General features: G+C 44.2%; 6 protein-coding genes, 1 non-coding gene and 1 pseudogene across 64 annotated transcripts; 4 read left to right on the plus strand and 4 right to left on the minus strand.

The window, feature by feature from the left end:
• Window positions 1–260: 260 nt before the first annotated feature.
• On the minus strand, window positions 261–374,046 carry MYO5B (myosin VB). The gene is made up of 39 exons (XM_058277683.2): window positions 373,790–374,046; window positions 232,763–232,873; window positions 216,598–216,769; window positions 214,504–214,648; window positions 168,074–168,230; window positions 156,503–156,646; window positions 154,964–155,045; window positions 149,018–149,125; window positions 145,423–145,532; window positions 139,261–139,526; window positions 127,551–127,632; window positions 126,857–126,997; window positions 118,484–118,606; window positions 117,586–117,669; window positions 104,685–104,840; window positions 103,947–104,044; window positions 95,321–95,407; window positions 81,364–81,475; window positions 76,008–76,219; window positions 73,286–73,442; window positions 70,830–71,069; window positions 62,337–62,570; window positions 51,271–51,355; window positions 49,875–50,023; window positions 48,648–48,767; window positions 46,120–46,260; window positions 43,445–43,510; window positions 37,493–37,732; window positions 36,543–36,643; window positions 26,391–26,589; window positions 23,309–23,402; window positions 20,656–20,799; window positions 18,281–18,432; window positions 14,657–14,746; window positions 11,789–11,939; window positions 10,070–10,355; window positions 9,104–9,278; window positions 8,116–8,196; window positions 261–4,146 (listed from the first exon to the last, which is right to left on the minus strand). Exons 1-39 carry the CDS (start codon window positions 373,814–373,816, stop codon window positions 3,994–3,996), a joined length of 5,475 nt encoding a protein of 1,824 aa, XP_058133666.1. The 5' UTR covers window positions 373,817–374,046; the 3' UTR covers window positions 261–3,993.
• Window positions 298,066–298,200, plus strand: LOC111764841 (small nucleolar RNA SNORA16B/SNORA16A family). Its single transcript, XR_002797348.1, has one exon. It is a non-coding gene; the product is annotated as a small nucleolar RNA SNORA16B/SNORA16A family (small nucleolar RNA).
• Window positions 374,047–376,799: 2,753 nt separating the features above from the next.
• LOC101430805 (zinc finger protein 296 pseudogene) lies at window positions 376,800–378,775 on the plus strand (annotated as a pseudogene).
• A 34,667-nt stretch (window positions 378,776–413,442) lies between these two features.
• Window positions 413,443–490,873, minus strand: CFAP53 (cilia and flagella associated protein 53). 4 transcript variants are annotated; one of them, XM_004461369.5, is made up of 8 exons: window positions 490,672–490,873; window positions 486,849–487,078; window positions 474,205–474,378; window positions 436,672–436,975; window positions 433,273–433,491; window positions 420,342–420,558; window positions 418,124–418,226; window positions 413,443–416,069 (listed from the first exon to the last, which is right to left on the minus strand). In XM_004461369.5, the coding sequence occupies exons 1-8, from the start codon at window positions 490,738–490,740 to the stop codon at window positions 415,841–415,843; spliced, it is 1,545 nt and encodes a 514-aa protein (XP_004461426.1). In that variant the 5' UTR covers window positions 490,741–490,873; the 3' UTR covers window positions 413,443–415,840. The 4 variants fall into 4 exon arrangements, with proteins under 4 accessions (XP_004461426.1, XP_023445410.1, XP_004461427.1 ...); XM_023589642.3 differs by having other exon boundaries at window positions 436,924–436,975; window positions 490,672–490,852; XM_004461370.5 differs by lacking the exon at window positions 474,205–474,378 and having other exon boundaries at window positions 490,672–490,852.
• LOC111764836 (ERV-BabFcenv provirus ancestral Env polyprotein-like) lies at window positions 446,208–463,825 on the plus strand. 3 transcript variants are annotated; one of them, XR_011645969.1, is made up of 3 exons: window positions 446,208–446,297; window positions 455,129–461,227; window positions 462,852–463,825. XR_011645969.1 is itself a non-coding variant. In XM_058277733.1 (3 exons), exon 3 carries the CDS (start codon window positions 461,282–461,284, stop codon window positions 462,740–462,742), a length of 1,461 nt encoding a protein of 486 aa, XP_058133716.1. In that variant the 5' UTR covers window positions 446,208–446,297; window positions 455,129–455,410; window positions 461,078–461,281; the 3' UTR covers window positions 462,743–463,825. The 3 variants fall into 3 exon arrangements, 1 of the variants encoding a protein (XP_058133716.1); XR_011645968.1 differs by having other exon boundaries at window positions 462,856–463,825; XM_058277733.1 differs by having other exon boundaries at window positions 455,129–455,410; window positions 461,078–463,825.
• A 1,143-nt stretch (window positions 490,874–492,016) lies between the features above and the next one.
• Window positions 492,017–513,526, minus strand: MBD1 (methyl-CpG binding domain protein 1). Of its 50 annotated transcripts, none has more exons than XR_011645989.1 (19): window positions 512,635–513,129; window positions 511,134–511,268; window positions 501,242–501,356; window positions 500,978–501,144; window positions 500,812–500,894; window positions 500,539–500,579; window positions 499,903–500,049; window positions 499,645–499,773; window positions 499,386–499,460; window positions 499,151–499,267; window positions 498,999–499,067; window positions 498,184–498,351; window positions 497,557–497,850; window positions 497,316–497,408; window positions 496,832–496,966; window positions 496,684–496,745; window positions 495,434–495,505; window positions 493,609–493,899; window positions 492,017–492,136 (listed from the first exon to the last, which is right to left on the minus strand). XR_011645989.1 is itself a non-coding variant. In XM_058277705.2 (17 exons), the coding sequence occupies exons 2-17, from the start codon at window positions 511,241–511,243 to the stop codon at window positions 495,466–495,468; spliced, it is 1,845 nt and encodes a 614-aa protein (XP_058133688.1). In that variant the 5' UTR covers window positions 511,244–511,268; window positions 513,017–513,129; the 3' UTR covers window positions 492,017–495,465. The 50 variants fall into 50 exon arrangements, 21 of the variants coding, with proteins under 21 accessions (XP_058133688.1, XP_058133678.1, XP_058133681.1 ...); XR_011645985.1 differs by having other exon boundaries at window positions 497,316–497,453; XR_011645984.1 differs by having other exon boundaries at window positions 493,609–493,906; window positions 497,316–497,453.
• Window positions 513,527–513,993: 467 nt separating this feature from the next.
• On the minus strand, window positions 513,994–519,838 carry CXXC1 (CXXC finger protein 1). Of its 3 annotated transcripts, none has more exons than XM_058277728.2 (15): window positions 519,485–519,838; window positions 518,638–518,756; window positions 518,446–518,546; window positions 517,889–518,124; window positions 517,621–517,797; window positions 517,193–517,219; window positions 516,870–517,115; window positions 516,599–516,706; window positions 516,267–516,451; window positions 515,807–516,014; window positions 515,616–515,726; window positions 515,425–515,474; window positions 515,175–515,271; window positions 514,513–514,665; window positions 513,994–514,430 (listed from the first exon to the last, which is right to left on the minus strand). In XM_058277728.2, the coding sequence occupies exons 1-15, from the start codon at window positions 519,485–519,487 to the stop codon at window positions 514,284–514,286; spliced, it is 1,968 nt and encodes a 655-aa protein (XP_058133711.1). In that variant the 5' UTR covers window positions 519,488–519,838; the 3' UTR covers window positions 513,994–514,283. The 3 variants fall into 3 exon arrangements, with proteins under 3 accessions (XP_058133711.1, XP_058133710.1, XP_058133714.1); XM_058277727.2 differs by having other exon boundaries at window positions 516,587–516,706; window positions 519,485–519,603; XM_058277731.2 differs by having other exon boundaries at window positions 516,587–516,706; window positions 517,889–518,144; window positions 519,485–519,602.
• A 33,058-nt stretch (window positions 519,839–552,896) lies between these two features.
• Window positions 552,897–569,047, plus strand: SKA1 (spindle and kinetochore associated complex subunit 1). Of its 2 annotated transcripts, XM_058277734.1 has the most exons (8): window positions 552,897–553,122; window positions 553,268–553,349; window positions 553,838–553,936; window positions 557,168–557,292; window positions 559,224–559,321; window positions 562,190–562,327; window positions 566,674–566,843; window positions 567,909–569,047. In XM_058277734.1, the coding sequence occupies exons 3-8, from the start codon at window positions 553,849–553,851 to the stop codon at window positions 568,055–568,057; spliced, it is 768 nt and encodes a 255-aa protein (XP_058133717.1). In that variant the 5' UTR covers window positions 552,897–553,122; window positions 553,268–553,349; window positions 553,838–553,848; the 3' UTR covers window positions 568,058–569,047. The 2 variants fall into 2 exon arrangements, with proteins under 2 accessions (XP_058133717.1, XP_004461450.2); XM_004461393.4 differs by lacking the exon at window positions 553,268–553,349.
• Window positions 569,048–576,716: the final 7,669 nt, after the last annotated feature.

Genomic DNA, 576,716 nt, shown 5'->3' on the forward strand with positions numbered 1-576,716 from the left:
CAATGAAACCCTCTGGGGAATGGAATTGGAGGGGAGGAGGTGATGTGGTTTTATGTACTAGGTGTGGGGTATTTACTTTTATTTCTGTATTTTGTTTGAAGTTTTTACAAGTATGTATTTTTGTAATAAATTTTTTAAAAAGTCATGATGCATGATTGAATACCCGTCCCAGAATGAAGTTTCCCAAGAAACCATTAATAGTAAACTTTCAGCCAAAGTATAGCTATAGTTTCAAATTTCAGTTAGATTTGGCACACCACTTTATTCAAAAGTATTTATTTCCACAAATTTTTATCCACAGCTGAATATTACAGTAATTATTATAAGCATTTTTCTATAAACAAAGGTATAGTTTACAGGTTTAAAATGGAAAAATATTTTTATCAGTAGTATTTCTTCTACAATTTTAGGTTCACCCCTGAATATGTGAACTCCTTCAGTTGGTGGCAAAATGTTGTATGCAAATCTGGATTATTCTGATATGTCAACTTTAGAAAGTACCTTAATTTTCTCATTGATAACTTTTACCAGTATTAGAATTTTTTTTTTAAAACCATATTTACTAATGACCTTTATATGAAAAACAAGTCATGTTTTATTGTCACTGGCATTCAAATAATTTCCTACACCTCCCACATTCTCTAATTATGGCACCAATGTGTACAAAAAGTGAATTATGGCTATTTGGCTCATGCAATAAATTAGAGATACTGACTGTAGAGAAAGATTTTATGAGGAAAAACTACAGGGTCCTGCCCCACACTGTCACATGTTAGTAACCATTTAGTCATGTGGGCTTACACAAGTGCTTTAATTTATGATAACCTTGGTACTTTAGGATTAGGTTAAATGTATGTAAACAGTTTACTGTATGCAAAAGAAATGGATCTTAATTTATTAGCATAATCAGTTCATTCAATTCATCATAAATATTTGATGAATTGATGGTAGCAACATTTTTTTTTTTTACTGTCCAAGCTTCTGGTTTTGTGTTTTACAAAAGCCTTAAAATTTAGTACTAGGAAATTCAAAGGGAGCAATTCCCATTGACATGCCCCCAGGGAAAAGGAAAAAAAAAGCCTACCTACCTTTGGGTCTAATTTGCTTCCCAAGTCAGCCTACAGGTTCCTTAACGCTAACCTCAGCTGTGAGGGCACAGGGAGAGCCATGTAGGGAACGGGCTTGTCAGCTTACACAGCTACTAACTGACGTGTGTGGAGCTCATTCCTGGAGGCCAGCAGACAGGCCCCATATAATGCTGCAAACTCAAACTGAGCTATAAATATTTGATTCTTAAGTAATCTTTAAAATGCTTATTTCAAAATACAAAACACCATGATGTTATATTGATGGTTAAGGTTCTTCCCACAGCAAAACTTATTTCAGAGAAAGGATTAAGTCTGTTACCTTAGTAAAAGTTGAAGGCACAAAGTGGGAAAAGTGTCAACTATATTTTAAATATTAACAAGTGAAGATAGGTATCTATCGTCACTTGCAGAGTTCAACCTTTATATTGAATTGAATTACTTAAATTAAAATCACTACTGACTTCATGAAGTTGGAAAATGTTTGTGTTGAATTGACCTTAAAAATGCAGAGAATAAAAATGCTAACGAAAGATTAAAGTTTTCCTAAAGATGCTTCTTTCAGCCTCTGACTGTTAAATAGGACAGACCTAAATGTTAAGTAACTGATTACTATATTTCTCTGTTAGTGGTCTATAAAAGCCTGTTTACTTTTTAAGTTATATAAATTAAGTTCAGCTCCAGTGAAAAGGAACAAAACCTGCTGTTTCTTAGGCTAAATAGAACACTACTCGTAAGGTCTCTCCCCCACCCCTCAATCATTCTTATTGCCAAGCTTTATATTCTGTGCATCTGTGGCACCTATAGTGATTAACCAGTGACAGCAGAAGACAGTGACCCAAAAAGATACTGTAAGACAAAATGTAAGGACAGTAAGCTATTGTATTTGCTTACTGTGTTTGTGGAGTCATCATTTATCAAAACCTCTTAACACTTGAACAAGGCCTTTTTGGTTATCTTGATGATTAAGGACAGTCCTTACGTAAGAGACTCAGTTTTAAACTAAAGTGCATCAAATAGCAAAGCATAACCTAGACAACTTAGAAGAGGTAGCCACAGACCCAATTGTTCTAGACTGGCCTTCCAAACAAGTCAGTGTGAGGGTCAAGGGTGCTATCGTGGTGGTTATGTAACTGTAACTGAGAAGGAAGTCACTGATCTTTGCAGACGCCCCCGCTAGAAGCCAGAGAGGGGCATTTACCGTGAAGACAGAAGGGAGAATGCTGATGGCACCTGATTTGCACACAATGAGCAGCCAGTAGCAATCAGGTACTCTGCCTTGCTCTAGCCTTGGGGCTAAGGAAAATGCCTGAGGAAGTCGAGATACAAGTCGAGTACAGAACAGCGCTTAGGGCCTGGGGTAGCTTAGGGCCTGGGGTATGTTGTGTTTGCAAGGGCCTTCTCAGTTGGGTGGCTGAGGAAAAGAAGGTGTTGGCAGAGGGGCCTTCTACTTGCAATACATGGAAGAATCTTATCTTGATGTGATGTAAAGTCTGCTTTTATGTGACCTTTAAACACCATCTATTCCCGTCATGGGGATATTATACTATTATCTACTAGAAATATGGGAACAAACAGTAAAAAAAGGGTATATAGAATATGAATGGTTTTCTAATTAAATGCTTCCTTTGGAAGTGTCCAGAAGAAAAAAAAAAACACCCAAAGAAACTCTAAAAAGAAACAAATGTCTAAGTGTTACGTTGTGATTTTATTACTGAGTATTCTTTTTCTGAAATCCTTATCTTGCAGCAGAGGTATTTACAATGATTTTTACATGAAAAAATTGAAAAAATGTTGAAAATAGCCTGAAAAGGGAAAAATTTTTTAAATAAAAATAAAACCTTTGAATAATCTCATAGTCACTGTACTGTTTATTTTTAAAGTTTTAAATAGGCAATTGATTCTTAAGATGCAGTCTGCCTTTCTTTCCTATTGCAGTGACCTGGAATTACTAGTGCGCAGGGGATGATCTTATTGGAAGTTGAATGGCATTGAGAGATTATTGGTTTCCATACTGACCTGTTTGGCTTTTATATCTGTAAATAAAACTAGACCTGTTCTTTTCTAACATTTAGTTTATACAGATTTTTGTGAAAGTTTTGTTGGACTTGGTAAGTCCATGGACTAGCACTGGAAACAAAGGTCTTTCCATTTTGTTTACAAAAGAAAGTTTAGCACAGCAGCATTTTTAGCATAACTCCTCCATAAACCCAAGAATAATGATAAGCAAAAGGGTTTGAGCATTTTAGGGACCAGGTCTTCTCACTTTGCTTCAGAAACTAGTACTCAAAATGTTTGGTCTAAAAGTCTAATACCAAATTTATACCATTGTCTCTGCATCACCATGTATTAAAAAAACAACTTCAGGAACCATCTCAAAATGCCCATGCCTGGAGATTTATCCTCAAAGCATCTTACCATAAACTTATCCGCACCTATGATTTGCGCACCTCAGGAAATGTCAGTGCATGCTCTCACTGTTATTAGTACCACTATTTGTTAAAAGCTCTCTGAAGACAACTTACACGACTTGTGTGTTTTTCATATTATTTTGTTTATTCTCCAATTATATGCAAACGTCCAGACTAGGCAGCTTCCATTTTATAGAAATGGAAACTTTCATATGGCCATGGGGATGGGTTTAGTGGCTGTGGATTATGCTGGGTATTTTAGATGGAAATCAAACTTTTAAAAAAATCCCCTATTTTAAGTGTTTTTATTATGAGCAGTAGGTATAAAAAATAATGACATAGTTGTGTCTTATTCTGTATAGTTCAGCACTCTGCACTGGCCTCAATCTTTGATTTCATCTACTTTTACCAGATTCAAACATGTCCTTGAATTCACTTTCCTGTAGCTGTCTTCTTGCTCTCGCTGGGAAATGAGCCATGGTTGGAAATGTCTATCTTCAGACTTCAATGAGGAACTCCAAATTGAGACATGCTGGGATGTGGATTGAGTCCATGGTCAGAGAAGACGGATTAAATGGAAACAAAACAGGAAACATGTGCTTCGAGTCTAACAGCAGCTGCTGAGGGTCATTCCGCTCTTGTAGCTGTGCCTGTGGGAAGATTCAGAGCATGCCAAATACTTATTATGCCTAAAACAGCCAGTTTAAGTGATGTTGCAGACGTAAATTGGCAACATATCATGAAAAGATTGCTGCTAGGACAATGGGGACCAGGAAACCATGATTTCCCTACTCCTGAAGATACTTAGTGGGGAGAGAAGTGATGGGTTAGGGTTTTTGTAGGTCAGATGACTGTATGCTTTCTCCTAATCCTAGCACTCTTCAAAAAATCCTGCCTCTAAAGGAGAACAGAGAAACAAATTCCAGGTGCATATCACGTGGAAAGGCACCCAGTGATGTGGTTAAGGGCTTGCGCACCACCTTGGACAAGTCACTGAACCTTTCTATGCCTCAGTTTCCTCACTGTTAAACTGGGATGGGGCGAGTGCTCCCCTCATAAAGTTGTGATCAAATTAACACATGTAAAGTACTCAGAACAGTCTCTGGCACATGGTAAGTGCTATGTTTGCTATTATTACTAATATCTTTATCATCTCTGTCCCTCCTGCCTGTGCACCGACCAGTAACCCTTGAATCATGAATTCAGGTGGGAGAGATACTTTTTTTTAAAGTACTGGGGACTGGGGTTTGAACCTGGGACTCTGTTGGTTTTTTCTTTTTCTTTTAGGAGGCACCAGAAACCAAATCCAGGACCTCCCATGTAGGAAGCAGGTGCTCAACTGCTTGAACCACATCTGCTCCCTATACTTTTAACAAGGCCCATTCAGATTATGGTTAACTGTGAGGGTACTGCCAAGAGGGAAAAAAAAAATCCTCATTTTGCAAGGGCACAGGTCAACCCATACTAGCCTGAGGTGTGAAAAGTTTTTGTTTTCCCTAGTTGGGAAAGACACCACTATTGATTCAAACAATGTGATATTTGATATGTTGCAACTTCATAGTGTTTTCATCATTTCTCTATTTTGGAGATGAGAAGACCAAGGGACAGTGGTTGGTGCGATGGCTGAGTTTAACATTCACAGCACCTCCATTTTTTTTTTAAGCCTTGAAGCAGGGGTTGAGGTCAGTAAATATGTGGTAGCATTTGAACAGTTCTGGGAAATAGGATTTTAGAATGATAGCAGTGTTTGTGTTGGATTGTGAGATCGTTCTACAGGAGCAGTAAGAACCTTGAGTTGCCCTCCTTTTCATCAGTTACCCTGATAACGAAATGGAAAGCACTGCTTAAATTTCCAGGTTTCAATCAGGAAATATCCCTGTGGTTGGCACTTTGAAAGATGGACCACAACTGCAAAGTAAAGTGTAACAGTTTGAAAAAGCAGCTTGAAATAATAGGGAAAGAAGTTTAAAAGAGACAAGGATGTTTAGGGAGGAATAAGCAGTAAGCCTTGCTAATTGAAGATACCATATGCTAGCCCTGGTGTGACCATGAAAGAGTATCTTTGGGATCTCTGAAAGTGCACACAGATCACTCTGAGCCTTGCCTATGACATAGCCTATGACATAGCCTAGGAAAACATACACAAAATGTGAAGTGACAGGAGGCTCTGAAAAACATTTCTATAGCAACGTCCTTCTATTTCTGCACATTAGTCAGTTTATCAGTAGGCTCTACTAAGGGTTTGAAGAATTTGTAAAGGATTTGGGAGAGTATAAAAAATGAGAACCCACCCCCCCTGCCCAGTTAAATATTACCTATGTTATCACAATTCAGCCGCAAAGGTGTATATATATTTCATTATTTGAAACTTATAAGGCAGTCATTTCACAGGATTCCCTTGTGAATTCTCTGGTAGGACTAAACCATCTCCCCCCAAATTTACATTTTTAAAGGTCAGCACATACACTGCCTTCACTGTCCACTGACAGATTTGTCAGGCACTGAAAGTGGTTAATGAGGAAGATTCAGAATCTGACTCTACATATTTTCAGAGATAATACCAACTCTTAGCCTCCATTACATTTTCCTAAGTCTTAAATTAATTAAACCTGCAGTCTGGCTTGTCACATACTCTTTGATCTTTGTCCTAAATTCTCTTGTAAACAGTGCTGCTGCCAACTTACAAGCAGGTATAGCTCTCTTTCTGTTTGTCCCGGTGTTATTTAAAACCAAATAAGACTTACCAAACTTGCACTTTGGTTTGTGTAAATTGCCATCTTTCCATAAAAATCAGATGGTACAAAGTCAGCTTTCCAAGTGGCTTCGCTTCTGTCATCTCACTCTTCCTCTGCTGTTAGCAGCTGACTATGCGGGCATTCTGACTGGGTCCTTTCAGTCAGCCCCCTCCCTTCTGACATATTTGTGCGAGTCTCTGCCTGCTCCTTTCTGTGGTGTGTATCTTTAATAACCCACTGCATTTTCCCCAGGGCCCCAGGGAACAACCTTTAGTTTGACTTGGCATTACTTCCTTAACCTTCGGCCTCTATTCTTTCCTTATAAACCATGCTAAAATTAAAACCTATTTTTTGCCATAACACTTTTCAGACCTGGTGTGCTCTGACTTTTTTGTAAATTTCAGGCTTTCTACCTTGAAATACCTTTATAAGGAGCTCTGAATAAAATTCCCAGAGTATTTCAAAGGGAATAACTTCCTATCCAAAAGCCCCATGTTTTCTGAAGATTCTTCACTGTCTCTGCTAAACCTTCATTTGGGTTCCCTTTTCCTGACTCTTCCTCCTCTGATCACTTTCCCCTATTTCTTTTGATCTTTGTCTCTGGTTAGCACCACTACACGGGCTAAAGGGGTTGTAAAAGTTTGAGAAAGTAATATGTCTCCTGAAGGGGTACCTCGCATATTACAACGGGAGAAATGTTCACTGTTTTTCTAAGTAATCTCTATGTGATTTCATCATTGAGATGCTAAAGATTAGGCATCAGCGAAAATCACCCAAGGCTCCACTTTAGGAAGCTCATCTTGAAGTAAAAACATAAAATTTAAAAGGTACATTAAAAAGTTAAATTCCTATACTTTTAAGAAAAGACAGATGTAAAACTTTTTTCTAATCTTCTTCCTTTCAAGCATATTCCTAAAGACAAATATGTCTTAGAGACAAGATTGGAGAGCTCCGATTGTTTTCTTAAAAGAATATTTCTTAGTTCCATTTGTAGTTAGGATTGATATTACACTTATTCTGTTAATTCCACAGTGCTATAGTTTAGTAACATGCTAGTGGTAAATGCAGTGATACACGGAGCATTCTACAATCTGAGAGGTAGAGATGATCCAAGTTCAGTCTTCTGTGCATGTACATAACAAGTTACTCACAGATGACACACTTCATATTTCCCTAAAGAGGAAGCCTACATAAGATGTTCTAGCATATATAATGTAAGCGTTATTTTAATAATAGAGAAGCAAGGTTAAAAATCTAAACTTTTAATTTCCCTTATCAGTTCTAGACCAGGTCTTTAACTTTTTAAATTATTAAAACAGTTGTAGGTTTACAGAAAAATCATGAAGTACTAAGTTTCAAATACCTCCCCTCCCCTCAGTTTTCCCTATTAACATTTGCATTAGTGTGGTACCTTTGTTATAATTGATGAAACATTATTATAATTATACTGTTGACTATAGTTTATTCTTTGTATTGCACTATTCTATGATTTTTATTTTTCGGGTAACATACAATTAAAATTTCCCATTTTATTCACTTTCAATTTAGTGGTTATAATTACATTCACAAAGTCATACCTCCATCACCATCTTCCACTGCCAAACCTTTTCTATTCCCCAAACAAACTCCATACCAATTAAGTATTAACTCCTCATTCCCTACTTCCACTGAGTCTCTGGTGTTCTAGTTTTTGACTTTATCAATTTGCATATACTGCTTATTTCCTACTAGTGATTTCATACAATATTTGTCCTTTTGCATCTGGCTTATCTCACTCAACATAAATGCCTTCAAAGGTTCATTTATTGTTGTAGCATACATCAGAACTTCATTCCTTTTAATGATGAAATAATATTCCATATTGGTTAATATCTTAAAACTCACCTGTATTGTTCGTATAAAGGCCACTGTTACCCGTTCTTCAAATTCATTCAGGGGAGTATAAAGGTTTAAAATTTTGACAATCTGTTAGAATAAAAACAGAATCTTAATACATACTAAATGAACATTAGACAACTTTTGAGCTTTAAAGAATATAAGACATTGGCACAAGGTTACAAGCCTTTTTAGAGAGGACCCACTGCTGACACTAGACTAAATTAAATAAATAAGAACCCGTAAGTTTTGTCTCACTGCCCTTTTACTGCTCTGTATCTCCTACACATTCACCCCACTCCCTCCTCACCCGTGATAGGTGGCTTATAAGATAATCGGGAGTTTTTTCTTCCTTGTGCTGGTCTCCGTGGCCCATTTTCAGAGACACACTTGCCATGGAAGGCAAGGCTTCCCTGCATTTGGACAGGATTTTACCATTAATCTCTCTACACCTGAATTACAGTATCAATACAATTTTGGGAGACTGGGGAGGGGGCTGGGAAGGAAAGGAACATTTAAACTCCTCTAGGTTCCTTATGGCTGTATTTTAAACAATGTAGGGGATTCTAAGTAAAAATATGACCATAACAGAAATTATAGATATAAAGGAAGCAATTTTTAATGCCAAATGCCTGATGTTACCAATTCCTGAAAAAGTTTTAATTTATAGAAAAGAAACATTCCAGAATTGTGTTTTTTAAAAAATTCATATCGTGGTTTAGTGTTTTGTGTGTTTACTACCTTAACTTCCTAAGTGAATAAGTAGGTTCAGAGTTACTGAAAAACAGTAGCTGTGGCATCTTGTTTCACTGACTGAAGTGGTCTTGGGTCACCCAGGGACATCCCATCAGGAGAAACTTCAAAATTGTATCATTAGGGGTATTTAAAGGCTGGTAGTGCAAAGTCATAACAAATAACTGCTGGCAAGAACAGATCTGGAACGGAAGCTAGGACTGCTCTGAGCGCCGTGGTTGACAGAGACGCAGGACGGGCAGACCTGCTGGGTGCTGAGGGAGGTGCACAGTGAGCAGATGGCCTCTGCATCTTCAGGGGTCTTCTTCTTCAACTGCAGGAGCTGGGCTGCTTGGATCAGAGGCTCCATCGTCTGAACTGCTCCGCTCTGGTGGAGGTTCCGTCCCCTAAGCCACTCCTCAAGCTGACTAATATTGTACCTTCAACACAAGCAAAATGGAATCTGTGTTAAGCTGGTTTCCCTAATTCACTTGCGTGAGGACACCTGCTGCATTTTGTGATGAATAAATAACCATTGTTATTCTTCTCACTTGAGCTATCTCATGTGGGTAAAGGCTTGAAAGTACCGGGTACTCAGTAACTATTTGTTGAATGAAGGATGAATGAAGGAAAGAATGGATGCTTAATGGGAGGGGAAAGAGGCATTCAATATATTGAATTAAAACATTTTATACTTAATAATCACAAATTTATCTATGTGAGCCTTAATGCCTCTTGGCTCATTGATTTTTCTCTTTGATCTAACCACATTGGATTTACAATCTTTAAATCAGATTGTGTAAACTTCTCTAACATTCAACTAATTTGCTTACCAAGTTACCATCTCAGTGTTTAATTTTAGCAACAAATAAAAAGGTGACAAAAGAAAAAGGGAAAAAAGTGACAGAAGGGACATGTAATTCGAGTAGTTGAGCACCTGCTTCCCATGTACAAGGTCCCGGGTTTGATCTCTGGTATCTCCTAAAAACAAAACAAATGAAAAAGCCAACTGTCGCTGGGGAGTGGATGTAGCTCAGTGGTCGAGCATCTGCTTCCTATGTATGAGGTCCTGGGTTCAATCCCCAGTGCCTTTAAAAAAAAAAAAAGTGACAGATTTGATTCACATACTAATAAACCAGATTGGGATTTCATTTTTAGAGACAAATGTCTTGTTTTCTGCCTCTGGCTTATGTAAGTGGTGGCCTGCTCCATCCAGGTACTGCTCTCTTACCTGAGCTGCATGCCCGTGCTCCAGGAGCAGACATCCTTCCGCAGCAGCAGGTTGTTGAGAGTCACCGCGTTGATCACGTAGAAGAGCTGTTTGAACACCTGCTGGATGATCTCAGGGTCCAGGCCCTGGTCACACATGACAGCATGGAAGGAATTCATCTGGCGGACGATGGCCTCCAGGCAGTACGAGTTATCCCCGTCCACCATGCTGGAGGAGCGCTTCCGGTAGCCCGTAGGCTTCACGCCAGACAGGCCCTGGATACTCTCGTTCTCCAACATGGCAGAAACTGAAAGAAAAGCATGATTAGAGAAGATGGGATTTTCCCCACAAACAAGACTTGTTTTGGACTCGGGCAATCATATCGTACTCAGGGTCTTAGGAAGGATACCATCCAGAGGTGGCCAATCCTGACATGTTCAGGAACTTACATTTGGCACAGAATTTCTAATGTGTTGGTCTCTATATGGAAGAAAATAGCTATGGACCAAATTTTCACTCGAATTTACTGATGACTGGACAAAGATAATGGACATGTGCCAGTTTGATTCTGCATGCCTTCTGCACTGAGAGCCCAAAGTTTGAGAACTGAGGAATCTGGGTGCAGTGCCAGCCCAGCCTCCGACCATGTAAACCTTAGATTAGCTGGTCTGTCACACAGAGCAGCGCCTAACTACGTGCCAGTGCTTTATGATCAGTATCTCTTTAATTTTCCAATAACCCTATGAGGTTCCATTGATTTTACCCATTTTACAGATGATAAAATTGAGTCACAAAAAAGGTTAAATAACTTGCCCAAAGTCACACTGTTATGAAGTGTCAGAGACAGAATTTGAACCCATGTCTGTTCAACTCAAGATCTGATATTATTTAACCATTATGTAATTCTGAGTCATGAAGTCTTGAGCTTGATAAGTCAGTTCTGCATGTCTGGTGAGAATAAACTGGTGTTTTATAAGAAGATTCCAAGGCAGGAAGAAGGATTTAGAATGAACCACACCGCAAGGGATCTATTTCTGGAATGGCCTGAAGGGCATTCTGTGCTACTTGGATTTTACTCATTAACTGGGGAAAGCAATACACATAGACTCCAGGGAACATTTTCTTACCATTCTTCATAGAGCACAGTCAGTGATGCATGTACACATAACAGCTAATTTTTAATCTTTCTTTTAACTTAAAATCTAACTGCTCTTACTTTTCAATTTCTGATCTCATGTTAAATGCACAAGTACACTGCTTTGTATAAAGTGAATGTCCAAAAAATATTGAGTGAGTGTTTGCTGCTGTGTTCTTTCACATGGACACATTTAGTCCTTTCTTTTTTCATGAGTGAAAGTACATAATGGTCAAGGGGATTACATTTTTCCACTGTATATGCAGTTATACCTTTGGATTTTATATTTTTTACCTATTAAAAATTATTTTGTTTTAGGAAAAAATAATCTAATACTGAAAAAGAGATAAAGGAAAAAATGATCTATACTCTCACTCCCCCAATTTCACGAACGTTTCTGGGATGGTGTTGAAAGTTCCCACTCTTCTTGAGCACAGTGCACCAACCTCCTCCTTGCCTTCACTGGGGAAGGTCCTGCTGGGCCTTTCTGGAGACCATGCCTACTATACCCAGTTCCCTAAGGGTAGGCTGCACTTATCACATTTTCCCTAGACCTCTTTTCAGAACCCCCAATGAGAGATGGGGATCTCCAGTGGCCAGCTTACCTATCATAGGCTGCAACACTCCCTCGGCGATTTTGATGAGCTGCTGGTAGATCTGAATGGAAAGGTCGCTCAGCACTTGGCGGTATTCAGTGAGGTCAAAGTTCTTAAGACAGTGCTCGTTCTGCTTCATGCTGTTCTGAGTCATGAATCCCTGCAGAGGGAGAGGTAGGCATGACTGAGGGGCTGTGGTTTCCAGGCTCAGCAGGACTTCTGGGGTTCTGGTCATTCAAGCAATTTTCTAGTGTCCTCCCCTGGCTATAAGGGTGTTCTACAAAATCCTGTCAGAAATTTGAGGCCTCAATAATGGCCCTTGAACTTGAAGGCAAGGTTACATGATAGAGAAGTCAGAACTATATAATTAAAAAGGCCTAAATCCTTCCGTCCAAATCCCTGAGGTGAAGTGATTTCCCTAAAAAATCAAAACTCAGGTTGGAAGCTGGTCCAGGGAAAGAAGGATCTCTGCTTTCTGATTCTTCATCCAATGCTCTTCCCAATACACCCTAAAACATTATATAATGTTAGCTTCCCTAAGCTACCCTAAAACATTATACAAAGTCTCCAAAGGAGTAGAGCCCTGGGCGAGATTATATGTCTTCATAGTGAGAAATCACTGGGTATGAGAATTCATAGATGAAATGATTTCAGGGAAGTGAACTTGGCCCAGTGGTTAGGGCATCTGCCTACCACATGGGAGGTCTGTGGTTCAAACCCCGGGCCTCCTTGACCCGTGTGCAGCTGGCCCATGCACAGTGCTGATGCGTGAAAGGGGTGCCCTGCCACGCAGGGGTGTCCCCCGCGTAGGGGAGCCCCATGCGCAAGGAGTGTGCCCCGTAAGGAGAGCTGCCCAGCGCGAAAGAAAGTGCAGCCTGCCCAGGAATGGTGCCGCCCACACGGAGAGCTGACACAACAAGATTACGCAAGAAAAAGAAACATAGATTCCTGTGCCGCTGACAACAGAAGTGGACAAAGAAGAAAGACGCAACAAATAGACACAGAGAACAGACAACCGGGGTGGGGTGGGGGGAAATAAATAAATCTTAAAAAAAGAAAAAAAGAAAAAAAAGAAATGATTCCACAGTATAGCACTGTGCCCCTCAGTGTTCTGTATTAACAAGATGGAATAACATGAAAATTAAAAGAACTACTAATATCAAAAGGTCTCATGCGACCAATGTCCCTCTACAGTTAGGCCAAGGGAAAGCAAAAGCAGCCAAAAAGATCAATGTTTTTAAAATGCTACCAGCCCCAAAAAGGCCTCTTGTACTGTGTCAAGATTCAAAGCTTTTATTAAAAAAAAAAAAAAAAAAAAAGAGGCAGGAGGAAGAAGGGATGACTGATATCTAAAAAAACAGAGAGATTCTCCCTCATTCTTCAGACTACAAAGATCTGCTTATACTTTGGGGTTCAAGTTTTGACCCTGGAAACATAAGCACGTATAACAGACGGATGAACTGAGTTCTTGGTCCTGCCTTAACCTTATATGACATTCCATCTAGAATAGATATACCACTGGATAAAGTGATGACTCTCCAGAAAATAACATTAAATGTAGTTCTATGCTTAAATACTGTATACTACATTGGAGTTATATAAGTGAGGGCATCTGGTTTGAAGTGAAGGACATTTCTTCCAATAATACAGTAGAAACCATTCCCAACAGTTAACCCATCCTTGTTGGAAATTACATAACAAAAGCAGGTGATCAAACTTAAGGTCTGATTCTAGGGAGAGCTATACAATAACATTCCCAAGATGTTAGACAGCTGGATGGCCTATTCTATTATCCCAGGGAGAAGAATCTGTCAAAACTTGTTCTGGCACAAAAGATGAAAGAAAGACAGGCTTTAAAAATTGTTGCATTCTTTTGATTCACACTTTGTCTTGACCTTGGGAAGGGTAGATAGTGAAATATGTGAAAGGATGGAGAAAAAGGAGAGTCAAGGAGACCTGTGGAGACCAAGGAAAAGGCAGTGTCTGGGAGAAGCTAGATTTCTCACCAGAGAGACTGGAGTAAAAAATGCCATATGGATGTTACTAGGTCATTGCGTTCAATGCAGAGCATGGGAGAAGTTCTTGCAGGAGCCAAAGCTGGGCCCTAGAGGTCCAGAAAAGAACATGAAATGTTGGGGTCATTTGGGCCTCAGGTTAAGGAATCGTATTTGGTTAGAAGCATGAAGATGGGTCTCAAGGTCAGTTTGTACAAGTATGGTTCTGATGATGGTATGCCTCTTTTCTTGGGACCATCTTTGTCTGTCTGAAAATGGATAGGCTAATTGGTGGCTTAGGAGTCAGCCTCCCACACAAGACTACTGGGCTTTCTTCTGGCAGTCACTGGAATGGCGCTTGGCTCTTCTAGCACTGCTGCAGAAACTCACGGGCACAAAGGTGGTCTGGGAGGCTCCAGGAGCGGCTCTCAGGCAAGGGGAAGGGTCTCCCCACAAAGCCTACTTATTTGACTCAGGGGTTCATTTCAGGGCCCTCAGGATCTGCTTCCAGAAACGGGGCATAGAGATATGGCACGCCCACAGGCTGAGGTCTCAGAGGGTCCTCTGAAGCCCTCACACACCTCTCCTTAGGATATATAGAGCACCGCAGAGCCATGTGGACGAATGCCTTCTGTGTGGCCTCCATGATGGCAATCAGCCTTTTATCACAATGTCTCTCCTCCTTTTGGAGTTACTAATGAAAATACTCACATTCTTACTCTTTCGATCTCGGGGGAAAACTCCTTTGAGCTAAGATCTGACGTGCTCTGAAGTGGATCACATTGTAGTGCCCAAGGAAATGAAGACCTAACTGCTGAAGAATTTGGGGTATTTTAATAGTTCTCAAGTGCACTTAGGAAATTGGGCTGATCTTACCACTCACCTCATCCCCACTGTACTGCTTCAAACAATGAAGGAGGCGGCAGGTATTGGATAACCAGAATGACGTCATCTCGAAGTCATCATTGTGCTTCTGTGAAAATAAATTCCCAGCTGTAAGTGGCTAAATGTTTACTTAGGACCCCTCTTTATGTTTCCTACACTTTCCCAACATGCCCCTACCAGGCCTCATGATAGGCAGGGTACTCGCCAATCTCAGAGACGAGGCCCATTGCCAAGAGGTGGTGTGACTGTTCCCCCGCTACCGGGGATGGTACACAGAGCCTCCCTCCTGGTTCCCTGGTCACTGGCACACACATGCGCCCATACACAGCCTTCCACAGCTGAAGAACACAAAGCCAAGTGACACAAACAGGGCTCAACATCAGCAGTCCTGGGCTCTAGTCTAACCACCTATGTTGACTGGCCCTGGCTTTTCTGTACTATCAAGCTTAGCACATTCAAGAGATGGAAAGAAGAGCACAATGTGGTGGCTAAAGCATGGTAGGGAGACTGAGCTGACAGGGCCAGATAACATAGCACACTGAATTATGGAAAGGAGTTTGAATTTTTAAATTGCAATGTGAAGCCAGAGTTGTTTTTGTTTTTTCTTTTAACTGGGATGTAAGTAACATACTATTCACCCTTTAAATTCACCCTTTAAAGTATAAAATTCCGTGGTTTTTAGCATAGTCATGACATTGTACAACTATCACCACTACCTAATTCCAGAACATTTTTATACTCCAGAAAGAAACCCTTCCCATTAGCAGTCACTGCATTCCTTCCCTGGCCTGGCAACCTCCAATCTATTTTCTGCTTCTATGGGTTTTCCTATACTAGACATTTCACATAAATGGAATTATAAAAAATGTGACCCTCTGGGTCTATCTTTTCATTTAGCATAATATTTCAAGGGTTCATCCATACTGTAAGCATGGGTCAATACTTTATTCCTTTTCAAGACCAAATATTATTCCATTGTATGGATATACCACATTTTGTTTATTCTTTCATCCACTGATGGGCACCTGGATTGTTTCCGCCTTCTGACTGCTGCAAATATTGCTGCTACGAACATCCATATACAAGATTTTGTGTGAACACATTTCCAATTGTCTTGGGTATATACCTAGGGACAAAATTGCTGGGTCATATGATAACTGTTTAACTTTTTTGAGGAAATGCCAGACTGTCTTCCGAGGTGGCTGCACCATTTTACAATCCCACCTGCAATGTACTGAGGGTTCCAATTCCTCCACTTCCTCACTTACACTTGTTACTATCTTTTGATTATAGCCATCCTAAGTGGATGTGAAGAGACATTTTGTTTTGATTTGCATTTCCCTAAGGTCTAATGACTCTGAACATCTTTTCCAGTGCCCACTGGCCATTTTTGTATCTTCTTTGGAGAAATATCTATTCAAATCCTTTGCCCATTTTTAAAATTGGGCCATCTTTTTATCGTTGAGCTGTAAGTGGTCTTTATATATTCTGGAAACAAGTCCCTTATCAGACATATGATTAGCACATATCTGCTTCCCTTCTGTGGGTTGCCTTTTTGCTTTCTTGATGGTTTTCTTTGAAGCACAGTTTTTAATTTTGAGGAAGTACAATTAATTTTTTTCTTTGGTTGGCTTGTGCTTTTAGTGTTATAGCTAAGAAAATTATTGCCGAGTCTAAGGTAACAAGGACTTGCACATATGTTTTCTCTTAAGGGCTTTATAGTTTTAGCTCTTTGGCATCTTTGAAGCCTTTTGAATTTGGCATCTTTGATGACTTGAATTTTTGTAAGTGAGATGAACCAGGGATCTAACTTCACTCTGTTATATGTGGCTACCCAGTTATCCCAGTATCATTTGTTGAAGACTATTCTTTCCCCACTTATTTATTCTGGTACCTGGTAAAAAATCAACTGAGGCTTTATTTCTGGATTCTCAATTCTATCCCATTTATCTATACGTCTATCCTTATGCCAGTAATCACACTGTTTCAGTTACTGGAGCTTTGTATTAAGTATTGAAACCTGAGAACTGTGAGGCCTCTAACTTTGTTCTTTTTTGAGATACCTTTGGCTATTCTGGATCCCATGAATTTTCATATGAATTTTAGGATTAGCCTGTCAATTCCTGGAAAAAAAAAAGCCAGCTGGAATTTGATACGGATTGCACTGAATGGAGGGTTTTAAATAAGGGAACTGTGTAATCTGATTTAGGCATTCACGGGCCTCTCTGGGCAGAAGTGAGGGGAACTATTTCAGGAGGCTGTTGCAGTACCAGGATGGAATGGGGCCTGTACCAGGATGGAAACAGTGGCCATAGTAAGGAATGGTACAATTTGGGATATATTTTGAAGTTAAAATGATAGTTCTTGCTGGTGGACTAGATAATGGGTATAGGGTAAAAGAGTAACAAAGGATAATTCTTAAGATTTGGACCAAACAATTGGGTAGAGTATGGTGTACAATTAAATAAGATGGCAAAAGAGGGGAGAGGAGCAGGATTTGGGTGTGGGTGTTCAGCTTGGGTTGTCTCTTAGACCTTTAGGCAGAAGGCAGTTGGAGCTCAAAACTTTGAGTCACCTGCATGTAGATGAAGACTGTTTAGAGCAGTCAATGGATAAAACTGCCTTTGGAGCCCATGGCAGGCAAGGCAGTGGAGCTACCAACATAAAATTGGCAAAAATACTGAAGTTAAAGTTTAGCTCTGGAATTCTCTCAGAGGAGGAAAATGGAAGTAGGAGGCTGTGGCTCAGTGGACCCCAGAACTGATCTGGCCTCGGGTCTTTAGAGAATGGCTTCCATCCTGCCAGTGGCAGTACGTGGGAGAACCGAGGAAGACGTCTCTACGAGCAGTAGCACTGGGGGCGCAGGCCTGCAAGGAGGTTAAATCCCTCTCACTGAGGGCTCATCTCCCTCAAAAATCCCCCCTCCCACCGATAGGCCCTAGCCTCTCTTAGATAGGTCTCGTCTCTCCACAGGCAAGCCTGCTACTGCAGTGGCTCAACAGCCACTGCACGCGAGAAGAGGCTGTGTCTTCAGGTGGCGTTCCTGAACCGCCTCAACACTGCCCTGGCCCAGGGCCTGCGACACCTTGGAGTAGATGAGCATCATTACCCCAGCAGCGAGTACTCAGCCTCAGGAAAGTCTGGCCAAGGGCAAGAGTTCAGGCTGTAGCCCTGAACCTCTCTCCAGGACAGCCAGCCCGCCCTTTGCCAAGGCAGATGTCTTCCCAGCATCTCTGGCAGTGGGACTTGACCCAGGTGCTGTCCAGCAATCAGTACCCCTTGAGCACCTGGGGATAGGACCAAGCCAGCTGGGACTCCCCCTACCCTCCCACCCTCCCCCAAGCATCTGTGAGCACGAGGGGTTCCCAGGAGCTAGAGCAGGGAGATGGCTGGTAGAGTAGACTAGATTCTGGACTCCCTGCCATATCTGAGTAGCCTTCTCCTGGGACTGCCCCAGGTGGCCCAGCTCCATGGGTGAGCTGCCTCTGTGCTGTATCATTTGCCTTCAGAGATGCAGCTTTAGAGAACTTACTAGTGCAAACCCCAGGCGTGGAGAAGCAAGGGTCAATGCTGACTTCACTGGGTCCACCACAAACCACCACTACCAGCCTGGGACACCTACCTTCAGGACTTTCTTAATGCCGTTGATAGTGGAGGTCAGCAAGGAGTGCACCTTGAGGTCGTCGTTGACGTAATCCGCATGCCTGATGCACATGTAGAGGAGGTAGGCGGGAAGGCAGGGCACCGTGCCCAACAGCATCTGCGGCTTCAGGTCTAGCGCCAACAGCAACACCGAAAAGCAAGAATTAGACTCGGGGAGCATGCTTGGGGCTGTAAGGATCTAGTTAGAAATAGAAAGCTTCACAATCACTTCCCACAGTTCCTCTAAGAATAGGCCTCTCACAGGATTGGGGATTGGGGGTTGGGCCTGAGAGGAGTGGGGGAGCCACTGCCCTGGGGTTCACAAACTCCTTTTGACCCCCACTACTAGCAGCTCCAGAAACCGTGGTTAGGAAACCAAAGCAAGCAAGCAAAACATGTTCCTACTTGCTTGGACTATTATGTTAAAGTGGGCTCCTAACACTTCATCCTTAGAACATGGAAGAGCAGAGCCCACAGCTGGGAGCTTCTTGCTCCAGTTTATACACAGGTCCAAGAGGGGCCCTGCGGCCAGAGTGGGCCAAAGACAGGACCCAGCTGCCCGACCAGGGCATGGACTCTGAGTCTTCCCACCACCACTACTGCCTCCTGGGGGCCCAGGGGGTTTTTCAGTAGCAAGAGTGCGAGGGCTGGTCCCAGGGGAATTTGGTACATGTTTCCTAAGACAGTGCGAGTCTGCCAATGGCTGGACTGACCTCTGGCCCATTTGGCCACCAGTTCTGGAACTATTTACCTGGCAGCACTTGCCCAGATACCATCACAGCCAAAAAAATCCAGCAGCCTGCTGGCTGGCCACAGCCACTCTCTCCATCCAGTGCCGCCACTTGGCAGGTCTCTCGCCAGCCTCTTTCTTGGTCTGTGTTAGCTTGGCTAGAGTCAGGGACAGCTACTACCCGAGCCAATTACTTCCTCTAACTGGTCTCTTTTGGACCAAGCTCCTGCCCACTCCCCAGGAGGAGATGGGCTTATGATTCTCCCTATCAATTGCAGACTCACACTAAACTCCTCGGCTCTTCCCTGCCCAAACCCCCGAGGGCCAGAGAGAAGCTTTCAGACTGCTTTCCATTCCAGAGTAAGCCAGGGGAGGCCACAAACCAGGTTTAAAGCAATGGGTGGTGGAGGAGCCCAGACAAGTGGGAGGAGACCCAGAGCAAGTGAGAGATGACAAGTGAGAATGGGGGTTTTGGAATGGGGGAACAGGGCCACGGGCATGAACCCAGGCATTCAGACTGCTGTCCCAGCTCTGAATTCCCAGCCCTTGCCCTTCACTCTCATTATCGGGCCATCAGCTCTTGAGCCACCCCCAGGCTTGGGATGGCAACGAGGGGAGGCCACCCCTCTACCTGCAGGTAGGCCAGGGGAAGGGGCAACACCCGCATTACCTACCAGCATTGTCTTGGGGTGGGGCTCAGCATGTCTAGTTGAGACTTGGATTACATCGTCCCCTCAAACATCTTTCTAGTTAAATGCGGACTACAAGCCATAATACTCTGGGGACATGGTTAACATTTGGACATTTTATAATCTCAACAGATTGGCCAGTTGCCACTAACTGAAATATCAATAACACTTATCCAGAAAAAAATGCATTTTAAGACTCCGACTTCCAACCTACAGCTTCAAGCCCGACCCACTGAGAATGCAAATAGCTTGTCCTGCGCTTTGGAATGTTCTGTTGTGTTTTGAGTCTCCTTTCCCACAGGCTTGTTTGGTCTTCCCTGCTAGATGTATTCTCTGTCGTCCACGGCCACCGACCAGCGCGCTCAGAGGCGGTCAGTGAAGTGCTGGCCTGTGCTGGGAGGAGTCTTCGGCAGGCTACTGGGGTGTGGCCTTGGCTGGGCCCGCCCTGAGCTTAAGGAGGTGCTGTGAGGACTCTGGGAGGCGATGGGGGTGATGTGCTTCCAAAAGCTGAAGCACTCTGCTGCCCACAGAGTTCACACGAGGAAAGGGAGTCTGTGGTGACAGCTGGGGGAGAAGAGCTTAGGCTGGCGGGGGTCACACTGGTGGCCCTCCTCCCAGCTCGTCACTGCAGGCCGAACAAAGAGGCCTCCCTTTCCTGGCTGTGTATTAGTCTACACTGGATCCAGATGACAAAAGACCACATTTGTCCTTGGAAGAGCGGTGGGTCATTATCAGAAGCAGCAGCTTGAGACGACGGGTATGGGGTTGTGTGGGGGATGGAGGGCAGAGGGATACGGGGGTGTCAGCTTGGGCTCACGGGAGTAGAGGAAGGGTGGGGGCGGGGTTGGAGGTGGGGGTTAGGTTGGGGAAGGGACTGGCAGTGGGGCGAAGGAGTGAGGGCAGGGTGGGAGCTGGGGTGCCGCGGGGGGCCCTGACCTGTAACCAGGTTCCGAACGAGCAGGGCCTCGTCTTCCTTGTGGTACTCCAGCATGCCCTGGAAGTCCTTCTCCTTCCGCTGGACTGTGACCTGCCTGGTGAGCTCATGGCGCCTCCGCTCACTCTGGGCCAAGGCCTGGGCGGCTGAGCAGGAAGGAGACAACAGAGAGCATGAGCTGATGGCCCGTGGGGAGGGCACATGTCCAGGGACTGGAGCCTCAGCTCCCGAGCTGCCTGCGCCTTCCACTGTCTGTCCCGGCAGCCCGAGCTCCATTCCCGAGCAGGGTGACCCGAGCAGGGTCGGGACCAGAGAAAGCGGCAGAGTACAACCTACCCTGCTGGGCAGCTGTTTACTTCTCCTACCAAGTTCAGGAACAGGGGACGTTCCCTTTCTGGGAGGATGATGCGGGCCCCGGCAGGACCACCCTGCTAGGGCCCCTGTGCGGCCCAGCCCAGGAGAGGATGCCCAGGTCAGTCTGTGACGGGACAGAGGAGGAGGTACCTGGGTGTAGTAAGAAACTGTCCTGGGCCCTGAACATGGATCAGGTGGTGAGCCTTGCTAAAGACATCTTTGCAACTACCTACGGAGGAGAGCGTGCGGGTGGCCGGGGGGACAGAGGCCAGGCACAGAGCCATCACACCAACCCAAGCATGTCCCCAGGACCTGGGGCGGCCCGAGAATCTGCCCCCGTGCACCCCTAGCGTGAGGCCGCCTGTGGTGCCCGGCAGAAGATCATGCTCTGTGTCAGGATCCCCGTGTCAGGGTGCTGGCTTCACAGGTCTCCAGCCCAGCCCTCTGTGGGACACCTGCAGATGCTGGGAAGGGCTCTGTCCTGCCAGGGGTTGAGCTGGTGGCCTCGGGGCAGGCAGGGTCGGGCGGGGTGGCCTGCAGTTCAGATTCGCACAGTGGGGTTCAGTTCTCCTCTCTCCCTCCACAGCAACACTCCACTGACAACTCTGGTGGACAGCTCGGAAACGCTCACCCGTCAACCGTGACCCCATGGTTGCAGGAAGGGGTGTGGGCTGGGCCAAGGGGGCTTTGTGAGTGAGAGATGTTAGACTCACAGAGCTCAAACCCTCCCTACAAGGCCTCTCGGGGACCAGGTGCCCAGAAAGCCTCACGGTGCGTGGCAGGGCCGCTCACTCCCTAGAGAGAGGCAAGAGCACGGCTAACCGGCCTACAGTGGAGAGGCCTGTGGGCAGCCACAGATTTATCTCCGAGCATGTCTGGGTGCCTATTGTACACAGGGCGCTGTCCACAGCAAAGGAGCAGGTACAAAACTTCTTTGTCATCCAGCGTCATCCCTGGTCAGCCCAGCCAGAGACGCATTGACACGCTCATGTGCAAACGACAGTGCCGTGCAGCTCAGCCCAGGAGCCGGGCAAGGCGTGTGGTCCGTGGGTGGTGGTGGTGGTTGGCAGAAGACTAAATGCTGGACGGCAAGATCCCCCACAAAGGAGAGGAGTGAAGGGCAGGCGGGACCTTCGCGGCCCAGTGGGAAGGGGCTGACCCATCAACCCACCAGGCACCACTTCACGGAAGGCTCTGGACGAATGGGAGAGGGGCAGGAGGGACCAACCAGAGGTGGGTGCTCTGCGCACAGCGCCTGGCTCGGGGTGGGAGGGGAAGCGAGTTTGAGGAGGAATGCAGGACTAGAGCTGGGACATCAAGGCAGAGTTCATCCTGCAGGCAGTGAGTTGGTGACTGAAGCCATAGAGTGCTCAGGAATATCAAGCTGCCAACGCCCAGGGGCAGGGAACTGGGAAGCTACTGCAGTTGCGGGGCACAGGGAGAGGGGTGAGTGCAGAGAAGCATTGGAGGACGGGGAGCTACAAAGCCGGGGCAGCCAGGAAAACGAGCACTCGAATACAGAAAGAGAAATCCAAAGACGGAGGGGCATGTGGGCAGGCAGGGGAGCCGGTGTGCAATGAAAAGGTTATGCCACATGCGAGCCTGTGCCTGGTGCCGGGCTGTGGGACTTGCGCTTGTGGCGTCAGTACAGTGTAAGAAGGGACCTGCGCCCTGGGGTGTGGCCCCAGAGCAGAGGGCGGGAGGCTGAGGGGGGTATGTAGGTGATGAGGGGATCCAAGGAGAGGGGTGATGTTGCCACGAGGGGCAGGAGGCAAAGGGAGAGAAGACAGTGTTCTGGGTGTTTCTGAAAGAGCATTTTGAATTTCTGCCTGACGTCTCTGCGCTGGATTCCAGGCTGGAGGTTTAACAAAGAACTGGCCTCTCTGCCTGACCACCCACACAGAACGGAGTGGGGCTCCGGCGATTTGGGTGTTTTATGTAATATTCTTCACCCCAACTCAAAGCCCAACTCAAAGCCCAACTCAAAGCCCAACTCAAAGCCCGCTGAAGGCAGGGACCACAGGGTTACCTTCTGCGTCCCTCAGTCCTCCCACCTGCACAGCCTTGTTCACAGAAGGGACCAAAACACCTGCTGACTTCAAGTGTCTTTAGTCCAGATTCTGGCAAACTGAGGCTGTTTAAACCCTGAGGGTCTGAACCACTTTATCACACACTGGACTGGGTGTAGCCACGGGGAAATCAGTGCAGTGGAGTTTCCAGCAAGAGGCCGGCAGTTCCCTCCCCTCAGGCGCGGCCGAGCACACACCTGCTTCACAGAACACACCCGATCGCACACAATACCTTCTAGGTCCTGCACTTTCTTCATGTAAATCTTCAGTTGCTTTTTGAGCTTCCTCTCATTCTTTTCCATCTTCTCTACCAGTTCTTTAAGGTCCTGCAGGCAGAAGGAAGCAGTGTGAAAGCAGACCCGGGCCCAGCCCTGGACAGCAGGGGGTAAGTCCTCGGGAGGCGGGGAAGGGGCCCAGGGCGGCCGGCGGGCAGCCACCTGGAGAGCAGCCGCTCAGTGGCCTGGCTGCCCAGGAGCCCTGCCCCAGGACGCCAGGGCTGAGTCAGAGTTCATCCTCCCAATAAGGACAGGGCCAACTCCTCCCTGCGCAGGTTTCCTGGTGCCCCGCGAATCCCAAGGCTCCCCATGCCGTGCCTCCGCAGGTTGCCAGGACAACCCCCCAGGAGACACCTGCCCGCCTGGGTTGGGCAGCACCCTTAGGAGGGAAGGACAGGTGGAAGTGCAAGAATGAATGGGGGCCTCTTTGCTGGAACAGCCCGCAGAACAGCAAGATTACCTGAGGCTCAGAAGCAAAACGGGCAGGGCCACGGCCCCTCTGGTGCTGCCCAATCCCAAGCAACTGGAGCCCTGGAAGGAAATCAGCCCACTGGGCCCCAGGGCGCAAGCTGCAGGGGGGAGATTTGCTGCCATCATAGCCAGCCTGTTCCAGCTGGGCATGTGGCCCTCTGGCCCAGGAGGCAGGGAGGAGGGGGAGGATAAGAAGAGTTCCTGCTCCGTGACCATTACAGCCGAGTCTCTCTGACTACGGAGTGATGCAGAAGATGGAAATAAACATTTCCATCCTGGGACTAAGAAAACGTCTTGGGTGACAATTTTTCAGGGTTGGCCTACAGACAAAAGTCAGCCAGAAGCTCAATCCCAGAGCTATAGCCATGACGAGCTACAAACCAAGTTCTAGATATTGTTAAGGACTTGATTTATTTAACTTAATGAAGAAGTAAACGTAAAAAGGGTTATCAAGTTGAGCACTCTCTAAAAACCTGGCTCAGACAAGAGGCAGCATAGAGCAACACTGAGATCACAGACCTACAGGTCAACACTGAGCCTGAAGTCAGTTCACAGAGAGGACCTAGGAGTCATGAGCAAGTTTAGATGGGATTCTTTGGGGGCATAAAGTCTCTGGAGAACCTTCAGCACTACTCAGAATCGAACTCACCCCCTGGCCTATATTCCTAGCTGGGCCAAAGTAGTAGTTATTGTCCACTGATGCGAACTGCCCACAGCTCCCCCAGCCACCTTCCCAGCTCCAGAAGTGGCTGGCTTCTGCTGCACCTCCCTCACCACCTCTACCTTGTTCTTGCTTAACTCTTTCCAGGAGCACTGATTACTCAACCATGGCTCTTACTCTTGCAAACAATGAGCTGATGCTTGGAAGTGAATGGCTTGGCCAACCTGGTGAACGAGGGAGCCAGGGGCTGCTTCAGAGCCAGGATCCAGACCTGTCCGCACCACATCACCAAATCCAGAGGACAGGACTGCTGCTTGTGACTCTTCCACCACTGGTTTTGAAAACTTTCACTATGCCCTGGGAGGTTGGGCAATTAATGGTGCAACTCCCATTTGCAGCTAATAAACCAGCAGATGCTGCAACAAGGAAAGCTGACTCTGGAAGCCAGGACTTGGCCCCTGCTGGCTTGTTTCCAGAATTTCTGTTGGACTGAGGGTTCAGACTCCTCAGCAACTTTGCAGCGGGGAGCCTGACACCGACTGAATGGTGGCCCTGCACTGCGCAACCCCTGTATCTCATTTGCCAGCTCTTTCAGCCCATGCTCCTCCCCAATCTCTGTATTCCTTATGTGCTCCTTAGCAGGTTAGGGGGAGTTGCATAAAGCAGTGGGCCTCGAATGCTGCATATTGGAATCAGCTGGGGAGCTTTAAAAAAAATAACTGACACCTGGCCCCACTCCCAGAGATGGATTTAATTGGCTGGGTGCAACCTGGGCATTGGGAGTTTTACAAGTGTCCCAGTGGGGCTGAGTCACCCTCCACCTGCCCTCTCTTCTGCCCAGGGCCTTTACCCACACTTCTCTCCACCCCTCATCCCTGCCCTGCCCAGATCTTGCAGCTCACATGCCCTTCAGGTCTGTCTCAGCTCAAGCCTCTCCTGCAGTTCTCTTTCTGTATTTCTTATTGTTAATCCCATGTAGAATCACGTCTTTAAATGCACCACCTCCTTTCTTTTTCCTATGTGACAGGCCCGTCGCCTGGCTTCCTGCTGTGTTCTGTGAGCCTGGGACTGAAGGGGTTGCTCTTCCCGCCAACAGACGGTCCTCTCAGGAAGCTCCGGGTGCACCCCCTCCCTTCCCCTCAGCTCTCAAAAAGAGAAGTCTTCTGGGGGCTCCCCAAGTGATAAGTTATTAAGGTTTCTAGCCTCCCTCTTCCCCCAATAAGAGAAGATTTGTATGTGGGGAAACAAACAACCCTAAGCTCTCTGGGGACAGAGACTCCCTGGCATCTCTCTGGCACCTTCCCGGGCTCCTTGGTGGATGGTCTGCAAGGACGGCCACCGACGACCCCTCCCATCCTTGGATATGCTGCTGCTCCGACCAGGGGGTGGAGTCTTCCCCTCCAAATCCACGACTGTTTGGACCAACAGAGTTTGGCAGCAGTGACGGTGTGCTAGTGGTGGCGCTCGGCCTCACAGGGTCTCGGGCTCCTGCTTTCATCCTGTGGAAGCCGGCAGCCTTGTAAAGCAGCTCTGGCTGGACCAACGCACGACGAGAGGCAGGTGGGGAGTGCGTGCGAGAACGCGCTGCCAGCCAGCCCTGTCAAGGTGCCTCAGCCCACACCGCCGGCAGCAGAGCCAAGCAGTCCCCACTGTGCCCGGCCAGAACTCCTGAGCCACATCACTGGGGGTACTGTGTCAAGCCACTAAGTTTTGGAGTGGTTTATTATGTTGCAACAAGTAACAACCACCTCCACAAACCTTTGCTGACTGGTGTGTTTCTAGAATCTCTGTTCCCATGACAGAACCAAGGACACAAACATTGTCCACTTGGCTAAAGACCACTCCTGGTCCCATTTTCTCCCAAACATGGCTTCCCAGAGCTGGGTCCACTAGGCCCGATTACTCACCAGATTCTCATTGGTTAGCCGGGATATCTCCTGCTGGACGCCAAATTCCACCTGGGCTTCTGGAGAGAGCAGCAACGTCTGGCAGAAGGTCTGCTGCTGTTTGTCCAGCTCCTCCTTCAGGGCCTCCACCTGGGCCTTGAGGTTCTCCACCGCCTCCTCGTGCTCGCGGCTCTGGGCCTGCAGCTGCGCCTCCAGCAACCTGCGTGGGAAAGGAGGGCCCGGGTGACCCTGCGGCTCTGGTCAGTGCCCCCAGGGAGGGGCTGCAGGAAGAAACACAAAAGGGGAACAGCCAAGCATGCAGCAACAGCAGCAACTGCAGGTCCCCAAAGGGGGAAGGACGAAGCGGGGAAACAGGTGCTCCAGGGATGAGCAGGCAAGCAGGCCAGTCCGTCCTCCTCTCGGAGAATGGGGTCCCAAGGCCAAAATCGCACACCTGGTCTTAGGCCTGTCCCTTGATTGACTTCACTCCCTGTTCTTCGTTCCTTGAGCACATTCTGTTGCTTTGGGATTGAGAGACTATTTCCACATCAAAATGTCATCAGCAGAAATAAACTTCTTTTAGCATCTTTTAAATAAAAGCATCTAGGAGGAGGTTGTTGTCATGGGAGGAGTGGGGTGAGGGGGGTAGGGGGAATATAAAGGGACCATATATTTTTGAATGTAACAAAAAAAATAAAGACAAAGAAATTTTTAAAAAATAAATAAATAAATGAAAGCATCTAGTATCTTCCCCAAAGCCCACAAGAATCTGGTGGACTGGGTTAATTATAATATTTGTGTATTTTCCCTTTAGAAAGCACCCCTCCTTTTTTATCTATCTTCATGAGTACTACCCTCACTTTCTCTCTGATCTCATATACACCCCTGTGGCCCCCTCCCACCAAACAAACTATTTGCAGGTCTTCAAAGGAAGGTTTACGTTTAACTGGGATGACAAGCAGCAGAGAGACCTGGCCCGAGACCAGAGGGCACCAGTGAACCAGGCAATTCTGGGACGGCATTTATTCCATCACAACAGGAGGCAAGAAACGAATGAAATTCCTAAGTGGCCTCATCCTCAGGAAGCTGAATACTGATATGACTACAATGCTATCTTCTTGGGCTTAATTACTTTCACAGATCTCATTCAGTACAGTTATCATATGAAAGAAAGATAGGGGAGTACTGAATGCAGACACAATCAAAAGCTTCCAGGCAAGGTCCTCATATGGAAAATTCACCCCATCCCCTTCCTGGGATGCAGATAAAGATTAGGACCAGAGCTAGCCTGGAAGTTAGGAAGCTGATGTGCCCAAGAGACATCTACTAGAGCCCCTGGCTGCCCTGGAGGCAAGGAGGGGTACAACCACCCTGTTTTTGTGGTTCTGCTGGATTGGGAGGTAAGACTGGCCACCAGAGGAGGAGCAGCGAAAGCCTCCTGTGAACTCTTAGATGGAAGCAACCATGTTTTACATGGCTCAGTCAGCTCTGCAGCAGCACAGGGGCAATGCTCGGCGGCCAGTGGCTGCTCATAAAATTACACAGAATGAATGACCAAAGGAATGACTGATTCTTCTATTACCAGAGGAAAAGAATAAGTTGAGGATGGTGGAGGATAACTTGATAATTAAATCACTATTTTAGATGACATATAACATTTAAAAAACATCCACTATTAATCATAGTATACTAAAAATAATCACAAGTTAAATAAATTTAACGGGAGAGTGTTGTGGTCTAGCTACATTACGCCCAAGGATCCACTTCCCTGTGATGATAGTTCACTGGTCATGTCTCTCTAGTTTTCTTAGAAGAACGTAGTTGAAAGCACATGGTGACTTCGCCTAGCATTCTGTGTAAAGTACAAAACTTCCAACCTAAGCATCAGGCTAGATCACTTCATCTTGCTGGTAAGAAAACTAAGGCCATGAGAGGTTCAAGGTCACAGCCAGTGGCAGAGCTACTCTTAGAAGCCAGGTGTCTTGATGCATAGGTCCAGGCTTTCTTTTTTGTTCTCTCATAAAGAGCAAGAATCACCTGGTTTCATATGTGGGTTCTTCAGTAAAACAAACTTCTGGATGGGACTTGAATGTGGTCTTACGGAATAATGCCTATCATGCTGGAAGTGGCAGCTAGAATTTACTCCATGCTTACCACCTGCCAGGCATGTACAAAGTGCTTCACCTGCATTAGCCTTACTCTTTATATGTCCTAGGAGGCAGTCCTATTATCCACATTTACCAGTGAGGAAACTGAGCAGCCTCCCTCCACCTCCTTGCAGGTGGTGGAGCCAACATTTGAATGCAGAGAGGCTCCAGGGCCTCTAGCCTGGCTACCAAGGCATGCTGCCTCATGTGTCAGCTGTCCTTGACTTTCTTTTGCCAAAAAAAGATATTCCTGTTGCTATGATGGGACCCCACTATATAACCAGCAGGTAGAACTTTGGAGCTGGTAGAGGGAGAGAACCACTGGAGAGACAAGGGTAAGGAGTATGCAGTTGCCAGGGTTCTGCTCCAGTTCTGCCATCCTTGAGCTGCATGAGCCTGGGCATGGCATTCAATCCATCTCTCTGACCTACAGTTTCCTATTCTGGAAAATAAGCCTGATAACATTCATCCTGTCTTTTGTTGGCAGGTGCCAATGAGGGAGGGGACAGTGGGTCAAACTATGCCACTGCCCCAGAAGCCACATGCTAGAAGGGATAACAAGGTCATGTCATGCTATTTTTGTGCTGGTCTAATTTGCTTTGCTAAACTGTCTAGCCCTGCTCATTCCTGAAGGTCAATGGGTTACAAGTTCAGGCTTTGGTATTAAATGGACTGGGTGCAAGTTCCTTAAAGTCTCCAATTTTCAGTGTCCTCACCCCCATGAGGTTGCTGGGAGGATCAGAGATGCCGACGTGTGCATAGCACTTAGCACAGGACTCGCTAGCTGTTATTAGCTCTAGGGAATCACTGAGGCTGGACCAGCCCATGTGTGGGGCAGGGCTGAGGGGCCCTGGTATTTGGGGCCCACTGCACAAATCAAGTCGACATCCTTGGCTGATCTTGCAGTCAGAAGGGCCAGCAGACTGTCTGGAGGCCCCGTAGAGAATGGAAGAAACACGGGCCCAGGAGTCCCCAGAACTAAATTCCCTTCTCAGCCTTGTCCTAAGTAGCGTGTGCCTGCTGCCACAGGAACTCCTTTCATCTCTTCTTCATCTACACAATGAGTGGGCTGGACTAGGTGATTGCTAAGGTTCAATGGAAACATCAAGTACTATCACTTGGTCCAAACAAGCAACCTCATCTAGAGCCTGGACACAGAGTGACATGGGGCTACCCGAGGGCCAGGGGTGTCCCATGCCCTAGCACCCACTCTGGCTGCAAAACAAGGGTAGACATGAGCAGGCAAAACAGACAAAGCAGCCACGGGAAGGAGGGAATGGTTTTGACCTGGCCACTTGCTTTAGGCCTTGGTAGGCCAAGCCGAGTTCTCCATCTTCATTCAAATATCCCCAATCCTCAGACTTGCTAGAAATAAAGGGCAGAGAAACAGGGCATCCAGTGTGTGGAGGAAAACAACTCCAGGAAAGCGAGGCACCTCTAGCCACGACTCGGAAATGGAAAGAGGGAAAGTGCAGGGAGCCCCACCCCTTCCCTTCCTTCCTCTTCCGTCACCAGCCCTTTTGGGCACCTGCAAATGTTTTCTCCCTCCCGAATCTCCCAGGTTTGCTGCTGTCCTGGAAGTGGGTCAGTGTGTTCCCAGGTGGGAAAATATGCTGCCAAGGAGAGCGCCAAGGGTTGCGCTTGTTCTGATACCTCCAGCCGACGGCAGCCAGGGGTTGAGTAAAAGCAGTTACGAGCTCTCACACCCTGTGCTCTACGTTTATCAGAATAATTTAGAAAGGAGAGAGAAAAGTCAGGAGAGATGCAAAAAGGGCAAGGAGGAGAGAGTCCATGTGGTGGAAGCAGCCGGTGGTAAGCGTGAACTGTGCAGGGAGGTAGAGGTAGGCTGCCCACGTCACTGTAACCCACGGAGCAGGTGAGGCGCCTGGGGAAGGCTTGCTCACCAGGTAAGGAAGGAGACTGTAACTACTTTATCTGCTTTTCGCGCAGGTTTCCTTCCTTTCACTTCTTAAGGACACAAAAGTATTAACCAGCTCCTCTTGTGGAGTCCTTCATAAAGAAATAGCTAATAAAAATGAAGTGAGGAGCTGGAGTGCCTCACTCCTGTTTACTCAGGAAAGCAAGCAGAACACAGGTTCTGCCACCTCTGAGTTGCTAAGTGCCTGCCTGACAATGACAAGAGCTGCTCCCGGAGGTCGGGCGCATGTCCTGTGCTCCTTCACGACCCGCCTCCCCACCTGGCACAGGCTGGGTATAGAAGGGATCCTCAAGCCTTGACCAGGGGCTGATCTGTCCTCCCTTCCCTCCCCCCTCCTAACGTGCCTCTGTTCCTGGAGAACCTCCTCTTGCTGCCTTCTAGCTTTCCCAGCAGGAACTGCATCCAAACTACGGGACACAGGAACCAGTAACCCCTTCCCAATGCCCTGGTGGACAACAAGCCGTCCCCAGGAGTGTTTGGGGCCGTGGTCAGCCACCGGGCTGCCCGTCAGGTCTTGGGTGAGACCCGTTACCTCTCCCTCTAGCTCGGCCTCAGTCCTGGTCGCTCCCAGGGGCTGCCCATCAATAGCAGGCCCTTTCCCCGAGAGCTGAGCCGACAGAGGAGACAACAGTGGTGAGTTGCCTTCTGGGGGCCAAGCTATGGCTTCTGTCCCCTGGGTCACGCCGTGCTGTCACAGCTTGCCCTCCCCCTCCGGCTGGGCAGTGAGGGGAACCCCCTCCTTCACAGGACTCCTGCCCCCACTTCCCTGACACCGCCCGCCGGGCCAGAGCCCTGGCCCAGGCCTGCATCCCCAGATGCTGCTCTGGCGGTCGGCTCTGCCACCTCCTCCCGGGTTGGCACTCGGCGGCCCTGTGTGTTCCACTTGTTCCTGCAAATCCACACCCAACGTGGGCAGTGTCGAGGGAGCTGATGCCTCTCCCTTCTCGGGTATTAATTCGTGTTTAACTAGGACCTTTCAGTAGCTGGTGCTTTAACCCAGAGCGGCTCACTGGGAGGCTCTCCAGGCACAGTGGCAGCGATCTTTGGGAAGGGCCAGAAGCAGAGGGCAAGGCTGAGAGGGCACGCAGGGATCCTTTACTCCACCCGACCTGCTTTCCATGTGTGGAGACGCGGGGACCACCGCCTGTCCCTGGCTGACACCCAGGCTAGGACAGGATCTCCCCACCTCATGATGGCCGGCATGCAGGTCCCAGCAAGGGCGGCTGGGCCCCCGTTGTAGAGCCGTCCTGCAGCCCCATGACTGCCCAGGTGCGCCCTCTGCTCTCCAGGAGGGGCTGTGCTGCTGAGACCACCAGGCAGTTAGCAGCACTGCCCGGGCCACCAGCCTCACACTCCCAGGAAAGGTAACCCTACCGTTACAGACAAGGGTCAAAGCACTGAACTGCTAGTGCAGCCACCCGCAGTGCTCAGGGCATCAGGCAATCAGGCACCTGAATCCACTCAAAACCCACCACCCCCAGGTCCAGTCCTTCATTCCAGATGAAGGAGAACCACACACCCCAGGAGACTGCCCCCAGGCCCGGCCATTACGTCATCACGGCAAAGGCCAGGGAAGGTGCGCCACCTGGTGGTACAAGGCGGAAAACCCAAACAGCAGCTCAGAGGAAATTTGTTTTTTAAATTTCAAGTGCTTGATATCAACTAACAAAGTAATATTCATGGAGAACCTCCTGTAAACACACCACTGTGCTGAGCCTCATTCCCAAAGAAAGCCGCTAACACAGAGATGAACAAACAGCAGGTCGATCCTCCTGAGGTAGGGAAAGGTGGAAGAGAGAACTCAGGAGAGGACCATGACCAAAGGGAAATAACCCTCAACCGCAGTGGGAAATCACAGACCAAGGCCTAATGCTGGAAGATACCAGATGACAAGAGGCCCACCCATCACCTGACCACCACCTGCTTCACCGGCCCCTCCCCTGGACAGTTCCCACTGCTAGGAAAAAGTTGTAGTTGTCAAGTCTCTCTTTTGGCTAAAGCAGACCAATAAGAATGCTGGAACTTATACATTCTAATGTACACGGAGAGGGGAGGAGCGGGGAGCGCAGGCTTAATAAAACAGTACCCTCAGCCCCCAGCAGGCACGGCTTGTGCAACTCATCCGAGCACGCCTGCACTCAGGGCTGGAGTGTGTACGTTCACATTCCATTAAGTTCTCCCGCTACTATTTGACTAGTCCTTGAATTCTTTCTTCCGCCTGTGCCAAGAGCCTTCCTACCTAGGCTGAGGTCTTTCTCTAAGACCTCCCAGGGCCTATCCACCATCACTTCAGTGAGCCACCAGGCTCAGAAAAGCAGCTGGGCATCCCCCCAAAGCTGGGCGCCGTGGATGTGCGGCCCTGGCCAACCACTCACGCTCCCCAAACCTCTGTCTCCTCATCTGCAAAATGAAAGCGCTTGGCTCAGTTACCGCAAACGTTCTTTTTAGATCAGGGGTTCTTAACCAGCGGTCCACAGACCAAAGATTTCAGGGGGTCCATGAGCTTGGATTGAAAAAATCAACTTTATTTCCTCTGACCTCTGATTGAAATTTAGCATTTCCTTCACTCATGAATATATGCATTACTTGTATTCATTTACCTGGCAAAGGGGTCTGTGGAACAAAAAAGGTTAAGAACCCATTTTAGGTCTTTAATTATGTAACTTTATTTTTATTTTCCCTCCCTGGAGAACTTGGAAAATAGGACCCAAGGGCCCTTCCTCTGTGATGCCTGAGGCCCCGCCTCTCTGTGAACTGGAGAAGACAAGGCTCCCGCCAGCTTGGAGAGGGGCTAAAAAGACCACTTTGGGGTCCATGGATATTCTCATTTCCTGAGTTCACACTTATACTTCCTACCCATGTTTCCAGGATACTTCCTGGGATCTCTGAGAAATGGGGGCAGGACCCCAAATGCCGTAAACGAGAAACATTTGAAGATACAGTTCTAGCCACACAAGGGCAAATTATTTGGGGATAAATATGCAGACAGAAATTGTGCCGATGGCTCAGGACCAAAGAATTTGGGGAAACATAAGGAAGAGATCATCTCCTAGAGGAAAGCTGAGTGCTTCTAGCGAGGAGCTGGGCAGAAGCGGGTTCTTCCCCGTCCTTGCTGATGCCCCATCCTTCTTTGCCATTCTGAACAAGACATCCTGCAGTAGCTGGGATTCAAGTTCAGATGAGCTGCAAACCCCAGGGAAATCTTAAGGAGACTGCACACACACCTTTTAAACCAGGTGCCCAGGTTCTGGGCAGGCCCACTAGGGCATGAGTCATGATCCCAGCTGTGCCTGCCTGGGTGGCTACAACAAAACTTCTCTTAATGCTCAGGGCCTCCTCTTGGAGTCTGGGGCCCGTTGGGTGGACAGGGGCTCAAGGAAGTTTCCTGGGCTCTAAGGAAAGGTCCAAGAATGTACCAGAAGCCTTGCTCTGGAGTCCTACAGTCTTGGCAAGGCTTGGATGGAGGTGGCCAGTGGTCAAAGGAGCACTGTTCTTGGAGACAGGGCCACACTTACTCTTGGCCCTCCCTAGCCCTGCAGCCTTGAGTGCATGCAGGACTGAGGCCTCCTGCCAGCAGCAGCTACCTCTGTGCTCCCAGCCCATCCCTCTGCAGTTCCATCCCCAACAGACACGGTTCCAGACAGCCCTGAGAGGAGGACTCAGAGGATGGCACTTCCTCTGCCCTAATCTGCCACGAGGTCCAGGTGGGGTGGGAGAGGTGGCAGCCTGAAGACAAGGAGGACTGAGAACGCCCAGCCTGTTTTCAGCAGCCCATCTCTCGGGCAGGGCCTAGCCCTCCCTCCACCTCACTTCCCATGTATACAATGGTAATGACAAGGCTGGTTCCTGTTGGCACTCTGGAAGCAGAAGTACTAGGCAGCTTCCTAGAGCCAAGCCCAGGGCAGGCCCTCCATCCTGGCTTCTGCCCCACATTAAAAAACAAGGGAAAAGACACAGCTGTCAAGATCCAAATGGAACTCTACGATCTCAAAGTTAGCAAGTGAAAAAAATTCTTAGCTTGGGGACCTTGGACCCTAAGGGGGGCTATGACTGGGTATCAGGGGATTGGAACACCACCCCCACCCCTGAAATCTAAGCAAAGTGCAGTGTATGAATTTTTCTAGGGAGAGGATAAACAAATTTTAATGGGTCCCAACCCCTTTCCCACCAAAATCACATGCATCCAGATAGTTTATACTTAAACTGTTAAAATCTATTACAGGGCAATAGTAGCAAAGGAAAAGCAATTCTCCTTCTATCCCTAAAAAGCCCGTTGTCACTGAGGCGGCCCCTGCTGTCACAGGAAGCCTTAGAGACTGGGCTCCAGGCAACCAAGTCCCCCGTGGCCTTCTCTGTAGGGTATCCTCCCTCACAGCTGCTGTCCTTGGTTTCCTTTAAAATGGAAGACAAGCCCACCCTGGGGGCATCTGTGACCCCCTGAGGGCTGCAGGCCAGGCACCGCAACCCTTCTGGAAGCAGCGGCTCCTCTCCCGTACTTAACTTGGTTCCACGGGCTATTAGTTCGCTATTGTACACCAGGCTTGCAGGGAACGGGATTATTATAGGACACAATAAAAGCTATTTCTATTTTATCACCATCACTATTGCTGCTGCGAGGGAAGACAAATGCAGCCCCTGGGAAAACCTGTACTCGGGATTGGCTCCCTGACAGCCCGCTGGGTGAAGAGAATGAGCTGGCGAGAGATGGCTCTGAAGATCGGCAGATACGCACAGAACCAAGCACACCGCAGTTTCTGTTCTCTCTTTTTAACGTCACCTGTGCTCTTTTTTCTTATCTGTCTCATTTCTTATCTTTACCCAGGATAATTTAAACAACTAATCTTGGCTCCAGTTCTACTGAGACATTCACCTTTATTTTCTTCTCTCCTTCCTTTAAGGAAAATAATTCTCTCTCTTGAAATAAATTTAGTTTTCTCCTTACGGGCTGGAAACAACCCAGGCCTGGGAGTCAGGCTGCCTGGGTTCTACTTGACTCGGTGCCAGGCCAGCTGCCGGGAATGAGCAGCTCCATCAACCGTGCCTCTGCGGGAAGAGGGGCTGGACTAGGCAACCTGGAAACTAGAGGTTACGACGTCTCCAGGGGTGCTGGGCCGTCACTGCAAACACCTTCAGGTTGTGCTCACAGTGTCACCTATGACATTTTTTGGAAATGCTTGCTTTTTTCAGCAATTTTGAATAATGCTTAGTTGAGGTGAGAGAGAAAGGAAGCCCAAGAAAAGGCCAGCTGCCTTTTCCCAGGTGCCCAAGAAGGCAAAGGTGAGGACAACTGCGAGGACATGCGCTGAGTCCCTTAATACTTCCTGCATGCTCACCTGGGCTTTACACGGACTAACTCAACCTTTTCTCTAACCACTAACCACCACACGTACACTGCTCTCATCAGCAGTTGAGGAAACTGAGGCATGAGGAGATTATGCCCCAGGGCACAAAGGAAGTGGACCCCAGGTTCCATGTTCTCACCCTCTGCTGTACTACCTTGGGGGGTCTCCGTTCTCTCCTCCACTCCCTGGGCCCAGCTGCCTGCCTCAGACCATCACTCTTTTCTGCCTTGACTCCTGGTTAACTCCTCCTTGAGGAGGGATGAGAGGTGGTTATTTATAATCCAGGGCAGTCTCATTTTAGCCAGTATCGTGGTGGTGATATTCTCCCATTCCGTCTGTGACTAGGTTGGGTTCCCTCTCTTAAACGGTCCTTGAGGGGGGCGGTACTGCCGTCGTGTGATGCCCACCAGCTGGGGCGAGGAAAGACGCACTGCAGCCCACAGCGGCAGTAGGTCTCCTCTCCCCACTGAGCCAGGACTCGGCTTCTCTCTCAAGAGAAAAGCCACTTTCAGCCAGTCTCTCCCTGCCCTTCGCCTCCTATCACACCTCCCAAGAAGTTCCGTTTTCCTAACACTTTTCAGAGCACCTGGCTTCCCAAGGGCCTGCAGCTGACTGAATCGGCTCCATCTCTTGAGTCTCCTATAACCGATAACGCCCTGATGCTGAAACAGGGTTTGTGCCTGAGGAACCGTCACACGCCAAGCCCGCCAGGGCCCCGCCCCATCGCCTGAGCAGTGGGACTCACCTGTTTGTCTGGCAGACCCCATGATAGGCCTCGATGGCATCCTCCTGGTCGACGTGCTTTTCACTGTTAGGCCAACTCATTCTAGCATTAATGTTCGGCTCCTAGATGCCCCAAATTAAAAAAATAAGTAACTGTGCTTATACAAACAATTGCCACAGAATGACTTTACACAAAAGGTACAAAAACAAACATTTGGGAAAAGACAGAGGTCCTGGGAAGACCTATGAGAACTACAGTTAAAGCCAGTGGATGTGACTTTAAAGCTCACATCAGAAGACACAGAATGACAAGGCCTGGCTGTGAAAGTCAGTGAGGGTGAAGCAGTGGGGAAGAAGATGGAAAAGGCAGTGTTCCTGGACGGAGAGGGCACCCCAAGTCCAGAGACACTAACATCAGGCTCAGCTGTGAATCCTTCACACTCATGACTGCCTACTTATCCACCCCCCATGCCAACCAGCCTCTTCCAGCCCACGGCATGACCAGGTGGCCTCTGCTCCTCTCTCTTGCTCCACAATCTGTCTCAGAAGGCGAGGACATTAGGAACAAACTCTGAGCTGGCCTCACCACCCTGGGAGGGCTGAGAAGGGGAAAGACTCTCTCCACCTCAGAAATAAAGTAAATAGCAAACGGCAAGGCATGAGGTGAAAAGAGAACTGCTCAGGCTGTGATCCGTTTCTCTCTGAAATTATCTATCCAATGCGGGCCCTCATTCTTTTTGTTCAGTCAGTAACTTCAGAAGATTCTAGAAATTTCCAGCTAAATCTCCCACAAAAGGTCATGCTGTGAGGGCAGTCAGGCTCTTGGCTCTCCCTTCAGAGGGGACCCCAGAACAAGAGATTCTGCTCTTTCAGGCTTAAGACACTCATGAGTAACAACCTGCAAGCCCAACAGCAAATCTATTACCCAGCATTACCCCTAACAAGCCCAACCACCGGTGGCCATCTTGTTACCGTGTTCCTGCCAGCAAGCCTGCGTGGGTCAGCATTCACAATCTGGGTCCGGAGGATAAGCACTTCCTCCTTGCGAACCTCAAGCTCCTCGTTGGCCAGCTTGAGCTGGTTCAGCAGGAGGCTATAGCTGTCTGGGGAGCTGTGGGTAGAGTTGTTCTGTGTGGCTTGGTCGGCTATGGCTTTCCTCAGCTCGTTCAGGTCATTCTTGAGCTTCTTGTTCTCTGACTCCAGCTCCTGCCTCTGTAAAACAGCCCAAGTGACACATTCCATTAACCCCTGAGCCAGGGCACTCTTCCCCCCATGGACCTCCTCCTCGACTTTCCTGCTGGAAGCTGAGTACAACCTTCTCATTTTAACAACCAAAGAAGAGGAGGGGATCAGATGGGCAATTGGTCAAAGTTGGAGCCTGGTTTGAACCCACAGCCACAAGTTATTGGTGTGCGGTACCTGACTGGATGCCTCTATAGTACCGTTCCCCAAAGTTGGGAGACACTGATTCAGCAGTGTTGGTGTTTCCAAGCTTATTTGGCTGTGAAGCCCTTCTTTCTGGAAATGCTGGGTTAACAATTTAAAATAACAAAGGATACCTAGACCCTTAATGTGTTCCTGTACTTTGTATCTCTCTAAGAGGGGATATGGATTGCAGGATTTCCTAAACTCATTTGTCTATAGTTCTACCCCACCCTCCTTTTGGTCAAGAAGCATCGCATGGATTAATATTCTAAGGAAGATGCCAGGAACACAGTTTTGTTGTTTGGTAACATAGAAAGCCACCACTATCAATGTCAGTGGAGGGAAACACACCTGCATAAAGCATGAAAGTCACTGAAACTCAATTTTGGAATGTATTTTAAACTTTTTGGGTAACATATTTGATTTTATGGTGAGATGACATCTGATAATCACAAAAATTGTTGCTAGGGCCCTGCTATAAGGGGAATTCAAAATTTCCTAGAAAACCCAATACATGGGTAATTAGGCATTGGTTGCATATTCATTAGAGCCATAAGATGAGAGGAGAAGACCATTGAATATTATCTCCCTCTCAAATGAGGAAGATGAAGCCAGAGAAGGGAAGGCTCACAGTGCGTTTCAAGGCTGAGCCAGGACGAGAGCCCAGGACCCCCAATTCCTGGTTGAGGGTCTCTCCCCACTTCCCCATCTAAGTGGTAGCTTCTGGGAGATTTAGAACCACACAATGACAGACACACATAAGCTCAAGCTGCAGAAACGAAGAAGGTAGGGTGATGTATACTTGATGAGTCTTAATTATTAAGATCAGGAGTTGCGGAACCACTGGAGGCCTGGGTGCTTTTCCTTCTGCCAGCAGGGGCAGCCTCAGGAGAGCCAGCACCACATGGTAGAAGAGCACTGGGCTTGGAGGCAGGAGTCCTGGCTCCTTGTCCCAGCTCAAGTGTGCTCTGTACACTCCCTGGAACCTTAGCTACTTCAGGCGTGGTTTAAGGGAGTGAGACCAGATAGGGGCTACAGATTTCACCAGCTCCGACTCTAGCCATAACTGGGCTCGGTAAATGTTGTAGGCTGGGTGTCTCTGATGACAACAATCCCAGGTCCCCACTCAGCAAAGAGATCCTGCCCCAAGAAAAAGAGGGACAGGACAGGGTGACAGAGCACCCAGGCTGTTTTTTCACAAAGATTTCCACTCAGGACATATCTGTGAAATTTCTACTCATTCCATCCTCTAGCCATCTCCTGGACAATTGCTACTCTATACTCCATCTCACCCTTCTATCCCCCTTCCTTTCCTGTTCACCATGACTTACTACCATTTCCACATCACTCTTCCTGGTCACACAGTGTGAAAAAAGGAAAGAGCTTTTTGATGTACCCACATGTCATCCTATTCCACTGGAGAAGAGTAGAGTTCCATTCCTGCCCTGCACCACCACTGACTGCTTACTTTCCACCAAGCTCTGTGCTCGGTGCTGTGGGCATAATACCCATTTAGAACCAAATAATTATGCTGCCACTTGGAACATGCCATGCCATGCCATGCCATGCCATGCCATGAGGGAATCCAGCTGCTTGGGGGAACCCAGAAGAAGACCTTCCACCGAGTCTTGGGGGAAAGGGAAGGCTCCTGGAGGAGGTGACGGGTGACGTCTAACCTGAGCGCTACAGGATTTGAAGCAGTTGGCAGGGGAGGCCTCCAGGAACAAAGGCCCCAGAAAAAAAGAGCACAAGCATGACTTGCTCAGGAAATGCAGGTATGCAGAATACAGGAGGTGAGCAGGGGGAGGGAGTCCAGCCAAAGAGGAGCTGTCAGATCACAAGGGGCTGTGAAAACCTGGGGAAGGGTGCTGGACTTTACCCCAAGAAGAAGGAGGATGCCATTTAAGGATTAAGAAGGCAGAGGCCTGGTCCCTGCAGGGATGTCCCCAGGGGCGGTGGCGAGTCCAGGCATCGGGTTGGAGGCCGTTTTTGTATGTTGGAAGAGACAAGAGCAACCTGGTCTGGGCTGTAGCAGTGAGGACAGAGACGTGGAGGCGCACGGGAGGTTTCGGAGCTGGAATTGCGAGGACCTGGCGATGGGATGTGGGAGGTGAGAGGAAAGGAAGAGCCGGGATGCTTGGCCATGGGGGATGCTGTCTGTTTCTACTGAGACAGGGAGGCTCAGGAGGGGTGCGGCGATGTGTTCGGCTGTGCACACGCTGTGTACCCCCGGCACAGTCAGGTCGGGGGGCCGGTGAGCAGCCAGAAACACGTGTCCAGGACTCGGGAGAAAGGGCTGAGCTGGGGCAGGGCAGTCTATGGCTGGCGAAGCTCTGTGAGATGGTGTGAACAGGGTGGAGGATGAGAGCAGCCAGGGAGAGCGCACAGAGGGACAGCAGCGCAGGCTGCGGCGCTGCTGACCCTGCTCTCCAGACTCTGTGGCCTGGGTCTGGGTCTCTCTTGAGCCCCAGAATTTCAACCGGCTCAATCAGCAGAGCACTGGACAGGGCAGCTGATGTACAGACACTGTTTAATAAAATAGAGGATCACTGCAAAGTAGAGCTATTTCACATTGGAAGAGTGTTACTGGAGGTTGAACAACTGCAAATGAGGGATAAATTCTATATATGATCAAGAGAATACTACGCTTTTATTCTTTGTAGTATTTTAAAGCAATAAAACTGATTTCTGTTCTACAAAATAAGATTTGTAGAACCTGCTCCATCTCACAAATCTAGCTGTAATAAACAGTAATCAATAGTTTATACTTTCTTAAAACTCTGGAGAATTTTAATGGAATAATTATAAATGGTCTAGGTCTCAAAAAAAAAATAGCCTAGTTTCATCACAGTATTATTTATAAGAAAACATAAGAAATAAAATGTTTAGCATTAGGAAATGGTTAATAAAACTGTTATAATTATGGCAAGCTATTAACCATCCAATAAAATCATATTTATAAAATAAAATTATGTATATATATGAATGTTTATATATTTTTATATATGTGTAAAATCATCTCAGCTATATAAAAATATGCCTAAAATATGTGTTGAAAAAGCTTTGGAAAGAAATATGCAAATAATATCAGGGCTGCCTTGAAGTGGTAGGAATTGTAGGAATACGGATTTTGAAAAACTCAGTTTTCCTATATTTTAAAAATTTTCTAAGTGGGACTGAATTTACATTAATGCATTTACAAATAAAATGAAAAACTTGTCTATAAAAAAGGCATACTAAGGGGAAAATTTTTTTAAATCCCCCAAAGACCTCAACTGGGCCTTTTCTGACTCATGCCCCCACCGGGCAGCGAGTGGATGGTCAGTGGAGGTGAGAAGTCCTAAGTGCCAACGCAGCTCCGCTCTCAGGGCTGGGAGCGCCCAGCTGGCAACAACAAGGGCGCCTGGTGGCCTCCCAGCCTGTCCCTCAGTGCACGCTGAGATTCTCCCTCACTGGCTCCCTGGCGCTGCCCTGCCTCTTCCCATCGCCACGCTGCTCCTCCTCTGCCTTCTTGCCCCTGGCCCCAGTTTCTGGCCCTCAAGGGGGTCGCATTTTCCTCCCCAGCCACACTGCTGTAGGCCTCCTGGGACAATGCTCTGCCAGGCGTGGCTGGTCCCAGGACCTCCCACCTGATTCACCCAGGGGGCACATCTCAGCCTACAAGCAGCACCCAAACAACCGAAATCCTCCCCAGGCTGGTGCTACTTTACACATTCCAGAAGGATGAGTGGAAATTGCTAAAACTTCTGGTTGGGGCACTCCGGAGTTTAAGCAAAATCATTCATCAAGGGGTCAGCTCAGTGCAGCCTAATTGTACTGCCGGGCACAGCAAGTGTTTCAAATCCAATTTGATAAGAATCAAGTTGGAAAAGACAGCGGAGTAGCAAGATGTGTTGACTCATCATCTGTCTAATTTTACCTGCTCATGTGAGTCTACACTTTTGGACTCAAGTACTCCTCCCATCTTTTTGTAGCCCTCAGGGCATTCAGTGGGACACAGCATGGGGTGCAGTGTGGAATGGTTAGATCTGTGGGGAGTTCAGAATGAGTATTTACTGAGCTTCCTCTGTGCCAGGCCCATGCTAGGCAGCGAGAGGGGGCCTGTGAGAGCCAAGAGATGGGGACATCTTCCTCATGAGGGAGCTGAGTGGGAGGAGGAGGAGGAGGAGGAGGTGCTTCTGAGCTGACAGGAAGCCAGGAGCCCTGGAGGCAGAGTGTCCCAGTGACAGAACGCTATTTCTCAGACCTGAAGGGGCAGAACCATCTGGAGGACCTGTCAAAAAACACACCACTGATTCAGTAGATCTGGGCTGGGGTTTGAGGATTTGCATTTCCAGCAAGTGCCCAGTGACGGGTAATGCAGCTGGGCCTGGCTGGGACCACTCTTGGAGAACCACTGGGTAGATTACCTTTTTACTGGCTGGGACTGAGGGCCAGTGGGGCTAATTAGCTTCACAGGCCCCTTTTCTCCCCCTGGGCTAAGCCTCCCTTAGGCCCGTATAACATGGAGAGACTCTCACTCTTTAGAGAGTTTTAAATCTTTTAAATATCACATGAGCAAAACAGATCCATTCAATAATTCAAGAAAGAAAACTCTATGAAGTGTCCCCTTCTTATATCATTTGTGTGGCCCAAGTTGTTTAAAAAGCCATGGGAGGGAAGTGGATGTGGCTCAACCAACTGGGCTCTCGTCTACCATATGGGAGGCCCTGGGTTCGCTTCCCAGGGCCTCCTTGTGAAGGCAAGCTGGCCCGTGCCCACGGAGAGCTGATGGCCCACGCCTGTGGAGAGCTGGCACAGCAAGATGATGCAAAAAGGGAGACAAGCAGACACAGAAGAACGTGCAGCGAATGGATATAGAGAGCAAGCATACAGTGAGCAAGCAGCAAGGGGGGGATAAATAAATAAAATAAAATTTTAAAATCTTGAAAAAAAAAAAAGCCATGGGGATGATTCTGGGCTGTTCTCCTGGGCAATGCAGCTGTTAGAATTATTTGCGCTCCTGTTAGTGGGGTCAGATTGGCTGACCCTGAAGATCAGATAAACTCCCACTCTACCAAGTCTCTGGGAATGAGAACAGGGAGTAGGCTGCTTGGATGCCCCATGTGTGTACACTCCTCCCTGCGTGCCCTTGAACCTGAGGCCATCCCTCCTTCCACCCCTCCATCTCCTACTGGGCCAGAGTTGGATGCACTGGGATACCTTAGCCCTATGTTTGGCCATACAAGGGTTGATTTTTTTTCAAAGTTATTTTATTCCACTGGCTACATTTTAACTGAAATTGTATTGGGTAAGTAAGGCATGTATTGTCATTCTTCATAGTAAATACAAGTTTTCCTTCATTTCAAAGATGAGGAAACCACAAAATGGAAAGGGAGGGTTTTTTGCTTTGGATCTAGCTACTAGCAGACCAGAGCTCAGGCTTTCCTGAGCCCCACCTTCACCATTTGGCCCCCACAGGATGAGAGTTCAAGGAGGTTTGTCCTCCAAGAGTCTTACCTTCAGACTATTGTAGGCCAGATCTGCATCCTGGTCCAAATCCAGGTCATTCTTTGGTTGTTCCACCTGCACCGATAAAGAGATAAAAAGGTGAGCATTGCTACACAGCAGACATCCCACAAAAGGGTTAAAACGTGCTCATACGGCCTTCACACAGATGCCTCTGCATACCCTTCACACACTCACTTCCTTTCCACCTTCCAAATGCACCTCAATACTTACGGCCAGCCTCATAGGCACTCACAGGTTGACTATGAACTACACTGTCAGAGTTCCTTACTAATGAAGTCTGTGAGCTACTCTTAAGGCTCCTGGAGGTGTGTGCACATGTTTCTTCTGTTTTCCCAGCAAAACTCTAAGCATCATGGGGGAAGCACCTGCTTCTTTCGTGTCATTCTACAAGTAGTATTATAGTTGACCTACAACATAAATGTTGTTTGATGTCAGAACTCAAAAGCTAGCGCATGTATGTGAACGGTGAGTGCAATACTAGCTCATTAGACTTGTCTGAGGCAACAATTCCTAGAGTTCTTTGGCAGCTATAGGACTCAAGTTGCCAAGGAGAAGGGTAGAAACAGCTTTGTAAATGGTTAATTGCTTGGGATGATCTTGAGCAAAAGGTGATAAATCCTGAATATGATGGGTGTTTTAGAGCTAAAAACTGCATGGTACTTAATTCAATTATCTACAGTGTCCAAGGTAAGGCCACCACCAGCTATTGATGGATTAGGCGTACCCCAGGCTAGGCTAGGAGACAGGCACTGGACCTGAGCATCTCTTTGCAGCCCCTTCCAGCAAGGACTCTAGAATTTATTGCTTTGTTTCCAGCTCTGCAACCTGGTGGAAAAATTTTACCTCCCACCATCACCTGCGGTCCTGCGGTGCCAGGGATGTGATTTTTCTGCTCCCCTGCTCCCATCTCTACACATTGTCTCCTTTTGCAACACCTGTCTTCCTTTCCAGGCAAATGTGATACAGATTCTGCTCTGGATTCCTCTGGGGACCAAGCACAGATCCAAGGACACAACCTCTAAAAGTTCAGTTTCCAGGTGCTGGGGAGGAATTCCATACATTCCCTTGCCTTTCTTACTAAACTATCAGGAACAAGGTCATTCTCCTTAAAGAGAACCTCAACACATATCACAGAGCTACTGTCCAATACTACTTTCCTAAGTCTCACTCAGTGATTACCTTTTAAGGAATGAAATATCCTTTGTTAACGGGTACTGAGACAAACTGTCATCCTGAAACCAAATTTCCCAAACCAAATGGAATCTCTGCAATGGGAAACCTGGAGAATGAACTTTAGGTTTGGCTGGGAACCGGCATCGTCTATGCAGCTGTTCATGTATTTGATTTGCAATTGCCTGCTGTGGCGGCTTCTGTGCTAATGGAATGAGTCACTTATAAACCCAATCCTTTCACTGCATTCTGAATCTAATCCACCTGAGAGATTTAAATCGATCAGTAGGATTTACTCCCCATATGTGGATCAGAGGAAAACCCAAGAATTTACTAGCTATATAGATCAGTCACATCATTTGATTAGAAAGATGGCAGATGTTGCAAAAGGAGACTGTGTAGAGGTGGGAGCAGGGGTGGGGCTGAGGGTGCAGGGAGGGTGTCAAAACCCACAGGCTCAAGAAAGACAAAAGGCCTCTGATAAACCCATGAGGTCACTTACTGAGAGATCCACGTCAGAACTGGCCTTGTGACCCATTTAAACCAAGCCTTATGGAGACTGACTGCAGTGGATTTGTAGGTCTGTGTACCTCAAAAGAAGTCAAAAGGGTTCTTGTCCCCTGATACTGCTGTATTCAATGGGCTCTCTAGTCCTACAGCACTAATCTGTTTGTACCTAACTTTGCATTTATTTAAGCACCACCAATGTTATTTTAAATTTATAACAGGCATTGTCTGGTCCTCTTGAACTAGATTATAAATTCCTTGCTAGCTGGGGATGTCTCCTAAATTCTAATCTCCTCTCATTTGTAACACTTTGAGTACCTCCTATGAGCCTGGCACTAGCACCATGCTGAGAACACAGAGGTGACCAACAAGTCCTGGGGGTAGAGTAACTTCTGAGGGCACTCAGCTTTCAAGCAACATCCTTCAAGACCCAAGATACTGGAAGTAAACTGGATTGGATGAGGGTGGCATCATGGGGAGAAAGGGTGAGTGACTGGAAACCTGATCTGCCCCTGACCTCATGAGGCTAAACTCAAGACCTTGCCAGATGGCAGGCATGATAAGGCCAAAGATTTTCTCTGCTCAAATTCGACCTGTGCCTGTATTTCTACTGGAATTGCATGCCTTCATTCTCTTGGCTGAGTTCCTCTTTGCAGGCACCCCTGTACAGGAAACTATACTCTCCCCCCACCCCCATGAATGGGGGATGATGCCACAATCTCCAACTCCTCACCTGCCCCAGTGGAAATCCTTTGCCTAAGAGCACCTGCGAAGCTTCCTCCTGTTCCACTGGGGTAATGTGGGGCACTTGCAAAGATGACTATAAGACTCCAACACAAGATGGAAGGGATTCTCTGAAACCCAGCACCAGCGTCACCCCACATGGTCACACCCTGCCACATGAGGCCTGGTGGGACCAAGCTGGGTTCTTCTCTGATCCCGGCACCACAGCACGCTGCTCTGCAGGCCTGCGCCCCTTTACACACCTGAGCCTTCTGGCTGTCCAGCTGCTCTCGCTTCTCCAGCTGCACCTGCAGCTTCTTCCTTTCCTGCTCAAGCTCCCGCACTCTCTTTTGCAGCTTCAGGAAGACTGTCAAGTCCATGGCTGCCTTCTCCATGCCGATTTCCTTCAAAGGGAGATGAAAAGCCAGGAAAAGGTTTCACCAGCGTGGTCACCTCAGGGAACATACAGCACCCTCCCTGCCCACCTCTGCACCAGCCGTTTCTCTCTCCTCCCAAATATCATCCATGCCTCAAATACAAAGCCGAGGCCAATCAGCTATCATTTCTCATATTAAAGATGAAGCTCCAGGTTCAATTTCTGTCTCGATAATATCTGAATCTCAGCCACTTATTTCCTCCAGTGCAAACCATTTAAAATGACCGATCATTTATTCCAAGAACAAATGTGTAAAGACAGTCATTTTATTTGGAAGTTAAAAGAGCACACTTCTGGAGAATGGTGCCACACCAAACAAATTGTAAAACTGAGGACCATGTTTCCTGATGAAGAATCAATGTGGTTACTAATCACTGTAAATGTGCATCTTTGAGACAAAATCAACACTTTCCCTGTCATGAAACTCATTTATCCAACAGATCTTGGAGCATCCATTTCCCAGATTTTACCCCTTCAGATTCATGCCTAGGTTTGCTGTCCAGGGTGTTGTAATGAGTGGATAAATATATATAGGCATGTGTGCATCTGTAAGAGCATATGCATGTGTGCACCCGTGGCAATATAATTTTGGTCAACCAGTACTTAATGAGTGCTGTGTGTCTAGCAAGCAAAGTACTAGCTGCTCTGGCAAGAACCAGTCTTGGCTTCCTTGAAGGACATAAATCTATGGAAGGAAGTGCTTATGTTTGCATGTGACCAGCCACACACACAGACATCTGGATGGTGAGGCTGGAACTCAGCTGACTGAGGCCTCCAGGGGCCTAGACTTAAGCAGATGCACAGCAAAGCCAAGGGCCTTAAGTCAGCATTTATTATATGCTTATAAAGCACACACGGCAAATAGCAAACCACCTAGAACTGTACAACTGATAAGAGACCTTTTATCCTGAGGGCTTCCTTTTCTATGCATCTACCCTCAACTCCGTCACTCTCTCTCTTACTGTCCTTTATTTTTCTTTATTGCACTTGGCAGTACCTGTAATTATATTACAGATTTTTTATTGCCTGACTCTCATCAGACAAGCTTGTGATGGCAGGGACCTTCTGATTTGGTCATCACTGATTCCTCGGTACCCACACCAGCATCTGGCATAAAGCACATGCTCGAAACTTGTGTTTTTATAACTGTCTCTCCTTCACTTCTCCACGTGCTGGTTGTATGCACTTATGATTTTCTTCTCAAAAGCCACAGGAAGGGAAACGGACTTGGCCCAGTGGTTAGGGCGTCCGTCTACCACATGGGAGGTCCGTGGTTCAAACCCCGGGCCTCCTTGACCCGTGTGGAGCTGGCCCATGCGCAGTGCTGATGCACGCAAGGAGTGCCCTGCCATGAAGGGGTGTGCCACGCAGGGGTGTCCCCCACGTAGGGGAGCCCCACATGCAAGGAGTGCACCCGTAAGGAGAGCCACCCAGCGCGAAAGAAAGTGCAGCCTGCCCAGGAATGGCGCCGCCCACACTTCCCGTGCCGCTGACGACAACAGAAACGGACAAAGAAACTACACGCAGCAAATAGACACAGAGAACAGACAACCGGGGGAGGGGGGGAATTAAAAATAAATAAATAAATCTTAAAAAAAAAAAAGAAAAGCCACAGGAAAAATTGCATGGCTATTTGGATGAACCAGCTATGCACCTTTGACAAAACTATACACTGATCATAAAGTACATCAAATGCAATGAATGTGCCACACTGATGAAAGAGGATGATGTGGGAGGAGTGGGGTGAGGGGGGTGGGGAGTATATGGGAACCTCTTATATATTTTTAATGTAACATTTAAAAAAAAATAAAGAGGTCGTTGGAAAAAAATAAAACGCAATTTAAGATGGCAAAAAAAAGTGCACTGGGTGGTACATTATTTAGTGACTCTAAGGGGCTATTACTGACAGAGGTATAGTCACCCAGCATACTTTCATTCCAGCTATTTGTTGTTGCTCTCTGAATTTTATCCAGTTTCTAAGTTAGCGCAGAACATTTTCTTGTATATTTACTATTACTACATGCACAGTGATATTAAAGGGGGATGATAAGTTCTATCTATTTAAATGACTTAGTTGTTCCTTTCCTCTCTGCATCAGTTTCTCCATTTGGCAAGGAGAACCAGCGATCTACTGCCCTCTCTCCTTTCTGAATGTGGAGAAGGTGAACAATAATGCATTGCTTTGCATAGTAAATGTTACTCCAGAACACTGTCTATAAACCCACTGCAGTCTGCGCAATCCTGCCATCAGGAATTAGCCCTGGGCAGAACATTCAGCCCCTACTGGGCAGCTATGCACAGGAAAGAAACACTGCTCTGGAGCGTAGGCAAGGGCAGAGAGCAGGCATTACTTACCTCCACCTGCTGGAGGGCATCCTCAGCGTCTCCAATCTCAGATGTGGAGATAGAGGGATAATTGGAGTCAGATTCTAAGCTACTTTGGTTTGATGGGTTCCGCCTGTGGCCTGGGGTTTGCTGTTCAAGGAGAAAAATGTGAAAACTCATAAGAAACTAATGTTCAAAACTCCTCTTGCTTCAAAACCAGTAGTCCTTCTGCCTCGTTGATCAATAAGCATAGGTATCATTTCTTGGGATGAGAGCCGAATAGTTATACCCACAAAACATTTCAGCTACAGTCTTTTGAGCCATCCATCCCATTAACGAATAAGTGACAATAGAGAACACAGCCCCATCTAAGGATCAGTGCCTTCATTTCTTCATGAAATGAAAATCCAAAACCCTTAGAAGGCCTCATTCTCTGAAAAGTCCTGGTGAAATAACCTTAAACTTCTGGTCTTCCTCTCCAAGCACCCAACGGCAGCCTTGTCATTGGCCTGCTTCTGGAAAAGCACCTGCCCCTAGTGACCTTCTCCCTTTAGCCTGCACGACACAAATTGTATTAGGATAGTCCCACACTAGAAATAGAGTTTACTATTTATACGGTTCATTTAAAAATACTTGAGTTTTGCATCTGATTTGGCTTTGAGAATAAAAACTGAGCTTGCAGGAACATTTTAAATTTCTATAGATATGTTCCTATTCAGCTTCCCTTCCTGGTTTCTATGTAATTAACGTATTCAATCTTGTTGAAGGAATGTTTAGATGGGGTAAAAAAGGAAGACTGAAATCCTGGTCTGGCATGAAAACCATTTCGATGTACCCGGTATTTCTTCAGAGATTAGGAGAAACGTTCAGGGCCACGGGCCCCCTGCAGAACACACTAGTGAAGCCAAGAGCTCTACTCCCAACGCCATTATTGCTTCAATACGGGGATGCTCCCAAAATAGGGAGCAAGAAAGATAAATACACGTGGGTGGGATTTTCCTTAAACATATAACCAAGAGCTTTACAAGATCTCAAAGTCAAAAAAGGAGCTGTCCTTGGGAATGAATCGTGCAGCCCAGATACCTCCTTAATACTACCTCTGCTGGAGAATGGCGAGAAAGAAGCTGGAAAGCAACACTCTCCACACACTGACTGACTGCTGCTGTGTCAGAAAGCAGAGGCGCCTGAGAACAGGGCGATGAAGCAGGGTGGGGCCGGGTGCCTGGCTCGGTGGGGCAGCAGAACGGCCTTACTTGCCTTCATGATGGCCATCTCATCCCGAAGGTTGTCGTATCTCTGCTCCAACCGGGAATACTCCTTCACGAGGTTCTGGTACCGGGAACGCTCCTCCTCCAGATCTTTCTTCATCAGGAGATTTTCCTTGACAGAGTTCTGGGCAAATTCATCTGGAAAGCAAGCATATTAAGCCGCAGTTTGGCTTTCTGAATGGATTCCCCTCACTTGTATTGACTCATGCTGTCTGATTAATCTCTTGTTGAAAGGCTGCCCCCACAAGCTCATAACGCTGGCACTTGATGAATCTATTAACTCACCCCAGGGCGAAGGGGAAGCTCATTACCCTGGCTTAAGGCTTCAGAGAGGGGGAGAAGGAGCAGCCCTGCCCTAGGGAGGTGGGGACAGAGAAGCCCAGGGCATGTATGAGAGCTCCCTCGTTCAGCATGCCAGCCTCTCTCTCTTCTGGCACTTGTCACAGCAACGGCTGGCAGCACCCATGGAAGAACCAGAGTTTTGTTCCACAGTTTCTTCCCTATACCTGATGTTTCAGATTCTTGGAATGCAGAGAGATTAAAGGAGATTTAAGAGATGGTAAGACCAAAAGTTTAGGTGGGGGAGGAAGGGAAGGCAAATAGGAAGGGTGGGTTTTTCCTCCACCCAAACTTATTTGTAGAAGGGAACAGGTTTTTTAAAAAGGGGAATGAATAAACACTGTGTCTTTTCTACAGGAATTAGTACTGGAGGGGCCTAGGAAGTCTAGTTCAATTCTTTGTAATAAGGGGCAAGGAGCCCCAGGAAGAGAGATTGGGAGTAATTTGCTTCAGGCCACACTGAGTGGGGATGAGAATGTGGCTCTGAGGTCTCACTGTTCTTCCCGCAGCCCAGGCCACCCAGGAGCTGGCGAGCGTGTGAGACAGGTCCAGCTGGGATCTGCTCCTGACCATCTCTTCAGCAAACTCAAGGGGTAGAAGAAACCATGCTGGCACTGTGAGCACTCAAGACAAACGGAAGAGTGACAGCTCCTGAGCGCTTACTATGCGGTACCTCTCTCTCCTCACAGGAGCCCTGAGATCTAGACCTCTATCTGTCCATTTGGCAGATGCAGAAAGAGAGGACGGCAGCCATTAAGTGTCTTGCTCAAGGCCACATAGTAGCATGTAGTGGAGCCATGCTTTGAACCCCCCGAATCCAAACCTCATGAATTATACTGTCCATTACGTGTGCATCTCACCTTACTAAACTCTTGAAACAAAAATTCTTCAGGATCTTAAAAATCACCATTTTATTTTTCATCTCTCTCCTATTAAAGCCCTTCCTCTACTGTAGCATTTTGCCTCTAACTGCTTGCTGGGAATCTTTTGGGGACATCTGGGGGGGGAAAGAAATTAAAACAGAACAAAAGCACTTTGGCACATACCTCTAGACTGGCACAGGATTTGGTGGTTAAGTTGTTCTTTCTCATCTTTCAAGAGAGCATTTTCTTGCTCCAGGTCTGCAACTCGCTGAAAGAGAGAACAGGGGAAAATGTTCCCCCTTGTGATCATGGCCACAGGAAAGGCTCCTTTTGTGGGGTTTGAATTTCAGATGGTTCTGTTTAAGTGCTCTTTATATTTCAGAAACTCAGCCAAAGCTTCTTTGATTTTGAAGACAAATTTTATCCTAAAAGAAAAACCCCATTAAGACAAGAGAGGCAAGTGCACCATTGTTTCTGGTCTTCCAATGTCCATTAAAACCTCAAGAGAAGTCTACACCAGTCTCACATGCCTTGTTGAGAAAGTGACAGGTTTTGCGTCCTTGAATTTGGCTACCTGTCTTGGTAACCCTGAACTCTGAATCTTCAGGAAGTCAGAAGCCAACACTGAGCACATTAATGCTGGCTATACTGCGTGCCCTTCCTCTGACTTGCTAGATGACAGCTCATTCCAGATTCTGGCAAAAGGAAGGAAACTGGCTATCAACAGTCAACTGTCCAGTCTAGTGTTTAGCTTCTGATGATACCACTGAAGGAAACATGAGGTGAATATTACTGAAAAGAAAATGGCAAAAGAGGAAAAAAGAAAAGAAAAAAAGACAAAGAAGGGATTACTAATTAAAGAAAAATCCTGATCTGTTCAAAGAGGAAGAATTAAAACAGCATAAGATTCTGAAAAATGAAAATATTTTTCCTATTTACTATTAGAGCAAATATTTGCATGGATTTAAAAAATGTAACTTCTCAGAGTCATATTCTAAGAGAATTAGAAATTATTAGTTCCTATAAAGGAGAATGGGAAAGAGGTACGGGAAAGACCTAAATGTAAAAGCTAAAACTATAAAACAATGAAAACACAGTTCTGAGTCTTTAAAGACCTTTGTGTCTTAAATATAACACCAAAAGCAAAGCAACCAAAGAAAAAATAGGTAATCTGAACTTCATCAAAAATTAAATACTTTTGTGCTTCAAAGGACACCATTGAGAAAGTGAAAAGGCAACCAAAGGAATGGGAGAAAATATTTGCTAATCACATACGTGATCAGGGACTTGTATCCAGGCTATATAAGGAAAACTTGCAACTCAACAATAAACCATAAATAACTCAATTTAAAAATAAGCAAAGGACTTGGATAGACATTTCTCCAAAGAAGATATATACATATCCAAGGGGCACAAGAAAAGATGCCCAACATTATTAATCATTAGGGAAACACAATTCAAAATCACAGCAAGGTTCTACTTCCTATCCACTAGGATAGCTGTAATGAAAAACCACAGACAAATAAGTGTTAGGAAGGTTATGGAACAATTGGAACCCTCATATACTGCTGCTGGGAATATGAAATGCTCCAGCCACTTTGGAAAACATTTGGCATTTCTTCAAAAGATTACACAGAGTTACCATATGACCCAGTAGTTCAACTCCTAGATACACATTTGGGAGAAATGAAAACCTATATCCACAAAAAAATCATACATAGATGTTTATAGCTGCATTATTCATAATAGCCAATGGACAATTCAAGTGTCCATCAACTAATGAATAAAATATGTCCTATCCCTAAATGAACTATTATTCAGCAATACAAAGGAATGAAGTACGGATCCATATACTACAAAACAGATGCATCTTGAAAACATTATAATACAAAACCACACATAGAAGGCCACATTTATATGAAATGTCCAGAATTGGCACTTCTATAGAAACAGAAAGTAGCTTAATGGTTGCGTAGGGGTTTGGTGGGGTGGGGGGAATAGAAGATTTACTTCTAATGGGTGAGGAAAGTATTCTGAAATTAGATGATGTTAATGGCTGCACAGCTCTGGGTAGCAGGCTGATTTACTAAGCTAAGTGCAAAAGGTAAAGAGTGAGAGGCTCCCAGTTTTGGCTTGAGTGACGAGCTTTGCACAGACAGCTGGGAGATGGTCCTGCACAGGAAAGGCCTCGCTCTCTGCCTCAAGTCTTCTCGTTGGCCATTTAAGAACCACTCTTAAGTTGGAAGGACTTTTCCCAACTTCTGGAGGAGGAGTCTCAGAAACAATATCTTCAGAATAACACAGCACATCTAACCACCATCATGGGCACAGAATCAGCGAGTCGACAGTGACCTACTGGGGTGCTGCCTAGGAGATGACAGCCTGGAATTGGGGAGGAGGGATGACCACAGATCCCTCAGGACCCACCTGCTCTCCCATCAGAGAAAGACCGTCCTAGCTGTGCTGGAACCCTCTGGCAGTGAAACCAAGAAAGGAGACCCCAGGGATGCTGGCTGAAGGGCAGAAGCCCTGTCCAGTGTCAGTGCCCTCCAGGTATGTTTCAGTGCTGCCTTCCTTCCTCCTGGCTTTACAGTAAGCTCGAGGCACCAAGAGGTGAGTAAAGAGAAGAGCTCCCCCATCCTTAGAATCACACAGAAAGGGTCCAGAGGCAACGTGAAAGGGCTGCATGGAGGAGTGAGGTCACAGGCCTCCCCTGCTCAGGGGTCAGGGGCCTCGGTGCCTCTGCACAGGTGCTGTATAGAGAAAAAGAGAGATACAAACGTAACTTTTTTTTTTCTTTAGGTATCGGGGCGGGGGATCGAACCCGGTATATCGACCTCATATGTGGGAAGCAGGCATACAAAAGCTTGCAGTACATCGCTCCCCCAAACATAACCTATTAAATACTGTCATGGGGCTTGCACAAAGCTCCAGGCACTTTGCTAGCACTCTGTGAATGTCACCAAACTCACTGATTTTTTTCAATTTCCTTTAAGATGTGGCTCAAAACTACCTTTCAGGAATCTTTCCTTTCTCGGTCTCCGGACATGCTACTCCTTTCCAGCCTCCCAATTAAGTCCGTTTGGTCACAAGTTTGCCTGTGGCTGTACACTGTTGAGTGTTACACCAGTGAGGCCCATGGGTGTTTTCAAAAGCCTTCCAGGTAATTTGGACATGACTCTAGATTAAGAGTCACTGGTCTTATGTCTATATTCAGCAGAACTTCTCCCTGCATCCCAAGGACATTGTAAGCCCGTCCCAGGGCAGGGACTCACTGGAAAGTCAGGGAGAGGGGGACATGCTCTGCTTCCACACAGGATATCAGATGAGCTAAGGCTGGTCAGAAGGTGGAGGCGTGTAGCTAATTAGACCAAACTGCTCTTCTTCACCAACAACTTATTGTCTACTATAATGAATGCTACTGTTGTTGTGTCTATTTAAGATGAAAAATGAAACATGATTTGGTGGTGAGGATAAGGTATGGAAGAGAAAGCAATGACAGAGAGAGGGAAGATGGTTCTTCATTAGAGGCTCCCACTCATGGAGCCCAGTTCTAGCCCCTGGGAGGACACGGGGCAAGGTGGCTGTTCACCCAGTAGACATCTGACATGCTGCTGGGCCAGGAGCTGGGGGATGCAAAGCAAATCCCCCATTTGGTAGCTGCCCTCAGGGAGTGCCCGGCCTCATCGGGGTGACAGGTGCTACAGTAAAACCCACAGGGCTGCGGTTGTGACCTCCGGGGTGCAGGGTTTCTCAAGCGCACAGCGTACCACTGCCGGGGAGCCAGAGCAGTCTTGGTTGGGGAGGGGACACTGTGGGATGTTTAGCAGCATCTCTGGCCTCGACCCACTGGGATCCAACAGTACCTCGCCTTTCCCCAGTTGTGACACCCCACACGCCTTCAGACATTGCCAGGTGCCAGGACCCTGAGGCGGAGTTTCACAGCCAGCCCCAGGAGGAGGTATTCTTGGCAGAAAGAACAGCTGGGGTAAAAGTACAGAAGCACGAGGGCATGGTGCGGGCGTGTGAAGACTCTGATGCCACTGGAACGTACGGTTCGGGCAGGGAGACCAAGACAAGGCTGGGTGGGTAGACGGCGTGAAGTCAGCCACTGAATGGCTCCTCTCCTGCTGTCCTCCGAATAAAGCCTGAACTCCCTGGCGCGTTCCCAAACCCCACCAGGGAGGGGCCCAGCCTCCCTCCCCGGTCTCCTCCTGCCCCAACTTACCCCATTCATTCTGCTAACCTCTGCTTCCCCACTCTTTACTGGTGCATTTCCTCCGTTATTTAGTTCTTAACTGTCACTCTTCCAGGAAGCCTTCCTAGCCCGCCAGCGTGGGTGGGTGCTGTCCTCAGTGCTGTGCTCTTATAATGCCCCAAGGATCTTGTGAGAGACCCTGTCACTGTTCTCCCTCACCTGCCTGCGCCTGCCTGGACCAGGGGCTCTGCGAGGGCAGGGAGCAGGTTGTCAGGCTGTGCTCAATGTTGTTGAAAGGTCTTGTAGACTGAGTCCAGGATCCTGAACTTTCCTCAGTAGAAAATAAAAATTCCTTTAGTTTTTTTTTTTTTTTCCTTAAGTAGTATGTATATTGCTGAGTAAAACATCTAAAGTACTTGAACTTGTAGTCAATCCCATTTTGGGAGGTATACTTATGTTTTTCAATGCAACATAGGGAACACACTCTTCACAAGCATCTAATCTGCTATTAACTTGGAGGCAGCTCCCCACCCAATGGATTCAAGAGTACCTTTTAAAGTAGCCTGCTAACAAAGATGATCAAGATGGCATTCCCTTTTCCTCGTGTAAAAAGAAAAGTCCAACTGGAAACTGCCAAGGGAAGAGACCACATGGTGCACACCTCTTTGAAATGAAGTCAACAGCAGCATCATGAAGTTAGACCTGGCGCTGCCACTAGGAGGGAGAGGTCCAGTCCTGGCTTGGCCAGGAGCCGGGGATGTGGTGGGGGCAAGTCCTGGAACCTCTGAATTAACTGATAACAGGAGCTTTTGAGCAGGCTAGTAAGTAACCTGACCCGTATCATGGAAGTAGGACAGTGCTTCCCCTCAATCACCCCCCAAAAGGGACATGCCTTCTGCCAATTTATGTCATTATCCCGGGTTGGATCTGAAATCTCCCTTCCTAAGCACACAGCCTAAGATCATGGAACTTCTCTGCAACAACCTGTTATCTAAACTCTGAGCCAAGACCACAGTTTTGGAGAGCCATGGTCAACAGTGTGTATACCCACGAAGGTGTCAATTTGTTTGAGCCTCATTTCCTCCCTCCATCTCCCTTCAAGACTTTGATTCATACTTCAAGCCTCCAATGAACTCAGCTTTGTTATCCTAAGCCATACATCAAAGTGGCAGTAGAGGAGATTTGTTTTTCCTCCGCACTTCAACAATTCTGGAGGTGGGCCCAATTTCTGCTCTTTAGTGAACAGCAGGAAGGGACCAATTCCACACTCGGCTCCACAGATCCCAGGGAAGTCAGAAAAGGCTTCCCAAATGGCACTTCTCCAGGTATTGGTCACCTCCAAGTTCTCGAAGCCAGCCAGTACACGGAGAGCTTGCTGACAGATGCTGCAGGTGACAACCTTCTATAGCCAAACAGCCTCCCTTTTGCAAGCTATCAGGGATGCAGCGTGCAGAGAGAAGCTTCAGCAACACAGAACCAGGCAGGTATGGTGTACTTCTCTGAGCTTGATAAATAACACCTTCCCTAGTTTTCAGGACTCATTAACTACTGTTTGGCTGTGTTTTTTTTTTTTTTGGTCTTTTAACTGTTGCAGGCAGGCAACATGACTTACGCATGCTCCTGACTTGTACAAGGAAGGCTGTTTGGGTCAACTCATCAGAGACAACACTGGGGGCCATTCCTGCAACTACCAGGCTAATAAAGTAAAACAGTCCCTTTAGGATACATCAAAAGAGAGACAAGGGGAGGGTCAAGGAGAAGTGCAGCAGAAACGAGGAACTGAGGTGGCGCAATTGACAGGGAACCTCTCTTCACATTAGAGGTCACCAGGATCGAATCCCGGTGAATCCTAGAGGAGAAAAAATGAGAAAAGAAGACAACACAGACAGCAGAAACAGCAGGGGGAGAGGAGAGGAAGGGGGAAAATAAATAAATAAATATTCAAAAAAAAAAAGACTATGCTTCCCATCACTCAAAGACAAGCCCTGGAAGAGAGGCACGGCAGATTCCAGACGGCGGGCCCAAGCGTCGTGGACACTACCGTTTTCACTCAGTGTCCACTGTTTCAAAGCCAAGGGCCTGGGAACCAGGAAGGATTCAAATAGAGCAAGTTACTATTCATGACCTCAAGGAAGTGACAGCTGTGCTGCACAAACAATAAGCAACGTTGACTGAGCTTTTACTATGTCCCAGGCACTGTTACAAATTTACTTAATACCCCTGAGGTAGGATCCATCATTACTAGCTTTTAAGGAAACTAAGGCACAGAAGATTAGGGAACTCACGAAAGGTCATACAGCCAGGAAGGTGAAAAGCTGGGCGCTGCCCTGAGCGGTCTGGGTCCAGGCCATGCCCCAGACCCCTGTGCATCCTGCCTCCCAGCAATCCCGTGAAGCACGGAGAGGCCAGTGGCTTAGAGGAGGCCTCCGCTGACTGGCTCTAAAGCAAGAATTCGGAGCAGGAGGGAAGCAGCGTGCGCTGCAGGGAGCAAGGAAGATGGGATGGATGAAGAGGGATCTGAACTGAAGCTCAGGAGGAGGGGAGGAGCTGAGGATGCTGAAGAGAGGGGAGGAAACTTCAGGCTTGAATGAGAAGCTGAAAGGAAGAAGCTGGAAGTAAATTCACATTGAGAGGAGACTGTTGGGAAAAGACCCCCTTTGGAGCTGAGGGTTTGGACAGAAACAGCACCAGCTAAAGACAACTTGGCAAGAGCGGTGAGAACGACCCAGCAAAGGGGATGCAGCCTGTTCTGCGTAGAGAATTACATCCCACTTCCTGCCTTTCAAGGCTGTGCATCTACCCATCAGTAGAAATTTACAAGCATGGCCCTTGGCAGGGACAATACTTCTAATTCTGCAAAATCCTGTGAAGACTTACTTGCCTATTCTCTGAAAGAGTTTTCTTCCAAGCAAGCCCATTACTATTTAACTAGAAGGTGAGATGTTAAAGCAGAGAAGTCAAAAGTCAACACTTTCTGGATATTAAGGCAGCTCTGAAACAATGACTAAAGCGCATATCCCTAATAGTGACCCAGCAGGCGTATTTTCATCTAATTTAAGCTCACAGGTCTAAAGCGCTAAAGGCAGAGCTGTGCACCTCTCTGGAAATGTCATGGACTAAGGCTTCCCAGAGGTCAGAAGGTCCTTCCTGATCTGACCCCACTGCCTCTCTGACGCCACCCTCCACGGGTTTCCTTGCTCACTCCCTTAGCCCTCCGGCCTCCTGGTTGGTCCCCAAACCCGCCCAGCCCTCTCCCACCTCAGGGCCTGTGCACCTGCTGTTACATTTGTAACTTGTTCTTCAGAAACCCTCATGGCACCCCCCTAACCTCACTCATGTGTCATAATCGAAACCCACACCTCCGCCCCCGCACAGGTCAAGCTCTATCCCCTTGACCCTGATTTTTCTTTATAGCACATAATGTATATAATACGTCTTTGATTCCTGTCTGTACCCTTTTCCTTTAGCCTCCAAATGTAAGCTCCATAAGAACGAGATGAGCTTTTGCCCCAGGGTGTAGAACAGTGCCCAATACACAACAGGCACTTAGTATCTGCCAAGTGAAGGACCGTGAACTTCTGCATCTCTGCACTGAGACAATGTCCTTCTGCAGATTTGGGCAGCGCTCTCCTTTCCAATAACCAACCTCCTTAAGAATCATGGATCCTGGAGCCTCTGAGGGCACAACCCTGAATCTTGCCTGGCAAGAGAAGTTCTTCAGAGAGAAGGCTCAAAACATTTAACTGTGAGAGGTTCCTCAAGGTCAGGTCTATTTCGCTCTGGAAGTATCTCAAATCCAAAACCTTTCTATTGGAACTACCCAAGGCAACCAACTAGTGGCTGGTGGTTCCATACCCGAAGACATAATATAAGGCACAGCCCCCCACCCCCCACCCCCATCTGAACGCTCAGGGCCTGGGGACCTGCTATGTAACCCCTCAAGCACAAGGGCCCCTTTCCCAGAGCCGGGCACCTGGCTGTGGCTACTCCTTATCCATGGCTTGCCCTCAGCCAGGCCTTGCTCCTGATCCCACCAAGCAACTCCCAGAGCAGATTATGGATGGCAAGCTGGTTACCTCTGTGCCAAGGAGCCACCTCTCTTTCTTCAGGGACATCAAGCACAGCCATACAAAAGCACGGAGCTGCACAAAGCAGCCAGCACAGGGACCACTCATAACTTTAAAAGAGCAGAACATACACATCCAGGCTAAAAGGGAAGGAAGTTAAAGGCCTAGGTATGGATCACTCTGGGGAGAGGCCAAAACAACGGATGCCGTTAGTAGAAAAGGCTGTCACCCAATTTACCTGGTGAGAGGGTGGGGGTAGGGGTGCTGCCCAGGGCTCTGTAGATGTGGAGGGGACTTTCTGCCCCCAGGGAAGCCTGTTCTTAACACAGGCTAAAGCAGGGTGGCCACATGACCTGCCAATTAACATCAAGGGTGCAGAGCTCAAAGTCTTCCAAGGTTGCCAGTTCCGATACATCTGCTTCCTTTGCTGACAGAAATTAATCCATTACTTAAACATCTACCCGCAGTCAGCTCCCACTCTGCACTTCCCTTGCATCAATCTCACTCAATGCAAAGGTGCCCAGGCAAGTCCCAGAGGAGACCAATTGTCTGATTATTCAGCATTTATTAAGACTGGAAATGGTGCCTTTGATAAATAATAAACCTTGACCAGACAGAGGAGACAAAAGAACAAATCCCCCCCTCCTACTCCCAAAGAAAAGGTTTTAGAGATCCTGGAGCAGGAGGAGATTTTGCTTGTACTTTTTCTCTTCCTGGAAAGAGGTGAACATTCCACTCAGGTCTGCAGGCTACAAGGATGCCTGTTTATTCTTAAGTGTTACTGACTTGGTATTTGCTTACGTTTGGAGTCCAGGAAGGTGCTTTTTCTGCTCTGCCTGCACTCCTATTGTCCCCTTCTTGATGTCCAAGCTCTCCCAGGTCAACACACTCGGAAATAGCAACTTTTTTTTTTTTTTTTCAGGGAGAAGGGGATGGAATCCGCTTCTCTACTTCACTCTGTCATACTGTAAACACTTTTTTTTTTAAAGATTTTTTTCTTTATTTTTCTCCCTTCCCTTCCTTCTGCCCTGTTGTTTTTGCTGTCTGTGTTATCTTCTCTTTTTACTTTCTCTCCTCTAGGATTCACCTGGGTTCGATCCTGGAGACCTCTGATGGGGAGAGAGGTTCTCTGTCAATTGCACCACCTCAGTTCCTGGTTTCTGCTGCGCCTCACACCTCGAATCTCTTAAAGTCCTTTCAGTCCCCAGGTTACAGCATTTCATGGGATGTAGGGAAGGGTGGCTGGGGAGATGAGGAGCCAAGCACTCTCCATGAGGGCAGAGACAGGAGACCCAGGCTGTGTAGCTATGCTTTGTTACCTGGCTGACCAGGTGTCTCATCTGGACGGAAGATGCACAGATAGGGAACTTTTTCTTTTTTCCACCTGTGTCACCAATTTCAAAGTTCAAGAGCTTCCAGTTTTACCCTTGGCCTTTTCTTTCTGCCTTGGGATTCTACCTCATCATTTGTTCACATGGAAGGGTTACCATCTATCTGCCTGTCCATCTGTCTATCCATCTGCTCCCAAGAGTAAACAGACCACAGGTATGAATTCTACATTTATAGGTTGCAGCTTGTAGCTGCCTTTTAACAGGAGATAATGAAGTCAGTCTCAGGCAGGGTGTTGGGTGGGTAACCTGGCAGGTACATCTGGGCAGAGGGTCTTGTGGTGCTTCAAAGTCACACACTAGGTGGGGGGTCTCTTTTACGCCAGGCTGCCTGCATGGGGAATCCCATGTCTTACTTTCTTCTTCACATATTCCCACCTAGCTCCACCTCTGACTCTGGGAAATCCCTGGAACATGGGTGAAAACAAGGCTGAAGGTGATGACATTCTGCCTAGGGCAGGAAAATGATGCATTCAAGCTGAACACAAGCTGGTCTTACAGGCTGCTCATCTAAAATGGGAGCCTGTATGCTTCGCAGCTGTTGGAGGGCTCAGGCCAGGAGAAGAAAATGGGGTAGTAGAAAACAAAAGGAACTACATAGCAGGGCTGAAGTGGTTCTTTTTTTTCCAGAAGCCATCAAATCCAATCTCATGGAGTTGGTCAGTTGCAACTCTAGAAAGGGCCACAGAGGTGCTCTAGACCAACCCCTTCCCCCCAGTGAAGGAAGGAAGACCACTGCATGTGGTAGTGGTAGGCCAAGGATGGGGATCTGGGTATCCCAAGATCTAGACCAGGGCCGGAATTTAACCTGCCCTGATTTCTATGCACTGAACATTATGAATATGGAGTCCCTCCCTCAGATTCCCAACCCAATGGGACTCTCTAACGCAAGACAGGGACTAGAAAGAGGGCAGCATGCTAGTTCCCTGCTGGGCTTTGGATACCTGTAGAGATGGGGGAGGGAGCAGCCATGCCCCCAGTCCATGAAAGGCCCTCCAGTAGCACTCGGGGACTTTCCTGGTCTTTGTATCCTGATGTTGGAGGTAAGAGTGGAGGCAAATCCCAGGAAGTTCTATTTTATGGGGTAGAGAGTAGGTGAGCCAGGCTGAAACTATCAGTACTCAAACTTTAGGAACATTCCCCAAAGTACAATGGTTTATTATGGGTAAGACTAGTCCAGATGTCTAGAGTTGCCCCGAATCCCTGAGGGCAATGACAGGAACAGTTCTAACGTCCCTCTTGCTACCAGAGTAACCAACAGGGATTCGAGTCATAGAGGAGCCTTGGGACTAATTCTAGACTACATGGAAGATGCTCAAAGGCTGACAGCCACAGTGTATCCCTCTACAGGAGTGCCAGCTCTCCAAATGACTGTTCTCCAGGAACAGTCAGCACTCAGTGGAAGAATGGACGCATGCTGTTCCCCCAAAGCAGGGCCATAATCCAGTCTGAACACAGAGGGACAGAACAGCCTGTGGGCAGGAGCTCCAGTAGAGCCCACGGCAATTTTAGAGCTTAAAGAAGGAAGAGCATCACAGGGGTGCTCTGTGTTTGCAGGCCCCTGCCAAGCAGACACCCCTTTGGCCTTGCACTTACCTTTCTCAGTTCATCTTTCTCCCTGGTGTGGGCATCCTCCAGGACCTTGCGCTCTGAGTGGGCCCTCTGCAGCTCCGTCTGCAGGCTCTCAACAACCTCCTGCAGCCTCGGGCTGGCGTCCCCACCTTGGCTCTGCTGGTAGTGCGCCAGCTCCTTCCTCAGCTTCTCCACCTCCACGGTGTGCATGGAGGTGATCGCGGTCAACTGCTCTGACACTGTCTTGAGCTCTTTGTTCTGTGGAGGGCATCAGCAAATAGGCAGAGGGGAGAAAGAGGCAGAGAGAGAGAGGGGTCATTTGACCAGGAAAAGGCATGAAGGTGATATTAAAAAAGAGAAAGGCGCTACCAAGGTGGAATTAAATCTCACAATCATTACATGCTTGAGTGCTTTCCTGGCATCTCCCTAACAAACTCTTCTGTGAACCGAGCAGGAATACAAGAAAACAAAATACACCAATACCGATGTTACTAAAATAGTCCAAGGAGCGTTTGTGAGCAGGTGCGGCACTGGAAGCTGACGGCAGTTAGCTTTCCATGGGGGATGCGCAGCTCTCAGTTTTGAGCCGGGAACTACAGCGTCCTGGGCCTGCTGCTGCTGCCTCTCGGGTTCTTTCGCAGTGAGCCTTCCTACCCGGGGAATCACTGGCACACACGGCTGCAACCTAATCGCCGGCTCTGAGACAAAGGACCCCTTCAGCATCCCCTCTGCCAAGGAGGCCCTTCAGGGGGCTTAGGAATCGCTCTCACCACCTGTCAGCAGGGGCTTTCCCTGCAAGACTCTGACCCCAGAAACCAGCGCTCTGAGTAGAGGCGTCCAGTCCCTGCCCCACAGGCTGGCCACCCAATCACATTTCCACTCAACCAAAGTTGTAGGTGTGATGTGTCACTCACGTGGAGTCAGGTAAGGAGGGGACTGGGAAGCGGGCCATACGGTAAGAGTCCTGCATAAAATGCTGGGAACCTACAGCCAGTGCCAAGCACTAAACCGTAAATTAGGGGCAGAAACTGGCACCACAGAAATCGAGAGAATATCAGCTAAAAGTGGTCAGTAGGGAAAACTGGAGAGGAAGAAGTAGGGTTCTCCAAATAAGCAAGCAACAAATAGTCACTGATTATTCTTCACTGTTATTCTCTGCAGGGGCTCCAAGTAGAACAAGCTATTGGCTAAAATACCGGGGTGTCAAGAATCAATTATTAATTCACATCAAAAATTAAACTCCCTATTTCTGTAGGCCTACAACTGCTCTAACACACACAAAAATAAATGATTAAAAAAATTAAACTTCATGGGAAGAAATGCGGGAAAGCAAAAGAAAAGCTGCTGGATACAAGACAATGCCTGGCACACTGTGGGGTCTTCAGGCTGTGACCCATGTGTCAGGGTGCAAAGTGCACTCCTGCACTGACACGGAAGATAAAGACACTCCCTCACGCCATGGGAATGTCCATTACAATCTCCCTGCCATATGTCCGGTCTGGCTATGCGCCTTCCTCTAACCAATCACAAATAAGAAATCCAATTAAACAGTATCTGTTTTAAAAACCCAGTACCTGTCTGGACCACCCACTCTGGTCTGGTTCTCCAGTGGAGGCTGAAGAGTGTCTGCACCAGGGGGAGAGGGGATTCAGAGAGGGAATGTATGCTGGAGCAGCCGCGAGCTGCCCCCTGACCTCATGTCTGCTCAGGAGAGAGGGGAGAGGACTGGACTGGGGGGTCCCTAGGTCAGGATGGTGTGGAGGATGGGGAGAGCTACAAAATAAAGGGTTGCACAGCCATCTGCTTGGCAGATCCTCAAGGAGAACTCTGCTCTGCCGACAGGTAGCTGATGGCGTCCAGCTCTGGACACACCCTGATGTAAAGGAGAATTTGTCGGGAGGGGGGGGGCAGGGGTTAAGTGTGTTCAAATCCAGGTCTTTCACTGATTAAGTTATGCAACCTCTATGCACCCCACTTTCCTTGTGTGTAAGTGGGGATAAAAGTAACTCCTCACTCACAGGGTTGTTACCAGGATGCAGAGAGACAGTGCTCAGCTGGGTGACTGGTACACAGTAAGTGATCAAGAAATGCAGCTACTTCATTGTTTGGAGTCCTCTAAGGAGTCCCTTGGAGAGTTGCTCTGAATTTTTTACTGGCTGCCTGTGGTCTGGGTGGGAAGATTTTCAGCAGCAGAGCACGGGCAGCTCTGTATCTCAACAACATTGGCATCCAAAAATAACCACTGGGAACTGACACAGGACTTTTCATGCTCTGGCTGTGCTTCTGGGATGTCAGAAAGGAAGACCCCGAGAGTGGCTCAGCAGTCTCCAGCCCCATCCTCACGCCTGGAGGTGTCTATGGCCAGACCCCAGGACCTTCCCTGTGCTGTCAGGCAAGCCCCCCACAGCTGCCTTGGACAGCATCACCTGGAGACGGGCCAGTCCTGTCCTGGCACCAGGGGGCCAGCCAACCCACTGTGGGTGGAGAGGGCTGGGGCTTTCTAGGGGCTTCTGTCCTCCTTGGGTTCCTCGGAGTCCTGAGAGGACACTCATTCTGCTCTGGGCTCAGCCGACTGCTGAAGGCACAGGCCTGTCTTCAACTGGCTGCCAGGAGCCTGGCTGGGAAGATAAGCCTCGGGCTCTATGCTACTTGTTACTTTCTCGAAAGGTCATTTTTTCCCCTCAAAGGTTTGATTAGTCAAGGTATTTTTTATGCATGAAATGCTACCCCTGCCTGAAAGAGACGGCACCTACCTCTTCTTCCAGGCAGGGATCGCAGGGCCTCAGCTGGCTCAGAAGCACTTTTGTGTAAAGCAGAAAAAGGCACCATCTCTTGGAAGATGAACTCCAGAGTTGCCCTTCTGGGTAGACAAAGCCCCAGGGGTGACGGCTTGGAGCAGACAGCGCCCTTTCCTCAGGCAGCACTTCGCCTCGGGGCAGGTGGGCAGAGCGTGGCTGGATTCCAGCCCCCTTCTTCCTGCAGCCAGGTGCCCTTGTGCAGGGAGCAGCCTGCACAGGCCCAGGGCTGTTTCCAGTCTAAGGGCTACAGACCCCAGTGGGGGAAGGAGGGGCCAGCAAACCCCTGCAGGACTGTCTGTCCCTGAAAATCAACACATTCTTCTGGGATGGATGATTCATATCCCCATTCCACAGAGGAGCAAAGGGAGGCACAGAAAGGCCAACAAGCTGAGACTTTCAACAGGCTACTTTTCAAAAGTGTATGATGCTCTTGTGAATCAGAAAATATGAAGAAACCTAACATATTTACTGAGTGCCTACTAGGTGTACTGACTCATTTATTTTAAGTCTTACTAAATTAATAGCTTTCTATCACATTTTCTCAGATAAAATATATTTAAGTACAATCTTATAAGGTCTAAGAAATTTGACCTTCATTATAAAAAACTGTAGGCTCCACTGGCCTAGTTACTCTACCTATTGAGCTTGAATAAAGTCCGGTGGCAGAGAGTAGAATCCATGGGCGACATCATTTTGACCCCTTGCAAGAATTATTAAAAAGAAAAATTTTTTTTACACAGAGAAGTTGTAGGTTTACAGAAAAATCATGTAGAAAATACAGCGTTTCCATATATCACCTTACCAATGATTAGCACTTTGCATTAGTGTGGTACCTTTGTTACAATCGATGAAAGAATATTATCGTTATATTATTAACTATAGTCCGTTGTTTACATCAGGGATTATTTTTCCCCATAAACCACCTAAATATTTACTTGATAGGACCACAAGAAACTGTCACTGTTTCTATCGCTAGAGGGTATTGCAGAGAATCATTACATCACAGATTATGAAAGCCAAAGGAAAGGAAAACCTAATCAGCACCAGGGACAGCTCCGGCCCTCCTAAACTAGCTTGCTTCTCCCTCAAGTACTCCAAGAGGAAAGTGACCTTGTTTCCTTATTTTGTTGTTTGTTTGCTTGGGAACTCAGTGCCAGATTTGTGTTTTGTCTATCACGGTATACTAGATTTTGCAATATGAATTTGGGTGCTAACCGTACCCTGGTTTATCTTTCACTTTTCTTCTTCCCTGAGCTCTGGTATTGGGGATACTTTTATAAAAGCTCTCCCAGGCGATCTGCAATACAGTACATACAGCCTAGAGTTGGGAGCCACATGTTAGCTAAATCTTGCCATCAGAATTTTTGAGCTAGGAGGTGCCTTAGAGATCTGACAATCCCTTGTGAAGAATCTCAGGTAAGAGATAAGGCCACACTGCCAAGCCAACAGTGCCAACTGTGAGTAAAACTGAGGCAGAAGCCAGGCCTCAGTCCAGCCTGGACTTTGTCCACTACCCCATGCTCTGACAAATACCCTGGGTGCCTTCACCTGTAGCAGCCCTGGCTCATGTGTACTCTCTCCTTCTGGCTTAACAACCTTATGACTCAGGAGAGCAGCTGTGCAAGTTCTCTCCACGTATTATGGGAAGAAAAGAATGCCATTCACTTTCCAAAAGGCTGGCACCCACTGCTAGACTCTAAGAAACAAGCATCTCTAAAGAGCTGGGACGCAGGCTACACAGATGTCCCTCTTATGACAGAGCACCAAGCACGTTCTCTGACACCGGGTCACACACTTCACTGGGAAAGCCGAGCCAAAACCAGTCTAAGAGCCTTCCCCTGGACTGAGGAATTCCCTTTGTACATCCCAAGAACCTGCCCAGGGGCACAGATCCTACAATTTGGTCTGAGGTAGCAGAATGCTCTGGAACCGACTACCAAGTTTCAATCCTAGTCATGCCTCTCTGTGCTTCAGTGGCCTCATCTTTAAAATAGGAGTATTAATACTCATCTCAGAGTTGTGAGGAGGATTAAATGAGCGAGTATATGTGGAAGGCACACAGAACAGCGGCTGGCCCATAGGCAGGATGGGAAGGGGTGTGAGAAAGTGCTTCTGAGCACCCTCTGCACGAAAGGTACCCCCGCCCAGAGTGGGCAACACCTGCCACAACTCACAGATGTTTGCCAAGCAGGAAGCTTAAGGCAAAAAGTTGTTTCTAAGAACCAGCTTCTCTTGTCAATTGATGTTCGAGCATGTGCACTGTAAAATACCAGATTTCCTTTTTAACCTGTCAAGTCAACTTCAGATATCAGCAATGCCAATGCAGGGCCTCTCTGGCTGGAGTCTCAGGGCTGAGGAGGCTGCACCAGCATGCAGGGCTCCTGACGGGCAGCAGTGGGGCAATGCCGGCTTTTTCCTCTATCACGCTTTCCTGGGATGGTTAATTGGCAAGATGTGACTCTGTGGACATCTTTATTGGCCAAACAGCTACAGCCCCAGAAAAGGCGGTGGTGGCGGTGATAAAAAGAAAAGCCTTTAGGGAAGCGGGGCTTGGCCCAGTGGTTAGGGCGTCCGTCTACCACATGGGAGGTCCACAGTTCAAACCCCGGGCCTCCTTGACCTGTGTGGAGCTGGCCCATGCACAGTGCTGATGCGCACAAGGAGTGCTGTGCCACGCAGGGTGCCCCCTGCATGGGGGAGCCCCCTGTGCAAGGAGTGTGTCCATAGGGAGAGCTGCCCAGTATGAAAGTGCAGCCTGCCCAGTAATGGCACTGCCCACATGGAGAGCTGACACAACAAGATGACGCAACAAAAAGAAACACAGATTCCCGTGCCACTGACAACAACAGAAGCGGATAAAGAACATGTAGCAAAATAGACACAGAGAACAGACAAACTGGGGCGGGGGGAGAAGGGGAGAGAAATAAATAAATAAATCACTCTTAAAAAAAAAAAAAAAAAAGTCTTCAGACACTTTGTGTTTGTGGTTTTCAAATGGCCAGTCCCACAGACCAGAACTTTCCCCCTCCACTCCTCTGTCCCTCTGGTGGCTGTGCCTTCCTCCCTGACCCGGCACACCCCTGTGGGCAGGAGCCAGGGGTCCTCCCACTGTGCCTGGGCTTTCTGCTTTGCTTCTCCATTAGAGCCAAGCCAAAGAAGACACCCTGTGGACTCACACAAGAACCTAACTACCCAGTGAATCGGTCTCTTCTCTGAGAGCCCTGTCTTTTCCAAGAGCAGGGAAACATGTATATCCCACTGATACCTGTGCACCTTTATCAGACACCTGGTTTAAGTGTATTATCTTCTTTTTTTTTTTTTTTTTTTTTAAAGATTTTATTTTTATTTAATTTCCCCCCCTCCCCTGGTTGTCTGTTCTTGGTGTCTATTTGCTGCGTCTTGTTTCTTTTGTCCGCTTCTGTTGTCGTCAGCGGCACGGGAAGTATGGGTGGCGCCATTCCTGGGCAGGCTGCTCTTTCTTTTCACGCTGGGCGGCTTTCCTCACGGGCGCACTCCTTGCGCATGGGGCTCCCCCCACGCGGGGGACACCCTTGCGTGGCACGGCACTCCTTGCGCGCATCAGCGCTGCACATGGCCAGCTCCACACGGGTCAAGGAGGCCCGGGGTTTGAACCGCGGACCTCCCATATGGTAGACGGACGCCCTAACCACTGGGCCAAAGTCCGTTTCCCAAGTGTATTATCTTCTTGCCCTACTGGGGTCATGAGGAGCTTAAAAAGTCTGGCAGAGAATAGATACAATAAAACCAAGCAGACTACAAGGCAGTGCCTGATGGTCCCAACTCATCTATCTTCACAACCCCAAACCATCACACACTTTTTCTGCTTCCTGACCCTCTGTCCTTTCCTTTTCCAAGAGGCACCTGAAACCCCCAAGGACACGGCAGAAGCCTGAGCCCATGGCGATCTCAATACTCCTGCCTGAGCAGAGGAACAGTGAGCCAGCTCTCAGCTCAGCAAACCCAACTTAGCAGCCCTGGCACCCAAGAAATGACAGACTTTTGTAATGTTTAGGGGCTAAAAGACTGGCATCACCCTCACTATGGCTGTGGGATCAGACAGACCTGGGTTGGAATCCTGGTTCTAGCACTTTCTAATTCTGTGGCCTTACAAGGTACTTGATATTCTTGGTGCACAATTTTCTCATCTGTAAAATGGTCTGGAGGATCCATAGGAAAGCTACATAAAACACATCACAGGCCTGGCACATGGTGGGTACCCAGAAAATTACTAGAGTCTCCTCTGCTGTTGTCCGGGGCAGGGGTGGGGAGGGGGATAAGATGGAACCTTATAATACAGAGGAAAGGGGGTGTCAGTCACTGAGCCTAACAAAGCACCTGGAACAAGCAGGCATCGAACAATGGTCTTCTGCAGGGGGAGGAGGGAAGGAGCCTGGCTGCCTGGGCCACCAAGAAATAGGTGCTGGGTGGGTGCTCAAGCCGGCCTGGTCCTTCCGACCTGAAGGAGGGAGTCGAGCATCCTGTGCTTGTCTTGAACTCCTCGCAGTACCCTGCACAGCACCCCACGCCCCGCAGGGACTCAAGCAGGGAGCTGCTACTCATTGATGGCTGGCACAGGTAGGGGGCCAGAGCAGAGAAACGGAGGAAAAAGCGTCAGCGTGGTAAGGGGGCGACTACCACCCCAAGCTTCTGGCCGCACGCCTGAGGCCCTCCACCCGGGTTACAGCATGCACTCTCCACACAGCCCTCCAGGGCAGGTGTTCTCAGCCCCAACTTCAGGACGAGAAAACAGGCTCAGAGCAGCCAAGTCTGTCACTTAATTTCTAAGCAGCAGAACTGAACTTGAACGGAGTTCTCTCTGAATCCAAAGCAAGCGCTCTTTCCACCACGCAACAGAGAGGCAGAAGAGCAGAGCGGCGAAGGGCACAGGCTCTGGCGGCAGATGGCCGGGGCTCAGGTCTTGGCCCACCCCTGTTACCCGTGTCACTTTAGGAAGTCACATTCTCTCTCGGTTTCCTCATCTGTGAGAGGAGGAGGAGGACCTCTACCTTATGGGGCGATTGTGAGGATTCAACGAGTTAATATGAAGAAAGCACCGCGACAGCGCCTGACCCGGCGAACCCTCCACTGGCGCTAGCTCTTGCTGTTGCTACATCCTGCTGCCTCTGCCAGGGCAGGTAAGCACGGCTTTTGGTCTGTGTATTTGTCTTCTAGTGCTACCATAACAACTCACCACAAAGGCAGGGGCTGAACACGACACAAACCTGTTACCTTAGAGTACTGGAGGTCAGAAATCTACAAAGGGTCGGCGGGGCTGGGCTCCTTCGGGAGGCGCTCGGAGAGAACCCGTGCCGTTGCCTTTTCCAGCTCCTAAAGGACGCCTCCTCTGCTCGTGCCCCCCCACTCCAACCTGCCAGCCCACATCTTTCTCTGCCTCTGATCTCACGTAAGGATCTTTGTTATTAGGTACACTGGGCCCGTCACGTTCTCGAGGTTGCTCTTGCCATGTGAGATAACATAGCCACAAGCCTGGGGCTTAGAAGTGGATGGAGCTGGGGGCCGTCATCCTGCCCCCCACAGTCAGTCACTGCTTTTGCCAAGTGGGATGATACCCTGAAGACATCCATGCCTGCCTGGGTCTCGGGCACGGGCAGCTCCCAGAGGAAGCCATGGGCCTCTCTCGCACGTCCCTGGGGTCCCCCCCATCCCCCGCCACCCAGTGGGGGATTTGGAAGCTGACCTGGTCGTCAATCTTCCGCTGCAGCTGGACCACCTTGTTTTCCATGCCCACGTTGAGGCGCTTCAGGTGCTCTGCTGAGCGGGCCTCGATCTTGAGGGCCTTCAGCTCCTGCTTGGCCTTGAGCCTCCGGAAGGCGCACTGGATGACGATGGCTGCGTCCCGCTGCAGCCGGAAGTGCCGGCGTGCCATCCAGGCCCGCAGGTGCTTCTGGATGATGGTGGCCTTGTGCTCCATGAGGACCTGGGGGCGGACAAGCACACGGCTTCCTGGGTTTGCGGGGCGCGGTGGGGAGCAAGGGAAGCTTACACGGCTGCCTAGAGGTGAGTGTCATGGGCGGCTCAGTTTTAGGAGATAAAAGGAGCACATTCCCCACTCAGATTTAAAGCTTTGATGCTTGCTTTATGAAAAAATTTTAGGTAGGTTCTGCAGCCTGTCTACCCACAGAGAATCAGCTGTCATCAAACTCTTATTTTTAGTTTATTTTTAAAATTTTCATTAGGAAACCATAATCTAAAAACCCCACAGCTGGAGGGGCCTAATGATTACCCAGTTGCTATCTCCACACACAATAGACTAGGACCCCGCCCTGTTGACAGTAAGGAGAAAAGTTCCAGAAAAGGGTCCACAATGGGTTAAGGGGAGAGCCCACACCTGGCTTTTATTATAATTCACTGTTTTTAACACCAAGTAGCTGGCCTCCAACTTAAAACCACTCCGGAAATTAAAGCATCATCAGTGTTCTCACACTAATATCCTGCAGAATAAATGTTTGTGGAACAAACAAATAAGCAAATACGCTGAGAGATCACTATGCCCAGCATCACAGCTGCGACAGAGCTGGTACGCAAACCTCGTGCCTGCTTTCTGCATGTGCTGTACCGTGCTGCCTGCTGCCCAGACGTCACCTGCCCTTCCACGGGGACATTACACAGATGTCACCGTTCCCAAGAACATTCACAGAACACTATCCCACCGGCTTGGGCTTTTCCACATTGTATCAGGGTATGCTACACCTGCTGCCCGACGTGCGACTGTCTTTCAGTTGAGTGCTTCTCTTTCATCGTTTGGAAAATACTTTATATGATCATAGAAAAGACAGATGTTTATTTTCAGAAAAAAAAGTTTTAGACATTTCCTTCCAATCTATCTTTCATCTTAGCCCTGAGCTCCAGTGGTGCGTACGGTTTGGTGGAACAGCCACGTCCCGATTTAGGGGCTCCCGGCCAAGTGTAGAGCAAGGATGCTGGCCTCAGCTGGCCTCAGTCCCAGCTCCTGAGAGGTAAATGCTAAGCCCGGGCATTTCCTCAGTGACAGGAGCCTCTGCTACGCCCGGTGCTCCCCCACCTGTCAGCTCATGCTAATGAGATGATTCAGGGAGGGGCAGCCACACCAGAAGGAACAGCCCTGTGATTTGGGGGTGTTGGGGGTGGGGGCTGAGCAGGTCCATCCACCCGGCCTCTGAGGGTGGTAGAGGAGACTGAGGTCAACCTTGTGGGTGCTGATGCAGTCCATCATACCCCCACACTGAAACCCCAGAACAAAACAAAAGCCCCTGGAGTGCTCACTTGCACTCTCTCTCTCTCTCTCTCTCTCTCTCTCTCTCTCACATACACAAAGCCCGTGAGCTCCCCTGGTTGGCAATTCACCTTAGTGTACCAGGGAGGGGGATGCAGCCTGACTCCATGTGCTCAGGACATGGAAGGGTCACATGTGGGGAAAACTCAGACCTTGCTCCATGTACCTCTTCGCCTGGCTCATTCTGATTTGTGTCCTTTGCTATACTATAAATGTAACTATTAGTTGAGTGCTTTCTTGAGTTCTGTGAATCATTCCAGCAAATTACTGCACCTGGGATGGTAGTAGGAACCCCCAGATCTGTAGTCATTGGTCAGCAGTAAGGGTGGCCCTGAGAATCCCCAAGCTGGAGGCTGGTACCTGCGTGAGGGTGGTCGTGCGGGGACTGTGCTCTGAACCTGTGGGATCTGGCCGAAGCCCATGTAGTGTCAGAACTGCACTGCCCCAAGTAGCTGAGCTCCCCTGGAATAATGATGAGCAAATAGCCTAGGGTGACTGAGTTGGGGTCCTTTCTCCTGACTTTACCTGGCTGGGATCCAGGTTCCTAACCACTACACGAAGAGGCCAGACCAGGTGGAGTCTAACATCGCATGCAGCAGCTCTTTAGTCTGAAAGAGCCCAGCACAAGCCACCGGGCTCTGTCGTGGGCTCACCACACGCCCTCAGCTTCTCTGAGCCACCTCTTCCTACTGAGCTGAGCAAAGGGTATCACAACATGCATCCTTCCCACCACACAGTTCTTTTGGAGAGGATGCAGTAATATCCAAGACGTGATGGTACTTGGACAAAAGCACACCCCACGGAGGTTTGTGGGGATGATCCATTTGTTGCTGCCCTTTGGGGGGAGGTGGTGGAGCGCCAGAGTGCTGCTAACCACATACCTGGCGGTAAACTCTCCGCACGAACATGCCCTGAGTGAAGGCTTGGATGACAACAGTGGCCCTGCGGACCCTCTGGTAGGCCAGGCGGGCCCTCCGCATCCGGTACTGCTTCTGGAGTGTCACAGCCGCCCTGGTCCTCCGCAGATGCTCAGCCAGCCTGAAAGCAAGAGGATGGGCGGAATCAGGGAGCGAGCTCTGGCCACACTGACCACAGAACCTGGCCTCTGAGCCTTTTGTGACTGTAAGACAGACAGACACACACATACCCTGCAAGTGCTGGCCACACTGACCACAGAACCTGGCCTCTGAGCCTTTTGTGACTGTAAGACAGACAGACAGACACACACACACACACCCCGCAAGTGCTGGCCACACTGACCACAGAACCTGGCCTCTGAGCCTTTTGTGACTGTAAGACAGACATGCGCACGTACACACACACACACACACACACACCCCACCCCACCCCCCACCCCCCACCCCCCGCGAGCTCTGGCCACACTGACCACAGAACCTGGCCTCTGAGGCTTTTGTGACTGTAAGACAGACAGACAGATACGCGCGCACGCACACACACACACACCCGCGAGCTCTGGCCACACTGACCACAGAACCTGGTCTCTGAGGCTTTTGTGACTGTAAGACAGACAGACAGATACGCGCGCACGCACACACACACACACACACCCTGCGAGCTCTGGCCACACTGACCACAGAACCTGGCCTCTGAGGCTTTTGTGACTGTAAGACAGATAGACAGACACACGCACGCACACACACACACACACACCCGCGAGCTCTGGCCACACTGACCACAGAACCTGGCCTCTGAGGCTTTTGTGACTGTAAGACAGACAGACAGACACGCGCACGCACACACACACACACACCCTGCGAGCTCTGGCCACACTGACCACAGAACCTGGCCTCTGAGCCTTTTGTGACTGTAAGACAGAAGACAGACACACACACAAATCCCCGCCCCCCTCCTGAGGTTCTACCTGGAGAACCCCGGGCCAAGCAAACCCTCGTCACCCTCACCCACCAGCACTTGGAGCTCGGAACAGCAGCAACAGCTTCTCCTTGTTGCCTGAAACGTCTTTTCATGGGCTTAAAACTCAATGCGTGACCCCCCTGTGATCCCTGCCCAAGCCCTCCCACCTTCATGCCTCTCACTGCAACCTGGTTCTCAAAGCCATCAACACACGTGTCTCTCTGTGCCTCTGTGCCTAGCCAGGTTTGGAGATGTCAGGGCTGCCATCGTCCTTCTATCCCCTATGCCTACCGTAGGGCCTGGCGTCCAGGTGCTGAGCAGGTATGGCTGACGGAATGAAACCCCCTGCCTCGGGCCCACACCACTCCGTTCCTGTTTCCTCATCACCCCAGCCCTTTCTGCCTGGGATGCACTGAATGTGGACATCCTCTGTCCTCTGCTTCATTTCTGTATCTTTCACCCCCAAATGAGACAGAAAATTAGTTTTCCCTTTCTTTACCCTTCCTCAGGGCCTTGTTGGGTGCCTGGCTCATCACAAGTGCCCAGGTAAAAATGGAATGCTAAGAACTAGAAGGGACTCTAGAATGATCTAGTGCAGCCCCAGAGAAGGAGTGGCCCGTCCAGCTGATTACTACATGGCCTGCTTGCTAAAGGCACCCGCTTCCCTACTTTAGGTACTTTGTTTTTATGTGGATTCTGCATACCCACTAGGACATAAAGAACATAAAGACCCTGCAGGGAGAAGGCAGACACACTGCTTTCTACCCTCACCCTCATGGCGCCTAGGGCAGAGCCCTGTACTGTGGGACACTCAATGAGGATTTGACTAGTTGGCACAGGAGGTCAATAACTCCTTAGTGGTGATAACTACTGACAATCTTCTCATTTCTCTAGCTACTGTCCTACAGCTGGGGTCTCAACAGTTAGCAGGTAACTAATGACACTCAACATCTCTGACGTGAGCCAAGCAGGAACAATCTTTTAATTTTTATACAAAGGATGCCTGCTCTGGGATTGTAACTCCCCTGTTTTTTATATTCAAGCAGAGATGCCTGAGCAGCCACCTGTGAAACTTTGGCTCCCAAGTGCAAGACTTTATGGCAATCACTGTCACTTCCCCAAGGGAATTCCTGTTCAGAAAGGTCCCTGATCCTGAACCAGGTCTCAGTCCAAAACCTGCCAGGTAAAGGCCTGTGGCTGGAGCCTTCTTGGAGGCTGGGTCCTCCTGCCCTGACTCAGGGGAGGCAGCTCATCCTGCTGGAGCACTTCATCCACCCAATGCTGTCAGTGAGGAAGGCAAAGTTCAAAATAAGACACGGGGGTTTCTTCTGCCTGGGGCTGGGCTGGGCACCATGCAGAAGAAAGGGAGGCCCTACGATCTTTCCTCTAATTCCCCACATCCCAAGGTTTTAAATTGGTGGCATCAGTAGTGAGGCTGAGTGTGAGTCAACTGTGTAAGCAAAGCTTACTTTCTCTTTTTCTAAAAGAAGAGTTTTTACTTTGGGGGTTTAGGCACAGGGAAAAAGCTGAGGCAAAACCAGCCAGCCCTAGGTTAGTGGTGAAACGGGGGCAGACTGGGGGAACCAGGACACCTGGGACCTATACCTACCCCTGACAAGGTGACAAGGGCATTTAGGGATGGGCCCAGCTGCTGCGAGAAAGCCAGAATGCAGACAGGGATTTAACGGAAACTGCTCTAATTACAGACGACGAGAGGCCAAGGCTCACCTGCGGGCCAGGTGTCCTCGGCAGTATCTCTGCAGAGTTAGGGTGGCCTTCTTCAGCCTGCGGTATTTCACCTTCTGCAGCCAGCCCCGCACGGTTTTCTGGATCATGATGGTGGCTGCCCGGAACTTGTCGGCCCGCAGCTTCTCCAGGTATGCCACCTGGCCGGCCCGGAAGAAGATCTTGGTGCGGCCAAACTGGAACTTATCGGGATCCTTGATGAGGCAGGAAGGGGGCTGGTCTGTCATCAGTGGAGCAGTGAGGTAGTGTGTCCCCCCAGACCCACCCCCAGCTCATCCAATGCACAACACTCTTGCCAAATTTCACAAGGCCACTCCTCTTCAGAAACACACTCGCTCAACAGTCATTTAACAGATGGGGGCCCTGCTGCTGGACAGGCACTGGATTCAGCAGCCAACGAGACGCCTGCCCTCAAGGAACCGACATGGTAAGGGCCGACAGACAAGCCAACAAAAAACAATATTACGTAGATAATATTCTGAAGAAAAGAGAACTGGGCGCTAAAGGTGGGATGGGCTGTCACACAGATGCTCAAGACAGGCATCTGTGGCAGTGCTGTCTGAGCAAAGACCCGAACGAAGCAAAGGCAGCCTCAGAAGTCTGGAGGAAGAGGCTCCAGGCAGGGTGCAGAGCAGCTGCCGACGCCCGGCAGGGGCAACAAGCTGGGTGTGTGTGAGGAGAAAGAGAGGCCAGGAGGGCTACGAGGGGAGAAGAGGAGCCCGGCACCAAGAGCCTTGCGGGCTGAGCGTGGAACTGCAATGGGGGAGGCAGTGGTGAACAAGGGAATGACGTGATCTGGTTTATTTATTTATTTTTTAAAGATTTATTTATTTATTTAATCCCCGCCCCCCCCCCCCCCCCCCCCCGGTTGTCTGTTCTCTGTGTCTATTTGCTGCGTCGTTTCTTTGTCCGCTTCTGTTGTCAGCGGCACGGGAAGTGTGGGTGGTGCCATTCCTGGGAGGCTGCACCTTCCTTCACACTGGGCGGCTCTCCTTATGGGGCGCAATCCTTGCGCGTGGGGCTCCCCTACTCAGGGGACACCCTGCGTGGCACGGCACTCCTTGCACGCATCAGAACTGTGCATGGGCCAGCTCCACACGGGTCAAGGAGGCCCGGGGTTTGAACCGTGGACCTCCCATGTGGTAGACGGACGCCCTAACCAGTGGGCCAAGTCCGTTTCCCAATCTGGTTTATATTTAACAAAAGATTATCCTCAAATGGCCATACAGTTGTGTGCGTAATTTCAGATTATAAATAATCCCCCAAATACATTTTATTTGGCTTGAGACTATAGTAGGAGAATGTTTTGGAGGCACAGTTCCTTTCTTAATTCCATCTGTTTAGGTTAAAATTAGTTGCCCTTCCCTGAGCTCACCCTTGGGAGTGAACAATGACCACCCAGGAGGGTGTACCTGGGCAAGCCTGGGATAGAACACTGGGGTGCTAACATGTGGGTAGCTGAGAGCTCTCTGTAAATAAACTTTAATCTAATTTTGCTCACTGGGACAAACCACAATAAGAAAGGAAGTCTTGAGTCAAGGTCTCAGGAAAACATATACACACAGACTATGTTTCACGTTGGTAAGTAGCTCTAGAATATTCTTCCTGGAGTGAGCCCCACATGGGTAACAGGGGAGCAGGAGCCCCAATCCACACACCACATGGGGGGGGGGCTACGCCTCTGTGGCTGAGCTGGGGACCCAGCTTCTAGCTAGAGTGTCATCAAGTCTCCTCCTCGTTCTTGTTTCGCGAACGTGCTGCCCGTTCCTCATTCGTGCCTCTGCTCAAGAGGCAGGTACTCAGTAGGCCCTCAGCATGTGCTGAAAGGAACAGGGGGTGGACTGGGTTCCGGGGAGCTGGGAGGCAGCGGAGACCCTGCCTTTACCCTGCCCTGCCCTGCCCTGATGGTCAGGGAACAAACCTGGTGGCTTCAGTAGAGCCTGGGTCAAAAGGGTGCCAGAGTGCACACAGCAAGGGGGTGATCTGCTCTTCAAAGCCACCTATTTTACAAACAAGGATCTCTCTGAAGGCCCCACCTACCGAAGCAGGACCCTGCAGGCCTGATTCCTGCCTTCTCCTGAGCCCACGTTTCTGAACAGTGCCTCTCCTACTCCAGGTCTGCTTCTAACCCCTAGAACAGCACTGGCTCTCCTACTCACTTGTCCATCAGAGGTCATCTCTGATAACCTTTCAGCAAGAGTCACCAACTCAGGAAGCTGAAAGGAATCTTACCAAGGCATTTTAAGCCACTCCTTTGATTTTATAGATGATAAAACCAAAACCCAGAATGGTGAGGTGACTCCATCAAAGCCACCTTGAAAATATCAAGGACTAGAACCCAAGAGCCAAGGCTCGAAACTCACAGGCCAGAGGCCTCTTCCTATGCCACACCACGGCTCCTTTCGTCACCCTGTCTCTTGTCCCACTTCTCACCTTCTCTTCCTCCTTATGCTCCGCGGGCTTCCAGCAGATGCCCCTAGCACAGTCTAGCTGTGCTGACCCACACGGTGTCTTATCATCACGCTAGCTGATGAGCCGCCCTGGAGGGCAGGGCCCACGCGTTAGGCTCCTTTATAACCTCACACTGACCACTCCAGGTTAGAGCATGTAGAAGGAACTCCATATACAAGTGGAGTTAAAGTACAAACACATTTAGGGTACGGATGAAGGGACATTCCTTAAATCCTCGCAGGAGGAGAGTCCACAAGAATCCGTGTAGCTCCCCAATCCAGTCACAATGGTTTATTAACCCTCACTAATGGCCGAATGACGCGTCCCTCAGCATCATTATTTGTTTCCCAATAAATGTGGCCATAAAGGGCCTGCTGCCTGGCCTATCCCTCACCTTTCCTAGTGCTTCTCTTCTAATCATTCCGTTCTAAAATGCACACAGCCCTTTCAGGATAACACACGGCTCTGCTGAGTAGCAACTTCTCACCACGAAGTCCCAGGTCACTTTGCAAGAGCAGATACAGCCCAAGAACAAGGGAAGGAGGAGAGAAAATACAAGGTCTACAGGGTCGTTCCGAAGCACATACTCCCTATTTAGTCTCCAGGAAGGATGACATCAACCAGATGAGGTCAGTGGGCATTGTGGTTTAGAGGGTGGGGGTATGTGCATGGGTTCGCCTGGGCAAACTTGGACAATCTACATCAATCTTCTGCCTCAATTTCTCCATCTGTCAAGTGGAGATGATGGTTGTATCTACCTCACAAGGTGACTGAGGAGGAGATGAGACAAGGTGTTTCTAAGAAACACTTAGAAAAGTGCCCGACTCCTACTGGGTACTATATGACAGTCACCTGTGCAACCACCTGCACAATCTCAAAGTTCCTAAGACAACCAGAAATTGTGCTAGGAACACAACAATAGGATCCTTGCCATTAGGCATTCATAGTCTGGTGGAATGACAAATGATCCCTCAATTACAATGCAACACACAATAATGGCAGAGCACAGCTGAGTACTACCCACCCACAGAAGATGGAGTAACTCCACCTGGAGGCCAGAACAGGCTTCACAGAAATCATTGTAGCACTTTAGGAGGAGGAGAACCTGGCCAGGCAGGTAAAGGAGGGTATACAAATTCTGGGCAGAGAAAACAGCAGATAGTCCTAAGATTTTCCTTTAGGCAATTCTTCTGCTCATTCATTCCACAAATGTTTAATGGGTACATTCCACGAGGTAGGCTCAGTGCTCAGAAATGGGGGGAGGGGTCAGTGCAGAAACATGGTCCTCTGCAACCTCACCAGGGAGGAAGCCAGTCAGGACACACAGAGGCGGAGCCACGGCAGCACGCAGCAGGGTCTAAGAGCCGCACAGGGGCTAGAGGCACGTGCTAAAGCGGGAAGCCGGAGGGCAGAGGCGGCATTCAAGCTCGCACTGAGAAGCAGGTAGGCTCCTCGTCAGCAGAGAGAGGAGGCAGCCCTGGCAGGCCAAGTCCAGAGGCCTGAGCGCATCAAGGAGGCGCCCTGGGCAGTGGCACTTGGTCTGGAGCAGGGTCCTACTGTGTGGGAGGCAAAGGTTCTGTTGGTAACCTCGGAGAAACCCAGGGGAGAAGAAAAAATGAACTTATGACTTTTGCGAAGGAGGAGGCCCCCTAGAACAGTGGGCTACCTGCAAGCTTTGACTGTACCCTAAAAGGCCAGCTCCTCTGCCAGCAAGGAGAAAGAGCCCTGCTTCCCCATGCTAACAGGAATCAGGTGACCTTGAATAGATTTTCTCACCTGTGAAATGTTAAAATGTAGACACTGATAGATACAGCACATCAAAAACCTCAACTAGCCAGAGTTCAACCAATAGCTACCCCCAATTAACCAGACTGCCAACCTCTACTCTCTACATGAGAGAGAAGCGGCAAGGAAAGCCAATACCGGGACTCCAAAAAGGCAACCTCAAAACTATATATATAGGGAGGTATACGGGAATCCCCTGTATTTTCTATATAACATTTATGTAATCTAAAGCTTCTTTAAAAATAAAAAAATGAAAAACTACATATACATTTACATTCTACACTGTGCATAGCTACAAATTTGAGTAGTTAAAATGATGCTCAACTGACTGTGTCACAATTAGGAAAAACACCTCAAATCCTGATCATTTCTCAATTAACTATTCCATGTGAATAGATTTTCCAAGAAAATAATACTTGAAAAATTAAAATTTACCTAATTCTATCATTTTCCTAAAGGGAAGATTTTAAAAATATAATTTAACCTTTTGTTGATAGCATTAAATATTATATTCTGCTGTAATCCCTGAATACTCTGGAAACTATTGAAACTTTCAAAGATTTGTCCCTCACAGAAACTCCCCAATGGCTCCGCTTTTACAGTCCTCTGGTCGCAACTGTCAAGTATCACTTCAGGTTGTTTCGATGAGAACACGAATTCAATTGCCTTATTTAAACCAATTACCTGGGCTAAGGCCTGAGGATGGCTATTCAATGAGTGAAGATACAACACAGGCATCTGCTTTCCCCTCTGCCCACTTCCAAGTCTGAGCAGGGGCCTCAGATCAGAGCCCCCACCAGCAGGTGGCAGGTGTGCTGAGCTAAGGACCCCCCAGCCCCCTCTGTAAAGCCAGAGATCCCGGCCAGCTGCCTTAGGCAGGAGCACCTCACCAGGAGCCCCAGGGGGCCGTGCAAGTAATTGCATTTTCTGTTTAAAGTACTGACAGGCCAGGGGGCTTTTCTTGCAGTCACCAGGTAGGAAAACAGAATAGGAGGATGAAAGACATTGGGTCAAACGCCTATGGTTGCCCTCCCCACCGGCCCCGTTCTTGAGGCATTCTAGTTAGGCCTTTCCGGGAGCCCAGGGCTGCCCAGCAGCTCACCTTGATGAGGTTCTCCAGGACAGACTTGCAGATGGCCTTTTTGTCCGTGTTGGCCAGCTCTCTCTTTTTGACGAGCACCCGGTACCGGTTGAAGAAGTCATGGTAGGCCCACCTGCAGGGAAGCAGAGACACCTCAGGAGGCACATCCCACCTCTTGGCTCCAGGCAGGTCCATGGGGCCAACACTTCTGCCACAGTCGCTCCCAGAGCCTCTCTCAAAGGCCCCTGAGGAATTTCAGTGTGTGGTTGATCTGCAGAGTTGTGGCTGGAGGGCGGAGGAAAAGGCTGTTTCTGGAGGCCCCTCTTGGAGGAGGAAGCTCAGGCCGGATTTTCTGCTGCAAACCCCATGAGCTCAAAAAGGAGGGCAACTTAACCGGAAGAGACCTTTGCTTTCAAATACTGGCTTTCTTACCACACACATTTTTTAATTCAGAGAAGTATGCCTTAGGAAATAAAAAGTAGCCTCGTCCCTCTCTCTCCAGAGATGACACGTTCACCTTTCAGTACAGTTTACAAGCTACCAAACGTTTTTCTTCCCAAAGGAGATTTTGCTTCCCCCCCCTCCCCCCCCGGTCCATGGAGGAAAATGTATACCTACTGTAAAGAAATAGTCAGGAAATTCACATAAAGAGATTAAGGAACACTGCACTTATTCTACCACCCCTATAAGTAAGTGCTGTTAGGCATATTTTAGAAGGGAAGTTTTAAGAGGGCCCTAAGTTTATCTGTTGGCCTCTGAAGACATCTCTACCTTCACGAATGTAGCTCTTTCTATAAGCTATCTGCTATTGTCTAGACAGTGTCTGCGCCCTCTTTTTAAAGCTGCCTCAATTCAAGCACGCATGTTCTCCCCCCACTGAACACTCAATTCTTATTTAGCTCAGTTTTTAGAGACGGCTCACAACTTCATGTAATTGTATTTTGGGGTTTAGCACAACCCCTTCTTTGACTTGGGATTTTCTAAGTAAATTCCTTGGAAGGTAAATTCAGCCCAGCCCCGTGTAACCTGTGTCTTCAATGGAGGTGCCCACCTCAGGGCCTCTCCTCTGGTGACCAGCCCCAACTTGCGCCTTCAGAAGGCATCAAGGGAGGCTATGCACACCTGGGTTCAGGTGTGCAGGCTATCGGCATCGCTCATCTGGAAAAGTACTGAGGTGCCGGCTGGAGATCATGTGTCTGCCATGTCCCAGCACGTGAGGCCTTGTTGAGGGACTGTCCATTGACTCAGATAAAATAATTTGTTCTAAGCTATCAGTGGAGAGGGACAGATGGGATCCCTTTGCCTGGAGCAAGTTCTCCTTTCAGGGGGGTCCTTTTGAGATTTTATCCAAAGGAACAAGTGTTGTGGGCGGTTCAGATACCAATGGTGGACAGATGGGACGCACTGTCCTTGGAAAGGGCGTTCCTGCGGAGATCCTCTCCTTGTGCCCACAACCCTAATACAGTGTGGTCCTTAGGGCTCTGGGGGGCCTTGCCCCCAGTCACTCCTCTCAGCTCCTGGGATGAGAAGGAAAAGGGAGACTGAGCTCCTTGCCATCTGCCTCCCTGTCACTCCTTCATAAACACTCAAATTGGTTTAGTGAAAGATTAACATAGCTATGGGTGTCGGGAGGGGATGGGTAGAAGTGAGAATAAAGCAGTTCCCCCCCTTATTTTCTTTATGCAGGAGAGGTGGTGGAGACTCTCCCTTACCTTTTTTTCCTTTTCTATACATAACAGCTTTACTGAGATATAATTCATGTACCATAAAATTCACCTTTTTTAAAGTGTACGATTCAATGGTTTTTAGCATAGTCACAGAATTGTGCAACCATCACCAATATCTAAATCCAGAACATTTCCACCACCCTAAAAAGAAGTCCTACACCTATCAGCAATCTCCATTTCTTCCTCCTCCCAGCCCCTGACAATCTACTCCTATACTTTGTCTCCATGCGCCCTACCTTTTAATCAGTTCTACCTGCCACAAATGTGCAATGACAGCTTCTGTTACTCTGCTCAGGACTCCCAGGTCTTTACACACTCCAGATCCACGGCGCTTCTCTTCAGGACGAAGGGCAGAGGGTCCCGCAGGGCTCCTCTCACCCTCCGCCCTTCTCTAACTACTCACTGAGCAGACACCCTCCTCAGCTGCCCCATTACGGAGTGACTGGGAACCAAACCCCCTGAATTACAGACTATCAGTAACAGGAGGCTTAGAAAACAGACATTTAAGGTTATTCGCCCAGCAAAATGCTGTTTTAATGATTTCAATCATATACAATAGATGTCGAGAAAACCCAATAATGGAGGACTGGGGAATAGAGTGCTAGAGTTGATAAGTCCCAAATCAAATGGACATTTTGTTTTTAATATATGCAAATGCTCCCCAGGTTGTTTCTTACCCAGCCCCTGAGGTCTGAATATAAACAGTTCTCTCGTGATACTTCCACGTAGGTAAAATGAGTTCAGACAGGAATCAAATGGAATAATGCACATAAAATGGCTTCAAGAAGTCTTAAGTCTCCTCATTTCCCATTCCTACTCATCACTCTTCACCGACCCTCCAGGCAGGCACAGCCTTTTCCCTGAAAGCGACTCGCCTTTTCTGTGTGACTTTCTGAGGATACCTTCCACAGGATGCATTATGGTTATCTGAATATTCACTTCTCCTACTTCTATGAGTTTGCAATTTCCTTATGGAAATAATTAAAGCAGCATTTAGCTGGGCTAAAAACTTCAAATGCATGCAATTTGAAGACCTCTTTCTGCTGAGTGACCCATAACTCAGGGAGGTTAGAAGCCCAAGGCCAGTATGAGAGAGCAGGGAGATGAGCCCAGAATGAACACGGGGCCCAGAGCATGAGGGCCTGGCTCAGACAGCCCCACGTGCACCTGCCTCATCTGGAAAGTGGAGGTAGCACCCGCACGCCCCCTACGTCACAGTGCTTTAGCAGCCAGTGAGTTCAGGCACATGGACCCGTCGTGAAAGCTACAAAGCTTCCCAAGGATCTAAGGAACTCTCCTCCCTTCCTGCCCAAAGCCCTCTCCCCTTTTCTCCCAGATGCTTCCTCAGACACACTTGACCCAAGGCAAGGGTGTGCTGGGAAACTAATGGGAAAGAAAGAGATGCTGGGTTCCAGATGAAGGCAGACCCTCTGTGAGAAGAACATCATCATTTTGCAACAGCGAGGGAAGGAGAGGAGAAGTTGGAGAAGAGATAAGGACTTTTTCGAATACTCAAAAGGGTAGGAGTATGGTTTGGTGGCTCCACCCCTTGCCAGCTATGGGGCCATGATCTGACTGCTTACCTTTCCTGGGCCTTTGTTGCCTGACCACCTGTCTGGTCCACCTCAAGCGATAATGTGATTTTTTCAACAAATGGTACAGGGTTAAGTGGAAAGCCACATGCAAAATAGGAAGTCATAGCCCCACTTCTCACCATAAATTAAGCCAAAATGCATCCAAGTTCTAAATGTAAGAGGGAAAATTATAAAACTCTTAGACAAAAACACTAGGGCAAATCTCTGTGACCTGGGATTATGCAAAGGTTTCTTAGATATGACATCAAAATAACACAAGCAACCAAAGAAAAAATAAACTGAACTTCTTCAAAATTACAACTCTTTTGCTTCAAAAGATATTATCAAGAAAGTGAAAAAGGAAGAAAATATTTACAAGTCATATATCTGATAGGGATCTAGTATCCAGAATATATAAAGAACTCCTACAACTCAGCAATAAAAAAGACAAATAGCACAATTTAAAAATGGGCAAAGGATTCCCTGTTGCTCAAATGTGGCCTCTCTCATAGTCAAACTCAGCACATAAACTCACCTTTCTCCCCCCAACCTCCTGGTGTGGGACATGTCCCAGGGATAAGCCTCCCTGGCACTGAGGGATTATTACCAAGCACCAACTAGTGATGCATTTGGAAAAAGACCTTGACCAAAAGGGGGAAATATTAAATACAAGTGAGTTTTCTATGGCTAAGAGATTTCAAAGTGAGTTGGGATATCATTCCAGAGGTTACGCTCAAGCACATCTCAGGAGGACCTCACTGCTGCAGTAAACAGTGCCTCAAGCAGAGGGGCTCCTGAGGACTCTAGAGGCATCTAGACATTACAGGCAGGGCAGACAACCCCAGGAATATGGCATCCGGTCAGTGAGCCTTACCTTGGACTATTTGATAACCTATACCCCCAATGTATCAAGTTAGACTCATTTATAGTTTTCCTACACATGGTTCTTACGCCCCTTTCATTTGAACCTATAATTAGCACTATACCTGTTAAATATGTGTCCCAAAGACGTAAATCTTCCAGCTGTTGGTATGCCAGTTGAGCCCTGAAATCTAGCAGAGTTGCAGCCACCTACTCTCTAGTTCATCAGACTTGTCCAGGACCACTAACAAAAGGATGATGGACAATGCTCATCCCAAGAAACAGAGAGTAGCTATAAATGCTCTCCTGCAAGGCAGGTCCCACATGGGATCTAAGCCCCTTCTCAACCAGAAGAATAGACATCGCCATCCCAATCAAAATCCTTAAGACTGAGGAACAAATAAGCTTAAGGGGAATGTAACTATGGACTAAAGAAGTCTTATTATTCTAGTAATAGAAGAACTTGTAACACTGATATAAAGGCAGTTCTGAGGTTATAAAGAGGTTCTGAGGGGAAGGAAAAGGGAAGAATAGGTATAACATGGGGCATTTTTGGGACATGGGAATTATTCTGCATGATATTTCAGTGACAGATAGAGGCAACTATACATTTTGTCAAAACCTATAAAATTGTATGGTGCAAAGTGTAAACCATAATGTAAACTACAGACCGTGGTTAGTAGCAATGCTTCAATATGTGTTCATCAATTTTAATAAATGTACCACACTAACAAAAGATGTTGTTAATGGGGAAAAGTGGGAGTTGAAGAGGTTGGGGTATATGGGAATCCCCCATATTTTTAATTTAACATTTATGTAATCTAAAGCTTCTTTAAAAATAAAAAAGTTTTAAAAATAGGCAAAGGGTTTGAATAGACATTTTCCAAAGAAGATACACTAATGGCCCATAAACACATGAAAAGATGCTCAACCTCATTAGCCATTAAGGAAATTAAAATCAAAACTAAAATGGGATATCTTTGAACCCACTGAGATGGCTGTAATAAAAAACAGACAATAACAAGGGTTGGTGAGAATGTGTATGTGTCTGGTAAGAAGATAAAATGTTGCAGCTGCTGTGGAAGACAATTTGGCAGTGCCTCAAAAAGTTAAATCCAGAATTACCATATGATCCAGCAATTCCATTTCTACTCAAAAGAGTACACATTCACACAAAAACTCGTACATGAGTGATCATAATAGCATTATCTGTAATAGCCAAAAAGTGGAAACAACCCAAATGCCCATCCCACTGACAAATGCTTAAACAAAATGTGGTATATCCTTTTGATGGAATATTATTCAGGCATAGAAAGTACTTACATATGGTACAACATGGATGAACCTTGAAAACTTTATGCTAAGTGAAAGAAGCCAGACACAAAAAGGCACATATTATATGATTCCATTAATATGAAATGTCTAGCATTGACAAATCCATAAAGACAAAATGTAGGTTAGTGGTTGCCATGAGCTAGAGGAAGCTGGGGTGGAAATGAGGAGTGACTGCTAATGGGTATGGATGGGGTTTCTTTTAAGGTTGATGAAAATGTTCTGGAATTAGGTTGTGGTGATACTTGCACCACTTTGTGAATATACTAAAAACCACTGAATTGTATACTTTAAAAGTGAGTTTATGGTTTGTGGATTACATGTCAATAAAAAAGAGACAATGTGATGAACAAAGAAGATGAAGTTTGTGGGTGGCCTTCATAAAGGATTATATGGGACACATCATCATTTTAGCTGATACTCGTGGAGGGGCGCCTGGCTCTAGCACTCACATCACCACTAGTACCCCATGTTTGCCTTCCCCCTTAATCTTCCATCTAGATCTTGGGCCTCCCAAGGGAACAAAGGCTCAGCCCTAGATGCACCCCCAGGTCTGAAGGTTGCTAAGCTTTGCTTGAGAGGGAGAGAAACTGTTCCTCCCCTTCGGCTCTGCATTGGAGCCAAGACACAGCCAGGACAGAGGCAAACCTAATCAGCCTTAACACTGCTTAGATATGACCAAGACTTGTGGTTTACCCAGTGACCAACACTTGCCTTCAGGGAAATGACTTTAAGGAAGGGTGCATTTGAAAATCACCTGGCAAACCTTGTCAAAATGCACATTTCGGGGTTCAGTTTCAGATTGATTTAAAAGGTCAGAGACAGAGTCTTTGCTTCTGAAACTGTGAGACTTCCACGTTTACAATGTGCAAGCCTGTATGAGTCTTTGGTCAGACTCTAGACCAAAGAAATGAGGTTGGAGCTCAGGCAAAAGGAGCCAGAATTAAAGGTTGTAAGATCCTGAGAATAATTTCATCTCAAAATAAGTTTTCCTACCCCGAGAGCCTCCTTGTTTCTCAAATGTGGCCTCTAAGCTGAACTCAGCATTACCTTCTCCCCAGTGTGGACATGACTCCTGGGGATGAGCCTATCTGGCACTGAGGGATTACTACCAAGCACCAACTAGAATGCAACTGGAATAAGGTGCTGACCAAAAGGGGGTAAGGGTAAAGACAAATGAGTTTATATGATCAAGAGACTTCAAAGTGAGTTGGGACGTCATTCCAGAGGTTATACTTATGTACATCTCAGCAGGATCTCACTGATTGCCAAAGTAAATATTTCCTAAAATAGTAGAGACATCCAAACAGGCAGGGCAGACAGCTCAGGAGTTTGGAGCCCTGTTTGTGGGTCCTACTGGGGAATTTATGCTCCCCAGTGTGACAGAGATGGACTCAGTCATGGTTTCCCTACACAAGGATCTTCTTTCTATTTGAACCTATAGTTAGTGCTAGGGTTGAAAGGTGTACATCCAAGAGACTTAAATCTTTGGGCTGTCCATGTGGCAGCCAGACCCTGAATATCAAAAGAGTTGTAACACCTACTCTCCAGTTCACTGGAATCACCCTGAACAACAAACAAGGAGATGATGATGGACAACAACCATCTCAATGAACAGAAAGAGCCTGCAACTGCAAGCAAGATAATCCCATCCATCTGCCCCCTCCCCCCCTCAATTAGAGGTAGAGTGGGCATCACCATCCCAGAATCCTCAGGAATGGGGAATGGATGATGGACTAGAGTAGACTTACTGGTATTCTAAGATAGACTTATTGTGATTCTAGCAATGAAAGAACTTTTATCACTGATGTGGAGGCAGCAGCCACTGGAGGTTCTGTGGGGAAAAACAGATGAAATATGGGGACGGGACATTTTTGGGACTTGGGAATTATCTTGAATGACACTGCAATGACAGATACAAGCCATTTTATCTTGTCAGAACTTACAAAATTGTGTGAGAGTGTAAACTACAATGTAAACTATTAATATAATCCATGCTTAGTGGCAATGCTCCAAAATGTTTTCATCAATTGTAATGAATGTAGCACATTAATGAAGGAGGTTGTTAATATGGGGAGATGTGGGAGGGGTTGGGACTGGGGCATATGGTAACCCCCTATATTTTTTATGTAACATTTATGTAATCTAAGTATCTTTTTAAAAAATTTAAAAGTATATTAAAAAATGAAAAAAGTTTACCATTATTCATTCTTTCTCTACAAAATTTTTAAAAAAGATTCCCCCCACTCCCCACCCCAATTGGCTCCCTCATCTGTTTGCTTGTTGTTTTTGCTCGTTGTTTGTTTTTTCTTTAGGAAGTACCAGGAATTGAACCTGGGACCTCCCATATGGGAGGCGGTTACTTGAGCTACATCTGCTCCCCCTGCAGACTTTTTAATAGCAATGCCATTAACTATGTGTGTTTAAGTTCCATTATGGGGAAACGGACTTGGCCCAGTGGTTAGGGCATCCGTCTACCACATGGGAGGTCCGCGGTTCAAACCCCGGGCCTCCTTGACCCGTGTGGAGCTGGCCCACGCGCAGTGCTGACACACACAAGGAGTGCCATGCCACGCAGGGGTGTCCCCTGCGTAGGAGAGCCCCACGCACAAGGAGTGCTCCCGTGAGGAGAGCCGCCCAGCGCGAAAGAAAGTGCAGCCTGCCCAGGAATGGCGCCACCCACACTTCCCATGCCGCTGACGACAACAGAAGCGGACAAAGAAACAAGACGCAGCAAATAGACACAGAGAACAGACAACCAGGGGAGAGGGGGGAATTAAATAAAATAAACAAATCTTTAAAAAAAAGTTCCATTATGACTGCACAGGAAGATGAATTGGGAGTTTCTAAAGACTGTCTAGTCCATAATCCTATGCTATTTATTCCATTTGGGGTAAGGGGAGAAGGGTTGGGGTTGAGGAAGGAGTGGAAATCTTTTCAGAAAGCACCACTCAGATTTTCTGAAGTGAGGTAGATGAGATGAAGTGAAGGAGAACTGAAGATTTATGAAGTTTTTTTCTTTAATACAAACACTGCACATTCAAATAATCCCAACACACACACTTTTTTGGGTTATATTGTATTTGCTTCACGAGTCTCATATGAGACAAGGCTGCTCTGAATCCCCAAAGAGGAAGACAGATGATGCACAGGCACAGCACATGCTGAGGGGGGAGGGAAGGGGAGCTGGGACCCAGGGGCCGGATGGACAAGCTTCTCTTCCAGACAGGGCATTTATCACAGAGTTTATGAATATTTAAATGAACCTATTTTTTAACCACTGTCGAGTGTGTCAAAGTGAATGACATTTTCATTTTAAATTAGACCCACAGACATATTTCTCAGGGAGGATAAAAACAGACAAATATAGAAGCTTGAGGACAGGAGAAGGAAGCACCAGAAAGCCACTGCTAGCCTCAAGTTCCAGATTCATCCTCTCTGGCTGGCTGGACTTCCGGAGCATTGGGCATGCATTGATTTTGGAACGGGGTAAGAGTTTTTCCCAGAGCATCGTTAGGTGGGATACAAGAATGCTACTCAAAATGCACAGGTGAGCGGGGCTGCCCTCTGCCTGGGCTCTTGGGGAACGGCGCCAGGCACTATTTCATCACAGGTCCCTGCTATCCTGGGAGAGGTCTTTTTCTCTTCCTTTGCTTTTTTTCCTCTCTGGTAAAAGTGATATTTGTCCTCTAGCTGCTTAATTAGGAGAAGCGTGGGAAATGGTATATAATCAAGAGTCCATGGGCTCTTTGGAAACAGCAGTGTGACGCTGTACAGATATGGGACAAGCTAATGTAAGTGAGACCACTTTGCTGGGTGGAGTCTCAGCAGCCAAGGAGGTGAATTCTCCTTTTGTTGATGACCCCCAATTTGCCCAGGTCACACTCAGGTCCCTCCAGTCCCACAAGGGTCCCCCAAAGTCAGGCCATCAGGAGGACTACTCAACTATACGCTCTGAGGCTAGCACACCTTACACTTCCTGTTTCTTTTCCTTACTAGTTAACATCTCACTGAGTACACAGTATCTGTAAAACCTCAAGCACGTCAACCTCATATACAGGAGACACATGCCAAGCTCCTGGATTTAACCAGTGAGGTCACTCCAAATGACTCCTGTAGCTGGAAGGTGCAGGAGGGTGGGCAGTGACACCGGGTCAGGAGATGACTGATTTGACAGCCTTGTGCACAGCTGGAGAGCTTCCTTCCCCACATTGCTCGTCTTCTAAAGACTCGCTACCCTCGGTGCCATGGCTTGCGCGAGGGCGAGACTAAAAGGAGATCAGGACCTCAGCAAAACAGCACAGATGGTTCACCTCCACCTCGATCCTGATGTAAGTACCATAAGTTCATGATGCCTCTTTCAAATGGCAGTTGGGGGAAGGAATCCTCTCTTTGACCCTTCAGCAAAATCTGCTAAGGCAAATAAATGTAAGGAGGATACAGAAAGCAGTGTTGTGGATCTCAGCCTACAAGTTTAAATCACAGCAGTAAAAGGCCCTGTCCATGATACTTGAAGTAGAGTCTTTTCCTCACTTCCCTCCATTTTCCACAATATTTGTAGTTATAAAAACAAATGGCACAGGGAGTGGGCGTTGCTCAGTGGTTGAGCACCTGTTTCCCACAAACAAGGTTCTGGGTTCAATCTTCGGTACCTCACTAAAGAAGGGGAAAAAGGCACAGACACACGTGTAATTGTCTTCTGGAAAGAAGTCTGAAACAATTAGGCAGGTAGGAAAAGACTCGCCAGCTATCTGGTAAGAGGCTAGCAAGTCGGTGGGCATCTCAACTCTGCTGGCAACTCTAATTCCAGCCAGGTGGAACAAGCAGTAGGAAAAGCTATTTTCCATACGGGCCTCAAGACTTGTAGGGAACACATTCTCTTAACTGCCAAGGAAGGGGTCAATTGGATGAGGCAAAAAAGCACACCTGAGCTCCCAAAGAGTAGCAGGCACAGGGGACAGAGGGGACAGAGAAGCTCTTTCCTGATCACTGGACAGGACAAGCAGTCATTGTCACTCAGCTGCCTGGACATCAAGCCACCCTCTGGCTGGCAGTGCCCTCCCACTGCCTCCCGGCCAATCTCAATCCTTCTCATCCTTCAAGGCCCAGCTCCAGTGTCACCTCCTTTGTGAAGCCATGGCTCCTACCACACTTGTCCTACAAGCTTGCATCTGATAAAATGTTGTTCTCTAACTGTTTGAAGCTTGAATAACTTCTCTGCTCTTGGACTATGAGTTCCCGGGGGGCAGGGACCATCACTTCCATGTCTAATTCCCTCACAGTACCTGGCACGGGCCTAGATGCTTGATGCAGGAGAAGACATGGAGTAGACAGACAAAGAGAAGGACATCATGAGGGCAAGATAACGTTCCCATTCTACACACAGCTCATGAGAAACTACTGAAGTATACAGCATTCTCTCCTTCGTCCTCCACTGCTAAGTTAATCTTGTAGTGCAGCTGCAAAATCAGTAGGAGCGTCACTGCCACTCTGACCTCACACAGCGAGGCTGAGAGCTAGCTTGACTGGCGGCTCAGAGGTGGCAGACAGGTATACTGACCTCTGCATGAAGCACGACCTGCAGTGACCCCCGAGACCCGTGGACTTCTAGCCTTTCCCTGAGGTTCTCCGAGAAGAGACATTCACACTGTCTGCAAGTCACTGGGCCTACTATTAAACAATTCCATCGGTTGGAAGTTCTCAGTGAAACAGGTGGCTCCTTACATAACTGAGATGGGTCCCTAAGGTTTCCCCGACTTAGAGCATGTCTTTGTTACACACACTTTCCTTGTTTCTTCTTCCCTGGCTTGCCACGGTCCCAACGTTTACGCCTCCCAGCCTGACAAGCCCACCACTAGCATCAACTATATATTAAATGCAATGGGCACCCTGGGGGTGTCTACTTACCTGGAATGTCCAGGGCAGCTACGGCAACAAGGACCTCCAATCCCTAAGTTCTTGCAGAGTGACCCTAAACATCTTAACACAGGGACATCTTTGCTTCTGTTTGATCTCAGAAACTTTTTAATATATATTTTACACTGATCTTTTCAATTGCTTAAAGAGTTTGGGGATTTTAGAATATTCTTCTGAAGTGACCAGACACAAAAACCATGCTAGAAATTTCTGGTATGGACATGTCCAAACCAGATAACTGCACGTATAGGAATGCTGCTTCTGGCTCATAACAGAATATTTAATATTTATTAATATCTTTAAATGTCCACATTTACTTAATGTTTTATTAAATGCCAAAGTGCCAGCACTGAGGACTTTAGATGCATTTTCATTTCTCACAACAATCTATGAAGTATTATTATTATACTAAGCAGTAAGGAAACTCAGGCCCAGAGCGACTAATTTACTTGCCTGAGGTCATCCAGCCAAAAAGTGTGGGAGAAGAGACTTGAATCTAGGCCCGACTCAAAAGCTGAAGCCCTTGGCCACCAGGCTTTTTTGGCTCTAGCCCCCACACCATCCTGCAGTGTTGACTTATCTACGAGCTAGAGAGGAGCGGGAGCAGTTCTACTCCCGGGTCTCAGAGCTGGGCCCAGCCTCAGGAGGCAGGCTCGGAGGACCCCAGCCCACTCCCTATCCTCTGAGAAGCCTTTGTCTGGTTGGCAAAGCCCCACTGATGTGAAAAGTTCCATGCTTGCCAATGACAAGGCAAGGGGCAGGGGATAGTGTGGTGCCTAGTACCAGCTCAACCACCAACCAGCTGGTGACGTTTAGCAGCTCATGTCCCTCTCTGGGTCTCATTTGTAAAAGTGCATGTTACATGGTTAACACATCCATACCTATAATATAAAACAAGTATAGTTCATGACATGATACCTTTTTCCCACAAAATGACCTCTTATATTTTCCACCCCAAGTTATTTCATTAAAAAACAATTTGCTGTTCACAACCCATTAAATTGATTTCCCGACCCTCTAATGGGTTGCAGTGTATACCAAAACCACACCAACCCAGCGAGAAACACTGGATTAAAGGTGGTGGCTTTCCAAACTTTCTTTTCCTTTTTAAAGCAGCAGATACTTTTAGATGAGCGAAACCTCTCTCGGAAGCCCAACAACAGAAGAGTCAGGAACAGGAGTGGAGTCAGGCTGTCCGTGGAACACGATTTAAAAACTAGTGGCTTAGCAGCTCCCTCAGGTCCTCTTCTCATTCTTACGCTGAGTGAAACTGTCTGACCTGAACCCCACGCTTGTGGCAGACACGGAAAGGCTATGTACTTAGTGTGACCACAGTAGTTTAAACTCAAAACTGTGCCCATGGCCTGAGCCCCATTCTCTCAGGCAAAAGGCCAGCATGGGACACGGCAGGACAGAGAAGGGAAAAGTGGCACAAAGCCTTCATCTAGGAAGGACAAGCCCAGCCCACAGCATTAAAGGCAGAGCTGTTAGCTGCTCATGTTCAGACCCGAAGGTCAAAAAATGAGATGGAGTCCCAGGCACGCCCTGTCTTTTCTCCCAGGGAGAGACGTGGTTGAAAAGAAAAAAGTATAGCCTTTGACAGATCATCCTGAATAATGACTGAATCTGCTGGGCTTTGAAAAGCGGCCTGAGTGCTGTAGATTATTGACGGTGCTTGCACTTTTCGGGTCAAATGCAAATTCCTAATTCCATCAGCAACTTCCTTCCCAGGCCTAACATTTGGGAACTGTTTGTGGTTTAGTTGTTTATAGGTAATTAACTGCTGCATATGAAATGATTCCTCAAGTGCTGCAGGAAAGGGCCAGGTGGAGAGATGGCAGGGAGGAGGGCAGGCCTGTGCTTCACCTCCTCCCGGCTGGCTCCCTCTCTCCTGACACATACAGGACTTCTTAGGACAGAAGCTCCCTGGGGGAAACACCATATGCTCTGGCCTGCCACTCTGCTCAGCTTCAAATCCAGGCAGAAGCTGCCTGGCCTGCTTGACACTGGTAGGCACGATGATTACACAAGAGCCAGTGGGCTCACCACACACACTGCACCTTTCAAGGCAAGTGTCCAGAGGGGCACTTCAGGCTTGGCGCAGAATCAAAAAACTCTGGAGTGGTTCAATGGCTTATCCACAATGTAAATCAGACCATGATAACTTTTTATGTTTTTTAACTCAAAGAAATTGTATTTTCTACCATAGATTTAATTCAATATTAAAAGGTAAAAGGGAAAGGCAGGAATTGAGATGACAAGAAATTCTCTTTGTAACTCTAGTTAGCTCATCACCCAGGCCGACGTAAATTTCAAAAAGCTGCCCAAGAGGATGTTCGTTTGTTTACTCCCATACTTTTCAGGCCAAACTGAAATTCTTATTTCCATCATAACTTCACTCATGGCCTTAGTGTTCCAGGACTTTTTTTGAGGCTCTACTTGTGGCTAACAGCACCTAGAGGGTTCCCAGCACCTAGAGGGTTCCCAGGAGGGTTTTTTTTGAGGCTCTACTTGTGGCTAACAGCACCTAGAGGGTTCCCAGGAGGGCAGGCCTGGTGGGCACATTACCTGGAGGGGTAGCCGGCCGCACTGATACGAATCGTCTCCAACACGCCGCAGGCTCTGAGCTGCTGCACTGCTCTCTTTGGATCAAAGCTGCAAAAGAATAGGACAAGGGAGGAGTTGCCACATTAGCAAATAAGAAACATTTCTTCTCGTAGCATATGAAGCAGTTCTACTGGGTACCCAGGTCATCCAGCTCAAGGTCCAGAGTTAAGCACAGATCAAAAGGCAATGCTTGAGGAGCATGAGACCATTTCAGCATCTTCAGTTCTGTGTTTGAGACTTTTGTGTACAAGATTCTTGCCTCTATTTTGCCTCACTGAATTCTATCTACTCTCCAATTCACATTCCTGCCTGCTCCCCAGATCCATCCCTTATTACTTCCATCTACACGGGCAGCTATATTAATTCAGGTCCAAAACATACACACTTGACACAAGCATTGTTCTAGCTCAGTGGTTAAAACGGTGAGTTTCTGGGCCAGGCACTCCTGAGTTTGAGTTGTGACATGACCACTTCCAGCTTTGTCACGAGGAGCAAATAACATTGTTTGGGTCTCAGTAGCCTCAACTGAAAAATGAGGATAATAAGGGAAGCGGATTTGGTTCACCTAGTAGTGTGTCTGCCTACCACATGGAGATCCAGGGTTCAAACCCAGAGCTTCCTGATCCATGTGGTGACCTGGCCCACGCACAGTGCTGATGGGCACAAGGAGTGCCCTGCCACACAGGGGTGTCCCCCACGTAGGGGAGCCCCAAGCACAAGGAGTGTACCCCATAAGGAGAGCCGCCCAGTGCAAAAAAAGTGCAACCTGCCCAGGAGCGGCGCTGCACACACACAGAACTGACGCAGTAAGACGATGCAATAAAAAAGGAGTAGTTTCCCAATGCCGCTGTCAAGAATACAAGCGGACACAGAAGAACACACAGCAAATGGACATCGTGAGCAGACAACTGGTGGGGGTGGGGGGAAGGGGAGAGAAATAAAATAAATCTTTAAAAAAGAAAATGGGGATAACAACAAAATCCATTTTAAAGTCAGCCTGAAAATTAAATGTAGTGACCCATGAATTAGAATAGTGCCTGGTACAAGATAAGGGCACAAGTATTGTTAGAGATTATGATAGCTCATCATTTATGGATGAAGGACTTCACCTTCATGTCTGAAGATACACGAGCCACACCTTCAACCGCATGTGTCCCATGGTACACAGCCTAGCCCTGAAACCCAGTATTAATATTTATTCAAACACATATTTGAGTATGAGGTTGTAGAATAAAAGGTCAGACAAGGTCCATGCTCTCTAATACCCAAGCTTGAAGAGAAGATGAAAACTGTATGCAAGTATACTGTAAGGCAGATGTCAGAACCTTGGAAAATGTGCCAAAAGAAACCAGAAGGGAAGGACATCGTGGTTGGCTAGGGTAACCAGGTAGGCTTCATGGAGAAAGAATGAGGTTGAAGTAGAATCAATCAATATTTATAACCTGCTAAGACTACTCTTATGAGAAGGGAAGAAGATGCTCCCTTTCCTCCTGCCGGTTCTGCAGCTCGACTAAGGTCAAGGGCCATGCAAGTTTTGCACCTTCCACTCCAAGCAGTAGTGGGGCAGGGAGGAGGAGCCCCCAGGTTCAGTGACAGCTATGGATCCTGAAAATTAATTAATATTGGCTTCCAACAAACTTTGTTGCCCTTCTGGATAAAAGAAGATGGAACCTTCCTTAGTTCCAGGAGATGCAACAGCCCAGTGGACGATCTCTTGCCATGCTTGTCTGTCATTCTCCCTGACAACCCAGGTGTTGTTTTCCAAGCAACCCAGCTTCTCAGGATTGGGGAACTCTGCAGGGCAGATCTGAGGTCTGCCACCCTGTGATTGACATCTCTCCACCAGAGGCTCCTCCTACGTCCTCTCATCTCTGTACATGACCTCCCCAAACCCCACTCTATGTCGTTCTCTGATGCCAAAAGGGATTTAGAAGCCCACTGGGGAAGGTGTTGCCAGCTGCTCCCTAGGATTGCCTGGCCCTGGGGGCAATTGATAGTGGAGAAGCAGAGGGCATTTTCCACATGATGAAGACTGCGAGCTGTACCACTTTCAGGCTCCAGCCACACTCTACATTCCACGTGGGCCTGGATCTTGCTGTCCAGGGAGACACCTAGTCTCTCCTCTAGGCCTGTGCTCACGCCTTTCCTCTGCCTGCCCAAACCCCAGCTTCTCCAGAAAGTCTTCCCTGCTTCCCCCAGCCCCACGTGATGGCAGCCTCGCTGATTGCTTAATTCCACACCCTTCTGAACTTCAGAAGTTAATTTCATCTTTTTAATGAGAGTAAAAGCTCCTTAATGAGAGGGTCTCACAAGGCAAAAGGAAAACACATGGCTGAGGCCCGACAGTGACTGTGCGCTGATCTGTTCACATAGCTAGGTTTTCTGTGTCTTCCACAGGACGTAGCACAGTTCTGGAATCAAAGAAGGAACTTAATCGTATGGAGTGGCAAGGACTTGTGGACACACACAATTCAGTTATGGAAACTCGCTGCGACATAAAGGGGTGCTTGTGGCCTTGGGTGATCCTCAGGAGCCTCTGGGAGGCAGGCTCTGCTGTTTACAAGCTCTGCTCCTCTCGCCTCCAAGGTGGTACCTTGGGCTCTGAGTTATGAATACAAAGCGGACATGCTTGAGCTTTGGAAAAGACTTCTGGTGGAGTGAGGGCCTCTCTCCCTAGGCACTCTGCACCCAACAGCAGCAGCTGTGCTCTTCAGGCCTGCTACCAGCTTCTTCCCTCTGCAGGGTCCAATTCAATGCCCTGAGCATGACAGGGGTGGGCAGCCACACAGCAAGCGTCGCCGCCCCTAGTCCTACGTGGGCAGCAGGTCCAGCCTGGGTCCCTGCTTCCTCCAGGACCTCTCCCTGCTCCTCAGTGGAAAATGAGCAGATGCTCCCTGAGAACCCCTTTCCACTCTTCCCCAGCCCACTCCTGTCTACCCTGTACCATGCCGTGTGGCCCCTGGGCATTCTAGCTCAGCACTGGTCCCATCTCGTGGCCCCGTGGCTTGCTGAGTGTACATTCTTCCACCCCATGCAACACGGTGTAAGCTCTCAGGGCAGGGAGTGCATTGAGCTTCTCTGGGAGCCACCACACCTAGTGTGGTCCCATGGAAGGCATTTAACAAATTGGTTTTGAACTTAGCTTTAAAATTCTTCCTTGCCTCACAATGACCCAACACAGTCACTACCTTCCTCATACATGCTTTTCCCTCCTGAGATGACACATCTTCCTCCACGGACTGGAGGAAAAGAGCAAGATTAAGGTGGAGAGAATGCAGTCTGACCTTAGCTTTCCCACTAATGGCCAGTGTCATGTTGGGTGAGAAAATCTCTCTATAATAACCCATTTTCCTCCTTTGCTATATGACAGCTGGGCATATCTGCCAACTATTTATCACCAGTTGGCTGTTAAGATCAAGTGATGCAAGAAAGGACTGCTATTAGAAAAAATTAAAAGATCCTCTACAAACAGAAGCTATTGCCTTATCCTTCCCTGTTTGCATATCCCCCAGTGGGGCATACAAAGCCCCAGCCTTTTGGTTTTTAAACCTTATCTCCTCAATAGTAAAGAAAACTCTGTCTTTCAAATAAATCCCTTAAATTCCCTGCATTCCTCATCAGGGGATCCAGAATGAAAGATCAGTCCTTCCCCCTACTAATTTTTTTTTTAAGATTTATTTTTTATTTATTTCTCTCCCCTCCCCTCCATTGTCTGTTCTGTGTCCATTCACCACGCGTTCTTCTGCATCTGCTTGCATTATCCGGCAGCACTGGGAAATTGTGTCTCTTTTTTGTTGTGCCATCTTGCTGCATTAGCCCTTTGTGTGCATGGCATCACTCCTGGGTGGGCTGCACTTTTTCCATGCAGGGCTGTTCGCCTTGCAGGGTGCACTCCTTGTGCATGGGGCACCCCTACATGGCACAGCACTCCTTGCGCACAACAGCACTGTGCGTGGGCCAGCTCACCGCACGAGTCAGGAGGTCCTGGGGATCAAACCCTGGACCCCCCACATAGTAGACGGATGCTCTATCAGTTGAGCCATGTCCGCTTCCCCCACCTACTAAATTTTAGAGGACCATAATGAAGACAACACCAAACTCTGGAAAGAAAAGTTACTAATGATATTTAGGATCAAACTGCTAAAATCCAGGTTTACAGTTTCCCCTCCCAATAAAATGTGCTGGTTCAGCAGAGCCAGGAGCTTGTGAGGTATACAGTGAGAATCCTGTGGTGTTAGACCTGGGCTCTGTCTCTGCAGTCTCATGCCATGTAATTGACTTCTCCACAGGCTGCATGCTCCTTATTGTTTTCTTCCGGCCCTGCAAGGATGCAGTTGTACTTGAAGACCCTGAAACTCCTCGGACTGCCCACTTCTGAGAACAGTGGGCTGGTCTTTGGGGAACCTGGCCATGTCTTTCAACAAGCAATCTCAGATTATTATAATTGTCCCCGAGCTGCCTCCCCCACCCCAGACCCTCTCCCCTCTTTAGCCTTCGTGCTCCCCCAGACTTTCTCAGGCCCACTAACAGTCACTTCTGCCATGCCATCATCAGGGATGTGTGACATCCTTAAGGATGGGGCATGTTTTGACAGTCCACCTGTCCTAGCCCAGTGCCTGCTGAGTAGATACGACAGATTGTCTGGATAAAAGAAGAAAGAACAGTGCTTTTATACCTGAGATGATATCAAAGCATTTAGTGTAGGACAGTGATTCTCAATCAGGGGTGGATTTACCTACCAGAGAACATTTGGCAACACCTGAAACACTTTTAGTGTCACAGTTAGGGGAAGCTACTGGCATCTAGAGGGAAGAGAACAGTGATGCTTAGACATCCACTACACAGAATTATCTAGTCAAAAATGTCAACAGAGCCAAGGGTGAGAAACCTTGTAGTAGGGGATGGGGAGACGGATATAGCAATTTCTTTCTAGAATGTTAATATTTTAATCATAAATTTTTATACATTTCACAGCTTATTCCCATTCATTATCTCCTTGGATTCTTTCACCAGGATAATTATTTTTAATGAAAGTAACCATGAAGAAATCAGGCTGAGCATAAAAGACTAGTTTGTGATCAGCCAACCAATCAGTAGCAGAACCTGGACTAGAATCCAGGTTTCCTGACACGGTTCAGTATTCTTCCCAGCTTCCCTCTTTACTGGGAGAAAGACAAAGAATAATTATGGTCCTAAAGGAAAAGGAAGGTCCTCAAAAAAAAACACAAAGGGATATTAGGATTAGAAAGCCTCTTTGCAAGTCCCTACCTTCTCCTCTCCTCTAAGAGGGGAGGCCCAGCAGAGTCTCTGATGCATGGTGATACCAGGTTCTAAGGAAGAACTGCCCAAGGTCACAGCATGGCAGTACCAAGTTCTAGGGAAGAACTGCTCAAGGTCACAGTGTAGTAGTACCAGGTTTTAAGGAAGAACTGCCCAAGGTCACTGCAAGGTGGTACCAGGTTCTAGGGAAGAACTGCCCAAGGTCACAGCGTGGTGATACCAGGTTCTAGGGAAGAACTGCCCAAGGTCACAGCGTGGCGGCACCAGGTTCTAGGGAAGAACTGCCCAAGGTCACTGCAAAGTGGTACCAGGTTCTAGGGAAGAACTGGTCAAGGTCACAGCTGGCTGGGGGGAGGAAGAGGTGCCCAGCCCCCATCTTTCCTCTCATGGGCCCCAGCACGCTGCTTTCTGCCCTTCACACATAATCTACATCTTTCACACATGCTGCTCTTCTAACAGCCTCTTTTCTTCTGAAGTCAGCCAGTAAACAGATGCCACGTGGGTGGAATTCCTAAGCATGTTTCAGAAATTTGGAGGAAGGGAAAAGAGAGAACAATCAGCATGGTTCAAAGAAAGCTGACTCAACAGTGTCTACCTAACCTTTCTAGTACAAAGTCTAAGTGAATGGAAGTCAAGTTTATTAAATGATGGGAACTGTAGAAGGCAGCTCAGGTATTCAGCCCGAGGGTCAGAGTTGCCAAAAAGAATTATTTCACAGAAAGAAACTGTGCTAGGACAAGGTATCAGAAGGACAGGAAGAATGTGCTTTAAAAATCTGAAAATATACCTCTACTAAGCATCCCATCCCTATCAGTGATGTACAGTAGGCCTATTTCTACCTGCCAAGCCTTTCAAGTTCATTCACCCACTGGTCCAGTCTGTGTGCCTGTGCATCCATCCTCTTGCCTATCCACTGAACTGAAAATCTACCCATATGCCCACTGGGTCTGTCGGCTCACTTAGTCAATAAGCATGTACTGGTATCTACCACATTCCATGGTGCATCGAACCTGAAACCTGAGCTTGGAACTGAAAACACAAAGACAAAAAAGAAACTCAGAGTTAAGAAGGGGCAAAAGACAAGAAATCAGCTACAGGAAAGTGTAACAAGCACTAAGAGATGTGCATGAGGTAAGAGAACCCGGGGGGCCACTCAGAGAAAGCCACCAAATTCTTGAGTTAGATGGGTGGGGAAGGGGAATTTGGGTTTTTTTTGTTTTGTTTTCATTTTTTTCATTTTCTTTTAAATGTTATATTCAAAAAATATGAGGTCCCCATATAACCCCCACCCCACCCATGCCACCCCTCCCACATCAACAAACTCTACCATCATTGTGGCACATCCACTGCACCTGGCGAATACATTCTGGAGAACTGCTGCAGCACATGTGGTCCACATTGTAGTCCACACTCTCCCCCAGTCCAGCCAGTGGGCCACCACAGGACACACAATGTCCAGCATCCATCCTTGCAGCACCACCCAGGACAACTCCAAATCCTGAAAATTTCCCCACACCCTATCTCTTCTTTCCTCTCCCGACCATCAGCAGCCACCGTGGCCACCCTCTCCACATCACTACTACAATTTCTTCCCTTACTAATCATAATATTTCCCCAGCAGAACACCAGTAAGTCCACTCTAATCCACACTCTATTCCTCCATCTTGTAGACCTGGGATGGCTATGTCCAGTCCCCCTCTACATCAAGAGGGGATTTAGAGGGAAGGGGGAATTTGAATCAAAGTGGTAGTAAGAAGCAACAAAGAAGGGAGACCAATGTAAGGTATTTTCAAGTAGACTCCACAGGACTCTAACAATGATTTGAGAAGGAAGGGAGAAGAAAGAATCAAGGCCCAGTAGGGTGGCTACTAGCTACTGTGGTGACTTGACTTGAAGTAAAATAAAATAAGTTAAAAGTTCCTGAATTGCAGTAGCCACACTTCAGATGTTCAATAGTCACATGTGACTAGTGGCTACCATGTCCATGTTGGACAACCTAGATTATAAATATCACAGAAAGTTCAGGAAACGGACTTTGGCCCAGTGGTTAGGGTGTCCGTCTACTACATGGGAGGTCCGCGGTTCAAACCCCGGGCCTCCTTGACCCGTGTGGAGCTGGCCATGCGCAGCATTGATGCGCGCTAAGGACTGCCGTGCCACGCAAGGGTGTCCCCCGCGTAGGGAAGCCCCACGCACAAGGAGTGCGCCTGTGAGGAGAGCCGCCCAGCGTGAAAAGAAAGAGCAGCCTGCCCAGGAATGGCGCCGCCCACACTTCCCGTGCCGCTGACAACAACAGAAGCGGACAAAGAAACAAGACGCAGCAAATAGACACCAAGAACAGACAACCAGGGGAGGGGGAGAAATTAAATAAATAAATAAATCTTTAAAAAAAAAAAAAAGAAAAGAAAGTTCTACTGGACAGTACTAGTCTAGAGAGATTCTTAGGTTTCTAATCTGGAAAATCAAGTTTGCTGGGTGGATGAGATGTCAGGAAATAGTTATGCCACTTACTAAAATAGAAACCAAATCAAAAGAAACCATTTCGGAGGACGTGTGGGGCATGAGGAGTCTGGCTTCAGACATGTTGCTGAAGCTGTAGTAAGCATTCAGAGACTGGTTTGGAATTTGGCAGAAACCAGAAACAGACAAAGGTAACAGGGTGTTATCATTACCTGGATTTGGATGAGTCAACCATGTGAGAGTGGAGTTTTGGAAGAAAAGTTCTAGGTAGTGACAGAGGCAGAAATTGGATCAGAGCATGCAAAGAAGTGCGGGGAAAGTGAGGAAGAAGTGGAGGTGGTGTGGACAACTCCAGAAGGTTGGCTGTTAAGGGGATGTGAGAAACAGGACCACTCTGCATGTCCTATCACTTGACACGTCATTTAAAGTCTAACGTCCCGACAAAATTAGACTTTCCTGACCAACTCCAGTGATATCTGCCTCTGAATTTAAGGGGTGCTGAGAGGCACTCATTTCTCCATTTAATGACACCCTTTTACGTCGTTCTGTGTCCAGGGTGCACATTCCCCAACGCCACTGCATGCTCCTTGGGTCTGGGGCACTGCATCTTCTCATTCTCTTGACCCCCACCCCGGACAGCACGCAGAAGGAATCTGGCAGAGGTCATCTAACCTGAATTCAGCACCAACCAGCTGGGCAGTGCAGACCCGACCGGTCATCATGCAGAAGGCTGAAGGTTCCCCCAGGCTGTGCCCACCCCATTCCAGCCGAACCTCTCAGGAAGCAGCAAGAGGCTCAGCTTGCAGGGCCCCAGCTGAGAGGACCTAATGCCCGCGGCGTCACTTACTGGAAGGGGAGCTTCTCGTCGTTGGGCTTGATGCAGCGCACGTAGTGGGGGGTGGTGGCGTTCAGGGTCTCCATGAGCAGGTGCAGGGAGGTGCGGAACTGGGCAGACAAAAGCCAGCACTTGGTTACACAAGGAAAAACCCAGAGTCCAGCTCTAACACCCCTACCTAGCTGTCTGACCAAAACCAAGGCCCCTCCATATTGTGGCCGTAGGGCTCCCTCAAGCCAAATGGGGAAGACCACCCTCTAATATGTCGCTCCCAGCGCTGTGGGTCAAATGAGATGAAAGGCGGGCAAGGGCTGTGAGATATGAGAGGTGATCACCAGGAACCAGAGGCCTGGACCTGAGCTTCGGGTGCCCAGGAGCCCTGAGGTGTGCAGACCCTCTCTTCTCGGGCACAGAAAACCACACTCCCCATAAGCTGAGGCTGCGTCATTTTTCGATTACCTGTTTTTTAAAATCACCTCTGTAACCTGAAGACTTCTCCACCTCCCTGCCTCTCTGCCCGATCCCAGCGGCCCCTTAAAGCGGTCCTACACAGGGACTACATTTATTGTTTGTGGTTGCTGTCACCCCCTTTCCACTCTCTCCTGTCAGTGTCATCTAGACAAGGATAGGAAGTTTCCTTTGCTCAAGGACACTGGGTGGCCGGGACTGCTGCGGCCTCTGACTCCGTGATCCTCCTCCACCTACAGAGAGGCCGGTCCATGGGCATGGCCCGTTAGGCCTGGGGCTGACCTGGTGGCCCACGGTTTTCTTGTGCTCCTTGTTGGGGGCTTTCACGGTGGGCCTGGCAGAGCGAACGCTGATCTTCGAAGATGACCCCTTCCCAGACGAGGTGGTGGCAGGAGCAAGATCCTTGTCATCTTGAAACAAGTCGGCCACTAGTGGGAACTAGAAACAACCACAGGATGAAAAATCAGAACAAGAGCTTTTGTACTTTATGGTGCTTACTCTCATTCAAAAGACTCTGAGAGATATCCAAGAGAAATGAAAACAGACGTCTGTACACAAACTTGAAAATGAATCTTCACAGCATCATTTTCAAGCTTGCTAGAAGATAGAAATAACCCAAATATCCATCAACTGATGAATGGATAAACAAAATGTGGTATAATTCAAAGAATGGAATATTATTCAGCCATAAAAAGGAAAGAAATCCTGATACATGTTACAACATGGATGAACCTCACAAACAATAAACCAAACAAAGGAAGGAAACCCAAAAGGCTGGTTCTGTTTATATGAAGCATCTAGAACAGGCAAATCCATAGAAACAGAGTTAGGACCGTGGTTACCAAGGGTTTAGAAGGGGGAAAGGGAAACTGACTGCTAATGGGTACAGTTACTTTTGAAGGTGATGAAATATTCTGGAATTATATAGTAGTGATTGTACAACTTTGTGATGATACAGAAAACCGCAGAATTATACATTTTAGAGGGATGGAGTTCATGGTATGTGAACTATATCTCAATTTTTAAAACTAGCTTTCCCAGACAATTTTACTTAATCTTCATCTACAAAATGAGCAAAACTTCTTCTCCTTGTGGTGTAGAAGCTAGCTATGTTCTTATAAAGTTATGTTTAAATACTATTTTTCAACTCTCATCATTGGGTCTTACAAAGTCATTTAACTTCCTTGAGCCTGGTTGCTTCATCAGTAAATCAGGGATAAGAATAACCTGTTACATGGGATTAAGAGGACTACCTGGGATAGCCCCTAGGGAAGTCAATTCTGGGTTAGAATAAACTAGTATATAAGGCCTTCACCTCGTGTTTGCCAGGGAAAGAACAAAAGGAGTATTCAGGCCCATTCAGTAATCCTGAGCACTTCCAACCTCAGCAGACAGGAGGCTAAAATGCTAGTGCCTTGGACATGAGTGTCTCCTCTTTGCAAACCCTTTTTTAGACCCCCATTAAAGTATGTGGGTCCCTGAGTCCTGGACTCCCTGGCCCGGCTCCCAAGGGCTTCACAACCTGACTGCACTCACTCCCTCTGTGTACTGAAGGAACCAAGGGGCCACTGCCCTGCCCCAGGAGCCACCCCTCACCATTCCCACCTCCACACTGTGGCTCGTCATGTTACCCTGACTCAAAACACCCCGGCCCCCACTTTCCCTTGGTCACCCCCGCCAGCCCTATAGCCCCATGACCCTGTCCTAGAGGGCTGCCCCCACTCACTCCTGTCTCCACAGGCTTGGTGGGTGGCACCCAGGGCCCCCCGAGGTCTGTGCTGGGCCCTGGGCCTCCTGCTGCTGGGAGGCTGAGGGCTGAGGGAGGCATGAGGGGCTCTTCCATGTGGCACTGAAGAATGCCTTGCGTAGAGCTAGCACTTGAACATTATCTAGTTCACTTTTATTAGGGGTTGTGTATGTGCAAAATCTGTCTAAACTGTAAAAGTATAGGTACTTAAGGAAAGTTTATTTTTGAGCTGAAAGGGAAACCTAGAAACATCAAATTGTATGGCTGGAAAAACCAGAGAGCTCAGCTCTCCCCTTCGTGTGGCAGGTAAGGAGGCAGGAGTAGTTCAGGGAGAAGGGACCTGCCAGGATCCTCTTTCAGCCTCTAAAACCCACAGCACCAAGCATGTGCCAGCCCTGGTTTGTCCAAGGCTGCAAGTTAATGGCTGAGGCAGGTAGAACCATGGCTTCTGGGCGCCCAGGCTAGAGGTGTGTCAGTGCACAGAGCTATCCTTGTCGTTTAAACCAGCCATATGAAGGACACAACCTTTATATTCGAGGTGTTTGCAACCAAGATTAAATACATAAAAGGGCACTCCTTGAAGCAGCTCTCTGGTTTACAGCATCCTCTGAAATTCACTAAAGGAGACACTGGCTAAGGCAAAGCAGGTACTCAAGATATAACATCCTCTTCCCAGAGGTTACAGGTTCTGAGGATCAGCTTATGCTCTGACACTGTTCTGCCTGTAACTTCCTAGACTTTTAACAATTTCAGCCCCCATCAGTCCAGTACTTCCTGAGGGGTATTCCTAAGTAGGACATCATCCCAATAGCTTGGGGGATATATATATATAGAGAGAGAGAGAGAAAGAGAGAGAACATCTTGGGTACAAAATTTACAAAGTAAATTCAAAGGCAAATACATTCTGCACTTTACAACACTTGGGTGTAAACAAAAAGTCCTAGAGGTGTATCAATAACAGGCAACACAGTACGAGCTTCTTCCCATTGCAATCTACAGAAGGCCAGACTCATCCCCTCCTATACACAGAGGTACCTGGCAGTAAGGTCATGATGGAACTGCAAGCGTGTGACGCCAAGACATCTGTACACTAGAATCCAGGCAAAGTGGCAAGATGGTGTTGGCAGCACAGTAAGCAGCAGGCCTCAGAACCTGGCCGTCAGATCCCCGTGAGACAGCTCACTCACAGGCTGTGTCTACAACTTAACTGGGCAATTAGCCTGAGTTTCGGGGTGATGCAGCTGGGGTCTAAGACATGGTGCCCAAAGGCTTCCTGCAACTAGCCCTCACCTGGGACCAGCAGAGGAATGGTGGCAACACCTCAGACATTTCCTCTGAGAGGACGCTTTGCTCCTGAGCAGCCCTCAGCCTGATGATCTCCGGCAGGCTGTGCTTATGAGGTAATTAATATGTGTGCACGCCGTAGATCAAAAGTGTTCATTTCCACCAAGTCTCAAGCCAAGTCCCGGGTGGGACTACCTCACAATCACAGTGCATCGGCTTGAGTGTGCCTCTCCTCACACACGAGGTCACCACGGCTGGCCTCAAAACTGTCTACCCTGGTGAAAGTTACAGCCTTACCGTCTATAGTAAATACTTTAAACTGAAAGGATACAAGCAAATGACTTCCTTCCACCTCACTCTTAGGTATAATCAGTTTACAATTTTCACGTGCTCAATTTTAGTCAAAAGTAAGTACACACCACACACCAGTACAGCGTTTACCACAGCATATTACCTGGGTGTGGGTGGGCGTGGGAGTGTGTGTGCACACGCATACGTGCACAAGCATGCACCCAGGTGCTGGAAAGCCCACTCTTCCCTTGTGCCCTTTATGTTTCACAGCTATATCGGTGATCAGAAGCACCTGGTGTCCACTTCTCTTTGTGAATTTCATTCAAATAAGGGTGGCAGTTCTTGAATTCCCTGGGCTTTAGATTGGGTCTAAAAGCATCTGCATGACTGTCTCTGGAGAGCAGCCTCGGCCAGCCTCACTGCTGGTTGTTCTATGCCTGCAAGAGCCTGAGGATATGGCATTAGCACCAGGAAAGGCCACCAAATTCCTGAGCAAAGCACACCCAAATCCCGGCCAGAGGGCCTTGAAGGGATAATCCTATTCATAACATGCAAAGTTCCTGCTAAGGACACTGACTGTATTGTCATCAGGCAGGTGGCTTAAAGGGTCACTCTAATGAATGGCCCCTGAGATCAAGGATTCACCCCAGTTTCACCTGCCACAAGGTGATGATTCGGTTCTTATTCCTGGCATCTTTGAAAATGAATCCTCTTCTCCCTCTCTTCATGCATGATATTTCAAAACCATAAATACTGTCTCTTTGGAGGGGAAAATAATTAGTAGGCTGTCAGGGGAATAAAGATTAAGACTTATGGATATGGTTTTTTAAAAATCTGTGACTAAAATTTGTGCACCAACATCATAATGATACTTTTATTAGATTCTCAATGTTGCATGCTGCCAAAAAAGAATAACTAAAAGGTTACCAGAAGTCAAGAAACTAGATTGACTGGTCCATTCATTTTGATTCATTCATTAAATTAACCAGTACATATTGACTGCCAAATGCAATAAATATTGTATTACGGTGGGGAACATAGAAGTGAACAAGTATTGCCCCCTATCATAAAGTCAAACTCCAAATAATCCCGAGACTTGGTTGAATCAGGGGTTCAAGGGTGGTTAGATAGCTCAGGAAAGGATGTTTGAACTGGTAGACATTTGATGAGTAGGAAAGCCTATTATGAGCAGTAACTGCCCATTCAAAGGTGCCGTGGTTCGAAGGAGCCCAGCACCTTCAGGGAACTAATGTGAAGCCAGCACAGCCACAGTGTACAGGGTGAGAGGGAAGGAAGAGGGGCCTTGGTTGAAGATTTGGGTATTTATCTTAAAAGCAATGTGATGCCATTTCGGGGTTTTAAAATAACAGGAGCTAACAGTTATTGAGCTCTTGGAATGTGTCAGGCTTGCAAGAACTCATTCGATTCTCCCAGCAACCATGTGGTGTGAATGTCATTACCACCTACATTCCACAGATGGGTAAACTGAGACTTAGGGCCCTAAGCAATTGCCCAAGATCACAGAGTTAATAAATGGCAAAGCCAGGAAATGGCCCTAGAGGTCCTAGACAATGTGATTCCAGAGCCCAAGGGACAATATTCCACAGTGTGGGGCAATGATCAGGATGAGCAGTGACTGGTGATCTTTCACTACACATGACTCTTCTGCAGTATAACAAACAGGCTGAAGCCCACAGCACATAAAGCCTAGAGGAGCTTAGAGAGAGACTGGATGAGCTTGCAACTTACCATCTCTCTTGGGAGTAACGTGGTGTAGTGGAAGGGGAACTGGGCTAGAGTCAGGAAACCTGAGTTTTAGATGCAACTTTACAACCAATTAGCTGCATGACCCATAGCAAACCTGGTGATCCTGCAGAAAGCTGTCATAACATGTATGAACTGAGAACATGCGGAAGGGTAGGAAGACAAGGGGCTTGAAAGGGGGAGGACACATCAGGCATGGAGGCTCCATGGACTGATGCCAGACAGCCAAGGCATATTGTGAGAAAGGGCAAAGCAGTTCCGACTGACTGAGAAATTTCCAGAGTGATATAATGGGAGACTAAGGCAGGTTCACACTGTAAAGAAGCCATTGAGACTCATTTATGTCCAAACAAAATACTGATTAAATTATTCCAATTCATAAACTTCCTGAAATGTACTAAGATGTTTGGGTAATGGGCAGAAGTTATCAAATTGCATAATTAGACTGTTTGAGAAATCTAATTTACAGAAATCATTGATAGTAGCTGTCTCTGAAAAATCTGTTAAGTTCTAAGATCAAGTATAGCTATCAAAATCACACAGGAAAGAATGACCTAAGGCCAGGCAACCCCACTTCTTGGAATACGGCCAAAAGAACTGAATGCAGGGACTCACAGCATGCCTGCCATCTTGCAGTGAGTGAAATAAGCCAGACACAAAAGGACAAGCACTGTAAGCGTTCACTTACATGAAATACCTAGAAGAAACAAATTTCAGAGACAGACAGTAGATTCCAGGTAACCAGGGGCTGGGGAGGGTGGAAGGCAAGGAAGAGTTCTTGCTTAATGGTACAGTTTCAGTTTGAGACGATGAAAAAGTTGGGGTAATAGATGTTGGCAGCACAATATTGTGGATATAATTAGTACCTCTGAATTGTACAACTGAAAGTGGCTAAAATGGGTAATTTTGAGTTTTACGTGTGTTACAATGAAAAGTTAAAAAAAAAAAGAACCACACAGAGCTTTCAAATCAGACTCACCAACATGAGTATGTTAACATTTCAGCCCTTCCCTCTTGCCTGGAACCAGAGAAGCTATGCTTTTTACTTACCTTACACATTATACACAAGTTCTATAACTTAAAAACAGAAAATGAAAACTTTCTTACCCAGCTTTTAACCTAAGCTAGCACTGTGCTGTAATTTGGGTAGCAAAGACCACCAAGGTTTACTCTGAAGAATTCGTATTTTATTTTAAAAGCTACTATTTAATTATAGGGCCCCACTATTGAGATTGCATTTGCAAGTGACAGGGATCACTGGTATTCAGAGGGAGGGAGGTGGGTTTACTAGGACATGAAGTCTAGAAAGGAGAGGTAGGCTCCTCCTGAGAATTTGCTTTATAAACTGGAAGAGCTACACAGAGATCCAGTTTGATCACAGGATGAAAGACCAAGAGGTGCCATGTTTTACCTTGGGCTGCAAGAGATAGCGGCAAGAAATATTAATTTACTGGACCCACCCCTTAAATAAGAGGGCTGCGCCAGACAGGGGCCTCCTTATCCCAGGAATGTCCCCCAAATCACTATGAAGAGAAAAGTGGTTACCAATTTCTTGCTTGATAAAGGACTCTTGAAAAAGAATGCACTTCCAAGGGAGAGGGAAAAAGTTGTTTTTTCTTTAAATGTCTAATTTGTAATGCTTTTAGAACTACTGGAAAGTCTGTTTATAAATTAACTGACCAGTAATAGAACTAGCACAACTCACTTCAGTTCAGCTGTAGGAAACAGCATCCACCTGAGTCTTCCCAAAACTCTGCTCCCTGCAAAACTTGAAAACACACTAACATCACGGTCAGACGAACCAAGCACTTCCTGATACTCAGTCATTTATTTGAAACGTGTCCATAGGTACTGGCTCGCTTCGGAATTCTCTGCTACTCAACTCTATATACAGACTCAAGAAGACTGAGGCAAATATATTCGAAAAGGGATTAAAATAAGTACGAAAACATTTTATATAGACTGACAGTTTTAAGAAAAATATGCACTGCTACATAATAGTTGTTACTTTGGAAGTCACACCTATCCGCATCTGTTTATAAGGATAGAAAACATACTTCCTTTAAAACTGATGAGACCAAAGTAAGACATGCTCTAAGAACAGTTTGATTGAGATCTCCTGTCTAGAATTTTATCTTTAAAAACTATAGCTGTAAACATGATGCAAAATATTTTCTTTTCAATTAATGCTTTTACATGGTCAATGCTACCCTTTGAAAAATATCTCCAACTTTTAGATAAGAAATATTTTAAAATTTAAAAGGTTTTTAAATGGGTTTAAGAGAAGTCTTAGCGCTTTCCCCCCTTTCTTTAGCACTTCACTTTTTAAGGAAGAAAAAAACCACAGACTTTCCTGTATTGGAAAAGTGATGGTGATGTTGTTTAAAAATTACCTCCTATATGACTAGTATATACGAAATATTGATAGATGCTTTCCAACTACCAGCACAAGCCAATTTTCAACAGAGAGCATTCCAAGTATATTTAAAAGCAACCTTTTAAGACATGCAAATTACATCTCAATAAAGCTTATACACAAAAAATTACAAATGAAAGTTAGAAATAAAAATAAATTTATAAAAAGCAGACTCATTTGCTGGAAACTGAATGTGCGTGTATCCTTTAAGGGACCTGTTACTGTGGAAACGATGGCTATGTGCACTTTGTAAGCTGATAAGTTGAAATCAGGTTGTAAGCAGAAAAGTGATGGGGAAGACAGCAGTTTGGCCTTGTCTGTGCCACTCTATTGTACTCCTGGACCTCAGGGACTGTCACGGCGCAGGACCAATATGGTCTAGTGATTTCATCTGCTGGGAGGGCACAGGGGATGGGGTCAGGCCTGCCCACCTAGCCCAGGAATGCTGGCCAGCACCGCCTGGCCACCTAGCACTTACTGGCTACAGACTCTACCCACAGCTCGTCCTCTGACTATACTTACTGGTGCCCTACAATGGGACATTTTTTTAGAGAAAAAAAATTCTTTTAAACTGCATTTTCAAGTTGATAAATAAATATATAATATTTATATAATAAACAAAAAGAAAGGAAGGGAAAAACCTACAGTCTTTAGAACGTAAAACATTATCAGGGAAGTGGATTTGGCTCAACTGATAGAGCGTCCACCTACCATATGGGAGGTCCAAGGTTCAAACCCAGGGCCTCCTGGCCTGTGTGGTGAGCTGGCCCACACACGGTGCTGATGCATGCAAGGAGTGTCGTGCCACGCAGGGGTGTCCCTGTGTAGGGGAGACCCATGCGCAAGGAGTGCGCCCTGCAAGGAGAGCCGCCCTGAGCGAAAAAAAGTGCAGCTTGCCCAGGAGTGGTGCCACACACATGGAGAGCTGACACAGCAAAAAGAGACAAAGATTCCCAGTGCGACCGACAAGAATGCAAGCAGACACAGAAGAACACACAGTGAATGGACACAAAGAGCAGACTGGGGAGGTGAGGGGAGAGGAAAAAAAAAAACTTAAAAAAATCTTTTTAAAAAATTCAGTCTGTCATGTTTTTAAGAGGTGCTTCTTTACTTGGTCTCTATTATAGCTCTCTAATAGCTGAGAAAGCAATTCGCTACATTATAACCTCTTATGCAGAGTAACTGGCTTTACTAATTATATTCTCATTAACATTGTTTTATTTCACTGCTCTCAGTGGGAGTTCTTCAAACACCTCTGGCTGGTAGAATATGTGGGAGTCCTCCATCCCAGAGTGCTTAATTACTCATAACGATTCATTAATTTCTTATCAGGGATGCCATACAAAAGTTAAAAAAAAAAAAAAAAAGCTATTATGCTTCTTAGAAAATAAAAATACCTGAAGGAAAATTATCAATTTATATACTGGATTTGAGAATTAGCTATGCTTCATGAGACTTAAAAACAATAAAATTTGGGGCATTAACTCCCATCTTTATTTTTCTAGATTTGACATGGAGTTAGACACATGGACCTCATAGGATTGCTGAGAAAAGTGAAAAGTTAAAACACAGACTCAGTAAATAATGATCTTAAAAAATGGAAAAAACAATGGACGCTGCCAGAAATGCTGGTTTAAATGATGTGAAGCACATTTAGAGTCGCTCTGATTTGCAGCTGTCTGTGGCGTTTTCACGCGGGTTGATACTGACCTAGTATCCATCCATCTTTGCTTGGTCTTCTGTGCTGCCTGAAATGGGCTGGAAAGGGTTTGGCATGAAGGGTTTCCAGCCCTCCCCTCCTGCCAGGGTTCGGCAGACCCAGAAGCCCTTCTTGGCTGACCTGAGTGCTGCGGGGCCACGCTCTCACCTTCTCATGGGGGGAGGCTGGCAAAAGGTCATTGGTTCTTTAGGAATAGGAGTTGGTGAGGGGAGGAAACGAACTGTAGTGAGGAGGGAAGACAAGATGGGAGCACGTTTCCCGTCAAGAGTAGCTCTCAGACCTATTGTATCCTCCAACTTAGCAATATCTATGCTTCCAGTGCACACTCTTTGATCCATCAAGACCACTCCTAAAAGTTTACCCTACGGATATAATTGTACAAGTAACCAAAGATACATATGTAAAGGACACACACTGCAGTATTATTTGAATTAGCAAAATACCAGCAGTTACACCACTAATGCAAAATATTACTAATACAGAAAACTGGATGTGGGGAGTAGGGGCATATGGGAATTTTATTTTCTGCATGACTTTTCTATAAGCCTTCAACTTCCTTAATTTAAAAAAATGCCAGCAGTTATTTAAAACAACATGGTAGAGAGAAATTCACATGGAAATGTCCATGGTAATGGTAAGTGAAAAATTACAGAATATGTATAATGTGATTCCATCTCAGTCTTAAAAAGATGCACCATTATGTTCGTACACGCAAAATGGGAATTCATGGACAGGTGGGTTAAGAAGTAGGAGGGAATACTTTTATATATTTCTATGCTATTTGAATTTTTATGATGTGCCTTGATTTCATTTCTAATAAAGACCAGATACCCTATGCAGAAAAGAGTGAGCATAGGAGACCTGAGACTGCTCTCCTTAAAGAGGCTTGCTAGCAAGCCTGGCCCGTGGCTGGTGTCTGAGAGCTTGGATTTTAGAAAGGTTCTCCCCATTCCCTGAGAAGAACAGCTCACTGCACCTAAACTGTGCACACGATATGGTTTATGCTGACTACTGCTTTCCTTCAGGAGTCTGGACATTTGGTACGTGCTTGAAAAAAGTTGCCTATGCAACTGGCCCCAAAATAAAAACCCTGGAAATCCACGTTCCAGAGAGCGTCCCTGATAGACAAGTCACACATGTCACAACTTGTTGGTGGGGGATTCTGCACATCCCTTGTGGACTCGCTGGGAGAGGGGCCTTGGAGGCCTGCCCCTGTTTCCTCCGGACTTCACCCCATGCCCCTGCTAACTTGGCTGGCTTTGCTCTGCATCCTTTGGCTGTAATAAGTCATGCCAATGGATGACTAAACCCGAGTCCTGTGAGTGTTTCTAGAAAACCACCCAAACTGGGGGTGCTGTTTGGGCATTCCCCTACATGCCCCCATGATTCTTTTCCATAAGCACCCTCTTCTTGACCTCAGCATTACACACATTTCTAATTAAACATTTACATAACTATCTTTTTTGCCAGACTGTAAGCTCCATGAGGGATAAGAACTACATGTATTATTTACCACTATCCATATCCAACAGCCGTTAAATAAAAATAAGTGAAAAAGGGAAGTGGCTGTGGCTCAATCAGCTGGGCTTCTGTTTACCATGTGAGAGGCCCTGGGTTTGCATCCTGGGACCTCCTTGTGAAGGCAGGCTTGCCCACAGATGCCACGGAGAGCTGACTCAGCAAGGTGACGCAACAACAACAACAACAACAACAACAACAAAAACCACAGAAGAGCGTGCAGCGAATGGACACAGAGAGCAGACAGCAAGCAAGCTGCAAGTGGGAGGGGGGAATAAAAAAATTTAAAAATAAGTGAAAAAGCTCAGTTACTAATAAACAATCTGTTTTATTGGCAATGCTCCTTTTTAGATTCTGGAACCCCTGAAAGACAAAAACCAATACTCCAGCCGAACCAAATTCTGTGTTTAATGGAAACACTCACCTCTCTCTCTTCCACTCACTTACACTCCTACTTAAGGGGAGAAATTTTAACAAGACCACAAAGTTTCCCAGCCCTCCCGAGGTCTCTGTGGTCCCTCTTCTCTGGTCAACATTCCAGACGGTATCTGGGAGATGCCTAAATGCTCCCCACGGCCACAGCAGACCCCCTTTCACTAAGGAGGAATGCCGACCCCAGGGGAGGCCTCATGGACAGAGGGTGCATGCCTTACCGAGGAGCTCTGGTGGGTTGCACCTTTGTATCTTAGCTCCGGGGAAGAACCAAGTAACCAACGAGCAGAGGGTATGGCCTGGGCTCTCAGCAGCTGCCAAGCAGAGGGCTGAGCAATCAGGACTTGGTTTTTGCTCTTCACTGTAGCTGTTTAAGGGAAAAAATCCAGCTTCCTGTGTGTTTTCATGGAACCTTGTATCCCATGGCCTCAGAGCTGCCAAACCAATGAGCAGCACTGTCAGGGATTGTGCCCCAGTGGCAGCTTCAAAGTACAGCAAGGAAGCACCAGTCCCTGTTAATTACTTCTCATCTCAGGCAAATGCTGAGCCTGTCAGAAGAGGAGACCACTGACTTCTTAGTATGCTAAGAACACCCGTGCTCAAGAGTGATATTCACATTTACCCAAAGCAAATTTGCCTCAGTGACAACCTCCTGAAGTTCCAGATATCCTGAAGACGACAGCTGCAGGGCTCTTCCCTGAGCAGCCGGCATGCTCCCGACTCAAACCTGCCCCAAACCCCTTGGCTCAGAGGCCACATAGCTTAACTTGGCTTTGGGTCCTTGGGTCCACTTTGCTGGGTGTATTTTCTCCATTTCATCATCTCACCCTATGGCATTCATCTAGAGCTTATCACAAAGAGAAATGAATCTGCCATTTCTACAGTGTTATCAGGCCCCTGCAGTAGTTGGTATCATGTGGCCTGGAAGACAGCCTCCTAAATATGGAAAGTCCTTTTCTGGGTTTCCTCTGAAGAGCTAAAGCCACAACAGCACCTGCAGCAGCGTGTGGGCCTTCAGGATCCAGGGCCCACGCTTCTCCCTGGCTGCAGGGCCCTCATCGCTCCTCCCGCTTTTCAATTGCTTCTGTGTGTGCTTATCTGTCCACTCACACCCCCGTGAGAAGGCCAGCAAGTGGAGGCTAGCATCTGTCTCAGTGATCATCCATCTTCACATGACACTGGGTGTTTGGGACAGTGCCTCAGAGGGGAGGTGCTTAATAAATATGTTTGGGTGAATTGGGTGCTTTGTTTTTTCTATCTATTGAATGGGCACAATATTTGCTATTTTTTGTTATGCTCAAGAGAAGGAAATATACCAAATGCAATGGATGTGTCATGATGATGGGGGAGAGTGTTGCTGTGGGGGGAGTGGTGGGGTGGGGGTGGTGGGGGTGAATGGGGACCTCATATTTTTTGAATGTAATATTTTTAAAAAATGAATAAAAATATATATATTTAAAAAAAAAAAAGAGAAGGAAATAACTGAAATTCTGGAAATAAAGTACAATTTCAAAGTAGGTTTAAGTCCCCCTTAAAGCACATATCTGTTCCATTTAAGTTTCTCCTTATTGGAAATTTGTAGACTGCTAAACAGAATTTAAATGCACTGATACTAGGATTTGAAGGGGTTTAAATAATTTTACATCTGTGAGCAGAAAAATGGAAGGCAAATGGCTCAGTGGACGCCAGGGATGTTTTCACCTTTACACTCACCATCGTCTCTGACTGCCAGCCCTTTTGCAGCCCCCCACTCCACCCCCACACACCTTCCATCAGCTGCTGTCTTTCCCAGCTGTTCCCCTCCCCGCCCCCCACATCCTGCCTTCTTCCCTGCATCAAGCCATTCTCAGTTTTTCCACGGAAATAACCAAGACACACACACACCCTTCACCCTCCCCTGCCTTCCCACACTGTAGAGCGTGCCCAACACCGGCCAGTCGCTGTCCACTCACGGTCCTGGCTCTGGCTGTGGACAGTGTTGCTCTCTTTCACACTTTCTGAGGCTCTTTACCTTGCTGGCCTTCAGGATGTTGATCTGCTCTTCATACACCGTGTCTCTGTTTTTCTCCAGAAAACCATCTGAATGGTACTGCACCTGGAGCCACCGCAAGGGAAAGAGAAACAGTTGTCAGGGCTCCAATCAGACCAGACTCCTTCACTAGTTTCCTGAATATCTAAATAGGTTCATCTAATCCATGCGTTGATTTCCGAGAAGAGTTGTGAGTAGTTGGGAAATCTACAGATGTCCCATTTCAGCAAACCTAGTATGTGATCAGGATTTACACTGAGAGAACTGAATACCCATTTGGTGGGAAAAAAGAGTTCCCAGAAGATGGCCTCTTAGAAGGCTTCCTTAGGGCCCTGAAGACAGCTTCTCAGCCACACCCCAGACCTATTAAATCAGAATCTGCACTTAACAAGACCTCAACTGATTCACATGCACATCAAAACTTGAGAAGCACTGGGCTACAGCATATCAAACAGAAATCCATTTAGAAAATTCTTTGTATACATAAGATATTGGGAAAGGAGCCACCCCAAGAAGAGAAATGCCTCCATGTAATAATCATAACATACTTTCTTTTCACTCCGTCCTTTTCTCAAGTTCCATGAGGGTAGAATCATAACTGTTTTATTTGCTGCTATATTTCCAGGAAAGAGTCCCTCAATAAATAGTTGTCAAATCTATGGTTGAGTAAACACAATTCCTTCGTGGAGTTGTGCCATGTAGTAACAGTTCGGCGAGCAGAGATGAAGTGGGGTGAGTAAGAAAGGACAGAAGGAGAACTTATCTAAGAGACTCTGACCACCAGAATTGGACAGGGACAGCTCCATCTCAGTCCAGAAGCCCTGGTGTCCGCTGAGTGTGCAGTGAATGGAGTGCCCAAGCCCATCCAGAGCAGACTCACCTTATCAGCAAAGTGGACAACAATGAAGGACGTGTTGGACATGCGGGGCTTCTGGAAGTGCTGGCTGCTGGAGTGCCGATCATAGAGCTTTTGAGCCCAGTTCTGGTCAGTTCCTTTGGGGACCTTCAGGAACACAAAACGGGGTAGAGGGCTTTGTGAAGGTGAAAAATAAAGCAAAGAGTGTGGCAGAGATGACCCTGGCCCCTAACTGGACTGTGGAAAGAATGATTCCACCACCATTATTCAGGGTCCTGCCATGGTATTCCTCCACCTGCCACACGTGGCAGATGAGAGTGGGCTGAGCCTCAAAGCCTCTGCTCTTTGGTAGATGGTGGAAATGTTGAGAGGATGGAGATGGAAGTCAAGACCATAAGAACAAAGTCACAACCCATGGAACAAATCCTAGGAAGATTCTTCTTCCCTCCAGGCAGGTCACTGACCTCATGGTGCCATGAACATGTCAAGACCACTTCCAGGGTCATTTCTGCCCACTTTGGTTAGACACATGCAGCAGGAAAGCACAGCCTTTCACTAAGGCCATCTAAATACCAATGTCCAGGGCTGGCTCAGGTCTGTGCTTTTCTCAGAAGCCTTGTTCACTGTGGTTTTGTGTATTGTCTTGTCACTACAAATCGTAGGCATGTTGGGTTCAAGGACTGTGACTTAGTACTTTGTCCTACTCCTCAAAAAGCGTACAATGTGGTTCTGGCCATGCACTGGATTCTAAATATCTAGGGACTGAGCTATATGTTAATCTCTGCCACTCCCCAAAATGAGATTTAGATTTAGAGCTTTCATTATAGTAAGAGTTCTGAAGGGAAGTTTCTTTCTGAATCTTTACAGATGGCTTCAAAAGAGCTTCCTTGAAAACCTCATATGGAGTCACGCAAATCACCATTTGGACCATCGAAGATGACATAACGGGCAGGTACTTGTTCCTCCATCCTCCTCGGCCACCACTCACCGCACACGCCTGCTGACAAGGACTGGTCCATTCCTCAGTCCTGGCTCACTGACTGGTTCACCCTGCATTAGTTTAGATTTGGCATTTGCACCAGGCAGGGCTGAAGGTGACCCTTGCACCAACCATTTAAGAGACGGCTTTACTATGCAAATTAATAAAATTTGTGCCAGAAGGAAATGTTTGTGCATGTGAGAACAAACTTCTCAAGCACTTGGTAAGCAAATGGATTTTTCTCAATATTCAGTTTGGTGTAACTAGTATTGAATACCCAGTGCCAAGCACTGCTGGAAATTCAAGGGAAAAAAAAAACCTTTTTTGAAGGCTATTAATTGTGTTGAGCAGAGGAGCTAGAATATATTTAATTCAGCATTTTTATACACTGTTTTCTATTTGTCTCTAAGCATCCTGTGTTTAGAAACACCAGGTGTGGGGAAGGAAGGGGTCAGCCTGGTGGGGCTGAGAGAAGGCAAGGGTGGAGGACAGGAACTAAGTGGCCCTCGAGGGGCTGGCAGAACTGGGGTGGACAAGACCATGATGAAAAACCCCACCAGGGCCACACACATTTGCCAGTAACAAAATCATGTTGTCTTGCAATAAAATTGGACTCCTGCTGGAAGACTCCCTAATTATATATCTTTCCTAATTAGGATTGGCATGAATTAATGATCACAGGAAACCAACAATCAAGGTCATGTGTATATACATTTCCTATAATAGTCTGTCTCTTCTTTCACTCCCCACCCCCAGAGACTAGAAATAAGGGCCAGCAGGAGCTCACAACAAATAAGACTCTCCGATAATTCTAACAGCTAATGCTCACAGCACTTATTATTTGTCATGCCGTTTTCTTACTCATTTTAGATTGATTCATTTAATCCTCACAATAATCCTATGGTCTAAGCACAATATTTATACTCATTTTACAGATAAGGAAACTGAGACAGAGATGAGTAACTTGCCCGAGGGCACCAAGCCGGGAAGCAGAGCTGGAGTTCAAACAGTGCAAGATGGTTCTTGAGCTCTTTGCTATTATGCTTTCCTGCCAACAACAGAGAGTTTTAAAGGCAGGTTTAGGCGGCAGGCTCTTAACTCTCCCCAAAATTTCCATACAAGTAGATTTAAAACAGGCATGGGAAAAAGAAAGCAAGTCCTATGTTTTGATAAAATCTGAATTGTGGTTATCAGTAGCGCTGGAATATGCAGCAAAATAAAACCCTTTTGAAAAAATTTGACATGTGGTTTCATATGGATTTCCTCCTCTCCAATGATGTGCAGAGGACATTGCCTAGAAGCCTGGCTTTTGGCCCTGTCCTCATCTAGGTGCTACTCAGAGGCCTGGTCCCTCTGACTGGCTGTGTGGCCACGTCACATCGAAAGTGAAGGTCCCATTTATATGAAGTGTCCAGAAGAGGCAAATCTAGACAGAGAAAGCAGCCTGGTGCTGGGCTGTTTACTGAGTTCCCATCCTCCACACTTGCCTCCTCTCAGGCCCACCAGGCTGACCCCTTCCTTCCCCACACCTGGTGTTTCTAAACACAGGATGCTTGGAGACAAATAGAAAACAGTAGATATAAAAATGCTGAATTAAATATATTCTAGCTCCTCTGCTCAACACAATTAATAGCCTCCTTCAAGGAAGGTTTTCTGCCCCCTTGTATTTTCAGCAGTGCTTGGCACTGGGTATTCAATACTAGTTACACCAAATTGAATATTGAGAAAAATCCATTTGCTTACCAAGTACTTGAGAAGTTTGTTCCCATGTGCACAAGCATTTCCTTCTGGCACTCAACTCGTGGTCTCATTCTCTCCAGGGCCTCTGTGGGCTTCCTGCTGCCTCCCCCACTGCTGACCTCCTGCCATCAACACCTCCGCATCCCCACCACTTTAAAGGGACCACCTGTCCCTCTCCTTTCCATCATCACGCCTGGCTGGACCAACCACCCAGCCTTCTTCATTCCCTCCCCTGGGTGGCTAGACAGACCAAACATCAACTCGTTCCCCTAAGCAACCCCGCAGGCATGGTACAACTTAGTATTGCTGCCAGAAGTTAAAACCTACGTTCACTAGGAGAATCACCTCTCTGGATTAAGGTGCTGTTCCCAGAGCTAAACTGGGAGTTGACCTCAACCAAGCCTTGTATCTAAATTTCTGGTCTTTGACCCCAGCAAGCAAATCTATGCCCTCCAAGACTTCTCTTCCAGTTCACAGCAGAGTCATTTCCACCCTCCTCTATTCTCTTCAAGTTTCTGACCCCGCTGCCTCTTGGCAGATGCCACATCGCCTCCTTCAAGGGGAAATAGAGGTGGCCATGCAGGAAATCTCAAATTCCTGCTCTAACACATCCAGAAACTCATCTATATCCACAACATCCTGCGCCCTCTTACCCTTCTCATCGGAAGCAGCGTCCCCCGCCTGGCTGGCATCCCAGTCATCCAGCCCCTGCTCCCCAGGGACCGTCCTTCCCTCCTCTGCCATCCTCGGCTGTCTACCCTCTCCTGTCTTCCCTCTGTCTTGCCTTCTCTTGCTGCACAGGCAAGCCTCCAGAAGGGGCAATTCAAGTTGGCCATCTCCAGGGCTGCACCCCCTATCAGCTCCTCAGGTAGTGACATTAGCCTTCTGTTCAAATCCCTTGACACTGCTCTAAAGGGCTCGCTGTCAAAGCCAACGGGCCCTGAGGCCCTCTCCCTGCTAACTTCCTTCTGGAACCCCTCTCCTCCTCTCTCCAAGTCCCCATCATCTCCTACCTGGACTGCGGCAAAGTTGCCTCACTGCCCTGCTTACTCCAGTCTCTCTCTCCAGCTTAGCTTCTACAGTCACCAGACAGAGCTGCTGAAAAGTAGTTTAAATCTGATCACATCTCTCCCCTGCTTCATATCCTTTGCCTGCTCCCCAGGACCTGCAAAGTCAAGTCCAAGTGCTTTCTCGGGCAAAACTTCTCCCATGGTTCCTGCTTTCCAACCTCATCTGCCACCAGAGTGGACACTACACAAATCAGGCTACTCATAATTCTCCGGATTTTGACACTCCCTTTGCCCAGAAGTTCCCTTCCTTCATCTCACTTCTCTGCTTAAACAGCCCTTTTGGGGGAAACTGTTCCCCATGACACTCCTCCCTGAGGCATTTCCTCCTCAGTCTTTCCATTCCTTTCTCGTTATTCTATTTCCCCAGCTGCTCTTGCCCCACCCCTTGAGGGGCGAGAAGACAATTTAAGGGCGGGGGGTCAGTTCACTAAGAATTGAACATGTGCCTTGTTGCATGAACAAACGAGTAAATGAGGGAAAATTTCATCTCTTCACTTGCGGGTTTGGTTTTAAACCTATAAACAGAAGCACTGGACAAGACAACCTTTGGGGCCACTTCTTAAGCATCATGTATTTCTCTAAATAGAAAGCAGTCTCTCACAAGATCATGCTGGGTGCAGGGAGGCAAACAAAGGGCAGGAGGCCTCCTGCTGTCCTAAGGCCGATTTTACTCTATTGCCTCAACAATGAGGTTTTAATTAGGAAACTCCTTACTTCAGGCACTGGCTCAGGCTGGGTTCCAGGAAACAAAAGAATCCTCCTCATCCAAGGCAGAACCTGCTCCTCTGCCTTTCCGCCTGCCTAGTCTGCCCCCAACACCACCTCTCCACCTGGGAAAGCATCTGCATTTCCATTCACTAGAATTGCTTCCATAGGTCAAAATATTATCTCCAGAAATTTCCTGCTGAAAGGGAAATATGTCATCTAGGAGGAAGCACGCACTGACCCGGATGTCCTATGGGCCCAGACTAGGACGGGACGAATGACCAAAGCGCAGGGTGGCAGGAAATGCCCAGTGTGAACATGGCTTGGAAGCAGACAGGGCAGTCATCACCAACCCCTTGACCGGCCTCGGAGCTCCTGGGGATGGGAAAGTTTTGAAGAGCAGCCGGGAACATAAGGTTTCCCACAGGCAAACACCCTCTCCCCCTGCCCTTCTGGATAACAGTGGCAGCCACCATGGGTGACTTGGTCTGGGTCTCTCTGTGACTGCAAAGGGGACTTTCTACTTGAAACGATCTTGAGTGGTTTAATATTCTGGTCTCCCTACCTCCCCTGCAGCCTCCGGCTGGCACCGCAGCCCGAATTACAGGCTCCGGGGAGGACTATTGCGAACCCCCGGGCTCAGTGTCTCAGCTGCTCTCAGCTCTGGGAGCCACCTTGTGTGCTGCCCTTTAAATCCACAGCCACTCATCTCCACATTTCTAATTTAAATCCTGGTTTCCCGGCCCTGCCTGCCACTGTGCATCTTCTCCAAGAAAAGTGATTTTTCCCAATGGCAGCTTTTGCACCACGCATGGATTTCTTCACTTGGCTTTGTGTCCTGTCACGTGCAGGTCACAGAACACAGTTCGGTACACCGTAATCACGTTCTGCCTCGTCCTGCAGAGTGTGCCTGAGGCTCAGGGAAGGAAAGGCACCTGTCGGAGGTAGCTCCCATGGTCCAGCAGGACTGTCCCGAGGGCCACCAGCTGCCCAGGTGCGTCCAGCTCCATGGGGATCCCTCACCTGCTGAAAGCTCAAGCCACAGGCCCCCTGTTTATCTCTGTCAGGTTTACTGGCGTATAATTGCATACAGTGAGATTTACCCTTTAGTGTACAGGTCGATGAGTTCTAACAAATGCACTGATGCATGGTTTAAAAACCTGCCTGCTACTAAAAGCTGTATCAGGTTATATTGAATCACCCTGAATTCCTAGACCAATTTAAATCTAAGAAAAAAACGTTTCCACATTGTGGGGTCTTACCTTAGTCCTTAACTTGGTGTTCATCTTGCCTGCTTTACTACACCCCTGACCTTGGCAGCAGGGGAGCCGAAATGTGTCCCATTTGCAGTCCTACCCCCAATTTCAACCACGTGAGCCCCCACCAGCTTGATGAAAAAGAAACGCAGGTTTTCCTTCAACCCTGCCTTCTAAGGAGAGCCCCGCATGGAATCCCGCCTGCTGCGCCTGGTCTGAAGTCTGAGTTGGTGTGCCCTGCTCTCGAGGCTGCTCCCTGTCACTCAGCTGCCCTTGGGCTGTGGCCTGCCTCTCCCCACCTGCTCAGAGACCCTGACCTCGGCACCTGGGCACCAGGCCCTGCCCACACACTACCACAGGCCTCCCCGGGCCCCTCGGCCCGCTCGCTGACACCCAGCCCCTCCAGCGCCCGAGCCAATTGCCCTTTCCCTTCGCTGTTCAGCTGGGAAATCCTTTCCTCCTCTCCTGAGGGGTCTCGCCTCACGATGAGATTTATAGTAAGTGCAGAATACCTTCCTGGTATTTGACTGGAACTGGATACAGTGTTAAAGTTAAATCACTTGATTTCATAAATCGGATGCAAGCAGGAAGAGCCACAGAGCACAAGGCAGAGGGCATCAATATATGAACAGTGACAGTATTAATTTCCTTTTGCCTCTGAAGTAAGCAGATTCCAGCAGATAGGCCCCAAGTGACAGGAACGCAGTAGGAAAGAGAACAGGAGTGCCTGAGGACACCTCCTGGGCTGGGGTATCCATGGCTGCAAAGCCTAGGGACTGCAGGAGGTGACTTTCACACTTGTTCAGTTGTTTGCAGCTGGCCTGAATCTGGCTGCTTCCCCCTGCAGCCGCTGCGCTGCCAAGCGCTCTCGTGCCACCCCTGCGGCTGCCTGCTCCCTGGTTGGCACTGCCCCGGGCCTCCCCTCGGGCTCACACCCCACCCTCGGGACAGGAGCCTAAGGTCTCTGCCTATCCGACTGTGCCCGTGGCTGGGGACACTGTTCCCACCACTCCGGTTTGACGTTCCTGGGATGTGTGCCCTTGGATGATGGCAATTCTCGGTTTCTCAAAGCACAAGCCACAACACATCCACGAGTGGCCCTGGGTTGCCTGCTAAAGGCTGTGTAAGTCATGGAAAACCAATCAGGCAGCTGCTCAGTTCCCAGCCTCCCTCATCCTGCAGCACTGAGCTGTTGTAATGAGGGGCTGTGTGTAATGGGAGAGGGGAGCCATGCTGCCCCGGGTATTGTGGCTTATGTCACAGTCAGGTCTCCATCACTGAGCCAGGCAGACCTGTGCATGACAAACGGGCCCCTGACAGTGGTGTACAACCTTCAGCTTTCCCATGAAGGGGGAGGGTGAAGGGCCAGGGACAGCTTCTCTCCAGGCTCAGCATCCCAGAGGCCTGCCTTGGGCACAAAGACATGGTGCTCTCTAGGGTGGGAGTGTGCAGCTGAAGGAGCCTCAAGAGATTGGGGGTGCTCCTTGAAGCATCAGAAGGGAGCTGCTGGCAGAGTCCCCAAAGCAAGGGGTTAGTTCGTTGTAAAGAGCATGAGGGCCCTACGGAGGGGAGAGGGAGGGCCTGGGCTGCAACTTCTGTCCTTTAGCTGGGACTGCTCAATCCAGGGGCAGCTGTTTTATTACCCCTCCCACAGCCTCTCAGGCTGGGCAAACCTGGGCAGACCCCTGTCACTCAGAGAAAACCCTGCTTGGCTTCTGACTCTGAGGATGAAGCCCATGTCCCTAAAGAAATGCCGAGAAACTTCAGGAGATAAAAATGTGCACACTTTAGATTCCTGTATATTTTCACTCTTTTACCATTTTATTAACCTTTCTTCATTTTCAAAGACAATAAAACCACGGCAGCCCTTCTGGAAGGGACACTTCTCCCCCTCACAGTCTATGAAGCCACGTTCAAGCCCTCACAAACAAGATGTGGGAGATCAGAAGGTCAAAGAAACTGGGTTCTTTCCTTTCAATCCCAACAATTATGTAGTTTCTAACATTTTTTGATGAGAGATTCTGTCACTGGAAGAGACTCTGAACATCATCCAATCCAACCTCCATCACTTCAGAGAGGAGGTAACCAGAGGCCAAAGAAGTTAGGTGATTGCTAAAATCCCAGTCCCCTCACTTCACAGACCCAAAGCTACCTGGTTCTCTCCACGCTGGCAAGTCAATACTTCCCATCACACCAGGTGGAGTCCACAAAAAGCCAGATGGGAGCAATCTATGGATCTCATGTGCCTGAGTCATGTAGTTGATGACTCACAAGACATCTGGGCATAGCAAAGATTATTCTGGTCCTTGGGCCCTCACTCTATGGGGGCACCTGCCTACATGTTGGGATTCTTCTCTTGGCACCTAGGACATTTGGGGGAGAACTTCGTATCAATCCATTCTACCCAGTTTCTGCCTAAATGGTGCAAGTTTACCCCCGTAGCAATGCCAGTCACATTTGATGTGTTACCTTCTAGTACACAGAATGGACACTGGGGCTTCTTCCAGCACACTAAAGGCTGCGGTGTGCCATCACGTGTGAGATTCTAGCTCTGTGATCTCACATGGTTCCTCACACTGCACAGCTGTCCTCTGCCTTACATCCTGAGCCCAGAATTGAACTAATCCAACAGTAGCATCAATTTTACCTTACATTCTTCATCCAGCAAGTCCAAGATACCCAGCTTAGCTTCTATGAGGTCAATGCAAGGTTGGTTATCATAAAAATCAATCAAGGTCCAAGGGATCGCCTCCTTCATATATTCTTCTTGCTCTAGTTTGAATACGTGCTGGGATAAGAAGTGAAAGGTCAAGGTTAGTGGTCTGCAGACACAATTTGCTATTTATCTTCCCTGAACTCTCAACCACTTGATACTGAGTTCTGGAAGGAGGTAGATACCCACTAGAAAAGGTCTGGGCACTAAGATATGATCAGGACTACAGAAAAGAAAAACGTGGTTAGGTGAGTCCTCATTCCTGTATGAACCCTTCCCTAGGACAGTCTAGTGATCACCTGTGTTCTCATATCCCAATCAACCACAAGAAGTCCCATATCTGGCTTGCTGGGTGCTTAAATACCTCAGAAGCTGGGCCTCATGCGTGGGAACCAAAGCCAAACAGAGACCCATTCACTGTAAACACAGCTGCCTCTGTTCAGACCTCCATCTGAGGTATAGCTAGTGCCTTCCTCAGCTGGGGTACCACCAGAAAACAAAGCGAAGGTAGGGTTAGAGCTAAGAGCCCACTGACCCTGGAAGGGTGAGAAGTGGCCTGGGCAGTGGCTCCCAGGAAGAGAGAAAGGCCTCCCACACTGACGCCCGCAGGTCTGAAAACCAAGCCTACCGAGTTGAACTGCTGCTGGAGCTTTTCATTTGCATAGTTGATACAAAACTGCTCAAAGCTGTTTACCTCAAATGTCTCAAACCTGCAGAATGGAAAGAGGAAAGGACAAAAGTAAGAAAGGTATCTTCATTTATTGAGGGCATCAACAGGACTTCAACAAGCTGCCGTCACCCTCCCCTCCCAGTCACCTCCGCCCTTAACTCCAGCATGGAATTCTCATTTTCTGCTCTCATTCTCAAAGAAACCACCATTGCAGCTATCAGCACTACAGTGAACCTTAAGAAATTAGGAAAGTCAGATATGCAGCTATTTTTATCAGAAAGAGGGAAGACAGTAGGAAAAGTTAGGAAAAATATGTGAAACAGGAAAGAGAAAGCCACCACTGATTCCTTCACTCATATTGAGCACCAGCTACATTTCGGTAGGTTTCCTTTTAGTGATTTTATATTTTTAAACAAAAATAGAATTCCATGTACCTTTCTACCTGTTTTTATCCTTTAACTTTCCATTGCAAATATTTGCCCATGTCATCGTTCTCCAAAGACTTCAGTTTGAATATCTGCCTCATCGACTATCCTATGGATGAGGGCTGCTGCTTATGGCCCTGGTACTGAACAAGATGCCCAAGTAGGGGCTGAAAATCAGCTGGTGCTCCCTTCAAAAGCCTTGGAGGAACCCATCCCACCGAGAACGACTGCCTTTTTCCAATTCACACAAAGGCTCCAACTGGGCCAGCAACGGCTCCTGTGCAAATATATCATAATTTAACCAATCCCCTCCTGAGGGCACTTTGGTTCATGCTCCTGTTTTTAGCTGCTATTAATGCTGTGGCAAATACTTTTGTATATAAATCTTTGAATTTATGATTCTCTCCTTAGGATGATGACCTAGAAGGAGAATTACCATGTCAAAAAAAAAAAGTTCCTTAACAGGTAGATGCAAATTAGCTTCCAGAAAAGTAGATTCAATTTGTATTATCATCTCCCCTGCCCCTGCCCCCATGTACGAAAGTGTCTTGTTCTAATAATGGTCAATACTGTGTCATTTAAATCTTTAATGAATTACAGTATACATACATAGTGCACCAATTTTCAGTGTATATTTTGATGAGTTTTCCAAATTTTATATAGTGTGGTACTCTACAGAACACTGCCATCACCCACAAAGTTCACTTGTGCTCTAGAAGTCAATCCTATCTTACCCTCACTGGGTATACCAATGTCATAGCAAGGCCCTTTGGTCAATACTGAGTATTAACTTTAAAAATTCTTTGCTTCATTAGTATAGGAAAAATGTTTTTTTTTTTTTTTTTTTTAAGGAGGCACAAGGAACTGAACCCAGGACCTCCCATGTGGTAGGTGGGTACCCAACTGCTTGAGTCACATCCACTTCCCTTTGTTTTAATTTTCATTTCTTTGAACATTAGTAGAGTTTAACATTTTGTGTTGTGTATGTATACCAGTCATCTGGACTCTGAATTGCCTGTAATCTTTGGTCAATTATTCATTGGTTTTTAACTTTAAAAATGGATTTATTAAAGCACCTTATACTCCTCAAATCAAATATTTGCAGTATGGTTAGATGACAGAGGATGTGGTGTGGGGGAAGATGGTGCAAGCAGGGAGGAGGGTGGAAAGAGGGATGAGGCAGAACACAGCATCAGGAAGCTGAGATCTTGCCCTATAGGACTTTAATGCTACAAACTAAGGAGTTTGGATTTCATCAGGTGACAATAGGCATGTTTGGAAGGATTTGAAATTAAGAAATGACAATCAGATTTGCATCCTAGAAACTCGCAGAAGGGTAGAGAAAAACCGATTTGAGGAAGGTATGCAAGACTGAAGGCAAGAAATCGACTTAGGTATACATCATTGGAGGACTAATCCAGGCAAGATCCAAGCAGGATTTGATATTAGCTTTTGGTGGGCCAGCAATGGAAAAGTTCTAAAGACATTAAGGAAGATGGAAATGGGAGGACTTAAAATGACCAACAGGGAGTGCAGATGAGATTCATTTGAACAACTGGATAGATGTGGTGTTTGCCCACCAAGCCAGGAACATTAACAGCACCAGCAGCTGTAACGACAAACAAGTAGGGCCCCCTTGTACACTGAGCAATGGCATCAGCTGAGAGGGTGAGAAAGGGCAGAAATCTAGAAGAGGCACACTTCTCTCCTTCACTCAGTCACATAACAGGCTGAATAAGCCGGCAGGGCCTTGTCAGTGAGGCTTGCAGAGCTTTCACTCACTGAACCTCCATAGCAACCCCAAGAGTTAGGGTTTACTATTAATTCCATTTTACAGTAGAAGAAACTGAGGTATGAGGAGATTATAAAAAGCCTGTCCAAGGTCAGCGAGTCAGTAGATAGAGCCAGGTTTTGAGTTCAGGGAGTCCAATTTCTTTTTTTTTTTTGGTCTTAATTTTTTTAATATTACATTAAAAAAATATTAGGTTCCCACCCCCTTCACCCCACTCCTCCCCCCATAGCAACAATCTCCTCCATCATCATGAGACATTCATTGCATTTGGTGAATACATCTCAGAGCACCACTGCACCTCATGGTCAATGGTCCACACCATAGCCCACACTCTCCCGAGTTCCACCCAGTGGGCCATGGGAGGACATACAATGTCAGGTAACTGTCCCTGGAGCATCACCCAGGACAACTCCAAGTCCCAAAAATGCTTCCACATCTCATCTCTTCCTCCCATTCCTCACACCCAGCAGCCACCATGGCCACTTTCTCCACACCAATGCCACATTTTCTTTACTAATCACAATGAACAGAATATCAGTAAGTCTACTCTAATCCATATTCTATTCCTCCATCCTGTGGACCTTGGAATGGTTGTGTCCACTTCACATCTATATCAAGAGGGGGCTTAGATGCCACATGGATGCTGGATGCAATCCTCCTGCTGTCAGTTGTAGGCACTCTTGGCTCCCTGGTGTGGTGGTTGACCTTCTTCAACTCCATGTTAGCTGAATGGGGTTAAGTCCAATAAACCAGAGTGTAGGAGCTGAAGTCTGTTGAGGCTCAGGGCCTGGCTATCATATGGTCAGTCCAGAGATTCAGATCCCCTGGGTATATATTAAACCCCAGCACCAACTACAATTCTGGTAAAAGTGACAGGAGAGGCTTGTGAAAAAAGATCACATCTGAGTCCAGCTCCATCACACAGAAACACAAACTCCAAAGAAGGGCCAACTGACATGGCACTGAACTCCATCTGCCATGACCATAGAACCTGTGGGTCTCTGTAGCCCTCAGAAGAACCAATACCTGGGGTTCTATCTACTTTATCTGTCTCTGGGACTCTGCTGAGGAGTGCATAAGGGCAACCCCTCTGATAAGCTCCCGGCTCTTTTTGGAGACTCATAGCTATATTAACTCATTTGTCCTTTCCATTTTCCCCTTGATTCAGGTCAAAAAGCACTTTTAACTCCTGGTATTATATGTAGACTGAGATATTCTGCTGGTCCAAGTTGAACCTTTTATTCAAGGTCATTTTCTAGTTACATCATCAGCTGGTACTTGGTAGTAATCCCTCAGTGCCAGGGAGGCTCATCCCCGGGAGTCATGTCCCACGCTGGGGGGGAAGGCAACGCATTTACATGCTGAGTTTGGCTTCGAGACTGGCCACATTTGAGCAACACAAAGGCTCTCAGGAGGTAACTCTTAGGCACCCTGCAGCTCTAGGCCTTGTTCTTATTTCAGTGTATGGGCTCACAAGCATAGTCATTAGTGTCAAGGGCTCATTGTTGGACCTTCATTCTTTTTTGGTCATAGCTGTTGCACTTGTGGGATTGTTGCTGTTCCTTTAGGGACTGTGATAGAACTCCCCCGGCTAGGAACTCAGCAAGAGAGTCCAATTTCTGAGACCACACTCAACTCAGCGAGGAGTAATGAGTTTCATCAAAAAAAAAAAGAAGAAGAGAAAGAGGGAAAGAGAACTTGGGGAAGGACTGTTTGTATACAAGAGGGATGACCTCCCAGAAGAAGAGGTATCTGAACACATGGAAAGTGGGAGAAGGGCTGGGAGGATAGGCTTCAGCTTTCTGCATAACCTTCCCGTCTCCACCCCTTTTCTACGATATGGACAATGGCATTTTCTCATCAAACCCATCCAAACAGATTGCACTCCCTCAATACCATCCCCAAGTAGACACTGAGCCATCCCTGGTGAGGAGGGATGGTGGCAGAGGATGGAGGGAGAGAAAGTACCCTATGCAGAAGGAACAGTACAAATGGATGTACCGGGTCAGTGCCCAGAAAAACATCAGACTTCTTGATCCCCTGTGTCTCTCCCCACCCCCAAAGTATAAGACAAGGAAAAGTGGGAAGTCATTTTGAGATCAAAGGAGCCAACTGCTTAGAGACCACATTAAAGCACAGTTTTTGGTCACACCCATGTGAGAGAAATAATTCTAGGTTAATAAAACAAGACCACAGATGCAGAGTCCAATCTGGGCAGAAGGGAGGCACAGAGGCTGCCAGTCATTAGCCTGGTGTGGGGCCTTCCTAGTCCAGGTGACAGCCCAAGGAGTGAGTCAAATCACCTAGACCTTCATTCTCTTTTTTCCCCCCAAGAAAGGTTGCTGAAAACTGCCCACTCGCAGATGAATTTAATTAATAAAAGCTCAAAGGAAGATAAAAGAGTCATGCTAGCATTTGGTCAGAAAATAGCACCTGGGTGTGCTAGGAGAGCTTGTCCTGGGCTCAATAGATAAAAAACTTAAATATCTCCCACTTATCATTTTTTAAAGGTTTACATTGGTAGCACTCCACAAAGAACATTCTCATTAGTTTGAGATGGCTTGAAATTAGCTCATAATTTCCCCATTTCTAAGATATTATCTGGTAACAATTCCTCTGCCATCTAGTGTAATTACTGTAATGCCAGAGGGCCAGAGATGAATGAGGGCCTGAGTAGCTTGGAAAATGCCTGCGATAACTGACTTCAGAGCCAGGGAGGTTAAGGCCCCTTCTCCCTTAAAATGAAATTATATTTGTAGTTATTCTTCTCATCAACGTTTAAAAGAGATGACTTTTAAAAATAAACACAGTGGATCAATTTATAGGTCACAACATTAAAATATCACAAAGAAATACACATACACACACATAACACACAAGAGGGAACTGGATTTCTCCTGTAAAAGCAATGCTGTGAATATTTAGATCAGAATCCTTGGGTGGAAAGAATGTCAAAGCATGGAAACACAAAGAGTTGATGCTGAAACTTAGCATGTGCCTCGTGGTGAATCACCTCTACTTCAATTTTTTTATCTTCAAAATGTAGTAAAAAACTATATAGTTTTTAAAATATTCTTCCTCAGTTTCAGAGTGTAGGGCCACAAATGCTTCCAATAATAAAATAATGTCTGTTGGAAAGTGAAACTGCAATAAAAAGTTCACCACTTTGAGTTAATTATTAACCTCCACGCACCCCTCACTCCTTAACTGGAGAGCACACAGAGAGGCAACGAGAGGCTCTGATGCCTGGGAAGCAGTACTTCCCCCTAAGCAGGTCAAAGCAACCGGAATCTCTTAGCTCAGCCTCATCTTTCTGTTAAAGATTTAGATTTGATATAGAGAAGGAATTCCAGGGAATGCTGATTATTAGAAGTTATACACTGAAAATAACTTGGGCAAATTTTCTCTGGATAAGCCTTTAAAAACAGGGCTCTCACATATTGGGGTCAGAAAAAATAAGCTAAGCTTCTCCCTTAAAACCCCTTCCATCCTGAAGCCATAGAATCTCACCAGGGCTCCTGTTAGAGGCCAACTCTCCTGGTTTCTTTATCAAATAGTCTTGGGATGCTGGCAGCACTTAGAACAGTGGACTTTAATTCCACTCAGCTGCTTCCCTTTGGGCCTAGACAAATTGCAGGACTCATCCTTCAGGAAAAGTACAGTCCTACACACTCCTCACACCCAAAGGCCAAGAACAGTGGTTCTTCTGGGGGACCTAAGCCCTTTCGCAGTTTGCAGTGTGTTCCAATTCCCGGCTCTTCATGCCTGGAACTCCAAGCAGGACAAGCAAATGCTGCCATCCAGTAATCCTCTCCCAACCCATCAGACCAACTGTCCCAAGAACGGTGCAGGCTGAAGAGTGAGACAAGGTCCCTCTGAGAGGGCTCTGGAAGGATAAGAGGAAACTGGTATCTGAGAAACTCCCCCAGGGGTACAGATTTTCTGTGTTACAGGCTTTTAACATGGCAGCTGCTGGCAAGGACAGGGAGAAAATGGCATTTCATCTGGGCCTTAAAAGCAGGCAGGGGTGCCTGGCGACAAGTACGACCCAAAAGGCTGCTGCAGAGCCATTCCAGAGGATGGAGGTAGGCTTGGGAGCACCCCAATACGAAGCTCCCAGGGAGGCTGGGAGAGTCCAGGGTGACCCCAAGGGCTTCATGCTTCCCCCACCCTTCCACCCCCACCCCAAGATGATGTTTCCAGGGATCTTCTGGGCTTCCCAGGGCTGGGCCTCTGTCCACTGGGTGGCAGGAAAAATACAATTGCTGCCTCTTCTTCCTCCCTTCACCATGAAGCCTTTCCACACTGGTCAGGCACAAGTTAAAGTGATCAGAGAGGAGCCAAACTGGGCTATAAAATCATCTATAAGTCTATGTGGGAGAGTGAAAGCAAGAAAATAAGTAGCTCAAACCAAAGAAAGAAAGAATTTCCAACAAAATGATCAAAGTCAACAATACTCCTAAGACGCTCATGTAAAATACATCATTAAAGAACACCAAATACAGTTGGATGCTAATTTAGTTATGAAGGACCATAAGTCACCGAAAGTAACCGGAGAGAATTATAAAATACAAGCAGATCGCATTTCCAGCTTTCTTCCGTCCTCCCTCCCTCCCACCTGGGGACTGAATGTTCTCTGCCATGCTCCAAAAGTATTCCAGGCCACCTCTCATCAGGAAGAATGGGCTGGCTATAGCCAAGGCACCTGCTACGTCAGCATTTTGGAAGGCAGAAATCAAGCACAGGAGTATTTTTCTCCCAAATTCAAGTCATTTATTTCTTGTTGCCTTGAGGAGGGGAGAGGAACAAGGGACTGAGGTTGGAATTAATCAAGCCTGTGGAGATGCTGGTTAATGCAACATGAAAAGGAAAACTTAGCCAAAAGCTGCTTGGCTCTCCCTATTAATTCCCATCCCTGCCTGGTAAGAAGTACCCCACAGGCAGCTTCACAAAGGCTTAGTTAAGAGCGCCAGCCGGGGTTAGCTGACTTGCTATGGTGTTGCATGATGTGTATTTTTTTTTTTTTTTGAGCTGAGACAGGGGAGTGAGACATACGGAAGCAATATTCAGACCAGGGAACTGAGTGTCTGGAAAAGTACAGGAAGGGGCAGCAAGAGCACCTGAGGGGCTCTCCATAGTTGGGCTGGAGGCAGCTGTGGCCCAGGCTAACTGAGGCAGGATTTCACAGAGCACCACAAAGAGAGATGTGTGTATATGAAGTTGCCTTGTGCTTGTTATCCAAGTGAGTGTGTATTCACTCTGGGTGCTGATTCCGTAGTAACATTTTCAATATGTATCTATAATTTTTAAGTTGGAGTGGCTCATCTACAGTTAAAAACTCTAGAATGATCTTGATTTTTTGGTGGGCCAGTAATGTCCTAGATAGGGGCTGCAGTCCATCTGGGGACAATTATCCCAGGTGGAAGAAATTGTATCTACTCTGGGGGGTGAGGGGAGGAAGAGTAATTCCACTCACAGGGGAGGCAGCTCCTTAGTGCATCCCTGCTTAATGCACAGGAGTCTGTGGCAGTTTGATATTATTTATAAATCCCCAAAAAGAGAAAGATTATATTTATAAACTGGTCTGTTCCTCTGGGTGTGATGACCTTTGACTGTATTAGATTGGGTGAAGGGTCTCTGATGAAGTATATCTGATAAAATCAATTTAGGGTTTCTGATCAGGGTATGTCAGTAAGGTGTAGCTCAAGTTAAGTCCCTGACCCCTTTGGCCTATACAAACAGACACTCACTCAAGAAGACACATGGAAGATGACATGGGAAGAGGAGAGAGCTCAGTCATTTTGTTCCTGCCACGTGACAGAAAGGAGAACTCAAACAGCTAAAGACCCTGGAAGAGAGATGAGTCATTTGCCTGATAGTTTGCAGCTGTAGAGAAACAAGCCCTATGCCAGCCTGTAGCTGAGAGAGAGGAAGGCTGAACCCTTGCAGAGATGGCCTGCCATCTTGCTTCAAGATGTGACAACTGACTTTGGTGAGAAAGAACCTCTTACAGTACGTTGAGTTGGACTTCCCATGGCCTTCGGACTATAAGCTTTTACCACAAATAAATACTCTTTATAAAAGCCAACAGATTTCTGATACTTTGCATCAGCACCCCTTTGGCTGACTAATATGGAGTCATTATATTCAAAACACGCCCTACCCATCCTTCCTATACTCTTCAGTCTCCACATGCCACTCTGATGACAAGTGATGAGGAGTGCGAAAATCAAACACAGAGGTCATTCCAAGGGCATCCTCTATCTGTTCCAAGGTATCCCCATACTCTGGCTGAGAATGAGTGAGACAACAGATACAGAGTCTTCTGCCTCCCTCTACAATGTATGGTGGCCAGGGATATGGACAGAAAACACAAAAAAACAAAATTAAAATATTTGACTTTTCAAATGCCTCAGAAGTTGAAGTGCTCTTTACAGGGAATCACTTCTCCTTATTATGAATAAAGCCTAAAGACTAGAGTTCATTTGAATGGGAGGGAAGTGGTTTGAGAGGGCAAGAGAGGGGACAACCCAGTGTGATATGCCCACTCCCAGATAACTGAGGGATAGCTACATTCATACAAACAAGACAGTCAGTGAGTTTCTGAAAGGATCCAAAATCCAAAGGATACCAAGGCAGATAAAATGCCACATGTGGAGAAAAGAAATGATGGTAAACTTCCACCAAATGCTTTTTGTTATTTTCTCCCAGATCAAGAAATGATGTCACTGACCTGATAATCAATAGCACCTCCAGACTCATGCCACCTGCTCTCCTGTGGTCAAATTTTCGGTTTTAATTTCCTAAGAGTTCATTATACAGCCCTGACCAAAAAAGAGGACTGGCCCAGTAGACGTTTACACATTAATTTCTTGGCAGACCAGAACTGCTGAGAGCATGCACATCTCCATGTAGGGAATGTTTATAAGTGCCTTCTTGGCATCCAATGGCCCAGACGGACTTGGCCAGTTTCTTCCCCAGGTAAACATGTAACTTGGTAAGTTGCATCTGACTTGCTATCTTTAACTGTGCCTACAGGGTGTCAAATGGGCATTGCATTGGGAATAGAGAGGAGTAACTGTGTGTGGGCATTTATTTCTCTCCAGGGGAATAGTTAATCACTTTTAAATATGACCACTTTATCCAACCTAGTCCTGCTCCCACTGGAAAGCTGTCCGATGTTCTCAAAGAAACCCATGGGCCATTCTGAAATGAGAGACACTCAGGTCAGGAGTTGGCAGGAGATGCATTCCTTGGCTCTCTACCCTATCCTCTGACAACTGTACCTTTCAATATATTTCTCCCCTTTGGACAGTCACAGAGCATGAGGAAAAAAATCAGTTCAATTATAAAAATTCAATAGCACATAGGAGCACAAAGTCCCATTGGCACCTGCAGAATCAGCAGCACCAGGAGCTCAATGTACAGAGACCTCCACTCAGTGAGCAAAGACTTTCACTGGGGATCCCTGGAAAGGGAGAAACTAGTCTATTTAAATTCAAGGCACTGCTAAGAAAAGATATGAATATAATACAAGAGACGCATGATTTTACACAGTGGTAATACTGAAGTCATAACATTTTTACAAGCCGTTAACAATAAGAGTTCACATGTTATTCTTCCCAAATCAAAACCTCAGTAAGATTTGGATTCTTACATAGATAAGGTAGTTAGGTCAGATGCTATAGCCTGGGTTTCTCTTGAGTACTTTGGGAAAGCCAATCACCTGAAAGTATGAAGAGCACCACCAAATTAATTACCCACAACTAGACAGTAAGTTCCCAGAGAGCACAGACTATCCTATGCTCTCCTAAAAGCAAGTAGAAGGACTGAGCACAAAGTAGGCACTTAACAGACCAAAAGGAGAAGTGTCTTGCAGGTCATTCAGCCAGAACACTGAAGAACCCTGGAGCACACACAGTTTCCAGCTTTCTAGGGTGATTCTCCATCGTTGGCTCCTCTCCAGCTATGAGGCTTCCTCCCCAACCTTGGCTTTTCCATATTCTACACCCTCTTTAAAAGATCCAGTTCAAATCTCACATCCTGTAGGAGACTGTCAGCTAACTGTGCAAACAAGCATGTTCTCTCCTGCCCTGGAACTTTTACAGCACTAAGTGCCTAGACCATCAAACTGATGCTTTTACAATCTCCTCAGTTGCCTCTTCTGTTACTTGTCCATATGACCAGACTCGTCAGCAGGTTTCTGAGACCTTTTTTTTCTCCTGAGACCTTTTTGATGCCAGACATCAGGTTTCATTCTCATTCATGACCTCCACTGCATGTGTGGTGTTTTGATTTGAAACCCAGTGATTAGCAAGGACACCAGAGCTGAAATTAAGACAGCATGTTTGTTCATAGGGAAGCGGCTGCTTCTACAAGGGACTTTTCTGCACTAAAGCCTCAGCAAAGGTGAGTCCCAGCTGAGTTCCAGCTCACTAAGCAGTTGTTTTCACTAGAGCTTCACTGTTCATATGACTCTGCACTTCTATAGGTCCAATTTCTATTTTAAGACAGAAACCATGACTTCTATAATTTAAAGATCCAGGAGGATTTCATCTATTATTAGCTTAAAGAGGGCAGGACATTGGTTTAAAAAAAAAGTGCAAGGGTGGTAGCAACCCAATTCATAAAAGTTGAAATGATTCTAGAATGATGTGGAAAGAATCTCAGAGAGACTCTGGCTCCAAACTTCAATTTGAGCTATGAAAACTAAAAACCAGAGAGGGGCTGTGATCTGCACGGTCATTCAGCTAGCTGGTGATGGCACCGAGATGAAAACTCACCCTCCTCGCTGCTACTTAAGTATGCTTCCCACCATGCTGCACTTCCTTTCCCTGCAAAAGATGCTGTTATTAAAACAGTCCCTTCAGTTAGGCTATTCTGGAAAGGAGAGAACCTCAAGAATGACCACACACAACACATTGTGTTTGTGTGTACATATGTGTGTACACAGAGCATTGTCCAAAATTATAGTATTAAAAGTAATTACCTTGACTGATGAGAAAGTCAGTGAGGTCTCACGGTAGACTAAAATTAAACAAGCCTGGAAGGTACAAAACCTGAATTTAAGTTCTATTTCTTACATACTTCCAGCATGATGTTGGACAAGCCATCTCTCTCTGGGCCTGTTTCCCAGTTGTAAAATGAATGCTGGCAGGGTTTCTCAATGGGGGACCTTCTGGTGTTTTGATGGGGTCCATTCTTTCTTGGGACTGTCCTCCATATTCTAGGACACTTAGTATCCTTGGCCTCTGGCCACTAGATGCCAGTAGTGATCCCAGTCATTGTGACAAATGCCTCCATGCATTTCAAACTCCTTGCAGGGGTGGTTCCACCCTGGCTGAGAACCCCTGGGAAGACCCCCAAGGCCCTTGCTGGCTTGAAAAGGCTGGCAGGAAGACAGTAACAACCTGGAGGAGTGCAGGACTGGAGGGTGGGGCAGCAGGCTTACCCATAGATGTCCAAGACCCCGATGAAGGAGTGCTGCTTGAGGGAGGTGTGCAGGGCCTTGTTGACATGCTCCACAATCCATCCGAAGAGCTGGGCATAGATGTGCTTGGCCAGGGCGTTGCGTGCATTGACCACCTGCTGTAGGGACATGGTCTTGACGTAGGTCTCCGACGTGGTGACCAGCTTGCGGTGGCACAGCCAGTGCTCCATCTGACTGTGCTCTACCCCCAGGAGTCGGCAGAAGTTGCTGAGGTGTTCATCCTGGGGCTAAGACACAGGGAAGAGACAAGATGAGGAGAAGAATGGAGGGCAAGCTCACCAATATGTTCCCATTCCCGAGCTCAAGGCCTCCCCAGAACTCTAAAACCCCACCCTCATCCCTAGATGCTGCACCAGCTTCTCACCTATACTTTCATACCTGCTTCTCACACACACTTTCAGACCTGGTAAGTGGAGATGGCAATTACAGCCCAAAGAGTGTTGCTCAAACTAATCATTATACCTGCTAATGAGAAAATTATCAGGGCTTTAAAAAAAGGGAAGCCAGGCCTCCACTTTTTCTGGTTCCTGTCCCCTCAACTGCCAAGGAGCTGCTCTATCATTCCTCAAATGAATGGAAAAGGAGAGGATTTCCAAAATAAAGGGAAGAGAATGAGAACTGACAGCTCACTAAAGGATAATCCATTAATAAGGAGCTAGAAGGCAGCAGATTCACACTGGAATACACAGTTTCCATCTGCAGAGCTCCATGTGCAGTGTTCAACCCACAGTCCAGAAAGTTGTATTCTTTTCTTAGAATTCTTCACTTACAAGTGTCATCTTGGACTAGAACCTAGGCTAACCAGCTTCATGCTCAGAAATGATCCATGGGCTCCTCTGGCTAGAAAGGACCTGCAAAGGTATTCAGTCTTCCCTCCCTTTGACTTCAGTTTCCCCTTCTGTTAAGGAATGGGGATGGCCGAGATCAATTAGTCTCCTTTGGGTGGGTTAAGATACCTAAGAATCACCTTATAGGAGAGGCTATTTCAAAGTATATGTGGCCCCAATGGGTGTGTCCAGATGTGCTGGGGTGAGACCAACCACTGGTTGACGTTCTTCCCAGCAGTGACATAAGGTCATCATAAGTTTCCAAGCAGGCCTTCTTTCATCTTAGCTCCAGTGACTCTCAGCAACACATAACTGAGTTTGATTTATTAATATTCTTAAGTCACTAGGTTCTTGGGGAAAAAGTTAAGGTGAAATGCCAGGACGAATGGCAAAAATATGGGGCAAATTTTAACCTGAGGTAAATCAACTAGAGCATATAATCAATAATACTGCACATGTCTAGTGTTGGAAAGAAACTGGGAATTCCTCCAGTTTAAGCCCCTTCTCTATGCAGGCAAGGATGCTGAGTGCCAGAGACGTGAAATGACCCACCAGCTCCACTGACCCCAGGGCTCCTTCTACCGCTACAGCCCAGTGTACCCAGCTGCCTCTTGGAGCTGCACTTGAGTCCTGTCCCTCAGTTACCCAAAGTACCCGCTATAACACATGGCCCTCTAGCCAGTGGCTGATCAGACTACCCACGGGTCTTGCCTTATTTCACCCACCAGAATGTGGAGGCCTCTTAGATCATTACTGCTGCCCACCCAGGGCACCTCAGAGAAAACCTGTCCACCCTCAGAGGTACTTTTCATCCGCTACTCATTCCGTGTCCAAATCCAACCGGGGAAGGTTGATAACCCAGGCAGGCGCTGCTGGAGAGCTTGTTAGTTCTGAGGCTGACGAGGAAGCTTTTACAACAATGATGCGCCTCCTCCTAATGGTCTTAAATTGCCTATGGGGCTATTTTCCACTGAGGCTGCCTTTTAAGACTTAAAGGAGGACTTGTTCAATGTAAATCAACACAAATGACCTTCCCCTCTTCATACTGTATCCCCAGAACATTTTTCTCCTACAGGTATTTAAAATCCATCTACTCAAACAAACACAATTAAGGCCAGCGCTTCTCCGCAATGCGGTATATGGAACAGTAGTTACAGCGACATTAATTCTTCAATGCTGGGATTCCACCAGGGCTAACACCAGGTTAAACAAAGCTGAACTGTTTTTTTAATGTTCCTTGTCAGCACCAAGAGATAGATATTTTATGCAGCATTTCCTGAACTTATTTGACCAAAGGACCCTTATTTTCCTAACAACTGTCCAGGCTTAAGGTTCCCAGGAAAACACTTCGGGAACTAATCCTAATCCAACCCGCCTTATTTTTCAGATGAGGACAATGAAGCTTCCATGAAGCACCATGACTTCTGGTCCAGAGCTCCTAACTCCAGCCCTGGGGACACTCAGCTGGGTTTGGGTGGGTGGCTGTGGGAGAGGCTGCTGGTCTTTGCACTCACTCAGCAGGGAAGGCTTCCATGGCCACTGCCCCTGGCCAGGGCTGCCTTGGGATCAGAAGCCACCAGTGGTAAGCCTCCTGCTCCCCAAGATGTAAAGCCACATGTGGTACAGTCAAGTGCCTGGACAGCTTGGCAGGCAACAGATTCAGAGGTAGCAAGAGTCCAACTTGTTAATCCACCCATTTCCAACAAATTCGGAATTGCTAGGCACAGCGCTGTAGCTGGATTCCCTGACATTTAAGTGGCCAGCTAGGAGAACACAACTGCCCCAGGCCTGCCCAGATGTTCCGTCTCCACCCTGGCACCTCCCACTGTGAGTGCAGTGGAGAAAGGACCACAAGCATCCTGGCCAGGGAGCTGTGGACAAGAGTTAGGGGGCATCCCAGGAACAGGTTTTCCACTCACTGAGTAGAAAATGGTCTGCTTCTCTATTACCCCCTTTGACTATTGATTAAAGGTGCTAACAAACTGACTTAACATGATGCAATTATATTTAAGCTTAATTAAATGATGCTAAATCCATCAAAAGTAGCCAGCATCATAGGAAGCAGATTAGTTTTATGGGACCATACTGCCAAATTCAAGAAACAAATTGCCTCTGGTGTCCAAGTAATGGCATGCTTTTCATCTCCAAGGTAATTCTGGCAGTCATGGAACACATTTTCATGCTTTAATTAAAAATTAAAACTACCAAGCAGAAGGCACACAGCTTATGGACAGCCTTTCCAGTAGGAGGCCCACACTAGGTACCCAAGAAATAAACCAAAATTCATTTTCAAGAGCAGGGTTTTCAGTAGCAGCCATTTAACAAAGCATTTCACAAGCGTACATTACGTGCCCAGCACTGAGCTAGGCCTCAAACAGTATGTGTGTGTGTGTGTGTGCACGCGCGCGCAAGAGCGAGAGAGTGAGAGAGAGCGAGAGAGTGAGACAGAAAGAGCGAGAGAGAGTGAGAGAAAGAGAGAGAGAGAGAGAAGAGAGATAGGGCAAGTGAAGGAAAGTCTCAGGTCCAGAGGACTTAGAGCCCAGGAAAGGAAGCAAGGCGGGCACTGGTGGAGGGAAGGACGCTGGCTGGATCCTGTCTTGGCTTTGCCATTAGCCATCACTGTGACCTTAGAGAAAGTGTTCCCTCTTCCCTGGGCCTTAGTCCCCACCCACCCCAAAATAAGTGAGAAGGTAAGGGATGATCTTAAGGTCCTTCTGGCTCTGACAACAACAACAATGGTAACACTCAAGGACTCAGTCCCTAGGGGCCCTTGCCACACAGTTTTCATTGGATTCTCCACACTGCAGATGAGGAAACAGGCTTAGCTTAAGTAACTTGCCCAGAGAGCAGCAGAACCAGGATTTGAACCCAGCAGCCTTGACTGGGAGTGCTCATTCCCAGTTACTTCTCACACAGCTGCTAAGACTAGCCTAGACCACCCATCTGGGTTCAAAAACTTTCAGTGACTTCCTGCTGTCAATAAGAGAAAGGACATGCTTCCCAATGTGGGGGGCAGCCCCTACCTTCAGGCACCCCCTTCCCTCCCTGCACAACCGCCTGCGTCTTCCACTCTCTCTTCCTGATATTCCTGCCTCATTAGGGTTCTCCACCAACTCTTGATGGGCAGGTACCCCATGAAAGGCCGGGGTAGAAGAGCACAACGGACACAGCTTGAGAGTTTAGCAGGTACCGGGAGGGAAACAGGTATTAATCAACTATCACTAATAAACATTCACGTTCCTTCATGCCTGAACACCCCCGCAGAGGCTGGGCTTGAAAATCAGCTATCAGCTCAGACAGACCCTTCCCTCGCGGGCACAAGCCTCTCACTTTTCACGCGGGCACTGGCCCTAGTTCTGTGCCTCACGATCAGCCCCTGTGAGCTCTCAGGTTACTAACCCACTGTCACTCTGCCGTGCATCACCCTTGAGGCCCAGAGAGCCTCCAGCATTCATCCATCCACCCACCCATCCATCCCCTTGCTGAGGGCCCACCAAAGGCTAGGCACTGTGCAAGGAGCTGCAGATGCAATAATGAGCAAACAACGTTTCTGCCCTCAAAGAGCTCAGAGTCTCAAGAGGGAGAAAGACCTGCAGCAAATAATCACACAGTAACGTAAAACGACAACTGTGAAAGTGCCGTGAAGGACAGGCGCACAGTGCTATAAGCATCTGTGACAGATGCTGTGACCAGGAGGAGGTGGCAGCCAAGAAAGGAGGTGGGGTCTTGGGTGAAGTGGAGGCTGAAGGAATATTTCTCATTTTTCCTGCATCTCATCAGCTGAAACCAGGAGTTTCTATTGCAATTTTTCCTAATCTCACCTGTCCCTGAATACCAAGCAAAGTATGGTTGCTGTAAGGAACCATGGGGCATTTACTGGGGTATGGGAAGGATGGGAAGTAGACCTTCTACACCTTTCTCACTAGGGGCCCTAAAGACTGGAGTTAGGGGAATGTGTTTGGTCTGCCTGGAGGCTCCTCCACCACCACCCCTGCCAAGCCACAGATCCTCTTCGCATACCTGGTCTCTCCTGTGGCATCATAGCTGCCAGCCCCTCTGTCCATCCCTCCCCAACACACACACACACACACACATGCACACCAACAGGCACAAATATATCAGATGCCAGAAAATGCCCAAGGCACCTAACACTGCCAGATCCAACCTTCTCTCCTTTCACACTGAGCCCAGGTGGGTGAGCTTCCCAGCCCTCAGATGGGGCCGGGGACCTTCCAAACTCAAACCCACACCCACTTCTCTTTCAGGGAAAATGTATGGAGTGGGGCAGGGAAGTGGGGAGGAAGGGAGAGGTGATACCAGCTTCAGTTCAGGTCTTCCTCTCCTAACTTCTTATTAACTTCTGATAATCCTTAATTCTAGACAAACAATAGGTTAATAAATGTCTGTTCAATTGAAACTGCCTCAGCTTGAGAGTGGCTCATATTCTACAACATTATGCATTATCTTCAGTCTTTTCCCAGCATCTGGTTAATTAAATTCTAAGGTCCTGGGGAGGAAGAATTATACTCTGTACTTCCCCAGGACCCAGCTATAAAAGGCACAAGAGACACATATAATAAGTAATAGTGGATTCATTTATTCAAGGTCGGAATATCGGTTTTAGCCTGGCCTGACACCATTACACATCAGGGAAGACAACAAGTGCTGTCCACAGTACTGATTTGGTACCTACTCAACTGTCCAACCATCCACTCGGACATTTGTTATCTACCACATATCAGGTACTACATTGGGCACCAGGAAAATAACAGTCATGGGCATTTATATACCACTTTTCAGTCTGCAGGACTTTCAGAAAGTTATGTTATTTATTATTCTGCCTTGTACTGTCAAAATCTTGCTAAGTGTAGGCATCTGCCTTCTCTTCCCAATCAGACCGTAAGCATTGCTGAGATAGCCACCAAGTAGGATGTCCCACACTCCCCTTCATTACCTTGCAGAGTGAACCTCAGTCCAGAGCCCAGGAAGTACCCAAAGGACTGATATTTTATAGCATTTCATGTACCTCAGGGTACTTGGAAATATCAACCCATCAAAAACAGTTTATCGAATAGCTATTAAATTCCCTGCCTTCCATGAGAAAATTTTGAATGCAGCTGATTTGAAAAGGATTCATTCTTTTAAAAAGTTGTGAATAAGTGAAGAGAAACTGTTACTGTTAAGAATAAATAAGATATGAGTGTCCTTAAGTGTAAAGACACATTTAAGTTGTGTAAAACTGGAAGAACATGGTAAATTGTATACATTTTATCTCTGGCACTAGTGTGCAACTTACTGATATATTGCAGGAATCACCATCGCGTTCTGCCAGAATTTCCACATTTCCAAGGTGCAATATAGAAGCAATTATCTTAAAAATGCTTATCTGATGGGATTCTCTCACTCCTAAAAAAAATAAAATGAATGAATGACACTCAATATCTATGGTAGACCTGAAAAGACATTTCACCCTTCTAAGGACATTTTAAAATTAAAAAAAAAAAAAAAAGGTTTGATTTTCCTTTCTGGGCCAATGATTTCTAAAATGATCCAGTCTCTACACCAAGTAATGACACTCACACTAACAGCTTGGAGGGCAAAGGGGCTCCCTGGACTAACAGAGAAACAGCCTCTGCTCTGATTGTCCTGCTAAAACCAGATGGGTCATGCTACTATTTTAACTTCTCAGAGAGCAAAGGAGAGGCAGCAATCATGCAGACTCATCTTGAACTTCATTTCAAACAAATACTTTATGGATCTTTTTATGGGTTTAATAAGAACAGTCATTTATCTGCAGTCGTTTTTCTCCCAATAAAATATCCCGCTAACATCTGTGACACACACCCAAAGTGCCAGCAGGGGAGGAAGAGGAGAATCTTCTCCTGGGCAAGTCATTATAGCAGCTGAAGGGCCAGGTGGCTCTTGGCCATTCCCAGCTGGGGAGATGTGGTTCATTATGCACATCTCCCCCAGCCAACGGTGGCAGCACATACCTATTGTCAAACTTATTTGCCCATGTCAATCAAAGGCAATGGGCAATCCTTATATTTAGTTTGAAGGCAATATTTCTTTTTAAATTACAAAATACTTCCGGCTTATTAAAATGGCAATAATATAATGAACACTAGTAAACCTATGCCTCGGCTTAACAAATAATACAATTATTCACCCAAATTCCTGCCCAGCTGAAGTTATTTATTTTATGGCAGTACTTTACTCAGGTTAAAAAAGAAGTCAATGACATCTACATAAATGGTGGATGAAAAGCTGTGTCACACTAGGATTAAAAATTTCCCCAGATAATCCATGATGTGGACAACCCAAGCATGAACTATACAAAATTGACTCTAGACTTTAACAATGTTAAATGACCACTGTCATGTAAACACCATGAAGACAGGGATTTATTAATACTATTTAGTTTTTATTAGGTAAAATTTTAAAAAATACAAAGTAAGAAAGCAACACAATGATTCCCCATCAAGCATGGATTTCTGCTTCATCATTATAGCCCCAGTGCCTAGAACTGTGCTTGGCACATAGTAGGTGCTCAAAACACAAATATATAAATGATAGAATGACTGAATCAATGACTGTCATGCAGACAGCAAGTTCTTGCAAATGTCTAAAAAAATATATATGCCATCTTTCAAAGACCTGACAAACGGCAGAATTTTACTCTGCTCAACCATCAAGTCTCCTCCAAACCTGTTCCCCAACTCTGAAGAATAAAAAAGATACGTGATGTTGGATAAGCCAGAGGTACCAGTTATCGATTTACTGTCTCTACGCTTCAAATCCACCCTTTTGTAGCCCTACTTTATGATACTAGAGCTGGACCCTGTAAACATGTCTCCTTTGCCAGCTGGTGAAACAGAGAGCTCCATCTAGAGAGGGCCCTGGAGTGGCCTTTCAAGGTGACAGCAGCAGGAAGTTAATTCCTTTCCTTCTTCCGGTCCTTGGTTACCATTCACTGAGGAAGCCTGGCAGCCTCACTGATGAGCTCTGGCCTGGCCACATCTGTGGGCAACTCAGGCTGCACATATAGACCAGCGCTGGCCCACACCTCTGGCAAGTTCCTTCACCACTAGCTGGCTTCCTGTTCTTGCGGCAGGCAGATCCTCCAAGACATGGTCTAAGTCTCAGCGAGGGTCAGGGCAGGACAGCTCTCTCCAACAGAAGTTCATATATTGACTTCACCTGTGACTTCTTTTTTTTTTTATTTGAACTACGTGGTTTGTTTTATTTTACTATATATATATATATTTTTTCTCTTTATTTTTTTAATGTTACATTAAAAAAATATGAGGTCCCCATATACCCTCCACCCCCCTCACCTCACTCCTCCGCCCATAACAACAACCTTCTACATCATCATGAGACATTCACTGCATTTGGTGAATACATCTCTGAGCACCACTGCACCTCATGGTCAATGGTCTTCTTGATCCTTCAGAGACCTCTTTCACCCCCCCCCCTTTTTTTTTTTTTTTAAAGATTTATTTATTTATTTAATTTCCCCCCCTCCCCTGGTTGTCTGTTCTTAGTGTCTATTTGCTGCGTCTTGTTTCTTTGTCCGCTTCTGTTGTCGTCAGCGGCACAGGAAGTGTGGGCGGCGCCATTCCTGGGCAGGCTGCACTTTCTTTTCACGCTGGGCGGCTTCCTCACGGGCGCACTCCTTGCGCGTGGGGCTCCCCCACGCGGGGGACACCCTGCGTGGCACGGCACTCCTTGCGCGCATCAGCACTGTGCATGGCCAGCTCCACACGGGTCAAGGAGGCCCGGGGTTTGAACCGCGGACCTCCCATATGGTAGACGGACGCCCTAACCACTGGGCCAAAGTCCGTTTCCCTTCACCCCCTTTTAATCACCTACTGCCACACTAGTTAAAAGCTGTTTTTATTAATTTTTCTCTGTTGGAATAACCTGTCTCCTGACTGATAAATACCAAGAGTGCAAAAGACATACCACATCTACCCACCAGTCATCCAGAGACATGAACAGCATTTGGATTTCAGCACACAAGTCCCAGTTTTCTCTGCATACAGATTAGAGGGACAAAACTTCCCTGATTCTCACAAAAGAACCTAAGAAATGCTTGTCTGAGTTAGTCCCATGGCTCGGAAACCAAATGTTATTCTGTCAGGGAAGGGACTGGGGGAAACACATGGGTATATCTTCTGAGCCACTTCTTGGGTTCAGGCTAGTTGCCCAAGCTTTCCTTCTGGTTATAGGCCTCACGAACTTATCACTTCAATTTCCCAGTTAAGAAAAGTTCACCATGCACTTGACCACTCGGGGTCTCTTCTCCCCCAAAACTGACAAGGAAGGGGGGCAATTTTTTCCAGTTTAATTTCCCTTTTGGCTCCTAAAGAAGAACTGAGAAACCAAATTTTCAGGATTCTACTGTTAAGCTCTATATGGAAAAGGAGTTAATACAAGTAATGACAGTATGTGTGACAAAGCCACCAGATTTTCCAGTCTACATCCAACTCTGATTCCACGACTGTGACACATGAGGCTTGGTCCCAGTGGAATGTTCCTTCTGCTGTGGCACACGGCCTCCAAACCCAGACCGCAGCAGGAGAAGACATGGGTATACTTGGTTTTCCTACACTGGCTCAGTGGTTGAATGGAGTGAAAGAAGTACTTTGCAGTGCCTGCAAGAATGAGTCTCAAACAATTTTTTTAAAGAAAAGTCCCCCAAAGCTCCAAACCTCAGGCTTTGGAACCTTAGGGATCGAAGAAAGGAGGAAGACACTCACCAAGGGCAAGAGGGCATTTGCCACTAGCTCATGAAGATTGTCAAGCCAAGTGGGACATGCCTTGCTTTCCCACTCTCCACGAAGTCACCTCTCCAAACCTATTTCCTCCACTCAGAAGTTCCTTACCGAGGAGTGTGAAGGCTTGTCGAGTCTTCTGAAAGTCCTCAGCATCATCTATACCCTCGATAAATGTGTCTCCTCCTTGTGATGTATAGAAAAAGTCCTCGGCACACGCTGCAGTAGGCAAGGAAGCAGGACTTAAGACAATGTCAGTGGCTGAAAGGGAAAGTCTATGGCCTATATATTACTAGACGGAAAGATAAAAAATGTAGCATGGGATTGTAGAACATATTGAAACCTCATGTGAAATATGAACATGGGTAATATTGCATGAATAAGACTGGTTTTACAAAATATAAACATAAACTAGAGGGACTGAAACAGTATAGCAGCTATGTACTACAGGGGAAAAGCAGAGTTTGAGAGGTGATGAGTTTGTCTGTTTTTTGTTTAAAGCAATCTTCAACCAGTGAGGATTTATCCTTCCTCAGTTTGCTCTCCCCAGACCACATTTTATTCCCAGTCAGAAGTGCAATCCTTTGAAATATTCTTTGTCCATAAAAGCAGAAGGGAGAGCAGACAGAATAATACAAGACAGAAAATAACACTATACTAATAGAATGTCTTGATTTACTTATACAAAACCAGTATACGAAAAACATGTTAACAGAAAAAAGTCATGGATGGCTTAATTTACATTAGGAGTCACCACAGACATGTTTTAAAATAGAATTGGATATACACAAGTAAAACATATACGCCCCCTAGAATCAGACTTCCATTATGTTAGATCATATTAGCCTGACAACCTCATTTGACAAATGAAGGACAATGATTTGCTCAAGGGGACAGGTTGTTCTGCTGATTTCACAAAGTTGGGGTACACTTGAATTACTAAGGCACATGCACAAATGCAGGCTGAGGTTATCACATATTTCCTCTTATCCCCCAGTTTAATCCCTCCTCAGCCAGCCTTTTGGTAACAGCCTTGGACACACCTGGTACAGAAGGGTCCAGTTTGTGTCTTAAAATTCATAACCAACCTTAGCAAAGGGCAAAATGCAGCAAGTCCTGGGTACTATCTGTGCAACAGAGCATATGGCAGAGTCCACTCTTAAGAGGGGCTGGGCTTTGGCTTGGAAGTCAGCGCTGAAGGCAACAATGGCAGATAAAAAAGTTACCCTTGAAAATCAAATACTGTACCCCCATCTGTCCAACTCTGTCCAGTACTTCATATTTCTAAGCATATAATGTTTGATGTTGATAAGATAGAAGATGGACATGGCTGGAATCCTCTTCTCCTGAAAACACCAGTTAAATTGTTCTCTGCTACCTGAGTGTGTGTGTGGTTGAATGCACGTAAGGTTAATGTGCCAAAGATGCAACTTGATTGCAGTTTCCATCCTCCTTCAACACCTTGACTCCAAATTTGGTTTCCTAAGAATTTAAGCCTTTTTCCTTTCTCCATCCTGACTGCCCCTGCCCTGGGTCCAACTTACAGCATCTGTCGCCCAAGGGCTGCTGTGACATACTCAGAACCAGTCTCCACATCTTTGCAGCTGGCCCTTCAAATCCACTGCCACTGTGCTGGCAACCGCTCACGCCACTCCTCTGCTTAAAGCCTGTCCAAGGTCCTGCTCCTGCCCTCCCCTGCCCTCAGGCAAAGGTCAGGCACCTTAAACAGCCTCCTCCTGCCACTCCAGACTCGAGGTTTGTTCCTTCCTTCCCCATCTCTAGGCTCCAGATACACCAGTTTCCTCTCTCTCATTCGTCAATTCTTCCGGCTGCCCATGCCTACCACTCCTTCACGTCCTCTCACTTCCCCACCTGTATCCTATGCCCCAAGGCATGCTGAATTGTGTCGGCACCATCCAGCCCTTAGGCACCCGTTCCCAGGCCAAACCAGGAAGTGGCAGAACTGAGCTCTAAGCTCCAGCCTGACCCTGCACAGCTGGAGCTCTAACAGCCAATGCCCGTGGGAAGGAATAGGCAGAGTATCAGTTGTATTTCATGACAGAGGCTTCCTCCACGAGTAACAAACTCTCAATAGCTGGAGGACAAGGCCTGGGACTGCGAGAGGAAGGGTCAGCCCTAGGCCACTTGCAGCAGAAGTGAATTTATATAAAGAAAACCATGGTTGTTGTGTAAGGTAACATATTTAACTTTTTTTTTTAAGATTTATTTTTTATTTCTCCCTCCTTCCTCCCTCCCTCCCCAGTTGTTTGCTCTGTGTCCATTTACTGTGTGTTCTTCTGTGTCCACTTGCATTCTTGTCAGTGGCACCGGGAATCTGTCTCTCTTTTTTGTCGTTGTTGTTGCATCATCTTGCTGTGTCAGCTCTCCGTGTGTACGGCCCCACTCCTGGGTAGGCTGTGCTTTTTTCACGCAGGGCAGCTCTCCTTGCAGGGTGCACTCCTTGCATACGGGGTTCCCCTACTTGGGGGATACCCCTGCGGGGCATGGCATTCCTTGTGTGCATCAGCACTGCGTGTGGGCCAGCTCACCATACGGGTCAGGAGGCCCTGGGTTTGAACCCTGGACCTCGCATGTGGTAGGTGGTTGCTCTATCAGTTGAGCCAAATCCACTTGCCTTAACAATCATATTTAATCATGCTTATTGCTCAATGCCAGAGTGCAAACAGTTTCAAAGGCTTAAAAAAGCACCGATTATTTTTTCTCCTTTATATTCCCCTGTCAAAGTACCTCATTTGGTGATTTTCACAGTGTCTCCATGAGGAAGGCTGAATACAGTATTTATTCCCGTTTTTCAAACAGGCAAGCTGAGAAATACAGGGCTTTTAAGGTGGTACCCTGGCTCACCCAGGGTTTGGCCAGGTCTGGGGCCCACTATTTACTGGATCACCCTATTGTGGAGGCGGTGGGTTACCGACAACATCCCAAGATTTGGCCACAAACAAAACCTAACCTGTTGTCAGAAGTGTCAACTTGAACATATGAGAAACAGTCACAGGTGACTCCAGAGGAGGAAATGACTTCTACCTGGGAGGGAATCAGCATTTATCAGAGACTGCACTGCCAGCAGCCAGCGCCACTACGGGACGTTCTGAGTTGGACCAGGCACTCCACCTTCCCTGCTTCTGGTTTCCAAGCTCAGGCCAGCTGGTTAGCTTCCGCAGGCTGAGGCTTTCGCTGCTGCGGCCACCTGGGCTGGGGAGCAGCATTCTCTACCAAACGATCTAAACTTCCTCAAAATGATGATCTCTCTTCCATCTGCTTTAAGGTCTGCAAAATCCTCAACTTCACTCACCAGACATGCCTTTTAATAAGACAGGTATCCGACTAGGGTGCAGTCCTCCTACACCTGCTTTGGCTGCCCATATCTCACCTCTCCTTTCAGGGGCCAGGAAGCCTTCTCTAACCACTCACTCCATCTCAAAGCAAGTTCTCTTGCCCTCCAATTTGGATCTCCCCCCATTACAAAGTATTCTCAAGGAGAAAACATCACTAAGTCTGCTACTAAGTGGTTCACGAAGCACAGCAGACTAGTGTGCAGACCACAGGAGGATGTCACTCCTGGATTGGAGCACTGTGCCCTCAGCCAAGGCTGGTGCTTCACCGGGAAGGCGATGCTTGGTCCTGTGTGAGGGCAGAGGGGCTGGTTACTAAACTATGAATATACTATGTAAGTGGAAAACAAAGGGAATGAGCCCTTTACACCTCTATGGCCGCATTACTAAACAAATTAGCATTTGAAATTTTTAAAAAACACTGATCGTGAGGCCATTTTGAACATGACAGGCTGCCAACAATGGGCCAAAGGAGGTGTGTGGATGACAAGATAAAAGTCTATTCCTTCCATTCTCAGACAAATGCATAAACCAGGGCCCCAAGGGGTCTTGCAGAGAATTATGTGCATTTGAACTGTATATTTAGGTGAAAAAGAGGGGAAAGATGTGAGGATACTGCGAACATTCACTTGGAGCCACTGGCGAGCCGTTCATTGGCTCGATGTTTCCAGCAACTCAATCGGAGTTAATGGTGGAACTAAACTCTAAGCCTCAGGGCTCACAGCCAACCCCCCAAAGGCCAAAGACAGCCTCATGCTGCAGCACAAGAGCCTGTGAACAGTCCTCAGCCCACCCCATGATGCTTTCGGAGGGCACATGTAGGCTAAAAAAAATGCAAGAAATGGATCAAATTAGGTAATTTTCAACTGCCACCCAGGGAGCCTGCACCTCAAAGATAAGTCGTTTTTCACCTCAATACACCCATGTAAGTGCAAAATAGCTGGGGGGATTTCTTCCCTATTACCTTAGAATTACATCTGGAACAAAATGGTCCTGACACAGACAGATGGGTAACAACAGCATTCGTTTATTTCCTATAGAACTCACCTTAGAAATCAAATTTCATCTCCTTTAGGTTGACCCTGAAAAACCCAGGTGGGTCCATGTCTCCTCTGGGAAAGGAAGCAGAGCCGCTTTACCTGGCCTGCCTTTCAGGCCAAAGCAGCGCCACAAGGCGCCAGCTTGGGGCAGGTCACCAACAAGCACTGGGCAGTACCTGCTCTGCTTAGCAGGGAACATCCCTTCCTCGTTCCCGAGGGGTTTACTGTGCCGCCAGGGAGAGCCAGCCTTGCAGTCACTGAACTAGAAGACAGCACACAACTACTGGGTCTCAGTGTAGATGTTCCTTCCTCTGGGACCCTCCTGACCCCTTCAGCGATGCTCCCCTCAGCACTGCCCCTCTCGCCCTGTCCTGTAACTGCCTGGAGTGGTCAAACGCAGGCCTGGCGCCAGGCCCTTAAGTAGGCTAGGGTTTGGGTCAGAGACAGCGGGGCTCAGAAGCCGCTCTCTCTCACAGCTGCACAAAGACCAGCCAATCTCTCTAGATACCCAGCCCTGGACACCACCTGCTGCTAATGAACTCCCCCCCACCTTTCAATAGATACCAGGATGCTGCTTGACCCCAGGCCTGCCCTCATCACACACTTCTAACAGGAGACAGCTCTGAGGACAGCAGCAGGTGTTGGTCAACATTGCATTACGAAGCGCCCACATACGGAAGAGGAACAGGCTCCAGGCTCCAGGCCCCAGGCCCCGAGGAGAGATGCAGTGTCCGTGTGGCACCCAGAGCTAAGGGTGGCTTACTATACTGGCTCTCAGCTCCACTGGCTCCCTATCAACAGCTTCTGGCAAGCTAAGCCTGCTAACACCCTCAGCAAACAGCTGAGCAAACACCCTCAGCAAACAGGGGAAACAAAGGGTGGTGCTGGCCCAGCCCATGCAAGGGCTGCCTTTTATCTGATGTGAACACCATACCAGGTGACTCTTCCCATTGGCCCCAGTGGAGAGATGCTTTTTGTTGTTCCATTTCCCTCACTTGAATGCTCAACTATGATGTGCTATTAGCTTCCTTGCAGGTTTAGCAGAGAGGAGACAGCATTGAGACAGGGCCAAAGCTCAAAGGCCCACAGTTTCACTACCTTAAGCCACCTATACCCTCTGTAGCAATGCCCATGCTTTATTGGTAGGCACTGATAATGCCCATCAATAAAGAGAGCAGAGAGAAGAAGGCAAAGGAAGAGGAAGGGGCAGGGGTGCTCCGGGAAGAGTCGGGCTAGAGCCAGGCATGCCAGCCCACATCTGCTTTATCCTCCACTTCATTCTCTTTTTTATTTTTGGTCACAATCCTGAAATATAACATGAAACATGGCCACAATTAAGTGAGAGACATTAAATAAATCTCTAGGATCTTAGGGTTAGGACATTTCTTATGGCACTTAAAGTAGAAACATCTTTCAAAATAATAATGCCTTCATGTTCTGCAAAACACTTTCCCACCCCTGCCTCATTCTCTCAAACATTTCCCGAGGCAGGCAGCCTGGTAGGATTAACCCGATTTCACCAGCTGGGCGGCCAAGGCTCAGAGAGAGTGAGGTGGTGCCCCCACGTTAGGGGCAGAGCGCCTTCTCACTCTCAGAGCTCCCAGCTGTGCCGCCCACCACAGCAGCAGCCCACACCCAAGGACAGGGGTCACCTGCTTGCTTACTTAGTGCGAGCTCTTTATATTCTGGAAGACTGGCAGCAGCACAGAGCTGGTAAAAAATGTGGTAATTTCTCTCATCATCCGCCTGGAGGAGGAAAAAAGTTAAGCAGTTTTAGAGCAGTGACCCGCAAGATGATTTCTCACCCACTTTAATGCCAGGCTGCTTCGGGTGGTGGAGGCAGGGCTCACCACCCTTCCCGACGTTCTCCTCTGCACCTCTGCCACCTAATTCCTACCTCCAGATTTTTCATTCACTATTATGGGTTCTTCTTACAACCTAAGGATTTTTACTTACCTGATGAAATAAACGTATGCACCCAAGGTATTTATTTCTCCTATGTAGGACACATCAGTGTATCCAACAAACAGGGGTGGGGGTGGTTGGGTGGGGGTGGGGGGTTGGTCAATCAACAAACACTTAGGCAGATTTCCTTGCTGCTTGGCTAATGCTCTGAAGTCTAATTTCCCTGCTGTGAGCTCCCTTTCTCCTTCGGGAGGCTGGAAGTAAGAGCTATGCTCTTGCCCAGGATGTCAGGCTGTATCAGTTGGGAAAGGCTCGGGACTGAGACAGGATATCTACTGGGACACTCACGGCTAGACGTGCCTTAAACTGGCTAAATGGTCTGGGGAGGAGGGAGTGCAGGTGACCTGAGCAAAGAGAAGAGGGCAAAGGAAGAAGGCGGCACTGGGGTGCTCAGGGAAGAGCCAGGCTAGAGCCAGGCATGGCAGCGTACATCCAACACAGCATGGTGCTGGGCCAACAATGAAACCTGCAAAGAGAACAGAGAACTTGGGCAACGAAGGAAAATGAGGAGGGGGAAAGGTGGTTACAAATTCATTAGATAAATAGGCACCAGCACAAAAACAGACATCACCGAGAAACACAACAGCCGAGGCGACTTTGATATCTCTTCAGAAGGCAGCCAAAATGTGAGGAAGAGAAAATCTTTTCAACCAAGGGAAAAATGAGTGCACGGCAGGCTCAAAGCAGAGCATCATTTCAGTTTGGTGATGAGGGGTCAAAAGAGCCAGCTCCTGGAGGAGGGCAGCTCTTGGGCTCATGGGCTGCACTGACCACAACCCAAGGCCAGGATGGGGGAGAGCGAGCAGCTCAGATGGAGGAGACAGGAGGTACGATAGATGGTGGACAGCAATCGAGGACGGAGGCCAGTGAGAAGAGGAACTCCATTTGTTTGAAAAGGAAACTAAGTAAGGGGTCATGCATGATTTTTTTTTTTAATAAGCTGCCAAATAAGGTGGCTCCTGGTGTCTAGCACAGAACTGGCACTTGATAGTACTCAATACGTCTGCTGATTGAATTTAAAAACAAAATCCCATTTAAAAGTAACAATACTGGATAAAGATTTGAGGCCTAAACCATTTGAATAAATATTTATCGAAGGAAGAAAAAGAAAACCAAAAGAAGGACATCCACATCCAGGCTGAAACGACAGGGTGCTCTCTGAGCACAAAGCAGGTAGGGAGCAATAAGTAAGCACACTGCTTATGGGGAACACACACCCACCAAGTCATACCGCTCACCTGAAAGACCACTCTGGACTTTTCTAACAGGTAGGTCCTCATGTTGGCCCCAATTATGTGGTATCTCTTGTCAAAGCCAATTTGAATGTACTTTCCAAAGCGACTGCTGTTATCATTGCGAGTCGTTTTAGCGTTCCCGATGGCCTGCACAGAACAAATGGAAAGGGAGGATTATCTTGAATTTGAGATGATTATGGCAGCACCATCGGTGATATCTTCGCCACCATTCTGTCTCTTCCTTACTTACAGAAGGTCTCTTTATTGGGGTGAAAATGGGTTAAACTTAAAAAAAATTTTTTAAAGCAGCTTCCTTTCCAACCCCCCTATTCCTAAGGATAGCCAATGAGAGTAACAAGCTGATGGGTGGGCTCTTCAGAGGGGCCTAGCCCAGTTGGAAGGTTCACTGTCTTAACTCCTGTCGCCTTCTTTCTTATTACCTGGAACGCACATCATGGCTACAGGCGCCACAGCAATCGTCTTAAGACCATGAGGGAACATAGAACATCACAGGGACTTCAGCTCTGACATCCTTAAGCCACTCAGCCAAGGCCAGTATCCCCCACCTCTGCGCTTCTTGTGAGAAAAATTAACTCTCATGTACTTGATCAGGTCTCCATGACCAAAGCCAATGTTATTCCCAACCAATCAATGATACTTCCTAGAAACAGACTACAGATCAACCCGTCCCCTCCACATCCTATCCCAAGGATAAATCTGGAAGCCGTCACCTTCTCGGAATCGTTTCTTATACAGCAGTAGGTGCAGAGTTCAGAACACCAGAAAATAATTTTAAAAATGAGTGGGTAAATGACTGGCCTTATTGGATGAATGTTCACATTTCATAAAATATATTGCTAATAGATTGGTAATGAATATATTAATAGCTTAACTCCCTATACGTATTTCGATTTTCAGGTGGGTAAAACACTTGAAAATATTCACTATATACCCTGCCCTGATTATGATAGCGTGAGATGCGTCAGGGCTATGGTCCCCCACAGAAACTTTGAACAACAAGCAAAAACTGGCAGAAACATCTTTCTCAAAGCTCCAGAAAAACAGTTATGTGACTGTAATGACAGCACAGAATCAAGAGAAAGGAGACTTAAAAGCTGTAGGATCTCCTGGGATCCTGGCTGGCCCTCCCCCACCCTCTCACCGCCAGCCTGTGCTTCCAGTGCAGGTTCCTGGTCCCAGTTCCAGAGTAGCAGTGTAATCCTTATGCACATACTGGTGACACATATGTATGGCCCAGTCTGGTGGTGGACGAAGGAGCTGAACATTGGTCACACGTCCTCATTGTCACAGCATTTGTCCTGCCTATAAAAGATGGTTCAAAGAGTTTTCCTCCAAATTATGGGAAAAACAGTCAAGTGGCTGCCTGGGGCATGGAGCTGCTGGTTGTAGGATGGACAGTGCAGTGCCTGTGCATAGGAGGAACACATTTCCTAGGGAAGAAGGGACTTACAATGTAAACTAGTGGAATTTCCAGGGCCTCATGTGCATGCCTAAGACAAGACAACCACTGAAGGGACAGGGAGGCCCGTATGCTTTGGCCTGGAGCTTTCCTCTGAACTCACTGTATGGATAACCCCTGAAGGACAGCACTCATACAGGTCAATCTGCAAGTTCTGGGAAAAGTATTTTGATGTTTTCTATTTTTTCCTTTTTTTTAAACATTAGCTCTTGGCATTCAAGAAAAGCTCTGTGACAACATTAGCTGGATACAAACCTAAGGAACAGACACCTGAGAGTCTAAGTTCCAGTGACAACATATTAAAATAACAAAATGTTCAGGTTTCAACTAAACACTGCAAAACATAGAAACAGGAGCAATAGCCCAAGCAAAGGAGAAAATGAAAGCATTAGAAACCATCACTGAGGAGGCCCAGACCTGGGATGTACCAAAGAATTAAAAAATGGTCCTAAATATGCTCAAGGGGCTAAAGGAAAATATGAAAAGGAAAGAAAAATAATAAACACAAAGAATATTAATAGAGAGGCAGAAATTATGAAAAGGACCCAATCAGAGATGAAGACCACAGTGACAGAAATTAAAATTTCCCTAGAGAGGTTCCACAGCAGATTGGAAATGGTAGAAGAAAGAATCAGAGAACCTGAAGATAAGATATTTGACATCATCCAGGCTGAGGAGCAGAAACAAGAAAGAATCAAGAAAAGTACTAAACAGAGCCTGAGAATATACACATTGTAGGAGTCCCAGAAGAGGACAGAAAGGCACAGAAAGAATAGTCAAAGAAATAATGGCTGAAAACTTCTCATATTTAGTGAAAGACATGAAAATACACACCCAATATGCACAACAAACTCCAAATAAGATGGGCCCAAATACATCCATGTCACAGCATATTAAAGTTACACTGTCAAATCAAAGACAGAATTCTAAAAGCCTCAAGAGAGAAGTAATGTGTTATGTACAGGGCAGCCTCAATAAGATTAAGTGCTGATTTCTCATTAGAAAACTATGGAGGCAAGGAAGGCAGTGAGAGGAAATATTTAAAGTGCTGAAAAGCAAAAAAACACCTGCCAACCAGAAACTGTTAAAGTGGCAAGACTATCTTTCAAAAGTGAGGGAGAGGGAAGCGGATATGGCTCAAGCAACTGGGCTCCCATCTACCATGTAGGAGGTCTAGGGTTCTATCCCTGGAGCCTCCTGGTAAAGGTAAACCGGCCTGCACGGCATGCTGGCTAACACAGAGAGCTGGCACAGCAAGATGACGCAACAAAAAGAGACACTGAGGAGAGACAATAAGAGGCGCAGCAGAACAGGGCACTGAGGTGGCACAAGAAATTTGAGAGATTGGTTCCTGGTGCTGCCTAAAGAGAAAACAAGCAGACAGAGAAGAACACACAGTGACTGGACACAGAAAGCAGACAGCGAATGCAAAAAAAATGGGTGGGGAGGGGGGATAAATAAATAAATCTTCAGGAAAAAAAATAAGGGAGAGATTAAGACATTCCTGGAAGGAAGTGGACATGGCTCAACTGGAAGAGCATCTGCCTACCATATAGGAGGTCCAGGGTTCAATACCCAGGGCCTCCTGGCCTGTGTGGTGCACTGGCCCACATGTAGTGCTGCTTCACATAAGCAGTGCCGTGCCATGCAGGGGTTCCCCCTGCATAGGGGTGCACCAGACGCAAGGAGTGCATCCTGCAAGGAAAGATGCCCCACGCAAAAGACACAGCCTGCCCAGGAGTGGCGCTGCCTACACAGACAGCTGACGCAGCAAGATGATGCAACAAAGAGAGACATGGATTTCTGGTACCACCTAACAAAAATGCTAATAAGCAGACACAGAAGAACACACAGCAAATGGACAGAGAGAGCAGACAATGGGGCGGGGGGAGAGAAATAAAAAATAAATCTTTAAAAAAAAAAAAAAAAGACATTCCCAGATAAACAAAAGAGGAAGGTCCCCATTACTACATGCCCACCCTACAAGAGATGCTAAAGGGAGTTCTGCCAGGTGAAAGGAAAAGACAACAGATCAAACTGTATGATGAAATAAAGATCTCCAATAAATGAAATGACAGGGGTAAATACAAATGCAAGTACTACTGTATTTTTGGTTTGTAATTCTACATTTTACTTGCTACAGGTTATAAAAGGTCAATATTGTATGAGAAATCAATAGTTTGTAGTCAATGTATAAACATGTCATCTGTGACAAGTAGTACGTGTTGGTTGGGGGACAGAGGGGCATAGGAACATAATTTGTGTATAGTATTGAAGTTAGTATCAAAGCAAACAAGATTGGTACAGATTTAGGATGCTGAATTTAAGCCCCATGATAACTACAAAGAAAATATCAGAGAATATGCAAGCTCATAGTGAAAGAAATTAAGAGTACAGGTTTCCAGGGGCAAGGCAGGGGAGTGGAGTTAATGAAAAATGGGTATAGGACTTCTGTTTGGGAAGATGGGAATGTTTTAGTAATGGAAGGTGGTAAAGGTACCACAACCACAGAGTGAATGTAATTAATCCCATTGAATGGTATGTTTGAGTGTGGATGAGCTGGGAAAGGTCATGTTGCATAGATGTTCCACAATTTAAAAAAAAAAAAAAAGAGCAACTAAAGAGACAATGACAAATGCCATACATGATCCAGGACAGGCTCTAACAAGGGACAAGAGAAGGCTTAAAAAGCCATTATTGGGACATATGAAAAAACTGGAATATAGATTTAAAGCTTCATATCAGTGTTAAACTTCTTGAACTTGATAACTACACTTACATACACCCAGGCATTCAGAGACTCACACCCCTGGAACCCATCATCATCTCGGCAGAGATTAAAAAATGGTCAGGGGAAACGGACTTGGCCCAGTGGTTAGGGCGTCTGCCTACCACATGGAAGGTCCATGGTTCAAACCCCGGGCCTCCTTGACCCATGTGGAGCTGGCCCACGCGCAGTGCTGATGCGCGCAAGGAGTGCCACCCCACGCAGGGGTGTCCCCCGCGTAGGGGAGCCCCACGCATAAGGAGTGCGCCTGTAAGGAGAGCCGCCCAGCGCAAAAGAAAGTGCAGCCTGCCCAGGAATGGCGCCGCCCACACTTCCCATGCTGCTGACGACAACAGAAGCGGACAAAGAAACAAGACGCAGCAAATAGACACAGAGAACAGACAACCAGGGGAGGGGAGCGGGGGGGGGGGGGGGATAAAATAAATAAATAAATCTTTAAAAAAAAAAGGTCAGGTCCTTCAAAGCACCCAGGACAGGGCACCATTCCTACTTCAGCGAGTCAATTCTGCTTAGAGGGCGGCAGGGTGGGCTGTATTCCCTAAAATCTGGGTAAAAGAAGTTACCATTTCCCAGGTCTCCATCATCAGCCAGGCCCTGGGCTGGACCCCTCATAATCTCATTTGAACCTTGATATATGTATCATTAACTTTCCTCATATGTGGGGACTCAGGCTCAGAAAGGTTAAGTAGTTTGTCCAGGAGCGTGTGGCTGTGAAGTAGCAACACCAAGATACAAATCCAGGTTTTCCAGGGCCCAAAGTCTGTATTCAATTCCCTGGGTTTCAGTGCTTCTCCATTCACTGTCTCCCAACTACTCTACTCACCCATCAGGAAGGAAACCAAAACTACCATACAGGAGGTAACTTCTCATGACTCAATAAATACCCACGTCAAATTAGAGGATAAAGCAAAAGTGACAATCCTCACCTTTATCTTTTTATTGGGGGGGGGGGCAGGGTTCTCAGAGGATGCTAGGGAAGCAACTTGCTTTGAGAACTAGTCAATAAGGAAGCAAACATTTATCCTAACTTTCCTGTATAAAGTGTATCTCAGGGTAACTAAATAGTTGGTGAGGGGAAATTTCTCTCCTTGGACATAATTCAGTTAATAAATACAGAGGGAATGATACTATGATATCACTATTTTGCAACTTCCAATGAATTAAGGGATCTAAGCATAATTAAGGGATTCTGGACATCAAAAAAAGAGACAGCCAGAGATCCTATTAAAAAAAAAAAAAAACCAAGCTTGAATCTAATTAAGCCTCCAAATTTTATTCTCATTTAAAGAAATACAGGGGTTAAAGGGACACATTAGCATCATATGGGTAAAATCAGCAAAGACCAATTTGTGGAAAATTCTAAAGCACAAAATCTAGTTTCTACAAATAAATTTCAATGTCAAATTTTTAAAAATAAGTTTCAAAAAGGAAGAGGGAATCTGTTAATTAAAAGCTTAAGAGATATCAATTAAAAGCAGTATATGGATCTTATTTAGATTCATATTTAAAAAATCAAACTGAACACATCCATAAAATTAACTTTAAGTTGTGATAATGGTATTTGGTTGTTTAGGGGAAAAAAATACTTTTTAGAGATACAAACCGAAATATTTACAGGTAAGTTATATGATGTTTTAGATTTGCTTCAAAATATTCCAGTGGGGAAAAGGGAAGTGAGGAGTATTTAGATGAAACAAGTATGGCTTTGAGTTGCTAAGAGATGGGAATGGGTATATAGAAGTATATGACACTGTTTTCTCCACAGCTGTATATGTTTGATGTTCTCTATAAGGGTTTGTTTGTTTTGTTTTGCTTTTTTAATGCTTCTCATTATTCCCTTTGCACACAGAGGTACTGGGGCTTCAGACTTGCACATAGGAACTCCACTGTTATCCCAATTGAAAATGGACTAAATACTACATTCAGACTGCTTGTCCACGAAAACCATTACCGAAAAAATTAAATTTCAACTTAAACACAATTTTTAGATTATGAAAATGAAACTAATAACTTTGAGGGAATTATTCAGGTAACATTCCCCAAATTCCCTACTCTTACACACAATGAGTCTTTCAGATGAATGTTTTTGACCAGTTTGCAGGAATTTTAAAGATGTTTACCTCAATTGAGGCATTTTTGTCCTACAAAGCTGCTGTATAATATTCAAGTTAATGGATATTAGAGAATTTTCAAAATTATAAAGTGGCAAATGTAAAGAACAGTATACAAAATGTAAATATAAAAAATGTCCAGTTTCCTCTGAAAGTTATTAAATGGTCTACCTAGATGATACAATCAAGTGCCAGCTCCCCACCTCTGCCACTAGCACAGCATAGAAATCGCCTCATTTCTCTGAACCTCATTTTCTGAATTTGTAAACTGAGAAGACCCTACCATGCCTGAGACCACTCCTTGAAACAGCTCAGGGAAACCTTGCCCAAGGTCAAAGACCACTGCCCAAAGATCTATCCTCCTTACCTCACCAAGCTGCTTTGAAAAGTGATATAATGGATCTAGATACGTATGTCAATAATATGTGAAAATACCCACAAAAGGAAGGGATTGTGTTATTACTACCAAACTCATAAACTCTCCTGCATGAGGTATTTCCAACATGTATGCATTACATAGAGGGGAGATTATAACATGTAGTTCTTCACCTTTTAAACCATTGCTGGATTTTGTTGGTTGCCATTGTCTGAGGAAATGTTTTATGCATGAGGAAAGTAAGTTTAGTTGTTAGAGATGATTAAAAGAAAGAAAATAGACCCTGAACTTCCCTTAGTCCATCCAGAAGCAGATATGGTGCTAGTCAAAATATTGAAAAATAGACAAATAATATGAACAGGTAATTCATATGGCCAATAAACATAAGTTACTCAATCTTGGTGGTAAGTACGGAAATGCACACTGAGATGAGAGCCTATCAGAATGGCCATAACCAAGAACTTTGATACTATGAAATGATAAAGATGTGAAGAAACAGGAACTTTTATACACTGCCAGTTCAAATGTAAACTGGAATCATTCTAAAGAATAATTTAGCATATCTAGTAAAACTGAACATGCACACATCTAACATTGTACAAATGGACATGCACAAAAAATGTCCAATGCATTTATTTAAAAGTACAATATAAATGTCCACGAGTAGGAAGAAGAGATAAGTAAGACATACATTCATACAATGGGATACTATAAAGCTGTTCAGATAAACTACAGCACGGTTCATGGATGCACTTTTTAAAAATACTGCATGAAAAGCAAGTTGCAGAATGGCTGGTAGAATATGATATCATTTGTATATGATACAATAGGACAACCGTCTTTGTTGTTTATGCATGTACAAATATGTAGGAAAACAAAAGTGGACTGGAATAAATAATTTCAAGATAATTGGGATTGTGCAATAATGAGGTATATACCAAGTAGTGTGGAAGCACAGAGAAAGGAACTATCAGCCATGCCCAGAAGAATGGGAAAGGCTTTAAGAAGTAAAAATTGAGGTGGATCTTAAAAGGGTAGGGGAAGGAACAGGGGTATGTTAAAGAATGGGCAAGTCTGGAATGGCTATAGAATGTTGGTACATGAGAGAAAACAAGAAGAGAGATCTGAAAGCGAAGTCCTTAGATTCTTACATATGCACAGATTCTTAGATTCTTATATTAATGGGTTTCTTGATTGTTTCCTTAAGGGCAGGGGAAACACCTCAAACTCTGAAAATTACATAGCTGATCTTAAGTTTTTTTGCCTTTGCTCACTGTAATCTTATCCCCTATCCACCTTCTGGCTCCCAGGATAAAGGGAAGGTCCCTATGATTCCTGGAATTGTATGCTTGCAGATTTCGGTCACCCCCAAGCAGCCGTGTAAGCCCTGTGGCCTGGACTTGGGCTCTAACAGGCTTCTGCTCTAACAGGCTCTTGATTAGCAGTGTTCTTTTAATCAGTGCAGGCTTGTGCACAAACTACTCCTGGGATGCTGACAAGCTCTTAAACAGACTGGGGTCAGAGAGCTCTGGCACTGACAATAAATCATCCCAATCCACTCCAGCCAATTCCAATCCATTCCTGAGTCGCCTTTAATTCCAACTACTGCCACTTAGTGCAGCCCATGGGGAAATCCGCCTCTGCAGATCACCCTCCATGCTCAGTCTCCCTGGGAGGTCTATAGCGGCTGGGCTGCAGAAATAATGAGATGATGACATGACCACAGTTGATTGCTTCATTGGGAGGTGCCATCCTTCCCCAGGATAGGGGCCATCAGGAATCAGTTGTCCCTTGATGAAGACCTGCCTTGCGTCCGTTATCATCCTCCAAGGAACCACAGTGCTGACTGGGCTCCTGGATGCAAGGGTTCAGTTAGACTCAACACCTCTGAGAAGTTGGGTTCTCAGACTTGCGTGGTACAAAAGCCTCTCTTCCCCTGTTTGGCAACACTTTCTAATTCCACCTAGAAGTTCTTCCAGGATACAGTTCTTCCATTCCATGTTCACAGGCAAAATTTCTCTCAAATATAATGCTTAACAGTTCAAGGGACAGTCCCTGTGATGGCAAAATTACACAGGTGACAGGAAGAGCCTTCAGGACTTACCCAGATAGTTTCCAAAATACTGATTTGCACAAGGCAGAAAATTAACGTTTTGAGCCCAAACCACTCTAGTACATTTACACGATTATAGGATTGGGCTGGTTGAGGTAGCTATTCCTTCTTTTTCAGACCTTAGCAAATGGACCATACGTATGCGTATTTGTGCATACGCATGCTGCTCACAGGCTTCTCCTTGGCAAGGTGGCCTGCCTCCCAGCAAACTACGAGCTACTCGGGCCATAAAGGACACTGCAAGCCCATCATCTAAGACCACAGCAATTTAAAAAGCATTTCCCCGTGTCTCCTATATGTCTGAATAATGCCGTGATCCATCTCTACTAAATCCTTGACTGATGAGTACTCCGTTCAGTCTCCAGAGATCAAACAGGTTCCTTCCCTTCTTTATTTTGCCTAGAATAACTACCTACTCTATTTCTGAAAGAAATGGTACCCTGTGTCTTTGACATCCTACTGCGTAAAGATGAAGTGAATTTTAAAACCCGGGGGCAGAGCGGAAGCTGAAAGCCTGGTTTTATTCAGTTTTGAGGTTAAAACAAGACAGTAATTGGAGAGCGCTGCCTCAAAGTAGATGATGGAGGGGAGGCTGAGGCCGTGGTCCAGGAACGACTTCTGAACAGAGGCCACCCCAGGCATGCGATCCAGGCTTAGCAGAAACACTGTGAGTGAACAGGTTACCAGAAAAATGTTCACAACATTTTTGGGAATTAAACAAAACATGTAAAACCATCTAACACATCTGCAGCCAAGAAGACAAGTGTGCAAAATGTTTAATGATACAGGGACAAGGCTTATGTTACAACATTAAGTGAAAAAAGCTGGAAGGAAATATACCAAAATGTTGAATGTTTATCAGCAGGCTGTGCGATTATGGGGGATTGTGTCCTTTCAATCATTCATATTTTCCTACTATTTTCCAGTGAGCCCTCTGCACCTTTTTCTTTTTTTTCCTTTTTTAAGATTTATTTATTTATTTTTATTTCTCTCCCCTCCTCCCCCAGTTGTCTGCTCTCTGTGTCCATTCGCTGTGTGTTCTTCTGTGACCGCTTCTATTCTTATCAGCGACACGGGAATCTGTGTTTCTTTTTGTTGTGTCAACTTGCTGTGTCAGCTCTCCATGTGTGCAGCGCCATTCCTGGGCAGGCTGCACTTTCTTTCGCGCTGCGGCTCTCCTTACGGGGCGCACTCCTGGTGCGTGGGGCTCCCCTGGGGGACACCCCTGCATGGCAGGGCACTCCTTGCGCGCATTAGCATGCACATGGGCCAGCTGCACACGGGTCAAGGAGGCCCGGGGTTTGAACCGCAGACCTCCCATGTGGTAGGCGGACGCTCTGCACCTTTTTCTTAGGTCAGGGACTCTCAAGTGTGGCACCTTAGATCAGCAGCATCAACAGCACCGGTAACTTGTTCTTGGGCTCCCCCCAGACCTTCTCATTTACTCTGGGGATAGAGTATACAACGTGCACTTTTAACAAGCTCTCCAGGTGATGCTGATGCATGCTCATGTTTGAGAAACACTATAGTATTTGAGAAACACTGTAAATACTTGAGAAACACTGTAGAAGTTTTTCCAAATATTTGAGAAACACTGTAAAAAGTTTTTCTTATTTGGTATAAATGCCTTCATTTATAGTGACCATTTCCCAATTCAAATTACAGCAGATAAAAAAATGTGCTTTTCTAAAATTCTTAAGTCAATAGGCAGTGTCCTTTTACTCAGATAACACAACTCTGTAGGCAGGAGGTTTTGCCTGGATAATTAACGAAATGATAAAACCAAGACTCAGAAACTACTCCTGCACTTAGCAAAGGAAGAGAGAGGGAGAGGGGACCTGGAAAGGTCCAGCTATGTTCCTGCTGCCCCCAGCTGCAAAATAATCTGAAAGACCAACTGCCTTGGTGACTCATGCCTGAGAAAACAGCTCAGGGCTGTTCAGCAAAACCTGATGCTATCTTGGCAGCCTGTGGCCTCAGCTGAATTTCTGTCCCTAAACATGATCTAATTTGTTAGACAGTATCCTGGCCCTGCACTTGCATCAGCTGCTCTGGGCCCCTGCAGCCCAGACCCCTCTTATGAAGCCCTGGCTACTACAGGAGGAACAAATATGCAGAGAGGACCTACCCTGGCCTGCCAGGTCAAGCCATCATGGGAACTTGCTTTCTGAGACTCAAAAGATGCTATTTTATCACATACCATTTGCCTCCACCCCCACCCCCCATGATAAATATCCAAATAGCTTTTGGAGAATACAACGAATATTCTAGTCTTCCCCACCCCTCCATGACAGCTGCCTTCCTGAGTCTCGGATGGCCCTCCAAGGTCTCGAATGGTGTTGGCACATGATGGCAGCAGGGAACGGGAACAGCAGCAGTGGTGGGGGTAGGTGGGGAAGGACCGTGACTCCAACATTCAAGAACCCGGTGGAGTCGAAACAGGTGGAGCACATGAGGAGGACACTCTACCCCAATCCTGGGGCCCTGAAGGACACAGCCAGGCCTGAATATTCTCAAGTCCACAGTTTTAGATGCACCTCTATAATTTTTTCCTTAACAGTGTCCAATGAGCTCTCAGGGAGAGTAACTATGTGCATTACTTCTAAGGATTCCTGGGATCAGTCATGGCAGGCTGGACATCCAGCAATCTTGCTGCCAGCAGGAGAGCCTCCAGCCAGCAGGGCAGGGACTTTTGGAAGGCATTACCTCCATGATGGGACTGGATGCCAGGACCTTCTCTTCGATGTTGGTTTCACTGGCTGAGCCACCAACTGTGGCGAAATAGCGCATGGCATACTTGGCTGACACCGTCTTCCCAGCTCCAGACTCCCCACTGACTATGATGGACTGGTTCTTCTCATCTCTGGAAGGGAAAAGGCTCTGGTCAGTTGTTGGCCATGGAAAGGCTCTGCTGTTTGTTGACAAGGACCTCAGCCTGATCGGGAATCTCTCTCCCTCTCTTAGCGATAAATTTGGAGGGAAAACATAAAACCATTCTGCCCTCCCTCACATACCCACAATTAAGACCTGGGTATGCAGGAGGAAAAGGAAGCCCTGGAATAGGGACTACGGACAGCACATAATCCTCTTCATGACCCAGAGGAAAGGAGATGCAGCCAGCTGGCCACCTCTCTGAGGGCACTGTCCCCATGTCACCCCTTCACCTCCTCTGAGAATTTACAAACACTTTCAGTTTGTAGTCTCATCTTTGCTTCTGTAACATGACCATCTTACACCAAAGTATAAACTGTATTTTTTCAAGAACAAGGATCTTTTCTCCTCCTCTTGTATTTAAGCCTAGCATGCCACCACAGTTCTGACCTGTTTTGTTCATACACATCTATCACAAATGGCAAGCTATTGACCACAAGGCTAATGTTGCCTAAAGCATCCTAGAAATTTGATAAAACCACTATAATTTGCAATAAGAGAGATGTGTGTTAGACTAAATAGAAGCAAGGAAAATATTCTATATCAGTCAGTCCAATGAAAACTCATCTATATTTACCCCTTTAAAACATACAGTAGGACAGTCAAGTAATGGGAAGGTCTCCAGGCAGAGTGAGGACAAGTGTTTAAGCCATAGTTTTGGGAAATGAATGGCTTATAAGGGCTATACCCAACCATCTACCTTCAGTTCACATACCCACTGCCAAGAAGACACATTTTTTGCTTCAAATTCCTAGTGCTTCTAACAATGCCTGGCACAGACTATATATTTCAATATACATGCTTGGGACTACAAGTGCCATAAAGATGAATTCATCTAACTCCCTTCTTTCCAAAATGAGGACATTGAGAGTATAAAGGTAGACTTAGAACTTAGGTCTCCTGGAACCAGCCCAATGTTCACATTCTTTACACCAGTTCCTGGAATAAAGAGTATAAACATTTTTTTTAATGTTTATTTAGATTTTTAAATTTTGAAATAATTTCAAACTTGCAGGAGAGGTATGAAAATAATACAAACCCCACACAGAGAACCCCAACATACACTCAACTCTCCAGATAACCAGATTCACCAATGTTAACATCTGGCCACATCTGCCATATAATTCTATCTATCAAGCCATCTATCAATCCATCATCCATTTATCCATCTGTCTACATATCAATCTATATAACTATTTTCTGAAGAGATACCACTGGGGAGGTCTGGCCTGTCTTGCTAATTACCAACACAAGTAGGTTGTGGCTTACAACACAGATGAATGAATGGCAAAGGGGGAAAGAGTAGGTGGTCTCCTCTTCTGACCTGGGCCAATAGCTAAGAAGCTGGGAACAGGGTTACAACAAAAGGGAAAGTGCCCAACTAGAGATGGAGTAGACAGAAAAAAGGTAACAGGGCTGCAGGTGGGAGCACCAAGGGGAGAGCCATGTGTGGTGGCTGGGCTAAAGAAACCAACCATCAGCTGTTCTACAAGGAGCTGTGAGAAAGGTCTCAGCTCACATAGATCATCATCAAAGGGGAAGGACCGGAGTCAATATAGGTGGCTAGAAGACACTGTTGAGAAGCTGAAGCTGAAGATACACATCTCTCAAATTTGCTATACAACCAATTCCTTGAAATCTTCTGTAGAAACCTACTACTATTCAAGGGATGGAATACGAAGTGACTATCTGAGATCCCTTGTAGTTTTAAGGTATTATTTTTGTCAACAGTGTGTTTCTCCTTGTTCTTGTGAAATGTTTACATTAAAAGGTGGCCTCTATGAGAAACAGATGCGGCACAAGCAATTGGGCTCCCGCCTACCACACAGGAGGTTCAGGGTTCAATGCCCAGGGCTTCCTTGTGAAGACAAAATGGCCCAAGTGGAGTGCTGCCCCATGCACAAGTGCTGCCCCACACAAGGAATGCTGCCCCTTGCAGAAGTGCAGGCCCATGTGGAGAGCTAGTGCAGCAAGATGACCCAACAAAAAGAGACACAAAGGAGAGACAATAAGAAACACAATAGACTAGGGAGCTAAGGTGGCTGGTGCAAGAAAATGATCGCCTCTCTCCCATTCTGGAAGATCCCAGGATCAGTTCCCAGAGCCACGTAATGAGAATACAAGCAGACACAGAAGAACACACAGCAAATGGACACAGGGAGCGGATAATAGAGGGAGGGAGGATAAATAAATAAATAAATAAATAAATTTTTTAAAGGCAGTCTCTAAAGAAGTTTTTGAGTGTCTCTATCTCCCATTCCAATCTATTCCTTATTTAAATGTTAGGTTACATCTGCAGGACCCTGGAGACAAGGACGGGTGTCAACAACGCCTCTTTTCACCAGCAACTCCTTCAAGAACTGCCCAGAAGCACAACCATCCCAGGTGACCAAGAACATTAAGGTGGCTCTGGACCGCTGAAATGGACACAGGTTTGATGCCATCTTTAAAACTCCCTGTATCTGCAACAAGGAGAACTGGATTGCAAGAGTCACACCCCAAGTCTGTGTGTTTAACCTAAATAGACGGCCCAGGATGTGTCTGCACCTTAGTCAGCAGAAGGCCAACGGGAATGGAGAGGTATGTGCTGCCCACAGTACTTAAGGATCCTGGGACACAAGTGGATGCCAGGTCAGAAAGAATCAGGTCTGCAGGAGGGAGTGCGGCCAGGCTTCCTGCAGCAGCATGGACACGCAGGAAGCTGGTCTGCAAGGAGACCCAGGCAACAGTACATTTGGCACAGACAACTAACGAGGCACAGACTGGTGACACTTGTCACTTTCTACCTGCAGAGTCAAGATGGGAATTGCCCTGCACATAACTGGGAAGTGACTGAAAAGTCACTCTCAGGAAAGAGAAGAACTCATACAAGGGGCAAAAGTTTGAGGGGAAAGAGGCTATTCTAAGGTTAAGTGGCCTAGGAAGTCAAAAGGGGGCTGGTTTACGTGACAAAAAAAAAGTGTCAGGAATTCAAAAGGAGAAAGAATCAAGGCAGGGAAAAAATACCTGGTGGGATATAGAGGCAAATTTTGGAATAATAATAGTGTATATATATGACCAAGATATCAGGGGGTATAAATATGCCCACATTAAAAAAAAAAAAAAAAAACTTGAGGCTCTTGGGCATGAAAAGTGTGGGAAACAGCTGTTGGTCCTAACTGCTCCCTAATTTGGTAGATATTAGACCTGATGCTGACATGTAGGTTAAAGTCAGATAAATTCACCTTCTCATAGATTAACAAGTACCTTTTAAGGTAAAATTTAGACCAATTTAAAATATTAAGAAAAACTGATGATTTTTATTTAGCTCCATTACCATGCTTTTGCACACACTCTCATCCCCAGCCCACTACAGGGCTAGGTGCACATTAGGTTTACTATTTGTAAAAGCCCATAACTTAACCTCAAGGGATAATGTGCAACAGTGCTCTCACCTTGTACTATACATATTAGCTTTCCCTCCAACTGACTGGAGAACTGGAATCAAGAGTGTGGGTGTCAAAAACAGACTTGAATTTTAACCTTGATTGCACCACATGTAATTTTACAGAAGGTACTTAACTTATTTCACCCTCACATTACTCCAGCTCGTTCTCTTATGAACTTGACCCCCAACTATGTCCATGTTCTTCTGAGTGGTCTACTTGATTTAGAAACTCTAGGTCTCCAATTCATCCTAACACTCCTGCCAGATTAAATTCCTAAAGCACAGCTCTAATCATCTTCTCCCGCCCCCTCCCCCCACACTTAAAAGCCTTAAGTAACTACTCAGTGTTTATCAAATAAAATCCAAACTCCTTACCCGAGCATCTGAAACCCTCTATAAGGCATATCCCTAACCCTAAAACCCCTAACAAGTAGGCAGCAAACAGTGGTACACTTAGACGACACTAGGCTTTTAGTCTAAGGATCTGGCCTAAGTCCTGGTTCTGCCATCAGCAGGCTCTCTGTAAGCCCCCTGGGCACACTACGCAGGACCCTCTCATCTCACAGATGTGCTTCAAGATTATTTGAGATGACGTCTACACGTGTGAGGCCATGATATTGCACTTCAGCCAAATTGGACCACTTGATCGTCCCTGAAGACTGCACGCTTTCCCACCACTGCTGTTTACGGCAGTATGGTGTTCCCTTCACCTGAGAGCACCTTCAGTGGGTACCCTTCTACTGAAGTCCTGCCCATGCCCAAGGTCTATTCCTTCCTGACTCCTTACTCCAGCATGGCAGCAGGATATTAGTTCTTCATCTTCTAAAGTTTCACACTACTTGCTTTATACCACTTGCAAGACATTGCCCATTTTACCCTCTATTCACATCAGTTCTAGTTCCAGGTTGGTCACTTGACTTGCTGTGTGACTTTGGGTTGCCTCTTTTTCTCTGGGCCTTCATCTCTAAAGTAAAGGGTTATGACTAAACTCCCCAGGTCTATTCTAGTCTGACTTTCTATGATTCCATGGCTAGGATACTAACAGGAAGTATGTCTGGTGAAACGGTCCTGCTTTCAAATTTTGGGTTTTTAGAGTTGGTTGTGGAAGACAAATTATAAGTATGGAATCCTACCCAGTGTCCTTCAGAAATAAAACTAATGCATGGCTCCATCCATTCAGTCTCATTACAGAGACTAGTTAGCTGGCAACTTGAGTCAGAATGCTTTTCAATAAAGCCTTTTCTCTTGAGTCCAGTCAAATTCCCTTTATTTAGAGAAAGTAAACCATGGGCAAGAAATTTAGTGCACAGGCTGTCTTTGGTTATGTACCACCCCAGAGAGGAAGACACCCTTGAAGGCAATAGCAGAGGATCTGTGGTAACAAACTCATCCATTCTCTAGCTTCCAGGCAGAGCACTGACAACCAACAGGTACAGAGACACATGCAGCCCCTCCCCAGTTCACACTGGCTCCCCGTCTTTGACACCTGGAGAGGAGTGATTTAACTGTGCTAAATCATCCTACTCCTCTGGCAAAAATTTCCCACCAAAGCACTAGAGTGGCTTTAAGCTCCCTGGCTGGGCAAGGTCACCCACACCCCCAGTTCTGGGTGGGACAGCCTGGTAAGGAGAAGGTACAGGTGGCTGCCAGGGTATGAGAGGTCACTGAACCAAAGAAGAGCTGCTCAGCCAGGAACACATTCCAGAAGCTTTGTTTTAAGAAATCCCACTGATGTATTGTCTTGTTTGTGTTTCCTACGGAGAATAGTTTATTACCTGTGGCCTCCCAATCAGCAATACGTACACAGAACCCATAAGGAAACACTGCTAAAGTAGTCTCAGAGATGGGAGATTCGGTCCAGAAAAGCTCCAGAGGATTGATTTACAGCACCCATCTTGGCTGTGACTGACAAGCCAGATGCCCCATCCTCGGACCTGTGTGGCCCTTGTGGCACCCTCCATCCTCTCATCCTCACACTTGGCAAAACTGTCCTGTTGAGCTTACCTCCAAAATATACTCCTCTCTCTTCTCGGTATCTCTTGGGCCAGGCCGCCATCTCTGACACACATTACAGCAGCAGCTCTCTAATCCCCACTCCTGCCCTCCTTTAATACATCGTTCTTATGTAACCCTCTAAAGACTGGTTCCTCTCTCTCCACTGCTCAGAATCCCTCTGGCAGCGAGACAGAGTCCAACCTGAACAGTCTTCCATCTCCTTGCAGTTGTCCACGGGGTTATGCCATGACCTTTCTGTATTATTATTATACCATTTCTTATACAGTAAAGCATCCGTTAATGGATCCCCCATTCCCCCTCCATACTTAATCTAGCCTTGGTATAAGAGATTAGGTAAGAATCTGGTGGCTTCAGCTCCCACTTCAGTTCACACATCCCTTCTGCTGAAACGTCACTTCAGAAGCTCTTCCCTGACCCCCTCCCTTCCCTTCACAGCATTGACTATACAACTTGCTAATATTTCACTTGTTTACTTAGAGTTCTCCTTCTACTCTTATCTCCCTCACTGGGATGTAAGTCCTTTGATGTCCCGATCTCAACTCACATCTGAATGAGTAGGCCAGAACCCAGACTGCATTATGAGGAGAGCCCTAGAAAGGCTGGACGTCCTAGAGCTGTGCAAGGCACAGCCTATAAAACCAAACATGGTGGTCCCAGGCGATGCTGAGTCTTCTCACAGCTCACCTATGGGAAACAGGCTGACTATGAGGGCTCCCTGAACCTAGGAGAGCTGTGACTTGAGGTCCCTGAGTAGGGAACTCACAGAGAAAGGATGAAGAGGTGGAAAAACATGGCTAAGGCCCAGAGACACAGCCCAAGCGGTAGATAGGTGGGAGGGGAAACTGGCTTGCTAAGGAATAGTGGGAAGGCACTTCATCTCTGAACACATCATTAAGCTCCTCTATCATTTCTTTCTCTAACGACACATAATCTGAAAATTTGGGCATGTCCGTAGAATACATTTTCTTCACTAATGGGATAATCTATTGCTTCTCACCTATGTCTCAGTCTCTAACTATATTTTCAACTCCATCATCACAAGGCAGGTCTACCAACGTAAAAATGACTATGCTAGAGAATGGAGATATAAAGAATTTTTATTAAGGATTTCTGTTCAAAGATATGTGTGTCAGGATCATGGACAGAGCTAATAATTAGGAGACATCCTAAGAAAATATAGTTACAATGTCTAAAACAGGAAGAATTAATACCTAGAATATACAAGAGCTTCTGTAAATAAACAGGAGAAAGGCAGAAACCCCAGGACCAAAAAAGGGCAAAGGATACAAGCAGGCATATAGAAGAGGAAAGCTAAAAGGCTAATAAGCATAGGAAGATATTCAAACTCTTTAGTAATAACAATGCAAATAGGAACAATGAGATCATATTCAACCACTGACAAAGACAAGAAAGCCTGACAAAACCAAGTGTAGGCAAGAACATGAAATTACAGGAGCCCTTTAGTACTGCTAGATAACATGTCACCTGCTGAAGCCATTCTGGAAAGCAACCAGGCCCTCTTTTATCAAATTCTGGCCACATATATCCTACGTCCTGACTTGTGCTCCTGAGTATTAATCCCAGGGACAAATGTCACACAAGTGCCTAAGAGAACATGTACTCTGGAAAGCATTTGAAAAGTAGGCCTTCTGAGTTTAAATTATTTCTCCTCTCATATGTAAATTTATTTCAGTAGGAATGTACAAAATTCATGACTGTGTTGTCTTTCATGGTGGGGAGTTGGGGGTAGCCTGGTCTCCATCATGGGGAGCATAGAGAGGTAAAATGTGAATGCATCCACAGATACAGCATACTGCAAGAACAAATTAGCATATAGCAACATGGACGTATCTTAAAAACAGTGCTGAGTGAAGAGGGAGCAGGATGAAACATAATACATTCACAAATTAATGTCTGCACACAAAACAGCAAATGCAAATACAAAGGTACCCACAAAAATAGATGCCCATGGTAAGGAAGTAGAAGAATGGGAGAGAGCAACTGGATAAAAGGAAATAAATGTGCAAATTAAAACAAGAGGAGCTTTCATGGATCAGCAATGATCGTGTCCTATGAACTGATATGATTCATAACCTCTACACCCTGTCCTCAGAGTCTAAAAAAGTTAAAAGGTCCATAAGATGAAACCTATATGTTACTTCATAAATCTTCCAACCACTAAACAGCACAATGCATAGTTTTGTGTACTGACTAAGTGACACTCCCAAAGAATTGATACCTCAGTTCTTCCAGCTGTGGTAAATGGAAACATTACCAAGCACATCTACTGAGGCCTAGGCAGAGAGCCTCAGAATGCTGGAGAATCCACGAACAGCAGACCTGTGGCTCGAAGTTCAGAGTTATAATCAATTCTCCCAAATGCACATTCCTTCAGTTATAATTACAAAGTTTATAATGTTGTGGGGGCAGAAAGGTCAGTGTTTTTGTTCAACTAATTAAGAAGAGATATTCCTTCCCTCTAGGTTGGTAATACTTATGGTTCACCCTCTGGAAATGGACAGAGCGTGGGTTCAGGTGACCCTCTACCAGGAATGCTATATTCCTGTCTTCTGCAGTAACCTGTCAAGCCAACTTGAGTCTGCTGAAGATCTGACAACAATATCAGTATGGGATGTCCTGAGGCATTCTTTCCTTCTCTGACTGTAGAGGGCATTTGAGTCCTCAGAATGACCCAGTAGAACAAAGAGGCTCTGGATTATGAAGCATGGAGAAAGATGCATAAGAGAATCTGAGCCTATACTATAAAACAACATGTACTACATAGAGAGATGCTCAAGAAGAGTGATCCTAAAAAGATGGTAGACTGACAGTCCCCAAAACATGAATATTTCTGTTCACATGGAGTGACTAGCAACATGGGGAAAGCAATAATGAGAGCACATAGGGTAGAACAAAAATGCTTACCACTATTCTAAAGGGTCATGCCTGTAAAGTTGGGTGAGATTGGAAAGCTCAGGAAAATATTCCTTCATTACTTGATGGACACATTCTGCGACTGACCAAGCATCTCAGCCCAAGGCCCAGCTACCAGTTATCACCATCTAAACAGAGAGGTCTAGGAAGAGTGGGAGTTTTGCAGATTCTTCTCTGCAGACCACAAATCCATTCATTCCTTCATTCAACAGATATTTACTGAACTTCTACCATGTTCTAGGTTTTGTTCCAGATGACAGAGATGGGCAATAAGAAAAAAAAAGATGCTGATTCTTATGTAGTTTGTAGTCTAGCAAATACAGACCAGCACGTATATAAATAAATAAGAGCATAAATCTACAAGGCCTGGTTGAGGAGAGGGGATATATCTTCCAGGTAGAGGGAACCAATAAATCAGCAGAGTGTCATTAAACCCATGGATGGCTCCATTCTGTATTGAAGGCATGATACTGGCAATTGCACTGAGATTGGAAGCAAGAAAATTCCCTCAATTGGATGTCAGGAAAACAACTCTGGTTCAGACACTGTGCCCTGCCCATCCTGGGATCTTGGGCTTTCCCTTGTTTTTTTTTCCAAGCCTATTTCCTCATTCCTAAAGCAAAGTGTAGAAGAAATGATCACTCACTGCTCTAATATCCTCAATGCTATATACACAAATAAGCCATAAAATTAATTGTACCTGGTTTTCTGGTCCCCTTCCCATGTTCCATTTACGGGAGATTGGGAACACACTATGGGTTCTGGGGTGGGTAGCAGAGTGAGGACAGGAAGACAAAGGCATGTAATCCATGCCTCGAAAAGCAGGAGATACAGCTGTGAGAGGGAGGGTAAGACGGTGACACCTAGTCTCCCCCAAAGCACAAGGTTCTTCGGCACAGACATTCCCACACTGGCTGGAAAGCTCAAGTATTCTCCACCTATGACACCCCAAGCTATTCCAGGAAGGATATGAGGTGCCCATTTAGGAACTAATGGGGTCAGCCACCAAATAGTAAAGGAGGTGCTCCATTATGTACTATATTCCAGGAGTAATGAACAGTGCTTCCAGTTTTCCATTCCAACTCCCACAAACACACAAACAATATTTATATATATATCACTGCAACAAGTTTATAAAAAAAAGGAAAAAAAAGAAATTTTGAGGTAAAAAATAACTGTGTATAAAAAGTAAACGTACTGACAAAATCAAATACCATTTTATACCCAGCTATAGACAAATTTAAGAAACCTGGCAATATCAAGTGTTAGCAAACACATGAAGCAACAGGACCCCTTGTCCACTGCTGGTGGCTGAGAAAATAGCTTATTGTTGGCATGACCATGCATAGTTGAACATCTAGCCAGCCTATGACCTAGCAATTCACTCCTGGTAAAGAACTGGGACCTAATCTGGAAGGACTCACACCCATGCGCACCAGAGACAAGTACAAAGTTCAAGTTTATTCAGAGCAGCTCTAATTGAAAACACTACAGATGTCCATGAATACCAGCACAATTAAGTAAGTTAGGGTAGGTTGTCACCATGGAATAGTATACAACAGTGAAAATGAATCAACTACAGCTACAGGCAACCACACAGACGAATCTTTGAACTAGCACTAAGAAAATGACAATGCTATATATGGCATGCTATTATTCTTATAAACACAAAGTAAATTAAACAGATTGTGTAATATGCAAGCATGCAAAACTAAAACCTGTCACAGTAAGGGAAATTAGGTTGTGGGAGGAGTTAGGTTTTTGCTAGAGGGGTCAGAGTTAGGTGGAAGTCAGGTGAAGGGGAGAATTAGAATGGGAGTACAAAATTAAGTTATTGCGGGGGAGTACGAATGGGGGACAAAGGCTAGGTTGGAGGTAGAATAAAGTAAGAAGGGGTTATAGAAAATTACATTGAGGTAGATTTGGGCTTGATACAGAGCCACTCAAGCACAGTTCTTCTAAAGCTAAAGGGCTTCTCCCCAAGGTTGGAGGAGCTATAAAAAATATTTCTGCTGTCTGGAGTGGCTGGGCCTGGAAGTGCCAAGCAAGAGGTTCTATAAACCCTCTTAAGACCAACAGCCAGGCCTGAAAGTGGACAGAAGAGATTGGGGGAGGGTGCTTGGGGGAAGGACCATACCAGTCCAAGCAGGGATTCCAGGTGTAAGGGAGGCAGCCAGGCACCCCTAAGCACCTCTGGCATCAAGCACAGGTAGCCCACACTGGCACACACCCCCTCCCCAGTTGGAGGTCAGGCACAACCCAGCACTCAAGTCAGGGCATTCAAGAAGGCTGCCATGAATATTCACTGGAAACTGCTTAATTGGTGTTTAGCAGTCAGAGTCCAAAGTGTCTACTCAGTAAGATGAAAATGAGCCTTCTGATAGTGTAGGAGATTAATGCTTAGTGCATTTAATATCTGAGTATCATTTTTCCCATTCAGCCTCACAGTGGCCCTCAGAGTGCTAAGTTCTATTTATAAACCTCCTAGGTATGGTATGATTTAGATAGCAGCAAAATAAATCTTCCCTTCCAGTTATTTGCTGTTCCTGGGAGAGAGGCTGTCTCCATCCCATATGTGATAGCATCACAGAATGTTAGAGCTGGAAAGAACCTCAGGGGTGACCGCCAAGCCCACCCCATTACTGGCAGAGAAGCAAACAGCCCAGAGTAGGTAGTGACTGCAAGCACTGGTTAAGGCATTCTTCACTGTGAGGGGGAAAGTGCCCATTTCCTCACCCTTAAAATATGGGGTAGACAATAATTGCTGCGATCTCCTGTATCCTGTGATTTCAACACCAATTCAACCACATCAACTGAATAAATCTGCTAATACACAAAATGCCACTTGAACTCAGAAACTTGTGGGTTTAGGTGAGGGTAAACAACCAAGGCAAATGTTTTCTGTGATTTTATACTTTACAGAATTGCATTAATGTTGTCATTAGCTGGCAGTGAAGTATGATATACACATATCTGTAGCCTACAGTACAAAAACATCACTATTCAAAAACATTTTTTCATTTGATCCTTGAAACTATATTCTGCAGTGAAGGAAAACATACAACTAAATCAAGTGAAATAACTTCCTTGGTCAGTTTTCCAGCAGGCATTTGATCCCAGGTGTATCTGTGAACTGAGTATAAAGGCCATCCTCTTTCTCTATGCCACGCTGTCTCCTTGCCATGCCATCCAGTAAGATGCCAGGTCTTTCATGATTTCCTTTCTAGATTTTGATCATTTGCTCATCTTTTATTTTTATTTTTTTAAAGATTTATTATTATTTTTTTTTATTTATTTAACTCCCGTCCCCTCCCCCCGTTGTCTGTTTTTTCTGTGTCTTTTTGCTGCGTCTTGTTTCTTTGTCCGCTTCTGTTGTCGTCAGCGGCATGGGAAATGTGTGCGGCGCCATTCCTCGGCAGGCTGCACTTTCTTTCGCGCTGGGCGGCTCTCCTTACGGTGCACTCCTTGCGCATGGGGCTCCCCTACGCAGGGGACACCCCTGTGTGGCAGGGCACTCCTTGCGCGCATCAGCACTGCGCATGGGCCAGCTCCACACGGGTCAAGGAGGCCCAGGGTTTGAACCGCGGACCTCCCATGTGGTAGACGGACGCCCTAACCACTGGGCCAAAGTCCGTTTCCCTTGCTCATCTTTTAAATTTAGGGCATCTATGAAGTCAGTTCAACATCTCCTTTCCCTTTTCCAGGTTGCCATCTAGGGCAACTTCCAGCTAAGCCTACATGTCCAAAACAGAGCTGGCCAGCTTCCCACCAATCTGCTCATCACCCTGGTCCCCAAGAGGATGGCCTGGCAACCCACCCAGCAAGGAGAGGGGCAGCCTAAACAGCCCTCGACTTACTCCAGCAGGCAAAACTGACTGTATTGCTTAATTTTTTCCTAATCCATCCCCCAAAGTCCAGTCCTTCCTTCCTTCCTTTCTCTCCTGGATCCCATAAAAGCATCATATTGTGTCCCTTACTCAGTCCATTGTTCTCATTACTGCTGGAGAGATATTTCCAAAACACTCATCAGAACTTGCCCAGGTCCTGCTGAACACCTTGGCATGAGGTGACAGTCACCCTCCTCAGCGTTCCAGGCTCTGCACAATGTGCTCCCAAAGACCTCTGGCAGAGGCACCAGGTAGTGCAAAAGGTGGGAAAACACAGGCAATGTTCAGGAAAGAGGGGGAAGTTCAAAGTACTCAGATCCAAAAGGGCAAGCCATGGGCTCTGGCAGCACATTGAGTGCTAAGAACCATCATTTATTCACCAGAGAATGGTTCTCCACCCTGGCTGCAGAGCTGCTGCAACTCTCTCTGCTGGATCCCATGCCAGACCAGCTGCATCTCCATCTCTGGGGGTGGGATGCAGACAGGTGTTTTTTCTTTTCTTTTTGGTTTCTAATCCTCAAATGATTCCAATGTTCTGCTAGCACATTATTTCTGCTAAGGTCAAGAACCTCTGCTATAGCCCTACCATCTTAATTAAATAGGTGACTACATAAACATGTTCAGCTGAGTGCAGCAATTCAAATATCTTGCAACTTATTCTGGTCATTATTAGCCTAATAGAATGTAACAATGAACTTAAAAACAAAGATTAGCTGAGACTACACAGAGTCCTTAATTTGTGGCTTTATTAACTGTTCTTTCTGGTTGCAGACAAGAGGAGTCTTTACATTTAATTCCAAAGTCCAGGTAATGGCTCATGATAAATAACCTAGGAACCAAACCAGAGTCTCCTCACTAAATGGATTTACATTGTTGTCACCCACACAGTTGCAATATTAGTATGGATAGCTCTTTTGGAAACACAGATGCACATGTATTAAAAAGGACATGCTCTTGGCCATACACCTATCAAGTGTAGTACTAACTATATACATTAGACTCACCCAGGACAACTAAAAAGGTGGTAATGATGGAAAACACCCATCCCCAGGAACAGAGAGAGACTACAACCTTAAGCAAGACAGTGCCATCCATCTGCCCCATGGGATCTAAGCCCCCTCTCAATTAGAGGCAGAGTGGGCATCACCATCCCAAAATCCTCAAGATTGGGAAATGAACAATGGACTAAAGCAGACTTACTATTATTTTACTATAGACTTATTGTTATTCTAGCAATGGAAGAACCTTTTATCACTGATGTGTAGGCAGTGGCCACTGGAGGCTCTGAGGGGTGAGAGAGGGAACGATAGGTATAATAGGGGGGCATTTTCTGGACTTTGGAGTTGTCCTGCATGATACTGTAATGACGGATACAGACCATTATATATTTTGTCATAACTTACAAAATTGCGTGGGACAGAGTGTAAAACTATAATGCAAACTATAATCCATGGTTAGTGGCAATGCTTTAACATATGTTCATCAATTGTAACAAATGTACCACACTAGTGAAGGATGTTGTTAATGTGGGAAAGAGTGAGAGGGGTAAGGAATGGGGCACTGGGAATCCCCTATATTTTTATGTTACATTTATATAACCTAATGTTTCTTTAAAATTGTTTATTTTTAAAAAGAGCTTTTAAAAAAAGGGCATGCTGTTGCCTGCTGATGCCCACAGTTGGGGAAAGAACCCATTCTCACATAATTTCCTACTTCAAGGCTTCTTAACCTGGAGCCTCCAGATCTCCAACAGGTCATCAGATCGAATTCAGGGGGATCCATACACCGAGATGAACTAAATTCTAACAACTTTAACATTTCATTCAATTAAGAACACAGCCTCCAAACCAAAGCAGGATTAGTGGAACCTGTACTGTTATAGCATATCACGTTACAGTTACCGTAGCTATCATTAAATAAGTACATACATCACTACTTCAAAATTTTGATGGTTATTAGATTTTCCATGAATGTATTAACCCTGCATATTTACTAAGCACAAATTCCTAAAACAGTCTGAAAACTTTTGGTATTACTGGTGTCCTTTGCAACTGTATATTTAAATGTTTTAAATGAAACTAAAAAGGTTAGGAACCCCCTCTACATCATCCAAAATATATCTTCACTTGATTGCAAAATGATGCCTCTTTATACAGCAGTAATAATGACTTTTAAGGAGGCCATACTTCCATTTCAACAGTCCTCCTGTATTTTTCAACGGCCATTAGGAATGCTGGCAGAGACCAATGTAGGAGACCCTCTGATATAAGGAAAGGTTCTTTCCACTGGAAAATGTCCCCAAGACCAGGGAAGGACATGGCTGGTCACTGATCATGGCTTTTGATAAATGACTCTGGATCCCTGAGGATCCAGCTCTGAGAGTGGCCATTGTTTCAGTCTGACCCAGACGAGCCATGACAGAGGAGATTCAGAGATGCTACACTTCTTCAGGGGACAATTAGTTGAAGGGCTATGTTTTCTGGGCAGGCCAGGAAAGTTCAGCTTTGAAGAGCCCTGGAAGAAGCTCTTGGTGCTCCTTCTGGGGCCTTCCCCGGGGCATGCTGGAGCTGGCCTGCACCCCCTACGTGGGCCCCTAGCTCTGTTTGGGCTGGTAAAGTTTGACTTGGAGAAGTCCTCTCAGGCTTGCTCTGCCTCCCGGAATTTTCCCTCTAGGTAAAAGCAGCTTGAGCCAATGAAAGGCCGGTAAGAAACTAGAGGGGGGCAATCTGGGGCAACAGCTTGCTGGTTTCAAACACTGGGGAGAGGGAAGTCTGCCTTCTGGGAAACAAAGGGGATGACCAAACTCCTGTAACAGGGGAACTCCAGAACAACTACCACGCAAAAGCCCAGGACAAGACACAGGCCAGAAAGACAGGGAAAACCCTGCAACTGCCTTCACCTTGGGCACATCTTCCTGATGGGAGGGTTGAAGCGGAAGAAAATCTGTCTTACAAAACTAAGAAAGACATCGCACGGAATAAATCCCAAAGTAAATATTTTTAAAATAATAACATGTATAGTGTCCAACAAGAGAACAAGACAAACACAGATACAGGAAATGATGGTCCATCCACAGGAAGAAGATAAAAATTCTCAACACACTAATGAAGATGAGAATGTGGACAAACAGAATAAAGCCTTTAAAAATATGAGCTTAAAAATGCTCAAGGAGATTAAGGACAATACAAAATACTAAAGGATATTAGGGAAAAAAATGAATTTGCAATATCAGAATCTCAATAAAGAGACAGAAATTTTAAAAAGGAACCAAGCAGAACCACTGGAGTTGAAGAGAGCAATAATTGAAATGAAAAACTCCCAGGAGAGTTTCAAGAGCAGATTGGAGAATGTACAACACTAATGAAGGATGTTGTTAATGTGGGAAAATGTGGGAGGTGTAGGGAGTAGGGCATATGGGAATCTCCTATATTTTTAATGTAACATTTATGTAATCTAAGTATCTTTAAAAATATATATATATATTTTTTTAAAAATTGATTAGCCATAGGTAGGAGGGTTTACATCTGAACTTTCAATTTGATTAAATTGGGCTGTATTTCTGTCCTTGTGCCATAACATGCTGTTTTTATTACTGTAGCTTGGTAATAAATTTTGAAATCAGAAGGAAAAAAAGAGCAGACTGGAGCTGTCAGAAAAAAGAATCAGTGGCCTTGAAGACAAGACACTTGAAAGGAGTCAGTCTGTGGAGCAGAAAGAAAAAATAATTATAAAAAGCAAAAATAGCTTAAGACACCTCTGGGTCATCATCAAGCACACCAATATGTGCACTATGAGAATCCCAGAAAGAGAAGGAAGGGGCAGAAGGACTATCCAAAGAAATAACGACAAAGAACTTCCCAAACTCAGCAAAATATGTGAATATGCACATCCAAGAAACCCAGAGAACCAAACAGGATAGATATGGGAAAAAATACACCCTGTCATATATTGATCACACTATCAAATGCAAAGGAGAAGGAGAGAATTCCGAACTCTGCAAGAGAAAAGCAACGTGTTATGTATAGGTAGTCCCAAATAGACTGAATACTACGTTTTCATCAGAAACCATGGAGGCAAAAAAGCAATGGGTGGTGAACAAAAACAACTGCCAGCCAAGAATGTTGTATCTGGAGAGACTTAATTTCAGAAATGAAAGATTAAGACATTCCCAGATAAGTATATGCTAAGGGAGTTTGTCATTACTAGATCTGTCCTACAAGTAATACTAAAGGGAGTTCTTCTGACTTAAACAAGACACTAGAGAGTGGTTCAGAGAGGCATAAAGAAATGAAGACCCATAGTAAAGGTAGCCATTTAGGTAATTATAAGGGTCAAAATTATTTTATTATATTGTTTGGTACATAACTCTTCTTACTTCTTACAGGTGCTAAAATGCAAGTGACTATGTACAAAGATATAAATGGTAACAAGCACAAAAAAAAAAAGATGGGGGGACAAAGAGTATGTATAGGATAAGTACACATGAATGCTACTGAATTTAAGTTGGTATCAAACAAATATGATTATATAAGTAGGATGTTAAATTTTAACCCCATGATAACCACAAAGAAAATACAAGAAAATTATATCCAGATTGAAAGGAGAAGCCGCTTAATATGGTACCAAAAAAATCAAATAAATAACAAAGAAGGCCTTAACAGAAGAACTGAGGGACAAAAATTGGCACAAGACATACAAAAGCTAAATGGCAAAATTGCAGAGGAAAGTCCTCCATTATCAGTGGTGACTTTTAATGAAAATGGAGTAAGCCCTCCGGTCAAAAGGCAGAGATTGGCAAAAGAGATAATAATGCATGACCCAACTATATGCTGTCTGCAAGGGAAATCACCTTAAATGCAAAGATATCAGTATGTTGAAAGTGAAAGGATGGGGAAAAATGTACCACGCAAGTAGTAATCAAAAGAGAATAGCTTCTCTAAGAACCAGCAAGATGGCGACAGAGTAAGGCGCTCCTAGAGTCAGCTCCTGCTACAGGGAAGTTAGCAAACACCCAGAGCTCTCTGGAGCTAGGTGAAGCACCTCTTTGGGGGGGCTCCAGGAGACAAGAAGAGCATCTTGCAACCTCCTCGAAGGAGTGGAAGGAGGAGCCTGCCCATCTGCAGACAAGACTCATAAGTAGAGCATTCCATGCTGCAGAGGCCAGTGCCCATCCTCCAGTGGAGGCACAAGCTGCCTCAGGAGCTGTTCTGTGGCTGGAATTGAAAGCTCCACTTACCTAAAATGAGGAAGGAAGAGACGATTGGGCACCAATTTCAGCTATTGATGAGAAAATTCAGCGGGCTACAGTATAATCCTGAGAACAGCTAAAGTTTGAGCCTGTCCAAGTCAGAAAGAGGTTGGGAACTGCCATTTTAACTCTATACCTGGCACGAGGGGAAGCAGGACGGGCTGAATATCACAGTGCTGGTGGGGACTGGCTTCTTTCCATCCAGATCATATTGCAGCTCTAGCTTATGGCCCCAGAGCTACTTCTAGCAGGGAGGAAGCTGCGGGGACCTGCGCCAGCCTCTCCGGAAATGACCCGCCAAGTCACAGAGGCTGGTGATTGTCCTGCTCTGGTGGCACAAGCGCCCCAGGAGCTGTTCTGTGATTGAAATTGGAAGCTCCATTTCCCAGAAACAGGGGAGGAGGAGATGTTTGGCTGCCGATTTCGGCTACCGATTGGTAGACTTGGCTGGCTAAGAGATAATCCAGGGAATCGCTGGGGTATGAACCAGCCCAAGTCAGAAAGAGGCCAGTGGCTGCCATTCTGACTCCGCCCCCAGCCTGAGGGGAAGCTGGGCTGACTGAAACTCTCAGTGTCCCCAGGAACCAGTTTCTTTCACAGAGATCAGCCTGCAGCCCACCTAGGTTTCAGCCACACCTCTGGCAGGGAGGAGGCCGAGGAGCCTTGCACCAGCCTATACAGGAGACTGCAAGGAACTTTAGCTAGCATAGACTGAAAACCAGAAGTCTACCAGGGCAACTGTAGTCATCTTGGACTCACACTGCATAGATTGCTGCCCACACCTGCAGCTCCATCCCTGCCCTAGGCAGGGGAGAAAGAGATGTGAAGCTTAATCAGTCTCTCTGAGCAACTACAGTCTAGGCCTGCATGTGGATTATTCCACATAGCTGTGACTCTGTCCCTACCCCTGGCTAAGGAGAAAGTTGGAAGAAGTTTCACTGGTCCCTGGTGCAATGAGGGCAGCTTAAGCCTCCACAGCTTACAGCACCAACTACATGCTTGGCTCCTACTGCACAACCAGCAAGGGAGAAAGGGCAGGAAGCCCTAAACTAAAGAGAAAAACTGCACCCAGAATACTCTGTAGTAAGCCAGATGTGAAGACACCAACAAAAAATTACAATCCACACCAAGAAACAGGAAGTTATGGCCCAGTTAAAGGAACAAGATAAGCCTCCAGATGACATAAAGGAGTTGAGACAACTAATTATAGATGTCCAAACAAATCTCCTTAATAAATTCAATGAGATAGCTAAAGAGATTAAGGATATTAAGAAGATATTGGATGAGCACAAAGAATAATTTGAAAGCATACACAGAAAAATAGCAGATCTTATGGGAATGAAAGGTGTAATCAAAGAAATTTTTAAAAATTGGAAACATATAATAGCAGATATAAGAAGGCAGAAGAAAGGATTGGTGAACTTGAAGAAATGGCCTCTGAAAGTGAACATACAAAAGAACAGATGAAAAATGGAAAAAACTGAACAAGGTCTCAGGGAACTAAACGACAGCAAAAGGCATGCAAACATATGTGTCATGGGTGTCCCAGAAGGAGGAGAGAAAGGAAAAGGGGCAGAAGGAATATTTAAAGAAATAATGGTAGAAAACTTCCCAACCTTACTGAAGGACAGAGATATCCCTGTCCAAGAAGTACAATGTACTCCCTTCCAAAAATATCCTAATAGACTAACTCCAAGACACATACTCAACAGAATGGCAAAGGCCAAGGACACAGAGAGAATTCTGAGAGCAGCAAAAGAAAAGCAATGCATAACATATAAGGGATATCCAATAAGATTAAGTGCTGATTTCTCACTAGAGACCATGGAAACAAAAAGACAGTCGTCTGATATATTTAAGATACTACAAGAGAAAAACTTCCAGCCAAGAATCTTATATCTAGCAAGACTATCTTTCAAAAATAAGGGTGAAATTAGAATATTCAGATTAATAGAAACTGTAAGAATTTCTAAGCCAGAGACCAGAATTTCAGGAAATACTAAAGGGTATGCTACAGCCTGAAAAGAAAAGACAAGAGAGAGAGGCCTGGAAGGGAGTCTAGAAATTAATATTATATCAATAAAAGTAACTGAAAGTGTCAAAAGAGTGGTGAAAATAAAATATGACAGATAAAACTCAAATAGTCAGGAATAAACTTAACCAATGATGTAAAGCACTTATATTCAGAAAACTGCAACTCAATGTTAAAAGAAATTAAAAAACCCTAACCCCTAAATAACTGGAAGAACATTCCATGCTCATGGATTGGAAGACTAAATATCATTAAGATGTCAATTCTACTCAAATTGATATACAGATTAAATGCAATCATGATAAAAATAACACCGGCATTAAAGAAAAAAATTGAAAACACAACTATAGACCTTTGTTAGCAGCAATGCTTCAATATTTATCAAGTGTAACCAACATACCACTATGATGTAACATGTTATTAATAGGAGAAAATGTGGAAGGAGGAGGGAGTGGGACATATGGGAATCTCCTAAATTTTTGATGAAACTTTCATGCAATCTGAAACTTCTCTATGAATTAAGTTTATTATATGGGGAAAAAGAAGACAGACTTCAAATCAGAAACCTAACCTTAAAACTGTAAGAACTAGAAAAAGAAGAGCAAACTAAACCCAAAACAAGCAAAAGGAAGGAAATAATGGTTAGAGCTGAGATAAATAAAATAGAAACAAAACAAAACAAAACAAAACAGAATCAAAACCAAAAGCTGGTTCTTTGAAAAGATCAATAAAATTTACAATCCTTTAGCTAGACTGCAAAGGAAAAAAGAAAGTCTACTGATAATGAAAATGAGAAATAAGGGGGGATTACTAACAACCATGCCAAAATAAAAACTGTCCAAGGATATTAATTGTATGTCAATAAATTTGATAACCTAGACAAATTCTGAGAAACACGCAAGCTACCTACATTGACCAAAGAAGAAATAGAGGATTTCAAAAAACCTATTACTAGTAAAGAAATTGAATCAGTCAATAAAATCCTCCCAAAAAAGTAAAGCACAGGACCAGATGGCTTCACAGGGTAATTCTACCAAACATTCCAAGAAGAATTAACTCCAATTCTGCTCAAACTCTTCCAAATAACTGAAGAAGAGGAAATACTCCCTAAATCATTCTATGAGGCCCACATTACTCTCATACCAAAGCCAGGTAAAGATACCACAGGAAAACTACAGACCAATAACTCTTATAAATATAGATGTAAAAATCCTCAACAAAATACTAGCAAACCAAATCCAACAATATATTAAAAGAATTATATACCGTGATCAAGAGGGATTTATCCCTAGTATGCAAGGCTGGTTCAACATAAGAAAATCAATTAATGTAACTAACCACATAAACAGAATGAAGGAAAAAACCAACTCGATTATCTCAAATGATGCTGAAAAGGCATTTGAGAAATCCAGCACCCCTTCTTGATAAAAACACTTAAAACACTAGAAATAGAAGGAAGCCTCTTTAACATGATACAAGGCATATATGGAAAACCCACAGCTAACACCCCACTTAATGGCGAAAGATTGAAAGCTTCCTAAAATCAGGAACAAGACAAGGATGCCCATCATCACCACTGTTATTCACCACTCTACTGGAAGGTCTTGCAAGAGAAATTAGGCAAGAGCAAGAAGAATCATCAAGCTGGAAAGAAGTAAAACTTTCCCTATTTCCAGATGACATGATCCTACATACAAAAAAAAAAAAGTCCTGAAAAATCCACAACAAAGCTCCTGGAGCTAATAAATGAGTTCAGCAAACTGGCAGGGTACAAGATCAACACCCAAAGAACAAGAGTGCTTCTATACATAAGCAATGAACCATCAGGAAAATAATCCATTTGCAATAGCAACTAAAAGAATCAAACACATAGGAATAAATCTAAGCAAGGCCGAAATTACGCAGAAAAGTACAAGCCATTGCTAAAAGAAATCAAAGACAACCTAAATAATTGGAAGGTGATTCCATGTTCATGAGTTGGAAGACTAAATATTATTAAGGTGTCAAATCCGGGAAACGGACTTGGCCCAGTGGTTAGGGCGTCCGTCTACCACATGAGAGGTCCGCGGTTCAAACCCCGGGCCTCCTTGACCCATTTGGAGCTGGCCCATGCGCAGCGCTGATGCGCGCAAGGAGTGCCCTGCCACACAGGAGTGTCCCCCGCGTAGGGGAGCCCCACGCGCAAGGAGTGCGCCCCATAAGGAGAGCCACCCAGCGCGAAAGAAAGTGCAGCCTGCCCAGGAATGGCACCGCCCACACTTCCCATGCCGCTGACGACAACAGAAGCGAACAAAAGAAACAAGACACAGTAAATAGACACAGAGAACAGACAACGGGGGGGGGGGAGGGATTAAGTAAATAAATCTTTAAAAAAAAAAAAAAAAGGTGTCAAATCCTACCCACCCAAAGCAAATTATAGATTCAATGCAATCCCAATCAAAATTACAACCTTCTTTACAAAAGTAGAAAAGTCAATCATCAAATTTATATGGACAGATGAGGGGTCCCAAATAGGTAAGACAATCTTGAAAAAAGAATGAAGTTGGACGATTCATACTTCCTGATCTTAAAAAGCCACAGTATTCAAAATAGCATGGTCCTGGGACAAGGACGGACATACAGACCAATGGAATCAAATTGAGAGCTCAGAAATCGACCCTCACATTTTTTGGCCAACTGATTTTTGACAAGGGGGTAAAGACCATTCAATTGGGAAAGAATATTATTTTCAACAAATGGTGTTGGGAAAACTAGATCTCCATTTGCAAAAAAAAAAAAGGAGGACCCTTACTTAACATCTTATACAATAATCAACTCAAAATGGACTAATAGCCCAAATGTAACAGCCCAAATGATCAAACTCCTACATGAAAAGGTAAGGAAGCATCTTCAGGACCTTCTGATAGGCAATGGTTTCTTAGACTATATACCCAAAGCACAAGCATAAAAAGAAAAAATAGATAAATGGGACCTCATCAAAATAAAAATTTTCTGTGCCACAAAGGACTGTATCATAAAAGTAGAATGACAGTCTACACAAGAGGAGAAAATATTTGGAAACTACATATCTGATAAAGGTTTAATACCCAGAAAAAATAAAGAAACAAAAAGACAACCCAATTAAAGAATGGGCAAATGCCTTGAATAGACATCTCACCAAAGATGACAAATGATTAGAGAGTACAGAAAAGATGCTCAATATCATTAGTTATCAGGGAAATGGAAATGAGATACCACAATGAGATACCATTTCACATCCATTAGAACAGCTGCTATTTTAAAAAAGGAAAGTGATGGAGAGGAATACTCACTTCTTGATGGTGAGAACAGCCACTGTAGAAGACAGTTCGATGGTTTCTCAGAAAGCTAAATATAGAACTAATGTATGACTCAGCAACCCCACTACAATGCATATATCCAAAAAAATTGGAAGCAGGGCTCAAACAGATATTTGCACACCAATGTTCCAAGCAGTATTATTCACAATTGCTATAAGATGGAAGCTACCCAAGTACCCATCAACCAATGAACTGATAAACAAAATACGGTGTATATATATATACGCAATTACTATCATTCAGTCCTAGAAAGGAATGAAGTCTGATACATGTAACAACATGTTGAACCTTGAAGACATCATGTTGAGTGAAATAAGCCAGACACAAAAGGACAAATACATATAATCCCAATGATTTGAAATAATCAGAATAAGCAGACTTAGAGTCAGAATCTAGAAGAAAGGTTACCAGGGGACAGAATGAGGATGGGGAATAGGAAGTTAAGGCTTAAAATGTACAGCTCCTAGTAGGAAGGATGGAAATGTTTAGATAATGGATGGTGGTAATGGTAGCACAATATTGTGAACATAATTAACAGCACTGAAATAAACATCTGAATGTAATTAAAAGGGGAAATGTTAGATTATATAACAGAATAAAAGTAAAAAACCCATGGAACTACACTAAACAGTGAACCCTAAGTTAAACTGTGCACTATAGTTAATAGAACAATTATAAAAATGTGCTATCAATATAACAAATGATCCACACCAGTAATTAATAAGGTAGGAAATGGGAATCCTGTATTTTATGCATGATTGTTCTGTAAATGTAAAACTTCTCTAAGAGAAAAAAAAAGAAAAGCTTATTCTTCAGTGTTTTCTCCATATACCTTAAGAAAGTGTATTACTTCTAGGTATAAATCCATAGACTTGAAACAAGGAAGCTAACTGCATTGGGAATCTCATCTGTAACTAAATACTGTAGCTAATGAAATGAAGAATCCTAGATGCAGATAAAAGAAAGGGAATCCTGCAGATATGAATTTGACTACAATGCAGGGACACCCAAGAATCAATTAGGTAGAGTTGCAAAGCTTCTAAGCTTTGTGCCTTAATTTTTCAGTCTTTCCATAAAAATAACAAAGCTTAATGGATTAGAGGCTTAGCCAGTGGGAAGTAAGATTCCAGGAGTTATTGGATGGGAAAATTCCATATAAGACAGAGGACTGGTGACTTTCTTGGGGGCAAAAGTCAACCAAGGGAATCTAAGGCCAACTGTGAAGGTAGCAGGAAGAAGTTTCAGTTTAAATATTTCATGCTGTGATAACAGATCTGGACCCCAAGAACTTTCCCATCTATCTTCCATTATAGGGGACTATGGGTAGGGTGAGGTGTGTGTGTTTGGAATTCTTAAAAAATGCACAGTTGGAGAATAACGGATCATATTTCCTTTTCAAAGTAATGTTCTTTGACATCTTTCAATATGGAGAGAAATCACATATGGCAAAGTAGCCAAGACCTCAAGAAGGGAATGTTTTAGTGGCCCATTTCCAAAGTGGACTCCTAATTTCGTAAGTTTTTTAACCATCCCACCTCCAAAAACATTTCCACACTCCCAACCTTTTGTCACTTTACTACATATCCCAATCAGAGGGCACAGAAGCAGAAAGTGAGAGAGAAATCGGCACAGGGAAGGGCCTTACTTGATCAAATTCAAGGTCTTCCTCGGCTGACTCCATCCAGGTGGCAAAGGAAGCTGCCCCAACAATGTGGTTTGAAGCCATATTCTGCTGTGCTGTGTGTCATGAAGCCTCACCAGGAATACCCCGTCCTACGGACCACATTCTAAGACAGATCCTGCCATACAAGGCTGTCCATGGCAAGATGAAGAGAATCGTGAGGAACCAGAGATGAGGAAATCAGAGACTTCAATATGAAGCTACAAAGACTTGAAAAGTCTAGGGGTGAGGAAAGGAGACACAAAGGCTATCATGGAGTACAGAAGACAAGCTGACCCTGTGAGCTCCATGTGCCCCACCTAGACAGAAGAAGCACCAATACCAGAAGTATTAAGGAAGCTGCTCTCAGCTCTAAAATAACACAAATACTTAGTAGCTCCGGTCAAATGTAACTACTCATGTTCTCATACAACCATGCTTTTCTCTTACATATCTTTTTTTCCCCTCTCCATCTCCCTCAAATGGTTTCATATCCAAATCCTATCTATTTCTTTAGGCCCAACTCAAAGACCACCTTCTAGGTAATGTGGCCTGAGTACTCAGCTGGAAGTAGGGTCTTCCCCCTCCACTGGGTCACTGTGGAGAATCTGGATGCCTTTTAAGCGGCTGATACCTTTCCCCACCACAGAGGAAACTGAGAGCAAAGAAGCTGAATGATTTGTTGAAAGTCATGCTGTAAGTTTGCAGAGCCCAAATGGACCTTGGGCCTCTGGTACCCAGTCCAGCATTCTTTTATCATGCAAGGGTCCTTCAAACGCATTATCCATGTAACCAATCTGCTTCAAATGGAAGGTGTTCAAGGGAAGATAATCAAGTTCATGGTTTAGCAGAACTAATTCATGCAATTGAGTGTAGAGCAAATGCACAGAGCAAGCACAGGGTGAATGATGGCTCTAGTTGATGTATAACTAGAGTTAGAACATTCTTATTCATGGGTCTCTTTAGTACAATCTCCCTAAGTCTGTGGATCCTGGAATATATATAAGGTCCATAAACATATCCGAATCCTCAAAAGGAAGATTCACTTTAATGGACTGGAAAAGACCTAATAATGGAGACCAAATCAATCATTAAGCTGCCATGAAAACCTGCCAACTCTCAGAAAATCTCTAACAACACTGAAAACCGAGAATACCATTCCCTCTCTTAGCCCACAGAAGCTTGTGATACAGTCTTAAAGAGCTTAATGTGCTGACTCTACTCCTAACAAGACCTTAGGCTACTGCATTCAACCCAGGCATCCCACCCCACTGACACTCACCCTGAGACTTTCAGATGCCAAACAAAACCAGTTCAATAGCTGAGAAAAGACTGCATTTATGTAAAACCATGAACTTGGGCAACAGCAGCCTGAGGCCAAAAATAGACCTGCCTTCTTGACAGAATCACAAGATCCTTCAAGTACTTGGGGGTTCAGGGAGAGAATAACCAAGATCTTGATTCTAGACAAGCAGCTCCTATTTTTTTTTTTTTTTGATTTTTTTTTTAATTGACTTTGTAATAATATTACATTAAAAATATATATGTGAGGTCCCATTCAACCCCACCCCCCAACCCCCCCTCTCCCCCCCCAACAACACTCGTTCCCATCATCATGACACATCCATTGGATTTGGTAAGTACATCTTTGGGCACCTCTGCACCTCATAGACAATGGTCCACATCATGGCCCATACTCTCCTCCATTCCATCCAGTGGGCCCTGTGAGGATCCACGATGTCCGGTGATCACCCCCGAGGCGCCATCCAGGGCAGCTCCACGTCCCAAATACGCCCCCACCTCTCATCTCTTCCTGCCCTTCCCCATACCCATCGTCCACCATGTCCACTTTTCCCAATCCAATGCCACCTCTTCTATGTGGACATTGGATTGGTTGTGTCCATTGCACCTCTATGTCAAGAGGAGGCTCAGATTCCACATGGATGCTGGCTGCCATCCTCCCATTTTCAGTTGTAATCACTCTAGGCTCCATGGTGTGGTGATTGTCCTTCTTCAACTCCATCTTAGCTGAGTGTGGTAAGTCCAATAAATCAGATTGTAGGTGCTGGAGTCTGTTGAGGCTCAGGACCTGGCTATCACATTATCAGTCCAGAGATTCAAATCCCCTAACTATATCTTAAACCCCAACGTTAACTGCACCTCCAGCAGATTAGTATGAAAGTCTTATGAAGGGAGATCCCATCTGAGTCCAGATTCATCACACATAAACACCATTTCCAGAGAGGGGCCATCTGCCCTGGTAGTAAACCCCATCGGCCAAGCAGCTCCTATTGATCACCCACCTTCCCGCCCCCTCTCAAGTGCGTTTTTATGCAACACAGTTATAAGTTACCAAGAATTAAGTGACAAAATAAAAGACCTAGATCACAGAGATAATCAAAATTCACAATAGCCAATATAAATTCTACCCTCTCATATGATTGCATCTGAAATTTCAGATTACCCTGCCACTAAGGCAGATTAGATAACACTCCACCTGCTTTATAAGGATGTTATTCAGCACAAAGTGTAAACGGTTAATCTAATGCCTGGGTTTCCGTGGCAGAATCCAGTTTTCTCCTTCCCCCTCCACCGTCAAGCTTGGCAGAACATGTGACAACTATGACAGGTTATAGTGCCCTTGAGGAAGGCAGGAAAGGCAACATGAACCCAAGAAACAGAGCTCTTCCAACTCAGGAATCTTCAGTTCTAAATTAGTCAATTCCTCCAACTTTCCCCAAGTGCCTTATGAACAAGAATAATAGAACCAGTTGTGTGTCATAAAATGGCATGGAGGTCAGTGTGAGGAGAAGCGAATAGCTCACAGATATGAGGAGAATTTGAAAAACTGCACATTTACAGCTAAATATTTTGCTCTACAAATGTCTACATAAAGAATGCACCAAAGTTATGAGAAGGGGAAAAAAAAAAAAAAAAGAACTGAGTGTGGTTAACCCACACTAGAACCCATATAGATGAGTTACAGCTGCAGCGATTCTAGTCCAGAAGACTTCAGAACGGGCATTTAGGCAGAGTGGAAGACAGCAAGGGCTCTGTAATCAATGTACTTGCCTCCGAATGACCCTGAGCAGGTTACTTCGCCTTCCCTAACCTAAGCCTCAGTTGCCTCATTTGTAAAATGAAGTATTAATGATCAACAACCCCCTCAACAAATGGGGTTGTGGTGAGGTGTGTAACAGGTCATCAGATAGCACTGGAAATGTCCTGTGATTTGCTGACACTATTAATTATAACGTGGCTCTGACCTATAATACCTGCAGCAAATTAAAGTCCAGCCTCTCACAGACCCACAAGAGCTTTCTCTCAGGAAAGCTAGAGGTCTATCCCACCCCTGTTCCTCATCTAACTCCCTGATGATTTCCTGCCTCTCCCAGCCCCCCTCTCTGGCCAGCCTGCTCATCTTTCTCAACTGAACACATACAAATGTCCCAGGGGCAGAATGGCACAACTTTCTCACTTCATCTGGGGACACAGGAGACAGAATACTGATTTGGGCAACTTCTCTTCATCTGAGCCCTGAGACAGCACAGGTTTACGTGAGACCATCCAAAGGAGCTCAGCACGCAACTGAGCCAAGATGGGGAGAGACAGTGCAGTGCCCCAGCGCTGCCATTCTGGCTGGCTGAAGAGCCAAAAGGAGAACTGGGGAATGTTTTAAGTGGACTGGTTTTGGGCCCTGTAAACTACAAGCCACTCGGAGTCAAGGGGAAGAGAAGAGACAGGATGGTAGGGGAGGCTCAGTGCTTCATCAGCCATTTAGCAATTCTTTACCACATGCCTACCTTGGGTGTAATTTTGAGCTTTGTGAATAAGTACAAGAAAATTGCTCTATTCAGGGGTTCATGTTCAAAAGGATCTATGTGCAGCACCTCTAAAACAAAGGGCAGCCTTGATGCAGAAATGTGTCACAGAGACCATCAACAGCCAGGGTTCAGAAGAGAGACCCTGGTGACAGGCTTCTGGATTCTGGGATCTGGTTATGTGTCACAAGGTTGACAGGACCAAAGGTTGATCTTGACCAAGAGTTAAAAGTTTGTAGAGATGGAAGTTCAGAGACAAGAATTAGCTACATGGTGGGTTCACAGGACAGGGGCCAGAAGCTCTTTAACTGGAAAGACAATTCTGAGGTACAAACACCAGTACTTAATTACCTTGCCTTCTGAGGGAAAAAGAACCCTTCTGTAACAAACTTCCTTTCCTTTTGTCAGAAATTAAAGGCTCCTATGAGCAGGGTGACTGTTTCGGTGCAGATAATCGAGCACTCCTTTGGAAAAGAGATTGCAGGCCCTAAATACTTATGTACTTTTGGTGGCAGGGTAATATAATTAAAATAATACTAAAAAATTCACAGGATCAGAATTTGCTTATTGTTTTGTTAATCTTTTCAAAAATATTCTGGGCTTTCTTTTAACAGTCCTAAGTGCTAAAATCTGGCTATATTTAGTCACAGCTGTGAAGAGTCTATCAGTTGCAAAACCCCATCAAGTATTTTTCGGTGTTTAAGCATTATTTTTAGTATAATTTATCAAAATCCACAGAATTTTTAAATGGGAAGAAATATTCTACTGTAGCAGCCGTGCCCAGGGCAAGAAAAGCCCAGCTTCTTGCTGGCTGTTATCACACCTACCATGGCTGTCCTGAGGTAACTCACACGGCTCCGTCTGTCACCAAGCTGTAGCAAAGCCTTCCATGCCACTGATGAGAGCAAACGCCCCCTTCAGGAGCTGTCTGCCAGCCTGAAGGAAACTGTTTTCCTGCTGCAAATAGCACACGCTGTGCCCTCCAGGAACTTTTTGGTAAGAATGCTATGATTATGCCTCATCTTAACATTTGGCAAATGCTGATCTGGAAACCAGCAGGTTCCTGCTCACACAGGATCACATCCAGCCCTGGTCAGACACCAAGCCCAGACTGGAGAGCCTACTTTGGCAACCTGTCAGCAACCACATAGTGGTGATGCTTTTTGCTGAGACATCTTCCAGCTTCCTGACAAGTGGAGGACAGACACAGGGAAAGGGTCGAAGGAAGTGGGTCATTTCAGGCACTGGGCAATGCCTCCAGAAGCCAGATGTGAAATCAGAGTGCTGTGTACGCTGAGCTGGAGGTGGGCTCAACCACCCCTAGGTCATTTGCTTCTTTACTCCTCTCTTTAGGCTTCACCTGCCTTGCTGGTTCTTGGCCTCAGTTCCACCAGGATACACATTAGCCTAGGATCCAATCCTATGTGAAACCCAGGCTGTGTTTTATTTTTAAATCCTCATATTATTTAAAACTTTACATTTAATAAAAGGTAACAATTTTGGAGAAAATGCCTTTTAAAATAATTAAGTAGATTTATTGCATATTGGTTAACAAGTAGAATACTGAATTCTTCTACTGGTAGTGAGTAGCCACCAAAATCTAAATCCTCTTAGACAGGGCTCTCCGCAATGTAATTATTATTCATTCCTTACTCTAGCCCACATCCCACCTGAGTCCTCACTTTATCAGGTCTAGATACAAATGATATCACCTAAGAGATGTCTGTCCTGTCTACCTTCTCTAAAATAGCTATCCCCACTCTCTATATATGTGCTTCTACTTTTTTGGGGGGTTGCAGCTTTGAGGTGTAATTTACATACAATTTATTTAAAGTGTACAATTCAATAGTTTTTCATATAGTCAGAATTGTGCAACCACCACAATTTCAGAACATTTTCATCACTCTAAAAAGAAACTCCATACCCATTTAGCAGTCATTCCCCATTTTCCAATAGCCTCTCCTTTCCCCCAAGGCAACCTTAGGACACTTGATCGATGATCCATGAAATCTTTATAGACTTGCCTATTCTGTACATTGCATATAAATAGAATCACAATAAGTGGTCGTTTGTGATTGGTTTCCTTCACTTAGTGTAATGTTTTCAAGGTCTGTCCAGGTTGTAGCATGTATTAGTACTGCGATCCTTTTTACAGCCAAATAATATGCCATTATGTGGAGGTACCACATTGTTTATCCACTCAGCAGTGGATGGGCATGTGGGTGCTCTCCATCTTCCAGCTTTAGAGAACAATGCTGCCACAACTATTCATGTACACAGAGTATCGTGTGGACACAGGTTTTCATTTGTCTTGGGTTAAATGTTTTATAGGTATAATAGCTTCATGAATTTTCTTCAAGGGTAGGTGCTGAAAATCTCTTTTTGCTTTGAGCCTGTCAAAATCTGTTGTATCAAAAGACATGGCAGGGCATACTATTGAGAAACAATTCCAATCACTTTACTCCCCAAACAGTCCATGCTTGGTACTTTGTTTAAGCAGCCAAGATGGACTATGAAACCCTGATTTCTGAGGTGTTTTATCTGACAAATGGAAAAGCAGTCTGTGTGATAACCCTGCTTGCAATATTATACTTTATTTGTTTAAAGGAAGAATAATGTGAAAACATGTTACATTTCAGGGCCATTTACTCTCTACTTGGGAGAGATAACAAATGAAATACATATACATACAGTCACAAGAGACCCCAAAATAAAATCCAACTTACATTTGAAAAAGGACATTTTTCCACATACTTTAAAATATACTATTATCAAGTGCTTGGTAGAGGGAGTCTAACCTATTACATAACACAAAATTGCAGAAGCCACAATTTCTCTTACTATGCTTCCTTTACAATTTTTTTTTTAAAGGTAGCCTAAATGGTTCTTTTTAAACTACAAATGAGAAAGCACAAACTCCTCAGTGATTAAGTCTGCCACCTTTCTTTCTTTCAGTTTGGTTGAAGAATCTACCATACCTGTCCTTCTCAAGCTAGACACCCGAATGTTCCATGAAACTATCTTCTACTTTGGCTAGCTCCCTCGTCAACACTAACTCAGCTGTTCTGTGGTCTATAGTCACACAGAGCCCACACAGAGCATTCAGGTAGTCATTTCTTTTAAAACTCACCTCACACACTAATTCACCTGTGATATTAGTAATTGATCTGTTTGTAATTCACCTATAATTGATCTGATGTTCACCTTGACAAAGGCTCAAGGTCTTCCTCCGTTCCTGTCAAGACATACACACTGAGAAGAACGAGGATCTGCTCCTGGTCCGAGGATTTTGCCTTTCTACTGAAGTTAATAGTAGGAGAAGCACTGGGCTGGGAGTCTGGCCTCGGAGTCTCAACACAAATTCAATGCAGGGCATAGCAAATCCCACTTCCTCCCAGATATCCTCCCTGTAAAATAAAGGAGTGGACCCAAAAAATGTAAGGATCCTTCCAGATATGTCTCTGATTCTATCACTTCCTCTTGCATGGTCTCTCTATCCTGTGACAGGTAGGTCACCTGGGTGAGGTGCTTAGTCTGGGGCCACAGACTAGGGGAGGGGTGACATGTCCACAAGGACACCGCAGCAGTGACTGTGTCTTCAGGAACACCACATTGTAGCTCACCATGTTCATCTGCCACAGGTTCCTTAGGAAAAAACTGCAGCTTCAGCACCCCCATTCCCTGCCATGTGTCCTGAGAGAAAGAGTCAACTCACTACCCAACACACACACACCTTTGCACCAACTGTGCATTACCTTGCAGCATGCACGGCACGTCTATGTCCACACTTTCTTCTCCCCAAATTTAAGAACCTTACTCCTATCCTAGGGGTTGGCTGAAGAGCACTACCTTATGAGAAATATTGAATCCCCATTTCATTCACCAAACACTTCAGAGTCTACCATGTGCTGTGATTACAGGGACTCTTAGCAATAGGGGGAAAAGGCCTGGAAAGTTCCATTACTTCCTGCCAACACATTCACCAACCTTCTAGCATCAGCACCTAGCTTTTCTCCTTGTCGTAATTAACAAGAGGGGAATCCTACCTTCTTTTGGAGGTCATTTTGTCATTTGAGCTCTCCATGTCAAGTAACCCACTCTTGTCAGTTCTCCCCTTTCTGACTCTCATATCCTGTAGGCAGTCACTCCCTCCCAACTGGTTCCGTTCCATCAACATTTTTTTTAACTTTTGTTTATTTTTACATTTATTTTTATTGTCTTTTTTAAAAAAAGATACATAGATCACACAAAATGTTACATTAAAAAAATATAAGAGGTTCCCATATATCCCACTCCCCACCCAACCCCACTCCTCTCAAATCAACAACCTCTTTCATTAGGGTGGCACATTCACTACATTTGATGAATACATTTTGGAGCACTGCTGCACCGCACAGATTATAGTTTACACTGTAGTTTATACTCTCCTCCAGTCCATTCAGTGGGTCATAGCAGGATATATAATGTCCTGCATCTGCCCCTGCAATATAATTCAGGACAACTCCAAGTCCCGAAAATGCCCCATCAGCATTTAAATACACTGAAATCTTTTCATACACACTCTCTCCCTCTCACCCCCTCCTCAGCGGCAACGTAGAAGACGGACTTGGGAGTAAAAAGAAACACAGGCAAGGCAAAATCAAGAGGCTGCAGCAGAGACCCAAGTGATAGTATGAGGCCCTGAACTCTAGCAACGGTAGTGGAAATTGGAGGCAACAGAAGTGAGATGCATTTTGGAGGTGTGATAAACATGACATTTTCTCACTCAAATAATATGTATATTTTAATAGTCTGTGACTCAGAGCTGAGAAAAAAGTAATATTTTAAACCAAGTGATCAGCCAGGGAGATGGCTATTTTTAGGCAGGAGAATCTCTGGACAACCATCTAATTAATGTCACAGAGTTGCTTCTCTACTCAGAATTTAAACAGGTGTGCTTATCTCCTTTAAAGCCCAGGCCATCACTGTAGCCCAAATTTTATAGCCAGTATTTGCCCACACATACACAGATGGGGCTCATCAAGTGTGCAAAGAGAGACTAAGAATAGGAACAGTGAATATATGTCTGAAATTCATGGCTGGCTCTGCAGTCACAGTACATAAATGGGAATTTACCAAGCATGAATTATCATCTGCACAGTGATCATCCAGAGGAGCAATCCAGGTACCAAAGAGCAGGTACCGCCATTTCAGATGGAACAATTAGTGCAAACCATACACCAAGGTTCTCCAGATTCAACAGAGACACAGAAGAGGTAGAACAGAACAGCAGGAGCCCTGCAGTGGGAGGCAGGTGAAGTGTGTCAAGGCGTAAGTTCCACCACTCCTGAGCCTGGTCAAGCCATCTACTTTCTCAGGACCTCAGTTCTCAACAGGGGATATGATAAAAGCTGTCCTCCCAAACTCCTAGAGTTATGGTGAGGGTCTATGGTGTAAGGCAGAGAAAAGCACTCTGCAAACTAAGGGAAAGCATAAAGGTGAGCTTTATGAAGAAGGTAAAAGATTATTTCAGATCTTTCCAGTGATGCACTTGTGCCTGATGGGAAGCAATTCTTAGATATACAGCACTGTCCTCCACATTGCAGGTTGTTCAGTATCCCTAGTCAAGGCCCAATAAATGCATAGGACCTCACCCATCCTCCCCATTAGTGCCAAACAAAAAGATCTTACATTTCCAACTGCCCCAGGGAGGAGGCACCACCCCCAGGTAAAGTTCATTTACTGGCCCAGACCTCTACACCCAGACGGCTCATCTTCTACCAGATCTTTAAAGGTTAATGTTCCTCAGGTAAGGAAGAAAATAATGGGAATCTTCCCTTTCCTCAACCATCTCCCCTCTGGAGGACTGACCTCATCCATTCCCAAGGCTTACAGTACCTTCTATCAGCTAAGAAGACCTCTCAACTCTATCACATCACATGATGGGGGTAGGTGGGGAGTAGGTGTCTAAAATGTTAATAGGTCCTATATTAGTCAGTCAAAGAAGTGCTGATGTAAAGGACCAGAACTTTATTGGCTTTTATAAAGGGTATTTATTTGGGGTACAAGCTTACCAGGCCCTAAAGAGTCCAACTCAAGGTGTCATAAGAGGTACTTTCTCACCTAAAGTCTGTTGCCACATGTTGACGCAAGATGGTGGGTGACTTCTGCAAGGGTTCAGCCTTCCTTCCTCAAGGCTCTGTGGTCCCAGCTTCCTGCTCTCTCAGGTGCAGGCTGACACAAAGCTAATCTCTCTCCCAGGGGCTAGGGGCTAGTTTCTTTCTGGGCTTTCTCAGCTATTCAGGGCTCTGGTCTCTTCAGCTGCAAACTATCAGGTGAATGGCTTGGCTCTCTCCCCTGGACTCCAGCATCAGAAATTAAACTCTGTGTTCTCCTTCTCCATGTATTTACTTACATGTGAGAGAGTGTTTTACTCCCACCAAGGGGGTGGAGACGCAACCCTGCATGCCCTAATGATGTGATAAAAAAAAAAAAAGGCTTAATCTTGATTTAATAAAGTAAAAGTGAAATCTCTGAATCTAATATAATCTGATATGCCCAGAGGAACAGACCAGTTTACAAACACAATCCAATATCTATTTTTGGAATTCATAAACACTATCAAACTGCTATAGATGCCCCCAAAAATCTTCATTTTCAGCCTGCCCAGAATGTCTGCTTCTTCCCCCCACTCCCCTCTTCCTTCTGGTCTCAGCAGATGGGACTTCCATCTACCCAGTTTCACAGGCCAGAAACCCAGTAGTCATCCTTTCAAGGAAGGCAGTGTACCAAAATGATTAAGCGCAAAGGGTATGGAGTTGGGGTTTCTGGCATATATCATCTTTGCCAACTGCCAGCTCTGTGCCTGAGGCAAGATGCTTAGCTTCTCTGTGGTTCCTCTACCAAGTTTATAAAATTAGATAGTATACAATGATGATTAAATAAAGGCCACACATCACTTGTGAACGTTCCCTATCATTCATGTCAACAAAAAGGGGAAATATTTTAAAAATACATTAATACACTGTTCTCTCTTGCACTCCTTTCACTTGACATTTCCCTTTCCTCAATTCAGGGTATGAAGTTGTCTCAGGAGGACTAGGAAGGCAAAGTGCCAAAGTTCAGTTTTGACTATCAAAATGAGACTTCTGAATTCCTACCATGATAACTGTCCTGAAAACCCACTGTTACTGAGAAAGGAACTTTTAAGTGTGCTAAACTCCCATTCAGATATCAAGAGCAGGCCTGGGAGATGTGCACATCATTAACACTATAAAGCACGGGCAGGGAGAATTCTGAAAGTGAGGTGAAGGAATTCCCACCTATCAGAGAGAACCAGGAGAGGAAGAGGCGGGAAGGGGTGCCACGGGGCCAAAGGAAATATGCTTTAAAAAAATACAGACGATTTGGTTCCACCCGACTTTGATTCAGTAGGGAAAGGGAATGCTTCTTCACAATTCTGAAGTGATGGTGTTCGGGAGAACCTTTACTTACTCCTTCCAGAGAAGGCCAACCTGAGTCAGGTACTGGAACTCAATTCTTATTATCTTCATGACAAAGGACCTCACCAAGGCTCTTTTTTATTTAGGCAACAACACTGTCCACTGGTTCACTGTTGTACACATATGTCCTAAAACAACCCAAGGGCTACATAAAAAAGAACAGGCTCCTCCACACAGTATAGAAAGAGGACACTAATAGGACCGTGGTCACATGCTCTCCTATGTCTCCCACAGTTGGGATGGGTTTGCACTGAGCCAGTCACACACTCTCACCTTCTTCCCATCAAGGCACATTGACAGAAACCACAGCAGGTGGCTGGGGGGGGGGGCAAGTTTTCCTCTGTGCAACACTACTCCACAAAGATGATTATATCTGCAGTTTCAGGCACTTCCCTAGACACTAAGCTAGTCTTCTACTTTGAACATGTGCCCCTATCAATAAGGAAAACTGTGAGCATGCTCCACCAAAATATTGGTTTATAAATTATTTTCTGTACTACTATACTAGTATATTGTGCATGTTATAAAACATACACACAAATATTTTAAATCTTAAAAGGTTATGAAAAAAAAGACAGAGGTCCTAGTATTTCCTTGCAATGAGTCACCTTTAAAAACCTGATGTACCCCAGCAGTCTGCAGACCACTCTAACCAACTGATCCCCACCACCACAAGCACAAAGAGACCACCTCTCACATCTGGCCATCATAAGAAGCCACTTTCTGGCCTGCGCCACATGCTCAGCTAGTAGAATCTGGCAGGCTGCCTTTCAAGCAACTACTAAAGCAATCAAGTAACAGTTTGTTTAAATCTATTTAAATGGGACAGCCACAACCATACTGCACTTGATCCCATATTTTCTCTAATCAGATTGGTAACCACCTAGGAATGTGCATAGTATAATCACAAACACAAACCTACTTGAAAAAGAGAAGTCCAAAAGAACTTTGCTGATCACATGGAATTGATCAAACTGAAAGTACCATCAATTCTCTAAGGGTGACTTACAAAGAGAATCCTACAACTTTGAATTCTCCTTCCAACACCTCTTTCTTTTGGACACTGAAATAACAATGACAGATACTAAATATTATTTCTCATCAGTATTATGGTCACCATTGTTATATATCTGACATTTATTGAATAATTACACTGTGCCAGAAATCATTCTCAACATTTTTCATTTATCAACTCATTTAATTCTAACAATCTTATAAGTTAGATACCATATTTATTCTTTTTTTACAGATGCAGTGACTGGTGCAGGAAGAGGTTAACTTAAGCAATTTTCCCAAAGTCACAGTTTTGAGGAATGTTTTAGTTTGTTTTTTTTGTTGGTTGGTTCGTTTTTTAATAACAGGCAGTCTGTGCCTGGACACAGAACTCTTACTCCAAGTCTTCCTTTCCTACTAAACTTGGGTAGCTGGCAGACAAGATTTATAGCCCGTCTTTCTTCTGAGATGTAAATGCAGACATGTAGTTTAAAAAGAAAAGGAAAGACTGGTTAACATGGTGTGAAAGACATTACTATGGTGTAAATAGAAATGCCATTTCGTCCTGCTGGGTTTCACATTTTATTAGCTTTTATCGCTGAAAATTATTTCAGACACCTAGAAAAACTAAATCTCATTCACAAGACACCACTATTATTAATTCCAAAAGAAACCCATGTGGGGTGACAGATTTGACTTTGAAAACAGAAAAGGATGTAACAGGATCAGTGTACAGTAACTGCCAGAGCTCATGTTCATGGGCACTACCCAGTGACATTCTCTCTGCTTTGCATGCCAAATACTTGAACTTGCTCATTCTTAACAATAATAGAAGGTAAGTGCACATGTACTTCCTCTTGATTAAGGAAAGAGAGGCACCTTAATGAAGGAGCTTAGCCAGGGTGAAACACAGGAAGTGGTAAGCTGGCCCCTAACTGGGGTCTGTGCTGGCCTACCTTCTCAGAAACAAAGGCACTCTAAGAACAAGTCACTTCTAACCATCCCATGGACATGGATCTTAGCAAGATGTAACAATACAGGTAAGTACCTATGTTATTATTTCTTCTGGATTATTAGTAACTGGAGAAAGAAGTGCTCTTAGTATGCTATAGAAATCCATCCATATCAACATTTTAATAATAAAAAAAAAAAAGAGACAAAAGATTGTTAAACATGGACGTGCATCAAGATAAGGAGAGCTAGTACATTAGATGCATAAATCAGATTTAAATATATATATATATCCTGACTAGAATAATGGAACACAAGTACAAAGGTGAAATTTAATAAGGATAGCTGCAGAATCCTGTCCAGCGTGTAAAGAATTCACTGTACAAGTATAGGGTGAGAGCAACTATTCAAAGCAGTTTGAATTTATAGTGAGAGAAAGCAGATCAGTGTTACCTAGGGATGAGGATGGAGAGATGGATTTCAAAGGGGCATAAGGAAATTATAGGAGTTATGGAAATATTCATTATCTTAATTGTGGAGATGGTTTCACAGAGATACACATTTCAAAATCTAATAAATTGGACACTTCAAATATATGTAGTTTATTTTCAGTCAATTAAATCTCACTGAAATTGTAATAAATGTTCTTGCATGTATATGTGGGCAGAGAGGGAGAAGAGAAATTAAGCTGTTAGCAAACTATTAAAAGTCAACAATATGAAATGGCTGCCAATAGTACATACAATCATAGGCTCCACTAACAAAACTTCTGGATAAGAAGCAAGTCTCCTCCTCATTCAGCTGATTGCATCCCGTAACCCCTGATACCAGAGAAAGATTGGAGGGTGTCCAAGGCAGACCAGAAGGGCAGAGGGTCTGAAAACCATGGCCCATAAGCAATGGTCATGGGGGGCAGGGTGCTCGGCGCAGAGCAGGAGAGACAAGGACACACAACAGCCGGGGCTGCCATGTGTAAGTAAATGCCCACTGTCCTGCACAGCTGCACAGGACAGTACTCAGACCCGGGAGTGAAAGGAAATGGAGACTGAGTGCTGTGTAAAGGAGACATTCCTGGCAATGAAAGCTGTTAAAAAGGGAAGAAATGTGAGAGGTTGGGAGTTCCCTGTGTGGGGAATGCTCCAGCGTCCCAAAGGACCACCCGCTGGAACACAGTTATCAGGTAGTCCACGGGACATAACCAAGTTCTACCAGCTGATTCTCCTTCCTAAGGTTCTGATTCCCCAGGTAAAATGAAGAAAGAAAAGGAATAAGCTGATGTATCTTTTAGCTCTATAGGACAACCTCATAAAGCATGTTGGGCACGTAGCAGTTTGATATTATTGATGAATTCCAAAAAGAAATATTGGATTATGTTTGTAAACTGATCTTTTCCTCTGGGCATATTAGATTATATTGGATTACAGGTTTACTTGATTAAGTAATTATGTAAATCTCTTGTGCCAATAGGGAGTTAAGTCTGTGGGGACTCACAAATAAAAGACATGGCAAAGGACAGAGTTAAGGGTTTTTCATGTTGGAGTTTAATGCTGAAGCCTTAAGCTGGAGCCCCAGAAAGTAAGCCCACAGAAGAAAGAGAAGCAAGACCTTGGAAGGGAGGAACCCAGGAAGCCTGAACCCGCACAGACATCAGCAGCATCTTGCTCCAACACGTGAAAATAGACTTTGGTGAGGGAAGTAACTTATGCTTTATGGCCTGGTATCTGTAAGCTCCAACCCCAAATAAATACACTTTATAAAGACCAACCAATTTCTGGTATTTTGCATCAGCACCCCTTTGGCTGACTAATACAGGTACACTGTAAATATGTAAATATTAGTAACAATTATGACCTCTGCAGGGTCACAGAAGTTAGAAACTGCCCAGTCCTTTTTTTTTTCCTGTATTTTAAAAGGAGATGACAAAATACCCTTATTATCAATTTCTTTTAAAATAAAGTCTTAATTAACCATGTTCACTGCATACTTAAGTAAACTGTCATCTATACTCAGAAAAATAAACAATATAACTTGATATTTAAACACCATATGTAGAAACATAAACAAGAATACAATCTAAGCGATTATAAAGGATCTAAATGATGCTACAGCCCTTCGTGCTGCAGCATCCTGGAGGGAAATCGGTGTTGGCTAGCATGGCTGGGCAAGAATCAGCGCAGAGGTGAGCAGGGAAGAAGAGGTATGGTAAGAACAGGGCAGTGGAGAGTGCACCCTGGGACGGAATCTGAACAAAGTGGAACTACACAGGACATGTTTAGAAAATGAGCTAATGTCAGGGAAGAAGCTAAGTTCAGAAAACGAGCTAATGCCAGGGAAGAAATTAAACACTGTTCCTGTGTTCAGGCATCTTGAGTAGCTCCCATTATCTTGTCCTCATGCAACCTAAAACCAGTCCTGATTAATCACTGGGAAAGAAAAACTAAACTTTATCCAAAAATCTATACGGGCTCTTTGCTTTGACAAGAGAAAGGGCTGACTGAAGTCATGGCTTCAGATTTTACTGTAAAACATTAGTAAGTCAATGCTCCCTAATTACTGACCTCCCCAGTGATGACTGTTGTACTCACCAACAGCTGAGAGTCGTCTGTGAGCTTTAATATCCACACCCCGTATCTGTACAGAGCTCAGCAGCTTTCCAAGGTTGTGACTTTTCACTGGATCTAAGTTCCTCTCTGAGACAGGTCCGATGTTCTCCTCAGAGGGTGAGGACACCAAAACCACAGAGGCCACAGAGTAAGGGAGAAGCAGGATTACCAGGGACAGACCCTGGATCTTCCTGTTCAGCAAACAACCACAGAAAAACAAAATGTGGCTCTGCTCTTATCAAAACAATGACGTTCTCTCATTGAAAACATGAGGCTCAATCAGAAAGTACATCCCACTCCCCAACCTCCCCAATCCATACAACCACCCAGAACAACAAACCCATTAAGTCATAAACTAAGGAAGAAACTGCCATCATTTTAGTTAAAACTTGGGGAAGTATGTATGTGGATCACCTATCTAAGAATCTTTTAAAAAATTAGTTTCCTAAAGATCCAAGTTCCACACTTCAGCCTAGACAAGATTCTAGAACATTGTGAGTCCATTCTCATTCATCCCAGAGTATCCTACCCCAATACCTAGGAAGATGAAGTTGTCAATTCCTTTTTTTCCCCCCTTCTGGAGATGGAGAATGCTTAGCTTCCTCATTTCCTCTCCCTCATGTAGCACATTTCCACAATCAGGCATTGCTTTCATTGCCCACTAAGCAGCCAATGTGCTCAACTTTGGGTTATTACTGGCAACAGAGAACCACCTCTCATTTCCACTCATACCATCATCCTTAAACCCTCTTCCCACTGCTTGGCAAAATGGAATGTCTTTAGTTTTGGGGTTTTGTTTTGTTTTTGGGGGAGGGTAATAGATACCTTTTGTGCATGAACAATCATTTCCATACTGCTCCCTTGTAAGCCCTTCAAATTCTCTACAGTCTTTTTACTTGTTAGGACCCAGACCAGGCAGGATACCCTCTCCTGAGAGTCCAACCAAGGTTTACAAATCAGAATCCCCTTTGCCTTTGAACGTAGGCTTTGACTCTCACCGAGCACCTCCATCTCCAGGATGCAATGAGAGTCCATTTTCACTCATCAGGCCTCATGCCAGTGTTCCTACCTGCATGCCAGCTCCCCAGGATCCAACAACAGCAAACCCATCTTTCATTGTTAGTCATAGCTTGGCAACCCAACAGAGACAGATGGGGAATGTGGGTACTCAGTTACCTTGGATACCTGAGCAAATAAATTTGGTTTGCAATGTCTCTCCTCTTTCAGAAAAACAATAAAATACAAATAGCTTAAAAAAAGAATCAGACCCAGCTAGCCCAATAAGATGGCCCATTCTCATCAACAAGGATAAAAAATACACCAAAAATGCTTGCCTCAACTGTTGAGTCTTAGATCTTTACACAACACTGAGAGAAAAGATCTATCTATTCTGAAGATATGAATATAAAATATGAGGACCCATGGCTTCTGGCCTTCTGTGGGTCCCTATTCTGTTCTTAAGACTGGACTCAGTTACTATTTTCATGACCTTGGAGAACTGTCCCACATCCTTAAGGCTCTTTCCTCAGATGCATCATGGGAATAGTATAATGTGATAGTTGTGAGAATTAAATGTTTTAATGTGGTGATTATTTCTATACTTTGAGTACCAAGCATATGCCATGGGGAAAAGAGCTGATGATAGAGAAGTAGAAAATAACACTGTACCTACATAGTCTCACACTTGTTAATTCTTTGCATTTCACTCATTTTTTACAGGTCATTTACAACAAAGCTGTTTCCAAAACAATCATCCTTGGAAATAGTATGGGAATATGGAAAAGTAAAAGACTGTTATGGAATAAGGCCAGAGAAAAATTCTTCTTTGAACATCCCTTGTATCATATTATCTTCTCAATCAATAACCTCTAAAATTCTCTATTGCTCTAGGCCAGCATTTCCCAAAGAGTGTCCTATACAGAACACTAGTCCCTTGAGATAATCCTCAAAAACAGTTTTGTGTCTAAACATGGTTTGGAAATCCAGCATAGCGCAACCAACTTGGGAGGCTCAGAATAATGCATATCAATATAAAAGCTCTGCGAAGTCCTGCCTTAAAAAATGCTGTTGAATTTAGTTAATTCAGGGTTTCCCAAATTCATCTGACCACCTACATACCTCCTGTTGACATACTTTACTACCAAAGTTCACCCCAGCCTTCAATGGCCCCCACGATCTAGCCCCACCCTTCCTCTAACTTTGCAGTGTTCAGCATTTATGGTGACCAGTAAGGATCTTCTCAAATAATTGATATTTTATAAATGTTAATCAATACAATTTTATATAGGAGCAGAGGTTTGTTTTGAGGTAGGTAAAAAATACAAAGAGGGGTTTTAAAAAAAAAAACAAAAAGAGAATTTGTAAAAGTGTTTAAAACTTCATGAAACTTAGGATCTCTCTATTTTATTGAGCAATTCACAAGTTAGGTAGCACCCCATTCAGAATGAAGGGAGCTCAGCTGAGAGAAGAGAAGGGGGAACCTCACATAGGGCAACTACAGAAGCAAGTGAGGAAATGTTCTGATATGCTGACTTAAGTTTCCATTTTACATGGGGGGTGGAGCTTACCAAGTGAGGAACAGATATACATACATTAGCATGGTATGCTGTTCATTGATAAGCTAGGGAAAGGGTCTAGGACTGGAAGGGAGGAGTAGAAGAAAAGAACTAAGCAGGGATTATCAAGTTCCCTTTCTCATGTTCTTACACAGTGAAAAGAATTCATAAATTTAATATTCCTTACTATTTTAACCTTTTTCTTCTCTGTGAATTTCCATTACTCTCAAATCTAGAATCCTTGACTATAAGAGGGACAGGTGCAGTAAGCCAATCCTCTTTTCTTACTGCAGTCTCCTTTTCCTCTGCCAGAAGTCTCAGGATGGGGCTAAAGGTCTGTAATTATCCACACACACCCTTTATTTTTGATAGAGTCCCCCTGCCTACTCAAAGCATCAAGTGTTGAAGAGGCAAGTCAAGGAAGAAAATCTTGTCTCCAGTGAGTCAAGAGACAGATAGCTAAGTCCAAGACCAACCTAATCATAGTCTCAAAGACTGGAAGCCATTAACTTTACCTTCTTTACCTCCTTTATGCCACCCAGCTAATAAGGAGGCTTGGATTCAAAGCACATTGTGCCAGGCCACAGCTACTTGAATCACATAGCAATTATTTCAATGACTGCTCATGAGCCAGGAAGGGCACAATATATAGTCCAGTACAATGGAATGAAGGTGTTTTATCATTTGGAAACTGACAGAGAATGCCTATACTGGCAATACAGCAAAAACCTACCCTGTATCTGCCCAATGAGTCACCTTTCTCCATGATTAAGACAGATTCTTCTGGGGCTTCTAATGCACCTCTCAGATCAATTACATAAACTGAGCTATTGCAAACTGAACTAATTCAAAAATAGCTCTCTCCTGTGGCCACATGTGCTGGTCTTATACTTCCAATGCAGGTTCATGATCTAAAATTGCCAAAGAATTTCAGCAAAATTATTTGGATACTCCTTGGGACTCAGCGGGTAAAATGAGTATAAAACTTAAGACCTGAAAGAAAATCCTTAAGGATGCAATTTCTGGTCCAACTTTAACAATATATCCCTAATCATCAAATTCACTGCCCTAGGCATGTTAGTATCACTAACCACCCTCAACTCCACAAACAAGTGAAATAACCCAAATGTAGAATAGCCATGGACCCAGCTTTAGGCATGCAAGAGAAAAATGGAAGTATCTGGTCATGTATATCTATAGTGTGGATAAAGCTAGAGGCAAGAAAATTTTCAAACCTATAGTGGAATCTCAAGAAGCCTTTGATAAAGAACAGCAACTTCTGATACAGCTAAGTGCAATAACTCAGGGAGGAGAAAGGATGAATTAATCAAATATTAATGTAATTCCATCTATGAAGGAGCAAATTTTAAAGTTGTCAAAAAAGTTGTCAAAAAAGTTGTCAAAAAAAACAACAACATCCACCTTCTGTTTTAGAACCATATAGAAATCATCCTATAAAGAAAAAGGAGGGTGGTCATTATCTTCACATGAAGCAAGGACTCAGCTTAAGTGACTTCCCCAATTCTTAGAAACCTGCCACACCCCAGGCCTCCCTCCACTGTCCCACACACATGACCTTCACTCTCCTCCACTTAACCTTGGACAGTAAGTCACAAGCAGAGCTGCATGCTGGGCAACACACTAAAGCTCATTCTTTTCTCCACAGCATCTGTCCCTGAACCACACTTCCAGTGAGGATGTGAGTTAACAATAAGATGTCAAGGCTAAGTGACTCCTAGTTAAACCCTAGTAGCAGATTAATATAGTATATGGTATTTCTTAAGGCATTAGAAAGGTCAAAGTTTTCAATCTATTGGTTCCACCGTCTCTTACCACATTTAGGAGAAATAAAATGGTTTATAGATCAGTCTATTTATTAAATTTCCCAGCTCCACAACCAGAGATACTTAGGAATACAGTCACTGTAGAACTATATTGAAGCAGACTTTTTATATACTAATCTCTATTGCTAGCAATAAAACATTATAAATCAGTAAGGAAGCATATAAAACAGTCTTCCCTCATGGAAACTTTCTTTGGGTTCAGAATTATATTCTGAAGCTGACTGAAGCACAAACCACCTTAAATGGGATTCTCCTTTCAAAAATATTCACTCCCTCATTAACGCAGCCTGAACAGTCCCCACAAAAAAATTGGGCACTCTAGAGAGGAGGCAGGAAAGACTGACTGAAGGGATCCGGCATTGTTCTATTAACTGGGATATGTATTTCCTCTAAAACATTGGTGAAACTATCTTTCCTACATTATGCCTGAACAGTTCAAGACCATCACCATGAAGTTTGTGATGAAAGATTCTGTACCAATTTTTCAGAGCTAGAAAAAAATGCAAAAATGAGGAAATTTACTTAAGTGCCTAAACAGAACTTCGAGCCCAAACTAAAACCCAAAATCACTGTGAACAAATGCTAATTTAAATTTCCTCTATTTTTTAAAAATATTTTTTATCTCTCTCTGCTTCCCCGCCCCCCCCCTCCAGTTATCTGCTCTCCATGTCTATTCACTGTGTGCTCCTCCGTGTCCACTTGTGTCAGTGGCACCCAAAATCTGTGTTTCGTTTTTGTTCTGTTATCTTGCCACGTCAGCTCTCCATGTGTACGGCACCACTCCTGGGCAGGCTGCACTTCTTTCACGCTGGGCAGCTCTCCTTACGGGGCATACTCATTGTGCATGGGGTTCCCCTACACGGGGGACATCCCTGCATGGCATGGCACTTCTTGCACACATCGGCACCACGCACGGGGCAGTTCATCACATGGATCAGGAGGCCCTGGGTTTGAACCTTGGACCTCCCATGTGGCAGGCAGACACCCTATCCGTTGGGCCAAATCTGCTTCTCTAAATTTTCTATTTCTGTTCCAAATGTTTAGCATCTCAAGAAATTGTCAAGGAATACTAGTTACTTCAAAAGGGGCATTCAGTGAGAGTATCTACAGATCAGCCTGGGGAAAATGAATGGAGATGCTATAAAATGAATTCCATTACCGGGAAGGGAGAAAAAAGGGCCAAAAAGGAAATCAAGGAGAAAATAAATGCAATAGAGTCTAAGGAACCAGTGGTCGCCAAGCTCAGGTTCAGGTCCACAGGAGAAAGAAAACTTGGACTGGTTCTGTTCCCAAGAAGTGTCCTCTATCCCACTCTCACCAGTCTACCACTGAGCATCCATAGCAGTGGGAGACAGAACCTCCCCCTTCTGCCCGTGGGCTGCCCATGAGAACTTCCGGGCTAAGGTTATTCTTACCTGGCCATCTGCTTGTAGGCTTCTTCCGCCACGGCAAAGATATGGGGGTCCATGTCTCCCATATTTTGGCCGCTGTAGGCATAGATGACATCTTGTCCATAGATTGGCAGTTGTTCATAGGGGTTAATGGCAACAAGCACGATACCTGCAAACATACAATGCAGTCAGGTTCTGCTAGTGCAATGGCCCCCTGGCATCAGCCTCAAGGCCCCCTGCTCACATACGTTAAAACTAAAGAATGAAGAGCAACAGAATGAGTAGTAATCAATCACAACTAAATCAAGATGTATCTGTGTACTTACCAAGCACAGTGCCAGGCCTAGTAGAGAAAGTAATTAGAAAGACACAGGCCAGCTCAAAAAAGTGAGTTAATAACAGATATGGACAACATATTGCAAGACCAGAGAGAAAAAGATACTTAACTGCCAACGGGTGTTAGAAAAGCTTAAATAAAATCCATTTCAGAATTAACATCTGGGAGAGGGAATATTAACTTCTTCATTTGTATATGGGTTATCTTAACTAAAATACAAATAACTTGTCAACAGAGAGTACAATTTATACTTAAAGTCAAATCTAGGCTCAAGCAATTACTAACTGTGTGACCTGGGCAAATAACTTAACCTCTTAGTGCTTCAGTTTCCTCTACTGTACCTTGGGAATACATGGGTTGTCCTGAAGATATAATGATTAATATAAAGAGAACAGTTAGACCAGTGCCTTGCATAGAAAGCATGTGTTTGACTTTTAAAAATTATATTGCATACCATATCTTTTTATTATATTTTATATCCCATGAAAGGATACATTGTAGTGAGAGACTTGGTAAACACATGTTGACTGAGGAATCATGAAATTCTAAAGGGTTTCAGATCTTGTGTGTATGTGTGTGTATGGATAAGGTACGTTATTCTTGAGAATGTAAAAAGGAGAAAAATCAAATTTAATCTTCAAGACAAGACAGAAACTCATGCTTTTTCTTTCACATAAGACCACATCCTGGATCTTGGAAGACCCACTGACTGAGATCCAAAATCGACAAGCTCTTCCAGTCATTTGAGGAAGAGGTGGCAAGAATGGAAAGGACCCGTCATGACGGGAAGTCTCTTACATCATGTTCCCCTCTCGTGTCTGAAAAAGGATACAGGAAAGCTGAGGTGGAAAAAAGTAGATTATTCTAATTAAAGCGGGAAGGGGCTGGGGAGGAAAGAGACCCCTAACGAGCCCTCTTCCTTTCCCAGTTTGCTGGAGTGAAAAATAAGGCCTCACCCTGAGAAATGCCACTAATAAAACTAATCACTTGGAGATTCAATTTTAAAACACAGCCTCACATGTTTTACTGGTTATTAGGGAGTTCTGTAAAATCAATTCATGTAGTGGTTAATTCAAATTTTGACATCACACCCTGTAGTCACAAATTTTCCTAATGTGTTCTGGCACCCTCCAGACCAGAAAGGAGTGCTTCTTTGCAGACTTAGAATTCTATGGAACATCAGTCATCACTCTGAACAGCTGAAGGTAGAAGAGACAAAAATGCATTTGGAAAAATATGTACAGACTCCAGGACTTCTCAGAGGAAATTTCTTAAAAAAAAATAAAAACAAATAAAAAAATGAAGAAGCTGATGGGAAATTAAGAGAAAGCCAACATGGTAGAGAATTTCAATGCTTTTTGTTGGAATTAATTCAAATATTCATTAATTCAAATATCCATTAAGCACCATATCTGCATATAAGCAAGTGAAAGGGTCAGAGACAAAGGTAGCCCTTTAAAACCAAAGACAAAACCAGCCCAGGTATAAGTTCATAGAAGGGAGTGTTTGGTGGTGAGAGCGAGCAATGGGGCTTAGGGCATGGGGATGTATGTGCTTCTCGCAGAGATGTGATTAACACAACCATCCCACTGAGATGTAGGGCAGCCTCTGTAAGCCACATTCAGTGACTGCAAACTTTTCAAGGGTCTCAGATGAGAGGTACTTACAAGAGAGGGAATGAAATTAGAATTCTTAACCACGTGAATTTCATACGTAAAAGACTAAAGACTGCAAACATTTTCAAACACATGCAGTCAGTCAGGAGGCAGACCTCTACTTACCACAGTACGTGTAGATATGGTTTGACTCCAGGAAACGGACCTTTAAGTTGTGCAGAACCGCAGGCTCGTGTAGATAGCTAAGGGCAGTAAGGTCATTTTCTCCAACCAAGATATCTGGATTCCGCAAAAAGGGCAGCTGACCATTTTGGACATCCACCGGGTATTCCTGAATCTAAAGAAATGGAAACAAAAGACACAAAAAAGCACATTTATCCAACGCTTAGCCTATATTCAATGTCCGGTCTTGCTGACTAGGAATGCCCTCTGACCATGATCACACAGGATGAAGATAAAGCATATGTTTTAAAGGAAGGCAAATTGAAGGAAATACCTATGTGGTTGAAAGAGACCAGCCCAGTGGAAATTCTCCTGGTAACAGGACCCCGGTATAGCAAGATAAAAGACTGACACAACGGCTTCAAGAACACAAAGCGTTTCTTCTTAATGAAGAAATTCCTACTGAGTCTTTAATTCCAATTGCAACAGGTCCACTGTTCTATTGCCCAAAGCTGCTCTTTCTTCATACTCTCATCCCCATTAGCCAAGAGTCACTTTTTATTTGGATTATCTAGCAACTGATCAACTGCCATTCATGAGCACCCTCAAGATATGCCATTTGTACATCTATTTCTCCCCAACTTAACTGTGACCTCCTCTAGGGCAAAAATTCTAAAATACAACAGAGGCTGGAGGTACATGTGTAATCAGGAATATGATTACACATCTTAAGGTCGAATCTCAGGTGCAAAGTTTTTACCATTATATCCTTAGCATATAGCTTGGCCTATATAAGTACTCAAAAATGTCTGACAAGATTATAACTCTGGCTACATGCATTCACACATACAAATACACAAGTAATTTATTAAAAAGGTGGTGGTGGTATTTCTTAACATTTAAAGAGGATGTTGCAGTAGGCCCTGGCCACTGAAAGCCTGGGCATATGTGCTGGTGTCAGCCAGGGCTTCCATCCTGGTCCCACCCAGGCAGTGACTGAGGTAAAAGGAACAAGGTATTAGTCGCGCTGGACCACCGTGGGTGCACAATGCAATGTTATCTTAGCTCAAAAATTAGCTGTATGCCTGGCACTGCCAGCCTCATTGAGGACACTGACAGTGACTAGCTCAACTCCTCCAAGTCTGGGAAAAGCACTTGGTCCTGCTTCGATATGAATTACAGGTTTTTTAAGAAGCATTGATCAGGAAGCAGATGTGGCTCCCGTCTTCCATATAGGAAGTCCAGGGTTCATTGCCCAGGGCCTCTCGCTGAAGGCAAGCTGGCCCATGTGGCATGCTGCCCTGTGCAGGAGTGCCGCCCTGCACAGGAGTGCTGGCCCATGCAGAGAGCTGGTATAGCAAGATGACACAACAAAAAGAGACACAGAGGATACACAATAAAAGATGCAGCAGATCAGGGAGCTGAGGTGGCATAAAAGAATGATCACCTCTCTCCCTCTCTGGAAGGTCCCGGGATCGGGTCCCCAGAAGTATCTAATGAGAATACAACAGACACAGAAGAACACACAGAGAATGGACACAGACAGCAGATTAGGGTTTTTGTGGTCAGAGGAGAAAATGCAGTCCTACTAGGAGAAACAGACCTGGAAAAGGAGAGTGACACATCCCTCCAGCAACTATCTATTGAAGAAATCCTAGAACAAAGGGCAGAACAGCAGACCAAGCCGGGAGCAGAGAAGCTGAGAGTTTAGGCTCTTAAGGATCGGGTCTTGCCTTTCCTGGAGCAGAGGAATGAGTATTAAGTCTTTTGCTCAGAGCTATTGCTCTTGGGAAGCAAAGGCTGCCACGAAAATGAAACTGATATCCTAGGAAGCTCACATACTTGACCAGAGACTGTAAGGGTGGTGAAAGTCATTTTTATCTTGAATTTTTTCACATAGGCAACATGAAGAAATCATGTTGCTGTTTGTTTTTTTAAAAATAACAAATCACTGTTTCAAGAAACAATAACATGGACTCCTTTCTCATGTCACTGTGGAACCAGCAACTACTTCTTCATATTGCTCTCCTTCTCCCAAATAAGACTTTATAGGGGGTGTTCTTCATTTACCTATAAACAAAACATGGATCTCAAAAAAAAAAAGAGGATGCTCGTTGGATGCATGTTTTATCTCACTATTACACGAGAAGGTATTCATAAGAATCATCTGGGAAGCCTGCAAAAAGACAGCTTTCTGAGCCCAACTTCCAGAGCTCTGGGATGGGGCCTAGTAATCTGTTTTGTTTTGTTTTAAACAGCATGTAATTCTGAAACAAGTGGCCTATGGGTCTTGTTCTATGAAATAACTGTTCGATATAAGCCTTTTAAGTAATTCACTGAACACAGTCAATTTACTAATATAACATTCCCTATTTTTAAGAGAACATAAATATCAACATTGCTACCCTCCTTTTAAAGGAACTTATGTTACTAGCTCTTAAGGTATTCTACAAAGCCAACAATTAAAGTACTATGGTAACGGTGCTGAAATTGGCAGGCAAATGAAATATGATAGCAGATGCAGAAATAAAGGCAGGCATATGGAAATCACTGATAAAGTACATGATAAAGGTAAAATAAATGGTCAAAAGAAAATTTCAATTAATTATTTCCCCCAAATGGTTAGTTTTCCTACCACTATTAAGTGAGAGTTCTATTCTTACTCCCTTATACAAAAATAAATTTTAGATGGAACACATGTAAAAACTAAAAGTGAAAATAAAACTAATAAGAAATTAAGTAAATACTTATGAAATTTTGGAAGGAAGAACTCTTAAAGGATAATATAAAAGCCAGAACCATGTAAGAAAACACACATAGATTTGACTATTATTTAGTACTTTGTAACTATCATGAAACTCACCATATGCAAAGTCTTGTGGGAGAAAAGGATAGTGACTCTGCATTACATGATAGAATAATTTTAATAACTGAAATCAGAAAGAAAGACCAGGGCCCAGCTACGATCAAGATGGTAGAGTAAGACACTTCAGGGCTCTATCCCCCTAAAGCAGCTTTGAACAATGAGCAAAACTGGCAGAAACATCTTTCTCAAAGCTCTAGAAAACAGTAAAGGACTGCAGAAACAGAGCCAGCACCAAACGGAGAAAAAGTCTCCTTAAAACCTCTAGGATATCCTGGGGCTCTTGCTGGCCCCTCCCTCACCAGCCCAAACATCCAGCGTGGACTCCTGTGTATATCTGGCCCAGGCAATCTGGTGGTGGTCTGAGGGACTGAACTAAGACACTGGTTGCTTACTCAAACCCGCTGTCCCAGAACTTGACCTACACATAGAAGACAGCTCACAGAACTCTTAGAGGATGCTGTAGGAGAGCAGTCAAGTGATGGCCTGGGGCAAAGGTCTGCTGGTTGAAAGACACAGTGCAGTGCCCAGACCATAAGGAACGTTGTTTCCCACAAAGAGGGGACATTCATATCCACATAAAGAGGGGAATACCCAGGGCTACATGCACATGCCCAAGACAAGACCCGTGGGCAGAAAGGATCACAGAGGCCCCAAAGCTGTGCCTTGGAGCTATTTTCCAAACTCACTGTACAGATAAGCCCTGAAGGAGAGCACTAGCAAAGGTCAATATGCAAAGAACTGAGCAAGGTGTTCTCTTTTTTCCCCTTTTTCCTTTTCTTTTTTTTTTTTTTTTTATCTCCTGGCATACAAGGAAAGTTCTTTCATAGCACCAGTTGGATACCAGCTGAAGGAACAGATACCTCAGAACCTCAGAGTCTAAACTCAAGTGATAATAACTATCAAAATGTCCAGGTTTCAACAAAAAATTACAAAACATTCAAAGAAACAGGAAACAATGGCCCATGCAATGGATTAAACATTAGATTAAAACATTAGAAACCATTAATGAGGAGAACTGTATCTATGACATTACAAAGACTTAAAAAAAAAAAAAAAGGCCCTAAATATGCTCAGAGCTAAAGGAAATCATACACAAAGAACCAAAGGAAATCAGGGGCATAATAGATGAACACAAAGAAAATATCAACAGAGATGGAAAGTATGAAAAGGAACCAAACGAGAAACAGAAGATCACGGTAACAGAAATTAAACATTCCCGAGAGGATCTCAATAGCAGACTGAAAGTGGCAGAAAAAAGAATCAATGAACTTGAAGATAAGACCATTGAAATAATCCAATCTTAGAAACAGAAGGAAAAACAATGAAAAGTGAACAAAGCCTAAAGAACCTGTGGGATACCATTAAGCGTACCAATATACACATTGTTTGAATTCCCAGAAAAAGCAAGAGAGAAAGCAGAGAATATTCAAAGAAATAGTGCCTAAAAACTTTCCAAATTTAACATAAGACATGAATACACACATCCAAGATGCTCAATGAACTCCAAACAGGATAAAACCAAAAAGACCCACATCACAGCATGCTGTAATCAAACTGCCAAATGCCAAAGATAAAGAGAATTCTGAAGGTCACAAAAAAAGCAACACATCACAAACAAGAGAGCCTCAATAGATTAGTGCCACCTTCTCAGAAACCATGGAAGCAAGAAGGCAGTGGGAGGACATATTTAAAGTGCTGAAAGCAAAAACTGTCCATCAGGAATTGTACATCCAGCAAAGCTGTCTTTCAAACATGAGGGAGACATTAAGACATTCTCAGATAAACAAAAGTGGGGATGGGGGGAAGTGAGTGTAGCTCAGTGGTTGAGCACCTGCTTTGCATATACAAGGTCCTGGGTTCAATCCCCAGTACCTCCTTAAAAAAAAAAAAACAAGGCCACTAGACTGGCCCTATAAGAGATGCTAGAGGGTAATAAATAGCAGTGTGTGTGGGGGGGAGATGCCAGAGAGTTCTGCAGGTAGAAAGAAAAGGACAATAGATCAAAGTTATGGGAAGAAATAAAGATCTCCAGAAAGGGTAAAAACAGGGGTAAATGTAAGTGCCAATACTGTTGTATTTTTGGTTTGTTACTCCACTCTGTACCTCCTATAGGCTCTAAAAGGCAAATGCATAAAAACGTAAAGATAAATCAGTGATTTAGACTCAACATGTAAACCTGTAGTTTGTGACTAGAACTATATACAGGAGGAAGGATAGAAGAGTATAGTTACAGTGTTTATATACTATCGATGTTAGGTTGGTAACAAAGCAAACAATAATCTTAGAGATTTAGGATGTTAAATTTAAGCCCATAGTAACTGCAAAGAAAATACCAGAGAACATGCAAGCTCACAGAGGCAGAAATTAGAGTAAAGGTTGCCAGGGGTAGTGGACAGAGAGAATGGGGAAGTTAATACATAATAGGTAAAGGGTTTCTATTCAGGCAAATGAAAATATTTTAGTAACATAGGAGGAGTGCACTGAATATGCTTGGGAGTGGCTGACATGGGAAAGTTTATGTTGTACACATGTTCCCACAATAAAAAATAAAAGAAAAAGCAACCACAGAGACAATGACAATTAAATGCAATACATAATGCTGGATAAGATCTAACAAGGGAGGAGAGAAGGCTCAAAAGGATATTTTGGGACATATGGAGAAACTGGAACATAGACTGCAAGCTTTATATCAAGGGTAAATTTCTTGCACCTGATAACTGCACTTGAGGTAGATAATTTAGTGACCTCCTTTTTTCGGTACACAACCTATACTCAAGTGGTCAGAAAATGGGTTGATCAATACACAGACAGATGGACTGATAGACTGGCAGACAGAATGATACGGTGTGATGGGATGTTAGAATCGGTGGATCTAGTTACCTGTAAGGATAGGGATATGCTGGAGTTCTCTGTTGGGTTTGTTTTTTTGTTTGTTTTTTTTTTACTATCCTGCGGGTTTCAAAGAACTACAAATGTAAAATTTAAAAGATGATCAATAAACCATTAGAAAATTGTGCACAGAACACAAATCACAAAATAAGAACTACAAATGGACAACATATGAAAAACTGTTCAACTTCACCAGTAACCAAAGAGATGAAAATAAATATTAGCACTAATATTACCCATCAGAGAAGCAAAAAATAATAAAACTGACAAAATGAACAAGGAAGGGTGTGGACAAATGAGTATACTGCTTGTAGATTGGTTCAAACTACCTGGAGGCCAGCCGGCAACATATATTCAGAATTGTTTAAAGAACTGTAATAAGGCAGTTGTAGGTTTACAGAGAAATCATGCAAAAGGTACGGAGGTCCCATGTTACACACACCCCCACAGTGAGCACGCGCATACACAATTTTCCCTATCAACATTTTGCATTAGTGCGGTACATTTGCTGCAACTGATGAAACAAAATTATAATTATATTGTTAACACTAGTCTGTAGTTTACATTAGGGTTCACTCTGTTGTTAGTTCCATGGATTTTTCTTGTGGTAACATACAGGCGAACTAAAATCATTTTAACCACTTTCAAGTATGTTCAGAGTTTTCCAAGAATACATTCTTCTTTCTCATTTTCAAGAGATAATCTTACAGATGCACAAAGATATGGACTCGATGAAGCTATAGCGATAGTAAATCATAATACAGACCTATATTTACTGTCAGACAACTACCCACAACATTCTGCTGTATTTAAAATTTCATAAAATGAGGGAAGCAGACTTGGCACAGTGGTTAGGGCGTCCGTCTAACACATGGGAGGTCCATGGTTCAAACCCCGGGGCCTCCTTGACCCATGTGGAGCTCGCCCACACGCAGTGCTGATGCGCGCAAGGAGTGCCCTGCCATGCAAAGGTGTCCCCCACGTAGGGGAGCCCCATGCGCAAGGAGTGCACCCCGTAAAGAGAGCTGCCCAGTGCGAAAGAAAGTGCAGCCTGCCCAGGAATGGTGCCGCACACACAGAGAGCTGATGCAACAAGATGATGCAACAACAAAGAGACACAGATTCCCGTGCTGCTGACAACAACAGAAGTGGATAAAGAAGAACATGTAGCAAATAAACACAGAGAACAGACAACTGGGGCGGCAACAGTGGGGGGGGGGAAGGGGAGAGAAATAAATAAATCTTAAAAAAAAAATTTCATAAAATGAGATATATGATTCCATTTAACATTGCATATTAAAGTCTGCCCAGAATATTGTCTCCACAGATATCAAGGGATATCTACATTAGTAAAGTTTTATTTGTACAGTTTCCCGTAGTTTGTTTTTTCTGTTCTTACAATAATCAAAGTTCTTTTCTTTCTGTGAAAAACTCTTTCTATTAACCTTCCCTGTGCAGGAGACCAGTAAACTACTAAGAAGATTCAGACAAAACTTCCACAAGGTAGGAACAAGAGAAACGGACAGTGCTGAGACTGGATTTCTATTTCATTAAATTCTAGAGGTGGCAGCCTGCTTCACGTCCCACAGTGTTAGCAGTATGACTGGGACTATGAAAGGACCTTCTCTGAGCCACTCGCAAGGTTTCCAGATGGATGTCGCTTGGGCCCTTAAAAGTCTGCTGCCCTGTCTCTCCCTCGTGGCTCTCCACCCAGCCCCAGTGAGCAGCACAGGTAGTCAGGTGTAGAGCCACAGAGCTCCCCTAGCGCAAAACCTTTTTTTCCCCCCTTTGGATTTGAAAGCTGGAACCTAAGCCCTGGGTCGTTAAACCCAGAGAGAGCAATGCTGACTTTATCTCTTTTCTTACCTCAATCTCCTCTCACCTCTCTCCTAAACCTGTGGAGAGAAACGCATATGCAATTTTGTGAAACAGGGTCCACCAATTACCTAGTGGTATTGGTTACAGTAAAATTGATAAGGAGTAAAAATGCCCAGAGCAGCAGAAAAGAGGTTAAGAGCTGCAAGCTCAGCATTCAAAGCTACAGACTTCTTGGTGCGTGTGTGTGCAACAAGAGGGAAGGGGGAGAGGCTTAAGTGCAGATATTTCTTCCCTAACAGGGCTTTTATTTTAACATTACTGCTAGTGCTGAACATTTTTAGCTAACTGGGTTTCATGTGAAAACTAAGTTTATGACATTTAGCAGGGGCCATGAACTTTCTGGCACAAAAGCATTACTTTATAATAACCGGACCTTGGAGATGAGAGGAAGCTGAATGTTGATACCCATCACAAAGTTAACACTCAGTTACCTACCCACAATGGACCTCAGTCCCCTCCCTATAGAAGAAAGGGGCACAGGGTAGAGGATTGATCTATACCTGCGCTCACCAATAGGGTAGACACCAGCCACAGGAGGCTGTTTCAATAAAATTAAATACAGTGAAAACTGTGGCTCCCCAGTCATGCTAGCCACATTCTAATGCCCAAGAGCCATACATGGCTAGTGACCACCATAATGGACAGCACAGATATAAAACATTCCATCAGAGCAGGCAGTTCTATTGGACGGTGCTGGTCTACATTGCTCTAAATTCTTTGCCTATGATTCTACATTACTTAGCAGGTACTGAAAAATACTGGCTGAACTAAGTAATAATTCATGACTTTTCTCATACCTAAAATTGTGTCCACATTGCATGATATAATAAATAGCAAGAGGATAATTATTTTTAAAAACATGAAACTGTGCAACAACTACCACATAGGTTTGGAACTAGTAATAATCCTATATGGTGGAGACAATAGGAGAAAGAAGTTGGCTTTATCTACCCACACAGCCAGAACACCTAGAGAAAGGATAAGCTAGTAAAACAGATTTACCAGCTGGCAAGCTAGCAACATTAGAGCAACATAAAAATATAGAGTCCAAGTTAATCTTTTGACTTCATTTTACTGCAGGGAAAATGAATTACACCTCTTGTTAGAATGCTGGGAGTCCCAGTTTAACTGTTAACTTGGTATATTTCAGCAATGGAGAATCCAGACCATTTCCTTTAGAGTTTAAACCAGTTTCTCAACCTCAGCACTACCAACATTCGGGGCCAGATACTTTTTTGTCAGGACTGTCCCGTGCATTGTAGGATGTTTAACAGCCTCTCCAGCTTCTGCCTACTAGAGGCCAGGAGAAATCCACCCACTTGCCCCTAGGTAGGATAACCAAAAATGTCTCTAGACATGGCCAAATGTCACTTGGGGGGCAAAAACCACACTTGGTTGAGAACCTGGCTTAACCAAACAGAACAACTATAGAGTCACTTTGAGGACAGAGGCATTCTGGATTTATACCTTCCTTTGTGGAAATAAAAAGGAATGGCACCAATACTGAGAACAATTCAGCTAAAAAGGGGGAAAAGAAGGAACACTTGTGGAAAGCCCATATGCCCGTCACTGTGCAAGATGTTTCTACTGCATTACTTCATTTAATTCTCACAGAGACTTGGTGACATAAGTAGTACTATCATTCCCAATTTACAGACAAGAACACAACCTCAGAGAAGCTAAGCAAGCCGCCAAACACACAGTAACTGTAAGAACTGGAAATTAATCCCTCAAGAACCATGTGGGTTAGGTGCTGTCATTGTACCCAAGTTAAAGATTTGGAAATTGAGGCTTAGAGTGACTAATTTGCCCAAGTTCACAGAACTATAAAGTGTTCCAGGACCCAGGCATATCTGACTTTAAAAAGCCCAAGCTCTTCATCTTTAAGTTACCTCAGTGGTTCCCAACCAAGGATGACTTTGTTCTTATGAGAAACAACTAGGGAAACGGACTTTGGCCCAGTGGTTAGGGCGTCCGTCTACCACATGGGAGGTCCGCGGTTCAAGCCCCGGGCCTCCTTGACCCATGTGGAGCTGGCCCATGCGCAGTGCTGATGCGCGCAAGGAGTGCCGTGCCACGCAGGGGTGTCCCCCGCGTAGGGGAGCCCCACGCGCAAGGAGTGCACCCATAAGGAGAGCCGCCCAGCGCGAAGAAGGGAGCAGCCTGCCCGAGGAATGGCGCCGCCCACACTTCCCGTGCCGCTGACGACAACAGAAGCGGACAAAAGAAAAAACAAGACGCAGCAAAAAGACACAGAAAACAGACAACCAGGGGAGGGGAGGGGAATTAAATAAAAAAATAAAAAAATAAAAAAAATAAATAAATCTTTAAAAAAAAAAAAAAAAGAGAAACAACTGGTGCTGTCTGGAAACATTTCTGTCACAACTGGGGTGGGGTTCCCCTGGAATCTGGTGGATAGAGGCCAGGGATACTGCTAAGCATCCTACAATGCACAGGATGCAACAAAGAATCATCTGGCCCAAAATGTCAGTAGGTCTGGGGTGAAAACCCTGAGTTACATTATTCTAATCCTTAGAATGAATAGAAGCTAATGCTCAGGTTTCCAAGTTTCAGGAAACCTTTTCTGTTATAAAAATAACCTAGGATCAGAGACCATGAGAATCTAAGCAGACACACAGAGGAGCTGCATTGGTACACCCTTCATAGGAGGAACCTGGAAGACTTCAGAATTCCTGGAAGGCACCTGGCTACCCTTCCCCTGCCTCCCCCAGGTGCCCGAGGCTGCCTCACCCATCTGTAAGCAGAAGCATCCCAGCAAAAAACAGCCTGATAGAAGAGCCCCTGAGTCCAGGAGGGTAACAGAATAATGAAAATAAGCAAGCAGAACTTTAGAGTAATCAAACTCACCTCCACCAAGAAGCTTTACTGACACCACAAAAGTTATTACCAAATTCAAGTTCTCTGGTTTGGCCAAATGTGTGCCCAACCAGTTCTCTTTTTGTCTTTTTTTTTTAATCCTTAAGTGTATTTTTTTTAATTTATTTTATTTCTCTCCCCTTCACCCCTCCCCCACCCCAGTTGTCTGTTCTCTGTGTCCATTTGCTGCAAGTTCTTTTTTTTTTTTTTGTCTGCTTCTGTTGTTATCAGCGGCACGGGAATCTGTGTCTCTTTGTTGTTGCATCTTCTTGCTGCGTCCGCTCTCCGTGTGGGTGGCGCCATACCTGGGCAGGCTGAACTTCTTTCACGCTGGGCGGCTCTCCTTACGGGGTGCACTCCTTGTGCATGGGGCTCCCCTACGTGGGGGGGCTCCCCTACGTGGGGGACACCCCTGCGTGGCAGGGCACTCCTTGCACACATCAGCACTGCGTGTGGACCAGCTCCACACGGGTCAAGGGGGCCCGGGGTTTGAACCACGGACCTCCCAAATGTGGTAGACGGACGCCCTAACCACTGAGCCAAGTCCGCCGCCCAATCAGCTCTTAATCTGCAACAAAGTGATAAGTGCTTTGTGGAGTTCTCAAAGTGTATGGTCTGAGTGCAGCCATATGCAAGGACAGCAGTTCCAGTTCTTCTATAGACCTGAGCAAAAGGGCCTCTTCTCTGGACTATGTGTTTTAGAGGGCTCCAAATATCACCAGTGCAAAATACAGGCTCATTAAAGTTAAATGGGTACTTCTGTCACTTGGGATCAGTGTTCAGTGCCGACACAATGCTATCTGCAACCCTCAACATCGATCTTTGTGACTAATGCCTTCTGGCTCCAGGGAAATGCTTCTCAGCCCCTCTTGCCCTATGGCATCAAAATAAAAGGCAGATGCACCTTGAAGACTCCTGAGTTATAACATTGCCAATGTCAGAGACAGGCACTACTTTGGAGTGTGGGGAGGAATTAGGCAGCAAAGATGCTTAGGTCAAACAAAAGATGAATGAACATGCCAATCCTTCCTTTCAGACAGCACACATGCAAAAGATTCATATGTAATGAAATAGTTTCCCAGTTACGCCAAGTGTCCATTTCCTCGCTTCTCCACATGTTCTAACTGTAGTTCCAGGGTGCTCGTAATTATAATTAACACAAATTTTGTAACCATTGCAACTGATGGATGAGAAACACTGTGCAATAATCGCCAATTCACATTGCTCTTAAATTTGTTTACACATATGTATAGGTATAATATGCCAAAAGCAAAGTAGTAAAAATCTTTACATTGGCAATGAAATGGATACTGAACAGTCAAGTTGTAAATAACTTTTTAAAACATTAAATGTCAAATCTTCAAAAAAAAATTTCAGAGTGACAAATAATTTATTTAAAATATACCTTAAACAGATGCAGGCTTACTTTTCTTTTCTTTCTTTTTTTTTTTTAAGATTTTTTATTTATTTATCTCTCCCTACCCCTTCATTGTCTGTACTTGCTGTGTCTGTTTGTCTTCTTTCTTTAGGAGGCACCAGGAATTGAACCTGGGACCTCCAGTGTGGGAGGAGGCTAATGGCTTAAGCCACCTCCATTCCCTGTTCTGTTGTGTCTTCCATGTTTTTCCTCTCGTGTCTCTTGTTGCATCATTTTGTGTTGCGCCAGCTCGCTGTCTTCTCTAGGAGGCACTGGGAACCGAACCACAGACCTCCCATGTAATTGGCAGGAGACCAACTGCTTCCGCCACATCCACTTCCCAGAGGCTTACATTTATACTCTAGCTCTGGCCCCGCGAATGCTAGGGTAGGCTTGGATATGTGGAGACACTGGGAGAGCATGTTACTGTGTTAAAGCCCGCATGTTCCCGTATCTTCTTCCCACTCACAAACACTGGAATCAGGGTCCTGCACACGGGGAGGACTCAGCACCAGCCTGGCTGGACACTGAATACAAACTTGGATTAGAAAACTTAAAGGGAAGCCATGGAAATGGGGACAGTTTTCTCTGCCACTAGAGGGCAGAAGCTGAGCAGTTTATAAGGGAGGGGGGAAACACAGGAGAGAAAAGTTGTCAGATATCCAATTCCATTCCCAGGCTAAGCATGGGAAAGCTACATTTATCACTAGGATTTGAATACATTGAAATGCTTGATTCAATTTAAAAACAGATAATGCATAGTGGGTGCAGGGTTTCCATTTTGGGTGATGGGAAATTTCTGGTAATGGATGGTGGTGAGGGTAGCACAACATTGTAAATGTGATTAATCCTACTGAATTGTATACTTGGAAGTGGTTGAGATGGGAAAGTTTATGTTGTGTAAGTTTCTGCAATTTAAAAATAAAGAAAAGTTAAAATTGAAAATGATGTGATGAAATGCAATACATGACCTGGGACTGGATCTATCAATGGAGATGAAAATGTCCAAAAGGACATTACTGGGACATAAGAAAAAAATCAGAATATAGATTATAAATTTTTATCAATGTTGTATAAGCTTTATATCAGTGTTTAACATGGTAACTACACTTAAGGGAATAGCCTTGTTCTTAGAAAATGTACATGGCAGTATTTAGTGTTCAAGGAACATGACATACACAGACTACTATCAAGGGCTTAGAAAATTAAGAGAATGATATGGGGAAACGGACTTTGGCCCAGTGGTTAGGGCGTCCGTCTACCACATGGGAGGCCCGCAGTTCAAGCCCCGGGCCTCCTTGACCCGTGTGGAGCTGGCCCATGCACAGTGCTAATGCGTGCAAGGAGTGCCGTGCCACACAGGGGTGTCCCCCGCGTAGGGGAGCCCCACGCGCAAGGAGTGCACCCATAAGGAGAGCCACCCAGCACAAAGGAGGGAGCAGCCTACCGAGGAATAGCACCGCCCACACTTCCCGTGCCGCTGACAACAACAGAAGCGGACAAAGAAACAAGACGCAGCAAAAAGACACAGAAAACAGACAACCGGGGGAGGGGAGGGGAATTAAATAAATAAAAATAAATCTTTAAAAAAAAAAGAGAGAGAGAATGATATGGAAAATATGGAAAATGTGGCAAAATATTTAAAAGTTGGTTGATCTGGGTATCTAGGTCATAGGAGGGGTATGTTGGCATTCTTGGTATGGGTTTTGTATTATTTTGCTACTATCCTGTAAGCATGGAAGTATTTGTGCTAAGGGTTGGCCCACCTAGGTACCTTGTGCCCAACATAGCTGCGGAGAGAAAAAGGTAGAAGGTATATCCTCCCTAACCCCCAAGAAGTTTATCACCTTCTCATTGGCTTAAACATAAAACATGAGACGCCTGACTACCTTGAACAGAGGGGACAGGTTAGGAGTAAGGTGGGAGATGCTGCCAAACCTAGGGGCTAGAAACCTCATTGCTGTTCCATACAAAAATCAGATTTATTCGATCCTTTGCCACTTTGGTAAAATGCACAGTATTTGACTTCAGGGGGAGGAAGCAGAGTGTTAGGGGAAAGAGATTGCCAGGGTGGATTTTCTAGCCAGCCTGGTATATCAAAGATTGTTTCCGTTTCCAAAGAGACTCTGCAAGCATCCCAAGTCCAGCCATCTAACTCTTGTACTCCTGTCCCTGTCCCTGCATCTCTCCTGATGACAGCTCAGAGCCGGCTGTGGACACACAGCAGTCCATGAGCAACCTGGGCAGGCTTGGATGTGGACCACCCATTATTTCTCAAGAGCTTCCACTCTCCAGCCTCAGGTTTCCCTTCGATTACATGCTGTCTGATCTAGAAGCAGGGAAAGGAGGAGACAGGCCCTGGGCAGCTGCAGGATTAGTCATGTGGGGCTAAATTCCTTTTCAGCCGGGGAGGCAAGCATCTGCTCTGTTTTAGCAACAAGGCAGATCTTTCCTTACTACCTCCCTACAGTTCTTTAAAAACACCCCACCCACTGAAAAGATCAAATGAAATGAAATCTGTTGGAGTGAGAAGATATGTCATTCAACCGGGTGAACTAATTTCATTTTGTTTAAGGCGTGGGGTAGGAAATTATTCCACATGGTAAACATGATTCCTTCTGTTGAGCATTTTGTTTCTCCCCTCAAAGCTAAGCGGAGGCTGGCAAGGGCTCCCTGCCAGAAAGAAGCAGTGAGGAACCCCACCCCCACCCCTTACACTCCTGGTACAACCAGATCTAACAAATTACTTCCCAGTTTTACCAACGGAGATGCTCGTGTTGACACGAAACAGCAGTAAGCAGTAGGAGGGTGCACAACCTTCCTTCTAATCACCAAGTTCATCACCAGTCATGGTAGGCACTACCTGAGCCAACAAGGCCCATTTCTCCAGCAGATCATTACCATCTAGAAAGGGAGACAAGACCAAAATGCCTGGAAGAATTAGCAACAAGGCAGAATGTGCCAAAGGTTAGGTATGTGGCACAAACTCCCAGTGCCACTGGGTTTAGAGGGAGGCGATAAATTATCCAGCCAAACCCATCCCCCTGCACTTCTCACATTGAACCCACTCCAAAGTACATTCTTGATCTCTTCCCACCACCTCCTTCAAAACTGATTTCTCTCTGGATCTCCCCCTGGTAAACCCTGTGTGAACAGGCTCTGCCTACAGCCTCATCGCAGGACCCCCGCTCCTTCCCCACAGCTCTGGGACACGCTGGCCTCCTTTCCACCCAACACACCCCAGGAAGCACGCCAGGCTTTTGTGCACACAGCTCCTGACTGGACCTCTCTTCACTCCTGGCCCACTCCCCAAACCCTGAAGTCTCCAGTGGCTGCTTCCTTTCCACAGCCTCCTCAGCAGGCCCCACCTCACTCAACACCCTTCCCTCAGGAGTTTCCTTCCCTGCACCTTGTCCATTTCCTTCCCCGCCTACTGCAATTCCTCACTTCCGCACTGAGCTCCCTCGAGCAGCAGGGCTGTCCATCCTTTTCCCCATCACCCAGCACAGTGCACGAACAAGCATTCCTGTATTTGTGAAAGGCACAAATCAGCGTGGGGGGGGGGGGGTGGGGAGGAGCACAAAAGGCTCACGAAAAGGGATGCTGAATCAGACCTTTAAGAAAGTTTATAAAAACTCATAGTTACTATCTCGTCTTCCTTCCGAGTGAAATGACCTGAAAGTCACCTAATGAAAAGAATTTTTGCAGCAGCTGCCACATACCAGTGCTTACATGCCAGGCACTATTGAAAGAACTTTCCATGCATTCAACTCAATTCTCAAAACAGTTGTAGACGAACTATCATTCCCATTTTACGATGAAGTATCTGGCCCAGGGAATTTAACTCCCCAACATCACAAAGCTAGTAATGGCCAAGCCAGGGTCAACCCAGGCAGTCTGGCTCCAGAGCCTGTGCTCCAACCGCTGTATGGTGCACTGCCTGTCTCATGTAGTAGCTTCCCTCCCCTCAGCTCCCCTCCCACTCATGCCTCATCCCCTGGAGGAACACCTCCTGTTCCCTCCACTCCAATGACATATTGCCTCACCCACCCATGACCTGCTAGCTGCCAGGCTCCTGTTAGCTGAGTATTTCACGTCACATCTATAGAGCCACGTTACAGTTTAGCGCTTTCTCATACATATTCACTCAACAACAACAAAGATTCCAGGGTCTCAGAGGCTTTACCCTCCAGAGAAAACTCAGGCCCGAAATGTATCATCTAGTCCCATTCACCACTTACAGTTTCATCTTCAAATTTGAGCTGGAGGCTCTTCTCCCCCTCCTTGTAGTCCTTGGTTAATTCAGCTGAGCGCCACACTTCATCAGGATCAGGGATCCAGACCCTCGTGTACTGAAAGATCAAAATAGAAGAAATTTAGATCCAAATGAAGCTTCCAGACTTCTAAATATGTGTCACTAGCTATGAAGGGTGGTACAGGAGAACTTTTAAAGCTATGTGGACACAGCTACCCCTCTTCTCTTTTCAAGACACTAAGTGACCTAACACCATGATAACTGGAAATAACTTACAGGATTAGTAAACACAGGCGCCTAAGAGAATATCACAGATCAGTGAAATGAAAGATCTACCACAGGGACTGCCAAGCCCGCCTTCGGTGAGCTCCATCAGAGTGTGCGCCTTTATCTCAAAGGGGGTGCCAGACAGCAATGTCAGGAAATGCCCAGAGTGCTACAAGCCACTAAATAAACGTGAAAGCCAATGAGACAGCATAGCAAATCTCCAAAACTTGGGAATCACTGCTCTGATAGTCTGCATTCAGGGACAAAGCCAGTTTCCTGCAAAGTGAAAGAAAGATGTCAGCAAAGAGAAAGCATATTTAAGAATCCCTGATTGTCAGCAAACTCCTTGATTCATGTGTGCATTCTTTAAACCACAAACAGACCCAAAAGTCAACCTTCCCCAGGTGCTACTCTGATTTCTAGACAAAGTCATTAAATTGGCCAAGTTCTACCAGGGTATGTGAAGCACGGAGGGTCCCTCCATGGTTTGTCCAATGCATTTTCAATGTAATTCAGGGTTATTCAGCCCTGATGACACATTAGGATCACCTGGGAAGCTTCAAAAATACCAATTCTAGGTTCCACCTCAGACCACCTGAATCAGAACCTGCTCCAGAGGTAGGCCTAATGTGCTGCCAGGTGTGACATGCTACATGGCAGCCTCTGGATCTGTGGCTGTCACTCCAAGTATCCCCCTCCTTATAGCTGTCATTCTGAGTTTTCATTTCCTATGTATGCTATTGCCATGGGACCGATGACTGCCAAGTATACACACAGTCTAGTCTTACTGAGTTAATTGTAGTGAATAGAATAGTCTTAGTGAACCTCAAATAATCCATCTCAGTGGTAGAGCAACAGCCCCAAGCACAGCCCCAAAGCTAGTAAGTTGCCTGAGCACCAGCAGCCAGTTGTATTTATCTTGGTCCTACTCTCCAGGGTTTTCCTCCAGGTGGTCACTGGCTTTTTTAGAAGCAAAATCTTGCAATACTTGGTCTCTAATTCAGTACTGAGCAGTGAAAGTCAAGGTTCAGAACAATAATGGGAAAGCAAGCATGGACAAATTGGCATCTTTGGCATCCCAGCTCAAGATACAAAGCCAAAGTCATTTGCTTTTGTTATTAAAAAGAAAGAAGTTCACAGAACTTTAACCTTCTTTCAGCCTCTGAGCCTTCCATGGCTTTACACTTGTATTGCATCTTTATAGGAAGATACTATAGGGCTTTACAGTAAGACAAAGAGCTTTAGAGTATCTGAAAGCTTTACAGTAAGATACTAAGAATGTGCTGAGCCATCTCCAGGGCAAACTCTTTGCTGACCTCAACTGTCCATCTTTCTTCTCCCCTCAAGTGTTCTGACTTGTCTTCCCTGCTGTCATGTAAGCCCAGCACTCACCCACCTGCAGTGACCTTGATGATCCTGTCCCTAAGCTCCAGGTAAGTGACCTTTCCTCAGTCTCACTACAGTTCTCTCTCTCTATTCTGAGTTATGCTCCTGGGACTTCTCTAGGCAGATGAAGTACAGCTCACTTAGAAATTTTACTCAAAGCAAACTCTCCGCTCAGTGTAAAGAATGGCTCAAGGTGATAGTGACAAAGAACTGAGAGAGAAATGGGGAAAATCCCAAAAGACTGGGTGGAGATATTGTATGGACATCATCGGCCGTGTAACGTACTGAAAAGCAAGCAGCTGAGTTCCAGCTCAGCAGAGAAGCCTCTCACCTCTACCCTGCCATCCACAGGCTGCCGCTCGGGCAGATAGTGATATCCTCCATGGGGAATGGCACTGCTAGGCATTACCTCTGTTTAATTCTTACTCTGGGAGGATCCTTTTATCTTTCTACTTACATAAGTTTCTTCTCTCTAAAACTGGCTTCTGTATTTCCCATACCCACCAAACCTAGCACATTAGGGCACAGTTTAGTTCTTTGCTATTTAAAGTGAGGACTCTCAGCATCACCATCACCTGGCAGCTTGTTAAAAAGAATCTCAGCCCCACCCAGACCCACTGAATCAGGCTCTGCTTACCCGACTACCTTGCTGTTTGTTACTACAAAATGATCTCTCACTTCCATGCCTTTGTCCTGGGTCAGCAAACCACAGCTGTGGGACAAATCTGGTGTCCCACCTGTTCTTGTCGGGCCCATGAGCTAAGACTGGTTTTCAAAGGTTTAAATAGTTGTGGGGGAAAAAAAAGCAAAAGAATATTTCATGATATGTGAAAACTATATGAAAGTCAAGTTTCAATGCCCATAAATAAAGTTTTATTGGAGTACAGCCATGCTCATTCATTTATTTACATATTATCTATGGCTGCTTTCACTACAAAGGCAGAGTTGAGTAGTTATGACAGACCATATGATCTGAAAACCTATAATATTTACTACCTGGCCCTTCATGGAAAATATTTGCCAACCTCTGCCTTCACACAAGCTGCTTCCTTGGTCCAGAAGGACCTGTCCCAACTTACCTGGTAAGAGTCTGAGTTCTAGCACCACCTCCTCGTTGATGAGCACTCCTCTCCCTATCCCCTGAAGAGTTACCCCTTCTCAATACTGTGTGCTGCCATAATAAATTCATCCTGACTAACTTTCTTCCTGGTTTTGCAGACAATTCTTTCATGTCAGCTTCTCACTTCTGCAAAGATTTTTCAGATACACTATTGTGCATCTTCGTATCACCAAGATCTAGAACAACCCTGGCACATAGAAGATGCTCACTAAGGGTTCACTGAACACAGGAATCAGTGAACACAGAATGCATATTTAAAGAGCACCTGGTTTATGTGTATAACACAGATTAACACTATGGGGGATACAAATGTGAAAATGTACTCCCTGATCATAGAATCTAGTTGGGGAGATAATTCCCACAAAAACATCTTCTCTAAGGGGTAATGTGACCTGTTTCTAAGGAAAGGAAAGTAACAGCTATTCAGTGGGGGAAGATGGAAGGGGAAGAAGGGTGGGTAACAAGTTAATGCCAACTTTGAGAGGAAGTATTGGCCAAATTCTTTTATAACTTTTAAAGGGATAGTGTGTATGCAGATCTGATCAAACTTTAGTCTCAAATCCGTAAACATTTCAGCACCTACTATGTGCTAGTAAACTCATAACGCTGTGCAAACACTACCCATCTTCACAACAAAGAGACATCTCAACATGCACTGAGATTATAGCAGTTCATTATTAAGCCAGATGGAAGTAAACCCTCCTGACACTGCAGGATGTTAGACATCAAGAACCGGAACTTCTACTTCCTGCCTCCTCACCTTTACCCTCTTCTCATGGATTCTCAACCTGGCCATGAGGAGGTGTATTTACCCATCATTGCACATAACAGCACTTGGTAAGAGTTTCAGGACTTCCAAAGGTAATTTGAACCATAATGGAATTGTGTCTTGAGTGCTGACTTTGCAAACAATCCCCCACCTCCCCTTCCCTGCTCCCTGAGGCAGACACATTGCCTTGCCTCTGTAATCAAAAACACCACAGTATATGACCAGGATGAAACTTATGGCCAAGAGAAAAAACACACAAACTAAGCAGGGAGAGACAAGCGCCACAGTAACTGGCAAAGACTTGAGGAAGGAAGACCTGTGATCTGAGTCTTGAAGATGGAAAGGCTACAGGGAGGAAGAGAATTAACTCCCGAGGAAGGAAGAGTATCAACCAAGGCACAGCATGTAAATGCACACTGCACAGTTGGAGGAGACTGGCTCAAAGAGAGAGCCTGGGAATCAAGAAAAGCTGCAGGCACCCTAAGGAGGGCCCTGGTGTCCATGAGAAGAGAGCATCCTCAGCAAGTAACTGGGGGCCAATAAAGCAGGGGTTCTTAACTTTTTTGGTTCCCTGGAAGCCTTTGCCAGTTGGGTGAAAACCACGGCCCCCTTCCTAAGCCCACACTGTGTATTATTTAATAAATAGATCACACCCGCACCAACACGTCCCCACAGGAATAATCCTTGTTTGAATTTCAATTCAAGCTCATGGACCCTTTGTTAAGAACCCCTGCTTTCAAGGTTTCTGAGCAGCTAAGACATATGGGGAAGATTCTACCCAGCAACAAGAGCTGGAATGGGCTGAAGAGATGGAAGACCCAGAGGCAGAGGCACTCAGGGGGCCCCTACAAAATCCAAGGAATGGGGCACTTGGTCCCTGAACCAGGGTGATGGCAATGAGCAGAGAAATACGGGAATCATTCTGGGCACAGCTACTCACATATGCTGGGGTGAGATCCCTGGGAAAGGCTTTACAAAATACTGTTTAAAAGAAGCCAAACACCAATGGTCACATGTGATTTCTTTTATCCAAAAGGCCCAGAATAACTAAATCCAGAGACAAAAAGCAGATTAATAACGTTGCCTGGAGCAGGGGTGAGAACAGAATAGTGAGCAACTGCTTAACTGGAATGGGGTTTCCTTTTGAGGTGAAGAAAATGTTTTGACATAAGAGGTGGTGATTGCACAACACTCTGAGTGTACTAAATGCCACTAAACTGTTTCCGTTAAAATGGTTAATTTTATGTTACTTGAATTTCATCAAAAATTTTAAAAATACTATTTTGGCTCCAGTGGATGCAAACAGTATCTTATATATCCTCCCCTGAACTGGGCTCTTGCTTCTAGTCTCAGGGAAAGCAGTAAGATGATAAGATATCTCCTTTTGACAGAAAGCTATCACTTTCACAAGCCTCGAGATGAGTGAGAATGAGTTCCTACCATGAATCAAGGTTTTACAGTGCCTTTCAATTTCTCTCACTTTAAAGGAATTCCTACAAACAAATGTGACCTCTAACAAGCTCCCACATAACCCAATTAGAGTGTCACTCAATTTATCACTACCCTGTTCTAACAAGGCTTCAGTCCATCATATCAAAACAAATAATAACAAGTCTGAACCAATTATCAAAGAAAGCTAGACTTCTCTTTCAGAAAGAGTGCCCCATGTTCAATAGAGAAGACATCTCCATGAAATGCACACGCATCGGTAGCAAGCTATTCTAGAGGCCCCTGTTCATGTCTTCAGTCTCCGTAGGGCCAGCTACAGAGGAGTTCTACAGCTCTCCAGAAAGCCACTGTTAAAATGAAAACACCGTATCTAGAAGAGGAAATTGGCAGTTTATACTAGTTATCGTGCATACAGTACCATGGTTCAGCGTGTGGGCTACAGAATTACACAGTTTGAGTGAGAATTCCAAGCACCATTTATTAGCTTGGTTAAGTTGATCAATGGGTCTGAGCTTAAGTTTCTTCAATTGTACAATGGGGTAAAAATTATTCTTACCTCATGGAGTATTCCAAGAATGAAATGAGATACCACAGATTCAGAGAACTTTAAGTATTAGGCAATAATAATAAAGATAATATACTATTTTGTCTAGAAAGTTGGATCATCATGGGATCTTGTATAGGATTAGGGAGTGGGAAAACAAGAAACCTACGGCATTCCATATTTCTGAGGTCCTATTGATGTCCTGCAAGTCATAGTACACTGATTACCACGACCTGCCTTAAATTCCATGCCTGGATCTAATCTACTTCAGCTCCAAAACGCTAAAAGAAGTGATTTTTAGTACTGGCTGGCATACAGATCTTAAAACAAAACAAAGCAAAACAAAAATCAACACCTAAGTCCCACACCTGAATAATTAAAATTAAATCTCTGGAGGTGGAGCCAAAGCACCGTACATTTTTTGAAACTTTCCAAGTGTCCAATACGTCATCAGAGTTCAAACTACCGTTTCAAAGTGAACCTCAGAACCAAAGTGAACTTTAGGTAGAAGAGAATGGGGATGTTTGAAACACTCACTCCTTGGAATTACTACACTTGGAATTACACCACTACAACCTTACACTAACCTAAAATTAAACACTTCAAGTTATTTTAAGTCTTTCAATCATCATTTCCATTCAGCTTCATTACTGAGGTAAGATACCAGAGTTATTACTCCTTTTTTATAGAGGAGAAACCTGAGAGTGAAAAGTGTGAAACAATTTGCCCAAGTTGGGAAAAGAACTAGAAAAAAGATCTCAGCCTCTGACAAGTTATCCACTGTCTCCCTCATGGAGAAATAATGATTTTCTTATAGGAGCTGCAGGTCCTACTGAGTACGTATTTTATATCAGTAAAATATCTTGTAATTCTACATGCAAAAAAGTGCAAATGCCCATTTATAATGGCATGCCAAGTTAAGGTAGTTTCAGTGTGACGTATTGAGCAGAAGGACATTTCAGTTGCAATGCAGCTTTGATTTTTGAAGCAAGGCAGGTCAAGGCACAGTGCCCTAGGAATGGACAAGAGGGAAGCACCTGGCCTAGACTGGAGCCTGCCCATTCTTACCCAGGTTCAGGGGTCCACGAGCAGTAACACTGTATCTTGCCCACTGCTTCACCCCTAGAACTAAAGTAACACCCACCATAAAGTAGATACTCAAATCTCTCCCTTATAATTGAAGTCAGGGCTCTAGTCAGGTGGGCATGGGAAGGAGTCCTTTTGCCAAGATAAGAAATCAGTCAACAAGCATTTTCTCAGGACATCAAATTTGTGCTGGAGCTCACTGGGGAAGATCAAGATGGAGCTGATGGGCTGCTCTACCTCAAGGAGCACAGCAGCCACCAGACTTCAGAGACCAGTCTGAGATCAATCACAGACAGCAGCTTCAACAGACACCAGCACAGAAAGAAAGGAGAAGGTGCAGGTTTCAAGGGAAAGGACAGGCTTCCTGAGGAAGGAAGGAGCACACCCAGCAAACCGCTTCCCTGAAGACTCGGATCCAGGTACTGGGCAATGGAGGGGACGCTGAGAACCACAGTACTCAGAGACCCAAAATCCCTTTAGGCCAAATAAATGTGTACCTCCTCATGAAAAATGGACAGCTTTATTGATCAGCTCTTTAAGAAGGTTAGGAAAACACAAACACCTCTTAAAAACATCAGAAGTAAAATTCTCTATTGGGCATAAATGTGTCCCTTTTGAAGTTTCTCATTGTGAAGCAACAGTTCTTTGGAGGCAGAAGACAACAAGGGAAAAAACACAATCTAAAATAAGCCAAGAGTTTCGTTTTAACACCACCACCACAGCAGTTTTCCCAAATAACAACAGGGCATTGCCACATTGTAGTAACTATGAAAACACCCTACCTACCAGCCCTTGTGGGAAGGAAGGGGATCACATTTCATTCTTTTGCAAAGTAAGTCTGGGAGACAATAACTAATAAGGACTTTGCCCCATCAGAGCAGAACCTCCCGCAATCAATGCCACATTTACTGATGTCTGAAGACGGTGTTCATGGATCCAGACACCAACTGCATCCTGAAACCAGTGGTGATCAGTCCCCCCAGATTTGGGGGCCAAAGTCAAGAAGCATCCCCCAGCACGCTGTGGCTAGGAATCTTTTCTTCCCACATAACTGGGCTCCCAATGTGGGAAACAGGAAAGTAAGGAAGCCACAATTCCCGTACAGCGTTCTAGCCTGACCCCCATCATCAGCTAAGGTTCTACACTTGCGAGCTCAGTTTCCTCATCTGTAAAGTGAGGGAATATCTTCTCTAAGAGGGTTGTTCTTAGGATTAAGTAAAATAATGAACATAAAAATTTTGAGCACAGCATTTGGCATACAAGTAAGTGTTTATGAGTTACTACTGCAGCTGGCATTCAGGCAGAGGGGTGATGATTAAGACGCAGAGAACTCCGTCTAGGAGAGCACAGACAACCAAATAATCCCAACAGTGTGCACAGCATGCCACGGAACACAGGCAGTTACCCTTTCAACTTATTTCCTAGTTAGCTTCCTCCTCCTCCCCTAGCAACAAGCCAAGCTTTACGGATGCCCTGTTTACTTATTCCTATAAAGGCCTCTTGGACTAGTAATAGCCTTCCCTTTTCCCCAAATGCTTTTTTCCAGGTAGCTCCTTTAAACTTAGAACCAGAGGGGATTATCTGTAAATATACTGTTTGTCCAGGACCACTAACTGCCTGATAAATCACACGATTTTTGGACCAGTCAGGTGCATTCCAGAAACCCAAGCCAGATCCTTCCTGATTCCAGGCTCTTTCCTAAATGAAAGAGAACCTGGCTAATCAGAATGCCAGGAGGAAGAACTATAACCTAATGCATGCAGACGGGGATAGCAAAAAGCCACTCCAGTATCCCTGGGGTAAAGGAGGATAGGGAGAAAAAGAACAGTGAAGAAAGTTTCATTCTGTAACAAATTAAACGGACAAGATGCAATAGCAAAATTATAAAATCCAATACTTCCTATCATTTAAATGAAAGAAAACTCAACTATATCAAAAGGCAAGTCCATCTAAATACTGCTGGCACTGGCCATGATCATGTTGTTGATATCTGCAACTTTTCATGCTTTGAGCACTGTATCATTCAAACCCAGTCTTTTGAAGAAAGATTCAACTTTTGGGATATCTGATTAGGTTATTAGCCACAATTACATCTTACTCCATATTCTCCAAGTGCATTTGAAGTTATTGAACCTAGTTTCCATGAGGCTATTGAAGGCAAAATTTATCTATGTACCATTGTTAAGATAGTAAGCACTATATCCTCAAGTGACAAAGTGACAAAATGAGAAGTGCTTGGTGTACAGAGAGTACTGCTTAGTCATTGATACAGTTTATACAAGCAGTATGCTTTTTGGTGATGGGAATTACAATACTAGAGACTTAGAGTTAGAAAACAACATGTTGATGATTCACTTCAAAATTTCCAATATTTTACTTATATTACTTGATCAGCAGACTTCATTTAGTTTAGTATCTTCTGCATATTCCCTTCAAGTGACTTGGGAATGCACAAGGGAATCTCTTCTTTGGAGATTGTGGATGGACTAAATGGAAAGTTCACTGAAAGTTCCCCATTTAAAAGTGGTGTGTTGATGGTAAGTCAGGTCTCTATGGCTGCAATGTTGATTTAACCTGCTTACCAAAAAAGTGTAAAGATTTACTCGAAGCTCATACATATCATGCAGTTAAGTGTACAATGGGATCCTATCAAGAAGCAAAATCTTTGAAATCCTACTTACAGCAATATAGCTAAGGCTCCTAGATTGTAAAATCTTCCCCATACAGCACAATTCTGTATGTGAGCAATAAGCCGTCATCACATTAAAAATCTCTATACTATTTAAGACAGTTTTCCAGACCACACCATCTTCATTTCCATCTGTTTTTTGAGATACACCAAGTTTTAAATCCATACCTGATGCTATGAGTGGATAGTTTTGTTCTTTCGTCCTATAGGCATATGTTCCTGGTCTCTAGTCTAAGACTTTGTAAATATTTTTCTAAGCAAAAAAAAAGTATTAAATTTTTTTTATAACCACTGTAATACTTATTAGAAAGCCATAGCTCTAGAAATATTCACTAATTCTGAGTTAAATTTGTTTGCTTCCATTTTTTTAAAAACCTCTTCCATTATTTGACCTTTCCAGGCAGCCACAGCCAACACTGACTGAAGTCAATTCAGGATAAGCTATCTTTTTCAAACAGTACTTCATTGATCAAAATAAAGTCATGGAGGGAATGCACAGGGAACAACATTCTACAAGGCCTGCAGACTGGCACACAAACTCGAGTTCATTCATGTATCCATAAGAATGTACTCAACACCACCACGTGATAGGCACTGTGAACTGTGCTGGGACAGTGGAAAAAAGCTGACCTGGTCCTGATTTTCAAGGATCTCAGACCAGTTGGAAGACATTATACATATAACCTAATGCAATTGTCCTAGTTGCTCTGACAGCAGACACAAGCATATAGAGGGGGCATAACCTTGTCTGGGTAATCAGGGAAGAATTCCTGAAGTAGCAAGATTCAAATTGCATCCTAGGTGGACAAGGCGGTGGTTAGGCAAGGTGGGGAAGGAAGAGTGTTCCAGGATGACAGGAAGCCAGTGGAACAAGTCCGAGGCAGGAAGGAGCAGTGCTATCTGAGGAGCTGAAAGGCGACCAATGTGGGTGGGACACAGGGCAGGGCGGGCCTGGGGGAGGGAGGTCTCAAAATGACACTGGAGTAAGATGCAGAAGTCAGATCAAGAAGGATCTTAGGGAGGCAGACTTGGCCCAATGGTTAGGGTGTCCGTCTACCACATGGGAGGTCTGCGGTTCAAACCCAGGGCCTCCTTGACCCGTGTGGAGCTGGCCCATGTCCAGTGCTGATGTGCGCAAGGAGTGCCCTGCCATGCAGGGGTGTCCCCTGCATAGGGGAACCCCACGCGCAAGGAGTGCGTCCCGTAAGGAGAGCTGCCCGGTGCGAAAAGAAAGTGCAGCCTGTCCAGGAATGGCGCCACACACACGGAGAGCTGACACAACGAGATGACATAACAAAAAGAAACAGATTCCCGTGCCACTGACAACAACAGAAGTGGACAAAGAAACAAGACGCAGCAAACAGACACAGAGAACAGACAACCGGGGTGGGGGGGAAGGGGAGGGAAAAAATAAATAAATAAATAAATAAATCTTTAAAAAAAAAAAAAAAGGAGGTTCTTAGAAGCTCTATCAGGGATTTTGATATTCCATGGCCAATGAAAAGTCATGCATGGGTTTTTAAACATGAGGAGGGATGGTGGTCAAACCTACAATATTTTAAAGATCTACAGCTTGATGTGTATGGAAAAGAATTAATATGAATATAGTCCAAGCTTTCAGTCCTTTCCCTCTGCCCTCCTGTGAACACTCACACAGTGAAACGGAGATCCAGGATGTCATTATCCTGCCCCTACTCCCAAATAAACTGCTTTCAAATCCACCCGAGTATTTCTATTACATCATTTACTCAGGATGTTATCAATCCAAACTGATAAACTGGCATTCACCGTACATGTCTTTAGTGATACACTTACACAGCTTTTGATTCTTCTTTATTCATGTATTACTTTATTTCATCCTCAACCAGGTCTCTCAATTCTTTCCACTTTGATTTGCAGTGTGGGGCTTATTTCGAGTTTCAGAGAGTTTAGTGGAAAAGTTTAACACTCTGGATGAAGGAGGAGCATTCAACTTGGACATGTCAGCAAATAGGCACAGTAAGAGCATCTAAAATTCTGGAACCTCAGGGGATAGAAAAAGTGTTCCAGAACCAACCCACATAATTATTCAATTGCAGCCATGAAACTAGCTGTGACATTAGAGCTGGAAGTTAAATGGGTGCCCGCTGTTTAAATTATCATTAACCCAAAACCTTAAGCCATGCCTCTGATCTCCATCCTAGTTCTGAGAGGAATTACTGAGCAGCCATCATCAATAATGCATCTTGCCTATTTGGAACAGAATCATTTTTTGGAGCATTCTATCCACTGTCAATATTAAACAAACAGAGCTGTTAGAGAACCGGAGATTCTCTAGCCCATCCCACTCACTCAAACTCATCTATGACAAATGAATATGGTTTAGAGACGAATCCTGATACAGTTTCATTGGAAACACTCTCATGGCCAATTGAACAGTGGGTCTTGCAGCTTGATAGAATAGTTGAACTGACCCTTGTTTATTACCACAAAAAACCTAGAAGGGTTTCAAAAAAGTGCAAAAAACAGGCAGGGTTGGTGTGAAAAACATTCTATTCTATTTTTCTTTATATTCTCTAAAAGGATTACAGTAGAAAACGCATTCATCTTAAAAACTAAAATGAAGGTGGGCTCACCTTATCAATTTAAAACAGGAGAAGGGAAGGTGGGAGGAAAGGAAGGGAAGGAAGAATGGAGGGGAGGAGGAAGGGAGAATAGGAGAAGGGGAAGGATCTGAGTTATCACTTCTATGAACAACAAAGATGATACATGGGGGCAGGTGACAAAGCAGCACTCCCATCTTACTGAACTGTTTTCCTTACGAAGTACACCACAAACATATCCTACATAGAAATCTAGAAGTACTCAAACTCTGGGGCAAACTGAGTAAGCCCTACTCCCATCAAATTGCTCACTTTTCTACAGATGCCTAACACACTAGACAGCCAATAAGCTTCTGGCAAATGCATTACTACAGGGCTTCTTAAGCTTTTTGTTCCTCAGACCCATTTGCCACTCAGGTAAAAAAAAAAAAAACGGACCCCTTACTAAGTCCACGCTATACTGTGAGTTATTTAATAAATATATCACACGTCCCCACAAGAATGTTTCTTTGAATTTCAATTCAAGCTCACGGCCCCTTGTTAGGGGATCAATGGTGGGTGTTGACATAGACAAGCAAACCTATCTTAATAGATGCACAGTCCAAGTCTTAAAATAGATACACACCCCAGGTGTTAAGTCACCCAGGTTCTGGACACACCTGAGTCACACTGCATTCTTCCCAGTACTGATGGTGTTAAAATAGGGCTGCACCCCAGGTCTACAGCTCCAGCCTTCCCCTGTGGCCTCTGACACTCCCCTGGTTCCAGGGCTCCTTGGAGACCCAGACACTGGAGAAGAGCCTGAGGACACGCCACAAAGGCATGACCAAACTCCTCCAAAAGTAAGTGATCCAAACAGTCTCCATCTTAAACTGGAAATACACCAAGGAGACAAAAGGAAAGAAAGTGAATCATACAGATTCTGTACACAAGCTGAGTCACACTTATTCTTCCCAGTACCACTGAGAACATACGGGCTAGAAATGCCAAACAAAAAGGGACTGTGTCCTGATGTGGAAGTGTGGGTCAGGTAAACAGGACGCCAGGGCACCAGCCCTCCCTCAATATCCAGAGAGTAGAACAGCCTTAGACAAATTATTCACATTCCTGGCCCATGGTTTCCTCAATGAGTAGGTTCAAGCTCTAAAAACTCCATGTGCATTTTTCAATCATCTTTCTCTTTCCCGGTGACAGGGCTGCCCATGGTAAAATCATTTAATGTCAACCTTCAGTACACGCATAAGTCAAGACTGATGGCTCATTGGAAAGGCCTTATGGCAGTCTGAAATTGTATGGTAAATCCCAAAAGGAGAAAGATCGCTTTTAAACTAATCTATTCCCGTGGGTGTGATACCATTTGCATTAAATTCAGGTGAGGGGCCTTTGATCAGATTACTTGATAAGATCAATTTTGGGCTTTTGACTGGACTACATCAGTTGGGCATGGTTCACATAGTTCCTACCCTCTTGCTGAGTCTAATAAAAATAGAGACACAGGAAAGGAAAGTAGCCATTTTTGATCCTGCCATGTGAGAGAGGACTAGAGGATCACTTGAGCAGGAAGCCCCAAGATGAACCCTGCTATATACCTTGATAGCTTACAACTGAACCTGGGAAGAAAGTGGAGCAGCTGAGACTGAGAGAAGGCCTGGAAAGAGACAAGCCCTGTGGATGGTTACCCTCAGCTGAGCTCAAACTTCAATAGAGATCAGTGGCCATCTTGCGTCAACACATGGCAGCTGACTTTGGTGGGATAGCACCCCTGATGGTATCTTAACCTGGACATTTTACAGCCTTGAAACTGTAAGCTTTTACACCAAATAAACACCCTTTTATAAAAGCCAACCCATTTCTGAAACTTTGCATTGGCAGCCCTCTGACAAACCAAAATAGGCATCTCAATGTTCACAGAGACCGTAAAAGCCCACCATTTTAGTGCTTTGCTTTTAGGTAAATAAGGTTCCATTCTTAGCAGGTGAAGAAAACAAGTACCAACCCCAAGAGCACGCTACTCTCAGGAGTCAAAGGCAATGGGTGGAAGGAGAAATGTTCCCTAGCAAAAATAATCACTGGATGTTTAAAATAGGCAGTTATTGGCCATTCCCTCTCCTGCTGTAGCCACCATCTGTTTGTAGTTAACACAGCAAATTCATATTTTGGTTAACATTTAGCTCGAGAGACTGTTTCATAGCTGACAGTAGAACAGTAGCTCTGTGACAGTTCCACCACTCACAGCTGAAGTGCTAACCACCAAAATGCCATTCGATTTCTTTCTACCAAGTCCAAACTCACCATCCCCACATTCAAGGGCTGTACATGAGTTCAGTGTGGTCCAACCTCCCTGACCATTAACCCACAGCTGGACGAGGCACACTTCCATGTCCATTCATCGTGCCTTCCCTCTGGCAATCATGTCTTGGGTATGCTGGTCCCCACAGTCCTCACCTCCAAGGTGTGAGCTGCTAGAGAAATACTGATCTTTTAGAGTGTGCGCTGCCGTTTTCACAGGCTTTCATAAAGATGAATTCTTAGAACTCCATGAGACAGGAAGCCCCGGTGATCTTTGTTGGATTTTATAGATGAAGGACAGTGAGATCCAGGATAGTTAAGGGACCAGTCCAGGCTCAGGCCCTTAAGGAGTCTGAATGAACCCAAAAACAGAGCCTGACTCCCCAGCAAGAGCTCCTTCCACCCCTCCAAGCCCTGCCCAGTATTGAAAGCTTAATCGAGGTATTCCAATCTATCAATCATCAAGACCTGTCGGTTCAAACCCATTCACTCAGGCAACTAGAACATAACATACTGTTGACATCTCCCTCAAAATGAGCATTTCCTCTTAATTCCTTCTCCACTGCCTGAGTTCAGAACTTATTTCTTATCTGAAAATACTGCAGTCTTAACTCATCCTTCTGCCTCTCATCTCCCCCACTCTCATTTTCTATTCTACTTCCCTTTGGGGTAGCTCTCCACTAGGATGAGGGCAAAATTGTCCCCAGGAGATGTTGTGTCACAACTGGTGGAGTGGATGTGCTACTGGCATCTAGTGGAAAGAGATCAGGGATGTTGCTAAACATCCCCACGGCACAGAATCATCCAGCACAACAGGATGTCAAGAGTGCCAAGGTTAAAGAGTATTGACCAAAAAAAAACCAAACACACAACAACAACCAAAAAACCTCCATCAGCTCACTCTCCTGCTTAAAAGCACCATTTATTAAGGTAAAGTCTATTATCCAAGAGAGTTCACAATCTGGTCCAATGATCTTCTGGCCACATATCCTGACTCTCCCCCCAACTATTCCTAACTCAGCCACACTAGCCTATTTCCAAATTCTTCACAAGCTTTCCTGTCTTTGTTCATGCTTTTTCCCCTGCCTAGAATATCCTCCTCCCTTTCTCCAGCTTTCCCACTGCTAATTCCCCTTTAAGGTCCAAGCTGAAATATTAATATTACTTCCTCTGCCAAGCCCTCTTCTTTCAGGCTGGCCCGTGTGGTCCCTCTTGTCAGTGTTTTCACTATTAAAGCCCTTGATTGTTCAACATTCACTTGTACAGATGTTTTGCCTTCCTCTAGGGTAGAAATAAAGCATTACCTTCTTATTCCATGCACATAGGATGGGGCCCTGTAAAGTGTATCAATATCTGTTGGCTGAATGGACAAATGCACGCCTGCAAACCCAGCACTATAGATTCTTGCTCCTCATAGCAAGAAACTACAGCCTGCCTCTCACCAGAAATGCTAAATATAGTACTATCTAAATAGCCCATCAGCACCAGGCTGCCACCAGCTTAAGAACATCTGGGCACATGAATTGCAGCTTCATCTTCAAATTTCAACACAGAAGTCTGATGACACTGCACTTCTCTGGCGAGTTAGCATAGCCACAGTTGCTGCAATTTTTAGGTCTCTTGGGTCAGAACTCCAGGCTTTGTGAGAATTTCTGGGTCTGTAGATAGAGAATGCTTTAAAACGATGGGTGTGTTGAACAGTGCAGAGTTCTGTGATTCTCTAAAGTTAATTGGAAGACCACTGAGAGAGCAGCATCCTTAGCATAGCTCTACTGCCTCCAAAGGAGGATGCAGAAGACATTCTACAAAGTCCCAGGTTCCTGCCGCATTTCTGTTACCAAGGCATAAATCAACAGCTGATGTCTAGAACTTGCTGCATTGCATGGGCTATCTATCCTCCATCACTAGGATAAAGCAAGCCCCACATGGCTTGGACAAAAGGGAAACAGGGGAAGTGAACATGGCTCAACTTATAGAGAGTCCGTCTACCATATGGAGGGACCAGGGTTCATTCCCCAGGGTCTCCTGACCCATGTGGTGAGCTGGCCCATGTTCAGTGCTGCTGCACACAAGGAGTGCTGTGCCACGTACATAAGGGAGTTCCACACACAAGGTAGGCACCCCGCATACAAGGTGGGCGCCCCACAAGGAGAGCTGCCCCACATGAAAAAAGTGCAGCCCGCCCAGGAGTGGCACCACACACAGGAGAGCTAATGCAGCAAGATGATGCAACAAAAAAGAGACGCAGATTCCCAGTGCTGACTGATAATGCAAGCGGATGCAGAAGAACACACAGCAAATGGACAGAGAGAGCAGACAATGGGGGGGGGGGGGGAGGGGAAGAAATAAATAAAATATTTTTTAAAAAAACAAAAGGGAAACAGCCAGGAATTAGAAACCACCAAGGTCTTCTGGACCCTGTGGGGCCCTATTAATTCTGCACTGAGGCCTCTCTAAGGGCTCCAGAAAACACCCTGTCCACGAAGTGATGCTACAGCAGAGGGGCACCCCGATTACCCAGGCAAAAATTGGGCAGAATAAATTTGCAACTGGGGGAAAAGAAAAAGTTAAGTAGTACTTAACATTTACCTCTGGCCTGTGAGGACAGAGAAGAGGCCATAGCCTGGCTAACGCTCCTGCACACTTCAGGGATCCACTCCAAACTCTGTTGGGTACTGACGGTTTTGTATGTAAGGGACTGTGATCTGGGGGAAAGTCAGAAATCGGAGTCAGTGGCCTGAATGCTGGTCCCAGCTCTGTCACTAACTGCTGGGTGACCCGAGATAAAATGCTGACCCACTTCTTTCCTCAGTTTCCTCAACTGTGGGAACTGCCTGTCTTGGGCCACAAGGGAAGGATTCCAGTCAGGTATTAAGGCACTCACCTGGGCGTGACACCTGTAGGTATGGTGGGAACAGAGCCTTCTAAGACCTGTGTTTTGCCCTTGGGGGAAATAATAGCATGGTAAAGCAGAGAGAGCATGAAAATAGGAAAAGTTGATCATTAATTAAAGGCAAGAGGCAGGTCCCAGAATTACCCAAAATTAGCATAGGACTCAATCTAGTGAGTGGCATTAGCTCTCAGAGAGGCTGAAAGGTGATCTCATGTCCTGATGGAGGGCTCTGGGAAGAAGTCCCAGAAGAGAATGACAGGCATGACCTGAAGCAGGAGTGGGGCTAAGGAAGAGACACGAGTTTGTAGTCCAGGCAGGAACTGCAAGGAGAGCACCCACAGCGAATCCATCAGTTGCCTTGAAGCCCAGGATCTGTGGAGCAGTACAGTGGGAAGGAAGTTCAAAAGGTCAGGTTGGAGGACTGAATTCCTCAGAGAGTTTTACCTAATCCTGGACACAGAAGCCAGAGAAAGTCTGAGTAGCTGGGTGGTGAAAGAAAGTATGTTTATGACTATCAAGTATTACACAAATGCTGTCATCACTGCTGTTCTTGGCACCCCTACAGAAGGCCTGGCACCGTGTAAAGGGTACCCAGATGGCATAACAAAAACACTGAAAGCCAACAAAGGAAAGACCAGTGAATAATTTATATCAATGTAACCATACCAATACTTCATACCAAGATGGAACTGGCAAGATAAGAAAAGCCAAGAACCTCTGGAAGCTAAACAACTGAAATCAAACCAACCTGAGCTTAGAATGAAATGTTTGCATCTACATGAATGCACGACAGGGGCAATGGAAAGCATAGACTCGGGCATCCACAGTAATGCCTCCCACCCCTTTTAAATTGAACTTGCCAGTACACACCAGGAATCCTTCCTGCCCTTCCTCTCCCTGTTCCTAGCATAGCCACGAGCTTGTCATATTCCTAGAGATGAACAAGGCAGTATTCAGTAGTTGGTCCAGATAAGAGGATTCCAAAAGTTGGTCCACACAATGATTTTCACTGGGCTACAGCATCCTTCTCATAGAAACTGCTCTTGAGCAGGAGCGACTGCTACCTCCACCCACAGGCTTTGTTCACTGGACGCCTGAACCAATGCCCTTGCTCCCTTCCAGCTCGCTCTGGAAAAGCCAGATGAGCAGCGAGACATTAGTCATGTTTGGTTCTCTCTGTTCTTCCAGAATATTCGCAACTGAGTGAAGTAACATTAAGCGACGACTGTGATAAAACCAGGCAAGACATTCATGCTTCACTTTGTGCTACACTGTAAAATGAAGAAGCTCAAACTAATAAACCTGTATTTTTTTAAAAAATTCTTAAGCAAGATACCATAAAATAAAATTTTGGTAATTTTTCTTTTTTTTTTTTTTGTCTTTAGGGTTGCCGCAATTATATCTTTGTTAAAATTTCTTCTCCCCTAAGAAAAACTGAGAGAAAATGGTAGTTGAAATTTTTGGTTTGGGGCTAATTTATCTTGGCAAACTTAAAAACTAACAACCCGACATCAGTGGCTGGGATTTTTGTTCCCAGTTTTGTTTTGCCATTTTTATTGTTCATGAAATCTAGAAGACTGTGACCCAAGAGTCTAAGCATTCTGATTTATAGGACATACCATAGTTTTGCACATAAGTAGGGTTCTAGAAACCAGAGAAGCTTTCTCCTTTACTTCACACCTGAGTAAAACTGAGAAATCCTTTTCTAAGAGCAGTGAGCCTGTAAACTGGATCCAGCCATTTGCCCTATGCCTACCATGAAAGGCTAACAGGGGATCACAACCATAAAACACATAAAAGGGTTCACGGTCAGACATTTCAGGAATGTGCATGGCCCATTCATTTCATAGGCTCATAATGCTCATGTGCACATTAGAGAATCTGAAAAGTCCTACTTTTTTTTTTTTAAGCTGTTTAATAAGAATCTTAGATACATTTGCTGAGGGGGCTTTATTCAAAATACACACACACACCTTCTGAGGAGACATAGTGTTTTCTGAAATGCACTTCGGGAGACAAAGGCACAGAGAGAAGAGGACTTCAAGAGGAAGCCTGGAGCCCTTTCTACCACCTCAGTGACCCCAGGACAGGACATCCTCTTCGCCCTAAGGCTCAGTGTCTTTTTTTTTTTTTTTTAAGATTTATTTTATTTATTTCTCTCCCCTTTCCAACTCCCCCCACCCCACCCCAGTTGTCTGTTCTCTGTGTCCATTTGCTGTGTGCTCTTCATTTTGTCCGCTTCTGTTGTTGTCAGCGGCACGGGAATCTGTGTTTCTTTTTGTTGCGTCATCTTGCTGTGTCAGCTCTCCGTGTGTGCAGCGCCATTTCTGGGCAGGCTGCACTTTCTTTTGCGCTGGGCGGCTCTCCCTAAGGGGCGCACTCCTTGCCCGTGGGGCTCCCCTACACAGGGCACAGCACTCCTTGCGCGCATCAGCACTGCACTTGGGCCAGCTCCACATGGGTCAAGGTGGCCTGGAGTTTGAACCACGGACCTCCCATGTGGTAGATGGACGCCCTATCCACTGGGCCAAGTCGCTTCCCAGGCTCAGTGTCTTAACTGCAGGTTTCCTGTTGTGGCTACCTTCCTGGTTCCTAATAGTGCAACAACATACACACACTCCCTGAACCAGGAATTCCTATGACAACCACATTCCATAGATGGGGAAGGAAAAAGAAGACATGCTTATGTTAGCACACATCATGACCTGGACTTATAATCTTTCTTCGGGGAAAGTTGAGGAATCAAGACTACAACATAGGAGCCTTGCCCAATCAAGATGGCAGAGTCAGATGCTTCAGGGCTCCATCCCCCCACAGAACCAGTGAGAAACAACTAGCAGAAACATCCTTCCCAAAGCTCCAGAAAACAGATGATGTAACAGGGCAAGTGCAGCATCAACATAAAAAGCTACTTAAAAGCAATAGGAAATTTACTTCACTATTGCAAGGTGGTAAGCATGTGTTGAAGCATGGGAAAATACAATTAATGTAATCTATAGACTATAGTTAACAGCAATGCTGTAATATTCTTGCAACAATGCCGAAGATGTACCGTGTTAATAAGAGAGGGGTATGGAAAAAATACATCAAATATATGCTATAGACCATACTTAGTGGTAATAATAGTCTGATGATAACACCTCATAATCTGTAACAAAAGTTCCACAACAATGTAGTATGTTGTGGGGAGAAATGTTGTACAGAAATTCCACATATGCATGATTGTTTTGTAAATTCACAAACTTACAAAGGTTACTTTGTAAACTCTCTAATAAAAACACATTTTAAAAAAGCAATAGGACCTTCTGTCACCCTGGCAGCCCCTCCCCGCCCCTCACTGGCTCAGCATGCAGATTCCTGGTCCTGTCCAAGCACAGTAACCTTCGTTCACATTCTGGGAGTATGTATGTCTGGCCCAATCTGTCTGTGGAGGCCTGAGGAACTCCCTGCCCCAGAACTTGTCCTGTGTGAAGGTGGCTCAGAGTTCTACCACAGATTGCACTGGGAGAGCAGTCAAGTGGCTGCCACCTGCAGCAAGGGCTTCCTGGCTGATGGACATACAGTACAGTGCCTAGAACTGCGAGGAAACCATTTCCTAGGGAAAAGGGGACATCTGGAATGCTGTGAATGGAGAAGGTACTAGGGCTGTGTGTGCAAGCCCAAGACAAAGCACTTGTGCACAGAGGAGGAGGGAGGCACCCACGGTCTGGCCTGAAGCTATTCTCTAAATTCAGTGTATAGTTAAATCCTGAAAGAGAACACTAGCTGAGGTCAATCTGCAAAGTCCAGGGAAAGGTGTATTCTTTTCCCCATTTTTTTTTTTTTTAATCTCTTGGCACTCACACAATGGTAGGTAGATAGGAGTTTAAGAAATGTGTGCCTCAGAGTCTAAAGTTCAGTGATAATATATTAATATTCAAAATATCATGCTTCAACAAAATATTGAAAAAAAAAAAAACCACCAAAAACAGTACAGCTAATAATATCCTGGGCAAACAAGAAGGTCAAATCATTAGAAACCATCACTATTGAGGTCCAAAAACTTTTTTTTTTCTTTAAGGCACCAGGGCTGGAGATTGAACCTGTCACCTCTTATGTGGGAAGCTGGTGCTCAATCACTGAGCCACATCAGCTCCCCTGAGTTGGCCTTTGTTTTTTTGTTGTTTTATTTTTTTAAGGAGGTACCAGGGGACCAAACCCAGGACCTCCCATGTGGGAAGCAGGTGCTCAACTGCTTGAGTCACATCCGTTTCCCCAAAGATTTTTTTAAAAATGATCCTAAATACACTCAAAGAACTAAAAGAATATATGAACATAAAAACTAAAGGAAACCATGGAAATGATAGACACAAAGAGTGTTATCAGTAGAATGATGGAAATTATGAAAAGAAACCAGAGGTAAAACCACAGTAACCGAAATTCAAAATTTCCAACAGGGGTTCAACAACAGACTGGAGCCGGCAGAAAAATCAGTGGCTATAAGACCACTGAAACTAGGCTAAGGAGAAGAAAAGTGAACAGAGCCTGAGGAACTTGTGCATATTACTGAGTACACCAATATGCACATTGTAGGAGTTCCAGAAAGAGAGAAAGGGACGGAGAGAATATTCAAGGATATAATGGCTGAAACTTCAAATTTAATGAAGACATGAACATACATATCCAAGTTGCTCAAGGAATTTCCAACAGGATAAACTCAAAGTAGACCCACACCACACCGTGTTATAATGGATGTATCAAATGCCAAAGACAGAGAATTCTGAAAACCACAAGAGAAGCAACAAACATGGGAGCCTCCCTAAGACTGTCAATTTCTCACCAGAAACCAGAGAGACAAGAGGCAGTAGGAAGACATTTAAAGTGCGGAAAGCAAAATACTGCCAACCAAGAATTCCATGTCCAACAAAAACTATCTTTCAAAGATGAGGGAGGGATTAAGACATAACAAAAACAAAAGCTGAGGGACCTCATCGAACTACACTAACTTATAAGAGATAAGAGATGCTAAAAGGAGTTCTACAGGTTGAAAGGACGGGACACTAACAAGAGCTTGAAGCCCCATGAAGAAATAAAGATCTCTAGTAAAGATGACATGGGTAAACAAATACCAGTACTATTTTATTTTTTATTTGTAACTCCACTTTACTTCCTAAAGGATCTAAAAGGCAAATGAATAAAATTTAATGTGAAACCAATGATTTTGGATTCCTAGTGTATAAATATGTTATTTTTTTACAAAAAAACATAAATATGGGTGGGATTGAGGGGTGTAAGAACACAGTTTATGGATACTATTGAAGTTAGGTGGGTATCAGAGCAAACAGACTGCTATAGATTTAAGATGTTAAATTTAAGTCTATGTTAACTACAAAAAAGTTATCAGAAAATACGCAAACTCAGATTCAGAAAGTAGGGGTTGGGGGGTGGACAGGAGCAATGGGGAGTTAATGCAAACTGAGTATAGGGTTTCTGTTTGGTGTGAAGGGAAAGTTGCAGTAATGGACGGTGGGTAAGGGTACTGTAACATTGTGAATGTGATTAATTCCACTGAATGTTATGCGTGAGTGAGGCTGGAAGATTCATGTTGTATATATTCCCACAGTTTTAAAAAAAACTAACATTAAACTAAAGAGAATGACAAAATAACTACGATATCTGATCAATGGACAGGATCTAAGAATGGAGGAGAAAAAGCTCAAAAGGATATTGTTGGAACATAAAAAATTAGAATACAGAATGTGTTGAATTTCTTGAACTCGGTAACTGCACTTAAGGTGATTACATAAGTGAATATCCTTGTTTGTAGGAAATGTGCATGGAAATATGTGTTTGAGGAGCATGATATATGAAAGCTAGTCAGGGAGGGGGAGGGGTGCCGATATAATCAAAACCCCTTGCTTATATGCAAAGCACTGTTCAAGATTCTGAAGAACCAAGTTCTCATGCTTAGAGAACATCAAAACAGCTGTGGGGCAAAACCCTCCCATTCAAAGCCAAGAGGTCTCTCTGCAGCAGGGAGGAGGCCATATTGGCAGTAATTTGAATCACTTTTCTTTCCATCCCGCTCTATCCAAGGGTCCACTTTAAGTTGTATGTTGCTTTTTTTAAATATTAAATTTTATTAAATCCAAAAATGATCAGGAGACAAGAACTAAGAAAAACATTTTCATGTAACTTGTAGCAAGATGGACTTGAAAGTTCTGAGTCACCTCAGACTCAAACATGCCTTCCGAGAAGAAAGCATCCACTCTGTTTTCTCAAGCAGCTTTACCAGCATTCCCTTCCTCCTCCTCCACCTTGTAACAGGTCACCAAAGCCTGGATTTAGGCCAGTCCCTTCAGGGTTTCCCTCAGTTGGAGCCAGCAGCTCCAGGAATAATGGATCATCTACCCTAAATTCACCCATGGCTTGGATGGCAGCAATGGGTAAAGGGACCCTCCATCCATTCTCCCAAATGGTAGGATCCCAACACTTGGGAAATCAAATACCTGCTATTTTTTAAATAACTACATAACAGTCAACAAAGGCTAACTGCTGGCTCAGTATTCTTCCAGCTGATTCACATACTCCACCCACAGGTGATTGATTCATCTACCAGGTACCATAAAGGGGGTAAAACACCATAAGAGAAAAATCTCATTGTGAAGGTCTACAAACCCTACAAAGTAATAAATTAAGACAGCTCTGTCCAAATCAAAAAGTTACCAGACTCTAGGGCTGGTATGGGGTTTTTGTCTGTTTCGTTTGTTTTTGGACAGTACACAAATAAGGTATCTTGGGACCAAAAAAAAAGGCTTATACAGGAAAAAATTTATCTCTAGGGAAATATTTCAGTGCAAGTAACACATTTAACTTTCCAATTCACACATGCAACCTTCTTTATCCTACCCTGTTTTATTAGCTGTTAGAAAACAAAATCTGAAGCACAGAAAGTCACAATTGTATACAGAAAAGCAACTACAAATAGGGACAAGAGTTTAAGGCTAGGCTAGTTGCCCTCTTTGTCTCATGAGCTCTTACTTCACATATCTCAAATTCCTGGTTATAGAGCCTGAAGTTTTACCAAGAAGTAACTCACCTGGTTTAATCTTTTCTATAAATACAAATACAATTCTAGGAGAAATATGATATATTGGTGATTCACACCCTTATAATCAGTTCAGTGCCATTTGTAGAAAAACAGTTGGGATTAGCGTCTCAGAGGAAATGTTAAGGGAGGTTCCATTAACATTTGGGCCTTAGGGTCCATAAAGGCATCGAGGGCTTGGAGAAGTTTGAAAAGAAGATCAAATATAGGAGGCAGGCAAAATGCCAGACATCAGTCTCCCAAAAACCATATATCTTATACCCCTAGGGCTGCCCGCAATCTCATACCATGAACACTATGGCTCAAGTGTATTATGTACCAAAACGGGATGACCTGGAAACAATCACCTGCAAAAGAGCTTTCCTGTGGAAAACTGCATCCTAAAACTCCAATTTCCTGATCAAAAAATTATATAACAACCTCTTGATACACTAAGGGCTAACTACATTTAAAATGCATTTATTAAAAAAAAAAAACTTCACATCAAGGTACATATTAATATGTATCAATAAATTGATTTTTTTTAAAAGCCTCACTCTTTCCTATGCTTAAAGCAAAGTCTGTGCACAGAGAGATGACATATGCTAACATCACAAAGCACATGTCAGCCTCAAAGGAACGTCTGGCCTAATATTAACTGTTGGTTTGGGACCTAAATTTCACTCACCAACACCCTTCCCAACTTCTGTCCCTCCAAAGAGCTGATACCATTAGTCAGTGAAGTTCGTTTTACTTCAGCTGAGAACTAGAAGCTATCATCCCAATATCCCAAAAAAGGCTTTGAGATCTGAGGAAAAAAGAGGCTGCTTATGACACATTATCATCAGAGTAGTGGACGCAAAAGCAAGGGAGTGCAATCCTTGTTCAGGGACAGTTGACTTCACTTTAATCCACAGCCTCAGAGGGTTTCCCCACATCTGACCAATCATTCTGCAAATACATGAGCTCAAGTACAAGGCTTGTCCCCAAGGCCAAATGTGGGTGGGTGTGAGCATGGGGGAGTCACACTCCCTACGGGGAGTCCCCACCCAGGTCCCACAGAAATCAGGGATTACCTACTCACTCATGCTCGGTCACACCACTCTCCAGTCCACCATGAGGGAGACTTACAATTAAAAATCAATTACAGAACAGGGCTGCTGTTTCTCTGAACAGCCGCCATGGAAGTATGACTAAGAAACATAAACTCTGGAGGCAGACCGCCTGCCACTTACACCCGTATGCCTTGGGTTGTCGCGCAACCTCCCCGTGCCTCTGTTTATCATTGGACCTCTCCTGTAGTGGAGAGAAGTCATGTCATAATACATAAAGCTCTTAGAACAATGCCTGGCACATGATATTAGCTCTGAGAAATTGTGGGTTTCAAGCTAGATATATTTTAAAGTCAAGTGGCACTTATCAATTGAGCCTCAATTTTACTCATTGGTAAAATAAGGAAAAAGTCAGATGATCTCCATATTTCTTTTGGTCTCTTTAACCAAAATCAATCAGGTGCTGAGTCTGAGGAAGTACAACAGGTGAGTCCTCTCAGCTTTCTCTTTCTGAGATTATACTCAGTTTTTTAAAACTTACTTTAACTAATTTTATTGTTCTGGGTCTTTTGTTTTTTATCCCACACAGCAGATTGGTAGATAAAAAACTGTGGTCACAGATGATCTAAACTACATAATCAGAGTGCTGGGAAAGACTTTAAAAAGCATTTTCCTACTCAATTTTCAAATTCCTTTTCCCAATCTCTGGCAGAAGGATGGTTATCCAGTTTGGATTTAAATACCCTCAGCCATGGGGAACTCTCCACATAGCAGTCGCTTGCCTTTCGGCAGACTTCCAAAGTTCTTTCTGTCGCTACCTTGGGAACTTGGGAACCAAGGAATCTTGATGCCTGCTATGATGGTAATAATGACAGAATCAGTTTATAGTTTAGATGACTTTAAAATATATCTAGTTTGAAATCCACAATTTCTCAGAGTAATAAGCAGAGTGGGTATTATTCCTATGTCTAGTAAAAGAAAAAATAAGCCTAGGGCAGGGAAGGCACACCAAGTTTAAGTGGCTCTTCCCACATCATCCAGTTATGAACCTGCAGAGTCAGAACTGACACCCAGTTCTTCTAACTTTAAACCAAGGCATTTGGTCCATTTTACCCACCTGCCAGGTCAGAAACATGAAATTCCCAAGCTCTCCCTGAACGTAATGAACGACATGAACAGCTCTCCTAGACTTTCCTGCTTATTCTGTCTATAATTTCATAATGAGTGGTCAGTGGCCATTCTAATATTTGATAGGAAATCAAAATCATAATAGGGAAAGCATTCACACATCATATATTCTTCAGAACTTCATAAAAATCTAATCAAAATCTGTAACACTTGGAGTGATGACTAGGAAATAATCGCCCACCCCCACTCCAAATTAAACAAAGAATATTTCATGCAGTTATTTTTCCAAAAATTACCAACCATTCACTGCCGTATTGAAATTATATGTAATATGAAATTGGCATAATTAAACCAGTTGAAACTTTAAGTTATACTGATGACATAATCAGTCATAAAAAGTACACAAAGATTATTTCACAAGAGAATGCACGCAGAAAGGAACACATTCACAATAAAATAGAAACCAAGAACTTCCAACATGATGGCATGAGGCGCTCGCTCTGCTTTACTTCCCAGCAAAACTGCTGCAAGTTGCAGAAATACAACCATTTAAATTAAAAGGCTCTGGAAACGGTCCTAAGAGCAAAGAGCATATGAAGAAATATCTACTGAGGAAAATCTATGAAAATTTAGTTAGAAAGTCTTTGATATATGAACCAGGATTGCTCCCCTCCCACACCCCTCCCAGCTTAGCAAAGCAGAGACTCCACTCCAGACTGCGGCAGACAACAACACAGTACTCATCCCCCTTAGCTCCGAGGGAATTCTTCCTGGAGGAAATGGACTTCAGCCTTTCTCAGCTACCTGTTGCTGAGGCTAAATCCTGTGAGAGTGCAGTCAAGAGGTGTGGGCTCCCTTCAGCACTACTGGAATGAACATTCTACCTCGGGCATGGGTGCTGGCAATACTGGGATCCTGAGAACCATTCCCCTGGCTCCTCAAGCAATAGTTCCACAACAGAAGAGGCAAACCCCCTCAGGGCTGCCACCTATCACCACCACTCAGCTACTCATGCTCAGCTACTAGAGCATGAGTGCTACTCAGAGAAAAGCTTAGCAATGTCCCCACTCCCAAGCCCAGAGCTCTGGCTCAACAAATAGCTCCTAATCTCTTCCCATAGGAACTGACTTCATTGCCACAGAGCATGGAGAAGTTTAAACCTACAGGCCCTCTCAAGAACAGCGGTGACTGTGGTGAAAGGCACCTTGGAGAAGATATGTGAAGCTAGTGAAAATACAGCTATATGCTGGCTATACACTATACACTGGCTAGAAGCAGGAGAGAATCTGAGACAATGAGCTGGGAGGAGCCTCCTAGGGTCAGAATAGATATCAAATGCAGATCTCAGAAACTACTCCCTCCTAAGAACTACAATTTGTCTAATTATCAGAGTACTTTACACCACAGGTCATTGTTGAAAATAATAGAGCAATCTGACCTGCAACAGGCAGTTTAATAACTGGGTGTGGTCAGGGAAAGAGAGGAAGAGATTCCCTGCTGCCATTCCAGAGTGACTGTGGGAATGGTTAAAGCTGCCCTTCTCTGAGAACAACATCAGAGGCTTAACTCTGCTGGAGGGAGGAGGATAGACTCACTAAAATAATCCAGTCAGTCACAAAATAAATTACAATAGCAGGCTCCAAAGGGAGAAGGGGTGTCTTTATCCATAGATGCTACAATATATAATTTTAAATGTCCAGTTTCAAATAAAAAATTACAAGGCATGGTACAGGAAAAAAAAGCCCACTGGAAAGTATGAAAGTATGACCCATACACCTGGGGGGGGGGGGGAGGATGGGGACAATCAAGAGTAGCTGCTTCTCAGAGTGACCAGATGTCAGACTTAACAAGAAAAAAATCTTTCAAAGTAGCGATTATATATATATGTTCAAAGAACTAAAGGAAAACAGGAGTAAAAGACAGTTTGACAACAATGTCACATCAAACAGAGATTATCAATCAAGAGATAGAAATTATAAAGAACCAAATGGAAAATCTGGAGTTGAAAAGTAAATAATTCACTAGAAGAAATGTCAGCTGTCCTCTTCCCATGGAGTCATGAAGAGCATTAACTGCTCTCTGCCACTATGTGTGACAACAAAGAACTGCCAACCAGGGAAACTCAAGTAAGCCTTTGGTGTCCAGAGTTTTTATTGGAGCTCAACCACACATTGCCAGATTGATTAATCTTTAGTCTCCAGCCACACTCAGAGGTCAAGCTGACACCTTTGGTTTTAAGTCCCTCCAGAAGGTAGGATGGATGGCTGTGTGGTCCAAAGCTCCCATTATAAATCACATTGCTAAGACTCTCCTATGGCCAAAGCTTCCAGGCAAATAAAGGTATACCTATCCAGCACAGAGATCACCATAAGGTAACTGAGGGCAAATGCTAGACATCTGGTTTAGGTAAGGCTAGTCATTACATAGGCCACTCTTACCCCTACCCCAAAAGATAGCCATTAACTCAAAAGTGGAGTGATTCCCTCACATCCATTTTTGTGTATCATGACCACAAACACTTACCCATGAACATATATTATTTGGCTGTATACTTTAGATAATGGTAGCACACAATACATATTCTATAATTTTATTTTCTTTTACTCATCACTGATATTTACCTTGTTGATACATGTAGATCTGGTTCATTTTTGTTTTCTTGTGTGTGTGTACACAGTACTTTATTCACACAGACAACCCAATAGTTGAACTTGACAAGGGTCCATTCACTCATTAACGATTACTCAAAATCTCTTAGGGGCACCATGCACTGCACAAGCACTGGAGAAAGAAATTACATAAAACTTGTATTCATGACCAAAGACAAAGAGTTCCCTTGGGGAACTGCCAGATTTGGGTGCATCCCACTAACTATGCCAGCAAGCAGTTGGGTATTTGTGTCTAGAGCTAAGGAAGAGAGTCGAGGCTTAAGAAATAAACTTAGAAATCTTTGCTTATGGGTGGAAGTTGAAGGCAGGATAGTAGCTGAGCTAGCCAAGAGAACACATCACATATTGAGGCATATTGAGGCAGTAGAGTTTAGGGAAAAGGAAGACCAGCTGCAGCTGAGACCTGGCAGAGAACATGGCTGTGAGATATGTGGCTGTGAAACCCCACCTGGAAATTCCTGAGGGGAGAAAAGATTCCATGAAGACTCCAGCCATGAGGTCCTGTTTGGGTCAAGAGGAAGCCCCAGACACCTTCAGAAGCCCTCACCACTGTCCCACCTCCCCCATCCCCCAATAACTGACAGGTGGGGAAACCAATGAGAACAGCAAACAGCTGGGGCCCCTCCCTCAACATTAGGAAGGGGAGGAGTGACTAATGGCTTAATAAAGGTAACCCCACAAGCCCAAACGTGCTCTCTGCCTAGAGGAGCCCGCACCTACATCTGGGAGTGTGTATTTCTGTTCTTTTCTCCCATTTGTCAATGAACCACTGACCTAACCTATGGCGTGTTCTTCAGTTCTTTTATGTAACATAGTCAAGAACCTGGAGGAAACCATCATCCCCCGAGTTCCCAGCTTTAATATGACCAGTTAACCTGCAAAACTGTGAGATAAAATAAATTGTTTTATGTCACCAAATGTTATAGTGGCTTGTATGCAGCAACGCGTAACCAAATCAGGAGGTCACTCTAGTTTCCCCAAACCAGACTCTGATCCCGAGTAGGACCCCTCCACTGCTAATTGTGCTAGCACTTCTATTGCTCCTGACAACCTGACAAGGTGAAACAAGACAAACCCATGCTGTTGACACTTCCCAGTATCATAACATCACATAGCCAGACAGACATCCCAGCATTTCAGCTTTCTCCCAGCATTCTGAGAAAATATTCCTTGAATGACAGCCAGGTAGGAATTTGATGTTTGCAAAGTGTTGGTTTTTTTTTTAAAGATTTATTTTTTATTTATTTATTTCTCTCCCCCAACCCCCCCTCCCCCACCCCGGCTGTCTGTTCTCTGTGTCTATTTGCTGCATCTTCTTCTTTGTCTGCTTCTGTTGTCAGCGGCACGGAATCTGTGTTTCTTTTTGTTGCGTCATCTTGTTGTGTCAGCTCTCCGTGTGGCGCTATTCTCGGGCAGGCTGCACTTTCTTTCGCACTGGGCAGCTCTCCTTACAGGGCGCACTCCTGCGTGTGGGGCTCCCCTATGCGGGGACACCCCTGCATGGGAGGGCGCTCCTTGCACGCATCAGCACTGCGCATGGGCCAGCTCCACACGGGTCAAGGAGGCCCGGGGCTTGAACCACGGACCTCCATGTGGTAGACAAACGACCTAACCACTGGGCCAAGTCCGCTTCCCTGCAAAGTGTTTTTAATGACTGCCTGTTACTGCCCTATTTGCTCTGGCGGGCATATCTACCTTGGATAAAACAACAACCTGGAGACTTTGCCATAAAGCAGAATCTTCAAATAATCACATTATGCTTGTCTGCATGTGTCTTTTCTATGCAAACATCAGCAAAATTCAAATGATCAAGTAAAAGAAGTAACAAGAGACCCAGGTATGAATGAAGCAGGATTAAAGAACCAAATAATGAAGCACACAGTAATAACTGGAGGCTGCCAGCTCTGATTTATCAGGTAATAATACCTCTTGCTTGGAAAGCACAGGTGATACTAGGTACAGGCAAGATGAGAAGGGCCTGGGGACTTGGCCTTCTCTCCACCTGGGATGAGAAAAATTTGCATATAAAACAATACAAGGGGGAAACGGACTTTGGCCCAGTGGTTAGGGCGTCCGTCTACCATATGGGAGGTCCGCGGTTCAAACCCCGGGCCTCCTTGACCCGTGTGGAGCTGGCCATGCGCAGTGCTGATGCGCGCAAGGAGTGCCGTGCCACGCAAGGGTGTCCCCCGCGTGGGGGAGCCCCACGCGCAAGGAGTGCGCCCTGTGAGGAAAGCCGCCCAGCGTGAAAAGAAAGAGCAGCCTGCCCAGGAATGGCGCTGCCCACACTTCCCGTGCCACTGACGACAACAGAAGCGGACAAAGAAACAAGACGCAGCGAATAGACACCAAGAACAGACAACCAGGGGAGGGGGGGAAATTAAATAAATAATAAAATAAATCTTTAAAAAAAAAAAAAAAAAACAATACAAGGAGAAAGTACCAGGCCAGGGCCACAAGAGCAGGGGAGGCTGGGTGCCACAGAAATCAGAATCCACAGGGGATTCCTTGAACTAGACAGATTAAAGACAGCTTCATGGAATAGCTACCATACCCCCTCAGAAAAATAAGTCATGTGCAGTCCATTTATCATGCCACAGCTTAAATACAAACTGCACTGCTGGTGAAACCACACACAAAATATTTTTCAGGTGACTTTAAAAATCTTCAAAGCAAGAATTGTGTTATGTCCTGTTTAACCCCATGTTAACTCATTAGGAATAAAGATGACAGAGCAATAAAAAATTTTTAAAAGTCTACTTTTTGACATATGCTCTTGCACAACCCATAATTTCACCCTCCATCAAGGACCATCCTAAACTGTACTTCAGATATTTTAACTGAGTTATATATTTGAGAGCACTCTGCCATTTAAAATGTATGCATTCATAAATGTATAATTTATCTCCCTCTTCTTTCAAAACTGACTTGTAGCACAGCAAAACTTTTCACAATCTTTGTCACTCTGTTTTGCATATCCATCTTATCTACCCATCTCTATTATAAAACTTTTGAACAGGGCTTGTATACTGTACATTCTTTGTTCTTCCAAAATCCTACACCTGGTAGGAGGCAAACCTTAGTGCCCCACGGATTCTCATTAATTGATTTCTATTGCTTCCAGACCTAGATCATTTGGGGCAAAATGTCTCCCTAATATGCCCATTATTCCTGGCCAGTCACCTGGTATAGTAACCTTTTGGAAGGCATGGAAGTTTCCTTTTTTAATATCCTTTTTTTTTCTTAAGTGCATCGGCAGCCTAAGTTATAGCAAACTCTTCTTCCTAAAGGGAGCTGCATAAAACAAAGTTTGCCTTCTGAGGGAAACTAACAGAACTATTAACCTAACACAGGCGTTCGGGTCCGCCCGTGACAAATGAAAAGGTCACTCACTGACAGGGATGCCAGGAAAGACAGCTAGAGGTTATTAACTAAGAGCCCTCATTGCATTTTCCCCCGTTCATCTGGGATTCAAACACCAACACACAAAGGCTTTCAAATTCAGCATTTACACCACAGTGGGAAATCAAAGCCACCATCCCAACGCAAAATTTGCGGCTGCTCCTGTCCCAGTTCTCTCCCCCCTCCCCCCTCCCCCCATCCCGTTACACTTCTTGAGTTGTTTCTTTTTAACCAAGCATTCAAAATGTAATTTCAAAAACCAAAGCCGAGTAGTTCCCTAGGCATTTTGCATACTGCATCCTTCCTAAAACCACCTGAGTGGTACGAAGCGGCTTGGGGAGCTACTACCTCTTGGATCCATCCTGAAAGACCCTCACTATGTAGGGTCACTTTCCCCAAAGCATGGTCCCACATCCTCCTGAAATTCAAGTGAGGGTTCCCTTTACCAATATTCAAAGCTGTTCTAAGCTGAAACTCAGAATTCACTTTTTCGGGAAAAAAAAAAATCCTGGAAGTGATAGGTTCCCAGGACAACCCACCCAGCCTACCTACTTAAGATGTAGTGTTAATGTTTCTATAAGAAAGTGCATTTCAAATCAGACAGCTGGTGTGTGCCTTTTGCCACGAGCAAAAAGGAATTTTCCCTGCAATTAGTGGGGACCCCACTTGGAGGCAGGGAAGGGTGACAGCACCACCCCTGCATTTGGATCCAAGGTGCAAGGACCCACCTACCACCTAGTCCTAGGAAGGTGGAACAAAGGTCTCTATCACCATTCAAATGCATTGGAGGGGGAAGCAGATGTGGCTCAAGTGATAGGGCTTCCACCTACCATATAGGAGGACCTGAGGCCTCCTATGAAAAAGAAGAGAAAGTGTGCCTGCACAGCGAGCCAGTGCTCATGCAGCAAGCCGAGTGTCCACGTGGTGAGCCAGTGCCCACGCAAGTGAGTCATGCAGCAAGATGATGATGCAACAAAAGAGAGACTAAGGGGAGAGTCAAGGTGAAGCACAGCAGAGACCAAGAACTGAGATGGCACAGCTGACAGGGAACCTCTCTCCACATCAGAGGTCTCCAGGATGGAATCCCGGTGAATCCTAGAGGACAAAAATGAGAAGACAAGACAAAAAGAAAAATAGATACAGAAGATCACACAGTGAATGGACACAGAGAGCAAAAACAGCAGGGTGGGGGAAGGGGGAAGTAAATAAATCTTTATTAAAAAAAAATAAATGCACTGGAGGTGCACATAGGCGGCATTCACAGCATTGTGATTATACTAAAAGCCATCACTTAAACACTTCAGATAGACTGTATGGTATGTGAATATCTCTCTATAAAACTGCTATAAAAAAAAAGAAAAAGCATTAAGTATCTAGCAGACCATTTAACAGCTTTGATTAATCTAGGAATATTTAGTAATATAAGTGTAATATTACCCAGGGTGGAGGAGGGTAATATACATGCTCTCTCAAGTTCTTTAGAATTTTACCTGAAAAGTCTTAGATCATTAACAAATTTTACTCATGTTCAGTTTATTTGCATCACCACCTTAGGTTGCTACTCGAGGGCACCCCTGTGGGAATTCAACAACCATCATCACAAGTACAATAGCTGTTATGACCATTTACAGATAGAAGTAGGTATGGTCAGAAATCAGGGATCTACCTAAAATAGAAAGCCACTGATAACCCCCAACTTAAACCCAGATTTGGCTCCTGTTCTGCCTACTCTCCAGGACCTGTGCAGTCATTTGTTTATCAAATAAGCCACAAGTCCCAGAGCCACCTGACTTACCACCATACCCTATATATGCAACTAAGCATCTCCAGGTTTCTGTTCAGTGTCTGCTTGAAGCTTCTGCAGATATAAACTCCTTTGCATGCAAGCTTGCACTAAAAGTTTTCCAAAGCTTTAAACACAAACACACACACACACACACAAAAGCAAAAAAGGGGGAAATGGGGCTCAAATACGTAAGGGTTTGACCAAAGGGATGAGAATGAATGAGGCCATCCTCCAAAGTCTGTGAGAAATAGAGGACCAATGTGATTACCTAACCAGGCAGCCCCCTGGGAAGCTGTTAGCCAAACCCTCTGCCAGTAGACTTGGGTTATTTCGGGGCTGTTACTTCATGAGATTCTAGCATCCGTTATGCTTCTGAAAGTTTCTAATTTCAGCTGCAAAAGACTGAGCCCAGGAAATGAAGCAGACACATCTAAGAGCCTGCAGAAACAAACAGAAGCGACTGAATGAATAACTGCCTGCCTTGAAGCGATTTCAAATAAAATGCTCAAAGACAGAAGAGAAGAAGAAAATGTTACGCAAGAAAACCATAGTGGCAAACACAGCCCTAAGCTGAAATTCTGAAGAGTCATGGAACCAAGGAACAGTGATGAGAGAGGCATGAAAATGGGATGACTGGTCTTGCATTTGAAATGATCAGAAGAGACCAAAAAGGTTAAATGGCAAATCCAAGGTCATACCACTTAATGGAGAAAGGAGATGAGAGGATTAATCTACTTCTAACAAACCTTAATGAAGCAGGATGTGTTTGAAGATCATGATTTGGGCTGAGAGTCAGTTTTTAAAGAAAAAACACCTGGTCTACTCAAAGAGCTTAAAAGGCTTATGAAGGTGACAGGGAATCCATAGAGTTTCTGGAAGAGGTTGGTCAGCTCCTTGACATTCCAACAGGATGATATTCACTTCCCTAAAAAGCCACAATCATGAATGAATGCCAGGGATATACTGGAGTTCAAAATGGATTTAAAGGGCAGGTGAGGGAAGAAATTGTAAAGTAATAAGGAGAAATAACACATTAAGTAGATACTCTAGTATTTGACTTACTGAATCACTGAATAAATGTCAAGTCTGTTGGGCTCCAAAATTACTTCAAGGAACTGGAAGTTTAAACACAAAATAAAGGGAAAAGACTGACAGATTTAACAACATTCGTTTTTTTTTAAAGACTTTCCATAAACAAAGTTAAAAACAAATGACAGAAGAGGAGAAATTCACAAGCGTACAGAAAAGAAATTTATTATCTGTTATTCACAAAGCTCCTACAAATCAGTAAGTCCTTCAGAGCCTATTATTCAAGGCCCTCTGGGGTCTAACACGCCATTGGCCATTTCCACTCCCTCTCCTTCAGCCTGACCTATACTACGTACCTGCTTGCCCTAGTGTCAGCCTGCACAGGTCCTTTGCCTCTGACCAGTTTCAGTGTTCAGCCTTTAAAAATAAAAATTCCCGGGAAGCGGACTTGGCCCAGTGGTTAGGACGTCCGCCTACCACATGGGAGGTCAGGGATTCAAACCCCGGGCCTCCTTGACCCATGTGGAGCTGGCCCACGCGCAGTGCTGATACGCGCAAGGAGTGCCATGCCAGGAAGGGGTATCCCCACGTAAGGAGCCCCACATGCAAGGAATGCGCCCTGTAAGGAGAGCCGCCCAGCGCGAAAGGAAGTGCAGCCTGCCCAGGAATGGCGCCACCCACACGGAGAGCTGACGCAACAAGATGACGCAACAAAAAGAAACACAGATTCCTGTGCTGCTGACAACATCAAAAAGAAGAAAACACAGCAAATGGACACAGAGAGCAGACAACTGGGGCAGGGAAGGGGAGAGAAATAAATCTTTGAAAAATAAAAATAAAAAATTCCCCTTTACCCTCCTTGCATTCCTGTTCCTACCTCTCACCCTAGTCTCTAACTTCCTGCTAGCCCCCCTGGACCCAATATTGGATTCGATCCCTGGCTTTGGGTTATATTTGCTCTCAGCTCCTGGGAGACCCCAGCTGAGCCAGCACAAATCCTCCAGCCTCACCTAGCATCAGCCTACAGAGCCAGTGTTTCTGCTGGGCTGGTCAAGGGGAACTGTCACTGAGGGGTGCATTAAGCCAGTGAAATGTTATTCTACTTCCTGAGCAAGGTCCCAGAGTTTCAAAATACAGTTACTTATATACCGTTGCCTCTTTCTGGAATGGCATGTCCGCTCCCTCCCCCATCTTATCCTCTTGAAACCCTGCCCATTTGTCTTGGCTTAAGCCTTCCCTGACCTTCCACCCACACCCATTCCCACATGTCATTCCCTCTCCCTCCCCAACTCCCACCTCTGAATGGTGAGGAGATGCTATGCCTTAACCATTCTTTTGACTCCCAGTCCTAGTACACTCCCTGGCCCATAGGAAGTCCTCAATAAAAACTTATTTAATTGTAGTAATGAAAGTTGTTTGGTCCATGGGTGTCTTATAAAATGGTTTTTAAAACACTAAAAAAGTTCCAAAACTTTTTGAGCAATAGCAATGTTGTTAGAATAATCCTAAAGTGACTTAGCTGTACAGTAACACTTATTTAGATATGAAAGTTCTGGTCTGCTTATTAAAAGTCATTCATCACTTTGTAACAGCAGACGTAGGACTTATTTTCCAGGCAATAAACATGATGGATTTGTAGACTCACAAAAGGCAAAAAAATTTTAAGTCCTGAATAAGTAGTCATCAAATAACACGAGTCAGTGGTTGAGGCCAGAGTAAAACTCCACTACCAGCCCCAAGACTTGCAAGATCTGGAGGCAAACCCTGGACAGCTCACGAAGCAGCCAAGGTGCCAAAGGACTTGACACCAACAAGGAAAACAGCATAGATCACAGACGCTGGTGAAACCAAGATTAAGCAGAGAATGAACCTGGAGACAGCACAACCTGATACGAGCAAAGAAAAATCATCAGCCAGAAAACAGATTCACAACCCTCAACAAAAGGGAAACTATTCACTGTTTTTGCCAAAGAGGCCAGTGGTGTGAGCCAGGAAAGATACTGAAGTCCAGGCAAGATACCACCACTAAAGATTGGAGTAAATAATTCTCTCCAAAATAAAACATTTTGCAGAGTGGATGTAGCTCAGGGGTAGAGCGCCTGCTTTGCACATGCAAGGTCCTGTGTTGAATCCCAGGTACCTCCTAAAAAGGAATAATAAAATATTTACTTCAATATTTCCTCCACAATTTGTTCATATCTAACATTCTCCATCAAACAGATCAATTCAAGGTATACTTTAAAACAGTTAATATCAGCAGATTCAGGCAGACAGTACAATTACTTAGTTATTTCATAGGTATATTATTCAAATTGTTTTTAAGGGTCAAGGTGTCAACTGGTGATTGTTGCCTTGGAGCAATAGGTTTCAAACCTACTGGCCACATTCTCTCAATTCCAATTAAATTAGAACATTAATATTAGATCTCCCAAATGGTTCCATCTAAATCAATACTAAAGCATCCATTAAGTACCAGGCTAGCTGTTATGATGGGGGGAAAAAAAAAAAACCAGAGGAAGGAAAAATACAGCCCATACTTTAAGGAAGCTTACAATTTAGCTTTGAAAACAGTTAAATGTTCAACTGTGTAGCACAGACTAGCAGGGCACGGAGGTTGGATTAACTGGGAAAGGTTACCAGAGATGGTAAGATTTAGACCAAAGGAAAAGAAAGGCCAAACACTTAAAAGAAATGAACTCATATAAAGGTATTTGTAAGGTAGACAGCATAATAAGTTATATGAACACGGTGACTCAACAACCTGCTTCTGCAGGACATCTCTTGGAGCAGAAGCATGCAACTCGAGTTAAAAGGCAACTCAAGGGAAGCAGCTGTGGCTCAATCAATTGGGCTCCTGTCTACCATATGGGAGGCCCTGGGTCCACATCCCAGGGCCTCCTTGTGAAGGCAAGCTGACCCATACCCATGGAGAGCTGACAGCCTGCGCCCACAGAGAGCTGACAGCCCATGCCCATGGACAGCTGGCACAGCAAGATGATGCAACAAAGGCAGTCAAGTAGACACAGAAGAATGTGCAGCGAATGGACACTGAGTGGACAGCAAGCAAGCCACAAGGGGGGGATAAATAAAATAAATCTTAAAAAAAAAAAAGGCAACTTAAGAAGTGACTTCTGGGAAGAAACCTCCACTGGAGCGAGGCAGTTCAGACAACAGAGCCTCTGATCCAAGCAGCCCAACTCCTGCAAGAAAAAACAAGGCCATCTGCTCCCTCAGCACCAAAATTTTACACCTTGATACTTCCCTAAATAAATCTGAGGAGAGGTAACAGTTGCCTATACAAACAAGCCAAGCTCAACTATAAGAGTGGACTGACTCAACAACTGCTGTTAGACTTGAGCACATGAACCACTTTATTTTCATTTAATCCATCTTCTTTGATCATGGACTCAATCCACATTCCAGCATCTCTCAAGCTGGAGTTCCTCAAAGACATCTAAAGAGTCATAGTTCCAACCTAAGATATCTATGGTTTGATTTTTGTTTTGTAGCTACTATTCAGAATACAGATACCTGAAATGTGAAAAACAAACAAAACACCTACAATCAAAGATGAATGTCAAGAAACAGTGGGAAATGAGTTTAGGAGGGTAGAGTGGGGCAGGTTATGGAGGCCTCTCAGCAAACTGTTAGAGGTTCCAGAGCAGGTAAGGTATATATGAAGTCTGTGCTTTAGGACATTTAGTCCACAACAATACACACAGCAGAGGCTTAGGGGGACAGAAGAAGAGAAGTACGACAAGGTGCCTATGGTTCCTTCCTCTCCCAAAGGCCTGACTTAGACGTAGAATCACCAACCTTACCTCCTGTGTAGGTAAAATGTAGTTTATTCTTGGGGTTCTCACCTCCTAGGGTTCACTACAGAACACAGTGACCTTATCTCTAAGCCAGAGGTACTCAACCAGGCTCCCCACCTCAGACATTCAGCAATGTCTGAAGAGAGTTTTCCTTGTTGCAACTAGGGGAGGGGATGCTACTCCCATCTATGGGTAGAGGCCAGGGATGATGTCAAACATTCTGTACTGCACAGGTCAGCCTCCCTCCCTCTAAAAAAATAATTATCTGGACCTAAGTGTCAAGAGTGACAAGATTGAGAGAACTGCTCTGAGTCCATCATTGAGGACAAGACAGATCCATCTTGGACCCCTTCCAAGAACACCAAATTCCAGTGCCAAGAAAAGCCATGGCTACGACTCCCTTGCCCAGTAGACGAGTCCCAGAACACAGTCCCTGAGAATGAAGACAATTGGCACTCAAGTGTGGGGAGAGGATAAGTCAGTTACTGGGCAGCAGTACTAACAAACTCCCAACTTGCTACTCGCTGAAACAGCATGTGTGGGGACACACAACACCCCATTCTACACTCAAAAGCTTGTGGGAGAAATTGAAAATGAAATTGAACTTGGAGGTCTGTAGTGCTTATAACTTAGATGAGGGATTTAACATGAGAACAGAGTTAAAATTTAAGCATTCCTTCCTAAGCTCTTACTTCTTATAAAGTGCTCCTCCAAAATGTGTTCACATTTAGTTTTCACCAAAAGATCCATGATTTTCTAATCTGATCACAAAAGGATTTCCTCTTTAATACATTTTCAAGTTCTTTTCTGAAAAAAATACAATTGTCTTTTATTATGACAGATTTCAATAAAAATAAAAAATCATGAAGGTGGGAATGACTTTATCAATCACCAAATCTAAGTGATTTCCCTATCTAGCTGAACATCATAATCCCCTGGGAAATTTCTTAAGATATAGATTCCCAGGCCCAACTTACAACTTACATTAGACTATCTGGAGCTAAGTCACAGAAAATATATTTTTAATTTCAATCAGGGATCAACAACCAAAGCTGGAGCCAAATACAGTCCTCTACTTGTTTTTGCAAATAAAGTTTTATTGGCACACAGCCACATGGTTTCATTTATATATTTTCTATGGTTGCTTTAGCATTACAATGACAAGAGTTGAGTAGTTGCCAAAATATTTGCTATCTGGCCCTTTATAGAAAAGGTCTGCTGACTCAGATTTAGATACCCCAAGAATGGATTCTACTGCTCAGCCAGGTTTGGGAATTCCTGGCCTACTCCAAACATCCCCCACAAACACAGGCGCCTTCAGAAAATGAAACCAAGGGCCCAAGGGGTTGAGGTATTAACAAGGGATCTCACAATTGAAGAAATAAAGGCCAACAGGACTAGGACTCTGTCAGCTTCCTGGGTCCAACTAAGCACTCTGCCTGTTCACACTACTGTCTAACACATTTTCCAGAAAGATGGCATACTGCAAATGACACTGACAACTATCCTAAAAGGACATGAGCTCTGAGAAGCTTCCCAGTGCTGGGGATGGAGTACCACTCCTTTCGGCACTCGTCCTTCCATGCATTCGCTGAGGAGTACAAGAAAGCTTGTAGTTATTTTTCCCCAAAGGCCAGCAAGCCTCACTGATGCTTATGGGCATCCAACATTAGGCACATTAACAATTTACTAAAGGGCCAACTAAATAAAGACAAGCCCTGCACATGTGCCTGCTATCAGTGCATGGGACCAGTCCAGGATACTGGACATAGGACCACGGCTCCATAGTCTACACATAGCCCTCAGTGTCCTAAAACCACTTTCAAGGATTTACCTCCAACTCAATTCATTAGGCTTCTCCAAGCTCAGAGCCAATATTCACAGGCCAGATGCTTCAGCAAAGCCCTGGTGGGAAACTGGAGGAATATCGTGTCACAGACAGGCATAGTCCAATGACAGTAAAAGGGAGCATTTTTTCTTCTCTACATTGGCACATCTGCTTGCAAATTCACTAGAGTAAATTCTTCAGTGATTAATTCACAGCATCACTTTGTCATGGTTAAGGCAAAGTATTTTATGTGACATCTGCTTCTTCTACATCAGGATCATGTTTCCGCCTGGGCTGTCACACGGAAGACAGTGATGCACAATGCCCTGCCAGTTATGCTGCTCAAGCAAGGACTTGAGAGAATTACCTTTTCAGACAGAGGAACCCCAGCTTCAGTGAGCATCTATGACAAAACACACACACACACACACACACACAGCTAGCATGCACAGAACTATCCTTAAAGGCATTCCAACATCACACAGGATGCTTCTCCCCTCATTTTATTTTCTCTCCTCCAAGTCTAAAGATCAGCAAAGTGAACCAGAGCTAACGGCTGCTCAGGGTCAGGCCCTCTCTCTGCTTTCTCCCTCCTGTCGTTGCTTTGCAGGGACAACAGAGCACCATTAAACTAGATAGGGACACTGAGGGTACGCTGGAGCCAATGCAATGACCCAAAACTCGACTGCAAGGCTCCAACTCAAAACTCAGCTATGGGAGGTACTGGGCTTGGAGCCAAGCAAAATCCAGTGAAACTTTACCATCTAGCATTCAGACATCCTAGTCCTTGACCATTTTATCTCTGTACCAATTACTCTTTAAGTTCTAAAGCAATCTCGATTGCCATATACTAAGAAAGAAAAGGAAGCGGACTTGGCCCAGTGGTTATGACGTCCGTCTACCACATGGGAGGTCCATAGTTCAAACCCTGGGCCTCCTTGACCCGTGTGGAGCTGGCCCATGTGCAGTGCTGATGCGCACAAGGAGTGCCGTGCCCTGCATAGCCCCACGCGCAAGGAGTGTGCCCCGTGAGGAGAGCCGCCCAGTGCAAAAGAAAGTGCAGCCTACCCAGGAATAGCGCCGCACACACGGAGAACTGACACACAAGATGACGCAACAAAAAGAAACACAGATTCCCGAGCCGCTGACAACAACAGAAGCGGACAAAGAAGAACACGCAGCAAATAGACACAGACAACAGACAACTGGGGCGGGGGGGAGGGAAAAGAAATAAAATAAATAAATCTTAAAAAACAAAAAAAAAGAAAGAAAGAAAGAAAAAATCTAAAAAAAAACAAGCAAATTCTCAAGTCTTAACCCCTAGCAAAGGAAGGCAGAGAATGTTCATACAGAACTGACAGCAGAAATGCAGCCCAGAGGAGAAAAAGCAGGTAACGAAACTCCTCAAAGGTCTAGCACTGCACTGACCCCATAAGAAGCTAAAGAGGTAGAGGTGGCTACAGACTAGACATATTCACATCAGAGTCTCTGCAGTTAGTTAAACAAACCTGATCCAAGGCAAAGGCTTTTCCACCCAGTTCTAGCATGGCCCAGAAGAGAGTATCAGAGCATGGCTACTTCAAATGTGGTCCATGGACCAGCAGCAGCAATGCTGGGAGCTTGTCAGAAATGCAGGGTCTCCAGTGCCAGAACCACTGAAGGAGAATCTCCACATTTAAAATCCCCAGGTGATCTGTGTGTGCATTAGAGTTTGCACTTATCCCCAAACCAAGGCAAGAGAATGAGAAGACTTCGTTTCAGCCCAGAGTTTCTCATATTCCATTCCTTTCTCTCCCCAGTTTCTGCCTCAGACCACAAGAGAATTTTCTACCCATTCCCAGGAACAATAGCAAAGACCTTTTCTCTTTCTTCACTCCAAACTCAATCCACCTCCAAAGGAGAAGAGTAGGTAATGCAATGGACTCATGTTATCAATGGTTGGAGTTATGCCCCTGAAACAGGCTCTGCGCTCTTTCCTATCTCTCCATTGCTCTCCTGCCCACCCTGCTCCCTTCTTCTACCTGTGCTCCAGTCCGTAGGCTCACCTGGGCCTTTCAGCCTTCTGTGAGTTGGCAGAACAGGCAGGCCTGCTTTGTGGGCTCAGACATCTTGGCAATTTTGGCATGACCTCAAGAGTTGCTAATTGTCTTGCATTTAATGGTAACTGGGTGCTGTCGAGCTATTCATTAAGCCACTATCTTGGTCTCCATTTCTGACCAGTTGTGTATGTGGATATTTTATATACCCAAACCATGAGGCTGGAAGGGCAAAAACACACTACAGCCTCCTCGAAAGTTAGTATCAGTATCTCACTATCCCCTGCTTATTCAAAATCCTTAGCATGGGTTGATTAAATCTCAATCTTGTTGTGTTTTGTTTTGTTTTTCTTTATAGATTGCAGTCGAATTCCTAGGAACTTTTTCTAAAACTTTCTGAAACCGGTAGACCCTAACTAATAACTTGGCATTTTTACCTGGCCTCACACTCATGTGTTATGGAATCAAATGGGTGTGCACCTGTGAGGTTTCACGGACATCCTTCAATTGGTACGGCATGCCCAAGCCCCAGCTGTGTGAAACTATTATGAACTCACAAAAAACAGACTGGGGTTTGGGGAAGGATGAGGAGCAACCAAAAATTAGTCTTCCCTCTTCACATCTCCTTTTGATTCAAATCTACTTGATCTGCTTTTTAACACTACATTTATTTAGTAACTTTGATTCCTGGTTTCTCCTGGAAACCAGGTCACAACCAGAAAACAATTTTCAATATACAGAAGTGGTCTGAAACATAGAGGCTGAAGCTTCTTCCCCATACTCCTTAGAAGACAGCACTCAGGCAAATAAAAGCCAGTAGCATAGGTGGATGTTAACAGATACCACACTCCAGCAAGAAAAGCCAATGGTGGGATTTCCCACCACATCAGGCTTTCTTTTACTTTTGGAGTCAGCAGCACAAGCAGCAGCCCCATGAGACTGCAAGGCACATGGTCTCTGAAATCCATTCTAAGCCACCCAAAGCTGCACATGCATTAGGAGTATATAATTACACAAGCCAGGCAGGCAGCCACTTGAATACCACTACACACAGAAACAGGAGAAGATGAAGGTATCAGACTTTTCAGGACAGATACTATTTGGACAGGGGGACAAAAAACAGAAGAGGGCAACCCAGGTAGCACAGAGAGTTTGGGTCCCACACCTAACATGGAGAAGGAGCCATCTGTTGACAGTGATGCCATATTACTTGCATGCCAGATCTCTGCAGGGCTCTAGAGGACAATTCATTCATCCAGAAAATGCACAGATGTGGACTCCATACCCACCATCTACCCTTATTAACCTTTAAACTGCAAGCAGATGGTCAAGAGTCATCCCAGCTCTGCAGGAATGCATAGGCAAACACTTGCAATCACAGAACCACAAAAGGCCAGAGCAGCAACACCTGTGGGCTGGCTGGGGCTCAGGTGGAAGTAGTGGAACGGAGTACTCGAGATCTCCCGGACTCCAACAGAGGAGGACTTGCAAGGGGGGGGCGGCCTACAAGAGTTCTCTTGGTTGACTCTTAAAAACTCACATAAATTGTCCTCATTCTTATGCAGCCCACCCTAGTCATCCTCTATTACCAACCTCCTCCTCTTGCTCCTCTAATTCCCTGTCTCAGAGACCAGTACCCTCGCTCATTTGGCCAAGTAAGAAACCTGGGCATGGTTTCACTACCTCTCCCTCTCATTAATTCACCAAATAGATCAAATTCCTTCTCAAGTCTGTTCACTTTTCTCCATCCCCACCATCATCATCCCTCTTCAAGCACCACATTTTCTTACTAGAATTAGTGCACTGGAACCCTGACCTTTGGTTTGGCACCACATCAAGCCTATTCTCCTTAGAGCAGCCAGTTGTGTTTCAAAAATGCAAATCTCAATTTCCTTTCCTTGCTCAGAATCCTTTAACAACCTCCCCACTATTCTGGGGATAAAGTCCTAATGCGTCAATATGGTCCTTATGTGATCTGGCCACTTCCTCCATCTAGAGCTCCATCTCTTGCCATCTTTCCACCTTGGAAATCTGCTAGATTCATCTCCCTAAATCTTCCATGCTCTCTCTCACCTCTAGGACCTTGTACTCCCACTCCACCTCCATCTCCCATTGCCTAGCTACCCCCTCCTCCCACCCTCCAGGTTTCACAGCTTAGATGTCACTTCCATTAGAAGGGCTCCTGAGTCCCCAAACCTGAGATATGTATCCCTCTGTGTTTATGGCCCTTACACCTCAAAGTAGTTAGGCAACACGTGTCCCTGACTACACCCAACCCTACTGAGGCAGACTGTCTCATTCACGGGTGCATCCCCAGTGTCTAGCATCTAATAGGAGCTCAAGGTTTGCTGTCAAATTATTCTCCTCAGCTTCTTATGGATAGGGCATGGTTTCATGATTCTCCTGTTTCTTCCACTTCATACAGCACGCCCAAGAGACATGTTCAATGAGGAAGACTCAACTAGCTGACTTCACTAGGGGAGCATGCAAGAGAAAGAGAACACCTTGTTCTAACCAGCCAAGCAATAGGAATCTGTTATGGGAAGTTGGTGGCCCTAATTCTCAGTCAGAGAATTCTGATGGCGGGAGCGACCTTGAAGGTCACTTAGCCCAGGGTTTTACTCATGTCCTAGCACATGCCAAGGGTTCCAAGACCCACCACCAGAGGAAAAAGGGGCTCAGAGAGCCCACCCCATCACCAGAGCAGTCTACTTTAAGTCTCACTTTTTGAGTTTCAGTTAAGATTGTATTTGAGAAAGCTTCAATGTGAAAAATTTGAAAAGACCCCAAATTCCATTAATCCCCCTCAATTTACAGGTGCAAAATGGAAACCCAAAGATATTAAGGGACTAGCTGTGGCCACAGAACTGGTTAGTGATAAAATTAGGACTAGAAATCAGCCTCCTGACTCCACCTCTCCCAAATTTTCATACCATAAATAGCTACGCAGGCTTAAACAGAAAAAGGAAAACTTTCCTGGTTAGTCATCCTATCATTTTTGTTTTGTTTTATATGTTTGTGTAGGCTATAGTTCACAAACATAATCATACGGGTTATGTAGAGGATATACTAAATGTGTAACCAAAACCCACACTGCCCCTTCACTCTCTCCAGCCACAGGCGTCCTTGCAGTTCCTCAGGACCACCAGGCCCACTGTCCTGCAGGCCTGCATGTCACTGTCCCCTCTGTTTGGAACTCATCTCCAGATATCCCCGCTGCTTCCTCCCTCCCAGTTTCAAATTTTTGCCCAATTGTGAACTTCTCAATGAGGTCTCAAATTCACCGTCGCATCCCCACCCCCACCACCCATTTCACATCTTCCTTCCTTGTTTCATTTTTTGCTCCTGGCACTTAGTGTCTACACACTAAATGTTTTTCTCCTTCACTGTGATATAAGCTCCACGTGGGCTGGGGTCCCCCAGCCTCCTCCCAGGTTTGGTCGAGGTATCCCCAGCACTCAGTAGGTACTCAAGTTTTAGAATAAGACAGTGTTTACTTTCATTTTCTATGAGAAAAAGGGAAGGAGTTAATCAGCAGAATAAGTACCTTGTCAAATACACAAAACCGAAAAGTACCAGAGCCAGGATTTGTCCCCCAGGTCAGTAGGACTCCAACACAACGCTCTAAATCCCACCCTGACCCTCTTTCTCCTAAGTCAGCCAAATGTGCTCTTTTCTTTATCCCTAAGCATGTGTCATTCAAACCTGCCAGCCACACTCCATAAATTCAGAACCCTAAAGTATAGGACCCACAGAGGAAAAAAGTTATGGAATCAAACGTTTATTCATTCATAAAGAATCTCCAAGAGGTCTGCAGCAAGGAGAGAATGAGTTTATTTATTAGAGCTATTAATATGGAAGATAGAAAAAGAATTCAAAATAATCTTGACAATCTAGAATATGGGTATTTTAAAAGTAAAATAAAAAGGATAAAGTTAAAAATAAAGGGTGGAAACACAAAGCCAAACAGCTGCAGATTCAAATTAGAGAATGCCTGACTAAACACAAACAGAAGATCCTACAATCACAGTGTGAAACAAATGGAAAGGCAGCAGATAGGAGAGCTACTTTGAAATGGTCACGATGAGATTTTATAACATTGGGATTTCTTTTCAGGGCTATGTCACATAAATCCCTCTGGCAAGGTTCTATGAAAGGTTTCATTCTTTGATGGAGATCATATTAAGTAAAGAAATGGCAAAAAGGCAGAAAGAAAGGAAAGGGGATAATACTCAAATTAGACTGATTCCAAGATTACCACAGTGGGAACTGAGATTGTGCCTTCTATATCCAATATTGTTGAAACCTCAGTTTAACCACTACCAATTCAAAGTGATGGAACAAGGCCAAACGTATCAAGACCATCATTTATAACAAGTAGCATTTCTTGCTAGAAAAATCCAAAGAAATTAAACAGCTATTTCAATAGAACGTCTATCATCTTACAGAAGCAAATTCTAGTGATAAAACTATAAGGTGGTTCCCAACTCAAAGGATACTTAGCAAAAAATTGTTAGATTAGCCACAGACTGAGACAGGTATCAAGATAATTTAAATTAGTAGCTAGAAGAAGAGAAAGTTCCCATTCTCTTTGCAAGCTCTGAAGGAGTTCTACCACAGAGATTTCATCTTTCACTCAAATACATGTTCTGTGGATTAATTTACATAAAGACAGGACTCAAAAGAATCAGGCACCTGTTAAAACCCCATCTTCCTTAACTGGTCAGTCATAATAAAGTTATGCAAGTGCCATTATTGTTACATCTATCACTATGTTTGCAGAATGTTTTTGCAATTTTCACCAGTGGTTACTTAGATCCTTAAATTCTCTGCACTATATGCTGATAAAGAGGCATCATGAAGATAAAACTGTAAGTCTACAAAGTGAACATTAGGTCTGCAATTTATCATTCTTACCCTTCTCAGCCATTTCTCTAACCTGTCAAAGGTGTTTTGTGCCTCTTACTAACTGATCTCCTCCTCCCATAAAGCAACTTTTTTAAAATATATTTTTTACTTTTAAAAGATACTTATGGGAAGCGGACTTGGCCCAGTGGTTAGGGCGTTCGTCTACCACATGGGAGGTCCACAGTTCAAACCCTGGGCCTCCTTGACCCATGTGCAGCTGGCCCATGCGCAGTGCTGATGCGCACAAGGAGTGCCCTGCCACGCAGGGGTGTCCCCATGTAGGGGAGCCCACGCACAAGGAGTGTGCCCATAAGGAGAGCCGCCCAGTGCGAAAGAAAGTGCAGCCCACCCAGGAATGGCGCCAAACATATGGAGAGCTGAAGCAGCAAGATGACACAACAAAAAAAAAGAAACACAGATTCCCGAGCTGCTGACAACAACAGAAGCGGACAAAGAAGAATACTCAGCAAATAGGCACAGAGAACAGAAAACTGTGTGTGGGGGGGTGATAAAATAAATAAATCTTTAAAAAAATAAAAGATACTTAGATTACATAAAATGTAACATTAAAAAAATAGGAGCTTTCCATATGCCCCGCTTCCCACACCTCCCACTTTTCCCCACATTAACAACTTCTTTCATTAGTGTGGTATATTCACTGCAATTGATGAACACATTTTGGAGCATTGCCATACAGCATGGATTATAGTTTACATTATAGTTTACACTCTCTCTCACTCCATTCTGTAGGTTATGGCAGGATATATAATGTCTTGTATCTATCTTTACAATGTCATTCAGGACAATTCCAAGTCTTGAAAATGCCTCTATATTATACCTTTTTCCCTCTCCCTGAGTCACTTCATTCCACGCATTTCTGAAGCATCTACTACATGCCAGGCAGGCTCTAGTCAGAGGGGACACAGAGGAGAAAAACACAAGTCACTGCACTCAAGGAGCTCACATTTTAGTGGGGGGGAGAGACAAAAGCAGACAGAGATACCCACTAGGAAGAAAAGCACAGGAAGGAGCTTGAGAACAGCAGCAGTGGAGGAACCAAGGGTGCAATTTCAGATGGGGAGGTCAGAGACAGCCTCTCCCACCAAGAGGCAACTGAGAAGAGAAAGGATGGAAATGAGGAAGTAAAATACTGAGTGGGAGAAACAACAGAACTGAAGGACCACTACAGAGAGATCTGGGGTGGGTCTAAGAATCCACATTTATAATAAATCACCAAGTCACTGCACTTAGGTGGTCCAAGAGCCTCACTATGAGAAACACTCTGTGTAAACATAAACAGAGAGTCCTTGTACTCAACAATGACAACACAGACCCATCAAATAAGCACAGCATGAACATGGAGACATCCCCATCAGGAGGTGAAAATAGGGCTCCTGCTGAACTACCCATCCACTTTCACCCACCGAAATGGGCTCCAGAAGCAGACATGTGGGGTGACACCCATGAGTTCCTGGGTTCAGAGACCCCCAGCGACTTTAACCAGCTAAGAGCCCGCTATGTGACACTTGGTATTAGTTATTCCCTATGAAGAAACCTTTCCTGTCTGACCCAGCAGACTCTGGCCTTTCTAGCACACAGTAGGAGCTCAATAAGTGCTTGAATAATGAATGACAATAATACCTGTTGTCAAGATGCTTATGAAAATGGACCAATTTCCAGCAGCATAACATTTAATATGATGGCTTTCTATTTTGACTAGTGTTGTATTAAAACAAACTAGGTCATTTAATTCAGTAAGACGTGTATTAATGCAATTCAATCAAATTACAACAACTTTCAAATAGTTTCAATTAATTAAAGCTTCATGGTTGCTGAATGAGTCCTTATGAATAATGTATGATTACAGCACATTCCCATCACCAGGGATTAATAGCTGTTTCCTGAGTAAATCTGTTTCAACACTGCCTCTTGCAACCTGTCCCTGCCCCTCCCATCCAGCTGTGGAAGGTAATGAGGCATTTACCATAGCTTCCCAGTCACTCAAGAAAACTATTTTCTCAGAACATATGTGATGGGCATCGTTCTAAGTACTGAACATAGAATGACAAAAATTACTGCCCTTGAGAAGCTTACGTTCTAAAGCACTTTCAAGGGACGTGCTAGCATACAATCTGAAGCCTGACCTCCTAAGAGTCACTGATGCTCCCCTGCTGCTGTAACAAATTTTGCCAACTTTACTCAGGGCTCACCACGATTTGGAGGCAAATAACTACATTTCATGTTTATGTTAAAGATTAGGAAAAACAGAACATCAGAGAAAAAAGCTCATTGCTGGGCCATGGAATGCTGTTCTGATACGGTTTAATATTCAAATCAGAATTGCTGCTTCCTTCTTGTTATGCCTGAACCCGTGTGTGACCTTGTAATTCATCTTGCTCAGAAAGAGAACTGCAATTTATTTCTATACATTAAAGAAAGTCCCCAAAGCATCAGCTACCCTGAGACAGGTATCGTGGAGCTCATGAAGACTGAAGTCGGCGCAAAGGAGCTTTCCTCATGGCCGATTCCATCAGGGAGAGGCTCCTGAAAGCCCCGCGCCCCCACCAGCTCACGGATTTAATCCTCCTCCTCGCCGGGAGCAGGGCAGGCTGTCGTTCTTATCTCCCAGGCATCTCAATGCTATTTTAGCTTAAAGTGCATGTGAATTTTAGCTTTTGTCAAAAGTCTAAGAGCTGCTACACCAAATGGAAACGAGAACACACAATTAATTCATTTTATTGATTTCCCAAGTTAAGGCCTTAGACTGAACAAATGGGATCAGATTTCAAAAGATTAAACTTCCATCTTCACAGTCCCATTTATAGCATTAAAATCTATCTGCCAGCTGAGCTCGATTTCATGGTTCTTTGCTGCCTCTCTTTAAAGTGCCCAGCGTACCTGGTTATTACTTCATTTGGCTTGAGGTCAGACCTATTAAATAAGCAGTGGCAATGGGCAGGTGGCATCACCATTTACAGATGAGTAACTGAGGCACAAATGAGGTTTTTTGTTTGTTTTTTTTAAAAAGGCTGAATAAAGTTGGCAAATTTTTCTTTTTTAAAATGCCATGTTACTATAATACCGAATCTATATTACATAAAATTTGAAGACCTAAAAGTCACGTCACACTCACGCAGGACAACTAACCAGGAGAGGATGACGGACAATGACCATCTCAAGGAACAGAGAAAGTACAACTGCAAGCAAGATATTCTCACCCATCTGTCCCATGGGATCTAAACACCCTCTCAATTAAAGGCAGGGTGGGCACAACCATCCCAGAGTCCTCAGGATTGGGGAATGAAGGATGGACTAGAGTAGACTATTATTCTACTATAGACATATTATTCTAGCAATAGAAGAACTTTTATCACTGATGTGGAGGCAGTGGCCACCAGAGGTTCTGAGGGAAGGGAGAGGGAAAACAGGTGAATATGGGGGCATTTTTGGGATACTGGAACTGTCTTGAATTACATTGCAAAGACAGATACAGGCCATTATTATATCTTATAATAACTTACAAAATTGTGTGGGACAGAGTGTAACCTATAATGTAGACTATAATCCATGCTTAGTGGCAGTGCTCCAATATGTGTTCATGAATTGTAACAAATGTACCATGCTAATGAAGGGTGTTGTTAATGTGGGAAATGTGGGAGGTATAGGGAGTCAGGCAGATTGGAATCCCCTCCATTTTTTATATAACATTTATGTAATCTAAGTATTTTTAAAAAATAAAAAATAAAAAGTCATGTCATGGTGCCCAAAGAAAGAGAAAGGAAGCCCTTGTCTCAGCTGTGGTCCAAGGCTTCAGCTAATGTGCAAATACTATCTTTCATAAATTGACACTGGCAATTACAGAATCCATTTCTACCAGGGACCATTTTCCCCAAAACTTTGGTACTCGGCAAAAGGCATTACACTATGACCAAAAATAATTTTTTTAAAAATTGTTTTCGGAAAGAATGAATGGCAATTGCTGTTATTTACACTAATCAATAGTCTTCTGATAGCTGTATCTATTCTCTAAGTACAAATCAGTGAGCCAGGGAGAGGGAGAGGAGGGAGGAAGATAAAAGGAAAGGGAGGTTAGAGAGACAAAAGCTCCTTTACCAATAATGGCTAGAGCCATGTGAGGCCACAGTTCAGCAAGGGGAACAAACCTACTGACCAGTACAACGTTCTCCTCTGGAACCAAAAAGGCTCAAAGCTGCACCACACAGGGGTCAAGTGCAGACCCAGCTCTGAAGGCAGCTGACACCCTGCTATTTCCTATCTGACTCCTGGTGAGTTGTGGGCCCTCCACAAGGCTCAGATTCCTCACGTGTAAAACAGGGATATGAGTACAATAGAGTATGGACACACATGGTGATTATGAGAATTACATATGTTTAAGGCAATCAGCACAAAGCCTGACACAGAGTATGTACCTGATATGTTAACTAGTATTACTAAACACAGGGTAGGGCTTAGAAGAAAGGATAACTGAGACTGTCTCAAGCTACCTGTGGTGAAGGACTATTTATTAAATTTCTAATCTACTAAAAACTGATGCTTTTGTACAAGACAATAAAAATGAATCACTTGAATGTCATGTGACTAAATTTTACAGCAAAAATAGTTACCTAATTCCTCAGACACCTCCCAGAGTTGCATTAATTCTTTAGCCTACCAAGATATCAACTAGGGAGGATGATCACAAGAAAGGGCACCCAGAGGGGAGCTAAGCTTCCAAGGGCACCTGGCTTTTACATAGGGAGTAGCTTTGGGCTTGGAGAAAACCAAGCAGCTGTGGCTCAATCAGATGAGCTCTTGTCTACCATATGGGAGGCCCTGGGTTCACCTCCCAAGGCCTCCTTGTGAAGGCAGGCTGGCCTACACGCTGCAGAGTGCCACCCAACCCACAGGCACCGCCCCACCCACAGATGCCGCAAAACGCTGCCTGGCCCGCAGATGCCGCAGAGAACTGACTTAGCAAAAAGGTGACACAATAAAAGAAGGGAGACAAGCAAGAACACAGAAAAGCCCACAGCGAATGGACAGAGAGAACAGATAGCAAGCAAGCTGCAAAAGGGGAGGGGAAAATAAATAAATACAGACACAGAAGAACGTACAGCGAAATGGGCACAGAGATCAGAGAGCATGCAAAAAGTCAAGGCGGGGGATTAAAAAAAAAAACAAAACCCAAGTTTATTTACTAAAGGTAAAAAAAAAAAAAAATCATTCCCAATTCAGATATTTGCCCTGGGCGAGCATGTCCAAGTATCAGCTGGCTCCCTCAGAAGCCTCACTCACACTGCCCAAAAGGCAAATTAGCAAAGGAATAAGGGGCTGGAGCAATGGCAGGCCCTACCCCAATCAAGATGGGCAGACAAAGTAAGCAGCTTCAGGACCCCAGCCGCCCCTAAAAGCTTTGAACAACCAACAAGAAGTGGCAGAAACATCTTTCTCAGAGCTCTAGAAAACAGCTAAAGAAATGCAGTAACAGGGTAAGCAGCAAATCAAGAAAAAAGGTACATAAAAGGAGTTGAAGCTAGTGGCACCCTGGCTGGCCGTTCGCTCACCAGCTTGGGGCAGAGCCAGCCTGTAATCCCTATATGGATTCCTGGTCTCAGTTCTGGAGGAAGCAGAGTAACCCTTAAGCACACACTGGGGACATGTATGTCTGGCCCAACATGTCTAATGTCCTGGGGACTTGCTGTCCCAGAACTTGCCCTGCGTTTAGAAGGTGACTCACAGAGCTCAGCTACAATGGAGAAAATTAAAGGAGCAGAAACCATCAGTGAGGAAGTCCAGCCCGGGAGACATACCAAACAGAGACTTCTTAAAAATGGTCTTAAATATCCTCAAAGAGCTAAAGGAGAATATGGATAAAGAACCAAAGGAAGTCAGGAAAATGAGGGATGAAAACAGAATACTGACAGAGAGATAGAAATTATGAAAAGGAATCAAAATGAGCTGAAGGCCATAGTAACAGAATTTAAAAGTCTGTTTTAGGGTTTCACAGCTGGCAGAAGAAAGAATCAGTGAACTTGAAGATAAGAACAGTGGCACTTTCCAGACTGAGAAGAAAGATAATGAGGGCAGATGGTGGTAGGGGTGGGAGTGAGGGCAGGAACATCAGTTTTCTCCCACTCATCCTGACCCTTGGGGTGGGGTGACAGCCTGCAGCACTGCCTCAGAATGCTCTCTAATGGCACGGGGATGGAGCTTGTCTCAGCCCCTTGCTCAGCCCCTTGCATACACTGCAGAGTCTTCCTCCCACCTCTTCCACACTCCTCACAACAGATCAGGCCCTTGGGTGATCTGTGACAAGTCTGTGGAATTGAATCTTAAGGTGAGACTCAATTAGCCTTACATAACAAATCAACAGTTATAGACCCTCTCCCCTTCAGGCAGAATTCCATTTCTTATTTATCAACTACATACAGAGGCCTACCTCAGCCAGGGCCTGTGCTAGGCTCTAAAGACAGTGAATGAAACAGACAGTGGTCCTGCGTTCACAGAGCAGATAGTTCACTACTAAAGTGTATTAAATCTACTTGGGATGGGAGTCTAATCATTAGCACGGCTGCAAATCTTATATAACAGTATTCTAGAACCATCAAATGGCCTCTTCCAATGTTTAAATCTCTGTTATCAGATGTGTGCTCTCAGAATATGCTAGGGGGTTTAAGGGCAATAGGGTTTTTCTGGGAAGGGGACGGGGATGGGCGGGGGGGGGGGAGGGAGGGAGAGAGGGAGAGAGTAAATGAATAAAAGAGGAAAAGGATGCTTATCTCCCAAATCCAAAAGAGGAAATTCAGACATGCGCTAAGAAGGAGGTTTGCCAATAAATTAGGATGTGAGTTTGATTTCATAGACCCAAACTGGAAACTGCCACTTCTGTAGCAAGAGACAGAACTCCAAAACGTGACCTGCTGCCACTGGAGTATTCCGTGCAGTAAGTGTTCAATAAACGAGTGGGGGAGCAAACGGTGAACAGGGTAGACTTCAGGGGCTTGCCCTTGCTCTAGCTGGAGCAGTGGTTCTCAGAACGTGGTCCCTGGACCAGAACCTGCAGCATCTAAGAACTCATTAAAATGCCCATTCTTGGGTCCCAACCCAGACCTTCTGACTCAGACTCAGGATTGGACCCAGGAATCTGTGTTTAACAAGCCTTCCAGGCAATTCTCATACACACCAAAGTTTGTGAGCCAGTGAAGCACAAAAGCTGGATATACAAAGTCAATATACAGGGAGACCCAGTGTCTGTGACATCCTTAGTATGTACCCAGCCTTTTTGGCAGTAATATACCTGACTGCCACAAAAGCATTCAGTTATTAAGTACTAACCAACAACTGACATTAGTCTTGTTCTCTTTGCTAATAAGCAATCACTGCGTACTCATTTGCCTATTTCATAAGTCATTGCAAAGATGCCCTTTCTTGTCAGGACATGATTGAGTATGTTCTTTGGTCACAAATTGGGAGTAAAAAAAAGCAACTTGGCAAATATGATAGTGATCAATGTCTATAAAAAGCAAGTGACAGCAGTAACATCAATATGTCTACAGATAAGACTGGCAAGGAAACCTCAAATTCCCGTGAAAAATAACCTACAGATGAATCCTGGGCTCTCTGGGCTTATTCTTCAAAGCCCTCAGTGAGCTCTACCATCCCACACCTTTCAAAGCCAGTTTCCATGAAGGCCGGTAACAGTATCCCCAGCTCCATTAGCAGATGGGGTCAGGCCTCCACCCTCCCCAAGCACAGGAGGAGAAGGAGCTCCCAAGGACACCAGTTAGGAAACTGAAACAGTAAGGTTGGATTATACAGTAGCTCACACTACACCACAGCCCCCTTTCTCCCTGGAAGTCTGGTTTTCTTCCTCTCTGGAACCAAAACCTATAATCCATGAAATGGTCCTTAAATGTTCTGAAAAGCCCAGAACAAAAATAATTGCAAGAATAAAGCAGGGCCATTATTCTCTGTCTATAAGCACCAGTAACATCCAGCAGGGCAGGAGGGAAAGAAAAGCCTCACTGGGCAAATGAGCAATGAGGTGCCCAGCTTCAACTCATAAATGGAAATAATTACTAGAAACATCCCTTCCTCTTTCCCACCCCTCCCTGAGCCCACAGAACAGGTCTCTCCAGTTTGTATAATGCCAGCACCACGTGGTTCTACATGCTTGCATCCAAGGGCTTCACAATCCAGTATTGCACAATAAGCATTTAGCGTACAAAAGCAAAAGTCAGTACTGGGCCACCCCACCTTCTGCCTACAAATGCACTCCTGCACTGCCAAGTTTCATAGGGAGAAGAAAGAAAGAAAAAGGATCACAAATTCAAGTATATGGCAGCCATGCACTTAAAACAGATCCCCTCTGTCTCTTTCACTCAGTAAAATCAAGAATGCGTTTGTCAAATGGTTGCAACTCAGTAACATAGAAACAGCTTTTAAAAATCCAGGTAGGGGAAGCAGACTTGGCCCAGTGGTTAGGGCATCCGTCTACCACATGGGAGATCCACGGTTCAAACCCCGGGCCTCCTTGACCCATGTGGAGCTGGCCCATGTGCAGTGCTGATGCACACAACGAGTGCCGTGCCACGCAGGGTGTCCCCCCCACGCAGGGGAGCCCCATACGCAAGGAGTTCACGCCGTAAGGAGAGCTGCCCAGCGCGAGAGAAAGTGCAGCCTGCCCAGGAACGGCACCGCCCACACGGAGAGCTGACACAACAAGATGACGCAACAAAAAGAAACATAGATTCCTGTGCCGCTGACAACAACAGAAGCGGACAAAGAAGACAACGCAGCAAATAGACACAGAGAACAGACAACTGGGAGGGGCGGGGCAGAGAAGGGGAGAGAAAAAAATAAATAAATCTTTAAAAAAAAAAATCTTGTTTGCCCAGGACTACTCCAATTCATCAGCCAAAGTCCCACATCCCGGGAGACCCCTCAGTTGGAGCATAGGAAAACATATCTGTGGAAAGGACCTAAATCCCAGTAACAACTTTTCAGGAAGGGAACCTCACAGTTGTGTTAGTAATAAAGTGTCTACTTAGTGAGGAGCCTAAGACTGAGAGCCAAGGAGCCTCATTTCTAGAGGTTCACTGGCACGGCAAAGTCTGAGGGTCTCCTGGAGGGCTTGCTGCAGGGTGCTGGGGCCCATCCTGGGGATTCCAAATGGTAGATCTAGGTGGGACCCAGTGAATTTGCACTTCCAACAAGCTCCCAGGTGCCACTGATGCTGGTCACAGACCACACTTGGAAGAGTCCTGCCGAGGCAGCAGCCTGTCTATGGCCTGGCTGAGAAACTGACAACTGCTGCCCTTGCTGGGAAGCCACTTCACCTCTCTGGGCTTGTTTCTTCTCCTATAAAGTGTCAATGATCTCTAAGGGTGCCTCAAATTTTAGACTTCTGGAAGACTGTTTCTCAATTTTCACCATGACTACATCACCTGGAGAGCCTGCTAAACCAGATTCCTGGGCTCTCCTTCACCTTTCTTATTCAGTAGGACTGAAGTAGGGCCCGGGAACCTGGATTTCTAACAAGCTGATTCTGCTTCTGAAGGAACCACTTTTAACAGCATGTTGCACAACACAGAAGGGACCTTCTTCACCCAGCAACGTAGGGACCCCTTGGGCAGTATTTATACTAATTTTAAACATAAAGCTGATTAGCAATTATCCTACAGGCTTCCTATATTTCAGCATAATTTTTTTTAATTCTCAAATTCCATCTCCTCACTCTCTATACCAACAGCTGCATTCCACCTCCCTAAACTTTTTATCTGTGTATTCAGAGATTGCTGTCACTGCAGATGGAGTAATCCCATGGGCTATGAAGTTTTCTGTTTCAATGATCCATCCAGTTTGCATAACAGAGACACAGAAAAATCTCAGCTGGAAAGGACAATCTCCTCACCCTAAACATGAGAGAGATTCAGAGAGGTTCAATGACAAGAATCAGTTCCCTTGAGCCCGAGCTAAAGCATCTGCACGTTTGCTCCCCTCTAAGAGAGGGTGTGTTAAAGGGGGAAAACCCACCAACACAGAGCAATGCAAATTGTTCAAGTCCGGCAATGTGATTTATCACTGAACGACACTCCTACTCCTTTTCAAGTACTTCTTCCAGGGCTTTGTAGAAAATTTTTAAAAGAAAATAGAATCAGCCAGAGGGGATCTTACCAGTAAAGTCTTTTAGTTTGTTTGGATATTTCCTAATAGGTACAAATATTTTAAATGAGATACTTAACTAGACGCTGTCCCCAGAGTGGCCTACAGCCAGGAGAGCAGGGAACAGTCTTGACTCAGCTCCACAATTTAATGTTGGGTTAGCCAAGTATATCCTTCTTTAAATTATCTAGCTTCTAGCAAACGGCACACTTAAGAAGGTATGGTGCTAGAAACATCACTGTATTCTCCAAAGAGAATGCTGTAAGTATTGTTTGCTACATTTCTTAAATATCTAAGTAACCCACTCTAACTTTTATGACATAGAGAGAAGGAACAAAGGATCCTGAGCAGTGCTGTCCATCCCGATTTGCTTTTTGAGAAAGAGTGGAGTATCTAAAATTGGCCTGCTCCACAACCTTCACAGTCAGCGTTATTCTTCTCCAGGGAGCACTCTGACCGAGTCTAAATGCAGAAGAGACTCGGGTGAGGCTGACGGCCAGGTCTGCTTGAGACAGGCCCCGGATCACAGGGCTTCCTTCCCACAAACCGTCCTCCCTCCACCAGGACGCCGGAAGCATGTCCAGGTTAGGTTTCTGGAGTCTGTTTTCCAAAACCCTTTCCTGCCTCACTGAAGGTGGGAAATGGCGAAAGACGGGGGCAGCAGGAAGAAGACAGCTCGCTCCCCAGGGCAGCAGCACGCTGCATTGCTGGGGCCGGCAGACTGGAGTGAGGCACCCACAGGTCACGTCTAAGGAAGCAGACCTGGGCAGTGGAGGTGTCAGGGCTGCTCTTTAGGCCACAGTCTCCTGGGGCGACCCCCAGCCCTCCTCTAAGAAAGCTGTCTTAACTTCAACATCCCACCTCCCATCTGAGCCTCAATTCCATCGCATGATAAAAGAAGAAAATCCCTGCCTAGCCTGGGGCTGGGAGGATGCTTTGTGCCAGTGTAAGGGGCTGCCTCTTTTTGGGGTCGCCTACCCTGCTAGTTCCCCTTGGCTTTTCAAATTCCTCTAGGCCTACTGTGGGTCCCTCCTCTGCGAAGCCTTTCTTTCCCAGGAGTTCTCTCTCTCCAGGTGACAGGATCGTTTGTACTCACGACATGCCTGTTTTTACAAATGAGGGCAAAGACACGCCTAAGACCGACAGTGCAGTTGGCTGATGGCTGTGCAGGGCCAGGAAGGCAGCCCCATGTGCTATCCCCTCCACCATCCTGCTTTCTGCTTAGGCAGCCCCGTTTTTATTTTGGGTTTGTTTTTAAACTATTTGGTATTTGACTCCTGAATCATTAACTTTTCTGGTACACTACTCATCTTCCCAAGTCCACACTGTGTGAACACACACTGAAGCACCCGCCTTTTCCTTCGGCGTAGTGTTGGCTCTTCCACAGAGCCAGAGGTGTGGTAGGGGAGCCAAGGCACTGGGCTTGGGGCCGGCCAAAGGGGCTTCAAGTCCTGGCTCTGCTAGTGACTGTGTAAAAAACTGAGATGACAGATGAGCTAAGACTGTTTTAAGGGACATATGAAAACATTGCCCACAGCCAGCATGCAGGCTACAGGGAGGCCACGAGTCCAGCAGGGCAGAAAGGGCACAGCACAGGGAGTGGGTGATGGGAAGCTCAGGACTTTAGGGGTCATGAAAGAGGGCATGCCACAGCCTCACAGAACAGCTAATTAAGCGCTAATTTCTCATCAGAAACCATGGAGGCAACAGGGCAGGATGAAACATTTAAAGTGCAAAAAATCACAATTGCCAACCAAGAAAGAAGTTGGAAGAATCACACTTCAGTTTTAAAACTTACTACAAAGCCAAAATAATCAGAACAACATAGAGTGGCCAAGGGCAGAAGGACTGAGTTGAGATCTCAGAATTCAATCTTCACATCTATGGCCAAATGATTTTTTTGTGTGTCATATCCACTCAATGAGGAATGAATAATCTCTTCAACAAATGGTGCTGGGAAAACCGAATCCATATGCAAAAGAATGAAGCTGCATATTCACATCATATACCCAAAGAACAAAAATCTAAATAAAAGAGCTAGAACTGTCAAACTCCTAAAAGGAAACAGAGGGAAGCATCTCCAGGACCTTGTGTTAGGTGATGGTTTCTTAGACTTTACATCCAAGGCAAAAGCAACAAAAGAAAAACAGAAAAATGAGACCTCATCAAAATTAAAAGCTTTTTCTCCTCAAAGGACTTCATCATGAAAGTAAAATGACAAACTACAAAATGGGAGAAAACATTTGAAAAGTACATATCCGATAAGAGTTTAATATCCAGAATATATAAAGAAATCTAACTCAACAAAGACAAAAACAGAGTTTAAAAATGGACAAAAGATTTGAATAGACATCTCTCCCAAGGAGATACAAAAATGGCCAGAAAGCACATGAAAAGATTCTCAACATCATTAACCATTAAGGAAATATAAATCAAAACCACAATGAGATACCATGTCACACCTAATAGAATGGCTAAGATTAAAAACATGGAAACAAATGCTGGAGAAGATGTGGAGCAACAGGAACACTCAATCACTGCCAGTGGGAATGTAAAATGGTGCAGCTACAGCGGAGACAATTTGGCAATTCCTTGGAAAACTAATTATATAATTATCATATGACCTGACAGTCCCACTTCTATAAAAATACCCAAAAGAACTGAAAGCCAGAACTCAAACAAGTATTTGCACACCCATGTTCATAGTGGCATTATTCACCATTGTCAAATGATGGAAGAAACGCAAGTGTCCATTAACTGATGAGTGGAAAAACAGTGTGGTATTCACATACAATGGAATATTATTCAGCTGTGCAAAGGAATGACATCTGATAAATTTAACATGGAATGTAATTAACACACTGAATTGTATCTTTCAATATGGTTAAAAGGGGAAGTTATATCCTTCAATACAGTTTAAAGGGGAAGTTTTAGGTTATATATAGTTTACTAGAATATTTTTTTAAAAAACAGTTACTGTACAATACTAGCAGTGAACCCTAATATAAAATATGGACTACAGGTAATGGTACAATTATAATGGTCTGCCAACTATAACAAGACATCACACTAATGCAAAGTGTTAATAATGGGGGTGGGTATGTGGGAACTTCGTATTTTTTCCATGATTTTTCTGTAAATCTACAGCTTCCTTAATTTGAAAAAATGATTTTAAAAAAAGATAAGATGGGGGCATATGGGAATTCATTATACTTTCTATATAACTTTTCTGTAATCGAAACCTCTTTAAAAATAAAATTAAAAAAAAAAAAAGGCAATGACCATTAAGTACAGCATAAGATCCTAGACAGGATCTATTAAGGAAGGAGAAAAGGCTCAAAGAGACATTATTGGGACATGTGGAAAAAGTCAGAATATAGACTGTAAGCTTTACATTAATGTTAAAATGCTTGAAAGTGATCACTGCATTAAGATGGTTACATAAGTGAATATCCTTATGCTTAGGAAATGTACATGGCATTATTAAGTGTTCAAGGAAGATAATGTATACAACCTAGACTCATTTGTTCACACAGTGGATTGATAAATGGATGGATATAGCAAATGTGGCAAGGTGTTGGAGTTGGTGGATCTGGGTATCTTAGATGGGGGGATGCTGGACTTCTCTATATGGGGTATGTATTTATTTTTGCAACTGTAAGTTTGAAAGTATTTCAAAATTAAAAGTTAAAAATATATAAAAGCCAGGGCTGACATCAGCTCCTAGCCTACTACCTCCCCTCCTCAGCCTCCACATCTCCCACCATCCTCCTGGCACAAGGTAGAACAGTAGAAATAGTGCCAAGAACCAGACCAAAGGCAGCTCAAGGCTCTTTTCATAAGGTCGAGGTGAAGATTAAGACCTCATACTTCAGGTCAAGAATATTTCCATTGGTGGTGCACGCGTGCCGCTGGAGCTGAAGTTGGAAGAGCCTAATGGGGCTGAAATTATTTATTTGGATACATATGACACAGAACGTGTGGCCCCAACAAAGAGTGGAGAACAGTGGCGTGTCCAGAGCACCATAGCATTCACTGACATTGGCCAGTCAAGTTCTACAGTTACCCTATGCAAGACCACTGCTGGGGGAAGCCCTTGTCTCAAGAAACTGGCTCTTCCTCATGTTGCTTGACAATCTCTTCAGAAACCTACTCCCCCATGAACCAGAACAAACTTGTGTTTATTTACAAGCTAAATTCCTTCTTTTTCATTCAACCTTAAATAAAGTAACAGTGCATGGGTTCTCCCATGTGTAATATGGTAACCCATGTTCTCCAATTCTAGAGTGACTTTCAAGGCAACCTTAGGGAAAACAAACAATGGGGAGTGGGATTCAAATGTGCTTCCTACAAACAGTTGCTTTTTCAGAGAGAGAAGAGGACAAATATTTAAGATTTATAACTTGCTAAAACTCAAGTAACTTAATATATTCTGCTTATGTCTTAGAAGAAATTGTTACAGATCCCTGTTAAACAGTTCAACCCTTTTGGTAAGCTACCTTTATGTTCACAAATGTACACTGATGGCATCTCTACATTCCCCTGCACTTGCAAAACCGTGTAAAACTGTGTGTGGATATGTAACTAACTTTTGATATTTCTTAATAAAGGAATAAAAAAATCCTGTCTACATAAATCCACAAGCATTACACAGATAGAAGGCGGTATTATCAAATACGGCTGGTACAGGTAAGGAGTAGACAGTTTTCTGGTATTTTAAGTAGACAGTAATATCAACAGCCATTTAATTGGCTGTCCCACCTTCACTCTTGCCCACTGCAATTCTCTCTCCAGAGCAATCCTTTTAACAAGTTTCATCCCCTTAAGGCTTTTTTTTTTTTTTTATTTGTGTGTGGGGTTTTTTTTTTTGTCTTTATTTTTTTAATATTACATTCAAAAAATATTAGGTCCCCTTATACTCCCCACCCCCTTTGCCCCACTCCTCCTCCCACAGCAACAATCTCCTCCATCATCATGAGACATTCATTGCATTTGGTGAGTACATCTCTGGGCACCGCTGCACCTCATGGTCAATGGTCCACATCATAGCCCACTCTCTCCCATGTCCCATCCAGTAGGTTAAGGCTTTGTTTAAATCCTTTCAACTGTTCCAAGGTGCCTATAAATGCAGTCCATCCCCAGGAGGCTCGGTAAGCAAGGCTTTCTGTGACTGACTGCCCCCACCCCCTACCATCCTGGACCCATCCCCTGCCATGCCCTAGCCTGCACCTCTGCTCCAGCCACGCAGAGGCACCTGCCATTCCTTTCCCAAGCACTGCTTCTTCACCCCTCAGGCCCTCTACAATATGCTGGCCCACAACAGCTCCACACTCTACATGTCCTTGAGAGCATTCCAGAACCACATCCTTGGAGTCACCATCATGAAGCCATCTCTGAACTCCCCCAGTGCGCTGCCAGGCCCCAGAATGCACGCCCAGCGAGTGTGCCTGCGTGGTCTTTACCAATTTGCATACCTGTTCCCCCCCGCCCCCGCTAGACTGTAAGGTCCTTTAAGCCTCACTTCTTTCTTCACCCCCAGTGTCAATTACCACAGGGGTCTGATAAACACTGTTAGAATACATGATGTGATCTCTCTATTGGTAAGCTAATTGAATTAGAGTAACAACGACATTTAAGTAAAATCCCAAAGCCGGTGTACCTCACTCTGAACACACTTAATACAGGAAAATAATATTTACCTGAAAGATACATCAAAGTGTTATATATAACAGGATTCACCAGAGGACTTTTTTTTAAATATCAGGTTCCCATGCAGCTAAAATAGGATTCAGTATGATTTTTTCCCCCAGGAACTTCCTTTCAACCCAGTTCCACAAACGTTTGCAAAGAACAAGCTCTTATCTATTGGAAGGCACTCACCAGAAATCACTGTAGTTGGGACTTAACCTGTGTGCATCAACCCCATGTTCAACATTATCACAAAGCATCTACTTAAAGTCACTGGGACAAGAAAGAGTCCCACAAGCTGAAGTAAGCACTCTCCACTAAATCCAACCACTGCGGGCACTAAGGCCTCCTGTCTAAGAATGCCTCCAAGTCGGGGCCCTCGTTCAAGGATTCATCAGCAGGTGCCCACCGACTCCACACAACCACCAGAGAACAGTCCTTTCACACCCCAGTCTGTGAAGTCATTGCTTCTGACTAAAATATTTGAAAGAGACATCACCTTTTACTTCTTTTTTCTACTCACAAGTTTCAAACTCCCCAGAGGAAGAGCGTGAGCCTTGGAGTCAGAGGGGCAGCCCTGAACTGAACTCCAAGGCTGCCACTTGGCTGTGTCGTCATAAGCATGTCATTTAGCCTCTCTAGGCCTCCATTTTCTCACAAGAAAAGCAGGGTAGTTTGACTAAACATAATGAGTGGAAAAGGAACTATACAACTGGACACAGGAGAGGCATTCCCTAAATGAAAACTGTCATCACCAAATCACCTTCCTCCCTATCACTCAATACTCACTTTACCGTCACCTCCTTCAGGAAGTCTGCCCTCGAGAAAAAAAAAAAAAAATAGAAATGTGGTTCTTCCTTGGCGTTAACTTAAAAATAAAGCCCTGAAATACAAACCAAATCCAAGAGATACCAGTAACTTCATACACACTGGGATAACTAGAAATTTTAAAAATGAAATAAAAAAGACAGTAAGTGTTGACAAGAATATAGAAAAATTGAAACCTGCCTGCATTATAAGGGAGACCGTAAAATGGTGCAGGTGCTGTGGAAAAGAATATGTCTGTTCCTCAAAAAATAACTAAACATAGAACTACCACTTGACCAAGCAGTTCCTCTCCTAGGTGTGTATCTGAAAGAATTGAACATAGGCACTCAAACACTTTTACAGGAATGTTTACAGCAGAATTTTTCACAATAGCCACAAGTGGAAACAACCCAAATGTCTATCGAGAGAAGAATGGATAAACATATTGTGGCACAGTCATACAGTGAAATATTATTCAGCCATAAAAAGGAATGCTACAACATGGATGAACTTCAAAAACTTCTGCTAAGTGAAAGATGACAGACACAAAAGATCACATATTGTAAGATTCCACTTACACAAAATATCCAGAGAAGGGAAATCTGTACAGACCAGAAGATTGGCAGTTGCCAGGATCTGAGGGAAGGGAGTGGTGGGGACAAAGGGGAGTGACTGTTTAATGGGTCACAGGTCTCCTTTGGGGGTAATGAAAACATTTTGGAAATACAGATGGTTGGTGGTAGCACAACACTGCAAATGTACTAAATGCCACTGAACTGTACACTGTAAAACAAGGAATGTTATGAATTTCATCTCAAAAACTTATTTTTTAAAAAGGGTGGCTCTCGTCGAAGCTGCAGATGCTTCCACAAAGCTACTCTGGCCAAAAAGGAGCCCAGAGTGACAATTTTCCTTGATGGTGGCCATTCTGTTTGCTGTAACTGGTCTGCAACATTTAGGGAAAAGACAGTTTCCGCTGTATCTGCTGTTTCTCAGGTGTGGGCCGACACCTTTATTGGGCATGTTGCCAGAAGCTAGCAGAATGGGACTTTTCAGAAGTACCTTGCCAGGGCCAAGAAACAGTTTTATTGAAACTATGTACAGAATGAAGATTCCAGGATGACTGGTCTTTCGGGGAGGGGGGGGTGAGGACTCCCAGGGTTCATGACCAGGTGTTAAAAGGTGGGATCCTCAGGTCCTGCTTTCCCCTGAGTTTCCACACAGTGTTAACAAGTCTGAAGATACCAGCTTGTTGCTGGAGCAGAGCGGTGACACCTCAACAGCTATCCTCTTCTGTGATTATGGACCTGGAGTCGGCTGAAGCACTGTGGGAAGAGGCAGGCTAAAAGACCTGGCTGATTATTAATTGTGAACACGGCAAGCAGAGTCCTCTGCTTTTTGCTTAGTGCTTATATCCCTTGTGATGTTGATGACCAATAAAAGACAACTCTATGGGGGAAAAAAAAGCCCCGACAAAAGTATCAAAGATTTCCCATTTTTAAGAAGTAGGATACATATGTGTCACTGTTTGTGCCTTAGTCCCTCAAATACTTATTGGAAGCTTGCTATGTGCCAGGCACTGGACTGAGATTTAATAGCCCAATGGACCATATCAAATGGTATATATTCAACAGACATATACCATCCATGTAATATGTGGTTTTTCTTCCATTCAAAGCTCAGTCAGTCATGAGGGACAGCTTATAGGCCCATGCTCTGTGTATATGTAAATAAGAATCTCCCCTTAGCACATTTGTGCTTTTGTTCTACTTAGCAAACTTGATAGACTTGCCATCTAGAATTGCCAACTATATTATAACTATTAGCATGAAATTCTTTGTATTCTGTGTGCAAATACCAGATATGCCTTTCAATAATACTGTCTCCAACTGGTTTTTGATAGAGAGGTTCTAGCAACTGAAGATTTTATTCTCAAAGCTTTACAGACTTCACCGTAAAACCGTGAGATTGGTTTTAAAGAGGTTTCCGACACACACTGCCAAAACATATTTTCATCAAAGTACAGCTTCAGCTGAATAGATGCTCATTCCCAAAGGGGAGACTGGCACATCTTTTTCCAAGCACCACGGTCCAATCATATTCCCTGGAGTCATGGCATAATGGCATTTCCATTATGAATCCATTGCCATGCTCTTTCTTTTCTTTTATTAAAAGGCTTATGGGGAAGTGTGAATGTTTTTCCACTTTAACTCTGTTTAAGTGAACATTAAAATGAGGGGAAAAAGTCATTTCAAAGAATGAGAATACCCTGTATCCAGAAAACCCTTTTTAACCAGAAGGAAAGAGGTGTATGAACCATGGGAAATCTGTGCAAATCCCCAATCCAGAACATGCATAACCCTATAAACAAAGTCTCAGACCTTCTCTGTAGTGTCCCTCCCCTCTCAAAGCCACATCTCCCTTTGCTTTTGGCACATCGCTCCTGCTGCCTGGTCATTTTGAATAGTATATATTATTTTTTAATATAAGCTTTAATTGGAAAATTTTCAAGAATTTTATAGTACCTCTTAATTAACTGCAGAAATCCAAATAAGAACTGGTAGCCCCACTTTAACTTCCCCCCAGACAGAGTACAGAGGCAAGGCTACAAAGATGGGGGCAAGAAGGGGGGCGCGCTCAATCAGTAAAGAGACTGCAGTACTAGAAAGGAGATGCAAATCAAGGCCTGGATATGAGTAGCTGGAACAGGAGCCATCAGAAAGCAGCCCCCCCACCCAAGCCAGGCTGTTCCCTGACCACTGCTCTCAGGTTGAAGGGGCCTTCCAAGCCGGTATCCCAGCTGAACTCTTGCAGAGCAAAGCAGACCTGACGCAGGCACCAGGAACTCCCAAATGCTTGGGCAGCATGAGTGGAGGGTGGAGGGCTTCACAAGTCCCCCTTCCAAAGAGTACCATGTGGTATATCTTTTCTCTAAACATTAAACTGAAAAGAACTCACCTGGATTGTAAGGGATGCATTGGGATCACTGAAGACACCTAGAGTTTTCTTTAGCAAATATTTGTATGTAGTGCTTGCTATATACCAGGAACTATTGTAAGAGCTTTACAAATACTGAAGTCATTTAATATTCAAAGCAACATTATGAAGATTAGGTCCTTTATTATAATGGTCCTTTATTATAATGATATTATAATCTTCTAGATGTGGACACCCTAGCCAGATGCTGCACTTAGCAGTAGGGTACATGGTAGTGAGCAAAAGATCCTCCACCCCCTGCCCTTGCAGTTACTCATACGGCAACCTTCTATTGGGGAGAACGACATTACAGACTTATTACAGCAGAGGTAAACCCTACAAGACACAGAACACGGCTAAAAGGGCCAATAACAGAGGAACCTGATCTAGTCTAGGGGAAAATATCAGCAACAAGTCACTGGAAAGGCATAGAAGCCTGGGGTATTTGAAATGTCTGTAGCAAATCCAACATGTCACTCTGATGACCAAAGACCCTAATAAGCCAAGAGCTGATGAATGCATTCCTGGTCTCAACTCATATGTGGTCCAAACCCTGGCAAACTCCCCAGGAGACAGCCATTATGCATGCAAGATGTACTCAAATGTGACTCCAAACAGCAAGAGACTCTCTAAGCTTCCAATGCACTTTCATACCATCTTACAGCACTCCAAAGTGGTTAAGAGTATGTACTCTGGAACTAGATGTTCTGGCTCTGGATCCAGCTGCTGCCTTCTAGCTCTGTAACCTTTGGCAAGTTAATAGATCTCTCTGGATCTCGGTTTCTCATAGGCAAGACTAAAATATATACTTGATAGGATTATGAAGTTTAAACTATTAATGAGTTGACATGTGAAATGTGTTTTTAGAACAATGCTTGCCTTATATAATAAAATGTTAGCTATTATCACTACCATTCCATCTGCACAATACTCAAGAGGCAGGTGGAACAGGACCAATCATCTCCATTTAACAGACAGGGAACCGAGGCAAAGAAAGAGAGCAAGTTGACCAAGGTTACATAGCTAAGTGGAGTCCACTGCTTTCCCCACCATGCCATGGGAACTACAACAATCCAAAAGCTTTGACGAACATTTCAACATCTCAACATTTGGACACCTACTATATACCAGGTACTGGCTACCACTTCTGCTGTATGCAGGAAGCAAGATCTCAGGGCTCTCAAAATGCATCACCTTAGTCTAGAACCCCGCCAGCCAAATTCAATCCCTTTACTTCATCCATAGGAAAACTAGCCAAGGTAACAAGATTTTACTGAGCACCTACCAAAAGGCCCAGCACTCCACCATCATGGAGGGGAAAAGTGGTATAACTTACAGGTGTGGGTACCTGCCCTTAAAGCCTGGTGGAAGAAGCAAGAGGTATTCAGCAGAAACAAACAATGGGGGTGAGGGTACCACAGAATGCTGAATTCCAGTGGTGCCAACAAGAGTAAGAGGAATTCAGCTAAGTCCAATGCGACTTGATGTAATCAGGGAAAACTTGCTGTAATAAGTGAGATTCAAGAGGGGCTTTAAGTATCTCATTCATTGGCTTGAGAGAGGAGGGGGAAGAAACTTCCAAAAACAAGAAACAGAAGGAAAAGAGGCAAGAAAGTGGGAGTAAAGAGTGAATAAGGAAGGCCATGAGAAAGTCATTGAAGGGGGAGAGAGAACGAAAAGGAATGAGGGGGCTGCACGTTGGAAAAGGTTTCTGACGACCAGCTGGTGGATTCTGAATATGACTCCCCATGCAGGCAAGCAGGCAGGATGCTTGCCATCATGTGACTCACACAGGAGCAGAGTTTTAGGAAGAGTCATCCCAAATGGACAGGAGTAGAAAAGGCGGGAGCCAAGGAGGCCAGTCAATACAGTGGGCGCTGTGGTCTAGGTGGGAGGTAACAAGGGTATGTGCGAGAGAGAACGTGATGGCAGTGTAGGGGTGCCTTGATGGGAACCCTCTTGTTCCTGAAAACAAAAGGCCCACACCCCCTTCTCCCTAACAGCTTGGGAGCAGCCAATACCCTGAGGAGGTAAAAAGGCCAAACAGCCCAGTGCAAAGGCCAGCCGCTAGCACCTTTGGGAATCCACGCTCTTTACACCTCTTACATCAGTCACATAACCCCTGTGGGCCTTAGTTTCTCCATCTGTGGATGGAGTAACAATATCCACGCTGTATACCTCACACAGGAGGACTATGAGAATATAATGAAATGTGAAAGAACATTAGAGGAGGGGCCCAGAGAAAAGGCAGGCACTAGTGGAAAATGCCCTGTGGGTAGTCCAAAGTACCAAATTAGCCTGCAATCCCTGGAAAAACTGGCTTTTTATTGACACACTCAGGGCCTAATGAAAGGCATAGAAAAACAACTTGGTAAATTCCACCGATGAATCACTACTAAGCACCATTACCTTCTATTCTAACCCTGACGATGCTATAACCAGCACAGGCTTGACCAGTGGCAAACAGTAAGTGAAAGGAAACACCGAGGGCTTGTCCCCCTGGTGGGGGGATGAGGGCCAATGAATGGGGATCCTTGGATGAAAGGCTCAGCCAGAGCAGCTGCTCTGGGGAAGCCAGGGACCTCCAAGTAAAGCAATTCATGGACTGGTGTTTGAAAGCCCACAGCTACAGACCCACAGCACTCTGGCAAACACTGTCCATAACAGGACACATCACAAACCCAAGGCATCACTTCTCAGGAAACTCTGCCATGGGCAAGGCTAGGCCCTATATTAATTCTCCGTCACTACACAGTCCCATAACTAAGACACCATATATGCTCCGTGACTGAACACTGAGAAAACAAGAAAAACTCCAGTAGAGCCAAGAATTCAAATAACTGGAGCTATTATTGTACATTCTGCTTTAGGGAAAAGAGACCAATGATCCACAGGCAGGTTAAGATGAGGGATGTAATAGCTTACTCTTACAGAGCACTTATCATGTGCCAGGCCCTGTTTCCAAGGACCTTTCATCGATTAACTCCTTAATTCTCACAGTCCTTTGGAAACTGAAGCACGAAAAAGCTGAATAACTTGCTCAGGTTTACAAAGAGCAGAGCTCAGATAAGAACCTAGGCAGGATTCTGGCTCCCAAATCTGTACCCTTTAAAGAGTGCCTAAAGAATAGTCCATGATAATGTGATAGCCAGGTCCTGAGCCTCAACAGACTCCAGCACCTACAATCTGATTTATTGGACTTACCACACTCAGCTAAGATGGAGTTGAAGAAGGACAATCACCACACCATGGAGCCTAGAATGATTACAACTGAAAATGGGAGGATGGCAGCCAGCATCCATGTGGAATCTGAGCCTCCTCTTGACATAGAGGTGCAATGGACACAACCAATCCAATGTCCACATAGAAGAGGTGGCATTGGATTGGGAAAAGTGGACATGGTGGACGATGGGTATGGGGAAGGGCAGGAAGAGGTGAGAGGTGGGGGCGTATTTGGGACGTGGAGCTGCCCTGGATGGTGCCTCGGGGGTGATCACCGGACATCGTGGATCCTCACAGGGCCCACTGGATGGAATGGAGGAGAGTATGGGCCATGATGTGGACCATTGTCTATGAGGTGCAGAGGTGCCCAAAGATGTACTTACCAAATCCAATGGATGTGTCATGATGATGGGAACGAGTGTTGTTGGGGGGGGAGAGGGGGGGTGGGGGGGTGGGGTTGAATGGGACCTCACATATATATTTTTAATGTAATATTATTACAAAGTCAATAAAAAATAAATAAATAAATAAATAATAATTAAAAAAAAGAATAGTCCAATAGTCTCTACCTTCTATCTCTAAAGGACAAGAAATGCGGATAACAGTTCAAAAAGACAGGCCAGATAGTGGCTCTGTCTTCTGACTTCTCTAAAATCAGTATGAATTGCTTCTTTAAGGAAAAAAAAAAAAATCAAAAGACAAACCTGTCCATTTTTCCCCCTGATGATCTCCTTCCCTGTCCTCCTCCTTGCCCAGGTAGCGCCTAGGAGACAGGCAACAGCATGGAGTCCTCCAGCCCACCCGAGTGCCCCAGTAACAAAAACACCTGTGCAGCCACAACAAGGTTCAGGAAGCACCAGGCAAGCGGCCAAGAGGCTGGCTGGAACCAGCTGTCAGCTCCCTAGTGATCTTATGAAGAAATGTTGGTTAATACTGGAAATAATTAAAAATACAGCCCCATCTTAAAAATAAAATTCCCCCTGACTCTTTCGAGAACTTATTCAACAAAGCCAAAAGCTTGGCTGGTTAATGAATAACCAGCAGAAAGCGCCTGGACTTACAAGTCTTTTTGGAGAGGAAAAAACTCTCCAGCTGCAGTGCAGAATTTGATGGATGAGGGTCGGATAGCCTTTGACAAAAAAACATCCTTAGGGCTTCCAATGCAGAATCTGGGGAAGCGGCTGTAGCTCAACTGATAGAGCATTCACCTACCATATGGAGGGTCGAGGATTCGATCCCCAGGATCCCCTGACCCATGTGGTGAGCTGGCCCACATGCAGTGCTGCCGCACCCAAGGAGTGCCGTGCCATGCAGGGGCGCCCCCGTGTAGGAGGCCCCACGCGCAAGGAGTGCTCCCCACAAGGAGAGCTGCCCTGCGTGGGGAAAAAAAAAAGCACAGCCTGCCCAGGAGTGGCACCACACACAGAATTCCGTTTCCCTTCTGCCTTTAGAACTGTAACTGAGGGAAACAGACTTTGGCCCAGTGGTTAGGGCGTCCGTCTACCATATGGGAGGTACACGGTTCAAACCCCGGGCCTCCTTGACCCGTGTGGAGCTGGCCAGGCGCAGTGCTGATGCGCGCAAGGAGTGCCGTGCCACGCAAGGGTGTCCCCCGCGTGGAGGAGCCCCACGCGCAAGGAGTGTGCCCGTGAGGAAACCCGCCCAGCGTGAAAAGAAAGAGCAGCCTGCCCAGAAATGGCGCGCCGCCCACACTTCCCGTGCCGCTGACAACAACAGAAACGGACAAAGACGCAGCAAATAGACACCAAGAACAGACAACCAGGGGAGGGGGGGGAATTAAATAAATAAATAAATCTTTAAAAAAGAAAAAAAAAAAAGAACTGTAACTGAGCTCCTCTGCCCCAGTCCATCTGCTTCTAGGGGACACTGCAGCCTCCTACTCTGCTGCCTTGGAACTCTGGGTCCTTTATCCCAAGTTGAACAGTTTTGCAGCAGAGAGAAGTCTGGCCCGGCCATCAGGAGCACGGGGCTCTCGGCCCAGGCCTTCCATGGTTCTGCTGTGGGGAGTGGGGCAAACCTCCTCCTCCACCTTTCAATTCTTAACACGGCTGTGTGAGAACCATGCTCTGCTCAGGTCAAAGGGCTTTTTGTGAAAATCAAATGAGATAATATGTCAAGGTGCTTCAAAAATATCAAAGGATTGATTCCATGGAATCATAGAATGGAATGCCAAAAAATTTAGACCTGGAGTCCTAATCCTAAAACCATTTAATAAATAAAATCAGGTCACAGGAAGAGAGACTTAGAAGAATGGAACCCAGTTCTCTTTTTAAGTAGGAGGGAAAGAAATCAGATGAACCTGTTTCAGGCCAACCTCTACAGCAAGGAGGGTTCTTAACCAGGGGTTTCAGAGGGTCCGTGAGCTTGAATTGAAAAAAATGAACTTACTATCCTTATTTTCTCTGACCTCCACCAGCTCTGGGACCTCGGGCAAGTCCCTTGACCTCCTCCAGCTGCAGCATCCTCACCGGATCACCTCCCTTTACAAATGAGGTCACCATAAGGTTCTTCTAACATTATGGAATTCTAAATCACAATTTGAAGTTTTCCTGCATCTTTTAAGTTTCTCTCTAGAGTCCTCTTAACATGCCCAATTACAAGTAACTTTCCAGAGCCAACAATGTTTGCTCCTCATGTTCTTCATAAATACAAGAAGAGTGTACCTCTAAGAATCAGCAGCAGGCCAGCATGCGGCGACGGCGGCTGCAGCAGCCGCTGCCAGCTCAAGGAATCTCCACCCTGGATGCCTCCTGGACAGCGCGCTCAGCAATGTCCAATTTCCCAGGCCCTGATGGGGAGCTCATGGTGCGCAGGGACGCTACAGAGTCACAGCACTACACTGGAGCCCATCCAATATCTCGCTCCTGGTTATCTCCATTTTCCATCTTCCATTTTGGTTTTTACCACAAATTCTCACTCTCTTCTTCACCACGAGAAAACCTGAATTGCTGAAGATAATCTCTCTGACAACTAATGTAGGATGATGGCTAATTCTCAGTCATTGCCCTACTAGAATCCAGGGTAAAAAAAAGTCCACATAAATTTTCAGGAGGTACTCTCCCCTCTTCCTGGCTGGTAAAGTTACATGTATATATATATACACACACACACACACACACACACACACACACACAAATATCTTTCCAAACCCCATATGCAATGAACCATAAATCCAAACCCTTCCATATTCCAGCCTGCTGACAGAGCCATTGCTGGGCCTTCACCCTGTGACTTCAAGTTACCTTCCACTCATTACCCAATAAATCATTTTCTTTGTTACAGAGATTTTTTTATTCATTAGAGAAGTTGTGGGTTTATAGAACAATCACACATAAACTATAGGATTCCCATGTATCACCCTACTAACATTGTGCAATGGTGTGGTACATTTGTTACAACTAATGATAGCACATTTTATTACACTATTACCTAGTGTCCATTGCTTAACTTATGGTTCACTGTATTGTACAGATCCATGGATTTTTAAATTTTTATTCTAGTACCATATATACAAACTTAAGTTTCCCCTTTTACCACATTCAAATACATAATTCAGTGCTGTTACATGCACAATGTTATGCTCCCAACACCATCCTTACCAAAATTGCTCTCTCACCCCAAAGTCGAAATCTGCACATTTCAAGCCTTAATTCCCTATTCCCACCCAGCCCCTTGATAACCTATATCACAGATCCTGACAGTTTATTATACTCATGTCTTATCAGTGAGATCATTCAGTATTTGTCCTTTCGTGTCTGGCTTATTTCACTCAACATGTCTTCAAGGTTCATCCATGTTGTAGCATGAATCAGGACTTCATTTCTTTTTAATGCCGAATAATATTCCATTGTGTGTATATATCACACTGTTTATCCACTCATTTGTAGACGGACATAGCTATTGATTCCATCTTCTGGCAACTGTGAATAATAACTGCTATGAACAGTGTACAAATACCTGTTTGAGTCCCTGCTTTCAATCCTTTAGAATATACACCTAGAAGTGGGGTTACAAAGTCATATGGTACTTCTATATTAATTTCCTGAGGAACTGCCAGATTATCTCAATAGTGACTGAACCATTTTACATTTCACCAGTAATAAATGAGTGTTCCTATTTTCCCACCTCTCCTCCAACACTTATTTTCCATTTTTATAATAGTAGCCATTCAAGTGGGTTTGAAATGCTATCTCTTGGAGTTTTGATTTTCATTTCCCTGATTTGCTAATAATGTTGATCATCTTTTCATGTGTATTCTGGACATTTACATATCCTTCTTTGAGAAATGCCTATTAAGTCTTTTGCCCATTTTTTAATTGGGTTGTCTTTGTTGCTAAGTTGAAGGATTTCTTTATATATTCTGGGTATTAAATCCTTATAGGGGGAAGCAGTTGTGGCTCGACTGATAGAGCGCCCACCTACCATATGGAGGGTCCAGGGTTCGATACCCAGGGCCTCCTGACCCATGTGGTGAGCTGGCCCACGTGCAGTGCTGCCACATACAAGGAGTGTCATGCCAAGCAGGGGTGTCCCCTGCATAGGGGTGCCCAGCGCACGAGAGTGTGTGCCTGCAAAGAGAGCTGCCCCATGCAAAAGAAGCGCAGCCTGCTCAGGAGTGGTGTCAGAGAGAGCTGACACAGCAAGATGATGCAACAAAAAAGGGACATGGTTTCCCAGTACCGCATGACAAGAATGCAAGCGGACAGAGAAGAACACACAGAAAATGGACGCAGAAAGCAGACAATGGAGGGGAATGGGAGAGAAATAAATAAATCTTTAAAAAAAAAAACCCTTAAAGGATAGGTGGTTTCCAAATATTTTCTCCCACTGTATAAGCTGTCATTTTACTTTCATGATAAAGTCTTTGAGGAGCAAAAAGTTTTTAATTTTGATGAGGTCCTACGTACTTATTTTTTTCTTTTGTTGCTTATGCTTTGCATGTAAAGTCTATTAAACCATTGCCAAATACAAGGTTCTGGTGATGCTTTCCTTTGCTCCCAGAAATTTGATAGTTCTGGCTCTTATATTTATGTCTTTGATCCATTCTGAGTTGGTTTTTGTATATGGCATGAGGTATGTATCCACCTTCATTTTTTCGCAAATGGAAATCCAGTTTACCCAGCACCATCCACTGAAGGGGCTATTCTTTCCCCAATGAGTGGTAGGTACCCCCTTGTCAAAGTCAGTTGGTCATAAATATGAGGGGTGATTTCTGCACTTTCAATTCAATTCCACTGGTCTATATGGTTGTCTCTGTGCTTTTCTGATAACTGTGGGTTTGTAGTACATTTTATTTTTTGTTTTTTAAGATTTATTTGTATTTATCTATCCCCCCCCCCCCCCCCCACCTTGTCACTTGCACTCACTGTCTGTTCTCTGTGTCCATTCACTGTGCATTTTTCTGGGTCTGCTTGTCTTCTCATCTTCTCTTTAGGAGGCACCGGGAACCAACCCCAAGACCTTCCAACATGGGAGAAAGGAACTCAATCGCTTGAGCCATCCCAGCTCCCTAGTTTGTTGTGTCTCTCACTGTCTTTTCCCCTGTGTCATTTTAATTGTATCATCTTGTTGCATCACCCCTCCACACGGGCCAGCTCATGGACCCCCCATATGGTAGACAGGAGGCCAACTGCTTGAGCCACATCTACTTCCCTGTAGTAAGTTTTAAGATCAGGAAGTGTGAGTCCTCCAACTTCATTCTTTTTTAAGATGGCTTCAGCTATCCAGGGTCTCTTACCCTTCCATATAAATTTGATGATAGGCTTTTCCATTCCTGCAGAGAAGGTTGTAGGAATTTTGATTGGAATTGCACTGAATCTGTAAATCACTTTGGGTAAGAGTTGACATCTTCACAATAATTAGTCTTCCAATCCAAAAATACAAAATGTCCTTCCACATAATTGGGTCCTTTATCAGTGCTTTGTAGGTTTTTGTGTATAAGTCCTCTGTAGTTTTTAAAATTCCTTTTGTTGTCTCAAGTTGTTTTTGCCTGGAGGGCAAATTCTGGGAGAGGAGGCACACCAGGGAGGAATTTCCCAAGTCAGCCTTTTCCAGCCAGAACAAAGCCAGGGAACCAAAAAAGAGAACACCAGTCAGCTCCAAACTACTCTGGAGAGGAGATGAGAGAGAGGCGAGGAAGGGCTCCATGGCTCCCTAAAACTGTTCTTTCTTGACCTGCCTCCTACTGTCCTCTTTAGCTCTGAAGAAGCACACAGTCTTTTAGTCTTCTCCAGCACCTTTGTCCAGGGTGGGTTGGAACAATGGCCACTGTCAGGGCCAGATTCCCAGCCATTTGAAGTTGCTAATCCAAAGCCATGATCAGCAATTGGCCCAAGCACAGCCCCGATTTGGAAGAAGTGGATTTTTATGCCCCTTTCTGGCACCAGCAAGCTACAACATAAGCCAGACCTCACTGCTGCCTGCAACAGGAGCGAGGGATGGGTGCTACCAACTGCTGCACGGAGACAACAATTTACTGGTATTTACCGTAATTTACCAGCCTCCTCCTTCCACTCTTTCCTAGGTGCTATACAGGGTTCTCCTGGATGCTAGAATTCCAAAGTAGTTGATTTAGACAGCTCCTGACTGTTTAATAGTTGTTCTGGTGGCAGGGCTGTTTCCTGGAGCTTTCTACTCTACCATCTTCCCACAATTTTTTTATATTTTTTATCCCAATAATAATTTAGTGCTTATTTGTATTAACTGCTTTATTTGTTCATCTGATCTATCCATTTAAGCTATAAGCTTGAGAGCCAAAACCCTTTTTCTTAGCACTCCCATGTGGTTCTGGGCAAGGACCGGGTGTTCCATTCTTGAGGTTTAAGTGCTGAGACATTCTTAAGTCTCACCATTCAGTTTGGTGGTGTTTCCTGTGACTCCTCCCACCTGCTCCCTCTGCCCTCTCCCCACCTCCTACCTGTAGCCTCATGAACTCTCCAGCCAATCTTCATTCATGATCCTAATGGATAAAGGAAAAGATGCTTGCTTTCCTTCTTGTTATCAATTTAAGAGCAAGCCTCAATTTCATTCCGCCCTTATATCCTTCTTCCCATCATTTCCCTATTGTCAAAAATAGTTTCATATGTGACTATTTACAATTAATTTCTAAGTTCTGGAGTGACAGAGACAAGGGTAGGGCACAATCTCCCCAAGGACTGAACACACTTCTCTGGAGCAGTGCTTCTGAACTCTTCTCCTCCAGGTACAATCAGTGCCAGGTAAAATTCACAGCTTGATGTTTGCTCTCACTGGCAGGTAGAGATGACGCAATTCCTAGCCATTGGTTATAACACTATCCCCTTTGCTCCCTCTCAAGAAAACATATTAAACGCACATGAGTATAATGTTAAAGGTATAACACTGAATTTCATCTAATATTCTCATGCACAAGGATAGCAAGAAAAACCAAGTTTTGTTCAGTATTTTCACCCTCCAACTTCCAGCCTATCGTTTCTAGGCTTTAACTACAAGAAAGACACTTAGGTACAATATGTACCACAAATTCTCGAACAAACCAGTAGGACTCTAGGATATGCAGCCAAAATCCCTACCACAAATGGCCTCACGAACCACAGCCAAGAGCAGACACAATAGGTGCTGACCCCCTCCCGACCTATCAGCCTTCCATAAAACACCCACTGAAAAAGCCTTCTTTCTGACATGAAGCCATCCCACTGGCCCTAGGCATTTAACTACTGGTGCAGCACTTAGCACACTCCCTGAAGCTAAATTATCATATAATTATTATTATTCTTTGATAATAAGGAAGGTTGAACAGTGCCCTAAAAGCATTTGTAGCTTGGCATCCAATGGGGCAACAGGCAGTTTTGAAAGCATTTAGCTGGATACTACGATCAGTGCAAATGCTTATTTGTCACCATGACAGGAGGTGATAATGTGACATTTCACAAGTTTTAAAACAGCAGGGGAAAACCACCTCCCCTCTATTATTTGTAGCAATGCTGGACTTCCACACTCTCGGCATGAACTATGAATCACAAATTATTCAGCAGGCTGAATACAAAAGCAATCATAGTCCGCAATTGGATCTGTGCCTAGACTTTTGGGGAAGAAAACATTTCTGGCTTCTGTACCTGAGGTTCTCCCCTATCAGCACTGTTCTGCCATAGGAGAAGAAGATGAGCAGAATTCTTCGGTGAAAGAGGCTCCACCTTCCACAGTGGCCACTGGCAAAACATTCTACATTCCCTGGCTTTTCCCCCTTTCCAAGTGTGCCAACACCTCCTCCTCCCCACTTTAAGAACAAAACCCAGAAGGACAATGCAACCATTATCCCCCAAACCAACATCTGCCCTCTGCTTTGAAACAGTGGCCAGTACAGTTCTTCAAGGATCCTCTAGAAACTCAATAGCAGTGAACATCCAAACGTGTGTGGGGGAGTAGAATAGTGATTACGTGTTGTGGGAAACTGGCTTACCTGTTCCCTTTTTGTTGTACTTGCTCCCAATTATCATAAACGTTGCCATGTTGATGAGGAACAGCTGCTTTAGAGTTCCTAATAAATATGATGCAGAAACTAGGGTTGAGGCTCTCAGTTCCAGAAGCTGTGATTTCCCTGGTCCCATCTTTATCTGCTCTCTTGTCTCTCTCTCTGTCCCTTTATTTTGTAAAGTTCCACACTGCCTTCCCTTTGACCCAACCTATTGTGAGCTGATTACAGCAGTTATGTGTCAGGGTGCAAATGCTGGTTCTACTACTCCATATCTGCGTGATCTTGTTCAAGTTACTAAGCCTCTGAGTCTTGGTTTTCTCTTATGTGAAACAGATAACAGAACTTCCTTCCTTGAGTTACTAAGACTGAACAGGGGGAAGCGGACTTTGCTCAATGGATAGAGCGCCCACATACCACATGAGAGGTCCAGGGTTCAAACCCAGGGCCTCCTGACCCGTATGGAGCTGGCCCATGCAGAGTGCTGATAAGCGCAAAGAGTGCTGTGCCACGCAGGGGTGTCCCCCACAGAGGGGAGCCCCACACACAAGGAGTGTACCCCATAAGAAGAGCCGCGCCAGTGTGAAAGAAAGTCCAGCCTGCCCAGGAGTGGCGCCGCACACACAGAGAGCTGACGCAGCAAGATGCCGCAACAACAAAATAGAGACACAGATTCCCAGGTAGGGTGGGAGGGAGAAATTTAAAAAAAAAAAAGGGAAAACGGACTTTGGCCCAGTAGTTAGGGCGTCCGTCTACCATATGGGAGGTCCGCGGTTCAAACCCCGGGCCTCCTTGACCCGTGTGGAGCTGGCCCATGCGCAGTGCTGATGCGCGCAAGGAGTGCCGCGCCACGCAAGGGTGCCCCCGCGTGGGGGAGCCCCACGCGCAAGGAGTGCGCCCGTGAGGAAAGCCGCCCAGCGTGAAAAGAAAGAGCAGCCTGCCCAGGAATGGCGCCGCCCACACTTCCCGTGCCGCTGACGACAACAGAGGCGGACAAAGAAACAAGACGCAGCAAATAGACACCAAGAACAGACAACCAGGGGAGGGGGGGAAATTAAATAAATAAATAAATCTTTAAAAAAAAAAAAAAAAAAGACTGAACAGGATTAGTCAGATAATGTGATACAATTCACATCAATTGGTTCAATATCGGCTAATAATGCTAATGATAAACCACAGTAAACTTTCCTAGGAATGACAAGGCTGGCCAGTAGCAGTCTGCCATAGGCTGGGGGTTAAAGAAGAAAATGAACTTCACCATGCCCAGAAAGGTGCTTCTCTCTGCCATACCCCCCTCTTCTCCAACATCCTCCTTCTTAGAATTAATGATGCCTGCTCAGAATGTGTCCAGCAACAGATTATGGTGGTTGTCATAGAGCAAATGGCAAGAGCAAAAGGGCATTGGTTGGACCTCCAACGCTCAAAGGCATTTTAAAAACAGAGGTTAGAAACTTAAATTTTCTTAAAGACCTCAGCTAAAACTTGAAAGGCAGGCACATTCCGTAAGTAAACACCCTTCGATGCCTTAAAAATCATTTTACATTTCTATTTCCAGCTCTCTCATGGCACCCTGGTTACATACACATCCACTGCTTCAACCAGCCAAATATATTTATAAGTCTTCTTAACCAAAATCAATGGGAGGATGAAATATTTTCTACTAGTTTACAGATACCTGAGTTAATTATTTTTTATAAGCCTCAGAAAAAAAGCCTTTGATCAGTTTATGTTGCAGAGGACAAAGTTAATCCAGAATCTGATAGTTTCCTTCCTATAAAAGCAAAAAAACTCTTTAGATCAAGTCTAAAGTTATTCCTCATTCATCGCTTGTTCATGGTCCCTTAAAAGCCCTTCTATGTGGACCATCACAGCCCAGGCTAACAGAGATTCATCAAACCAAACAAAAGCCCCATCTTGCTTCTCTACTCTTCATTTTCTCTATTCAGTGTTCTTCTCAAATTGGAAAAGGTAAAATTAAGTGCATGCATGCACACACACACAAAAAGGAAGAGATGGCATAATTCAAAATCGGAGATGAGTGCATAAGAACACTTTGCTGCCTTAAGACCAATGACTGATCTTCATTCTGTTCCAAAATATTGAAAGAGCCCCAAATAGAACCACAGTCATCATCCTCAGATATTTTTAAGGAACCATTAAAAGCAACGTGTCAGAAACCAATTTAGTAATCCTTTGTGAATTTCTGAGAGGCAGAGGGAGCTAACACCTGTCTATGGTCTGCCATTTTCAATTGCCTTTTTAGAATCTTAAATACTGGTCTACCTACCAGATATTAGGGAGGAAATCCTTTTGATAGATTTAATAGGAAAAGAAACTTCAAAAATCAAGATGACTCCCAAGATTCTGCTCAAGCCTAAAACTCAATGACAACCAAAAAACAGTCCTTCCTTCACACCCAGCCCCAGGCCTGCCTGTCCCCCACCAAAGAATTATCCTGGGGTCTACACAAAACCCAGGGCCCTTTAGGGCAGGTCGGAGTCCAAGGAACACCAACCTGCTGTAGCCAAACCCAGGCTGAAGCCCAGAATCTCTACCCAAAAAGATGGATAGCATGTCCTGCTTTAGTAAAACCCTGATAACAGGGCATTTAAGCACATTTCCCAAGCTTCACTTCGTTTTTTAAATAATTCTTTTCTTTGTTTATTTTCAATTACCTACAGCCACAAGAAATCTGCTCAGAGGATCCCAGCCACTCCCTCAGAACACTGTTCTGGGAATAAGGATCCCAAGAGTGTTTGGCCATAGGGGAAGGGGAGCAGCATCCCTTGGGCATCAGTTAGAAAGGCAGACTAAGAAAAAGGGAAACAAGTAGGCAGAGATGTAGACAAGAAAGGCTCAGCTGGAAGTTCTTGTGCTGTGGACCTCAGAAATATGACCCAGAAGGCAAAGGGAGGTGCAAACAATTCCAGGAACTGCCGAGCAGGAAGATGTCCACTCTGCTCTTGAGGCACAGAACCAAGAGGCGCCTCCTGAGGACCGCCAGTGAGCCACTCCCAGCCCTGCACGCAACTCTGCCCCAGCGCATTGGGGTCCAGCTTCAACAACTTCAAAGGGTTTCCAAAACTTTGAAAATGGCCGCACAGCCATCAGTGGGGGCTGGAATATGGCACAGCCATACAAGAGGTGACCATGCAGCAGTGGTCATATTCAGCCTTATCAGGATCATCTGGGAACATGGTCAGAGCCTCAAAGAACCTAGGGCTCTGAGTTCTTTATTAGCATTCCATGTGATTCTGGGCACACCAAAGTTTTGTGAATCACTGCCACCTAGCCATTAAGAAAAACAAATCTTTTAAACAGGAGTTTATGCCTTAACATACACTTAAGAAAAAAGTGCACGATTGTGTGTTTAGGACGCTATTTATATACTTTTTCTTTTAAGATGGGAAAAAACTGAGAAAAAATTCTTAGAAGAGGCGGTGAAGATATACAGGCTATTGCTTACATATATAGAACATCTCTAAAATGATCCACAAGAAACTGCTAACCCTGGTTGATTAGGGGCAGCAGTAGGAGGGGAGACATATCACCGCAGACCTCTTCATCTCTTGAATTTTGAACTATTTGAAAGCATTACTTTAAAAACTGCTGCTGCTTAAACTTCTAAGAGGATCTGGGCAGTGGATCTGGGGGACAAAAGTAAAAACAGTGATTCAGGGATAAATAAAAGGAGCAGGCTCGCAGGTCTGTGCTCCAGCGTTTTCAGTCTTTCCTGCACACTAGCCCCTCAGCTTTGGCCCAGGCGCTCCTCCTGCACCTGTGGGGCTCCCGAAGTCCAAAGCTGGGAATGGTGCCCCAGAGACTGTACCTCATCTGTCCTCTTCCTGAATTGTCTCCCAAGTCGACTGTAAACTCTTTGAAAGAAAATCACTCAACCACCTTAATATTCCCCTTGATGCCTCCAGTCAGTTAATCAATGCCGACAGCCGCTTACTCCAAGATCTTCCGTTGCAGGAGATAAGTCATTTACAGACAGACCCTGAGCTGTGGAATTACATTTCTAGATGTATTATAAAGGCTCCTTTGGATTCCTCTGCCTGACTATACTATACACGTCCCTCTGAGAAGACAATATTCTCCATTTTTCCTCTTTAGGTCCACACATCAATCCAGACATATCCAGGGAAAAACAGTATCTATTCCTCATGACCAAGTTTCGAGCAAATTCTACCCTCACACGTTTGTATTCTACCTCATTCCTGAAACCATCTCCCATTTCTCATTTCCTCTACTCCTTGGGAAGAGAAAAACTGACACATTTCCTCCTGATTTCTCTTCTCTGCTTCCCTTCAAGAAAACCTTCTTTGAGATTTTAAAGCACGTGACCAGATAGGCAGATCCAGAAGTCAACAGAACAAGCCTTTCCAATTTACCATCATACAAGGTTTAGGGGAAGCTAAAAGAGATCAATGTGTAATAATCAAGGAAGAATATAAGCCAGATAGTACCAAGAATTGATCTTATCTGTCCTTGCCATAGTCAAAGATCCACTTTAAAGCTGCCTTTACTCCACTTGCATACACACACAAACATCCCCTTTCCCTGGAAAAACTGGGCCCCAGTAGGTAAAGGAATAGAGATTCTAGGCTGCCCCAAAGCCACCTCCCAGGGATGACAGGGTTAAAAATTCAATTTGGTTCAGTCATTCCCAGACAGAGTACATATTTGAATTGCTGACTTTGATCATTTTCTATTTATGCCTTAAACACAAGTGAGGATGTTAAAAATAATTATGAGAGTCTTTGCACACTATCCATCTTACTGTTTTAAAGCAGGCTTTTTAGCGTCTAGATCCAGTAAGAACTGCTATGAGGTAACATGGATACCTGGTCTAGGGAGGTGGGAGAGGAAATGCTGCACAGGTGCAAAGAACACAGAGGATACCCTGGCATGTGTATTAAGTGGCCTAACAGTCCTACAGCATGCCAGGATTAACGGCATGCTTTTCAGGTCATCTCTTTTCATCCATGTGAAAACCCCCATGAGCTAACCTTCATTATTATCCTGTTTGACAGGTGAGGAGTCAAGAGGTAAAGGAACTTGCTCACAATTGCTGTAGGCTGCTAAACCCAAACCATCTCACAGTCTCTCAGTGCACGGGGTGAGATGACCTCACAAGATCATCTAGCACAGAGATCTCAGAGGGTGAAACTGAGAACTCTGGTGATGTTCCCAGGGCTCCCAGAGCATGTCCATAGAGAAGCCCTCCTGTGTTCTTACCAATTAACTGGAGGAGCCATTTCCCCTGGAGTAACCACATCAGACCTGAGAAAGCCTGCTCTGCTCACCTTACTATCTACCTGCCTTCAGACTCCAAAAAGACTACATCGGCTGTTTTGTTTTTGCATCCATGCAAACCACTGAGAAAGAGTAAAAGGAAGTTTTGATTGTAATATTACCAGGTGATGACAGAATTAAACAACAAAGAGGAAGCCTTTGTGCTGACACCCTCCCTACCTGGCAGGCCCTTGCCCAGCCTCCTCAGCCTACTGAATCATTCTCCAAAACTCAGTTCAGAACTGACTCCCAAAGGCCAGCAGTATGTGTGTGTGTATATGTGCCTGCATGTGCATGGTGTTATTATGTGTGCTACCAGAAGAGGTAGAATAGAGTGGAAGAAACACTACAGTGAGACATCTGGGTTCAAACCCCAACCCTGTTGCTTAGTGACTCTTTGGGAAAGCAATATACTCTTGTTTCAATTCTCTCAAATGTAAATGATGAGACAATCTCCTACGTTGGGTGATTATTCCAAAGGTTAAAGTTGATGATGCTATAAGGCCCCAGTAGAGTGCCTGGCACATGGGTGTTCAATAAGTTACTATTCCTTCCATGAAGCCTTCCCTAACTACCCAACTCCACTGTGATCTCTCCTTCCACAACTGCCAAAACACCTGTAGGCACAGTGAGTCCACAGTTTACCTGCTCAGATACATCAACTTTCGGGGTGGGGGTAGCAGGAAGGAAGGCTGTTTCTTATCTTTAATCTTTTTTATAGGGTCTTGTGAGATACTGTTTACAAGTAGGGGCTCCAACATTTTGCATGAGATGATTCAAGGAAAAATAAGTTTCAAGCAATTGCAAACAGAACAGCAGCCATCCAGGTAGCTTATTTAAAAGACAATAACAGCTTTGCAGGGATATAGCATTCACACAGCCCAGGCTCCTAGGGAGGTTTCATAGTCTCAGCTAAGAAAGCGGGGAAAAAAAATCTACACTCCACTGAAATGTTCAACAAACATTATTTCATTGCCTGCTGGTATATCTGCACCAGGCAAAGCCCTAGGACACCAAAAGGTGACTAAGACATGGAGCCCACCTACAGATCGGCCCTGCTTTAAGAGTAGAATGACACCAATTAAGAATTACACAGGGAAACGGACTTTGGCCCAGTGGTTAGGGCATCCGTCTACCACATGGGAGGCCCGCGGTTCAAGCCCCGGGCCTCCTTGACCCGTGTGGAGCTGGCCCATGCGCAGTGCTGATGCGCGCAAGGAGTGCTGTGCCACGCAAGGGTGTCCCCCGCGTAGGGGAGCCCCACGCGCAAGGAGTACACCCGTAAGGAGAGCCACCCAGCGCGCAGGAGGGAGCAGCCTGCCGAGGAATGGCGCCGCCCACACTTCCCGTGCCGCTGACGACAACAGAAGCGGACAAAGAAACAAGACGCAGCAAAAAGACACAGAAAACAGACAACCGGGGGAGGGGAATTAAATAAATAAATAAAAATAAATCTTTAAAAAAAAAAAGAATTACACAAACAGCCCACCAGAGAGTGGACTGTACCCAGGTCCTGTTGTCTCAGTTCTCTCAGCTCGAAATGAGAACGTTAGATAGGTTATCTCCAAGGATTATTACAGATCTGGTGGTCAGTGTATTAATAAGTTGCCTCTGAAGACTTGCTCAAAATGAAGCTTATATTTGTAAATGTAATTTGTTTTTACACAAAAGTTAAAAGGCTGGTTTTCCATATTGAAGCTGAATGACCATCCCTTCAGGGCCCACAAAGATTTCAGTATTCAGCATTCCTTTCAGCCAGATTTCTAATACAGCAAACAAATTTATGGGAAGGAATTATGGGAGAAAAACACCTGACACATGCCCAATAGGGGGAGGTGGGGGCCAGCAAGTGAGGCGGAGGAGCGGTGCTGCTTCAAGCAGAAGCAGAGGCTGCAGGAAGGAGTGACAGCACAGAAGACAAGGTTAAAAGAAGGCCCAAGGGGAGCGCTGGAGTACTGATTCCACTTAGAGGCATAAAGAGGCCGGCTCACCTCATCAGACCCTGAAGAAATTTCAAGCGTTCATGACTCCTCAGTTCTCAAGAAAAATTAAATTATGCTCAGTGACATCTATTTGATAAATCCTCCCAAAACAAAGTTCAAGGAGCACTTCCGTGTTTAAATAGTGAAAACCCATAGTTATCTAGAAAAAAATGGAGAGCCTATTATGCCATTCCCTGTGGTTCAGAGGACTGTTCTCATCCATTTGTCTTAATTAAACAAATACCTGAGCCCAGGTAGGTCAGAGAGATTAACTCTCGGTGGTGGTGGGGGGGGGGGGGGCCTTGGGTGAAGATTCCGAGGGGTGAGGACCAGGATTCCATGGGTGGGGGCTTGTGCCATCACTCCCACTGCAACCACCAGCCCAAGCCTTGGAGCCCAATTCTCTCACCCTCAACATCCATCTTATTTTCCCATTTCTCCAGAACACTAGTCCCAACCAATAAATTACCTAAGTTCATGTGTGCTAATTCTCACGTTACCTTTCCCAATTAACACATTTATAATCATTCAGAAAGGTTAAGATAATTTGAGGAATTCTCAGCAGCACTTTGGGAAGGCCAGAGTATAGCAGGTATCTAGGTCTACGGGCCTCATAAAGCCCGTTTTCAAAATTCCTGTGTTCAACGCCTTCTTATTCCTCTTGGACACAGTACCAGTGCCAAGGGAGTGGGTGCACACAGCCATCAGCTGAACCCTCTCCCAGCTTTTCACAAGGTACACTGAAGTGACCCGACAGCACTACAAAAAGGGCTGCTCCCGGAAAGAAACATCTCTTGGTATAGGCCCTGGCACATCACAGGCTCTTTCCCCAGGTTACCCAAAACTAGGTGCTAAAACTGTAGTTTCCCAACTTTACTTTTGTTCCAACCACTAAATTCTAAATTGGCTTTGGAATGGACATTTTTAGAGCCAGCTTTCTTCACTGGCCTCATTTAGGTACAACCAGTCACTGGCTATCAGCAGAGCGGCTCCAGGTGAGCGAAGGAGGCACCTGCTCAGCGGTGGTGCCTGGGGGCCCTTCCCCACGGGAGCAGCAGGGGCCTGAACCACACGGCCTGGCAAGTCGCTCCACACGCAGATCAGTAACAAGGCCCTCTTTCACTCCCGCCGAGGCCCGTGGTGCCTCGCTCCTGTTTCCTGAAGAGATGCAGCCCGACAGCTCCCAGCACAGCAGCAGGGGCTCCGGCATGCTCACCACTGTCTCCACCAGCAACTCACCCACTCTTCACAGCACTTGATGCACATAAATTTAGAGTAAGTTTAACAAAAATAAATATCCTAATTGATGAGTGAATGTTTCAGCTTCTCAGAGAAAGTTCCATTTTTTAAAGGTGCAACCACCCTAGGGAAAACAGACTTTAATCAACTCAACTACATAGATTATTGGATGCATAATTTTCACTTCTATTTGCTACATGTGACATTCAGGTCATTCTATAAAACTCACTATAAACGGAAAAGACCAAAAATGTCCCTGTTTTGTTCCAGATATAACTAAAATGATTTTATGACATTAGTTCTCAGCTATCTTTATTAGTTACCATTTTGGGAAAATGAGTGACTGATTGGCTATTTGCAAAATGCCTAAGCAGCATATGTTAGCTGTTAAGAAATAAAAGGTAGCAACTCTTTCTCAAACTCAGGGATAAGTGGGTGAACAGGGAGGAAGATAGAAATGATGCCTCAGGGCACAGAAATTAATTCTGGATTTGCACAAGGGAGAATTCTCAGGTTATTGGGGCTCTTGGGCAATATAAAGATAAATTCTTTCCCATATGGGGCTTGAGGTGCCACAGTGAGAAGAACTAGAGGTATGCATTTCTTCTTAAAACCACTGTAGGCTGAAAATCCTCCTAGCCTACAGAAGCACGCTCAGTTCTTTGTTTCTGGGATTTATTAATCAAAGAAGCAAACAGCCTCCGGTGGCACCAATTCTCTTCAATTGCCAGAAAGGTAGGATGACGATCTAAAGAAGTCCAGAAGAGGCTGGAAGCAGAGAGCAGGAGTGCCGAGTTAGGCCCAACTGTGAACACAGGAACACAGTTCACACAAAACAACCCTCAGGTTGATCAGTCACTGGAAAGGCTCCTAGTACTCGCCGAAGGCTGTTACCCTCACAGTTATGGTTCACTGCAGGGAAAGGACACAGATTAACACCAGCCAGACACTGAGGGCAGAGTCCAGAAAAAATACCAAACCTGGAGCTTCCATTGTCCTCTCCACGGAAAGGACGCAATACTTTACACCACCCTATGTGTGACAATACCCATGGAAGACTGCCATACAGGGAAGTTCACCCAAGCCTCCATGTGCTGACGTCGTACTGGGGCTCGATCACGTAGGCATGACTGAGGTCCCACACGGTTCGCGTCAGCCTGCAGTCCCAACCTACATCATGACGTTGGTCCTTCTGGTGGGGCCAGCCCCCACCCTACATCCTATGAGACTCAGGCCAGGCCTGTTTTGGACCAAGGTTTAAGTCTTTACTGCACGGGGGGTAAAGAGCAGCACCAGGCGTGACGTCAGACGTCCTGGCCCATTCATTCAGAACCAGGAAGGTCAGAGTCAGCCTTGTGGAGCTGAGCCTGAGTCCACTCTCCTTCCCTACCATGCCTCTCTTTAGCAGGGACAAAGCAGGGCGGCAACGATGAGGTGGGACCTGAATTTAAGAAGAGAAAAGCAGGGATCTATGTACCATCTCTACCTTAAAGGGTTATTTCTCCATGGGAATGCTGGTGCTGCTTCCAGGACCAGTGAGGCTTAGTTTGCTCTGACTCAACCAAGCAATTTTCCAGCTGACTTTTTTGAGTGAATGTAGAAGCTGGCTAGTCTAAGGCATACATCAGGAGAAGTTAGGTTCTGCTGGGGCCACAAACCACCCAAAACCTCACTGGCATACAACAGAGTTTGCTACTTGTTCTCCCTTCTGCTCCTGTCCAGCAGGGGTTGGCTGGGGCTCTCTCTGCATTAACTTCATTCTGGAATGCAGGCTGCTGGTGTGAACACAACCTGGAGCAGTGGTGGCCACCATGGCAGGGGGAGGGGAAAAAGGCTTGGCAAACGTGGGCCATCAGAAATGTCACGTATTGCTTCCGCTCCTTTCTTTGGTGAAACCAAACCCTATGACCTCCCTGAGAGAGACTGGTTGAGGAAGTACAGCTCTACCACGAGCTCAGGAGGAAGAGAGCCAGGCACCAGTGAACGGCCAGAACAACTACAACATGTCTCCAACCAGAACGGGACTCTCCAACATCCACGTTCCTGAAAGGGACTGAAAGGGTTCTAAGTGGGAACCTGGGGATGTGTGCTCTTTTAAAATCATGGTATAGAGTATGTTCCCTGAGATCAAAGAATAAGATGGAATAACTGCAGAAGTGTTTCCGTTTCACACGCCTGCCCTGCTTTGCAGTGTGGGTGTCAGAGGTCCAAAGTCTCCATCACAGAAGGCTAGTAATTCCCCACCCCAAAGGCCATTATAACATATGACAACACAATACGCCAGAGGCTAACAACCAGCAACTAGGCAACTCAGGTTTGCCTTCACCTGCAAATCCCAGTGTACTAAGTTTACCACTGGCAATCACTACAGCACCATTCTAGCTGTAAGAAATCAGTGAAGACAAGAGCCAGAAGACGTGAGAGGAAAATATTCCCGCTTTCAAGAATGGAAATGAGATGAACCACACACATTCCAGACACTAATTCAGTTCAGTATGAGCTAAACTAAAACCCTATTACTTCACACAGACTTCTGCCCAGCCAAGGGAGATTTGGGACTCGCCTTCTTGAATTATTCTTTTAACTCAAATCAAGCATTTAACATTTCTATTACGTTTTTATCTTGCTTATTTCAATCCACCAAGGTAAGAGCATCTAGCCCTGAGAACTACACATCAAGGTCAATGGCAAAACAGCAAGTACTCATAGGAGAGGGAGGGTAGTAAAGGTCTGTTACAGGAGTTCTGGCGCAGGGGAATGGGTACATTTATTCAGTTTGGAGAAGAGTTAGGAAGGATGTGTTACCGTTCAAAAAAAAAAATTGAACTGTCACATATATAACAGGCATTTTCCTTAACAGAAGTAGAGGCCATCGGTAGGGTTCAGGAGGCTGCCCTCCCTTGCTGAAAGCAGAACCACCTTCTACCAACGTGAGTATTCGACAAACTCAATGAATCACAAGCTTCTGCCACTGAGAGTTGTCAAGCAGTACCTGGCTGACACTGGTCTTGGTAAGGGACTGAGTGGCTGACGTCTATGGCCTAAGGATTCTGGATAACCATAATTACATCAGTATTTATGTGGATACATGAAGGATGGAGATAAAGATTGAAAAATTTCTATAATATTAGCACAAGATCCAACAAACTCCCAAAGGTCTTTGGGTTCAAAGAGTAGGAGGCAGCCTCTGTTTTAGCTATGAATACCTTAGGGGAAACATCTGGAAGCACAGACAAGAAGATCCTTTTCTCGTGGGCACCAGGAAAGAACACAATGGGCAGTGAGACCTTCGGGTGAAACACACAGCTCGTGTACAGACTCGCCCTGTTTGTCGTGTGCCTGCTCTCGCTGGCCAGGGGCCTCCACAGGCTATTCTGCCTTTCCATTGCTCCCTCGAGGGTCTTGCTTAGAGCTGAGCTCGCAGCAGGTAGTTGCTGGAGGCCCTAACCCTTTGTCACCATGCTGATCTACACCAAGTGCATGGGTTATAGTTTTTAAAGCCCATGGCCACACCTAAAACAGCATCTAAAAGATACACAATTCATTTAAAACACTCATCCGCCAGGCCACCTGAGGATAAAAACCACCCCCTCCCACATCACTTCCAATCAGGGGTTCTTAACCTTTTTTGTTCCTGAGACCCCTTTGCAGGTGAAAACCACGGGCCTCTTACTAAGTCCACACTATACTGCATATTATTTAATGAATATATCACACCCACACCAACACGTCCCCACAAGAATGTTTCTTTTAATTCAATTCAATCTCACAGGCTTGTGACAAGGGGTTAAGCACTCCTGCTTCAGATGCACAGGCTGGATGAGACCAAGTCCCAGATGAAGTCTCTGGAGGTGGACTCAAGCCCACACCCCTGCAAATCCCTCAGGGTATCAGGCACACATCAGGGCTCAATATACACCTTCAGTGGATCAGCTAGTCACCCTAAAACACAGAACTTCCAAGAGAGCACAATTAAGCAGCTCCCTTCAGGGGGAAGTCCCTGCCTGGAATATCTCAGCAGAAAAGGAAGTGGAGGCACTGACTCCCACAAGATGCAAAAATTAGAATGACTGCTGAGTAACCTATTTTCAGGTGTCTTTAAAAGTTTTAGGAACAGCAGTCCCCTCAGGATCAACCCCCAACTGAGGTATTTAAATAAGTAAATAGGCTGATGGGCAAAGCTTGAAAAATGCATTTCTTTCATCATAAGAAGTACATTTCTATTTGTTTTAAAAAACATATTCTACCAACATCAAAAAATTTTTAAAAGTTATTCAACCAACCTTACCCAAAGTCAAGAAGTTGGAATTGAACCTACCACAGCTAAACCAGAAAAGATTTTTGCAAATGAGGGGAAAATGTCATTTGAAGGATACCAAAAGTACATCAGGGGAAAAAAATAAACAAAATATTTTAAATGATCATTTTCTCCTAAGGTGGTAGAAACTCCAATACCATGCTCATTAAATCTGCATTATTACACAATTGGTTTTCACTGGTGCCTGTGACATTGAAAGAAGAAACCAGTTACTAAAAACCCATAAACTTCAAAACACTTTCTGAATGTTTTTAATTTACTTTGTTTTGTAAATTAAAGAAGCTCTTTCCAAAATACAAATTACTAGACAACTTTTCACAAGGTAGAAAAGATGATTTAAGACTGCAGCTCAGTTTAATTATAACTTATTGAGGGTAAATTACATAGCACATGGTATTTTTCAATATACTTTCCAGTTCTGTCTTCAGTCAGTCTATCCAGCAGATGGACCTGTTATCACTGCCCCGAACACAACCTTAAAAGTCTTAGAACATTTCAGAGACAAAGAAAATGAACCCAGGATGACACGGCAAGTGAATGGCAGAGTTAACCAGCCAGAAAAGAAGTCTTTGGAAAACCCTCTTCCTACAGGGGATACTCACAGGCTAGGAGCTAGCAACCTTGAGCTTGCCCTTAGATGGCCTTGCTGCCTGCTGCAACCCTGCTGCATGGGTCAGCCTCAGTTCAGTGTAGCCAGGAGCCTGGGCTAGCCTAGCAACCTGAGTGAGAAGCTCACATCACACCAACAGCAGGTAGTGGAGCTGAGGCAGGAGGGAACCAGGGAGCAGAGGAGAGGACCGTGTTCTCCCCCATGTCCTTCCTGTGTCCAAGTGTTTTCAGTGCAGAAGCACAAATGGGATCAAATCATCTAGCCCTTGCTGTTTTGATAAATGTTTTTAAATTCTGTAGTTTCATCAAGGGTTTTTACATCTGAATTAACTCAGCCTGTATTTTTATGCTCTATTTAAATGTTTTACTATGTAAAACAAACTCTAGAGTTGCAGGGGATGTTATGAAAGCCAAATCTATGTAAAAATAAAAAACATACATATTTAGGCTTGTTTAAGCACAGAAAACAGCTGGAAGGACATAAGGCAAAATGTTTTCTGCAGCTACTTCTGGAGAGGGAAGAGGAAGAAAAGAGGCAGATGTTGCTTTATACAATTCCGTACTTTTTTTTTTTTTTAACAAAGGCCATTATTACTCCATCAGTAATAGACTCCATGAGTCTCCTGCACAGGCCTCTCCTCTCAGTCCCTTTTGCATCATCATGTCAGCGTTCCACTGGTGGCCACCATCTTGTCTCCCTGCATAGACTCGAGAATTCCCAACTTAGAGTTTCCATTTCCACGTGGTCCCTAATGAATCCCAAATTCCTATTTCCAGCCTGGACCACCTTCTTTTTTTTTTTTTTTTTTAAAGATTTTATTTTATTTATTTAATTTCCCCCCCTCCCCTGGTTGTCTGTTCTTGGTGTCTATTTGCTGCATCTTGTTTCTTTGTCTGCTTTTTTTGTTTCTTTGTCCGCTTCTGTTGTCGTCAGCGGCACAGGAAGTGTGGGTGGCGCCATTCCTGGGCAGGCTGCTCTTTCTTTTCACGCTGGGCGGCTTTCCTCACGGGCGCACTCCTTGCGCGTGGGGGCTCCCCCACGCGGGGGACACCCTTGCGTGGCACGGCACTCCTTGCGCGCATCAGCACTGCGCATGGCCAGCTCCACACGGGTCAAGGAGGCCCGGGGTTTGAACCGCGGACCTCCCATATGGTAGACGGACGCCCTAACCACTGGGCCAAAGTCCGTTTCCCATGGACCACCTTCTTGACCTCTATAATGGCTGTTGAAAAGGTCAATACCACCAGCTGTTTCACAGACTTCTCAACCCAACATGCCTCTTACAAAATTTACTATCCTCTCCTCCTTTCCTACTGGGTTCTCTCCTTCAAACTGCCCAAGTCAGAAACCTGGGAGTCATTCTCAGTCCTTTCCCTTTCCCTGCCACATCCAGTGAGTTTACCAGTCTTCCCAGAACCTCTCGAAGTAGGTTTCTCCTCTAATCACCTCATAGTGCCCTACTCCCAAGTCACCTGAATTACTGCAGAGACCTCTTGACATAACCCCTGGATCTAATCCCCACCCCCGATCCATCCCCCACCCCACACATGGGTCTACTCAAGACACAAAGTTGATGTTCACTCATTCATTCATTAAGTCTTCACTGTGCAACTACTAAGTACCAGGCACTATTCTAAGCCCCGAGAGTACTGTAGCCAGCCAAGCAGTAACCCCACACTCAGGGACTTGACGTTCTAGTGATGAAATCAAATTTAAGATCCACCTGTGGCTCCCCATTGCTTCGAGGTAAAAGTCAAATATCTTGGCATATGAGAACTTCCTGATCCTAGCACCAATGACTCTCCCACCTCATCAGTTGCCACTTGTTCCCCAAGGATCCAAGCATTATTGCCAGCTCTCCGGACGCCCATGGTTTTCTCATGCTTCTGTACATACTGTTCTCTTCTGCCCAGAACACCCTTCTCTTTTCTACCCAGTTACCGTGTGCTGTCTCAGTTTAAGTGCCGCCTCCCCCAGGAAACTTTCCCTGACATGATTCAGTGTGATCCCTTTCATCAAAGATTCTGTGCAGGCCTCTGTCATAGCACTTTGTGCATAGTCCGGTGTTTGTGGATTTCATTTCCCCTCCCCTTTGGTGTCAAACTTGTTTGTAAAAACATCCTGCTCTACCCCTCATCTCTCTCCAATGTCCTGGGCACAATAACCAGCCCATAAACATTAAATACTAAGGGAAAGAAATAAGGAAGAGATCTGCTTTTTAAGGAGTACAGTTGCCAAATCCTAGGGTCCTGTGAGGTAGAGAAGAGGCAGAAACAGTTAACAGCACTGACAGATGTGGAAAATGTAGCAGTGAAAGCTACAGCACATGGCCAAAATTAAAGCTGTGTACCCCAGCTGTCTACTGTATGCCTCTCCTTCAGGTATTCTTTGATGTATTAAGACACAGCTTCTACCCTTAAACAGTTCCCAGTCATATTAGTAAATATGTGCATCCATTTCTAATTTAATATGCAAGCCCAGCTTTTAGGAGCCTGTCTCTGTCCTCTGGATGCTTAGAGCAAGCCTCTGGTCTTTACCTGGACATGGGGAACAGAAACCTTGGCTTCCTTTTTATTCCAGGGCTCACTTTTGCTTTTGCCTTATTGCCCTTTTTAATCCCTTCACCTCCCACCCACCTCTCTCTCTCTCTCTCTCTCTCTCTCACACACACACACACACACATAAAACACACACACAGTGAAAACAGCACCAAAACATAAGTGTGCCAAGGCTTCAAAGTTCAGGCACCCTCATCTAATAGTGATTGAAATTCTTCATCCTTGGTGATCACCATGGTGATCACCATGAATTCTTCTTGCAAATCCTACACTGGATGCCACCAGGATCTTCCCCAAGTATGGGACCTCTTAGGAGAGATCAACTTGAGGTAGTTGAGCCATTCTGGATCTCAGTTCCTCATGGGCAAATAAAGGGTCTGAATTCCAAGGATCACAGTTCAAAGACTATGATCTTAAAATTTGGTCATCAAGGCTTTTTCATTACTGGTAGGCTTTGCTGCCAAACAGACCTAACTCTAAATACAGGCTCCATTATTTTCTAACTGTATAGCCTTAGTATATTTCATCACCTGTAAAATCAGGACAAACCCAAAACAATATTTTATGAATTAAATTGAACTATATAGGAAAAGCATTTGGTTCTAGTTAAAGTTCAACATATGTAAGCTACTCTTCTAAAACACTGATATTTTTAAAAGAATGGGCAGAGGTAGGCTGGTATTGCATCAGAGAACTCTGCTTTGGGTCTCTGGAGCATGTACCTTTATTTCAGAAGATATAGGGGAGACAGGTTCTCTGACCTGGTAACTTGGAACCATGGAGCTCTGCCCAGTTCCAGGCCCACCCTGAATTGTACCAGCTCCTAGGTTCCAGCCTCCTTAGCCCACCTTCCAGCTCCAGGGATGCACAGAACCAGCAACCATGAGGGCCTGTGTCCAAGGAGCACAGCCACCCCATTCAGAAGCTCCTCGCCTGACCTATGGCAGCTGAGGACACTGTGAGAACTGTAATTGGAATAAAGAATTATGTAAACAAGAGTGCTGAGTCATCATAAAGATGAAACTCCCCCCTCTGGACCACAGTTTTCTCAGACAGAAGACCAATCCATCATACAACGCTTCCATTTACAGGCGTTCGCAGAAAGCACAGCCTGCCAATTTCGAATCCCAGTCAAGCCCCTCATGTTTCCTACTGAGGTGACAGGCAATTAATTAGAGCCACCTGCCTAATCACACTGCATATGCTGCTTCAGAGAATTTCATAGGCTTCCTTGGGTGTTTAAGGGCTTGACCCCTCTATGGAATCTGAACAGAACATTCTAGAATGATGAGTTTGGGTTAAACTACAGGCAGCTCTCTTATATTAAGACAAATGAAAGATGACAGATGCACTCTAGAAAGTGAGGTATTACAGCTTGCAATATGATTTTAAAGGAAAATTGGTCATTTTTATTTCAGAAATTACTAAAACCTGAGCACCAGGACCAGAAGGGAATTTAAAACACATATTCCATTATCCCAATCACATTCAAGTCTGACAACAGGAGGTTTTTACCGTGTAACAAAAGAAGTTCCAGGAAACGGACTTTGGCCCAGTGGTTAGGGCGTCCGTCTACCACATGGGAGGCCCGCGGTTCAAGCCCCGGGCCTCCTTGACCCGTGTGGAGCTGGCCATGCGCAGTGCTGATGTGCGCAAGGAGTGCCGCGCCACGCAAGGGTGTCCCCCGCGTAGGGGAGCCCCACGTGCAAGGAGTGCGCCCGTGAGGAGAGCCGCCCAGCGTGAAAAGAAAGAGCAGCCTGCCCAGGAATGGCGCTGCCCACACTTCCTGTGCCGCTGACGACAACAGAAGCGGACAAAGAAACAAGACGCAGCAAATAGACACCGAGAACAGACAACCAGGGGAGGGGGGGAAATTAAATAAATAAATAAATCTTTAAAAAAAAAAAAAAAAGTTCCTACAACTAAATGCTGGTATTTTCATGGATGGAAGCAAAGGAAAGCAGGAACATATTTAACATAGAAAAGTGGGCATGAGTAGCCAATTTCCAGAGAACATTAGTTGGCAATGGACCAGGCAGGAGGGAACCATCAAGTCATGAGTTTGAGGTCACCAATAAGCTTTAGAAGGTCTCCTCGAATCCTCTCTAATGCAGAGACTGTATCTAGCATATCACAGATACTCGTTCATGGCACAAAGAAGGGAGGATGGGGAGAAAGGGCCTTAGCGCTCCCCATGAGCTCACACAAGGCCATTCACCAAGGACCTCAAGACCACTAACCACGTCTGCTTTTTCAGACAGCTAACACCTCATTTTAGCAGGTAAAGCCCTTATTCTTATTTTACACAGATGGACTTTTCACCTCTCTTCTTACCTTCTTGGTAAAAGCACTTCTGACCATTATATCCACAATTATAACTTTCCTCAGGTCATTCTTAGCTCTTATTATTTGTACTGTTCGTGTATTTGCCAGTTAATCATGTAATGTCTTTGAACATGGAAAATCACAGAATCCTATAATATGGAAAGTCCCCAAGATCACCTGACCCCAAATCCTCATTTTCAAGTGAAAATCCTGAGGCCCAGGTCAGTAACATGATTTATTCAGGTTCAGAGTCCATGGCTGAGAACACTGAAAAAAAGAATGCCCAGTTCCCTGGCTCCTAATCTACAACCTGCCTGATTGTCTCCCCTAAGGGTGACATCCTCTGAGGAAGGAGCTACACCTAACTTCTCAGCACACAAAGAAACTTGCTGAGTGTCTGGTGACTGAGTAAGACTGATTATTAGGGTAGACTGGTTTGAAGTCCTCTGGATTAAACGTAAGCCAGCACCTGCACTACCACTGCTCCATGTTTGCCATCATCCCTACTAGTGGACATTTCCACAGAGCTGGCCGCACACAGCACTGTAGACGCCACAGCTCCTCTCATGCATGAAGACTGGAAACCCTGAGAGACAAAGGAGGGGTTTAAATTCATTACCCTCAGCAGGCTCCCAAAGGAGTCAGACAGGTTTGTCCACAGCTGTCAGTCACTTCCGAAAATAAACAAGCCCCAGCTGAGAAGGTGCACGTCAGCCTCAGAATCAGGGTAACCGAGTCCACAGCTCACCCAGGAGCTTCTCCTTGGCCTTTGCAAAGACCTCCTCAAGCCAGGCAAAAGAATGGTACAACCGATGCTACCCCAGCCCTACTGCGTCAAAGAAAATAAGCTTTCCTCCACTTTCTTCCACTTTCTAACTCTAATATTTAATCATTTCAACCAATGCAGAAAACCTGTCATACATATCAACCTCCTAGCATTTTTAAGGCTCTCATTTTCAAGGTGTTATCACATGTTTATTATCTTCTTGGACCTTCTTCTGAGGCTGGGCCCAACTTACAAACCAGAACTCTCGAGCAGAGAGAGGTGGCATCGAAGTCACCAAGCCAGGGAACAGCAGAGGCAAGACTTCTGGGCCCCAGATGCTCTCACAGCCCACGCTGCCGCTGCCGCTGCCGCTGCCGCCCCGCCTTGCTTCTCACACACGCAGTGGTTTCCTCCTCTGTCCACATCACATCAAATCCCACCCGTGGAGCAGGCTCTCTGAGTTACCTATTTGGAAGCCACAGCACCTCCGTACTGGAAGGAGCATTCACCATGAAGGAATGATGGAAAAAGTTTCCTCAAGTTGTGGATTCTAAATTCCAGTTAATATTTACTTAATTTCAGAGATCCTCACCAACACTGACCACGAGAATAGAAATTTTAATCACCCCAAAAGAAGAACAGTTCTTTGAGCACATTCCCGTGGCCAGGCCGTGGGCGGCTCCGTTCCCTTGCAAGGCGGCCACCTCCCGCGGTGGAGGCTCACTGGGGCAGCTCAGTGCACATCTTGCCTAGTCACCTGAAACGTGTGTCCTTAGAGTGCGTTAACATCTCTCCCGGAAGCTTTCACCCACTAATCTACCTCAGGGAGAGTCAGTCGGTCTCAAAGTCCTAGTACCAAGTCAGTGCTCAGCAAACCTTAACGCTCCCTGTTCCTCCCTGCTCCACAGCGCAACCTCCAACACCCCTCACCAACCCCCAGCCCATTCTGAACTCGTTCTCTTCTCCAGGAAAAGCCCCTTAAATATTTTCAGCCATTTCTCATGTGTCACAGTTCCCTCACCATTCCGGCCTCTCTCCTCAAGAAAATCTCGTTTGCCCCTGTCCCTCAGAGAGCAGGACTCATCGAGGGGTTGGGCACACAGCACTCAAGTCCCCGCTGCCCCCTTGTGGAGCTGCAACCGAGGGGGGGGAAAACTCGCATTAGACAAGGAAACCACCCCCTAACCCCCATCACCACAACCCCCACCCCACCCCCAAAAAATATGCCCATTAAACTATGAGACTAGCCCACAGGCCCTGAAGGGATTTAGAGGAAAGTAATATACTAGTAAGGACTGGAGTTTGGTTGGGACACAACAGCCACCACTCTGGCCAGAGTCAATCCCCTGTCCCCTCAAAACGCCAGATTCAGAAAAAAACATGCAGCACTGACCCTGCGATAACCCTGCTACATCAGTCTCCCCAGGCCCAGGAGAAGGGACAGCAGTGACCTCAGAGAGCATCCTCAGAGACAGTCAAGTTCTAGTCAGGGCCCCCACTGTGGGGCAACAGGAGGCAAAGGCCACAAGTCCCCAGGGCCTTGAACACTGCCGAACTCAGATCCCAGGGCAGGAGCTCCCCCAAACATTTGCCCCCCAAAAAGTGAGCCAATTCGAGATGACGAAACCACAGGCACAGGGAGAAAGTATCTAGAGGAAAAACAGGGTTTTGTTTTGTTTTGTTAAGTATTTGAAGATGCCCCATCCAGGAAGCCTGGAGAGGCTGAGAAATCTGGTAAAGGGCAGGGCCACCCGCTTCTTGCTAAACTGGTTTGGCTCCACACCCCCACCCCCAGTTTAGGGAAATGACTACTTCCGTGCCTTCAAGGCAGACGGTCACCCTCTGGTTCTTGTATTTCCAGTAGAGGGCAGAGAAGAGCCCTCCTGCGAGGACACATCATTTCACTTCATTCTAAAATTCCTCCTTGTGGGGAAAAAGGACATTTCTGAAACTGTTCTGCTTGGCCCAAACTTTCTTCGAATCAGGTCCTGAAATTTATTTCTGTGTATTAATATCCTCCATAGTGTGAGAAAATAAAATTCTTTCTTCAGAACACTGAACCACCCCTCCCCATCCCCTGCAAATTCTTGCCAAAACCCAGCATATTGCCAAAATGTCATCACTACTCAAAACAGGGATTCCTGTGCTCCGTTTTTGACACAGCAAGGGAAGCAGAAAAATGTGTTGTTAAACAGTCTGGAAAGACTGTACTAGTCTAACAGCGAGATCAGCCTTTCCATACACCTTTAAAGAATGTATTTTCTACCAGATGCCAACACTGCTCAGTCGCAGTCTCGGCCAATCGATGAGAAAAGGGAAACCCCAGACTGGTCATAAGGAAATCTGTGGCATAGCCTAAGGGCAAATTTGGGGCACCTGGGCCCATGCCCACACCCCATAAACCCCCTAAAGCACATTCCTTTCATAATCCTGATATTAAAGGACATCAGGGCTGATCATCGACCATTTCTAGAGCGTCCATGGACTCCCTGGTGCAGCACCAGGCCAGCCTTTCAGAGGCCTCACCCTCTCTAACCCTGAGGTCAGCGGAGCACTGCCACATGTAATTCGAAGCTGTACGGCACCTCCCGCTGACAGGACCCCTCCACGTCCATTCCAGCGCCGCCATGCAGCAGCTCCCTCCCGTGCCAAGACAGCAATATGGGTCAAGTGCCCTTTTCACAAACTATGTGAAGCAACTGCATTTTACATTTCAATGATTTTTTTTGTTCTATGCTCATGCAACTGTAGCTAATAACAAAAGTGACTTCACCCAAGCCGGGTGCAATCAGCAGATCTTCTGTAATGAATGGCTACCAAGGTTGTCAGCTTTCCAAGACACAGATGATTCAAGACCTCATGTAAACAACCTTCCAGTGGATGCAAAGTCCAACCAAATCTGCTGACATCTAGTCTTTTTCTCCCCATGCTACCTCAATATTCAGGAAAGGAGGAAACATCATGCCTGGGAATTAACCCACCCTGAAACAGAACTTGCAGTGGGTAGACAGCTTTGCTCTGCTCATTTCAGAGTGGTGTCTCCCCTCAGGGTGCCCCGCGCTCCCCCAGGAGATCAGCAAACAGAAGCACCATTCATGTTCCCTTGTTCCCCACCACCCTCGTCTCACCCAGCCCTGCAGCTTCATTTGCAAGGCAGCTTTATTTTTCTACCTGTCACGTTCAGGAGAATGGGAAACCCCTGGCAGCAGCTCCAGGCACAAACTACCCAGGCCTCCTGGGGATGCGTAATCTGAGTTTCTCCTCTCTTATTTCATTAGCGCCAGGGCCCTGGTGCCTGACACTGTGGGAAACTTCCTGCACTGCTTTTCTGATAGGAAAAGGTGCTCACAGTCCTAATAAAAAGCGTCACAGGTCCGGTCAGCGTCTCCTTCCAAAAGCTAGTTGGACAAAGACAGCTCCACTCACAGAGTCCAGGCACCTCTCACAAACCAGTGCTGTTCAAAGCTGCAGCAGATGGAGGAGTAACTCGTGGCGGGTGCCGTCCCCTGCACGGCCCCCAAGCCAGCCAGGCTGGACGCTAGGAGCTCTGCTTGCGTCAGTAACGACAAGAGAAAAGGAGACACGATCACAGTACAAACTAATTTGCTCTGAAATCCCAAATGTCTAAATTCTAAGAACTTCATATCTTAGTCATGTAGGTAGAAAGAGAATTCTATTTTTTTTTAAATACAAAACATCACAAAAAAGCTCAAGTCATTGGAGGCTTGACATTCCAGGCAAAGAAAAAAATCAAGGAAACTGTCTCCTTTCTGCCTGAAACCACAAGATGGTTTTAAGTAATGTTTTAGGGTTTTAGACAGAGACTGTAGAAGCTAGCACCCGCTAGCTTTTTAGTTTGTCAGGTGTCTCATCACTTCTACCCAGGAGCACATTTTGCATTATTTGTATTTTAGTAATCTTTATGTAGTAGTTGCTCAGGTCCCATTTCACCCTAAAGTATACACCTTATTCTGTGTGGTATTCTCTTCAATAAACCATAACATCCAAGCCTGGTTAAGGGTATTTTTTTCACGGTTGCTAACACACCCCACCCACTCTCCATGAGACTCTGCCGAGAATGTCATCATATCAACTATGGACCCCGCCCATTTTGTGCAGCCCCCGTTTAAGGGAACTGTCCCCTTGGTAAGGTACCTACCTACCGTATATGCAGAATCTGTGACTCAAACCATCCCGTGAAATTACAGCCACTTAAAACTACATGGTTTAATTGATTTTTTTTTTAAGATTAAGTTGCTATTAAGACCAGGAAGTAGTAACAAGGAAAACTACATGAGAAGGTATATGGGAACTATTTTCTGTATGATTTCTATAAACCTGTAACTTCTCTAATAAAATTTTTTTAAGAGAGGAAGGTAGAAAACCCTTTCTGTTGGAGCTAAAGCTGGTTATAAAACGTTAAGACTAGGAGTTAAAATGCCACCTATAATCATCACATAACACAATATCACATATCATCACAAGTGGTATACTCCACCCTGAAGGGCCCACAGTCTCCCTTTTTCACAGAAGGGGTAGGCAGTTTGTCAGGTATCTGGCAGGATTTCAGGGTGTCGGAAATGCTGGGTATGCGCCCCCCTTCCTTCCAGGGGAGAATCAGAATCAGGGCTGAGCTGCAAGTTTGCAGATCTGAAGAAGTGCCCCGCCCGTGAAACTTGCGAGAGAGAGAAATCTCCTAGAATGTACCGGATTAGCGGCTCGAAAACCAGGGCCGGCCAGATACTCCTTCACCACGGGCACGTTCACCCAGGTTCCACGGCAGCGTGGTGGGTGAGTTAGAGCTGAGGGCGAGGGAGGGCTCCCTCCAGCCGGGAGGCTGCTGGACTGCTCTGCTCCCAGGCTGGAACAGCTCGCTGGCAGTCAAGCAGTCCCCAGCCTGGGATCACCCGACTGATGGTAACTGTAGCTATTCGATGACTACTGGGTAAGGTTGTCCTAACCTTCCAAACTCCCTGTAACCGCAAGCATTCTATGCCCTGAATATTGAAGCCCAAATTATTTTCTGAAATGACATGCTTATTTTAGTTAAGCCTAAGGTATACTTAAAACACAAAGCAAATTTAACACTCCTGTTTAAACATCTGGGTTAAAAACAAAACACAACCAAAAAACCTAGCCTGGTATGCCTTAATTACAGGTCATTATAGCAGACCTTAAAACATTTTCTCTAATTTATTACGAATTTTTTTTTTAAGTTAAAAGCTCAATGAGGAGTGGATGTAGCTCGGTGGTTGAGCGCCTGCCTCTCACGTACAAGGTCCCAAGTGCAATCCCTCGTACCTCCTTTAAAAAATAAATAAAACTTAACTTTACTGGACACAAAGTTAACAGTAAAATTTCCCTCACTCCCCACCCTTACATAAGAGAAACCACTTCGTTTGGGCTTTTGATTTCATAAGCTTCCTCACCAGGAAGTTAAGTGAAGTCAAAGGTCTCAAATGAAAACACCTGACAGGGACACAAGGGAGGACTCCTCCAGAGAGGGGGTATGAGCTATTTTTCCCAGCAATGACTTAACACATTTCCATATTTAGTATGACCATATACAAGTGTACAACAGTTTACTTTATGAAGATCACAATCCTGGATATCGATTTTTATCTCATTTGGAATGAGCTGCCAATCATGAACACATATGCTGAATCAATGGTTTTAATCGCTTAAGTGAATACAGAAACAGCCAAGAAAATTTTAAAGAAGGAACTCCCTAGAAAGGATATTAAAACTTATACAAGTTAACTGAATTCCTTGAGCATATTTTCAGTGATTGCCTCCCTGGCAAGCATACGCCAACTGGGGAAAAAAGGCTCTATTACATTGCTTGGGCCAAGAAGCATCTCCTATATTTCCTTAGAAAACCGTTGCTGTGTACTGCATAAGGTTCGCTTTACTTTCAAAGAACATTACTGGGCACCTTCTTGGTGAGGCCAGGTGTTGGGGGCTTTCCTGGGCACCACGTGTCTTGAGGATGGTTTTTTGTTTGTTTTTATTTTTAAGATATGAGACTTCCTATTACTGACCTCTGGAATAAGAAGGCTTAAGTTACCTAAATGGCAGGTGCCAAGGACCCTGACATCTGTTTCCATCGCTCCCCCCTCAGTCCCACATCACTCAATCTTCCCTGCCCTATCTAGAGATTACTGATCAAATGTCTCAACCTCCAGAGACTCAACTGACAGAAGATGAGAGTAAGTTACAGAAGGTAGAAGATAGCTTTAAAAGTCAGAACTGGATTACTTCATGGGAGGCCAAGAAAACGCTTTCCTTCCCCGCTGTCCACTAACCCAAATCCTACTGGCTCTCTAAGACCTGGAGCAAGACCAGGTCCCTCCAGGAGAACAGCTGCCCCCTCAGTAGCTTCTCCAGCTGAGACAAGCAGCTGTGCCTAGTCAAGAGATTACCTCCTATGCCTAGGGCTCCTTCAGTCACTATATTTTAAAAGCAATATATAACCTGAATGTTCAAGTACCCAAAATAAATAAAGCGAAGCCCATCTGCCATCTGGTCCCATGTGCAGGCAAAAACACTTATCTGTAAAAACCTGTGTGTTCAGCATAAAGGCCCCTGCTACCCTGGAGGCTTATAGTCTAGGTTAAACAAACAACTCAAATAAAATCCATCATGAGAGAAAGTTGTTAAATTTCGCATAGGGCAAGTTTCTATGGTTATTTATATTGCACTTATATGAACTAACACATGGGTCCTTGGCTGGCTTTGTGTTAATTTTAAATTATTCAGCACTTCAGTGAGAGACTGCTAATTAAAATACTAAACCCTAAGGCTTGGGCCCGGCTAAGAGCTATCCTTTTGGCTTCATTTCTCCCTCAGCATCAGAGGCAAACCTCTTCATCAGCCTCCCTCCTCTCAAACTGCCAACCACACTAGAAGAGCCTTCATCCTTACAAGTCAAACTTGTTAAACAGCTAAGGAAGGAAAGTGGAAAATCTGGTGACAAGGTGATTTACTGAGGTCCTTCCAGAAGCGGGCAATTCCAAAAGACTCAAGAAACGAAGAACAGTTCTGACACGTGGCACTTAGAGAACAGTCTCTTTCTCACTTAAATATGCCTGACTTCCCTTTGTCTCTCCCGTCTGAAGGGCTTCCAAGAACAGCTGCGCCTGCCAGGGGCCTTTCCCCAGCTCTCCCTCCCACTGCATCCCCCCACCTCAGCCACACTAGGTCCATCCTAGGACAGGTGTGCCTGAACAGGTGAGAGGCAGCTCTCTGAAGCCCTCTGGATCCTACATCTCCTCCAGCCCTGGTTAGATTTCAAAAACACCCCAAATCCCTGCCCATTTCTTCATCAACACCCCTCGCCCACTATCCTGCTTCAGTGTTAAAACAATGGTTTTAAACATGCACACTTCAGTTTTTTTATAAGGTTTTTAAACAACAACATGCATCCATACAAAGTTAGAAAAACTGTGAGTGAACAGCCTCATGAACTAAGATGCACACACCTATGATTAAGATGAAGAATAAATTATATCATCAGCATCCCAGAATCCAGTCATGCCTGTGCTCCCTTTCAGCAAGAACCATTTTCATCTGAAACACAAAGAATCATCGTTTCACTCCTTTGAAAAACTATTGCTTCTGAATGTTTTGTCCCCACAAAGTCAGAGAAAGGAGGACAAAGGAGTATACAGGAGAGCTAAGAATGAAGAGTTATTCCAATATCTCTGAGGACCAGGTACCATGACAGGTTGACCACAAATGGGGCAGATATTACCAGGAATTAGAAGATGCTGGTTTCCAGGAAGTTTTTACCAAGCAACAGATTTTTTTTCCCTTTCCTTTCCCCTCCTAAAGGAAAAACAAAAAACAAAACAAAACAAACACAAGCAAACAAAAAATTTCAGTCTTCCTTTATCAAAAAGCCAGTAGGCTTACAATTAACGATCCATTGTGTCATGATGATGGGAGAGAGTGTTGCTGTGGGGGGAGTGGGGGGTGGGGGCGGTGGGGTTGAATGGGACCTCATATTTTTTTAATGTAATATTTAAAAAAATAAATTAAATTTAAAAAAATAAAAACAATTAACGATCCATGTGATAATGTGATTAGAGTTGTAGACAGCAACTCATGTTTAGCTTAATACAGATTCAGATGGTTTACATAAATGTTTACAGATATGCATATGCATGGTTAGTATACACACATTCCCTTGCTCTGTCAGCTGAAAAGGACTATAACCAATAACATCCAGGTAGCGATGAGCACACCTAACACCCAGATCTTGGTTCCTAATGTTCCTTGCAGTACCGGGTGATTCTAGGACTGGGACGGTCAATGTACAAGATAAGCCTGGAGCATTTCTTAAGTGCCAGAATGTAAGGAAGCATAATAAAATACACACACAAAAGAATACAAACACATAATTAAGGGGATAATATCAAAAGGAAACAGGAGCCAAATGAAAGGGTACCCTGTAGCCAAAACTCGAACCATTTGAGCAAAATATAGTAGTATTGGAAAGTATAAAATATCCATGAGTCCACACTACTATAAATCATTGAACAAATAAATGGGGGAGAAGATAAATATGGGCAGGGCTATAATCTTCAAAAACATCTACATGACTAAAGTTAAAGACTGGGACTGCTTCACACTGAAAGCCCAGAGAGTTCCGACAGCAGTATAACAATCCAGCTTTGGATTCTCTACAATAAAATTACTGACTCAGCCAGAAAAACATGAAACATATTTGAAAGTATCTGGGAGTTCCCATTATCATTCCTGCAACTTTTCCATAAATTTGAAACCTTTACAACACATATTTTTGATGACACAGCTTTTGTGCTTCACCTTCTCCCTGGAATGCAGGTAGAATGGCACGAGGATGTCCTAGGATAAGTAAGGATGGCAGAACAGAAACCTATGAGCTGAGGAGCCACTGCACAGCCCTGGACTGCCCCCCAGGAAACTTCTGGTTGTATGGAGGGGAAAAAGCCCCGTGATGGTTCAATTCACTGTAGCAAAATTGCCTATTACAGCCAAAGCCGTCATAACTGGTATTTAGAGGACCACTCCATTTCTACTTCCCACTATTGCTAATAGAAAAGTTCAAAAACAACAAAAATCACAGCAAATCTATGACTTGCTCCAGGGACAAGAAGGCAGAAAAGCTGCGCAGAAGTGTTTTGTCTGGCAATGGCAGTGAGGAGAGGACACATCAGAAACCACAGCAGATCTAGCTCCACCACGAGTCCAACAAGCAGTCGAGGGCAGTGCAGGGCCAGCCCCCCACCCAGTGCCTCCCACAGTCGGAGTGGAGGTGAGGGTGGGTGGAGGTGAGATGCTGATGGAAGGGTAGTAAGAGAGGGACAGACGCCTTCAGAGTCATTTCCCTGGAGAAACAGCCCTGTGTAAGAATCAGTGTACTGCAGGCCCTATGCCAGGTACATGTGAAATAATAGACGCTCCTGAGCGCTTGCCTTTCAATGCAATAAACCCTTAGAGAACTGCCTCTAAGAAAGTAGAATCTAAATGCCAGACAGAGTAACCTTCTGAGCCATTACCTGCAAAAAAAAAAAAAAAAGAGAGACAACTGGGGACTTCTGTAAACAGCTCTAAATTTATGATTCATCTTTTGTTTCCTTTGGCATCGTGTTATAGCTCCTTTCTCTAATTACAACTTATTTTTATTATGTCATAACACTTCATGTTCAGCCGGTGATTTCTTCCTTACTCTTTGATGTTTCCTTCATGTTATTTTAGTTTCATTCTCACGCTCAACAGTATTATGTAGCAAGTTCAATTATTTCCATTTAAGATGTAAAAAAGTAAGGGAGGTTAAGCCACTTTTCAAAATCCCACACCAAGAAAAAGCATAACAGGAATAAGAAATCTGAATTGTGACTCCCAAACTAATTTTTTTTTTCTTGAACCACATGAAATACCATTTAAGGCACTTTTTTCTTAAGATACGGGACTACCATATACCACTCTACTGTTAACACACATTGGTGTGGTACATTTGTTACAACTGACAAAAGCATACTTTTTTAACAGTTGTACTATAAACTATAGGCCACTGTTGAACTTAGGGTTCACTGTACAGTTCCATGGATTTTTTTTTTTTATTAAAATCATACCATATATACAATCCAGAATTTCTCCTTTTAACCAAAGTATATAATTCAAGGCTATTATGTTCACAATCAGCACTGCCATTATCAAAACATTTCCATTGTTCCAAATAGGAATACTACATTTTAAGCCTTAACACCCAACTCCCCATTCCGACCATGTCCCCTGGTGACCTATATTCTAGATTCTGACTCTGAGTTTGTTTATTCTGATTATTTAATATCAATGAGATCATATAGTATTTGTCCTTTTGTGTCTAGTGTATTTTGCTCACATGTTACTTTCAAGGTTCATCCATGTTGTCACATATATCAGAACTAAATTATTCTTTACAGCTGAATACTATTCCATCGTATATACACACGTTTTGTTTATCCATTCATCAGCTGATGGACACTTGGTCTGCTTCCATCTTTGGCAATTGTGAATAATGTCACTTTAAACATTGGTAAGCAAATACCTGTTCTAGTCCCTGCTTTCAATTCTTTGGGGTGTATACCTAGAAATGGGATTGCCAGGTCAGATGGTAGGTCTATACTCAGCTTTCTGAGGAACCACCCAACTGTATTCCACAGCAGCTGCATCATTTTACACTTCCACCAGCAATGAATGAATGTTCCTATTTCTCCACATCCTGCCCAACATTTGCAATAGTTTTGTTTTTAATAGAAACCCCATTCTAGTGGGTATGAAATGGTATCTCATAGTTTTTAATTTCCCTAATGACTAATGATTTTGAGCATCTCTTCATGTGTTTTCTGGCCATCTATATATCTTTTTCGAAAATAAGTGTATTCAAGTCTTTTGCCCATTTTTTATTGGGTTTTCTTTGTTGTTGAGACGTAGGATTTCTTTATATATTCTGGATATTAAACTCTTATCTGATAAGTGGTTTCCAAACATTTTCTCCCATTGTGTAATTTGTTTACTTTTCTGATAGTGTCATTTAAAACACAAAGTTTTAATTTTGAAGTCTCATCTATTTTGGTGTTATTGTTGCTTATGTGTTAGGTGTAAAGTCTAAGAAACCATTGCCTAACAAGGTCCTGAAGATTTTCTCCTAGGAGTTAGATAGTTCTCTCTCTTATATTTAGGTCTTTGATGCATTTCAAGTTGATATTTATATATGGTGTAAGGTAGGAGTCCACCTTCATTTGCAAATAGAGATCCAGTTCTCCTAGCACCATTTGTTTAAGAGAATATTCTTGCCCGTTGAGTAGGCACAGCACCCTGTCAAGAAAAAAAAAAAAATCACATGACCATAAACGTGAAGGTTGATTTCTGAGCTCTCCATTCAATCCCCATTGGTCTGTATGTCTGTCCTTGTGCCAGAGCTATGCTGTTTACATGTTTACATTATTGTGCCTTTGGTAGTAAGTTTTAAATCAGTTAAGCGTGAGTTCTCCAACTTCTTTCTTGGTTGCTATTTGGGGTTCCTTACCCTTCCATATTGATTGGATGATTGGTTTTCCATTTCTGCAGACAACTGATGAAATTGAATGCAATCTTAATATGATTGAACACAATCATCTTCCAATTCATGAATACTGAGTGTCCTTACATTTATTTATGTCTTGATTTTTTAGCAGTGTTTTGAAGTTCTGAGTACAAGTCCTTTATATCCTTGGTTAGATTTACTCTTAGATATTTGATTCCCTTACTTGCTATTGTAAATTGATTTTTCTTCATTTCTTCTTCCAGTTGTTCAATGCTAGTGTATAAAAATACTATTTTTGGATATCAATCTTATATCCTGCCACTTTGCAGAATTCATTTATTCATTTACTATAGCTCTGCTGTGGATTTTTCCAAGAATTGACATATAGGACCATGCCATCTGCAAGAAGTGAACATTTTACTTCCTTTCTAATTTGGATGTCTTCTTTCTTTTATCTTGCCTAGCTGCTCCAGCAAGAATTTCCAGTACAATGTTGAAATAAGTGGTGAGAGTGGGCATTCATCTTAGAGGGACAGCTTTTACTCTTTCACCATTGAGTATGTTAGCTGTGTGTTTTACATATACGCCATTTATCATAGTGAGGAAGTTTCCTTCTCTTCCTAGTTTAAGTGTTTTATCAAGATGGGGTGCTGGATTTTGTCAAAAAAATGTCATTTCTGCATCAACTGAGATGATCATGTAGGTTTTCCCCTTCATTCTGTTAATGTGGTATATTATACTAAGCAATTTCATTTGGAACTGCCCTTGCATACCTGGGATAAATCCCACTTAACCATGGTATATAATTCTCTCAGTGTGCTCTTGGATTCAGTTTACTATTTGTATTTGTGAGGATTTTTGCATCTATATTCATAAAAGATGCTGGTCTGTAATTTTCTTATAGTATCTTTATCTGGCATTGGTATGATGGTGATGTTGGCCTTGTAGAATCAATTAGGGGTGTTTCTTCTTCAATTTTTGGAAAGCTGAGCAGGATAGGTGTTAATTCTTCTTGGAATGTTTGGTAAAATTCACTAGGGAAGCCATCTGTTCCTGAGCTTTATTGGGAGATCTGATTACTGATCCACTCTCTTTACTAGTCATTGGCTTGTTAAGATTAACTTCTTGAATCAGAGTAGGTAGTTTGTATGTGTTTAGGAATTTGTCCATTTATTTTGGCTAATTTGTTGCACACAGTTGTTCATAGTATCCTCTTATAGAGCTTATTTCAGTGGTGTCAATAGTAGTGTCCCTCTTTTCATTTGATTTTAGGCATTTGTGTCCTCTTTTCATCAGTCTAGCTAAAGGTTTACCGATTCTTTCAAAGAAACAACTTTGGTTTTGTTAATTTTTAAAATTCTCTATATCCCTTCTAATTGTTGTTATTGCCTTCCATTTGCTAGGGTTTAGTTTGCTCTTTTCATAGTTCTTTCAGTTTTGAGGTTAGGGCTCTGATTTGAAGTTCTTTTTAAATGTACTCATTTAGAGCTATAAATTTCCCTCTCAGCATTGCCTTTGCCACATCCTCTAAGTTTTGGTATGTCGTATTCTTCACGTGAAGATATTTCCAATTTCACTTGTGACATCCTCTTTAACCCACTGGTTGAATATACTGCTTAATTTCTACATATAGTGAATGTTCCAATCCTCTTTGTTACTGATTTTCAGCTTTGTTTCATTGTGGTCAGATAAGATACAATGTGTTACTCAATATTTCAGAATTTGTGACATTTGTGACTTAACATATGGTCTATACTGGAGAGGAATCCCTGTGCATTCAATGTATTTTGTTATGGTTGGGTGAAATGTTCTATATACATCTGTTAGGTGTCGTCGGTTTAGAGTATGGTTCTATTATTGTATTTCCTTACTGATATTTTATCTAGATGTTCCATCCATTATTGAAAGTGGTATATTAAATTCTATTAATGCAGAACCAATATCTACCTTCAAATTTGTATTTGCTTCATATATTTGGGTCTTTCCTGTTATGTTCATGTATATTTATAATTAAGTCTATTAAATTTGCTCCTTTATCAGTATTTAGCGACCATCTTTGTCTCTTGTAACTGTTTTGACAGACTATTTTATCTGATTAGTATAGATAGCCCAGATCTCTTTTGGTTACTACTTGCATAGTATTTATTTTTTTCCATCCTGTCACTTTCAATCTACTTATGTCTTTGAAATCAAGGTTGAGTGTCTTGTGGACAGTATAGACTGGGCCATGTTTTTTTATCCATTCTGTCAATCTCTGCCTTTTGATTGGAGAGTTTAATCCATTTACATTTAAAGTTACTACTAATACAGGACCTTCCGCTATATTTCCATTTAGCCTTTGTATATCATATTTTTCATCCTTCAGTTCTTCCATTAATGTCTACTTCCATATTTTTTATACTGTACCATATTAAGTTCCTTCTCATTTCTATCAGTATATATATTATTTAGATTTATCAGTATATATATATATTTAGATTTATTTATTCCCCCCCCCCTCCACTTCCCCTACCCTGCTGTTTTTGCTGTCTGTGTTGTCTTCTCATTTTCTCTCCTCTAAGATTCACTGGGATTCAATCCTGGAGACTTCTTTCTGATGGGGAGAGAGGTTCCCTGTCAATTGCACCACCTCAGTTCCTGGGTTCTGCTGCGCTTCACCTTGACTCTCCCCTTGTCTCTCTGTTGATATGTCATCACCTTGCAGCATGACTCATTTGTGCAGGGCACTGGCTCACCACAGAGGCATTCACATGAGCACTGGCTTGCTGCACAGGCACACTTTCTCTTCTTTTCTACCAGGAGGCCCCAGGGATCAAACCAGGTCCTCACATATGGTAGGCGGAAGGTCTATCACTTGAACCACATCCGCTTCCCAGGATATATTTTTAATATGTTGCCCTTGTGGTTACCACAGGGTTAAAAGTTACCATCCTAAATATATTATTTGATTTGATACCCACTTGACTTTAATAGCATACACATACACTGTTCTTATACCCCACTGCCCTCCCACCTATTTTTACTTGTTACAAATTATATCTGTACATTTTATGTTCAAAATCATAGAATTATGGTTACGTTTTGTGCATTTGCATTTTAGCACCTGTAGGAAGTGGAATTACATACCAAAAGTGAAATGCAATAGTACAGACGCTTATAATTACCCAAATGGCTATGCTAACTGAAGGTCTTTATTTCTGGATGCTGCTTGGAACCAGTATCCAATGTCCTTTCCTTTCAGTCTGAAGCACTGTCTTTAGCACTGCTTGCAGGGCACGTCTAGTGGTGATGAACACCCTCAGCTTTTGTTTATCTGGAAATGTCTTTATCTTCACCTCATTTTTGGAAGACAGTCTTGCCAGATATAAAATCATTGGCTGGCAGTTGCTTTTCTTCAGCACTTTATAAATATTTCCACCCACTGCCTCCTTACCTCCATGGTTTCTGATGACAAAGTGGCACTTAATCTAACTGGGACTCCCTTGTACATAACACATTGCTTTTCTCTTACAGCTTTCAGAATTCTCTTCTTGTCCTTTGCATTTGACAGTTTGATTAATATGATGGGGGTGTATTTTTCTTCATGTTTATCCTCTTTGGTATTCTCTGGGTTTCTGGATGTGCATATTCATACCTTTGGCTAAGTTTGGGAGGCTGTCATTTAACTATTCCTTCTGCCCATTTCTTCAATATTACAATGTATTTATAAATTCAATTGATGGTGTCCCAAAGGTCTTTTGGGCTACTTCTGCTTTTTATAGTTTTTTTTCCCTGCTCCTCAGCCTGAATCATTTTAATTGTCTTGTCTTCAAGTTTGCAGATTTTTTTCTCCCAGCTCTAATCTGCTACTGAAATCCACCTGAGACTTTTTCATTTCGGTTATTGTGATCTTCAACTCCAACAGTTCTTTTTGGTCTTTTTTTCAGGTGTCTATCTCTTTGAGATTCTCATTGTTCATTCATTGCTTTCCTGTTATCCTTTAGTTATTTTGTATTTTCCTTCAGTCTTTAGCATATTGAAGTTTTTTTTTTCTTTAAGTCTTTGTCTCATATGTCCACAGTCTGATCTTCTCCATTGGTGTTTCCTAGATTTTTAGTCATTTCTTTGGATGGATGGGCCATTCTTTCCTGTTTTTTTTTAACCTTGTAATCTTGTTTTGCACACTGTACTTTAATACTTCAAACTGTTAACACTGGGATTTATCCCGAGTGTCTGCTTCTTAAGCTTATAACCAGCTGGTGATGTGACATTTTCTTGAGTGTCACCCTCCTATCAGGAGGGTCTGCCCAAGATGAATCCAAAGCACAGGGTCCTCCCTATCTTTTCGGAGCCTATGTCTTGTTCTGGCTTGTGCTTCCTAGTGGCTTAGGAGTTCCCCTTTTTCAGGAGTTTGAATGCCCCCTCTACTGCACTGGAGACAGACCTCCCCCATCTCCTGGGTATTCCACTGTCAAAAGTTAAGTCTTTGCCCCAGGCCACTGTCTGCCTTAATTGTTTTCTACACTGCTATTGTCTCAAATCGCTTTTGCCTGCAGGGCAAATGGGGGGGGGCTCACCAGAGGAGTTTCCCAAGTCAGTCTTGCCCAGGCAGAACCAGGCCAGGAACTCAAAGGGAACACTAGCCAGCTCCAAATTGCCCTGGAGAGAGGATGAGGGAGGGACCAGGAAGGGTACCAGAACCTCTCCCATGGCTCCCCAAAGCTGTGCTGTGTTGATCTGACCAACAAATGTAGCCCTGAGGAAGCACACCTTCTTTAAATCTCCTCCACCAGATTTGTCCGGGGCAGACTGGAACAGTGGCCACCCAGAGTGGGGGCCCCAGGGGCCTGAAGTAGTTAAATCAAAAGCTGTAGGGAAACGGACTTTGGCCCAGTGGTTAGGGCGTCCGTCTACCACATGGGAGGCCCGAAGTTCAAGCCCCGGGCCTCCTTGACCCGTGTGGAGCTGGCCCATGCGCAGTGCTGATGCGTGCAAGGAGTGCCCTGCCACACAGGGGTGTCCCCCGCATAGGGGAGCCCCACACGCAAGGAGTGCACCCATAAGGAGAGCCGCCCAGCGCGAAGGAGGAAGCAGCCTGCCGAGGAATGGCGTCGCCCACACTTCTCGTGCCGCTGACGACAACAGAAGCGCACAAAGAAACAAGACGCAGCAAAAAGACACAGAGTACAGACAACCGGGGGAGGGGAGAGGAATTAAATAAATAAATAATAAATCTTAAAAAAAAAAAAAAAAAAAAAGCTGTAATCAGAGATCAGCCATGCCCACCCCAGATTTTAGGGAAGTAGATTTTTATGTCCCTTTCTGGCACCAGCAAGCTATACCAGGGTCTGGACCCTACTGCTGCCTGCCACAAGAGTATGGGCTAGGCAACGGTAACTGCCACACACAGAACAATTGCCTGATAGTTACCATTGCTTACCAGCCTCTTCTTCCTCCCTCTTTTCCCTGGATTCTGCAGTGTTCTGCTGGACTCTGGATTTTCAAAATAATTCCTGCCTGTTTAATAGTTGTTCTGATGGAGGGACTAATCCCTGGAGCTTCCTATAATGCCATCTTCCCAAATCTCTAGCACAATTTTCAATACACCCTTCCTTGCTAAAAGATCAAGAGAAAAAAAAAGTTATTTAAAATGCCTAGAGGGGAGCCGATGTGGCTCAAGCAGCTGAGCTCCAACCTACCACATGGGAGGTCTATGGTTCGGTTCATGGTGCCTCATAAAGAAGACAGCATGCTGGAGCAATGAGCAAGTGCAGCAAGCTGACACAACAAGATGACGCAACGAGACACAAGAAGAAAAATATATATAACGAGAGAAGCAACAAAGCAGGGAGAAGAGGTTCCCAGTGCCTCATAAGAAAGAAGATGAGCAAGACAGCAAGTTGATGCGACGGGCAGGCACAGCAAACTGACACAACAAGATGATGCAACAAGAGATACAAGAAGAAAAAACACAATGAGAAACAAAACAAAGGAGGACAGAGGTGGCTCAAGTGATTAGGCACCTCCATCCCACATCGGAGGTCCCGGATTCGGTTCCCAGTGCCTCCTAAAGAAACAAAAGACAATGAACAGACACAGCAAGTGCAAACAATGAGGGGGTGGGAAGAAATAAATTTTAAAAAATAAAATGCCTAGAATAATTGCTCAGAAAATAGTTACCATGAAGAAACACTCTTATTTTATCCAACCTTAGAAGAAAGAATATGCTAGGAATTCAACATGCCTCCATCTTTCTCTGCTTATTCATATTTGTTTCTGATGTGGAGAGTTGCAGCACACTGCTCCCCATGGTAAGCCCACACCTGCCTCCCTGAGATTCTCTTTGCAGCTAGCATCTGCCAGGCCCTTCAAAACTCCACAAAGTCTTTGGATCTCCAGTCCCCATGCAGATCTGCTCTTCAAATCAGGAAGTGCCGAATACTATTATAGAAGACCCAGTGCTGGACAGTGCAGGGTTTCGGTCCTCCTACGTAAGTAGAGTATACAAGGCCAATATGTAAGGAGCTAAGCAATCATCCAAAAGATAACAGTGCAGGCCAATGACAGGAGCCAACACATAATAATAGGATATGACTAAACGCCATAATGGATGGACCCTATTTACGGCACCTGTCTCATAATACAGAGAACAGAGATTTCTTTACATGGAGATAATCTAGAAGGGTTTATGACAAAAAGATAAAATTTGACCTTGGTCTTGAGAGATGAATTTAGATACAGAGAAGGAAAGAATATTCCAGATGGATAACAACGTGGAGGCACAAAAGCTCAAGGTATATCCAGAAGACAGTGAGTTGACTAGTTTTGCCAGTGGGAAAGAATAGTTCATACAAGGCAATAGATCAACTGATAGGTTATCAGTTACAATGCCCTGATTACAAAGCAAGTTTCAAACTGGCTTAAACAGGACACTTACTATCTCCTATGACAAAACAAGCCCACAGTTCTGGGGGGCTCAAACATTGCTACTTTCAAAGGATCAACAACATCACTGAGGATCAGATTCCTCCCCCTCTCCCTTCTGCCACGCCCGGGGTTTGCTCCAGACAGTGGGTAACGAGATGGCTGCAGCTGTCCTGGGTAGCACACTCAGATAATGACATTCAGAAGGAAAGACTTTTTCCCACAGGACAGTCACTGTTCTCTGTATTTGTCTCAGTAACTGGCAAAGCAAATGGGGCTTTGCTGATCTTTCCAGAGACCTCTCTGGAGCAGGGATGGTGCTGGCTTTCCCCGAGGCACACAGGGGAAAGCTTCTATCAAGATCATATGTCTGTCAAAGTCGAAACGGGTAATTACTGCACTGAATTATATATATGAATGTGATTAAAAGGGGGAAATTTTAGGTCATATGTTACTAGAATAAAAATTTAAAGATAGGACACAGGACTGCTTAACACATTGAACCCTACTATAAACTATGGGTTATACTTAGCAAAATCTTAATTCTTTCATCAACTGTAACAAAGGTACCATACTAACGCTAAGTGCTAACAAGAGAAGAGTACATGGGAATGCTATATTTTTTGTGTGATTTTTCTGCAAACTTACTCTCTAAAAATTTAAGATAGTATCACTACTTGTGAAATAGCAAAACATTAAAATGCTTTAAGTCCTGAGGGGAGGGGACACAAAAGGTTACCATTTAAAGAGTGTCAACTACTGCCCCTCGTGTTTCACTGTCACAACAAACCTGAGAGGAGAGTAATGGGAGAAAGCCTAAAGAGACCCTTTATTTAGTAGCCAAAATCCAAAGCTAGATTTGGAAATCTTTACAGCAATAGATCTTCTTCCCTGATTACCAAGAAACACACATGGGCTCCTAAGGGAACCTAACCAGAATGGCTGCTCAGTACAAGTCTGAAGAATCAAAGACCTTCATTCCAACCACTCCAAGAAGCCTGTGTTCATTAAAGTAAAAACTGTGCTAGGACATTCCAGCATGTGAGTGACTGAGTGAGGGAATGGATGCAAACAGCCTGGCCATATCTTCCTCTCTACAGGATGGCCCAGAAGAGAGAAACAAAATAGTGATATACAGGTCTAGAGAACTGCAATTCCCAAAATATTCCTAATACAGTGAGATGTATCACAGTGAGCTTTATCATGTGATTGATATAGCCAGGCTCAGTATGCAAGCAAGACTCATTTAATGATAAGAGTATATATCTCCATTGTACTACTGAGAGGAATCTGCCAATTGCAGCATTACTTAAAGTGAGTCCTTGTGGTGTCATTTAGAGCCACTTCAATGTGCTAGACCTGTTCTAAGTGCCAGAGACTGAGCAATGAATGAGACAACTACTGCTTTCACAGACCTCAGAATCTAGCTGAGGAAGACAAGCAGAAAGAAGATGGCTAAGTGCAAGGAAGGAAACAAGACAGGGTGATGCACTGAGAGCAGACCTCCACCACACTGGGTGGGAGAGGAGGTCCACCAGAGGCGGTGACCTGGAGGCATGAGTGACGAGAAGCCACCAGTGCAGAGACCTGGGACAGAACATATGAGGGCAAAGGCACTAAGGTAGTAAGAAGACTGTGCTGTTCAACGAACAAGGAGCCCAGGGTGAATGGAAGCAGCAAGTGAGGGGGACCAGAACAGAAGAGAGACAGGGCAAGGAGGCAACAGATTAGGTAAGGGCCCTAGAGGCCCAGTAAGGGGTTGGATTTTATTCCAGTTGCAGAGAGAAGCAGCTAGAAAGATTCAAGCAGAGAAATGAAAGACTGACACTAAGAGATTACTCTGGCTACTACATGGAGAAGGGCCTAGAAGGAGACAAGGAAGAAGGAGAGACACCAATTAGGAGATAATTGGCAACATCCAGGCCAGAGACCACGGTGGCTTGGACAGTAGTGAGGGACTGAGAAGCTGAGGATCCAGGACACATCTGGAAGTAGAGTCACACTGGGACTTGCTGATAGATGGGGTATCAAGGGAGGAATCGAGGCTGTGCCTTCACCTGGAGCTTAAACAACTCAATCGTGCCACCTACTGAGGTGGGGAGGTGTGAGGAAGAACCAAATGTCAACAACCAAGTTTGCTTCCAAAAGCTTTTATTGTGAGGTGGCAACTTTTGGAAATGTACCCACTTTCAGATTGAACCATTTCACTCTCCATACTAGGTAAGGAAAAAGTTTTTCATCCTTAATTAAAATAACATGTATATAGCTTTAGTACGTGCCAGTCATTGTTCTATGCATTTTACACATAGTACATCAATTCTATGACGAAGGCACAAAGAGGTGAAGTAACCTGCCAAAGGTCACACATGTAAGGAGCTGGCACTTAACACACTTTTCAAAACAGTTTACCTTCATTGTTCTTTAGACCCTCAAATATCCTGTAGGGTAGGAGAGGAAGCATTCTTATTTTTAAGTGTACACATTGTGACACAGCTTAAGTGACATTTTAACAGAATCTTGGAGATGAAAGGGACCCAAAGATCTAATTCTACTCCCTTCACTTGGCAAATGAGGAAACTGAGGCCCAAAAAGATAAAGTGACTTGCCCAAGGTCATAGGAGTTGTTGTCAAGTTAGTTAAAATCTCCAAGCAAAATGCTCAATGCCTTTCCATTACACCATGCCCAGTCTCTATGTTATTTATCATAATAGACACATCAAATCAATGTTCATTTGTGTGTCACAGCCTAAATACACCAATATACCAGAAACTGGAAAAGTAAATGCAGTAATGTAGCTAGTAACAAAACTTAACTCCTTTAGATACAAACAAGCTACCAAGTCTTCAGAAAGACACACACACAGAGCACTTGTACACAAGAGATGTATTACCGTCATCCCATCAGCCACGCTTTCTAACAAGGACCACCACCAGGATGCCGTGTGCTGGAACCTGGTGTCAGGGCCTGAAGCCATGCATTCCAGGTCCACCTTGTGCTATGAGTTTGAGCACCTCACTTAGTTCCAGTCCTCAGCTCCTTTTTCCTCCCTACCTCACAGGACTCCTATGAACAAGGAAGTGACAACTAATGAGAACACAACTCGGAAAGTATACGTGCATATAAGACAATACTGCTAAAGCTGAGGTTTCCTGGAAGGGACAAGCAGAAGCCAACCCATCCTGAGTTCCTTCAGGGCCACTCTCCTCTCCAACGTGGCCAGGGTCAGGGGATGGGGTGGGAAGGAAGCAGCAGTCTACTCTTAGCCACCGATGCACGTGACATGGAAACACCTTGTTTTTCTTTGATTATACAAATTCCTTACAGAGGGTGCTGGCTGATTTGCCTGGTGCAGACATGCTGCCTCTTCAGAAAGCATCTGACCTCAGACCTCAGGCCTGTTTCTAGAAAAACAGGCCCTGTGCCAGGACTACAATGGAACAGGTAGAGCGATGGCCAGAGGAGTCAGAGGGCAGCCAGCCATGCCCGCAATCAACACATCTTGGGATCACTAATTAGATGAAAGCCAACTTTCAGAGCCCTGTGGGGGCTGAAATCTAAGAAATTCTACAGTCAGCCTCTCAAGGGATGCGACCCCACTTCACTTCGGCAGCTTTCTTCTGGGGCTGAGCTGAGCACCATCTGTGGCCACCCAGCCAGGCTGCCCACACCGTGACCACCCTCTTTACTATCGCTCTCCTTCTCCACCCTTGATCTCCCACCCTCCTTCACTCGTCCTCCTCCCTTTCCTGACCTCATCCAAATGTATAACCTATACATGGCTTCACCCTAAAAGATAACGAATGGTCCTTTTACACTGCCTCTCTGCCTAGCACTAAATAACCCTCATAATGTGAAACTAAAGCACATTTTGAACCATTCTATACTGAATTAAAGTTTTCTAATTCCATTAAATTTTCTATTTTTCTTAAAAAAAAAAACAAAAACGAATGTATCTTTAGGTTTATTTTTATGGGTGAGCAGAATCTCAGGAATAGTTTATTCTTTCTTTACTTTTGCTGTTTGTGAAATCATTCATTTTTATCTATGTTTTATAATTTTCTCCTTTCCAGCCACCTTTCATGTGGTAAACATGCTGAAAAATCATAGGGATCAAATTCTCATTCACACCATCTCCCCTATGGCATCCTCACTGGGTGTTCCCAGCCTGTTTACACACCTGCACAGGTGCAGCCCTCACTTCCACAAGGCAGCCTGTTCCACCACGGGGGGGGGGGGGGGGGGGGGGGGGGGGGGGGGGGATGGGTCCGTCTACCACATGGGAGGTCCGCGGTTCAAACCCGGGCCTCCTTGACCCGTGTGGAGCTGGCCCATGCGCAGTGCTGATGCGTGCAAGGAGTGCCCTGCCACGCAGGGGTGTCCCCCGCGTACGGGAGCCCCACGCACAAGGAGTGCGCCCCGTAAGGAGAAGCCGCCCAGCGCGAAAGAAAGTGCAGCCTGCCCAGGAATGGCGCTGCCCACACTTCCCGTGCCACTGACGACAACAGAAGCGGACAAAGAAACAAGACGCAGCAAACAGAACAGACACCTGGGGGCGGGGGGAATTAAATTAAATAAATAAATCTTTAAAAAAAAAAAAAAAAGAACCTCTAAACTGTGTCTATTTCACAAAGTGTCCTCAAAATGTGTTGAGATCAGAACATAGTACAGAGTTGTCACATCATAAGGGTGGGGAAATCAACTCTAAAGTCAGTAGTTAAAGCTAAAGTTGTGTAGCACCAAAATTACCCTTGAAAATTCCTTAAACTGTATATGTGGTGGTTTGAAGCTGTAGATACCCCAGAAAAACATTCTTAGATTTAACCCATTCCTGTGAGTGTGGACCCATTGTAAGTAAGTCCTTTGGATGAGACTACTTCAGTTAAGGGGTGACCAAACCTCAATCGGGATGGGTCTTAATTCGCTTGTTGGAGTCCTTTATAAGACAGTAAAACTCAGAGAGAGAGAGAGAGAGAAAGCCACAGAAGCAAGAAGCTAAAAGCAACAAAACTCAAAAGAGAAAGGAGAAACCAGCAGATGCCACCATATAGCAGAGGAGCCAAGGATCCAGCTGGTCTTTGGGAAGAATGCATCCCTTGATGATGCCTTAATTTGGACATTTTCTCAGCTTCAAATTGTAAGCTAGTAAATGCCCCTTGTTGAAGTCAAACCATCTCATCAATTTGCTTGAGCAGCCTAGGAAACCAGAACACTGTGCTTCATCACAGTGAGAGGCTCCCACTTCCAGAGGTTCTGAACTTACTTAAGGAAACACAGATTCTCTCCTCCACCTTACCCTCAACCCCTGCGGGCATATTCTCATTTAGGGTCTCACATACACAAATAGAATTTTTTTCTGTGTTGATTTGTTTGCTTCTTAGGGATTCTTGTTTGGCCTTGCTTAGTACATATAGTTGCATTCCTAAAACTTAAATGCACCCATATGCCAGATTTACCCAAGCTGTAGGGCAGTGCCACTGTTAGTCTTCTTCAAAGCACATCTATTTCTGAGTCCTCAAAGTTCATCCTCCCCTCTACACAAGATCCCCTCCCAAGCCAATACTTCATAATGGTCAGAATCACCACTGGGGAGAGGTCATCCAAAGAACTTTGTAAAACTTATAAATTAGGCAGGGGGAAAGAAGGTTAATGTCATAGCAATCTTACTACAGTACATAAAATCAATATCACTATCCTCTTCTAAAGGCTGGAACAATTTGAGCAAACACTTTTTTTTTTTGCCTAGAAGACAACTGCCCAATTTTATGGTTGTGATTCATCACCCCAGATGAAGAAATATTGGTTAGGTTTCTTGCTCGTGTATTTCTGCAGGTACAATGAAAGTGGCCCTAAGTCATGTTAGCACCCCAGCACCATACAAACTAGTCACAGACACTCAGAATGAAAAGGGCTATTTTAGGAGGGAGATTGAGTATCTAGTTCTGAAAACTTCATACTCCTGCTCAAAACAAAACCAAAACCAAATTGTAAACCAACATAGTCCTAATTTTAGGGAAATGTAAAGCCACCTTACAAAAAAAGGTTGGTGCTACAAAACTTACAAAAAAAAGTTCCAACAAAGGACTATAGGGTACGAGGAAAAGTACGGTATCAGAGGCAGCCCTAAAGAGACTCATGTCAATAGACTTCCATCATTTTAATGTTACTGGATTCATATGCTCTAGAGGAACCCATCTTTAAGACAAAAGCATACAGTAAATAAACTGAACAGCTGTAAATGTTTTTCATATTTGGATTTTTACATACTGCCATCTTTACCTTCCTCCTCAAATAGAGGGTATAGGCACAGTAACACACGGAAATCATTCTTTGACATCAATATCTGATGTTTTTACAGAAGCTTCATCCCTATCCCGACCACATCTAATCAGACTGTGTTGCTTAAGCTCAGCTCTCATAAGCAGTCTTTTATTTTAATATATTTTTTAAAGATTTATTCCCCCCCAACCCCAGTTGTCTGCTCTCTGTGTCCATTCACTGTGTATTCTGTGTCCATGTGCATTTTTGTCAGCGGCACCGGGAATCCATGTCTCTTTTTGTTGTGTCATCTTGCTGCGTCAGCTCTCCATGTGTGTGGCACCATTCTTGGGCAGGCTGCACTTTCTTTCACGCAGGGTAGCTCTCCTTACGGGGCGCACTCCTTGTGCATGGGGCTCCCCTACATGGGGGACACCCCTGCATGGCAGGGCACTCCTTGCACCATCAGCACTGCGCATGGGCCAGCTCACCACACAGGCCAGGAGGCCCTGGGTTTGAACCCTGGGCCTCCCATGTGGTAGGCAGATGCCCTATCAGTTGAGCCAAATCCGCTTCCCTCTCATACACAGTCTTGAGCCCTTGCTTCTGGAGGGAGAGGAGCAGCAGCTTTCCAGGTGAACAGAGCAGGGTCCCTACGCTAGTGAGATTTTTAACACCCTGACCTCAAACCTCTAGACTCCAAAATGAGACACAGTGTGTTGTTCTTTGTTTTTGTTTTCGTTTTTTAAAGATTTATTTATTTATTTAATTCCCCCCCTCCCCCGGTTGTCTGTTCTCTGTGTCCATTTGCTGCGTCTTGTTTCTTTGTCCGCTTCTGTTGTCGTCAGCGGCACGGGAAGTGTGGGTGGCGCCATTCCTGGGCAGGCTGCTCTTTCTTTTCACGCTGGGCGGCTCTCCTCACGGGCGCACTCCTTGCGCGTGGGGCTCCCCCACGCGGGGGACACCCTTGCGTGGCACAGCACTCCTTTGCGCGCATCAGCACTGCACATGGCCAGCTCCACACGGGTCAAGTAGGCCCAGGGTTTGAACCGCGGACCTCCCATATGGTAGACGGACGCCCTAACCACTGGGCCAAAGTCCGTTTCCCAGTGTGTTGTTTTAAGTCACCTAAATTGTGGAACTTTGTTACAGCAGCTCCAGGAAACACACTCACACTGTCTGAAATCCGAAGAGCTGCACATCAAAGGCAGTACACTTTCAACTAGATGGGTCCATGTCCACCATTGTCTTTTCCAAATAGCAGATACTGGTAAGATACCACCTTGACACACTACTCCCTGGGAGCACTTATTAATGCTATAATAAAATTATGAGCTGCTTAATAATAAAGACCATGTTTTATTCACTTTATGACCAGCACTGTCCCTGGTACTACGAAGATCCTCAAATATTTATGTCTAGTACACAATGTCAGCCCACTGAGACCACGAGGAGAAGGCATTTCAGCTGCAGGACAAGGGCAGCCCTGATACACAATGAGCTGAAAATGGATGCCACTGCAAAACAGGCCTTCACTCACCACAGAATATCAGAGTTCACAGTCCGAACTGGCATGTGAAAAAAAAATTTCAATTTATCTCATACCTATAACACACTGATAAGTGAGAAGATGTGTAACGCAAAGCTATCAACCTTCCCTGTCCGGATGACATGAACTGGCTCTAATGTGAACTACCGTTTACCACAATGTGTAACTATGAAAAATTACCGTTTCTTAGGGTATCCACCTTGCACATACCTTCCCAGAAAACTTGAGGTATATAAACATGGCAGAGCAGGGAAGTGGAAACAATAAAAAGCACGAGGTGAGACTTTAAATTCCAGTGTTAAACCAAGAGTTTACTTTTTGGCACTCAATTACATCATTTTAGATACCGGCTACTGTTCCAAGGCTGCTGGTGTGATTTACAGACCTGACAAGTCATTCTTCTTTGGCATACATTTAGGCCGTTTCTGGTTTCCCAGATGGTTCACACTGCAACCTGAGCACAGCTGAGACTGATACCCTTAGCACCCACCCCGTTAAGTAAGAACTCTCTGCATGGTGGAGTGTTGTATAACCCCAGCAGCCTGCGAGGTTTCATACTGCGAGTCAGATTCACAGGGATATTAACACAGTGGGTGATCCCTGGAGGCTTTATTAAGGATGGATTATAGCAGGCTAAGGAATTCAAGGCAAGGGAAGAGGGAGGAAATGGAGGATGCAGTGGGAGAAAAGTGAGAGAACCTACAACACTTTAGGAGAGGAGATGGATAAAATCCAAAAAGAAAAGTTTTTACAGCAGCTGTTAGGGCCCACATCCCAGCAAAAATTTTCAGATATGAAAACAAGTTAGAGCTCTTCCAGATGGAAACCACTACAAGAATCCAAGGCAGGGAATGACAGACACTCAGGTAAGGAGACCCATACCATAAACAGCCATGATTTAGCAAGACATGAAACCAGGCCCAGGACAACTCTCCTGAATCCTCTTCTCCTGGGGTGAGATACAAGCACATTTTCATTAGCTCTGGGTGATTCTGAGACGCTCCACAGTGGGTGAACCACACCTCTAGTTCCTGCAAAACCCACAGCACAGTCTCTTCTGAGGGAAAGGTGATGTTCCCAACAACTGAGCCACCTTGGCAAGCTCCTTGGGTCTTGATGGCCAGAACTACCTGGACCAGGTGTAGGCGTCTGCCCAGAAGCAGCCAATCAAGAAGTTGTCCTCAACCAAAGCTCTAAAGGCCCAGAGGCAACACAGATAGGGAAGCCGATATGAACTGGAACTGGAGAAGGCAGACTGGAGAAAACTTCCATGGCACAAGTGAAGTCGGGCTCGAGAGTCACTGAGGCACATTGACAGCTCTGCTGCTGAGGGTAAACTGGTCCCTAAAGCTGTGCGGGGTCTTGAGCATCCTTCTGCTTCCCAAATACCGTGCTGCATGCTAGGCCATGCTGTTCCCCAGCTAGCCTGGGACCTGAGAGGGCTCAACTTCCCGCAATGCCTTAAGCATCCTTAAGAATAGAGTCTATCTGGTGAAGAGACCTTGCAACCAAATAGCCAGTGTGCCAAGTGCCAGGAGGGGACCAAGAGAAGCAGCCTGATGGTGGTCTCAGGAATGCTCTTCTCAGTACAAAGCAGGAGAAGACCCACAGCTGAAGGCCACGGAACAACCAGGTATGGCTCTTTAGGGTTGAAGGTACGGGATGACAGGTGATCCTTACAGCCAAGACCTTAACACTCCTTCCTCACACCTGAAATAGGAAAAGTGCATGTGTGACCCCCAAAGGTGTCCATCACTGCCAGGGCTCTGCCAAACCAGAGGACACAAAGCACGGGCTGGCCGGCCAGCACAAAGGAGCTGCAGCCAGCAAGTCAGCGGCCAGAGTTCCCCTCCCGGCCCTTCACACTGCCCCCACTGGGTCCTGACTTCCCTGAGGACAAGGCCCTCTCTTAGCAACATGACTACCAGCAGTTAATACAGTTCACAGTGCTACCTCATTATATCGCACAAGAAGTTTCTGGGCTGCACTTTTTTCACGCGGGGCTGCTCTCCTTGCCAGGCGCAGACTACGGGAGAGAAATAAATAAATAAAAATAAATCTTAAAAAAAAAAAGCTTCTGGGGATTTCACTAGATTCTTAAGCCTGCTTTTACAGATAAGGTGACTGAAGCCTAGAGGTTAAGCAATTGCCTAAGGTCACATAGGCGGCAGAGTAAGGAAATCAGCACTCAAAACCCAGGTCCTACCTCTAAAGTTATGCTCTCAACTCCTGTATTTTCCCCACCCTCCTTTCCTGTCTCATATTCAGCAACCAACTTCTTGCCTGGTGCATCGCTGGCAGAAAGAGAGCACAAAGACCATTCTTTCCATCCTCTTTCAAAGGAACATTTTAGAAAATAGGTGGAATAGGCTTTCAGTTTGATTTAAGTCAGCAGAGGTAAATATATATCCATATATAAACTAAGTTAATTATATTAACACACATTTAAGTTGGACGATAAATGTAACTATACGATTCTGTAAGTCTTTAAATTTAACCCGATTTGCTACATCCAAGAGAATATTTTCCTGACAGCCTGAGAGGGTCTATACTTACTGATCACAGAACATTCAGAGCCCAAATGTAATTCCAGTGGATGCCAGTAGTTAGAGATCAAACAAAACTGGCATCATACCTGGAAGTCACACTTTCTCTGTAACAGAAATAAAGTCAGTGAATTCTTACCTTACTCAACCAGCTTAGTTCTTTGAATAACTTTTGGCTGCTTCCAAAACAGAAAGGCTACCCTCTAGGCACTAAGAATAGCTAACAGAGAGTAATCAAAAGAAAACAAACTGATTTGAAGCCAGTTTCAGAAGAGGAATTGATGAGCTACAGAATCCTCATGCCTCTTCCAAAGAGGCCATCCTAAAGGCAAGAGCATTCACTCAGATTTGCAGGATCTGGCATATTGGTGATAAAAATCAATCACATTTTAAGGGCATTCTCATTTTAGTGCACACAATTTCACAGTCACACTCACAGAAAAGTGACAAAACAGCAAGCAGCAGCGATGGCAAAGAACTACTAGTTTCTGGTTGAGGAGGTATTCATTTTCCTTATTTTACAAATAAACATTAGAGCCCCTTAGGGAATATAGGCAAATTAAGAATGTGCTTAAATCCAATGAGATTAAAACTGAGGAGGAGGAGGAAAAGGAAAAGGAGGTGAAAATTTATTTCCTTTTGAATAAGCATTTGTGGTATGCTTATTCATATAACAAATAAACCACTGGATTGTAAGAATTTAAGGTCAAGCAACTATACTAGGTGACGGGCTCTTCCTTTCTACCTCAATACTGACTGAAACACATAAGTGAAAGTTTAGGGTGTATATTTGCAAAATTGCTCTCACTAGAATTTATAAGGTGCTCTGTACATTTAATGGCTGACTGAATATAAAAAAATGGTCTGAATCCTCAGGTGTAAACTATGGTATTATCATTCCTGTGGAAGGACTGAAACAGACTATGCAATTTTTCTTCCTCAGTTCACACCTGTCTCACCTAAAAGCCACCTGCTTTGCTAGATCTCCCATGAAGAACATGAGGCAGGTTAGTACAGCAAAAGAGGGAAAGTGGTTGGGACCTGGCAGAGAGCATGACCAGTAGACAACATGGCATGAGATTCCGCACAGAAACCTCCTTAGGGGAAGGCTGCTATTAAAGAACAAAGCTGGGGGAAGCGGATTTGGCTCAATGGATAGAGCATCCGCCTACGACATGGGAGGTCCAGGGTTCAAACCCAGGGCCTCCTGACTAGCATGATGAGCTGGCCCAAGCACAGTGCTGATGCACGCAAGGAGTGCCCTGCCATGCAGGGGCGCCCCCACGTAGGGGAGCCCACCCAGGAGTGCCGCCGCACACACAGCTGACGCAGCAAGATGACGCAACAGAAAAAGAGACAGATTCTGGGTACCGCTGACAAGAATATAAGTGAACACAGAAGAACACACAGCGAATGGATACAGAGCGCAGACAACTGTGGGGGGAGGAAAGGGTAGAGGAGAAAAACAAATAAAAATAAATTAAAAATTAAATTAAATTTAAAAAATAAAGAACAAAGCTGGAATTCCCCATGAGACCCTGACCACAGGTCCCATTTAGAATTCTTTCCAGGGTCAAAGGGAACCCCTGGATAACTCCCAAATAATAGGCCTCCCCATTGGCCTCCTGAAAGCTAATAGGTGGGACAACCAATCAGAACAGCAAATAGCTGGGGCCCCTCCCCAACATAAGGAAAGAGGAGGACACATGTTTCACTCTGTAGCACGCCCACAATCCGTGTCTCAGATTGTGTACTATTTTTCTTGTTTCTTAATAGACTCTTTTTTTTTTTAAAGATATTTATTTGTTTCTCTACCCCCCCCCACCCAATTGTCTGTTCTCTGTGTCTATTTGCTGCGTCTTCTTGTCCGCTTCTGTTGTTGTCAGCAGCACGGGAATCTGTGTTTCTTTTTGTTGTGTCATCTTGTGTCAGCTCTCCGTGTGTGCGGCGCCATTCCTGGGCAGGCTGCACTTTCTTTCACACTGGGTGGCTCTCCTTATGGGGCGCACTCCTTGCACATGGGACTCCGCTACGTGGGGACACCCCTGCATGGCAGGGCAATCCTTGCACGCATCAGCACTGCACATGGGCCAGCTCCACACGGTTCAGGGAGGCCCGGGGTTTGAACCACGGACCTCCCTTGTGGTAGACGGACGCCCTAACCACTGGGCCAAGTCCACTTCCCTTAATAGACTCTTTACTCCCTTGCCTACCCTATGGCATGTCTTTAAATTCTTTTATGCAACATAAGCCAAGAACCTTTAAGTCCAAAACCCAGAGCATTCTACTAATAGATGAAGATCCATATCCGCCCCACTTAATCATCCAAATATGAGTCTTGATGAAATTAGTAATAACCTTGAGCTAAGGGGGGGGGGGTGGAAATGAAAGGCGATTGTGCTTTAATATAAGTGATAACTTTAGGAAGACGAGGCCAAATACTTACAAATCAAAATTCTGTGTAAAATTAGTATTTTCAAAATCAGGGCAGTTATTAGCTTTCACAGCCACAGGTCATAAACCCCTGTCACTCTGCTGTTCTACAGCCCCAGCTGGTGTGAAGTTTTTGGGTCCAGTAAGGAAAAAGAAAACTTTGTCTCTGGACAGACCTCACATTTCTTAGACTTAAGGCAAGTGCCAGAGGAACTAGATGGGCTTTCCACTGAGCACTCTAAGCCAAAAGCTTTGCCAAAGTAAAAGGAAACATTACCCTAAGGGTGGTCCTCAGTGGGGGGGCTGGGGACTTGCGTGGAAGAGCCCATATCTGGAAAGAGGAGGTGGGTGCAGGTGGACTGTAACCAGGTCCATGACGCCCAGCGCTGACTGGATAGGAAACCCTATTTTTTTTTTTTTAAAGATTTACTTTTTTATTTATTTCTCTCCCCTTCCCCCCACCCCAGTTGTCTGCTCTCTTTGTCCACTAGCTGTGTGTTCTTCTGTGACCGCTTCTATCCTTATCAGCGGCACCAGGAATCTGTGTCTCTTTTTGTTGCATCATCTTGCTGCGTCAGCTCTCCGTGTGTGCGGTGCCATTCCTGGGCAGGCTGCACCTTCCTTCGCACTGGGCGGCTCTCCTTACGGGGTGCACTCCTTGCACGTGGGGCTCCCTTACTCAGGGGACACCCCTGCGTGGCAGGGCACTCCTTGCGCGCATCAGCACTGCACATGGGCCAGCTCCACACGGGTCACGGAGGCCCAGGGTTTGAACCATGGACCTCGCATGTGGTAGGCGGACACCCTATCCATTGGGCCAAATCCGCTTCCCACAAAACCCTATTTTGGGAGCTGTGAGCATAATATCAACCGACAACTTCAGGGGGAACAATTTCAGATATAGTCCCTCAACTTTCAGTTACACACACAAAGGAAAAACAGTGAAACAAAATCCAAAGTTTTCTATAATCTCAAAGCTTTAGAAAAATGTTGGCTTTGTAACTCATCCTAGGTTATATTTTTAGCAGAACCACCTTATTTGATAGGTGATTTATGAAGCATAGTAATAAACTGAATACCGCTGAATTCACCATCCAAGTTTGTTAACAGAGCTGTTCCCAATCCTGCCTCCCCTCCCCCCAGTTAACTACCACCCTAGAGTGAGGAAAAAAGAAAAAAGGAAAGTTTTATATTTTATGACATATATCCTTTAACAATACTGTTCATTTTCCTTGTTTTATAAATTTGTGAAAATGGCATCAATTGTATACATTCTTCTCTGAAGCACCTTAAATGATACCTAAGCTGCGTGTGACATAAAATGAGGAAAATGTTTTGAGTGTGCAGGCAGACACAGTGAGCTGACACAACAAGAGACACAAGGAAAACATAATGAGACACACAACAAAGCAGGGAGCAGAGAAGGCTCAAGCCATTAGGCGCCTCCATCCCACATAGGAGGTCCCACATTCAGTTCTCAGTGCCTCCTAAAAAGATGACCAGCACACAACAGATACAGCAAATGCAAACAACGAGGGGGTGGGGAGAAATAAATAAATCTTAGAAAATAAATTTTAAAAAAAATAAACAGTGGTTATCTATGCCAAGATCCAGATAACTTGAGGACTTCCCCCTCACATCCAACCTAAAATGCCCATGCTTGGAGGGTATTTCTCAAGTGCTCTGACAAATTCCTTGGTGCTAAGTATTTAATGTTAAAAGAGGGAAGAATAAGGGATCAGTAAACCTCTCTCCTCAGGTGCTGGGGGAGCCCTCGCCCGAGCTGGCCAGAAGTGACAGCCTGAGGAGGGTGGGCTCATTTTCCATCAGGCACCTATTAAGCCAATCAACAGCTAGCACAGCACAACAACCTCTGACCAAAAGGAAGGATGGTAGAAGGGCTTCCAGAAGACTTAACACCTAGTTCTTTGGTTGAAATCCAGAAAGGAAACAAATGCCCAGACAGGAGGTGAGGGTGCGGGGGGGGGGGGGGGGGGGGGGGGGAGATACAGTGCTTCTCACCTTGGAACTTTAAGTTGGAGAGCGAGCCCAGGAAAGAGCCTGGAAAGTGGACCACTGCCCTGGATTGAAATGGCCAGGCTCAGAATCAGAAATAACTAGTTTTTGTGCTGCTCAAGTTTCAGGTACACTTTGTTGTGGTTGTTGTTACACCTAACCCTTTCTGAAGATGTGAACCTCTTTGGGGCCTATCTAGCCTAAGGAAAGCCAAAACTTGGGTTTGCCTATACTTGAGAGAGTTATGAGGATGCAGGATGCCCACAGTGCTACACACGGTGGTGACAAGCAAAGCAGCAGACTCACAAAGGAAAGAAATGCCAGGCCGTCAGTCCATTCACCTTTTCTCTGCACACAGAAATTCTTTTCTCCTCTGATCTGGGCAGATTCTCGCTACTGCTGAGAGACGGGGTAGCAGGTAAGAAGGACTCTAGACTTTAGACCCTCTTTCATGCACAAATGATGTTCCAGACCCACCATCAATGGGGCAGATACTTAGTGGAAGGCAGAAGAGCAGAGCCCTTAGGAGTTGGGCCCACCAGACAGCCAGCCGGCTCGGGACGGGGTTCCTGCTCCACTACCTGACGGTACCATGGCTTTGGGCAAGGTACGCAAGCCCGAGGTCCCTCGTCTGTAAATGGGATGGCAGCAAAGCCTACATCATAATGTTACTGTTAAACGATTTAATACAGGGTGCTTAGAAACCACCTGGGACAAAAGCACAAGCCATTGGCTGTTACAACTAGTGTTTTTCCAATTGTGGGCTTAGAGCTGTACAAGCTCGGAACAAAGGGGAGGATACACACCAAGCTGCCTTCTTTTTAATTGTCACTAAGATTCTACTTTCTATGACTTCCTATCTCGAAATATATAAAACAACTTAATGAAAAAATGTTATAAGTAATGCCTTTGAATGTAAACAGGAAATAAAGTAAGCTACAAATGAATGCTAAGCATATGAAAAGATACTCAACTTTTCAATAAACATCAACTTTAAAATATACATGAAGCTTTTAGTATCAGTAAGGTTTAAAAAAAGGATCAATGAGCAGAGTCAGTGAGGGGAAGATACAGAACTGTTCTTTTCTGGCCATATTGATGAAGTCTATAAATGTACATGCCAGCAATTCCACCTCTGGAGCGTATCCTAAGGAAATCATTGAATGAGGTTATAAGGATGTTCTGCAACATTTTTCACAATATTAAAAGTTTGGAGCCGACCTAAATGGTCATCAAAAGGAGAATAGTTTAAAAACAGTACAGTACAGCCATAAAATTGTTATACAGCCATTAAAATGATAAAAATTATCTTTTTATGCCACAGAAAAAAATAGCCATCATAGATTAAGATTTCATCTATGTAAAGTAGGATCAGTTTTGTACGTATACATTGTGCCTGTGTCTAAAGCAGTGCTGCCCAATAACAGTAACCACCACAAATGTGAACCACATGGAATTTTAGGTTTGCTAACAGACACATTAAAAAAGAAGAAAGGTGGGAGAGTCAAGTGAAGCACAGCAGAGACCAGAACGGAGGTGGTGCAATTGACAGGGAACCTCTCTCCACATCAGAGGTCCCCAGGATCGAATCCCAGTAAATCCTAGAGGAGAAAGAGGATAAAAGAAGACAAAAAAGAGAAATAGATATAGAAAATGACACAGTGAATGGACAGACAGCAAAAACAGCAGGAAGGAGGAAGGAGAGAAGGAGGGGAAGAAAAATAAATGTTTAAAAAAAGGAAAAAAGGTAATAGTTGTATTGTACAACAGGTAAAATGTTTTTAAATTTTCTTTTTAACAGCCCTTCGTATAAAAAGCTAAATTTCATTTAAAATTAAAGTATTTCTCATTCAAATAAGAAACAAGTGAGTTGCATTAAATACTTTAACCCAGTAGTATCCCAATTACAACAACATAATTAGTCTTGGATATCCGGCGTGTATATTACATTGACAGTCTATCCCAATTTGGACATTTTCACACGTGGTCACCGTACTGCACAGGGCATGTCTAAAGAATACACATAAGCAGTTAATAACTTTCTGGAAGCTGGGTTTACAGAGCCTTTCTTTTCCCCACATCGTATGAATATTTTCAATCATTTGTATTAACAGAAAAAAAAAGCATCATGAAGAATGTTTTAATTTTCCTTTGAAGCTATTAAGAGACAAGAAAGTACAGCTTAACTTTAAACTTCTTTCAAATGGCTCTCTCTCCTTGGGAGGGGGCAGGGGGTGCATTCTCTCTCTGCCTTGGTCGTCTACGGCTCTATAGCTCTTTGCAGCAATCCTTTCCGTTCTCTCACCAAGTTCCTTTACGACCAATATCTTGGCTCCTGCAGGAGGGAAAGGAGGACTAGAAGGAACGGCCCACGGTGCACCCTGCAGCCCCGCAACAGGGAAGAAGCAAGTGGATAAAGATGCCAAGGACCTACTATGAGCCAGACTCCGTGCTAGGCAGGCACCTTGCACGTTAGGGAATGTGATCCTCTCATAACCTTACCACGAGGCAGGCACCATCCCAAAGTTTCCAATAAAGAAACTTTGGCTTAAAGTATCTGCTTAAGCATCATGGCTTAAAGTATCTGCTCCAAAATGTCAGAGCCCAGACATCTCACCAGAAAAGCATGAATGGTCTATACCAAGGTCATGATCTTATCCTTAATACCACACCCTGTAACACTGCATTTTCTCATTAAAGAAAAGCAAGTTACATGCATCCTTTATCTGCAAAAATCCCAAATCCCCAACTCAATGAGCTCATTCTATCTCCCACTGTAATTAAAGTACTTCTACTTGAATGAACTTGGTCACCCCAAATTCAAGTCAAGCATTATCCTTGCCCCATCTCGACTTGTCTGTCCACGCTCAAGCTGGAAACTTCAAGGTCACATGACTCCTCTCTGCCTTGCCCCTCATAACCAAGCATTTGAGTTCTCATCTCAGTAATCCATAAGTCACCAGAAAAGGTAGCAATAAGCACCCCCAGAACTTAGATTTTAAATACTGTTCTTCAGGAAAAGGAAGCTGACATGCCACTCCTTAACCAAGGGATCAATGTTAACCCCATCAATAAGACAAATTAGCATCAGATACCTGCTTAGATGATGCACTGAACAGTATTCCTATCAAAAATTCCTAACCTTCAGCAGGAGAAAATAGACAAACCCAAATTTGAGGGTCGTTCTACAATATAACCGATTGGTAATCTGAAAGTGCCAAGGTCATGGAAGACAACTTGAAGAGACTAAGAAGAACGATGGAGATGCAATGTGGACTCCTAGACTGGATCCTGGACCAGAAAAAGGAAAGTAGTGGAAAAACTGGTGAAACTGCAATATGGTCAACAGACCAGTCAGTTAACAGTATGGCATCAATATCCATTTCCTAGTTTCAATAATTGCACTACATAGTCCTGTAAGGTGTTAACACTGGGGGAATTCTGGTAACTCTACACAGGAACTCTGGGCTATTTTTGCAACTTTCCTGCACATCTAAAACTATTTCCAAGCAAAGTTCATGTTGCCATCGTTGTGTCCCTATGTCCGGCTTATTCCTGTCTCCATGTCTAATCTCACTCCAGTCTCCTACTGCTCCTTTCTTCCCAGTCTCCACACTTATTCAAATCAAATCCTATTCATTCTTCAAAGTCCAGACATGTCCCACTGCCCCTAAAGGAAGACCTTCCCCACTTTTGGAGCTCACCTGACCGGTGCTTCTACAAAATGCCTCTAAGTCCCAGTCTCTGCTCTCCTCTCATGACACCTGGATAATGCTCTATTTTTTCTTTTTAGGTAACTGTGTTTAGGTTTTGTCTCCTTCCGGTGATACAAAATACGTATCTGTAGACAAGCACACATGCTCGGTTCACTATAAAACTGTCTGCTTTCTGATGTGGTTTCTGAAAATCGACTAAATTATAAAACAGAAAGCAACTACAATTCCAAGCCCATACAGGTTTACTTTGACAATGCTGTATACATACTGGCAAATACACTATCACTTAGGGAAAGCGGTATTTGGATGTATATATTATAAAGTGTTATTTACCTGACCGTTACCACAGGAAGAACAGAAACCTTCAGAGAATTTTAAAAAGCCTTGCCAAAAATAATATCTACTCAGATTTTACACTTGGAGGTACCTTGGGTCTCCACCAGCAAGAGAATGCCATCTCTGAGCAAATTAAGTGTACTATGCTTTGATTACAACCAGATCAGGAGCTGTCAAAAACTAACAGGTGACTAATGAAGTATTAGGTACACAAGAACCAAAAAGAAATGTAAGGAAGTACTTAAGGAAACTAGTAGCTATAAAGCAAGCTTTCCCAAGACACATGAGTAGACTTGGCATCAGCAAACTATTTCAAGGAAATTCAGAGGCAACAGGCCTTCAAGGGGGTTCAGAGATCAAAGGAGACAATCAACCAAAAATGTACCTACTGGGAAGCGGATTTGGCTCAACAGATAAAGCGTCTGCCTACCACATGGGAGGCCCAGGGTTCAAACCCAGGGCCTCCTGGCCTGTGTGATGAGCTGGCCCACGCACAGTGCTGATACGCACAAGGAATGCTGTGCCACGCAGGAGTGTCCCCTGCATAGGGGAGCCCCATGCACAAGGAGTGCACCCCATTAGGAGAGCCGCCCAGCACGAAGAAAGTGCAGCCTGCCCAGGAATGGCGCCTCCACACACATGGAGAGCTGACGCAGCAAGATGATGCAACAAAAAGAGACACAGATTCCCAGTGCCGCTGACAAGAATATAAGCGGGCACAGAAGAACACACAGCAAATGGACACAGAGAACAAACAACTGGGGACAGGGAGGGAGGGGAAGGGGAGAAAAATAAATAAAAAATAAAATAAATCTTTTAAAAAAAATGCACCTACTAAGTATGAGCTAAGGTACTAAACCCACTGGAGGCTGCCAAAATTATGATATGGCCTCTTCTCTCCAAGAGCTCAGTCTAATTCATGAGATGCCATATCACATAAACGCTATCAACAAAGGTAGGCAGGGCAGCAGCCTGCTAAATGAATAGTGTGGCCAAAAGGTCACAATCAGAACATGCCATGTGATTCAGGCGGCATGCAAACTTCTCTTGTGAACTTTCTAATTCTAAGGGTCGGCAACAGGGTCAAGAAGGACCCATTGGGTTTACAGGCCCATTTGAGAACGGAGAGAAGAGGGGAAAGGGAGTGGGAGCTAGTGATGGGAAAGGCACGGCAGAGAATCAGGTGTAGAAGGCAGCCACTGGCAGGGCACACAACCCCATCCGCACCCCAAGGTGCTCTCCAGCTTCAGCTGGGGCCCTTGGAGGCCAAAGCCCTTAAACTACTCAATATCCACTCAGCCAGGCAACCACGGATTACGTGTTGTGTGTTCCCAGAAACAGATCCTGAGATGAGTGTTCACTTTCAAGAGATTAAGACATGTTCCCAGGAAAGCCTGGGAGGGGGCCGGGGACGTGGATAAGGAAAGGGAAGGAAGCCAAGAAGGGTATGATATTAAGCCAAGTCCCGAGGAAAGTTACTTTGGCTCAACCCGGCAAAGAACTCTGCAGAGAGTATGGGTCATACCTCAGAGCTGTCAGGGTGGGAGCAAGAAAACTAGTTATATCCCACTAGTTAAGGACTGCCCTTGGGCTATGCAAATTCTTGGGTTCCCTGTGCACACAGGCAAAGATGGCTCCAGGAGCCTCTGACAAGGAGACAAAGGCGCTGCTGGCTCCTGGCAGTGCGAGCACAGGGAGGGCAATAAGCCGGAAAAGAACAGAGGAAGATACAAGGAACACCGATGTCATCTGCTACTGTTTGTTATGTATTAGTGTCTTTCTCGAACACCATTACTCTTTTGAAAAGGTGAGTCAGAAGCAGAAGGTTGAATCATCAGTCCCTCAATGATGGTGGGAGGACAGGAAACAGGTAGCTTTTGCTGTTTTACAGATTGACACTTGGGAAAAACCTGCATTACCTGATGCATAGGTGAGAGACAGATGATACCAGCCAAGAATCCAATACCTAATGCAGAGGTGAGGGACAGATGAAACCAAAGAGCATGGGTTCTATTTTCCAAAGGCTTGGTCCCAAATCTGTGCCCTTAATAAAGGCTCCCGTGCACAAAGCCACTATACACAGGGGTATGCCTATTAGTAATTAACTCCCTTAGCATCACTCAAAAACCCACTGCTCAGATATTATCAGTTGCAAGCCTAGAGGGAAAGAAAAAAAAAATATATATATATATATTTGATGGCACTGGTTTCAGTCTGGTTATCTCCTAATCACTCTGCTGGCTAGTATCAAAGGAGCAGTCTGAATACCTCATTACTGGAAATAATATTTAAATTTTCATTCAGAATAATCTTTCTTAGTGAAGACTGTATTATTCACACTGAGGGAAAGAGTTTATATGCTTTATCCTTGAAGTCAGACTATTTTCTGCAGTCATCCTAATCAAATCATACTTACATGCTTGGGCCTCTAGTTTCTATGCAAATCAAGTTAAGCTGACATTGTCTTTTCCAGTAGGTGAGGAAACAGTACTTACACTTGCCACATGCATGCCAGTCATGACAGAGTCCTCACAGGACCCAGCGTCAGCTCCACCTTTCTGAAAGAGTGGGTGAGGTGGACTCATTCTGACATCACCTTAAAAGTATCTGGTGCTGACTGAATCTCTTCTCCATCCAGAAAAAACTCACTACTAAGACAGTAATTTCACAAAGGTGAGGTGTTGGACCTTTTGAAAACAGGAGCGTCTTTGTTAAAGGAAAGTGCCCTTTGCCAATGATTAAAGTCAACTTCAAAAAACAATCACAGCTGAAGAGAAGAGATAGAGAAATAGCAAGAAAAGAGTAAACTGGAGGAGGGGGGAAAGAAGAAAATCTTTTGAATAACCAGGGATAGCCTAACCTACTAAGTTCTTACCTGAAACTAATTACTGGCAGGCTAATTTAAACACTCAAAATGGATGCCTCATATGCCAATAATACCACCTTCCAAACAAGTCACAAAAGCACCAATATGATCAAGAGGGCCTAATTTCCATCCCAAACACAAGGGTTATTAGCATAAATGGATAATTATTTCCATCATACATAATACATTAGAGTGTCCATCACATCAGAAAAGCCCACTAGGTGGTTAAAAATAAAAGGGAACACAGGCTATTTTGATAATACACTAAAATGAATATTCTCCCCAGGAAAAGTGAATCTGAGCAGCAGGCACGATTTCTCTGTATAATTTATGATTCATATGCACACTGAGAATCCTGGCAAGCGGGGGGTATAATAGTGAAGAAACAATGCCACCACTTCTCACAGTGAAGGTAAGTGTGCTCAAGTCTGCCAGAAGAAATGGCAACTACTCAGAACAAATCTGGAAGCTATGGCCTTGGCCACAGAAAGTCTCAGTTTCAAACCTAAAATGACTAAGAACTAGAAACCCATTAAAACAGTGAGGTGCGGTTCCACCATCCCTAGGGAGGAATTCAGTACTTTTTAGATTAGTTATGCCACGTCCTCACACTAATAAAGCTGCTTTAAGAAGCATCCTGTGTATCCAAGACCTCTTACTAGTGACACCAGTTTTGTTCCCATCTCCATAATTCTGGGAAAAGTACAATGAAACCTCTTTGTCCAGAATCCCATTAATTCATCATTCTTAGTAATTAACATACAATGTTTTATTTCTAACTACAGAGTTTAATTTTCCACTAACGTGTCCTGTCCTTAAAGGTAATTCAGTATTCTTGTTTTTTAGAACTAGGGCTCCATAAATTTAGGGTTTCTTAAGATGTCCATTAGCTTCATATAACACAACAGTTATTCTCAGATAAAGGTCGTTGTGATCCACTGTGCATTTACTTAGTTGAGTCACTCATTTTACTTAGGAGTCAAAGTTGAACCTTCAAGCACTTTAACACAGCGAAGCTTCAGACAATCCGACTCCAGTTTTCCCCCGCCTTACTAGTTTTCCAGTTTCCGATAACCCGCTTCTGGCAAAGAAGTGAAAGCTGCATCTTTGAGGGCTACCTACAAAACCCCCACGGGTAAACTGCGGTGGGGTGCTTTTCCAAAGCCGAGTGGCCAGAGAATTCACCCCCTGGCTCGCACCTGGTACCCTTCTCCATTCCCAGCCGCGACCGCTGCCTGCGGCCAAATGGAACCCCAGAGGGGGCGGCACCGGGGTCATTTCTCCTTGGCCCAGCCCCACCCCACCCCCCACCCCGCTGCCCTCTCCACTCCGGGAGGCAAGAGGCTAGGATGTTCCTCAGACGGAAAGGATGGAAGCACACCTAGCCAAAGAGCTCCCCCACGCGCAGAGCAGCCGCGAGCAGTCGCCAGGTGAGGATACGGAAGTAGGTCTTCCTCCCGGCCCAGACCTGTTGGCCGGGGCGGGTGCCCCGGGATCGCACGCTCATCCACACGCGCGCCCGCATCTCCGCACGGAGGAGTGCGCACAAGGCACCCTCAAACCTGCCCAACCCACCAGAGAAGATGAACAGGCAGGCAAGAGGTGTCAGGACGTCTATGATTAAGGAGTGGGGCATCTGCTTGAAGGCCCTGTCCCCTCATCCCCGGCTCCAAGTTAAAACCCGAGAGGGCCTGGGCGGCTGCGGTGCGGCCGTGGGAGCTTGGGGAAGCGGCGGCTGGTCCTTAACTTTAACCACAGCCACTGCCGCGGACCCGCGCGTGTCCGCCCTGGCCGCACCTGTTCTCAGTTCTCAGGACCGAGAGCCGCACATCCATTCTGACCTTGAGAGCATCCTGGAAGTCCTCCCCCACCCTCGGTTCAGACTTATCCCGACACCCTTCCCGCACTAACAGAGGCGACCTCAAAATCCCAAACCCGGGCACTTCGAGGATGCGCGCTTCCCGGGGATCTCCAGAGATCCCTCGCGCAGCTCTTTATCTACAGTTTAGCCTCCTCCGGGTGCCACGCCAAGGCACACCAGATTAGGTCCCCTTCCTCTCTACCCCAAGGGTTGACCCAGCCCCCCGCCCCAAGTTCAGGGCTCCCCTCGGTGGCACGCCCGAGACCAGGAGCCGGGGAAGCGAGTCCTAGAGAGCCGGCGCCGCAGAGCACCCGGGCAGGGTCCCTGCGCGTGCGAAGGGAGCGGCGCTGCGCCCGGCGCCAACGCGCGGGGCTGTCTCCGCACACCCGGCTCGAGCTGGCGGGGCCGCCCCGCGGTTCGGGGAACTGAGCCGGGCGGGGAGGGGCTCGGGAGAGCGGCGGGAAGGGGCAACCACTAAGGCGAGGGCAGCGCTGATAAGCGGGTGCTGCGGGGCCGCGGGGTGCGGCGGCCGATCCGCGCGGGCGCTCCCGGAACACCCAAACTTTTTCCGCCACCCGAAGTTAGTGGCGCCGAGGCGGCGGCGACCGCGAAGCCGAGAGGGATCTCGGGTCGCCCGCCGCCTCGGAGAGCCGCGGGAGCTGGGGACCCCCAGCGCCCCCGGGTCCCAGGGCGCACCGTCCCCGCCCCCCCACCCCCGCGCCTCACCTGTGCCCGCCCGGGCGGCGGAGCGCGGCGGCACTCACCTGGCTGTAGAGCTCGCTCACCGACATGACCCCGCGAGCCGGGCCCGAGCCGCCCCGCCAAGCCGGCGGCGGGCGGCCCTCTCTCGTGCCCCCGCGGGCGACGGGTGCGGCGCTCCCCGCGGTCCCGGCGGCGCTCAGTCCGCGGCCGGCCCGCCCGGCGCCATCTTCCTGGGCTCGCCAAGTTTCCCGGTGCCTTTTCCCCTTGCCCGCAACCTGCCCAGCTTCCCGGAGGCGCCGCGGCCGGCTCGCCCAGGGCCGGCGCGACCTTTACTCCCGCGGCGGCGGCGGCGCTGGCGTAGCGGCGGCGGGGCCCGGGCGGCGGGCGGGGGAGGAGGCCGCGCGGCGCCGCTCCCAGCTCAGGTATGGGCGGGAGGCGCGCGCGCCGGGAGGGAGGGGCGCGGGCCGGCCGGAGCGCCCTCGCCGCCGCCCGCCAGCCCCGCCGCTGCCCCGCCGGGCTCGCCCTCCCGCCGCGCCGCGCCCCCCACCCCCACCGCGGTCGCCGCGGGGTCCTCGGGGCCGGGCCGGGGCGGGGCGGAGAGCCCCGTGCGGGGAGCCGGCGCGGAGCGCCCCCTGCTGGAAGCGCGGCGCGCGCCCGGACAGGTGAGAGCCGGGAGGCGGCACCTGCCGCGCCTCGGGCTGCTTCCACCTGGAGGCGAGGGGCTTGCGGGGACAAGAACAGAGGGAGAAAGAACCCGAAAGAGAGAGAGAGAAAAAAAGAGGAATTAAAAGAGAGAGGGGTCTGTGACTTGCAGGCCCCAACCGCTTTTGCCCGGATTTCACATGACTATAGTCAACGTTTTCATGATTAAAATTCCCTCGTGTCGGAAATTGTGACCGAGGTGATTGCGGCGTTCCAAAGATCGCCCTCGCCACCCTTGGCTCCCTGCACTGAAATCCGGATCAGAAAGGTTGCGGTCGAAACTGTTCTCCACCGTCTGAGCAATTAATCTCTCTTTCACGCGTAGCTTCCAGGGAGGCTCCAGGCCACCGTGAGAGGACCTTTTGCTTTTCTGGGAAGTCTCCACCTTCTTTCCCTTGTCTCTCTCATGCACACTAGCTTCGTCGAGTCGTGTGTGTTCCCTCTGCTAGTGGCACTTGGCTGCCCACAGCAACTCCAGTCCCTCTTCTTCTTCCACCAAAAAGTAGAATTTTAAGCCAAAAAGGAAAATAGTTGTCAGGAGCGGTGGAGGGAGAGCCCGGCTTAAAGGAGGAGACGCACAGCCTTGGGTTTCTGAAAGTGGCGTTTGTCCCTAAATCAGAGACAGCCCCTTGACTTAGTTCTCAACCACATCTACAACAGCCAAGGCAGTTGTTCTGGAGCCACCCCCAAGGTGATTCTCCGGCACATCCCACTTAAGACCTTCCCACCTGGAGTTCTGGGGTTTAATGTGTACCAGGTGTTAAAGGGAGATGGGGACAGGGCTAATTTTGTTGGTCAGAGATGTGATCCGTGAGGCTGCGTGTTTAACAAGCACCCTGCTGGTGTGGGCCCCACTTGAGAAACATTGCTCTGCTCCGTGGCTTCTCAAGGTAAAGAGAGGGCCTCCACGCCCCCGCCCCCATAGGTGGAGGTTTCCATCACATACAAATAAGGAAGCACCTTGAACTTCCAAAGCACTCATCTGCACCTCTCCTCAGGTGCTCCCCTCATTGCACCCTGTACTTCATGTGTACTAATACCCTGTTTTCCCCTCTCAGGGAGGCTCTAGAACAGCCTGAACGGCATCTACTTATATCCTCTGCACTGCCTAGCACACTGCCTTGCACAAAGTAGCTCTCAAAATATTGTAGGTGAATTGAGATAAGTTTTGAGCCAGGTCTTAAAGGCAATGCCAGTCACTAATTGATGTAGAAGAGGGGAGAAAGAGATTTCCAAGCAGAAACATTAGCAAAAGTGAAAACAGGGAAGGGGGAATTCAGCTAAGATGGAAGCTATTCATTGACTGGTACTTGTGTGAAAGTGCTTTGGAAACTATAAATATCCAGTGGCAGTTATTATTTCCTTACATTCTATGCCCTACCACACAGGTTCCTATCTTTCTGTGAACCTGCACTCCCATTCATGAAAAACTAACACAGCTAGGATGTGCTATCACTGTCCTGGTGGAGGATGCAAGCGGGGAGAGCAGGAGAAAGCAGCAGGCGCCGTGTGTGAGGACGGCCCAGCTTTCAGGTCAGCTGCGGCTGAGCTCCGGGTGGTGCTGCTCTCCGCCTCCCCCACTTGCTCCTCTGCTTGTTCCTTCCCCGAATGTGTGCCCCTCCTGCTCACATCTTTGTGCATCACTCTGTGTGTCCAGCCTCTCACACACTTTTAAGTTGGGGTTCTGTATCAGTGTGGTCAGGCTAGGCTAGGGTGCAGGAAGCAAAAGTCTCAGTGGCTTAAAACCAACAAAAAGTGAAAGAAGTATTTATTTCTTGCTCACATTTCACACCTGTCACATCACTCTCTGGGCACCATTGAGAAGCCTGCCAGTGTTGTGGCAGAGGGAAAGGAGACATGGCAAACTTCGCTCTAGCCCCTAAAGCTTCTGCTTGCAGACCCAGTCACATTGCACTTCTGAGAGGGACACACTCATAATTCACTGGCAGAACAAGATACGTTTTTTAGTTCATCAGGTTGGGGATGTGTAATCCTCCTACAGGGCAGGGCACCGATGGGAGGAGCCACTTGGAACAGGACAGCAAATATTTTGATAAATAGTACAATCTTTTACAGCCTCTTTTCACTCTCTTGTACTCCAAATTCTGTCTCTTCCAGAAAACTTGTCTTGAATTATGTCGGGATTTCTCCCAAGGTTTGGTTGAGGAGATATATAGGCAAATTCTGGATCTGACCATGGAGGCACAAACCCATTTTACACAGTTGGAACATAAGCTCTCCAAAAGTGAACAGGGAACAACATCACCTGCAGGAAAAACGGGCAAGGAGAGATTAGTCCCTAAACTGAAACTTGGTCATGAACTCAATGGCCCTGAGACATGGTCTTCTGGGTAGAGGCCGTCCAGCGCAATGCCCAATGTAGGAATGTTCAGCCTCCCTGGTGTACGACCACCCAGCCTCCTGCTGGACACCCTCCAGGAATGGAGAACTCTCCACCTGTCCACTGAGACAGCCAGCACGGTCACTGAACTTCTGGAGGGCCTCTCCTCTTGGAGTATCTCTGATGTCATCACCATCCTAAGCCAGCTTGCATTTCATTGTCTCTCTCACACGGATTTCGTGGTGTTGAGTCTTATGGATTGTAACTGAGAAATGGGAATGATGTTTGAAAGTGGTTTTCCCTGCATGTGGCCATTAAATCGCCGTGCTAAAGCTGCTTCTAAAATATCTCCCATTGGGTGTAGCTCAGTGGTTGAGCGCCTGCCTAGCATGTAACAGGTCCCCCGGTTCAAACCCTGGTGCCTCCCAAAAAGAAAAAGAAAAAAATAATGAGCAATAACCAGTTTTATTCCTGTCAAGTTTTTGGCTCTCTCTGCCTAGATCAGCCAGTATCAATAGCTCGGTGCATAATTCTGCTCTTTTTTCTCAGTTCTCAATAAATTCTTTTTAATGGCCTAACTAAAAAAATAATAAAAATAAAATGTCTCTCATCGATATAGCATTAAATAGTACCTTTTAGGTCAGGCACCTGAGCACCTCCAGCCGAGCGCACCGCCCATGCGTCAGGCCCCGCAACCCAAGGCCCGCGCAAGGCTGGCAGCACACGCCGCCGAGCAGACCCCGCGCCCGCCGCCAGCGCCGAGGACCACGCAGAGATGCCAGACCTCGCCAGCCCAGTGAAGCGGGGAGGGTTCGGGGGGAATGCGGCCACTTCCCCGGCTGCCCGCCGGCCGGCGCCGCCCTCCACGCCGTTGGCGCTCGGAGCCAGGGGGCCGCGTGGACGCCGCTGAGCCCGAACCCGCTAGACTGCCAGCCCTGGACGGACAAACGCCCGGGACTGTTGGTCTGCGGCCGCTGCCTACAGACTTCCCGTAGGAGGCCTCAGTGCCTTCCCGGACGGCAGGAAGAGGGCGGGCACTCTTCAGAGGCCCCGGCCCCACGCAGGGCTGGGAACGCCAGCCCTCAAGGCCCCGAGCTGCCTCCGCTGCCGCAGGTGCACGTGCCTGGAGGCGGCTGCGCCACGCCCCGGGGCCACGGACTGTCCGTCTACCAGACAGAGGCCGACGCCCCGGGGGCCCCGCTGCTGGGCCTGGCACAGGAGGCCGCGGCCGTGCCCACCGTGGTGGGGCCAGCGGCCCGGGCGCGCGGGGTGAGCAGCCGGCGGAGCCCGATCCGCCCCGTGTGCAGAAATACACTCAGCCCCTTCAGCAGCACCAGGGTGCACGTGCGCTCACCCTCGGCCCTACGCCTGCGACCAGCGTCCCTACGCCTGTGCCCAGAGCAGCAAGTTCGACTGCCCCGAGAAGACCCACCGTCACCTGCGGCCCCAGAGCTATTGCGCCGCGCATGCTGGCCAGGAACGGGCCCCGGCGACCCCCTCCATGGACGGTCTCCCATGCCACCCCTGCCCGCACCCTCCCGCGCAGCAGTGGGGAAAGGACTGGGGCTTGCGCCTTGGCGGGTGTCTGGGAGACCGGGGCTACTGGCAGTGGGGCTCAGGCAGGCCCCGGCAGGCATGGTTGGGAGGCCGCCACCGCGGAACAGAGAACTGACCCTGCCTAGAGCCAGATGACCCCACCCGAGACGCAGAAGCCCGCAGGCCAGGTGGAGGCAGGTGAGAGTTCTGCGGGAAGCATTTCAGCAGCAGCAGCAACCGGGTGGTGCACCAGCGCTCACACACCAGGGAGCGGCCCTCTGCCTGCGGGCTCTGCCGCTGCGCCTGTGCCCAGGACGGCGAGCTCAACTGCCCCCACCGCATGCACGGCCTGGCGCCCCACGGCCTCCGCTTCCAGGGCTCCCACTGCCTCATGTCCTTGGGCCTATGCGCCATGCCAGTGGACAAGCTCCTGAGGAGGAAGCACCCTGAGGTGGGTGGGGTCGTCTGAGCTCCCAGCACACCCTCCCCTGCTGCCCCTGTGTACCACAGTCCCCACTCCTGCTGGCCTGCCTGTCCTCCCAACATGTGCAAATATATATATATAACCTTCATTGCTTTTGCTACAAAAATATTGCAATATTGTAATATTATATTAATGCTAAAGATCAAAAAAAGAATATGGGGTTTGGTTTTGTGAGATGTAATATGAATATTGTTAAGCATTTTTTTCTCTTCTTCATTTTCTTCATTAACAAGTAGACCCTGATTATGTCTTTTTTTTTTTAAGAATTATTTCAAGTAGTTTTATTTTATTTTCTTAAATTTCTCTCCCCTGCCCCAGTTGTCTGTTCTCTGTGTCTATTTGCTGCGTGTTCGTCTTTGTCCACTTCTGTTGTTGTCAGCGGCACGGGGATCTGTGTTTCTTTTTGTTGCGTCATCTTGTTGTGTCAGCTCTCCATGTGTGTGGCGCCATTCCTGGGCAGAGGCTGCACTTTCTTTCGCGCTGGGCATCTCTTCTTACGGGGCACACTCCTTGAGCGTGGGGCTCCCCTACTTGGGGGACATCCCTGCATGGCACGGCACTTCTTGCACACATCAGCACTGCTCATGGGCCAGCTCCACGCAGGTCAAGGAGGCCCCGCGTTTGAACCACGGACCTCCCATGTGGTAGACAGATGCTGTAACCACTGGGCCAAGTCTGCTTCCCTGATTATGTCTTTTAACTAAACTAAAATAAAGTAAATAAAATAAAACATCTCCCAGTGATCTTTTCTTGCTGCTATTCTGCCCTGAGATTAATTCTATAACTCACAGAAACTGTCAGAATACAAATGTGTGTGAAGTTTTTGGATAATTTGTTATGCAGCATGTGACTAATACACTCAAATACAAAAGGTATTCTGTAATGAGTTTCTTACCGGTAACTTCACCCTTGCAATTTCTATCTTCCCCTTCATGGCAGGCTGATTTCGCCATTGGTTTCCCATATTGAGATCTGTGGGGTCCTAATGTATGGGAAGACTTTTCAAGCAATTGTTAGTCCATAGTTTATTTTAAAGGAATCAATTTCCCCAACCCTCACCTCCATATGCATTTCTTCCTAAACACTGATTTGCCTAAAAATAGACTTGCAGTTAGGGGAGGCTGGTTCTCAGGTCTCCTTTACCATCCCTCTCCCTTTTCCCACTTTGCAAAAGAAAGCCACACCTCTCAACCTCCAGAACAGCAGGATGGTGCTTTGCCCCCTAGAACACCAAACAAAAGGACAACTAAAACTTTTTTGAAGATCAGGTAGTTACCAATTCTGTGCTTTCAACAAATTTGACAAAGAACTTAATCCAGCTGTCAGCTGACAAATTATTCAAAATTTTTTTGTTGGATCACTGTGATTTTTACCAGCTCAGAAGGAATTCAAAGAACTAAGGAAACTGTTCTAACAAAACTTCCTTTCACATCTATTTATTTATATAAATAAGATTTCTCAACACTTATGTCTATAACAAAAATAGGAATAGTGTTTTTGTGGAACACTATCTCATTTTAATGAGACATCTAAATTTACTGGAGAAAACTCTAGCCCTGTCCATCTTATTAAAGATACATTTCCAATATAATTTTTACTTTTTATTTAATAATTAAAATTATACATTTATTCTTATAAGTTGTGCAATAATGCCATTTGTAATGATAGTTCAGAATAATTTTAACACTTAGACCACTGGACATTTTTAAAACATGTATGTAAAAAATATATTAATATATTTTGTTGTATTATAGGATGATAGAAGAGTTTCTAGCATAAAAAATATAGGATAAAATTCTGTGGGGAAAATGGAATGGCATTTCAGGCTCAAGAAGAAAAGTGAATAAATTAAAGAACATGTTTATGTATTTTTTTAATGGGCAATGGAGACTGTCAATTTGCTATGGCATTTATAGAGTCAATTGGATTCATTTAAAAGAGTGATAGGGAAACGGACTTTGGCCCAGTGGTTCGGGCATCCGTCTACCACATGGGAGGTCCACGGTTCAAACCCTGGGCCTCCTATACCCGTGTGGAGCTGGCCCATGCGCAGTGCTGATGCGCGCAAGGAGTGCCGTGCCACACAAGGGGTGTCCCCCGCGTAGGGGAGCCCCACGCGCAAGGAGTGCACCCATAAGGAGAGCCGCCCAGTGCGAAGGAGGGAGCAGCCTGCCGAGGAATGGTGCCGCCCACACTTCCCGTGCAGCTGACTACAACAGAAGCAGACAAAGAAACAAGACGCAGCAAAAAGACACAGAAAACAGACAACCTGGGGAAGGGGATTAAATAAATAAAAATAAATCTTTTAAAAAAATAAAAGAGTGATATACCTGCCATAACTCACTGAATTTACTGAAGGAGAGTATAAACTACAATGTAAACTATAATCCATGCAGTGCAGCAGTGCTCCAAAATGTATTCATCAAATGCAATGCATGTGCCACAATGACAAAAAAGTTTGTTGATGTGGGAGGAGTGGGGTGGGGTGGGGTGTGGGGTATATTTTTTAATGTAACATTTATATATTTTTTGCATTATATCTTTTAATGTAACATTTTTTGTGATCTATGTATCTTCCAAAAATACAATAAAAATTAATTTAAAAATAAGAGTGATATAATATTTTAAGCTAACATTATCTACAGTATGCCAGAAACTACATATTTTTCAACCATGTGAACTTTAAAAATTTTTAGTTAGTATCTTAAAATGTGCGGAGACATAAAGGAAATTTTGAAGCCTCTGGGGTAAAGAAAGCGCCTACTGTGACTCCCCAAATTAGGACTTCATGAGGAATTCAGGATTTTAAGTGGTGCCAACAGCCTTAATCCCGCAGAACTCGTCCAGCTTCCAGTTCATTTGCTGTCGCTCCGTGTTTTTCCTGGGGCAGTGCAGACTTATTTTTCAGCTGTTTTGTCAGCATTCGGCCTGGGAGGGTTTGGGCAGTGTCTTTTGTTACAGACTTCAACCTGGCTTTCTGCCTCAGCTTTCTTGCCGGTGCGGTGAGTGTGGAAGCCCCAACGTGTGGGGATGGTTGAAGATAATTGGGGTTGATTGGTTTGGAAAAGAAAGATTCTGGGGAATGAGGAATGCGGGGTCGGGTAAAGGCCCAACAAGGGAGACGGGGGCAACATAACTGTTTTCAAATATTTGAAAATCTGAATTGTGAAAGAGGGATGAGGCAGGTTCTGCTTAAATGGAGACCAAACCTGGACTAAGGGGAGGAAGTTTCAGCGTGACAGGTACTGATTAACCCTGAGGCCTAAGGGCAGCATTCAAATAAGAAAAACTGTTCGGGAGAGGAGCAGGCATCTCAGGTAGAAGCGAGCTTGCCGTCCCTCGGGTAATTCAAGCGGCGGCTGAATTACCACTGCCAAGGCTTCTGTCGATTCTGCTGCAGGTGGGAGGTTGGACTGAACCGCCTCTGAGAGCCCGTGGTCGTGCCTGGTGGCTGCCCTCCTGATACCTGGCCTAGGACACCAAAGAGAGCCAGGCTCCAAGTTTAAACCTGTTGCCACAAATGCCATCTTGATAACCTCAAGGGAAGAAAACTCTCTTCCCAAAACCCGCTCCCTGGGAGGGTTTGACATCGGTCATTTCCTACTCAGTAAGACGACCGGTCATGCGCTCTCTCTAGAGGGGCTTTCATTTAAAGCTTGCCTGAATCCTAAATGTAATGACAGGCTTTGCTTCCTGCTAGGTATTCTGACTCTGGTGCAAAAGGGTGGTGGGATTAGGTTCTTTTAATGGGGGAAGTGGGAGGGAAAAGGGTGAAGTTTAGGCTCTTCTAGAGCCTCCCAAATCTCTGCTCATAGAGGCTGTTCACAAGGCCCAAGGGTTATAGGAGAAATAACTGACCACCCAGAGGGGAATAGCCACCTCCTGGGGCTTGGTTGGAAAGAAGGGGGAAGGAAAAGGAGGAGCGAGGATCAGGGTAAGTGCAGGTGTAACAGCCTGTGTGCCCACGGTCTACATGCCCCACTAAAGCAAATCCTGCCCACTAGACTTCTGATAAACTGCCCCGTCTCCCCACCAGCAGCCACTGAGTACAGGCTCATGCCCTCTCGTGGAAGCAGCTGCAGAATTCCTTTCCAGAGACTTGCAGAGGCCATAGTATATTTTATCCCCAGCATCGTGTGCCCTCTTCTGGACACTTTTCCTAACTGTTGGTTTTATTTTTGCTTTTTCTCTCATTTTCAATATTCCATATTTCCTTGATCTTTGAAAGTCGTATCTGGAAGGGTCTCTGGGTGATCAACAGCCAAACCTCTCTTCCTAAAAAAGAGAATCCCGAGGCTCAGAAAAGAGACTGGCTTGCCTGGAGCCACATAGCGGGCTGTGGGTGGAGGTGCTGGAGGTTTTCCTTTGCTCCAGGCCTGGGCATTTCCGGGAATAACTAGGAAGTTGACAAGGGCTCACAAGACCTGCTTGGGTAGCACAGAATTTCACTCACAGGCTCCGTCCACCTGCCTAGCTTGGAATGTTCACACACTACATCACCATTAGTAAACCACAATGGAAACATTAAACGGAGCTCTAGCTTTGGGACCCAGGTTTCTACCTGACTCCAGGTGAGACTTTCTCAAGTCCTGAAATGAAGTGAGGGGGATTCAGAGCCAGAGCCTGGGCTGAGGCTGGGTCTCAGGGCATGTATTGATTACATAACCCTGTACACTTACAAAACCTGCCTGGAATATGCTGTGTCCAAATCCTACCCATCTTTAAGGCAATGATTCTCAGACTTGGCTACACATTGGAATCAAATCCCTTTGAAAAAATACTGATCTGGGTATCTCACCTCAGGGACTCCACCTTAATTGTTCTGGGGTGTGGCCTGGGTAGCAAACATTTTAAACACTCCCTAGATAATTTTTTAATTTTTTAAATTTAAAAATTTTTCTCTATTTTTAAAAAAATGTTACATTCAAAAAATATGAGGTCCCCATATACCTCCCACCACTCCCTAGATGATTTTAAAGCAGAACCAAGGTTAAGAACTATTGCTTTAGGGCCAATCCCATGTGCCACCTTCTCCCACACCACATAGATATATGTTTCCATTCTATTTAGTACCTGAGATTTACAATGTCTGTAATATACTCAGTTTTACTCAATTAGTTTAGGTCCTAATTCTAGGAGTGGCCAGCTAATATGCTACTAAGAATTTACATTCCAGGGTGGTCAGATGGCATATTGGAAAAGTCCACACTCCAGATGTAGCCACTACAAACCCTTCTGCTACTCACATCTCAATTAATAATCAATTCTTATTAATTAATACACCAAAAGTCAAAACGAGGTTTTGTTGTGAAACCAGTGAATTGTTAAATAGCAGGATGGATGGTAAAAGGAGGATCTCCTTGGTGAAATTAAAGGTATTCAAGAATTTTTGATTGGCTGGAAACACTCCCCTGCCCTGCCTCCTTGCCAGGACAGGCAAGAATCCAGAGTGCCCTGTGACCCAAATCCTCAGGGAGGTGTCCCAGTGGATCCCAATGGTCCTGTGCCAGCCAATGGTTTATGAGGATTTCTGAATGTCTAATGCTGACTAGGAGGCAAGAAATCCTGCCTCTGAAATGTGGCAATGAATCTTTCCCACAGGGTGAACCTCGAGTGACTCTTGTTTTACAAGTGTGGTCAGAGTCCCTAAAAGATAGAGCACTGGGGCATCATCAAGCTTACAAAGCCAATGAATGCATAGTTAATAAGAGTCTCTATATGTGGCAGAATTTGGACATAAACTGCTCTCTTCACAACAGGTCGCAATCACTGCAAGCTTCTTTGGCAACTACCATTATCAACCAAAAACTGCATTATGCAACCAGAAAACCTAGATCATTTTTTAATATTGTTATATATTTCTGATTCTTTTAAACAAATAGTAATGCAAACACTATTAAATACTCTCCTATGTTTCAGGTACTCTACAAGATACTAGGGATAAAATGTCATTTTTGGATCCATCTCAAACATCCAATTGCCGACTTTTCCACATGTATGTCTCATGAGTATCTCCAGTTTAACATGCCCAAAACACAATTCCTGTTTTTCACACTCAAACATGCTCTTCTCCAAATCTTACCTATCACATCACCATCTACCATCAAGCTAAAACCCTAGAAGTCAACCTCATTCCCTTCCTTTCCTTCAATTCTTGGTTCTAATATATGAGCCCCAATAGTGCAATCTGCACAGCATACCGCAAATCTGCTGCTTCTTTCCATCTCTACTGCCACCACTCTCAACCAGACCTCAGTCATTGTCTGCCTTGACCACTGCAAAAATCACCTCATTGATCTCTTCACTTCCATCTACTCTTTGATCTCACTGAACCATTTACTGAATGATACCAAGAACAGAATGGGGAAGCAGACGTGGAGCATCCGCCTATCATATGGAGCGTCCAGGGTTCGATACCCAGGGCCTCCTGACCCGTGTGGTGAGCTGGCTCATGTGCAGTGCTGTGATGCGCAACAAGTGCCGTGCCGCGTAGGGGTGCCCCACGTGCAAGGAGTGCACCCTGCAAGGAGAGCTGCCCCACGTGAAAAAAAAGCGCAGTCCATCCAGGCGTGACGCCGCACACATGGAGAGCTGACGCAGCAAGATGACGCAACAAAAAAGACACAGATTCCCAGTGCCTCCTGACAAATGCAAGCGGACACAGAAGAACACGCAGCAAATGGACATAGAGAGCAGACAACAGGGGGGAAGGGGAGAGAAATAATTAAAATAAATCTTTAAAAAAAAAAGATGTACAGAAGGACATACATTTTCCTTTTGCCTCAGTCTCCAGCATGGCTCAGTTCAGCACTGTCAGATACTGTCTTTAATATTTGGTATTTCATGGACATTGCATTAATATTTATTTTTTAAAAAATACTGCATTAAATATTTATCTTCAATAAAAATATTAATAATTTTTTAAAAAAATTATTCATGTTGAAAGCTGAGTCTTTCGGTGCCCCATTAAATTTTGTGCTCAGGGAAGTGGACTTGGCTGCGGTCACCCCTTGGGCTGAAGTGTGGTTTGCTGGCCTGGCGGGGGAGCAGCCGCGGCAGGCCAAGCCGCTGCCCCCATAATAGGGTGGCTGGTCGGACTCACCGCCACCCCTGAAGGGAGCTCAGCATGGGCGCAGAGTGCCCTCAGGTCTCCCCTTCTCGGCAGCCATACTTCCGCGGCCGCCCCTCCTCCCAAATGGCGCCACACAATGCCTGTGGGGCGGCACCCTTCTTCTTCTTTCTCCCTGCGCAGGCGCAGGGCGGAAAATTCCAGTCTGCCCTTTTCCCCTCCCCCGACAGCAGCAACAGCCAGGCATGGGCGGAAAAATCCAGTCCGCCCTTTTCCCTCCCCCCGACAGCAGCAACAGCCAGGCGTGGGCGGGAAACTCAAGTCTGCCCTCCACCCCAGCAACAGCAGCCACCAATCCCTAAACCCTGCCCCTTCCCCCAGCAACAGCGACAGCCAATCCCTAACCACCACCCCTCCCCCGTCCAGCACCTCCCACTGACCTTTCTCCGGCAACCAATCAGAACAGGGCGTGGCTTCGACCAATCAGCCTTCCCCAGCCCCTATAAAACTGTTGCCTCTCCCTCAATAAAGTTGGACTTGCATGTTTACCTTGTCTCCGCGGTAGTTCTTCTGCCGTGCGCCCTCCAGTCCTGAGAGCCCCCGACAAGGGCCTGGCCTCCCTTGTCCCCAGTTCATCGCCTGCTTCTACGGGCGACCCCTTCATCGCCTGCTTCTCCGGGTGACCCCTTCGTCGCCGGCTTCGCCAGGCGACCCCGTCAGCCGAACCACGCAACCCCTGTGAGACCGATCCCTCGTCTGCTGCCGGACCGACCCCTCGTCTGCAGCCAGACCCCACCTCTACCGACCAAGCAAGCCGCCGCACTTGGCCCAGTGGATAGGGCGTCCGCCTACCACATGTGAGGTCCTCAGTTCAAACCCCGGGCCTCCTTGACTTGTGTGGAGTTGGCCCATGCGTAGTGTTGGTGCGTTCAAGGAGTGCCCTGCCACGCAGGGGTGTCCCCCGCGTAGGGGAGCCCCATGCGCAAGGAGTGTGCCCCGTAAGGAGAGCTGCCCAGCGTGAAAGAAAGTGCAGTCTGCCCAGGAACAGCACTGCACACATGGAGAGCTGACGCAACAAGATGACGCAACAAAAAGAGACACAGATTCCCGTGCCACTGACAACAGAAGCAGACAAAGAACATGCAGCAAACAGACATGGAGAACAGACAACTGGGGTGGGGAAGAGGGGAAGGGTAAAGAAATAAATAAAAAATAAATCTTTAAAAAAAAATGTTTGTGCTCAAAGTTAATGCCCCACTCGTCTCACCCTAGTCTCGGCCCAGAGACCATTAAGGGTGCTGCTTCTTATTTTTCTAGTCTAAACTCAAGAGGCACCTAATCCAAAAGGCCTTCCCTGATCACCTTATCTATTAGTGCACCCTCTCCATTTCTCTTTTAATCACTTTTCTCATTACTTTCCATTTTCACACTCTGAAATTACCTTATTCATTTTTATTTCCTGTCTTCCCCATTCCCAACTAAATTATAAGCTCCATGAAAGCAAAGACCTTATCTATCTTATTCATTGCTGAATACCCAGCGCTTAGATCAGTGACACTCACATCCGTGATGCTCAGTAAATATTAGTTGTGTTGAATCTCTTCCTGGGAATGCAAACCCCTATATGGCTGTAGACACAAAGAGCAGTAATATAGGTGAGGCTACTTCTAGCTTATTGCAAAGCTATACTCCGTGGCTGGGGGTTCCAAAGGCTGAAAGGATCCAAAGAGACAAATCCAGATAAAATTCAAGAGCTAAAGGAAGACTCTATTTCCAATCTCGCTAATTTAACAAGAACTTTTTACAGGGTGCAAATTGCACTCAAGTCAAAATGCAGAAAGTATCTTACATGTTCAGGCTTTGCATAATTCAAATTAGCTGCATTTGAACTCTCTAGCCTTGCAGAAGACAGCCCTTTACCACTGCTTCTGAGCTTACTAATAGATACCTTGACCTGTGGCTCATGTCTGTTGTGGGGAAGTGATTTATTCTTTTTAGGAGGTGGTTCGTATTTCTAGGTATGCATTTTTAAAATACGAACATTGCGGAAGGAATAGCACATTAACAAAGTCAGCAGACATTAACGTGTTCATTTCAGTGCCTTTGCCTCCAAGCACGGCATCGCTTCCGCGCACTTCCCTGGTCATTGCCCCCGTTCTCCCCAGGCCCTGAGTGCTCCAGTGAGACCCCACGTTCTCCCTACGGCCTCCTGCCCCCTGGCCTCTGCGTACTCCCTCACTCCAGGCATTTCGCTGGCCAGCGTATCTCCTTCCCTCCTTCCTGTTCTCTAGACCTCCCCACCCACGAACCCTCTGAGGGCTCCCGTCTCAACCAGGGAACAAGCCGGAGTCCTTCCGTGGCCTCGGCTCCTACCCGCACCCCCACCTCATGCCCATGACCAGTCACTCCGGGCCCTGGCTGCTCCTCCAGCTCCTGGTGGCCAGTCCTGCTCTGGTGACTTTGCACTTGCTGTCCTCTTGCCTGCAAGGCCTTGGTCCTCCCTGCCTCCAGGGTGCTCACCCCCTCGCCTCCTCTGCCCCACCGGGCTTAAACGCCCCCTTGGCACTCCATCTCTCCTCCCCACCCTTAGTTTTTTCTATGCCATTGTCACAGTCCAGCACGTTGGCTATTTTATGTATCTGTCCACTGTGTCCCTCCCCTCACTAGATGGTAAGCCACCTGCCTTACTCATTCATTCTGAGGGACTTCCTCAATGTAAGCCCAGTTCTTTCAAGCATGAAGTCGTGGTTCGGGCGACCTCTCAGGATTTTCTTGTCCAGGGGCAATTCTACCCCACCAAGACAAAAACATGGGGGTGGAGCTGCTGTCATCTATAGGAAAAGAAGTCTTAGTTTGTTCCTCTCTTTCTTTCTACATTTATTCAATTAACATGTATAGAGCCAGACATTCGCTAGACATTGGAGACAAAAAAAGTGACACACAGGGAGACGGACTTGGCCCAATGGATAGGGCGGGAAGCCCCACGCGCAAGGAGTGCGCCCCGTAAGGAGAGCTGCCCAGCGCGAAAGAAAGTGCAGCCTGCCCAGGAACGGCGCCGCACACATGGAGAGCTGACACAGCAAGATGATGAATCAAAAAGAAACACAGATTCCCGTGCCGCTGATAAGGATAGAAGCGGTCACAGAAGAGCACGCCCCCAACTTCAAGGAAAAGCAAATGACAACACTGAAGCTTGGTGAGTCCTGTGGAAGAGCTGCATAGAGTGGACGTCACCTCGGAAAACATTGCATCCCCGGCCCAGGCAGCTGTGGAGTTCGGGAAGGCATATCATTTAGGATCTCATTTTTATCCTCCAGATAAAAGTTTATCATCTCCTTCTTTTTCAACATGTGTTAATCCATAAATTAGACTGTAAAATTCTCACATACATAAGCTGTCTTTTGGTCCAAACACTTTGCCATTCTGCTGAAACGGGTTCTAAGCTTTTTCTACCGTAGTTGGAGAAATCACTGTCAGAGCCTGACTCCCACACCTCATACCTCCAGTACCATCCACAGGCAAGCTCGGACCCAGGAACTGCAACCGGTTTAAGTCCTAAGTCAGTAAGTGGTTCGACTCATTCTATATATCTATTTTTTTTTTCAAAAGAAGTTTCGATTACATAAATGTTACATAAAAAATATAGGGGGGAAGTGGACGTGGCTCAACTGATAGAGTGTCTGCCTACCATATGGAGGTCCAGGGTTCGATCCCCAGGGCCTCCTGACCCCTGTGGTGAGCTGGCCCATGCGTGGTGCTGCGCACACAAGGAGTGCCATGCCACACAGGGCTGTCCCCCGTGTAGGGGTGCCCCATGCGCAAGGAGTGTGCTCTGCAAGGAGAGCCACCCCAAGTGAAAAGAAAAAGTGCAGCCTGCCCAGGAGTGACACCGCACACATGGAGAGCTACCACAGCAAGATGACGCAACAAAAAGGAGATGCAGTTTCCAGTTCCACTGGATAATGCAAGTGAACGCAAAAGAACATGCAGCGAATGGACACAGAGTAGACAACCGGGGGGACGGGGAAGAGGGGAGAGAAATAAATAAAATCTTTAAATATACGCTTAATTTAAAGATTTTATTTATATATATATGGGATTCCCATATACCCCACACCCCTCCTACAATTTCCCACATTAACATTTTTCATTAGCATGGTACATTTGTTACAATTGATGAACACATATTGAAGCATTGCTACTAACCATGGACTACAGTTTACATTATAGTTTACACTTTGCCCCACAAATTTTATAGGTTTTGAAAAACTGTATAATGGCCTGAATCATTGCAATGTCATGCACGACAATTCCAATGTCCCAAGAATGTCCCATGTTACACTTATTCTTCCTTCTCCCTCCCCTCAGAACCTCTGGTGGCCACTGCCTTTGTATCAATGATACAAGTTCTTCCATTGCTAGAATAATAAGTCTAAAATAGTGTAATAATAGAATAAATAAGTCTACTTTTGTCCATTGTTCATTCCCCAATCTTGAGGATTTTAGGATGGTGATGCCCACTCTGTTTCTGATTGAGAGGGGACTTAGATGCCATGGGGCTGATGGATGGAACTGTCTTGCTTGAAGTTGTAGATATTCTGTTTTTTGGGATGTGGGTTGTCCATCATCATCCTTTTGTTAGTAGTCCTGGGTGAGTCCAATGAACTGAAGAGTAGGTGTTTGCAATTCTGCTGAGATTCAGGGCTCGTCCGGCACACAGACAGACCAAAGATTTAAATCTCTACTTTGACACCATCTTCCAGAAAGTCCCCTGACTCATTCTTGATGTTCATCTTGCCTTGAACTTGAATACTAATTGGGATCCTTCTTTATTCCTTACAAGCGTGACTCTGCCATAGTCTGGTTTCAGTACTGAGTCCTTCTCTTGTCCCTAGCGCCCTCATCTTTATCTGGTTCCTGGTGTTGAATCCAGGTTTCCCTGGGGCCAGACTCAGCCTTCCCCATCTCAGTCTTCCCTTGGTCTGTGAGCCCATCTCTAAGGCCAGGTTTTGTGACTTTGCCCTAATAGTTGCAGCAAAATGTCCTTGGTGCCTGAACCTGCCTGCTTCTTATTTCCAGATTCTCAGTGCTATGATTTGCTCACCTATCAGGACTCCTGTGACCATGGGTGGCGGGGGTGGGTGGGGTGGGGGGGGGTGGGGGGTGTGTTCCCCAGGCTTCCTGCTCTCAAGGCACACTAGCAGACCATGAAGCATCAGCACTGTACTGCCAAATAGTGCCTACAATGTGAAATGTGCCCTGCTCGTTAAAGATGTGCCCTTCAGTGAGCAGGATACCACTTGCTTCGACTGAGAGATGAGAAGGGGTGACATGCTTGCTAGAACGTCTCAGGACAGAGAGTGGACAGTGCAGCCAAGCACTCTACCCTCATCCTGGTGAACCAGTGAAGGCGCTGCTAGCCACAGTCAGCCGGTGAGCCGGTGCGACGCCGCACTCACGACTGGGCTGTAGTCACCGCTGCCTAGTGTGGTTTTGTGTCTTTTGATCCCTTCAAATGTATCGACATAAATTCTGGTATATAAAGTGTGACTTAAAACATACCCAAAAATGTTGAAGAAGCAGGCCAAGGGCTAGGTTTGTCCTCCCATCACCAACCCCTGGAGCCACTAACCAGCCCCTTTTCTTCTGAATTAAATCAGTTACATGGACTGGGATATAGCCAGGTGCTTGGCAAGAGCTATCAGAAGTTGAAATACACATTCCTTTTGACCCAGATATTCCACTTTAGGGATATCCTTCCCTGAAACATTCGTAACGTATGCAGACAAATGAGATGCTTTGCCGCAGCATGGTTTGAAACAGCAAATGGCTGGAAACCACCTAAATGTCTGTGTATAGGCATCTCATGGGAGCACTAAGCCCTAAGGAGTTTTGCCCATGGAGATAATGACCCAAACCTGGGTCAGAGCAGTCTCTGAGATCCGTTTGCCAGAACGTTTTCTGGTAAGGGTATTTATTGCATTGCACACACAGACCCAGGACAGGCAAGTTTGGGGTCAGAAAAGAGAGCTAGGAGACCTGGCTGAGGAGCACCTGCCGGGGCTGGGGAGGGAATTGGAGAAGAAGGCTTTCAGAACTACGTGGGTGTGGGGGCTGTGGCTTGGGCCCCTGCCCACTGGGTCACCAGGAGCAGCATTAGGGTGCTGGGCTGGGAGGACAGGAGCATGTCAGAGGGGGCAGGGGTATTGGGCAGGGGACATGGGAACTGCCCAAGACAAACTTGATTTTGCGATCCTTGTAACCTGGGTGGCTTGGATGACCCCTCTGGCAGGGAAACATAATTTCTCTTCTCTGGGATGGAAGAGTGGCCTCTCTGCCAGACTCTGCAGAGGCCTGTATTTAGCACACATTGTTGAGAGAGCATGTTCAAGGCGAGCCATTTGGCTGCACGGAAATTTCTCCAGTTTTTTGGCCCCTGACTTGAAATTTCCTTTGCAGCATTTACCATGAAATGATTGGTTGTTTTGTGTAATTGCCTTAAATCCTTCTCTGGCCCTATTTTCCCTTCCTCGGTTCTCTTCAAATCACTCTGAGCCACCTCCAGCTTCTCTCCCGGGGTCAGGCGCCAGACCCTCGCAGCTTCCGGCTGCAGGACTGTGCCGGTGGTCCCTTGAGAGATGCTCTGGAAGCCAGGGTCCCGCAAGCGTGGAGCAACGTGCCTCGGAGGCCACAGCGGAGAGTGGCGTCGGCTCCCGCGCCAGGAGGGCTTTGATAGTTCACCACGGTTAGCGGCGCGGTCCGCTCGCGCGCGCCCCCTCTCGGCCAACCAACCACACGCCTATCACTCTCTAGGAAGCGGGTACTTCCCTGGCAGTCCCTTTCGGACTGTAGCTATAAACTGAGAGCTGAATTGAACCCGTGATCCCAGGACTTTCGCTCCTCCTTCTTTCCTCCTCTTCCTCCTCCTCCTCCTCAATGAATTTAGCATTTGATCAAAGCCTACACGTGAATGGTCTTTTCTAGCACACGTCCACATTTTCAAAGGAGGATTCCCAGCAAAATGGGGGTTTATTTTTTGCTCTTTGTTTGAACTTCTTATTCTCTGCAAGTGATTTAAGATTCTATAAGTCAAGTAGTTCAAAATTCTGCAGCCTAAAAAGTTTCAGAAAGCACTGATTCAAAGTGGTGCGTTATAAAGAACACTGGATTTGAAGCCAGAGGACCTGAATTCAAATCCTGATCTTCCTAGCTTTCTGACTTGAGCCCAGGATCTTAAGCACACTGGCCCTTGATTTTCTTATCTGTAAATTTGGTTTGATAATCACTACTTACAAGAGAATAGATAAATAAATTCATAAAATGAAACACTACCAAGCAATAACAGAGAATGAACTCCTGAGGTCTACAACATGGGTGGATCTCATAGGCAATATCTTGAGTGAAAGAAACCAAATGCAAATACTCCATTCTGTATGATTCCATTTACACACAGTTAAAAAACAGGCAACACTAATGGATTGTGTTATGTTAGATGTCAGAAGAGTGGTTATTTCTAAAGGGGTAGTAGTCTGGGAAAGGGTATTAGACTGGAAAAGGGTATGAGAGAAACTTCTGGGGTGCTGAAAATATTCTACGCCTTGATTTGGTGGGGTTATACAAGTGAAAACACAAGTAAAAATTCATTGAGCTGTGAAAATTACACATTCCTATATGTATGTTATACTCAATTTTTAAAATGGGGGAGGGGAATGCCTGTCTGGTACCCATGGCTACGGTGAGGACCAGGTAACACTAGACAAGCTTGTAAAACACAAAACACATAGGACTTTTTAGTGTAAAAAATTAAGTTAGAAAGATAGTAGATCCTGAGAAGAAGACTGCTCTTCTAGGCCAGAACTAACCTAGGAGTCGAAAATGAGCACACCTAGGAGGTTACGTAATTTCTCTGGAAGAATGATCTGTATGATGGTGTGTAATAGTTCTGATGTTAAGTTAAAGCACTTGGTATTTGTTGAGTGCTATTTCAACTCAACACAAGGTAAGGCAGCCGTGAAACCAAAGAGCACCCGACATTGAGTCAGACTTAAATTTTATTTGGATTTATGAGCTGGGGAGATTTTCCAGTGGCGGCAATCTGGAGAATGGAATTAGCACTCTGCAAAGAGGCAGGAAAATGAGGGGTGATATAAGGGTTTTAGTATAAAAACTTTCCGTAGGGAATGAGGACAGTTTCTGCTGGGGTCCTGTGACGTGCACACACGGGATCTGGAGATGTTATCACGTACACAGGGATGAACTTCACCACTTTGAGGAGATTATGGTTTACGATACCATCTCTACATTCTCTCCCCTCCGGGGAGGGTTGTTATCCTTTAACTTATGTCCAGGTCACTTAGGCAGCTATGTACTGTGCACTTAGGGGGAACCCAGAGCCTGGGTCCCCACGAGTGCTAACCCTGAGCTGTATCATCTCATTTAATTTCATAACAATTCTTTGACCTCTGGACAGACTTTGGAAGTCACTCAAGCACCCAACACTCAAAGCTACTAAGGTTCGGCAAACACCTGCTGCCTCACCGAATGTTGTACCATTTTCTTCCTGGGGCTAATAGTCCAAATGATTATATCTGACAGTGTTAAAAATGCAACCAAGACTGTGCCCTTAGTGAGAAAGATAGTAGGTGGTTTGGTCATGAAGCATGGCTGAGACAGGGCAAGCAGTTACTGAAATTCTGCAGCCGTTTAATTTTGATGAAACTCTCATGGGGTTTAGCAAATTTTCCTTTTTCTCCTTTGGAACCTGGGTCTTTTTGTCCACTCAGAATGCTCCAACATCCTGCTCCAGTTGAGTCAAGTTTGCTTCTCACTATGACCCAACAAACTCAACTCTAAATGTCCTCTTCCTTTCCTAGGCCACATACAGTTGACACAGCCTCGAAGCTCAGCTGAAGTGTCACCTTTTCCTAGAGACCTTCCTCCACAGCGATAACAAGCTTTGTCCTTTTCGAAAACCCCAGAGCAGCAAAGGCTTGGCTCCTGAGTATAGCTTCTATAGTACCACCCTCCTTCAAGCCCCTCCAAATAAACATAAAATTGAAATCAAATCAGCAGATTGGTTATTCACGTGCAGCCTGAAGACACTCTCTCTAAGCCCTGTCTCCCAACCAGGACGCTGCTCTAAAACCCAAACTTCACAGGAATTCTGGAGTCTTCTTAGCATAGCAGGAAGGCAGTTCACCCCACTTGTTTATATGTAGCACAGCATTAGGTTAAATGCTGTCTTGTGTTGTTCTCAATCATTTCTTATCTCTAGGTCTTGTTCTTGAACAAGGCTGTTCAAGAAATTTTGCCATATTTATTTTGTATGCCCCAAAGGGTCTAGCCGAGGGCTTGATATAGACAAGAGAACACTAGTGACCAAAGATTTTTTGGGGTGAAAAAATATATTTCCTTTATTGTTTTCCTCTCTCTTTTTCAAAAAAAACTTACTATGAAATAAATTCAAGCTTACAAGATACTATCAAAAATAATACAAATACCATACAGAGAACTGCAACATACCCTCACTTCCCCAAATACCCAGATTCATGAATTTTAACATTTTGACAATTTTCTCATATCTATCTATCTATCTATCTATCTATCTATCTATCTATCTATCTATCTATCTATCATCTATCTTCTGAACATCTGAGAGCAGGTTACACACATCATACTCCTTGAACACATAATAATTCCATATATATTTCCTATGAACAAGGATATCCACTTACACGATCTCCTTAAATGCAGTAATCAAGTTCAAGAAATTTAGCATTGATATAAAGCTTACAGTCCATATTCCAATTTTTTCTTATGTCCCAAAAACATCCTTTTGAACCTTTTCTCCTCCATTTTTCAGATCCCATCCAGTATCATGTATTGCATTTAATTGTCATCATCTCTTTAGTTTCTCTAGCTTTTTAAAATTGTGTAAGCATATATACAACATGTATCTTCCATCCCAAACCCTCCCAAGCATACCATTCAGTGGGATTAATCACATTCACAATGTTGCAACACATTTGCCACTATCCATTTCTAGAACTTTTCCTTCACCCCAAACAGAAACTCTCACTCATTTTGTATTAATTTCCCATTTTCCCTGCTCCCCATCCCCTCATAACGTATTTGTCTCTAAGAGTTTTCATATCCTCTGATATTTTCTTTGTGGTTACCATAGGACTTAAATTTAACATTCTAAATGAATAACAATATTATTTGCTTTGATACCAACTTAACTTCAACAGCATACATAAACTGCTCCTATACCTCTCTGCCCCCCACCTTTATGTTCTTGTCACAAATTACATGTTTATACATTATGAGTCAAAAACTGTTGCTGAATTATTACTTTTTATGCATTTCCTGGAGAAAGTAAGAAGTGGAGTTACAAATAAAAAATACAATATTGATATTTATATATACACAAGTCATTATTTTTACTGGAGATCTTTATTTCTTCAGGTGGCTTCAGTCAAGTGTCTGGTCTCCTTTCCTTTCAACCTGAAGAACTCCCTTTAGCATTTCTTATGAGGCAGGTCTAGCGGTGATGAACTCCCTCAGCTTTTGTTTATCTGAGAATGTCTTAATTCCGCTCTCATTTTTGTTTTTTTGTTTTTTTGTTTTTAAGATTTATTTATTTTATTTAATTTCCCCCCCTCCCCTGGTTGTCTGTTCTTGGTTCTATTTGCTGTGTCTTATTTCTTTGTCCGCTTCTGTTGTCATCAGCGGCACGGGAAGTGTGGGCGGCGCCATTCCTGGGCAGGCTGCACTTTCTTTTCACGCTGGGCGGCTTTCCTCACGGGCGCACTCCTTGTGCGTGGGGGCTCCCCCACGCGGGGGACACCCTTGCGTGGCACGGCACTCCTTGCGTGCATCAGCACTGCGCATGGCCAGCTCCACACGGGTCAAGGAGGCCCGGGGTTTGAACCGCGGACCTCCCATATGGTAGACGGATGCCCTAACCACTGGGCCAAAGTCCGTTTCCCATCCGCTCTCATTTTTGAAAGACAGTTTTGCCAGATACAGAATTCTTGGTTGGCAATTTTTTTTGCTTTAAATATGCCTTCTTGCCTCCATGGTTTCTTATAAGAAATAAACACATAATCTTATTGAGGCTTCCTTGTATGTAACACTTTGCTTTTCCCTTGGGGCTTTCAGAATTATCACTTGACCTTTGGTATTTGACAGTTTGATTATAACGTGGCACATTGTGAGTCTTTTGGGGTTTATTCTGTTTGAAGTTTGTTGAGCATTTGGGAAGTTTTCTGCCACTACTTCTCTGAATATTCTCTCTATTCCTGTCTTTGTCTTCTCCTGGAAACTCCCACTATGTGTATATTGATATGCTTGATGGGGTCCCACAGATTTCTTAGGCTCTGTTTGCTTTTCTTCATTCTTTCTTCCTTCTGCTCCACAGACCAGATACTTCCAACTGTCTTTTTTTCAAGTTCTCTGAGTCTGTCTTCTGCAAGCTCATGTTTTCCTTTAAGTCTTTGGGCATATCTAGGACCATTTTTTCAAAGTCTTTATCTAGTACGTCCCAGATATGGTCCCCCTTGTTAATGGTTTTTAGTGCTTTAACTGTCTACTTTGCCTGTGCCATCACTTCCTATTACTTTGTATGTTTTGTAATGTTTTGTTCAAAGCTGGACATTTTGATATTTTAATGTGTTATTTCTCAGTTTAGACTCTGAGGCATCTGTTCCTTAAGCTTAAATCCAACCAGGGTCATGATATAGCTTTCCTTGAATACCAGGAGTTAGCAAAACAAAGAAAACACACTCCCAGTCTTTGCTGATTGACCTGTGTGAGTGCTGTTCTTCAGAGTTTCTCAATACAATGAGTTTAGAGGTCAAAGTTTAGGAACTCGCCTCAGCCAGTCTGAGCATGCCTCTCGTCCTGGGCACAAACTGACTTCCACAAAGGCTGCACCATTTTATATTCCCACCAACAGCGAAAGAGTGTTCCTATTTCTCTGCATCCTCTCCAGCATTTGTAGTTTTCTATTTTTTAAATAAATAATGGTCATTCTGTAAGACATGAAATGAAATCTCATTGTAGTTTTGATCTACAGTTCCCGAATAGCTAGTGATATTGAGCATATTTTCATGTGCCTTTTGGCCATTTGTATATCCTTTTTGGAAATGTTTTTTTCAGTCTTTTGCTCATTTTTTAATTGTGTTGCTTGTCTTTTTGTCCTTAAGTTGTATGATATCTTTATAAAAGATGGATATCAAACTCTTATTGGATATGTGGTTTCTAAAAATTTTCTCCCACTGAGTGGGCTGCTTTTTAATTTTTTTTTTTGCAAAGTCTTTTTTGTTGTTTTTGTTAGGAGGTACTGGGGATTGAACACAGGACTTCGTACATGGGACGCAAGTGCTCAACCACTTGAGCTACATCCACTCCCCTGGTAAAGTCTTTTGAAGAACAAAAGTGTTTAAATTTGAGGAGGCCACATTTATCTATTTTTTCTCTCATTGCTCATGCTTTGGGTATAAAGTTTAAGAAACCACCACCTACCAAAGTATCTTGAAGGTATTTCCCCATATTTTCTTCTAGGAATTTTATGGTTCAAGCTTTTATGTTTAGGTCCTTGATCCATTTTTAGTTAATTTGTATAAAGTGTGAGACAAGGGTCTTCCTTCTTTCTTTTCGATATGGTTGTCCAGTTCTCCCAGCACCACTTGTTGACTAGACTATTCTGACCCATCTGGGTGGGTTTGATAGCCCTGTCAAAAGTCACTTGACCATAGATGTGAGGTGAACTCTCAATTCCATTCATCAATATGTCTCTCTTTATATCAGTACCTTGCTGTTTTTACCTCTTTGCTAAGTAGTATGTTCTAAAGACAGGAAGTAAGAATCCTCCAATTTTGTCCTTTTTAAAGACATTTTTGGCTATTTGGGGAAATACACCCTTTCAAATAAATTTGATGATTGGCTTTTCCATTTCTGCAAAAATGCTGTTGGGATATTTATCAGAATTGTATTGATTCTGTAAATCAATTTGAGTAGAACTGACATTTAGTCTTCCAATCCATGAATTAGAATGTCCTTCTATTTATTTAGGTCTTCTTTGGTTTCTTTAGCAATGTTTTATAGTTTTCTGAATTCAGGTCCTTTATGTCCTTGGTTAAGTTTATTCCTAAATATTTGATTCTTTCACTTGTTTAGTAGCTTTGTTGTGGATTTTCTAGGTATAGGATCATATCAGCAAATTGCAAACGTTTTACTTCCTTTCCTGTTTGGGTGCCTTTTATTTTTTTCTTGCCTAACTGCTCTAACTAGAATTTCTAGCACAATACTGAATAACAGTGGTTACAGTGGGCATCCTTGTCTTGTTCCCTAAATTAGCAGGAAAGCTTTCAGTCTTTCACCATTGAGTACAATGTTTTCTGTGGGTTCTTACAGGCACTTTATCATGTTAAAATTTCCTTCTATTTATATCTTGCAGAGTGTTTTTATCAAGAAAAGATGCTGTATTTTGTCATATGCCTTTTCTGCATCAATCTAGATGATCTTGTTATTTTTCTTCTTCAATTTATTAATGTGGTATATGAAACTGATTGATTTTCTTGTGCTGAACTTCTCTTGCATACCTGGGATAAAACCTACTTGGTCATGGTGTATACTTCTTTTAATGTGCTTTTGGATTCAATTAGAAAATATTTTGTCAAAGACTTTTCATCTATGTTCATTAGAGAAATTGGTCTGCAAATTTCCTTTTTGTAGCATCTTTATCTGGCTTTGGTATTAAGGTGATGCTAGCTTTATAGAAAAAATTTGATAGCGTGTTCTTCTGTTCAATTTTCTGGAAGAGCTTGAGTGAGATTGGTATTAAATCTTCTTTGAATGACAGGTAGAATTTCACCTGTGAAGCCATCTGGTCCTGGGCTTTTCATTTTTGAGAGGTTTTTGATGACTTTTTCAATCTCTTTACTTGTGATTGGTTTGTTGAGGTCTTTTATTTCTTCTAGGGTTGGTGTGGGTTATTTGTTGTTTCTAAGAATTTGTCCATTTCTTCTACATTGTTTAGTTTGTTGGTGTACAGTTGTTCATAGTATACCCTTATGATGTCTTTTATTTCTGTGGGGTCAGTGGTAATGTCCTCCCCCTCTCATTTCTGATTGTATTTATTTGCTTCGTTTTTCTCTTTTCCTTTGTTAATCTGGCTAAGGGTTTGTTGATTTTGTTGATTTTCTCAAGAACCAACTTTTGGTTTTGTTGATTCTAGTATTTTTTTTCTTCTCAATTTCATTTATTTATGCTCTAATCTTGATTTCTTTTCTTCTGCTTGCTTTGGGATTACTTTCTGTTGTTTTTCTAGTTCCTTCAGGTGTGCAGTTAGGCCTTTGATTTTAAGTCTATCTTCTTTTTTAGTGCATGCATTGAGGGCTATAAATTTCCCTCAGCACTGCTTTTGTTGTATCCCTGAGGTTTTGAGATGTTGTGTTCTCATTTTCATTCATCTCAAGATATTTACTGATTTCTCTTGTAATTTCTTCTTTGACCCACTGATTATTTGAGTGTTTTTCACCTATTATTGATTTCCAACTTCATTCCATTATGATCAGAGAGAGTACTTTGTATAATTCCAATCTTTTAAAATTTATTGAGACATGTTTTGTGACCCAACATATGATCTATCTAGAGAAAGATCTATGAGCACTTGGGAAAAATGTATATTCTGCTTTTGGGGGTGTTAATGTTCTATAAATGTCTGTTAGGTCGAGTTCATTTATCATAGTTTTCAAGCTGTTTCCTAATTAACCCTCAATCCAAATGTTCTATCCAATATTGAGTGTGGTGTATTGAAGTCTCCAAATATTATTGTAGAGGTGTTCATTTTTATCCTCAGTTTTGCCAATTTGCGTCCCATGTATTTTGGCAAACCCAGGTCAGGTGCATAAATATTTATTAGTATTTCTTCCTGGTGTACTGTTCATTTTATTATTATATGATCACCTTTTTCATCTCTTAGAACAGTTTTGCATTTAAAATCTATTTTGTCTGATCACTACTCCAGATTTTTTGGTTACTATTTGCATGGAATATCTTTTTTCAGCTTTTCAACCTTTCACTTTCAGTCTGATTGTGTCCTTGCATCTAATGTGAGTCTCTTGTATACAGCATATAGATGGCTCATGTTTTATTTATTTATCCATTCTGTCAGTCTATGTCTTTTGATTGGGGAATTCAATCTATTAACTATCAATGTATTACTCTAAAGGTATTGCCTACTTCATCCATTTTATCCTTTGGCTTTCCATTGTCATAACTTACTATTTCTGTCTTTTTACCCTTTAATTTACCCTTCCTAATAATCCTCATTTCTACTCTCTTCTCCAAGCCTCTCTCCCTTGTCTTTTCCTTTCAGACTGCAGCACTTCTTGTAGTATCCCTGGTAAATTCAGTCTCTTGGTGACAAACTCAATAATTGTTTATCTGTGAAGATGTTAAACTCACCCTCATTTTTGAAGGAGAGTTTTGACAGATAAAGAGTCCAGGTTGTCAGTTTTTCTCTTTCAGAACTGTAAATACAACATATCACTTTCTTCTCATCTTCATGGTTTCTGATGAGAGATCAGCACTTAATCTTATTGAGCTTCCCTTGTATGTGATGTATTGTTTTCTCTTTCTGATTTCAAAAAAAATTCTATCTCTGGCATTTTACATTCTGAAGAGTAGATATCTCAGAGCAGGTCTATTTGGATTTATTTTTTAGGGTGTGTTGTCCTTCATATTTATGTCTGAAATGTGTTCATATTTATGTCTTTCATAAAGGTTGGGAAATTTTCAGTCATTTCCTCAAATATTCTTTCTACATCTTTTTCCATTCTCTTCTCTTTCTGGGAAACCCTATAATGGGTATGTTTATGTGTTTCATGCTGTTATTAAATTCCCTGAGACCCTGTTCACTTTTTCCATTCTTTATGTTCTTTCCACTCTTTGTTCTTTATTTTCTAGTTCAGATGCTCTGTCTTCTAATTCACTTACTTTGTCCTCAGTCAATTCACATCTGCTGTTTTATGCTTCTAATGTTGCTGCTGCTGCTGCCACTGTTGTTGTTTTGGAGGCTCCAGGAATTGAACCCAGGACCTTATACATGGGAACAGGCATTCAACCAACTGAGTAATACTGGCTACCTCTAATGTATTTTTAATCTCATCCACTGTGTCTTTCATTCCCTGTTAGTTTTCTTTGCAGGTTTAAAAATTGTTCTTTATATTCATCCAGTGTTTCTTAATATCCTTTATCTATAGCCATATTTTCCTTCAACTCCTTAAATTGATTTAGGAATTTTATGTTAACATCTTTAATTAGTAGTTTTAAATTTGTTCTCTTGGCTGGCCCATATCTTTCTGTTTCTTAGTATGGCTTGCAATTTTTTGCTGATGTCTAGGCATCTGATTATGTTGGTGACTTTACCCTGTTGGGCAATTTCTCTCTCTTGCATAGTGGTTTTATTTCATGGCTCTTGTTTGATTTTTGAATCAACTTTTTCTAAAACCTTAATACTGTCTTGCTTAAGTTATCAAAACAGGGCCAAGGACCTACTAATGGGAAGCAGACCAGATCCATTGGGGCCTGGGAATAGGGACAGGAGATACAGGCCTTGTCATCCTTCACTTTCTGAGTCTGCCATCAGATGGCATTCTTTGGCAAATCTTTCCACAGAGGTGGATCTTTCAGTTCCTGTTGGCTGGAGTTTCTGAACTAGCTAGAAGAACCACAATTCAAAGCAGGGCCCTGCTGATTAAACTCACCAAAGAGAAGTCACACAACCCTCCCTACCTTCCCTCTTCCCAGAGAGGAATATGCCTGCTCCCCTCTCAGTTGGTCACTGTCAGCCGCAGGTGTCACCAAGGTTATTTGTCTTGAGAGTGGGGGAATGGGTGTTATTCCCAGGAATGGGTGCTAGTAACTCACTGTTTTCCTTTTGGCCTCTTATTCTCTCTGTCCCCAGTCCCTCCTGGATGATGAACACGGCACTTTCCTGGTCTGCAGATCCCCAAACAAGCTCCCTCAGACAGTTTCTGCCCTTCCTCCCTTTTGTAAGAGTTCTGAGCCCTGCCTGACCTACTCCAATGCCGTCTTCTGAGAATTCCCTACTTAATATGTTTTTGAGGTCCATCCATGATGCTGAGTGCATCAGTAGCTTCATCTTTCATTGTTGAGTAGTACATTGTAAGGATACACCAAATATTATTTATCTACTCACTAGTTGAGGGACACTTGGATTATTTTGGATTATTTTGGGGGTCTTAAAACCAATGTGGACATGAACATTCACATACATTTCTTTGTGCAAACATATGTTTTCATTTCTCTTGGGTAGAGTCTTAGAAGTGGAATTGCTCAGTCATATGGTAACTGTATGCTTAACTTTTTAAGAAGATGCATAACATCTTTCTAAAATGGGTATATCATTTTGCATTTCCACTAACAATGTATGAAGTTTCTGCTTTCACAGCATTTGTAATAGCCATTCTAGTGAGTGTATATACTATCTTGTTGTGGCTTTAATTTGCATTTTCTTAATGACTAATGATGTTAAGAATTTTTTCATGTGTTTATTAGCCATTCAGATATCTTGTTTTGTGAATACAAATGTTTTCCTACATTTTCTAATTGGGCTCTTTGTCTTATTGTTTGATCGTGATAATACTTTATATATTCAGGATACAAGTCTTTTATCAGATACATGATTTGCAATATTTTCTTCCATTCTAAGGCTTGTCTTTCATTTTCTTAATGGTGCCTTTTGAAGAACAAAAGTTTTACATTTTCATGTCTAATTTATCAAAATTTTCTTTCACGGATCATGCTCTTCTTGACTTACTCAAGAAATCTTTGCCTAACCCAAGATCACAAAGATATTTTCCTATTTTTTTCTTCTAGAAGTTTTAGAACTTTAGTTCTTAACATTTACTAACTCTATGGTCTAGTTTAAACTAATTTTCATATGTAGTATGTGATAAGGGTTTTAAGTTAATTTTTCTTTCTCTTTCTTTTTTGCAAATGGACAGCACAATTTGTCAAAAAAATTGCCCATTAATCTTTGTTGAAATTCAGTTGACCGTAAATGTAAGAATTTATTCTTGGGCACTCTACTCTGCTCCACTGGGTAATCTGTCTATCCTTATATCACTACACCATAATGATTACTATAGTCATTTACTAAATTTTGAAATCTGTAGAGTAAATCATCCAACATTTTTTTTCAAATTATTTTATCTATTTTGGGTCCTTTAAAACTTTCCATATAATTTTTAGGATCAGTTTGTCAATTTCTACAAAAAAGGCTGCTAAGATTTTGATGAGATTGCACTAAATCTACAAATCAATTTTGGAAGAAATGCCATCTAACAATTATGAGGCTTCCAATTCTTAAAAACACTCTTAACTCTAATCATTTAAATCTTTCATCTTCCTCAGCAATTTTTGTAGTTTTCCATGTGTAAGACTTGTGCTTCTTTTGCTAAATTTATTCCTGAGTATTTTACTCTTTTTGATGCTATTGTGAACTGTTTTCTTAATCTTAACTTTTGTATTGTACATTGCTAATATATAGAAATATATTTTATTTTTTTAGGAGGCACCAGGGATTGAAACCAGGACCTTGTACATGTGAAGCAGGCACTCAACCACTGAGGTACACCTGCTCTCCATACACATGATTTTTGTGTATTAATCTTGTAGCCTGTGTTCTTGCTAAATCACGTATTACTTCTAGTAGATTCCGATGGATTTTCTACAGTCAAGATCATGTCATTTGGAAACAGAGACAGTTTTATTTCTTCCTTTCCAATCTGGGTGCCTCTTTATATCTTTTTCTTTCTTGATTTCTCTGGTTAGTGCAATATCCAATAGATATCGAGTGGAAGTAGTAAGAGTAGACATTCTTAATTTATTTCTAATTTAAAGAGAAAACATTCATTCTTTCACCAAAAAGTATGATATTATCTTTTAGGTATTTTTCAAGATAAAGAAGTACCTTTTTAGTCCTAGTTTATTGAGAATAGGTATTCAATTTTGTCAAATGCTTTTTCTGCACCTATTGAGATGAACATGTGGCTTTATTCTATTAATATGGTGTATCATATAATTTGTTTTCAGTTGTGAATATGTTAAGAATTTTTACCAATGTGTTGATGAGGTATATTGGTCTGTTGTGTTACCTTTGTGTGTGTCTGGTATCAGGAGAATATTAGACACATAAAATGAATTGGAAAGTTCATAGTCCCTCCTGTTCTATTTTCCAAAAGAGTTTGTGGGGGGTTGGTGTTACTTCTTTCTTAAACATTTGATATAATTCACCAGGGATGCCACCTGGGACTGGGCTTTCTTTGTGGGAAGATTATTTTTTATTACTAATCTAATATTTTTACTGGTGTAGGTCTATTAGGTGAGTTTGTAAAAAAGAATCCACCTTTGTAGGAAATATTAAAGCTTTAGAGCCTGAAAGAAAAAACCAAGCTTAGAGGAGAGTATAGAAGAAAGGCTAGCAGAAAGGGTAACCAAAAGAATAAAAGCACAGATGAAAATAAGCTATGACATATAAAAACCAAAGAATAAAATGGTGGAAGTAAATAATACACTTACAGTAATATCATACAATGTGAGTGGATTAAAATCCTCAATCAAAAGATATAGGCTGACATAATGGTTAAAAGAAAAACATGAGCTATCCATATGCTGCTTACAAGAGACTCGCCTTAGACACAGGGATAAAAACCAGCTGAAAGTGAATGGTTGGAAAAAGATAGTCCACACAAAGAGTAACCAAAAATCAGCAGGAGTAGCTATACTAATATTGGACAAAACAGACTTTAAATGCAAAAAAGTTATAAGAGATACATAAGACCATTACATATTAATAAAAGGGACAATCCACCAGGAAGATAGAACCGTCATAAATATCTACGCACCTAACCAGGGAGCCCCAAAATACATGAGGCACATTCTGGCAAAACTGAAAGGAGGAATAGACATCTCTACAATAATAGCTGGAGACTTCAACACACCACTCACCTCATTAGATAGAACTAGACAGAATCAACAAGGAAACAGAGAACTTGAAAAATATGATAAATACAAGTTAGACCCAATAGAATTATACAGAATGTTTTACCCAAATTCAGTGGGTTATACATTCTTCGCAAGTGCCCATGGATCTGTCTCCAGGATAGACTACATTTTAGGCCACAATGCAACCATGGGACCCGGCAATACCACTACTGGTTATATACCTAGAAGAACTGAGAGCAGTGACGCGAACAGACTTCTGCACACTGATGTTCACAGTGGAATTATTCATGATTGCCCAAAGTTGGAAACAACCCAGGTGTCCATCAACAGATGAATGGATAAACAAACTATGGTGTATTCACATGAGGGAATACTATGCAGCTGTATATTTGATTAATTATGTTACATATATAAGGGCATCAGTATCTAGCCATCTGGCCACCACTGGATTCTTAACTATTCCTAGTAAGTGGCCATCCAGTCTCTCTTTGAAGTCTTTCCATGGTAGATTCATTCTGTTTTGGGGCAGCTTTATATGAGGCTAAAATCTATCTCAATGAGAAGATATTGGCAACACAGATATTTTATAAAGGACCCGTTTCCAGACTATATCAACAAATGCTAAAGTCAAAAAGAAAAAGAAAAGAAAAAACAAAACAAAACAAAAAACATAAAAAAAGAAAAGAAAAAGACAACCCAGTAGAAAAATGAATAAAAGATTTGCACAACACTTCGCATACAGGATGAGCAAAATGTCTAACACACAGAAAAGATGCTCAACATTATTACTCATCATGGAAATAAAATTGAAACTCCCATGAAGTAACTCTATACACCCACCAAAATGGGTAAAATGAAAAAGACAGGCAAGCAAGTATTGGTGAGGATGTGTAGCAACTCATATAAGGTTGGTAAGAAGGCAAACTTGAACAATCACTTTGAAATACTATTTAGTATCTTCTAAAACAATGTACGTGTGCCCTGAGATTCAGCAATTCCACGCCTAGATATTTACCCAACAGAAGTGCATACTTATGTTCAGTAAATGACATGTACAAGATTCTTCTATCCATAATGGCCCCAAACCGGAAATAACCCAAATGCCCATTCACAGTAGAATGGAGAATACTATATACAGTGGGAAAAACCAAGTTTGCTACATGCAACAGCATGTGTGAGTCTCAGGGACATTATAATGAGCAAAAGAAGTCAGAAATGGAAGCTGAATGCTGTGAGGTTCCTTTTATAAAATATTCAAAATCAGGCAAAACTTTTTAGAAATCAGCTAAGTGATTACTCTTGGGGGAGGATAACCAGAGAGGGCACAAGGGGCTTCCGTGTGCTTCTGGGTTAGTCAGTGTATTCAACTTTGTGAAAATTCTTCAAACTCTGCAGTATGATTGTATACATTTTCCCTCTGTCTATTGTACTTCCATTAAGAATTTACTTTTAGGGAAGTGGATGTGACTCAGGCTACTGGGCTCCTGCCTACCACACAGGAGGTTCAGATCCCAGTGCCTCCTAAAGAAGACAGCAAGCTGGCACAACAGGTAGGTGCAGCAAGCTGACACAACAAGAGACATAAGAAGAAAAAAACATAATGAGAGGCACAACAAAGCAGGGAGTGGGGGTGACTCAAACAATTAGGCACCTCCCTCCCACATCAAAGGTCCTGAGTGCCCATGCCTCCTAAAGAAACAAGGAAGAAGAACAAACACAGCAAGTGAAAAACAACAAGGGGTCAGGAGAAATAAATAAATAAAATAAATCTTAAAAGAAAAATTACTTTTAAAAAAATCTGGAAAAGCAATCCACTGTTCATGGTTCTAGCTTCCGCAGCTTTGCATGCTAAATCTAATATTTGGAGACTACTATCATGTCCCTTGCCATTTGTTCTCCAGGTAAACAACAGTTTGTCCATTCACCCCAGACCCTTCATCATGGACTCATCTTAGACCTCATTTTGCCAGGTTTGTATTAAAATAAGATACTCAGAGTTAAATAAATGCATTCCAGAGCAGAACACAATAGGACAATCACCTTCTTTAATTGGTGACTTCTACTTCATTTAATGCAGCCCACAGTTGAATGACTCCCCATGCCAGTTTTCCAGATAGGCACAATTGTAAAGTTGGGAAAATTTCCCTGCCCTACCTGCCTGTTATGATTTCATAAAAAAGATGAGAGACTATACTTAAGCTACTTAAAAGAACAAAGTATATTCACTAACCTTATTGGCTTCTGTATTAGTCAGGGATCTCTAGAGAAACAGAATCAACAAGAGATATCTGTCAACAGTACGCGATTCTGGGAAGCAGACTTGGCCCAGTGGTTAGGGCGTCCGTCTACCACATGGGAGGCCGCGGTTTAAACCCTGGGCCTCCTTGACCCGTGTGGAGCTGGCCCATGCGCGGTGCTGATGCACGCAAGGAGTGCCCTGCCATGCAGGGTTGTCCCCCAGGTAGGGGAGCCCCATGCGCAAGGAGTGCGCACCATAAGGAGAGCCGCCCAGCACGAAAGAAAGTGCAGCCTGCCCAGGAATGGCGCTGCACACACGGAGAGCTGACACAGCAAGATGATGCAACAAAAAGAAACACAGATTCTCGTGCCACTTACAACAACAGAAGCGGACAAAGAAGAAGACACAGCAGCATATAGACACAGAGAACAGACAACCGGGGTGGAGGGGAAGGGGAAGGAGAGAGAAAGAAATAAATAAATCTTAAAAAAAAAAAATAGTATGCGATTCTATAAGAGTCTCTCACACAGCGGTGGGGATGCACAAGTCCAGGTTCCTCAGGCAGGCTGCAACCAGGGGCTGCAATGAAAGTTCAGTGAAGGTTCTTCATGAGTTCTGGGAGATGTTGGCTGTCAAAAGAAGAGCTGGCAAATTCTCTCTCAATGCTGGAATCATTTCCCCTTTTAAGGGATTCAACTGATTGGGTTAAGTGTCACTCACTGCTGATGGCAATCTCCCTGACTGATGTAACTATAACCCGCTATCTTTGATTTACCGCTGTGGTCAATGGTGACTAAAGTTCATAAATGCCCTGGTATTACAGTTAGCCCAGTGATTGCTTGACCCAACAACTGGGCACAATTACCTGGTTGAATTGACACAATAGCCTAACCATCACACCTTCTATTTACATGTAGATTATCATTGTGCTAATAACAGGTGACTCTACCTAGTGACGAAAGAAAATCTAGCAAGCCCTCTAGTTGGCAGCACTTTGTTAGCAGTTATTTTACTTACTTTATAAACTTATGAACAGCACCTCATTTCTTGAGTCATTCTGATGATCCCACATTCCAGATTGATCTTCCTGTCTACCTTTCAGTTCAAATTTAAAAGATCAGTAATGACAACTAAACTTAATATTGGGCTTACCATGTTCTAGCCATCATCCTCTTGCTTTTTATGTGCGTCTACCCATTAGATTCTAATGAAAATGCTTTGAGGGAAGTACTGTTATTATTATACCCATTTTAGAGGTGAGAAAACTGAGACCTGGGAGGTTAAGAAACTTGCTGAGGCCTTGTGGCTGGTAAGTGGGAGAGACGGTATTTGAAACCAGTCTAATTACAGAGCTGAAGCCTTTAGTCATTCTTCTTTATTGCCTCTCCACAACATGTAGTCAAGGTAAAATCAATGGTGTCAACTTTTAGAGTTTAAAAACCCATGACAAATATTTAATGAGCTTTTTAAAATTTTGTTAATGAAGAAACAGAAGCCCAAAGAAATCTCTCTTGGTGTAGTACTTGTTCCAGTATGTAACATCATCATTTTTACCAAAATCCAATTTGTTATCCAAGCACTCAATCAACCAATATGCCCTTTATAAAAACTTGCTGCTCAAAATATAGCATGGAGCTATTTTTACTCCATTTTCATCACTTTGTGGTCTCTCTCCAAACCATTATGTTTGCTAATGTAGCATTTTCGTGCAAATCCACCAAGTACACTTACATATGCACATTCCATAAATTATACATGGACATAAATGTTTTTCCTACTATAAACCATTCTTCTGATATTTTGATTACCTTACATAAACCAGTCAAATAGCTTCTCAGAATATAAATGAGCATTTCATCTAATAAAAAGAATAGCTTCCTATATAGAAAAGCCATGGAGATAACTGGAAAAGGGTATTTTATCACACCCAGTGCAGAGAATTCATCACCTGGTGCAGTGATTCAGTTTAGCTCTGTGAAGTTGTCAACTGGACAAGGGCCCTGAGAGCCTAAATTGCCTCCAAATGCCAGTTTTTTTCCTATAAAGTTCTAAGACGTGTGATTTGGATAGAGGTTAAAGGTTATTTGCTCAGTGCTTCCAAACACTGTGATGTGGGCTTTTGTCTGACATTACTCTGTAGACACTTTCCTACTAGGCTCTGCCCGGTTGGCCATGGATCAGCTGTGTGTCCTCAGGCAGGACTGTCTGGAATTCACTTTTCTTGTCTAAAAATGAGGTGCTTCTAGAGCTGAAGCAACTGAGAAGGCGTCTAGTCCAAATCCTTCACTTTATAGATGAGAAAACATGTTGCCTGTGGTTCCCCCGAGAAGAGGACTTGAGGACAGTTAGTTTATTTGGAAGGTGGTCCCAGAGAGCAGAAGCGTGGCAGTGAGGAGAGTAGAACAGGGAAGGGGGAAACTACTGCTTTGGGCAAGTGGGTCTCATTCCACACGGGGCCCTCTGAGGAACTGTGCAGAAGCCTCTCAGAATGACACTGTCAAAGCAAGGAGGCTGGCGCTCTTAACCCCTTACTCCTGCCAGTTGGTGGAGGGTCACCCCAGGGCTCCGGCTTCCTCACCTTTCCAGACCAAGGATCCCTAAGCAGTAAAGAGCGCGATGCTGGGAACCTGTGTGGCGGCAGTACTGAAATGAGGTGGGAGAAGTTTAAAACACTGTAAGGCCAGAAAAGAACTTCCGATTTGCCCAACAACACATAGCTAAAACAAGCATTTTTATGTATTTATTTGTGCATGTGTGTCTTTTCTGATTAGACACTGAGTTCCTTGAAGTAGGAACCAAATCATAGAAAATTCTGATGATCCCAAGCATTTAGCATAAGGCTTTGCCCAGAACAAGTCCTCAGAAAACATTTTTAAAATTTATTCTGGGGGGGAGGGGCAGGGGGAGACCAATGGCTGGAGTGAAAGAGTGACCATAGAGCCTTCTTTATGATTCCTGGTTATTCAGGCCCAAAGGGCCCAAGCAAGGCTGAAATGGGATAAAGCCAGGGCTGAGAGACAGGCCCCAGAGGATGAAACGGCCAGTAGGAAGGGGCTGCCAGACAGGAGGTAGAGAACCCTGTCGAGGAAGAAGCAATGCAAGACCAGAGGCAGGCAGGAGTTTGGGCCAGGGGATGAGTCATCAGGGGTAGCCAGACCTGGCAATTTCTGCAGCAACCAGCTCGGGACAGGGCATGTCTCAGCTTCCAGCAGTCACAGGGATTGGCCTCGAGCAAGTAAAAGGCTCCTGAAGGTGCATGATGGGTTTGCATACTCTTTCCTGGCTGGGTGGCTAGAATTTTCAAAGCCTCACATCCTGAGTACACAGCCTAGTAGTGGCCACGGCATGTGTCTGCTTTCGCTGTGCCTCTGGACACGGAAACCAATTCTAGGACCGACAGGGGGAGGAACTACCCGGAGCCAAGAGCAGGTTAGTCAGATTGATGTGTGAGCAAGCACTTGAAATGAAAGGCATTTTGCTCTTTCGTGTCTTCTGGTCACCGAGTAAAGGTCCCTCCTTTGGCAGCAGGTTCCCTCTGCCTCTCTGAGTACCAGCTATACCAGATCAGATACCAGAGTACTGCTATCTCTGAGAATCCCCTCTGAGTACCAACTGACTAGTCACCATTCCCTACAGGATCTAAAAGGCAAATGCATAAGATGTAATAAGAAATCAGTGGTTTGGACTTTCAATGTATAAACATATAATTTGTGACAAGAACTACATAAAGGTGGGGGGATGCAGAGGATATAGGAACATAGCTATTGAAGTTAAGTTAGTATCAACAAAATCTGGATCTTTAGACATTTAGAATGTTAAATTTAAGCCCACTGAAACTACAAAGAAAATATTGGAGAATATGCAAGCTCATAGTGACAGAAGTTAGAGTACAAATTGCCAGGGGTGGGGAGTGGGGAAAATGAGGAGTTAATGCAAAATGGGTGTAGGGTTTCTGTTTGGGGAGATGGGAAAGTCTTAGAAAGGTGGTGAGGGAACCACAAGATAGCAAAATACAGAATGGGATTAATCCTACTGGATAGTATGCTTGAGAGTTGTCGAGATAGGAAAGTTTATGTTGTATATATGATCCCACAATAAAAGAAAGAGCAATTAAAGAGACAATATGAGCTGGACAGGATCTAACAAGGGAGAAGAAAAGGCTCATATTGGGACATATGAAGGCCTTGGAATATAGACTGTAAGCTTTATATCAAATGTTAAATTTCTTGAACTTAATAACTGCATGTAGGAGGATACATAAGTGAATATCTGTTCTTAGAAAATGTACATAGAATTAAGGAGCACGAAGTATACAACTTACATTCAAGTGTTCAGAAAATGGATTGATATGTGGATAGACAGATGGACTGACAGACTGATGAATAGAACGATATGGCAAAGGTGGCAAAATTGGTGGATCTGGGTATCTGGGAAGATAGGGACATGCTGGAGTTCTCTATTTGAGTTTGTATTATTTTTGTAATTGTTGTTGAATTACAAGTACATTGAAAAGTACTTCAAAACGAAAAGTCTAAAAATTTTAAAAATCACATACCATAGGCAAATATTATAGCATGTAAATTATACTTCAATAAGGCTGTTAAAAATTGGGTCTAAAAGTATATATTAATTTACTAAAATGATAAAGAACATTGACCCAAGCTACTAGAAATAAAGCACTGTTTTTTTTTTAAAGACTTATTTATTTCTCTCACCCCCTCCCACCCCGGTTGTCTGTTCTCTGTGTCTATTTGCTGTGTCTTCTTTGTCTGCTTCTGTTGTTGTCAGTGGCATGGGAATCTGTGTTTCTTTTTGTTGTGTCATCTTGTTGTGTCAGCTCTCCGTGTATGTGGCACCATTCCTGGGCAGGCTGCACTTTCTTTCGCGATGGGCAGCTCTCCTTACAGGGCGCACTCCTTGTGCGTTGGGCTCCCCTATGTGGGGGACACCCCTGCGTGGCAGGGCACTCCTTGTGCGCATCAGCACTGAGCGTGGGCCAGCTCCACACAGGTCAAGGAGGCCCGGGGTTTGAACCGTGGACCTCCCATGTGGTAGACAGACGCCCTAACCACTGGACCAAGTCCACCGCCCAAGCACTGCTTTTTCAAGAAAGGAGTATTCTGCAGAAAACTTCTCTGAATGATGGGAATGATATAATGAATAATGTGAAGACAAAGAAGAAAGATGAGCATTTCCCAAAAGGTGCCGCATTTTAATAGATGTGATTTTAAAAATTAGGTCTCAGGAACAAGTGAGTATGAGTAACAGAAGACTAAACAAAAGTAACTGGGTTTCATTATAGTATCGTTTCTCAACATCTTTATTTTAATGTGCAGTATGAAAGGGATCTAATCATAATCTTTTCCAAGTTTATTTTTCACAGAACATCTCAAAAGACTAGTGTACCACAAACACATTGTGGGAAGCACTGGAATATTCGAAAATGCTTTGTAGAGCAGCACCCAGAGGTAGGACCCCAAATAGATTATTGGCCAGAATTACCCACTAGCTTTCTAAATCCTTTTGAAATTTGGCTGAGAAAACCTCAAGATTAACAGCTTGAGAGGCGGTTTCCACTGTTGCCCAGCAGCAGGTGAAATTTACCTGTTTGTTGCTCAGGCCAAAAGGATGGAGTCATATTTGACTTTCTTTCACACCCCACATTCAACACATATATCCATGAGTAAATCTAGTTGGCTCTACCTTCAAATATAGCCAGAATGTGACCTTTCTCATGGTGGCCCAGATACTTCCTTGATCCAAGCTACTTGTATTAGTTATCTATTGTTGCCTAGCCAATTACCTCCAATCATAGCAGCCTAAAACCACAATAACTATTTTTTTTTAAGATTTTATTTATTTCCTTCCCCTTCCCCGCCCCGCCCCGGTTGTTCGTTCTCTGTGTCCATTTGCTGCGTGTTCTTTGTCTGCTTCTGTTGTTGTCAGTGGCACGGGAATCCGTGTTTCTTTTTGTTGCGTCATCTTGCTATGATAGCTCTCCATGTGTGCGGCACCATTCCTGGGCAGGCTGCACTTTCTTTCATGCTGGGTGGCTCTCCTTACAGGGCACACTCCTTGCGCGTGGGGCTCCCCTATGTGGGGGACACCCCTGCGTGGCACGGCACTCCTTGTGCTCATCAGCACTGAGCGTGGGCCAGCTCCACACGGGTCAAGGAGGCCCAGGGTTTGAACTGTGGACCTCCCATGTGGTAGATGGACGCCCTAACCACTGGGCCAAGTCCGCTTCCCCACAATAACTATTTCTCATCTCTCATGGTTTCTGTGGTTCTGGGATTCTGTCTCAGTCTGCATGAAATTGCAGTAAAGATGTTGGCCAGGGCTGCATCGGCTTATGGCTTAACTAGTGCTGGGCTGTAGGATTGGCTTCCAAGGTGGCTTGCTCACATGGCTGGCAGGTTGGTGCTGCCTGTTGGCAGGAGGCTTCAGTGCCTCCCCACATGGGCCTCTCTGGAAGGCTTCTTGTGTGTCTTTACTACATGGAGGCTGACTTCCCTGGAGAGAGCAATCCAAGAGATACAGGCAGAAGCTGTATGTAGTGTCTTTCATGGCCTGGACTTAGAAGTTGCACCTATGGCATCTGTAAATTCTATTGGTCACACAGGCCACCCCTGATTCAGTGTGGAGGGGGACTACAGGAGAGTGGGAATACCCGAGGAGAGAATCATTAGGGGTCACCACGCTACCATCACCTTTCACCTGGATTACTGCATCGCTTCTTAACTGACATCCCTGTTTCTGTCTCCCTCTAGTCTATTCTCAACACTGTAGCCAGCAACTCTCTTACATCTTATCATATTGTTCCTCTGCCGAAACCCTCTAACAGCTTCCGATAGCCAAGTAAAAGCCAGTCTTTACCCGTAGTTCCAAGCCCTTACTTCATCCGGCCCCTACTACTTTTCTGACTAAATCTTCTACTCCTCTCTCCTCACTCACTCTAGCCTAGCCACCGGGGCATCTCTGCTATGTCCCAAAAGCACTAAGCAGACTTCTGCCTCAGGGCCCTTGCACTGGCTGTTTCCTCTGTCTAGGATATTTCTCCCAGAATAACCACATGGCTGGGCATTCAGATGTCTTTACTCAGAGAGGGCTTTTAAGACCATCACATATAAAATAAAATAACACTCCTGCCATTTTCTGCTTTACAGCACTTATCAACAATTAATGCCTGTTTTCCTTCATCAGGATATATGCTCCACAAGAGCAAGGAGTTTTTCCTGTTCACTGCTGAAGTTTCAGATTCTAGAATAATGCCTGGCACATAGTAGGCCTCAGTAAATATTTAATGACCAAACAGGAGGGTTAATAAAATTGGTTGGCAGTTCTAGCTCAGCCTGCAAAACTGCCTTGTCATATTGTGGATTGTATATGAGAAAGGAGAGAAGAGGAAATGAGCCTGTGGGTGGACAAACTGAAGAAAGTGTAGCTACTAATAAAACAAGAAAGGGAGGCCTAGGGGAGAACTCAGGAAAATAACTAGGTGATATCTATTTGATATCTGATCAGATTTGTTAGTCTATGAAATCCAAAAAGTAACAAAGTTTTAATTGGGAAAAAAGTGTGTATAATAAATTATACAGGCTCAGAGAAACAAAGGACTGTTCACCCATGAGTTAAAAGGAGCATACAAGTATACTGCAGTCAAAAATATAAAAAATAGGAAAATATATTGATGTTTACGAAACTATGGCGGAAGCCTATTTGGACAAGCTCTCCGCATGGGGTGAATGTTTCGGGGCAGCACTTGATGGGTGGTCAGGATCTCCTGGATCTTGTCCTGGCAGATCTTGTCTGCTGCTATCCCTGCTTCAATCTCTCGGCGTTCCTCTTCCTTCTCAGCTTCCCGGGCCTGCTGCTTGTAGGATATTTGCATTTGCAATTGCTTTCTGTACTCCTGGGCTAAACCGCAGCGTCTAAAATATTAGAAATGTTGAAATATAAAATCATAAAAGTAAGCATTTGGATTTATATAGGGCATTACAATTTGAACGTAATTTGTGAAGTCAAATGAAAATTTCCCTTAAAATCAGGATGAGTAGGGAAGAAATAGACGAATAGCTCAGTAATGTGTACCTTACACAATAATTACGATAATCTTAAAACAAATATTGATTTTAGGAAGGGAATAATTCTTCCCTGAGGTAGTATTTACTGCCTCTGTCCCCTCTCCATCCCCTTGCTTGCTCCTCTCCAAGGAAGGAGAAATGACTTTCTCATGGTAAAACCGGAAATAATAAACAGGCATGCTCAGTTCAGCTTCTCCCTTTTCCTCATGGAGACTGCTATGCCTGTTTCTGCTCTGCTCTCTGCCAAAGGGCAGTGCCCTGCGGGGGAGAACTGCAATGGTCTGGCACTGCCAGCGACTGCTTAGGCATGTTGGCCACATTTTGTTCAGTATTAACAAATCCAATTTCTTGCATCTATAAGCCGCATTTTCAATACTAGCTTTTATCGAGAGAAACAATGATGGTGTGTATAACCCTATGTGGCAGACTGTATTTTCCTAAGATAGACAGAGTATTATCTCCTTTTCCATCAGCTCTTCTGCAGTGTGAACTTGCTAGTTCCCATTAAGAGGTCAAGGGGTGGAGCCTATTCTTCTGTCCCCTGTATCTGGACTTGCCCTGGGGCTCCTTTTATGACCAACAGGGAATGTCATAGCGACGCTGTGCCAGTCCTAGGTGTAGCCTGGCAGCTTTCTCGTCCTGTCTCCTAGCATTTTCATTGTTGGGATTCTCCCACTTAGAATCAGCCACCATATTGTGAGAAACCCAAGCCACATGGAGAGGCCCTATGTAGTTATTCCTGTTGATGTTCCCAGATGGGATCCCCAACTATAGCCAGCATAAACTGCAGCTCTGTGAGTGGCCCGCTTAGATGTCTAGCTCTGTCAAGCCTTCAAGTGACTGGAGCCCCAGCCAACATCGGACTTCAACCACATGAGAAACCCCAAGCAAGATCTGCCCAGCTGAATCCTGTCAAGCCCCAGGATCATGAGAGAGAATCATAAACTGCTTTAAGCCATAGTTTTTAGGGTGTTTTGTTATGCAGCTACAGGTAACTGCAATACCCTCTGCCTACATTTTTAAAAAATCTCTCAGTTGATTCTAAAGTTGGGCAGGGAAGAGCAATACTGCAGTATTTATTGGGTGTCCCTTACATGTCCAACAAGAGACTTTTCAGAAATGAGAGGGAAATGTTTTCACTTTTGCTGTATGTAAAGCTCTCTGACCTCCAGGACCTTGGTAAGAGTAGAAAGTCAGTAGGAGAAGTCAGATATTGTTAGTACCTGCAAGCTTAAAACAGGCTCAGGCACATAAACCATTTTCTTTCTGGAAAGAAAAGAGCTCATTTCTATGTACCAAGTGTGGGTGAGTCAGGGGATGGGCGCCAGGAACAGGGAGGGTGGCCAGCACTTAGAGGTGCCAGGTCCTCTTCCTCCACTATGCAGGCATCTGAACCGGGTACCAAGGTTGTCAGTGGGAAGGAACTGCTACAGTCTGAGGAAGGCTTTAAGAGACATCTCTCTGTTTCCTCCACCTGAGCCTGAATGTGCTGGTCAGAGGGACACTAGGTAAGCCTAGCCTAGGGGGCCTGTCAGAGGAGAACAGTGGTAGTATTTCCCAAAGGACCCAGAGCATTTGAGTTTTCTAGCCCGGTGAGGCTGGAAAAATCCTCCTGTGGACATTTGCATGAAATCCTGTCCCCACAAACCATTTCTGCTAATCTAATTTAGCCACCCTGCATTTCAGGGTCTCTCCATTAGAAGAAAATCTCATTTCTTTGGGATTTAGGGTGGGTTCAAATTTTTATGTGAAATTTTATAAACTGCTTTGAGCCTTTAGAAGGAAAAGTTTAATAATGGTATAAAATCATGTAAATGATGTATAAATTATGGCACACTGTCCTCTATGTTTAAAAAACTGCATTTTAAAAGGCAAGTAAATAATAATAAAGAAAATCATGCCTTGCAAAATTCTCCTTCTCTTCAAGGTTAAGAACTTTAAGACCTTCATTTATTCGCTCCTGTTCCACAGCATGTTCTTCCTGTTCTTTTGCTTTTCGTTGCACTAAAAAGGCAAAAGTAATTATTTGCCAAACAACACCCTTAAAATAAGACTTTTTTCAAACAAGACTTGCTGACATCTTTCTGGGCATCAAAGCCATACTGTTTTCAGAAACGCAGAGCTTGTAACCATAGGTTGGATCTTAGGATCAACAGTCAAGGTTCACATATGCTATGATCTACACAAATGTTCTCTTATTCTTTTTTTCATTGAAAATCTTTGATCAACTTTCTGCATACTGAATTACCACTGATAATACAATTCTCACTCTTCTCTACTTGAGGGCATACAGTTTTATTGCCATTCATGTTAAAAAGAATAAGTATTTATTACAAAATAAATATTTTTAAAAGCTGTATATAAAAGGCACTGATAAATGAGAAGAACTTAAGCATCCCAATAGAAAAAAGACAAAGGATATAAAGAGAGACTTCACAAAAGAATAATACAACTGGCCAATATACATATAGAATGTATATATCTTTGGCCCCAAAATCCATTTACAGGAACTTATCTTGAATAACCACGGTGACGAAAACAAACAAAAAAGCCCTATGCACAGAGATAGTAACATGCAATGGAAGAAGAACCACAAAAAGTCTGGGAACAATGTTGTGACCATTCTGTGATCCAAAACCTCTCAAAAAAAGAAGCCAAAACAAAACAAAAAACAAATAAATAATAAAATAAAATAAGTTTCAAAATAACAAAATAGAAAAATACTGTAAACAATAATATAAACTATAGTCCATGATTACTAGCAATGCTTCAATATGTGTTCATCAATTGTAACAAATGTACCACACTAATGAAAGATTTTGTTAATGTGGGAAAGTATGGGAGGGGGAGGAAATGGGGATTATGGGACTCCTCTATATTTTTTCTGTAACATTTGGGTAATCTAAAGCTTCTTTAAAAATTAAAAAAAAAAAGACTGGGGACATTTTGAGGCCTATTACCACCCATTTTCATAATGAACTTTAAGGCAGCCATTAAAAATCATACAACTGAAGAAAAACGACATGGAAAAATCCTTATGATAAGTAAAAAATGCAGACTGTAAAACAGTATGTATACTATGATCCTAATTTATGAGTGTAAAAATCATATACATAGTAAGTACTAGAAGGAAATATACTAAGTTACAGTCCACATTCACCCTTTTCATATAGTAGCTATTCCTGGGAGGTGGAAGTATGGTTGATTTTGTTTCCTTGTTTATATGAAAAGCAGTCCTGGATCCTTAAATTTTCCATATTTTCACAATATTTTCTAAAACGTTTATCACTGATGAATACAGAAACTTCTCAGCCTCCAGCATTCTTCTCACTTTAAAAATTCCATCTAATGTTGGCTTAACCATTTTCAACTGCTGCTATGATTCCTGGAGTGGAAAACTAATCAATGGAACAATGATGAGCTTTCTTTCACAAAGGCCAGTAGTGTGAAATCTAAGGCAACCCTAAAATAAGTGTGTCATTACCTCTCCAGTTCCCTAGGCTGGACAGAGAGGTGACACTTCATCCTCTCAATAAATATTTCCCTTCTGTGACCAAGTGCTCTCTGAGGCTGAGAGAATATTAATACAATGGTGGGCTAAGATAGAGATGTAAAAGCAGGCCACGTGAAAGCTCTGGAAGGATGATTACTTTTGAATGAGGGAATGCGGGGGCCTCTGAAGGAAAGAGATTTCTGAGCTGGCCTTGAAGGATATCTAGGATTTCTCAAGGGTCAAGAGCATCCTGGGCAGAGAAAACTACCTGAACAAAGGTATGGAGGCATGGAGACACCGTGGAAAGAAAAGAAGGACAGGTAAAAGGAAGCAGGGGAAGATGTGTGTATGTGTCCCTTCTGACTCTTTCTAATCCCTAAGGCACATAGAGTATTCAAAGGACATACCGAGAGCATCTCCCCCATGACTGCTTAGATTCTGCTGGGATATGCAACTCTTCCTATATTTGCCCTTCATGTCTCCAGTTAGAGGAGACCTGCAAAGGCAGGATGTTGCCTTAATTCTTTCTATATCCCATATGGTGTTTGATCCATAGTACCTATTTAATAAATATTTGATTGCTACTTAAATTAAGGCCAAATTATAACTATAATTCAGTTCCTTACATTTTTCTTGAACTTGAAGTTTTCTTGTACACATGACTTCATTCACCAGTTGTTTCCTTGCCTCCTTTTCAAGTCTCAGCTCCCTGTCCTCCTTAGCCAACTTCTTTTCCTTCTCTTCCTCTAGTATTCTGTCCAATTCTTTCTCCTGAGCTTCTTCTTCCTTACGTCGCTGTGCCACATATTCATTATATATCTTCTGTTCCCTTACCATCTCTTCCTGTATAATATAAAATTTTATGTTAAAATTTTTGGGTATGATAATAACATTGAGGATGTTTTTTTTTTTTAAAAGATTTATTTATTTAATTCTTCCCTCCCCCCCGGGGGGGGTCTGTTCTTGGTGTCTGTTTGCTGCGTCTTGTTTCTTTGTCCGCTTCTGTTGTCGTCAGCGGCACGGGAAGTGTGGGCGGCGCCATTCCTGGGCAGGCTGCTCTTTGTTTTCACGCTGGGCGGCTTTCCTCACGGGCGCACTCCTTGTGCGTGGGGCTCCCCCACGCAGGGGACACCCTTGCGTGGCACGGCACTCCTTGCGCGCATCAGCGCTGCACATGGCCAGCTCCACACGGGTCAAGGAGGCCCAGGGTTTGAACCGCGGACCTCCCATATGGTAGACGGACGCCCTAACCACTGGGCCAAAGTCCGTTTCCCGAGGATGTTTTTAAAACGAGCAACAATTATTTGGAGCTACATACATATTGAAAGATTTTCAGATGAAACATTATGATATCTGGGATTTGCATCAGAATATCCGAGGTGATGACAAGGAAAGGGTGGGGATAGAGACTGACCGTTAGTTGATAGCTACTGACGCTAGGTGATGGGCACATGGGGGTTCGTTGTACTATTCTTTGTATCTGTTTGAACTATTTTAAAATGCACTTTTTCCTTTTAACTTTTCACTTAGAAACACCTTCAAATCTATAGGACAACCATAAAAACAATACAAGCCCCCATACAGAGAACTCCAACACACCTCCACCACAACCCCCCAGAAACCCAGATCCACCAACTCCAACATCCTGCCACATTTGCTACATCATTCCACCCACCCATTCATCTATCTATTTATCCACCCATCTACCTCCCCATGAATTCATCCTCTGAACACCCGAGTGTAGGCTCTACACATCATGCACTTTGAAGTTTAACACTGCCATGTGCATTTCCCAAGCACAAAATGACCCCACCTATGTAACGATCCTAAGTGCAGCTTTCAAGCTCAAGAAATCCAACATTGATATAAAGCTTACAGTCTGTGTTCAACCTTTTCATACGCCCCAATAATTTGGGGCTTTTGCTGCCTTTCATCCCCACCAGATCCCATCCTGGAGCATGTATTGCATTCAATTGTCATTTTCTCTTTAGTTGCTCCCTCTTTTTAAAAAATTTAAGGGAACATATATTCAACATAAACCTTCCCATCTCAACCTCTCCCAGACATACCATTCAATAGGATCAATCACACTCACAACACTGCAGTCCCCTCACCACCCTCTACCACCAAAACTTTCCATCTCCCCAAACAGAAACCCCACACCCATCATGCATCAACTCCTATCTCCTCTGCCCCCAGCACCCTGCACTCCAACTTCTGCCCCTATCAGTTTGCATATTTTCCAACACTTTCTTTGTAGCTACAATGGAGCTCAAATTTAACATTCCAAATCCATAAAAAAGCAAACTCTTTGCTCTGATACCAACTCAACTTAAATAATTTACACAAACTATGTTCCTATACCCTTCCATCTTCCTACACCTATGCAGCTCTTGTCACAAACCACATGTCTATCATTATGACCCCCAAACCACTGACTTATCAATATATTCTATGCACCTGCCTTTTAGATCCTGTAGGAAGAGAAAGTAGAGTTGCATACCAAAATTACAATAATACTAGCATTTACATCTACCCATGGCATTATCCACTCCAGAGATCTTTATTTCTTCATGTGACTTTAATCTATTTCTATTGTCTTTTCCTTTTAACCTGCAGAACTCTCTTTAGCATCCATTAAAGATGTTATAATACAGGAAGTGGGTTTGGCTCAACTGATAGAGTATCCGCCTACCATATGGGAGGTCCAGAGTTCAAACCCAGGGAAGGGGGAGGGGAGAGAAATAAAAAATAAATCTTTAAAAAAAAAAGTAAAGATGTTATAATACATTTTAAAATAAGTCAAGCACTTTCCCAACGTGTTTATCAAAGCAGTTTCCAAATAATTTTCAATGATACAGCTTTATTTTAAATTATTTTAATTCAGGAAGGTGAAATCTTAACTTGAAGTCTTAACTTGATAAAATAATAAGTCTCTACTATTATTACAGTGCTGATCTTGTGACTGGAAGATAAGTCACCTGATTCTTTTTAGACAATCACCTGGAGAGCTTTAAAAAATACTGATGGCTGAGTCCCACCCCTAAAAATTCCAAAATGGGTATCTTCTAAGTTCCCAATGATTGTAGTGTGCAACCAAGGTTGAAATTTGCTGCCTTATAATGCAGGTGTTTTTAATTGGCTTGACTTCCTGTCCTTCATGGTGCTACATGTGTGCTGGTCCATCCAATCTCCGATCCACTCTCTTTCAAGACAATATCATAGAACTGAGGTAGGATTAGCAAGGTCTGAGGGAGTAGCTGCACCCTCAGAATGGCTTGTACACACAGTAAGCCTCTACCCCAGGAGCCATTTTGGCTCACCAACTGTTTTTGTAAGTAGAATTAATTGGAATCCAGCCAGACTCATTCATTTGTGTGCTATGGCTGCTTTTGCCCTACAATACAATTAAGTAGTTGTGACAGAGATTGTACTTACAAAATATTTACTATATGGGCCTTTATATTAAAATTTTTGGGAAAAAAATGCCAATTCCTGCTCTAACCCAATTATTCTCGTACTTAAGCATGCATCAGAATTCCCTGGAGGGTTTGTTAAAACTCAGATTGATGGAAACTTAGTTAGTGGGAGTGGAAACCAGAGTTTCTGATTCAATAGGTAAGCAAAGAGGCCCCAGAATTTGCATTTCTTTTTTTTTTTTTAATTTCTCTCCCCTTCCCCCCGCCAGTTGTCTGCTCTCTGTGTCCATTTGCTGTGTGTTCTTCTCTGACTGCTTCTATCCTTATCAGCGGCACCAGGAATCTGTGTTTCTTTTTGTTGCGTCATCTTGTGTCACCTCTCTGTGTGCGCGGCGTCATTCCTGAGCAGGTTGCACTTCCACGCTGGGCAGCTCTCCTTACGGGGCGCACTCCTTGTACGTGGGGCTCCCCTACGCGGGGACACCCCTGTGTGGCAGGGCACTCCTTGCGCACATCAGCACTGCACATGGGCCAGCTCCACATGGGTCAAGGAAGCCTGGAGTTTGAACCGCAGACCTCCCATGTGGTAGATGGACGCCCTATCCATTGGGCCAAGTCCGCATCCCAGAATTCGCATTACTAACCAGTTCCCAGGTGACGCTGGTGCTGCTCGTCTTTTCAACAAATGATGCTGGAAGGCTACTATGATGCCACCAGTTGGCAGAATGACTGCTCTAATCTTACCTTATTATTTATTCACTCAAGAAATACATATTGAACAACTATATGCTAGGTTAGCCCTGGAGGTGCTGCAGTGAATAAAACAAAGTCCTTGCCATCCCAGAGCTTACATCCTACCAGGGTTATCAGAATATAGATGAATAAATAATAAGCTACAGAGTTGGGCTGTGAGGGGAATGGCTATGAGAGACGCAATGACCAGGGAAGGCCTCTGTGAGGAGGGAAGTCTTGGGCAGAGCCTTAGGTGAAGTGAGGGAGTCAGCCCTGCATGTGTCTGGGGAAGAGCATCTCTAGCAAAAGGAAAAGGAGGTTAGAGGTCCTGAGGGGAACGTGTATTTGAGGAAGAACTTGGAGGCTGGAGGAGCTGGGAGGGAGGGAGAGGTGGAAGGGCCTTGGAGGCCACAATGAAGATTTTGAATTACCAGTGATAGCATATTGGTAGATTTGAGGAGCTGAGTGAAGTCATCTGAGATACATCACTCCAGCTATTGTATGTGTTAGAGAAAAAATGGAGCTCACTAGGACATGGAGACTGACATGACTGCAGGCAGGAAGTTTATCAGGAAGTTCTCCCAACAGAGGGGGTCTGAAGAACAGCCTTCAGCCCACCCCTGGCTGAGGCAATCATGAATTTATACAGTACATCTATAGGCAGGAACATGCTTAGTTAGTGGGAGTGGGTTGGGCTGGGGTAAGATTCAAGGGCCAATAGGGATGGCTAGGAGGTGGTGGGCTAGGGGTAGTGAATTCTAGGGATGCAGGAGGGGTTGGTGGTGTCATGTGATTTCTTTGTCTATTCTTGTGAGGACATGAACTGTATCTGAACACATAGGCTCTGGATGGGGGACTGTTCTGCATCACGGGAATGCAAGTTACTCTCTGTTAACCATTGTAAACCTTGTGATCATTTAATCATTAAAAAGCTCGTAAGGGAGAAACCTCTAACAGTGTGGGGAATAGGCTGTATGACAGAGAATCTAGGAGACAATTTACCTTTCTTATTTGTAACAGCAAAAGATGAGAAATTATACATTTACCCTTTAATAGAGGACTGGATAAATAAAAAATGGTGCAAGGTACCCCTTACAATGCTCTAAAAGGAATGCACAATAACCCTCTAAACCTCTATGGAGAGAGCTTTTCTAGGCTATATTGTCGCAAATATCATATGGGTACTGTGCTGCCTTTTGTGAAAGAAGGAGGGATACAAATATATAACTGTATGTGTATATGTATGTATATATTTATATTCATATATACACATTTGCATACATTTTCAAAAAGAAACAATAGGGAATAAAGTGAAAAAAAAAGTTTACCTATAGATGTAGAAGTAGGGTAACAGGGCAGGAATGAGAGCTAGACTTATGAACGTCCCTTGATTTAAAGTATTGACATCCAAATCCTGTAAATTATTTGTGCAGTGAAAAAGTCATAATTGAATTTTAGAAAGCAATCCCCCAAAAAATAAACATTAAAAAAACTTTGAAACAAATGAAATACAGATTACTGGGGCCCTAACTGTATATCCATAAAATTACTCCAAATGACTTTAAAATATAGATATCTGTATCTCCCTACTGTAATATATCCTGAGAACAAAATGAACCTCAAAGAAATCTTAAACTGCATTCAGTCACCTTATTGCTTGCAATAATATTGGTATATAGAAAAGACTATTTACACAGTATATTATATAAATAAGATAGAATAATAAATAATTATGCTAACATTAAGAACCAAGATTTTCATCACAATAAAGGAGAAAAATTTTAAAGACTCTATAAATTTTAATTTTAATTGAAAATATCAGTATAAAGTAAAGACTTTCTTCTTGGGGAGGAAAAAGGATTCTCTAATTCTGTTTACTAGAAGCAGGAATGATTCAGTAGCAATGAGTTCATCTAACTCTCAGGTTGTAGTCTATATTAAATATCATTTGCCACTTAAAGGAACCAAGAATACTTTGGAAAATGACTGATTCCAAGTCTGGAAAGGAAAATGTACAAAATGAACTAGAGACATCTTATTATGCCAGAAAGCAAGAATATTATCAAAGACTAATGGGTAGTACCAAAGGGCAAAGCAGCCAACTTGAAGGTACTACCACTGGTCCAAGATGGGACAACTGAAGCATCAAAAAGAGTGGCCTGAAGAATCCACTAAAAAACTAGTAAAACTATTAAACAAATTTAGCAAGTGGCAGAGTACAAGATTAAATATACAAAAATCAATTGTATTTCTGTACACTCACAATGAACAATCTGAAAATGAAATTAAGAAAACAATTCCATTTACAATAGCATCAAAAAGAATAAAATACTTAGGAATAAATTTAACCAAAGTACAAAGCCTTTACTCTAAAAACAAGAAAATCTTATTTTAAAAAATTAAAGAAGGTTAAAGTAAATGGAAAGATATCCTAAGTTCATGGATTGGAAGACTTAATATTATTAAGATGGCAATAGGCCCCAAACTGATACACATAATCAACACAATCTCTATCAAAATACCAACTGGCTTCCTTGCAGAAACTGGCAGGCTGATCGTAAATTCATATGGAAATTCAAGGGACCCAGAATAGCCAAAATCATCTCAAAAAAGAACAAAGTAGGATGACTCACATTTCCCAACTTAAAAACTTACTACCAAAGCAATGGTAATCAAGACAATGTGGTACTAGCACAAGGAAAGATATCAGGTCAATGAAATAGAATTGAGAGGTCAGAAATTAACCCATACATCTGATTTTCAACAAGAGTGTTAAGACCATTCAATGGGGCAAGAACAGTCTTTTCAACAAATACTGCTTGGATAACTGTATAGCAACATGCAAAACAATGAACTTAGAAACTTGCTTCACACCATATACAAAAATTCACTCAAAATGCATCAAAGACCTAAATAGATCAAATACTCTTAGAAGGAAAAACATAGTAATAAATCCCCATGACTTTAGATTTGACAAAGGACTCACAGATATGATATCAAAATCACAAACAACAAAAGAAAAATAGTTAAGTTGGACTTCATCAAAATTAAATAAAAATTATATTTACTTCAAAAAATACAAGAAAAAAAGAAAACAATGACAACAAAATACCATAAGAAAGTGAAAAGACAACCTGCAGAATGGGAGAAAATATTTGCAAATCATATACTTGATAAAGAAATTGTATCTAAATATATAGATATAGATTACAACACAATAATAAAAAGATAATAACCAAACTAAAATATGGGCAAAGAGATACTTCTCCAAGGAATATATGCATATGATCAATATGTACATGAAAGAGATGCTCAACATCATTTGCTATTAGAGAAATGCAAATCAAAACCACGTGAGATATCACTTCACACCCACTGGTTTGACTAGTATTAAAGTCAGATAATAAGTGTTGGTAAGGACATGGAGAAATTGGAACCTTCATATACTACTGGTGAGAACACAAAATGGTACAGCCATTTTGGGAAATAGTCTGGCAGTTACTCAAATGACTGAACACAAAGATACCATATGATCCAGCAATTCTACTGCTAGGTATATACCCAAGAGAACTGAAAACATATGTGTACCCAAAAACATGTACACAGCAATGTTTATAAAAATATTACTCATGGGAAGCGGAGGTGGCTCAAGCAATTGGGCTCCCACTACCATATAGGAGCTCCAGGGTTTGATGCCCAGGGTCTTCTGGTGAAGGTAAGCTGGACTGTGTGGCAAGCTGGCCCATGCAGAGAGCTGGCCTGCACAGAGTGCTGGCCTGGGTAGAATGCTGGCCTAGGCAGAGTGCTGGCCTGTGCAGAGTACTGCCCCACACAGGAGTGCTGCCCTGCACAGGAGTCCTGGCCCACTCAGGAGCTGATGCAGCAAGATGACACAACAAAAAAGAGACACAGTGGAGACAATAAGAGACGCAGCAGATCAGAGAGCTGAGGTGGCGCAAGAGAATGATCGCCTCTCTCCCATTCTGGAAGGTCCTAGGATTGGTTCTCGGTGTCACCTAATGAGAATACAAGCAGACCCAGAAGAACACACAGTGAATGGACACAGAGAGCAGACAATGGAGGGAGGGGGGAGAAAGAAAGAAATAAACTGTTAAAAAATATATTATTCATAATAGCCGAAAGGTGGAAACAACCCAAATGCCTATCATCTATTGAATGGATAAATGAAATGTGATATCCATTCGATGGAATATTATTAGGCCATAAAAAGTAATGAGGTACTAAAATATTCTATGACACAAATGAACCTTGAAAATATTATGCTAAGTGAGAAAAGCCAGTCACAAAAGACCACATATATGAGTACACGAAAATCCAGAATAGGAAAATCTATAAAGACAGAAAGGAGATTAGTGGTTGCTTAGGGCTGGGAAGTGGGTACAGAAATGGGAAGGTAGGAGTATGAGAGCTAAAGAGTACAGAGTTTCTTATTTTAAATTTATTTTTATTTCTCATCCCCTCCCTGCCCAACCCCCCATTTGCTGTGTGTTCTGTGTCTCCTTGCCATCTCATCAGGTAGCACAGGAATCTGTTTCTCTTTTTGTTGCATCATCTTGCTGTGTCAGTTTTCCGTGTGTGCGGTGCCACTCCTGGGCAGGCTGCGCTTTTCGCACAGGGTGGCTCTCCTTGTGTGGCTCACTCCTTGCGCATGGGGCTCCCCTATGCAGGGGATACTCCTGTGTGGCACAGCACTCCTTGCACACAGTAGCACTGCGCATGGGCCAGCTCACCACATGGGCCAGGAAGCCCTGGGTTTGAACCCTGGACCTTCTATATGGTAGGTGGACACTGTATCAGTTAAGCCATATCCATTTTCCTACAGACTTTCTTTTTGAGGTAATGAATGTGTTCTAAAATTGACTGTGGTGGTAGTTGCAAATATCTGTGAATACACTAAAATCCAATGAACTGAATACTTTAAATTGGTAACTAGTATATGTGAATTATATCTCAATAAAGCTGTAAAAAAATAAATAAAATGATTCAGTTGAGGAAAAAAAAGTGAAAAAAACAATTCAGGGAAGCGAATGTGGCTCAAGTGATTTGGCTCCTATCTACCATATGGAGGGTTCTGGGTTTGGTTCCCAGGGCCTCCTAGTGAAAGTGAGCTGGCCTGTGCAGTAAGCGGGCCTATGCAGTAAGCTGGTGCAACAAGATGACACAACCTAAAGAGAAGACGAGAAGAGAAGACAAGCAGACACAGAAGAATGTGCAGCAAATGGACACAGAGAGCAGACAGCGAGCACAAGCAGCTGCGGTGTGTGTGTGGGGGGAGTAAATAAATCTTTAAAAAAACAAACAAAAAACAATTAAATTAGAAAATGGGCAAAAGACATAAGCACATGAAAAGTTGTTCAATGCCATTAGCCCTTGGGGAAAAGCAAATTACAACACAATGGGATATCACTACACATCTATCAGAATGACTAAAGTAAATAGTGACAACACCAAATGCTGGTAATGCTGGTGAGGATGCAGAGAAACTGGATCATTAATATATTGTTAATGAGAATGTAAAAGTATGGCTGCTCTGAAAAATAGTCTGACAGTTTCTTTTTTAAAAATGCTAAGGATGCAACTTCTATATAACCTAGCAATGGTCCTTCTGGGCTTTATCCCAGAGAAATAAAAATGCACGTTCACAAAAAAACCTGTAAACCAATGTTTTAGCACTACTCATAATAGCCCAAAACTGGAAACAACTCCCATGTCCATCAATGGGTGAACAGATAAACAAACTGAGGAATACATATACCATGGAATATTATCCAGCAATTATTAATAAAAGAAACAAACTATTGATGAATACAATAATCTGGATGAATCCCCAGAGAGTTACACTGAGTGAAAAATGCCAATCACAAAAGGTTACATACTGCATGATTCTATTTATGTAACATTCTTGAAATGGCAAATTTATAGACATGGAGAGCAGATTAGTGATTGCTAAGGGTTAAGGAAGGGGTGGAAGAAAGTGAGAAGTCAAAGTTTCTATCAAAGGGCAGCATGAGAGATCCTTGTGGTTATGGAAATGTTCTATAAATTGACTGGATTAATGTCAAAATCGTGATTGTGATATTATACTACAGTTTTACAAGATGTTATCACTGGAAGAAATTGAATAAACAGTACATGGGAGCTCTCTGTTATTTTTTTACAATTACATGTGAATCTACAATTATTTCAAAATAAAATGTTTAATTAAAAAAATAGTGCCAATGAATTATGTATGAGACTTTGGTTAAAAGGGGAACTTTTAGGTCATACATATCTTACTAGAATAACAAAAGATAAAACATAGGACTGTACAACACAGTGAACCCTACTGTAAACAATGGACTATAGTTACAGTATAATTATAAAAACATTCTTTCATGAATTATAACAAATGTACCATACTAATGCAAGGTGTTAATAATAGGGTGGTATATGGGAACTCTTTTTTTAATGTATTTTATGCATGATATTTCTGTAAACCTACACCTTCTTTTATTAAAAAATTATTAATAAAAAAAGAGAAAAAATCTTAAAGGGCAAGGTTTACACAGTGAAAAAAAAAAGTAACTATAGTAAAAGCACAACACCCTTAAAAGTCTATCACATTCTACCCAAATTGATATACAGATTGAATCAATCCCAATAAAAATTCCAACAGCCTTTTCTAAAGAAACAGAAAACACAATTATCAAACTTATTTGAAAGGGTAAGGGGCCTCAAATAGTCAGAAACATCTTAAAAAGGAAGAACGAAGTTGGAGGACTCTCACTTCCTGCCTTTAAATCATATTACCTCGCTACAGTGGTAAAAACTGCATGGTACTAGCATAAAGACAGACAGATTGACCAATGGAACCAAATCAAGAGCTCAGAAATAGACCCTCACATCTATGGTCAAGTGACTTTTGACAAGGCTCTCAAACCCTCCCAGTCTGGGCCAGAACAGTCTATTCAACAAATGGTACAGGGAGACCTGGATATCCATATCCACAAGAAAGAAAAAGGACTCATATATCACACCTTATACAAAATGAACTCAAAACGAATCAAAGACCTAAATATAAAAGCTAGGACCATAAAACTTGTAGAAGAAAATGTAGGGAACCAACTTCAAGACCTGGTGGTAAGTGTTGGAATCTTAAAGCTTATATCTAAAGCACAAGCAATGAAAGCAAAAAATGGATAAATGGGACCTCCTTAAACTTAAACACTTTTGTGATTCAAAGGATTTTGTCAAGAAGGTGAAAAAGCAGGCCATTCAATGGGAGAAAGTGCTTGAAAACCACATATCTGATAAGGGTTTGCTTTCCATGCTATATAAGAGATCATACAACTCAAAGAGCAAGCAATCCAATTTAAAAATGGAAAAAAGACTTAGACATTTCTCCAAAGAGAAAACACAAATGATGAAAAAGCACATGAAAAAATGTTCAATATCACTAGCTCTTAGGGAAATGTAAATCAAAACTACAATGAGATATCTCACACTCATAGAGTAGCCTTTATTTTAAAGAGTGAAAACAGGATGTGCTCTGGGGAAGATGTGGAGAAATAGGAATATTCCTTCATTGCTGGTGGGAATGTAGAATGGTGGAGTTCGGCAGTTTCTCAGGAAGCTAAATATAGAACTGCCATATGAATTGGCAATCCCTCTACTAGGAATATATCCAGAAGAACTGAAAACACCGATGCAAACAGACATTTGCACGCCAATGTTCATGGTGGCATTATTCACAGTTGCAGAAAGATGGAAACAACCGATGAATGGATAAACAAAATGTGGTATATACTTATGATGGAATACTATGCTGTGCTGCTGAAAGAAGAAATTAAATTGAGACACATGCTAACATGGATGAACCCTGTAGATATTATACTGAGTGAAATAAGCTAGACATGAAAGGACATATATTGTCTCGCTAATATTAACTAAATATGAAGAATAAACACATAGAGTTAAAACCTAGAGTATAGGTTACTAGGAGGTAGGCTGAGGGCTGAGAAGGGGTACTGATGCTTAATGTACGTAGAATATTTTATTAGGTTGACTATGAAAGTGTGGAAATGGATAGAGTCGATGGAAACATATTATATTGAGTCTAACTAACAGCTGGTTTATAAATGGGATTGTGGCTGAAAGGGGTAGTAAACGCCAATTCAAAGAAATTGAAAGAAAGCTAGAGAATAATCTAGGGACTGAATAACATAGTGAACCCAGAGGTAGATGAGGATTGTGGTTAATAGTATAAATACAAGAATGTTCTTCTATGAACTAGAACAAATATACATCACTATTACAAGGTAGAAAGAATATGGAGAAGCATGGGAAAATACAATTAATGTAACTTATGGACTATAGTTGATAGCAATATTGTTATATTCTTGCATCAATGTCAAAGAAGGTATTGTGTTAATAATGGGGGGGGCAATATGGAAAAAATATACCAAATGTATGCTACAGACCATAGTTAGTGGTAATAGTCTGATGATACTCTTTCATAATCTGTACCAAATGTTCCACAACAATGTGAAGTGTTGGTGGAGGGGTGTTGTATGGGAATTCTGCACATTATGCATGATTGTTTAAAAGTTCCCAACTTCTGGAAGCAGCTGTGGCTCAATCAATTGGGCTCCTGTCTACCATATGGGAGGGCCTGGGTTCATGTCCCAGGGCTTTCCTGTGAAGGCAAGCTGGCCTGCACCAGTGGAGAGCTGATGGCCTGTGTCCACAGAGAGCTGGCGCAGCAAGATGACGCAACAAAGGGAGACAAGCAGACACAGAAGACCGCACAGCAAATGGACACAGAGAGCAGAGAGCAAGCAAGCCACAAGTGTCTGTGGGGGGGATAAACAAATAAAAAATAAATCTTTAAAAAAAAGTTCACAACTTCTCTAATAAAATATATATATTATATATAAAGTCTATCACAGATTCCAAGGGAGCAGGCAGCTAAACCAATACTGGATGCCTTTTCTTACTCTGCCTGATAAAGCTTTACATATCCTTAAAGGTCCAACTCAAATGCCCCTTTCTCAGTGATGCCTCACCAGTTTGCAGATAAACTTAATCACTACATTTACTCTGACCCCATTTGCTATCACAGTGCTCACACCATGTTCTGGAACAGGAGTTCTCAAACTTTAGCAAGCTTCAGAATCACCTGGGGGAGCTTGTTAAAATAGATTTCTGGTCCCTGCCTGGATTTTGACTCAGATTCTGATCGTGGAGTGAAGCCCACGAACTACTATTTCTAACAACTTCCCAGATGATGTGGATACCAAGGCCTCATAGCCCACCCTTAGAGCAGCACCAGTACCACTCACTCTGCATGGGGCCATCTCCCACAGGACAAGAGCTTCTTTTTATTAAGAGGACTTGAAGATCTTACTTTTTTTTGCTTCTTTTTATCAGCCTCTTCCTGTAAGTCTTGAAGGGCCCTTTGCACAAGCTTCATGTTCAAGTCCTGCTCTTCTCTGTTTTCCTGCTGAATATGCTCTATCTTCTCTTGAAGAGCCTTTTGCAAACAAGCTCTAATTTCCTTCTTTGTCTTCTGTTTCTTTACCTTATCCTGTTCATTCTCAAGTTTAATCCGTGCATTATCATTTTCCTAAGGTGAAACAATAATGAAGATAACAAGCAAAACAAGTTAATGCATTTCATTTAAGAGATAAGAAAAAGGGGTTTCTTAGAAACACAAACATAAAAATCTGGATTTACAGGGGCTAATAACTGATAAAATTTGCCCTTTCATTGATGAATCAGCAATAAGGCTTTGTCAAAATCATTTTGTGTGTGTATATAGTTATAAAGTAATAAATACTTATGGAGTTCAGAAAATGCAGAAGGTATAAAGACAGATTATCTTTAATCCCAGTACCCAGTGCCCCACCACCACTCTTCACATTTTGGTGTACTGGCTTTCTAGTTTTATTCTTCTATGCACATCTGCACATCTAGATTTAGGAATATTAAGCAGCAATAAGAGTTTAAAAACAGGTGTTCACATCAGCTAAATATTCAAAACTAAATTTTAAGCATTAAAAAAATATTCTCCCACCCTTCCATTTTCTTATCTTTCTGACCCTCCTGGGTTTCATTTCCTGGGCAACCAAGCAGTTTTAACTGGGGCACAGACGATCTTGGGCATTATGGGTTTGGTAAAAATCTGGGAAGGTATAAATTGAGGCATTCATCCTCTTGCCAGAGGCAGCTAAACCCTCATGGAGAGAGTAGGTACTTGTCCAGCAGCTGGGACAGGAGATGACTTAATAGGGGGGCTGAGACAAAGTTCCCAATTTGGCTTGATTTAGCTGAGACTCAAAATAGCCATGAATACCATGATTACTATTTGTAAAAGGGGCGTTATCTGCTAGACTCTTCCATTAATGCCATATGCAGTAAATCTTCACTAAATTGTAAGGGTCAAAGGAGATAAGTGAAAATGCTCTGTAGATCTAAGAAAAAGCAATTGGTATCAAATATACATGAAAGTCATTGGGATGTCAAGTCTCACTTTTTAAAGAATGGGGTTAATTAATAATTAATAATCAGTCAAATCCAGAATATAAGACCGGTGGGATGGACAGGGAGAACTGTTCAAGATTAAAAGTGACTTCAAAGTAGTTGGCCATATGTCTTGGTTTGGCCAGGACAGCTCTAGTTTTATACCCGTTGTGTTGACAAATGAAGGCATAGCATCCCTTCTAATCTCAAAAGTATGCTGGAATAAAAAAAAAATTAAACAGCCACTCTTCCTAAAAGAGACATTTGTATCCTAATTTAAATATAAAATAGTTTAGACAATGATGGAAATTTGAAGCTGGGTTTAGATATAAAAAATTGTTTATTTTTTTAGGTCTAATAATGGTATATTGTGTAAGAGAATGTCCTTATTTATATTGTTGTTGAGATGCATATTTAAGATGTATTTAAAGGGAAAATGATAAAAAGTCTAGGATTTGCTTTAAAATATAAACATGGGAGAAAGGATAGAGGAAACAAACATGACAACTGTGAGAGCTGCTGAAGCCTGAAGATGGATACATGGCAGTTCTCTACCTTTGTACTTATTTGAAAATGTTAAAAATAAAGCACAAAAAAGGATGGAATTATGTAACATTCTCAAAATGATAAAATAATAGCAATAGAGAAGCTATCAGTGCTTGCTATGGGTTGGAGTTGTGAGGAGGGTGTAACTATAAAGCAGTAGGACAAGGGAGTTTCTTTGGGTTGATGGAATAGTTCTGAATCCTCTTGGTGGTAGTGGTTACATGAATCTATACAGTATGTGACAAAACTGTAGAGAACAATACCCCTGTTCCCAAAAGAGTGTATTTAAAAACTGGTGAAATCTGAATAAGGCTTACGTTTCGTTAAATAAGAAAAAACTTCAGTTTAAAGTATTGTACCAATGTCAATTTCCTGGTTTTGATGATGTTATACATATAAAATGTTTGGTTATATAAGATACCATTGGGGGAAGTTGGGGAGGGGTACACAAGAATTCTCTGTACTAATTTTTATAACTTTAGGGAGTCTAAAATTATTTCAAAAATTAAAAAAATACTTCCAAAGGGAAGTAGAAATAGAGGTAGCTAGGCATCTTACATCAGAGAACATGTATATATAAAGCAGTTTTGGGGCCACCATTTTGCTTTTCTTGGAGAATCTAAAATATTTAGACTCTTCTACTAAACTCTTCAACGTAAATCATTCTCAGATCCAGAAAAGGTTTCTATTTTTCCAAATAACCTTTGACATTTTCCATGGTTCCAAATTTCACTACTTGGGATTTCTCCGGAAATTAATACCTTCTTACTAAAATTAGTAGTATTAAAGGATCAGTTGTTGAAAATATAAATACATATAAATCTGCTACTTTATCAAGTGCTTTTGCACATTTTCAGGGACATCTTTAATTTCTATATGTTGGAAAGCCGATGTGGCTCAACTGATAGAATGCCTGCCTACTATATAGGAGGCCCAGAGTTCGAACCCAGGGCCTCCTGGCCCATGTGGTGAGCTGGCCCATGCGCAGTGCTGCTGTGTGCAGGGAGTGCCAAGCCATGCAGGGGTGTCCCCCACTTAGGGGAGCCCCACATGCAAGGAGTGCGCCCTGCAAGGAGAGCTGCCCCGCACAAAAAATGTTCAACCTGCCCAGGAGTGGCGCTGCACACACAGAGAGTTGATGCAGCAAGATGATGCAACAAAAAGAGACACAAATTCCCGGTGCTGCTGAGAATGCAAGCAGACACAGAAGCACACACAGTGAATGGACATAAGAGAGCAGAAAACGGGGCGTGGGGGTGCGGGGAGAGAAATAAATAAAAAACAAATCTTTAAAAAAAAAACCCTCTGTATGTTAGGGGCAGCAATAGGGTTGGAAGGAAATTGGTGGTGGTGGTGGTGGAGTGGGGCTGTTGTAAAGCACTTTACATGGGACTGAGAAACAGTCAATTGTCCATATCGTAGAATGTGGGGGGGTTGTTGACAAAGCCCCACTAGCTTGCCCTGGCACTGCCCATGATTTTTGCCATTTCATTCTCACAACAAAGACAAGTGTCTTTTGCCTCATTTGTTAAAGGAAGAAACTGAGTCACAGTAGTGAAGTAACTTGCCCAAAGTCCCATCCTTGGGATGGCACTATTAATTGGCCCTTGATATCTATGGTCTGTTGCTCTGTGAACCAGTCCAGGCTATTGGGCAAATTGCACAGTAATGGGCCTGCACACTGTGTATAACATCCACTGAGTCAAATGGCATATGACAAACATCTGAAAAGGCCCACCACAAGGCGCGCCTCCTCTTCCTTCAGCTGCTGCGCTGCCTGCCTTTGTGCCTGGATGGCGGTGATCTGGGCATTCAGCCCCAGGCGTGTGTTCTCCACCAGCTCTTTCTGCCTCCTTGCCTCTTGGGCTTCTCGCTTTTCCTTGGCTAACTGGTCTTCTTCCCAAAGTTTTGAGAACATCTGCTCTTCCACCAGTTTCTGCCTCTTCAGCTCCTCATTAAAGGCTGCCTGTGCTTTCCGCTCCTCACATACCTTCTTCTGATGAATACAAAGCAATTCAGCTCGGAGCTCCTCACAGCGTTCCCTGAAAGGAGAATTAAGAAAAAAGGCAAAACCCAGCCTTTTGTGAGGTTCCATTTAGAAACAAGTCTGCACAGTCATACACTGAAGTAGGAAAAATAAAAGATCTGAAATGCCCCATCTGAGCAGAGGAAACCTCTGAGGGAGCAGCAAGGAGGCAGGCACCATGATACCACAGACTTAAAACAGACAGTGGAGTGGAGCAGAGCAGACTATGAATCCTAGATTTGCCATTTCCTGTGTGACAATGGATCAAAAACTCAAACTACTGAGTTTGTTTCCTTGTCTGTGTGAAATAACCTTTTTTTAAGGTTCTGTGTGAAATAACCTTTTTTTAAGTTTCTGGTATGAATCAGAGAGAATGTACATTAAGTACTTGGTACGTAATATGGGTTCAATAAATGGCAACTATTACTATTATTGTAGAGGAAACGGAAAGGGAAGGGTCCCTGCGATGTTACAATGGATTAAAAACTTGGCAGGAAGAGATACTCTCCTTACTACACGCACATCCAAAGAAAGATCTAAGGGTAGAGTCGGCATATCGTGGTGAAGTTTCTCCCTTGTCACTGAATTCCTGGCACAGCAGAGTTCAGAAAAGAGCCATATTGTTGCTGCCCCACTGCCCTTTCACACTCAGGCTTATGTCATCATTCTAGAAGAAATGCTCTTTCAGTAAGAGGTTAGACCTCATCCTTTCTTTCAGTTTTAGCAACTCACAGTTCTTCAAACATTCTTCACTGAGTTCATGGTTTTCAAAAATGTCTGTATTTTAGAATTATCCAGGGAGATTTAAAAAATCCCAATTCTCCTTCACCCCAACCAGGCTAATTAAATCACAATATCTGGGGGTGGGTCCAGGGTGTCTAGTTTTTTTAGAGTTCCCCAGAAGGTTCTGGAATACAGCTAAGTTGAGAAACTCTGATTGAAAGCAATGTTTACAAACATCAGGTACTCCTGGTTTCTGAACTAAATTCAGCACCAGGAAGTTGACACTTGGAAAATGGCTTTCTTTATTAGAACTTTTGAAAATGTGAGTTGCTAAGATTGAAAGAAAGGATGAGGTCTAAACTTATTGCAAGTATGGTCACAATCCCACAAATTATATTGATTCAATACTGTTAAATATTTTTTACTGTTTGATAAGGTCAATTTCATTGCCCTAAAATGCAATTTCTTGGCTGGGGTTCAGGAATATATTTCTTCTGTATGCCCCATCCTACTTACCTGGGGCCCAATAAATAATTGTTGGTTTAACTGATACATAACCATGCGCATTAGGAACAAAATGATAGCCAGCCATTATCCATATTATGTGGTAGACTCAGTAAGATAACAGAATCTGAAATTGCTAAAGTACATATATATATAAAGGAAAAAAACTATTCTAACACTGTAATATTGAAAAAGGAATCATTTATTTGAAATTTATCAGTGAAATCCTAACAGAAGTAGATAAGACAATTTCTTAGAATCATTCCCAATCCTACGACTCATATACTCCAATAAACTTACTCAATTAATGAAATCCAAAGTCTAAGAGAGACAAGTACAACTTACAGCATTTTTTTCTAATTATAAAACTGATACATGTTAATTGCAGAAAAACTGGAAAAGACAACATCTTGTTTGGGGCCTCCGGTGTCAGATGTCTTTCCCATGGTTCGAAAAAGGTGAGTCTCAGGCACTGTCTGATGCTCCAGAGAGTATATTTAAGCAGTGCTCTTAAAAGAGTAACAGTGGGAATAGGCCGATGTCATGGGAACTGATATAGTCCAGGGGTCATGCAACCAAATGATTGCGATGGTCTCTGTCTCTTATACCATTCTCAGCCCAGGTCATTTGCCAGGTGTTTCTACCATGAAGAGAATTCAAGCTATTCTTATAATGATGGGCCTTATTTAGAGGTTTCTGAAAGTTACAGCTGTGCTGAGGTGACCTTGACTGTGGAAATCCCTTGGCTAAGGTTGCATCATACTCTTAAGTGATATATAGTGTCGGTTTTGTTAGGCCTACTGGCTGTCAATAATTTTACAGCCATGACGTACCCATAGAATACATCGCATTCTGCCCCCTGACCGTGGAGGGGTAAAAAATTGAGACACTGACAATTTCCATTAGGTAATTCTGGTCAATCAAATCTTAAGGAACGGATCCTCTAATTTAGGGTGAGGAGTAGTTGCAATAAAAAAGAACGCCAGGAGAAGCAACAGAAAACCCTTAGCAACATAACATAACATTTCTGCTTTAATTTGCCAAAGGGCTGCTGATGCAGAGTACCAGAAATAAGGTGGCCTTTATTAAGGGGCTTTATTTATGGTAAAAGCTTACAGTTCTGGGAAGTGGATTTGGCTCAACTGATAGAGCATCTGCCTACCACATGGGAGGTCCAGGTTTCAAACCCAGGGCCTCCTGACACCATGTGGTGAGCCAGCCCACGCACAGTGCTGAAGTGCGTAAGGAGTGCTGTGCCACACGGGGTGTCCCCCACATCGGGGAGCCCCATGCACAAGGAGTGTGCCCCAGAAGGAGAGCTGCCCCATGCAAGAAAAGTGCAGCCTGCCTAGGACTGGCACCGCAAACACGGAGAGCTGACACAGCAAGATGATGCAAGAACAAAGAGATGCAGTTTCCCAGTGCCGCTGACAAGAATATAAGCAGACACAGAAGAACACATAGTGAAAGAACACAGAGAGCAGACAACGGGGCAGGGAGGGAGAGAAATAAAAGAAAAAAAGCTTACAGTTCCAAGGCCATGAAAAGTCTGAACAGAGGCACCATCAGAGCTGACCAAAGTCAGCTGCCACGTATATGAAGCAGGCATTGCCACAGTTAGTTTGTATGGAGTGGGCAAGGGGCCAAAGGCAGGTGAAGGCATGCCCAATATGCTGACAAACTGGCTGCCTGATGGGCAGCTGTAATGCTTCCATGGTGGAGGTTCTCAATGACCTCAAGGTGGAGAAATCAGCAGGTAGGTCTGGAGAAATCAATTGGATGTGGAGAGCCTGCTAGAGGCAACAAGCATGCTGAGGCATAGCAAACCACCGCAGGGAGATGTGAAGGCAGCTGCTAGCAGTTGGCGATAACAAGTTTGGAGTGGCTTGACTGCCAACCAATGGCATGGTCGGATGGAACAGGAGGACTATGAACTAAACAGGGTCTGGAGGTGTTGTGTGCACTGAAGTTAATGCCGGAGACACAGGCGCTTAAAAGTATGAAGTCAGCTTAACAACTGAATACATTAAGCAACTTAAACTCACTACCAAGAGATAACAAACTTAGGCATGCTAGTATATTTCCTCCCAGTCTTGGGTATATATGTGCCTTTTTACTAGAACTGGGGTTATTCTGTATATACAGCCTTATATCTTGATTTTTCCATTTAACATTATATTGGGGATAGTTCCTCATGAAATATTCTGAAAAATAATTCTTACAATAGTTCCAAATATTTATTAAACTGGAGCCCAAAAATATACCACCATTTAGTTACACATTTCCTTATTGATGAATATATAGGTTACTTCTGGCTTTTATTATAAATAACATTGCAATGAACATTCTTAAATGTAGTTTATCGGTTTATCTCAGATGATTTCCTTAAGGTAAATCCCTTCCTTAATATAAGGTCAAAGAGTACAAAAATTGTTAAGGCAGCTGCCTTACCTGCTGCCAAGAAGGGCTGAAATAGCACTGTATGAAGGTACTCATATCAAATATTTTTTTAGATCAGTAGGTCTTTGAACTTTTTGGATCATGTATTCCTTTGATTATATATTACTCGGTAAAAAAATTTTAAGCACTCACCAACAAATATGACTATTTATAAAGTGTACAGTTATTACCATATTGTTATATGATATAAATGGTGAAATATGTGTGCAAAAATACAAATTAAAAAGAGATGAGATTTTTAAAAAGAGACTAATTTCTTCCTATACCATAATGATTCATCGTGATTTTGAGAGCCCCTGATTTAGGCATGCTCACTTTTATAAGTAAGCTTGATGAACCATAAAAAGGTTAATGAAATTTTTGTGGGAAAGTCAAATTTAAGTGTGACTCTAATTATAGGCTGATTTTAATGATAATAATAATCAATAAGAAGAAACTTTACATTTGTGAATGCTTTATCATTTACAAGGTACTTTCACATGCAAACTCTTATTTTATTCTCACAAATAATTTTGATGGAGCAGCAGGTGTTTTTCCCATGTTGGAGTTAAAGCAATTGAGATTCAAGGAGCCAGTACAAGTAATAATACTAGCAGTAGTTACTGAGTGCTTATTATTTGCCAGGCACATCACATGTTTGAACCCCTGTAATCATCATAACAACCAATGTTGCAATGAACCTTATTGCAAGTTCATTTTTATTACTATTATCCCTAATTTACAGATGAGGAAATGGAGGCAGTGAGTGGCTAAGCATCTTATCTGAATTCACACAATTCATGCAGTAGAGCTGGGACTGGAGCCCCAGTAATTTGGCCTGAGAGTTTGGTTTCTTCACTATTTCGTTATATCATCTATGCCAAAAACTGGAGGGAAGACTACCCTCAAGTGTTCTGACCACACATCCTAGGGCATTCATTTAAGAAAAGCACTCCAGGGAAGAAGATGTGGCTCAACTGATAGAGCATCTGCCTACCATATAGGAGGTCCAAGGTTCAAACCCAGGGCCTCCTGGCCCATGTGGTGAGTTGGCCCATGCACAGTGCTGCCGCACGCAAGGAGTACCGTGCCACGCAGGGGTGTCCCCTGCATAGGGAAGCCCCGTGTGCAAGAAGTGCACCCTGCAAGGAGAGTCACCTGTACAAAAAAAGCACAGCCTACCCAGGAATGGCGCCGCCCACGTGGAGAGCTGACACAGCAAGATGACACAACAAAAAGAGACACAGATTCCCGTTGCCGCCAAGAATGCAAGCAAGCACAGAAGAACACACAGAGAACAGACACAGAGCAGACAATGGTGGGGGAGGGTGGTGAAGGGGAGAGAAATAAATAAAAATAAATCTTAAAAAAAAAAAAAGTACCCCAAAACAAAAACAATAACTACCTTAATCTGGAGTCCAATTATTAATTGTGTACAAATATAGGACATTCAAAGAGAAATTTCACATGGCACCAAAATCATGACCCATAAAAGAAAAAAAAATAAACTGAACTTTATTAAAATTAAAAACTTTTGCTCTGTGAAAGACCCTGTTAAGAGGATAAAAGCCTATTTGCATAAATGAAAAGGCCAATTATCAAATTTATTTGGAAGGGTAAGAATCCTCAAATAGCCAAAAATGTCTTTAAAAATAAGAACAAAATTGGAGGATTCTCAATCCCTGACTTTAAAACATATTAGTTAACTACAGTGGTAAAAACAGCATGGTACTGGCATAAAGTGGAGCAGGTATAGCTCAGTGGTTGAGCAAGTCCCTTGCATGTATGAGGTCCTGGGTTCAATCCCTAACACCTCCTAAAAAAATAAATAATAATAAAATAAATAAGAGAGACATATTGACCAGTAGAATTGATTTGAGAGTTCAGAAATAGACCCTCACATCTATGGCCAAGTGATTTTTTTTGACAAGGCTGTCAAACCCACCCAGGTGGTTCAGAACAGTCTATTCAAAAAATGGAGCTGGAAGAACTGGAAATCCATAACCAAAAGAACGAAAGAGGATCCCTATCTTACGCCCTAAATAAGAATCAATTCAAAGTGGATCAAACACCTAAACATAAAAGTCAGGACCATGAAACTCCTAGAAGATAGCATAGAGAAATATCTATAAGAACTTGTAGTAGGTAGGGTCACTTAAACCTTACGCCCAAAGCAAGAGCAACAAAAGAAAAAAATGATAAACGGGACCTCCTCAAAATAACAAACTTCTGCACCTCAAAGGACTTTGTGAACAGGGTAAAAAGGCAGCCTACTCAAAGGAAGAAAACACTTGGAAATCACATATCTGACAAGGTCTAATATCCATGATCTATAACGAGATCCTACAATTCAACAATAAAAGACAAATGACCCTATTTAAAAATGGGTAAAAGACCTGAAGAGACATTTTTTAAAAGAAGAAATACAAAATGACAAAAAACATAAAAAAAACGTTCAATATCACTATTAAGGAAATGCAAATCAAAGTTACAATGAGATATCATTTCATACCTATCAGAATAGCCACTATTAATGAACTAGTAAATTAAAAGTGTTGGAGAGGATGTGGAGAGATAGAAACGCTTAATCACCATAAGTGGGGATTAGAATGGCACAGCCACTGTGGAAGTCTGTTTGGCAGTCCCTAAGGAACTTACATATATAGATCTACCATGTGATCCAGAACCCCACTACTAGGTATATACCCAGAAGACTTGAGAGCAGTAACACAAATAGACATCTGCACACCAATGTTCACGGAGACATTATGCATAATTGCCAAGAAATGGAAAAAAACCAGGTGTCCATCAACTGGCAAGTGGATAAACAAACTGTGGTATTTATACACATATTATTCAGCTGTTAGAAGAAATGAAGTCATGAAGCATATGACAACATGGGTAAACCTGGAGAACATTATGTTGAGTGAAGCAAGTCAGGCACAAAAGGACAAATATTGCATGACTTCACCAATATGAACTAAATATAAGAAGCACATTCATGGAGTTAATAGATAGAATATAAGCAACCAGAGAAAATAATGTGGTAAAGAATGGAAAGCTGAGGTTTAATCTGTGAAGAATTGGTAAAAAGTTTTTGTAAATGTCTGGAAATCAACAGAAACAGTGAAAGCATATCATAGGATTTGTAATTAGTAGCACTAACATGGGTACGATAGAGGTTTGTTTTTCTTTCTTTTTTTTGGAGTAATGAAAATGCTCTAATATTGACTGAAGTGATGAGTGTGCAACTTGGTGATTATACCAAATGCCACTGATTGTACACTTTGCATAAATTCTATGGTTTATGAACAAAAAAAAATAATAGGGTAAGTTGGGGGGGGAATACACCAAATGTAAGATACAGACTATAGTTAGCAATAATACTTTGATGATGTTCTTTCATAATTTGTTACAAATGTTTCACAACAATGCAAGGTATTTGTGGTGGGGTGATGTATAGGAACTGTGCATGAGGTTATGCTTGTTTGTTTTTTAGTTCACAACTTTTACCATACACTTATTGTTTATGTATATTTGTATATGAATGATATTTATATACTTCAATAAATTGTTTTTAAAACAAAAACAAAAAAATACAACCTACAGATTGGGAGAAAATATTTCCAAACCACATAACCGACAAAGAACTCTTGTAGAATAAAAAAGAACTCAGGAAGCAGATGTAGCTCAAGCAGTTGAGCACTTCCTTCCCATGTACGAGGTTCCAGATTCAATCCCCAATACCTCCTAAAAAGAAACAAATGAAAACCCCAACTCTCATTGAGGAGCATATGTGGCTCAGTGGTTGAGCACCTGCTTCCCATGTACAAGGTCCTGGGTTTAATCCCTGATACTTCCTAAAAACAACACAAAAGACAGAAACAAAACAAAACAAAAAAGAACTCAAAACTTAGCAGCTAAAAAACAAATAATCCCAATTAAAAAATGGACAAAAAACATGGAGATATATCATCAGAGAAGATACACAGATAGTAAATAAACACATGAAAAGATATTCAACGTCACCAGTCATTAGGCAAATGCTAATTAAGACTAGATGAGATTTAACTATATATCTATTAGAATGGCTAAAATATAAAGTTGTGACAATACCAAGTGCTGACAAGGATGCAGAGAAAATGTATCTCTCAAACACTTATGATGGGACAGCCACTCTGGAAAACTGTTGGGCAGTTTCATAAAAAAATATATATACAATTATGACCCAGCAATTATATATGGCAATTTTCCCAGAGAAATGAAAATTTAGATTCATACAAAAACCAGGATACGACTGCTCATATCATCTTTATTTGTAATAGCCAAAAACTAGAAACACTAAAATGTCCTTCAATAAGTGAATGGTTTAGATAAACTGTGGTCCATCCATACAACACTACTCTACAATAAAAAGGAACAAACTACCAATACAACAACTTGAATGAGCATTATATTGAGTGAAAAGACCCAGCCTCAAGTGATCACATACTGTATGGTTTCTTTTATGGAACATTCTTGAAATGACAAAAATACAGAAATAGAGATTAGAAATGATGGGAATAGGAGTGGTGGGTATAGCACGAGGTGGAGCTTTGTGTGGATGAAAGAGTTCTGTATCTTGATTGCTTGGTGGCTTCATAAATTTAGATGTGTTAAAATGGCATTGAACTGTACACACATTGTACCAATATCAATTTCCTTGTATTGATTCTGTACTTTAGCTATTGGGGAAACTGGGTCTAGTGGACTTTGTACTCTCTTTGCAACTTCCTGTGAACTTACCAATTATTTCTAAATTAAAATAAAGAAAAATAAATTCACTGGCTGTCTCTTCTTGTTTTCACTCATTTCATTATTATTACTGAAAATAATTTTGCTATTTAGGACTAGAAGCACTAAAAATAATTTGTTCGATGTACCAAATATTCTAGTTATGCTGCTGAACATACCAAAGAGAAATGAATGCATATGTCCACCAAAAGATATGAACAAGAATGCTCACAACAGCTTTATTCATAAGAGTCCTAAATTGAAAATACTTAAAATGTTCATGACCCAAGGAATGAATGAATGAACTGTGGTATATTCATACAGTGGAATACAAAAAAAGAAGAAGGAAGAAGAGGAGGAAAAGGAGAAATTTCACCTTGCTTTATATATGTATTAATGCCTCAATTGTCTTTCAGTAATGGGCCCTTATTTATCAGCCTTGGTCAAAATTGCACCTTGGCAATTTTTGATTCACCTGAATGAATCAAAAGTAGTTTGCTGCTCTGTATTGAAGAGTTGACAGTGCAGCCTTAAAAACACTGAAAGCAACTGGTTTTCAGGTGATTTATATTTCTATAGGATCTACAGTAATTCTAACAATTTACCTAAATAATGTTAAGTAAAATAAATTGGCTGCCTACCCTGGTGCTGATAGGAGTGAACCTGTTTTCCAAGAAGTGACAGGGACTTTTTCTAAAGAGTTAAAAATAGAAGTGGGGGCTTTCTGGAAAACAAAACAAAACAAAAAAACTTGGAACACGCCCTGCAAACATACTGCTTAAGCAACATTTGGGAACAAGCTGGTTTGGTCTAATTTACCTTGGGTATTCTCACTCAAAAGCATGGAGGTCAACAGAGAACATATCTGCCAAGATAAAGACAAAAAGCCAGCACTTTAAGTGAGTTTTGTTTTTTATATGTGTGTGTTTCATCTTTTTGTGTTTTTAGAATCAATTTGTTTGACTCATAGCTAAAAAAATTAAATTATAGATCTTTTTATTGTGTTTGTCACAATGTTTATGTATATAGATATATATTTTATGTATGGCATTTTTTACCTCTGGATGTTATTATCAAAATAACTTGTAAAATTCCTTCACAGAACTTTGTTCAAACTGGCTTAAAGAAGCACTTACATGGATTGTATACTCCTAAACCCAGGAATTTTTTTTTTTTTAAGATTTATTTATTTATTTAATTCCCCCCCTCCCCTGGTTGTCTGTTCTCTGTGTCTTTTTGTTGTGTCTTGTTTCTTTGTCCACTTCTGTTGTCGTCAGCGGCACAGAAGTGTGTGCGGTGCCATTCCTGGGCAGGCTGCTCTTTCGTGCTGGGCGGCTCTCCTTACGGGGCACACTGGTTGCGCATGGGGCTCCCCTATGCGGGGGACACCCCTGCGTGGCACGGCACTCCTTGCGCGCATCAGCACTGCGCATGGGCCAGCTGCACACGGGTCAAGGAGGCCCGGGGTTTGAACCGCGGACCTCCCATGTGGTAGACGGACACCCTAACCACTGGGCCAAGTCCATTTCCCTGGAATTTTTTAAATGAATTTTTAATGCTTTAAATACTCTTAGAAGATATCCCAAATGTTTTAGAAATCCAAGTTCACAGAATCTAGGTATATCTTTAGCAAATGAGACTACCATGTTGGTTAAATTTGATTTATTAGTGTTAGGTAACAAAAAAAAAACCCATGTTTTTATTTTACTTGCTTGGGTGTGTTCTTCCTAAATTTATACAGGTTTAATTTAAGGCTACTGAACAAATAAGCTAACAATATGTTTACTAAATGTTTAAGCTGACAAGGATTATAAAGTTTGCATTAACCAAATTTTGACAAAGCTTATTTTAACAATAATTGTGTTTTACAGGATGTCAGCTTAAAGACAGTTTTTAGAATCTTTTTGGTAACTTAAATTTGTAAGGTATTTAGAATGTGGGGTTTTTTTGTTTTTTTTTGAGGTACTGGGGGCTGAACCCAGGACCTCGTATGTGGGAAGGGAAGCCGGTGCTCAACCACTGAGCCACATCAGCTTCCTTGAGTTAGTTTTTTAATTTATTTTGCTTGTTGTTCATTTTTGTTTATTCAGGAGGCACTGGGAACCAAATTGGGACCTCCCATGTGGGAGGTGGGAGCTCAACTGCTTGAGTCACATCTGTTCCCTAAAATGTGTTTTTATTAAGGAAAAAGAGAGAGTAGTTTTGTCCTGAGAGTTGTAAAAGGACCAGTTGCTGCAAAATGAAAAAGAAGAAACTGTAGGACAAAACTTGAATAGATATGGAAAGTTGTAGATTTGCAAGAAAGGAATTTTATTTCACATGGTCAAAGTTAAGTAGGAATAATGGGTTTATTTGAGATTTTTAAGAGCCTTCATGTCAAGCAATATATTGATTTGAGTTTCTCACTGTGAAAAATGACAAAATGCTCTTGGATTATTGGACTGTTCTTAGTAAGAGGTTATAAAAGTTTTTTTTCCCTTTTGACTGATCAGTGTAAATGGCTAAAATGCTATGTTTTGTAAAGGTTTCTTGAACTGTAAACAATCATACTATTTACCCTAATAACTTCTCTCATTTTTATGAATACTTTGGTTAAATAGGGACCCAAGTATTGTTTTAGAAGTGACCCATGTGGAGACCTACACAATAACCAAAAGAATATTGAATTCTCATCCTGGGAAGTCCTCTTACATTCTCTAATAGAGCAGCAAGAATCCCGAGTACCCAGACAAAGCCTAGCGAAGGAATACAGACAATTACAACAGGCCCTTGATATTGATGGCTGTACTTATAAATCATTTCTTGTGAAATTGAAACTTAGTATAGTATTATATATTGCCTAAGAGTTACATCCTGAAAGCCTACTTGTTGTTTAAATATGGCTTCTCTCTAGGCCAAACTCAGCATATAAACACACTACCTTCCCCCTGGCATGGGACATGACTCCTGGGAATGAGACTCCCTGGCACCAAGGGATTATTACCAAGCACCAACTAGCAATGCATTTGGAAAAAGACCTTAACCAAAATATTAAATATAAATGAGTTTTTATGGCTAAGAGATTTCAAAGTGAGTCAGGAGGTCATTCCAGAGACTACACTTATGCAAGTTTCTGTAAAATCTCCTTGACTACCATAGTAAACAGTGCCTCAAACAGCAGTACTCTAGACACATTGAGATATTATAGGCCTGGCAGACAATCTCAGGAATTCAGCACCCTGTCAGTGGGCCTTACTTTGGAAAACATGCTTCCCAATGTAACAGAGTTAGATTCATTTATAATTTCCCTACACATGGCTCTTCTGTCCCTTCTATTTGCACCTATAATTAGCACTATACTAGTTAAATATATGTCCCAGAGACTTAAATCTTCAGTCTGTTCATATGCTGATTGAGCCCTGAATCTCAGCAGAGCTGTAACACCTCCCCTCCAGTTTATCAGACTTTCCTGGGACAACTAACAAAAGGATGATGGTGGAAATGCCCTTCCCAAAAAAACAGAGTATCCACAACTGCAAGCAAGACAGTTCCATCCATCTACCCCAAGGGATTTAAGTTCCCTCTCAATCAGAAACAGAGTGGGCATCACCAAATGAACAAAACATAAGGGGGAAATGCAACTATGGACAAAGTAGACTTAATATTCTAGTGATGGAAGAACTTGTATCATATAAAGGCAGTGGCCACCAGAGGTTCTGAGAGGAGAGAGAGGGAAGAATAAGTATGACATAGGGCATTTTGAGGACATTGGAATTGTCCTGTATGACATAGCAATACTGGATACAGGCCATTATACATTTTGTGAAAACCTATACAATTGTCTGGTGCAAAGTATAAACTATAATGTAAACCATAGACCATGGTTAGCAGCAATACTTCAATATGAGTTCATCAACTGTAACAAATATACCACACTAATGAAAGATGTTGTTAATGGGGGAAAGTGTAGGAGGGGGAGGGGTTGGGTATATGGGAATCCCCTACATTTTTGATGTAACATTTATTAATCTAAATCTTCTTTTAAAATAAAGATAACAACAAAAAAAGTTGCCTGTGATCTTGTTTAACTAAATGTTCAAACTTTTACCATTTTCCTTCCCCCAAAATCAAATCCTAGATAATATCGTTTTAAATTTTCTTTGAGACTTCATATTAGAAGATATGTTTTTTTTTTTTTAAGATTTATTTATTTTCCCTCCTTCCCCTCCTCCTGCCCTGCTGTTTTTGCTGTCTGTGTTGTCTTCTCTTTTCATTTTTTTCTTCTCTAGGATTCACTGGGATTCAATCCTGGAGACTCCTGATGTGGAGAGAGGTTCCCTGTCAATTGCACCACCTCAGTTCCTGGTTTCTGCTGCTCTTCACCTTGACTCTTCCCTTGTCTCTCTTTTATTGTGTCATCATGCTGCTGCGTGACTCATTAGTGCGGGCACTGACTGGCTCACCACACAGGCATCCGCAAGGGCCTCACACAGGCACTGGCTCACCGTGCGGGCACTTGCGCTCACCACGCAGGCACTCAAGCGGGCACTGGCTTGCAGCATGGGCACACTTCCTCTTCTTCTTTTTTAGCAGGATGCCCCAGGGATTGAACCCAGGTTCTCTCAGTTGGTAGGCAGAAGCTCTACCACTTGATCCACATCTGCTTCCCTAGAGGATGTGTTTTAAATCTTGCTAGAAAGGACCTAATAAAAAATTGTTTTAAAGTTAAATTGCAGAAAATTAACCTCTGCATTCATATTTTCCAGTCTAAGTGAGCCTCCCCAAGGGATTACAATGAAATATTTATCTCTATAAATTACTATAAATTGAAACTAAGGATCAGGAACAACTAGTCCCAGAAGCAGATGAGTCTGGAGGTGGACAGCTTCAGCCAAGATCATGGAACAAGAAGCCACAGACTTAAATTTTCCCTATTTGATCCCTATACATTGTAATATTGTTACCACATTTTGATTATCTTTTATTGACCTATCTGCCAACCTTTCCTGGTGCTAAATGAAATCTGTAGTTATAATAATGTTACTTTTATCCATCCCAAGTATTTTAAAATTAGACCACCTTTTAGTTCCAGTAATAAAAAAAATCTCTGATATATCCTGCCTAACCAATTTCTGGCTTTGCACAAAATTACTTTTTTTAAAAAGGCCAGAAATCTATATAAATCCAGCTCTTGCAACTGCATTTAGAAATGTTTAGCACCAAAAATGGGACATAAAGTACAAATTACTAATGTCAATATAGTCACAAACTATACTCTATCCTATGCCAATGAAAAGTTCCTATGTCACTGCCTGTTATTTATACAGAAGACCCCAATGATAAATACCTTTAGGAGAAATTCCATCTGACTTTTGTGACCAAACCTTTTTATTTCATCATAAATACCTTAAATGGTTCCCTAATTATAATGATATTGGCCTTAAAATAAATGATACTATATTAGTCATCATTAATTCAACCTTCACACAGAGTTTCAGAATATTCAAAGTTTACTTACAATCCATTTGGCTACTAGAATATGTCTTTTATTACCTTACATAATACAATAATGATGTTCTCTGGAATGGTCATTACCCCAGACAAACTTAAGAGAAAATTCTATCCATAAACCACTGGATATGCCTCTGGTCTTTTGTGGCTACTTATCAGAAATATATTTGTTCTTCCAATTTAACTAAATCCCAAATTTATTGGTCTTTAAAGAAATTAACGTTCAAGATAGTCCTACTTTACATATCAAGTTACCCAATGAAATGTTTATTTCTTGTGGAAAAAGAATATGTAAGGGATTTCCCTGTGACTGGGTTGGGAAAATACAAAATAAGAAAACTTGCTCAATCTCTGTTTAAATAGTCTATCCTAAATGCTAGCCAAATAGTTCATTTAGGCTCCTTTGTACATCAAGTCAAACCAACAAAAAAGGAACCATACTCCTAACCCTTCAACATAATATAATAGTTGATTTCATTCTTTTTTGCATACCATCATACCTTCCTTATGAACATAAGATTTGAAGTAATATATATATATATCTAAGGTTATGTACGGAACAACACTTTAAGAGTACCCTAAAAACTCTTCAGGTTATCTACAATGAAGTAAACAAACTAGCATCCATGGTTTATATAAAATAGATGAGCCCTAGATAGTCTAACTGCCCAGCAAGGGGGGGCCATTGTGCCCTGATACATGAACAATATCACTTTCATGTTAATAAATTAGCACTGTAATAAACAATTTAAAATTTTTAAAGAATTGGGAAGCGAACTTGGCCCAGTGGTTAGGGCGTCCGTCTACCACATGGGAGGTCTGCGGTTCAAACCCTGGGCCTCCTTGACCCGTGTGGAGCTGGCCCACGCGCAGCGCTGATGCACACAAGGAGTGCCCTGCCATTCAGGGGTGTCCTCGTGTAGGGGAACCCCACGCACAAGGAGTGTGCCCCATAAGGAGAGCTGCACAGCGTGAAAGAAAGTTCAGCCTGCCCAGGAATGGCGCCGCACACACGGAAAGGTGGCGCAGCAAGATGATGCAACAAAAAGAAACACAGATTCCCGTGCCGCTGACAACAACAGAAGCGGACAAAGAACACGCAGCAAATGGACAGAGAGAACAGACAACTGGGGCTGGGGGGGGAGGGGAGAGAAATAAATAAATAAATAAATCTTAAAAAAAAATTTTTTTTTAAAGATTTTACTGGAGTATTCCAAAAAAGAGAAAGAAGACTGTGGGAAGATGGAATAGGAAGCTCTAGGATTTAGTCCCTCCATCAGAACAACTATTAAACAGACAGGAACTGATGGAGCCAACCATTTCAAAGTTACAGAGTATAGTAAAACACTGTACAGCATCCAGGAAAGAAGGGGAGAAAGAGGCTGGTAAATTATGATAAATACCATTAATCTGCTCTCTCTGTGCAGCAATTACTGGCACCCATCCCCGAGTCCCACAGCAGGTGGTAGTGGGGTCCAGGCCATGGTGTAGCATGCTGGTGCCAGAAAGGGACATAAAAATCTACTTCCTCAAGATCTGGGGTGGGCACAGCTTTTGATTAGTGACTTTGGATCACTGGGGACCCAGCTCTGAGGGTGGCTGTTGTTCCACACCTCCCCAGATAAAGATCATGATGGAAAATTAAAGAAGGTACACAGGTGCAGTGGACAGTGGAAGGGCTGCACTTGCTGGGCAGGTCATGAAAGCCATTAGAGGGAGTCATCAACAAAGACCCTGGTGCTCATCCTGGCCCATCCCTCACCCCCTCTCTAGCCAGCATAAAGCTGGCCAGTGCTTCCTTCATGAGTTCTTGGCCTTATTCTGCTGGGAAATACTGACTTGGGAAACTCTTCTCCTGTAAGCCTCCACGCCCATCAAATTTGTCCTCCAGGCTTAAAGGAGCTTGAGATAACAAAAGCAGTATAAGAAACTATTGAGGCAGGCAGCGGCCTGGGGCAAAGGCTTACCTGCTTTTGTCAGTGGAACACACAGAAGAGGGAGAAGGTCTGTCTCCAAAGCAGTAGAGGGGACATTCAAACACCTGAAAACTGGGGCACTCCTATTTAACAAATGAAAAGTCTTAGAAGAGCTGTATTCAAATTGCTCTTGTCTTTTAGGCCAGGGAATTAAGAATCATAGTTTATCCTGTAATTCCCCAGTTTAAACCTCTTAACAGCCTTAAAGTAAGAATGGTTAATAATCCTATTACCAAATTTCAGTAAGTAAAGGAAAAATCCTTGAAAGCTGTGTTAGAGGTTCACCCTCACTAGGTTTGCAATAATTAACATGCTGTGACTCAGTTCCACATGACATGCATTGATGAAAGACAGCTCCCCCTCCCCCCATAGCCTATGTACCTGAAAGCACTGCATTTCCCCAAAGGTTTAACAAAGAAACCATATGGAGACAGGAGCAACGTGAGAAACTTTCACCCCCTCCAGATCAAAGTACCACCTGTTCCTTCAGCATTCCAAGAATGCATAAGTCCCTAAACCCACTACTCTCTAGCCATACAAGGGAAAATTTTCATCTCTAGGACTTTCTACTGGCCCCTGTACCTCACTCGAACCCTCAACCCCCTCCCACCAACTATCATTTTTCTGCCTAGGAATGTACTGTATAAATTCAAATCCCCCCTTTCCAGGGGTGGTTGAAATCTATTCTTCAGACCCCCTCCATTGGGAGAGCTTCTCAATAAACTTTCTGCCTGCAACATCAGTCTCTGCGTCCCAGTGGGCACCGTTTTTCTCTAACATTTGGTACCAAAATCCAGGACTGGGGTTACATGGAGACTGATTGATTGATGAGGATGAGTAATCTCCCCCCTGCCATAGCCAAATACCCACCCAACACCAGACACTGAATCTCAGCTGGGTGAGTTAAGGATTTCTCTGCTGGAAGATCCTGCTCTCTTGCTCTCTCTCTCTCCTTTTTCTGTTGTCCAAGACAATCCACCAAAAATCCTAGCACTAGGTCAGTGATCCTTGCTGTCCCCGAATGCCAGTGGCTAGAAAGCCCGCATCCTCATGGGAAAACACCCCTTGGCTCCAGAGATGTCTGGCTCCAAGCGTGGTTTCCTATTTCCTTGGGAGATTTCTGACTGATTTGGGGATGCCTGTCTCTCTCAGAATCTCCCCTGTCCTAGAGATCCTTATTTTTTTTTAATGTTATATTAAAAAAGTATGAGTTCCCCATATATCCTTCACCCCCTCCCCCTCCTCCTCCCATAACAACAACCTCCTCCTTCATCATGGGACATTCATCACACTTGAATGCACTGAGCACTGCTGCACCATATGGTCAGTGGTCCACATTATAGTTTACACTCTCCCCCAGGCTACCCAGTGGGCCATGGGAGGACATACACTGTTCAGTAACTGTCCCTGCAGTACCACCCAGGACAACTCCATGTCCTGAAAATGCCCCACATCACATCTTTTCTTACCACTCCCTACCCTCAGCAGCTACTGTGGCCACTTCCACCACATCAATGCTACATTTACTTCCATTACTAATCACAATAGTTCCAGAATAGAATATCAATAAGTCCATTCTAATCCATACTCTATTCCTCCATTCTGTGGGCCTGGGATGGTTATGTCCACTTCACCTCTATATCAAGAGGGTGCTTAGATTCCACTTGGATGATGGATGCAATTCTCCTGCTTGCAGCTGTAGGCACTCCTGGCTTCCTGGTGTGGTGGTTGACCTTCTTCACCTCCCTGTTAGCTGGATGGGGTAAGTCCAATAAACCAGAGGGTAGGAGTTGCAAGTCTGTTGAGGCTCAGGGTCTGGCTATCACAGGGACAGTACAGAGTTTCAGGTCCCCTGAGTATATACTAAACCCCAGTGCCTGTGGGGAGCTGCCCACTGTGAGACCTATTTACAGCCTGCCACAACATGGCGGATCTCACAACATGGCGGAGTTCACAAATCTGCCCTGTCATTTCCTTGTTCTTCTTCCTCTTTTTTTCTTTGTTCTCCCCTTCCTGCCATAACTCTGGCGACCACAGCAATATGCATGCGTAAGGAGCGAGACTCCGCAGACCCGACGCGAACTGTCGGCCAATCCCCTCCTTGGACGTCTGCCACCCACAAAACCAGCCTATCACCTATGTACACGTTCCCTTCCCTCCCTATAAATTCCCGTGTTTTACCCCCAATAAACGAGACTTGATCAGAATCCTGTCTTGTCTACATTCTTCTCTCGACTCCTGCCCCACCCTGCTTCTTTCCACAGATCCCTGATTTGCCCCCGCCAGCCGGAGCAAGTGGCGCCCAACGTGGGGCCCCGCCCACCGTTGTTTACGGAACCCGGGGGAAGAAGCAAGCTGATACACAAAGGAAAAACCTGCGCAGGTGGTTTTTGAGAATAAGGAAGACCTGAAAATTCTTGGGCGGAAGACCTGAGCCTTCAGCTTGGGCGAAAAACCTCGGCTGTCGGCCTGGGAGAAAAACCTGAGCTTTCAGCTTGGGCGGAGGAAACCTTCAGAGAACTGCCTATTCCCTGGAAGACGTCTAGGTAAGTAATCAGCTACAATGGGGCAGGGCTCCTCTAGTGATCGTTCCCTTTTCCTATCCGGCCTACAGGCCGCGCTTAAGACGAGAAGAGTAAAGATTCATGTTAAAGAACTTTCTAAATTTTTTGTTTTCCTTGAAGAAATTTGTCCCTGGTTTCCCCAAAAAGGTACTATTGATGAACAATGGAATTTGTCCCTGGTTTCCCCAAAAAGGTACTATTGATGAACAATGGTGGCTCAGCATAGGCAATGCCCTACAGGACTTTTACAAGACCTTTAGCCCCAGTAAAGTCCCTGTTACTGCCTTTAATTATTGGACCATAATTAATAACCTTTTGGCTGTGCGCCATCTCTGACCCCAAGCAGCTGAAGTTGTTAAACAGGGTGAAAAAGTTCTTTGTTCGCCTACCCCCTCACCCCCTCCTATGCAAGACAATAAGTCTCCTCAGCCTTCGCCTCCTGTTCCTCAGGTTGCGCGACCTTCCAGTCACTTGAGTTCAGTCTCCATCACTATACATAGTGAGGATGAAAGTTCCCCCTCTGACGATGAAAATCACTCACACACACTTCCAAAACCTAGTATCACATCCCCTAAAGGTAACCTCCCCATATCTCAAGCTCCAGAGCTCACGGATAACCATACACGCCATCATCCCCCGCCCACCACGCCAATGACTGTTCCTCCGTCTCTCTATCCCGCCCTTCAACCTCCCTACCCCGGGAAACTATCTCCCTGCGCCTCAGGCTCCGCCTCCCCCTCCCCCCACTCCTTTACTTCTTCCTACTTCTCAGCCACCTCCTCCTGCTTCCTTTCCTGTTTCTGAACCTCCTGATGCAAATACTCAATTACGCGTTGAGGTTTCCACTCTAACTGCTCAGTTACTAGAAAAAAAACAGCCTTTTGGAGCAGCGTAACTTCCTTATCCATCAGCTGGCCATACACCCCCCCTGCCCCACCTTTGTCTGCTACGCACAGGCAGGCCGTTACTCATACCCCCCCTCCAACCATTCTCGCGATGTACTCAACCGCATCCGTTCCGCCTTAGCCAGGCGTTCCACCGCCTCCGTCTTCCCTATTACTAAATCACCAGCAGACATTGAATTATCACCCTCAAACGATGATGACGACGCTTTCCCTAGTGCTTCGGCCCCTGCTCTCCGTTACGCCAAGCGGCGCCATACCCCATTCGATTTAAAAGCCCTAAAAGAGCTCAAAACCGCAGCCGCCACCTATGGCCCTACCGCGCCTTACTCAGTCTCGGTGCTGGAAAGCTTTGCTGACGGTTGGCTCACACCAAATGATTGGTTTACTCTCACACGTGCCGCCCTCTCCGCTGGCAACGCGCTCCTCTGGCGGGCCGAATATGAAGTCTTTTGCAAAGAGGCCCCGACCGTAATAGCCATACTGGCCTTGACGATACTAAAGAAATGCTTCTTGGCGTCGGTTCTTATGAAAAAACCAAGGAACAAATTGAATTCCCTGCTGTTCTCTTTAACCAAATTCATACAGCTGCCCTTAAGGCATGGAAGCGTCTCCCTTCTAAAGGCCAGTCCTTCACCTCTATCAGCTCCATTCGTCAGGGTCCCGAAGGGTCATTCTCAGACTTTGTGGGGCGCCTACGCACCACAGCCAAACGCCTGTTCGGAGAGGCCACCGACTCTGATTTTTTAAAACATTAGCTTTTGAAAACGCAAATTCTGCCTGCCAGGAGGCCCTCTGTGCTCACAAAAGCACGGAGTCTCTTTCCGGTTATATTAAGCTCTGTTCCCACATTAGTCCCACTAATCAACAGGGGCTTGTTATTGCTGCAGCCTTAAAAGAACAAAGTCGTGCTATAACTACAAGCACTGATGCCCTCGCTGCCGCCCTAAAGGCCTTCTGAGCCCTTCCTCCCTCCACTATCTCCCCCTCACCCAAAAACTGCTTTTCCTGTGGTCAATTAGGGCATTTCTTTAAAGAATGCCCCTCCTGCCTTTTGTATCCTCCTGCTGAACCTGCGTGGGGAAATCCTGCTGTTCCTGCTGTCTCCCCCTGCTCGTCCAAGACTCCCAGGTCTCTGCCCCCGCTGCTTTCGCGGCTATCATTGGGCTCGCGACTGCCACCTTCGCACCTCCGCCTCCAGGGCACCACTCCCTCCACCATTGGGAAACGGGAATGGGGTCCTGCCCCAGGCCCCACAAACAATGAGGGCTCTTCCCACTTCCCGTCCCCCTCCTTCCTCCAACACCAGTGCGCCACCCCAGGCAGCGCAGGACTGGACCTCTGTACCACCTCCCACACAGTACTAACGCCCCCCATGGGCGTTCAGCCCCTGCCCACAGGAGTTTTCGGCCCTCTGCTGCCTAACTCCGTTGGCCTAATCATTGGCCGTGGGTCTAGTGCCCTTTCAAGACTCCACATTACACCCGGTGTAGTCGATTCAGATTTCACAGGAGAAATAAAAATTCTCGCTTCTGTGCCAAAAAGCGTACTTTCCTTCCCCGCTGGCACTCACGTTGCGCAGCTTCTCTTACTACCGTTAACACCTACTTCACATGCTGCTGCCGGAGCACATAGGGGAGACCAGGCCCTTGGAGCCTCGGATGTTTTCTGGGACCAACCAATTACCCCTTCCAAACCTATGTTAACTTTACGCCTAAATGGCCGTGCCTTTCAAGGCCTTGTTGATACTGGAGCTGACGTCACCATCCTCCAGAGAGCCCATTGGCCTCCCTCGTGGCCGTTGGTCCCCGCTATCACCAGTTTGCATGGGATCGGGCAATCTCAACTCCCTGAACAAAGCTTGCAACTCCTTCACTGGGAGAATAACGAGGGAAATAAAGGACTTATTCAGCCCTACGTCCTCCCTCACATTCCCTTTAATCTATGGGGGAGAGACCTCCTCTCCCAAATGGGAATGATCATTGGAAGTTCAAACAATATAGTTACTGCACAGATGTTAAACTAGGGTTTTAAACCCGGCAAAAGCCTCGGAAAATCGGAAACAGGCAGGGTTGAACCCGTCCCCGCCGCCGGCCAAACAAACCGTGCAGGCCTGGGGTATTTTTCCTAGGGACCATTGATCTTCCTGTACCCCACGCAGATAAAATCGCCTAGGTCTCCAGTGAACCTGTGTGGGTCGATCAGTGGCCCCTGTCCTCGGAAAAATTAAGCGTTGCCCAGCAGTTAGTACAGCAACAGCTAGCAACAGGACACACTACTGAAAGTAATTCTCCTTGGAACACTCCTATTTTTGTCATCAAAAAGAAATCAGGAAAATGGCGATTACTGCAGGACTTAAGAGCAGTAAATAAAACTATGGTGCCCATGGGAGCCTTGCAGCCTGGTCTCCCAACACCTGTTGCCATTCCTCTTGGATATTATAAAATTATTGTAGATTTAAAAGACTGTTTCTTCACTATTCCCCTACATCCAGCTAACCAAGAACGTTTCGCATTCAGCCTCCCCTCTATAAATTTTAAGGAGCCCATGAAAAGATACCAGTGGAAGGTTTGCCCCAGGGCATGGCTAACAGCCCCACCTTGTGTCAAAAATTCGTTGCCTCTGCTATAAATGGCACTAGAACAATGTGGAAAACCCTGTATATTGTCCATTATATGGATGATATCTTAATTGCAGGTGCCAATCACCAAGATGTCCTTAATTGTTATGGAGATTTACAAAAGGCCTTACAAAACCACGGGCTTCAAATTGCCCCTGATAAAATCCAATTACAAGACCCCTATACTTATCTCGGTTTTCACATAACCGGCAACAAAATCACTACCAGAAAGGCCAACCTTAGACTAGACACGTTAAAAACCCTAAATGATTTTCAAAAACTCTTGGGAGACATAAACTGGTTACGCCCTTACCTTAAACTAACCACAGGAGATTTAAAACCCCTCTTTAACATTTTACAAGGAGACTCTGATCCCAATTCTCCTAGGAGTCTTACTCAAGAGGGACGCCAAGCCCTTAAAACCGTTGAACAAGCCATGCAGTCACATTTTGTCACTACTATAGATTATAACCAACTCCTACTTTTTGTTATATGCAAAACCTCTCTTACTCCCACAGCAGTATTCTCGCAAACTGCCCCTAAAATGTGGGTGCACTTACCTGCGTCACCCGCTAAGGTAATTTATCCTTACTATCAAGCCATTGCAGACATCGTCTGCCTGGGAAGAGAACAAAGCAAGCGCTATTTTGGCAAAGAACCTGATACTATTATTCAGCCATATACTAAAGCACAAATCACTTGGCTATTACAAACCACTGATTGCTGGCCTATTGCTTGTGCATCTTATGCTGGACAAATAGACAATCACTACCCTAATGATAAGTTACTGCAGTTTATAAGCACACGATTTCATTTTTCCTTTAACAACCTCTTCCCAGCCCATTTCTGGAGCCCTGTCAGTATTCACTGACGGCTCCTCCTCGGGTATAGCTGCTTACGTCTATGATGACAAAACTGTCCGTTTTCAAACTCATTCTAAATCTGCACAGCTTACAAAATTACAAGCTGTCATAGCTGTGTTTTCTGCTTTCCAAAGTGCCTCTTTTAACCTCTTCACAGATAGCGCCTATATAGCTCAATCAGTCCCTTTGCTTGAAACAGCTGCTCAAGTAAAAAATGTCTCAGAGGCAACCATTTTGTTTACTCAACTACAATCCCTTATTCGTAAAAAAAGTCACCCATTCTTTATTGGCCACCTTAGAGCTCATTCCAATCTTCCAGGTCCTCTCACCCAAGGTAATCAGTTAGCTGACCAAGCAACTCGGCTACTGTGCTATGTTACTCAAGGCACACGTGAGGATTTAGATAACCTTAACAAAGCTGTTAAAGCCCACCAATTACATCATATTAATGCACATACCTTGAGGCTTATGTTCAAACTTACTAGGGAACAAGCTCGTCAGATTGTTAAAGAATGCCCTTCTTGCATAACCCTTTTGCCTACACCTCATATAGGAGTCAATCCCCGTGGTCTAATACTCAATGCCCTCTGGCAAATGGATGTAACTCATGTTCCTGAGTTTGGTAATCTAAAATATGTACATGTTACTGTTAATACTTTTAGTGGTTTTATTTTCGCCACCCCACAAACAGGGGAAGCTGGAAAAAACGTCATTACATACATGTTGACTGCCATGTCCGTACTAGGAGCTCCACAACAAATAAAAACAGACAATGGACCAGGATATACTAGCCATGTATTCACCACATTTTGCAAACACTTAAACATAAAACACATCACAGGTATTCCATACAATCCCCAAGGACAAGGCATTGTCGAAAGGGCACACTTTAAAATATACAATTGAAAAAATAAAGAAAGGGGAATGGTACCCCATCAAAGGATCTCCCAAAAACCTATTATCCCACTCTCTCTTTATTTTAAATTTTCTAAGCTTAGACCAAAAAGGACATTCTGCGGCTGACCGCTTCTGGCATCCTAATACTAGCACAAAGCATGCCACAGTCCTATGGAAGGACCCAATGGATAACACCTGGCATGGACCAGACCCTGTCCTAATATGGGGCAGAGGATCAGTATGCATCTACTCCAAAGAACTAGATGCAGCCAAATGGCTGCCAGAGCGATTAGTCAAACAAGTGGATAATAACAACATATCCAGGGTAGAGGAGTCTCCCTGAGATCAGTTTTCTTTCCATCCACAGGTAATCGTCAACCTTCATGCAGGCGTGCACCGTTCCTGGAATTCTCCTCATTTGTGGAGGCATCATCATAGAAGCCCTCCTGCTCTACGACAGAGCACCTAACGACTGGACCACGCAAGAGAAAGTTCTGCTAATTATCTTCTTCATAAGGTATATTTGCATTCTTCTCGCTATTGCCTGTTATCTGTAGCCCACCTACGCATAATGCACTCCCTTGTGTTTTCTCTCACCCTTGCTCTAATTCTCTCATTCCCTGCACCACAGACATCAACAAGTAAGGCCAAAAAGGATCGCTATGCAGTTACCTTTTCAGTGCGTTACTCATATACTAACCCACTAGTCCAGAAAAATTCTAAATCTCTAGGAATGGCATACTGCGGTCCAACCAAGTGTGAAGGCCCCCTCGACATTGTAATCAATAGGGCAACCCAGAGAAATGCAGGAGGGTTGTTTGCCCTTGGTTCATACATGTGCTGGCCCCACCACCAAACGCTCACCTTCTGCACCCAACGTGGTTATAACAAGACATATGGCAGGTGCCCCTACTGGCAATGTACCATAGACCGCCCGCAATCTTGCAGAGGCATCGCCAACAAAAGGTGTATCTACCACCAGCATCATAACGGTACGACCTGGCTCCATATTCAGGATCCTAACCATGATAAGTGGAATGTGGGGGTCACAGGGGCTCTCTACCGTGAAGCCATGCACTCCAAACCCACTGCCTTTATCTCTGTCTTCTGTACCATCTCTAAGTACAATACTACCTGGGACATTTCAGTCCTCGCAGAAGATATAAAGCAACAAGAGCTAAGCTTAAAAGCAAGCCTTGCCAGCACACCCTTACTTACATGGCCAGAGATTATTCAAACCACTCTAGACATTCTTAATAACACCAATTGGCTAAAAATCACCAGCTGCTTTCTCTGCGCTGCCTTCCAACAGTCCTTGCTAATTGCTACCCCAATCCCTCTAAGCACTACCCCCTCATTCAACAGTTCTCTCGCCGCAGATGACACTGCCAAAAATTTCCCCCTTGCCCCACGTCAGGGCAATCTCACCTGTATTCTTCTCAACACGACAGTTCGCTCTGCCCCCCCATTTAAATGTACTCACAATCTAACTAGCAACGCCACCTGTGCCCCTCCTCCACTCCTCTACTGGTGTAATGGTACCGTCTCTAGCTGCATCAACGATTCTATCCTTGTTCCCTGCATTCCGGTTCTTCTTACCCCCCACTTAACCTACTACACGTCGGGGAACTGCAGTCTTTTAGCCCCCCCTCAGCCCAGAGCCATTTTACTCCCAGTCCTAATCGGAACGGCCCTTGCGGGCACAGTCACTGCCCTCGGGCTTAGCGCCAGTGGATTGGCACACTCTGTCCTGCACGGACAACATTTTGAAGCATTACGGCAGATTAACCTACAATCCACTGCCGAATCCCTTAAATCCCTCCAGAGGCAGCTTACTTCACTTGCCCAAGTAACCCTTCAAAACCGCAGGGCCCTTGATTTACTTACAGCGGAAAAAGGGGGAACCTGCCTTTTCCTTCAGGAGGAATGCTGCTACTACATAAATGAATCTGGTATCGTTGAGCAAAATGTTAAGATTCTACGAGAATTGCGGGAAGGGATATTGCCCTCCCAGTCAACCTCCTCCCTGTAAGCCTGGTTCACTTCCCCTCTCATGACATGGCTGGCTCCCCTCCTCAGCCCCCTAATCGCTCTCATATTAATCTGTGCATTTGCACCTTGCCTCCTTAAATTTCTCCAAGAAAGGATGAAGCAAATCTCAGCCCATGTGATGTATCTTGCTGCTGTTCGTCAGTACCAATCCATCCGGACCGAAGAACGAACAACTGACCTTTAAAAATGCAAATTTCTTATGTTGTTTCATTTGCTATCCTGTACCCTAATAGCATTTCTTTGCCTGTTTTCCCCTTACAGTCACCACCTCCCTTACAACCTTCTCTGCTTTATTGATGTCACTGAACAGCTTTGGCAAAGATCCAGCAGCTCGTATGAGCAACGAGCACCCTGGCCTGACAAGACCGGGGCGGGTGTGGCCACACCCACTAATCTCAGTACATCACGCATGTCATGCACGGTGTAGAACTCCCCGCTATAGCTTACTTGTCGCTGAGGCGCTGGACTGGTTAGCCAATGACGGGCAACTGGGCTGACCCATCAGTCAACCTAAGACAGGCACGTGGCCTTTTGCTGCCATGATTCCCAATGACGGGTAAGACTGATCGCATAGCGGGTAAGGCAAATCGCTTACCGGGTGCAGCCCCAACCTAAAACAGGCACAGCCCCCCTTTCAGCATGGGAGCACCTTGCAGCATGCCACTACTGAAAATAAGCCCTGCTCTAACGTGAGCCGTCGCCGGCTATTCCTTTCTTCAATTCATTACGCATTAAACAGAAAAGGGGGACCTGTGGGGAGCCGCCCACTGTGAAACCTATTTACAGCCTGCCACAACATGGCGGAGTTCACAAATCTGCCCTGTCATTTCCTTGTTCTTCTTCCTCTTTTTTTCTTTGTTCTCCCCTTCCCTCCGTAACTCTGGTGACCACAGCAATACACATGTGTAAGGCATGAGACTCCGCAGACCCGACGCGAACTGTCGGCCAATCCCCTCCTTGGACGTCTGCCACCCACAAAACCAGCCTATCACCTATGTACACGTTCCCTTCCCTCCCTATAAATTCCTGTGTTTTACCCCCAAGAAATGAGACTTGATCAGAATCCTGTCTTGTCTCCATTCTTCTCTTGACTCCTGCCCCACCCTGCTTCTTTCCACAGGTCCCTGGATTTGCCCCCGCCGGCCGGAGCAAGTGCCAACCACAGGTCCAGTAAAAGTGACAGGAGAGGCTTGTGAAAAAAGATCAAATCTGAGTCTAACTCCATCACACTCAGGAACACAAACTCAAAAGTAGGGCCAACTGACATGGCACTGAACTCCATCCTAGAGATCCTTAGTCTCACCCAAGCTATTTAAAATGGGAAATTCAATTTCAGTCCCCCAAAAAAACCATGACTCTGGGCTGTCTCCTTCATAACTTTAAAAACTCTGTACCTGGAAGGAGACAGCAGATCTAAAAAGCTCATTTTTCTATTCAACCTCAGTGTGGCTGCAATACAAATTGGACAATGAGAGTCAAAGGCCAGAGAACAGCACTGTTGATTTCCAAGTTCTCTGAGACTTAGCAAACTTTATCCTGGGCAACAGCAGGTGGTCAGATATCCCTTACATTCAGGCCTTCTTTTACCTTCACAATCACCCCTTCTTTTGCCATTCCTGTCCTGCCTACCAAATTCTTCTTTTACACTAGAAACCTCCTCAGAAATCTTCCCCCTCACCACTTCCACCTCCTAAAACTTCTGAACACTCTTTGATCCCTCAGATCACACACACACCCCATGTATCTCCTCCATATAACCCCCTGGTGTTGTCTCTGGATTCACCCTCCAACCCTTCTTCCTCCCCATCTTCGTCATTGCTGCCTTCTACTCATCCCTTCTCCCCTCCTCATACTCACTCACGGGAACTACCTTCCCCTCCTTCTGTGCCACAGTCCTCCACTTCTGCCAGCACGCAGTTCCTAACTCCACACAGATAGCAGCATCTCTCTTACCCCTCCGAAAAGTATCAGGAGCTGAAGGAATAGTTAGAGTATACATTCCTTTCTCACTCTCAGATTTAAACCAGATAGAGGACTGCTTAGGATCTTTCTCTGAAAACCCTGCTACATACATAAAGAATTTCAGCACCTCACTCACTCATATGACCTCACCTACCAGGACATATACATTATCATTACCTCTTCCCCCATTCCAGAGGAAAAAAACTGCTTTTGGGATGCTGCTACCGCTTTCGCAGATTCCATGCACACCCAAAATCCAAATAGGCACCTGGCAGGCCCCACTGCAGTTCCAGTCACTAACCCACCCTGGGATTACCAACCAGGCTCCACTGACCTTGCTTGTATGACCCATTTTCATCTACATAATAGAAGGTATGATGAAGGCTGCCCTTCAGGCAGTTAGTTATGATAAAATTAAAGAGATCTCACAAAAACTTGATGAAAATCCAGCTGCCTTCATGAATAGATCAACTGAGTCTCTTCTTAAATATACTAATTTAGATTCTGACTCGGATTCTGTTCAACTCTACTTACACACTCACTTCATCATTCAATCTTATCCCGATATTAGAAAAAAAACTACAAAAGCTAGAGGACAGCCCTCAAATCCCTCAGGAAGACCTGATTAAAGTGGCCTTCAAGGTCTTTAACAATAGAGAAGAGGAAGCAAAATTGGAAAAGCATAAGCAATATCAGGTTAAAGCCTCCCTCCTGGGAGCAGATTTGGTTCAACTGATAGAGCATCTGCCTGCCACTTGGGAGGTCCAGGGTTCAAACCCAGGGCCTCCTGATCTCTGTGGTGAGCTGGCCCAGGCCCAGTGCTATGTGCCATGTCATGCAGGGGTGTTCCCCATGTAGGGGAGCCCCACGCTCAAGGAGTGCACCCCGTAAGGAAAGCTGCCCCATGCAAAAAAAGTGCAGTCTGCCAAGGAGAGGTGCCACACACACAGAGAGCTGATGCAGCAAGATGACGCAACAAAAAGAGACACACATTCTCAGTGCCATTGACAAGAATGCTGACGAGAATGCACAGCGAATGGACATAGAGAGCAGACAACTGGGGGGGCGGGAGGAGGGGGGAGAAATAAATAAAAAATAAATCTTTAAAAAAAAAAAGCCTCCCTCCTTGCTGCTGCCCTCAGGGTCGATTCTTGAAAACCCAATCCCTCTTCTTCCCTTTGGCCACCACCTGAACCCTGTTTCAAACGCAGAAAGGAAGGGCACTGGGCATGTTCCTGCCCTGATCCAAGGCACCCACCAGGGCCTTGCCTGGTGTGTTGGCACACAGGTCACTGGAAGTCTGTTTCCAAAAAAGTTCCTCCAGCATACCCTACAGATCCAGAGCTGAAATCTTCCTATCCAGACCTTCTCAGACTGATGATAGTCCCAGTTTTGGAATGGCCCTACATCTCCATCACTCCTCTCCCAATTCACACACTGAATCATACAATCAAGAACCCAGGAATATGTGGATGGTGTCTTCCTGATATGTGACAATCAATATCAACCCCTGTGGGACCTGAAACCACAGACCACTGAACAGGATAGAAGGGAACTTTTCTCTGCCCCTTGACAGGAGGAAGTAGCCAGATCGAACCAATGCCCGCAATCCCTTCAACCTCCCATCCTGCCCAGTATCTTATACCCAATACCCAGGTCCCCCATCATATATATATATAACCAAAGAGTTAAGAATGTTAGAGGTTTCCCCTTACTAGGTTTCCAATAATTAACATGCTGTGACTCAGTTCCCCATGACATGCATTGAGGAAAGATAAGCCCTCCCCATAGCCTATATGCCTGAAAGCACTGCACTTCCCCCAAAGGTTAACAAAGAAACCACATGAAGACAGGAGCAAAGTGAGATGGAGACCTTCACCCCCTCCAGATCAAAGCATGTCCTGCTCCTCCAGCATTCCAAGAATGCATAACTCCCCAACCCACTACCCTCTAGCCATACAAGGAAAAAATTTCGTCTCTAGGACTTTCTATTGGTCCCTGAACCTTACTCGAACTCTCAGCTCCCTCCCATTGACTATCATTTCCCAGCCTAGTAATATACAGTATAAATTCAGCCCCCCTTTCCAGGGGCAGGCTGAAGTCTATTCAGACCCCCTCCATTGGGAGAGCTTCTCAATACACTTTCTGCCTGCAACATTAGTCTCTGCATCCCAATGATGCCACTTTTATCTCATATTATGGAAAGATCTTTCGTAAATTGATTAAAACAAATTGAACAATTATAATTATTCCAGATCCTAGAAATCAGTATGCTTTTATGGTTATTCAGTTTTAGAGTTTTATTAAAGAAAAAAAGAGGTTTTAGCCTCCCATGAAGGAAGGAAAAAAGAACATTCCTTGCATAAACAATAATGGTTTTAATTTTATTTAACTTGGATGTAATCTCCCTAGGTTTATAGGATACTAATTAAATTAGCATTATATGAATTAAATCTTTAAGGTGAAAATTGTAAGTTTGTTTTTAATGAAATTAAGTTAAAGAATGAAATATAGACCTGTCCTAAAGTGAAATGACTAGCTTTCATAGAACAGAATGAGGAATGTAAGACAAGACTCTTAAATGGATAAAGGTAAATTTCATTGGTTGTTAACTGTAATTTAACAAGCTAAGTTAAAGGTAAAGTGACTAGTCTATATAGTTATGGTTGGTTATAGGAAGTTTGCAAAAGCATTTTCAAAACTGAAATATTTCAATGGCTAATTCCAGAGGGCCATTATTAAATAGAAACCTGGACTGATATTGATAAGAAATAGTAGCTTCATAACAGAAAAACCTGTCAGAGGCCACCTCAATCTGCATATTAAAGTAGTGGTAAGAGAAGATAATCTTTTTTTTTTTAAAAAGATTTATTTATTTATTTGCCCCCCCCCCATCCTGGTTGTCTGTTCTGTGTCTACTTGCTGAGTCTTGTTTCTTTGTCCGCTTCTGTTGTCGTCAGCAGCATGGGAAGTGTGGGCGGCGCCATTCCTGAGCAGGCTGCACTTTCTCTCGCGCTGGGTGGCTCTCCTTACGGGGCGCACTCCTTGCGCATGGGGCTCCCCTACGCAGGGGACTCCCCTGCATGGCAGGGCACACCTTTGCGTGCATCAGCACTGCGCGTGGGCCAGCCCCACACGGGTCAAGGAGGCCCGGGGTTTGAACCGCGGACCTCCCATGTGGTAGACGGATGCCCTAACCACTGGGCCAAGTCTGTTTCCCAGAGAAGATAATCTTGATTCCATTAGGAATCTTCATTTACATAAAATAATGGAGAAAGTACTACTGCTAAAGTAAAGTAAGATTTGTTAATTAATGTAATCATGATAAAGGCATAGAAACAAAAAGTAAAGTACTAAAAACAGCTAAGCTCATTTGCTATGTTATAAACTGAATTGGAAGTATTTAGAAAGTATATAAAAATTAAAAGAGACAGACTTCAGTATTTTCAAACTCTCTTGTGCATTCAAACCAGGCCTTCCATAGCCTTCGTGGTGCCTCTCCATTTGAGTTATTGGCTTGGTAGGTGACTATGACCCCTAAAACAATAAAAGTATCTACCAAATCTGGACATGCTCCTGAAGTGGAAGAAGAGTACACTGCAGTTGCAGACTCCTGTGGCAGCTAGTGATGGCTTGATATGGCCATATTTACAATGGTCAGTGCTTCCAAACTGGCTCTGTTTCATAGTGCTGCAGGCTGCTAAACACTGGAGTTTCCCTCCAGGATCAACAGTGCTGCAGCATGCTGGCTGTGTAAAAGACATACCAAGCAGAGCAATAGTTACCAGAGTATTGTGAGTAGAACTTAAATAACCACAATTGGCATTATGGCCTGCTCCCATGGAGAAACAATATGTATGATACTGCATACCTGGAGCTTAGATCTATTAACTGCAACTCAAAGAGGAACTTATGCATTGATTAGTGCATTAGTACTGTACCTATATGCCTGATGAATAAGATAATATCTTTTCTATCTTAGACCACATGCAGAAGGATACTGAACATTACAAAAATCTTGGTGAACAACGCATTTTCTAAGTAATTAATGAATGCGCCTATAAGATAAAAGAATGGCTCTCTTAAGTACTGTCTTATTTTGCTTGCCATATGCTTATCTAATTGTTGCCTATTCTGTCTTTGTGAGTTCATGTCTAGGGCAGTGCTTCTCTTCATACCTCTCCTAGCTGTCCTAAACATAACCACTGCTGTGGCAACTGAGGTTGGCAGTTTATACCAAACCAAGGAGTCTACCAAAATCTCTCCCTAGAGTTAACCAACAGCATAAAAGAACTCAAGGAAGAATGCTGCTTTCCATCAACATTGGGAGGGTGCAGTCTCTGAAGGCACATGGCCTTTCTCACTTTTGTGGTCCAGTATGGTGTGGCTGGCTCCCTTTTTGGGTCTGCTTACCACCATCTTCTTTATCCTTTTAGTAGGACCACGTATCTTACATTCTAACAAAGGGGAGGGGAGGAAAGGGAGGGGAAGAGAGAGAAGAGAAGGGAAGAGAGGCCAGGGGCAAAGGCTTACCTGCTTTTGGCAGTGGAACACCCAAGAGAGGAGTAATATGTGCTTCCATTGCAGTAGAGGGGGCACTCAAACTCCTGAAAATTGGGGAACTCCTAACCCACTAGCAAGCACAAGCCCAAAAAGAGATACAGGCCCAGAAAAGACAGGGAGGACCCTGTATTTTTCATCTGCCTTGGGCAGACCTTTACGATAGGGCTGACATTCAAGAAAATGTCATGTCACCAGCTGGTTATAAGCTCAAGAAGCAGACATCTCGCAGAATAAATTCCAGCACTAACATTTTGAAATATTAAAAATGTACAGTGTGCAACACAAGATTATAAGATAAATAAAGAAACAGAAGTGGAGCAGGTGTAGCTCAGTGGTGGAGCACCTGCTTCACATATACAAGGTCCTGGGTTCAATATCCAGTACCGGCCGCGGACTTGGCCCAGTGGTTAGGGCGTCCGCCTACCACATGGGAGGTTCGCGGTTCAAACCCCGGGCCTCCTCGACCCATGTGGAGCTGGCCCACGCGCAGTGCTGATGCACGCAAGGAGTGCCCTGCCATGCAGGGGTGTCCCCTGTGTAGGGGAGCCCCACGCACAAGGAGTGTGCCCCGTAAGGAGAGCCGTCCAGTGCAAAAGAAAGTGCAGCCTGCCCAGGAATGGTGCCGCACACACAGAGAGCTGACACAACAAGATGACGCAACAAAAAGAAATACAGATTCCCGTGCCGCTGACAACAACAGAAGCGGACAAAGAAGATGCAGCAAATAGACACAGAGAACAGACAACTGGGGGGGGAGGGGAGAGAAATAAATAAATAAATCTTTAAAAAAATATATATATATCCAGTACCTCCTTAAAACACACACACACAGAAAGAATGGCCCATACAAAGGAATAGGATAAAATCCAGAAAACACCAATGAAGAAGGTCAGACTGTGGACATACAAGACAATGACTTTGAAAGAATGATCTTCAATATGCTAAAGGACGTGAAAGAAAATATAGAGGATGAACTAAAGGATAACAGGAAAACAATTAACAATATGATCATCACAATAAAGAGACAATTTTTTGAAAAAGGAACCAACAGAACTACTAAAGTTGAAAACCACAATAACTAAAATAAAAATTCCCAGGAGGGTTTTAAGAACAGATTGGAGCTGGCAGAAAAAACAATCTGCAAACCTGAAGACATGACAATTGAAATGAGTCAGGCTGAGGAGCAGAAAGACAAAAGAATTATAAAAAGTGAAAATACTTTACATATCCTGCCATAACCCACTGAATAGACAGGGAGAGAGTGTAAATTACAATTTAAACTATAATCCATGCGGTGTAGCAGTGCTTCAAAATGCAGTCATCAAATGCAATGCATGTACCACATTAATGAAAGAAGTTATTGACGTGGAAAAGTGGGGGATGTAGGGAGTGGGGCATATGGGAACCAACTATATTTTTTAATGTAACATTTTGTGTGATCTATGTATCTTTTTTAGAAAGAAATAAAAAAATTTTTTTTTAAAAAGTGAAAATAGCCTAAGAAACCTCTGTGATACTATCAATTGTACCAATATACATATTATGGAAGCCCCAGAAGGAAAAGAGAGAAAGAGGCAGAAGGAATATTCAAGGAAATAATGACAGAAAACTTTCCAAACGTAGCAAATAGCAAATGAATATGCACATCCAAGGAGCCCAGAGAACACCAAAGAGGATAAATTTGAAGATAAATATTCCTTGCCACATATTGACCAAACTGTTGAATACAAAGGACAAGGAGAGAGTTCTAAATGCTACAATAGAAAAGGAACATATTATATACAAGGAAGTACCAATTATATTGTTGATTTTTCATTAGAAACCATGAAGGCAAGAAGGAAGTGGGTTGAAATACTTAAAAGTGCTAAAAGAAAACAACTGCCAGCCAAGAATATTATATTCAGCAAGGCTTAATTTCAAAAATGAGGGCGAGATTAAGATATTCCCATAAAACAAAAGCTGAGGTAGATCATCACCACCACTAGACCTGCCCTACAAGGCAATGCTAAAGAAGAGTTCTTCAGACTGAAAGGAAAGGACATCAGACAGTGCTTCAAAGTGGCATAAAGAAATAAAGACCTTTGGTAAAGGTAATCATTCTAGTCATTACAAATACCAGTATAATTGTATTGTATTTTTTATTACATAACTCTACTTCTTAATTTGTACAGATGCTATAGTGCAACTGTATAAAAAGTAATGATAAATCTATGATTTTGGACATACAATATACAAAGATATAATTTGTAACAAAGCAAAATAGGCAGGGGGCAGAAGGGTATAAGAATAGTGTAGGGAAACAGACTTTGGCCCAGTGGTTAGGGCGTCTGTCTACCACATGGGAGACCCGCGGTTCAAGCCCTGGGCCTTCTTGACCCGTGTGGAGCTGGCCCATGCGCAGTGCTGATGCGCGCAAGGAGTGCCGTGCCACACAGGGGTGTCCCCCGCGTAGGGGAGCCCCACGTGCAAGGAGTGCACCCCGTAAGGAGAGCCGCCCAGCGCGAAGGAGGGAGCAGCCTGCCGAAGAATGGCGCTGCCCACACTTCCCGTGCCGCTGATGACAACAGAAGCGGACAAAGAAACAAGACGCAGCAAATAGACAGACACCAAGAACAGACAACCAGGGGAGGGGGGGAAATTAAATAATAAAAAAAAATAAAATAAATAAATCTTTAAAAAAAAAAAAAAAGAATAGTGTATGTGTATATTCCTGAAGTCAAGCTAGTATCAAATAAATATGATTGTTATATATTTAGGATGTTAAATTTTAACCCCATGGAAACCATAAGGAAAATAAATGAAAAGTATGTCCAGCGAAAAATGAGAACAGTCTCAATATGGTATAATATAAAAATTTTTTTAAATATGAAAATAGACATTAATGGAGGAATTGAAAGACAGAAAAGGTATAAGACTTATAAAGCTTTCCCTCTAAAATCAGGAACAAGACAAGGATACCTTCTGTCACCACTATTATTCAACATTATATTGGAAGTTCTTGCCAGAGAAATTAGGCAAGAAAAAGAAATCAAAGGCATCCAAATTGGAAAGAAGTAAAACTTTCCCTATTTGCAGATGACATGATCCTATATATACAGAAAACCCTGAAAAATCCACAACAAATCTCATAGAGCTAATAAATAAACTCAGTAAAATGGCAGTATTTTAGTTTCCTAGGTTGTTCAAGCAAATACCATTGCAATCATTCAGCTTAAACAATGGGAATTTATTTGTTTAGGTTTTTTAGACTAAAGGAAAGTCCTAATCAAGACATCTTCAAGGCAATGCTTTCTTCCTAAAGACCAGGAACCTGGGGCTGGTTGCCAGTGATCCTTGACTCCCTCTCTCATATGGCAGGGCACATGGCAGTGTCTCCTGGTCTTCCTTTTCTCTTAAGGGTTCCATTTGTTTCAGTGTCTCACTTCCTGTGGCTTTTTCACTCTCTCTCTCTCTTAATTTCATTCCACTTGTAAGGACTCCAATTATAGGATTAAGCCCCATCCTGACTGAGGTGGGACAAATCTTAACTGAAGTAACCTCATAATGGGTTCACACCCACAGGAATGGCTTAAATTTAAGTACATGTGTTTCTGGCGGTACATACAGTTTCAAACCACCACACTCAATCCTCTGACCCCAATAATTCTACATGTAAAATACATTCATTCCATTACAATTTCCCAAAGGCATTAAGTCATTTCAGAAATAACGCTTACTACAAAGGCTCATCAGAATAGGTTATGGGTGTGGTCTGCCCTGAGGCAGTTTCTCTGTCTGTGGACCTATGAACTTAGAGTATAAGTTATCTGCTCCCAATATATAATGGAGGAACAGGCATAGGATAAACATTCCCATTCCCATAGGGAGAAACTGGAAGGAAAAGAGGGGTTATGGGTCCCAAAGAATTCCAAAACCCAGTAGGGCTTGTAATCCATTAGATTTCAAGGTCTGAGAGTCATCTATGGAAGGATGTTTTGTCCTCTAGGCCTGAGGAAGCAGAAGCTCCACCCCTTCCAAGTGTTTGCCCAGTGGCCATGCTTTCCTTAAACCCTGGAGTGAAAGCACTACCCTCTCTAGGCACTGGGATGGCAGCCAAGCTCTCCACAAATGCCAGGGTACAGGCTCCCCCTCTCTGAGCACTGTGGTGGCAGCGAGACTCTCCACAATCCCCAGGGCAAGGCTCCACCCTTTCTGAGGACTGGGGTGCGCCATACAAATCTCTCTATGTAGGTGCAGGGCTGAAATAAAGCTTAAACTCATGGTATCCCAAGATGGAAAAATCAAGATGAAAAGGGCCGATGGACTGAGCACAGTGAAGGTGAGGGGTTTGAGCTGTTATTCAATGTGGCCCTAGGTCAGGAAGTGAACCAGAAGTCTAGGTTATCAGGCTCTAAGGATCAGTATCCCACATAAAGAAACAAACAACAAAAAATAGGGAACCAAGCAGAGATTTAGTTCAGGTGGGGACCACAGCAGTAGGAAAGGAGAACCAATCTGTACCAAAGACTCTAATGAGATGGGGGCTTTAAAGGAACTTCCTGCTAACAGTAAGGTTGAGGTTAATACCTAAGTCAATAACAAAATCTCACTTGATAGTTTCATTCTAATTAAAAAGCAAGCACAGAACACCAGAGAACAGACAAACTCTGTAACCTGCATTATTCAATAGCATGTCTATAATTATTAAGACTTACTGTAACAACTACTGTGTATATCCTCTAAAGGCTATGGTTTACTGTAAATTAGCATTCCTAAATCTTTTTTTTTTTTTTTAGGAGGTACCAGGGATTGAACCCAAGACCTTGTACAAGGGAAGAAGGTACTTGGCCACTGAGTATATCTGCTCCCCACCATTCCTAAATCTTTTATAATATACCAACTTCAGATGATGTATATATGTGTGTGTGGCTCCATTACCTGAATTGCTGGTCTAACTTTTCTTTCACAAAATCCTGTCTATCTTTTTCTTTCTTCTCTTTTAATAATTTGGTTTTCTCTCTCATTCTATCTTTTTTCTCTTCAATTGTTTCTTCTTTCAATTGCATTTCAGTAAAGTACTCATTTTCTTCTGAGGCTAAAAGTTCACGTAGCCTGAAATAAAAAGATAAAAAAAATTAAAACTGTCATGCCAGAAGCATCATATTACTAAGTGATTTTTAGTTTTTTGTATTTAATTTCAGAATTGTCTTTCTTTTTTTAAAAAAAGATTTATTTTCCTCCCATCCCCTCCCCTCTGCCCTGCTCTTTTTGCTGTCTGTGTCCTTTTGCTGTGTGATCTTCCGTATCTATTTCTCTATTTTTTTTTCGGTCTTCTCATTTTTTCTCTTCTAGGATTCACTGGGATTTAATCCTGGGGACCTCTGATGTGGGGAGAGATTTCCTGTTAGCTGCACCACCTCAGTTCCTGGTCTCTGCTGTGCTTCACCTTGACTCTCCCCTTTATCTCTCTTTTGTTGCATCATCATTTTCCTGCGTGACTCACTTGCATGGGCACTGGCTCACCACATGGGCATTTAGCTTGCCACACGGGCACTGGCTTGCCACATGGGCACTGGCTCACCACGTGAGCACTGGCTTGCCGCACAGGCATGCTTTCTCTTCTTCTTTATCACCAGTAGGCCCCAGGGATCGAACCTGGGTCCTCCCATATGGTAGGCGGAAGCCTATCACTTGATCCACATCCACTTCCCAGAATTCTCTTTCTCATAATAACTGTTATAAAGAAGGAAAAGATGCATTGCAGTCATTCATAAAATAAAATTAGACTAGCTGCCATTTAAAGCAATGTAATAACTGAACTGGGCCATGTTTTATTTTATCATGTATAGATATGATACAGAATGTATGTATTCAACAAAAGAAATAAAAGAATCACATTTTAATTAAAATAACAAAACATGAAACAACAGATTATTTTAGTTTCTATTAAAATGTAAGTTATTAAAAGTAAAAATATTAATAAGCAATAGCTATTGATTTGGTGGGAATATAATTCTCAGCCATGATCCTCACTATAAAAATTTACTTGATCCTGGGGAGTGCTCCTACATTCTCTAATAGAGTAACAAGAATCTCTAGAGTACATAGGCAGTGCTTAGTGAAAGAAGACAGACTAATATACCAGGCCCTTGATATTAATGCTTATACTTATGACCCCTATTCCTGTAAAATTGAAACTTAGCCTAGTAATATATATTGCCTAAGAGTTACCCCCTGAAAATCTTGTTACTCAAATGTGACTTCTCTCTAGCCAAAGGAAGCACATAAGCTTACTGCCTTCCCCCCACATTACCCCTGGTATGGGACATAACTCCTGGGGATGGGCCTCCCTGGCACCAAGGGATTACTACTGAGTGCCATCTATTGACACATTTGGGAAAAGACCTTGACCAAAAGGGGGAAATATTAAATACAAAGAATTTTTATAGCTAAGAGATTTCAAAATGAGTCAGGAGGTCATTCCAGAAGTTATGCTTATGCATCAGTCAGGTGGATCTCACTAACTGCCAGAGTAAATAATGTCTCAAGCAGGGATGTTCCTGACAGCTCTAGAGACATTTGGACACTATAGGCAAGAAATCAGCACCCCATCAGTGTGCCTTACCTGGGAATATATGTTAACCTACTTCCCCAATGTAACAGAGATAGATTCATTTATAATTTCCCTACACATGGCTCTTCTGCTTCTTTTATTTGAACCTATAATTAGCACTATACTCGTTAAATATATATCCCAGAGACTTAAATCTTTGGTCTATTTATTTATTTATTTATTTTTAAAAAAGATTTATTTATTTATTTAATTCCCCCCCCTCCCCTGGTTGTCTGTTCTTGGTGTCTATTTGCTGCGTCTTGTTTCTTTGTCCGCTTCTGTTGTCGTCAGCGGCACGGGAAGTGTGGGCGGCACCATTCCTGGGCAGGCTGCACTTTCTTTTCACGCTGGGCGGCTTTCCTCACGGGCGCACTCTGCACGTGGGGCTCCCCCACGCGGGGGACACCCTTGCGTGGCACGGCACTCCTTGCGCGCATCAGCACTGAGCATGGCAAGCTCCACACGGGTCAAGGAGGCCCGGGGTTTGAACTGCGGACCTCCCATATGGTAGACGGACGCCCTAACCACTGGGCCAAAGTCCGTTTCCCTTTGGTCTATTTAAACGTCAGTTGAGCCCTGTATCTCAGCAGAGTTGCGACCAACACCTACTCTCAAGGTCATTGGACTCATCCAGGACAACTAACAAAATGAAGATGATGGATAATGCCCAGACCAAAAAACAGAGAGTGTCTTACAACTGCAAGCAAGACAGTTCCATCCATCTACCCCACAGGATCTAAGCACCCTCTCAAGTGGAAGCAGACTGAAATTGCAACACTGCTATAAAGATAGTGATCACCAGAGGTTCTGAGAGGAGAGAGAGGGAAGAATGGGTATAACATGGGGCATTTGGGGTACACTGGAATTGTCTTATATGCCATTGCAATGATGGATACAAACCATTATCCATTTTGTCAAAACCTATAAAATGGTGTGGTGCAAAATGTAAACCATAATGTGAACTATAGACCATGGTTAGTTGCAAAGCTTCAATATGTTTTTCAATTGTAACAAATGTACCACACTAAAGAAAGATGGTATTAATAGAGGAAAATGTGAGAGGGGGAGGGGGTAGGATGTATAGGAATCCCTATATATTCGATGTAACTTTTCTGTAATCTAAAACTCCTTTAAAAATAAAATTTTAAAAATTTTTACTTGAGAAAAAGAAAACTTGAGACTTCCAGGGTGACAGAATTGGAGTAGGTAGACAAAGTTCAACTGTCTCACAAAAACAATGAAGGAATGGCAAAAGCTGTCCGAGGGAGCTGCTTTGGAGATATGCAGACCAGGAGAGTGTTGCATCCTCAACCATGGCAAGGTACAGAGAGACAAAGAAGCTGAAATGTAAACAATGAGTTACTAGCCTCTGCAGACAAAAATGGCACCCACTGCCCACCCTCAAGGTTAACAAACTGGATAAAACCCGTGGCTCACTGCAGCCAACTTTTTCCCTGGGAAAAAGAAGTGTGAGGTGGAAGGCGGAGAGTGGTTTCTCTTCTGTGAGTTTGGGCAGCAGAGCCCACTTTGAATCTCAGCTCTGGTCAAACCAGAACCATGGGCAAGTGAAGGCTGAAAGAGACTTATGGGAAGATTCACCAATGAAGTGCCATCTGCTGGTCAGATGGGAAACTGCAAGGATAAAAACTGCTGTTTAGAGTCTCATCACAGACCCCTTGGAATGGATTTGCACCCCATTAAATGAGTTCCTGGCCCATTTTGATAATCTAGGCTGAGCAAGTTTAAAGACGTAGACTAAGTTGAACCAAAAATTAAAGATGAGTCATGACACAAAACCACTAGGCAAGAGAGAGAAACTGACTATAAGAGTAAATTCTCCAACATACTCAGATGCCTTGACATCAGCAAAAAATTATAAGCAGATTAGGAAACAGGAAGAGATGGCCCAGCCAAAGGAACAAACCTAATATCCTGAAAAGATACAGGATTTAAGACAATCAGTGAAAATCACACAGTCCCCTAAATAAATTCAAAGAATTTACAGAAAATATGACTAAAGAAACAAAGGATATCTTCCAGAAAGAATAAAACAGCTAGAGAATAGGCTGAAACAGCCTAAACTGCCTTCCTAATCAGATGCCTAGACATCAGCAAAAAATAATGAGTCATACTAAGAAAATGGAAGACATGGCATAAGAAAAGGAATAAATCAAAGCCCCAGAAGAGACATGGGATTTGGGACAACTAATTAGTGAGATGTGCACAAATTTCCAAAATGAAATTAAGAGTTTGAAGGACAATATGACTAAAGAGATAATTGACATCAAGAAGATACTGAGCAAACACAAAGAAGAATTTGAAATCCTGAAAAGTAACAGAGCTCAAGGGAATGAAAGACAAAAGAGAAGAGATCAAAAACACATCTGAGGGAAGCGGACTTGGCCCAATGGATAGGGCATCTGCCTACCACATAGGAGGTCCGCAGTTCAAACCCCGGGCCTCCTTGACCTGTGTGGAGCTTGCCATGCGCAGTGCTGATACGCGCAAGGAGTGCCGTGCCACACAGGGGACCCTGCATAGGGAAGCCCCATACGCAAGGAGCCCCATAAGGAGAGCCGCCCAGCACAAAAGAAAGTGCAGCCTGCCCAAGAATGGCGCCGCACACACGGAGAGCTGACACAACAAGAAGATGCAACAAAAAGAAACACAGATTCCTGCTGCCACTGATAAGGATAGAAGTGGTCACAGAAGAACACACAGTGAATGGACAGAGAGAGCAGACAACTGGGGGGGGGGAGGGGGGAGAAATAAATTAAAAACAAAAACACATTTGATGCATATAACAGCAGACTTAAAATGACAGAGAAAAGACTAACTGATACCAAAGACAGAACAGCTAAAATTGAAGGGAGAAAAGAACAAAGATGGAAAAAATTGAACAGGGGCTCAGAGAGTTGAATGACAACACAAAACCCAACAACAAACATGTCATGGGAGTTCCAGAAGGAGAAGAGAAGGGAAAGGGGACAAAAAGAGTATTTGAGGAAATAATAGCTGAAAATTTCCCAACTCTCATGAAAGAAATGAACTTGCATGTCCAAGAAATACACTGTACCCCAATCAGAATGAACCCAAACAGACCTACTCCAAGATACATACTACTCAGAATGTCAAATGTCAAAGATAAAGAGAAAATTCTCAGAGCAGCAAGGAAGAAGCAAACCATCACGTACAAGGGATGTCCAGTAAGTGCAGATTTCTCTTCAGAAATCATGGAGGCAAGAAGACAGTGGTATGATACAATTAGGATACAGAAAGAGAAAATTGCCAGCTGAGAATTCTTTATCCAGCACAACTGTCCTTCAAATATGAAGGTGAGTATAAAACATTCACAAACAGAAACTAAGAGAGTTTGTAAAAAAGAATCCACCTTTACAGGAAATATTAAAGGCAGCCTTAGAACCTGAAAGAAAAAGACAGGAGAGAGTGGCTTGGAGGAGAGTATAGAAGAAAGAATAGCAGAAAGGATAATCAAAAGAATAAAAAGACAAAAATATGATACAACATAAGAAAATCAAAGAATATAATGGTAGGGAAGCGGACTTGGCCCAATGGATAGGGCATCTGCCTACCACATGGGAGGTCCGCAGTTCAAATCCAGAGCCACCTTGACCTGTGTGCAGCTGGCCCATGTGCAGTGCTGATGCGCACAAGGAGTGCCCTGCCACGCAGAGGTGTCCCCTGCATAGGGGAGCCCCACGCACAAGGAGTGCACCCCATTAGGAGAGCCGCCCAGTGCAAAAGAAAGTGCAGCCTGCCCAAGAATGGCGCCGCACACACGGAGAGCTGACACAGCAAGATGACACAACAAAAAGAAACACAGATTCCCAGTGCCACTGATAAGGATAGAAGTGGTCACAGAAGAACACACAGCAAATGGACACAGAGAGCAGACAACCAGGGTGGGGGTGGGGAGAGGGAAGGGGAGAGAAAAAAAATCTTAAAAAAAAAAAAGAACATAATGGTAGAAGTAAATAATGCATTTACAGTAATATCATTGAATGTGAATGAATTAACCTCCCCAATCAAAAGATACAGACTGACAGAATGGATAAAAATACATAAGCCCATCCATAGGCTGCTTACAAGAAACTCACCTTCGACCCAGGGATACAAACCGGCTGAAAAGAAAAGGTGGGAAAAAGATACTCCATGCAAATAGTAACCAAAAAAGAGTAGGCGTAGCTACACTAATATTGGACAAAACATACCTTAAATGCAAAAAAGTTATGAGATACAGAAGGCCATTAATAAAAGGGACAACCCACCAGTAAGATACACAGTCATAAATACCTATGCACCTAACCAGGGTGCCCCAAAATACATGAGACAAACTCTGGGAAAACTGAAGGGAGAAATAGACATCTCTATAAAAATCACTGAAGACTTCAACAACCCACTCACATCATTAGATAGAACAACTAGACAGAAGAGCAACAAGGAAACAGAACTTGAACAATATGATAAACAAGTTAGACCTAAGAGACATACACAGAATGCTGAATCTAAACTCAATGGGTTATTCATTCTTCTCAAGTTCCCATGGATCTTTCTCCAGTATAGACCAAATGTTAGGTTACAATGCAGCTCTCAAGAAATATAAAAAGATTGAAATTATACAAAGCACCTTCTCAGATCATAATGGAATGAAACCGGAATCAATAATAGACAGGAAAAAAGTAAATTTGCAAATGTGCAGAGGTTAAACAACACACTCCTAAATAATCAGTGGGTCAAAGAAAATATTACAGAATCAGTAAATAAATGGAGACAAATGAAAAGAAGGACACAACTTATCAAAATTTATGGGATTCAGCAAAGTCAGTCTTGAGAGGGTAATTTACAGCCCTAAATGCCTATATTAAAAAAGAACAAAGAGCTAAACTCAAAGACTTAACTGAACAACTAGAGAAACTACAAAAAGAAGAGCAAACCAATCCCAAAGCAAGCAGAAGGAAAGATATAATAAAGGTTGAGCAGAAATTAATGAAATTGAGAACAAAAAAACAATAGAGAAAATCAACAAAACCAAAAGCTGGTTCTCTGAGAGCAATAAAATTGACAAACCCCTACCTAGACTAACAAAGGAAAAAAAAAAAAAAAGAAGGTGCAAATAAATACAACCAGAAATGAAAGGGGGAAGTTACAACTGACCCCACAGAAATAAAAAGGAATGTAAGAAGATATTATGAGAAACTATATGACAAACTAGACAACCTACATGAAATGGACAAATTCCTAGAAATACACAAACAACCTACACTGATGCTAAAATACAAGAATTTAACAAACCAATCACATTTAAGAGAAAGAATCTGCCATAAAAAATATCCCAGCAAAGAAAACTGAAGACCACATGGCTTCACAGGTGAATTCTATAATTCTATCAAACATTTTGAAAAGAATTAACACCAATCCTGTTTAAACTCTTCCAAAAAATTGAATAGGAGGGAAAATTACCCATCACATTTTATGAAGCCAACATCACCCTAATACAAAAGCCAGATAAAGACACTACAAGAAAAGATAATTACAGACCAATCTCTCTAATGAACATAAATGCAAACATTCTCAACAAAATACTTGCAAATCGAATCCAGCAGCATATCAAAAGACTTATACATCAAGACCAAGTGGGATTTATGCCTGGTATGCAAGCCTGGTTCAATGTTAAGAAAATCAATCAACGTAATACACCACATTAACAAATTGAAGGAAAACACAACATGATCATCTCAATCAATGCAGAAAAGGCATTTGGCAAAATCCAACATCCTTTTTTTGATAAAAACTCTTCAAAAGATAGGAATAGAAGGAAAATTTCTCAATATGATAAAAGGCCCATATGAAAAACCCAAAGCCATCATACTCAATGGGGAAAGGTTGAAAGCTTTCCCTCTAAGATGAGGAACAAGACAAGGATGCCCACTGTCACCACTGTAATTGAACATTGTACTATAAGTTCTAGCTGGAGCAATTAGACAAGAAAAAAAAAATTAAGGCATCCAAACAGGAAAAGAGGAAGTAAAATTCTCACTATTTGCAGGTGACATACCCTATATTTAGAAAATTCTTAAGTATCCACGTGACAAAGGTACTTGAGCTAATAAGTTCAGAAAAATGGCAGGATACAAGATCATCATTCAAAAATCAGTAATGTTTTTTGTACACTAGCACTAAACAACCTAAGGAGGAAATCAGGGGGGAAATTCTATTTAAAAAAGCAACAAAAAAACTCAAACACCTGGGAATTAATTTAACCAAAGAAGTACAGGACTTATATGCAGAAAACTACAAAAACAATGCTAAAAGAAATTTAAAAGACTTAAATAAATGGAAAGACATTCCATGTTCATGGATTGGAAGAATAAATATCATGAAGATGTCAATCTTAGCCAAACTGATTTATTGATTTAGTGCAATATCAATCAAAATCAATAGCTTACTTTACAGAATTAGAAAAGACAATTACCAAATTCAATCGAAGGGAAAGTGCACCTGAAGAGCAAAAAGCATTCTAAAAAAGAAGAGTGAAATTGGAGGAATTTCACTGCCTGACTTTGAAACATATTACAAAGCTTCAGTAGTCAAAACAGCATGGTACTGGCATAAAGATAGACACATTGATTGGTGGAACGGAGCTGAGAATCCAGAAATAAACCCTCATCTATACAGTCAACTGTTTTTTGACAAACCTACCAAGTTAATGTTAATGGGACAAAACAGTCTCTTCAACAAATGGTGCTGAGACAACTGGGTATCTATAACCAGAAGAATGAAGGAGGACCCCTATCTCACTCCGTATACAAGAATCAACTCAAAATGTATCAAAGACCTAAATATAAAAGCCAGGACCATAAAACTACTAGAAGAAAATGTAGGGAAACATCTTCAAGACCTTGTGGTAGATGGTGGTTTCTTGGACCTTATACACAAAGCACATGCAACAAAAGAAAAAATAGATAAATGGGACTTTCTGAAAATTAATCACTTTTGCACCTCACAGGACTTTGTCAAAAGGGTGAAAAGGCAACCAAATAAATGGGAAAAATATTTGGAAATCACATATCCAATAAGGGTTTAATATCCAAAATATATAAAGAGATGTAACAACTCAACTATAAGAAGACAAGTGACCCAATTTTTAAAAATAGGCAAAAGACTTGAATAGACATTTCTCCAAAGAAGAAATACAAATGGCAAAAAAATACATGAAAAAATGCTCAACATCACTAATGATTAGGGAAATGTAAATCAAAACTACAATGAGATATCATTTCACACCTATCAGAATGGCCACTATTAAAAAGACAGAGAACTACAAGTGCTGGAGAGGATGTGGAGAGATAGGAACACTTATTCACTGGTGGTGGGAATGCAGTATGGTACAACCACTGTGGAGAACTGTTTGGCAGTTTCTAAAGAAGTTGAATAAAGACTTGTCACATGACCCTGCAATACCACTATTGGGTATATACCCAGAAGACCTGAGAGCAACGATATGTATAGACATCTGCACACCAAATGTTCAAAGCAGCATTATTCACTATTGCCAAAAGACAGAAACAACCCAGGTGTCCATCAACCAATGAATGGATAAACAAACTGTAGTATATACACATGCTGGAATATTATGGACCTGTAAGAAGAAATGAAGTCGTAAAGCATATGACAACATGGATGAAACTAGAGCACATTATGTTGAGTGAAGGAAGCCTGACATAAAAGGACAAATACTTATGATTGCATTACTATGTACTAAATATATTGTGTAACATATTGTATGACTCCATCTATATATAATGTAAATATAAATCAATTTATAAAGACGAAATTTGATTAGTGGTTATGTGGAGCTAGGGAAGGCATCCTAAAGGGTGTCATGTTTTTCTTTTTTGGAGTAATGAAACAGTTCTAAAATTTTTTCTGGTGATGAACGCACAACATTGTGATTATACTAAAAGCCATTGATTATACACTTTAGATAGATTGCATGGTATGCCAATATATCTCAAGAAAACTGCTTAATAAATAATTGTGCGAGAATAGTCAGAAATAGCATCTATATACAGCATGGAAAACAGATTGAGAAGGAATTCTCTTGTTTTTTATTATTATTATTGAAATAATGAAAATGCTCTAATAGTGATTGAAATGATGAATGGGCAACTATGTGATTATGTCAAATACCATTGGTTGCATACTTTGGATGAATTGTATGCTTTAATAATATGTACCAATAAAATTGATGTTATAAAAATTTAAAAAGAAGACCAGAACTATTAAATAAACATCAAAATAATATATTAGAAGAGCTAAAATGAAAGACTTAGCTACACACCTTAACAACAACAATAAAAAATTTCAACTCTAATAGCAATTAAATAAATCAAATACTTAGGAATAAACTTAACCAAAGATATAAAGGACTTTAGAAAACTACAAAACATTGCTAAAAGAAACCAAAGAAGACCTAAATAAAAGGAAGAACATCCTGCATTCATGAATTGGAAGACTAAATATTGTTTAGATGTCAGTTCTACCCAAACTGATTTACAGATTCAACACAATCCCAATAAAAATACCAACAGCTTTTTTTCAGAAATGGAAAAGCCAATTATCAAATTTATTTATTTGGAAGGGCAAAGGGCCCTGACTAACCAAAAATATTTTTTAAAAGAATGAAATTGGAGGACTCTTACTTCCTGACTTTAAATCATATTACTTAACTACAGTGATTAAAACAGCATGGTACTGGCAAAAAGACAGACATATTGACCAATGGAACCAAATGGAGAACTCAGAAACAGACCCTCACATTTATGGTCAAGTCATTTTTTACAAGGCTGTCAAGCCCACCCAGCTGGGCCAGAACAGTCTATTCCACAAATTGTGATGGGAGAATTGGATATCCAAATCTAAAAGAAAGAGGACCTATATCTCACACTTAATACAAAAATTAACTCAAAATGCATCAAGGACCTAAATAAAAATTTACAACCATAAAATTCTTAAAAGAAAATATAAGGAAACATCTTCAAGATCTTGTGGTAGGCCTTAGTTTCTTAAACTTTATATCCAAAGCACAAGCAACGAAAGAAAAAATGGATTAATGGGACCTCCTCAAACTTAAACACTTTAGTTCTTCAAAAGACTTTGCCAAAAAGTAAAAAGTAGCCTACTCAATGGGAGAAAGTTTTTGGAAGCCACATTCCTGGAAAGGATTTGCTATCCATGTTATATAAAGAGATCATACAACTCAATCATAAAAAGACAAGCAACCCCATTATAAATGGGAAAAAGATTTGAATTGACATTTTTCTAAAGAGGAAATACTAACGGCCAAAAGGTATACAAAAACATGTTCAACATCACTAGCTATTCGGTAAATGCAGATCAAAACTACAATAAGATACCATTTCACACCTTATACAATAGCCATTATTAAAAAAACAGGAAAGTACAAGTGCTGGACAGGGTGTGGAGAAATAGGAACACTCCTTCGCTGTTGGTGGGAATATAGAATAGTACAACCTCTGTGGAAGACAGTTTGATGGTACCTCAAGAAGGTGAATATATATATATTCAGAAGCTCTGAAAGCAAGGATGTGAAATGATATTTGCATACCACCGTTTATAGCAGCATTATTCATAATTGCTAAAATATGAAAACAGCCTAAGTGTCTACCAATCATTGAATGGATAAACAAAATGTCGTATATACATACAATGGCATACTATTCAGCTGTAAGAAGAAACGAAATGAGGATGCAAATGACAACATGGATGAACTTTGAGGACATTATGTTGAGTGAAATAAGCTAGACACAAAACGACAAATATTGTATGGTCTCACTAATACGAACTACGTACAATGAATAAACTCATGGAGGTAAACTCAAGAGTATGGCTTACTAGGAGATAGAACGTAGGTTGAGAATGGGAGCTGATGCTTAATGTATGTAGAAATTTAAATAAGGTTTATTGCATAAGTGTGGAAATAAATAAATATGGATGTAACATATTATAGTGATTTATAATCGTGATTGTGGCTGGAAGGAGTAGTCTGTGGAAGTACATGTCAATTGAAAGGAAGCTAGAGTATAATCTAGGGACTGTATAAGATAGTGATTTCAGTGGTAGATGAAGATTGTGGTTAATTGTATAAATATAAGAGTGTTCTTCCTTTACGAAGTGTTAAGAATATGGTGATTCATAGGAAGATTATAACTAATGTAACTTATGGACGATATTTAACAGTAATATTGTAATATTTTTGCAGCAATGGCAAAGAAGATATATCAATTCTAAGGGACAATAAGGGGGTAAAGGGGAATGGAGTTTTTCCTTTTGGAGTAATGAAAATGTTCTAAAATGGACAGAGGTGAAGACAGCATAACTCTGTAATGAAACTGAGAGCCACTGAGTGTACACTCTGAATGGAATGTATAAAGCATGGGACTGTACAATACAGGGAATCCTGTGGTGGAAGATGGACTGCGATTAACAAAACAAATTTGAGAAAGTTCTCTCATGAACATTAAGAAATATATAATACTAATACAGGTTATTAATAATCAAGTTGTTTGGGGGAAAAATACACCAAATGTAAGATATCAGTAATATTTTGACGATGCTCTTTCATAGTTTGTAACAAATGTTTCACAACAATGCAAAGTTTTAGTGGTGGGGTTATATATGGGAGTCCTGTATGATATTATACATATTTGTTTTGTAAGTTTACAACTTTTACTATACACTTATTGTTTTTGTGATGATATGCATGTTTGTTTTATAAGTTCACATCTTTTACTATACACTTATTCTTTATGTATGTTCATGTACAAATGATATATTTCAATAAAAAAGTTTAATAAAAAATATTTACTTGCTTTTTGAATTTTGCTTTTAGGAATGTCTTATAGTCTGGATTGCTTGTGAAACTTACTTATTTCTTCTTTCTTCAGTATTGATAATAAATCCTTGCATGGCATCTTTGATTCTTGCTTGCACAAGGCTGTGCAAAAACTTGCGGTCATGGTGCTGGTCCCACTCAACTTTCAAGCGATTCCGTTCATTTGACTTAATGGAAGCCAAAGTAGCATGATATTCTTGATAGCTGCGTCGGATTCTCTCTTGATGTTGCTCAACCCTTTGGCCTTTGGGATGCTTGGCTCTCTGAAAAAAAAAGTTAATTATGATAAACAAAAAAAATCAAGGTTTTCTATTAATCATGACATCTGCCAATACTCAAACTAAGTAAAATATGTATATAAATTAATATAACTGAAAACAGTTATATTATACTCCTTACGTACCTAAGGAGTAACTTGTTTTATTCTCTGAGCTTATACCTAAGATATTATCAAATCACTCTCAAATATTTCTAGTTGCTGTTTGGGTAAAAGTTTGCAGAATTATAAAGTTAAAGATTTGAACAGGACTCTAAAGATTATCTAACCAAACCCACAGATATTAAGCAACTCGCCCAAGCTGCTTATAGGGCAGAACTACTTAGAACAACAAGTAGAGGTTTTCTAATTCCTGAACTTGATCTTGCCACCCCCTATCCCACATTGTTTCTCAGGGGTAGATAATATTATTACCACCATTAAAATACTTTCAACCAAAGGGGATACTACCAAGTATATAGCATAGATATAAAGAGTTATGACAATGAAAAATTATTTACTAACAAAGAAGGGAGGGAGGTAGGAAGAGAGAGACGAAAAGGCAACAAAACAAAACAAAATAAAACTGGGGGTAGAACTTCTGTTGTATCCCGAGTTTAATACAAGGGTGAGTACTTGACATTTTTGGGTAATCTGAATGTCTGTAAACACATTTTTATACAAACTTCCACTAAAAAGTTGGAAATGCATTTTCTGTCTTGAATACATATTGATATATTCAATGAAATCACATGAACCATATCTTTTTCAGTTCTGTATCCCTAACATTGAGCATATGCCTACCATCAGTGAATGAATTTTAAAAAAAATGTTTCTGGGTAGGATCAGTGAAATCTCTGCCCCTTATGGGGCCACCATGAAATCCATGGTCCTCCGTTTTGTATTTTCAGCAGCGGTTTTATCAAACTATCCTTAGGAGAGTAGTGAGACTCTGGAGAACTGATTGACAGAAACCAAACCCTTAACTTATTAGGCAGAGAATCAATCTGATAATTTAACTTAGGACATCACTGTCTAGATGACCAGAATACTAGGGTTGGGTGTCAGAAATTCTTAGTGAAGGAATTTCCCAGGGAAAGAAAATTAACATTTGACGAAAAGATCCAGGGTTCAGCACACATGATATTTAGCTGAACAAGATAAAGCAGGCCCGAGGTGGAGAGAAAACAGAAGAGGATATTGAGGGCTATTTCATGGGAATTTGCTAATCCATATCAAAATTATTTGGAACCTAGATCTGTTAACTTAACCAACTATTCTTCTCAAAAAACTAGGACATTTTGTGAATGCAGACTTGGTGACAATAAACCAGATCAGAATCCAACTGCACATTGAGCAGGCTATACAGTAGGAACTCAGGCTCCCAGTAGACATACGGGCTGGGGACAGAAATCAAGCACAAAGGCCACCAAGGAATAGGTGACTTAAGTTGTCAGAACAGAAGCCAGGCTCTGAAGAACATTTTAGCTAAAGAGGGGGCTCTAGGAGTGAGAAACAGTATAAACAATAACCAGGGCACTCAGGAAGCCCTGTATCACTTGGGGCATCTTGTGCAGGACCCTTTGGTCTGAGAAAGACCCAATCTCTGAATGAATTGGGTATAGCCTGGAGTTCTCTAATAACATGATGCTAATCCAGCCTGTCCAATAAAAATAAAACGAAAAACAGATATGTAATTTAAAATTTTCTTGTAGTTATATTAAACAAAGTAAAAAGAAGCAAGGGAAATTAATTTTGATAATATATTTTATCTAACCCATTATATGCAAAATATCATTTCAACATGCAACTTTAGGCACATTTCAAAAGCTCAAAAGCCACATGTGGTTAGTAGCTACCATATTGGACATCAGAGCTCTAAACCATAAAATGCTAAAGGCAGGAGAACACAGGATTTAATAACTACCTGCATTTTCAAAGTCATCGACTGGTTTTTCTTTTTACTGTAACATCTCAACTTTTAATTTTTAGGGTTGTAGTTTATAGTTTAACATCTTATAAAATAATGTCTTACAACTTGGGTTTGATTCTGATCTGTACCTATCATTGCGTGATTTTGAGAAAGTTACTTAATCTCTCTGTTTCCTCAGTTATAAAAATAAACAAAACAAATATCTTCCTAACAAGACTATTTGAGGATCAAATAACTGGGTCTCTAGGAGGCATTCAGTAAATAGCTGCTCCTTTCTCTTCCCCATCAATTCAGACATTTCTTTTCTCCTGGAGAAACTGTTTAGGGTCTCCTGGTGGTTTTAATCCATCCCCCAACACAACTCTCAGCCTCTATAGCCACACTTCTTATTACTCTAGACACCGAAGGAAGAGCAGAAGCACCAATTCTGACCTTCTCTCTTCCCCCTCATAATTCTTTTGCAAGCTCAAAATATTCAGTAGGTCTACTTCTCTAGTTTGGTGATTTCCTTTTTCTTTTTTTTCTCCTGTGTCTATTGATTTCCAGCACACTTAATGGCACTCAATCAATGGCCCTGACTACGAGCTCTGTTTGCTTACAGGATGTAACATATGAAGTCTATGTAAATATCTGTCTGAATTCTACACTCTGTAAAAGCCTACAATCTATTACTTCTCAGCTCCAGATTCTACAGTCCTTGGACATAGAGAAGAAGTTCTGTATGTTGATTGAGATTTGCTACATGCATTGGGGACATAATAAAATTGTCCTCAATTTTTTCGATTGTCCTTGATCTTCCTCTTCCAACAACTACTACCAGACAATATAGAACATCATATTTACTATGTTAACTTTTAATGATTTAATGCAAGACCAAGTTGTTTCTGTAATTAGATTTTAAGTTCCTTGAAGACAGGAATCAGGCTTCTAATAAAAGTTAAACTGCCCATGGCTCATGGTATTCACCACTGTTTTCTCCCACAGTACCGTTCACAGAGCAGGAGCTCAAGCAATACCTCTGTAATTACTTTACACATGAAGGTGTTTCTGACCTGTAGAAGCTAGTTTGTAAGAACAAAAAAAAATCCCAGTGCATGTACCAATACTTTACGTGGGTGAGGATCCTGAGCAGGACACATCAAATTTTACATCAAGCAGCACACCCTGGCTTCCTACTACTACCACTGAGCCTATTTCCAAGCCTACAGGGCCATTCTGTCCAGCAACTGTAACAGTTCAGTTTAGTTGTCACAGCAAGGGATCTCTAACAGTTCACAACCCAATCCCCTTCCACAGACGATTTTCCGCGCGGCACAGCACCAGGCCAAGATCTTATAAGCTACCACATAAGCCTAGACCCCAGACCTTCTGCCGCTCCGCCTTGTGCTATTTCCGTGACACCCACTTCCCTCCTTCCTGGAGCTTGGAGAGTGAAAGGTCCCAAGTTGTGATTATCCAAATACTAAATTTTAAATATTATGAATGACGCGGTAATGGGAGTGGGTTTTCCGCGCGGGAGAGAGGTGAGGAACCAGCTTTCCTTATCTTTCCTTCTTTCAAAATTCAACCCACCCCATCAAGCAACCTGAGAGGAGCGCTGTTGGGCTGGCTAGTGAAAAAGCGAGTGGAGAAGGCTGTAGGAACTCGCATATACACCTCGTGCTTACCACGATCACCACTTTGGGAGTGGGGCCCTTAATCTCTCGCTGTAGGATGCCAAACCGCTGGCTGTACATTTCCGAATCCCCTCGGGATGAGGGCGGCGTGTGCCACGATTCCCCAACCCCGGAGACCTGCAGGACCTATTTCCTCTTAGCCGCGGTCTGGTTTCCATGGTGCGCCAATCCAGTTGAGGCGTGGGGGTTGGGCGAGTTGACGGAAGTTTACTCCGTCACCATGGGGACTTCGGATGCCAGTACACGTGACTTCCTCCCGGAGCCAAGTAGCTGAGTCTGCGCGGTCCCCACCCCGCCCCTGGGCAGTCCACCCGCCGACCTCGCCCCACCCGCCGACCTCGCTCCCTTCCTCCCCGGTTCATCCAGAATCACAGAAAAAATATCATCCTCAGCCCAATGAGTCGTCTAAGATTACAATTGCTATTTATATCCTGTAACCAGTGTAAAAGCATGAGAAAGGTTAGCGAAGATTTTTGTGGAAAGGTTAAATTTTGGGAGTATCGCTAGGCTAAAATTGATGATGTAGATAATCATTACAGGACAACTTTATATTTAAGCTCTTTACAATTAAAAAGGTATTTTCACACAGAAAACCTTTGAGCCTAACATATCTTACAGGGTTGATAGAACAGCAGGTATTATCCTCATTTTACAGCTAAGACAAAGTTCAGAGAGCGTACTGGCTTGCCAGTCCACCCAGCAAGTAATAATATTAACAGTCTTCCCATTGCACTGGGCAGAAACCAGGGCTTAGACTCACGGTGCCCTAGGAAGAGGGCTAATGAGCTGACTGGGCAGTCATACAACCCGGTTGGGCAGAATAAAGATCAAGAGGCTGAAAGCTGAGGGTCACAGCGGACTGGAGTCAGGGTGTAGATCAAAAGTCCAGGTAATCAGGCGGTGAGGATCAGGATCCCGGGCAGGGGAAAAGGCAACACAGACCAGTTTCAGGGAACCTAGAATGGCCCTCAGCACAGGTGGAGACCAGAGCAGGTGAGGAGAGCACAGCTGTACTTCCAGTCAAGAGCAAGGTGGTAGTTATTACCAAAAGCCAATTAAGAATGACACTTTGGTATGCCCATTCTAAAATGGGAGTGAGCAAAGAACATTAGAGCCAGAAAAAACAAAATCAGTATCTCAAATCACTGGCGTATAATAACCAAAGCACAACTGATGGGTATATCCTCTTAGGGCTGCATTTTACTGTTAAGCTAGCATTCCTTAATCATTTGTAATCCACCCACTTTGGACTTTGTATATGTTAGTTTCTAGATTTGGATTCCACTTCCTGAATTGCTGGTTCAGTTTTTCAGCCACAAAATAATGTCTCATTATCTTTCTTCTTTTAACACTCTTTTAATAATTCATTTTGTTTTTTATCTCCTATAATGCTTCTTCTTTCAATTGCAGTTCGGTAAAATAATCATTTTCATTTACCGCTAAGAGTTTACGTAGCCTGAAACAAAAAAAGAAAGAAATTAGATTGTCATCTCGGTTCCCGGGACGATGCCCGGGGGGGCGGGTCCTTGATCTTCCGAATCCCATGGGTGCCCGGCCCTCCGTTGGCCCGGGCGGAATCACGTCCTCACACCACACCCCTTGGGGAAGGAGAGCCCATGGGAAACACTCTCGGCTCAGAGCGGGATTTCGGAGAACCTGTTGAGATTTGGGGTTGCCCGTCTGGCACCGCCGAGTTTGTGCAGCCCGGCGGTCCCGTCGGAATGAGTTCTCGGAGGCGACCAAGGACACTCTCGACTCTTTGGGTCACTGGCTGCCCTCGAACGTCTCAGCCTAGTTCCTGAGCTTATGTCATGCTCTGACTACCGGCGAGTCCCGCAGTTTTAACTTCAGTCCGGTTTTGCTTCTGTTGGGTCCCGCCTGGGGACAAACGTGTCTCCGCCAGACGGAGGCCACGCCCCGGGACCGCCCAGACTCGAGCCTAGGGGCAGTGTCTTCCCAGCCCTACTGGGATGATCACGGTCAGGAACCACGGCCTCAACTGCCCTAGCGCCCCCTCTCGGGCCCATTCATAGTCTGCAGAGGCGGAGCGTGAAGTGAGCCTAAACCCTCATCCAAACCCTCCGGTAATTTAGAGACGCGATTAGCTCGAGGTCCTTCAGTTAGGGTGGACCTGGATAGAGCCTATCCTTGATCTTGCCACCCAATATCCCAGTTTCTCAGCGGCAGGCAACACAATTACCACCATCCAGCACTCTCAAAAGAAACAGTAAGTATATAAATCACTAAATTGGACAATAAAAATCGCTTCAAATTAAAAAAATAGAACTGCTAGAGATATTTTTTCCAATTCCTATGGTGTCCCAATAAGGTCCGCTCACACAAGGGCTGTACTCCTCATAGTTTCCTGAATTCTATATTTCGCCATTAAATTCCATGATAAAGTGGGAAACCCATTCAGTTTATAATACAAATTGACACATTTAATAAAATAGCATGGACCGTATTTTTTTTCATTTCTGTATCCCAGTGTTAAAAGTACAGTGCCTACCATGGGGCCAGGATCTCAATACTTGAATGAATGACACAAAATCAGTAGAGACCAGCAAGATTTTTCTGGGTGGGCTCGACAGAATTTCTGCACTTGCTGGGGTCACCATGAAATCCATGGTCTTCAGCTTTGCATTTGCAGTAACGTAGTTTTATCAAGTTATCCTCAGGTGTGTAGTGAGACCCTTAGGAGCTGATTCGTGGCAGGGTGGCTTTGTAATGTGTTACCTTGGCTAGGCTACATTTCTCAGCACTCCCTATCCCATGTTTCCAGTTAGGGTGGGCCACAAAAGACATTTTATGTGATAATTGAGGGCAGAAGTGAAGCAGCAGCATATTGTTTTTACATTCAGAAGGCTGGTGCAGGGGCACCAGGCGCTGTTGCAGTTCACGCATGTTGTCATTTATCTGCTGGCTCACCTCGTTGGTGTGGGGCAGCAGCCAGGCCTGCAGCCAGGCCTGCAGCTGCTCCACCTTTCCCGGGATCTTCCTTCAGCTTCTCTAAATCCTGGGCCAGATGCATATTTAACTCTGTGATGAAGGGCACCAGCTTCTTCTGCAGGACACCCACATTATCGAAGTTGGAGGTGGTGAGAGACTGACATGGGTTCCAGGTGGCCATCCTCGGGGGTTCCAGTTCGTGCTCGTGGGCTCCAGTATGTCCTTGCTCTCCCACACTTTATATCCATCTTCCCTTCCCGACTGCCTGCCCTGCAGACTTCAAGCTCCATCATTAGACGCAAAGACAACAGCCTTACAGACTGTTTAACCAGCTCCCACCAATGCATAAGGTCTTATCTCTATAATAAATCTCTTAAAATACTATAATCTTTCTCTTGGTGGTTCTGCTTTCTTGATTGTACCCTGATACACATGGTGACCAGTCTAATTCATGAGTCAAAATGCTAATCAAATAAAGTGATATACTTTGACATCACTGTCAAAATTACAATATTAGAGTTGGATGGTTGGATGTGGGGCAGGAGGTTGGGGGTGGCAGAATCTAGACTTCGGCTGAACTAGGGGCAGGGAAAAGGACAAAGAAGGGTGACAGACTGTATTGTGTAGTCAGAACTGGAAAATGGCTAATCCACATCTGAATTATCTAAGGCTGCAGGGCTCGGACTAAGTTAATGAGTCATCTAGGGTGCATAACTGAAGGTGGCATTCACCTGGCCTGGCCCAGTAAAAGCTGGCTAAGTAACAGATTATGGCTCTATTCTTTTTTGGTATTTTATGCCTGAAGAGTTGGAGAAAGTAAGGCAGAGAGAACCAAGACTGGCCCTTGGGGAGCACTCAAAGCAGGAACTCAACCCCTAGTAGATGTAAGGGCTGAGAGTAGAAACCAAGCAAGAAGGTCATCAAGGGGTAGGAAACTCAAGTTATCAAGCTGAGTCAGGTTGGCAGCTTCACTTCTGAAGACCGCTTTGGCTGAGGAGGGAGAGTGAGGATGATAAGCAACAGGGACAGCAGTTAGTGGGGGAGGGATGCTAGTGAGGAGGACTTAGGGTCTGGAGACCAGGTAATCACCTGGAGGTACTCGGACAAGGCGACTACATCCACATATAGCCTTCACATTCCCTAAACCATGACAGAAGCAGGAGTGCAAGGGATTCTATTCATATTAATCCACCTCGCATTTTCAAGACCACTGAAATTTTGCATTTTTTTGCACAATGGATTGTGCAATTTAGTTTAGTGACTTAAAACAGGGGCTTTACAGCGTGTATTTGATATCAGCTGCTTGACCTTATCTTTCTAAAAACTGTTTTGAGGATTAAATAAATTGGGTCCATGGGAGGAACTCACCAGATAGCAGTTCCTTTCCTTTCCTCATTTATTCACTTGACATTTTCAATTGCTGTTTCCTTGAGGAAATGTTTAGAGATACTACCAGGTCTCACCCAGAATGACTTAAAATCATTTATGAAGATGATTTGTTTTGTGGTGCCTTTTAATCCTATTCCCACTCCCCACCCTAGCTCCTCCATCCCTTACATCCACACTTCTCATCCCACTCAGACTCCTGGGGAAGAGCAGATACACCAACTTTTCTACACTGACTTTCTCTTCCTTTCTCACATACTTCCTCTATTAGCTCAAAGTACTGAATAGGCCTGCTCCTTTAATTTGCTGGTAGATTTTTCCTGTTCCTACTGATGGCTGCATAAACCCTGGCAATCAATCTATTGTCCAGCCCCTGAGTAGATCAGTTTTTGTCTCTCATAAAATCTGTAAATATCACCTTGAATCCTACAGTCTGCAGAAGCCTCCAGTCTACTGCTTTCTAGCTCCAGGTTTTTTAAGGTCCATGGACCTAGAGAAGAGGGAGCAGGTCTGTATGTTGATTGAGGTTTGCTATGTTCAAAATGGAGCATCACAAAACCACTCCTACTACTGTGTCCTCCATCCATTTCCCCTTAATTATCCTTTACCTTTTCTCTTTCTTCTAAAAACTTCCATTACAGACAGCACAGCATGTCATTGCCTTCTCTAAGTTAACAGGGAAATTGTTTCCCACTTAGTAAGGTCTCTGAAGGAAGGAATCCTGTGTATCTTGAGAGGTAAACTGCCCAGAGCTCATGGGATTCACCAGTGTATCCCCACAGTTCTGTCTACACAGCAGGGGCTCAATCGGTACCTCTGTAATTGTCTAAATGCAGATGCAGATTTTCTGGCTTATATAAACTTGTCTGTAGCAATAAATACATCCAGGTACTTAGGCCAATAGTTAGGGCCTATATCTGGGGCACTCTGCAGGGCCTGTTAACATTCTGCAGGAGGCACTACTCCCCTGTCCTCCCACCAACTGCGTCCTTACAGGCACCTATCCCTCATCCCACTGCCAAGCCTACAGGGACAAATCTGTGCAGAAGCTGAAAGAAACAGTTAATAACCTCAACACGCTCAGGAAAGGCTCAAGAAACACTCATAGCCCAACTCCCTTCCCAGATGACACTCTTAAGAGGTACAGGACATGCCCAACATCACACAGCTGCATAATGACTAGCTCAGGATCCAGATCTCCTGTCCATCCCACCCCACCTCAGCCCAGTCCCATTTCTGTGACTTCCCCTTTTTCAGGGGAGTCTCTTGGACTTCCCCACCTGGTGGTCTCTTGGAGACTTCAAAGCCTTCAAGATTCCAAATGATGATTCTCCAAATAAGAAAGATATAGTAAGTCTGATCCCAGCAGGATTTTCTTAGGGAAAGGGGGATGACGTTTTATCTTCCTTTGTCTTTTAAATCTTACCATAGGAGACTAAGTCCTCCTCCCACCAAAGGAGAGCCCTCACCTGGAGCCCTATTGGGCCAGGCCCCAGGAGGTATTTCTAGGTTCCTGCCATAACCTACCCTGACGAAGATCAGTGCAGTAGACGTGGGACCTTTACTTCCCATGGCACCATGCCAAACTGCTAGCTGTACTCTCAAAACTCAGGGCCCACATCTGCCTGGCACCCACCCCGTCCCCACCCCTCACTGTGCGGGGCACACCTTGGCAACCAGACTGCTGTATCCCGGAAGCGGGTTCCACCCAGGCTGAAAATCTCCGTGATCTGGGAAAGAATTAACATAATGGGTCAACGTAGCTGGCAGGGATAAGGCAGGGTCACAGAAAAGTATGGCATTCCCTAGCACTGACCACGGGTGTGCCGGCCCCGCCTGCCTCCTCCTCTGGGGCCGAGTCAGAGGCAGAGTCATTCCTGTTCTCTTCCTCCTTGTCTTCCTCTGGGTCAGGTGGCTCCTGCTTCACACGGGTCAAGACTGGGTCTACTCTCTAGAAGTGAGAAACAGAGTGGTTAGTTGGATTAATTGGGCAGAGGAAAGCCAACCCATCACTGTGCCAAAAAATCTCACCTCCACCACAGCAGTACAGAAATACCACCTCTACCTACAAACCTCACCAATTACCATTTGTTACAGATCTCTCCATATTCTGTTGGCTGGGCAGTCAAACGAGCAAGACCAGCCGCCTGGGGAATGGGGAGACAAGCAGGATAATTCTGCAGAAGAGCTGCAATTAGCAAACCACTGCTCTGCTCAAAAAACCACCCATCATGGCTCACTATCACTCTTACAGACTACCCAATTACGGAACTAACAGAACATCCATTGATGACTCCCACCTTGCTGGGGCAGCCAGGCAGCAATTCAGGAGAAGTCAGGAGTGCTGTGCCTGGTGTCCATTCTTCCTGGGTATCCACTTTCTCTTGCTTCACCTGGGGTGAGATCACAACCCAACTCAGGCCAGGCTGCTGGGCCTCCTGCATAAGGGAGGATCGCAGAAGACATGGACCCAGCTTCCTGGCATGAGGAGGGCGGGGATGGAGTGAGATCAGGAAGGGCAGGATAAGGTGGGGCCCTCACCTGCAACAGGACTTCTCTGGAAGCTGGGGCAGGGCCAGGGACTGGCACAGGACTGGTTGCACCCTCCCGTAAGAACACAAGATCGGTGCCAGGTGGGGGCAACGTGAAGCCACCACCTCTTTCCTGCTTCATTGGAGACTGGGCACGGTTGGGTCGAGCTGTGGGCGTGGCCAAGGAGGACTTCAGATGGGGCCGGCGGCGGCGGGCAGGGCCGGACCTCCTGCGACGAGGGTAGGGTGGAGGCGACCCTGCCCCATCCTCAGACCCTACCCCAACACTGGGCAGCAGCCGCTTCTGTAAGGAAAGATGTGGTGCTATGGCCACCTCATGCCATGACTGACCATACCCACTCTGCCCTGCTCAATGTGACTCCTGATCTCCCTTAGTCCCAGCCCAGCATATGCTTACAAATGAACAATGCTACCAACGAGCCTGCTGGTCTCCAGTTAATCCACTAGTGCCATTTAGACCCCTCACTCACCCCAGCACAATGTCTGCTGGTTGTTAGGCAAACCCACTACCCCAATGACCACTCACAAACTATGGCAGCCATTTGGCCCACCCTTCCCAGGACCGGGACACCTGGCCTAATCTATCCTGTTACCCAACCCTTCCTGTCCCACCCACCATGGCAAACTGCAAGCACTGGCGCCAACGGCACTTCTGGCGCTTCTGGTTACTGCCCCCAAATTTGGGCTTGTCGCAGCAGAAGTCGCAGTGGCCACAATCTGTCCGCCGCAGGCAAGCTGTGCAGGTCCCACATTTGCGATTCTGCCTCCTGTTTGTGTAAGGCTGCTAGAGTGGGGAAAAAGGGCAGGGCTGTCACTAGGATCAGGAGTCCAACCTCAATGCCTACTAGAGCACTGTTCCTGCTGCTTCTTCATTAGTCTAATCAGAGCAAGCTGGTCATATGCCAGCCTAGCCTGCTGACTCCCCATTAGTCACATCAAAGTGTTTGCTAGTCCTACATTACCCATCATGACTATGCTTGCTGCCCTTAATACCAGCAGGATTATGGGTGCTCCAACACTAGAAATACCCTCTTTTCTGGTTCTCCACCAGCTACCAGGCCCATGTCTTTTATCCCACATCCAGCAAGATTTTGCTTACCCTATAAACCCCTATCATGCTGCCTGCTACATATCCTTGTCCTATGGAAACCACAGTCACTGTGCCTGCTGCTCCTGCATTAACCCCACCATTGTGTCTGCTAGTCCTGTGTTAGCTCCACCGAATGTTGGGCTCATCTGACATTGGTACCGTCTCTGTGCATGTGACCTTGAATTAGTTACCCCTGACCTGTCTGCTCCTGTATACTAGTACCCATCAATGTGCCTTGCTGTTCCCTATGAATCCTATGAAAGCATCTGCTTCTCTGTGGGTAACTGACTGCCCTGGGAAACCCTAAGCTTATTGTGTCCAGATGAGGTGGGGCCACTCACTAGCTCGTCCTCGTCTACACAGTAATAGATGAACTCGGCAGGTGGCGAGGGGACCAGAACTCTGGGGTGCTGCAGAGGCAAATGGGGCGGGGTCAGGGTGTATATTTGTTAAGATTAGAGTTGTGCCTTCCCCCTGCCTCCTGGGACCTCACCAGCTCTGTGGGTTCTTGGGGCTGTGGTGGGGAGGGAGGAGGCGACGGCTGGGCTTGGGGTTGCTGTGGGGTAGCCTTCTTGGGGTCGCAGCCTCCCTTGCGGCGGCCATGTTTGCCCTGGAGAGAGTCAAAAAGGGTAGTTTGGGTTTGGTAATGCCAGACAGACACAGTGCTTACCAGAAACAGAAAATGCATGCATAGTACAGACAGGTAAAGTGTGGGGTGGGGCACTCACAGCTGGGGGAGCCACAGTCAGGGGAGGGCGTCGCTGGCATCGCTGATGGTGGCGACGAAGACGGTGGGCGAGATGCTGGCAGACAGGGGCAGGTAGGTGGGGCCAAGAGGTGAGCATACAGTGGGGGAGAAAAAGGCAAAAGGTAGGCAAGAACAAGGTTGGCAGGGAACATTAATAGCAGCAACTTTAGTAGTAGGGTAAGCTCTGCCCCAATCCTGGCCCCTGTCGGCCCTGGCTCCCTCCAGCCTGACTCGCTTACCCGTAGACAGCGCCGCTGGACACATTTCCATTGGCGCCTGAGACCCGGGCGGGGTGGGCGGAGGCAGATTCGGCAACGACCACAGTCTTCTCGGGTTTGACAGCCCCGGCACACTCCACACCCTCGGCTCTGTAGATGGGGCCGGAGGGGTGATGGATGGGGCTGGAGGTCTGAGGAGCCAGGGGTATGACTGGGGCCACGATGGGTAGGGCCAGGGTCAAACCGCAGACCCACCCCACCTGACCCTGGCTGACTCACCCTTTCCACAATCCGGAGGCAGCGTCTCCGTTCACACTTGCAGAATAGCCCTGAGGCCACATCATGGGGCAGCTGCAGGAGGCAGGTGGAGCAGGCCCCGCAGTCCTCAGTCACCTGACAGGCTGCACACTCTCCGCAGCCCACACGCTGCCAGGAATGGGCAGGGCAAGGTTACAGACCCAAGCAGTGTGGCCCCAGGAACACTGCTCCTCCTGTGTCTGCTGACTCCGCATTAGCCCCCATGCCCACTGCAGGAATCCCCCATCAAGGTTATGTGATAAATTACTGATTAGCTGCCTCACTAAGGCCATCATTCAATCTGCTGATCCTGTTAACCTGATTACTGTATCTACTGACACCCCATTAACTCCCATTCCTGTGTCTGCTAATCCATGATTAGTGCCTTATAAAATGACTCTGACACCCTGTGGACCCATCACCATTTCTTCAGACCCTCCACCATGGAGGCAGATTTGGCAACAGCCAGTCTTCTTGGATCTGACATTTCTGGCACACTCCACACCCTTGGCTCTGAAGGTGGGGCCGGAGGCATGATGGATGGGGCTGGGAGCACGAGGGGCCAGGGGGCAACTTGCTCCTACTGCAAGTTGTCAGAAGGAGGCAGACAGTGCTGACCTTAAACATCCTCTGCTCCCGGTTGAAGGCAATTCTCTGTGCTGAGGGGAGGAAGGGAGAGAAGTGGAAAGGGAGCCTCAGATACCTGACCTCACCCATTGCCTTGCCCTGACCTCCACCATTCAACCTCCACCCATGCCTGATACCTCCACCATTCCACCTCCAACCATGCCAGTAGCTTCTGCCCTGACCACCATTCAACCTCCACATTTGCCTGAACCAGCCTATACCGCCTCCTGTCCCCAAGTACCCCATCCTCTATAGGCCACTCACCTCGGCAGTCCTTGCACAATGTCTTGAGTCGCTGCCTTCTAGTACCATCCCCTGAGAAGCTGATTCCACAGTTCTCGCAGCACCTGGGATGGGAAAGATAGGTGTGAGCCTCTGAGTTCACCCCCACCCCTAGTCACTTGAAGGCTCACTCCAAGTCAATACTCACCCAGGTGCAGGAAATGAGGCTGGGGCTGTAACAGCATCAGCCTTGGTCTCATCTCTTGGGGCCTCCTTCCTGGCCTCAACCCTCTGGGGTCTGACCTGATGTTTCCGGGCCTTGGCAGGCTTGGAAGGCTTCTTTCGCTTCTTGCTGGGGATGGACAAGGCATGGGCCTGGAGACGGAATGAGGGCAGTAGGAATATGGGTCAGTGCGTAGGTGGTTGGGTGGCATAGTCACCCCCCACCTGGCAATCCTCATCATGGAAGTACCTTGGGGGCTGGATAGCATAGGACTCCTTGTTTGAAGTCAAAGAGGGTGAGGTCACAGGCAGGGCCCAAGTATCGGGTCAGCTCAACTTTGCTTCGGATCCGATCTCCTGTGGGACTGGAGGGGAACCGGGGAATGGGGATTTGACACCCACCCAAAGCAACTGCCACTTCACTCATACAACCCTCCCACAGGGTTGGAAAGCAGGCCTACATGGCTTGTGAGATACAGGAAGCAGCTTGGGACCTCTTTGGGTGCCCCATCCAGGTCCCACCACAAACTAATCCTGTATAGTATGAATACAGAATGTAAATATAAACATCAGCATGTGTAAGGATAGCAAAAGATAGAACAAATGCAAATCAACTTGGATGCTTGAACATATAATATACAATGACATTACATGCAAATAAAAACATGTTAAATAGTACATTAATGAGTTAATTTACATAAGTATACAAAGATTATAACACATATTAAAAATAGACATAGGTGTGTTAAAAATACACAAATATGCAAACACATTCAACTATATAATAAAACATAAGTAATTGATGCCGGGAGGCAAAACTCCATAGGTCTCTTGCATTCCTTATGTCCTGCAGGAGAAACATTGACTGTCCTTTTTTCTGGGCTACCTTTTCAAGGATGTTTGTCAGAGAAAGGGTATCCTTCAAGAGCAAAAAGTATGCCTACTGTTCTTTTTATAAAAGATTTATTTCCTAAGCTTAGGGTTCCTCTCCTATAACACACCCCCACTACATAAGCAGGTGCCATTTAGCCCTCTTCATATCACCCTGTGGGAAATGGGGCTGAAGGAACTGTTGGAAAAATGATGTTCTGGATACTGCTTCTGCTGTGAATAATAAACTGTCCCTCATCTTTTATCCAGGAGTCTCATATCTCCTACCAGCATCCCCAAAGCCACATAGACAGTGGTTATCCTGCCCTAATTAGGGTAAACTCAGACTCTACAAAGTTTTGACAATTGTGTTTTCATTTATTTACTAGTTTTGAAAGTTTTATGCAAGTTAGTAAACATTTGGATAAGCATACACCTTAATACAAATGGAAAATACTTGTATTTCTAATTGTGGGGACACAGAGCCCAGCTACCCCTAAGCCAGGGGTTTTTTACCAGGAGTCCACAGATTTCAGGGGGTCTGTGAGCTTGAACTGAAAAAAATCAACTTGTTTTATTTTCTCTGACATCTAACTGAAATGTAGCATTTCCTTCACTTAATGAATGTATGTAAAAACTTAAAATAATATTCATTTCATATCAAGGTATGATTGTTGCATATCTCAAAAAATTGCTTAGGATCATCCATACTTCAAAATTATGGTAGTTGTTAGACCTGATGCTAGTTCAGTGTCATAAACTATCTACTGCCACATTCTGAGAATGTCTGTGGTTTTCACCTGACTGGAAAAGGTGTCTATGGAACAAAAGAGGTTAAGAACCTCTGCCTTAAGCCCAGAAACATGTTACCACCTATGTGACCCTGACCAAAGTTAAAGGTTCAAACCCTCCCCAGAGGGGGAAGATTGTATAGATGGTATCGTAAACCAGAATTCTCAAAAGGTAAACGTCATTCCTGTGTACTTAGTGATAACATCACCAGGACTCATAAGTGCATGTCATGGGAGCCCAGCAGAAACTCTGTTCTCATACCCTATAGAATGTCTTTGTTCTGAAACCCTTAGACCACCCCGCACTGACCCACCTCTTTGCAGAGTGCTATTTTCATTCTCCAGACTGCCACCACTGGAAACTCTCTCCTATTCATAAGTCCAAATAAAGCTTATATCTGACTCAGTGCCTGGCACATTCTTTGATTTTGCAGCTGGCCCAACTCACGTCCTTCAGGAATTGGGTCGGGACAATTGGCAAGCCAGCCAGGAGATCAAACGATGGCAGTAGTGGGCATAGCTCAGGGAAAGCAGAAATTGGCAGGAGAAATCCCAGGTAGACTATTTGGTCTATGTGGGGAGAGGTGACTGCCCTCCTGGAAGAGTGGGGACTGCCAAGAGTATGAGGACACCTTAAAAACTCCAGCAGGTTGCAGATCAACTGCACTTAAATAAGAAGGGAGCCTGCCAAATAGCAGCAGTTATATAGTGGCCCATCAGGAGCCTTGCAGATAGCTACTGAGGTAGAACAAGTGGTAAAAACCTCTATGTGCTTCTTAGAAAAAAAAGTTAAAGCTAGAAAAGGATATGTACCTGGCACAGGCAGAGTTTCTTTAACTAATCACCTGCATCAAACTGATGATCAGTTAGAAATTCTGGCCTGTAGATATGCTCAAGCTAGGGACCATAGGCTGCCTTGAGTCCAAGTCCAGAGGAAATTAAACTCCCTAGGTGGGACCCTAACGTATGGGATCCTATGGACTCCTCCTCAGACAAAGAGAAAGAAGAGGGGGGAGCGGATGTGGCTCAAGCAGTTGAGCGCCTGCTTCCCATGTAGGGGGTCGTGGGTTTGGCTCCCGGTGCCTTCTAGAAAAAACAAACAAACAATAAGCACAAAAAAAAAAAAAAAAACAATCCAGGGAAGCTGACATGGCTCAGTGGTTGAGCACCAGCGGCCCACATGTGAGGTCCTGGGCTCAGTCCCTGGTCCCAGTACCTTTAAAAAAAAAAAAAGAGAAATAGGAGGTAGAAGAAGAGGAGGAGCCACACGGGTGTGCCCTATAATGCAACAGAAGTGGAAGGCATTATAGAACCAACCCCCTGGGTTCCAACATTTCCAACCCCCTGAGCAAAAGTCACTTGTAACCATGAGGGACTATACTGCTGCTAAACTGGGTGATTTGAGGCAAAGGTACAGGCAGAGAGTTAGAGAGTCCATGCCTAACTGGCTTCTAAGATTATGGAACACTGGAGCAGGAGTTGTACTATCTGGGGTGGAAAGGAATAAACTGCATCCATTAGTACTTACCCTTCTCTATGTCAGCGTTTATATACCACCTCTGGCGAAACAAAAACAGTGTCACTATTGTTATGGCTGGTTAGTGGACACAAGGCTGCAATGGCCTAATGAAGGGTATATATCCCATGTCACCACTCACTGGCAATCCATGGAAAAGTTACAGGCTGTTTTATGGGGAACGGGGATAAAAACATGCCATTTATGTCACCAATATCATGGGGCCTTTTACTGCAGGAATGAAACATATTGTGCTACATATGACTCCCAACCATTATTATGGACCTCTGGTGTCAATCCTGAGTTCCTTACTGGGGCTACCTGTGTCACAAGCTACACAGGCTATAGCAGAACTTAGGGGAATAGGAAAGGGGGCTGGGGTCCAGGTGACAGGAAAAGCACGCCAAGAATATGACAGCCCTAATCGTGTGTCGCATAAGCAAATGTGGGTAGGGCTTATTGCTGTAGGCACCAAGCTAGAAATGAAAGGCAGCCAAACAGCGTTTTAGTGAGGTTTTGGTGCAAGCTTCCAAAGGACAAGGGATTTATGAAACTGTCCCTCAGAATGCTAAGGGAGAAGGAAAAATGGGAAAAAAGCTGCTTTCCCAACTCCAGGAACCTTCTGCTCCCTAGGCAGAAGCCTGGCAGGCACCATTCCCCTATCTAGGGGAGGGGCCAAGATGCCCAGGTAAGTACAATAACCGGGGACCCCAGGGATCATATGTGTTATTAGTCAGCCAAAGGGGTACTGATGCAAAGAACCAGAAATCTGTTGGTTTTTATAAAAAGTATTTATTTGGGGTAGAAGCTTATAGTTTTAAGGCCCTGAAGAGTCCAACTCAGAGTATCATAAGAGGTACTTTTGCACCAAATGTCTGTTGCCACTTGTTGAAAATCAGATGGCTACCAATATCTGTGAGGGTTCACTTTCCTCTTTCCTTTTAAGGCTGTGTGGGCCCAGTTCTTTCCCATTTCAGCTGTAGGCTGGAGGGCCCATTTCTTTCTGGGCTCAGCTGCTCTGGTCTCTTCATAAGGTCAGCTGTAAACTATCAGGCAAATGATTCAACTCTCTTCCTGGGGTCTCTGGATCAATGCTGACAAGTTCTCGCCTCTTTCGTGTCTATGGAGCCCTCTCTATTCCTCTGTGTATATTCTCTGTGTTATCTACCCCTGCCATGTCTCCTTCACTGAATGTTTATATAGCCCACCAGAGGGGTGGGGACTCAACCCCACATACCCTAATGCTGTGGTAGAATCAAAGTCCTAATCTTCATATAATCAAGTAAATGTAAACCCTTTGAATTTTTTTTTAAATTTCTCCCCCCAACTTCCCCCCCCCCAGTGGTCTGCTCTCTGTGTCCATTCGCTGTGTTCTTCTGTGTCTGCTTCTATCCTTATCAGCGGCACCGGGAATCTGTGTTTCTTTCTGTTGCGTCATCTTGTTGGTCAGCTCTCCGTGTGTGCGGCACCATTCCTGGGCAAGTTGAACTTTCTTTCGCGGTGGGCGGCTCTCCTTACGAGGCACACTCCTTGCACGTGGGCCTTCCCCACGCGGGGGACACCCCTGCGTGGCATGGCACTCCTTGCACTCATCAGCACAGTGCATGGGCCAGCTCCACACGGGTCAAGAAGGCCCGGGGTTTGAACCGCGGACCTCCCATGTGAAAGGTGGACGCCCTAACCACTGGGCTAAGTCCACTTCCCAACCCTTTGAATTTAATACAATCAAAAGGGTATACATCCAGAGGAACAGACCAGTTTAAAAAGATAATCTTTATCTCTTTTTTGGAATTCATAAATAATAATATCAAACTGCTATAGGAAGCCACATGTAGAGTTAACTATTTATTGGTCCCCTACTAATCAACAAAGAGTATTAGCTGTAGTAGACATGGAAGCTGTATGTACTTTGATTCATGGCAATGTAGCATGATTCCATGGGCCAGTGTAGGCTACAGATGTCTATAGGGGAAACACAATTTAGGCTAAGCAACAAAATTTAATTTCACAAATTCGATGATTACCTCCCCAAAGGTATACGATACATATTTCCCCTATATCTAAATTTATTTTAGGAACTGACAATCTCTAGAATGTCACATTATTTACTATCATAGGAGAATTCTGCCTCTGATGCAGAACAATAAAGGTGGTGCTAAGTGGAAAAGCTAAATGGTCCCTGGTGAAGGTGCCCTCACCCTGAAGAATTGCGGTGACCAATCAGTACAAACTCCCAGAGCAGCAACAGGAAATTACTGCTACAATTAAGGAATTAGAAAGGGTAGAAATAATAACTACCCATAGCCCCTTCAATAGTCCTGTATGGCCAGTACGAAAGCCTGATGGAACATGGCATATAACAGATTATCAAGAATTTTAAAAAGTAACACCACCACTGTATGCGGGAGTCCTAAACATTGCTGGTTTACTGCAAGAAATCAGTACCCAGTTATACCATTATCACTTTGCTAAGGTTTTAGTAAGTATCCTCTCAGACAAGACAAGCCCGCCTGCATGCCTTCCCATAGAAAGGCCAACAACAGACCTTTACAGTGCTTCCCCAAGGCTATATGCATAGCTCAACCATCTGTCATGGCCTTGTGGCAAAGGATCTGGCCACATGGAAGAAACCTGTAACTGTAACACTATTTCATTATTATATTGATGATGATATGTTAGCTAGTAATTCTCTTTAAGAATTAAAAAAAGCATCAGAGACCATAGTATCTTATCTTGAAATCCAGGGATGAGCAATTAATCAGAACAAGGTGCAAGGCCCTGGTTGCTCTGTCAAATTCCTGGGTGTTGTTTGGACAGGTAAGACAAAGTCTATAGCTTCTGCTATTATCAATAAAGTGCAATGTTTTCCCACACCTCAAACTCCAGAACAATTAATGGCCTTCCTGGGCTTGCTGGGATACTGGAGACCCTTTACCCCTCACTTAGCTAAAATATTAGAACCACTGTACATAGTAACCAGAAAAGGTCATAAATGGGAATGGGAGGACCCCCAGCAGGCTGCTTTTGAAGTAGCAAAAAGGGCAATAGCTTAGGCTCAAACATTAAGAGAGTGGATCCTGACTTACCCTGTAAACTGGATGTGGTCAGCACTGATAATGGCTTCAGGTGGGGTTTGTGACAAAAACATTCTAAGCGAGTACCCCTTATGTTTTGCTCACAATTATGGAAAGGTGCTGAATTATGATACAGTGCTTTAGAGAAGCAGCTATATGCAGCATACAACACCTTGGGGCAAGCAGGTTTAACCCAAAAGAGCCCAGTCATTCTGAAGACTGCCATCCCTATCTAGGGGTGGATCGCAGATATTGGGAAAAAAACCTCACTCTGGCAGGGCACAATTAAGTACCTTAACAAAGTGGAAAGCTTACCTGTTACAGCGCAGCATCTTCAACACTAGCCCCGAGTAACGAAATGCACGACATCCTAGGCTTACTGTCTTATGAGGAAGACTCTTCGGCCCACATTACAACCCCCAAGGTGGCCAATGAAGTGCCCACTAAAGAAGGCATAAAACAGTTCCAGAGAATGCATGGTACAAAGACAGTTCAGCTAGCAGACAGCCTCCCATATGGATGGCTGTGGTTGTGCAGCACAGCACTAAAACTACTTGGTGGGAAATGGGCACCATGCAAAACAGTCAATGGATTGAATTAAGAGCTATATGGATGGTTACAGTACACAAGCCTGGGAATGCCACTACAAATCTGTACTGACAGACCTGTACTGACAGGTCTTCGGACAGTATACAAAGACCTTAAGACCTGGATAGCAACTCGGAAACAAGAACAGTAGACTGTTGTGGGACGCCCTCTGTGGGGAAGAGATCTATGGAAGGACATCTGGATGCCTGCGAGTGGCAACAGGTTAACTGTCCATCATGTCCCTGCCCACACGTCTAAAACCCCCCTCAGGAATGCTGAGGCAAATGCCCTGGGGAAGGTCTGAAGCCATACCACTGAGACCCAAGAAGTGGTGGAATAGTTCCACAAGAAAAGCAGACATCGTGGCTACCAGATTCCGTGGTGCTTAGCCCACCAGTTGCAGTTCCCCGTCGCTCATCAGCAGCTCGTGGATATCATCTATGAGTGTCCACTGTGCTCACTCCAGCAACCATGACAATTACCTCACCGGATAGGACATATTAGCCAAGCGCAGACCCCAGTAACACAATGACAAGTGGATTACATTGGTCCCCTTCTGCTCTCAGAAGGGACAAGGTATGCTTTCACTGCTGCAGACACTGCCATGGTACTTTCATTGGCCAACCAGCAATCCACTATTCATTATGCCAGCCCAAATCGACAGTGACCAAGGAACTCCATTTACCGGTCACCTCACGCAGTCTTGAGCGATGGACCAAGATATTGCTGGGACTTTTCATTTACCTATAACCCCACCATTGCCGATCATATAGAAAGGATGAATGGCTATTTTTTTTAAATATATTTTTTATTTATTTTTAAAATGAATGGTCTTTTAAAGAAACAAATAAAAGACGACAATGGATCTTTACATCAATGGATTAAAAGGTTGTATCCCGCCCTGACCCATTTAAATTCAGCATCACAAATTCCTGCTCCAGTTGAAATACTAACAGCAGGACCAATGCAGGCACTGAAAATATAAGTTAAAGGGCCAGCCACCCTGCAGCCCCAATGAGGAGTAATAATAACCTATTGTCGCCTATGCCTCAAACTATACAAATTGGGGAAATGAGATCCTTGGGCCATGGCACTGGCCTATGCAGCTTCGCTAGTTGGGAATTTTAAGCCCATGGGGAATAGAAGTCACCAAAAACATTGTTTTAAGACCAAAGTTTATACAAAAAATGCCAGTAAAAAATCTTCATTAATAATCTGGGGTCTTTATTCCCGCTGGGGCCCTATATGTGCCTATGTGGACTCTCCTTATGCCTAATTTTTAATGTCACTTTAGAAACTCAGAGAATTTAGAAAGGGAAAATGTATGTTACTGGAAGCATCCTCATAAGACCCCCCTACCTGGTACTTTGTTAGCTACTAAGGGAATTGTTGCTTATTTACTTTTAGACCAGCACCAACTGCCCCTTAATTGTTCCCATAAACCCCCATCTTTTCACCTGTAGTGCCCTAGCCAATACCTTTATACAATGGGCTTCAGCAGTAATTCATGCCCACAACAGAACCCAATGCTGGGTTTGCGTAGACTTACCATCCTTGGGTGCTACTGGTTTCCTTGGACCATAACTCCTGCAAATTGGACAGCGCAGAATACCTTGCTGGCATGGCAGAATATGGCCCACTGACAAGTCTGGAACAAGCCATTCTCATTTATGATTGAAATCCAGCTGCCGTCTTATTCAGTAAGATTTGTATCTTTTCCCTTGTAAGGGATCAGGTGAATAAGCCCAAGCCTTTATTAGGGTATGCTGATATGATGGTTTAGGATGGTTAATGGCTAAGGCTGTCACCCTAGATTGCCTTGCTGCTGTCTGCAAGGAACAAGAGGGAATCCTTGATGTGGAGTGGTTACCCACTGAATGAGCTGTGTAAGTTTATTATCAAACAAGAAAATAATAGTCTTTTCCAATGGCAGACCTCATTCCACTCATTTGCTGGAGCATACCCATCCCCTAAAGGAGGCTATGGACTTGCAGGCAAAACAGGTGGCCATATTTGCCCTATAACTAGACTGGATGAAGCACATGTAGACAGCCATATGTCCCCATCACCCTATATGACTCACAACCCCATACTCCTAGTAATTGGGAAATGATCAAGGTTAGCTATACAGTAAAGCGCACCCCGATGGTTCTACCCATTAGCCATTTTTGTGCCACGTGGTGCTGCAATTGTCACTGGAAAACACATTACTGCTTTAGCCAATCACACTGCTCAAGCCCTTAATGACTCCAAAGTAGCAACTTCCTTACTAAATGAAGAAACTACCCAACTATGAAAAGTTGTTTTACAAAATATGATGGCTTTAGATATTCTTACTGCAGCACAAGGTAGGACCTGTGCTCTCATTAATGTTCAATATCATGTATATATTTCTGATCACTCCCATATTTCACAAGTGCTAAATCATATGCAAGAGTACATACTGCACATTGATAAATTAGCTATTGGTACCCTATCTAATTGGTTTAATTCCCTTTCTTGGTCCTAGCGACATGTTTTTTTAGATATACTAGCTTTTGGTGGAGGACTCCTATTATCCTGTTGTCTTTTACATCTTTGCTACGGAACATGGATGCAATGCTTGTCCTATAGTTAATGTAGGCTGTTGCATGGGAGGACTGTGGATCCAGGGCCCGGGTTCCCCCTAAGCCCACAGCATGTAGCCGCCTATGTGACCATGACATAAGTTAGAGATTAACAACCCTCCCCAGAGGATAAAGAATGTATATATGGTATTGTATATCGTGAACCATAATCTCCTTCAAACAGTAAACTTCATTCCTGCGTACACAGTGATAACATCACCAGACTCCACAAGTGCACATCATAAAACCCTAGTAGAAACTCTGCTCCAACCGTATGGAATGTCTTTGTTCTGAAGCTCTTATATCACCTCTGATTTTCCTGCTTCTTTGTGGAGTGCTATTTCCATCCTGTGGACTGCCGCCACTGCAGACTCTCTCCTGTTCCTAAGTCCAAATACAGCTTATGCCTGACTCAGTGCCTGGCATGTTCTTTGGTCTCATGGCTGCATCAACTCATGCCCTTCAGGAGCTGGGTTACAACAGTAATTCTACTATTATTTCACCAGAACGCTAGCACCTTAGAAACAAAAACCCAAGAATAGTATAAAAAACTAATATATCCTAAAACTATGAGAATATTTCTTTATAAGGGTGCACATTTATATACTTAGACACATCATTTTAATCCTATCCATACCACATCCCCCTAACCAGGCTCAGCCCTATCCCTGACTCTGCCCACAACCCAACCAAGTACCTCTGATAATAGGTGTCTGAACGTCCACAGGTAGCCCCTGACTTGCGAAAGACCTCACGGCGTTTCCAACCAGGGCCCAGGGTTGGGCAGTCCAGCCAGTCCTCAGCCATAGGAATCACAGGAAGGGGTAGTGGCCTGCAGGGAAAGGTAGTAGCAGTGGAGGAAAGGGAGGTTCTCGGAAGGGAGGAGCTGTGCCCCTGGCCATAGAGAACCCTGGTATCCAGGAATTGCCACAGAGGAGCCTATCAAAGGAGGAGGAAACTCACTAACCCCACACCATTCTTCCCTGTCTTGGGCCCAAGAGCTCCCCATATCTCCCCATTCTTGACCTGGTAGGCTCCACTGCTCCCCATCCTTCCGTAAGTGTTCTGACCCCCTAGTTCTCCACATTCTCAGCTAGCATCCATCATTTCTTCCTGTTGCCTTTCTCATTCCTCCCTATCCTTGGCCTAGAACTACTTCCCCTGTCTTTGACCTAAAGGCCCTTAATCCTCCCCTTTGTCAGTCCCAAATCCCTATATTCCCCATCTTCAGTCCAAGAGACCCCTATTTTCTCATCCTCATGCTGAATTCCCCAGTACTCTCAGAGTTCCAAACCCCCATTCCTCCCCTTTCTTGATCTAGGAGCTCCCAATTTCTTCCTTTCAATGTTTCAACCCTCTGATCCTTCCCCTCTGCCTGGCCTCTTAACCTACTACCTTAGTGTTATGAATGTGACTTCCTGTGCAGAATCTTCTGCTGGAGAGCCCCCAACTTCTCCATATCTTCTGCCTACACAGCCTCCTATTCCTCCTTTTCCTCAGCCCAAGAGCTCTCCCATTATCCTCCCTCTTCATCAGTGTTCTAACCCAATCTCAGCCCCCAAACCTCCCCATTCCTCTTTTCCAGTCAAAAAGTTCCCCACTAATCCCCTTCAATGTTTTTATCCTCTGTTCCCATTTCATCAGTCTGGGAGACCTTGATTTCTCCCTTCAGCAATCAGACTACCCTCGCCACAACACCCTCCCCTCCCCCGTTTCTCTCCTTTCTCATTCCGGGATCACGCCATCCCTAACTGATAGAGTTCTGACTCCCTATTCTTTCTCGTTCTCCATTAATACCCCATTTCTTCCTTTTGCTACTCTGACGCTCCCATTCCTTTCGGTCATCGGCCTGAGCGTCCCTAATTTTTCCCTCTCAGGGTTCTGAATCACCATTTTCTCTCCTCAACTCGACAGCTCCCTGTTTCTCCCCTCAGCGTTCTGAACCTCTCCCCACCCCATTCCTCTCCGTCCTCGTCCTGGGGATCCTGGCACTCCTGTCAGCGTTCTGAGTCCTACCCCCTCTCTATACCCCGCCTGAGAGCCCCCCATTTCTCTCCTGCAGTATTCCGACGCCGCCATTCCTCCCCCTCATCGGCTTGAGGGCCCTTCAGTGTTCCTCCCCGTCAGTGTTCTGGGCCCCAATTCCTCCCAACCCTCCGCCTGAACGCCCTCTACTTCCACCCCCACAGCTGTCTCACCAGCTCGGCGCCGGGCCGGTAACTTCCGCCGCTCTAGGCCCGTGGACCCATGGCGAGGATCCCGCCTGCCGATCCCGCCTGCCCCTCCCGCCTTGCCCTACTCTTCTTCCTCCTCCGCAGCAACCTCCGCTGAAGCTGTAGCTGTCGCGGCCGCGGCCGTTCGTTGCTCCCGGAACCGGAAATCCGCTGTCCGCCCCTCAGGTTCCGCCCCCAGCGAGACGATTGCGCGTTAATACCCTACCAGCGCGCGCCTTTAGATGGGGAAGCTCCTACGCCTGCGTATAGACGTCCCACAGCGGCGCGCTCCTTTAGCTGGGGACCTGTTGACAACCCACAATTGGGCACGCCCCCGGCCGGGGACCTCTCCGGTCTACACGCTTACGTTCAACTGCGGCTCGCGCCGCCGCCCAGAACCTGCAGCGCTTCCGCTCTTTACTTTCCCAGCCTGGCGCGTTCTTTTTCCCACTCCGCCCACCTCTCTTGCGCCTGCGTCCTAAACCGAAGGGAGGCGTGGAAGGCTATGGATGCGCCTGCGCACTCCCTTTTCCAGGTGGCGTGTTGCTCTGCCTCTGCCAGACCTGACGCCTGCGCCCTCGGTCTCCTCCAACGGTCTCCCAGAGCGCGCGAGCAGGAGAGGCGTGTCAGAGGTTGGGCTTGCGCCTGCGCACTCCCTTTGCCGACAGCACCCTCCTTTTCCATCTCTTCCCAAGATCGCGCCTGTGTTCTTCGGTCCCTCCGACTATCTCACCCTGGGCTGTTATGTTTCGCACTGTCCTTCCTGGAACAGCTGCAGTCGCGCGCGGATCCAACGACTTATGCCGTGACCAGATCGCAGCTTCTTCCGCGAAAACTGGGGAAAGGGGCGGTGCCGCGCTACAGGTAAACAGAGGGCAGGCACTGTGCAATGAGGGCGTGCCCAATCCCCAGAGGCCGTGCTGTGGAGCCCTGGATACGCCACAACGGGGGAGGGCGGGGCTGGAGTTCCAGGCGCAAGCTTTATACAAGTCTTAAGAGGCTGTGGGGAGAAGCCTTGCTTCCAGCACTGAATACACCTCAGGTCTGGAAAATATTAACGTTCATAGTAGCTAGTAAATCAGCCACTCAGAGAATGAGCACTGACTGAATACCCAGTGCCTACACAGGAGAGAATGAGGACAGGTCACTCGGTTCTCCCTTGGCAGATCAAAGCCTGACAGCCCAAGGGTGCCCTGCTGATCAGAATGGATGCCAACCGCATGCTTGCTCACTACATTTGTACTGCAGCCCCTCCTGAGTACACAGGTGTGCCTACCTTCTCAGGGATTGGGGAATGCAGTTACAGCCAGAGACCAGTTGGGAAGTCATCAGAATTTCTCTTCCTTGGTTCTTCCAATTTTTATTAACAAAACCCAGTGAAGACGGAGGATAAGGTGGGCAGACTCCATGGTCCCACCCAGGCACAAAGGACGGAGACAAGAGGAATAAACAGGTCCATGGGGAAACACTGAGACCCTCTGTTAAGGGCAAATGGGCAGTCAAATGGCAGATGAGCACAAGGAGAAAGTCACAGACCCTTGTAGAAACAGATGAGTGAAGGAACAGACACATGGAGAATTCAGGGTGGCTCCCCTGCCTGGAAAGCAGTGTGAGGGGGCCTGGGCAGGTGAGGCTCAGCGGTCAGCACTGGAACGCAGGTCGGTAGTGAGTGGGTCATGCTGGATCGTTTGGTGCAGCATCAGGGCCAGCAACCCTGCCCGGTTTGTCATGGCTGTACGCACATTGCGCTCCTGCTCAAACAGCTCATCTAGCTTGTACCACTGCCAAGGAAGATGATGGAGCCATGAAAAGGGGCTCCTGAAGCCCAGCCTGTCCCTGGCCACATCCAGTACCAAAACCTACCACGCGCACACGCTCCAGGTCCACTTCAGCACGCCGTAACTTCTCCCAGCAATAATGGCGGTTGCACTGACGCTTGGGTAGGCGGCAGAATTCACCTGTGAGCTCAAAGACATCACGTACAAGGGGGCACCCACACACTTCATCGGCTGGCACCTGCAGGGAGACCAGGATTGGGGGTGGAGGGTGGTGAGGCAAGGAGGTAGGCAAGAATGGGGAGTGGATAGAGATAGGAGAGAAGGAATGAAAAGTAGTCATGCAGGAAGTAGGAAAGAATGGAGTAGAAGTGAAAAGGGTAGGAAAGGAGAAAGAAGAGGCAGGGAACAATCACTATACAAAGTAGAATAGAAAGTGCTCCAGGGAGGAGGGAAGTCAAGCAGAGAGAAGATGAATGAAGGTCAGTGAGAAAAGCAGAAAGGGAGGGTGGTCTGGGAAGATGGGGAAGAATGAAAGATGATAACACAGGGGAAAGGTTAGGAATAGAGATAAGAAGGCAGAGGAAAGGAAAATTGAAGGGTGATGAAGTGGGCAAGAGTGGGAGGAATGGGTAGAATGGAAGGTGGTCAACAGGAAAAAGGGAAGGAAGCTGGGGAAGTCAGGAAAGAAAGGATGAATGTGGGACAGAGAGGCAGGGGAAGAATAGGGGAAGATGAAGGGAACCTTACTTTGGGGTCCCGCGAGTGCTCAGGGCACAGCACCTGGAGCCGCTTACAATACGTCTTGCTCTGAGGATTGTAGACATCACAAAAGAGCCGCGTGGCCCTGGGGGTTTGCAGCAGAGAGGAAGTGGTGAAGGGAGAGAAGGAGGGCACCACCTAACCTTGCCCATGCCCACATCTTGCCCCACCTCCACCCACAATCCACTTCTGACTCCAACCATAACCCCTCTCTATTTCAAGTGGCATGCACACTTACCCCTCAATGCGTGTGGGGTACATGGACCCAAAAGACGTCTGGCTTTCATACTAGAGGGATGAGCACAAATGGAGGAAACTGTGGATGTGTGCTGCACGCCTTCTCAAGACAATACCCAGACAACAGATTGCATCCCCCAAGGGCCCACTGATGTTCCCTCACCATCCGCCCCCTCAGGCTGACACCCTGACCTTGGCGTAGCAGCGCTCCATGTGGCGCAAGGCAACACGTGGGTTGATGGGGTGCCCACAGGAGACACAGAAAATCTGCAGGTCTGTATCGTCACTGTCACCCTCATTGCTCTGCATGGAGAGGAAAGAATGATGAGGCCAGGCAAGACCAGATGCTGAGCTCTTGCCCTGCTGTGCCCACACTTGCTCACCTCCTCATCCTCACGCACAGCCTGCTGCTTGGCACGTAGAATGATGGCCTCAAGCTCGTGGAATCGGCGCTCCATTTCCTGAAGGCGGGTGCGGGCACTCTGCTGCTCCCGGCGAATGCGTTCGAGCAGTTTCTTGCCATGCTCCTCAGCAATGCAGGGGCTCTGCTGCCACTGCTGGATACGCTGAGGCAGGATCTCATAGATGCGGCTGCAGGGAGGCAGGAGGTGGGATGCAGGCAGGAAAGGCAGCCAGCAACAAGATGAGTAGTGAGTGGGGTGGTGATCAAAGGAGGACAACATGGAAAGGTGACTGAATGGCGGTGTGTGGATAGATGGACAACTGAGTAGATGGATGGGCAGGTAGTCGTTTGACTGAGTGGTGGATAGGTGACTCATTGGTTAACATACAGATGGCTCCGATAATACCCGATCCCTTTGAAACCCCCCAGGGATGACTTACTTGGCTGCCAACTTCATGCCACAGTCATCTGAGCAATACTTGGAGCCAGGCTGGGCTGGGCGTACACAACCAGGCCCCAGGCACTGTGGTAATGATGCAGGGTCCTTAGCATCTAGCCGCTCGGGGTGTTTCCATTTGTCCTTATGCTTCTGCTTCTGCCGGTGCCGCTTGTATCTCTCCTCCTTCTGTGGGGCAAGCCAGGTGAGGACAGGGTGAAGTTGAAGTCAGCTCCGGACACCTGCCTCCCCCTCCATTCCACCCTTTTTCTGACTCTTGCCCCATTCAGCCCTTGATCGCTGCCTTCCTGCACCCCACTCAACCTGATCCATCACCTTCTTCTCAGATTTCTTCTCCCGGCGCTTCACGTGCTTCACTTTCACTGCCCTCTTCCGCAGCGCAGGGTCCAGGAATGGGGACTCCTCTGTATCGCTCATCCAGGGCTGTGAGCGGGGACAGGAAGTGACCCATCTGCCCCACTCACAACAACCCCACCTACTCATTTCCCAAGTCAGCCTTCCATGCCCTCCGCCTCTCTCCTCATTAAGGATATTCTCTGCTTTTGTAACCTACACTCTACATTACAGGACATTCCTGCCTGCTCACCAGGCCATGGTCATCAAAGGCCCCTGCACAAAAGTCCTGGTACAGGTCAGGGTCCAGTGGCAGGTCCTCGTCAGAGAGTGGCTCAGGCGTGGCTGTAGCCTCAGGTGGCTCCTTGACTGCTGATGACACCACTGCTCCCTCATCCTCACGGATGCGCCCCAGCTTCTGTGATGGCTGTGGCTGCTGTTGGATGGGCATTGCCCGGCGGGGCCTTGGCAAGGATTCTGAGGGCGTCACCGGCGAGAGCTGCGGGGCAGAATCTCAGGACTGGCCCTGACCACCCTGCCCGCATGCCCCGCCCCACCCTGGGGGGCTGGACTCACCGAGGTAGGGAAGTACTTGTACGATTCCTGTGCCGGCAGGAGGAAGGCCCAGGTCAGCCCCAAGTGGATAGGGGGCGGCCCCGCCCTAGCCCCCTCCCACAAGTGCCTGTCCCAAGCACCTAGCTCTGCCTTGCCTCCTCAGATATACCTGGTCCCACCCCACCCACCAGGGCATGCTCAGCCCTGTCCCACCTGCCCTGACAGCCTGATCACCTGGTCCCACCTGTCCATTCAAACATACCCAGGACTGGGGGGCTCTTCTACCAGCCCAGAACACTTGGTCGTGTCCCATCAATCCGGACATGCCAAGCCCCTTCCCACTTGCCTGGATACAACCAGGCCCCACCCTACCTGGCCCACCCTTGCCTAGTCTCCTGAACACACTGTCCCCATCCCAACTGACTTCACCCAGCCTCACCCATGCTCACCCGGGCCCGCAGTTGGCACTGGCGCAGCCGGCACTTCTGCCGGATCTTATTGGGGCCCCCAAACTTCTTCATGTCCCGGCAGAAGTCACAGTGGCCACAGTCCTCAGTGCGTCGGCATGCCTCACACTCACCACACATGCGTGCTGACCGTTTGATCTGCTGCTGCTGTTGGTGATGCTGGGGGGAAGTGCCCAGAACAGGCATCAGCAACAGAGGCAGGACCTGGGATGGGACCACCTTACCCATCCCAACCATCGCAGCCACTCACCTGGCTGGGTGTGGCCACCAAGGCCTGTGGAGAGGCTTTGTGGGGCGAAGCAGAGCCCCGAGCAAGCATGGCCCCGACCCCTGTCCCAGACCCCGCCCGACGCTGCAGGTCCGGATCCGGGGCAGGCCTCTTACGCCCTCCACCCTCATCCCGGGGCTCACTGCCATCACGCTCACTGCCGTCCCGCTCCCGTGACTTCTTGTGCCGGTATCGGATCTCCAGCTTGGGGTTTTTCTCTGTGAGGTGGAGGGCAGGGCTAGGGCCAGTAGGCATTGGGGAGGTTTGGATGGTCCCAGAACTCTTCCTTCTTTTTCCTTCTATTTCCATCCCACCCATCTGCCCTGTTCCTCTGCTTCAAGGAAGAGACCTCTGTCAGACCCTCCCGTCATGGCTTACAACGGACACCCCATTGCAACTCACCACAGACCCATAATCACTCTGCTACATCATCATTACTCCCTGTGCCCCGCACCCCCCAACATTATAGTTCATTTACTCCTCCTCTTCCTCCTCCCCCCTTGTGGCCCCAGCTGCCTGTCCATCCCCAACCCCCTCACCTCGGCACTCTCGACAGTACCACTCCCGGATGGCTTTGGCCATCTTCTCAGTGATCCGGATGCAGTCCCCATGGAACCACTCATTGCAATTGTCACATCCACTGCAGAGGGTAGTGGAGAAATGAGGGCCTGGTCCATTGGTCTCACGCAAACTCAACAGGTGTCAGTCCCACCCACCTCTCCCTGGCTCACATCATGAAGCAGTTGATGTCTGGCTTGCGGCAGATGCAGTAGATGGGTGCATTCTCCCCGTTCTCTGACTTGCTGTCCTCCCCAGCATCTGGTTGCTCTGGATCTGAACCATCTCCCTCCTGTGGGACCCCATCATGGCTCCTCAGAGAACCTCCATCGTGGTGCCACATCTTCCCATTGTAGCTCCACAATGGATCAAGACAGATCCCCATCACTCTGCCCACAGACTTCCCATCATGACTCCCCATAATTCTCCCACTGTGGTCCCCAGAAGGGCCACCCATCACTCATCCCGACACCCATTACTCTGCTTATAAATCCCCCATCACTCTGCCTTAAACTCCTCACCACTCACTCCACTGACACCCTATCATTCTATGCACAGAGCCTCATAAGGGCTCACCATAAACATTCTATCACTTACCACACACTTTCTCCATCATGTTTTCCCACAAAGCCCCATAACAGATCGTCAAAGACACCCCATGATTTACCCCGCAGATCCCTCATCACTGTTCTCCGGTCACCCTATCACAGTTCCTCACAGATTATCCACAGAACCCATGCCCCCATCACCATACCCCTTGACACGGTTCACCTGAGACTTCTCATCACGGCTCACTACAGATCATCAACACGGCTCATCACAAACTCCTCACCACTCTGCCACAGAAACCCCCATCACGGTTCCCCCACGGAACCACCATCATTCTGCCCACAGACCCACGTTATGGCTCACCACAGACCCCCATGCCGACGCGCCCCACCATTACCAACTTTACCAATCTTCACCATTACCAACTTTACCAATCTTCCCGCCGAACCCTTCCCGGGATCCCGTACTCACCATAGCTCAGTTCCTGGCGTAGCCCTCGCGACTCTGGCCAGCCACCCACGAACCTGCACAGAACACTCCACAGCGTCCCGGGCCGTTGCAAAGGCGCCCACAACCACTTCCGCTTTTCGTCGCTCCTACCAGGCACCGTACCGCTATTGCGCAGGCCCCGTGGGGCGGGTTCGCGGCAAACAAGCCAGCCTCCAGTCTAGAGCCCAAAATGCTTCTCAGGCGCCGCCATCTTGACTATCGAGTCCGTATAGTCGCCGGGTACATACGTCCGCAAGAATCATGGCGGCGCCTGTATCTCGGGTTTCTCGTAGGCGCCGCCACCTTGTCGTTCGCTTTCGTACGGCAGCCGCGGATACGCATAAATATTAATAGGAAAGATGGCCGCACCTATTGTGCGACCTGTAGGCAGATAGAGCCATCTTGAAGTTTGATTCCGTAAGTGAGCGGTATTTTATGTTCGCAAGCAACATGGCAGCGCCCAAAGGGCGCGGGCACCTTTCGCCATCTTGGCAGTCGATTCCGTACAAGGGCAGTTTATTTTGCAGGAAGTTCTCAGGTAAAGTGGCTCTTCTGAAACGCTTCCAGGATTATGCCATTCATTCATGGCTCCATTCAATCACTTTACCTTGCACGTACTTTAAGAGAGAGCTGCCAGACCCTGTGCCTGGCTCTGCGAAAGAAACCAGTCTCCTCTGTTATTTCTCCGACTTCACCGGCCACACCACCATCCCCCTCTCACTTCTACGTCTTACTGTTCCTCAGACAAGCCAGGCACTGTTTAGCCTCGGGCTCTTTGCACTCTTAGCAGGAACAGTCTCACCCCTCAGCTCAGGATCTGTCATGAGCAGTGAGGGAGGACCATAAAGAATGGTGGCAGGGGGCCCTGGTAAGAAGTGGCCGCCCCTGAAGTAGATTTTTGAAGTTGCAGACTTCACCAAATCCTCCTCCCCGCCACCCCACACCGTTTAGTGTAGATTTGTCTTGTTCCTGGCATGTCCATCTCGATTCACTTGTTTCATGAAGGTGTTCCAGTGGCCTCTTCTATAAAGTTTATTTTTTAATTTTTTCGTTTAAAATTATGTACAATAATTTGTAAAAAAAAAAAAAATTGTACATGTCAGAGGGCTAGAAGTCAACACATTTGTTAAATAGAGCTAAATTGGGTGACCATGGAGAGCAACTGGGATACAAAATAGCAGCCCCTCCACCCTCCCTGCACTGGATGCGGATTTTGGGACTGGCTGGCTTTCAATGTATAAGTTCACTTGCAAAGTTGGGAAGGACATTGTATTAGGGTTCTCTAGGGAAACAGAATTAACAAGAGATATCTTGTGGATAGTATGCAATTCTGTAAGAGTCTATCATGCAGCCGTGGGAATGCACAAGTCCAGGTTCTTCAGTCTGGCTGCACCCAGGGGCTGCAATGAAAGTCCAGTAAGGTTTTTGATGAGTTCTGGGAGATGTTGGCTGTCCAAAGACGAACTGGGAAATTCTCTCTCAATGTTGGAATCACGTCCCATTTTAAGGCATTCAGCTGATTAGGTTAAGCATCACTCATTGCTGATGGCAATCTGACTGATGTAATTATAACCAGCAGTATATGATTTACTGCAGTAAAGTCAATGGTGACTAAAGTCCATTAGTCCCGGGTTTCTGAACCAAAATTAATTAATAAATAAAGTCCATTAAGCCCTTGTATTACAGTTAGCCCAGTGCTTTCTTAACCAAACAACTGAGCACAGTTACCTGGTCGAGTTGACACAATAGCCTCACCATCACAAACAAGCTCTACCTTATTTCTGCTTGAGAAGAGGGATCTAGGGAAAATTTAAATTTTTGCCTTCGTTTTTCTGGATTTCTTGGCTCTGGACATGATGAGTTGCTACTGACAGATTCTGTGGCTCATGGCTCAGAAGGACAGGTTTTTTTTTTTTTTCATTTTTCATACACATTTCCTTACAGCTCCCTCCACACAGTCACAGACATCAAGATATAGGGGTCACAATATGGGCTCTGGGATTTCCTTTCCAAAAGCAATTTTTATCCATAACAGACCTTCAGCTCCAGCATAAGACTTGCCTCATTTTTACTTATTATTTAATTTTGAATTACTCTTTATCTGATTGCAATTTATTTTAATTAACAATTTAATCTAACAAATTTATTTTTTCATTTAATTTATTAGCTGTTTTAATTATGTTTCGGTTATGTACTTAGATTTATTTGAACATCAATTAATGAATTTTATATAATTCAACTTTAATTTAATGGCCATTTGATGTATGCAAATAAAGTTAAAGGAATATATCCAATGTTTAATTTAAATGTACTCAAGTTTAATTTAACAATTTAATTTTTATTTATTAAATTTAATTTGATATAATATGTTTTAGTGCTAATTTATTAAATTTAATGTCATGCATTATTTAATTTCAATTTAGGTTTTATTTATTATAATTTAATTTATCACATTTAAATTTTAATTCAAAATCACCTTTATCTACTAAATTAAAATAAATTTTATTAGATTGAATTAACTAAATTTGAATTCAGTTAACATCGTTTTGAAATATAACTCCTTTATGTGATTTAATTTATTAAACAGTGAGACATATATTACCCACAATATGAATGAAAAAGGAACATCAATACAGATCCAATAGGCATTAAACTGGGGTATTATTCACATATGTATGCCAACCTAATGCAGTATGTTTGACTGCTTATATAAAATAAGTAAATTCTTTGAAAATGACAAGTTAGCAAAGCTAACATATGAAGAAATAGAAAATCTGAGTAGCTATACATCTCCAAAATTATTTGAGTTTCTAATTAAAAGCTTTCTCACAAAGAAAATGACAAGCCCAGATAGCTTCACTAATAAGTTCTATCAAATATTCAAGAAGGAAAAAATAGCTATGCTAGACAAAGTTTTTGAGAAAATAGTGGAAAGACTGCTGCTCATTTTATTTTGGAAATCATTCTCTAAAATCAAACCAGACAGTGACATTACAAGAAAAGAAACTACAGACCAATATACTCCATGAACATACATGCTGTAGAATTTGAGAAACAATCTGTAAGAGACTGCCCTCAGTTCTGTCACCAACTGCAAAGTTTGTGGGTCCCCAAGGCCACCCTACTTCTGACACCAGTTGCAAGTTCAAGCATAATCAAAACCACCCTCAGGTTCGATAATTCCATCCAGTACTCTCGGAACTCACTGAAAGATGTTATACCCACAGTTACTCAAATTTTTCCATCTATGTCGAATGCAAGTCATTTTACCATGAGGGAAGAGGATGCTAGGCACAGGACTGAAGGTGATGAGGACTATAGGGCTAAGCAGGAGCATATAAGGGGGCAGAAAGAGCAAGCCTCAGAGCCCAGGTTCTCTGCAGACAACTGAAAGATGCACAGGGAAGGAGAAGGCATCCTGTTGGCAAAGTCAAATAAATGCTCCTCTGATGCTCCAGCAAACCTCTGCTGGCTAGCCTCCACCACTCTTCTGTGCTCCAGATAGTGTTTGAGTAAAATTCACACTGAAAAGGGAAAAAAAATTAACTGACCTTTTGGGTGAGGTGTTGTATGCTCGTACTATGAATGCTCATAAAGTAATGGGAAATTCATTCAGGGCAGAGCTACAGGGAGTAAAGTGTTAATGAGACAAATTCCCCTGCCATTTTCCACCAGTGGGTGGGTCAAGATTTAGTGCAAGTGCTTCTCTCTGATTCCAAATAGATGATATTCGGAATCAGAGTGCTTCTCTCTGATTCCTAAATAGATGAGAATCTGTTGGTTGGCATGTCAAAAGCTTCAACATCAATGGTCCTTACTAAGGCCATTATCATACTTCTGCCCACAAAGATGGCTGAAAACCTATTCTCGCCAACCCCCAAATTTAGGGACCTATTTCTAAGTAAAGTTTCTTGGGGATATGTGAGTAGATTCATAATACTCAGTCCCTCTGGCAGTCAAGAAAAAACTGCTGTCTTTTCTCTAGACAGTATATGCCTCACTAAATAGGCCTTGTTGAGTGTAATTGAGCTGACCTTCGTGTCATCCCCATTTGCCATGAAAGGGAGACAGCCACTCTGCTACAGCTGCTCACCTTCAGTGTCAGCTGTGCAGAATCAAAAGCAGATATAGTCACTTCACTCATTGAGAATGTGGCATATATAACTTTGCATTTTCTCCCCTGACCCTTCCAGTTCTTTCCCCTTCCAGTCACAGCAACATTGCATTCCTAAATAGTTAAAAGGCAAGCCTCAGGAACTGGTTGTGAACTTGTAATTGATCTGTAAATCTTGTACCACTGCATTCTGTAAAAGTCTTGCTCCCCCTTATGTGCCTTCCCCAAATGCACATAGACATGTACTATAAAAGACCCCTCTCGTTTTGCAGCAAGTGCAGACGATTGAGCTTGGAATTGTTGTCTCTCCTCCTGCTACTGAGGACAAGGACCCCATGTATTCCCCCTAATAAAAACGCTCATTTACTTACCAAATTGGATTTGTCCAAGTTGTTCTTTGGGCCTATGTATCCCTCTCAGTTTGGTGGGAAGCATCATTTTATACAGCTTCTTGCTATACTCAGAAATGTGAAGAACTTAAAAGCCATTTTCATAGCTCTGACTAATACTCAGCTTGATGAACCTGTTATATATATATTTTTTTAAGATTTATTTTTTATTTATTTCTCTCCCCTTCCCACCCCAACCCACCCCCCATTGTCTACTCTCTGTGTCCATTTGCTGCATGTTCTTCTTTGTCCGCTTCTGTTGTTGTCAGCGGCTCGGGAATCTGTGTTTCTTTTTGTTGTGTCATCTTGTATGTCAGCTCTCTGTGTGTGCTGCGCCATTCCTGGGCAGGCTGCACTTTCTTTTGCACTGGGTGGCTCTCTTTACGGGGCGCACTCCTTATGCACAGGGCTCCCCTACACAGGGGACACCCTGCGTGGCAGGGCACTCCTTGGGCGCATCAGCACTGCTCGTGGGCCAGCTCCACACAGGTCAAGGAGGCCTGGGGTTTGAACTGCAGACCTCCCATGTGGTAGACGGACGCCCTATCCACTGAGCCAAGTCCGCTTCCCTGTTGTATTTTTTAATGGACCTTGGGCTAATGACCTATTTGGTCTTCCACTTAAAAGTAAAGACTGGCAGAGTAAGACGTTTCTCTTTGGGTTTGTGTACTATGCAAAAAAACTGCAGTTGGTAATCAGAACATCTGGTCAGTCATGTAGAATCGGCTTTTCCATTTCTGCCAAAAGGCTGTTAGGATTTTGAGAGGTAGTGTGTTGAATCTGTAGATTGCTTTGGGTAATACTGGCATCTTAATAATAGTGAATCTTCTTATCAATGAGCTTAGGATGCCTTGCCATTTATTTAGGTCTTTTATTAGGTCAGCAGTGTTTTATAGTTTTCAGTGTACAAGTCAACCTTCATGTTAAATTTATTTCTAGGTACTTTATTCTTTTAGGAACTATTGTGAATGGAATTGTTTTTGTTTTTGTTTTAATTTCCTTCTCAGAATATTCTTTGCTGGTATATAGAAAAACAATGGATTCGTGTCTGTTAATCTTGTAGCCTTTGACTTTGCTGAATTTATTAGCTCTAGTAGTTTTTATATATGTGGGTGGCCTCTGAGATTTTCAATATAAAGGATTGTGTCATCTAAGAATAGAGATAGTTTTACTCTTTCCAAATTGGATGGATTTTATTTCTTTTTCTTGCCTGAGTACTCTAGCAAATATTCCTAATAAAATGGTGCAAGTGAGCATCTTTTTCTTCTTCCTGTCCTCAGTGGTATGGCTTTCAGTCTTTCATCATTGAGTTTAATGTTAGCTGTGATTTTTTCATATATGCCCTTATCATGTTGAGGAGGTTACCTTCCATTTCTATTTTTTCTGAAAGTTTTTTTTTTTTATCATGAAAGGATGTTGGATTTTGTTAAATGCCTTTTCTGTGACAATTGAGATGATTATGTGATTTCCATCTTCAACTTAACTACTGGTAATCTTAATCTAATTATTATTGGGAACTCCTAAGTGGTTGCTGGGCATGGATGGCCTTGACTCAGGACAATGGCCTGAATGCCACCATATTTTTTCTTGGTCTTATCCTTTTACTCATGATTCCCCATGAACTCCTGTTTAAGGAAAGGCAGAACACTCTTGAATGTTTCTTCTTTCTGCTTTTTCTTTTTCTTTTGCTACTGTTATAGATTTAACAAATTTCTGGATCTGTCATCCCTCAACTCGATGATGACTAGGTTTGCTACTACCTCAAATCTGATCACCATACCCCTAGGCATGATGAGACATTACAGAATAACACTAGATGGAAGTAATGCCTGTTTATAAAAGAAGATATAAAGGTGAATTCCTATTTTGGCCCTGCTGCAACACACTAGAGAGCAAAATGAAAGGAATACAAATGCAGCTAAGAAATGCAGGAGACTATTACCAGGATTTATGCACAAAACTATTAATGTAAGGCCATAATAGTTATTGTGAGAAAGATGCTTCTGTGTTCTATTAAGGACAGCATACTACACCAACAAAACTTTGGCCCAGTCTATACCCTATAACTTATACATTATCAAAGACACCAGAGTGCCTTAGTTTATACCTAATATGATTCATAGCACTTTCTTTCTAGGAGTCCTATGCACACATAGGATATAATTTCCTGCTGAAATTAAAGAAGACCAGTTATGAGGCCTGGTCATAATTCCTCATAGAAATTTAACCTCTACCTTGGAGATAGTAATTAGATAATCTAAAGTGATGCCAGGAAGCAGACTTGGCCCAGTGGTTAGGGCATCTGTCTACCACATGGGAAGTCCACGGTTCAAACCCCGGCCCTCCTTGACCCGTGTGGAGCTGGCCCACACGCAGTGCTGATATGCACAAGGAGTGCCCTGCCACTCAGGGGTGTCCCCACGTAGGGGAGCCCCATGTGCAAGGAGTGCACCCTATAAGGAGAGCCGCCCAGCGCAAAAGAAAGTGCAGCCTGCCCAGGAATGGTGCCACACACACGGAGGACTGACACACAAGATGACGCAACAAAAAGAAACACAGATTCCCGTGCTGCTGACAACAACAGAAGTGGACAAAGAAGAACATGTAACAAATAGACACAGAGAACAGACAACTGGGGTGGGGTGGGGTGGGGTGGGGAGGGGTGGAGGGGTGGAGGGGTGGGGTGGGGTGGGGGGGTGGGGAGTGAGGGTGGAGGGGTGGAGGGGTGGGGGGTGGGGGAGAGAAATAAATAAATAAATCTTAAAAAAAAAAAAATAAAGTGATGCCAGACAAAATGACTCTGAGGTTTGCCAACATGTAAAGCAGACTACCCTTCAAAATGATGCAGTTGGCCTTAGATGCTGAGCTGAACTCCTAGACTTCTGCTAATGATCCCTTTTATACTCTTCAGGCATTCATTAACAATGTCCTACCAGCTTCTGCCCACCATCCATTCCCAGTGATGCTCTTACATAGTTTTGGGTTTCTGTAATGGTAGCACTCTGCGTCCAGCTACCAATATATGTTCTAGCATTCTATTTTTATACAATTGACCACAACAGCAAATTGTGGCTTAACATAACAATAGCATTTATTTTGTACCCAAAGCTGTAATTTGGGCCAGTGGGGACAGTTCATCTTTGTACCCTAGGCTTTAGATCAGGTGGTCTGAAATACAGAGTTCGGAATTATCTAAAGTCTTACTCATATGTCTGGTAGTTGATGTTCGCTGCTGGGTTGACCCTCCATTGGGACTGTGGCCAGAAAGCATACAAATGACCTTTCCACATGGCTTCTTTGTTTCCTCACTGGGTTTCTAGGGTGGCCATACCAAGAGAGAGCAAAGTCAGGATAAAGGCCTCCTTCTTTTTATGACCAAGCCTCACAAGTCAACCACATCGATCCTGTTCTATTTGTTGAGGCAATCACAAAGGCCTACCCATAACCAAGAAAAGGAGAAATAGAGTCCACATCTTGACTGTGGAGAGGCAAGGTTCTGGCAGAGCAAATGGACCCCCAAAATTCTGCTGTGATCATTTTTATAAAATACAATCTGATACAATGATTTCTTCCCAAAGACTGGCTGCTGGCTATCCTTGACTCCTCTGCCACATGGCAAGGCACATGGTAAGGCAGCATCTGGTGGTCTCTCCCTTCTCTTCTGGGTTTCATTGCTTGCAGCTTCTTCTGTGGTTTTCTCTCTCTTTGTCTGAATTTCATTCTCTTATAAAGGACTCCAGTAAGAGGATTAAGACCCACTCTGGGCCATCCCTTAACTGAAGTAACCTCTTCAAAATGTCTTATTTACAATAAGTTTACACCTACAGGAATGGACTAGCTTTATTTTTTTATTTTCTTATTTTTTAAGGATTTTTAATTTTTTTCTCTCCTCCCTTCCCCTCCCCCCCCCCCATTGTCTGCTCACTGTCCATTCATTGTGTGTTCTTCTGCATCTTGCTTTCTTGTCAGCGGCACTGGGAATCTGTGTCTCTTTTCGTTGCATCATACTGCTGCATCAGCTCTGTGTCTCTTTTTGTTGCATCATCTTGCTGCATCAGCTTTCCGTGTATGCGGTGCCACACCTGGGCAGGCTGCACTTTTTTTGCACAGGGTTGCTATCCCTGAGGGGCACTGTCCTTGCACATGGGGCTCCCCTATGCAGGGGGCACCCCTGCATGGCACGGCACTCCTTGCACACATCAGCACTGTAAATAGGCCAGCTCACCACACGGGTCAGGACACCCTGGGTTTGAACCCTGGGCCTCCCATATGGTAGGCAGATGCTCTATCAGTTGAGCCAAGTATGCTTCCCTGGATTAGCTTTAAGAACATGATTTTCTGGGATCTATACAGTTCCAAACCACCACATATGATATATGCATACAATGGAATATATTCAGCTATATAAAGGAATGAATTTTGATGCATGCTACATTGCTGTACACTGAAGACATTTTGAACAAAATAAAACACACACTAAAGGAAAAGTATTATATGATCTTAATTATATGAAGTATTAAAATATGCAAAGTCATAGAGTTAAGAACTATAATACAGTTTATCAGGAGACAGGTGGTAGGGAATGGACAGTTAATACTTAATTGAAGTGATGGAAAAGTTTTGGTAATGGATAGTACTGTTACCAAAACTGGAGGCACAATATTGGGAATGTAATTAACACCATTGAATCATTTATTTGAAAGTGGATAAAAATTAAATTTTAGGTTGTATACAGGCATACTTCAGAAATATTGCAGGTTTGGTTCCAGACCACTAAAATAAAGTGAATATCACAATAAAGTGAGGACACAAATTTCTTTGGTTTCCCTGTACATATAAAAGTTATGTTTACGCTATACTGCAGTCTGTTAAATGTGCAATAGCATTATGTCTAAAAACATACTGTCTTGTTTGATTTGGGCCAATTTTTCCTTTTTGTAGCAATTATTTTTTCATAAAAAATTATGGGTACAATTCAAACCTCCTTTTAATTCTATCTAATCATACTTTTTCCCTCCGCTAGAGGTGACCTTTGATGAAAAATTTGCAAGATTCCTTAAGGCCCTTTTCTTTAATCATGCATCTCCCTAAATAATTTGTAGTAACACTAGTGTTCATTTAAATTTTGCATTAATGCTCTCCTGCAATGTTTTTCATTCTGCAACTTGCTTTTTTTCACAGTTCTAATGTTGAGATTGATCCATGTTGAGGTATATGGATCTTATTGCTGGAACTATTGTTCGATAGCTCATCACCTGGATTTTTCTGATAATTGTTCTCCCTGCTTTTAGGAAAGCATCTAGGATGAAGTTGCTAGTAGTTGAAGTGGAGAAGGAGAGAGATGAGATGGGGGAGAAAAAAAGATGCAGAGAAAAAGGCCATCATGCCTCAAGTACAAACTCATGTTTTTCTTTAGGGTCTTGGAGATAGAAAGACCCTGAGTGGTAGCACCCACTGCCCTCTCCTTCCCTTCCCATGCCCATTTTATAGGCAAGCAAAGGGCTAGCGGGAAGGACCTAGGGAGGTCTCTAGACTTTTTTTTTTAAGATTTATTTATTTATTTATTTATCTCCCCTTCCCCCCTGGTTATCTGTTCTCTTTGTCTATTTGCTGCTGTCTTCTTTGTCCGCTTCTGTTGTTGTCAGTGACAGGGGAATCTGTGTTTCTTTTTGTTGCATCATCATGTTGTGTCAGCTCTCTGTGTGTGCGGCACCATTCCTGGGCAGGCTGCACTTTCTTTCGCACTGGGTGGCTCTCCTTACAGGGCGCACTCCTTGCGTGTGGGGCTCCCCTACGTGGGAACATCCCTGTGTGGCACGGCATCCTTGGGCGCATCAGCACTGCACTTGGGCCAGCTCCACACGGGTCAAGGAAGCCTGGGGTTTGAACTGTGGACCTCCCATGTGGTAGACAGATGCCCTAACAACTGGGCCAAGTCCACCACCCTCTCTAGACTCTTAAACCCACGATCTGTGAATGCTCTCCTTTCAAGGACACTCATAGGCAAGTGATCCTTAAGAAACTTAAGAACAATCAGTGGACAATCCTTGTGTATAATTGAATGGTGAATTTTGGTCATAAATTGATTTTTTCAAAACAGATTGATATTTGTGATAATCTAGTCTTTTAAGGTAGCTGATTGTGGCAGTTTGATATTATTTATGAATTCCAAAAAGAGATATAGATTATGTTTATAAACTGGTCTGTTCCTCTGGGTGTGACACCCTTTGATTTAAATTCAAAGGTTTTAAGTTTCTTTAATTAAATCAATTCAGGGCCTTTGATTCAACCACATCAGTAGGGCATGGCTCTGGGTTGTGTCCCCACCCTTCTTGGGCTATATAAACGGACACTCAATCAGGGAGAACACCAGAGAAGATACTTGGAAGAGAGAGCTCCATAGACACAGCAGAGGAGAGAACTTTGATCATGGGGCCCCAGAGAGCTGAGCCATTCACTTGATAATTTACAGCTGACCTTGTGAAGAGACCAGATCAGGAAAGAAATGAGCCCTGGGAAGAAAGACAAGCCCTATGCCTGCCTACAGCTGAGATCAGAAGAAGCTGGGACCACAGAGCCTTAAAAGGAAAGAAGAAGGCTGAACCTTTGCAGATATAGGCAGTCATCTTTGGTGAGAAAGTACCTCTGATGGTACCTTGACTTGGACTCTTTAGGGCCTTGTAACTGTAAGCTTCTACTCCAAATAAATACCCGTTATAAAAGCCAACAGATATCTGGTACTTTGGCTCAGCACCCTTTGGCTGATATACACTTGCTGTGTCTGTTCATCTTCCTTATTTCTTTAGGAGGCACTGGGAACTGAACCCAAGACTTCCGATGTGGGAAGGAGGAGCCTAATCACTTGAGTCACCTCCGTATCCTGCTTTGTTGTATCTCTCATTGTGTTTTTCTTCTTGTGTCTCTTGTTGCATCAGCTTGCTGCACCTACCTGTTGCACCAGCTCTCTGTCTTCTTTAGGAGGCACTGGGAACTGAACCAGGGACCTCTCAAGTGGCAGGCAGGAGCTCAATTGCTTGAGCCACATTTGCTTCCTGACCCTGATTTTTTACAAAGTTACAGAGGTAATGTAATGATGCTGACATGATTAGGTATCTATGTGCCACAAAATGAACTTTGTTGCCTTCCTTGTATTGTATGCAAAATAAATCAAACTTAATTGTAAAATCTAAAACTATAAAAATTCTAGAAGAAAAGTTAGGAGAATGTCTTTGTGACCTTGGATTAACCAAGCTTTCTAAGATGTGACAGCAATAGCATGATCCATGAAAGAAAATATTGTGCAACTGGAAAAAGACCTTGACCCAAAGGGGAGAAAGGTAAAGACAAATGAGTTTATGTGGCTAAGGGACTTCAAAGTGAGTCGGGAGGTCATTCCAGAGGTTACATTTATAGGCATCTCAGCAGGATCTCTTTGACTGCCAAAGTAGATACTACCCCAAATAGTGGGACTCGTGAGGGCCCTCGAGACATCCAGATACTATATCAGGACGGGCAGCTCAGGAGTTTGTTGCCACCAGTGGGCCCTACTTTGGAGTTTATGCTCCCCAGAGTGACAGAGTTGGATTCAGTTGTGGTTTCCCTACATATGGCTCTTCTGTCCTTCTATTGGAACCTATAGTTAGTCCTAGAGTTGGTAGGTACAGCCAAGAGACTTAACTTTGGGCTGTCCATGTGCCAGCTGGACCCTGAATCTCAACGGAGTTGCAATACTTACTCTCCACTTCATTGGTCTTGCCCAGGACAACTAACATGAAGGTGATGATGAACAACTACTGTACCAATGAACTGAGAGTCTACAACTGCAAGCAAGAGAGTCCCATCCATTAGCCCTATGGGATCACAGCCCCCTCTCAATTAGATGTGGACTGAACATCACCATTGTAGAATCCTCAGGATTGGGGAATGAATGATGGACTAAAGTAGACTTATGGTATTCTACTGTAGACTTATTGTGATTCTAGAAATGGAAGAAATTATATCATTGATGTGGAGGCATTGGCCACTGGGGGTTCTGAGGGCAGGGAGAGGGAAAAACAGGTCATTTTTGGGACTTGGGAATTGTCCGGAATGACATTGCAATGACAAATACAGGCCATTATAAATTTTGCTATAACCTACAGAATTGGGTGGGAGAGAATATAAACTACAACGTAAACTTTAATCCATGCTTAGTGGCAATGCTCCAGAATGTGTTCATCGGTTGCATTGAATGTACCTCACTAATGAAGGATGTTGTTAATGGGGGAAAATGTGGGAGGAGTGGAGAGCAGCACAAATGGGAATCCCCTATATTTTTTATGACATTTGTATAGTCTATGTATCTTTTTTAAAATTTTTAAAAAAATAATAAAAAGTAAAAAAATAGTGGACCTGATGTGGCTCGAGCAGTTGAGTACCCACCTCCCACATGGGAGGTCCCGTGTTCGGTTCCAAGTGCCTCCTAAAGAAAAAACAGACAACAAGCAGACAATGAGCAAAAACAACAAGTAGACAAGGGAGCCATCTATGGGAGGGGGGAGGAGAAAATATTGATAAACTAGACTTCATCAAAATTAAAAGATTATGCACTTTGAATGACACTTTTAAGATTAGCCCTAGGTTAGGAGCAAATATTTGAAATAAATTTTTGATATAATGGACTTGTATACCCAAAACTGAATTGCATTTCTATATACCAGCAACAAAGAATCACAGAAGAAAATTTTAAAAGTTAAAAGAGTCTTGTTGAGGATTGAATCATGTCCTCCACAAAAGGCATGTTCAGGTCCAAAGCCGTGGTCCTGTGTGTGTGAATCCATTTGAAAATAAGACCTTTGAAGATGTTATTAGTTAAGGTATGCCCAAACTGAATGAGGGTGGGCCTTAATCCAAGGTGGCTGAAGCCCTTATAGGCAAAGAACATTGGACACAGAAAATGGAAGCCATGGGGAGCTGCCAGAAGCTAGAAATCAACAGAACCTGGAAGGGAAGGAGAAAACACTGCCATGTGCATTGCTCTATGGCAGACAAGCCAAGTATTTTAGCTTCTTAGGCTGCTCAAGCCAATTTACCATAAAATGGGTGAACTTAAACAACTGGTATTTATTAGTTTACCATTTTGAGGCTGAAAGAAAATCCAAATCAAGGTGTCATCAAGACAATGCTTTCTCCCCAAAGACTGTGATGTTCTGGGGCTGACTGCCAGTGATACTCATGCCTTAGCTCGTCACATGGCAATGCACATGGTGGTGTCTCCTGGTATCTCTCTTCTCTTCTAGGTTCAGCTTCTTGCCTCCTGTGGCTTTTGCTCTGTCTGTCTGCTTTTCATTTTTCCTGTAAGGATTCAAGTAATAGGATTAAGAACCATCGTGACTGGGCTGGGCCACATCTTAACTGAAGTAACCTCATCAAAAGGTCCTACTTACAATGAGTTTACACTCACAGGAATGGAATAAATTTGTTTTTTTTTTGGGGGGGGGGTACATGCAGCTTTAAATCATCTCACCAAGAAACACTAAAAATTGCCAGCCAGCCAGAAGATACTGGCCCTGGGGAAACGATGCTTTCTAGCCTCTGAAACTATGAGCCAATCAATTCCTGTTGTTAAGCCAACATGTTGCATGGTATTTGTTTTTTCTGTCAGGAAATTAAAACAAGTATCAAAAACATGAAATAATAAATTTAAAATATGTTTAATATTTGCACACTAGAAACTTGAAAACATTGATATAGAATTTTTTAAAGATCCAAATAAGTAGGTATATCATGTTCCTGGATCTCAGCATTGTTAAATTTTCTGTTCTCCACAAATTGATCTAGGTTCATGGCAATCCCAATCAAAATCCTGTCAGGCTTCATTGTAGAAATTAGCAAGCTGATTTTAAAATGTGTATGGGAATACAAAGGTCATAAAAGAGTAAAGGCAATTTTGAAGAAGAAAAATAAAGTAGGGATTTCTTCAAAATATGATTTCAAGGCTTACTATAAAGCTACACAAATCAAGAAAGGGGATGTTGCTATAGGAATAGATATAGAGAAGCGGACATGGCTCAACGGATAGAGGGTCTGCCTACCACATAGAGGTTCCAGGGTTTGATACTCAGGGTCTCCTGACCCGTGTAGTGAACTGGTCCATGTGCAGTGCTGCCACACACAAGGGGTGCCATGTTATGCAGGGGTGCCCCCGCATAGGGGTGCTCCACGTGCAAGAGTGCACCCTGCAAGGAGAGCCACCCCACGTGAGAGAAAGCACAGCCTGCCCAGGAGTGGCACTGCACACATGGAGAGCTGACACAGCAAGATTGTGCAACAAAAAAGAGATGCAGTTTCCTGGTGCCACTAATAATGCAAGTGGATGCAGAAGAACACACAGTGAATGGACACAGAGAGCAGACAATGGGGGGAGGGAGGGGAGATAAATAAATAAAATAAATCTTAAAAAAAAAGAAAAACAAGAATAGATACAGACATCAAGGGAACAGGATAGAATCCAGAAAAAGATCCACAAAGAAAGATGCCACAGTAATTCAGTGGGTAAAGGATAGTCTCTTCAAAAAATTTTGTTAGAACAACTGGCTGTCTATTTTTTAAAAAAAGAAGAAGAAGAAGAAAGAGCTGTGACCTTTCACATCATACACAAAAATCAACTTGAAGTGGTCATGCACCAAAATGTAATAGCCAAGTCCATAAAACTTCCAGAGGAAAATAGAAGACACATAAATGGGCAAATTGGGCAAAAATTGGGCAAAATCAATGCACTCCTAAAAAGACTATTTTGTCCAGAAAGAGATCTGACCAAATAGAAGTTTCTTTTTCATTTATTACACGTTCAGTTCCTGTCTCCCTCCCTGAGCAGATGTTTAGAGACACTAACAAGTCTCATGAAATAGTCATTTAAAATTATTTATGATGGTGACTTGTTTTGGTTATTTTATGGTGGCTTTTATTCTATGCCTGGTCTCCCACCACAGACCCTGTGGTAGCAGAATGGCCCCCCAAATATATCCACATCCTGGAAACTTGGACTTTGCAGATGTAATTAAGATTATGGAGTTTTAAACAGGAAGATTATCTTGCATTATTCAGGTAGGCTCAGTCTAATTACTTGAACATTTAAAAGCAGAGAACTTTTGCTGCCTGGAGGTAGAAGAGATATGGCAGAAGGAGAAGTTAGAGATTCAAAATATAAGAAGAATTTGGGAAGTGGACTTGGCCCAGTGAATAGGACATGCGTCTACCACAGGGGAGGTCCGCGGTTCAAACCCCGGGCCTCCTTGACCCGTGTGGAGCAGGCCCACGTGCAGTGCTGATGCGCTCAAGGAGTGCCATGCCATGCAGGGGTGTCCCCCGCGTAGGAGAACTCCATGTGCTAGGAGTGCGCCCCATAAGGAGAGCCGCCCAGTGCGAAAGAAAGTTCAGCCTGCCCAGGAATGGCGCTGCACACATGGAGAGCAGACACAGCAAGATGATGCAACAAAAAGAAACAGATTCTTGTGCCACTGACAACAACAGAAGTGGACAAAGAAGAACACACAGCAAATGGACACAGAGAGCAGACAACAGGGGGACTGGGGGGGGGGTGAGGAAGGGGAGAGAAATAAATTTTAAAAAATAAAAATCTTAAAAAAACAACAACAACAAAGTATAAGAAGAATTTTCCATGCTGCTGTTGGCTTGAAGATGAAGGAGTCACATGTCTAGGAAGTAAGTATTCCAGTCCTACAACCAAAAAGAACTGAATGCTGCCAATAACCTAAATGAGACTGGAAGTGAATTCTTTCCTAAACCTCCAGATAAAGAGCCCAGCCCGGCTGACACCTTAACTTCAGTTGTGTGCAATCCTAAACAGAGGATCCATGCCATGCTGGATTTCTGACCTACAGAAACTATGAAATAATAAACCTGTGTTGCTTTAAGTCACTGGGTTTGTGGTAATTTGCTATGTGGCCATGGAAAACTATTACAGATCCCCACCCCTTAATATCCATACTTCTTCTCACACTCAGACTCCTGAGGAAGAACGGATGAAGCAGCTTTCTACTCTGTCTCTTTTTTTCCTGCTTACTTCCTCTGTATTCTAAAAGTATTGAGTTGGTCTGTCCCTTTGGTCTGGTGGTATTTTCCCCCCTCCTACTGCTGATCCCGCCACAAGCCCTAAGCCCAATCTCTGGGCTGGAAGCTGAACGCTGATTGTGAATATGGAATTTAATAAAAATACAGGTGCATGTTTTTGCCCCTCAAAGTCCATCTGTAAATATAACCTTGACTCCTACAATCTGCACACTCCAGATTACGTTCAAGCTCCAGATTCTAAAGTCCTAGGACCTAGAAGTGAGAGAAAAGGTCTCTGTGCATTAAAACAAAACAAAAAAACCCCTCTGTGTCCTTCATAAAATTTTCCTTGATTATTTCTTTTGCTCTTCCTCAAGCTGCTAAGTAAAATATAATGGTTGTCTGCACCGGATATTGCCAGGAGGGACCCCTTTCCAAGAAAGGATTTTCCAGGAGACAAAAACAATTGACCTGCAGGGTCTTTCCAAGAAAATGGAACACACCCTACAGAATTGCAGATAAGCAACCCTGGTAATAAATAAGTTTTGGTCCAGGAAAGATACCTTATCAGAATGGTCACACCATACTAAACAATATGTATCTGTTCCGAGTTTTGTAAGACCCTCCTATAGTAAAATGGAAATTTAACATCAGTCCTTGCTTTCACGATTGCTTCCATATTTGCCTTACATAAATTTCCCTTTTCCACTCTCGGCAGAGCTCCTTTCCTTGTGCAGTCTGGATGCTGCCCAATTCATGAAGAGTGAACTGCTCAAACTCCCATAGATAATACCTTGTCTAATATTTCATTTTAACACTGCCATCACAGGCCACATAGCACATCTTTATCTGTTGTCTATTGTGTTCATCTGTTAGCAGTTTCAGGCATCAGTCAGTTGTTTGCTTACTTAAAAGATCCCTGAGATGGACTATATCCGCGTAAACTGCATGGGGATAATTGTGTCCACCTGTGTATCTCCGAGCATAATGCTGTGCATATGGCAGGGGCTAAATCAGTATCTTTGTAATTTCCTATGTGCAAATAGAGGGTTTTCTGGACTATTCTAAATGGCTAGACAGAAACAAAGGAATTTGGTGCTTAGGCCAACAGTTTATGTTGCTTATATCTGCAGCAATGCCTGTTGCCGTTGTCTGCTCTCGGTGTCCACTTGCTGTGTGTTCTTTTGTGTCTGCTTGCACCCTTGGTGGCACCAGGAAACTGCATCTCTTTTTTGTTACTTCATCTTGCTGCGTCAACTCTCTGTGTGTGCGGTGCCACTCCTGGGTGGGCTGCGCTTTTTTTCACACGTGGCAGCTCTCCTTGCAGGGTGCACTCCTTGCATGTGGGGCACCCCGGCACGCGACGGGCACAGCATTCCTTGCACAGGGCAGCTCTGTGCGTGGGCCAGCCCACCACACGGGTCAGGAGGCCCTGGGTTTTGAACCCTGGACCCTCCCGTATTGTAGGCGGACGCTATATCAGTTGAGCCATGTCTGCTTCCTCAGAACAAGTTTTAGATCAAAGCTGGCTATCAGCCAGCTCTGCCCCACCATCTACTATCTCCCAATGCTGTGTCCTTCCTGGGAAATGCACACCCTATAGCAAGGGACAGCCCTTCCCAGTGTCTTGGAGTTTGAGAGGTCTTCGATACCTCAAATGGTGATTTTCCAGAGATATAATTTATATGTTAAATCTGGCTTGTGGAGAATGTGTTTTTGGAGAGAGGGTAGGTGGTGAACACTTTCCATATTTTATTTTAACCTGTCAAATCTCCTTAGTATCTAGCAGACCATGCTATCCTCTTAAGAACTGTGGGTCCACTTGGGCTAGGCTTGGCTTGGGGGTGAAAAAAGTTGGAGAAAGCTCAAGTCCCTCACACTCCCTCAGCTCCTGTGGCACCAGGGTCACCACATTGGGAGTGAGTTCTGCACCTCCCGCTGCACAACAAACCCCTGGCTGTATGTTTTTGTCTTTCAGGGATGCATGCCAGCACAAAGAAGGCTCTTGCAGTAGGAAGTGGATCTATCACCACGAGAACTGCGGACCCCAGGACCGGCGATTTTCTGTGGCGGCTTGGACACTGAGTCCATGTAGTTTATGCCGCGCTTCAGCCCGCATTGCCAGCTCATTCTCAGGTTCAGCCAGAAAAGTGGAGATTCTCAGGAAACAGGCTACGGTGCATGCTGCGACACCCATGCAGTAAGAAACTCAGTGTAACTGGAGGGACAATATGAAATCCAGCAATTTCAATAATCCTTTAAAAGTACCTTCATTAATAAAAGAATGCAAATTTCAGGAAAATCTGACCTAGTCTGAAGGAATCAAAGGAATTATTGAGCTAAATTTTGAAAGATGATTGGGAGTTATTCAGAGGGATTTTGTGGGCTGAAGGATAGCCTAGACAGAAGAATATCATGAACAAGAAGTAGAGGTGCCAAACAGCATGCACATGTGCTAGAAAAAGTGGCAACCATCACAAACAGGTCTGGACATAATGAACTACCCTTTCAATTAGGGAAAGTTTTCTATCATTGTAGGAAACTGCTTACCAGTCAAGTTCCCAGACAGCAGCCAAAGGCCAACCTGGCAAGCAGCTCTTTGTAAGGTTAGGCAGTCATGGGTCTACAAGGTTAAGTCTTTTCAGCACACTGTGTCATTTGCTGATATGCTTGTCAAGACACAAAGGCAACAACTGATGTGCCATGCTCTCTTAAGGCTATAATTTCTATAAATTAGCATTTCCAAATCTTTTTTAATATGCCTATTTCAGATTCTGTATCTGCACTTACTTACATTTTTATTCCATTACCTGAATTGCTTCTCTAGTTTTCTGACCTTAAAGTCGTATCCCCCAGTTTCTTTCTTTTCTTCTAAAATTTTAGTTTTTTCTCTCATCCTATCTTTTCTGTCTGTCCAAACCTCCCCGCAATGTTTTTTTCAATTGCAATTTGGCAAAATACTTATTTTCATTTACTGCAAATAGCTTATTTGTGTAGCCTGAAAGAAACAAAGAAAATACAGACTTACCTAGTTTTCAGGAGGGGTTTCAGGTGGGGTTACTCTGAACCCCACCCCAGCCTAAACCCATACCTTGTGGGTGAGGACTCCAGGGAGAGAAGTGGAAAGGACACCTTCTTTCCCAGCTGGATGAAGATGCAGAGGTGGGGCCTGGAGAGAAGAATGGTTTGTTGGCAGAAGGGCAGATCCAGTGGATGTAGGGAGAGAACCTGGATTTGCTGCCAGGGCTGGAGTATGCATTGACTGATGAATGGTCTGAGCTGTCTGGCTGTGTTTTAGTTTCTCAGCTGCTAAAAAAAATACCTTACAATGGGTTGGCTTAAACAATGGGAATTTACTGGCTCATGATTTTGAGGCTAGAAGCCCAAAATTAAGGTGTCATCAAGGCAATACTTTCTCCCAGAAGACTGTGGTATTCTGGGGCTGCCTGGTAGCAATCCTTGGTTCTTGGCTTTTCTGACATGTGGCAATGCACACGGCAGCATTTCCTGGCTTTTCTTCTGGGTTCCGTTGGCTTTCAGCTTCTGGCTGTGTCCTCTGGCTTGTTCTCTCTTTGTGGCCTTCCATACATGGCCTTCAGTAATTGGATCAAGACCATCCTGATTCAAATTGGCACACCTTAACTTAGGTGACTTCATCCAAAGGTCCTACTTATGATGGGTTCACGTCTACAGGAATGGATTAAGCCTAAGAGCATCCTTTTCTGGGTACATAGCTCCAAGCCCCCACAAGCTGGATAGTAAAAAGGATTTCTAGAAATGCAGATGGCCCAGGCAATTCTGTCTGTGCCAAGATTGGTAAATAGAGAATTTCAGATCACTCCAGTGTTCTCGTCTTGTCTCAGTTGCAGAACAGCATATTTGAAAGTGGTATGATGAAGCCCAGATGTATGAAAAGGTAAATTCATGAGCAGGAAATTCAAAGAGATTTTATTGAGAAGAACCCAGAGAAATCCTTGTTCACGGAAAACAATGCTCAAAGCAAAAGGACTAAAGTCCAGGACTGTTAGTGGTATTGAATGAGGTATCAATTGATTGATGAGAGTCAGAAGAAAGTTTATTGATAAAACTTCTGGGGGAGAAGAGGTTAATTATTCAATAAAAAGAGGGGAGATTTTAATAGGAAAAATCGTGGACAAAATGGAGAGGAGCAGTCTGGGCCAAGCAGGGGGTCTTTGAGGGGATAGTGATTGCCCCTGAAAGTCTGAGGACATCGCTTCTAAGTATAACTATTTAATCTGTGAAATCATCGGCCAAGATACCTGCTGAGCTTTGCAGGGGTGGGACTTAAGCCCAGGAAGTGAATCTGGTAGGCTGATGATGTCCACTTACAACCTGTCCTCTATCTTTTTACATATTTGAGCCCATTTTGTTTGGTTGTTTTTCTTTAAACTGAGCTTTAGCAAAAAAAAATCTGTCTGAGAATCTATTATATTGAGGATTACATCCATTTACTTAAGTAATTATAATTTGCAAATCAACATCAGAAATTGGTGAAAGATTCAGGGATCCTCTGCAGGAGGGAACAAGGTGGGCAGCGGCAGCAGCACAGGCTGCAGGACCTCCTCCCACAGCCTGCGGGTCCACAGCTTCGGGAGAATGTTTCCACTGCTGCACCAAAGGCAGAAGTCTTTTTTTTTTTCCCCCAGCGGGATTTGGAATTCCTGGAGAATCAACTTTGTGAAAAACTGAAAATAATCTCTTTAAATTCCATCTCTTTGTTTTCCATTTTGTTGCGTTTCAGAGGAACATCGAGAAACCATGAACTTCAGTAATGGAGAGTTTAACTGCCATTTCCTTGATGAAGGTTTTACCACCAAGGACATTCTGGACATTAATCAAGTTTCTTTTGATGATGATAAAGATGCCTTCTATGTTGTGGACCTTGGAGACATTCTAAAGAAACATCTGAGATGGTTAACAGGTCTTCCTTGCATCACCTCATTCTGTGCAGTCAAATGTAATGACGGTCAAGCCATAGTGAAGACCCTGACTGCCATAGGAACAGGATCTGTCTGTGCTAGCAAGACTGAAATCCAGTTGGTGCTGCCAGAGAGGATAATTTATGAAACCCTTGTAAACAAGTGTCTCAAATTAAGTATGCTGCCAATAATGGTGTTGGGATGATGACTTTTAACAGTGAAGCTAACCAAAGCACATTTCTGAAGGCAAAGTTGGCTTTATGGATTGCCACTCATGACTCCAAAGCAGTCTGTCACTTCAGTGGTAAACTTGGAGCCACACTCAAAACCAATAGGGTTCTTTCAGAATGGGCTAAAGAGCTAGATATCAGTGTCAGCTTCCTTGTGGGAAGTGGCTGTACTGATCCTGAAACTTTCGTGCAGGCCACCTCTGATGCCCACGTTGTCTGACGTGGGAGCTGAGGTTGGTTTCAGCATGTATCTTCCTGATATTGATGGTGACCTTCCGGATCCAATGATGTGAAGCATAAATTTGAAGAGATCACCAGTGTCATCAATCTAACTTTAGACAAGTATTTTCTGTATTATGGCTGGTATTACGTTGCATCAGCTTTCACACTTGCAGTGAATATCATTGCCAAAACAATTGTATTAAAGGACCAGACAGGCTCTGGTGAAGAAGGTGAATGGAGTGAACAAACCTTTATGTATTATGTGAATGATGGAGTATATGGGTCATTTAATTGCATCCTTTATAATCATGCACAATTAAAGTTCCTTCTGCAAGAGTTGCAAACCAGATGAGAAGTATTAATCATCTAGCATATGGGGACTGAAGTGTGATGGCCTCAGTCTGATTGTTGAGCACTGTGACCTGCCAGAAATGCACGTGGGCAACGGATGCTGCTTGAGAACATGGGTGCTTATGCTATGGCTGCTGCTTCTGCTTTCAATGGATTCTGGAGGCCAACCATCTATTACGTGATGTCAGGGGCCCCATGGCAAGTCAGGCAGCAAATCAAGAGCTGCGAGTTTCCACCGGAAGTAGAGGAGCAGGATGCCAGCGTTCTGCCCATGTCCTGTGCTGGGGAAAATGGGATGAAATGCTATCCAGTCTACTTGTGCTGCTTATCTCTTTGAGTCTGTTTTCTCATTTGTAAAAATGGGAAAATTTGATGTTCTGTCTTTTTTTATTTATTTTTATTTATTTATTTCTCCCCACCCCCTCATTGTTTGCACTTGCTGTGTCTGTTCATTTTCCTTGTTTCTTTAGGAGGCACCGAGAAACAAACACCAGACCTCTGATGGGAGGGAGGAGCCTAATAGCTTGAACCACCTCTGTTCCCTGCTTTGTTGTGTCTCTCATTTTTTCTTCTTGTGTCTCTTGTTGCATCAGCTGGCCATGCCTGCCTGATGCACCAGCTCACTCTTTTCTTTAGGAGGCACTGGAACCAAACCAGAGACCTCCCATGTGGTAGGTCGGAGCCCAATTGCCTGAGCCACATCCACTTCCTGTGATGTTCTCTTAAAAAGACTGTGTTTTAGCCTCAGCAGAGTTGTAACTCCTAATCTCTGGTTTGTTGGACTTACCCAGGTCAGCTAATAGGGAGGTGAAGATGGTCAGCCACCACACCAGGGAATCAAGAGTGCCTACATGTGCAAGCAGAAGAATTGTATCCATCATCCATGTGGAATCTAAGCCCCCTCTTGATCTAGAGGTGGAGTGGACATCACCATCCCAGGGTCCACAGAATGGAGGAATAAAATATGGATTACAGTGGACTTACTGATATTCTACTATAAAAATACTGTGACTAGTAATAGAAAAACTGTAGCATTGAGGTGGAGAAATTGGCCACAGTAGTTGCTGAGGGCAGGGAGAGGGAAGAAGAGATGTGATGTGGGGGCATTTTTGGGACTTTGAATTGTCCTAAATGATACTGCATGTTCAGATGCTGGACTTTATGTATCCTGCCATAACCCACTGAATGTACTGGGGGTAAGTGTGAACTACAGGGTAAACTATTATCCATGTGGTGCAGCAGTGCTCCATAATATGTTCACCAAGTACGATGACTGTGCCACAATGATGGGGGAGGTTGTTGGTGTGGGAGGAGTGGGGTGGGGAGGTGGGGGGTATACGGAAACCTCTTATGTTTTTATGTTTTTATTTTTTTTATTTTTTATTTTATTTTTAAATTATTTATTATTTTTTTAAAAATTACATTATGAAAAATATGAGGTCCCATTCAACCCCACCGCCCCCGCCCCCCACTCCCCCCACAGCAACACTCTCTCCCATCATCATGACACATCCATTGCACCTGGTAAGTTCATCTCTGAGCATCACTGCACCCCATAGTCAATGGTCCACATCATAGCCCAGACTCTCTCACGTTCCATCCAGTGGGCCCTGGGGGGATCTATAATGTCCCGTAATTGTCCATGAAGCACTATCCAGGACAGCTCCACGTCCCGAAAACGCCTCCACATCTCATCTCTTCCTCCCGTTCCCCACACCCAGCAGCCACCATGGCTACCGTTCCCACACCCATTCCACATTTTCTCTGTGGACATTGGATTGGTTGTGTCCATTGCACATCTATGTCAAGTGAGGGCTTAGATTCCATATGGGTACTGGATGCACTCCTCCCGCTTCCAGTTGTAGACACTCTAGGCTCCATGTTGTGGTGGTTGACCTTCTTCAACTCCATGTTAGCTGAGTGGAGTAAGACCAATAAATCAAAGTGTAGGAGCTGAAGTCTGTTGAGGCTCTGGGCCTGGGTGTCATATTATCAGTCCAGAGATTCAAATCCCCTACATATATCTTAAAGCCAGCACCGACTACAATTCCAATAAAGTAGCATGCAAGTCTTTTGAAAAGAGATCCCCTCTGAGTCCAATTCCATCACGCAGAAACACCAGCTCCAAAGAAGGGCTATCTGTCATGGCAGTGAACCCCTTCTGCCATGACCATAGAACCCGTGGGTCTCTTTATCCCTCAAAAGAACCAATACCTGGGGTTGTATCTACCTTATCTGTCTCTTAGACTCTGTTCAGTTGTACATAGGGGTATTCCTTCTGACAATCTCCAGACTCTTTTTTAGAGACTCACAGCCTTATAATCTCATTTCTCCTTTCCATTTCCCCCTTACATTAGGTCAAACAGCTTCCCGAAGTCATGTTATTATATGTAGACAGGTATATTCTGCTGTTCCGCATTGAATCTTTAATTCAAGGTCATTTTCTAGTTGCTTCTTCAGCTGGTATATGGTAGTGATCCCTCGGTGCCAGGGAGGCTCATCCCCGGGTGTCATGTCCCACGCTGGGGGGAATGCATCGCATCTACACGCTGAGTTTGGCTGTGAGAGTGGCCACATTTGAGTAACATGCAGGCTGTCAGGAGGAAACCCCCAGGCACAATGCTACTCTAGGCCTTGTTCTTATTGCAGGTGTATAGGCTCAAAAGTGTAACCATTAGTATCACGAGCCCACTGTTGGGCCCTCCTTCCTTCCTGGTTCTTGCTGTTGCACCTGGAGGATTGCCGCTGCTCTCCCAGGGCCCACAACAGTGACCTCCCGGCCAGGAGCCCAGTACCCCCCCAGCTGTTGTTTTTGTTTCCACTATGAGTATATATAGACATTACCATATACCCTGGGCATATGCTCTGTATAACTCCCTGTCAACCATATATATCCTGTCAATAACGTCCCATATCAGTATTCCTCCGCTGCCATTGTTGAACCACTCTGTGATCCAAAACTTCCCGTAAAGTGAATCCCAACATAATGTCAGCTTCAGAAGAGTCTTAGATCACCGAAATTCATATATACAATATACAGTATTTCCCCAGATCCACCATAAAACCTTTTCCCTTGCACAGCAATAATCTTTTAACTTATTCATATCATATTTCCTGAAACTGATGTACAGATTCCAACACTATAGTTTTCAAACAAGGTGACATCTGTGCTTACTATGTGGTCCATATTTTAGGGTGTACAGTTTTCTAAGTTTTTTAGTTATCCTATGTTTTGTCTTATGGTTTTCATTATTAGTCTGTTGTCCCCTATATGTTTTTGGTGTAATATTAGCTGTTTTATATTCATCCTCGTGTACTCTCACATAACTCCTCTTTTGCCCCCTTATTTACCTTTGTTCCATCCATTCCACATCCATTTTCCCCTCCCCTTAGGGCCCACAACGCCTGCCAATCTAATACCCTGGGAGCCGTCCTTTCTCACGAGAGATACAGTTCTCTCTATTCAACGGCTCTTATGTTTTTTGATGTAACATTTTTTGTGATGCATGTATTTTTAAAAAATACAATTTACAAAATTGATAGGGGCGGGGGGGTGGGGAGTGGGTTATATGGGAACCTCTTATGTTTTTTAATGTAACATTCTTTGTGATTGTGATCTATTAACTTTAATTTTTAAAAAGTGTTAAAATAAAAAAAAATAAAATTTTTAAGAAGATGTGTTTTGAGGTGATAAAAGAGAAGCTGTTTTAACAACATGAAGATTTGGATATCAATTTTATTGCACAATTCATGAATCAGACAATATCCCATCAGAAATTAGAAGGAAGCACTACAGACAGATTTATACAACCAACAAGTAAGCTAACAGTATAAATGACTCCATGGGCAGGATCAAGATATTATTCTAATTTGCCTAAGGCTAGGCAGAGCAGCTGGGACCAAGCTAAGCTGGGGTTATTGCGTTATGGTTGGTTGGCTTTAGGTTTCAGGTTCTGGGAGAGCCCCGATCAGATGTAAGAGTAAGTCACGTTTTGGTTTGCTAATGTGGAGCTTGCTTGAACAGCTCCATCTTGGGCCTAAGCACATTATTTAACAGAGGATTCTATAAATTGGGTCTGTGGGAGGAACTCACCAAATCGCAGTTCCTTTCCATTCCTCATTAATTCACTTGACATTCTCCACTGCTACCTCCGTAAAGAAATGTTAGAGATACTGCCAGGTCTCATCCAAAAGTAATTTAAAACAATTGTTAGGATGACTTGCGTAGGTTTGGTCGTGGTTACAATTCTATCTCCCGCTTGCACTCCAGCGCCCCCTCCCCATTTCCCATCCCACTCAGACTCATGAGAGTCCTTTGAAGGGGCAGCAACTGCCAGGAGAAGCCTCCCGGCCTCGCTTCTGGGACACAATGGTCTGGTTGCCATGGCATATCCCTGCCGTAGAGGGAAGGTGCCTTGGGGTGGGGTGGAGGGCAGCCGGAAGTGTGCCCATCACCATGAGAACCAAAGTTGCAGGAACTGGCGACTCTTTCCTGGCAAGGAAGAGCTGAGTCTGTACCATCTTCACACCCCTCTAGCTCCTTCCCTCCCCCACTCAGTCAAAGGCGGGATAAAGCCTCCTTAACCCAAAAAATTAAAGTTGAGGGTCTCATTACAATCCCTTTATAATCTGCAGTTTATATACTTGTAATAAATGTGAAGTCCCAGGTAGGTTGCATCTAGTTTTTTTTTTATTTAAAAAATTTATATCATACATAAACATACATAAAAAAGTGTATAGTAAAAGTTGTGAACTTACAAAATAAACATGCATAACAACATACAGGACTCCAATACCTCACCCTACCACCAATACCTTGCATTGTTGTGAAGCATTTTTGACAAATGATAAAAGAGCATCCTCATATATGACTGCTATTACTCAATATATTACTATTAAAATACACTAATTACATTTAGTGTATTTCCAACACACCCTATTATTTTTAACATTTTTTTATCCTTCATACTTGAACATACATAACAAGCGTATAGTAACACATCTAGTTTTTTTTCTTTTTAAGATTTATTTTATTTCTCTCCCCTTCCCCCTGTTGTCTGCTCTCTGTCCATTCGCTGTGTGTTCTTCTGTGTCCGCTTGCATTCTTATCAGTGGCCCCAGAATCTGTGTCTCTTTTAGTTGTGTCATCTTGCTGCGTCAGCTCTCCCTGTGCGCAGTGCCACTCCTGGGCAGGATGAGCTTTCTTCTTATTGGGCAGTTCTCCTTGCGGAGCACACTCCCTGCTTTGTGTGGGGCACCCCTACGTGGGGGACACCCCTGTACTTCTTCTGTGGGGCATGACTGTGCATCTGCCAGCTCACCACAGGGGTCAGGAGGCCCTGGGTTTGAACCCTGGACGCTCCATATGGTAGGGAGATGCTCTATCAGTTGAGCCACAACCACTTCCCCCGTCTAGTTTTAAACACTCAGTTGGGGCTCTTCCCTGCGCCTGGGACGTTTTTGCTTCTTTGCTATTTATAGTGAGGGCTTAAAACGAGAAGTGAAGTGCGGGAGGTGGGGAGCAGCGGCCACTGCGCGCTTGGCCGGGCGGTAGCAGTGTTCCCTCCAGGTCCCACAGCTGCCTCAGAGCTCCCCTCGCCCCCTCCCCTCGGATGTCCGCAGGTGCCTCCAATAGGGGAATCGTGCGAGAGCCCCCAGCGGGTGAGCATGGGGTGCCAAGAGCTCAGCCTCCTGGGAAGGAGCCCCCAGAGGCTGGATCCCGCATGGGGACCGCTTCCCGGTGAAGGTGTGTCCAGTTCCTGTACCCCACTTCGGGGAGGACGAGTTTCCACATTGTAAATCCCGTGTCCCTGGGGCCGTGAGCGCGCACACAGAGCAGGAGCTCAGCGACAGGGCACCCGGGCTCTCCCGGAGGGCCTGCGTGTCCCGGGGAAGAGCCATAGATGCTGTCCCCGGCCCGTGTGGCTCTCAGCGGAAACCACGGACTACGTGGTGGCCCCCGCGCCCTTCCCCGCCAAGGTCTGTGGCCCGCTGCGGGGCCGCTGGGCACCTTCACCGCAAAACCCCCCCGTTCCCGGCAGGAGGAGGCCGTTGCGAAACCGCGCCCACCCACCTCGACCTCCTCGAGCCTCGCCTTCCACGTTGGAGAATCAAATCGTAGAGCCTGGGCCCAGCCGGCTCACGTCCGGGGGCAGCTGGGAAGAGAAGCAGAAGGTGGAAGCGGAGTTGATCTCACAGAAGCCAGAAGGGGGGATCCCGGGCTCAGGGACCTTGGCACAACCACGAGCGTGAGTCCTAGAAAAGGTGCCTCATGGACAAGCTGGAGTCTGCGGCCCAGCCCGGAGCAAGCAGCAATTTCTTCCGGAATCTGGTACATCAAAGTGACATGTTTTAACCAGTATTATTTCTCTATGATGTCTCTAAAGATATCAGTGTTTTACCTACATTTTAAAAAGTTGCAGAGCTTAGTAAAATAATTTTTTTACTAAGGTCTCGATGTTTCTTCCTGTCTTACTAATGATGGTGGGAGGGGGGAGAGAGGGAGGGAGAGAAGGAGAGAGAGAGAGTTTTCTTGGTGGTGAAATTCCCTTCCTGCCTCTAATCATACCATATTCCTCTGGGCCTTTGTGAGGGGCAGCTCTGGTGGCACAGAAGTTGGGGGTCTGACTATAACACTAAAGGACAATAGGGAAAATTATAAGCCTTTTTCTTTTTACCCTCCTCTGTTTTTAAAAAAGAACCCTACCAGAACTACAAATCATTTCAGGGCATGATACACTGTAAAAGAAAGGAGTTTGATTTTCTGGGATGATGCACATTGGCTGCTATGACAGCTAATGAGAAGTGACAAACAATCTCTACAAAAATTGTCATATAAGTATGTGCCTTGGATTTTAATTTTGTCACTTGGAAAGGGGCTTTTAAAAAACAAGCCAAAGGAGCATCGTTTAATAGGAAATGTAAACACATAATTTGTCTTGGGCATTGTTCCTCCCAGAAGGGTCAGCTCTGTCCCTTGTGATCCGTGAGGCATCTCAGAAGATGCCCCATCTATTACAATGGGACTTTCCTCTTATGAGAGTTATGAAGCTGTCTCCAAACTTACTGGACAAACTGGTCACTAGTTACTGGGTCAAAACCAGAGGAATAAATATTTCCCAAGTTGCCTAGATAGGCAGAGTCCTTTTGCTTATAAAGATCATTGATCATTTTCCTACAATGAGGACCTTAATTAATTATCACTTGGGGAGATTCAAAAGTTAAACTTGACAGCTATCAACAAGCAAAAGCATGAATAAGATTTTTCTGTCAAAACCAGTTGGGTATCAAAAACTTGGAATTCATAAAATAATCTAGACTTGTTCATGTGATGGTATAAGCAACATGAGGGGATTAAACAGTGATGAAAATCTTTGGGTTCAGGAACACAAAACAAGGGAGTAAATGACCCCTTGCTCCTGAGAGGCATGAGAGCATCATGGAAAGAGAGCAGACTGTAAAGTTAGGAACCCACTTTGCCTTTTATGGACCTGGGGAAGTTACATATCTTTAAGCTTCAGTTTCCTTTTTTGTAAAGTGCAGGTGATAATTTTAACTATTCATAGCATGAAGAGTAAATGAAATAATCTATGTAAAATGCCTAGAATAAATTCTCAATAAATATTAACTAATGTTATTGCTATCATTATTCCCTGAAGACTGGATTTCACATTATTTTTACTCTTGCTCATATTTCTGCAAGGGCCAGTTTAGCAGCTTTATACATCTTGCCTTTTCATTTTTTTCTTTTGTATGTATGTGGTCATGACCCTGAAATAGTTTGTGGTTTTGCCTTTTGTTTTGTTTTGCCTGCCTCCAAGACATCTCTCCACTGCCTGATAAAAGCACCTAGGTTTTCCTTTGAGAAACCACCTCTATGCATACTCAGCCCTGGAGTGTTTAGGGCCAACTTGGTCTCCAGTCCTAGGTATATGGGCAATCAGACCCTTCCACACCTCCACAAAGAGTGGCTGGTTCATGGGTGTTCTCCTGAGACCTTTGCTGGATTGCTTAGGAAAGAGAATTGCTGACCTGTGAGAGTGTGAGCCTGGATGGAGCAGCGTCACCAAGAGGGGAAAGCCTGCTTGTGAAGGAAGCAGACACAGGGGAACAAAGAGCTGAGAGATGGAGATGGCTTCCTAATACCCAAAAGTCCAAGCCCCACACACATGCTTTTCATTTCATTTTATTTTCTTACCTTGGTCAGTTTGGGTTGAGCTGTTGTCATTACAATGGAAGGAGTCCTAACAAAGAAACAGCTGCTGAGACCAGCTTAGCAACGGGTTTGCACGAAGGTAAGGTGATACAGAACTAAACAAATAAAAGGACGGAAAGAAAGACACAAGAGAGGAAATAAAGATGGGACCAGGGGACTCACAGCTTCTGAAACTGAGAGCCCCAACCCTAGTTTCCACATCGTATTTATTTAGAAACTAACAAGCAGCTGTTTGTTATTTACTATAATAAGGGACCGGTGCAACATTTACGATAATAAGGTACAGGGCATACAAAGTTCAAAAGCCTCCTCACACAAACATTTTTTTGTGCTGACTAGACTGTGTCCCATCTAGTCAAGGCCTGGTGTTCCTAAGGCCTCACTTTTTGCCTGCATTATGGAAACGTTTCATCTTCAAACCATGTTCCTTACTGTTTTCCCACAACAAACAGCCCTAAAAAGAGATGTGAAGTAGGCAGTGGGCTCCAATTGCTCATTTCTCTCTTCCATTTTCCACATTTCCTCCAGTATTCAGTGCCTTTACATACCCTCTCCATTCTCTTCATTTTCTTTTGGGAAATAGTCTGATAAGTGTTTGTCCTTGATGCTGCAGCATGAATTTCTATGTTACTTTTCCTAAATGTTGACATCTTAAGCCTTATATTTAGTCCTACAGTGAAAGGCTTTGTCCTGCTAAAGGAATTTAGCTCTAAATAAGTAGGTGTGCATAGATTAAAAGAGACTTAAAAATGTATCATCCAAATGCCATGTGTAAACCTTGTTTGGATTCTAATTTTTTAAAACTCCCTGTTTAAAAAAAGCACTTTTATGGAGACATGCAGAGAAAACTGAAGACTGATATTTGTTATTTGGGAATAATTGGTCAAATATGTAGGTGTGATAATGCTAATATGGTAGTTTTAAAAGTTTTTATCTTTAGGAGATGGATATGGGAATATTTTTTATGAAGATATTATGTTTGAGACTTGCTTTAACGTATTCCAGAGGGCAGGCGATGGGAAGAGAGGAGATATAGATAAAACAAGATTGCCATAAATTGATAATGGTTGAGGCTGGGTGATGGGAACATGGAGGTTCTTTATACTATTCTTTCTAGCTTTTTATGTTGGAAATTTCCCATAATAAAATGTTTAAAGTAATAAGCAGAAATGGCTAAGACTGCTATTTGCTTATCTAGTATCTACACATTAATTCTCCCTTTCATATATTATTGAAAAAAATCAATGTACCTGCCCAAATTAAATTTCTCAAAAATGATCTTTTCAGTCTCCCTTGCAGATTTGAGTGACCAGTGGAAGGAAGAAAAAAGTCATTGGGTGTGGCTTCCAGAAAAACTCTTTAAGGGCACTGGCTCTGCTGGTTGGTGAGCCTATTGCCCTTGCCTCTTTGTCTTTTCTGCTGCCTGAGACAGACTCAGTGACAGGAGTTTCAAGGGTCATCTTGCCCCAGAGACAACCTTAAAGCTAGAATGCATAACGCTATGGACTGCGGAGCAGAACTATGGCAAGAATTTGGACTGTGGATCACGAGTAGCAGCTCTATACCAGCTCTAGACAGCAGACCTCTGGACGCACTTATTAGGAGAGAAAAATAGGCTTCTGTCTTCTTAAAACCACAGGACTTGGGGATTTCTGTTAAATGCAGTCAAACTTAATTGTAATTGAGATGGAGTTTGATATTTGAAAGTGGATGCTTCAAGTATGTAACAGACTCTAAAACATGGGGTTGCTGAATAATGGAGGAGAGAAGGCAAATGTTAAGGTCAAGGGAGACATATGAATCCCTGAAATTATGTCTCCAAATCCTGGGTCTGATCAATCCACCCGAGTCACTAGTTTCTTATGCAAAGAACATTTCTTGAATTCCGCCCTATAATATTTGTGACACTGCTAGGTGCATGGGATGTACTCTCTAAGTATTGCCGTATCTAATTATACCAGATGTGGCATTAATTCAGCAGGTGCAGAGTCACAACCCCATATTTTGGAGGGAAAATGCCCATATGTCCCCAAAGCAGAAATAAAAACTGAGCCGTTCTTGTTTCTTAATTTTATGGTAATTAAAATATTTCTCTATACAGTTAAGCCTATAGAGAAGAAAGTAGATTAGCGGCTGCCTAGGGAAGAATGGAGGAATTGGGGGGTGATGGCTGATGGTTTGGGTGTGATGAAACTATTCTAAAATTATGCTGATATTGCACAATTTTGTTAAGATATTAAAAATCATTGAATTGTACACTTTAAATCGAATGTACACTTTGTATGGCATGTACATATCTCAATAAAACTTTAAAAATATTTTACATATATTTCAAAGAGACAGAGGAAGAATTTACAATGACAAGATTTCCAAAGTAAATATTCTGAGAAGGAGTCTCTTCCCTGTTTTTCATAGGGAGATTTAAGCCTTTTCTTTTCTTACTTTTAATTTGTATTTGACCTCACAGAGTATGTAAGCCCACGGACGCAGCGACCCCGTCTTTTAGAAACTTGTCTGCTTCTCGGAATCATCTGGAGTGTTAATAAAAATAAGAAAGCTTGGGTCCCACCTCTAGAGCATCTGATTGAATTCATCTTGGCTATGTTCTAGGCATTAGGATTTGTAAAAGCTACCCTGGTGATTCTAAGGTGCAGTACATTTCGCGAACCACTCTATCCTGGCTGGACGGCGATCAGGATTGAGGCGACGGACCAATTTCTGCCCGAAATCCCGAGGGTAGGAGGGTCACCAGCTCTCGCAGCTTCTCGCCTGGACTCAGACTTGGCCCCGCCTTTGCCCCGCCCACCTGTTGTCTGCGGTGACGCACGAACCTGCGCCGTCGCTGAGCGGGCACGTCGGGAGCGCGGGGATCTGCGCCTGCGCCGCGCCGACGCCTGGCGGGCTGTTTGAATTTTGCGATTCCGGACTTGAGGTCGGGGGTCTCTGCGGCTGGCCACCAAGCGCCTGACGCTGCGGCTCGTCAGCTCCAGCGTCTGAGAGCCCTGTGCTCTTAGACAGCGCGAGGTTGGAAGAGGTGCTGGGGCCAGGCGGAAACAGCCGGAAGGCGATTTTTGGCCGAGGGCGGAGGAGCAGGGCTTGGTCTAGCTGGTGTGTATTCTTTAGACATCTCCATCCTGACTTGTCCTCTAATTTAATAATAACTGAGTTCTTTCTCCAACCTCCACCTCCGCCTCAGTCTCCCACAACAGAGGAAAAATGCTTACCTAGTCCATTTATTTCTTTCTTTTTTTAGGAGGTACCGGAGATGGAATCCAGGACCTCAAACATGAGAGGCAGGCGCTCAACCACTGAGCTACATCCGCTCCTGAATGAGAGTTGGTTTTTTCGTTTGTTTTGCTTTTAGGAGGTAACTGGGATCTAACCAGGACTTTCTATATGGGAAAAAGGCGTTCAACCACTTGAGCTGCATCAGCTCCCTGAGCCCATTTCTATGGGCTTATTTCTAACTTTAAACTCACGTATATTTTGCATTAAAAACGCCCAATGTTGTCTTTATAAACTTTTAAAGGAAAAAACTGCGATGTGTCCTTTTTACCCTGGTTTGGGATCCGTGGACTACTGGCCCTAACACAAGTCAGTGTTGCACTGTGATTAGAAACTACGTTTTGTAGACTTGAAAGAAATTACTTTTGAGTTTTTGTACTTTCAGGAAAATGTGATTTACTCGATATTCACCATTTTTGTATTTTGAAAGTGAACAGAAATTTGTCTGGCTTGCTTTCTTCCCCTCTCCCTCCTCCTCTTCCTCCCTCCCCCCATCCTTTTCCTCCTCTTGTAAATGTATTTGTATTTTTTTCTGCAGTAGCTTAAAGGATGACCTCTTCAGATCTGGAACAATTATGCTCTCACATTAATGAAAAAATTGGCAATATTAAAAAAACTCTGTCATTAAGAAACTGTGGTGAGTAAAACAGATTCTATGTCTTTGTACATAAGAAATGTATTTTGATTATTGTTTTACCTTGAATGATATCTTATGCCTGGTTAAGTGAATGTATCTTAGGAAGTTAATTTCAAATTTTGAATAGTGATTTTTAAAAACACTCCAGCATCAATATTTTGATTTTTGCAGAGAATACTAAAAATGTCACTTGCATTGAACTAGAGCTAAATGGGGACACTAAAAAGCAAGGAAAAAAAATAGAACTGGAAAATGTTAGAAAAGGCCCCATCTTAAAGCCTGCTTATCATTATTTATAACTTACTGGGAAACAACTAATTGAAAATGATTGAATTTTTAAACATAAACTTGAAGATTATAACCATTTGCAAAAAATATTTTGAAATAATGAAATAGGATGATGCAATGAAGGTAGAAAGGAATGAGTAATAGTTGTCTACTCTAAAAAAAGTTGTTTTGAAGAATGGCATGCTCCTCAGCAGTATCTAGGAGAGTTAAATATTTACTGATAGGCAGAATTCCACCTGCCAGGAAGATTTTGTTGAACTTTTACTCTGGTTTATATTATCAATTGATAGTTTTGTTTAAGTTTTCAAATATGAAATTATGGATATGGTTTTATGAATTATACATGTCCTTCTAGGGACTTTGATATTTTCATCCCTTGTTGAGAGTTTCTAATAAAAGAGCCTTATCCACTTTAAAGTTTATGGCTCTCAGACTCTTTAGAAAGTTACAGCTGAAGGAACTGTGGATTCATCTTATCCAGTCCCCTGATTTCACACAGGAGGAAACAGACTCTCAGAAGTCAAGTGACTTGCATGGGTTCATCCAGCTCCTGAGCTGGGACTACAGCTTCTGGCCTGATTCCCTCTTTCTACTTCTGTGCTGCTTTTATTGAAAAATTTAAAAAGGACATTTAGATTTTTAATAGTCTTGTTTAGATTCTCTTTCTGGGGGTGTAATTGCTGCTGGATAAACAGGTATATTTTGGGGCGCTTATAAGACTTAACAAACTTTGATTTCAAATGACCCCACCAAAGCAGGAGACTTTGGCTGAAGCAGCCTGAACTATTAGATGACCACACATTGGGCAACCATAGTTTTGAACTGAGAGAATCATTTGTCTTTTTTGATTCCAAAGCCTATTTATTAAAGCCCAGTAGCTTATTTGCCACCTTGGTTGTGGTAATTCACTAGATCACTACTGTCTTAGTATCCTAGGGCTGCCCTAACAAAGTACCACAGACTGGATGGCTTAAAATACAAGAAATATATTATCTCACAGTTCTGAAATCAAAGTGTTGGCAGGGCTGTGGTCCCTCTGAAACCTGTTGGGGATAATCCTTCCTTTCCTCTTTTAGCTTCTGATGTTTGCTGGCAGTCCTTCGTGTCCCTTGACTCGTAGACACATCACTTCAGTCTCTGCCTCCATGCCACATGACCTTCTCCATTGTGTCTGTCTCTCTCTCTGAATTTCCCTCTTCTAAGGCTACCAGTCATGTTGGGTTAGGGCCTGTCCTCATCTAGTTTGGCTTCAACTTAACCCACGTAGGGGTGCCTCATGTGCAAGGAGTGCACCCCACAAGGAGAGCCACCCCTCTCGAAAAAAGCACAGCCCTCCCAGGAGTGGCGCCGCACACACGGAGAGCTGACGCAGCAAGATGACACAACAAAAAAAAGTGACAGTTTCCCGATGCCGCATGACAAGAGTGCAGGCAGACACAGAAGAACACACAGCGAATGGACACAGAGAGCAGACAATGGGGGGAAGGGAAGAGAAATAAAATAAATCTTAAAAAAAATAAAAGTTATATGAGATACCAGTGTACAGGGAAGAAATACTTTATCCAACTAGTTATCTAACTCTCTGAGATTATTCTCATTTGAGTATATATCAGTACTATCATTTACTTACTAATTTGATTTAGTTGCTATGAGCCAAGTGTTAAATACAATAAGCATTGTCCTGTTAGACTAATAGATAGCCTCTCATTATGGTGATAAGTGGTAATTAGCATTTCCTGAGTGCTTTACTATGATCCAGACACAGTATTAAGCCCATTTTATATGTGCTTTCACTTATCTTCACAGTATTCTTGGCTTTATGAGGTAGGTGCTGGTTCTTTGACTTTAGGCCTGGAGCTTCTCACCATTTCACTCTGCTTTCCTCCACAATCTACAGATATGGCAAAAGTGTGCTTTTACTATGTGTCTCTCACATTATTTGGTTGCTACAAGGGGGAATGGAAAGATTTATTATGAGGATAGTTTTTCTTTTGTGCTTTTGATTTGCCCTTAATTTTTTTTTATTACTACTTTTATTTTTTAGGGAGGGGTAGACTTTTTTTTGTTTTTCCTATCCTTCTCAAATCTATGAAGCTAAAGAGAAGACTTGAAGGTGGGCTTGGTAATATGAGAACATGTTACTTTATAAGTGCTTTGTGTTTGTTTCTGCTGGGCATCCCAGGTTATTACCGGACTGTCTCTGTGTAGGGGATTGAACAGTGTGGACAGTGTGAATAGGAACTCTACCCAAGTGAAGGTAAACCTATATTACAAATTGCCAGGAGAACCCCCTACACACGTGTGTGCACACACATACCCCGGAGGGGCAGTCTAAAACATATGCTTGTCCCTTTGACCAGTGGGTAGAATGTTTCAGTTTTGGGCTTTCACTCAGGATCTATACTATGGGGTGAGGTCCGGGGTTGCTGGCCTCATTTAGGATTCTCCCTTCCAACACCTTGTGTTTGGAAGGCCCTGAGCCTTGGAACTCATCCCCATTAAAAACAAGTTGTTGAGACTTAACAACCTCCTCTCCCCAGCATCCTTGCATATGACACAGATTAGGGCTACTGCAGGATCAACTCACGTGTGCTGCCTGGTCTGTGGTTCTGTCTTCATTTTGGAGCCCTTGCGGATTTACCTTATCCTCCAGAAAGCTCAGCCATGCATTTAAAAAGATGTTTATTTTTATCTGGCATTCCTAGGTATTTTAGTATAGTAAAGGAGTTTTCCAGAAACAGACTCAGGATACTTTGTACTTGCTTCTCCCTTCCTTCTCTTATATGCTACTTCGAAGTGGGATCTTAAGATCCTTCATGGAGATAAGTCAAGCCCTCAAGTGTCTACAAGGAAAAGTTGTCTGTTCCAAGCATTCTTACGGGTACTTGTACGTTATCCCTTTTTGCTAGACCTTGTTTTTCGTTTTACCTTTGTTTATACTAGGCCAAGAACCTATGTTGAAGACTATGTTAAATAAAATAGGAGATGAAGTCATCAGAGTAAATGAACTTCTAAATAAATTGGAATTAGAAATTCAGTATCAAGAACAAACCAACAATTCACTCAAGGTAATTTTTTCTAATTAAAATAATAAAGTAAAAAGGCAGTAATAAACAAGTAATTCTTAAGGATTCTTTTATAATGTTCTTAGTTTTGTAAATTATTAATGGTATAGAATGCCATTTGCATTTTTTTATGCTTGTATAAAGGACTCCTTGGGTATTTCTTGATGTTGCTAGCCAGCAGAACTGAGCTTCACTCAATGGAGTATTTTCTAAATTTTTGGTGGATTTAATTTAAACAAATGATAGCTTGCTAGAGTGGTATGGACAGAACACTGGTGCTGGGCTCAGGAGATGTGGGTTCTCACCCTGGCTCACCTTAGCTCCCTCTCCTACCCTGAGATGGCCATTTTATCTCTCTGGAGCTCAGGGTCCTCATGAAAAAAATAATGGATCATACTGGACTATGTCTTAGGTCCCTTACATTTCTGCATTTCTTATTTCTCTAAAACTTAATATGAGCATTCTCAAGTGAAGAAAAGACTCATTCACTTGCATATTTTGTTTTAAATTAGTAACAAGCCTTTTAATTGACTTTAGCTAATAAAAGTGCTTGTGCCTACTTCCTGATGGGAAAATATTCAAGCTGTACCATGCCTCATGCTGTTGTTAGAGCTGCTGAAGTATTTGATGGGATTGAACGAGATGGCCTCTGTAGTCTCTTTCAGCCTTATAATCCTTAAGATCTGCAAAGATTTTTCAATTATATGGATGGGCATGGTTATGTCTATTCTATTAGAACGAAATCAGTGAAGATCATATCTTCAAAGAACAATGTATAAATTCAGAATGGAACATATATTGGTATTTTATTAAATCTAACCTGCCCAAGAATGTCCCGGGTTAAGCATGGGCCTAGAGAATGTTCAACTCAGAATTGAAGACTGTTTGGAATTTCTGTTCATGTTGTGATTGGGAGCCAGATGACAGCATTCAAAAGTAAAGAATAGGAAGCAGAGTTGGCCCAATGGATAGGGCATCCGCCTACCACATGGGAGGTCTGTGGTTCAAACCCCGGGCCTCCTTGACCCGTGTGGAGCTGGCCCATGCGCAGTGCTGATGCGTGCAAGGAGTGCCGTGCCACGCAGGAGTGTCCCCGTGTAGGGGAGCCCCACGTGCAAGGAGTGCGCCCCGTAAGGAGAGCCACCCAGCGCAAAAGAAAGTGCAGCCTACCCAAGAATAGTGCCACACACACAGAGAGCTGACACAGCAAGATGACGCAACAAAAAGAAACACAGATTCCTGGTGCCGCTGATAAGGATAGAAGTTGGTCACAGGAAAACAGAGCGAATGCATGCAGAGAGCAGATAACTGGAGGGGGGGCGAAGGGGAGAGAAAAAAATCTTTAAAAAAAAACCAACAAAAGTAAAGAATATTTTCCTGATAAATTAGCACAAGCCCTTAGACTCAGGTTCTGGTGGAAATAAATAAACACTGAAAAAAAAAAAAGTAGTTATGATCTAGTAGAAATTTTCTTCAAGCTAGGATATATGTTCGTTGCAGTGAAAGGTCTTCATACCACGTCTCTTGCTAGCTCTCAGGCGTGTATTGTAACTCAGGTGCTGTTATATGGATAACACTGGGGAACATTTACTAAAACAACAAAAACAATTTACCAGAAGGAGAAACATAAATCTTTTATATGTTTTTAAATTGCTTCCCAAGGTTAAAGTATTTTGGAAAGACATAATTCTTCAACCATGCCAATTATGGTGTGATTATAGAAAATTGTTCTCTGAAAAAAATCCAATAGAAAAAAATAATACTATCACCATCCAAAAATAGCTCTAGAAACCAAGGGCTGCATTCAGTTTCATACTGCTGCATTTGTCACCTCATTCTCATTCTAAACACAATCAATCATGATTGTGGTCTTAAACACATAGGAAAGGCAGAGTTTATTTGTGAGCTTTTTTTTTTTTTTTTTTTAATTTTAGGGACTCTGTGAATCACTTGAAGAAGACTATAAAGATGTGCAACATCTCAAAGAAAACATTCCTCTCCATTTGCCTCCAGTAACAGTAACCCAGAGCTAGTAAGTGTTTTTATAATTCTTGCTATCTGGATTTATAAACCTGTTAAGAAAAATAAGCAAACACGTGCCTCAAAGCTTTTCATTGTTCATGTACTTGTATTTTATCAGTGATTATACAGTTTTTGGTCGCTTACACTAGAAATATTTCCCCCATCTTCACCAGCTCTCTTATCCTCTCTTACCCTCCTCCCTCTGAAGAAGTGTCACCCCTGTTTCCTAAGGCTCTCCCCAAGGCTCTCATTTTCTACTCATTTCTTCCCCTTACTGCAGTGCTTTTTCAGGTTCAACACTATGGATATTTTGGGCTGAATAATTCTTTTTATGAGGGCTGACCTGTGCCTTATATGATGTTTAGCAGCATTCATGTTCTCTACCCACTAGATGCCAGTAGCACCCCAAGTTGTGACAATGAAAAATGTCTCCAGATAGTGCCAAATGTCTAAGAGGGTGCAAAATCTCCACACATACCCATCTGCATTGAAAACCACTGCCCACCACCTTAGGGTGAAAATAAGCTTAATAAATTTTCCTACCCTAAAAGCAGCCAGCTGAACCTTAGTTCTGCTTTCCCCTTCAAACTACCACCCTGTCTCTTTTGGTCTGTTCACTGCCAGTATGTATTTGTGCCTCCCCTTTCTCCCCAAACCCCTAAAACCTGGCTTTGACTTTCATTAACACCACACTTACGAAACTGATTGCTTAAGGGGTCACAGAGAGGTAAAAAAAATCTCTCTTCATTCCTGATTCTGCTTTTCAGAATTTACTTTGCTGTCACCTTTTTGTTTTTGAGATTCTGGTTTCTGCACAGCCGCTGTACTTTCTTAGTTGTCATTCTTGGTCTCTGACTTCGCTGCCTCCTTTTCCTCTCTGCCCTCCCCGACAAGTATCTCCTAAAGCTCTGTTTAACTCACCTTACCTGACACGACTGTTAATGTTCTCAGCTTTCCACCTCCGGCCCCACTGATATGACATCTAGGCCTGCTGTTTCATTTGCTTACTGGGACCCTCAGGAATGTCTAGCACTGAATTCACTGGCTCTCCTGTCATCTGCTCATTCAAACCTGCTGTTTTCTTTTTCCTGTCATCTAGGCAGGAACTTGGCACCTGCACTCTGTCTCGCTCTCTCAGAGCAATGAGCCTTTGCAGTGTTTTGTCTGTCCCTACCCTCCCTTCTATTCTTATTTCTTGGCTCTGAATGAGAGCTTTCGTTATCTCTTGTCTTTATGATTTGGGGAGCTCCTGTGTTTTGTATTTTCAGTATTTCTGCTTTCCCATCTTTCCAGGACTCTGTCTGTATTTCTAAATGGTGAATCAAGATATGTAAAAACATTCCACAGCTGATTAATTTCTTTAAAATGTATCCCATATACAGGAAAGTGATTAACATATTATTTGTACAAATTAATGAATAATAATAAAACAAACACTGATGTATCAACCACCCAGGTTTTAGTACCTTAAAAACCCTCTTCTGATGCAAACCCTCCTAGAAGGAGGTAATCACTGTTCTGGTGTTTATGATAATCACACCTTTGCCTTGCTTTATAGTTTCAGCATCTGTGTGTGTTTCCATGTTTAAATTTGAACAACTGATAGGCAAGCACAAACCTTGCTATCTAGGGAAAGAGCCATATTACTTCTGATAGGTGAAGGTCCCCAGGAAATTAACTAAATAGAGTCAGTGGGACCACATTGGACCTTGGAATTTCTGGGCAGTAAGAAAAATTAGTGGGCAAGGTCATGAGTGAATACTAGTAGACAGAGGTCATCATAGGGTATCTGCCAGTTATGTGGGCTGGACATTGAACTTCCAGCAGGAATATGACCTGGGAATAGGAAAAATTTTCTTTCTCTAAGCGCACTATGGCCTAGCTTCAGCAGTCAGGGGTAGGTCAAAGCAGAAACTTTCTGTAAGTCAAAATGATTATTTTCAGCTGATATACAGAGCAGGGCATGGAGGAGAAATCAGGAGCTCCTTGGCAAGGGAGGGTCAAGACAAGCAAGTACGGGCAAAAATCATCCTGCCTCACCTTGGAATCTGTCCTGTTTGGTTTCATGTTAGAGTGATGGTACCAGAGCATTGAGCATCTTTATCTTGCCTGGTACTCCTCTGTCATCTTCAGGTTTTACTTTACTGTCTTCCTGAGGATTCTCTTTAATTGCTCCTGTTTTGGATCTACTCTTCCCTGTATTCCAAGTCTTTCTTGAGCATTCAAGCCTGCACAGTTTGACTTGTTGCTGGCAATGGGAATCTGTTCCTTCCTTTGCAATTAAATAGCCTAGAGGCTTAGTCTATTTCTATACTCCATTTGCCAGTGGGACAGGAGCTATTAGCAGGGATCTCGTGGCTCCAGAATTGTGCAGGATTGAATCCAAGTGTGACTCATCACCCATGTCTATTGTGGCAACTAAAACGAGGCTGCAAAAGGCAGGGACTGATACTTGCAACCAAGAGATAAATTATTAGAAACAGAAGTCTAAGATAATTGATGTGTCCCTGTCCAGAAATATAGAAGTCAGGAAGAGAAGCTATTTAGGGTTTAAGATAAGTTCAACTTTATACATATTGACTTTGAGGAGCCAATGGGACAACTAATGAAAATGTATAGCTTATGTATTACATATAACATTTTTGGAACATGTAAATAGTTGTTTTATTACTAAAGATTTGGGGGCTTAGTTTTTCAACATTCTTTCCCTATTTAGATCTATGTAAACAATAGAGATAGAAAAAAGTGTTGCCTAAAAAATTATTACAATATGATGAATTCATATGTTTACTATTGGTTATTTTCAGTTGGGAGAACTTTGTACTATGCTGCTTAATTGTGATGATTACCTATACAAATGCACATCTCTATTCTCTAGTGTTAAGGAATCAGAACTTAATCCTGAAGAACCAGTCAAAGTTGAGGAGACTGCACCCACAAAGAAGCCCCCAAAAGAACAAAGAAATATTAAAGAAATTCCATTTATAACTTCTGATGAGTTCAATGGTGTTCCTGCGTAAGTACTGAGAACAAATTTTAATGTTTAACTCTGCCCTTAAATCATAAAGCTCAATTGTATTAACTACATGCTGTGTTCAGATCTTTATCTTTTCTAAAATAATTTTATACCCTACTGTGAAAATGTGGAAAATTTTTTGTTCAAGATGCTCAAAATCATGTCTTTTTTTTCAATGTAAAACCTCTTTCATAGACCTAGGAATGGATCTGTTTATCACTTAGGTCCTCACCAGTACCATTTTGTGATACAGATTTATACAGAACATTGTAGAAGTAGCCTTTGGTTACTGTAGTTTTAAGGAAATCAAGTATGTTGTATATAGATTTGAGAATTCTAATGGAGAGTGTTGTGTTTGTTTGATTTCCATTTTTCCCGTAACTAGTACCACAAATTTATTTGAGTTTGTACACTCTTCCTGGTCCTGGGTCCCTGAGGAGAATATAGAAATGAAAAATGCTTCCCCCAAAGGGAGATTTTCTTTGCGTTTGCTAAACCAGTTCTTAAAATTTGACATTCATGAGGAACCAATTGTGGAAAACCATGCTTTTAAGCTCTAATACTTCCAGGACTTTGTTTAACTTCAAAACTTTATATTAGTGTTCCACTTCTTGTAGCTTTTATATTATATAAGTAATAATAAATGTTCTTAGAAAACAAATGTTACCTATCAGAAAATAAAACTGATTTCTAATGCCACCACTCAAATAAGATAGTATTAAATTACCAAAACCTCTGCTATGTCCGAGTCTGGTCTTGAAGCTTGCCCTGTATCTTTAGGTTATGGAGCCTTTTAGCATGCCCTGTAAGTTTTTGTTGAAAGCCAGACATGATGTATCCAGTAATAGGAACTGGGATAAATAGGACTTTAGTGTAAAATTTTATGCTTATTAGACTAGGAGCTGGACATAGTTTAATGTTTGTTCTAGCTGTAGGTGTCAGAAGTTTCCATTTCCTCTATTACTAATGTCTTTGGGTTTCCCTGTGAGCTCCTTCTTAATTAGATTCTGTGTCTTACAGCTCTCTCAGTTGCAATGCACTGTAACTATACTAGAGGCCTGTTGATGTGGCAAAGTATTGGTGAGGGAAGCATTCTATAATCTTATGATTAAATCTTTTTTTTTTTTTTAATGGGCTTGAGTCCTTGGGCTATGACTTTCAGAAGTGTTTCTTTTAAGATTTATTTATTTATTTACCACCACCACCCCGCCCCATTGTCTGCTCTCTATGTCCATTTGCTGTGTGTTCTTCTGTGTCTGCTTGTGTTCTCAATGGGCATCTCTGGGAACCTATACCCTGGAACCTTACAGAGTGGGAGAGAGGCAATCATTCTCTTTCGCCACCTCAGCTCCCTCTCAGAAGTGTTTCTTAGTCTTTTTTTCCCCACCTTAAGTGAGACAAGAAAGTAAGAGCATCTGAAGTTGTCCAGTTGACCTTCTCCTAGCTCAGAAAAGGCCCTGATAAAGTAGTTCATCCGTGGGCAGGTATTACTATGGAGAACAGAGTGATATGAGCATATTTCAGAATAGTTACTCTCCCTTTCTCCTTCAAAGCCAAAGGGGAGTTTTTTCTTCACCAGAACCTAGAGGTAAAACTCACAAAAATGAGGGGGCTCCTGGTGTAAAACTCAGAGAAGTATGGCAGCCACCCTAAAACTGGATCCCCAAGAGATCCAAGCAAGAGAACTCTCAAGCAAGTTCTCCTGAGCCTTCAGCAATTTTCCAATTACCATTTAAGTGTTCCTACTCTTTATTGGCACCAGCAACTTCTGCTCGTGGTAAACTGTGATTTATTCTCTCTATCTAACTGTCTCCCCAGTGTGTGTGTGTGTGGGGGGGGGGCAGTGGTTTGCCCTGCAACTTCAATTTTCTGATGGAACAAAGAAGGCTTGATATATAGGAGTTTTTCTGTTTCTGAGGATGGAACGACTTACAAGCTGTGTATGTGTTGGTGTTCTACCTACCAGATGTTATTCTTACTTATAGTGTTTGTATTAGTCAGCCAAAGGGGTGCTGATGCAAAATACCAGAAATCTGTTGACTTGTAAAGGGTATTTATTTGGGGTAGAAGCCTACAGTTACCAGGCCATGAAGTGTAAGTTACTTCCCTCACCAAAGTCTGTTGCCATGTTTTGGAGCAAGATGGCTACCGGTGTCTGCAAAGGTTCAGACTTCCTCTTCCTCTTAAGACTCGGTAGTCCCAGCTTCTTCCAATATCAGCTGTAGGCTGAGAAAGTCTCATCTCTCTCCTGGGGCTCGGTCCTCTCTGGGCTCAGCTGCTGTGTTCTCTCTGCAAGGTCAGCTGTAGACTCTCAAGCTCTCTCTCTTCCTGGGGCCTTTACCATGTCTTTGAAGCCGTCTCTATTCCTCTGTGTTCTTCTCCTGTGTGTTTACTTCCCTGGGCTCCAAAACCTAAGAAACTACAACTAACTCCTCTGCCTTGTGGTTTTCTCCGTGAATCCCTGCCCACCAAGGGGGCAGGGACTTAGTGTCCTACTGATATGGCCCAGTGAAAGCCTTAATCATTATTTAATCAAGTAAAAGTGAAACCTCTGAATTTAATACAATCGAGTACACCCAGAGGAACAGAGCAGTTTACAAACATAATCCAATACCTATTTTTGGGATTCATAAATAATACCAAATTGCTACAATATCTAAGACTATCCATATCATCTCACCCTTGCCAGTGTTCTGCACTGTTTAAAAAATTGTTGCCCATTAGTCTGGTGAAAAAAATATCTGGCTGTTCTAAAAAAATATTAGACTGCTAATGAGATTGATATTTCTCTTTAGAATTAAATTTTTTTTTTTCATGAAAATTCTATGTGATGCTTTGATGCTATTCAATTTGGGTGGGTTTTTTTGTTGCTCATCAGCTGAGCTAAAAGAAAGAGCAAAAGGCTGTGAAGAACAGTGGAATAGAAGGGTTTTTAAAAAATGCTTCCATGCAGAGATACAGAATGGAAATTAGAATAGTCATGGTAGAGTATTCATTTTTTAAACTAAAGGGTTATTTAATGCCTGAGAGAAGAAGTTGGAAGATTAGACTAAGGATCAGAATAAGGAAGACTGTATCCCAAGCATAGCATTTTTTGAAAAACGAGTATTTGAAGAAAGAATTAAAGTAGAATGCATTGGCAGAGGTGGGAAATTAAGATGATAGTTGAGAGGCTTTTAAGGAATTCATCAGTATCTTGTAGAGAGCTATGGTATCAATAATTTGTAGAAAATGTGAATAGAATTAGGACAGTAAAAATGAATTTAGAAAAGAAAGGAATAATGAAAATAAATAGTTTTTGGAAACATGAACATTTCCTTTAAATTCGTTTTTTTTTTTTTGGCTTTTATAAAAGGAATTTATTAGGTTAAAAACTTACAATTCTGAAGCTGTGAAAATGTCCAAATAAAGACATTACCAGGGATGCTGTCTCACCCAAGTTGGCTGCTGGTGATCCTGGACTCCTGCTAAATTCGTTTTTATATAATTTTATATTTATGAAGTTTTGATCAGAAAACTGCTACTTTGGATAGGGGCAAAGGGCAGAGTTTATCATAACGAATCCACAGTTTGTTGAAGGGAAAAGTCAAGGCAGATCATTAAGTTTTGTTTTGGCATGCCCAGACTACTCAAAATTAGTCTTCTATTTGTATATTCCGAGATTCAGTAATGGCTGGGAAGACAGGCAAGAGTGAGATGCTGATTCAAAGAGTGGAATTTAGAGTGAAAGAGCGAAGGAATAAAGAAGAGCATGTTACACGGTGCTGCTTTTCTGCCCATGCAGTTAACCTCAGAAATCCCTCACTCCTGTGCATTCCCCACTCCATATTTCTTCTTTCTCTTAATTGTCATTGTCATCATCTTCATTGTAGTTTTCTTCTTTTTCATCCTTTTCTTCACCCTTTCTCTCCTTTCCATCCTTACTCTCTTTGAACATATGATAATTTTTGCAGAAAACTAGAGTGCTAGGAGTTAGTTTCTTATTTAAAATTTTTTTTCCTTTGCTCATAAACATTTTAAATAAATTTAAATAAACGATGTCGATGTTAATTAGCCCATTTGAATCAGTATTTGAGAACTTATTTAAATTGTAATATTATCTGTAGGTGGAGATAGAACCCATGTCAAATTAATGCACAACAAATGTAATTAGGCAAGATAAGCATTGATGTGTTGCCATCTCTATTTAATTTTTCAGCTGTTGATATTTGCCTAATTTATTTGGAAGTTGGTATAAAAGTGTGCTTATAGCTTTGCTCTAAACAAAGCTATCATACTTACGTTTTTCAAAGAAAATTTGATTCATTAAAAAATAAAATAATTAACCATATACTTCTTTTAAATAGATACATGAAGTCCCGCTTAACCTATTGTCAAATTAATGATGTTATTAAAGAAATCAACAAGGCAGTAATAAGTAAATATAAGATCCTATATCAACCAAAAAAGTCTATGAATTCTGTGGCCAGAAATCTCTACCACAGATTTATTGATGAAGAAACAAAGGATACTAAAGGTAAAATGATAGCATATATATGTTATACATGTCAACTATTTGAAATATAAGTAAATCATGAGAAACAAAGCTACTTCTAGGAAATACTAAGTCTAGGAAAGAAATTTTCAACTGGGGGCAATTTTTACCAACAGGGGACATTTGACAATGTCTGGAGACATTTTGGTTAACAGTTTGGGGAAGGGTGTGCCTTTGACATCTAGTGGTTAGAGACTGGGGATGATGCTTAAAACACCTGGAAGTGCACAGGACGGCGCTCACTAAAAAGAATTATCTGGGCCAAAAAACCGTAGCGCTAGGCTGAGAAACTCTGCTCTAGAGTCTATTCTGGAACTATATCCAGAATATAGTTCATGTTTTGAGAATTGGAATAATGGTAACAACTGGTGCAGCTAATACAGCACTTGCTAAGTGCCAGACTATGTCCTAAGAGCTTTAGTCGTTACAACATCCTTATAAGATTGATGTTATTACTCCCATTTGCGGACTTAGTGAAGAGAGCTTCAAGAACTTGCCCAAGGCCAGCCAGTTTGGTGACAGTGCCCCTCTGGGTTTCATTCTCTTAACCCCTGTACCATATTGCCACTTTTTTTTTTTTTTTGAGGTACTGGAGGCTGGGGATTGAACCCGGAACCTCGTATATGGGAAGCTGGTGCTCAACTACTGAGTCACAACGGCTTCCCTGTGTTGGTTTTATCATTCGTTTTGTTTGTTGTTTGATTTCATTTTTCAGGAGCCAAACCTGTGACCTCCCATATGGGAGACGGGAGCTCAAATGCTTGAGCCACATCTGCTCCCCATATTGCCTCTTGAAAAGTGATTTTCAAGGGACATCACTAGGCAGTTAGTGATATAATGAGCAGGACTACATTTCTGAAATGCTTCAGTAAATATTATGTGACTTAAGTTGATAGAACAATTATGATTTTAGCAATAACACCAGTTCTTGCTTTTGCTGGATAATGATAGAGTGATTAATGCTATTCATAATTGCAATTTAATACATTAAAGACTCATTTTGAAAGTTGACCTCATAAAAATTAGCACTAATATCTTTACTTTCAGGTCATTATTTTATAGTGGAAGCTGACATAAAGGAGTTCACATCATTGAAAGTTGACAAGAAGTTTCACGGGATGCTGAATATTTTACGACACTGCCGGAGAATATCAGAGATCCGAGGGCAGGGGCTCACCCGTTATGCCATAAACTGAAGCCTTGTGAGTCCTCCAACAAACCAACAATATAGAAGCTACTCCTGTAGTTTTTTTATTTTTATTTTGTATTTTTTGTCTTTATACCTGTAATTTTGTAATATATAATTTCTTTAGCTTTTTCATTTTCTTTTGTTTCTTGTAAAAATAAAACTTTTTTTTTTTTATGAAGCACATACATTTGAAAATTCACTCTCTTTCAGCAATTATTTAAGCACCTACCAATTAAGTCTCTGTGCTAGGCATATATTTGGAACTAAAAAATGTCCTTGTCTAGTTTCTGTGTTTATTGGACAATGCTGCAGACCCCAATAAGGTGGATACAGATGTAATAATGGAGGAAAAGGCCAAGGAGATAAAGTCTAAGATACCCAGATCCTTTAGAATGAAAGGTCTTTAATGTCTATATTGTCTGAATTCCATCAATAGCCTTTCAGTCTACTTGCAGACTTCCTACAACTTGGATTTGGAGGGAATTTATCCGTGTGATTATTCTGCCTGCCTAATTCCATTAGGGAGCAGCTTACCTGAAAAGCATTCTGTTTAAGCCACCCTGTAATTTGTAATGGAATTGTAATAAAAGTATATTGAAATGATAGATGATAACATGTAACCAGCCTACGAGTGGTCTTGGAAAACAGGTGGCTGGACTGTAAGAACTTAGCTGCGTTTCTTTTCCACACCTTGGGGAGCCTGCTCTGTCTTATGTCTGTGCCATCTGCATGGCCAGCTCATGCCAATAGCAGATGAAAAAGCATCTCCCCAGGAGGCACCATCACTGTGATGACCAGAGTACATTACTGGCGCTGCATATGTATTGTCCTTTCCTTCTTAATTTAAATGCAAGCATGTTTAACTTTTCATGTCTCGCTTTAATTAAAAGTAATGGCATTATTGTTTGTTTTACGTCTTGCTTAATTTTTCTCTGAATTGTTTTTCCCTGTGGAAAAAGAAGATTTCTCTGATTAAAATATTTCTTCCTGAAATTCATTGAACAACTGTGTGAGTGGTTTTTGTGGAATGGATACTAAAGTGAACAGTTAGTCTCTTTTAATTGGTAGCACATAATCAATTTAGTGTGCTAATTTGGGGCAATACAGTTGATAAAATCATATTCCTCAAAGAACAATGAAGACTAATTTTTCAACAAGAATTCTCTCTGTTCTTGAACTTTATTTTCAAGCAAACAGGCTTGCTTTACTTATTTATCTTCTGAAAATAACCGTGTTTGTTTTTTTTTTTAATCTAATTTTGAAAGAATTTTGAGATCCTGGGCCAGATCCATTCCTCATCCTTCCTCTTCTTTCCCATCTTCTCTTGCATAAGTGTCAGTAGCTTGAAGCCTTGTAGCACTCTTCCTCTTGGGTCCATGGAGCCCTGTGAGCATGGGTTTTTCCAGAACGTTAGGCATTGAACCTCACCCCCAGCTCTCCACTGCAGGTCTTGTGACTTGGAGGGGACACATCTCTGCTGGCTGTCTCCAGCTGGACCCTGCAGAGCCTGTGGTCCGGTTACAACCTGGTTCTACCAGCCTGCAAGCCCTAGGTAGGAGAGGGATTCATAGTTGGGGAGGGTAGGAGGGCCAAGAATCTCCAGGCTTCTATTTATGTTGCTTTTTAGGTACTAATTTTTACATGATAAAATCTACATTTATTCTTTTATCGATACTGTCTTTTTTTAAAGTTGGTTATTTGTAGATAAAACATTTTTCAGGGAAGCAGACTTGGCCCAGTGGTTAGGGTGTCTGTCTACCACATGGAAGGTCCGCGGTTCAAATCCCGGGCCTCCTTGACCTGTGTGGAGCTGGCCCATGCACATTGCTGATGCGCGCAAGGAGTGCCCTGCCACGCAGGGCTGTCCCTTGCGTAGGGGAGCCCAACACTCAAGGAGTGCGTCCCGTAAGGAGAGCCGCCCAGCGCGAAAGAAAGTGCAGCCTGCCCAGGAATGGCACCACACACATGGAGAGCTGACGCAGCAAGATGATGCAACAACAGCAAAAAATCAGATTCCTGTGCCACTGACAACAACAGAAGCAGACAAAAAGAAGAACCTGCAGCAAAATGGACAGAGAATAGACAACTGGGGCGGGGGTGGGGGGAAGGGAAGAGAAATAATAAAAAATAAATAAATCTTAAAAAAAAAACAATAAAGCATTTTTCACCAGGTGACACCAGCTAGTTAAAAGTGACTTTGGTAGGTCCCTGCCTCTGGCCTGTTTTGCCCGTACTGAGTATACTCTGTCTGGTTTTAAGTTTCCTGAGTGTCTAGGTGTCCCCTCAGATTTTTTTAGCCTCACCTGAATCTCAGCACTGGGCCTCCTGCTTGTGGAGAGGCCTGACAGCTGCAGCCGCACCCACCAGCAGGGCTGGCTCCCTCCTCCCCGCATGAGGGCCCGGCCCTGGCCTTGACTGCCCCTGCTATAGCAGCAGTCTTGACAATGCTGGCTCCTAGGCCCAACCCAGCTGAATCCGTGAGGAGGTTCTGCCTCCTGCTTCCAGGTTCAGATGAAGCTAGGTGAGGCAACCCTTCCCTGGAGGAGCAGGGAGAGTTAACTCCCTGTGGAGTGTGTTTTTCCCAGTGAGAGATAGGAGATGGAGCCCACAGATAAATTCCTTGCTCTTCCTGCTAATGTACTTTTCCAAGGCAGTCTGCTAATCTGCCTGACTGGAGACATCACGTGTGGCCACGTGATCAGCTGTGTCTCTTTGTGGCACACGAAACTGAGGCCAGCTTAGTTGTGTCAGCCATCTGTATTGCCTTCCCAGGCTTCCCGGTCTTGTCTCTCTTTCCTCTTGCTGCCCTGAGGGTGTAACTCCCTGTGAAGCATTAGCACTTAATTGATCCTGGCCTCTGAGGAACTTCAGCTAAGATAAAGCTTGCAAACCTCTAGCACAGCATTTCCCAAACTGAGTGTCTTAAACGCTAGAGTCTCTCAATATAATAGTTGTTTTTAAAAAAAGGATTCTGTAGTTACATGATTTGGGGATATGCTCCGTTAAATAATGTTAAGCAGTATTTATTATTGCATGATTTCTTAGATCCTTTATTATGCCAACTTAGGTTATAAGTCTTCAAAAGACAAGCTATGTGTTATTTCTGAGTAATACATATTACTGTCTGAACATACTAATGGTCTGTGAAATACATTTTGGGGATCTTAATATAAGGCAATCTTTTGAAATAAGCATTTATAAAAAATGCTTATTTTTTATAAATGAAGCTTTATTACTATAATCTAGCAAATGTATGTATGAAGAAAACATTTATTGAGGGAGTGAAAAAGAGTCAGACTATTGGGGTTCAAATCCTGGATTTGCTACTTACAAACAATATAAGTTTCAGCTAGTTAACTTCTTAGACTCAGTATATCTGTTAATTGGAGATAATGGCAGTCACCTGTTTCCATTTGCTACTCCATTGTGAGGGTGGGAGACGAGAGAAGTGCTAGTAAAGTTTGCTAGTGTGCAAGAAAAGGAGAAAGCTATCCTGAAAAGGAGATGGAACTCCTGAACACCAGTCAGATGTTGGTTCAGATACCAGGTCTTCTGAAGTGACAGTAATATTGGGATGTGGAGTGAAGGACAGAAGAGAGGAGGTGAAACTGAGCAAGGGAGAGCCAGGACAGGTGACAGCCTACATCCCCATCATCTAGTAGGTTGTATAGACACCTCAGCTTAAGGCAAATTGCTGGTGGAGCTTGTGGATTCTGACTTAAGCATCTTGCCAGTACCTTCCAAGAAGGTCACCTATTGGTCATGGGGACCACAGCACTACAAGGTCATGGCAGGAGATGAGGTTGGATTCTTTCTATCAAGGTACTGTGCTGGGGGAGGTTATAATAGGTCCTCCCCTTCTAAGAATGAGCCAGTGTGTTCCCTTGAAAGAGCAAGTATTGCCACATCTGGTTAGCAGGAAGCATTGGGCAATGATGTTGATGTGGAGTTTTCCTAAAAGAGAAGATGACAATAGTTTCTTCATATGTAGTCACAAGGGAGACGTAGGTTTTTTCCTTTTTTTTTTTTCCTGACATTTTGATTATGATGTGACTAGATGTGGATCTTCTTATGTTTATCCTACTTGGAGTTTGTTGATCTTCTCGGATATGTTTTTCATCAAAGCTGGGAAGTTTTAAACCATTATTTCTTTGATTTTTTTTTTTTGTTGTTGTTGTTGCTGTTCCTTTCTTCTCCTTGTACTCCCATTACATATAAGTTGGTACACTTAATGGTGTCCCACTTTTCTCTGAGACCGCTCCTTTTTTTCCCATGCTTTTTTCTCTCTGTTCTTGAAATGGATAATCTCTATTACTTTATCTTCATGTTTGCTGGTTCTTTCTTTTGCCAGCTCATATATACTATTTTTTAATCTTTGTTTTAAAGATACATAAGTCACACAAAATATTACATTAAAAAATATAAGAGGTTCCCATATACCCTACTCCCCCCACCCCCACCCCTCCCACTCCTCCCACATTGACAACTTCTTTCATTAGTGTGGTATATTCATTGCATTTGATGAGTACATTTTGGAGCATTGCTATACAGCATGGATTATAGTTTATGTTATATTTTACATTTTCTCCCAGTCCATTCAGTGGGTTATGGCAGGATATATAATGTCCTGCATCTGTCCCTGCAATATCATTGAGGACAACTCCAAGTCCCGAAAATGCCCCCATATCACATCTCTTTTTCCCTCTTCCTGTCTTCAGCAACTCCCACAGCCACTGTCTCCACATCAGTGATACAATTTCTTCCATTGCTAGAGTCACAATAATTCTATAGTAGACTAGTAGTAAGTCCACAATAATCCACATTTTATTCCTCCATCCTGAGAACCCTGGGATGGCGATGTCCACTCCACCTCTAAATCAAGAGGGAGCTTAGATTCCACATGGCTGATGGATGGAATTCTTCTGCTTGCAGTTGTAGGCACTCTCGGTTCCCTGGTGTGGTGGTTGACCATTCACACCTCCCTGTTAGCTGACCTGGGTAAGTCCAATGAACTGGAGAGTAGGTGTTGCAACTCTGCTGAGGCTCAGGACCCAGCTGGCACATAGACAGTCCAGAGATTCAAGTCTCCTGAGCATACATCTACCTCAGCTCCAACAACAGGTTCGGTAAAAGTAACAGAAGAGGCAGGCATAGAGAGGTCACATCTGAGTCCAATTCCATCACACTCAGGAACACAAATTCCCAAGTAGGGCTCACTGGCAAGGCACTGAACTCCAGAGCTATGTGTCATGACTATAGGACCTCAGTGTCTCTATAGCCCTCAGGAGCACCACTACCTGTGTTGCAGCAAAGCCAGGAGTTCTGAATGGCAGAGAAACCCAAAACAGCACTCAGAGAGATGGAGGAACAGATTTATTATGCATGGGCCCAGAGGAGAGTTAATCTCCAAATTCTGAGCCCCATTTCTCAGTTTTCATAGGTTTACATAGGATTTTATGTAGGATCAGCATGACTTTTGCTTATTGGCTAATGCATTGCTGGGTGAAATTTTGCAAGTGGGGTAATAGAAGCAGAAGGCAGGTGCAAGGTCGTAGGCTGATTTACAGAAGTGGGGGCCGAAGTGATTTGTTAGATTACAGAAGTGGGGAGCAGGAGTTATTCGTTTGATATTCTCCTGCAAGGCCATGTTCTCACAGACTGATTTACAGAAGCGGGGGCAGGAGTGGCTCATTAGATATTTTTGCAAGGTTATGCTTTTTATTTCTCAATAACTCCCCCCTTTAACGCCCTTATAATTTTTATAGGGTGTTACTTGAGCTAAGTGGAAAAACAACTTAAGGTAGTAAAGCATTTTACAAAACACAAGTACATTATTAAGATTAGTATCCTTTTAACTACATTCCAGTCTTTGGGAGCTATTGTTGTTAGTCCAGTCCCAAACAGTAAGCCAAGCAGTTTGAAGAGAAGCAGGAACTATAGGGAACAGGAGTCCATCTAGTCAGGTGATGGTGATTCTCGGTGGCTCCGGGCAATTTGGATTTTTAAGAGACAGTCAGGCACAGGGTGAGTTGTCCAGTTGTCTTGTTTTTTTGTTGGAGTGTGCCCTTTTAACTCTATCATGATGAATCCAAGGGGCAATACCTGAAATTCTGAGGGCAGTGGGGGTTATAAGGATAATGTATCGGGCCCATCCAGGTGGGCTGCAGGGGCTCCTTCTTCCAGTCTTTTATCCATACTAGGTCTCCAGGCAAGTGTGGGTATACTGGGTGGCCTAATGGGATGGGATCCCAAAACAGGACAGTTTTGTGTATATGGGCTAGGGTTTTTCTAACTGCTGGAGGGTAGAATCCTGGCCAGTTTTTCCCAGGAACCTGAGATTTCCCTTGAAGGTTTGAATAATTGGGGGTGCTCATTTAAGCAGAATTTCAAAAGGTGAATAGCCTGCGGGTCTGGGGTTACATCTGACTTTAAGGAGGGCTAATGGGAAGCAGATTTGGCTCAAGAGATAGAGCATCCGCCTACCACATGGGAGGTCCAGGTTTAAAACCCATGGCCTCCTGACCCATGTGGTGAGCTGGCCCATGCACAGTACTGATGTGCACAAGGAGTGCCGTGCCATGCAGGGGTGTCCCCTGCATAGGGGAGACCCATGTGCAAGGAGTGTGCCCCACATGGAGAGTTGGCCAGTGCCAAAAAAGTACAGCCTGCCCAGGAGTGGTGCCACACACATGGAGAGCTGACGCAGCAAGATGATGCAACAAAAAGAAACACCGGTTGCTGGTGCTGCTGACAAGAATACAAGTGGACATAGAAGAACACACAAGAAATGGACCCAGATAGCAGACAACTGGGAGGAGGGGTGGGAAGAGAAATAAATAAAAAATATTTTTTGAAAAAATAAGGAGGGCTAATGGGAGCAGATTTATTTATGGGAGGCCTGTTTTCTTTTTGTTTTGTTTTTTTACAGAACTTGGCTAGGGTGGTTTGGGGTTTGATTCATGTGTTTTACTTTCCCTGAGCTCTGGGGCCTATATGCTGTGTGGCGTTTTCACTTAATTCCTAACATTTTTGCTAGGTCTTGGATGATGGCTGCTACGAAAGCCGGGTCATTGTTGCTGCCTATGGATAAGGGTATCCCGTGGCAGGGAATTACTTCTCAGAGCAGAGCTTTAGTTACTTTTCTTGCTTTTTAGTATGGGTGGGAAAGACTTCAACCCAGTCACAGAAGGTGCACCTTATTACTAGTAGGTACTTATACTCTCGACTTGGTTTTATCTTTGTAAAGTCTGTTGTTAAGCCTTCATAAGGGGTAGTTTTGTGTGTTGGATTCCAGCTGGGGCCTAGGGACATTGGGAGGGGTTGTTTTTAGCACAGGTCTGGCATCGACTGTTAACGGTGGTGCAGAGCGAGGACATCTGGTTAATGTAATAATATTTTCTGAGCAGGACTTTTAAAGCAGTTTCTTCCAGGTGGGTGAGCTGGTTGTATTGTTGAACAAGGGTGTAGGCGGCCCCCTTTGGGATGAAGACTTGGCCATCTAGGAGTAGCCAGTTTCCCTCTGGGGTCTGATGCCCTCCTTTTCTCTTTGCCCACTCCTATTCCTCCTGGGTATAGTTTAGTTTTTCAATGTGTTGCCCTAAAAGGGACAGGTGAGGCACTGGTGGCAGGGCTCGCAGTTTGAGGGCTTTCTTGGCTGCTTGTTGAGCCACTTCATTGGCTAGTGTATTTTCTTTAGTAACTGCATCCGTTCCCTTCTGATGTGCCCGACAGTGTATGTTTGGCTTCCAGACTACCTCCAGTAGTTGAAGAATTTTTTTCTTTATTTTTGATTTCTTTTCCCCCTGCAGTTAGGAGTCCCCTCTCCTTATAAATTGTTCCATGGTTTTGTATAGTAGTAAATACATATTTAGAGTTAGTGTAAATGTTTATTGTTTCCTGGCGGTGAGTTGTAGGGCTCGAATTAACATCCAGAGTTTTGCTTGCTGTGCAGACTACCCTTTAGGTAGGAGAGCTGCTTTCAGTACTTGTTTAGCAGTGGTGACTGCATTTTTAACAAGCCTCTTTCCATATCTGATAAAACTGCTTCCGTTTGTGAATAGGGTTTGATCTGGGCAAAGAAGTGGCCTGTCCTGGAGGTCGAGGCAGCTGGCATATACTTTTTCTGTTTTGCTAGCCAGCAAGTGGTTATTTACATACTGGAGGAGAGTACAATTTAAGTTTTCCATGGATAGGAAGCTAGATTCACCACGAGGGCTTCTCCGAAAAGGATGGGGGAGTTTTTGCAACCCTGCAGGAGTTGAGTCCAAGTTAATTGAGTCTTTTGTTGAGTCCTGGAATTCTCTCATCCAAAAGCAAATAGAGACTGGCTCTGGTGAGCTACCTGCAGGCAGGAAAAAACATTCTTTAAATCCAGACATGTAAACTAGGTGGCCCCAGGTGGTACTGGCAGCCGTGGAGTGCTTCAGGGCAAAGTATTCTCCCTCTTTTGGGGTGGCCCCCTCAATTGGTTGAATCTGGATTTTTTTAAGGCTGTTGCTAACAGGGATACCTGCTGTTTTATTCACTTTTTGCTTCCTCCTCAGCAGCTTTGTCCCAATTGACAAATACTTTGCGACTTTGAGGAGCTGGGAGATGTTTATCTCTGTGAACCTGTTTAGCTTCTGAAGTTTTTGTTTGATGTCTGGTGCCACCTGGGTGATGAAAGT

Source organism: Dasypus novemcinctus, chromosome 16 (genome assembly GCF_030445035.2).
Source record: "Dasypus novemcinctus isolate mDasNov1 chromosome 16, mDasNov1.1.hap2, whole genome shotgun sequence".
Taxonomy (NCBI): domain Eukaryota; kingdom Metazoa; phylum Chordata; class Mammalia; order Cingulata; family Dasypodidae; genus Dasypus; species Dasypus novemcinctus.

Coding starts and splice junctions, on each gene's coding strand:
- LOC111764836 (XM_058277733.1), top strand. CDS start 461,282: ATGCACTCCCTTGTGTTTTCTCTCACCCTTGCTCTAATTCTCTCATTC.
- CXXC1 (XM_058277727.2), bottom strand. Junction 516,015..516,266: donor GGCATGAAGTTGGCAGCCAA/GTAAGTCATCCC, acceptor GCCTCCCTGCAG/CCGCATCTATGAGATCCTGC. Junction 514,666..515,174: donor AGCACTCGCGGGACCCCAAA/GTAAGGTTCCCT, acceptor GTCTCCCTGCAG/GTGCCAGCCGATGAAGTGTG.
- SKA1 (XM_058277734.1), top strand. CDS start 553,849: ATGACCTCTTCAGATCTGGAACAATTATGCTCTCACATTAATGAAAAA. Junction 562,328..566,673: donor GAGTTCAATGGTGTTCCTGC/GTAAGTACTGAG, acceptor TCTTTTAAATAG/ATACATGAAGTCCCGCTTAA. Junction 566,844..567,908: donor AGAAACAAAGGATACTAAAG/GTAAAATGATAG, acceptor CTTTACTTTCAG/GTCATTATTTTATAGTGGAA.
- CFAP53 (XM_004461369.5), bottom strand. CDS start 490,740: ATGTACAGCCAGCGGTTTGGCATCCTACAGCGAGAGATTAAGGGCCCC. Junction 436,976..474,204: donor AAGTTAGACCAGCAATTCAG/GTAATGGAGCCA, acceptor TTCTCCTTTCAG/GGAACGCTGTGAGGAGCTCC. Junction 416,070..418,123: donor GAGAAGGAGAATTTTGCAAG/GCATGATTTTCT, acceptor CTAATATTTTAG/ACGCTGCGGTTTAGCCCAGG.
- MYO5B (XM_058277683.2), bottom strand. CDS start 373,816: ATGTCGGTGAGCGAGCTCTACAGCCAG. Junction 127,633..139,260: donor GGGGTCTTGGACATCTATGG/GTAAGCCTGCTG, acceptor TCCATTCTGCAG/GTTTGAGACATTTGAGGTAA. Junction 126,998..127,550: donor TCCAGCAGCAGTTCAACTCG/GTAGGCTTGGTT, acceptor TTCTTATCCCAG/CACGTATTCAAACTAGAGCA.
- MBD1 (XM_023589637.3), bottom strand. CDS start 511,243: ATGGCTGAGGACTGGCTGGACTGCCCAACCCTGGGCCCTGGTTGGAAA. Junction 500,895..500,977: donor GCCTCATTTCCTGCACCTGG/GTGAGTATTGAC, acceptor TTCCCATCCCAG/GTGCTGCGAGAACTGTGGAA. Junction 500,050..500,538: donor GGGAGCAGAGGATGTTTAAG/GTCAGCACTGTC, acceptor CATTCCTGGCAG/CGTGTGGGCTGCGGAGAGTG.